The 576,716-nt window shown below is 42.1% G+C and overlaps 12 protein-coding genes and 16 long non-coding RNA genes across 52 annotated transcripts; 13 read left to right on the forward strand and 15 right to left on the reverse strand.

Moving 5' to 3' along the window:
- The first annotated feature begins 1,068 nt into the window (after positions 1-1,068).
- LOC307046068 lies at positions 1,069-31,682 on the forward strand. Its single transcript, XR_013810064.1, has 3 exons — positions 1,069-1,465; positions 8,606-8,747; positions 31,504-31,682. It is a non-coding gene; the product is annotated as an uncharacterized lncRNA (long non-coding RNA).
- A 50,616-nt stretch (positions 31,683-82,298) lies between these two features.
- Positions 82,299-83,268, reverse strand: LOC307047520. Its single transcript, XR_013810467.1, has 3 exons — positions 83,124-83,268; positions 82,857-83,036; positions 82,299-82,654 (listed from the first exon to the last, which is right to left on the reverse strand). It is a non-coding gene; the product is annotated as an uncharacterized lncRNA (long non-coding RNA).
- A 470-nt stretch (positions 83,269-83,738) lies between these two features.
- On the reverse strand, positions 83,739-84,682 carry LOC307047561. 2 transcript variants are annotated; one of them, XR_013810490.1, is made up of 4 exons: positions 84,473-84,682; positions 84,214-84,331; positions 84,034-84,125; positions 83,739-83,795 (listed from the first exon to the last, which is right to left on the reverse strand). It is a non-coding gene; the product is annotated as an uncharacterized lncRNA (long non-coding RNA). The 2 variants fall into 2 exon arrangements; XR_013810491.1 differs by lacking the exon at positions 84,034-84,125 and having other exon boundaries at positions 83,760-83,795.
- A 739-nt stretch (positions 84,683-85,421) lies between these two features.
- LOC307013047 lies at positions 85,422-86,106 on the reverse strand. Its single transcript, XR_013800837.1, has 3 exons — positions 86,016-86,106; positions 85,771-85,872; positions 85,422-85,676 (listed from the first exon to the last, which is right to left on the reverse strand). It is a non-coding gene; the product is annotated as an uncharacterized lncRNA (long non-coding RNA).
- Positions 86,107-102,370: 16,264 nt separating this feature from the next.
- On the reverse strand, positions 102,371-104,606 carry LOC307046889. Its single transcript, XR_013810269.1, has 3 exons — positions 104,346-104,606; positions 104,094-104,240; positions 102,371-102,539 (listed from the first exon to the last, which is right to left on the reverse strand). It is a non-coding gene; the product is annotated as an uncharacterized lncRNA (long non-coding RNA).
- Positions 104,607-143,079: 38,473 nt separating this feature from the next.
- Positions 143,080-146,631, reverse strand: LOC307045986 (uncharacterized protein). Its single transcript, XM_079692074.1, has 7 exons — positions 146,618-146,631; positions 146,112-146,383; positions 145,682-145,868; positions 145,328-145,588; positions 145,011-145,182; positions 144,654-144,802; positions 143,080-144,411 (listed from the first exon to the last, which is right to left on the reverse strand). The coding sequence occupies exons 3-7, from the start codon at positions 145,839-145,841 to the stop codon at positions 144,257-144,259; spliced, it is 897 nt and encodes a 298-aa protein (XP_079548200.1). The 5' UTR covers positions 145,842-145,868; positions 146,112-146,383; positions 146,618-146,631; the 3' UTR covers positions 143,080-144,256.
- Positions 146,632-147,015: 384 nt separating this feature from the next.
- On the reverse strand, positions 147,016-470,147 carry LOC307047234 (uncharacterized protein). The gene is made up of 4 exons (XM_079694083.1): positions 469,687-470,147; positions 289,144-289,184; positions 147,242-147,359; positions 147,016-147,138 (listed from the first exon to the last, which is right to left on the reverse strand). The coding sequence occupies exons 1-4, from the start codon at positions 469,732-469,734 to the stop codon at positions 147,043-147,045; spliced, it is 303 nt and encodes a 100-aa protein (XP_079550209.1). The 5' UTR covers positions 469,735-470,147; the 3' UTR covers positions 147,016-147,042.
- On the reverse strand, positions 151,924-155,629 carry LOC307013165. The gene is made up of 4 exons (XR_013800880.1): positions 155,363-155,629; positions 154,676-154,754; positions 154,468-154,583; positions 151,924-153,579 (listed from the first exon to the last, which is right to left on the reverse strand). It is a non-coding gene; the product is annotated as an uncharacterized lncRNA (long non-coding RNA).
- Positions 159,956-185,960, forward strand: LOC307045806 (uncharacterized protein). The gene is made up of 6 exons (XM_079691761.1): positions 159,956-159,988; positions 183,400-183,517; positions 183,659-183,751; positions 183,856-184,026; positions 184,200-184,376; positions 184,736-185,960. The coding sequence occupies exons 4-6, from the start codon at positions 183,891-183,893 to the stop codon at positions 185,014-185,016; spliced, it is 594 nt and encodes a 197-aa protein (XP_079547887.1). The 5' UTR covers positions 159,956-159,988; positions 183,400-183,517; positions 183,659-183,751; positions 183,856-183,890; the 3' UTR covers positions 185,017-185,960.
- On the forward strand, positions 176,841-183,206 carry LOC307045805 (uncharacterized protein). Its single transcript, XM_079691760.1, has 12 exons — positions 176,841-176,914; positions 177,524-178,035; positions 178,416-180,148; positions 180,376-180,474; positions 180,705-180,937; positions 181,064-181,242; positions 181,406-181,499; positions 181,595-181,704; positions 181,977-182,102; positions 182,216-182,330; positions 182,444-182,506; positions 182,794-183,206. The coding sequence occupies exons 5-12, from the start codon at positions 180,860-180,862 to the stop codon at positions 182,857-182,859; spliced, it is 831 nt and encodes a 276-aa protein (XP_079547886.1). The 5' UTR covers positions 176,841-176,914; positions 177,524-178,035; positions 178,416-180,148; positions 180,376-180,474; positions 180,705-180,859; the 3' UTR covers positions 182,860-183,206.
- On the reverse strand, positions 190,662-202,236 carry LOC307046704 (uncharacterized protein). 5 transcript variants are annotated; one of them, XM_079693217.1, is made up of 7 exons: positions 202,040-202,236; positions 201,009-201,286; positions 199,883-200,054; positions 196,621-197,424; positions 193,476-193,540; positions 193,147-193,189; positions 190,662-192,004 (listed from the first exon to the last, which is right to left on the reverse strand). In XM_079693217.1, the coding sequence occupies exons 3-7, from the start codon at positions 200,052-200,054 to the stop codon at positions 191,931-191,933; spliced, it is 1,158 nt and encodes a 385-aa protein (XP_079549343.1). In that variant the 5' UTR covers positions 201,009-201,286; positions 202,040-202,236; the 3' UTR covers positions 190,662-191,930. The 5 variants fall into 5 exon arrangements, with proteins under 5 accessions (XP_079549343.1, XP_079549344.1, XP_079549342.1 ...); XM_079693218.1 differs by having other exon boundaries at positions 201,005-201,286; XM_079693216.1 differs by having other exon boundaries at positions 190,668-192,004; positions 196,621-197,400; positions 200,833-201,286; positions 202,040-202,096.
- Positions 204,533-220,536, forward strand: LOC307047235. The gene is made up of 5 exons (XR_013810374.1): positions 204,533-204,637; positions 218,746-218,824; positions 218,925-219,014; positions 219,147-219,492; positions 219,611-220,536. It is a non-coding gene; the product is annotated as an uncharacterized lncRNA (long non-coding RNA).
- On the reverse strand, positions 228,840-243,697 carry LOC307046624 (G2/M phase-specific E3 ubiquitin-protein ligase-like). Of its 3 annotated transcripts, XM_079693088.1 has the most exons (10): positions 242,298-243,697; positions 242,125-242,204; positions 240,242-240,300; positions 239,957-239,996; positions 239,809-239,876; positions 239,630-239,719; positions 239,186-239,302; positions 230,560-230,732; positions 230,054-230,268; positions 228,840-229,977 (listed from the first exon to the last, which is right to left on the reverse strand). In XM_079693088.1, the coding sequence occupies exons 1-7, from the start codon at positions 242,590-242,592 to the stop codon at positions 239,296-239,298; spliced, it is 639 nt and encodes a 212-aa protein (XP_079549214.1). In that variant the 5' UTR covers positions 242,593-243,697; the 3' UTR covers positions 228,840-229,977; positions 230,054-230,268; positions 230,560-230,732; positions 239,186-239,295. The 3 variants fall into 3 exon arrangements, with proteins under 3 accessions (XP_079549214.1, XP_079549212.1, XP_079549213.1); XM_079693087.1 differs by lacking the exons at positions 228,840-229,977; positions 230,054-230,268; positions 230,560-230,732 and having other exon boundaries at positions 239,290-239,305; XM_079693086.1 differs by lacking the exons at positions 239,630-239,719; positions 239,809-239,876; positions 239,957-239,996; ... (1 more) ...; positions 242,125-242,204; positions 242,298-243,697 and having other exon boundaries at positions 239,186-239,463.
- On the forward strand, positions 330,576-336,868 carry LOC307047521. Its single transcript, XR_013810468.1, has 3 exons — positions 330,576-331,328; positions 331,592-331,684; positions 331,968-336,868. It is a non-coding gene; the product is annotated as an uncharacterized lncRNA (long non-coding RNA).
- On the reverse strand, positions 340,651-344,991 carry LOC307013048 (uncharacterized protein). Its single transcript, XM_079640276.1, has 7 exons — positions 344,919-344,991; positions 344,122-344,773; positions 343,230-343,379; positions 342,438-342,746; positions 341,601-342,057; positions 340,908-341,092; positions 340,651-340,824 (listed from the first exon to the last, which is right to left on the reverse strand). Exons 2-6 carry the CDS (start codon positions 344,245-344,247, stop codon positions 340,917-340,919), a joined length of 1,218 nt encoding a protein of 405 aa, XP_079496402.1. The 5' UTR covers positions 344,248-344,773; positions 344,919-344,991; the 3' UTR covers positions 340,651-340,824; positions 340,908-340,916.
- LOC307013754 (general transcription factor II-I repeat domain-containing protein 2A-like) lies at positions 353,053-355,241 on the forward strand. Its single transcript, XM_079641299.1, has 2 exons — positions 353,053-354,411; positions 354,613-355,241. The coding sequence occupies exon 1, from the start codon at positions 353,337-353,339 to the stop codon at positions 354,405-354,407; it is 1,071 nt and encodes a 356-aa protein (XP_079497425.1). The 5' UTR covers positions 353,053-353,336; the 3' UTR covers positions 354,408-354,411; positions 354,613-355,241.
- On the forward strand, positions 367,627-390,683 carry LOC307013166 (uncharacterized protein). 4 transcript variants are annotated; one of them, XM_079640427.1, is made up of 4 exons: positions 367,627-368,492; positions 388,833-388,934; positions 389,436-389,607; positions 390,187-390,683. In XM_079640427.1, the coding sequence occupies exons 3-4, from the start codon at positions 389,518-389,520 to the stop codon at positions 390,490-390,492; spliced, it is 396 nt and encodes a 131-aa protein (XP_079496553.1). In that variant the 5' UTR covers positions 367,627-368,492; positions 388,833-388,934; positions 389,436-389,517; the 3' UTR covers positions 390,493-390,683. The 4 variants fall into 4 exon arrangements, 3 of the variants coding, with proteins under 3 accessions (XP_079496553.1, XP_079496554.1, XP_079496552.1); XR_013800881.1 differs by lacking the exon at positions 367,627-368,492 and adding an exon at positions 381,567-382,087; XM_079640428.1 differs by lacking the exon at positions 388,833-388,934.
- A 16,727-nt stretch (positions 470,148-486,874) lies between the features above and the next one.
- On the forward strand, positions 486,875-487,586 carry LOC307045987. The gene is made up of 3 exons (XR_013810041.1): positions 486,875-486,996; positions 487,108-487,417; positions 487,543-487,586. It is a non-coding gene; the product is annotated as an uncharacterized lncRNA (long non-coding RNA).
- A 461-nt stretch (positions 487,587-488,047) lies between these two features.
- On the forward strand, positions 488,048-489,116 carry LOC307047523. 2 transcript variants are annotated; one of them, XR_013810470.1, is made up of 5 exons: positions 488,049-488,063; positions 488,291-488,358; positions 488,442-488,534; positions 488,641-488,951; positions 489,060-489,116. It is a non-coding gene; the product is annotated as an uncharacterized lncRNA (long non-coding RNA). The 2 variants fall into 2 exon arrangements; XR_013810469.1 differs by lacking the exon at positions 489,060-489,116 and having other exon boundaries at positions 488,048-488,063; positions 488,641-489,002.
- Positions 489,117-511,022: 21,906 nt separating this feature from the next.
- On the forward strand, positions 511,023-515,080 carry LOC307047647 (uncharacterized protein). Its single transcript, XM_079694719.1, has 8 exons — positions 511,023-511,502; positions 512,082-512,752; positions 512,872-512,917; positions 513,310-513,401; positions 513,508-513,618; positions 513,767-514,043; positions 514,407-514,581; positions 514,950-515,080. Exons 1-8 carry the CDS (start codon positions 511,482-511,484, stop codon positions 514,982-514,984), a joined length of 1,428 nt encoding a protein of 475 aa, XP_079550845.1. The 5' UTR covers positions 511,023-511,481; the 3' UTR covers positions 514,985-515,080.
- Positions 514,723-520,575, reverse strand: LOC307047648 (G2/M phase-specific E3 ubiquitin-protein ligase-like). Of its 13 annotated transcripts, none has more exons than XM_079694723.1 (14): positions 520,180-520,575; positions 519,796-519,997; positions 519,517-519,592; positions 518,968-519,248; positions 518,837-518,887; positions 518,694-518,747; positions 518,333-518,404; positions 517,870-518,075; positions 517,590-517,686; positions 517,338-517,500; positions 517,013-517,111; positions 516,710-516,854; positions 515,680-515,806; positions 514,723-515,371 (listed from the first exon to the last, which is right to left on the reverse strand). In XM_079694723.1, exons 1-7 carry the CDS (start codon positions 520,185-520,187, stop codon positions 518,357-518,359), a joined length of 720 nt encoding a protein of 239 aa, XP_079550849.1. In that variant the 5' UTR covers positions 520,188-520,575; the 3' UTR covers positions 514,723-515,371; positions 515,680-515,806; positions 516,710-516,854; positions 517,013-517,111; positions 517,338-517,500; positions 517,590-517,686; positions 517,870-518,075; positions 518,333-518,356. The 13 variants fall into 13 exon arrangements, with proteins under 13 accessions (XP_079550849.1, XP_079550851.1, XP_079550846.1 ...); XM_079694725.1 differs by adding an exon at positions 518,516-518,587 and having other exon boundaries at positions 518,968-519,592; positions 520,180-520,565; XM_079694720.1 differs by adding an exon at positions 518,516-518,587 and having other exon boundaries at positions 519,796-520,565.
- Positions 520,576-523,338: 2,763 nt separating this feature from the next.
- Positions 523,339-530,079, forward strand: LOC307046071. The gene is made up of 7 exons (XR_013810065.1): positions 523,339-523,723; positions 524,305-524,975; positions 525,095-525,140; positions 525,533-525,624; positions 525,731-525,841; positions 525,990-526,641; positions 528,883-530,079. It is a non-coding gene; the product is annotated as an uncharacterized lncRNA (long non-coding RNA).
- On the reverse strand, positions 529,220-530,357 carry LOC307046072. The gene is made up of 2 exons (XR_013810066.1): positions 530,157-530,357; positions 529,220-529,849 (listed from the first exon to the last, which is right to left on the reverse strand). It is a non-coding gene; the product is annotated as an uncharacterized lncRNA (long non-coding RNA).
- Positions 530,358-532,726: 2,369 nt separating this feature from the next.
- Positions 532,727-536,156, forward strand: LOC307046069 (uncharacterized protein). 2 transcript variants are annotated; one of them, XM_079692217.1, is made up of 11 exons: positions 532,727-532,796; positions 533,522-533,723; positions 533,927-534,000; positions 534,269-534,548; positions 534,629-534,679; positions 534,769-534,822; positions 534,929-535,002; positions 535,114-535,185; positions 535,443-535,648; positions 535,832-535,928; positions 536,015-536,156. In XM_079692217.1, the coding sequence occupies exons 4-11, from the start codon at positions 534,372-534,374 to the stop codon at positions 536,088-536,090; spliced, it is 807 nt and encodes a 268-aa protein (XP_079548343.1). In that variant the 5' UTR covers positions 532,727-532,796; positions 533,522-533,723; positions 533,927-534,000; positions 534,269-534,371; the 3' UTR covers positions 536,091-536,156. The 2 variants fall into 2 exon arrangements, with proteins under 2 accessions (XP_079548343.1, XP_079548344.1); XM_079692218.1 differs by lacking the exons at positions 532,727-532,796; positions 533,522-533,723; positions 533,927-534,000 and having other exon boundaries at positions 534,028-534,548.
- A 208-nt stretch (positions 536,157-536,364) lies between these two features.
- Positions 536,365-538,706, forward strand: LOC307013724. Its single transcript, XR_013801035.1, has 4 exons — positions 536,365-536,440; positions 536,599-536,743; positions 537,643-537,769; positions 538,076-538,706. It is a non-coding gene; the product is annotated as an uncharacterized lncRNA (long non-coding RNA).
- Positions 538,707-538,851: 145 nt separating this feature from the next.
- LOC307013725 lies at positions 538,852-540,156 on the reverse strand. Its single transcript, XR_013801036.1, has 3 exons — positions 539,738-540,156; positions 539,347-539,408; positions 538,852-539,043 (listed from the first exon to the last, which is right to left on the reverse strand). It is a non-coding gene; the product is annotated as an uncharacterized lncRNA (long non-coding RNA).
- A 172-nt stretch (positions 540,157-540,328) lies between these two features.
- LOC307013755 lies at positions 540,329-543,049 on the reverse strand. Its single transcript, XR_013801051.1, has 4 exons — positions 542,656-543,049; positions 540,763-542,082; positions 540,546-540,656; positions 540,329-540,389 (listed from the first exon to the last, which is right to left on the reverse strand). It is a non-coding gene; the product is annotated as an uncharacterized lncRNA (long non-coding RNA).
- A 10,983-nt stretch (positions 543,050-554,032) lies between these two features.
- LOC307046890 lies at positions 554,033-554,967 on the reverse strand. Its single transcript, XR_013810270.1, has 3 exons — positions 554,832-554,967; positions 554,237-554,320; positions 554,033-554,157 (listed from the first exon to the last, which is right to left on the reverse strand). It is a non-coding gene; the product is annotated as an uncharacterized lncRNA (long non-coding RNA).
- Positions 554,968-576,716: the final 21,749 nt, after the last annotated feature.

Here is a 576,716-nt window from a genome sequence, read left to right on the forward strand (position 1 = left end):
GTATAATTAATGTATATAATATCGGTTAAAATAAGTGCTTCAACATAGTTAACATTGCAGGAAAGCAATATATTAGACGTTGAGTACTTTGTCAGGCTTAATATTTATCTGTAGAAAGATACCCCCAAAGCTTTTTTCTTATTTGAAAGAAGACCTTAACCTAAAGTATTCTTTAATGTGTTAATAAAGGTTAATTAGTTTTTCTGTTTTGCACCTCCTCATATTAATATCTTTGTACATCCAGCACTAAACTGTTTTATAGAGATCACTTACAGTATCTTCTTGATTTTTTATATTCTATATTTCTATCATTGACCTTCTACTTTCCCCCAATGAAAGTATATACTCATAATATTTTTTTCATCAAATAACATTATTCAACAAAAATAACATTATTCAACAAAAATAATTCAATAACGTGCTTTAACCACTTGGCGGTGCACACAAGGTACACACAGGCACAGCATTTACATTACATGACATTGCATTTAGCTGACGCTTTTATCCAAAGCGACTTACAGTAAGTAGCCTACATTCGACCAGGAAGATACAACCTTGAACAAAACAGAATCATATAAGTACATCAGGTTTCATAGAGCCAAACATTTCAAGTGCTACTCAACTGGCTTTAGATAAGCCAGTCCTTTATTAGTATATAAGTGCTTTGTTAGTAATACTATCTATCTATTCTACCCTCGCAGTGCGGGTGCAGCGAGCTGTTTGGCTGATGCAGAGCGGAGTGCACGTGCTGGGGTGTACAGTTTAACTATGTCCTGGATGTAGGAAGGGCCAGATCCATTTGCAGCATGGTACGCAAGTACCAGTGTCTTGAAGTGGATTCTAGCAGTTACTGGAAGCCAGTGAAGGGAGCGGAGGAGCATACTAATAATAACTTTGTATTATTAGACACTTATGTATGTATAACATCTGAAGATGTGTAGTTTTATTCATGTTTTTACAGGATATTGCTATACTATTTCTCATGTTTTACTTCCACACATTAATATCTGATTTGTAAAACATCACAGACCTAAAGGTATATCCGTCATTTAATGGTAATGTTAGAGCCAGTATTTTGATTTGATAAGAAAGGCCACCTAATTGTGACGTCTGTAGTCAACACACTATAAAGGACTACAATTCCCACGGCGCCTGTGCTAACGCCACAGTGATTGGCAACCTGTTGAGAGACGCCGTCGAGGAACAGTTTTTAACCGTAACGTAACACTCGTGCTCGTACCGTACATACAAACCGTACAAGTACCCTTTAAGTTGTAAAGTTTAAGCATTATCACGAAAGAAAGAATACCTAAGTTGTTTGTTTTATTTGAGTTTTGCCTATTTCTTTTGAATATTGTAAAGGCCTATTTTTCTTTGTTGCATGTGCAAAAGTTTGTTATTTTATATTGAGCAAACACATCGCAACATCTTCTAAACCATCGGAGGCCAAGCAGCACTTCAAACTGTGAGTAATTTAAGGAAAGAAACGAGTTAGAACTGTCTGTTTAAGGCGTCTAGTGGCTTGATGGAAAAACAAGGAAGGAAGCCACGACATTGTTAAAAACTCTCGTGACGGACAAATCCGTGTGGAATTAAATGGTTGCCACCATATTATTATAATGAATGAAATACTCTTGGAAATGAATGGATACGAGCGGATGTGAATCGTGAGTTTACAAATCCAGGACTTCATAGTGAAGAAGGAAGGACCGCATTGACTTTCTGGATTGTGACAACGTGGATTTCTGTGGAAAAAGGCTTGTGCCCCATGTTGTGGATGTTGCAATACAGTACAGTCTAAATGCTGGAAGTAGAATAGATTCGCTTATGAATTAAGTGTGGAACGTAACTCAAGGAGCGCTTCTTGAAAAGCGCTTTAATAAGTTTGTCTATCTGGCTCACTGCCGCGGATCCAAGCCGCACACTAACAAAGCGCAACATTAAAATAAGGACAGCTGTTTACAAGTGGATGTTTAATGACAATAAAGCATAACAATGGCTGAAAAGGAAAATGTGGAAACGAATGAAACTCCTATGGACCCAAACGGGAATGAACGTGAAGTGCCTGTGGAAAATGCTGACGTCAGACCAAAAAGGACAATAAGACCTACAGAAAAGGCTTTGGAAGATAAGCTGGAGCAGTTAATTAAAAAAAGGAGAACGAAATTCGGTCAAGTCTCAAGGAAAAAAAATGAGATTGATTCACTCATGATTGATTATGGGAATATCATTGAGATGTAAGGTTGTCGTGGGGTTTTTCAAATACTCTCCAAAGAGTTTTCAAACTCACATTACTCAGTGCTAGAAATGCTGTCGGAGCAAGAACAAGAAAGTGATCATGTTGACTGGTATCTCCCAAAAATTGCATATTTCAATGAGTTTCAAGATGTGATGAAGAAATGGTTAACTAGAGCTGCCTCCTTTGAGCATGTGCCTCCTTCTGAACATGGTTCATATACTGCGCATATGTCAAGTCCACATAAAGCAATATCAGTGGGCATGATAAGTAAAAAAGGTAAAAGTTCTAGTGGCAGCAATAAATCTTCAACAGCTTCATCAGTAAGAAGAAAGGCAGAGGCAGAGAGAGCTGCGCTCATATCATGCGCTGCTGCCTTATCACAGAAACACTCACTTGAAAAACAAGAAGCTGACCTGGAAGCAATGAAAGCCAATATCAGAGCTGAAATGGAAAAGCTTGAGCTTCAAACTGATATTGATGCTGCAACAGCCAATATTAAAAAATTGGAAGCTTCTGAGGATGATGACTCTGACCCTGACTCTCTTGTGGGGGAGGAGCAGTATGACACGGGTCAGCCAGATGAAAACGATGATTTCCAGGATGAAGAGAACCAAGGAAAACCTGTGGAGAAGGACAATAAAAAGAGTTTCATATACTCAAATGCAATGAACTCAAGTCATGCAGCCCCTAGTGGTCATGTCCAAGTATTACAACCAGGGCCCACAACAAGGACAGCAGCATCAGCACAGCAGCATCACTCCATCCAAGTCAGACAAAGCTCTCGGACAGAAAGCAATGACTTTATTCAAGTAATGCAGCGACAAAACGAAATCACTGAAATGCTAATGAAGGAGCAACGCTTAACATTACTCCCATCCAGAGAAATGCCCATCTTTAAAGGAGATCCATTACAGTAGGCTACCTTTCATTCATCAGAATGTTCGAACATACAATAGAAGATAAAACTGACAATTACAAAGACAGGCTGTTCTTTCTAGAGCAGTATACAGAAGGCCAAGCTAAAGACTTGGTAAAAAGTTGCCAATACATGGATTCTAAAAAGGGCTTTTTGGAAGCCAAAACACTGCTCCAAGAGAACTATGGACATCAACTCTTAATCGCAGCAGCTTGTTTTGACAAAATGTTGAATTGGAATGCCATCAAGAGTGAAGATAGAAAGGCATTGCATTCTTATGCTATCTTTCTTCGTGGATGTTGCAACAAAATGGAAGATGTTGAGTTTTTGGATGAAATGAATAGCACATCAAACATGAGAAATGTGATCATGAAACTCCCATTTAAACTTAGGGAAAAGTGGAGAACAAATGCATATGCATATTATGAACACAATAAGACAAGAGCAAAGTTTCCAATATTGGTCGACTTCATTGAAAAGCATGCACGCATTGTATCAGACCCAATGTTTGGAGACATACAGGATGTCATGCCAAAAAGGGATATTAAAGTGTACAAATTACCCAGCAATAAGCCTGCTCATGGTTATAAGGGAAGTAGTTTTATTACTGTGACAAGCCCAGGAGTCAATGAAGAGCAAAAACCTTTCCAAAACATCAAATCAGACCATAAAGGCATTACTGTTCAGTAGCGCTGTGTATTTTGTGCAGGAGAACACACCTCTGAAACATGTAAGATGAACAAAAAATCTCACAATGAAAAGATTGACTGCTTAAAAGCACAAGGAATTTGCTTTGGCTGTCTAACGAAAGGACATCTAAGCAAAGACTGTCAGAAAAGAATGAAATGTGAAGTTTGTTCAATGAAACATCCAACAATATTGCACATCTATAAGAAAAGGATTGAACAAAAAGACAGCTCTGATAAATACACCCAAGCAGCTTCTGTAAGTAGTGCATTAGTCTCTTTAAATGGCAGAAACCACGCTGGGGCCGGTGGTCAACAAACCCTACCAATTATCCCAGTTCAAATAAAGTAATCAAACTCAAACCAGACTGTGCAGACTTACGCATTTATGGATCAGGGAAGCACTGCAAGTTGTTGTACTGAAGCCCTTCAACAAGATTTGCATGCCAAAGCCAAGAGAACAAAAATCCTCTTAAAAACAATGGGTCAGGAGCAAATGATTGACACTTCCTTTGTCAAAGGTCTTGAAGTGAGTTGCATTGAAGGCAATGATTTTTATCAGCTGCCTAAAGTATACACACAACAGAACATTCCTGCTGGAAAAGAGCACATTCCCACTCAAGAGACCATAAATAAATGGAAATATCTAAGAGAGATTAAGTTGCCTGAATTGGATTGTGAAATCGGGTTGCTTATAGGAACAAATGCACCCAAGCTAATGGAGCCGTGGAAAATAATAAAGAGTCAAAATGGAGGACCCTTTGCCGTTAAGACAGTCCTAGGTTGGGTTGTGAATGGACTGAATCAGGAAACCACTGAATCTGAGAATACTTCATGTGCTGTTGTTAATCGGATATCAGTGACAGATTTAGGTGAGCTGATGGTGCAGCAATACAACCATGACTTTCCAGAGAAAGGTTGTGATGAGAAGAAAGAGATGTCAGTTGAAGACAAACAATTTTTAAAGATCATGTCAGATTAAGCTCAAATCAAAGATTGACATTATCAGCTTGAACTTCCATTTAAACAGAAGAATATCATGATGCCAAACAATCGCAAACTTGCAGAGCAGAGAGCAGAATCATTAAAAAGGAAATTCAAAAGGAACAATGTTTTCCATGATGAATATAAAACATTCTTGGAGGCTGTGATAGCAAAAGGTCACGCTAAGCCACTGCCCCAAGAGCAGCTCAAACCTGAGAGTGGAAAGGTGTGGTACATACCACATCATGGGGTTCATCACCCAAAGAAGGGCAAGATTTGTGTAGTGTTCGATTGTTCCGCATCTTATCAAGGATATTCATTAAATGACAAGCTTATTCAGGGTCCCAATCTTACCAACACGCTACTTGGTGTGCTCATTAGATCCAGACAAGAACAGATAGCTTTCATGGCTGATGTCGAGGGGATGTATCATCAGGTCAAGGTGGCTCCTGCCCATCAGGATTATCTTCGCTTTCTTTGGTGGCCAGGAGGAGATGTCAGTTTACCTCTCGCTGAGTACAGGATGGCAGCACATCTATTTGGTGCTACTTCATCAGCAAGTTGTGCAATGCATGCTCTCACTAAAACCGCTGGAGACAACAAAGATGATTTCTCTGCAGAAGCTGTTGACACTGTCGGAAGAAATGTATATGTTGACGACTGCTTAAAATCTGTCGCTTCTGCTGATCAAGCTGTGAAGTTATGTGAAGAACTCAAGGATCTTTGTGCAAAGGGAGGTTTCAATCTGACAAAGTGGACAAGCAACAGTAAAACTGTGCTGGCCTCCATCCTAAAGAGTGAAAAACCCAAAGAGGTAAAAAACCTGGACTTAGAGACCCTAGACAATCTTCCAATAGAAAGAGCCCTAGGGATAAAGTGGCATGTGGAGGAAGATGTTTTCAAGTTTCAAGTCTGCTTAAAATCTCAACCAGCCACAAGGAGAGGCATCCTTTCAACAGTCTGCTCTGTGTATGACCCACTTGGATTTCTTTCACCATTTATCTTCACTGCAAAGCATGTCCTACAAGAGTTGTGCAAACTCAATTGTGGGTGGGACGAAGAAATCCCGGAGGCTCTCAAGAAACAGTGGCAAAGATGGCTCATGGGATTAAAGCAGATAGAAAGCTTCAAGATATATCGATATATCAGACCAAAGAATTATGGACAAATTAAATCTGCACAATTGCACCATTTCAGTGATGCAAGCGAGATTGGATACGGTGTTGTCACCTACCTTAAGATGATAAATGAAGATGACGTTCACATATCCTTCATGTCAGGAAAGTCACGTGTCGTGCCTCTGAAAAAGGTCACTGTCCCAAGATTGGAGCTCACAGCAGCAGTACTGGCAGTACGCATGGACAAGATGATCAGAACCGAGTTGCAAATCCCATTATGCAAATCTGTTTTCTGGACTGACAGTACATCTGTTCTGAGATACATCATGAATGAAACGCTAAGGTTTCAGACATTTGTAGCAAACAGAATAAGTCTGATCAGAGAAGCAACATCACAGTGGAAATACATCAACACTAAACTGAATCCATCAGATTATGCATCTCGGGGATTGGCAGCAGAATTGTTCCTGAAATGTGAGACTTGGATAAATGGTCCATTGTTTCTGAAAAAACCTGAGGACAAATGGCCGGAGTTTCCGGACGCACTTAAAATGGTCAATGGCAGCTATCCTGATGATCCAGAGATGAAGAAGGAAAAATTCAACGTGAACCCAACCATTGCAACTGACCTAAATGCCACAAGCAAGCTAGTGCATCACTACTCTGATTGGAGGAAACTGAAAAGAGCAGCTGCATGGTTCCTTCAAGTAAAACATATCTTGCTGCTTTTAAGTAAGAAGAGGAAGGAAGTTACTTCTACTCAAGCAAAAGAACCAAATCGAATAAAGCTGATTGAGAAGGAGATGAGTGTTTAAAGACTCTATGAGAGGTTTCACACTCTCTAAGGATGACTTGGATAAGGCTGAAGCAGCTTTGTTGTGTTTCTGTCAAAAACAGTCTTTTCCAGAGGAAGTGGAAACTTTGAAAAGGGGAAAACCTATCAAAGGAAGTAGTACACTGTATAAATTGGATCCAGTGTACGAAAAATGAACTGGTAAAGATTGGAGGAAGGCTAAATAAAATGGCAATGCCTGAGTAAGCAAAGCACCCAACCATTCTTGGAAAACACCACCATGTCTCTAAAACCATACTTCGAGGTATTCATCAACAAGTTGGTCACAGTGGAAGGAATCATATGTTATCCAGGTTAAGACAAAAATACTGGATACCATGCGCCAATGCATTAGCCAGAAAAATAATATCTGAATGTACTGTGTGCATGCATGGAAATGCAGGAGAACAAAAAATGTCAGATCTGCCAAAAGACATAATTACACCAGACCTACCACCATTCACATATGTTGGAGTGGATTACTTTGGCCCACTGGAAGTGAAAAGAGGACGAAGCATTGTAAAACGATATGGAGTTATCTTTACCTGTCTAACAACCAGAGTGGTGCACTTGGAAGTAGCTCATTTGTTAGATACAGATTCATGCATTAATGCCTGCAGATGTTTCATCAGCAGAAGAGGACAAGTATTGGAGATGAGGTCAGACAATGGGACTAATTTCGTTGCCACTGAAAGAGAGCTGAAGGAATCTATAAAAGAGTGGAATCTGAGCAAAATAAAACAAGCCCTCCAGCAAAAGGATGTGAAATGGACCTTCAATCCTCCTTATGGAGCACATCATGGCGGAGTATGGGAAAGACTAATCCGGCTTGTAAAGAAAATTCTGCTATCCATCACAAAACAACAAACACTTGATGACGAAAGCCTTTCAACAGTTCCATGTGAAGTTGAAGGAATTCTCAACAGCCGACCAATAACTACAGTGTCAAATGACTTGGAACCTCTCACACCCAACCATTTGCTGCAGCTCAAGGTCAAACTTTCGTTGCCCCCAGGCTTATTCCATCAGCAAGATACATACTCAAGACGCCGCTGGCGACAAGTGCAGTACATAGCAAATTTGTTTTGGACCAGATGGATCAAAGAATATCTACCACTTTTGCAAGAAAGACAGCAATGGAATCGCATTAAAAGGAACTTCATACCTGGAGACATCGTAATAATCATGGATTCAAATGCACCTCGTGGATCCTGGTTACTGGCAAGAGTTATGGAGACGCGTCCTGGATCTGGAGGACTGATTCGGAGTGTTCTTCTTAAGACAAACACCAACACGCTGGAAAGACCAATAAGCAAAATATGCCTACTGGTGTCTGCCTTAGAATAAGGAAATAACTGAAGATGGACAATTAAGACACCCTGTCTATCTCAAATAGAAAATTAAGACTGACTTTGTCTGGCTCTTTTTTAATTTTTGTTTATTGTTATTAAAGATGCCCATAAAAATAGGGGCCGGTATGTTAGAGCCAGTATTTTGATTTGATAAGAAAGGCCACCTAATTGTGACGTCTGTAGTCAACACACTATAAAGGACTAAAATTCCCACGGCGCCTGTGCTAACGCCAAAGTGATTGGCAACCTGTTGAGAGACGCCATCGAGGAACAGTTTTTAACCGTAACGTAACACTCGTGCTCGTACCATACATACAAACCGTACAAGTACCCTTTAAGTTGTAAAGTATAAGCATTATCATGAAAGAAAGAATACTTAAGTTGTTTGTTTTACTTGAGTTTTGCGTATTTCTTTTGAATATTGTAAAGGCCTATTTTTCTTTGTTGCATGTGCAAAGGTTTGTTGTTTTATTTTTAGCAAAAACATCGCAACATCTTCGAAACCATCGGAGGCCAAGCAGCACTTCAAACTGAGTAATTTAAGGAAAGAAACGAGTTAGAACTGTCTGTTTAAGGTGTCTAGTGGCTTGATGGAAAAACAAGGAAGGAAGCCACGACAGGTAAGCTATTGAAATTGTGATTCCATACTGTAGATGTGTCTCCCATCACCCAAATCCCCTGACTATTCTCTCAACTCAGTATTTACATTCTTATATTCAAAGAAAATCAGTAATATCTTCCTATAGTGTATATCTAAGTCCTTTTTTATCAGCCTTGCACCGTTATGGTGTAAATATAACCTATCTACCGATTGGATCAAATATAAAAGTCAGCCGAATTAGTGTTGATACTGCAAGGAGATGTATTTTGTGAAAAGAAATGTAAGATGTTGTTTAATTGTTGATATATTTATGATCCACGTCACATATTCAGCTTTGGCGGCTATTTACGGCTAAAAAGCATGCTAAAAAGCCCAAGATTATAGAATTAAACGAATAAATAAAAACAAAGATAATTGTGTGTTATTGTTGAGTAAATAACAGTGTGTTGTTTAGAAAACAATAACAAATTAGAAGGAAAAGATTTTTAAAAATACAGATTTCAGTATTTTGAGGCTCTAAGCCCCATTTCTTTTCCTCACAGAAGGTAAATGGACTGTAAATGGACTCAATCAATCAATGTTTATTTATATAGCCCAATATCACAAACGTTACATTTGTCTCAGTGGACTTCACAGTTTGTACAGAATATCAGTATGACAATACGACACCCTCTGTCCTTAGACCCTCACATCGTACAAGGAAAAACTTCCAGAGAAAACCCACAGTTTAAAGGGAAAAATGGGAGAAACCTCAGGGAGAGCAACAGAGGAGGGATCCCTCTCCCAGGACGGACAAACGTGCAATAGATGCCATGTGTAAATTGAAAAGATAATACATTTGCAACATAGGTAGTCCAAATGTTTGGACATGCATGTGTGTATAATAGGAAGATGAATCCACGAGGATATCCATCCAGGACTTATGATCCAGGACCACAGCCACGACTCGCGATCCAGGACTCGCGATCCATGACACAGGACCACAGGATCATCCATGACTCCGGATCCCGGCGTATATAGACACCAAAAAGAAAGAAATTTGGGGAAGCTGGGTTAATCGGAACATGAGTACACAGGTATGGACATAGAGAAGGAAGAAGTACGATGTCCCCCGACAAACTAAGCCTATATCAGCAAAACTAGGGGCTGAATCTAATCAGCCCTAACTATAAGCTTTATCAAAAAGGAAGGTCTTAAGCGCACTCTTAAAAACGGATAGGGTGTCTGCCGCCCGAACACAAACTGGAAGCTGATTCCACAAAAGTGGAGCTTGATAAGAAAAGGCTCTGGCTCCCATTGTACTTTTAGAGACTCTAGGAACAACCAACAACCCTGCATTCTTGGAACGCAATGCCCTAGTAGGACAGTAGGGTATAATGAGTTCTTTAAGGTAAGATGGCGCCTGCCCATTAAGGGCTTTGTAGGCGAGAAGAAGAATTTTAAATTCTATCCTATATTCTATAGGGAGCCAGTGTAAGGCAGCCAGAACAGGATTAATGTGGTCCCTTTTCCTAACTCTGGTTAGTACACGAGCTGCAGCATTTTGAATCAACTGAAGCGACTTGACTGACTTCTTTGTACACCCTGATAATAAGGAGTTACAATAATCCAGCCTTGAAGTAACAAATGCATGGACTAGTTTCTCTGCATCGTTTTGAGGCAAGATATGCCTGATTTTTGCAATGTTACATAGATGGAAGTAGGCGGTCCTTGAAATTGATTTTATGTGGGTGTTAAAGGATAAATCCTGATCAAATATAACACCAAGATTCCTTACAGTCTCACTGGAGGCCAAATTAATGCCATCCATAGTTAGTATATCTTTAGATAATTTGCTTCGTAGATTCTTCGGGCCAAGTACAATAACTTCAGTTTTGGTCGTGTTTAACATAAAAAAATGTAAGGTCATCCACGTTTTTAAGTCCTTGAGGCAGTCTTGAATTTTATTTAGATGATTAATTTCATCAGGCTTGATTGATAAATATAGTTGAGTATTATCCGTATAACAATGAAAGTTTACAGAATGATTCCTTATAATATTGCCTAACGGAAGCATATATAGTGTGAACAAAATAGGTCCAAGCACTGAGCCCTGTGGCACTCCATGGCTAACTTTGGTTTGCATGGAAGATTCATCGTTGACACGTACAAACTGAGAGCGTTCAGATAGATAGGACCTAAACCAGTCTAAAGCAGTTCCCTGTATGCCAACTAAGTGCTCTAGTCTTTGCAATAGGATATCATGGTCGATAGTATCAAATACAGCACTAAGATCGAGCAAGACAAGAATAGAGACAAGTCCCTTGTCTGAGGCTGTTAGAATGTCATTTGTGACTTTAACCAGAGTTGTCTCTGTGCTATGTTGTGTTCCAAAGCCAGACTGAAAATCTTCAAATAAATCATAGTGTTTTAAGTAATCACACAGCTGTTTTGCGACTGCTTTCTCAAGAATTTTTGAGAAGAACGGAAGATTAGAAATAGGTCTATAGTTGGCTAAAACCTCTGGATCGAGGTTGTGCTTTTTAAGAAGCGGTTTTATCACTGCTACTTTGAATGATTGTGGAACATAGCCTAATAATAAAGACATATTCATAATATTTAATAAAGAAGTGCTAATTAATGGAAAAACTTCTTTTAACAGCTTAGTTGGAATCGGGTCTAAGATACACGTTGATGGTTTAGAAGAGAGAATCATTGAATTTAATTGTTCAAGGTTTATGGCTGAAAAGCATTCTAGTTTACTATCTAGTGTAATATTAGAACTTACGTTTCCGGGAGCTGTTGATAACACTATACTGGTCAAAGGCAAGAGGTCATTGATTTTGTTTCTAAGAGTAACAATTTTATCGTTAAAAAAGCACATAAAATCATTACTTCTGAGTGCTATGGGAATAGAAGGCTCAGTCGAGCTGTGGCTCTCTGTCAGCCTGGCTACAGTGCTGAAAAGAAATCTTGCATTATTCTTATTCTCATCTATCAATGAAGAGTAGTAGGCTGCTCTCGCTTTACGCAGTGCTTTCTTATATTCATTGAGAGTAATATGCCAAATTAAACGAGATTCTTCAAGTTTAGTGGAACGCCATATCCTTTCAAGTTGTCTCGACTTTTGCTTTATTTTGCGGGTTTCGGCATTATGCCATGGAGCTAATCTATGTTTTATTTTCTTCTTTTTCAAAGGAGCAACAGAGTCTAATTTTATTCGCAGCGCATCTGTAGCACTATCAACAACATGATCAATTTGGGGTGGTGTACATTTTGTATAAGTTTCCTCCCTTACATTCAGATATGCTATCGAGTTAAGTATTGGTGGAATCTCTTCCTTAACTTTGGCTATAGCACTAACAGATAAGTTTCTGCTGCAGGAGCTTTTGGCTAATGCTTTGTAGTCTAGTAACAGTACTTCAAAAGTTACTAAGAAATGGTTGGATAAAGCAGGATTATGCGGTTCGACTAATAGTTGCTCAATTTCAATACCATAAGTCAGAACAAGGTCGAGAGTGTGATTATATAGGTTGGTTTATTTACACTGACAGAAACCAACATAATCTAATATAGAGTTAAATGCAACAGTAAGGCTATTTTTATCATCGTCAACATGAATATTAAAGTCACCTACGATAATTACTTTATCTGTTTTAAGAACCAAAGCTGATAAAAACTCAGAGTATTCTGATAAGAATTCTGAATAAGGACCTGGTGCACGGTACACTGTAACAAATAAGATTGGCTGCACAGTTTTCCAGGTCGGATGCGTAAGACTAAAAACGAGGCTTTCAAAGGAGGTATAATTAAATTTTTGTTTAGTATTGATAAGTAAACTTGAGTCAAAGATTGCTGCAACTCCACCTCCTCGGCCCGTGCCTCGGGCAATATGAGTATTGATATGGCTGGGTGGAGTGGCCTCATTTATGCTGACATATTCTTCATGTCTCAACCAAGTTTCAGTGAGACAGCATATATCAATATTATAATCTGATATTAAATCATTTACCAATATTGTTTTAGATGCTAGAGATCTTATGTTTAAGAGACCACATTTAATATTCCTGTTTTGTTGCGCTGTAGTAGTTGTTAAATTTACTTTTATTAGGTTATTATGTATGACACCTCTATTAGGTTTTACCTTAAATTGTCCTTGGGCAGACACACACACCGTTAATATTGGGTATTTTATTGGGTTCGGGATTCCTATGGATGACTGCCTAGGAGAGAGCGCAGAGATGCGTGTAAGACTGCGACTCTGCCTCCTGGTCTCAACTCCAGTTTGTCATGGATTAAGTCCACAAAGCCCTGAAATGTTTGCCGAAATGAGATTTGCACCTTCCAAAGTAGGATGAATGCCGTCTCTCTTAATCAGACCAGGTTTTCCCCAGAAGGCTGTCCAATTATTTACGAAGCCCACATTGTTTGCTGGGCACCACCAAGACAACCAGCGCTGAAATGATGACATGCGGCTATACATGTCATCATTGATCAGATTGGGGAGGGGACCAGAGAAGATTACGGTGTCCGACATTGTTTTAGCATAACTACACACCGACGCCACATTAAGTTTGGTGCATTCTGATTGGCGTAAACGAACATCATTACCACCGACGTGAATAACAATCCTACTGTATTTACGTTTATTTTTAGCCAGCAGTCTAAGATGCGCCTCAACGTCGCCCGCTCTGGCCCCCGGAATGCATGTGACTGTTGAGGCTTCGGTCTCTAAATTCACGTGTCTCATAATAGAGCTACCAATAACCAGAGTTGGCTTCTCAGCGGGTGTCTCGCTGAGTGGGGAATATCTGTTAGATACGTGAACGGGTTGGTGGGGACCTGCGAGTTTCGCGTTATGCCCCTTCTGAACAGTCACCCAATCTCCCTGCTGCTCGGGAGTTGCCGGGGGACGGCTAAGAGGAGCTACCTTTTGCCGGTCCGCACCGGCTAATATGGGCTTTACTGTAGCTGAGTTATTTTCTAAGATGCGGAGCCGGGCTTCTATGGCTATGATTCCCGCCTCCAACCTAACAACTATACTACATTTAACACATGTATCGGTACCAGTAAAGGAGGTAGGGAAGTAACCAAACATGAGACAGTTAGAGCAGGAAATAGCACCCGAGGGTGGGGAAAGAGCCATGGCTAGCTATCAAGCTAAAGTAGCTACCGTTAGCAAACCCGAAAAGAGTGTAGGCAACTGTGGAGTTACAGTCGCTAAGAGAAGGAGAGTTGTGAGTGCTTAAGCTGTAGTAACGTGTGATTACAACGTCAGGCAGTTGCCGTGATCAAGAGTTTTAAAACGATCGATTAAGTTAAGATAATAAGCTATCAGCAAAAGAACAGGCACACGGGATACCCGGAGATGACAACAACAACCGGAAGTTACAACATGCTTACCGCAATAGTGGTCCGTGTACTTATATAGCGCTTTATCCAGTCTTTAAGACCCCTCAAAGTGCTTTACATACTACATGTCGTTCACCCATTCACACCCATTCATACATAGCAGTGTATGTTACTCTAGGACCTAACATGCATACACCGTTGGCCATGCTATCGGGAGCAACTCAGGGTTAAGTATCTTGCCCAAGGATACATCGACATGCAAAAAAACTTAGACATTATACGATTTAAAATAAAAACAAATAAATAAAAAGATAAAACACTGGCATGTAATTTACGTTAGAATAAATAGAATGGTTTTGAATAATAAATGATAGTAAAATCTACGTCACTTTACAGCCCCGTCCACTTTTGGGGAAACCAACGCTGTAATTTGAACAGTGATCAAGCCTGAAGCCACAGAGCTTTTCTGTTACTGTCCTTTCTTCTTAGAGGAAGTTCAGAAACACGTAACTCTTGATTTGTTTTAATGTTTGAGGTGCAATAAACGACACAGCAGCTTTTTGGCATGTTAAAACGATTGTTTTCTGCCTCGCTCATGAGAGTAACAGCTGGCGAAATTACAGCCTTGCCTACTGATTTAAATGTAACCATATATCGAGCCCGATTGTTGATTTCAAAGTTGTGCTCTAAAATGATATTTATAAATGACTATTATCATTATTATAAGCAAGGCAATACATGGCAAAGATATGTAGAAAATAAACGTATTTGAGATACGTTCATAACAAACGTAAAGTGGGAGAAAATCTGTTTCCAGAAGAGATGTAGAAAATTGATGATACCCGGCCCGGAGGAAGCCCGGGGTCCCCATCTGGAGCCAGGCCCAGAAGGAGGACTCGTCGGCGAGCGTCTGGTGGCCGGGCTTGCCACGGAGCCCGGCCGGGCACAGCCCAAAAAGGCAACGTGGGCAACACCTCCGCTTCTCCGTCCCGCGGGCCCACCACCTATGGGAAACAGCGATGGGGTCGGGTGCGCTGCCAGAAGGGGGGCAGTGAAGGCAGAGGGTCTCAACGGACCAGACCCGGGCAACAGAAGCTGGCTTTGGGGACGTGGAACGTCACCTCTCTGGGGGGGAAGGAGTCGGAGCTTGTGCGGGAGGTGGAGCGTTACCAGTTGGATCTGGTTGGGCTCACCTCTACGCACAGCGTCGGCTCTGGAACCTTACTTTTGGATAGGGGTTGGACTCTATTCTTCTCCGGAGTTGCTCAAGGTGTGAGGCGCCGGGCGGGTGTGGGGATACTCACAAGTCCCCGGTTGGGTGACGCTTTGTTGGAGTTTACCTCAGTGGACAAGACGCAGCCTACGCCTGCGGGTTATGAGGGGGAAACTCTGACTGTTGTGTGTGCTTATCCACCCAACAGCAGTTCAGAGTATACGGCCTTCTTGGAGACCCTGGAAAGAGTCCTGGATGGGGCTCCTGAAGGGGACTCTTTAATCTTGCTGGGAGACTTCAACTCACATGTGGGCAATGATGGAGACACTTGGAGGGGAGTGATTGGGAGGAACGGCCCCCCTGATCTGAACCGGAGTGGTGGTTTGTTACTGGACTTCTGTGCTAGTCATGGATTGGCCATAACAAACACCATGTTCGAACATAAGGATGCTCATAAGTGTACGTGGTACCAGAGCACCCTAGGCAGAAGGTCCATGATCGATTTCGTTATCGTATCATCGGACCTGAGGGCCGTATGTTTTGGACACTCGGGTAAAGAGAGCGGCGGAGTTGTCAACTGATCACCATCTGGTGGTGAGTTGGGTCGAGTGGCGGTGGAAGCCTCTGGATAGACCTGGTAAGCCCAAACGTGTAGTTCGGGTGAACTGGGAACGTCTGGAGGAGGCCCAAGTTCAGGAGGCCTTCAACTCACACTTCCGGCTGAGCTTTTCGGGCATTCCTGTGGAGGTTGGGGACATTGAACCAGAGTGGTCGGTGTTCAAAGCCTCTATTGTCGAAGCCGCGGCGGGGAGCTGTGGTCTCAAGGTCCTAGGTGCCTCAAGGGGCGGTAACCCTCGAACCTCCTGGTGGACACCGGTGGTCAGGGAAACCGTCCGACTGAAGAAGGAGGCCTTCAGGGATTTGTTATCCCGGGGGACTCCCGAGGCAGTTGCAAGGTAACGACAGGCCCGAAGGGCAGCAGCCTCAGCCTTGGCCGAGGCAAAGCAGCGGGTGTGGCAGAAGTTCGGAGAAGACATGGAAAAGGACTTTCGGGCGGCACCAAAGTTGTTCTGGAAAACTGTCCGACACCTCAGGAGGGGGAAGCAGGGAACCATCCAAGCTGTGTACAGTAAGGATGGGACGTTGTTGACCTCAACTGATGGAGTGTTAGGGTGTTGGAAGGAGCACTTTGAGGAACTCCTGAACCCGACAACTCCGCCCTCTATGTTAGAGGCAGAGCTGGAGTATGACGGGGGATTGACACCAATCTCCCGGGGGGAGGTCACTGAGGTCGTCAAACAACTTCACAGTGGCAAAGCCCCGGGGGTGGATGAGATCCGCCCAGAAATGCTGAAGGCTCTGGGTGTTGAGGGACTGTCATGGTTGACACGTCTCATCAACGTTGCGTGGAAGTCGGAAACAGTACCGAAGGAGTGGCACCCACCGGGGTGGTGGTTCCCCTTTTTAAAAAGGGGGATCAGAGGGTGTGTGCCAATTACAGAGGCATCACACTACTCAGCCTCCCCGGGAAAGTTTACTCTAAGGTACTCGAAAGGAGGGTCAGGCCGATTCTCGAACCTCAGATTGAGGAGGAGCAATGCGGATTCCGTCCTGGTTCCCAGGGAGTCACTGTGGGAGGTGCTGCGGGAGTATGGGGTGAGGGGGTCTCTACTCAGGGCCATCCAATCTCTGTACTCCCAAAGCGAGAGCTGTGTCCGGTTCCTCGGCAGTAAGTCGGACCCATTTCAGGTGAGGGTTGGCCTCCGCCACGGCTGCGCTTTGTCACCAATCCTGTTTGTAATATACATGGATCGGATTTGGACTCGTAGTCGTGGGGGAGGGGGTCTGCAGTTCGGTGGACTAAGGATTGCACCACTGCTTTTTGCAGATGATGTGGTTCTGATGGCTTCATCGGTTTGCGACCTTCAGCACTCACTGGATCGGTTCGCAACCGAGCGTGAAGCGGCTGGGATGAGGATCAGCACCTCCAAATCTGAGGCCATGGTTCTCAGCAGGAAACCGATGGACTGTCCACTCCAAGTAGGGAATGAGTCCTTACCCCAAGTGAAGGAGTTCAAGTATCTCGGTGTCTTGTTCTCGAGTGAGGGAACAATGGAGCGTGAGATGGGTCGGAGAATCGGAGCAGCGGGAGCGGTACTGCAGTCGCTTTACCGCACCGTTGTGACGAAAAGGGAGCTGAGCCAGAAGGCAAAGCTCTCTGTCTACCGCGCCATTTTCGTTCCTACCCTTACCTATGGTCATGAAGGATGGGTCATGACCGAAAGAACGAGATCGCCGGTACAAGTGGCCGAGATGGGTTTTCTCCGCAGGGTGGCTGGTGTCTCCCTTAGGGATAAGGTGAGAAGTTCGGTCATCCGGGAGGGACTCGGAGTTGAAACGCTCCTCCTTCGCGTCGAAAGGAGCCAGTTGAGGTGATTCGGGCACCTAGTTAGGATGCCACCTGGGCGCCTCCCTAGGGAGGTGTTCCAGGCACGTCCAGCTGGGAAGAGACCTAGGGGTAGACCTAGAAACAGGTGGAGGGATTATATCTCTTCGCTGGCCTGGGAGCGCCTTGGGATCCCCCAGTCAGAGCTGGTTGATGTGGCAAGGGAAAAGAAAGTTTTGGGCTCTCTGCTGGAACTGCTACCTCCGCGATCCGACCACGGATAAGCGGGAGAAGATGGATGGATGGATGGATGTAGAAAATAAACGTATTTGAGATACGTTCATAACAAATGTAACGTGGGAGAAAATCTGTTTCAAGAAGATATGTAGAAAATAAACGTATTTGAGATACGTTCATAACTAACGTAACGTGGGAGAAAATACGTTTCTTGCTAAACGTAATTGAGAATGCAGTTTAGTTCTGTGGGAACGTAATTTTTAGGAGACAGGGTTGCATGAGAGTACAGAATTTATAATTGAGTGGCCAGAGTGACATGTACTTCAAGCTACAATGCCAATGGGATTCAGACAGGCATTTGGATGTAGAGTTGCTGTGATTGTTGACTGTTTTGAAGTTTTTATTGAGAGGCCCACTAATTTACTAGCTAGAGCACAAACATGGTCCAACTACAAGCATCACCATACTGTTACATTTCTGATTGGTGTTGCTCCCCAAGGCTACTGTATGTCACTTACATATATTTTGCCTGGGGAGGAAGAGTTAGTGATAAACAGATCACAATACAGAGTGGGCTCCTAAAAAACCTGTTACCTGGAGATATTGTCCTAGCAGACCGTGGGTCCGATTTGGCGATAGTGTGGGATTTTACTGTGCTTCACTAAAGATGCCTGCATTCACCAGGGGGAAAAGTCAGCTGTCAGCATACGAGGTGGAAGAGACAAGAAAAATAGCTAATGTGCGTATTCATGTCGAAAGAGTCATAGGATTAGTCAGAAGAAAATATCAGATTCTGCAAAGCAGGGCTGTGCCCATAGAGCACATGCTAACAAAACCAGGTGAGGCACTAGCATTAATTGACAAGATTGGGGTTATTTGCTGTGCTTTGTCTAATCTGTCAGTGTCTGTCGTCCCATTGGAGTAAAGTGATGGAGCTGTAGTCTTGTAAATAAAAACCATGTATTATTCAGTATCATTTAATCTTTTCAGTAAACATCTTTTTGTGTTCAAACATCTTGTGTTCAAGTCTTTTCAGTAAACATCTTTTTGTGTGTTGTAAATTGTGTAGCCCTACTCAATATACAACTTTCATCTACATTCAGGCTTAATTCATTCAACAATATTCTAGAGATGACAATTGGTCTGGTGACGCTCCAATGTATGGCCATTGAGGGTTATTGTAAATGTAAATAAGAAACCATGTATTATTCAGTCTTCTTAGTATCATTTAATCTTTTCAGTAAACATATTTTTTACAATAGCAATATATCACACAGCCCTACTTCCTCTAGTGAGTGTGGTCAGTGAATATGAAGGTGCTGTAATGCAGGTTAAAGAGCTGCCACTGTGCAAATAATAATGCAACAAGTAGAGAACCACAACTTCCGGGACCAGGACAGACCACAGGTGCTGGTAATCACGCCTTCTCTCCCTCCTGATCATCTTGCAACTGAAACGGAAAAATGGAACAGCAGACAGGGAGAGGAGGCTTTTAGTCACCTGATAGTTATGCACTATCATGTTCTTGTGGAAATGAGCACACCAACTCTTTATGACTTTTACCTTTCCCCTTGTAAGTTGCTGTCCCAACACTTCAGGGAGAACACATAGTTTGAAGAAACTCTCAACTCTGGGAATGATGTTGTCCCACAGGTCCACATCACGCACAATTCTCTATACAAAGAGGTCATTTTTAGTCCAGACAACAAAGTCGCAGTAGTCAACGTCAACGACGTGGAGCTGAGCCTGTACTTGATGGTAGTAGGCATGTCTCCTGTCCAGCTTCACAGTGCCCCCATCGTTGATGAGATAGAAGCCCTGTTCTCCAGCACACAGGCGAAGATTGGCCTCCTCTTGTTTGCTGTGTGGGCACTAAAAGTTCAATGAAAAGAAAAGTAATATATTGTACTGTAAATAAGTGTCTGCAGCTCAAAATGTATTGGGAGAGGATCCCCAGACTCAGGATCACGTCACAATCCTATACTTACCTGCTTTACTGTAGCACAATACTGAACAAATAACTTACCTTTATCTCACAGATACCAGTTCCATGGCAGGTGCACGTTACACATCCGTCTGGCGACGCTCCCATGTATGGCCATTGAGGGTTCAGCCAAAGCCCGCTGTCTTTACAGCTGAAACCCTGGTGGTGCAGACTTTGTACTCCCTCATACTGCTTTCGAGCAGTTGCCTCGTATTTGCATCAATACCTGTAATGTATACAACAAGGAACAGAAATAGAACATTGCACATTATAAAACGGACAAGTCAAATCAAGCAATCTGATTGGTTCTTAGCTGTAATATAATCAGCGTATACCACGGGTAGAATTGTAAGTTACTTTTCACAACAAGTCGGTATCCCTCCGCGTCTGAGAAAAACTGTATACAGTTGCGTTGAAAAGCAAACTGCAGCGGAGAAGTAACGGGGGAGAAACCCTCCTTTTTACGCAGCGGTCCAGACGTTTCGCGTTGGGCCGAACCACGCCCCTTAGCTGTGATATAATGACCATATAAGCTATTGCTTAATTATACCATGGTCTGGGTGAATACTCCATTCTGATTGGCTCCCTAATCCCTAATAAATACCTTGTTGCAGCTGTAGATAACTTGTGTGCCTCTGGGTAGCATATGGACTTGATCAAGGACTTTGATGGCTGTGCAAGACTAGTCTGTAGAGCCTGCTTCAGTCTTGAGGCTGTGATCCTTCCTGCTCTTTGGCTAAACCATATTGGTGATAAGCTCTGGTTTCTGGTCTCCTCCTCTACTGCCTGGACCTGTGGCTGTGTCAGCTCTTCCTGTTTGAAGTCCTGGCATGCATTCTGCAACTCTGTTGGGGATAGCTGTAGCATCTCTGGTGTCCTATACTGAGGTAGTGGTTTAGCTAGCTTGCTCACAGATTTAGGGACAAATTCTTTGTAATATGGTTCCCTGGGCATCAGTGCAGCACTTCTTGGGGAATTTCTGCTCAAAGTCTTGAAAAACTGCATATACCTCTCTGATCCTCGCTCCAATTTTGAACCCTGGACTGTGGGACGCTGAAATGTGTGCTTCTCACCTGTCCTTCCAGCAGTTTTTGCTTTTTGGATGGTGCAGGATGCAGTCTCTCTCATCTTCACACCTGCTTCGATTGCAAACAGAACTGCTCCAACATGTGAGCAGGATTCTGACAAACTGTATAGACAGAGACATACTAGAATAACTAGATTGATCGTAAAAGCTAGTAATGGTATAACATGAATATTATAGCAGACATTATTTTGTCTGAGCTTAAGTGTTGTGTCAAATATGCTTTGGGTTGGGATATTTATTTTATGACTTACCCAGCCATACAGTTACAGTGTGCTGTAACAACCTCTCCATCTTCTTCAGCTACAATCCACGTTTTTAATGGTGTTTCTCCAGAACTCTGGGAATGGTTGACCTAAAAAATTGAAGCTCCAGTTAACAACTTGCTAGTTAGTAACATACATTTAACAACATCAAGCCATAGCTAGCTAGTCTAGTTCTGTTACGTCCCCAGCTCGTTTCGGGGTAAAAGGGAAGCAACACATAACCAGATGGTCTTGGTAAAGAGGTTGTTTTTAATATTAACCTCAACATAGAGTGATATAAACAACGTGCAGGCTGTTCAAAGGCTCTGAGCTGTCTATACACAACAGTACACAAAAACGAAGGCCACAGAATATCACAGTCACGAATCAGGACACTTAAGACAGAACTGGTGAGACGTTTCGCACAAGTACAACGCCGTCACCAAAACACAATATATCCTAAGCTAAACACATACACTCACATCAATATCCTAAGTACACACACACCATAAGCACCCGAGTTAACCTCTGTTAACAATATCGTAAGGAAACACACATCATAAGCACCCAAGTTAACCTTTGTTAACAATATCATAAGGACACACACATAAGTACCAATAACACACAAACATTCTGAGGTATGGTTGCATGGCGTCCTAGCACAGATCCAGCGCCCCGAATGTCAACAACGTCGCAGCTTAAGTAGCGTCATCAAGAGGCGTCGGGACCTCTTCTGGTGGTAGGACCTATGGTAGGAACGAAACAACGTCGCCGACGCGGTAACCATAGCAGTACATACATGTAATCATAACACACATACACATATATATATATATACACACACAGAACACTCACAGGCCAGTTAATGCTGAAGGCAAGGCGACAGCCGTAACACTGCCTTACATGAGTCCATGTAGCTAAAGTTAGCTAGCTAGATGTCTCCTAATAATGCTACTTAGAGGTAAGAAGGTATAGGTAGTTAACACTCACCCGGGCAAAAACAAGGCGACATTTGTTTAATGCCTCTTTGGTGCCGAGGTCATTCACCCATCCACACACAAAGTAGTTGAAAGCTTCCAGGCTTTTATACGCTTTCATTTGGCCAGCCGTGTAGTAGGAGGTATGAAGGACGAGGTAGCTGGTGATATCCATCGCCTCGACAGCGGGCAAATCTGATAAATCACAAGAAAAGTCGCTCTTTTTCAGCTGATACGGATCGTATCCGATGTGTGCTGTGATTTTTTCATGATATCTGCGGCGTGCAGGTTCAGTTTGACATAGTCGGTGTCCTCCATGATTCCTGCGTTGATGAATGATTGCGTTTTCACTTCCTGACCTCCACTTGAATTTCGCGCGTCGTAGAAGTCACGTGACTGAAACCAAGCTATATATTTGATGATCTGTCTCCGAATCCACTGGCTCCCTAAACACAGAATACTGACTTTCCCTATTGCTAAAGGGCTTATTCTTCAAGATATTATTTTACCTCAGTTGCTGATTCAAGGCTTGAGATGGGCTCCCATGTATTCTTCCATCGTGTCCCACTGGTTTAAGGGATAAGACACAAATACAAAAAAAACCTAATGTTATTTTCTTACTTTGCGTTAACAGCCCAATAACATCAAGCCCATCCACAATAAATGGGCTGGGAAAATCTGCCTTTTTAAAAATAGCACAGCATCATCCAAATATCTCAGAAAGAATAACTATCAATTTGAATTGCTGTCATACCACCCCTGCCTCCATCCTGCCCAATAATCCCACTCGGAACGATAAAACAGGGTTCGCCGTTTCCCCGGGGACTCTTTACGGTGATGCACCCTGGGACCGGAGACGGGAGAAAAGGTAGAGTTGCCTGTTGTCTGTAGTTGTGTTGTTTAATGAGCAAACATAAATGTTATTTCCATTAATCAAGGCAAACATTATTAAAGGCTTCATAATAAAACACTTGTGTAGTAGACTCGAAATCTATGGAAAATCATTAAAGCTACTCATTGCTTTTCAATAACTGTCTCCTTCAGGGTATGTTTCTGTTTCTTTATGTAGTTTGGGACTGTCCCCCAAGAGGATAGTTTTACTGTCAAATAATTTCACTAATGAACAGATAAACAGAGCTCTTAAAAGCTCCCTTGTAATCTTATAGAGTTATGTCTAAAGCATGTTAAGACCTTCATACTGGTTATTCTTTTCGGGCACATGCAAGAAAATACGAGTTATATTTGTGATCCTTGCTCTTCCAAATCTAAACTCTTAACTAACAAAAACAGAAGAAGCAGCCTAAACTAAAAATATTTCTAAGGTCCTTTTGACTTTGTTTGGAAAGAGGCGTTTTATTACACTGATCTTCTGAGCGTTATATAGACTGCAGTGAAATTTACAGCATAGTAAAATCAATCTATTTGAGAAATGGCAGTGGGGCAAAATTGGCACTAAAAAACAGATGGTTTAATTCATTTCTTTCATGAGGGCAGCTTCTCATCAGTGAACACTAACATTTAGATAAATGAATCAGTAGGATTGTTGAATCCAGGGTAGGAATCTCATGGCGGCCATCAAGGCCATGGCCGTCGTACCCTCGGTCTGGCCGTTATGCCCGACAAATAATTGTACGTCCTACGGCCACCATGGTCTTTGTGCCCCTCACACTGTTAAAATCTCGAAGTTGCTTTAAAGGCGTCAGAGCAGTGGTCTGGTCTCTGAACTGCATTATGCTGCGTTCACACCGGACGCAATGTGAAGCTGTGTTTACTCCTGTCATTCAAACAGGATGCGCTGGAGAGGGGGCGGGGCTTATATCCACGTAAATACTGTGGTAGACTCAACTACAACAAAATTAACACATTTTACAGTGATTTCATTGTAATACATGTTTCAAAATGATTTCGAAGTAACAAAATACTGATAATGGTTAGTATAAACCATAAATTAATGCTTTGACAAGTGTGCAGAGAAGACGGCAGGCGAAAAACCTTTTCAAATGCGTGTTTTCTGAATGGAGATCGGATCGATCAGGCTAAGGTATCTGCTCCGTCCAAACTCAAAACAACGTCCTAAAGATAGAAATAAAGCAGCTACTGTATTCACCATGACACAGACAGTCTGTGTTTTGCTCATGTTTAACTTTTGCCCAGAGTCCTGTACTACGAATCCAGTTCAACATATCCTGGATATGTTTAAGTTAGCTGGGTTACCTAATCCAAAACAAACGCACTCTCGCAAGCGGTCCAACGACGCTGGTTATCAACTCGGTAACTCAAACCAGGGTTTTTCTGTCCGGCTGAGTGAGCGTTCACATGAAAGGGGCGGGGTTAGCAACATTTGACCAATCACAAACATGAGAAGTGTACTGACAGCGCAGCATCATACTTCCTGAATGAAAAATAAACTATAATATTAGACATATGAAGAAGTTAAACTTTAAACATCCATGACTTAAACACTTTATCCAGGATAAAAGCGACATACAGTAGTTGCACCTGCAAGGTGAATACAGCTGGTAAAATTCTGGGCTTTGAGAATTTAAACATTCACTATAATAATTGTAGCATCCCCGGCTGAATGATGGTCAGACTCTCCAACTGATGGTATCTGTTTATTGCACACCCTTGCTTTTATAGTGTAAAACGAAAACTTTACCATAAGAAAATATTGGCATACAAATATAATCACTTCTCTAAAAGATAACTCATTTTAAATATAACCTGGATATGTTTGAGTTACCCGGCTTACCTAATCCAAAACAAACGCGCTCTCGCTAAGCGGTCCTACGACGTTGGTTATCAACTCGATAACTCAAGTTAACTATAACTTGGACTCGGACTCGAACACAGGTCATGATGACTCGGACTCGACTCGGACACTCCTTGGGTTACTCGGACTTGGACTCGGACTCGACTACGACTCTCCCATGGTGACTCAGACTTGGACTCGGACTTGGACTCGGACTTGGACTCGGACTCGACTACGACTCTCCCTAGATGACTCGGACTTGGACTCGAAGAGTGGGGACTCGAGTGACTTGGACTCGTGAATTGGTGACTTGACTACAACACTGCTCTGCGTATGAGAGGAGTATCCTGCTTATAGACCATTGCTCCAGGATTCTCTAAACCTGCATTGACACACTATGTTGCTTCTGCAATGGTTGCAGCATTCTTGGGAGAATCTGTGTAGATGGTGGCAAAGGCTGCAGTAAATAAGACATTTAGGAACCGTGTCCACTATAGTGACTTTTCCTGAGCGAAATTGTCTTTTTTCAATAGATTCCAATGACAAGTGGCCCAGATGTTTTTAGTGCTTCAAGTTAATAAAGATCTTAACTTTTCAGAAAAGCATCTGTGACTTCACATTGGTAATTGGTCGAGAAGCTTGTTTTTGCACGTGTCTGTCGGACGGAAACTATAATTATAAATGTCGAAAAGCCAGTTTGTTTGAGTAGATTGGCTGACTGGACCTTGGATGTTGCCGGTGAGTGTTGTACTTTTGTCTCCATACGCCTCTCTCTACTGTATCGGACTGAGCATTGAAGCATTGAGCCATCATCTTCCAGTGGGTGTACATGGTGAGAAAATAATGTCAAACAATAATATAGTGCCACAAACTGATGATAAAATCAAAGGAGCAATGCTTGTCAGTTTTAAAACAGCGGTGAAACATTGTCAAGATATTGTTGTCCTAGAAGCAATACAAAAGTGCTGGGACTGTTTTTCGATTAAACGATGGGAGGAGGCGCCTTGCCAGTGCCTTTTTTCTGGCAGAAAGGCACTGGACACAGGCCCATAGGGGAGTCTTTACAGAGCAGAAGTATTTCAAAGTTAATTGTAGCTGGTAGACATCACAATGAATGGCTCATCACACCCTCTAGATTACAATACAACATTTTAGGGGTTGGAGTCCAGTAACACCATTTGCAATTTGCATTAGCGTGCTCTCTCAATTGCACAAATGATGCCATGAGTACTGCTTGGTGATGGTGATGAATGTAATAGTTATAGCCGAAAATCATTCTTTGTACAATGCCAGAAACCCATTTGATGTCACACATGATTACAAAATGTGAATCCGAATATTTCCAGTTTGAAAGCGCATTTTAATTAACCAATATCCTTCCGTCCTTTTCCTAAATTTTACACAAAATTAAATGCATGACATAATATGCCCTCTCATCTAATTTGTTGAAAATGGTGCATTGAAATAGACTTTCAAAAGTTTGTTTAGTAACAGATAACTATGCTTGAGATACATTTGCCAAATACATGTCTCAGGTCTCATCCCGACTCTAACTTTTAAAGGGAAATATATGATTTACGAATACACACAGAGATCTGGGATAAGCAGTTTCAAAATATAATGTTAGAATGAATTACAGTATGCTCTTTCACTTTCCTTTTGACACTATTAAAGAGTGCCAATTATACTTTTTGTGGTTTTCCTTTCCTGTAGTGTGTTATATAATTTTGTGTGCATGTTAGACAGTAATTATTTGATAGGAGAAGGCTTGCTTCACAACCATCTTAAAACACCAAAATCAAATGAATACATTTCCTCTTTTTGACTGAGATGATCATTAAAGGATTGTTTTTTTCATATATTTGATGTAATAGTTTTGATGCAGACTTCTCTGCCAAATTGTATTTGGTTCTACAAACACATCCACTTTTTCCTCGATTTAAAATTGATAGAGCTTTCTTTTCAGTGTCTCTTTTTAAAGTTTCAAATCAAAAACATAATTTTCCAGTTCTAAACTTATTTTATCAGCTGAAGGCTGTGATCAGGCTACAGAGGAAGGTTCTCCTTTATCTTTTTAGCACTTACAAGAATGACAAGTTTTAACAGATCAGTGCATAATAACTGCTGCAATTTATTTAATGATCATTGATGACTTTTAGAGAGTATATGGACAAACTTACAAATAAAACATGTCTGGTTGCTCAGTGTGAACAGCATGCTGTAGCTTGGTAAAAATGGATTTAGTGGCAGATTAATAAATTATGTATGCAAATCTATTTTAAATTCACTATAAAGCAGTAATCTGGATAATTATTATTTCCCTTAAGCACGTTGCAATGAACCAGGAAATTGACTTTTTCATACACCGAAGAAAAACAGGGAGCTGATTAATTTGTATTTATATTACCTAATTTTTTATGTTCTTAATAAATGAATAATTCATTAGCAGGCTATGATTTGTGTTATTGCCTCTTAATATGTACCCCCTCCCATGAATGTCACAGTGGTTAGAAAGCTATTGCATTTTGAAAAATTAAAAACAAATCATAATTTTTAAATGTCTTGTTATCTCCAGGCATGTTGTGGAGAGATATCAGGGACACTCTTGTTTACTGGGATGAGTTGTGATAATATAACTATTATTTTCCATTTGCAGTTGCTTTTGCTTTGAATATTCTAACATGGATTCCCATGCACCCAGACAGCATCCTTCCTCGCTCTGCCAACACAATGTCAGTGAGACTAATGAGATGTAGCAGAGCAAAGCTACCTGACTCTCCTTGTTTCACACCACTTAGGTCAGAGTATAACTCTATATTCAAACTCACATGTTTAAACACAGCTTCTTAGGTATTTATTTTAACAGAACTTTTGCTTCTCGGCTGCAAAAGACAATATGATTTAGGAAAAATGGCTCTCTTTGCTGCAGCTTTTCTTGTCCTTTCTCCCGTGTCATGCCCACAACATCATTGTTACAGTGTACCGTGCACCAGGTCCTTATTCAGAATTCTTATCAGAATTATCTGGGTTTTTATCAACTTTGGTACTTAAAACAGATAAAGTAATTATCGTAGGTGACTTTAATATTCATGTTGACGATGATAAAAATAGCCTTACTGTTGCATTTAACTCTATATTAGATTCTGTTGGTTTCTGTCAGAGTGTAAATAAACCAACCCACTGCTATAATCACACTCTTGACCTTGTTCTGACTTATGGTATTGAAATTGAGCAACTATTAGTCGAACCGCATAATCCTGCTTTATCCGACCATTTCTTAGTAACTTTTGAAGTACTGTTACTAGACTACAAAGCATTAGTCAAAAGCTCCTGCAGCAGAAACCTATCTGTTAGTGCTATAGCCAAATTTAAGGAAGAGATTCCACCAATACTTAACTCGATAACATGTCTGCATGTAAGGGAGGAAACTTATACAAAATGTACACCACCCCAAATTGATCATGTTGTTGATAGTGCTACAGATGCGCTGCGAATAAAATTAGACTCTGTTGCTCTTTTGAAAGAGAAGAAAATAAAACAACATAGATTAGCTCCATGGCATAATGCCGAAACCCGCAAAATAAAGCAAAAGTCGAGACAACTTGAAAGGATATGGCGTTCCACTAAACTTGAAGAATCTCGTTTAATTTGGCATATTACTCTCAATGAATATAAGAAAGCACTGCGTAAAGCGAGAGCAGCCTACTACTCTTCATTAATAGATGAGAATAAGAATAATGCAAGATTTCTTTTCAGCACTGTAGCCAGGCTGACAGAGAGCCATAGCTCGACTGAGCCTTCTATTCCCATAGCACTCAGTAGTAATGATTTTATGTGCTTTTTTAACGATAAAATTGTTACTCTTAGAAACAAAATCAATGACCTCTTGCCTTTGACCAGTATAGTATTATCAACAGCTCCCGGAAACGTAAGTTCTAATATTACACTAGATAGTAAACTAGAATGCTTTTCAGCCATAAACCTTGAACAATTAAATTCAATGATTCTCTCTTCTAAACGATCAACGTGTATCTTAGACCCGATTCCAACTAAGCTGTTAAAAGAAGTTTTTCCATTAATTAGCACTTCTTTATTAATATTATGAATATGTCTTTATTATCAGGCTATGCTCCACAATCATTCAAAGTAGCAGTGATAAAACCGCTTCTTAAAAAGCACAACCTCGATCCAGAGGTTTTAGCCAACTATAGACCTATTTCTAATCTTCCGTTTCTCTCAAAAATTCTTGAGAAAGCAGTCGCAAAACAGCTGTGTGATTACTTAAAAAACTATGATTTATTTGAAGATTTTCAGTCTGGCTTTAGAACACAACATAGCACAGAGACAGCTCTGGTTAAAGTCACAAATGACAGTCTAATAGCCTCAGACAAGGGACTTGTCTCTATTCTTGTCTTGCTCGATCTTAGTGCTGCATTTGATTCTATCGACCATGATATCCTATTGCAAAGACTAGAGCACTTAGTTGGCATACAGGGAACTGCTTTAGGCTGGTTTAGGTCCTATCTATCTGAACGCTCTCAGTTTGTACGTGTCAACGATGAATCTTCCATGAAACCAAAGTTAGCCATGGAGTGCCACAGGGCTCAGTGCTTGGACCTATTTTGTTCACACTATATATGCTTCCGTTAGGCAATATTATAAGGAATCATTCTGTAAACTTTCATTGTTATGCGGATAATACTCAACTATATTTATCAATCAAGCCTGATGAAATTAATCATCTAAATAAAATTCAAGACTGCCTCAAGGACTTAAAAACGTGGATGCCCTTAAATGTTTTGATGTTAAACACGACCAAAACTGAAGTTATTGTACTTGGCCCGAAGAATCTACGAAACAAATTATCTAAAGATATACTAACTATGGATGGCATTAATTTGGCCTCCAGTGAGACTGTAAGGAATCTTGGTGTTATATTTGATCATGATTTATCCTTTAACACCCACATAAAATCAATTTCAAGGACAGCCTACTTCCATCTACGTAACATTGCAAAAATCAGGCATATCTTGCCTCAAAACGATGCAGAGAAACTAGTCCATGCATTTGTTACTTCAAGGCTGGATTATTGTAACTCCTTATTATCAGGGTGTACAAAGAAGTCAGTCAAGTCGCTTCAGCTGATTCAAAATGCTGCAGCTCGTGTACTAACCAGAGTTAGGAAAAGGGACCACATTACTCCTGTTCTGAATGCCTTACACTGGCTCCCTATAGAACACAGGATAGAATTTAAAATTCTTCTTCTCGCCTACAAAGCCCTTAATGGGCAGGCGCCATCTTACCTTAAAGAACTCATTATACCCTACTGTCCTACCAGGGCATTGCGTTCAAAGAATGCAGGGTTGTTGGTTGTTCCTAGAGTCTCTAAAAGTACAATGGGAGCCAGAGCCTTTTCTTATCAAGCTCCACTTTTGTGGAATCAGCTTCCAGTTTGTGTTCGGGCGGCAGACACCCTATCCGTTTTTAAGAGTGCGCTTATGACCTTCCTTTTTGATAAAGCTTATAGTTAGGGCTGATTAGATTCAGCCCCTAGTTTTGCTGATATAGGCTTAGTTTGTCGGGGGACATCTTACTTCTTCCTTCTCTCTGTCTATACCTGTGTACTCTCATGTTCCGATTAACCCAGCTTCCCCAAATTTCTTTCTTTTTGGTGTCTATATACGCCGGGATCCGGAGTCATGGATGATCCTGCGGTCCTGTTTCATGAATCGCGAGTCCTGGATCGCGAGTCGTGGCTGTGGTCCTGGATCATAAGTCCTGGATGGATATCCTCGTGGATTCATCTTCCTATTATACACACATGCATTTCCAAACATTTGGACTACCTATGTTGCAAATGTATTATCTTTTCAATTTACACACGGCATCTATCTGTCCATCCTGGGAGAGGGATCCCTCCTCTGTTGCTCTCCCTGAGGTTTCTCACATTTTTCCCTTTAAACTGTGGGGTTTTCTCCGGAAATGTTTCCTTGTGAGGGTCTAAGGACAGAGGGTGTCGTATTGTCATACTGATATTCTGTACAAACTCTGAAGTCCACTGAGACAAATGTAACATTTGTGATATTGGGCTATATAAATAAACATTGATTGATTGATTGATTGATCATTTGGTTTATCAGGTATTTAAATGTTGTGTGCTGAAAAAGAAAAGGGAAAAAAAATCATATAGTTTCAAGATTCCAGACACAGATGAGCTTTTGTGCTAACACAAGACATCTGACATATCTAGCGTCTGGTATATTTGGATGGTAAAAAAAACATAAAGTCTTAAGTTATAGAATAACTGACCCTATTGTGGAAATGTTTCAGGGGTTAACGCATTATTACCGCTGCCTTTTTAGCTGAATAACACCGGAGTAGAGGGCCTTGGACTTTCAACAGGTGACAGGCTTAAATATGGGGTGGGGGGGGGGGGGTTGAGGTTCTGCTAACAGTCAAGCTAGCGTTACAGTCGAAGGAGTAACTAGGAATCGGTTCTCCCTCCTAAAATTGTGGTTCAACTGCTTTATTTTATATTTAAATTGTAAAAATGGCTCTCCCAACAGCTGCCAACCCTCAGTGGAGTGTTCCAGAGGAAAGCCTACAAAATGGAGCCTCCCTCTCTTGAGATGTGTTTCTGCCCTCTCTCTTCTTCTACTGCTCAGCCATTTTCTTTGTTGTGAGGTGGAGCAAAGGCAAACAACTACCTGGAGAAAGGTATGAGAGCAAAATGACTGTGTGTGTGTCCCTGTTCCCCAGAGAGAAACTGTAAAAACCTATTAGAAACAGCTGCAACTGCCCTCTGCTCCCCTATTCCCAACAGACAACACACAAAAACACACTTGTTTTTCTCGTTGTAAGGATACTAGATATGCCTTACTTTTAATCATCCTAACCTTGATAATAAAAAATGTTTGCTTGATTTCAACTTTAATCTTACATGAAAAAGAGGTAATCAAGTTATATGGTGCAATACATTAGTTTGATCAGAGGCTGATTCCTGTGATATTTCTCAGTCCCAGAGGATAAAATGACTTTCATCACTTGTTGGGTGAAGCAAAGGTCAAAACGTGTTTCGTTCTATTGCCTATAATTATATCAAGTCTGCTCCGAAGCAAGCTAATGGATTTTGAAAACAAGAAGGTGAAGGACTTCATGTGTATGATACTATAGTGGGTGTAACGGTTCACAAACATTTCGGTTCGGTACGTACCTTGGTTTTTTGGTCACGGTTCGGTTCGGTTCGGTACGTTTTCGGTACAGCAGAATTTTTTTCCCCAAAACAAAACAGATTTTTTGTTTTTTTAAAATTATTATTAAACTGTTAATGTATTCACTCAAATAAATACAACATATAATAAAATAAACATTAAGGTGCAGCATTTCGATGAACTGAAATAATCTGTATTTGAACTTTACTGTACTAGTACTCACAAAACATAAACTATTAGTTTTGGTTTTTGATTATTATTAAACTGAATATTCACTCAAATAAATACAAAATATAATAAAATAAACATTAAGGTGCAGCATTTCGATGAACTGAAATAATCTGTATTTGAACTGTACTGTACTAGTACCCAAGCAGCCAGTTTGACATTATGACTTGCTTGTCATTGTATTTTCATGTTTTTTTAAAGAAAAATGAACTTGTCCACATTGCTTGCCGAAAGGGCAGATCTGCTGGCACTAACAATGTCTCCTGCTGTGGAGAACACCCTCTCGATAGGGACAGAGGTAGCAGATACAGCCAGGTAGCGCTTTGCTAACATGGCAACATAAGGATATTTGGCGTTTGTAATAGCTTTGGCTCGGTCTGAACTTTTTGCGAGTGGTGGAGGCTTAAATGCTAGTGGGAGTTGGGTTTGCACTTCAGTCTTTTTTCTTTTGGTACCGGTGAATATTCACGTTCGGGTGATGCCTTTTCAAATGAGTGTGCAAGTTTGATGTACTGCCAGCCGCGTAACCAATTTTAGTTGAACAATGCCGACAAACAGCTTTGGTTCGGTCCACCTGTCTTTGTCCGTCATCCTTGTACGTAACTGCGAAACCAAAATGTTCCCAAACCGGAGACTTCAATGATGCTGGAGGATTTTCGAGCTCAACTTTATCTGCGTTCGCCATTTCGACAGTTCCTCAAATTACTGACTAAATTTGAACGCATCCCTGTGACCAGCTCTCATAGTATGCCTCTCGTCCAATGAAATGACTTGCTCGCTCTATGACGCGTTGGACCCGATGTGAGCAAATTACTCTGAATGCTGCGACGCAGCACCTGAGATTACTTCCAAAAAGTTGTTCACGATCTCAATGTTTTACGTTTAACGTTATATTCGTTCGGTACACTTCGGTACACACGTGTACCGAACCGAAAGGCCCGTACCGAATAATTTCGGTACGTGTACTGTTACACCCCTAACTATAAGTGAAGCCATGCTAGCAGCTTGGGTTGCTTTTAAGGTACAGGACTTACAAATAGAGCCAACAGAAAAGTGTGTTTGTTGTTTACAAAGTGTATGTCGGATCCAGTCCTTTGCCAGTTGTAGTGTTCACAAATTCAACGGGTGTGATGTATGCTCTGTGAAGGATTTTTAGCTGTATTACTCTAAACCAGGGGTGGGAAACCTCCGGCCTCCGGGCCGTACACTTCATATACATATACATATGAAGTGTACCGAACGAATATAACGTTAAACGTAAAACATTGAGAGCGTGAACAACTTTTTGGAAGTAATCTCAGGTGCTGCGTCGCAGCATTCAGAGTAATTTGCTCACATCGGGTCCAACGCGTCATAGAGCGAGCAAGTCATTTCATTGGACGAGAGGCATACTATGAGAGCTGGTCACAGGGATGCGTTCAAATTTAGTCAGTAATTTGAGGAACTGTCGAAATGGCGAACGCAGATAAAGTTGAGTTCCAACTAAGTACTTTCATTTTCACCACTTGCATTAAAGTTATTCTAATAATTTTCATTAGAAGAAAACTGATCTGTCTCATGATGCTAATTTCTGCTTTGTTCTGCTGCAAAGAGCACACAAACTCTCATTTTCAACCAGCATTTTTGTCATTACTCTGACCTGGTTATTTGTAAGATAACTATAGGTTACTTACGTAACCCCAGTTCTCAGAGTAACATGAAGTGAGATGTCTCATGGGGATGCGCCTCATCGCGGAGCAAACAGAAGCATCAATCTCATTACGCCAATCCTGATTGGCTGGTGATCTTGACGTCAGCGTCAGGGAATCCACCCCCTATAAGTAGCTTGCGCTACGCCACATGCGTCATTCAAACACCTCTTCTCGCTCCAGAGCACATCTCTATATTGGTAGCCGGGCTAGCTACACAGTCCAGTATTCAAAATAAGCACCTCTTCTCGCTTCACCATAGCAAGGAGGGCCGTCTGGTGAGACATCTCACTTCATGTTACTCTGAGAACTGGGGTTACGTAAGTAACCTATAGTTCTCATTCGTAACACTCCGTTCGATGTCTCACTATGGGATATTGTAGCTCCCGTATTGCCAGACGAGCTTATCTCGAAAGTCACCAAGACCAACCAGAACTTAACAGTTAGAGCTCTAACTCAGCAGGGGGCCCAGCACTGCATAAGCCACACTGGGAGCAGAGACGTCTAATCTGTAAAAGCGGACAAAAGTGAGCGGCGAGGACCAGCTCGCTGCTGCACAAATTTCTTGGATGGAAACACCCTTGAACAAAGCCCAGGATGTAGCCAGACCAGGAGTCGAATGAGCACGCAAACCCGAAGGTGCCTGCAGACCCTGACTCGCGTAAGCCAAAGCAATTGCCTCCACAATCCAGTGAGAGAGACGTTGCTTAGTAACAGGCTTGCCCTTCTGAGGGTTAGCCCAGGACACAAAGAGTTGGTCATTATGACGAAACTCTTTTGATCTGTCCATATAAGTGCGTAAAGCACGGACTGGACATAGCAAATTCGGCTGCTGTTCCCCGGAGGGACACAGCGGCGGAGGAAATGCCTCAATGTCAATGGGGGTACATGAACCAACCACCTTAGGTATAAAGGCAGGGTTGGGCTTCAGCAACACTCGTTACATGAAGGATGTACAGATAGCGCATGAATGTCACTGACTCGCTTGGCAGATGCCAGGGCCAGTAAAACTACTGTCTTGAGTTACAGGTGCTTCATGTCAGCTTCTTCCAGGGGTTCAAATGGGGCTCGAGTGAGCCCATCTAAAACCACTGTCAAGTCCCATAAGGGCACCAGTGACCTGGAAAGAGGAAGGAGTCTGCGAGCTCCCTTCATAAAACGGCAGACCAGAGGATGCTGGCCGGCCGTCTTACCCTCAAAACCCACATGGCATGCATCAATAGCAGCCAGGTAGACTTTGATCGTGGAGAAAGCTCTGTGTTTATCAATTAGGTCCTGTAGAAATGATAAAATCACTCCCACAGGGCATTGAAAAGAAGTGTGCCCTTTTTGAAGGCACCAGTCCTCAAACACCCTCCACTTACAGTCATAAAGAGACCTAATGGAGGAAGCTCTCGCACTCTGAATAGTGTTTATCACCTTCTGCGGGAGACCCACTGCATTCAGATTATACCACTCACGGGCCAGGCCCATAGGGCCATGCGCTCCGGGTGTGGGTGAAAGATCATCCCCCCCGCCTGAGACAGTATGTCTCTGCGTAGGGGGAGCTGCCACGGCTGACCGCACAGCAGCTGATATATCTCCGCCAGCCAGTACGGAGCTATCAGGATCATTGTGTGTCGCCGTTCCCTCACTCTGGCCAGAGTTGGGGGTATCAGCACCAGGGGTGGAAACGCGTACAGGAGGACCGGAGGCCAAATGTGCGCGAGCGCGTCCACACCTAATGTTGCGTTTTGATCGCGCATTGAAAAGAAAAGCTGACAGTGAGCATTTTCTTTTGATGCGAACAGAAATACCGCGGCTCGGCCGTAACGCACCCACAGCTGGCTCACAACTATTGGATGTAGAGTCCAGTCTGCATACAGTGGTACACCTCTGGACAGCAGGTCTGCCCCGAGGTTCATCACACCCGGTAAGTGCGTCGCTCTCAGAGAGAGGAGACGGCTGCAGCTCCACAAGATCAGTTTGCGTGCCAGCATGTGTAACTGGAGAGAGCTTATATACGATATTGTGGTCGTATTGTCCGTCCTCACGAGGACATGGTGTCCTCTGAGAAAAGGCAGAAAGCGTTTTAGGGTGAGGAACACCGCTAAAAGCTCCAGGTAATTTATGTGCGACCGCTGGAGGTCTCTGCTCCAGAGACCCCTCACCGGACGACCTTCGTAAATACCTCCCCAGCCTGTCAGACATGCGTCTGTGGTGACCACCTTCCGTGAAAGGACAGCACCCATAGGCACGCCCCGTACCAGAAAAGTCGGGTGCAGCCAGTGGCGCAGTGCCATTACGCATTTCACAGTAACCATCACTAACCATTTAGTTTTAGAGCGGCTACCCAGCGCTGAAACTCCCTCATGTGTAACCGTCCCAGTCGTACGACCAGGATGGCTGACGCCATGAGCCCCAGTAACCGCAGACATGATCTGAAAAGAACATGTTTGCGCAGCTGGAAATGAGCGAGGCAAGCTCTGAAAGCTTTCACTCTTTCCGCTGACAGGCGGGATGTAAAGGGCACCGAGTTCAGGTGTAAACCCAGGAAGAGTACAGTCTCTGCCGGGCACAACATGCTCTTTTCTGTGTTTATTATGAAACCCAGGTTGAGCAGGTGCTTTACGAGGACATTTGTCTGCGTAATAGCCTCCTGTTCCGACTGTGCGAGAAGCAGCCAGTCGTCTAGGTAGGTTGCCAGGCGAATATCCTGTTGTCTTAACGGGGCTATCGCGGCTTCCGTACATCGTACAAACACTCTTGGACTGAGAGACAGACCGAAGGGAAGTACTCTGTATTCGTAACAGATCCCCTGAAATGCGAACCTCAGGTATTTCCTGTGTGGGTAATATACTGGGATATGGAAATACGCATCTTTCAGGTCGACTGATGTAAACCAGTCGTTTTGTCGCACGAGACGCAGCAGAGATGTGTGAGTGAGCATTCTGAATTTGTATCTTTTTAGGTACGCGTTCAGAGCCCTCAAATCTAGTATTGGCCGAATTCCGTTCCCTCCCCGTTTGGGAACGAGGAAATACTTGGAATAAAAGCCGCTCTGACTCCACTCGGCGGGTGTTATAGATATAGCCTTCTTTTCTAGAAGCGAGAGGATCTCTCTTTCTAGAATGTGGGCTGACTCCCCTCGGGCCTGTGAATACAGAACGCCCGAGAAGCGAGGGGGGGTGACAGCGAATTGGAGTCTGTAGCCCCGTGTAACTGTCTTGAACACCCAAGCAGACGTTGTGAGCATCTTCCACTGTTCGCTCCTTAGAGCCAGCGGAGATGTCACGTCTTTTGCCCTCTGAGTCTCTATTTGTTGTGTTATGAGGCCCTCTATTGTCTGAACATGGTGGTACCCCGATTTGACAGTCCCCACCGACACTGCGCATGCGCGTGACGGAGGTGCCTTCACAACCCCAGCTGGCACTGCGCCTGCACGTGACGGTGGTAGCCTCACAGCCCCAGTCGTCACTGCGCATGCACGTGGCGGCGGTGCCTTCACAGACCCGTTCATTGTCCGCCTTTTGAGAGAGGCCGTAGCTGCTCTCAAAAGGGGAACAAATGGCGGGCTGTTTATTGGGTTTTCTCTTGTTTTTCTTGTTTTCTCTTTCATTTTTTTGAGCTGCGCCCTCAGCCTGAGGCCTGGATGCGTCAGCGGAAAATGCTTTATCCGAGAAAACAGAACAATATTGTGACATGTGTTTCGGTGCACTTGAGGATGGCGTTGAGGCATCTCTCGAGGCAGCGGGAACACATCTGGAGCTGGGGAACCTTCCAGCTCCGTCACCGAGGGAAGAAGAGTAGGCTGTCAGGCCGCCAGCTTCTTCTTCCTCGACTGCTGGCCGAAATTCCGGGTTGGCTGCGCCTGGGCTGCAGCCGGAACCGGAGATTTTCTGGGCCAACTCGCCCTCGTCTCCTGCCTGGGCTGGGGACTCGGGGCGGGCTGTGACCTCTGCTGTTTTGGTACTTTAAACCGAGCAGCTGAGGCAGCTTGGGCGAAGGACTGCCGCTGTGGAGGCAGCGGCTGGACCCTTCGAGGAAGACAGAGGTGGAGGGCCTCGTCTTCCTTCTTCTTGGACTCGCATCTCTTCTGCATAGAAGCGAGCGCAGATCCAAAAATCCCCTCGGGAACGATGGGCATGTCCAGCACATCCTCTCTTTCCCGGTCTGGGAGGTTGGTGAGGCTGAGCCATCTAGCTCTTTCCTGCACCACCATAATTCCCATTGCCTTTCCCGTGGCCTGGACGGCGCAGCGTTGAACGCGGAGACAGATGTCCGTGATTGCGGCTATCTTGTCCAGTACTGCCGGTCCAGGATTACTTGACAGATCCTCGCAGAGCTCCGCTTGGTAAGCGGTTAGCAGCGAGGAAATGTTCAAAGCCCTGGCAGACAATGCTGCGGCTCTGTAGGACCGTTCAGTCATGGTTGACTGGAACCGGTCCGCCTTTGCCGGCAGCGTGGGGTTCCTGCTCGGTGTAGTCGCCATCCTCGGGAGGAGGTGAGCTGCAACCAGCGGTTCCATCTGCGGTATGCGGAGCAGGCCGAGCCTCTCCATACCGTCGCAGTCTAGGGAGGAGGCACCCTGGATTGGGGCCTTGTTGCTGAAGGGCCGGTCTCTCCACGAGACCGACACCTCATCCAACATCTCCGGGAAGACCGGCAGGAGTTGCCTCTTTGTCCTCGTTGCTTGGGGCAAATGTTTCCCCTCGTAACGGGACCTGGAGGTCTCCTTGGCCATTTCGAGCCATGGGATGTCTAGTCTGGCTGCGGCACGCTGACACACGGCTTGCAGTTCCATACTCAGACAGGGCGAAGCTGGTGTGCTATCGCCCGGGAGAGCAGCCATCGCTCCCGGCGTTGCAGCCTGAGCCGATGACATGAAGACGTTGTCTTCCTGCTCATCAGAGTCGGACAGGAGGAATCCAGAGGTTTCATCCTCTTCGTCCTCCGTATAGTCCAACTCCAGGACATCTTCTGCGGGCGAGACCATGGTGAGGTCTAGCCGGGGGCCCCAGCTTGGTATAGCATGGGGCCCCGCTCGCACGTCCCTCGCTGCCAGCGAGTCCCAGCCTGACATGGCGCGGGACTCCGGTTCTGCAGCTGCCACTACTGATGAGCCCCAGACAGTGCGGGGCTCCATCTCTGTGGCGGACGCCCCCATGTCCTGATTTCCGTCCGGTAAATCAGAGGACATGAGGGAGTCCTGACCCGACAAGCTAGCTTGGCGAGCTAACCGTCGGCGGAGGCTCTTCACGGTGAAACGGGCACAATGCCTGCATGAGCCGGGGTTGTCGATAGCCTCCTGGGCATGTTGCAGCCCGAGGCAGGACGAGCAGACCTGGTGTGCGTCTGTGTCCGAAATCTTCAACCCGCAGCCGCCGAGCCGAGCCTCCGATTCCCTGGCTCCTCTGCTGTGAGGGAGAGATGTGTCCATCTTGTTCGCCATTATGGCGACGTGGGAAGGACGCGCTCGTAGCAGGTGCGTTGCTGAGAAAAGAGAATCACAACCTATCGTTAATCCGGAGAAAAAGCGACGGTGTAGATTTTATTCTCAAAGAATATTAACTGGTGTGTTAATACCTTTTTTATCTTCTACTCCTCTGGTGTGAGAGAGAAAAAGAAAAAACGTCCTCGCTACCGTGGTGTCGGTAGTGAGGGAAGACAAGCTAGCAACAGGTGTGTTACCAGCTTGAAAAAATCAAAACCTTACCTTTATTTCCGAAGAAAAAACGGCGAGGTCGATTTGCAATACTAACTGGTGTGTTAGTATTAACAGTCTTCTTGCAGAAGTATATATAGAAGTAGCCGGCGAGCGCCCGTCGACCGAAGTTAGCTTGGATAGCTTGGTTCCGTCTGTGGACTGTGTGAGCTAGCCCGGCTACCAATATAGAGATGTGCTCTGAAGCGAGAAGAGGTGTTTGAATGACGCATGCGGCGTAGCGCAAGCTACTTATAGGGGGTGGATTCCCTGACGTTGACGTCAAGATCACCAGCCAATCAGGATTGGCGTAATGAGATTGATGCTTCTGTTTGCTCCGCGATGAGGCGCATCCCCATAGTGAGACATCAACATTGTGTGTGTGTGTGTGTGTGTGTGTGTGTGTGTGTGTGTGTGTGTGTGTGTGTGTGTGTGTGTGTGTGTGTGTGTGTGTGTGTGTGTGTGTGTGTGTGTGTGTGTGTGTGTGTGTGTGTGTGTGTTGAATACTCAAATCTGATTGGTCCATCTGGACATTGTTACAGACCGCTGCTAGGAAAAATCTAGAGACTATGTGCAGCCATATTAATCCACAGAAAGAATTTTGGCGAATTTAACGTCAGCTGTGGACAATCAATGAAATCATTTTTAGATCAATTTTGTGAATCGGGTCGTTGGGTTATTCAGTAAGTAGCCGTGTAATAAGCACGATAACGTGCTGCTTCACGTTGGGATCCTGATCATCATGTTGTGTTCTTTTGGCATTTATGACCGTGTTGCTGCACATTGGCCCTCACACAAAAGTTACTTGTGGTTAATAGCATGACAAACAAGTCCAGTAATCATCGATTTGCTGCAAACAATTCAATACAGTCAAAGTATGACACTTTCTCAACTCAAGTAGCAAGATTCAAAACTGAAACCAATGCTGTTCTCGTTCTCTCACCATGCTTTGTTACACCTGTAACCACACCCAATAGTGATGTCACTGTGTACTGCCACGCCCTAGAGTACACTTCCACATCACTTCAGCTAAACTACTAAACAAAACAACAATTATGCTCATTCAGGCGCATCAGTCAGAAGTTCTGAAAGTTATTTTGTTTGCGCTCTAATCCATAGGGATTCATTTCCCTACATGAAAAGTTGTGCATTAATTGGTCTCTCCTTTATCTCCCCCGCACACTTCCTCACTTGTAAAGGTCACAACAGTGTCTGCCTCCGCTCAACAATCTCATTAAGAAATCACTGGGTCTCTTTGAAAGAAGGCCTGGTCTCTTTCTCACACACATGCACTGAATGCACTGAGTGACTCAGAGGCAGTTATCCATAGAAATGGAACCATTAAATATTCACGCAATTAGTCTCACTCCACTGATGGATTTAACCATGGAGTGACCTTCGCATAGAACGAAGCCATAGGTCAGGGGATGAGGATACATTTAGAGCATGGAGGGAGGTTTGGATTAAGGCTTTGGTAATTAATTTAGTCCAAGAACGCCATGAATACACTGTGTGTGTGTGTGAGAGAGATAGTTTTACAGAATGGAATGTTACAGTACGTGATATCAGCCGTGCATTAACAGCTAAATAGGCTAAATATATTCCCAGAAAATACACTCACTCACACAGTGCAGGTCAATGCACTATTACATTTAAATTCAAGAGAGGTGTGAAGCCAATGATGTGAATATTTAATGGAGTCATTTTTTTTCTTCTGAAAGACAGCATCTGAGTCTATCAGTGACTCATACATTTGTGTGTGTGTGTGTGTGTGTGTGTGTGTGTGTGTGTGTGTGTGTGTGTGTGTGTGTGTGTGTGTGTGTGTGTGTGTGTGTGTGTGTGTGTGTGTGTGTGTGTGTGTGTGTGTGTGTGTGTGTGTGTGTGTGTGTGTGTGTGTGTGTGTGTGTGTGTGTGTGTGTGTGTGTGTGTGTGTGTGTGTGTGTGTGTGTGTGTGTGTGTGTGTGTGTGTGTGTGTGTACTACAGACCAACCTTGCATTATGATTTTCCACTCTGCTCACACCAATTAAAATTAACAATCAACACGTTTTGTGTAATTGCAAAGTAGCTAAATATGGTTTTTCGTCTGATGATGAATATGTCAAATTGTCATTCATCAAAACAGAGATGCATGTCATTCCCAATGGCAATGTCTCCATATAAGCCGCTTAAAAACTCGAGCACCCAATGTTTGTCCTTGCAGTGTTATAGCGGCATTTAAAGTTATAGCCTAGACCAGAGGTGCCCAGTACGTCGACCGCGGGGGCAATGCTGGTAGATCGCGAGTCATTCATACAAAAAAAAAATCCAGCTCCGTTAAAATAGACAAAACAGCTTTTGATTCCTCCTCCCTTGGCCTCCCTGCCACTTAATTCAGGAGTTTACTTGATTGACAGAAAAAGCGACCTATTGCTTTCCAGTCTGTTAACCCAGAATGCAAAGCGATACAAAATCAGTCAAGTGCCGGGAGAGACAAACAACAAAATGAGTGCGGGAACGAGCAAAAAGCTAAAGACATACCACTTCCACACAGAATGGGAGGGAGAATCTTTTTTTGTGATGTCACATTCAAAGGTTATTTGCCTTATTTGTAAAGCAAGCGTCGCTCTGCCAAAGAAAGGTAACGTGGAGAGGCATTATCGGAGTGTTCACAAGGCATATGACAGCGACTTCCCTCCGAGTAGCGAGTTGAGAAAGAGAAAGGTCATGTATTATTGCTACACAAACATTATCTCTTAGTCTTAGTGTCGCCAACTCGTTTCTAACATGCAAAAAGACAAACAAATGCGTCTATGGTCGGTGTATTTTCTATCTTTCCAATCCAGAAGAGATCTCTCTCTCCCCCGTCTGTTTGCAAGGGGGCGGGGCAGTTTACACACACGCAGCTGCTACATGCAGCAACACACGGAGGAGATGGTGGAGAGAAGCGCTCCAAGGTGTGGTTACATGTTACCCGTCTTGAGGTGGACAATGCTCGTCACCAAAAGTGTTTAGCATGTAAGGGCGGTAACACGAGCAATTTGTCTAAACATTTAGCAAAAGTGCACCACATTCAGACGGAGGAATGCACCGGGTTCGACTGTCTTTCTAGTAGCTCTGTAGCCCCATCCACGAGTAACGTTTCCACGTCAGGTGTTATGTATGCTAGCAGCAACACACGGAGTTAACTACATTATACAAACATGGGTTAATGATTAGACTTAGTAACTGAGTTATTTATTTTTGTTAAAGTTTCAGCTATTCTGTTTACAGTTCTGTCATCACATTATTTAATACGATTTGTTAAAACATTGTTGTTTCTTTTGATGTGAAATATTATTTATTTAATTCAAATAAAAAGCAATGTTAATTTTGTTCACAATTTGTTCAGTTAATTTAATAATATATGTATTTTTGAATCAAGTATTCATCTTTATTGTCTTCATTGTTAGTTTCCACATGCCTAAAACAACCTCAAACTAAATCTAAAAGTTGATGGCTAAATAAGAGCGTTTGAGAAATTGTGCAAGGCACACAGCAGTAGTCCGAATAGTCGATTAATCGTTTCATTAATCTATAGATTAATCGATAATCAAATTAGTCGTTTGTTGCAGCCCTATTGTAGTTATCCCATGTAAAAATAAAACGTGTTATTCAGCAACCCTTGCAATTTGGGATTTTATTTTTGGTTGGTAGACCTCGGTTAGCTGGTCATTTCAAAAGTAGCTCACCAGCCAAAAAAGTGTGGGCACCCCTGCCCTAGACTGTCTCAGTTGTCCAAAATCGCTTCCAGGGAGGTGTCCAGGAGACATTCTGCTCAGATTGTTCAAACTATCTCAAGTTGCGCCCTTCTTAGGATAACGACCTAATGTAACATAGGTCATTTGACTCGGAGCTGTGTTGTCTGGAGCATAAGCTGCTGGCATGGCAAATGTATACTAGGCAGGCTAGACATTACACATTTTTGACAAAGTGACAACATTTTCCAAATTGGGTCCCTAATCGACACCCATTCCAACTCCAACACCTCCCCGGTCAGCTTTTCTGTCACAAATGGTGCTTCTTCACATGTTTCTTTGGTCAGAAATATGGCACCTGTGCTCCTTTCATTTTCTTGCTTTTGTTCTTTAAGCCCCTTATTCCGGTGGTGCCTTAGCTATTTAGACTGCAGTTGACTTTAGCTCCTTAGTCCTGTTTTCTTCAGCTAAGAAAAGGCAGATTTATCTTGTCTTTATCGATATTGAATCATTAAGTCAAACCATAATTTCCCCCACATATTACAGTATAATTCCCTGAACACGTGCCTCAGTCAAGCTGCTCTTAATACCTTATTGGTTTAAAATGCAGTTTATCAGGTTATTAACTAGAACTATCTGTCCGTATTACATTAGCTTACTTGCATCCTTCCATTGGCTTACGATCAATTCCAGACTAAACTATAGGACCCTGTTTATATGGCATGCATATCCCTACTTCTCTGCCACTCCGACCATCAAATCCTTGCCTTTTAATAATAATCCTGAATCATCTGTATTGTTTCAGCAGATTCTAAAAACCCATCTTTATGGGAACATGAATTTGAAACATGAACGTGTCATCGCTGTCTTCTTAGTTCTTGTTTTGTCTGTTTCTAAATGTGCTGTGTTTTGTATTGTATACTATTTTTATTTTATTCATTTTATATTTTTTGAGTGGATATGTGAAGCACTTTGTAACTGTCTGTTTAAAAAAAGGCTATACTGTGGAAGAGGATTAGAGCCACATGTGACATTTATTTTGAGATCCAACCAAAAGTGAATATTCATTTTGAGTTGAGAAAAAAATTCAGATTTCTGAGAAAAAATAATCAAGTTTTTTCTGAAAGATCTCGGAATTCTGACTTAAATCTTAGAATTCTGACTTTTTATTTGCACTTATTCTACTCTTACTTACTTACTTACTTATACAAATACAACATTACATTTTACTTTACTTGCGTGTGTGTACTGCCTATCTAGTTGAAAAAACCTTGGGGGGTGGGGCAGGGGCGCCGGAAGCAGGGGGGCCAAGGGGCCATTGGCCCCCCCACTTTTATGGATCAATTCAAAAATATACGTGTATTTGTGTAAAAAAATATTTTTCCGGGGTTCGAGTTTTTTGTTTGATTTTAAATAAGCAAAGTCTTGGCTTTCAGAATATGAAACTTTTATTTCCAAAAAAAAACGATAAATACAGTTTTGAAGCTTGTAAAGGGAAGAAGACAGGCACCTCGCTCTCACTCGGCTCCCCCTCAGCGCAGCAGCAGCAGCAGCTCCCCTCCCCCTCCCTCTCACTGAAATTATTAATGTAAACCGTATAGTAATCTAGATAACACGGCAGGGTCCGTGACAGTTTCATCCGATTTCAAATAAACAAAGTCTTGGCTTTCAGAATATTAAACTTGTTTCGGCAAATCCAGATGATAAATACAACTTTGAAAGCTTGTAACGGCATAATTACAAGAGGAGAACGGAGTAATTTAACGTCACAGGGCATAACAACAGCCGGTGTTTCTCGTCTGTGTGTTTAACACAGACACACTTGCGAGTTTACCCCAGACAAGTAATCCAAACGAAAATATTTTCCCTCCATAGCTACTCTGGTCATTTGCCCCGCTAATAATCAATCAGATCGATGGATTCCAGAGAAGAGGAAACTTTGAACGTCTTTTTCTCAAAATTATGACTCGGTGGCAATCATTATATAATGTGACATTTTGCTTAATATTTGGAGTACAACAACAATCCTGATATCATTAGAAAGCTAGGAATCTCCTCTTTCCAACAGTGTATACAACTCAAAATGTGTCTTTGGGTCAATGCGAGCAGTTCAAATATTGCACTAGGTAAAATAAAGCAGGCAAACATAACAGGAAGAATATGTACATTTTAATCCAATCAAAGAGGACTTTGTCACACCATTCAAATGTATCAAGTAGCCTACATTACAACCAATAAAAAAGCTGAGATTTGTTTATTTGTTACGTTGTTCTGTGTGTGGCAGCCGTTAACCTAGAAAGATAAACTTAGCTCGCAAACATGTCAGAAGAACCAGCGCATAAGAAAATGAAATACAGTCAAACTAAACTTAAATTCAACCACTTCAATGTCACATCCCTGACATCCACCACAACTCCGGAGCCTGGACCTTCAACTATAGAACCAGCGCAGCCAGATAAACCCAAAAGCAGCAGCTCTGCGGCCGCAGAGACTGTCAAAACCGCAGGCCTCGTTGAACCGAAACAGGCTGGTTCCGACTGCGTGGAGGCTTGTTGTCGCGACATCGAGACGGGTAAAGCTGCACAGCTAATTGTTGATAAAAAGGAGACCCTAGATCGTTTGGACAGAGAAAGGTACTTTAATGCAGAATGGTACAAAAACCGAGAGTGGCTAATTCTTTGTAAAACCACTAAACGGGCCTTCTGTGAAATTTGCAGATTTGCTGCTGTCAAACGGCTGGTAACTTTCTCAAAATGTGGAGATGACAGTTTTGTAAATACCGGATGTAATAACTGGAAAAAGTGCCCAAGCCTCCTGGACAGCCACGAAAAGTCCAATGTTCACAGAGAGTGTGTTCAAAAAAAGTGTGCTTTCTTCAGTCAAACACCAGTCAACATCCAGCTTGTCCAACAGGAGCGTATTGAGCAGGAAAAAAGAAGAGATGGGATGATGGAGCAGCTGCGCTGTCTGCAGTTTCTAACCCGACAGGGCCTAGCAATCAGGGGGCATGAGGATAAGGAGAGCAATTTCAAAAGGCTAGTAGAACTCGTAGCTGATAAAAACCCCACTCTGAGAAGCTTCATGCTCACCGGGAAATATGCATCACACGAGACAATCAATGAACTCATAAACCAAATGTATCGGGAATCTCTCACCACTTTATTAACAGAAATTAAAAACAATGCAGAACATTATGCAGTTATTGTGGATGAAACTCGCGATTGCTCCGGGCATGAACAATTGTCTCTGACTGTACGATGGGTATCAGCTGATTATGTTGTCCATGAAGACTTCATAGGAATGTATGACTGTCCTAAGACTGACGCATTATCAATAACGCTTACTATTAAGGACATGTTACTGAGATGCGGCCTGGACATTGGTGACATGAGAGGGCAAACCTACGATGGCGCATCTGTTCTACAGGGACAAATGTCAGGTGTGGCCAAACGTTTTAAAGACATCAATCCCAAAGCAATCTCAATGCATTGCACTAATCACAGCTTAAACCTCATACTCCAGGAAGCTGCTTCAAAGTGCAACATGGTACGTGGTGCCTTCAGTTTAGTTCACGACATACATGAGGTCATCAACAACTCACCAAAACGACTTGCCATCTTTAATACCATTAGGGATGCTGCAGCTGCTGCCTCTCCTACTGTCAGTGGCCTCACACCGCTCTGCCCCACTTGCTGGACAGCCAGAGGCAGTGCAATAAAATCCCTGCTTGCGAATTATGAAGCCGTCTACGACACGTTGGATGAAATAATCCGAATGGGGGGGAACACAGAAGCAAGCAAGAAGGCACCAGGGCTGCAGGCATTGATGACTCAATTTAGTGTGTTCTTCGGATTGAAAGTGTGTCTTACACTGTTTTCTTCTGCGGAAGAGGTGGCTCGGGTGCTCCAGTCCAAAGACCTCTCAGCAGAGACAGTTAAGTCAGCAGTGCAGATGCTCCAGACATGATGATTTTGATTACATGACATCACAGCTTGTGTTAGGTGTTATTAACCAATAGTTTCATTGGAAGACCTATTTTATTATACAGTTAATATTACGCCCCATCCAGGCCAGTTCGAGTGGCTCTTCTTCCTTTTCGTAACTGTATTACAACTATTGTTCATCGGTTGAATAAATAATTTATGTCAATTTCTTGAATTTCTTTAAATAAGTTTCATGAATTGCATTACCTCCTGTAGCCAGAGAGGCGGAGTGATTACCACTCCGCCCTGGCGGAGGCACTGGCGGACTGATTACCACTGTAGATTTAGCATTTCTTTCACATACACACACACACACTTTTTGGCCCCCCCACTTCTGAAATGAATCCGGCGCCGCTGGGGTGGGGTATCAAATGACAAGGTCAATTGTGTTTAATGATCACAAAACATCTATTTATCATGTATTCACAAAATACGTATTATTATCATTGGTATAAGTCAGAGAGTAAATTGTTGAACTTGATAATGTTAAAGGTAAATCCATAGACCTTTGTTTGAGTCCACTTGGTCATCTGTAACCTTTGATTGGAGTGGTTTGAAGACCCATCATGGAACAGGCAATATATTTCTGTGATTTCATGTCAAAGACAATGAGTTAACCTTGGTTGAGGGGCGTAGCTTTTGCTATCCGCATCTGACTGCACTGATATGAACCCTAATACAACCAGACAAATGCTTCAAAAGGAATATGGCTAAGACTTTTCCAGGTACGTTGGCTGATTAAATCTTTAATAACGTAAAGAATTGAAAAGTGCTCCCTGCTCCCCTTATAGACTCAGTATTCTCTGCCCGTCTCTTTTGACTGCTGCTGTTGGGGTTCAAATTTAATATCAAAGTCCCCTCACAGGACAGGCTGATGTCTTCATCAGTGTGGTGATGAAACTCGTCTCCCTGTGTCTCTGTTTTTATTCTTTCCATCACTTCCTTGGCGCGTCCTTCGGGGGCTTGCTGAGTTCTGATAAAAAACAGATAATGATGGCTTCATTAACAAGTAGACTATCTAGGTAGAATATAAACTAGAAAAGCACCGTATAGAATAGATGGATGGGTAGAAAACAGGAAGAGAAGATACAATATCATGTTTATGACACAGGGGGCACTGTTGATCTGCACAAAAACATTCTGGTTTCACAATCTCTCTCCTCACACTGGCACAGCTCCCCTTCCTCAATGCCAGGAATTAATTATTTCATCCTCTCACACACAAAAACACACTGTTCCCTTCTTTTCTTTCTTTCATGCACACACACACACACACACACACACACACACGCGCACGCACGCACGCACGCACACAAACAGCCTTTCTCTCTTTCATTCTCCTCCAAACTCGTACAGTGAAATGAGAACGCCTTTTACATTACATTACATTGCATTTAGCTGACGCTTTTATCCAAAGCGACTACAATAAGTGCGTTCGACCGACAAAATACAAACTTGAAGAAAACAGAATCATATAAGTACATCAGGTTTCATAGAGCTAAAACATTTCAAGTGCTACTCAACTGGCTTTAGATAAGCCAGCCCTTTATTAGTATAAGTGCTTTGTTAATAGTTCTATCGCTCGAAGTGGAGTCGAAAGAGATGAGTTTTCAGTCTGCGCCGGAAGATGTGTAAGTTTTCTGCTGTCCTGATTTCAATGGGGAGCTCATTCCACCATTTTGGAGCCAGGATAGCAAACCCACGTGTTTTTGCTGATGGGAACTTGGGTCCCCCTCGCAGTGCGGGTGCAGCGAGCTGTTTGGCTAATGCAGAGCGGATGCAGAGCTGTTTGGCTGATGCAAAGCGGAGTGCACGCCTTTAATGACGATGAAGTCTTTTACCCCTTGTCCCCTTCGATGCCTGGAAACTACTGAAAGAAGATAGAGTGTAAGTGGTTTCAGTCACAGTCAGATTTGTGTTGGCTACCATAAGCCAAGTTCTTACCTTACCTTACATCGACATTTTCACAATACACTGAAATACAATTGATATGCTAGCTTAACATTCCCTGCTTCTTGTCTGTGATTATATCTTGCAAATTTCAGACAGAAATTGACATTTAACGAGTCACTTCCCTGATTTGGGATTGTTAAACTGATTAGTGACATAACATGGTTTCTTCCCAGTTTTGCACTGTTGCCAATAAGTTCTATGAACCAGGGGCCGTATTCACAAAGCATTTTATCTTACCGCTAGGAGTGCTCCTAGCTCGCGCTAAAACATTTTACGTGGGAGTTTTTTCTTAAAAGTTATTCACAAAGCCGCTGAGACCTACTCATACTAAGGATAAATCACTAAGAGTGAACTAAGAGTGACGCGCCGTTGCTATGGATTACGTCGATTCTCGTGCATGAGTTTAGAAGCGGTCAGTACGGTGATTGGTTGTTCAGAGCAGGGGGTCTCGGTGAAACTCATCCGCAACATCCCACAAACGAGCCCACTAAAACAAGGAAATAGCCTAGGCTAGAAATGTATTCCTATCAAATAGTTATGGACAGTGTAGTTAGCAGAATACACGCATGATGACAAGTTTGTGCAGACCACGATAATGACGTTGTATATGCACGTTAAAGGGAGAGAGCAAACAATAAAAATACGTAAATTGCATTAAATCAAGGAGGCAATTAAAAGCACCCCGCAAACTATTATCCAATGAGCATATTTCCAGCACTTAAACACTTTCAATAACAGCCCATACCGCCGTTAAAACCCCCCTATCATGATGAATGAAAACAATCTGCGTGTTGATGGAATGTACTTTCTTTCTATTGACGAACAAGTCCTCATCTTTTGAGGGCGCAATTATTTGTATGTGCGTCCCGTCAATAGCACCGACCGCACCGGGCATACCTGCAATTGCCATGAAGTTGGCTTTGATCCTGTGTAGTTGTTGATTGTCCAAAGGAAACCGGATAAACTGTCGGATGATATGTGGTCTAGAGAGCGCGTTGATGGTTTGGTTTATGGCACGGCTGACTGATGGTTGCGATATTCCTAAATCGTCAGCATTGCAAAGTTGCATTTTCCCTGTTGCTAAATATCGTAGTGTTGTCAAACATTTTATTTCCGGACTAATCGGGTTATTCCTGTTAGTCGGGGATGTTATTGCATCCTGCACTAATTCCACAACAAGTTTGATACCCTCACGATTTTGCCTATCTCTTGATCAATTCACAGTCTTCCATTGTCTCCAAAACATTTCGTCTCGCAGCCATTTTCAGATTCTTTGTGAATAGGTCTTACTGAGTTAGGAGTCCTCTCGAGGACTTTTAAGCTCTCCTAAACTTAGGTGCTACTTTTAGGCCTAAAATACTTTGTGAATTGCTCTTAGTGAATAAAATTAGGAGTCCTAAATGTAAGACTGACACGCCCATTATGTTTAGGAGTTTCTCCTAAATTCGCCAATTAGGAGCTACTTTTAGCCCTAAGATCCTTTGTGAATACGGCCCCAGGTCTATTGTCCCAGCTAATTGAACATTGAGCATTGAAACCCTCACACTTTGATCAATCACAATAAGTGTTTGAGGAAAGGAGTGGTTGAGGGCTGTCTGATTAATAAAGCAGCACTTTGTGAACCTGGAAAAAAGCATTTCTATGCACTGCAACCCAGGTTCACATGGATCTTTAGAAAGTCTTGAAAGGCAATTGATAAATAATGTATCAAGGTCTTAGCATTAAAAGGTCTTGATTCATCAAAAATAATTGTTAATATCTCTGGTTTAAATAATTAACAGAATGTATCTCGCATAACATCAAGCAAATCAGGATAGAACCAACAACAACAACACTCTGTTGGTTAGGGTAAGGGTGCACTAAGGTACACCCTTACCCTAACCTAACCCTTGGCACTTACCTGCAAGGCTTGTGTGTGTGTGTGTGTGTGTGTGTGTGTGTGTGTGTGTGTGTGTGTGTGTGTGTGTGTGTGTGTGTGTGTGTGTGTGTGTGTGTGTGTGTGTGTGTGTGTGTGTGTGTGTGTGTGTGTGTGTGTGTGTGTGTGTGTGTGTGTGTGTGTGTGTGTGTGTGTGTGTGTGTGAATATCAGTGATGGGTCTGCCTCCTTTTTATCAGATGTTTTTTAAATCTCTTTTATACATTTTAAAATGATTACTTACCTTTTTTAAGACTTGCAACTCAACAGGTCCCTCCTGTCCTCCCAGACGTGTGCTTCTCCCATCCGGATGTTTTTAGACCCACTCTCTGCAGTGATGGCAAACCAGAAGTTCCACCCTATTTTATATTTGATATATACATTACCTAAGGGGATTGTTTTTTAAATTAACTATCTAATTATTTATTGATCAATGTATTATTTATTTATATTGTATTATTTATCTGTGTGTTATTTATTCTTTATACATATTTCCTATCCTTATTTTATAAATCCTCCTCATCTGGACTCCTTTATGATTTTTAAATGCATGGGTTTGTTTATTATTATTACTACCATTTTATATATTTTTCTTATATCTTATATATTATTATTTATATTTGACATGTCACAGTTTATTTTATGTTTGCACTGTATTGCATATTTTCTTATTTCATTAGGTTCCAAATGAGGAGATTATATCTTTTATTATTTTGTATGTTATTAATCCCCCGTTTCCTATTTAAACATTGTTTATATTATTTTATTTATATTTTAGTTATTACTTTCCATTTTATTTTAAATGGATATAGCCTCCCGCAGAGAAACACCCTGAAATCAGCCCTTAATAAAGTATTTTTAAACATCATCCGAGGCGTGTCGCATGTCTCACCTGCAACACCTCTCTAGACCTCGGCCTGGGTTTTAAACACTTTTAGGGACACTTGGTTGACTTTATTTTAAGATATTTCCCCTCCCTGTGTGCCTAACCCGTGTGTATTTTATATTATACATATTTTAACATTTTGGGTTGATGTGATTTTTATTACCAGCACTTATTTTTAAAAGCACTTTTATGTATTTATTTTATCATTTTTTAACACTACTCTTACCTGCATGCTGATTTTAAACAAATTTAACCTCGGTCCTTTTAGCCAGATGTTTTTTAACCCACTTACCAGGTCTTTTACCAGATGCTGTGGGACGCAGCCTCGGACACTCCACCGGGGGAGACCCCCTCAGGGGGGCAGTAGTACAGGTTTTAAGCCCGCCGCATACGCTCTGTGCTGCAGCCGCTGCTCTCTTTTATCCCTTTTATTGCATTTTCTTATACATTTTTAACACAGACCAAACAGGGCTTTTATAAACTTTTATAGGAGCTTGTTGCTCGTCAACTAACAGCAGGAGGGCGGGGGAGCCTCGCTGCGGGGAAGCAGTGTGTGGATCTGTCAGCGCAACTTACATGATGCCGAATTTAACAAAATATTTAATTAATTGGTTTAAACGGCATAATAATAAGGACGATCGTCCGTTCTGTGATTCTCCAGAGCACACATGATATGATATTAGGGTCATACAGAGTGAGATGAGATCGCTGTCCCTTTAAGAGAGAGAGAGAGAGAGAGAGAGAGAGAGAGAGAGAGGGAGGGGTGTGGCTTGTGCATGTGTGTTTGTGGATGGTAGAGCGACAGTGAGGGAACGTGTGTACTGTGTATGTTTCTGGAAGTGAAACGATGAAGCAGAAAAACAGACGTCTGTGATGTATTTTCTGAAACAGAAGAACAGCTAAATAAATGCAACGGCCTCCCAAGAAGAGCTCGCCTCTCTCCAGTCATTTAAGCTAAAGTGGGTTATTGAACCTGAAGCTTGTTGCTTCTGCCCTCCTCGACTACGGTCTGGGAGCCGACAGGAAAGTTCAACACACAGATTGCCAGTCCGCCCCTTTTGTAGCATATTATTTCGATGAGAGATTAGCAGATTGCCACTGGGCTTTCAACTAAATACACAGCCACGCAAAAACTGCGGCATTTGTACAGCTCCTTATGGGTACTGCAATTAGTGAAGTGCTTTCCTCCGTGGTGAAACGATCAGCACTGCACCACTGAGGAAAGCGGCAGAAAGTCAACTGGAGATAAAGAGACCGGGGCTGCGTTGCGTGCATGGCTTCCTTCTGCAGGTAACGGGGAGACGCGCTCTCAGGATCCGAAAATACAATTTAAATATTTTGCACACTTATTCCACTTATTCCTAGTGTGCCACTGGTTACGGTGGCACACTAGGTTGCCGACCCCTGCCCTAACCTAACCCTAACTCTTGGCACTTACCTGCAAGGCTTGCACCTGTATATATGTGTGTGTGTACTACAGACTAACTTTGCATTATCACTTTCTGCAACAAATGTTATGTAATTGTAAAGTAGCTAAATATGGTTTTCAGACACACTTTATCATTCATCAAAACACAGGACGTCATTCCCAGTTATAGAGGCATTTAAAGTTATAGCCTACTGTCTCAGTTGTCCAAAATCGCTTCCAGGGAGGCGTCCAGGAGACATTCTGCTCAGATTGTTCAAACTATCTCAAGTTGCACGCTTCTTAGGATAACGACCTAATGTAACGTAGGCAGGGCCGCCCCTCCCTACATGCATATCACGCAGACTGCATGGGGCCTCATCTTGCGGGGGGGGGGGGGGGGGGGGCTCATATTGTGTGTAAATGCAGCGCAATTAGTCATGGTAAAGTGGGTAGCATTAACCCTTCTATTGTCTTCGTTCCCCCCCCTTACTTTGGTGTTCGCGGTCAAATTTAACCGGTCCTGTTTTAACTGCTAACTGTAAATATTGTATCAGACTACTGGTATACATAAAAAACTGCAATAAATATACACAGAATAGACACTGAACATGTATTGCGTGTGCCAGGTGTGATCAACAAGGGGGGATGGGCACATAAGGGGGGGGGAACACATCGTGTGTGTGTGTGTGTGTGTGTGTGTGTGTGTGTGTGTGTGTGTGTGTGTGTGTGTGTGTGTGTGTGTGTGTGTGTGTGTGTGTGTGTGTGTGTGTGTGTGTGTGTGTGTGTGTGTGTGTGTGTGTGTGTGTGTGTGTGTGTGTGTGTGTGGTATCTGATCCGGATGGTTACTAATTGTTTTGACCGGGAACACCATGGGTGTTTCAAAGTTGACTAACTCATCCAAAATTCAATGAAAGTGGTGATCAGCAATTGTATATGTTCAAATGTCTACTGTGAAGGTTATCATAAAGCCTTAAAGACCCTGTGAAGTGTGCACCTGTGTCTTTAATGTTTAATGCAATCGAATGTAAAACAAAAAAGTTATGATTGATGAAAGTAGTAAATCGGTCAGATTTGACCTGAAGACAACAGGAGGGTTAAAACGTTTTAAAAAGTCCTCAAGTGATTTAAAGACCCTGTGAAGTGTGCACCTGTGCATGATCTGTTATGCTAATACGTATAGTAATGACCAAAATTGGCCATTGGAACCCATATCAAAAGATGTTGGAATAGCAACGAATTTGACTAGTTTTGAATTTGCCGGGGAAATCTGCAGTCGACCTTCGCCTTCGTGGGCGTGGCTTGCGATCTACTGCGTGACTTCACGAGATGGACGCCGCCGCACTGTTTACATTCACCACCGTTCATTTTTTCTCTTTTTCAAAGTCGAATTTCTCAACGTTTTTGAGCTAGTATTTTCCTGGAAAGTGTGTCGGAGTCGACTGGAAGTGATTGCCAATCGAGAAAACCTGACAATGGAGGCGACAGTGAAGAAAGAGGGATGAAAAACACAGGGGAAACGATGCATTGCCGCTGGCTGTAGTAATGTCAAGTCTGCCGAAGTGGCGATGTTTCTGTTCCCAAAAGATGAAGGTGAGCCTGGCTGGTGTCATTGTTTCGTAGATTCTTTGATTGATCATGATAAATAAAGGCCACTGGTCGATTCGAGAGAGAGAGAAAGAGAGACTGAGAGAGTTACAGGGTTGTCGTTAGCATCTGGTGCTAGCTCGGAGCTAACGGAGATTAGCATTTTCAACAATAAGGAGAGGGAGAGTGCTCTCCTGTGGGACTGAGAGAGATAACGTCAGCTCAGGGAGGTAAACTGTAGCCTAATTTATCTCAGTGGGTTTGGTCATCTATGTAAACAAATATTTCCATCTATGTAATATTAGTTGTATAAAATAGGTGAAGAAATCCTTCCAATGTTTTTTGATTATTGAAATATATGTTTCATATGAGTGTTGAGAGCTGTATCCATAAATCTCTTAATGTTGCCCTCAAAGTGCACCAAATTGATCACTTTCCTCATCTATCCTGTCCGAAAAGCTGTCCAAATCAATCATTTCTCTCACACTAGTATCACTTTCCAAAGTCTCTGCCATGTTTACAATCGCAACTGGGTACATCTTGTGACGTCACAGCCACTATCGTCTGCAACTTCCGTTAGGCTCAGACGGCAAAATTAATAATTCATTAATTCATTAATTATGAATTATTAAAAATTATTTTAGCCATGAACAGTGAAGGATTATTTGAATTATTTGAAGGATTAAAGTAACGTGTTAGGGCAGGAAAGTTCAATCTGGTATATTCATTTTAATGTCACCTTATATAGAATATGTGTTAAACTTGTGATTTCTGCATTGAGTGACTTCTGCCTAGCAGATACCAAGAAGAGGCCCCTAGGGTCTCTCTGTTAATTATCAATAGTCCTTGCAATTAACAGGGGAAGTCCCAGATACATTTTCAGATAATGTAGTTAAAGTCTTGTAGAATTAATGTTTATCTCCTACACATCCTGCAGGCCTGGAGACTTGGGTCACCCAGCAGTAACCAAGATAAACGTCCTTTTGAGCTTATCAATAAAATGTATTCATTCCTAGTAAGCTGACTTTGGGGTGAAGGGAAGTTCAGGGAAGCCATTAAGCCACAAGAACAATTAAACTTCTGTTAATCAACCAAAACTCATGACTTTCAGGGGACAGGACATTCGGACCTATAACAAGGGTCACTTCCTAGAGAATATGTGTGTGTATTTCTTACTGTGATCAGATGTCCTGTATAATCATTTATCAACTATTCCTGTATTAGTGTTTTATTTGATTCCTCTGCTTTTATTCTTTCATATGTGGGTACTGGAGGGCTACAAACAGTGTGGAGAAATGAGCTTAAACATGTTTTATTACTCTATGGGAAATGGAAGCAGCATGTCAAATGATCAGGGAAATCTACTTGTTTTAAATAGATGTGTGTGGTTGATTGCTTTGTATTAATAATAGCAGTATGGGTAAAGGAAGCTGGAAATATGCAATGTGAAACCTTTTATTTGAAATAAAGATTCTGCAGGGAATATTCTTAAAGAACAATAGCTCAAGTGTCTGAAAGAGCTGCAGGCTAAATGAGTGTGCGGTACTTTTTACTGCTTGAGAGCAGGTTCGTACCAGACACCAAAAGGTGTCTGGTCTTCGTCAAACTGAATGAGACTTTTGTTTCCGGGTTTCTTCTGCTGTGTCGCACTGATTGGGTGCGACAGGCCATGTGTTGGTCTCTGCCAATAAGATGACCTCTGGGGGAAAGCACGTACACCTCCTCCTCCTGTGTTTTAGTATGAAAGACTGTGTTTTCCTTTGGTTCGCGCTCTTGTTTTTCACCGGCCGTTCCTGAGACCTGTCTCACACGGTAGTAGAACCTGAGCCCGGAGTACTCTGCAGAGTGCTTCGTGATTAGGAGATTGGGTGATGTATTTGTATTGTTACCTTGTATCATTAAAGCCGGATTATTGTTTCACTTGCATTCTGGTGTTTCTTAATCCCTCCTTTTTAACGAATTTACCCAGTTTAGCAAACGACACGCGGAGACGAGGTTAGTTTTCAACATCCTCCAAATCTCCAACAACAGGCACAATGATATGTAAGGAATGAAACTGCCATTTCATTTTGGTGCAAAAACATGCACTTCACTGGGTCTTTAATGGTTCATCTATTAAAGTGGAGTTATATTTAGTCCTCAGTTATCAGCCTTAAATGTATTTTGTTATCATATAACGACCGTAGTATAACAGAACCAAAGGTGGAAGTGAAGTATCTCAGGATAAAGGTGCAGAGAGAGGGTGTAAGAAATTAAAATCAATATAATACGGGAATATTAAATAAATGCACCATTTTATTTTGAAAAGCTTTATTTTTATGGAAAACCCGGTTGTTTACATTACGGCACTTCCGGGTTAACTTTATCCTTGTTTACAACCATCAGAATGTATAAAATAAGAAGTCATGAATGAGAATATGAGGAGAAAAGGTGTGTGGAGTTATACAACAAACACACAACGTCTAAATCCTCTTATTTGATGCAATATTAATCACGGAGGAATGAAGCCGGGAGGAAGATCCGCCCATCGTCGAAGCAGCCAATGAGAAGAGGAGAAAGGAACCGGATACACACACACGCAGCACGTAGAATCGTTCTCTTTTTCTCTGTTCACGGCGCTGTGAAGACTTCTCTGTTTGTTCAAAAACCAACGTTACTTAAATTACTAATTTGAACTCTCCGAGACTCCATTCGTCTCTTTTTAACTTTCTCCTGAATGCGAACCAAAGAATACATCTTCAAGGGCAACTGTGAGGTGGTGTGATCTCCTTTCAATCACAAGGTGGTGGGGGTCCATCCCAGCCCTACAACATTTCAAGTATCCTTGGGCAAGATGCTTTACCCCAACTTGCTTCCATGGTATCTTCAATGGTGTGAATGTTACCTTTTGGAGCAGGTGGCACCTTACATTGAATGGGTGAATACTGACAGTTTCTGTATGTTTGTTGTAGTTTTTGTCTTCACAACGTTAAGTTTGACTTAACGCCACAATCCCAACTTCATGAACCTAACCAATTCGTTTTGTTAAAAAAAAAACATTTCTGTTGCATTAAATACATTATTTTGCTTGTGTAAAATGTTTTAAGATCTTTCCGTTTAGAAACAATCGCTAAAAAACAAATGCTACCATTTGGCCCGGCTTATGCAATACAATGGTAGTGATAACCACCAATGGGCCCAACCTTATTTGCTCAAAATAAATCAAATGTTTGATTTTAAGCCTTATATGTTTGACCTTTAGACCCTGCCAGTACTTTGGCACTTTTGATTTGATGTTCCTGTTTGTCCGTTCAAATGATACCTACACCAGCATTTTCTAGAAATTAAAGAATTCAGAATTGCTCTGCTAGCGTCTCCCAGGAGTATATCATCAGGGGTCATGTCATCAATTCCAGCTGTGTTTTTGCTGCTATGATGAGTCATTGCCTAGTATGAGTCAAACCCATCTCCCTTGTGTGGAGTCAGACACACTTATCCGATAGATTTAAAGCCCCATCATAACACAAACAATTTATCGTCACAGTTGGTCTGAGGTTTGTCAGACCTGGCAAACGAGGCAGGTTGTTTTCCATCTGAAACTTGCCTAATTGTCAATTTTAGTGGTGAAACGGAAGAGAGTAATGTGCTGTGAGATCAATCACTCCTGCCAGATTGAGCAATAACTTACAAATTACTTTTTGTGGAAGTAGCTGAAATGAAAACACTTGAATAAAAGTGGAAAGCTTTCAAGGATCGGATGAAAGGCTGGTTGATATAATACAAGGTCACAAGATTATCCCGAAACATCAAATAACATGTCATCTTCTGGTTCAACTTTTTTGTCTCCTTTGTTCTTCTCTCCTTTCTTGTCAGAGAAAATGGTTGTTTGTCAAGGCTGCAGTGACAGTTTTGAATTGAAGCTGGTAATTCCACTGAATGGTCTTTTGAATTTGACAAAACTTGAGCTTTTAGAGCACACAAGAGCAACGTTAAGGGGCTGTATCTAAAAATGGCTGTTTACATTCACATTTCCCTTCAGATCAAAATGTAAATAGGCTTTGAGTGCAGTGCATTTTATTCATCCTTTCAGAAATAAATCACACTGCCAGACTTTACGATGCCTCCGATATTTCTGTGTATAAATATGTCTTCGTACTGTTCTAAACTTCTTCCCACTATCCTTATCAGTATATTTATCTTTCTGTTTGGAGAGCTTCTGCCAACATCAGCTAGTCCTTTTGTTCTATTTCGGGGACAGCAGTTATACCTGTGTTAGATACAGTGAGACAGATGGAGCACTTAGTCAAAGCACTTTATCTCCGTAGCCAGTCCATTACAGACCAGCGCTACGGCTCTGAAATAGCAGGTCTTTGGGTTTTTAATAATAAAACAGTACTTTACTTCTTAAGAAGTTTTCTTCCCGTATTGTTTCCTATAAAGTCAGCAAGGACAGTGAGGCGAATGTTGAAAATGATGCATTATACCAGGAAGGTGAGGGAGTTATATTTTCCAGCTTGGTTTGTCTGTCATCAGAATAACGGGAAGACAATTGGTCCAATTTTCATGGAATTTGGTGGAATGGTGCAGCATGGGCCAAGGAAAAAACAATTACATTTTGAAACGGGGGGTTAAGAATGCAGGGTTGTTGGTTGTTCCTAGAGTCTCTAAAAGTACAATGGGAGCCAGAGCCTTTTCTTATCAAGCTCCACTTTTGTGGAATCAGCTTCCAGTTTGTGTTCGGGCGGCAGACACCCTATCCGTTTTTAAGAGTGCGCTTAAGACCTTCCTTTTTGATAAAGCTTATAGTTAGGGCTGATTAGATTCAGCCCCTAGTTTTGCTGATATAGGCTTAGTTTGTCGGGGGATATCTTACTTCTTCCTTCTCTCTGTCTATACCTGTGTACTCTCATGTTCCGATTAACCCAGCTTCCCCAAATGTCTTTCTTTTTGGTGTCTATATACGCCGGGATCCGGAGTCATGGATGATCCTGCGGTCCTGTGTCATGGATCGCGAGTCCTGGATCTTGAGTCGTGGCTTTGTTCCTGGATCATAAGTCCTGGATGGATATCCTCGTGGATTCATCTTCCTATTATACACACATGCATTTCCAAACATTTGGACTACCTATGTTGCAAATGTATTATCTTTTCAATTTACACACGGCATCTATTGCACGTCTGTCCGTCCTGGGAGAGGGATCCCTCCTCTGTTGCTCTCCCTGAGGTTTCTCCCATTTTTCCCTTTAAACTGTGGGTTTTCTCTGGAAGTTTTTCCTTGTACGATGTGAGGGTCTAAGGACAGAGGGTGTCGTATTGTCATACTGATATTCTGTACAAACTGTGAAGTCCACTGAGACAAATGTAACATTTGTGATATTGGGCTATATAAATAAACATTGATTGATTGATTGATTACATATTGTAACCCTAGTTATATAAGCACAGGCGAAGCCCTCTACTGGACTCTATGGGTACTACCCTCAATCATGCTATGCGAGCATTCACATACGGAAATACATAAACGTAGCCGGCCAATCGGGGCGGGCCTACCTGAATGCGCGCGCAAGCCCACAGTATATAAGGTGGCCACGCCTCCTGCCTGTCATCCTACACCCTCTTCAGCGAGTGGCATAGGAACGACAGGGCCCCCCAGGTAGAGGGCTTCGCCTGTGCTTATATAACTAGGGTTACAATACTTAACCCCCCGTTATATCTTACACAGGCTCCGCCCTCTACTGAACTCTATGGGTACAGTGGGTGGAGCCCTGATGGATAAATGCCCTGTCGTTCAACAACATCGACCCATCACACTGTCCCTGACCGGCCTTTGGTCAACAGCCACCACACCCCAACTTCCCCTCATCCGGTTGTGACTGTGGAGAATTCGGGGCCGCAGCTTAGATAGAGCACACTTACACACGCTTGCCTCGTGCAGAGTATGCATGGAAAATAGTGAGTGTCTTTGAGAAAAGAACAAAAAAAAGATGAGACTAAATCAGGTTAGTCTTGATATTCCTCTCCCCCCCCTCCTCCTCTCCATTGTGGTATTTTTATATACAAGGCGCATCCCTGGTTTTGGTGTGAAAGAGTTTTGAAGAGTCCTGTTAGATTTGTATTGCCTAGTTAAATGTTCCTATGTGATCCACCCCCACCTCTTCCCTCCTTCTTATATTTTCTTTGTTCTATTGAAGGGCAGGTTCTTTGGGGCGTCCTCTCTGTAAGAGCAATAGCAGAAACTCCTACTTAGTGTCCCAAATATAGCAAGAGGCAGCCAGCAGTATGTTTTTGTTTTTAGTGTGAGTATTTGTATTTGTTTCTTGTACAAGGTGAACATTTAGCATTCAGTGCAGTTCAAATAAAATATATGATTCTGAGAACCAGCTTTGTGTACCATGAATGATCTTTAACACTTTATGTCCTGTATAATTAAGAAGAGAATATCCTGATAATGTGTTCCTTTAACAAACTCTTACAAGATGTGTTTCATCTTTATTGTTTTATCCTTTGTCACAGGGGGGCACCAAAATATAAAAAAGTCCCAATAACAAAGAAATGCAGCAAGTGTGACACCATCATGATGATTAAATTATAAACTGTTAGAAATGAAAATCAATGTTGATATGGCGTAATTTGAATTAAATATACTATTTAATTTAAATCAGTTTTATTCTGAAAAAACGGAAGTTCACACTATTAACTTAACACTTTCATTCTGAAAATTCTTAATTTCCGGTTAGCATTAGCATGTGGCGAAATGCTACGTTTTCAAATCGTGAATTGAAGGAGTGGCCTCATTTATGCTGACATATTCTTCATGTCTCAACCAAGTTTCAGTGAGACAGTATATATCAATATTATAATCTGATATTAAATAATTTACCAATATTGCTTTAGATGCTAGAGATCTTATGTTTAAGAGACCACATTTAATCTTCCTGTTTTGTTGCATTGTAGTAGTTGTTACATTTACTTTTAGTAGGTTATTATGTATGACACCTCTATTAGGTTTTACCTTAAATTGTCCTTGGGCAGACACACACACCGTTAATATTGGGTATTTTATTGGGTTCGGGATTCCTATGGATGACAGAAGGCAGTCCAATTATTTACGAAGCCCACATTGTTTGCTGGTCACCACCAAGACAACCGGCGCTGAAATGATGACATGCGGCTATACATGTCATCATTGATCAGATTGGGGAGGGGACCAGAGAAGATTAAGGTGTCCGACATTGTTTTAGCTTAACTACACACCGACTCCACATTAAGTTTGGTGTATTCTGATTGGCGGAAACGAACACCATTACCACCGACGTGAATAACAATCCTACTGTATTTACGTTTATTTTTAGCCAGCAGTTTATGATGCGCCTCAACGTCGCCCGCTCTGGCCCCCGGAATGCATGTGACTGTGGACGCTTCGGTCTCTAAATTCACGTGTCTCATAATAGAGCTACCAATAACCAGAGTTGGCTTCTCAGCGGGTGTCTCGCTGAGTGGGGAATATCTGTTAGATACGTGAACGGGTTGGTTGGGACCTGCGGGTTTCGCGTTATGCCCCTTCTGAACAGTCACCCAGTCTCCCTGCTGCTCGGGAGTTGCCGGGGGACGGCTAATAGGAGCTACCTTTTGCCGGTCCGCACCGGCTAACATGGGCTTTACTGTAGCTGAGTTACTTTCTAAGATGCGGAGCCGGGCTTCTATGGCTACAGATGTATCACTCCAGATAGGACTCACATGGGTGTGTCCCAGTCAAAAGCCCAGCAGATCCCAGTGACTTGGGGTGTTGCCAAATTGCTAGAGGGCGTTGCCAAATTTCCCCATTTGTTCAATTACAGGATTTAACCATGAGATGGCGCTTCATTCACAAATACACAAAGACAACTGGGTGTTGTAGAACTTAGTCTGTTTGCAATGTTTGCAGCTCTGCAGTTGTGTTTGTTGAATACTGTAGCATTTAATCACTTATTTGTTATGGTTTTCACTATAATGAAAAAACATCAATATTTTAGATCAAATAAAGTATATAGTTTGCTTTATGCAGTATATTTTTTGTAATATTGTTGGGGTGTTTTTACACAGTACAGTAGATTGAAGTAAATCAATTTATACATTAAGATAAGATAAGATGGACCTTTATTAATCCCCATGGGGAAATTCAGTAGTTCAAACAGCAACAGGGTAAGAGTGAAAAACAGGATAGCACAGATTCACACAGATTAATAAAATCAAAAATAAGATGAGCGATAAAAATAATAATAAGGAGAAACTATGAAATAAGAAATGAATAAAACTAAAATATAATTATCACACATATATTATAATGTATGGTATTATTAAGTAATATCATACATTAACCCCACTATAGCAGATGCCACATTGAATGGATGAACACATGTATGCATCAATAATGAGTATTTCTAAATACAAGTTGTAAAAATACAATATGTATTTAATATGAATAACATAATGATTAATTTCAGATGATAATACTTTTCAGGGTTAGTTCCGGTCTGACAGCGCTTAGCTCTCTGCTGAAGATTACTGCTCTAAACAAAGTCAAAAATCCTACATCCAAACGGAATAAATATAATTAATTATTATTAATACGTTAAGTCTTGTTCATTGTTTTTCACTTATTAAATGTTTGATATATTCGGCACAGACCCTTTCATACCGGCAATGTGCGAAAGAAACAACAGAAAGTGCGACAGTTTAAAGAGCCTGTGACAGCATCCCAACAACTGTTGTGCAATGAAATATTGGGCTACTAGTCATCTCGTACCGTCAGTTTAAAAAAGAAGGTGCGATACCGTTCCGATAAATATCAATAATTTCGAACATCGCGGGGAAATTCCTTCGACTCATTTTGTAGTTTTAGGGGAAGCCGGAAGTGACGTCAATGCGGGAACGCTTCACTGCGGCGAGAGAGCCAAACACGGACAAAGTGTGTTTCCATGCGTAGAAATGGTGAATTACTGAGTTTAGGCACGTTAATAACGTTTTAATGAAGTTGACTACAGTATATTCATATTTGTCAGTGCTTTCATGTCAATTCGGCAAACATAAACATAAATGATCGTGGTGAAGATGATGATTAAACTAGGATTAAAAATCGGTAGTGCTGCTGAATTTCCTTCCTGTAGTAGTTGTAAACTCAAATGGATGAAACTACATTTATTAGTGCTTTCATGTCAATTCGGCGAACATATGATACATTAAATGATCGTGAGGATGATGATTTAAAAATCGTTTGTTTGAGCCGGTCTGCATTTCCTGATGAGAAAACAAACCGATGCTTTTTGTAGTTGTAGTACAACAACATGGATTAAACGTGTGTTTTTTTTACCACAATGTTGGGGAAATTAATGGATAAAATGCATGGATTATTATTATTATTATTATTCCCACTCCGGTCGGGACACTAGGTCCACCGTTCCCCCAGCAGCGAGGCTCCCCCCGTTGACAGTTTACGTGGGCTGGGCTGGGTGCAGTGGCGGACTGGCCATCTTGTCTGTCAAAATGCATCTTACGTTTCTAACTTGCAATATCATTATTTCCGCTCTCTTCACTCCAGAAGAGCGATCTCCCTTTGTCTCTCTGTGTGCGGGGGGCGGGGCCTAACAGACATGCTGCAGCGAACACAAACCTACAGACTGGGGGTTGGGAGATCACAGGAGGCGGGGGGGGGGAGCTGTGGAATGGGAGCATCCCCCTTGGGAGACTTACTCCACACATTCCGAAGGCCAATTAGCTTTAAACAAAGAGTTTGCAACATGGGGGATGGGGGCTTCTCAAAAGAGAAAATGCAGATATAATTCACTCTCCCGACTCGCTGGTATCTCGAGCTGAGCGCTCATTGGTGGTTTGTACCTCGTGCTGCTGATGAAACCGGAAGTGACGTCAATGCGGGAACGCTTCACTGTGCGGCGAGAGAGCCAAACACGGACAAAGTGTGTTGTCATGCGTAGAAATGGTGAATTACTGAGTTTAGGCACGTTAATAACTTTGTAATGAAGTTGACTACAGTATATTCATATTTGTCCGTGCTTTCATGTCAATTCGGGGAACATAAACATAAATGATCGTGGTGAAGATGATGATTAAATTAGGATTAAAAATCGGTAGTGAGAGCTGCTGAATTTCCTCCCGTCGGATGTGATATAAAAACAAATCGATTATTGTTGTAGTTGTAAACTCAAGTGATGAAACTACATTTATTAGTGCTTTCATGTCAATTCGGCGAACATATGATACATTAAATCAGGCCTATTCAACTGGAGGCCCGCAGGCCAGATGCGGCCCGGAACCAACTCACGAGTGGCCCAGCCTCCCGTAGCCAAATTCCTACACTAGTAAAGACCATGAACGCAACACTCCTTGTTGCATAGAAACCACCAAACCACAACGCAGCACGTTTTTTGAAAGTGCATCTAGTGGTGCTAGTAACGGTGGTCCTATGATAGCAACTCTAAAATATGTCTCTCGCAACTCTGAAGCGTAAACAGAGACAAAACAGTCATTTATCTTGTAGAGCAGATGCAGATCCGAGTCAAGCTGGACCTTTTCGCGACCGACTTGAGCACGGGTCGGATGCTGCATTTTCCGACGCTCCCCAAACACATCACATCTCCGGCACAAATCACGGATGTGATGACAGATTTCATTGCGAGGTTGAAAGAGAACTTTGCCCGTTGATTATGGACTTGCCCTGCCCAGCGCCATATAGATAGAAGAGTTACGACAGCGGAAGTCCAAAAACGGTTATCGTCACGTGGTTCATGCAGACAAGGATCGTTCCCCGGAAGTTCATGGCGGGCAATGTGAATGCATTGATAACAGGAGATAGAACTACGATTTTTGGTAATTATTAGTGAATAAAGGTTTTGATTTACAATATTTATACAACAAATCGATATGTGTATGTATTTACATCAATATGTTTTAAAAAATAAAATATAATTTGCTAATATTAATTGATAATATTAGGATTAGTGTGAACAACTAGTTTACATGTTAGGCTAACAGTGCCTTGGTTAAAGAGCCTGTTGCGGTTTATTTATAGCTTTGAATTCTTTAAAACCAAGAGGAGCATCACTTTCTAATGTTTATTGATATATTTAGAGGGAGGGGATCTAAAGGAATGCTTCAAAATTCAGATTAGATTCATTTCTACCATTTTCTTAAATTCATGGTAGTTTCAGTAATCCCATGGTAATTGAGGACACAAGTTATCTAAATGACTAATGTCATCTTTATGGCTTTCAGAAAGGACAGGAGACCGACAGGTGACTATCAAAGGACTAGCAGCAGCAGCAGCAGCAGCATGATGATGATGATGATGTTAAATGTGTTATTTTAGGAATATCCATTGCAAATACATGGAATTCAATAAACATTGAATAGCATATCATGCAGTTTGTCTGTGCCTTTTCCTCCGTGTTGTCCTGGTTTGCTGTGCTGCCACCATGGTTTGCTGTGCTGCCTGGGGATGCTCAAATCGCTCCGAGAAAGGAGTACGAATGTACGGCTTCCCAGCTGACACAGAGCGGAGGAAAAAATGGCTGGCTCAAGTCAGCAGTAGCAATTTCACGACCAACAGCAAAAAATATGTGAGGTTATTATATACAAACACTGCATTTGCACTTTTTCACAAAACGAAAACTACACCATTGGGAAAGCTTAATGTTTTTTTTAATAGAAAAAAACAGGGAAAGGCTTGAAAAACACTGAGAGTTGAGACTCAGGGTGCAGGGTGAGGGTCTCAATGCAGGTATTCAGGCTCCATTGAATCCCCCTCTGGTTCTTGTGCTGAAAGAGGGAGTAACAGACAGGAGAAAGGGTTATACACACCTATATAGCACACCTATTGGATGGGAAATTGCCTTGGGGAGATAAGGTGTGGTCTTTGTTCCCAACTGAAGTTATGGAACTTTATTATTTGTGAGTTTAACAAAGTATGACAAATGGCATCAGTAACAGATGTGAAATGAATTTCTATAAAGTTGTCTCACATTCTTGGTCATATTTTATAAACAGTATGTAATGAGTATAACATGTCCAGTAAGTATAAAGTGTTTCCTAATACTGTGTATTCAACCACTATGGTATAGCGTATGCCGGTACTATGGTATGGTATCCTAGCTTAATCTGTTATCTGTAAACGTTCCCTAAATCTACTAATTTAGGGATAATCCACTGACATCCTTTAATACACATGTTAATTTGAATCAGATGTACTGATAATATCCGCAATATAAATCTTTAAACTTCTTCTTACCTTTAAAAGTCTGTCACGAACGGGCTATTATGCTGCAACTCTACAGCTCTGTTAGCCTTGGCGCTAACTTCCGGGGAACGATTGAGAGGCTCCACGATCCGCCATTGCTGTAAAAAAGTGGTCCATTGGAGTGAACGGAGATGACGTAACTCTCAGTCTATATGGCGCTGGCCCTGCCCACAGAGGTGATGATGGGCTTTGCCTGAGACCCCTTCACTGTTGCAATAGAGAGGGACGTATCAACCAGAGCAAAGGAAGTGGTCCCCTGCATCGACAAGGGGAAATATACACTGGAACTTATTGACATGCAGCGCACTAACGGGCCAGCAAAGTTTTGGAGTGATGTCAAAAAACAGCAGTTCCCTAACGTTCAGAAAGTAGCGATCTCTGTGCTCAGTATGTTTGGATCAACATACACATGTGAATCAAGCTTTTCACACATGAACTCAATCAAAAGTAGCACTCGCTGCTCCCCGACTGACAGCACTCTTCACCAATGTCTTAGGATTGCATTGACATCCTATGAGCCAAAAATCACTGCTCTTGTTCAAAACAAAAAATGTCCCTTCTCCCATTGAGAAAGTCAGCGATGACAAATCACAAATGAGGTGATAGTAAGCACCTAGTTTACTATAGTAGACGTGTAGTGTAGTATTCATTCATATAGTTACCCGTGTCCCTTGTTATGGGTTTGTGCAGCGCCATATACACAAGTTATTGAGCCGTTTCCGCTCTACATCCTGAACTCCTCCCTTCGATGCAATGCACTTCCGTTTTGGCGGACTGGGTTTGTTTTGCTAGCTAGCTCCGTTGTGCCGACAAAGCACTGATATCGCAGAGACAAAGAGGATATAACAATTACAACATGAAGAAAAGTGGTTCGGGAACTACGTGTGCGGTAGTTGGTTGCAATCACTCGAGAAAGCACCTGAACGAGTGGTTAGATAGAGAGTGCTACGACCACAAACCAGCACCCAGCACCCAGCCATGTTGTTCATTAAATACAGATAAACACAACAAATACTGCATGCATTGTATTTTTTAATATTATATATGAATATTTTCATAGTGATGTAATTGTGTGGGCTGCTTTTATATTTTAATTTGTAATACCTGTTAGGATTAAACATGTGATCTTTCTTGTTGAAGCCATTTCTTTAGTTTCCTCTCAACAATTAATTAATTCAGTGTTATTTATGTACAGTATGAGCTTAATATGAATGATGAACTGTGTTAAAAGAAATTGTAGCACTCTAAGGAACATATGAAATGCAATAATGCAATAACAGTGCAATAATGAAATTAAATTACATCAAACTTTATTTTCACTCAAACAGTACAGGCACATATGATATATTGCACAGCATAAAGAGATCATGTAAATTGTGCATTATGTAAACAACAGACAACTGTTGGCTCCTGTGGGCATGACCTAAATAAGGCAGTTTATTTTGGTTTTATGCTGGGCCACGTCGTCATGTTATCCTCCCAGTTTTGCACTGAATTCGGGTGGGGGAGAGTAACGCCATCTCCAGTCAAAGAAGTAGAATCGTGTTCCCAAGCTAGCATCACTGTTAGCATCGAAATCGCTGTTTACACCAGTGCCCGTCTGACTGTTTACATCGGTTTACACCGACAGACGCTGTGCAAAAGACTTCCGGCGGAAATGAAGTGCATTTGTGTAGTGTCATGGCGCTACCCGTGTTTTGGCGCGTAAACTTGTCTATAGAGTCTATACGGAGCTGGGTTTGTGCACTGAAGGGTTTGACAGTTCTTTCTGTATTCATTTACATGCACTTTGTAATGTGTCTGGGTCAAATGTGACCAAAACGTATGATTTTTTTGTTATTACTTGAAAAGTGAAAAAATAGTATTGCTACAGTACTACCTCTTTGTGTTGCATTGGAGCTCTTTAGCTGTTTTTTTTGTATGTGAGGACGTTTATTAAGACTGCTATTATTGTATTCAGTAAATGCACTTTGTGATGTGCCTGGTTAAAAAAAACTAACCTGAATATTTGACTTCTAAAGCAAACAAATGTAATGCTACAACTGTGCACTTTTTTTTCAGATTCTGTTCAATTAATGCTAATTTGTTGTGTTTTTATGCACTTTTTGACCTACCTTTGTTAGATGAACAATGAATACAAATTGCATGTTTTTCATCGCAGTAATATGTGTTGGTCACTACCCGCTTTTTACAGGCCGCTGAATGTCTGGCCCAGCTGCATTTTGTAGTTATAAAATCTGGCCCAACTGAATGTGTAGTTGAATAGCCATGCATTAAATGATCGTGAGGATGATGATTTAAAAATCTTTTGTTTGAGCCGGTCTGCATTTCCTGATGAGAAAACAAACCTTACCAGTGGTGTAGTGGGCGTTGGACGCGTCGGTACGCCGTACCCCCACTTATTTGAAGCATGATTTCTTTTTTTAATAGTCTAATGATTTTAGATGTATTAGACTCTAATACATCTAAAATCATTGCCAGTGTTATCAGTTGAAACTGTGTGTTTGTTGTGATAATGACAAAACATAATAGGCAGATTTCACAGTAATTATAATAAAAACGTAGCTCAAGCATTTATGCAACTTGATTTGAAGCATGTGTGTGTGAGGGGCAGAACTGTGTGTGTAGGGTGACCAGGTGTCCCGTACTGTGCGGGACTGCACACACAGTATTTTTATTATTTGTCCCGCGTCCCACACATTGAGACTATGTCCCGCATTTGAGTGATAGTCGCGCAGAAAGGCCGGATCGGTTCGCTGACAGCCGGCACCGCCCTTTATTATTATATTGTCTAAACGGCATCATGTAAGTTGCGCTGACAGGCGACACAGAGGTCCCCAACCCCCCCCCCCGTTGACAGTTCACGAGCGCGTCCATAGTGTCTCCCGTCCACCCACCACCCCGTCCACCCAGTAAAAACATCCCCACTACACAACTGGTTGTAGTAGTACACCAACATGGATTAAACGTGTGTTTTTTTTTACCACAATGTTGGGGAAATTAATGGATAAAATGCACGGATTATTATTATTATTATTATTCCCACTCCGATCGGGACACTAGGTCCACCGTTTCCCCGCAGCGAGGCTCCCCCCGTTGACAGTTTACTTGGGCTGGGCTGGGTGCAGTGGCGGACTCGCCATCGGGACGAATCCCGATGGGCCGGTACCGAAGTGGGCCGGTCGGATAAGTCACTAGCACATCCCCCACTCCCCCCGTTGACAATTTACTAGTGGTACCGAAGTGGGCCGGTCGAGAGTCCCGGGCTGATTTTTAGTCCCAGTCCACCACTGGCTATATGACCGTATGATCGCCCATATTGACGCACCTAATTCCTAAACTTCTAACAGATACAACATAAACCGATCCTTCAGCCTCATATGAGCTCTCAGACACGTTCAAAATTAAACTGTCATCGCTGTCTGAGCTGTCATCGCTGTCTGAGCTTGCTGCTGTGTGCCCCATCGTGCATTTACATGCAGATGCTGGGATCCTGAACGGTGCAGCTGGAGCGCTGTGCCCACAATGACGTCACACATAATTTGGCGGGACTTGAAGAATCCCCGAGAAGATCTAGAAAATTGTCAACATTGAAGGGCAGATTAATGGTTATCAATGTACAAATATCCAAAATTAGTTCAGTAACGGTTTTCAAGGGGACAATATTTACTAAAATTGATGGGTTTGAATGATGGGGGAAACTCGTGTCACAGGCTCTTAGACTACCAGTGCTTTTTGGAAGAACTGTTGTCCCTCTCCCGATCCTCAACATAGGTTCTAGTTAGTTAAGAATTATGTTACACATTCAATATCAATCTCTGTTATAAATGACTGTAACCTCAGTTCAAGCTAATTATTTGATGTGTGAAGACAACTCTATAATGTAATCACATATCAAGTGGGTATCAGTAAATATTTACAGACATCAGTTATGTACAAAATCAAGTTTATTACTATTTTGGTAAGATAAAAGAGCATATGTAGCAAAACACAGGTTACAATATATGATAATGCACATGACAAAGTAAAGAAAAGAGGTGCTGCAGCACTGGTAATATGAGAAAAAAAGTAATTTTTCAACATCAAAGCATGGAAACATGTCACAGAAGCACTCATTTCAAACTCAAATAAGCTTAATATGTCCGCTTTAATGTAAAAACTGCACACTTAATCAAATCCAGACGGAAACATCTACATGTTAGCTCGCTGTGTTAGCGTGCTAGCGTTGTGCCTGTTAGCTAGCTAAACACCGCGGGTTAGTTGTTAGCAGTGCTTAATTTGTAAATCATAAGGTGCCGGAACGCAAAGTACATATGACAGCTCAGGGATGACGAGACGCGTACAGGTCCCGGAACGTATACAGAAAAAGTGCTGAAAACAACATGAAAATGTCCACTTGCAACGCTGTGGGACTTACAAGCCTCAATTTCAAATAGTATCCATGGTATAAATGTTATGACGATAATTTATAATTGTTTAGGCTAGTACGCACAACATAGGCAAATGCCCACATCACCACAGGTGGGACTTCAGTATACAGCCAGCAATTAATTTCTCAACAGGTTTAACGTGTAAAAAAAATATTTATTAGGCCTATTCAAAGATTGGCACGGCGGCCTATTAATAGACAGTATGTTTGCTCACCATATTTAGTTGTTTAAAACACCCCACATCACGAGCATGTCCGGATTGTCCTCTATCTCTTTTTTTCTGCTTTTACTGCGTGTGTCAGTGGCAGTTCTGTGTCCTTTGGCCACCCAGGACCTCACGTACGGGACTGGATTGAATTTAGCCAGGGGGGGTCCAACAAGATTTAGGAAGAGTAAAGATGACATGGTGGATGTGAGCAAAGAGCTACGGTTGGGAGTGCAAATCAAGTTCATTTGAGAAAATCCGCGCTCACATTCAGCACTTGCAATGGGAATGCTGTTGACAGCAACAAGTAACTCCATCAGCTCATCGGGGGTGTCTTTACCATCTGAGTCTCTGTACGTTCTGTAGGCCCGTATGACTGCGCGCGGGTTGGCAATGTTGAAGCGCTGACACAGTGACTCGACCTCAGTCTCTCCATACAGCGCACCTGCGTCCTCGGGCCAGTATTGTGCGTAAAGCACCTTCAACTCCTCAATGAACTTGTTATATCCAGTTTTATCTGGCATCCGGCCTCCTTGAGATAACATACGGTCCTCCAAGTTCTTGGCCACAGTTAGAAAAAAATGACCTGTCGCTGGACGTCCCACACTCTTCTACGCTCAATGCGCTCTCCTCTCCTACTGAATCTTCCTGCTGTAAGCCAGCTGATGTCGCGGTTCCGCTCGCCTCTTGCTCCGGCTGTTGTACCGGGCTAGTTGATGCCAGGGTACCCACCCGTTGCTGTTGGTGGTCCACCTGGCTGACGGTAGCTGGCTCCTGTTCCGGCTGGCGGTGAACCTGACCCGCTGCCCGGGCTTGGCTAGCTGTCGGTTAGCTAGCTGGCTAGCTGTTGCGGCGCTAACCTCCTCCTGGTTTTGACCATCAACATGACCGCTGCAGCTGCCCTCGTCGCTGCTTGTGGAGGCTTTTCTGACTCGTTTTGAAGTGTCTATTACCTCTTCCTTCTTTTTGAAGAAAGACAGTCAATTTAACTGTCTTTTTGACATGCTTGCATTGAATCACCGTTTCTTCCTCTCTGCGACGTGATCCTCATGTGGCGAATTTCAAAAGTGAAAGACGTTTGTCCGTTGGTCCAGCTTTTTAGTGCGTCAACACAGATCTCCGACTCTTTCAAATCTTAATCTTAATAAACGACATGAAATTCTTGGGATTTTTTCTGTAAATTAATATCTGCATATTTTATTTCATTTTAACCATTTACATTTTTATTTTTTGTGAGAGGTACCGGATCTGCCCAAATAGGTGCCGGAACACAGGGTGGCCAAAATGAAGAGAACAGGATCCGGCTCAAATTAACCACTGATTGTTAGACTGCTTTGTGTTTGGTGTCAATTTACTACCGTTTTATTCACTTAAAACAGTCAGCTAGCTGAAATCTGATTATTAAGTCAGAATGGCTGAAGGGAGCTGTGAAAATGAAGAACAGTAAAGGCAGATATATGGACACAATATGAACCTGAAAATAAGCATAATATGTCCGCTTTAACTATAGAACTGCCAACCCAGTCTCACGGTATTTCGTGTTCACCAACACGATTTTTAATCTATTGATTCGTGTTCACCAACACGATTTCCCCCTTTTTTTCGTGTTGCACAGCACGATTTTAAAAGCAATGTATTTCTATTGGTAGTCTCACGACATTACGTGTTATAGGAAGACCGGAAGCTGTGTGGTTCATAAAAGCATGTTCTTACTCAATATCAAGCCACAATTATTGCTTTTATTTTAAATCGTATAATTTTGGACTTTTGTTGCCGTCTGTGAGGAAAATAAATGGGGCTGAGAGCCTCAGGATATTGAAATCTGTATATATGTAAATATTTTTTTCCTTCTAATTTGTTATTCTTTTCAAAATAACACACTGTTATTTACTCACCAATAACACACAATTATCCTTGTTTTTATTTATTTGTTTAATTCCATAATCTCTTTTTTTTTTGGCGTCCGTCAAGAACTGAATTTCAAAATGAAAATAACCGGAAACAGATGTACGCATTTCGAGTTCAGGATGGCCGAAGACACTACACTACCCATAATACCCAGCTATCGTTTAGGACTACAGTCCCCGTGATTAATCTTCAAGCTCTGGGATTGGATGTTGGAATGGCAGTGTGCCAAGGTTACGCCGAGCGTCAAACAGCTGTTTGAAATGGAACGAAACCAAGCCAGACTATCCAAAACTGGAATCGAACGCCCCCCCAGGACTACACATGCTATGGGACGTCTCTACTGAACGTTTTCGTTTTTCCCACAATTAGAAGTTGCCAGTATTAAACACATTGGTGTTATCAAATGTAAAACATATAATTTATAAATGGGTGAAAATCGCTTGTGTCCATAATGCGCAGCATTAATATATACCCACATGAAAGCTCATTGTTACTTTGTAGTTCTACTCCACTACAATTCAGAGGTTAACCTGGTATTTGTACTCCACTACATTTATTTGAGTTACTTTGCAGATTCTGATGAATGATGTGAAATATAAACAACCCTTAAAGCAGACTTTAGTTACACCTGAGTAAAATTCAGGGAAGGTGATTGTCAAGTGCCAACAATCAGGAGAGATATTTGATAGTTGGTGCTTGAGAAGACTAAACATTTATCTGCAATTGACATGAATGGAAACGAGTAATAAAGTATATTCATTACTCGTTATTCTCTACTAATAGTTAATTAAAGACTGTATAATGGCTATTTTACACATCCCTTTCAAGATTTCAAGATTTTCAAAGGTTTATTGACATATCATAATACACAACTGTGTATGCAATGAATGAAAAACTTGGGTCACAGGTTCCTCAACAGCGCATTACAAGACATCTATCAATATGTGTGTACCACCATGGTACCACCACCATTAAACTGTCATATTCTGCACATTTCTTATACTATCTACAGACATAAGAGTATAATTCATATGTATGATATCAGTTAAAATAAGTGCTTCAACATAGTCAACATTGCAGGAAAGCAATATATTAGACGTTAAGTACTTTGTCAGGCTTAATATTTATCTGTAGATACCCCCAAAGCTTTTTTCTTATTTAAAAGAAGACCTTAATCTAAAGTATTATTTAATGTTTGAATAAAGGTTAATTCGTTTTTCTGTTTTGCACATCCTCATATTAATATCTTTGTACATCCAGCACTAAACTGTTTTATTGTAGAGATCACTTACAGTATCTTCTTGATTTTTTATATTCTATATTTCTATCACAGACCTTCTACTTTCCTCCTATGAAAGTATGTACTCTTAATATTTTTTTTATCAAATATAACACATAAAAACAATAATTCAATAACATGCTTTAACCACTAGGCGGTGCACACAAGGTGCACACAGCCATAATAACTTTTTATTATTAGTGTAGGACACTTATGTATGTACAACATCTGAAGATGTGTAGTTTTATTCATGCTCTCACATAATTTTACAGCATATTGCTATACTATTTCAGACTCAGTATTTACATTCTTATATTCAAAGAAAATCAGTAATATCTTTAAAAACTACAAGTCCTTTTATATCAGCTGTGCACCGTTATGGTGTAAATATAACCTATCTACCAATTGGATCAAATGTAAAAGTCAGCCGAATTAGTGTTGATACTGCAAGGAGACGAATTGTGTGAAGAAAAATTGAAGATGTTGTTTAATTGTTGATATATATATGATCCACGTCAAGTCTTCAGTTTCGGCGTTATTTCTTCCAGTTTTTCCAAAGGTCTTCTCATCAGGGCTCTATAAATAAAGAACTACGGCAGATCTGTAATATTTAATGCAGCCGAACCGTGTATTACAATGTCGTTATGTGATGACTTTCAAAGAGAAAAGCAAGAACACACGGAATTAAGTATTTTTTTATTCTTTTAAAATGTTTTCCGGATTTCATATCATATAAACACCAAATCCCAGCATGCATTGCGGCTAAAACATCCAATCGGCGAGCTTAAACCATAGCTGGGGATCTCGGGTAATCGCTCGAAATGCCTACGTCTGTTTCCGGTTATTTTTATTTTGAAATTCAGTTCCTGACGGACGCCAAAAAAGCCAGAGATTATGGAATTAAACAAACAAATAAATAAAAACAAGGATAATTTGTATGTTATTGGAGAGTAAATAACAGTGTGTTATTTTGAAAAGAATAACAACTTAGAAGGAAAAAAGGTTTTACAAATATACAGATTTCAGTATCCTGAGGCTCTCAGCCCCATTTATTTTCCTCACAGACAGCAACAAAAGTCCGAAATTATACGATTTAAAATAAAAGCAATAATTGTGGCTTGATATTGAGTAAGAACATGCTTTTATGAACCACACAGCTTCCGGTCTTCCTATAACACGTAATGCCCAGTGGTGTAGTGGTCCCTGGAGAAGTGGGTATACTCTTAGTTTTGCAATTTTTTTTAAGCAGCCCATAGTGCAAAGGATTATCGCCCTGTTTTATAGTGACATACTCTATTTAGTTCACCCCAAAAATATTAACCCAGTATAGTTACTCAGTATTACTTACACACAGTGGTGGACAGTAACGAAGTAAATGTAATTCGTTACTGTACTTAAGTACTTTTTTGAAGTATCTGTACTTTACTTAAGTATTTCCATTTTGGGGGACTTTTTACTTTTACTCCACTACATTTCAAAGTAAAATATCTTACTTTTACTCCACTACATTACGGGACATCTGTCGTTCCTTCTCATGAGTGAATTATTTGTTATATAAATAAGCAGAGCGTTCCACAAGGTTTAGGAGTGTGTTTATGGGAATTTTTGACCATTCTTCCAGAAGCGCATTTGTGAGGTAATTTAACCAAGAGATTTTGGACAATTCCATACTCCCAACTTTGAAAACAGTTTGGGAATGGCCCCTTCATGTTCCAACATGACCGTGCACCAGTGCACAAAGCAAGGTCCATAAAGACATGGATGACAGAGTTTGGTGTGGATGAACTTGACTGGCCTGCACAGAGTCCTGACCTCAAACCAATAGAACACCCTTGGGATGAATTAGGAGCACAGCCTGAAAGCCAGTCTCTTCATCCAACTTCAGTTGCCGCTTCTGGAAGAATGGTCAAATATTTCCATAAACACACTCCTAAACCTGGTGGAAAGCCTTCCCATAAGAGTTGAAGCTGTTATAGATGCAAAGGGTGGACCGACGTCATATGAAACCCTATGGATTAAGAATGGGATGTCACTTAAGTTCATATGCACATCAAGGCAGGTGACCCAATACTTTTGGCAATATAGATAAATATCACCATATATATAAATAAATATCACCACAAATATTGAATATCATCATTCAAATAATTCAACAATAAATTCAAAACGATATGTTACAAAACAACAATATATAGTTAACAATGAACAAAAATATATACATTTTACAACATATCCATGAAAACCAAAGTGACTCTCTCAACCCAGTGCTAGGTTTCTAAGTAAGTGCTCATATTACAGTATTTTCCAGACAGACTTGCTTTCTGCAGGAGTTTTCACACCGCATTGCCTTGAACGCATAGAAGTGGCAGCACGGTGTCTCTTCAACCAGGTCCTCATATACTTTTGAGGATCAAACATAGAAGTAGGGGGGCCGTTGATATTAATCATCATCAAGTTTGATATGTTTGAGATCAGTAGTACAGCCCTTTTGTCTGAGCTTATATTGTTCATAAGGCTAAAGTTCCTCTCACACTCTGCTGTGCTGACAGGGAATGTCTTCATACAGTTCATGAGTGGTTTTAGGTCCTTGGGCTCACTATTGGGCTCTTCCAGTAGGTCTCGCATCCCATTCAGTGCTTGGTCTGTGCACAAGTGAAATCGCTTGCACAGTCGCTTAACCTGGTCTTCACCATGGCGAATGCTGGGGCTTGATGGCCATTTACTCTGATCAAGGATGCTGAAGTCCTTGATGACCGCATCTTCGAAAGACAAGCGTTGCTCAAGATTGTTCACAAGGCTTTGTAAGAACTGGCCTGGATTGATTGACTTCAGCTTTGCATTTCCTACTAGAGCTATAGAGCGATACTCCCCAGCCTCTTTTGCCTCTAAAGCCTCACAGTATTTTTCACCTGGACTCTCTTTGAAAGACTGTATCACTCTGATTGAGCGTTTCAGCAGATGCTCTGCTCTGAGGAGAGTTATAGAATGAGCTTGAAGCTCCAGTGACAGGACACTTAGTTCATGGAGAGTGTCATACATGAGCCCAAGGTCACAGATAAATTCAGGACTTTGAAGACGGTATAATAAACCTCTGTACATTTGTTTCTCTTTGGTGGACCTCATCTCATCGGAAGACGCATTCTTAAAGTGCTGCACAAGACCTCCCAGGGATGTCCACACAGCACGAACAGTACGAAAGCTACTGTCCACCCAGCGTACATCTAAAACTCTGCCAATGCGAAGAAGTTGTGAGCCTACTTCAGCTGCTGCATCTTTGAGTTCACGCTCATTTTTGTTCGACATACTATAAAGTGAATATAGCTTCTGCATAAATATTTTAAAGTGGTTGACACCCGTCACCTCATCAACAGCATTTGACACAGCTAGTTCCAGCCTATGGTTCATACAGTGCAACACAAAGAGCCTTGGGAATCTCGAGGTCAACCTGGTTGCTACTCCTGACTTCTTTCCTAGCATGACACTGGCTCCATCAGACACAAATGTTACCCAGTTTTCAAGAAGCCACTCTTCTGTAAAGCCAGCCTTCATTAAACAGGTGAGTAAAGCCTGTTCTATGCCATCTGCTCTCTGATTGTCTAATTCAACTAGATCAAGGAAAATGAACTCAGGGCTTGCTCCTTCAATTGACGCTTTTACAGAAACTGTCATGACAGGTTTGTGACTTAAAGAAGAGGCCTCGTCAATAAGGACAGCTAACTTCGTGGATGATGCTATTATGTTACTCACAATTTTGCTCTGCATCTCACTGGCAACATGTTGTATGATTTGTGTTGCACTGTAACGTGAATGAAGTATTGAGCCCATCTTAACACCATTTAGTTCCTGCAGCTCAATGAGGCTCTCATGGTCAGAAAAGGGTCTGTTCTTTTTGGCCAAATGGTAGGCTGTTCGGAACACATAATCAGTTTCCTTCTTGTAGGACTCAGTCATAACCTCCACTGCATTCTCAATGGCCGATTCTTTTTGTTGTTCTGCCACACTTGAATTTCAAAGTTCATCCATTCTCTTGAGAGTGATACACCTTGCTCCTTGTTGATCCCAATGGAGTTCACACTGCTACAAACCAGACATCCTGTGAAGCATAAACATACAATGTAACTACTGTATCCACAGCTGTATGTGTGCATGGTCTATTTTTCCCATATACATAAAAGGACACACACACGCACACAATATTAATGTGTGTCCACTGTTTCAGAAGCTACCTAAACTAACAAGATACCTAAACTTACCAAGTTTTTTGTTTTTGGATCCCAACCAGGGGTTCTTGGATTTAAAATCCTCTTTTTGATTGACAGTCCACAGGTCAGGCCAGTCATTATTGATGTCTAAGGGAAGAACAACAAAAGTTATTGAATTATAGGCTATAAAAGGGGAACAATGACCATAACCTATTCAAAAGTGTAAAGTTGTCACCTTCATAATCTGCATTATTAGATATTTTCATTTTAGCCCTCAAATAGTCAATTACACAGGGCCTAGCTGTAGCTTTATCCATGGCTGTGTCAATACAAAGTGTGAAAACTCTTCTAAGAAAAGGCGTTATGACGTGACTCAATGTTGCACACAAATTAGACCTAAACACAGACAAACCTTGTGCCCTTTTCAACCAGGTCCTTGGTAAACAACAGCACGTTTCCTTTCGTGAGGAAGACGCACTTTTAAACTTTTACCGTCATATACGTCTTTTACTTCCTACCGCATCCTGCCTTCAAAATAAAAGTACCCGTTTTCATAATGTATCCAAATTCGTGGATTCCACGTAGCGTCGCTATGCCCGAATCTGGCTGTGCGTCGCACAAGGTCAAAATGCCCTTGCTATTTTTAAGCTGTTGGCTGAAACAACAGTCGCCAAAGTAACACAGATATAAGACTTTATTCAATCCTAAAAGAGGTAGATCGGCGGGATAAATGGCTGTCTTTAATTAGAAGAGAACACTGGCAGCCAACATCTACCCTCAGATTGTGCAGTCTCCTATAAATTAGCACTAGCTACATTTGACCTCAAATTATGTAGCTGCTAGTGCTAGCTACCTAATGTTTTATCTCCATTTGACAGGAAAACGCTGACAATCCAAAACACTAATCTTCAGTTGCCACAGCTAATGTTACAATTAAGCAGATAGCTGTGTCACGTCACCAAACACACGATGATCTTAGCATTATGTTAGCTAACGTTAGCTAAGCGCTAACGTTCTTCAGATTGCGTGGTACCTAGCTATGCTCTTGAAAAGCCTTCAGGCTATCTCTGGTGTATGGGGATGGATTTTGTGTACAAGATAAATGTAAATGTCGGGAAAATAAAGTTTGGGCAGACACTTAGCATAAGGGACACAATAAAGTTCAGAGTAATAAATATGGATTGCAGCAAATAATGGATGTATTTTCCAAATGTCTTTCTGTCTCACTAAGGTGTGCTGTGCTCATTGCCATGAAGCTATAATAGCTAACTAGCGCCACTAGAATCAGAAATACTAAATTTAAAAGTTGAAACCAACTATTAACGAAAATAATGCTATTACTACTTTTATGTTAGTATATATGACTACCTAGTGTTAACTGTGTTCGTTATTCTCCCGTCCAGGAGAGAAGCTTTAAAAGGAGACTAAATGGAGTCTCTGTGAAAGTTCAATTGGGTACTTTAATTTAAAAAGGCGCGGGTTGGTCACAAGCATGATATTGTTCAGTCAGACAAACAGCTGTGATCCGCTCCTCGATAGGGAAGAGAAGAGAATGGATCTCTCCTCCGGTGCTGTTATATATCCTCTGCTGGCTCCTCCCCGCCAGCCGGCTCACCTCGTCTCCAATGTCCGTTATTGCATTTAAACAGAGGATAGGTTCTTTTCACATTCAATATATGCTTAACACGCCGTTTCTCCTCATATTCTCTTTCATCACTTTTCATTTAACACATTCTAAACGCTGTAATCAATACTCTAAACAATAATTCTCGGCTCGTTTGGTTTCCGGTCATTCCGGATGTTGTCACATGCTACATCTGCTGCATCTGTAAACAATAATGTATTCAAATAAACTGTACCTTCATTTAATATTCAGCATGGTAGTATCTCGACATCTATAGATGTAGTGTTAAGTCAGTAGGCTTCGGTTTGCACCACTCTATATCATTTCGCTACTAAATTCACCTCTTTAGGAAATCGTATATTAGCCACATGCTAAATGCTAACCGTAGATGAAGGATTTTCAGAATAAAAGCTTAACTGCTTGTGCACAAGAATTTCTCGTTTTTCAGTATAAAAGAGCATTAAAACTGACGGCATGTTTAAACTACATTTCCCCATTAAAACATTGATTTTAATTTCTAACACTAGCTACGATTTGTTACAAAAATCTTAAAATATAGAAGTGAGACCCACCGTTATTGTCGTCTTCATCTCCTTCCCTGTCAGCATCCTCTTCAACGGATGAGGGGGACGGAGGGAGCGCAGGTGTTGGGCTGATGATAACAGGGCTATCAGCTAACAGCTCCGGTGTTCTAGCCTCACTATCTGTAGCTGAGCTGCTGGCCGATGTAGTTCCACAAGGACGTTTATTGTAAAAGGAAATTTTAGTCTGAATGGCTCGCTTCATTTTAACAGTTCATACAATTTTTGTAATGGCAAATAGTTGAAAGTAAATTAACATTTGTCTATATGCAGTTTTTTCCCCTTATTAAGACCCGCCCTACTCTGCCTCTGATTGGTTTTTAATCAGTTCTCGCGCTGAAAACCTGACCAATCTAACCAGCGAAGGCATAGAGTTAGCCAATATGAGGCAGAGTAGGTTTGTGTCATGAGTCTTCACAGTACTATGAAATGACATTGAGCCACTACTAAATAATGCGCACCAGCGGTGATTGAGAAGTGGGTATACGCCATGCTGTCTGAAAAATAAGTGGGTATACGCCGTATACCTGCGTATACCCTGGACTACACCACTGGTAATGCCGTGAGACTACCAATAGAAATACATTGCTTTTAAAATCGTGCTGTGCAACACGAAAAAAAGGGGGAAATCGTGTTGGTGAACACGAATCAATAGATTAAAAATCGTGTTGGTGAACACGAAATGCCATGAGACTGGGTTGAGAACTGCATAAGGGCACCAAGTAACTTTCGACAAGTCAAGTCCCTTCTTCTGCGTCATCTTCATCATCTGAGCTGTTGTCACTTTGCCAGTCTTTTTCTTCTTCCATGTCCTCGTCCTCCTCCTCCACCAGCCTAGGACTGGGTTCCAGAATTCCTCTGTAGGCGCCTGCTACTGTCTGCTGTTTGAGTCTGAGGTCATCCAGATTTCTCCTTAGAAGACACATAAGGCCCATTGTACCCCTCCTCTGTGATTCCATTCGGATAGCCTACAAGTTATATAGCAAACATATAAATTGTGAAAATTATTCAGAGAAAACGTATTTAGGTCAAGAAAGACTAGAATGCAGTCAGACTCAAATAAAAACAAACAGATGGATAAAATCTTCTTTAAAGTGTGTTTGCCTTTGCTGGTTTGAAAAACATTGGCTTATGTATTTTAAAGTAAATAAATCCATGTGGTTCACTTACTTCCTGTCTATGTGATCAATGAAACTGGGGCCCTCAGTGTCTGGACCTTTGATACAGAGTCCTTGAGGTACTGACAGTGCTGCATCATCTCCTTCACAAGGATCTGCTTTTCTTCTGTCAGTCGTGACAGAATAATTTTTTGGTCAAACAGCCCCTTCTTAGTGAGAATGTCCACACCGTCTGAGAATGAATATAAACATTTCACATTAATGAACACATTTTATTACTACAGTTTTGTAGATTAGAAGTAAAATCTTTATACAGCACCTCTGTTGGGTTCCTGCCAAGGCCAGATCATGCTCTCTGCAGATTTGGTTGAGAGTTTCTCCACAACCGAGTTGGTGTCAATAGGGTCACCATCAGGTTGCTGGTTGTACTTGTGGATGTCCTCTAGCAACCTTTTATTTTCTTGGGCGACTTTTTGGATCTTTTGACACCTTTTGTTACGATCTGTAATGAGAGTAAAACATAGATTACAAAAGAGCTGACGGGATTTAATCAACACAACCAATAAATGTCCCGAAATGCTTACCATTTTGTCTATAAAGGTAGTGCTTTTTCTGGCAAATGCTCACAAAGAGTCCTTCTATTGAGATCTGCAAACAACCAGCATCTGCAGGACTGGCTGATGAACTTCCTAAATGAATAAGATAAAAAGAAGAAAACAAGTTTCAAACACAATCAAGGTCTGTTATTTGCACAACGCACACTAACAGGCACACTAAAGGAAAAAGTTTAATTTGGACAGCATTATTTAGTTTTTATGAACCGACTCCATCTACTGTATGTATACGTCAAAACAGCATTGTTCTTACCTTTACTGGCCCACTGTTTGACATCATCAACCCACAGTTCTAGCATGTCATCAGAGCAATTCAACTGGTCAACTGGTCCTCAACTGTTCAGGCTCTCAGTTACAGCCTCTGTCTTTTCTGCTGTCTGCAAAATAGCAAAACAGAATCATGCCATTTTATAAAATAATTCAATGAAAATAAACCAAAAGTATGCATTTTAAGGAGGAAATTAACACAATAACATATTTAATGAATTTCGTAGCTCTAGTCCTGCACCACTGCAATGTCTATATGGGGGTGTACTTTTTATATATATTGGGTGGACTTAAATGTCAAATTTTACAGCTTAAAATAGTTATCTCCATTTCAATACACAAACATACTTTTTTGAATCTAGAGGACATGGCAATGTGGAGGCCATTCTCTTTGCGATGATTCTAGCCCATAGCATGGACTGTGAGCATGTCAGTTCTTGCTGTGAAGAAGAATACATCTCATTACAATGCTATAAAATATAAATGTGTACATTTACAGGAAGGCAGGGCCCAAACAAGTTCACAAACCTGACTTGGCCATGTATTTAGTTGTTAGGCCACATCTGGATAAGAAGCTGTTTACTTGTTCCACTTCTTCACCAAGAGTGGTGCCGGCACCCTCCTGGTTCCGTGCATTCCAAATAATCTAAAGCATGAGGTAAACAATGTTGATGCAAATCTCAAGGTCAACAACTCTTAACTTAAAACATTCTCTTGGATCAGTTCAGACTCATGTGTAGTGGTCAGATTTACCATTAATTGTTGTTTAAGTAATTAAAATCCTCACCTCGCATTTGGTGTTGTGGGCTTTGGCATGCATCACAGACAAGCAATGTCTCATTTCCTTTAGGGGCTGAAGATGAGGCAAGGCTTCTGACACTTTGTCAAGATATGGTACATACCGACACGTCACGTCCATTGCCAAAAGTGAGGCACTCTGGAACTCTTTTTGGAGAAACATCGGATAGGCAAAGATTTCTCCTCTATACATATTTAAAGCTTTTTTTAAAAATAAAAATAAATAGTGAGTACAAAGCAGATTGAAGGTAAGGCTTCAGATTATCTACAAATATTTTAATTGAAAATGATCAAGACAACTACCAACCTTTGGGAAGAAATCCATGCCTACACACAGCAATTTCAACACCTTCTTCATCCAACTCGTTGGCTCGCTTAGAGGTCTCCCTTGCTGCTGTCCAGTGAGATTCCCCACACACTGCTTTTCCTGCAGTCTACCAAAGTAAATCGTTTTTAGATAATCATTATCAGAAGTTATTTCAAAACACTGAATAGTGGGACCAACTGACGGTATTATCAAACATGTAAACTATTACACACAAGTGTTTTGTGCTCGACTGCCAGATTCACCTGGATATGCAACTCCCTGGATAATAACAAACCTGTTTTTGGATAATTGGAAGGCTCCAAATGTGTAATATATTCTGGATTAGAATCTAGCTGTTTTTTCAATCCAGTTTTACAGCAATAATGTTTGTGACAGTTTGACCGCATTGCTAACCTCATCACCCTGTCATCTGGTCTCAACACTTCTATCCCATCTCCAAAATAATATGAAGGCAACTGTGTTACTACTATTTTAACTTCTATTAGTTATTAAGAAAGGTGAGATACATTTTGCTCTGCTTAATTTAAAACTCACACTTTTGACAGCCCCATCGCGCTCATCCATATTTGGCCATAAATATATTTATTATGATAATACATGTATTTGTCTTTCAGCTTCACATTTGTACTTACTCTTCCAAACTGCTTTGTTCTCTGGTCCAACATTGCAGTAAAGGCTTGTCTAGACATTCCTGGAGCTGCCGTCTTCATAGCCTCAAAGGAATGGAACAGATCTTGGTGGAACAGGGTCTGTGCTTGCATGGTATCTGGCCAGTATCCACTCCTAATCAAGTCATTGAATTCTGGACCCCATTTCTTAGTGCAATGTTTGCATGTTAGCTCTGGAACATTAAGATCGTAACGGCCTAAGAACACATAAAGAAAAAAACAATAACAATGAATTAGAGTAATGTATTAGTTAAAAAATACTTTAAAAAAAACAATTTCACCAAAACCTACCATTTATGCACACCATTATGATAGGTCTACCAACAGAGACTGCAACATCGAAAACTTCACAAGAACATATCCTTGAAGGAAAGGATGTTGGAAGCAAACGGTCTGCAAGGTCAAAGTACAATCAGGATGAGATTTAACAATGTTGTAAGCAAGCACTATCATAACAGAATGCAATTTGAGATTAAAATGAGTTTCTTTGTGAGGGGGAAAAAAGGCTGATCAATTTTATAAAATGGGACACTAACCTTGTTTAGAAATGATGTATTTGCCATCCTGGAGTTTCACAGACTCTGTTGGAGGAATGTACTTGTAAAATCCATTACAGGTGGTTTGCCTCCTGTGCACAGGGGCGGCGCCAGGGGGGAGCTAGGGGGTGCTGAAGCACCCCCCAGGATTGCCAAAGCACCCCCTAGAAATATATGTTTTTTTTCGAAAATTATTATTATTATTTTTATTAAATTAAATCAGAAAGATTATTGATTACATCAATGCAAATGTGAAACAAACAAATGTTTGACCAAAAACATAAAGGCAACACAGGTGATATGATTAGGCCAATGGCCAGCACCCATTAGATTTTTTACCTACCCATAGGCTAAATTACTTTGTGACACTTGAGTGACTTCCTGTTAGCTGGAGCCCCAAATTATTTGCAAACAGCAAAGTGACAAATGGATCGTTTTTAGTCCTTAAACGTCCACGTGTGGACACTCAATCAAAACCAACTGAAAGCGAGAGGGATTATGCACATAATAGGCCTTGTGAGTACAAGTAGCTTACTTGGGTCTCGGTGTTTCATTCAAGCTCTGCCCTGTGTGTGTGTGTGTGTGTGTGTGTGTGTGTGTGTGCGTGCGTGCGTGCGTGCGTGCGTGCGTGCGTGTGTGGCACGAGCCATTTTGTGTGCGTGGGCGAGCGAGCGAGAGAGAGAGCTCGCGCACCAGTGGGTATCTACCGGAGATCGGTGTGGTTAGCATCGGGTGCTAGCTAGCCAAGCTAACGGATATAGAGAGCCGCAGTGACGCGTCGTAAAACCCGGAAGTAAGTTAGCATTTTTAGCACTTCCGGTTCCTTCCTCAAAAAGCAATGCACTTTTTCCATAGGGTTTTGGAAAATAGCTCGAAATAAGGTCTGTGGTTGACACAAATTTAAGAGGTAATTGACGTTTTGTTCTACGACATTAAATACATCAGCATTGACCCCACTGGGGATTTTTGAAGAGTTTACGTGTCTGAAAAACGATGGTTGTTACCGAGTGGCTGAATAGGACTACAGAAATTGTCGAGGCCGTTGTACGTCATCACGCCGAACACGTAAACACTCCCGGTAAGTTTGTTTTCCCCTGTGTGCTGCTGTACATGCATATCTTTAGTATCTGTATATATATATCTGACCATTAGAATCTGTATTTTTGAAATTGTCTTTTTTAACACCGTAGTTTTACAAATTATAGAACAATTAATTACCAGCATTTTCCAATTTTACTCGGCAGTTCGTTTCGTTAGCTAACGTTAGCTAAAGCTAGCGCTACTAGTTAGCTACGCAATGGTTTATTGCTTTGCTCCGGGTTGCAGCCACAGGTCTTCGCATGGAACATGCTCGTTCTATCGTTTCCCGGCCAATGTTTCCCAAAGGAGAGTCTGGATTCGTGCTATGAGGTAAGCTGATGTTACATTTTGGTCCATGTCACGGTGAAATGTAAATGATGGGTAGTGACTGTATCGCCGTTTTAGAGATGGCGCTGCTGAAAAGACCGCAACATAAGTAAAGATAATGAATACATCCTATTAAAACCTGTGTGGCTTATATGATAAGTCTAATTAGTACAAGCAGCATAACGTTTCACCATGTAACTAAAGATTGTAGTCAGGGAAATCAGTTTGACATATTGAACTAATAACAAATCACCTCTGGCTGGCAGAGAACTCTGCTCCATAGCTTCTCTTGGACGTAAAATCACATTTACATTTTACATTTATATTCAATTTAATATCCCATCCCTCACATACTTTTGTATATATAATAACTTATATTTTCTTTTTCTTTTTATGCTGCTGCAACACAAACATTTCCCAAATTGGGATCAATAAAGTAATATATTATCTTAATTAAGAAATATAACTATTATAATTAGTGTAGCAGCTGACACATATTTTCAGTATGGATTAATCTCCCATTTATTTATTTAGTTCAATTTTGATCTATAAAAATGTCAAAATAGTGAAAATGTTCACGAGACTTCAAAGTGCAAGGTTATATATTTAGGTGTTTTGCTTTAGCCTATGTACTGTATGTCTTAATGCTCTTATATGTGACGGTGTGACTTCCATGAAACTAATATTTTATATCTTCCCAACAGACGAGCTGACAGGAAGCTCAATGCCTGTTCCCGCATCTGCCGCTGTCATTTTCTTTTACAAAAGAGAAAAAGGCCTGTTTCATTTGAAGCACAGAATGTAGAAGAGCATTCCTACTGTCTGAGAGGGATAATTGATGGAATGGAGGAAGAAGCTGCGTGTCTAATGACTGAGGAGGAAGCAGGTCCATCAACACAGGCGGATGCTAATGAAGATCCTCAACCACTATCTGAGAATGCCGAGGAGCAAGCAACCACGGTAGAAGAACAACTTCAATCTCAGCAAAGACACATAATGCAGCTAGAGATCCAGCTAGAGGAGTCCAAGGCAAAGCAGAGTTACTGCCGTGACAAGTATTCTGCCTCTCAGCTGAGTGAAAAGGTTCTTCGGATGGAGACAGGATTGCCAGATAGAGACACATTCAGTGCTGTGTGTGAGTATGTTGCTCGTTTTGAGGGTTCCATTACATACCCAGAAGGTTGGTTCCCCAAAGCACTGAGTCTTGAAGACCAAGTTTTCATGACCCTCATGAAACTGCGTCATAATTACACACACCTTCATCTGGCTGCACTCTTTCACTGTGGTGAAAGCACCGTCAGAAATGTGATTGTAACATTTATAGAGGTTCTCCACAAATTACTTTTTAAGGACATAATGAGTACTGTTCCCAGCCGGGAGAAAAATAAAACCAGCTTGCCTTCTTCATTTCGGCACATCCAAAACTGCATAATGATAGTGGATTGTACGGACATCAAAATTGCTATCCCCAAGCAAATGGATATCCAGAAAGAGACCTACTCTGCTTACCGTGGCATGCACTCCTTCAAACTACTGCTCGGGGTAGCACCAAATGCTGTGATCACATACTGCAGCAAACTTTACCCAGGATCAACAAGTGACAAAGAGATAGTACGGGATTCTGGTGTTCTTCAGCATTTCAAACCTGGAGATCTGATATTGTCTGACAAGGGATTCTTAATCCAGAACATTCTTCCTGAAGGAGTCACTGTCAACATTCCCCCATTCCTCTGTCATGGCCAACTGACACACAGCGAAGCACAGGCTACAAAGCTTATCGCACAAAATAGGATTCACGTCGAGAGAGCAAATGCTTGTTTGAAAGAATTTAGGATCCTAAAGTTCATTCCATCTCACCTGAGGCCCTTCGCAGATAAACTGGTGCAGGTATGTTGCGCACTAGTGAACTTCCAACGTCCTCTCATAAAAGAGGTGGGAGAAAAATAGTGTCTTTTCACATGTAAACACATATGTTTCATACACATCTTTTCAAATCTGTAAGCCCCCCTCCCCCCCTCTCAATCAACTTCCTCTTGACTGACTTTTCTGTTTATTTTATTTTACTATATTTATTTGTTTGCCTGTCCTTGTTTGTCTGCCCTCCCTCATACTGTAAAGCGTCTTTGAGTTGTAGAAAAGCGCTCTATAAATAAAATGTATTATTATTATACTTTGTTTTAGATTTTGAGTTCATCATTACACTCAAACTGTCTTTTCATTGGGTGCATTTTATTTCTTTTATTTAGATTCTGCTTTTTAATCAATCCAGAAACATGTTTCATACTTTGTTTTACATTTTGAGTTCATCATTAAACTCAAACAATGTCTTTAAACTGGGTGCATTGTATTTCTTTTATTTAGGTTCTGTTTAATACACATTTTAATTTGACTCAGATGTGCTGATAATATCTGCAAATATAAATCTTTAAACTGTCTTTTTACCTTGAAAAGTCTGGCCTCTCGGGGTAGGCTCATGTTTGTTTTTCTGTCTTTCTCTATCAAAAACGTTACTCCAAAGAATGGTTTGTGATTTGGGATTCAGAGGCAGGCTTGAATCAAGAAACCACAATAGTTTTCTGCATGGACTGCCTTTTTTTATTAAGAAATATTATTTTGTAAATATGTTATTCTCTGTAGTGAAGGATTATTTGAATTATTTGAAGTATTAAAGTAACGTGGTATGGCAGGAAAGTTCAATCTGGTATATTCCTTTTAATGTCACCTTATATATATTCATGTGTGTTAAATTAGAAGGGACAAAGTATCTTTTCCCTCCCCCAATATATTGAGGTGAAGTCCTTGTGTTTAGAGAGAGATGTGAGCAGGGGACACCCTTATTTGGGGATAGCTCCAAAACTCTGGAATGTTTCCCTCGTAAAAGAAGGGTGTGCGTTACACATTCTTGGAGCAGATGTGTGTGTGTTTTCATTGCAGTAAATATATGTGCTACAGGATTACTGGTCAACTATACCTCTGTTCTTATTCTTTCATGTGTGGGTACTAAATGGCTACAAACATTGTGGAGAAATTAGCTTAAACATCTTTTATTACTCTATATGAAATGGAAGCAGTTTTTTATGACAGGGACGAGAGAGTTGGGGGAGGGGACACATTCCGAAGAGTTTCAGCATGTCAATTATCAGGGAAATCGACTTGTTTTCAATAGATGTGTGTGGTTAGTTACTTTGTATTAATAATAACAGTATGTGTAAAGGAAGCTGGAAATATGCAATGTGAAACCTTTTATTTGAAGTAAAGATGTGAACAATAGCTCAAACAAATGGAAAGGCTGTAAGACAAATGAGTGTGTTCTCTATATTAGGCCTGTGTGAAGTTTGACTATTTGAAAAGCATCTCTAATACTGCTTAAGAACATAGGTAATGTGTTCCTCGTTGTTATTGATATGAAAGTAATTAACATGTATTACGTATATTTAGCCAACTATAACAACTATATCTTAAAACATACTTTTAACTTGTGTGTGGTAACCTGAAGGGGGGAAGATGGACTCAGGGACAAAGGGCCATAAACGGGAGGTGTGTGTGCTGGCTACAAGCTGCTGTGTTGCACTGATTGGGTGCGACAGGCCATGTGTTGGTCTCTCCCAATAAGATGACCTCTGGGGGAAAGCAGGCACACACCTCCTCCTGTGTTTTAGTATGAAAGCCTGTGTTTTCCTTTGGTTCGCGCTCTTGTTTTTGACCGGCCGTTCCTGAGACCTGTCTCACACGGTGGTAGAACCTGAGCCCGGAGTACTCTGCAGAGTGCTTCGTGATTTCTTTGTATTTGTATTGTTACTCTTTATCATTAAAGCAAGATTATTGTTTAACTTATATTCTGGTGTTTCTTAATCCCTTCCTTTTTACGAATTCACCCAGCTTATCAAACGACACGCGGAGACGAGGTTGGTTTTAAACATCCTCCAAATCTCCAACAAGTGGTGACCCGACGTGTCTGAGTGGGGTGTTTTCGGGGAAGAGACCACCAGCGGCAAGCGGACGAATGGTCCGGAAAAGAGGCCTAGAATAATCTCTGACAACTAAAACGAGGATCCTTCAATTGAAAGGTGAGCAGAAAAGCCTGTTTCTATCGAAGGTCTGTAATTGGCTAAACTAAATTTTAGAGTTGTCAGAGACATATTCCGGTGTCATAGTTGTTGCGGTGGAATATACAAATACATATTTTAGATAGGTAGGAAAGTTATATAACATAAAAGTGAATCAACGAGGTATGTAAGACGAAGGTGAAAGGCCCCGTACTTTTTTCAGAAAGGAGACGGCTGAAGACTCGTTGGGGGACGTCCAGTGACCGTTTTCAGACGGCATCCAGGAGACGAATCTGAATAACAATTCTTAGGTTCATAGGAATCGAAGTTGAGTTATAAGTAAAATCCAAAGGAGAGTAACGCAACCTTCAAAAAGCAATTTTGAAGTGACCGGACCTCATTAATCCTTTGTTCTGTGGGGGTTGAATCTATAAAGCCAAACGTCACGATAAAGAGTTCAAGCCTGGGTTACGTCAGCGTCACATCGTTGAAAGACGGTGTTGAAGCGCGCTGAGAGGCTTGCTAAACTTGTTGGAATAAACATCGGACAATAAAAGCTGAATAGACTGTACGGGGAAAAAAAATTCTGTGAATATTTACTGGTACCAAAGACAGTAAGTCAGATCAATAGATATGAAGTCTGTGAATATTGACTGGTAACAGAAACAGCCTAAGTCAGATGAATAGATACGAAGTCATAATGAAGGGAGAATTTTAACGAGAGGAGCGTGAGTTAAGAGCTTACGAGAACAGTGGGTTCAAGCAGAAAAATTGAATAAAAGGATAGCAGAAGTGTTAATTGTTGAAAGAAGCCCCCCTTTTCCAAAGGAGGCTGAGAGCTACAGCAGGGGAGAGAGAAGGGGGTGTCAGTATTTGTCTGTGAGAGTTCCCCCCACCCTTTTTTCCTCTCGAGAGCAGCAGCAGCAGCCCGGAGTGTGTCTGCTTGCTTTTTTCTCTAGTGATCTGAAGTTGGAGTGAAATACATAGAAAATTAACAGATCAAGGTGTGATTTGAAGTGGTAGATATATTGAAATAAATAAGAAACAATGATTTGCTGCTATTTAAATATAGTCTTTGAGAACTGATTGATACCGTTGCATTGCGTTGTGAATTTCATGGTATTTGTCATTAACTAAGGATTGTACTTAATTATATTCCAAGGGGAAAATTATATTAAATACAGGAACAAAAGAGTAGAAAGTAAAGAGAAGGTTTTTGTAAGTTTGTCAGAGGGAATCTGTTAATGTTTAAGCATGACAGAGGTCCTGCACGAGGTTTTGCTCCAGCCATCTCACACGGTTACACAAAGGGGTGATTTATGAGAAACTTGTGGTCAGGAGAAATGAGATGTTTTGGAAAGTAGACAGAGAGAGAGAGAAAAGTAAGGTTGTTGCTAAAATATAGAGAGTAAAAGTTATATAAAGTTAACTACTATTCGGGAGAATGTCATATTGTTGAATGAGTAACCTAAAATAAGTGAAGATGGTGAAATAGTTTGATTAAGGATACAACCGGTAACTACTGATTAAATACACAGTGATGGTGTACATGAACATTGAGAGTAGATTAAGTTGTTTTGTTCTTCATGCTTTTCACCAGAAGTCATTTGAATTGTTATTATTTTTAGGTAGTGTTGTTTTGTGTTATATTTCTAGACTATAATGTACCCACATGCATGTGGTTTCTTTGTCCCAGTTCATTTTAAAGTCAGCCGCCTCATGGCTAAATCTATTTGACCCCATGAGGTCAAGAGTCATTCTGTTAGACCACCATCTTGTGAAAGACAAATCATTGTTCTTTTGTCACATTTTGAATTAGAAAAGAGTTCATTTTGCTAGATCAATTTATCTATAAATGTTGTAGTGGGAGTTTTGTGTTTGCTAACATTTTTAGGAACGACAACACCGGGAGATGAGTAAACTCAAGAATCCGTGGAGTGTAAATACATTGAAAAAAACACATTTTTATACTCTAACTTTTTGCACATCATAGACAAGGTATTTAGACAATATAAATAAATATTCACCAAAAGTAATAAGTAAAATGGAAAGTGTGCATAGGCCTACACTTGAGTCAAATTATATTACTGTGATCTGATCAGTGTGCTCTGCAGGTTTACTATTGTTCTAAGTAACAGTGGGATTTAAAATATTGGAGAAAGTATGGAGATGTTCTTTCGTAGTGTGTGAAATATGTGATGCTTGAAACAGGTATTTCAATTTATGGAAGAAAATGGTTTCCTGAAAGAGTCAGGTTGGGTAGATATGTAACAATGGATGAAACGATTTATAGAGGGAGTTTTTGTAATATCATTAGTAGACATTAATGGTGTTGTTTAGATGGCATTTAGCAACTAAGACAGATAGTATGATTAGAAAGAGACAGAGTGGAAAGGGTTGGATTGATTCAATCTCAGTGTGCTAGATTTCTTATGGATAATGCGTCCCGGGACCTGGACTCCCCCTCTGAGTTAGAAAGGCTACGACCCCGTCCCTCCAAACAGACAAAAGACCTAACCCAAAAGGAGGCTCATCCTTCTCCATCAAACAGACAGAGAACCGGAGCTGAACCGTCTCCACCTGAGGCATCCAGAACCAAACCGCTTGCTGACATACAGAAATACTCTCATCAGTCCCTCAGACAGGGCATGAAGCTGAGCCACGAGATTTGGCACAGGAGCAGAGTGGGGGACATGAGAGCAGAATCCGCCCTCCATGAAGCAGCAGAGAGACTGTAAAGGAGGAGATGAAATGCAAAGCAGTGCAAAGAACAGTGGCATGATGTGGGCTGCAGATGTGACTGGGCCAAAGGCTGCCTAAAATAGTTACAGCGGATGGATTCAAGAGCTGATGGACTGAAGAGAAGACAGAATCAGAGGAGTTGGCATAGTCGATTTGAAGTGAGGAGGTCGGGGTCACGGCTTGAGACAACCAGGGGAGGAGAAAAGGAAAACGGGAATGAGTGAGTTTACACATAAACACACTTATTCACAAAACGCACATAGAAGACACCACATTTAAAGAACTTGAATTGACTTGATAAATAAGTAAAGATAAAAAGAGGTATTAACCATGAATTAATCTATTGGTAAATTCAAAATAGCAGTGAAGAGGAAACTATTAATGTAAAATGAGAAAATCATCCTAAAAACACACTGAGGGTTAAAGGGGGAGACATGAGGGAAATATGCACTACACTTTAAGCAGGGGGTGTTTTGGAGTAGCACAGTGTAGAACCATATTCTTCAATCTTTCCATCATATTAATAAATCATTCTTCAAGAGATTTTTATTCATGTGTGAATAAAGTAGTGATCTCATTTGTTACAATATTGATTTCACCATTGTGGCATAGTTATTACCATAGGAGGGCTTTAGGATGGAAACAGTTTTTAATCCTTGATAAAGTAAAGGGTGATGGTTGCATGTTCGGACACCCAAGGTTCCACACACTGCTAAAGAGTTTAACATTGTTTTTAAGTAGACCAGAATTGAAGATAAATGAGTATAATGAGCTATGAAATGCAGAGCTACACAGATCCTAGTAATGTTTTGACTTAAGATAATAGTTATGTACACAAGTTTCTGAATTAGATTTCTTAGACATTTTAGTACTACTTAGTTGTAAATAAATTGCAGTAGTAGTAGTACTATTATGAAGTGAGTTTTGTACCAAGTTGCAGGAAATGTGGGAAGCAGCCGTCCCGATGACAAGTTACAGATATCTGACTTAAGGTGGTAATCGTGAATTGATAAATGATGGCGCTCCATATATGACGGATTTTTGTAGACAGAGGATACTGGCCTATGCTGAAATATCAAAGTCTCTGCAGAGCACGACACATGGCCAATGTAACTGAGACCAAATGACCTTTGACCCTGACTGACAGTGTGACTTGAGAACAGCACTATCAATGACTGACTCTGGGGCTGACCAAACTTGACTTTACAACCTGACAGTGTGGGTGTGAATGAATTTCTGCATGTGATCAGTGTAACTGCATGATTCTAAAACAATAACTAACCGAGCATGTCTTTGGACTAATACATTATTTTGGAGCTCCATGGGAAACACAGGTTTCCTACAATTCCACACATTTGGAAAAACGCACATGTGACCCGTTTCTAATTCCCACAGGAGTTGGCGGTTTGCAAATGTAAAACTCAAACTACAATCTAAAGATTCTGTTTCTTTTAGGACTGCCAGCTGGAAATGAACACTTATTTTCCCTGGAGTGTTTACTGTGAAAGATGATGGATATACTTTTGTGAATGATGTTTGGTATTTTCTTATAACCACTGGTTACCTGAAGGTTTTCTTCCCATACAGAAGTTTGTTACACATGTTTACATGTGTAAAAAGGGGGAGTGTGGGATATTTTCATTTAGGGACTGGAAGAAACCTGCCGCCCCAACTCAGATGTTCAATCTGACCATTGATTGACAGTTTTAGATTTAACCTGCTCCATATCTGGGGATAAGATAATGTTTGATGAATGTTGACATGTTTCTAATATTGATTGAGTTATAACAGGTAACACAGATGCAGAATCAGTGGCCAAGGGGCTACTGAGAGAGGTAATTCCAGAATGAGAATGAGAAGGTGAACTGTGATAATGAAAACAATTTTGTAATATTTCAACAGGTATTAAAGTAACTGAGGTTTGAAATGTAGAAAGAACATATTACAGCTAAGTTAAAACATAGTAATGTAATGAGATAGAATTTAATTTAGACAACATCTTGTAACTAGCCTGGTAAAGAAGTAAAAGCCATAGACTGTTTAGATCATTATGGGGATGTACATTTAATTTAAAGTCATAATAGAAAGACATTTGATGACAGTATGTTGAATTTCTGTATTCATTTTTCAGCTTGATAATATCCAAGCAGTGACAGGTAGAAGCAGTCTCGCCTGGAAATTATTCACTTTGTCAGTATCATGATTTTAGTTGTTTTTAATCCATAACATTAGTGTGTTCCATTACCAGACGTTAGCAGTTCATATTATATTTAGATTTTAAATGGGATCTCAAGGATTTCATTTATAATAACACAGATGCTTGTCAGGAATTCAGAGCTATTGAGATATGTTATTTAGTTCACCTGAAGATGTTGGGGTTTATTTTGTTGACACAGGCCAAGTATTAGAATTCTGAAGCGGCCTACCAGTGGTGGGTCAAACACCTGAGGGCCCAGAAGCACTGAGCGTAGACTTGAGGGGTGGGTATCAGATTTCTCCACACAGGTTGCTGACGCCAAAAGGGGGACCCGAGGAGCAGGAGGCCGACACAGCGGAGTTCGTCAGGCCTACGTGACTCAACCCCAGGTTCTCCGGCCTCTACAGAGTGACCCAGAGGACATCTCATGCCGTCCGCCGAGGAGCAAAGGGGGACATCTGGTACTACTGGAGCCAGTGTGCGGCGAGGAACACTCCGGCTAGGACCTTGGAGGACATCAGGATGGACCTGGCTATCGTCAACGCGGACATCCCTACAGCAGACGACTTGGAAGCAGGCATCAGCGGACTGGAGGAGAAGGACCTCGCGGACATTCCTACAGCAGACGACTTGGAAGCTGGCATCAGCGGGCTGGGGGACTTCTCGAGGCAGCAGAGGAGTCTACTTCTCTCTGATCAGATTCATCAGTTCCACCTTTGAAGGAAAGGCCGCATCTCCCCCTCCCTATCAGCTGCCCTTGTTGGCATATTCCGCTGAGGGGGGGGGGGGGGGGGGGGGGGGCCCTGATGATTCAACAACACGCAAGGATGCTGCTTTCTGGCACTCAGGCTCTCACTCTGATAGTTTCTTCACTGTCATTGGAGGTTGTTTTCTGTTCTCAAGGGTTTAATGAAGGGGGACAGACACAGTATCAAAGAATGACAGTAGTTTGTTTCAAATGTCGTATGTGTGTTGGTCTCGTGAGGCGAGACCAAAAAGGGGGAATTGAAGGATTATTTGAATTATTTGAAGTATTAAAGTAACGTGGTATGGCAGGAAAGTTCAATCTGGTATATTCCTTTTAATGTCACCTTATATATATTAATGTGTGTTAAATTAGAAGGGACAAAGTATCTTTTCCCTCCCCCAATATATTGAGGTGAAGTCCTTGTGTTTAGAGAGAGATGTGAGCAGGGGACACCCTTATTTGGGGATAGCTCCAAAACTCTGGAATGTTTCCCTCGTAAAAGAAGGGTGTGCGTTACACATTCTTGGAGCAGATGTGTGTGTGTTTTCATTGCAGTAAATATATGTGCTACAGGATTACTGGTCAACTATACCTCTGTTCTTATTCTTTCATGTGTGGGTACTAAATGGCTACAAACATTGTGGAGAAATTAGCTTAAACATCTTTTATTACTCTATATGAAATGGAAGCAGTTTTTTATGACAGGGACGAGAGAGTTGGGGGAGGGGACACATTCCGAAGAGTTTCAGCATGTCAATTATCAGGGAAATCGACTTGTTTTCAATAGATGTGTGTGGTTAGTTACTTTGTATTAATAATAACAGTATGTGTAAAGGAAGCTGGAAATATGCAATGTGAAACCTTTTATTTGAAGTAAAGATGTGAACAATAGCTCAAACAAATGGAAAGGCTGTAAGACAAATGAGTGTGTTCTCTATATTAGGCCTGTGTGAAGTTTGACTATTTGAAAAGCATCTCTAATACTGCTTAAGAGCATAGGTAATGTGTTCCTCGTTGTTATTGATATGAAAGTAATTAACATGTATTACGTATATTTAGCCAACTATAACAACTATATCTTAAAACATACTTTTAACTTGTGTGTGGTAACCTGAAGGGGGGAAGATGGACTCAGGGACAAAGGGCCATAAACGGGAGGTGTGTGTGCTGGCTACAAGCTGCTGTGTCGCACTGATTGGGTGCGACAGGCCATGTGTTGGTCTCTCCCAATAAGATGACCTCTGGGGGAAAGCAGGCACACACCTCCTCCTGTGTTTTAGTATGAAAGCCTGTGTTTTCCTTTGGTTCGCGCTCTTGTTTTTGACCGGCCGTTCCTGAGACCTGTCTCACACGTGGTAGAACCTGAGCCCGGAGTACTCTGCAGAGTGCTTCGTGATTTCTTTGTATTTGTATTGTTACCTTGTATCATTAAAGCAGGATTATTGTTTCACTTGTATTCTGGTGTTTCTTAATCCCTTCCTTTTTACGAATTCACCCAGCTTATCAAACGACACGCGGAGACGAGGTTGGTTTTAAACATCCTCCAAATCTCCAACAGTAGTCAGAAACCTAACACTCTAACAACCACAACATTGCAAAGGTGAGTAAATTACATTTAAAAACTATTCACAATTTCTTAAAATTACTATATTTGAAAATGATAGATTTATGATCTTTTTCATCGAACATATGAACGACTCAAACAAGGATCGCAGCAGCTACAAGAAAGATCTTCAAAGGGGAACCATAACATCCGGAAACTGAGTTTTCTCTAAAATATTTTTTTAAATTTTAACAGCAGTGCTCTCTGAACTCAGAACAAGTAAATTAATATGCCTTTTTGTTTTTCTGTCTTTTTCAGAAAATAACCACAACAGTGACAAAGGTGATTATTCCGGCAGTGCCAGCTTTGGAAGCATGTGGGCCTTGAAAAAGTCCTCAAGAGCCAACAGGTTAGGCTGCCAATTGTCATCTCGGGCTATCGGAATGATGACACTGTCTTTTGTAGTCCAGACCACAAAGTAGCAAGTCTCTCTTGCAGTGAGGTGAAGCTGACCTTGCACTTGGTGCCAGTAAGGATGTTCCTCACGCAGGCTGAATGTTTCTCCTTCCTTACTGACACAGAAGCCCTTGATTTGCAATGCTTCACTAATTGTCATTTCCCTGGCTCCGTAGGGACACTTTACCTCCAGCACAGCGGAAGACCCTACCAGACCATCTGGAGATGCCCCCAACACTCCTGATTGGGAGAGCCACAAACCTGACTCATGGACCTGCATCTGGGTTGCAGTGGTGAATGCCCTGACGCCCTCACATTCATTCACAGTCCCCCACTGTACAGACAAAATACCATCAAGGGCCTGTTGTTGCCTTAGCACCCTGGCAATAAGGGAAGCAGTCACACGCTTTGACCTCAGGACAGCTCCAAAGTTGCTGGCAGTCAACCTTCCTTTCCTGAACAAATGCCAGTTTGGGTTGGTTTGATGACCAGTGGTAGCCACCTGAATTGCCCTCTGTTGCTCTTCAGACAATGCCATGCTTGCCACAATTGCCTCAGGTCCTTGATGCCCAACAGATTTGAGAATTTCAGGAACAGTATGTTTTTCCAAGCTGTAGTGTTCCTCTTCTGGCTCGGGGGAGAGAAAACAAGACATTCCTGAGAACCTGCCCCCGAGTCTGTCCCTCAGCCAGTCACGATCTTCGGAGGTGGCCTCTCTTGTCAGCGGGTTGAATGAGTTATTGGTTGGAGGAAATAGTGTCATAGATATAAGTCATGGTTGATGACCTTCCGGGTCTTTCCAGCAGAGGGCGCGTGTTGCTTGCCGCGGGTGCATAATACATAAGACTTGAAGCAAGCTAACATCGTCTCTGTTTCCTTTGTCTTATATTTTCCCCATATTAGGTGAGTTCATCCGTGAGAAACGTTATATATGTAGACTGACTGTGTATAATATTAATGTGAATAGTGATAGTTGTTAGAGGTATTTTTGGAGGGTTTCTCTAGGTTCTGTAATTGTTGTAGCTGTGTATGCTAGCTTTGCGAGCGCCGTTAGCTATGCTAGCGCAGCTAGCTATGATAGTGTAGTTTAGCTCCAAGAAGGGGAGTTTGGGTGTTAATTTGGATATGTATGTTTGTACTGTGCATTTAAATAGTGACATCTTGTGTGTTAAATTGGATGTATGTTTGCAGTACGCGCATTGTTAGTGGTTGTTTTATATCAAGAATCCATGTTCTGTATTATACAGCGTGCTATGTGTACCATGTTGTTGGCGGATATAATACATAAGACTTGAAGCAAGCTAACATCGTCTCTGTTTCCTTTGTCTTATATTTTCCCCATATTAGGGGCATAACAATAGCTCCTCCACTGAATGTGTACGTTTAGCTGCCTTTGGTTTCTTCCACTGACAGGGGGTGTCAGTGCAGCTGAAATTGTGGATGGCAAAGATGGATAATGCAGCCGCATGACTGCATTTCCATTCTCCACGTGGGCATTCACATTTTGTGGAGAGAATTCCCTCTTCTCCTGTAGATACCTGTGGTGGTGGGATTGTTTCATTATTTAAAATATATTTACATTTGTAATGCCTTCCCAATTATCCCTTTAATTGTTTATAGCCTACTGTATGTTTATTTCCTGGATATTTCTGTGTTTTCTGGTGTGTAATATTTGTAATAAAGATTTCATGTGACACATAAAATGGATTTGTTGATGGGAATTAATGTGAATAAATTAACTCTAGCTTAATGGTACTCTCGCTATCACTACTCACCGACACTATAAACCTTGTCCCTCATGCTAGCTCTGACAACACCGGTAAGCACACCTTCATCTAGGCTGCACTGTTGTACGTGTCCTGACTTGTAGTGGTTCTCTCCTCTATCTACACTCTTCTTGTCATCTTTGTAAAATGATATCAGACTGGTAATTGACACAGCCATGACTTCTTGTGAAATTCAGTGTGGCTCAAATGAAAAGCTTTGTTAAAATATGCAAGTGCGCGAAAGTCAGTTGAAACGATCTTAAGTTGGCGTGACGTTGAAGTCATGCGACCCTGCTGCTGTACTGGCTTGTAGTTCGTTTATAGCATAACGTTAGCATTTTGCTTCTGCCGACTAGATTTATTATTCAAAAATTATAAAAGTAGGGTTGACATGTGGATATTATCCGGCTTAACAAAACGTGATCCATCTCTTAAATATGTGTCAACCACAGATCTTATTTCGAGCTATTTTCCAAAATCCTATGGAGAAATTGCATTGCGTTTTAGACGAAGGAACCGGAAGGAGTTTACTTCCGGGTTTAAGGACGCGTCACTGCGGCTCTCTATAAGGAGCTTTTTCAACAACAATGTGGAGGGAGAACTCTCTCCTCCTGTCAGACTGAGAGTCTCAGATACTGTAACCTCAGCTCAGGCGAAGTAAAGGACTCTCAGTGTTTAGATAGTTAACTTTAGTCTAGTTATCTCAGTGGGTCTCAAACGGTTTGTTTTAAAAGGGGAGTGATTTGTAAAATATCTATAAAGAAATAGAAAATCTGTTTACAGTTCTGTTTCATATGTATGTTGAGAGATGTATCCATAGATCTCTTCATTTTGCTCTCAAAGTGCACCAGATTGATGCTTTTAACTTCAATATTTAAAAAAAAATCTCCCGGGACCCCACCCGGGAGGACCCTCCTACTCCCCACTTGTAAAAATAGCACTTTACCCCTGATTACACCTATATGCCGTGAGCTGATTACCGAGCCTTCATTGTAACAGTCGCGGGTACACTGTGTGTGCGTGGGGAATGTTGCAGTAGAAAATTCAAATGTCGCGCTGGTGCATTAATGGGAAACCCTTAATGTTTGAGCACCCTCTGTGAAACGTCAAGCTACCCCACAGCACCCCCTAGAGAAAATCTCTGGCGCCGCCACTGACTGTGCAGAGTGTGTTTTGTATGAACCAAGATATCACACTCTGCACAAAACCACTCTGATGGCATACATTCCTCACAACGGATGACAGCTTCTTCCAGGAGACAGTGATTGCAGGTCATCTTGACGATATTCTTAGTTATTAATAAGTTGTCAACGTTCTGTGGCCTCGCCTGTTGCAGACACTGTTGAAATTCTTTTTGCCTTTGAGTCCAAGATGACAATGGTGGCACATCGCCAAAATCTTGCTCCTTAATGGTCTCAGAGTCCCGTAGAAGGTCTTCTAGTCTCTGCATATTAAAATCTTTAAATACAGAAATATAAATACATACCATGAGGAAAACATTTCATATGAAACATACCTTATCTAGAAAAAGTCTTCAAAAGTAGCTTTTTTCTTTCCAGGATCTTGGTAGCTTAGACATGGTGTTGTTATGGTGGAACTACTGCATGGAGGAGTACCATCTGTTTGGGGGGGAAATTATTCAAACCCAGTGCATGACATTAAGGATTTTGGGAGATGGCCCACTAAGCTAATTTACAGATGGCCCTGAGCCCAATAGAGATTGCCCTGAAAAATGCGTGCGGATGAAATGCCACGAAGGGTTTGGGGGGCCTCCCCCAAGAACATTTAGATTTTTGCAGGTCTTAGATGCTGTCTGGTGCATTCTCTAGACTGAATTATGAGATGAACCAGCACAATTTCAATTTTATTCTTCATTTCACTTGTTTGTTTGTTCTTGTTTGTGTTTGCTCGCTTGCATACCCTGCATAGCTATAAGAAATACTTAAGTTGTTGGTCAAGACACTTTCCATCTGATGAAGACAAATGCCTTCATCAGATGTAAAAAAGTAGAAAACATTACATTCAGTTGTTACTGCCAAAACAAACATTATTTACACTATTATGGCCCCTGTTAAAAATGTTTGTAATGTTATCTACTGTAAGTTGGTCGAACGAATGCCTCTTCATCCGGAAGCGGACCGAGCAGACCCGAGCAGCAGTCGAGAGGAGCCGAGCGCATCCGCGAAGCATACAAAATGGCGACATCAGAGTTCCCGTTGGCCGGCAAATCGAAATCTCTTCGGTCACAATAATTTCCCTTTAGCACAATACCGCTTCAGTTGCGCCACTTATGTGACAGACAAGAAGAGTATGTGACAGACAAGAATAGTCAATTCTAATGTCTAACACTTAATGTGGAGAAAGAGATGTCCTGTATGGATTGATTGTGTGTTGATCTGTTGGTAATGCCTCGGGGTTCCGGTGGGCATGTAAACAAATACATAATGCTGCGCTATACTTTGTGGCCTCACCCAGTTGCATAGCGACACTTATTGTTTAGGTGTCTTTTAATAAGCAGGTAGTCCTTTCATTAGCTAGAACTAGCTAGATCTGATCAATATGGACATAAACGCGAGTGAAGTCTAATCTGACGGGAGAGAGAGATCAGCTGCTGCTGACGAGTCGACACGCAGCACTGCATGATCACATGCAGCGGTGAGCGGACAAAACACACGCTTCAGGTTAGAATATCACACGTAGCTATTTTAATTACCTCTCAAACTACCTAAACTAGTTATAGATATGTTTAGTTTTACTGTCGGGTCACTCATTACTGGATCCGCGAGCTGCTGGCATAATAGATTGCCCGATCGGGCAACCAGCAGGTGAGGCTTCATTGCCCGAGCTAAATACTAGATGGCCCCGGGCCATCGGGTAGCCCTTAATGTCGAGCCCTGAAACCCATTAAACAGATTATTTTAGCTAATTGACAGATTTAAAGAAATGTTACAAAAACACCAACCTTCAGCAAACATGAAAAATATCAAAGCTCAATGTATTTTTTTTGCATTATCATGTAATTTACATCCGCTTATTGGTTTTAGTCCTTAGTCCTCTGACAAAATTGATGTGCAAATATATAGAAATATGAAGTATCAACAGCATTATTAAACCAGTGGCTACTTTAAATCACATATACTGACTTTGATTAAATTCATAAAATGTAGACTAACCATTAGAAGAACTTTTTTTCCTTCGTTTGCTGCTGGCCACACGTTGCCCATCTTGGTCTCTCTTCCACCAGGTCACTTTTGGTCGTGGTTCGTCTTCTTTTTGCGTCTCCTTGTTGAGTCTCCTTGTTGAGTCTCCTTGTTGAGTTTCTTTATGGACATGGAATTTAATGAAACACAGAGGGAGAAAAAATGGGCATTAACTAACTTGATTTAAATAATGACACTTTGGGTATAAAAAAACGAGAAACTTGCCTGTGTGTCCTCAACATATGCATCCCCAAGCAGAAGAAGAGCTTCTAGTTTGTTGGTTTTTTCAGTTTCTTTCGACATTGGGCTGAAACAAAAAAAGAAGGTGTTAGTTAGATCATAGATGTAGCTGTAATTTAAACTAGCCTAATATTAAGTGAATTAAAGTTTAGACCAACATCAGCATTATGAGGGAAAGGTATGATTAAAATGTTTTGGTATAGGGCATTGATGTTAATCTATTAGCAATGGAGGAACAAGAGTATGTGGATCTCCTTTGAAACCCCACCCCTGGTTTGAACAATAATTCAGTTATTATGAATTCCTAATGTATAACATATCATCTTCAGATGCATGTTTTTTGGTAACCTGTACCTGCTAATACGTTTTTACTTTTGGTTAATGCACAGAATATACTGGATCATGTATCGGCTAGCGGCTAGTAATGTCTGTTTAAATATCAACGGGACAAATATCTGAGCAGATCTCAGATCGGCTCGAAGAGTGAATTTAAGCTTTAAAACCCAAAATAGTGTCAAAAAGCTGAAGAAGCCCCATTATATTTACAACATGATCAACTATGTTACTATCGATTGATTTTAAACTGCAACAGCTCCGTAAAACGACAGACGTTAGCTAAGGCTAACTCAATTATGCTAACTGAGCAGTTCACGGTTTAACTAGCAAATAATTTGCACGCGTAAGCTTGTATGTCGACACATGGTGCTGTGTAAAGTGATGCAAAAGCTGAAATCATTTAAAAAACACTGTAAATGTCTTTATTACATTACAGAAAACGGGTTTACCTCGAGGAACTTCGTGTCAAGGAGGGTTCAATGTCTTCTTCTTCTTCTTCTTCTTCTTCTTCTTCTTCTTCTTCTTCTTCTTTTAATGGCGAATCGCCTCTCGAATTGGACTGCGCTGCGTCCAGTGGACCTTTAACGAAACGTGCTATGTGGGAAACACCATATCCCAGCGTGCATTGCGGCTACAACATCCAAATCTATCTATACGGCGCTGATCCAAATCATCGAGCTTGAACCGGGCCTACGTCTGTTTCCGGTGACTTTATTTTGAAAATCAGTTCCTGATGGACGGCTAAAAAGCCCAATATTATAGAATTAAACGAATAAATAAAAACAAGGATAATAGTGTGTTATTGTTGAGTAAATAACAGTGTGTTATTTAGAAAAGGATAACAAATTCGAAGGAAAAAAAGATTAAAAACAATACAGATTTCAGTATTTTGAGGCTCTGAGCCCCATTTATTTTCCTCACGGACGGCAAAAAAAGTCCGACATTATACGATTACAAATAAAATCAATAATCGTGGCTTGATATTGAGTAATAACATGTTTTTATGGACCACACAGCTTTCGGTCTTCTCAGACACGACCGTATCCATGCGTCTCATATGCACGCAAAACTCGGACTCAGATCTCAATGGGAATAGTTGGCGTATGATAGGTACGCAAAATCGGACTTTAGCGTATCTATTGCACGCATTTTCCAATGTGTAAAGTCGTGTCATTTGTAGGCAGACTGAAGAGAGTGGGTTGATATATATATAGGATATGTATATATACAATATATACAAATACACAATATTGGACATAGACTATAAAGGGCACAAAGTTTCATTCACTAATGAAAGTCAAACACATGTTTGTTTCCACTGTTTTATTGTGACTCTATTTTGGCCTAGTAGAACAATAAGCAGCAGACTTTGACTTGTTTATCATTTCTACTGGTGGTTCGTATTTGAAGCAGCATGGTTCAATCTGACTTCCTTTGATGCACATAATGGATGACAGTGTCCCATCAAGTGCAAGTCTGTTTCGACACTCTGTTTTGTTCAGTCCAATTACTGAGAAGACTCGTTATGCATCCGCATTAGAGTGAGGTAGGCATAGGACAAGCTGGGCCACCTTCCCAAGTCTGGGGAACTGTTCTTTACCAGTTACTCGGCTCTTCTGCATAGTCAAGTGTGCCCACACCATGTCCATACGATGGAATTGTTCTTCCTCTCCAACACTCACCAGGGCACCTTTCCAGACCATGTCAGGGATATCTGTTTCCTCCAGCATTTGGTACTCCAGGAACTCATTTGAAATCCTGCCCTGTTCCCTTGGGTCCTCAAAAGGAAGAAGGTGTTTGTATCTGGGCAAAGACAATTGCAACAACATTATTTATAATAGAAAAAAAATATTCAGACATTTATTTTGCCATTAGCTTATTGAATTATGTAAATAAATATACATAAAACAATAACCAATTCTCTATCCAGATAGAAATAAGTAATCCTTTACAATAACAGAATCTCCCGATGTAATATCTAAGCAAGCTGTATTTGTTCACCCATCTCAACTGCTTGTAAAGCCTGTCAAAATCACCATTTATCTTTAATTAACTTCTCACGTTGTTTAAATGCAGTAATGGTAAAGTGAAAATAAGGGTTCAGTAATTGTACCTTTGGAAAAAGTAGAGCACATCATCCACATGGGAGTTTTGTCTCTGCCTGAAGTCCACAAACTCAGCATGTGGCGGCAGGGGGTCATTGAGAGGTAGCTTCTTCAGTGCATATTCTGTAGACCGAAGCAGGAAGCCTCTTGCTGCCTTGTTGAATTTGGTGACATCACCTGAGGGAATCTCACCAGCTTCATGCAGCCTTATCAGTGTGGACTTTGTAGTCAGTCCAATGCCAAGCTGGGTGTCTGAAAGGAAAAAAAGACTACCATGCATTATTTTGCCCATACTATATACCTGTAGATTATCAGTTGTCATAAAAGGGTCAAATAATATAGCTTATAACAGTCAATTGTATTCACCTGGCAGTTGGTTTTCTTGATCCTGAAGATCAACACTCTCCAAGCTTGTTGTTCTGAAAACTGCAGGCTTCAAGAATTTGGACATTAGCTTTCGGATGAATGCCCTCACCTGAAATACAGAAAATATACAACCCACCCATCCATGAACATTAAGATAAGAATCAATTATACTATTTGACATTACCATTACACTAACTTAAACAGTAAAATGATGTACCTGCCCATGGAGAAGATAGATGCATGGGTGCTGCCTCTGGAACAACAGATTAAACTGGCAGAATTTAGGCAGAAGTGCCTGGTAGAAGAGGAGATGAACCTCTTGAAGGATTATTTGAATTATTTGAAGGATTAAAGTAACGTGTTATGGCAGGAAAGTTAAATCTGGTATATTCATTTTAATGTCACCTTATATATATTCATGTGTGTTAAATTTGAAGGGACAAAGTATATTTTCCCTCCCCAATATATTGAGGTGAAGTACTTGTGTTTAGAGAAGGATGGGAGCAGGGGACATCCTAATTTGGGGATAGCTCCAAAACTCTGGAATGTTTCCCTCGTAAAAGAAGGGGGTGCGTTACACATGCTTGGGGCAAATATGTGTGTTTTCATTGCAGTAAATATATGTGCTACATGATTACTGTTCAACTATACCTCTGTTCTTATTCTTTCATGTGTGGGTACTAAATGGCTACAAACATTGTGGAGAAATTAGCTTAAACATCTTTTATTACTCTATATGAAATGGAAGCAGTTTTTTATGATAGGGACGAGAGAGCATTTTCAGCATGTCAATTATCAGGGAAATCTACTTGTTTTCAATAGATGTGTGTGGTTAATTACTTTGTATTAATAATAACAGTATGTGTAAAGGAAGCTGGAAATATACAATGTGAAACCTTTTATTTGAAGTAAAGATGTGTACGATAGCTCAAACAAATGGAAAGGCTGTAGGACAAATGAGTGTGTTCTCTATATTGGGCCTGTGTGAAGTTTGACTATTTGAAAAGCATCTCTAATACTGCTTAAGAGCATAGGTAATGTGTTCCTCGTTATTATTGATATGAAAGTGATTTACATGTATTACGTATATTTAGCCAACTATAACAACTATATCTTAAAACATACTTTTAACTTGTGTGTGGCAGCCTGAGGCGGGAAGATGGACACAGGGACAAAGGGCCATAAAGGGGATGTGTGTGTGCTGGCTGCAAGATGTGAAATAAGATAAGGAAACTTGTTGTTTAGAGCAGGTTCGTACCAGACACCTTCGTCAAACTGAAAGAGACTTTTTGTTTCCGGGTTTCTTCTGCTGTGTCGCACTGATTGGGTGCGACAGGCCATGTGTTGGTCTCTGCCAATAAGATGACCTCTGGGGGAAAGCACGTACACCTCCTCCTCCTGTGTTTTAGTATGAAAGCCTGTGTTTTCCTTTGGTTCGCGCTCTTGTTTTTGACCGGCCGTTCCTGAGACCTGTCTCACACGTGGTAGAACCTGAGCCCGGAGTACTCTGCAGAGTGCTTTGTGATTCCTTTGTATTTGTATTGTTACCTTGTATCATTAAAACAAGATTATTGTTTAACTTGTATTCTGGTGTTTCTTAATCCCTTCCTTTTTACGAATTTACCCAGCTTATCAAACGACACGCGGAGACGAGGTTGGTTTTAAACATCCTCCAAATCTCCGACAAGTGGTGACCCGACGTTTCTGAGTGGGGTGTTTTCGGGGAAGAGACCACCAGCAGCAAGCGGACGGAATAGTCCAGGGCTAAACATCTCGGCCTCTTCTGACAACTACAAACAGAGCTCTGTACAATAGGCTACCAGGTGAGCAGACACGATTTAATTCGAAACCTGTGATTTGACCATATTCCAAATTTTAGGGTTGTCAGACGAAGTTTACAGTGTTTTTTTGGTAACAATACAAATGCGTGTTTCAGTTAAAATCGGATATTGAGTTCCGACAGGCCAGAAGGGTATTGAAGTCCCGGGCTTGAAAAGTGGAGGTATTGAGTCCCCACAGTTAAAATCGGATATTGAGTTCCGACAGGCCAGAAGGGTATTGAAGTCCCGGGCTTGAAAAGTGGAGGTATTGAGTCCCCACAGTTAAAATCGGATATTGAGTTCCGACAGGCCAGAAGGGTATTGAAGTCCCGGGCTTGAAAAGTGGAGGTATTGAGTCCCCACAGTTAAAATCGGATATTGAGTTCCGACAGGCCAGAAGGGTATTGAAGTCCCGGGCTTGAAAAGTGGAGGTATTGAGTCCCCACAGTTAAAATCGGATATTGAGTTCCGACAGGCCAGAAGGGTATTGAAGTCCCGGGCTTGAAAAGTGGAGGTATAAGAGTCCCCACAGTTAAAATCGGATATTGAGTTCCGACAGGCCAGAAGGGTATTAAAGTCCCTGGCTTGAAAAGTGGAGGTATTGAGTCCCCACAGTTAGCCTGTCTGGAGTAGTCAAATGGTTGTATTAAGTCTCCATATAAGACTGACTCAAAATAACGAATCCACAGCTCGACGGGGCTGGAGATGAGTTATTTTTTATAAGTGATCCAAAGGAGAGTAACGCAAACTTCAGAAAGTCATTCTGAAGTGACCGGGCCTCACTATATCCTTTGGTGTGTTGTGAATATTTACTGGTAACAAGGACAGTAAGTCAGATCAATAGATATGAAGTCTGTGAATATTTACTGGTAACAGAAACAGCCTAAGTCAGATGAATAGATACGAAGTCATAATGAAAGGAGAATTTTAACGAGAGGAGCGTGAGTTAAGAGCTTACGAGGACAGTGGGTTCAAGCAGAAAAAAAAAAAAATTGAATAAAAGGATAGCAGAAGTGTTAATTGTTGAAAGAAGCCCCCCTTTTCCAAAGGAGAGGCTGAGAGCTACAGCAGGGGAGAGAGAAGGGGGTGTCAGTATTTGTCTGTGAGAGTTCCCCCCACCCTTTTTCCTCTCGAGAGCAGCAGCGGCCCGGAGGGTGTCTGCTTGCTTTTTTCTCTAGTGATCTGAAGTTGGAAGGAAATACATAGAAAATTAACAGATCAAGGTGTGATTTGAAGTGGTAGATATATTGAAATAAATAAGAAACAATGATTTGCTGTTATTTAAATATAGTCTTTGAGAACTGATTGATACCGTTGCATTGCGTTGTGAATTTCATGGTATTTGTCTTAACTATAATGTACCCACATGCATGTGGTTTCTTTGTCCCAGTTCATTTTAAAGTCAGCCGCCTCATGGCTAAATCTATTTGACCCCATGAGGTCAAGAGTCATTCTGTTAGACCACCATCTTCTGAAAGACAAATCATTGTTCTTTTGTCACATTTTGAATTAGAAAAGAGTTCATTTTGCTAGATCAATTTATCTATAAATGTTGTAGTGGGAGTTTTGTGTTTGCTAACATTTTTAGGAACGACAACACCAGGAGATGAGTAAACTCAAGAATCCGTGGAGTGTAAATACATTGAGAAAAACACATTTTTATACTCTAACTTTTTGCACATCATAGACAAGGTATTTAGACAATATAAATAAATATTCACCAAAAGTAATAAGTAAAATGGAAAGTAGACATAGGCCTACACTTGAGTCAAATTATATTACTGTGATCTGATCAGTGTGCTCTGCAGGTTTACTATTGTTCTAAGTAACAGTGGGATTTAAAATATTGGAGAAAGTATGGAGATGTTCTTTCGTAGTGTGTGAAATATGTGATGCTTGAAACAGGTATTTCAATTTATGGAAGAAAATGGTTTCCTGAAAGAGTCAGGTTGGGTAGATATGTAACAATGGATGAAACAATTTATAGAGGGAGTTTTTGTAATATCATTAGTAGACATTAATGGTGTTGTTTAGATGGCATTTAGCAACTAAGACAGATAGTATGATTAGAAAGAGACAGAGTGGAAAGGGTTGGATTGATTCAATCTCAGTGTGCTAGATTTCTTATGGATAATGCGTCCCGGGACCTGGACTCCCCCTCTGAGTTAGAAAGGCTACGACCCCGTCCCTCCAAGCAGACAAAAGACCCAACCCAAAAGGAGGCTCATCCTTCTCCATCAAACAGACAGAGAGCAGACCGGAGCTGAACCGTCTCCACCTGAGGCATCCAGAACCAAACCGCTTGCTGACATACAGAAATACTCTCATCAGTCCCTCAGACAGGGCTGAGCCACGAGATTTGGCACAGGAGCAGAGTGGGGGACATGAGAGCAGAATCCGCCCTCCATAAAGCAGCAGAGAGACTGTAAAGGAGGAGATGAAATGCAAAGCAGTGCAAAGAACAGTGGCATGATGTGGGCTGCAGATGTGACTGGGCCAAAGGCTGCCTAAAAGAGTTACAGCGGATGGATTCAAGAGCTGATGGACTGAAGAGAAGACAGAATCAGAGGAGTTGGCATAGTCGATTTGAAGTGAGGAGGTCGGGGTCACGGCTTGAGACAACCAGGGGAGGAGAAAAGGAGAACGGGAATGAGTGAGTTTACACATAAACACACTTATTCACAAAACGCACATAGAAGACACCACATTTAAAGAACTTGAATTGACTTGATAAATAAGTAAAGATAAAAAGAGGTATTAACCATGAATTAATCGATTGGTAAATTCAAAATAGCAGTAAAGAGGAAACTATTAAAGTAAAATGAGAAAATCATCCTAAAAACACACTGAGGGTTAAAGGGGGAGACATGAGGGAAATATGCACTACACTTTAAGCAGGGGGTGTTTTGGAGTAGCACAGTGTAGAACCATATTCTTCAATCTTTCCATCATATTAATAAATCATTCTTCAAGAGATTTTTATTCATGTGTGAATAAAGCAGTGATTTCATTTGTTACAATATTGATTTCACCATTGTGGCATAGTTATTACCATAGGAGGGCTTTAGGATGGAAACTGTTTTTAATCCTTGGTAAAGTAAAGGGTGATGGTTGCATGTTCGGACACCCAAGGTTCCACACACTGCTAAAGAGTTTAACATTGTTTTTAAGTAGACCAGAATTGAAGATAAATGAGTATAATGAGCTATGAAATGCAGAGCTACACAGATCCTAGTAATGTTTTGACTTAAGATAATAGTTATGTACACAAGTTTCTGAATTAGATTTCTTAGACATTTTAATACTACTTAGTTGTAAATAAATTGCAGTAGTAGTAGTACTATTATGAAGTGAGTTTTGTACCAAGTTGCAGGAAATGTGGGAAGCAGCCGTCCCGATGACAAGTTAGAGATATCTGACTTAAGGTGGTAATCGTGAATTGATAAATGATGGCGCTCCATATATGACTGATTTTTGTAGACAGAGGATACTGGCCTATGCTGAAATATCAAAGTCTCTGCAGAGCACGACACATGGCCAATGAAACTGAGACCAAATGACCTTTGACCCTGACTGACAGTGTGACTTGAGAACAGCACTATCAATGACTGACTCTGGGGCTGACCAAACTTGACTTTACAACCTGACAGTGTGGGTGTGAATGAATTTCTGCATGTGATCAGTGTAACTGCATGATTCTAAAACAATAACTAACCGAGCATGTCTTTGGACTAATACATTATTTTGGAGCTCCATGGGAAACACAGGTTTCCTACAATTCCACACATTTGGAAAAACGCACATGTGACCCGTTTCTAATTCCCACAGGAGTTGGCGGTTTGCAAATGTAAAACTCAAACTACAATCTAAAGATTCTGTTTCTTTTAGGACTGCCAGCTGGAAATGAACACTTATTTTCCCTGGAGTGTTTACTGTGAAAGATGATGGATATACTTTTGTGAATGATGTTTGGTATTTTCTTATAACCACTGGTTACCTGAAGGTTTTCTTCCCATACAGAAGTTTGTTACGCATGTTTACATGTGTAAAAAGGGGGAGTGTGGGATATTTTCATTTAGGGACTGGAAGAAACCTGCCGCCCCAACTCAGATGTTCAATCTGACCATTGATTGACAGTTTTAGATTTAACCTGCTCCATATCTGGGGATAAGATAATGTTTGATGAATGTTGACATGTTTCTAATATTGATTGAGTTATAACAGGTAACACAGATGCAGAATCAGTGGCCGAGGGGCTACTGAGAGAGGTAATTCCAGAATGAGAATGAGAAGGTGAACTGTGATAATGAAAACAATTTTGTAATATTTCAACAGGTATTAAAGTAACTGAGGTTTGAAATGTAGAAAGAACATATTACAGCTAAGTTAAAACATAGTAATGTAATGAGATAGAATTTAATTTAGACAACATCTTGTAACTAGCCTGGTAAAGAAGTAAAAGCCATAGACTGTTTAGATCATTATGGGGATGTACATTTAATTTAAATTCATAATAGAAAGACATTTGATGACAGTATGTTGGATTTCTGTATTCATTTTTCAGCTTGAAAATATCCAAGCAGTGACAGGTAGAAGCAGTCTCGCCTGGAAATTATTCACTTTGTCAGTATCATGATTTTAGTTGTTTTTAATCCATAACATTAGTGTGTTCCATTACCAGACGTTAGCAGTTCATATTATATTTAGATTTTAAATGGGATCTCAAGGATTTCATTTATAATAACACAGATGCTTGTCAGAAATTCAGAGCTATTGAGATATGTTATTTAGTTCACCTGAAGATGTTGGGGTTTATTTTGTTGACACAGGCCAAGTATTAGAATTCTGAAGCGGCCTACCAGTGGTGGGTCAAACACCTGAGGGCCCAGAAGCACTGAGCGTAGACTTGAGGGGTGGGTATCAGATTTCTCCACACAGGTTGCTGACGCCAAAAGGGGGACCCGAGGAGCAGGAGGCCGACACAGCGGAGTTCGTCTGGCTGAAGGTCGTCAGGCCTACGTGACTCAACCCCAGGTTCTCCGGCCTCTACAGAGTGACCCAGAGGACATCTCATGCCGTCCGCCGAGGAGCAAAGGGGGACATCTGGTACTACTGGAGCCAGTGTGCGGCGAGGAACACTCCGGCTAGGACCTTGGAGGACATCAGGATGGACCTGGCTATCGTCAACGCGGACATCCCTACAGCAGACGACTTGGAAGCAGGCATCAGCGGACTGGAGGAGAAGGACCTCGCGGACATCCCTACAGCAGACGACTTGGAAGGAGGCGTCAGCGGGCTGGGGGACTTCTCGAGGCAGCAGAGGAGTCTACTTCTCTCTGATCAGATTCATCAGTTCCACCTTTGAAGGAAAGGCCGCATCTCCCCCTCCCTATCAGCTGCCCTTGTTGGGGGGGGGGGGGGGGGGGGGGGGGGCCTGATGATTCAACAACACGCAAGGATGCTGCTTTCTGGCACTCAGGCTCTCACTCTGATAGTTTCTTCACTGTCATTGGAGGTTGTTTTCTGTTCTCAAGGGTTTAATGGAGGGGGACAGACACAGTATCAAAGAATGACAGTAGTTTGTTTCAAATGTCGTATGTGTGTTGGTCTCGTGAGGTGAGACCAAAAAGGGGGAATTGAAGGATTATTTGAATTATTTGAAGGATTAAAGTAACGTGTTATGGCAGGAAAGTTAAATCTGGTATATTCATTTTAATGTCACCTTATATATATTCATGTGTGTTAAATTTGAAGGGACAAAGTATATTTTCCCTCCCCAATATATTGAGGTGAAGTCTTTGTGTTTAGAGAAGGATGGGAGCAGGGGACATCCTAATTTGGGGATAGCTCCAAAACTCTGGAATGTTTCCCTCGTAAAAGAAGGGGGTGCGTTACACATGCTTGGGGCAAATATGTGTGTTTTCATTGCAGTAAATATATGTGCTGCGTGATTACTGTTCAACTATACCTCTGTTCTTATTCTTTCATGTGTGGGTACTAAATGGCTACAAACAGTGTGGAGAAATTAGCTTAAACATCTTTTATTACTCTATATGAAATGGAAGCAGTTTTTTATGATAGGGACGAGAGAGCATTTTCAGCATGTCAATTATCAGGGAAATCTACTTGTTTTCAATAGATGTGTGTGGTTAATTACTTTGTATTAATAATAACAGTATGTGTAAAGGAAGCTGGAAATATGCAATGTGAAACCTTTTATTTGAAGTAAAGATGTGAACAATAGCTCAAACAAATGGAAAGGCTGTAGGACAAATGAGTGTGTTCTCTATATTGGGCCTGTGTGAAGTTTGACTATTTGAAAAGCATCTCTAATACTGCTTAAGAGCATAGGTAATGTGTTCCTCGTTATTATTGATATGAAAGTAATTAACATGTATTACGTATATTTAGCCAACTATAACAACTATATCTTAAAACATACTTTTAACTTGTGTGTGGCAGCCTGAGGCGGGAAGATGGACACAGGGACAAAGGGCCATAAAGGGGATGTGTGTGTGCTGGCTGCAAGATGTGAAATAAGATAAGGAAACTTGTTGTTTAGAGCAGGTTCGTACCAGACACCAAAAGGTGTCTGGTCTTCGTCAAACTGAAAGAGACTTTTTGTTTCCGGGTTTCTTCTGCTGTGTCGCACTGATTGGGTGTGACAGGCCATGTGTTGGTCTCTGCCAATAAGATGACCTCTGGGGGAAAGCACGTACACCTCCTCCTCCTGTGTTTTAGTATGAAAGCCTGTGTTTTCCTTTGGTTCGCGCTCTTGTTTTTGACCGGCCGTTCCTGAGACCTGTCTCACACGTGGTAGAACCTGAGCCCGGAGTACTCTGCAGAGTGCTTCGTGATTTCTTTGTATTTGTATTGTTACCTTGTATCATTAAAACAAGATTATTGTTTCACTTGTATTCTGGTGTTTCTTAATCCCTTCCTTTTTACGAATTTACCCAGCTTATCAAACGACACGCGGAGACGAGGTTGGTTTTAAACATCCTCCAAATCTCCAACACTCTGTCAATGGATCCTCAAATAAGGCACGGAGCCGCAGACACCTGGCTTGCTTTTCGTCTAAAAGACAAAAACGTTCAAAAATAATAAATAGAAAATTGTAGTTTTGCATTTTTCATCAATAATGAATATGGGACTACAAACCAGTGGATCTGAGGTAGCTTGTCAGGGCCTTGTAGACACGGAGTATGCGGTTGACAGCCAGATCCAAACTGAGCCACCTAATGCTAAAATGCTGAAGTACCTCCATGTACGTGGTGTCACAAAACACACATAATTCTGAATAGAACAAAATATGTATTTTAGATTGGCCCTTCAAACTATTTCTGAATCAATGCTTTTGAATAGAATAAATGTGTTATGTGAGGATAACTTGCCATGAAGCATGTTCTTTCTCTTGGTGCTGGATTTAAACCAGTAGGCAAGATCGACGCAGAAATCTTCGACTTCAAAGCCCGACATCTGGAGGGTTAGCAAAATAAATGTGTTAGTGTTAATACTTTTACAATATGTACAAAGTGGCCATCCCAGTAAAAAGGAAAAAAATACAGTTGTGACTGTCAAGTCATTACCTCGGAGTACACCAAGACACCAGCGTGTGCATTATTGTGCACAATGTGGCAGGGACAGCCAAGAATGTAGATAGATGGATTTTGGTCCAGGACCCTGCTCTTAATCGAATTCCTGGCTCCCAGATTGACACTAGCATTGTCAACTGCAAGGGCCACGCAGTTGGCACATGGGATACTGTGGCCTTCCAGCACCTCATTCATTTTATTGAATATGGCCTCAGCAGTGCCACAGCTGGTTCCTGATGTCAGACCCATGTCAAGAAATCGTTGAATCACACCTTGTGAACTCCAAATTTTGACAGTCAGTGGATTTAACTTCTCTCTGCCTGTGACGACACAAATGTATTTAACACTTACTTACTTAATTCTGTGTGACCCATGGTCAACATGAACACACTTACCAGTATCATTGGACCCATCAGTGGCCAAAGAGAAGGGATGATCACACAGATTTTTCACAAGCTCATCCATAAAATAGGGGCTACACATTTGTTTATGATGGCTGTTGATTTGTCCTGGCTGAGGAATACTTTTGGGCTATCTTGGAATCAGGGAAACACTCCTTGAACAGCGGACTCAGGTGATCCGAAAAAGCCAATGGGATGTTGTGCTGCACCATTGTCATGGCCACCTTCACTTCGGCTCTTCTGGTCTGTGGTTGTGTAATGACATATAAAATAGTAAACACAATCATATATATACGTAGGTGAGTATGCTGCTGTCAGGTCATTTGAATGATTTAAAGGTTAGGCAAAGTTTATGTAACCCCAATCACTGCGGCTTAAACCCCACTAAATAACCATAACATCATTGTACTTAACCAGCTTGTATACTAATCACCTGTGTTTCCAGCTGACCCATCTCAGTGCTTTGCGTTCCTTGTATGAACATATCCATTTTTGAAGAGCTCTCAACCATCTTTTGTTTTTTCAAGTCCATCCATCCATCCATCTTCTCCCGCTTATCCGTGGTCGGGTCGCGGAGGTAGCAGTTCCAGCAGAGAGCCCCAAACTTTCTTTTCCCTGGCCACATCAACCAGCTCTGACTGGGGGATCCCAAGGCGCTCCCAGGCCAGAGAAGAGATATAATCCCTCCATCTGGTTCTAGGTCTACCCCTTGGTCTCTTCCCAGCTGGACGTGCCTGGAACACCTCCCTAGGGAGGCGCCCAGGTGGCATCCTAACTAGGTGCCCGAACCACCTCAACTGGCTCCTTTCGACGCGAAGGAGGAGCGGTTCAACTCCGAGTCCCTCCCGGATGACCGAACTTCTCACCTTATCCCTAAGGGAGACACCAGCCACCCTGCGGAGAAAACCCATCTCGGCCGCTTGTACCCGCGATCTCGTTCTTTCGGTCATGACCCATCCTTCATGACCATAGGTGAGGGTAGGAACGAAAATGGCCCGGTAGACAGAGAGCTTTGCCTTTTGGCTCAGCTCCCTTTTCGTCACAACGGTGCGGTAAAGAGACTGCAGTACCGCTCCCGCTGCTCCGATTCTCCGACCCATCTCGCGCTCCATTGTTCCCTCACTCGAGAACAAGACCCCGAGATACTTGAACTCCTTCACTTGGGGTAAGGACTCATTCCCTACTTGGAGTGGACAGTCCATCGGTTTCCTGCTGAGAACCATGGCCTCAGATTTGGAGGTGCTGATCCTCATCCCAGCCGCTTCACACTCGGTTGCGAACCGATCCAGTGAGTGCTGAAGGTCGCAGACCGATGAAGCCATCAGAACCACATCATCTGCAAAAAGCAGTGGTGCAATCCTTAGTCCACCGAACTGCAGACCCCCTCCCCCACGACTACGCCTCGAAATCCGATCCATGTATATTACAAACAGGATTGGTGACAAAGCGCAGCCCTGGCGGAGGCCAACCCTCACCTGAAATGGGTCCGACTTACTGCCGAGGACCCGGACACAGCTCTCGCTTTGGGAGTACAGAGATTGGATGGCCCTGAGTAGAGACCCCCTCACCCCATACTCCCGCAGCACCTCCCACAGTGACTCCCTTGGAACCCGGTCAAGGTTTCAAGTGTGATTCCCTATTGATATGGCGAATCACATCAGCTCTGCCCTTGTGTCTGCATTCTAATTCATGCCTGCATATGGAACACCAAAAATGAAAAGGTGTAGTCCCAGGCATGATGAATGGCCATTCCTTGGTCCACTTGGAATTAAACTTGGAGCCATATGAGGCTGCCCCTGCGTTCTTCCTTTTTTTTGATGCACACAGCGCCTCACACTCTCTCTCTATGGTCTATGAGGAAGAGATTTAGATATTGAATTAGCTTATTGAACACAAGTGTAGACACTGACTTAACATGTTACAAATCATAACAAATAACAAGCATAATGGAATCAAAATGTCTAAAAAGCAATCTACAATTGTGTAGTTATTTTCTAGCAAATGTTACAATAAATAAAAATAAAAACAGCTCGCTAGCAGCCTTGGCTACCTGTGAAACCTTTGGGGTATGATATTGTGAACTAGCCAAGTTACCTGCACTTGTGTCTCATCTTCATCTTCCCTCATTGTCTCCTCTGAGGATACTCCGCTACTGCTGCCTCTGCCCCTGTTTTCCTCTGAACTGTTGTTGGCTAATGCCAGTCCCTCATCTCATCTGCTTTTATTCTTTAAAAGCTAGCTGTTAACATAGCTTAAGCTATTTAGGGGACTGAATTAAAACTTTAGCGCCCTTCAAACCTAGCATAAAAGTCAAGTGACAATCTTTTAATGTGCTATACATTCTAAAGTTTAAACAAACAAATCTAAAATGTTAACAAACTTTATAAACAAATATGTGGCCTTTATAGAATAGGTTATCTTACTCTAATCATATTTTCAAACATATTCAACGATATCGATAAAGTGCACTGTGCAAAACCACCTTTCCTTCTGCAGAGTTCGCCGTCGACTGATGAAAAGCCTGGCATTAAGACGGATCTGCGCATGCGCGATACGGGTCGGGGATTGACCAACCAGCTCCCACTGCTCTGCTGTCTGTTAACGTTGTTAAGAGTGGTGGGGGCGGGGAGGGAGCGGATCCACAGCTTGAGCAGCTGTCAACTCAACATTGTAAATAACCAACTAAAAACGATCGCCGGTTCATCTTGTTTTTGGCGTTAGAATAGTTTGGGCATAGTGAGAGCGTGAAATTGACAGTGAAAGCGTGTGTCACACGTCAGATGCGTGAGATTTGGCAACCCTGGACTAACTTATGGCAAAACAAAAGAAAACATGGGAGCGGTGGAGATGAGGAGGTGTCGGCGTTCTGGCGATTTACTCGGAAGGCTTCTATTGAAGCCAGTCCCCAACTCCGATGACTTCCGGCCGGGGACTTCGGGTGGCAGGCCGTGAAGTTGTTTGCGGCCTGCCAGTAAACCCAAAGCAGAAGAAGAAGAAGAAGTGACGTCAGCGGCTTCATTTGCCTAATCCTTCCACAGGAACTTATTCCGGTGTGAACGCGATATGTACTTAGTTCATGAGAACTAAAGAGTTCTCATGAACTAAGAACTAAGTTCTCATGAACCTTTGTGGGAAAAGTACTGCTGTGTGAATGCGCATAATAGTTTAGCTGGTAGAAATAAAGTATTAGCTTTGTAGCTGTTGACGGCTAACATGATGCTAAGTGTAGTTAGCACGTTTTGTTGTGTATGTTGACTTTAAACTTGTTACTGTGACTGTTAAACATACTTTAAAATCCATTGGGATTTTCGGTAGATAGTGAAAGAAGGCTCATGGGTCCATTTTAAATCCCATATTGCACGCTTATTGCAATGTGTTCACTTTGTTCTGACGGCAGAGACCTTCCACTGACACACGGAGAGCGAATCAGCAGCAATACTTCAGACAGAGTTCAGACATTTTGAAACATTTCTCCCAGCAAAGTGATCCGAAGTGGGAAAAATCACTCTGAATGTTGGAATCCTGAAAACTCTCGCGACACGGAGCTGCTCAAATCTCCCCTTCAGTAAAGTAAAAGTCCCTTTCAAACATTAACTTTGCAGATACAACTTACTAAAGCCAAGGACAAGCTTAATAAGTCTTTATAATGTGTTGTATTAATGGATTGATAAGCCACAATGTGTAGGACGTCCTGCACTATTTGTCCCCTTACTCATACGTGTAGTGTAAGCAGATTGACAATAAAGGTTTGTAAGGGCCTTCAAGCCAGAAAGAGAGTGAACTGCAAAAAATGCAGCTTAATCATTTCACAGGTATCGTGCAGCAGAGATGCCACTGCAGGTTTCTGGCAAAAAGAAAAGAAAAAGGCAAGCTCATCCTTTAGAACGGCTGATCTTGGCTGATGCATGGCATTGGCCAGTAAAAAAATATAGCAGGGAGGAGGGCAGGAATTTCACGAGGGCCACGAGGGCCATGATGCCCTCTCTGACTAAGTTTTGTGGTTTAGCAGTCTGCCTCTTTTCTGACACGGCTTCAACACCAGCATATTTTAAAGGAGGAAAAAAAAATCAGCGGTGCGCTTGATTTGAGCCTGGAATGCACCGCTCGGACGGTCTATGATGACAGTTGACATCAGTCTAGGACCTATCTCCGCCCACCCCCTCACGCGTGACGCGTCCGTGTGCGTAGGACGGTCTAGGACTTAGCTAGCTGATTCTCCGCTCAAGAAAAGGCTGAGGTGAGGTAAGGTTTTGTGATGATCCTGTTTGCCGTTAAGTTTTTCATTTTTCCAGCTTTAAGTGTAATTTTATGGATAACATTACTATTTCTTGCTCGTATGGTAATGCATAATTATAATATTTTGGAGCACCACCCCTCTGAGTGGTTGAAGGTTCAAGCCCGCTCAGCGCCGTTCGTTTGATGAGTGGTCTGCTATGAAAGGAAGGGCTCCGACACAGAGATATGAGATTAACAATAAGCTGATTTAATGGTAGAAAACAACAGTACCCCGGGGGGGGCGACTGGATCCACTACATTCCTAAGTCAACGCACACACAATTGAGCACAGCAAACAAAGGAAAATAAGAACATCAGGAGAACATTTGGTCTAGTTTCATAAGCATACATTTTACACAGATGATATGTGCGGCCAAAGTTATAATTATATTTAACAGGTTATGCAGGTTCCTTTAACACACACACACACACACACACACACACACACACACACACACACACACACACACACACACACACACACACACACACACACACACACACACACACACACACACACACACACACACACACACACACACACACACACACACACACACACACACACACACACACACACACACACACACACACACACACAAACACACCACTAATTCAGCACCATGAACAGCAACATATGGCCTCAATGCCAGGTATCAGTAGATGAGAATGATCATTATCTCCGGTGGATTAACACAAACCTAGTTATGTAAATCGATGCACAACACATTTAAACCTGCAGGCTACTGGGAATCAATGAATAGTGCAGCATTGCCTTACCTCTTTAGAAGTGCTTCCGTCTGTTTTTCTTTGAAGAAAAAGCCTTTATGATGTTCTTAAAATCCATCTCACGAAGAATGTCATGCTCAATTGACATCAGTGTGAGGTTACTGACTCGTTCTTGCTGCATGCTTGAGCGCAGTCGGTTTTTCACCAAGGCCAGTTTTGAGAATGAACGCTCTCCGCTCGCGTTGGTCACTGGCAAAGTTAGGAAGAGCCGTAGAGCTATGTCTGTGTTGGGAAACACTGTATGGAGTTTTCTCCTTCTTAACATTTTCTGTAACTCCACTGCAGACGTGCCGCTCAACTTCTCATTTTGTACCAACTCCCTGAAGTGTACAGCTTCCTCCACAAATTCCTCTTCCAAGTCACTGGAGTATTTTTGTTGCAGGCTCCGCGCTGCTGAGCGCAGGTCTTGGGGGGAAATCGAGTGAAATCTGTTTAAAAAGCCAAAGTTTTCACACACGTCCTTATAGGACTGGTATCTTCGGTCCAGCTCTGACACTAGCCGGTCAATCACACGGATAAAGACTGATGTACGGAAGCGACTACGGCCTGACAGCTCGCACTCAGGCTCAGATGAATCATCAGCCTGGCTCTTTCTTTTTCTCTTTCGTTGAGTGTCTGCTCTGTACTCTTCGGACACGGTGGGGGACATGTTCTTTGCTGCTGTCTCAAAGTTGTCAAACTGATCCCGTAGGCCTGCTACATATTCACGTAATGACCTAACTAGATCCACAGCATTGCAGAGGTCCAATTCCACTGCCTGTAGTGCAGCGCTCACGCCCTGGAAACGTTGGAGAATGGCATTCCACATGTTGCACATTAGTGCAATTTCCAGTTTATTCATATTTTTATGCAATACCCTGGCCTCCTCTCTTGTGCTCAGGTTATGGTGCTCATCATCCACGATGTTGAGCAGAGATAGCTGGATACAGACGTAATTCAGACACAGGGCTTTGGTTGCAACAGCATGCGCTGACCATCTTGTATCGGAAAGTGTTTTTAAAGTTTCAATTCTGTGATTTTCATTAGGCTGCAAACCCGCCTTGATCATCTGCCACCGTGAAGTGCTCTTTGATGCAAAGTTAAACAACGCTTGCACAAAACTGAAAAACTGTTCAGTCTCTCCACAACAGTTAACGCTGTTAATCCCCACCAGATTTAAGGTGTGCGCTGCGCAGGGAACCCACTCTGCCAGTGGGTTAATCTGTTTGATGCGGGCCTGCACGCCTTTGTATGTGCCTGACATGTTGCTAGCATTGTCATAACACTGTCCTCTACAGTTATTCATGTCAATGCCCATGTCTCCTAAAACACCAATTACTGAATTGAACAGCGCTTCTCCGGTGTGGCTGGAAATGGGGAGGAATTTGACAAAACGCTCCTCTATACAGCCCTCTGGTGATACGTACCGCAGGATGAAAGTCAGCTGGTCCACATGTGTGATATCTGGCGTGGAGTCCACACTGATAGAGAAATACTTGGCAAGTTTTACTCTGCTGATGACTTCATCCAGCAATCTCTGTCCCATCAGCTGTATGAATTCCTCACACACATTTAGTGAGAGGTAGGATGGATTTCCTCTGCCGGCATTTCCGTATTTCTGAATATGGGCTTTTAAAAAAGGATCAAACTGACTGATCAGCTCCATGCTACCCAAATAGTTGCCATTGTTGGTGTCCCCAAACCTGTGGCTGTCACCCCTAAAAGCAAGTCCCCGCTCTGCCAGATACTTGACTACAGTGACAACCCTCTGCAGCACCTGTGTCCAATACTCACACTCCTCATTAAACTGTTTTTTTAGTTCTGAATCCACTGTTCCACGGTCAGCTGTCTGATTGATGAAGGATACCATGGCTTTCCTGTGCATGTCACAGCTTTCATGTTCGGCTATCCGTTCATTTGCGTGCTTCCAATTAGAGTATCCACGCTGCCAAATGATGTGTCTCTCTTATTGCCAAATAGTTTGCATGCAAAGCAGAAGACACTACCTCGGGATGGTGAGTAACATAGCCACTCCCTGAGCATATACTCCCCGTTACCCAGCTTGCGCTTGAATAAGCTTCTGGAGAAGTATCTCTTCTGATGCTTGTACTGCCGCTCTGAGGTAGAGAGGTCAGCTTCTCTGTTTTGACACCCATTTTCGCCCAGTGGAGAAGCACCTGTTCGTCCATGTTGTTGCCCCAGAGACCTGGGTCAGTGCTGTAGGGGTCGTCTAGTTCTCCTGTATCCTCGTTTTCCCGCTTGTCTTCTCCACTCTGCTCTACGCGCGCCTGGTCCTCTCCTCCAGATGAGTGACGTATCGGGCCTCCCTCATGTATTTGTCCGGTTGCCGTTGGCTCCCCTCCACGTAGCAAGTCCTCGTCGTCCTCTCCATCTCCTCCAACAGATAACGTCCCTCCTGTCGGTTTTTCCTCTCCCGCTACTTCATCGCTATCAGAACCAGACGGCCTACTTGGCTCCGAGGCGCCGCGGCCGGCACCGCCAGCACCGCTCGCTACAGAACTAATCTGTCCTTCCTCCTCATCCTGGCCTACAGGTTTAAAATAACCTGTAAGCTTCGGCATTTTTTTTAATAGCTGCTTGTCTCGAAACTCCTTTTCCCTCAACAATTTCCTTTTCCGAGCGTCACTCTCAAACTTTTTCTTCTCCGACATTTTGGATTACTGGTCTGGGGGAAGCTCGCGAGTGTGTGTGTGTGTATACGTGTGTGTTTGTGTATGTTTGCGTTTGTGTGTACTGTGTTTGTTTCCCGGGGAAAACACTCACGAGAAACACCGGCTGTTGTTATGCCTGCTGTGACGTCAAGTTACTCAGTTCTCCGCTTGTAATTATGCCGTTACAAGCTTCAAAGTTGTATTTATCATCTGAATTTGCCGAAACAAGTTTAATATTCTGAAAGCCAAGACTTTGTTTATTTGAAATCAGATAAAAACAAACTTTAACGGACCCTGCCGTGTTATCTATGATTACTATACACCTTACATTCATAATTTCAGCGGAGGGAGGGGAAGCAGCGCTGCGGAACAGCAGATTGCGAGTGAGAGCTGTCATCTTCCCTTTACAAGCTTCAAACATGTATTTATCGTGTGATTTTGGAAATAAAAGTTTCATATTCTGAAAGCCAATACTTTGTTTATTTAAAATTAAAATTAAATTTTATTGGCTCATGATAGGCCCCTGATCTCCGTAGCCCCCTGGGCTTCAGCCCAGGTCAGCCCGTGCATTAAGGCGGCCTTGCATGCAAGGAGCTACAAAAGTGACGCGTTGTCTCTCAAAATGTATTGCAAGGCTGCCTTCAAACAATTAAAAGGAAGGGTGACTGATCTGGTGGTACAAACTATGTTTCATTGTCTTCTTTACAGCATTTATGCTCACATAAAAATAGACACATATTGTAAGTCTATCATTATAAAGGAATATATGATAGAGTAATATACATACTGTCTGTATATGCTTACTTGGGATGTACAGTACCTTTACCCTAGCATGTGATGAATCACACTTGTTTTTCAAGTAGACATGCATAGACATTTTAAGTGAATCTAAATCTGTGTGTGTGTGTGTGTGCGTGTGTGTGTGTGATGTTTTTTTCCTTGGGTTATCAGCTCATTCTGACTATTTAACCTATTCTAAAGTCAATCCTGGCAACTAACAAACACAATTAACCCACATCATAGAAGGTAATGTGAGAAAATGGGAGCCTTAAAGCATGACATTCTAGTTATGATTCACAGTGCCATTCATACTAAAAACATCAACTACACATCATATAAACATGACGTTTTCCAATTTGGGATGGTGGACACTGATCTAGTTAGTCTCTTGACTGGCAAACATATTTATATTCTTTCTCATATAACAGGGGTTGTTGCTTAGAGATTAGAGAAGTGTTGATATTGCCTCTAATATTGTCCTCAGCATCAACAACATCAATATCCACTATGGGGAGAGGAACAGAGAAATGGAGATAGATGATAACATACCTGATACAATATTGAGATACTTGGCAAAGAACACTACTTTATTTTGTATTGCTGTGGAGAATCACGCCAAAGCCAGCATGAGTCGCCTCCACACACACACACACACACACACACACACACACACACACACACACACACACACACACACACACACACACACACACACACACACACACACACACACACACACACACACACACACACACACACACACACACACACACACACACACACACACACACACTGTCTGTAGTTGTTTTTCTAATATGAACTTTGGAGAATGCTTGCACATTGTCAGAATCGTTCTCACTTACTGAAAGTACTCGGTTTGATTTAGGCAAGGTATGACTCCTGTGGTGTGTAGGAGGCAAGGAGTAACAGATTTGATTAGTTTAATTAGTTTGTAATTTGGTCATAAATATGTGTATAATGTCTTGTGCCACTTCTTGAATTGTGTGAAGGTTGACATCTGCAGTTGAATAATCAGATTCATAGGAAGAGGATTAAGGCCACATGTGAAAACATTTTTGAGATCTCACAAAAAGTGAATTTATTAAGTCAGAATTCTGCTAGAAAAGTCAGAATGTTTTGATCAAAATCAGGGGAAAGTCAAGGGAAAAAAAGTGTTCTTGGACCTAATGGCATCACAGGACTGACATGAAGTTGATATACTACCGTTTGTCCACTACGAAAATTAGCTTCAACGCCCAGCATGCTTCCTGGGAACTTGGTTTGGGCCCATGTGTGAGTAGAGCTGCTCATCGTCCAGAGCATTTTCGGCAAGCGAATTACCATTTAATGCGGCATTAAACTGGTAGAAAACAAACAACTGAGGGGTCCTTAACAAGAAAACCTCAACGAAAATACAAAGCTGGGTTGTACGGAAGAGGATTAAAAGGTTGAGTTCTGACTTTAATGTCAGAATGCTTACTTTATCTCAGAATTGTAACACAGGAAGTTGTCATCAACATAGTAATTCGCTTGCTGTAGAGACCCAAGAAGGCTTTCCCCCTTGCATATAGTTTATTTTAAATGGTAAATCAACTTCACAGTCACATGAATAGCCCTTAGATCATTAGGACCTAAAAGTAGTGGAAGTTGCTTATAGCAGAACCCAGAGTTATATTCACTCTCTATTCATTTGTCTGAGCCGAGAGCGTACGTGATGTAACCGTTGGGAGCATACTTACCAACCTTGAGACCTCAGAAATCGGGAGCAGTTCAAAATGCAAAATGGGGAGGGGGGGGGGGGGGGGTGCTAGCGGATCGCCGGAGCTGTTAGATTAACATTAAGATGCTTATTGTAGTTCTAAGTGCAATGCCTTGCGGCCTGTAGCACCATCCTTGATGGAGCATATGTGTGGGCAGGAAATGAGTGAGCAGAGAGTAGAGTTTGTCGATTCTTGTTCTGTTTTCTGTGACTATCTGCCTCATCCTCTCAGATGTTCAGTTACGAGCGCTACTAAAGGGAAGTGTTACCATGGAAACCAAACAATGGTGTAACTGTATTAAAGTCAGAGTGGAAACAGTCCTGAGTAAATCAGATTTTGTCAGAAATCGGGGGAAATGCGGGAGAAATATGACCCCGGGAGGAAACCGGGAGAGGGCAATGAAATCGGGAGGGTTGACAAGTATGGTTGGGAGTTCAAGGAAAACAAAACAAGTGTAAACTGTTTTCTTTATACATCCATGGAACAATCGGACCTCAGATTTTGCACTAGTGAGCTGACTTGGTTAATTCTGTTTTATGTCAAATCCAAATGATTCGGACGTCTGTGTTTTCACATAGAGCTCCTCTGGGTCAATTATAAAACATTTCAAGGTTTGCAGTGCTTGTTTGAGAGGAACCTTTGTGTCATTCTATCTCTTAAAACTCTCCTAGGGCCAGCAGGCACCAGATTATCTGTGTTGAGGTCATCAGTGTTCACATACAGGGACACATGGCCTCATCTAGCATGCAGGTTGCCCCAGGTCACAATAGATTTAATCTGTTCAACACTGCATCAGTTATGCTGCCTGCTCCGCGCCTGTGACCTAAAATAGTCTTATCCAGAGTTGAAACACAGTAGATCAGCTCAGATAGCTTGCACTAATCTAAGCAGGATCTCAAAGATACTGGAGTACAGAACATCGTGGAACAATCTGCTGGTGCACTGAACCCATGAACAACACAGAATCACCTGTGTGTTATCTGGTTTCTCTGATGTTCAGAGATACAGAATGGAACATGTGGAAATATTAACACCAGGGTTTTAATGATTAATGATATTAATATTACATAAGAGTCTTACCAGAGCACCCTAGGCAGAAGGTCCATGATCGATTTGGTTATCGTATCATCGGACCTGAGGCCGTATGTTTTGGACACTCGGGTAAAGAGAGGGGCGGAGTTGTCAACTGATCACCATCTGGTGGTGAGTTGGGTCGAGTGGCGGGGGAAACCTTTGGATAGACCTGGTAAGCCCAAACGTGTAGTTCGGGTGAACTGGGAACGTCTGGAGGAGGCCCAAGTTCAGGAGGCCTTCAACTCACACCTCCGGCGGAGCTTTTCGGGCATTCCTGTGGAGGTTGGGGACATTGAACCAGAGTGGTCGGTGTTCAAAGCCTCTATTGCCGAAGCCGCGGCGGTGAGCTGTGGTCTCAAGGTCCTAGGTGCCTCAAGGGGCGGTAACCCTCGAACCTCCTGGTGGACACCGGTGGTCAGGGAAGCCGTCCGACTGAAGAAGGAGGCCTTCAGGGATTTGTTATCCCGGGGGACTCCCGAGGCAGTTGCAAGGTACCGACAGGCCCGAAGGGCAGCAGCCTCAGCCGTGGCCGAGGCAAAGCAGCGGGTGTGGGAGAAGTTCGGAGAAGACATGGAAAAAGACTTTCGGGCGGCACCAAAGTTGTTCTGGAAAACTGTCCGACACCTCAGGAGGGGGAAGCAGGGAACCATCCAAGCTGTGTACAGTAAGGATGGGACGTTGTTGACCTCAACTGATGGAGTGTTAGGGCGTTGGAAGGAGCACTTTGAGGAACTCCTGAATCCGACAACTCCGCCCTCTATGTTAGAGGCAGAGCTGGAGTATGAAGGGGGATCGACACCAATCTCCCGGGGGGAGGTCACTGAGGTCGTCGAACAACTTCACAGTGGCAAAGCCCCGGGGGTGGATGAGATCCGCCCAGAAATGCTGAAGGCTCTGGGTGTTGAGGGACTGTCATGGTTGACACGTCTCATCAACGTTGCGTGGAAGTCGGAAACAGTACCGAAGGAGTGGCAGACCGGAGTGGTGGTTCCCCTTTTCAAAAAGGGGGATCAGAGGGTGTGTGCCAATTACCGAGGCATCACACTACTCAGCCTCCCCGGGAAAGTTTACTCTAAGGTACTCGAAAGGAGGGTCAGGCCGATTGTCGAACCTCAGATTGAGGAGGAACAATGCGGATTCCGTCCTGGTCGTGGAACGACGGATCAGCTTTTTACTCTCGCAAGGATCCTGGAGGGTGCCTGGGAGTATGCTTATCCAGTCTACATGTGTTTTGTAGACTTGGAGAAGGCATATGACCGGGTTCCAAGGGAGTCACTGTGGGAGGTGCTGCGGGAGTATGGGGTGAGGGGGTCTCTACTCAGGGCCATCCAATCTCTGTACTCCCAAAGCGAGAGCTGTGTCCGGGTCCTCGGCAGTAAGTCGGACCCATTTCAGGTGAGGGTTGGCCTCCGCCAGGGCTGCGCTTTGTCACCAATCCTGTTTGTAATATACATGGATCGGATTTCGAGGCGTAGTCGTGGGGGAGGGGGTCTGCAGTTCGGTGGACTAAGGATTGCACCACTGCTTTTTGCAGATGATGTGGTTCTGATGGCTTCATCGGTCTGCGACCTTCAGCACTCACTGGATCGGTTCGCAACCGAGTGTGAAGCGGCTGGGATGAGGATCAGCACCTCCAAATCTGAGGCCATGGTTCTCAGCAGGAAACCGATGGACTGTCCACTCCAAGTAGGGAATGAGTCCTTACCCCAAGTGAAGGAGTTCAAGTATCTCGGGGTCTTGTTCTCGAGTGAGGGAACAATGGAGCGTGAGATGGGTCGGAGAATCGGAGCAGCGGGAGCGGTACTGCAGTCTCTTTACCGCACCGTTGTGACGAAAAGGGAGCTGAGCCAAAAGGCAAAGCTCTCTGTCTACCGGGCCATTTTCGTTCCTACCCTCACCTATGGTCATGAAGGATGGGTCATGACCGAAAGAACGAGATCGCGGGTACAAGCGGCCGAGATGGGTTTTCTCCGCAGGGTGGCTGGTGTCTCCCTTAGGGATAAGGTGAGAAGTTCGGTCATCCGGGAGGGACTCGGAGTTGAACCGCTCCTCCTTCGCGTCGAAAGGAGCCAGTTGAGGTGGTTCGGGCACCTAGTTAGGATGCCACCTGGGCGCCTCCCTAGGGAGGTGTTCCAGGCACGTCCAGCTGGGAAGAGACCAAGGGGTAGACCTAGAACCAGATGGAGGGATTATATCTCTTCTCTGGCCTGGGAGCGCCTTGGGATCCCCCAGTCAGAGCTGGTTGATGTGGCCAGGGAAAAGAAAGTTTGGGGCTCTCTGCTGGAACTGCTACCTCCGCGACCCGACCACGGATAAGCGGGAGAAGATGGATGGATGGATGGATAAGAGTCTTAGTTCTCTCTGTTTCTTCTATAGACCATGACATTGAGTCTACACATTCACTCCCAAGATGAGAACTGGCTGTTTATTTAAACTGCAGAGATTTATGAAAATGGCAAACTTGTTTAACCTTGCCTGGTCCCTTTTCGTTAAATAAAAGCTCACTTTTGTTATATATACCTGTCTGGCCTTCTTTTTACTGCGTCTCATAATTTTGAAGATGGACTATTCGACTTACACTCTTTTAGAAATGTTTGGACATTGGAATATAGCCTCATGTAGGGTGAAAGAAAGAGTGGCTAATAAACCCTGGCTTAAGAGTTTGTTGTTAATGTAGAGATCAGTGCCTCGACGTAGCAAAACAAAAACATCCAGAGCCATCTGGCAACTATTTTTCACCAAAATATACTGCATAAACCAATTTAATATTCAAGTGTTTCTTACTTTGTAGTGCAAGTTTTTAAATGTATTTTGTATTTTTATAACCATCAATGAGAGGATTGTGGCTGTGTTATATTTCTTTCCAACAGTACTATAAAGCATTGTGTGAGGTTTTCAAGCCCAAGGGTGATGCATTACTCAATCTGGGAGGTAAAGTTATTCAACGTGTAACTGAAGCAACATGCAAACCAGCCCCTTGTGGTTTTTATTTCAGTGCTGTTCAATCTGAACACAGATTGGCTAGCAGGTGTCCACTTAAATTTCATATCCAATAAACACTTTAATCATCCCTCTAAATCATCTCTGATGGTATCCCATAGTGCAACTGTCATCAACCAGACACCACTCTAACAGCCTGCTTAAGTAACCCCTTGAGTTTGTGTTGGTTTGAGTTGTGTGGAATAATGGATGAGAGCCTTGCTTCTATTTCTGTCATTCTTTGTCCGGACGGGAACAGAATATATTTACATTTTCAGTAGGGTTGGGTATCCGTTCCAACATTTCGATTCCAACGGCATCATTTAGACATGTGAATTTAAGTTCCGCTTTTCGATGCCCGAGGAAATATTTCTCGCCGCTCTCCATGCCTACTGTATGACTGCGGCGGGGCGGGAAATGTAACGTTGTACCTACACTTCCTACAACGTAACCTGAGACCAGGGCCGGCCCGTCGCACTGGCGTTATAGATGTTCGCCTAGGGTGCCAGATGACAGCTTTGGGAGGGGAAAAAATAGTTTTGACCGTTGGTGCTCATCCTAATTGTCGGCATTGATGTAACAACATTCATAATTAAGTAAATGTAACACCCTTTTCATCCCGGTAACACTTTTCATTTGCCCTGTACGATGGGCGCTGTAAGAGATGAAAATGGGGGATGTTGGCTTATCTGGCACCCGCAGCTCACAGCCAAAGTGCGAGTGAGCGTGGGAGCGAGCGAGGGAGAAAGGGAGGGTGCACCGGTACCAGCGCTGTTGTTATTAGCATCTGGTGCTAGCTGCTCGAACGGAAGAAGATGTTTCTACAATGATTTGGAGGGAGAGTCCTCTCCAGTCAGACTGAGAGGCCAACACACTCTCACTCCATAATCGTCCAGGAGCGACACTTGGTCAGGGTCCCGTGGCGTGCAGTTGTGACGCTCCTAGGCTCTAGTGATGGGTCATTCGCGAACGATTCGTTCTTTTTGAACGAATCTTTGAAGTGAACGAGATGAACTGATTCCTCCCACAAAACGATTCGTTTGTTTGAGTCGCCGCCTTCCGCCAAAAGCTAAAGAGAAGCTGTTTGCGAACAACGAACTTAAAGAACTGGCGGAAACAGTTCAGAACTGTTTTTATCTTATATCCCTTTCTTTCAAGAGGAGGGTCCCGTTAGGGCCCCTCCGAAATACTGGATGTTCAATCTACACAGAGTTGGACTCAGTTAGACAACTACCACAAATACAATGAAGTACTTTACTATTGGACTCAGTACTAGTTGGACTTCTACCACAAGTAGGCTACTATGAAGTTATTTTACTGCGTACTTTTTCAGTTATTCTCTGTCAAACTCCTGTGGCAGAAAATCATTTTATCTCTCATCAAATATGGCAGAAAACATGAAGTTTGACAGAGGATTAAAACTGTAATCAGAGCCCTCTCATCTGAGCTCCGTTACACACACAAACACAGGAGCGGGACACCCTCCTCAACATGTCCGCCATAAATGCCTCAGAGGACGGATACCTGAACCGTAGCGTCCAGCTAGATGAGCCGCTATCTTAGCGATAAATACACACAGCGTTGTATTCTCCCCCCCCTGTCAGCCCTAAAAGCTTCAGAGGGCAGATACCTGAGCTCCATAGCGTCCCACTAATGTGAAACACACAAAAACAACGTTAGCGGGACATTCTCCTCCCCCTGTCGGCCCTAAAAGCTTCAGAGGACGGATACCTGAACCGTAGCGTCCAGCTAGCTTAGCCGCTAGCTTAGCGATAAATACACACAGTGTTGTATTCTCCTCCCCCTGTCGGCCCTAAAAGCTTCAGAGGGCATATACCTGAGCTCCATAGCGTCCCGTTAATGTGAAACACACAGCGTTAGCGGGACATTCTCCTCCCCCTGTCGGCCCTAAAAGCTTCAGAGGGCGGAAAGCTGGGCTCCGTAGCGTCCCACTAGCTTAGCCGCTAGCTAAAGGTAAACATAGATGGGTACATAGCAGTGTTTCCCCCTAGGTTTACTGCCTTGGCAGGGGGCTGCTCGAGTAGCCTACCCCGAAATCTTTTTTCGGGGCACCCACATTTTTTTTAGAGCAAAGAGGACCTGTGGATTATTGTTATTGATATCGTACAGTAACAAAGTATTTGTACTTTACAAAGTAATAAAACATTGACTGTATTACTTTTATTCAAACTGTATTCCCTTCTTATCATGTAGCCTACACTTCTTCCTTTCATTGATACATTTAAATCACCTGACTACAGCATACAACATACGTGCTGCTGCTGCTGCTCTCTGCTTCATCCTCTATTGCTGGAGGCAGCTCCACCTCATCTGATCTCTGATATGAAAGCAATCGTGTTATGATCATATTGAGCTATTGGTGTGAGTCTAACATTAAACAAGCAGTCTGCTTGTCATACATTTCTGACGATACATTTTAAGTGGCAATTTGTTGAGTAACTGCCGCTAAATGCCGTTAGCATCAAGCTAGAAAATCCTGCATTAGCCTCACATCAACAGGTGTAGACAGAACATCCAATTATCCTGAGCTAATTTACTGAATAAACCAACTCACATCTCCTGTCTTTTTTTTCACCCAACTCATTAGACTATTCTCCTGCTGGCGTTTCATTGTTGTTTTCTGTCAAATTCAATACTGTAGTTCAAAACCGCGGTACCTGCTCACCATCTGTGAGCTATTTTTCGAATGTGCACGCTACGTTTGTTGTCGCGTTCGCGCGCGTCCACCTGGGCAGGCTGTAGCTGTGTCCCAATTCAGCGGTTATGGCTAGAAAGGATCCGTCTAATGTAAATATGACGTCACGTTCTCGTTCTAACTCTCGTTGTAATCGGAGCGGCTCGGCTGTAATCGGAAAGGGTCGGGGTGGGCGGGACGCGGGAAGAGACGTCGTTCTAACTCTCGTTGTAATCAGAGCAGTGGTAACCACTCAAAGTCCTCAAGAGATAGTAAACGACAGCAGTGTGGGACCTTGTTGCGGGAAATTACTGAGCACACATACCACCTACAGGATGAGACGTTCATGTGTACAGTGATATCAAGACTAAATTATCTTTTGGAGGGCGTAAAGCAACACACCCCACATGACAGTAGTCTTCGTCTCACCTTCACGCCCCCCAAACACAAAAGGCAGAAGAGGACCATAACACCTCTCAGTACCAGCCATCGTAGACACCCTTTTTCAGGCCGGGTGGGTCATAAAGCTGAGGTCATGAGATCCAACTACAGAGTGGACAGCTTGAACAAGATTTTAAAAGCTAAGTCCCCAGAGTCTAATGCGGGAGGAGCAGGCAGGGGTACGAAGAGGAGGATAGATGCTTTAGGTAAGAACAAAGTATATTTACTTTTGCCATCTCCTCTATATTCACAAAACACAGCCAATCATCCATTCCAATCCTATGTGACATGGCACAGTTCATTTCACTCCAATAGAAATTGGTATAAAAGAGACCATTAGTCTTCTCATTGTGCTTATTGCTGTGGATAGGTGTTAACTATTGTTGTTGTATTGTATCATATCAAAAGTTGTTTTCATCCAAGGCACCACCGCCAGGTGAATGTTGGAAGTTTGGAGATGAATGGAGCTGTAAAGAGGTGGTAAGTAAAACAACGTTTTTAATCCATTGCATGTGATTTATGTAGTTATAAAAAGTATATCATAAGCTGTCATTACAGTCTAAATATCTAACAGCAAAAGGAGGAGAGTCTGAGGAGGAGAGGAGATGAGGAGAACAGAGGAGAGGAGACAGCAAAAGGAGGAGAGTATGAGGAGAGGAGAACAGGAGAGGAGAGGATACAGCAAAAGGAGGATAGTCTGAGGAGAAGATGAGGAGAGGAGAACAGAGGAAACAGGGAAAGCAGAGTAAAGAGCAGAGTTGAAAGAGAACTTGAAAGCAGAGCAAACAGTAGCAGGAGAAGTAGAGCAAATGTAAAAGTAACTTTGAAAAGTATCAGCAAGAAGATCAGAGTTGCATAATGTTATTTTGTTTTATTCGTTACTGTTATATTAATGTTGTATGTCAATTTTTGTACATAGGATAATACAGATGATCTTAACCTTGAACTCGATTCATGACCTCATTTCATTATTAAAACCTTAATATCAAATTACAGACTGAATTCAAATTAGGATCTCCAAATGTGTTGATGTAATGTTTGTGATAAACTGAAGGATAAAGTGTTCCTTTATGTGTTGAGAAAATTCCCCTCCCTCTTAAGCCAAGTAAGGTGTTTAAAAAGCCTCTTGGATCAGCTGGAAAATACATCACAAAACTGAAAACAGCTGTTTCACTTTACTTTTGAAAGATACGACAGAGACAAAGCTACACATATATGATGATATTATAGAATATGATGCATTGCTGCAGATTAAACTACCCAACGGGATATAAAAGAGGTAAACACATCTACAGCAGTAACATGCAACATATATTTTATTGCACCAGGAGCTATCTTGGGACTTTTACTGCAACAACGTTGACTTGCCTGTGAATACAAAATAAACCATAGTGTTGCTGATCTACAGTGTTGTCATTCTTCTTTCAACAGCAAGACCACTAACAAGTATTTACATACTTAATATAGTTTAGTTTCTCGCCATCCCAAACGTAAACATTCAGCCACGTGACTGCGCTTCCGAGCCGCTCCGATTACAACCGAGCCGCTCCGATTACAACGAGAGTTAGAACGAAAACGTGACGTCATATTTACATTAGACGGATCCTTTCTAGCCATAACCCAATTCAGCGGCCGCATCCTCCTGAGGACCCAGCCTCCTGAGGACCCAGCCTCCTGAGGACCCAGCCTCGCACGTTATTCAGACACAAATGACGTCTCCTAAGTGCCGTGGTAAGGTTGACAACTAACTACAATCACATTTTGATAAAAAAAAAGCCAATACGCGCCGAAAAAAGAGAATACAATAATATTCAATCACTATTATACAGCTTATTACTACCAAACTCATTACACACATCAATAGTGTTATGTTGGTCATACTACAGCAAGGAGTTTGGAAGAATATGCTATTGAATAATTTTGGGCAATATTTATAATGTAAAATCTTCAATAATTATGGCATCATTTTGAATAACTTTACTATTATACAGTATATTTCTACCAAACTCACTATTTGCATTGTTGTTGTTAGCATCTGGTTAGCTAGCTGCGCTAACGGATATTAGAAGCTGTTTCTAAAACAAGGAAAAGGAGAGCTCTGTCCTGTCAGACTGAGAGAACTACAGTTTAGTGAGGTTAGGGACTCTCTGTTTAGATAGTTAACTTTAGTCTAGTTATCTCAGTGGGTCTCAAACGTTTTGGTCACCATTTATGAGAATAAATGAAAAACAGTTATGAAATACTATGACAGTAAAACAAGAATACAGTTTAAAAGGGGAGTGATTTGTAAAATATCCATAGAGAAAAAGAAAATCTGTTTACAGTTCTGTTTCATATGGGTGTTGAGAGATGTATCAATAAATTCATTTTGCTCTCAAAGTGCACCAGGTTGATGCATTTAACTTCAATATCGAAAAAAAAAATCTTCCCGGGGGAGCATACCCCCGGACCCCCCACATGTAAAATAGCACTTTACTTTTGCTTACACCTACTGTATATGTCATTGTATATGCTGTGAGCTGATTATCGAGCCTTCATTGTAAGAGTCGTGGGTACACTGTGTATGTGCGTATTCCACTGTAGCGCCCGGTACTTTAATGGGAAACCCTAGTTTGTACATGTTCAATACACTTGTAACACTGTACACATGGACATGGTTTCTTTTTTCGATTCACCAAAAAAGAAAAAAAACACTCCAAGCTGAACTCAAATGTTGGCAGCCCTGCATTAGGTAACGCGAGATACGGCTGATACTTGCACATTCGTTTCTGTTATGGATCAGTGTCAATAGTCCTGCCAGTAACATTACTATATTATCAATACTACTTTAGTTATAGCCTGATATATGATAGCTAACTTTACAATGTTCTGATGTGACCGACGTTAGCTAACAGCTGTCTGTAGCTAACGCCGGTCACTCACCAAGACAACTGCTCTGTTCTCCACTGGTTCTCCACACACCAAAGCTCCATTTCTCGCCGATGGCCGTTATTTCTTCAAGTCCTTGGCTGCTCCTGGTCTCTTGGACGCATAGCAGGCTCATAATTATAATCATATGCATTCCAATATATATTTTCAACCTCTTCTGTGTCAAAACTAGCATTGTGATCCATGTTTATTCATACTTTAGACCGGCCGCTCTCCCCCATGTTACATCACACGCGGGAGGTCTACGGAGCATGTCCTTGTACGTCACCGGCAGTTACCCCTACATTTTGCCGCCCCCGTCACCTAGCAACCAGCTGCATTCACAAGTGCCGGTGTCGGTACCAGATGTGTTCGGGGTACCATATGTGTTCGGGGTACCATATGTGTTCGGGGTCCGTCTCTTACCAGTGACGTCACGACGTCACGATGTAATGACGTCACGCATTGTGATTGGCTCTACGGTAATTTACCCACGCTGTCTAGAGTATAGAGGGGTTTTTTGATCATTACATTACATTGTATTTAGCTGACGCTTAAGTGCATTCGACCAACAAGATAAAAACTTGAAGAAATACAATAAAACTTGAAGAAAAACAAAGACGAATGAGGAGAAGAACAAGAGAAATCGAAGGTAAGAAGTATAAAACGTAATATGGTAGGTAATATGTAATATGTTCAGTGCCGTTGGTACGTTAGTTCAAACAGTAACAACGGACTATTTTTCTTAGCGTATGCATGTCAATTTAAATCAATACATACAACTATTTCACATGTACAATATTTTCTTAGCCCTAATACTTAATACTACTTATTTCGTTTTGATTGTTATATTTGATTATATTATATATTATCAATAAATTATATATTATATATCAATATGATATACTTTTCTATATAATAGATGATCAAAAAAAGTATTTATTAAGTAAGGGATAATGTGCAGCAATCACAATCAAGTCCACAATCGAATCCATAAAGACAAAGTAAATCTGTTTACAGTTGTTTCATATGTATGTTGAGAGGTATCCATATATCTCTTCATTTTGCTCTCAAAGTGCACCAGATTGATGCATTTAACTTCAATATTTAAAAAAAATCACTCCAAAGGGAGTGCTTGTTCTTCCTTCTGTCTGTCTGAATCTGTGTATTCTCATGTTCCGATTAACCCAGCCAAATGTTTCTTCTTTTGTGTCTTGATGTGATCTTGAGTCGAGGCTGATCCTCTTGCTGTGGTCCCGCATCCTGGATCCTCTATCCTGAGTTCTGGATTAAGTCGTGGACTTCGGGTCGTGGCTGAACCTGTCTCTGCGGTCCTGCCTGGGTCTCGTCGTGCTGCCTCCCTGAAGGCTCCCACAGGATTGTTGACATCTTCGTGGATTCATCCTATTATTATAGACGCATGCATTTCCTAACATTTGGTCTACCTATGTTGCAAATGTATTATCTCCTCGATTTACACACGGCATCTATTGCACGTCTGTCCGTCCTGGGAGAGGGATCCCTCTTCTGTTGCTCTCCCCGAGGTTTCTCCCATTTTTCCCTTTAAACTGTGGGTTTTCTCTTGAAGTTTTTCCTTGTACGATGTGAGGGTCTAAGGACAAATGGTGTCGTTTTCTTCTCATACTGATATTCTGAACAAACTGCTGTTGTATTAGCTGTAAAATGTCTTTACTGTAGGGTATTTTTTATTATTTGTACAGCACTTTGGCTCGACCAAAAATCGTTTATAAATGTGCTATATAAATAAAACTTGATTTGATTGATTTGATTTGAAAGGGTGTGCGCCAAGGTTCCATATTAGGACCAATAATTTCACCATATACTGTATGTAAATAATCTCGAATAATCTTTCAAATGCTGCTTTCCATTTTTATGCAGATGATACTGTTATTTATTGTTCATCCTCTTCTATAGAGCAAGTCTTGATTTCCTCTAGTCTGCCTTTGATGTTATTCCATCCCATTTATCTCAACTCAAGTTAGTATTAAATGCAGACAACTCCAAACTCATGATATTCTCAAAACGCAAAAAGTTAACTTATTTTCTCCCCAACATTTGTACTGTTCAAGGGACTAACATTGACATTGAAAGGGTCACTACATACACATATCTAGGTTTTATTATTGATCAGAACTTATCTTTCAAGTCACACACTGAAAATGTTGTTTTAAAATTAGGTTTCTCCTTTCAGACAAGGAAACATTTGATCTCTGCAACGTTTTTACCAGTATTGGATTCTGGTGATCTGCTTTACATGAATGCCTCTGACCAGTGCCTAAAGAGTTTGGATACTGTGTACCATTGTGCATTATGTTTTATTACATATATATATATATATATATATATATATATATTGTGAGTTTGGAATAAATATGCACTTCATGAAAATTATTAGTTGGTTACTGTTAGTAAAAAAACAGTAAGGTTAATACTGGATGTTTGTTACACTTGGATATGTTTTCTGTAACACTTGTAACATAATTATTCTCCAGTTTATGCATTTGAGTGACTTGCAGTTAATGCTCGACATTCAATTCAAAACCTTTATTTATCCAGGTAAAATCCTATTGAGATCAATGATCTATTTTTCAAGGGAGACCTGCAGCAGTAGGTTCCACATGAAGACATAAAAACATAAACAACAGAACAACAAAAGGACATCATACAGCAAAAAATACAGGGATTACAATTTACATATCTATCCACATGTACAGGTACCAACAGCATCTGACTGTGGAGCATCCAACCGAGCTTTAAAAACATGTAGTGGTACCAGCTTGGTAATTTTACATTCTTTTTGCAGACTGTTCCAAGTTAGTGGAGCTGCACATCTAAAAGCTTTCTTCCCTAAGACAGTCCTAGCACTTGGCACATTTAATAAAACCACAGCATGAGATCTCAGGCAATAAGTACTTTCAATTTGCCGAGAGATCAGGGAGCAGATATAAGATGGTACTTTATCCAACATGGCTTTTCTAAATGAAAATGTACCAGTGACTGAGCCTCAGTACAGTAAGTGATGGCAAAACCGCCTTGGTTTACAGTGTACAGTGATGCGTAAGTGCTTTACAGTTTGTCACAAATCTCAGTGCACTGTGATAGTAAAACCTTATTGTGGTGTAATTATATATCCAAAGCAGTCAGAAGTCAGAAAATCTTTAGTGATGTTTAACCACTCAGAAGACAGCCCATCAAAATGAACACATTGGGACCTTTCAGAGAGGTAGTTCATCTTCTACATATAATAACGGACAAAGTAAAGAATGAAGTGTAGGCTATGTTTAAATGTTCGGAATTCGACCGTGTATGATGGTCCTCTTGAGTTGCCGTACAGCCAATGGCGTACAGCCATTGCTCCGTTTTCATGTTTTTTTAACATGTTTTTCACAAACATTTTCACACGCTAGGAGCATAGGAATAATTCAATTCGGTTCGTCATGATCTGTAGATGTGATTTGCCCCCGAGCACCCCTGGGTAAATTACCGTACAGCCAATCACAATGCGTACAATGCGTGACGTCATTGGTAAGAGACGGCCCCCGAACACATATGGTACCCCGAACACATCTGGTACCGACACCGGTAATAATTTCTGACCCTAGGCAAAATATTTTCAAACTGTTTTCAAAACTGTTTTCAAAATTGTTTTCAAAACTGTTCAATATGGAGTCAGATCTAGCTGTACTTATTTTGGTGTTATATAATATGTTTAAATTAATTTCCCGAGGTCGCAACAGGCCCCCGTGAAGAGGGCTTCATTCTCCCCGTGCATCTGGATAAATTGCGCAGTCTGCTCCTTGCTCCCTATCAAAACAAAATTGTCGCAGTAAGATTTGTAAAACAAAAGCAGTTAAATAAATAAATTTGCTTTATAATGAATCCGAACTATTTGAAAACCAAACAGGGTTTAGAAATATTTTCACTTCATATTATTTTATGTTTGTAATATAAAGAAGACATCTCCAATTGCCCGTATATTTAAACACACAAATGAAATAGGTTTACTTTTCTTTCATGTCGTTTACTATTTGGATGAGTACATTTAAAAACGAATCCAGCTGAAACCGTTGTAGCCGTTGAAGGGACGTTACAAGCCATATATTTTTTTTTAAACTCATTCGTCACCGTCACCCGTTGCATCCTGGGATATGGTACACCGCGGAGTGTACATCAGATGTATCCTCTAAATCTGGGGAAAGAAAGCTGCATTTGCGGGCCGCATTCGGAGGAGTCTTGTCTTTTTTAAAAATTGGGACAGCCTTCGTTTGGCGGAAGTGACGTATGCGGTCTCAGGAGGATGCGGCCGTTGAATTGGGACACAGCTGTGTCCTTCTCCTCCGTGACTATAACGGCTTGCGGTTAAAAAATAATAATAAACAAATTTGAAACTGGGGAAAATAACGTATCTATGCCACAATTTTAGATGCAGATCTTGTTAAACTAATACGTTTGCGCTGTGGACCAACACGATACATTGACGGGGAAGGGGGTAGCAATAAAGATAACACCATTAAACAGTTACACAACATAACAGAAATAATATTGATAGCAGCGTCGCTAGCAACCACCTTGGTAACAATGAAAACATTGTATGGACACAATTTCCTGAAGTACGAAAGATCATGTACATCCACTGCACACATAATCTGAAATAACAACTCATATTTCTCGCATCAAATGACATCAAAACGCATTTTAATGGCCAAACTAACTTTAAAATAGGCATTTTCCACCGAGAATAAAAAGAAGTTCGGACTTTTTTTTTTTTTCTTCAGGGAGAAATTTGAAGATCACGTGACATAGACGCCAGCCATTGGAGTGAATGGAATGCAGTTGGAGGTCAACCAATCACAGAGCTTGAGAACTAATCAAGGGGCTTGTCAAACAGAGCAAATGGTGTAGTCCTAAACGATAGCTGGGGATTCTGGGTAGTGTAGTGTCTTCTGCCATCCTTTACTCCGAAAAAATATTTGTTTCTCCGAATCGAAGGGGAAAAATACAAAAGCATTGCACACAATTTAAACCAATCAATGCTGTGTAATTAACAAGGATAATCTGGTGTTTTTTAGTCGATGAGTAGTGCAGATATCACTGTAAAATCAATCGACAGTAAGGGGAATACTTACTTCCGGGTGTACAATTCTCCGTTATCCAATGGGAATGGACGCTCACATTGCCTTTAAGGGCAGCCGACACAAACGAATGCCGTGCTTCCATGAGCGTCAAATCCCGCCGCAGATGGGAATACATTGCAATCAGTTGAAAGCTATTTGCGTCCCTTTATGAAGCTCAAGGAGCCTAGGAGCATCACAACTGCACGCCACAGGACCCTGACCAAACGTCGCTCCTGGACGATTATGGAGTGAGAGTGTGTTGGAGAGGCTGATAACTACAGCTCAGTGAGGTAAAGGACTCTTGAGTGTTTAGATAGTTCACTTTAGTCTAAGTTATCTCAGTGGGTCTCAAACGTTTTGATCACAATTTATGTAAACACATATTTCCATGGCACTCCTTTATAATTATTGGGATAAAACCTTTATATATACAGTCTATGGATAAAAAAGGTTTGAAATCCAGTGGCGAAGCGTGTCTATCACAACTGGACCTTCTGTAGATTCAAACCTGGATTTGGCGGAGATCCGGTGCGGCAACAGAACACAGACTGGTATACATTTGACTTTAATTCATAGAGATTCTCAATAAATAGTAAATAAATAATAATAAATAGCAGGCACACTTGGTTCAGGCAACAGAACACAGACTGGTATACATTTGATTATAATTCATAGAGATGTTCATATATAGTAAATCAATAATAATACATAGCAGGCACATTGGCTCAGGCAACAGAACACAGACTGGTATACATTTGATTATAATTCATAGAGATGTTCATATATAGTAAATAAATAATAATACATAGCAGGCACACTTGGCTCAGGCAACAGAACACAGACTGGTATACATTTGATTATAATTCATAGAGATGTTCATATATAGTAAATAAATAATAATACATAGCAGGCACACTAGGCTCAGGCAACAGAACACAGACTGGTATACATGTGATTATAATTCATAGAGATGTTCATATATAGTAAATAAATAATAATACATAGCAGCTATATAAGTACAGTCCATTTACCATTTACTGGTATACATTTGATTATAATTCATAGACACTTGGCTCAGGTAACTGCATCACACTCTGCTAGGCTTGGAACTCACCACAGAAGTAGGTCTCCTCCTAAAAATGCAATTATTTCTCAACTATCTTTTTTACATTTAGGTGTACATGTGAAAAATGTACAATCATGGAAACAATTGAAGAGTGCCAATGCTGCCAAGAAAAGGATGTCATGGTGGCCAAAATGGAGGAATTCAATGAATATGAGGGAGATGGTGCAAACATAACCTGCGTAATAGATCACCCAGGATTCCAATCAAATTGTCTGGATGTTTTTGGGTGTTGCAGACAGCCTACCATCATTATTCAAAGAGGGACAGACAACAAGCAGGTGATCAGCCACGTAATGAGTAAGTTACTTGTGTTCACAAATTTGTAGAGCTCAGAAACTTGATGTATTTTTGGGAAGTCATTTTTTTGGGGTTATTATTTTTGGGTCACTCTGGCAAAGTTACAGAAAAAATAGATAAATAAGCAAATAAGGTTGAAGTGATTTACCATTGACATTTATGATCTTGTATTTTACAGAATGTATCGCTATGTGGCATACCGCCAGCTAGTGAGATTTTGCTGGGGAATACTTGATAAGAACCACAGAATCCCACTGCCATCATGTGCCATTAAAAAGATCCAGGCGACGTTTCCATCTGACATCTACACGTCGTTCAAGTATCCAGCACTTGATTAGAGTCAATAACAAAACTGATTGTCAGTTCAGTGATTAAATCTGCTTCTAAACAGCGCAACAACCTCTCTCTTGTCAGGTTTTTCCCATCGACTGCTGAGTGGATCTGGGACATCGAAAGGTTCCTCATCGAAAAAATGTTCGCACAAGCGTAGAGTCTCGGTCAAGAGTTCAGTAACATACTCTGCAAAAAATATGTTTTATAATCAAGAATTATATACTATATTTTCTAGTCCCCCAATTATGCATAGCATGCCCTGAGGCACTTTGCATAATTAATCATTGTAGTTGAAACTGTACACTCCATTCTCACATAGCTCAATTTTCAATATTTACACAATAATGTTGTCCAAGATTGAATGTTTTTCATTAATTTGGTAAAACGGTATAATTAATGTTATTATTCTCTCACTTTCACTTTCTTACCATATGTAGCTGCTGTATTCACACGTCTAACTACATGACCACCTTTCTTTGCTTTGGGGAATTTCACAGTGTATTGGAGTTGTCCTGTACTGGTTTTGGCATGCCTCCTGCCAGAGTTCTCATTGTAGTGCAGTGCTGCTAGGATCAACCTACAAAATAAATACATTTATTGTATAGAGAGAGAAAGAGAGAGAGAGATTTCATAGCGTTTCTAGGCCATTTACATGCACACAAACCCATAGATCTCACTAAAGGAGAGGGGAAACTCCCAAAAAAGAAGAACTTGGCAAATAGATAAATAAGCAAATAAAGTTGAAGTCTCTAGTATTTTCTGATGAGATTCATATTATACTTTACCTGCAATATATGCCAGTTTGCGAGTATGCATACATCTTTGGGGCAAACTGGTTCACTATACTGTGGTATACTTCCACCCCGTAGGTTTGCTGTGAAGGTGACATCTTCTTGACATCTCTGACAAAAGCTTTCTGGCTGACAACTTTATTCAGCTTTAGTGCTGGCACTGAATCTGAAAATACACAATCAAAATAGGATACACGATAATAGAAAAAATATTAGTTCTTCACTGCATATTATTTTTCTTTACTGAAGACACAAAAACATTCCAACACAACATTTGATGAGTGGTCCATTGTCGTAGAAAATATTATTACCTGCTTTGAGCCATTTTTTCTTGCGGTTCTGAGCTGCAGGCAGCCGACCATGGGCACATTTCTCGAACACTCTGCCATGTTTGGTGTGAATGTTTATAATGTGTTTGTTGAGGGACAGCCATTTTTCAGCAATCATTTCTCCATTTCCATCCGGAGTTGATACGGCACACCAATACAAATGGTTCAGAATGGATTGTATCCATTCCCCAATATCGGTACATTGCTTGTCCTTTGCAAGCTTTACCAGTTGTTGTTTTAGGTCTATAAAATAGAAAGTTCAGTATTTTATTTTTTTTTTTAATTGGAGTGAAATGGAGAATTATAATTCTACTATAGTTAAAAAAATTAACCTACTTTTTGCAAGGTGCCAAACGTCGAACCAATGGTTCACATGTTCTTGGTTTTCCTTCAGCCATTTGTTGGTCTGTGTGTGTCTGTCTGTCACAATTGTCTTCATGACGAGGTTTTCACTCTCCAAGAACTGGACACATTGCACAAGCCCCTCTTTTTCCATGTGGACACTTGAAGGGACTTCATTACTCTGGAAATACATTCAGAACACACATAATATTTTATAAAGATGGCTATCATAGAGCATTTGATATTCAGCGGTCATATTTGTGAACATGGTTAATGCTTTGAGCTTGAAATGCATCGGCCAAAAAAAAAACACTCCTGAAATGATATTGTCTTGGGTTCGATAGAAAATATTCTCAGCTGTGTTTGGCTATAAAGTATTTGGAGGAGGCTATTCATAACATAGGATACATTCACTAATACTGACCTGCACTAATTGAACATCTAACACCTTGTTTATTGTGAGATCTTGTATGGTATAGGATCCATACTTGGCACAGTGACCAGGGCTATCACAGCGTCCATCCCCTCCTAACACCAGTTCTTTGTGTTTGTTCGTCTCCTTCAGTTTCTGCACAATGTTGTTCCGATTCTTGGTCCAGACTGTCTTGATTGCAGGTTGAAGGAATTTCTTCTGATGATTCAGAAATGTCTTTGTTGTGATGGTGTAGCAGTTGATGGATTTCAGTACCCTCAGCACTTTTGTTGGTGATGTACTCGCAAAAAGAATTCCTGCTGACAACAGCAGATTTCCAGCAGGAGTTTTATCAATTAAAGGTTGATTCTGCCATGACCTGTGAGAAAAATATATTCATTACATTTTTCTATCATACTATACAACCTGTATCTCATGAATAGGACCACCTGTCAATCATGGCCACAAATATCATTCTCGAATACATATTTCGCATGGTCATCATTTTAATATATTACCTTTGAAAACCACAATGTTTTGCAGTTTTGATCGATTTCTACAAATGTGCCCATTGTTCTCAGAAGGCGACCTGGCGAGTTCTCTTTACACATCGGACAATGGGTGAATAGTGACATCAGGGAAGACATGAACACAAGCAGAAGCTTACTCCAAAGAGGATTATTGTCGTCCTGGTTGTCACTGTCCCTGTGAAATGGACAAAGAGTAAAATGATCAAGTCTGCAATAAATGGCTGGATCCGACCCTGCATAATGATAATGTAGCAACATTTAAAAAAACATGACAAGACAATACTCATCAGTTGACGAATCAGATTCCACGTCTGATGGGCTATAAAGATGATCATTTTGATTATCCTCTTCATGTTGGCTATTGTCGGCCTCAAGCTCTTTTTCCTCATCAATGATGTCCCTTTCAGGGAGGTTTAGCTAAAGGTTGCACTGAATCCCAGCATCCACAGTACTTGTGTCATCATGTGTTTGTGTCCCAACAGTACACCCAGTTGGTTTGACTTCAATTCCTGAAAATATTATATATAATATTATATAATGATATATATACGCATGTTACATGTATGTGTATTTGTATCTTACATATCAATATTTAAATATTATGATACTGACCTTTGGAACAACCAACATGGATTCGAACTTGCTGTCCAGCTGACCTGAAACGTGGTCGTGCCTGTATGGACTTGTGGTGTATTCGTGGAGGGGGGTCCGTTTGCACATCAATTTCATTCTGAAATGTACAAAACACAGCACAACTTTACAAATACATTTTTGAAACTAGCTTGAAATTGTATTGAAAGTGTTACAGGCTTGGCCTGTCACTTCAAGAGTAGCAGCCGCAAGGGGTTGTGGGTTTTGGAGTCTGTGTGTGTGTAAAATGTGATGGCCAAGGCTAAGTGCGAAGGTATGAAGAGAGATACGAAAGCATGGGCGGACTGGGATACAAATTCAGCCCGGGACATTCAGACGCACCGGCCCACGCGTGCGGACCACCCTTGTAGCCTACAGATAAATTATACATCCATGCTAATATACTGTTATGGCTAGATTCCCCAAAGTCAAGCCAAAACTGCAGCTGTCTCACTTTCCTCAGGGTCAACTGCATAAGAAGAACATCAGCAATCAATTAAATTAACAATATTATATCAATATCAAAATTCGGAAAGGAACTGCTTGTCTAATTCAGGCCTATAAAATAAATGCAATAGTGAATTGGCAACAAATCTCTGTCCTTATTATTTAATATTATTGAATATTATTATTTAAAATGATAATATTATATAATTTAACTTGGAATATCATGAGCATATGACTATCCTAATGCATCTAACTTTATGCACAATATAATAGTCTGGCCAGCCCTGCAGCCCGTTCTAGGTTCTGATTGACTCTCTAGGTTGGCATTCTAGCTCCTAACTGGCTGTCCAGGTTGTCAATCACAGCCATGGGCAAATTATGCTAGTCGTAACATTGCTAAACTTTTTCATTACGGTTTTCTCATGGAGCTTGTCTGATGAGTGGACCTCTGACGCAGGCCTCGCCCTCTCCCGGCCCAGCCCCTTCAGTTAATGTATTAGCCTACTTTCAAAAACATAAGATTGACAAGCTATCAATAGCCCCGTAGTCTGTATTCTATCTATATGGCGCTGGTCTGTAGGCCTATCCAATGCAGTGACAATTTAACTGATTACTGTGAAGAACGTGAATACACGGAGGTTCTTCCCACGGCACCCGAAGCCCCGTTTTCATGCTTTTTCCCCTCGAAATGTCTGGGCAGCTGGTCACCGGCTGACAACGAGCCAAGTCAGAAACCCGAAACTATGGTTTTACTACGGAGATACCGTTAGTAAATAAGGTAACACAAGTTTATACATAATATAATATCTAATAACATTCAAAATACAACATGTGGTTGAATTGATTGAGAGAGCAATGCTATAAAATCAAACAATTAAATATATGAATTATGTATGTGTGATGAAGATACAAATTGTATTTTTACACAGTCCGTTCTGTATACTTACTGGTGTAGACACAGCTTCCTCCCCAGTGTGGATGTCCAATAGATTGTCGCTATCCTCAGTTCTGTCAGTGGCTTCATTGAACAACATTTCCAATACCTATGTAATAATATTGACATTTTTCATAATTTGAAGCGGTTGTAGGCCTATGAGGTATACTTTTACTATAAATGCTGTGGGCAAAGTGAATCATATATGGCATCATGACTTCATCAACTCATAAATGTGTGAGATTTGACATGTCATTTTGATTCAGGCTTTATGCTTAAAGCCATTAGCACGGCTTACCTTCGCTCTCTCCCTTTTGGCAAATGCATTTCACCGTCTCTTTAGTGGAGGACTCTGCATCGGGGGACGTGTGGGAATCGGCGTGGTGGCTTGTGCTGGCATTTGGGGTCTTGGCAGTATTGTTGGAACAGCATCTTTGCTCAGTTTGAAATTCTTTTTTAATCCAATTTCCTTAGCGAGCATTGTGGACTGGTCGAAACACGATCTTTCAAAGTGCGGCCCACAAATTGTAGGTTTCATCGACCCCGGGTTACCTGGACCAGCAAAGTCCGCCCTCGTACGACGCACTTGTTTGGTCCATATACGCGACATTTGATAATTTTTTGGCCACAAAAACATCCCATAGCCAGATTTGGAGACGGCCCCACATCCCCATACCACACATCGCTTGCCGATTATTCTTCGCGTTTTGTCGTTGTGCATCCTTTGTTGCTGTGTTCTACTCAGCTGTGTTCTACTCATGACGTCACCGCCGGAAATTACCGAAGTTGTTGTTTCCAGAGCTACGAACGATCATTACTAACTGACAATATTTGTATGCTGTTATAATCGTGATTTATTAAAAAATACATCAATAATAAAAAAAACATATGGCACATTTCACAATACAAATGCAACCTCTATCATATACTAAGCCCACTAACAGGTGCTAAAAGCATTTCGTAAGCTCTTTAAATGCACAACAACGCATACTACACTCAAGACAGACATTAACGAACCATTCATCAAAAAGTGTGTGGAAACAAAATGCAACCAGCTCAACGAGATGCATAACCAGCAAATAAAAAGTAGTCTCACTCACCAATGGTCATCATCACTTAAAGACGAAATCCATACTCCTGTCCTTTTGGATGACTTTTTCGATCACCCGGTCATAAAGCTGATCAGTACTTTTCAGATCCAAAAGAAGTTGCCTTTCAATAGCCATGGAAGCTAATGTAGAGAGTCGGGATTGTCCTGTTCTGTTCCGTGCATATGTTTCCATATATTTCCTTTCCACAGATGCAGTGGTGACGGGGATCGTCACAACCAGACATATCAGTGCATATAGTTGATGCATGCTGTCACAAAGTTCTTTTCGTTGGAAAAAGAAAAGGAGGTCAGATGGGTTCTTTCCCTGAAAATCTGTCATACAATACATCACAGACAGTTCTGTTTTCAGCCGAGGCAAGTCAAAGTGCGGCCCGTAGCTCTCTGTGAGGCTTGCGAATGCAGTTTCAGGGAAGTTGCTGTTAAAGCTGGTGAACTGTTGAGGGTCCAGAAGAGAAAGGAATGACAATTTTTCGTGATCTTTAAACCAATTTTGCACCTGATTTAAAATGTTCTCAAGAATGCCATTGTGCAGCTTCTTGTAGTGTGAGCGAGAATCTCCGTGGGCTCTCCGTCCAGTTGGCAGGCCGGTGTCCTGCACAGTCTCATCATATATTTGGCCAAAACGATCCCTCTGCCCTTCAATGCAAATGTAAAACTCTTCCACCCTTGTCAGACAAAACTGTATGTCGAATGACTTGTTCTGTAAGATGTCAAAGAGCACATCTGCATGCGCAAATACCTCGTTAAAAGTTGAAAGGAAAAATCCAAATTCAAAGTTGCCCAGGTTTGATAGGTAGCCATCAGCACTGAGAATGGCAGCATCATCAAATTCCTCGTGGTGTTCAACTATGTAGTCAAACAGATCCTTAAGAGCATCCTTTTTTTCAAAGACAGTGCACACCAATCTTGATGCAAAATTCCACCTGGTTGGTGCCACCCGTGGCAGTCGCTTCTGGCATATTTCATCAAGCTGCGTTCGTTTTGGCGATCTAGAAAAGAACGCAGCCAGGCCAGAAAGGTGTGAGAAGAAAATTCTGCATTCTTTAATTTTAACAACACCTTGAAATAAAACCAAATTAAGGGCATGTGCATAACAGTGTATGAAAAGTGCCTGTGGGATCTTTTCCTTGACCTTGGCTTGGACTCCGTTCAGCCCTGATGCCATAACGGCAGCACCGTCATAGCACTGGGCTCCAAGTTTGTCCATGCATCCATGTTCCTCCAAGAAACCGAGGGCCATGGCTGCTACATCCTCTGCCCGTTTCTTCCCTGTCACATCCTCAAATTTGACGAACCTCTCTTTTACGCCACTGTCTGTTACAAACCGAAGAACAAACGATAACTGTGCAGCATTGCTGACATCCGTTGTTTCATCCAGCATTAAAGCTACGAAGGGTGCTTTACTTATTTCCTCTTTGATGGTCTCACCCATCACTTATCAAGTCGTTCTGTATTTGACTCGAGGTTCCAATGAACACCTTAGAAGTGGACAAATGGTAGTGCAAGTCTGGATCATATTCTGCTATGAATGTAAGCAGTTCCAGGTAATTACCTCGATTGGCTGATTCTCTGCTCTCATCATGGCCCCTGAAAGGTAACTCCTGTTTCCCAAGGAAAATCACACAGTGGATCAGACGTTTCAAAATCTCCCGATTTTTGTTCACCTTTTCGTTGTGAATGATCATTTCTCTACGTCTCTGTTCGTCCAGCTGTAGATCAATCCTTGTGTCTCCAAAAGTCTTCATGGTGACCGTTGCCTTAAGATACCATGCTGTGTTTTGGTGTTTTTGTGCAGCCTTGGTTAAACAGCTCAGATTATCGTAGCCTTCCAATTCCATGCCCCCTTTTCGGTCCCAAAAAGCAAGCACTCCCAGCAGTAGAGCCTTTTTTGACTAACTGAGCCTGTAAGCCACGGGTATCTTTCCCAGTTGCTAACCTGGAAATGGCGAACATAGCCTTTAGCAACTTGATTCAGCTCCAGATTTTCAGGCGTTGGGTGCCCTTTTTTTTAAATGTCCGTCTTTTCAGTGAATTGTCGTCTTGAAAAAGGAACCGACAATAATTCCGCAACAACATCTTCTTCACCTGTTGCCATGTCAACGTTAAAACGAATAAAACAGAAAATGAATTGTTACATCTGTTAGAAATTAAAATCAATGTTTTAATGGGGAAATGTAGTTTAAACATGCCGTCAGTTTTAATGCAGTTTTACACTGAAAAACCAGAAATTATTGTGCAACACCAGCTGTTAGGCTTTATTCTGAAACTCTTTCATCTCCGGGTGGCAGTTAGCATGTGGTACATTTACAATTTCCTAAAGAGGTGAATTTAGTAGCGAAATGATATGGAGTTGTGCAAACCGAAGCCTACTGATTCAACACTACAACTATAGATGTCGAGATACTACCATGCTGAATATTAAATGAAGGTACAGTTTATTTGAATACATTATTGTTTACAGACGAGAGTAGCATGTGACAACATCCGGAATGACCGGAAACCAAACGAGCCGAGAAGTATTTTTTAGAGTATTGATTACAGCGTTTAGAATGTGTTACATGAAAAGTGATGAAAGAGAATATGAGGAGAAAAGGCGTGTTAAGCATATGTTGAAGGTGAAAAGTACCTATCCTCTGTTTAAATGCAACAACGGACATCAGAGGTGAGGCGAGCCGGCTGGCGGGGAGGAGCCAGCAGAGGATATATAACGGCACCGAACGGGGGATTGGCTCTTCTCTTCTTGCTCAGGAGAGCCAGATCACAGCTGTTTTCTGCCGGAACAATATTCTGTCTGTAACACTACCGCGCCTTTTTTAATTAAAGTATCCCATTTGAATCTTTTCAGAGACTCCATTTAGTCTCATTTTAAAGCTTCTCTCCTGGACGCGAGAATAAAGAACATATTTAACACTTAAACACTTTATCCAGGATCAAAGCCACATAGCTGCACCTGCAAGGTGAATACAGCTGATAACAGAACAAGTGTTTGAATGCGTATATTAACAGGTTTATGATATCACTGCCCCGTCTAAGACACGATCTGACTTTAATTACATTTTACTCTAGTGTTTCATCAACTTAATGTGTTGCTTAAAATAATACTTCTGCATACAGTATGTGACACTGTGAGTGTTGCACGGCCAGATACGGCTCAAGAAGCTGACTCAGATAAGGAATTATACGATACATTATGATGTGATATGAATGATAATGGGACACATCAACGTCTGCACTCACAGTGCCGCGGACTGTACTTAATGTTACTTTGGTCCGGTTACTTGTTGTGGCAGATATTTAAGTAAGCTTTCTTAACGCTAATGTTATAACAGTCAGATTGCTCTTAAGATGGGAGGTGATATTCTATTAATTTTCACGTTCACACAGTCATTGCTTTTTGCCGGCCGTCTTTCCTGCAACGGCAATTTAAACTGTATTTCCTTTCTCCTGTGACTTGATCGCTTTAAACTCCGCACACTGAGCTCTGATTGGTCAGCAGGCGGTGCTTTCACTGAGTTGATCTCTTAGCCTGCAACCTAACCTGCTCCGGGGCAGGTTAGCCGCTCAGCATAAGTTACCATGGAGAGCTAGCCCGCTAAAAAGAGAACCAGCTTCGTAAGACTGGAAAGCCGGAGTTTTCCTTTAAGTTAGCCGGCTAATCGAAAATCCTGCTTCGTAGTACCCCAGGACTGACTGAAGACATGTGGAACAGATGACAGGCATGGTTCCATGTACAGGAAACTGGAACTTTGAACAGGTGTTTTCATCTTTTCTGCCTGAAGATTCACAAGTTCTTGATCAGGTGTTTGATGTGGGATGGCATGATCCTTTCTGCAGGGATAAATAAAGAAAACAAAGAAAACATTTTTAATAATAGTAATGATGGTAACAACAATAATATCAGTATAACTATTTATATTTATATTATAATGCAGCGGCTCGTCTGGTCTTCAACCTTCCAAAATTCTCCCACACCTCCGCTCCCTTCACTGGCTTCCAGTAACTGCTAGAATCCACTTCAAGACACTGGTACTTGCGTACCATGCTGCGAATGGATCTGGCCCTTCCTACATCCAGGACATGGTTAAACCATACACCCCAGCACGTGCACTCCGCTCTGCATCAGCCAAACAGCTCGCTGCACCCGCACTGCGAGGGGGACCCAAGTTCCCATCAGCAAAAACTTGTGGGTTTGCTATCCTGGCTCCAAAATGGTGGAATGAGCTCCCCATTGAAATCAGGACAGCAGAAAGCTTACACATCTTCCGGCGCAGACTGAAAACTCATCTCTTTAGACTCCACTTCGAGCGATTGAATTACTAACAAAGCACTTATATACTAATAAAGGGCTGGCTTATCTAAAGCCAGTTGAGTAGCACTTGAAATGTTTTAGCTCTATGAAACCTGATGTACTTATATGATTCTGTTTTCTTCAAGGTTGTATCTTCCTGGTCGAATGCACTTATTGTAAGCCGCTTTGGATAAAAGCGTCAGCTAAATGCAATGTAATGTAATATAGCACTTACACAATTGCAAAGTGATTCTCACAACAAAAATAAAGAACAAAACAATATCAACAATAAAAAAACAAATTATTACAGGAATGTTAAGAGACAAAGAAATGTTTTTTCAGTCATTGCAATGCACTGTTGGAAATTACCTTCCAAAGGCTAAATTCAAACTCAATACCATAAATAACTGGGTACCAAAGTGCTTTACCTGATAGAACACGTTCCACACGGAGCAGCAACCATGATCCGGCTGGGCCTTTTGCTGCATATCATCTCCTCCCTGTCTCTCTCTCTCTCTGGTGTTCTCTCTCCAGTAGACTTCTACTATCCAATAAAACAGAAATTCCCAAAAAATCATATTAAAAACGTTAAAAACAATGACTTGCTGTTGGCATCGAAATGGATTAGAATCTCACCATTTTCCTGGATGTCAGGAAGGCCAGAAAGTCGTTCCCTTCAAGTCCTTAACCAGTCATAGGAGTTCAAATGCAAAGCCTGAAAGATGACAAGAGCAAGAGACTTACATGTTACAATTATATTTGTAATTCATACCAGAACAGATCAGATCCCCTGACAGACTCACACACTTTGGTGATGTTCTCATCTGATAATGTTTCATTTTTTTTGCAGCAAACTAACATTACTCAAAGTATATGTCGGACCCAACTCATTTACAGTATGTTTTGCATCTCCTCAATAATGGTCTGTATAGTTGAGTAGAAAAAAACTGTCCTTACAATTTCAGGTAGATTAACACACATTTGTAAGAAAAGTTTACAATGAAGCACAAAACCCCTCTTTGTATTAAGCGAGCTGCCACATAAAGTGCAGCTTAACATCCTAACCTTTGGTGAGCTACAGTAAAGCTAACTTCATGCTCAACACAAAACCTTTAACGTGCATTACATTGACGATTTTAAACACAACTTAACTCTCTCTACTTGTAAGATAACGTTTAGTTAACTTACCCTTAAATAACTACATCACGTTTTTCAGTGGAAACACAAACTGCAGAAAACGTTAGCTGCTAAATGTTGTTAGCTAAGACAGCTAGCTCTTAAGGGAAGTAACATGGCCTAACGTTGTAAGAAAGCAAAACGAACCTTCGAGAAAGCTTTTACTCTCTCTCCTTAGCGGGCATTGTTGATTGTTCAAAACACGATCTCTCGATGTGCTGCCCACACATCGTCGATTTAATCGACCCCGGGTTACCTGGTCTAGCAAAAGTCCGCCTCATACGACGCACTTGTTTTGTCCATATACGCAACATTTGATCATTTTTTGGCCACAAAAACATCCCATAACCAGATGTTGAGACGGCCCCACATCCCCATACAACATATCGCTTGCCAATTATTCTTGGCGTCTTATTGCTGTGCATCCTTTGTCATAATATTTGGCCCTTCAATGCATTCAAACGGGACTGAGCTCAGCTGTGTTCTACTCATGACGTCACTGCCGGAAATGGCCGAAGTGGATGTTTCCGGCGCAACGAACGATTGTTACTAACTCAAACTGACAACTTTTGTATGCTGTTATAATCGTGATTTATTAAAAATAGATCAATAATAAAAAAATCATATGGCACATTTCACAATGCAAATGCAACCTCTATCATATACTAAGCCCACTAACAGGTGCTAAAAGCATTTAGTAAGCTCTTTAAAGGTCCCATGTCATGGCCATTTCTACTGATCATAATTCCATTGTTGAGGTATGCTAAAATAGATTTACACTGTACAATTTTCCAAACTCACATTGGTTTCTCATACAGCATCTCTGTAAAGTATGTGTATTCACCGATATTACCCCCCCCTGTGAGCCCAGTGTGCTCTGATTGGTCAAGCCTCACGAGCAGTGAGGAGCTGCTGTGAGGAGCAGACAGGGGTTCCGTGTCGGAGATAGATACAGCGAGAACAAGCGAAACTCATCCTGAGCACACACAAACACTCACAGCCGAAGTAAAAACAATAAGTGTGGCTTGATATTGAGTAAGAAAAAGGTTTATAACGCTGTGAGCATGGGTCTGCGGAGAGCATTTCTCCGCGATCCCAACGTAGTCCGAAAAACGTTTACCCATTCAAACAGTCGTTGTAGATACCTTGCTTGTTTTAAACATCATAAATACACAAACAACAATGAATACTTACAAGTTGTGTACCCGAATCTCCAGCGGGTCCAAACAAAGCAGGAAGTGTGTGTGTGTGTGTGTGTGTGTGTGTGTGTGTGTGTGTGTGTGTGTGTTGCATGTAGTATGAGGTGTGACTTGTGCCAAAGAACAGATAACTAAGCGAACTGAGCGGAGCACTGACGTGTCAACGTTCGTACGCCAACGCTTCCATCAATTTTGAATGGGTTGACTTAGATTACAGGCGATGTCACGACGATGTCAGACGTCAGACGTCAAGGCGACGTATCATAGGTGCGCTCAAAGTACGCGCTCACGTGGCGGCGGCGTAGCTTAGAAAGCGCTATCTTAGATATGCGTGTTGATAACATACGTGTGTATATGCGCGTGAATAACGTACGCGTGGATAAGCCTGCGAATAACGTACGTGTGGATAAGCGTGTGAATAACGTACGTCTCGCCTCCGTTAGCATTGTATAATATCTGGTACGGGGATTAATAAGAGTTGTGTCTAGCAGCTCTCTCTCTCTCTGCTCGGGAACAGCTGATTGCTGCACGGCGATCAGCTGTCCCTCCCTCCCTCAAGGTGTGTGTGGGTGTGTCTGTGTCTGTGTGTCATTCACTGTCCCTCAGGTTGTAGCATGTTTCGATTGCCAGTTTGTTGCTTGTATGTCTTGTGAACGCAACGCTGGCATAATATGATGTGGCCTGCTGACATGGCCTAATAAACACACAGGACTAAAAATAATACGTGTTTAATTCAGCCCAGATGCAGTGACTGCAGGCCAAATCCATTAATGCGGCATATATTTGTGAAGTTGCACCGGTATGAGGCGCAGTGAGAACCACGCACCTGTGTCAGACTAGCGAATGGGCACATTTCAATTTCAGGAGAATATTGAAGATGTGATTGGTTGTTCCACTCTCCGTTTCTCACGAGACCAGCGCGCTTCTGTTTATATTAGTGTGGACTGGACCGACTGAAATTGACGGCAAGGTTAATTATTGTGGAAGGATGGACCCCCATCCTGCAACAAAAAGGCAGCGAAATGTGCTAAAATCACTGATTTATTCAGAACCCCCATATGGTATAGAATGACGAAGCAGAAAGTAAGTGAGCGAACATTATGGCATGGCAAGGCAAGGCAATTTTATTTATATAGCACTTTTCAGCATGTGGCGATTCAAAGTGCTCTACAGATTAAAAGCAAAAGACATTTAAGTACAAATACATTATTAAAAAGGCATTTAAAAACAGGCATAATAAGCAAAGGTGATGAAATAAATAAATAAACACAGCAGGTACAGAATACATGACTAAAAAGGCATAGTAGTGTGAGTATGGGCAGCTCAATTTAAAAGCAGCGGCAAATAGGTACGTTTTTAGTTTTAAAAATAGGAAGTGTTTTGGCGGACGTGCATGATTTAGCTGCTTTTCCATGTTTAGTGGTTATTCTCGGAACAGAGAGCAGACCCGACCCAGAAGACCTGAGACTCCTGGATGCTTCATAGTGATGGAGTAGGTCGTCTATATACCTCGGTCCTAAGCCATTTAATTATTTAAAAACTAGCAGTAGTATTTTAAAATCAATTCTTTGGTCGACTGGAAGCCAGTGTAATGATCTCAGAACCGGAGTGATGTGATCCACTTTTCTAGTGTCAGTGCCACTATTATGAGCCACTTTTCTTTCTATATTGTAGCCTGATAGCACATCGACTGTCAACAAAACAGTTTCTCAGTCCAATGCTAAGTTAGTGGCAGGCTCTGTGTGACTGAGACTATAAGGCAACACAAAACCCAAACATGTCCTTAAAGAGCAACTTCCAGGTTAAAGACACCTGTGAATAAATGTGTAGGAAAATAATGAATACACTAGATTTTCCAAAACATATACAGAAATATACACTACAGTGACATCTGGCGTCGTTTTTTTAAGAAATGTTCACTTCCGCATAAAAAAGCCTCGGCACGTGACCTCCGGCGTGTGACGTAACACGGGGGACACAAGGGGGAGAGCGGCCGGTGTAACGTATTAATAAACATGGATCCCAATGCTAGTTTCGACACAGAAGAAGTTGAACATGAATATTCGAATGCATATGACGGACCACAACCTTATAATTATGAGCCTGCTAGGCGTCCAAGAGACCAGGAGCAGCCAAGGATTAGAAGAAATAACGGCCATCGGAGAGAAATTGAGCTGTGGTGTGAGGAGAACCAGTGGAGAACTGGGCAGCTATCTTGGTGAGTGACCGGCGTTAGCTACAGAATGTTAGCTAACGTCACATCACAACATTGTAAAGTTAGCTATCATATATCAGGCTATAACTAAAGTAGCATTGATAATATAGTAAAGCTACTGGCAGGACTGTTGATACTGATCCATAACGGAAACTAATGCGCAAGTATCAGCCGTATCTCACGTTACCTAATGCAACTCCACACTACGGTGCTGTGTACCGGAGGAGAGACGCGAGATACGGCTGATACTGTGACGTACACAGAAAGGTTGTGGAGCCTCCGTTGATATGTCGTTGTAAATGGCTTGATGGAAAGCAGGTGTGTAGTCGGGGAGGGTGCACAGCTGATTGCAGCAGGTGAGTGGAGGTTGAGCCGGGAGCCAGGAGTGACAGCCACCACGCACACACAAACAACACAGACAGGGGGAAACAAACAAACACAAAGGAGACGGCTGGAGCAGTACAGCCACCACAGCGTTACCTAATGCAATGTCTTACGGTGCCGTGTACCGGAGGGGAGAGAGAGAGAGCAGCGAAGGGGGGGGAGAGAGAAGTAATACGGTTTCCTGATAAAGCTGTGGAGAGTATGTGCTGCAGGGAGGTGGATGCACAATGCACCCAGGAACGAACGCTAGCTCCGGTCCTTTTTACTGTGGACTCGATGGCTGGTATTTGTGCAACCTGCACAAACACAATACTGCACCATGATTACAAATGGTGAAATACAATGTAAAACTATAAAAAAATACCAGCTCCTTAAAACACAACCGCTCTACTCAACGCAACTCTACTATACCCGCGGTCATAGAGCGGAGATGTGTCCCCTGTGTGATGTAATATGACGCGTTTGACGTATGACCTTAAAAAAAAGCCGTTTTTAAGAGCAGAGCTCAAAATTGCTCCTTTCCCTCTGAATTCCTGCCCTTATGTCTCGTAAAACATATCAAATCCTGCATTCACTTTTTTAATTGTAATTTTCAAGCAAGTTTAAGCATAAATTTAGAATAAATAAAAAACTGCAAGATGCTCTTTAATGTTACTCAAGGCAAATATATGTAATATAACCGTTTGACTGCAGCTAACTGTGGGGCTACAAACCACTCATACTGTGAGTGAATAACTGGAGATGGTTATGTTGTCTAAAAGGGAGACAATCATTATGGTATTAGGCCATGCAAATACAGGGTCAACTTAGTGATCAAATAAGTGTTGCATAATATATGTTCTTGAATAATGTTATTTTATACATAGTTGTTAATATAATGATTACATTTTCTCCTTATTCAGTTCCACTATCAGACGATGCTGATGGTGATGACCCTGAGGGAGAGATGCAAAGCTCAGTGGACAGAACTGGCAGGTACAGAGGAAACTGTTTCAGCTACTGTACTGTATGACTGACACTGAACAAAACCAAAGGAAATGTAATGACAACAGTAAGCAAGCTATGTTCATGTTCTCTCAATAAGTTACTATAGTTATTGATCAGAGTTTAATCCATCCCAATGCTGGTTCTTATTCAGTACCAGCAGATGCTGAGGAGGTTGACGAGACAAGTCAAGATTCAGGGTCCAGCACAAGGGAAATTGCAACTGAGTAGGGCAGCAACGTTGTAGATATTGACGATACATCCAGTAAAACTCCCCCAAAACAAACTGGTATGGCCTGGCTGGGTGTATAATTCTCGGCCTGACCTATGGTCCCAGTCCGGCCCTGCTGACACATCACACACCCATACACTACACACACATTACTGATTAAACTGATATCACAATTTAGTTACTCTCTTTAAATAAATATACTGTAATTGGAAAATAATCATGTGTGGTGTCCTTGTTTTGTCCGTCCTTGAGCCAGGGCTCCCTATTGTTGAATAGGTTATTCTTGTTTTTAGAACTAATTCAGTAATGGGGTGTGTGTAACACAAACATAATAAATCATTGGATAGTGTTTCTCAAATGAAGGGGGAAAATAATGAAATAAAGTGATGTATTAAGACTCAGTGCGAGTTATTACTTTCTTCCTTTACTTGGCATTCTTCAAAAATACACAGACATTGCAGCACATCGTTTCACGTCTTTGTACAGCCTTTCTCAGCAGTAGTGCAATGTGTTGGCGAACCTTTGTTTCCTCCTGACAGCCCACTTAAAGGTATACTCAATTCAATTCAATTAGCATGACCTCAGTTATAGTATTGCCAAAGCTCTGTATAGTTGCAACATCTATACAAAATATATATATTATACAATATATATATACTCCCCCTTGTGGCCAAAGGGGGACACAACTCTTGTCTTCAGATGTATGCTTGAGTGCAGCAAAATGTAGCTCAGTGACTATTTTGTCAACTAAACATCATAAAACAATACATATTTTAGTAAACGGGACATTACAATCTCCGCACATGAACTCTATATTTGCCTCTACCATGGTGCTAAAATGAAACGAAATAAAATAAACAATATATAGGGTTGCTTCTTCTCTGAACTTCTTGCATCCCTCCATATCAAATAAACCATAAACAAATACATAAAGTCGTGTTCACTGCAGCGATCTATTTTACACACAAAACTATGAAAACTTGGATATATACAGTGGCGTTTTCTCCTGGAGACCAAGGGAAGACAGGCTTCTCCTGTTTTTTCAGCCTTTGTTATCATTTTGATAATTACAAATATATATTCTTGTCTGTGGTTGTTTTTGCGTTCAGGGCATACAAGGGGTGTAACATTATTTTAATACCAAAACTATGTTCAAATAGAGTCTCGCTTGAACAGCAACTGCATCTGTAACATTACTGGGTTATTTGGTGATAACTACCAAAATAAAGTAACTTCAGACGCAGACGTCACGTAGCTTCTCAGACGAGAGGGGTGGCGACGAGAGTGTCACGTTACTTCTCTCGCGGCATAGTTCACGGCATGGTAGGCGACGATCGACACGTTAGTAAGCTCAGTGAGTTGGTTCATTGGCACAAATCACACCTCATACTGTAGCAGCTGCATGTGTGCAAACTGCCCCGCCCCCTCGCACACAGACGGGGAGAGAGAGATCTCTCGTCTGGATTGGAAAGATCGAAAATACTAAAAATTATCATAGATGCATTTTTGCAGTCTTTTTGCATATTAGATAACGGAGTTGACGACACCAAAACTGCAATATAATGTTTGGGTAGCATAATAAATATGAAATATCGTTCTTCAGTGCCCTACGCTGTACATATCCGGAATGAATTGCTGAAAGGTTTTGGGAAGCTTTGTTTCATGAAAGGCTGGCAGAGGGTGGGGCCATAGCTCTGGGCGTGGCTACTGGGTATCCCTACGTTGCAATACCCAGGAAGTAAACAATGAAAAATTAGAAATCTCCAACGAGGCGTTTTGGGGAGGTATTTTCTGGGTTAGAGTTTTATTCCCTACAGGGTGTACTTTGTTTTGTTTTTACTCTGCAGACCGTTTACATGCATTAAAACCTTCATAACACACAAGGGGACGGGTAATAACCGGAAAAGCATTACATGGGACCTTTAAGATATTATTGCATTGCTAGACATTGCTATCGGGATGTTAAGAGCATTCCATGGAATATAACAAAAAGTGTATCTCGAGCCGGTTTCTCAAACTTACCTACCCCACCTTTAAGTTTGTTTAGCTCAGGAATATGACATCATCCATCTTCTCAATCCATCTTCGCCTTTATTGTCCTCAGGTGAGAATAAACGACAGGTTATGAACTTATTTTATACATATGAAATCACCAGCCATATTATGCGTATCAGTCATGAGAAGCTGTAATTATTGGCCACGAAAAAACTGTGCAACCCTACACTAAAGCTTAGTTTGTTGGCGAACCCTCAGATTTCTAATCCCTAAACCCAACCCCATCACTGCCTCTCTACCAAAACCAAATGTCCCTTTGGGGAAAATAAATGTATCGAATATAATTTAAGTGAATTTACATCTTATACCCATTTATAGACATGTATAATGATGTAGCAGGCATTACATAACCATTAGAGGCTACAGGGACGGCGGAGAAGATTGGCCTTGTTTTTATTTTCTGCCTGTGACATTTTCTAGTTATTGCATGAGGGGACATTTCATCAGATCCTGTATACGCTGTGCTTGGATGGGCCTAGAGGGAGAAAGGATTGGCCCCGTCCTCGGATGAACCGTCTAAGAAGTCCTCCCGTTATCAGTCACGCTTCCGTAAAGTTCAGGCTGCGCGACAAAAAATACAAAATAAATTCACAAGCGAGCCCAAAGCGGCACGGTACAGCTTGTATATCCCTTTCTTTGTGTCCCCTCCACCTCTTTTTCCTTTATCTATCTCACCTTCTTCTGTCTGGATCACTCGATCCCTCTCTTTTTACTCCACATCTCCCCTTCTCTCCAGTGAATGCCTCTGTAATTCCTATTCTTATCTACTCAAAACCACGTGGGGATAAGAGCTTCTTTACTTATGTGCTCTTGCTCTCCATGGGGAAGGAGAGACAGAGAAAACATTTGAAAAATCTCAAATTACATGCAGGGTGAGCAGGCGGCGGGGGGGTGTGGGGATTACACATTTTAAGGCCCTGACACACCAAACAGACACCAAAGAACACGTCCCGACGGACCAGATTGTTGTGTCGCCTCACGTCACGAAATCGGCCGTCGATAGATGGATGGCCGTTGATGAGCGTCCTGTTGCCCTACTCAGATTGGTGTGTCCAGCACCGTCGTGTCTTTTCGGCCGTGCCGACGCCTTCCGATGTTGAATCGGGAGGCTGTCGGCAAAATAAATCACTCTGATTGGCTGTTCAGCTTAGGGAATCAGTGCATGAGAAGCGAAACGGAAGTGAAGAAGGCACACACAGACGGCTATTATGTTTCATTTTCCAATACCGCACTAAACATGTTTTCCATTATAAGTTGTTATGCGAAACAGTCTGTGATGGACGAGAGTGAAAATGGAACGCACGCTATTTGTTGTTTGTATATATCACGAAATCTGTCTTCCGGTTGCCTCTTTTGAATTAAGAATACACACTACCGCTGCCTGCTGGTAAGGAGAGTTATTGCCACTCACACGCATGTACGTGCTACTTGGCCGTCGGCTGAACTCTTTGCGGTGTGTTCCAGTGCGACTTTTTGGCCAAGACGCAGGAGACGTGAGGCGACACAACAGTCGGGTCCTTCGGGATGTGTTCTTTGGTGTCAGTTTGGTGAGTCAGGGCCTTTAGACTCCAGTCCAGGGGCGCCGGAAGCAGGGGGGCCAAGGGGCCATTGGCCCCCCCACTTTTATGGATCAATTCAAAAATATACGTGTATTTGTGTAAAAAAATATTTTTCCGGGGTTCGAGTTTTTTGTTTGATTTTAAATAAGCAAAGTCTTGGCTTTCAGAATATGAAACTTTTATTTCCAAAAACAAACGATAAATACAGTTTTGAAGCTTGTAAAGGGAAGAAGACAGGCACCTCGCTCTCACTCGGCTCCCCCTCAGCGCAGCAGCAGCAGCAGCTCCCCTCCCCCTCCCTCTCACTGAAATTATTAATGTAAACCGTATAGTAATCTAGATAACACGGCAGGGTCCGTGACAGTTTCATCTGATTTCAAATAAACAAAGTCTTGGCTTTCAGAATATTAAACTTGTTTCGGCAAATCCAGATGATAAATACAACTTTGAAAGCTTGTAACGGCATAATTACAAGAGGAGAACGGAGTAATTTAACGTCACAGGGCATAACAACAGCCGGTGTTTCTCGTCTGTGTGTTTAACACAGACACACTTGCGAGTTTACCCCAGACAAGTAATCCAAACGAAAATATTTTCCCTCCATAGCTACTCTGGTCATTTGCCCCGCTAATAATCAATCAGATCGATGGATTCCAGAGAAGAGGAAACTTTGAACGTCTTTTTCTCAAAATTATGACTCGGTGGCAATCATTATATAATGTGACATTTTGCTTAATATTTGGAGTACAACAACAATCCTGATATCATTAGAAAGCTAGGAATCTCCTCTTTCCAACAGTGTATACAACTCAAAATGTGTCTTTGGGTCAATGCGAGCAGTTCAAATATTGCACTAGGTAAAATAAAGCAGGCAAACATAACAGGAAGAATATGTACATTTTAATCCAATCAAAGAGGACTTTGTCACACCATTCAAATGTATCAAGTAGCCTACATTACAACCAATAAAAAAGCTGAGATTTGTTTATTTGTTACGTTGTTCTGTGTGTGGCAGCCGTTAACCTAGAAAGATAAACTTAGCTCGCAAACATGTCAGAAGAACCAGCGCATAAGAAAATGAAATACAGTCAAACTAAACTTAAATTCAACCACTTCAATGTCACATCCCTGACATCCACCACAACTCCGGAGCCTGGACCTTCAACTATAGAACCAGCGCAGCCAGATAAACCCAAAAGCAGCAGCTCTGCGGCCGCAGAGACTGTCAAAACCGCAGGCCTCGTTGAACCGAAACAGGCTGGTTCCGACTGCGTGGAGGCTTGTTGTCACGACATCGAGACGGGTAAAGCTGCACAGCTAATTGTTGATAAAAAGGAGACCGCTAGATCGTTTGGACAAAGAGAAAGGTACTTTAATGCAGAATGGTACAAAAACCGAGAGTGGCTAATTCTTTGTAAAACCACTAAACGGGCCTTCTGTGAAATTTGCAGATTTGCTGCTGTCAAACGGCTGGTAACTTTCTCAAAATGTGGAGATGACAGTTTTGTAAATACCGGATGTAATAACTGGAAAAAGTGCCCAAGCCTCCTGGACAGCCACGAAAAGTCCAATGTTCACAGAGAGTGTGTTCAAAAAAAGTGTGCTTTCTTCAGTCAAACACCAGTCAACATCCAGCTTGTCCAACAGGAGCGTATTGAGCAGGAAAAAAGAAGAGATGGGATGATGGAGCAGCTGCGCTGTCTGCAGTTTCTAACCCGACAGGGCCTAGCAATCAGGGGGCATGAGGATAAGGAGAGCAATTTCAAAAGGCTAGTAGAACTCGTAGCTGATAAAAACCCCACTCTGAGAAGCTTCATGCTCACCGGGAAATATGCATCACACGAGACAATCAATGAACTCATAAACCAAATGTATCGGGAATCTCTCACCACTTTATTAACAGAAATTAAAAACAATGCAGAACATTATGCAGTTATTGTGGATGAAACTCGCGATTGCTCCGGGCATGAACAATTGTCTCTGACTGTACGATGGGTATCAGCTGATTATGTTGTCCATGAAGACTTCATAGGAATGTATGACTGTCTTAAGACTGACGCATTATCAATAACGCTTACTATTAAGGACATGTTACTGAGATGCGGCCTGGACATTGGTGACATGAGAGGGCAAACCTACGATGGCGCATCTGTTCTACAGGGACAAATGTCAGGTGTGGCCAAACGTTTTAAAGACATCAATCCCAAAGCAATCTCAATGCATTGCACTAATCACAGCTTAAACCTCATACTCCAGGAAGCTGCTTCAAAGTGCAACATGGTACGTGGTGCCTTCAGTTTAGTTCACGACATACATGAGGTCATCAACAACTCACCAAAACGACTTGCCATCTTTAATACCATTAGGGATGCTGCAGCTGCTGCCTCTCCTACTGTCAGTGGCCTCACACCGCTCTGCCCCACTTGCTGGACAGCCAGAGGCAGTGCAATAAAATCCCTGCTTGCGAATTATGAAGCCGTCTACGACACGTTGGATGAAATAATCCGAATGGGGGGGAACACAGAAGCAAGCAAGAAGGCACCAGGGCTGCAGGCATTGATGACTCAATTTAGTGTGTTCTTCGGATTGAAAGTGTGTCTTACACTGTTTTCTTCTGCGGAAGAGGTGGCTCGGGTGCTCCAGTCCAAAGACCTCTCAGCAGAGACAGTTAAGTCAGCAGTGCAGATGCTCCAGACACACTACACAAACCTGAGGTCCACAGAGGCATTCCACAGCATCTTTGAAGAGGCCCAAAGAACGAACATGAGCGACCTGGTCCAGGCCCCGGCTCTTCCTCCAAGGCGGCGCGCTCCACGCCGTTATGATGATGGAGATGCGTCTCATCAGTGGGAAAATGCAGAGGACTACTTCAGGAGCCAGTTTTTTGAGGTAGTTGACCTGCTCACTTCTGAGCTGACTCGCAGGTTTAACCAACCCACTCTGCAGCTGCTGATGAGTATGGAGCAGGTACTCCTCACAGCAGTAAACAGTCCCCCTGGTTTCGGCAGCATCAACATCCCCCAAAATCTGGTCGACATGTACACAGGTGATATTGACATGGAACGGCTGTCCACCCAGTTGTCACTGTTTCCAGCAGTTTTGCAGGCACACAACAGTAGTTCCGCCGCTGAAAGACCCATCATGCAGGTGACAAAGGTGTCCACAATCACCGACATGCTGGCGGCACAGGGACGAGGCACGCAATCCCTCTTCAGTGAAGTGGATAAACTTCTACGGCTGTATTTGACTGTGCCAATGTCAAATGCAACAGCTGAGCGGAGCTTCTCCAGCCTCCGTCGGTTGAAGACGTTCCTCCGTTCAACAATGTCCGAGCGCCGCTTAAATCACCTTCTCTTCCTCCACATCCACAAAGATTTGACCGACGGCCTGGACCTCAAAAAAGTGCTCCGGAGCTTCTGCTTTGCCAGTGAGCGAAGGGAGGTTTACTTCGGCAAAATCTAGGAAGATTGTGTAGATTTAGCCACGTGGAAATGTTCTTTAGCTTTAGCCTAATGTCGGACATTTGTTTGAAGGGTGCTCCGCCTCCACCCTCACCTGTGATTGGACATTTGAGTCATGTGATTTTGATTACATGACATCACAGCTTGTGTTAGGTGTTATTAACCAATAGTTTCATTGGAAGACCTATTTTATTATACAGTTAATATTACGCCCCAGCCAGGCCAGTTCGAGTGGCTCTTCGTCCTTTTCGTAACTGTATTACAACTATTGTTCATCGGTTGAATAAATAATTTATGTAAATTTCTTGAATTTCTTTAAATAAGTTTCATGAATTGCATTACCTCCTGTAGCCAGAGAGGCGGAGTGATTACCACTCCGCCCTGGCGGAGGCACTGGCGGACTGATTACCACTGTAGATTTAGCATTTCTTTCACATACACACACACACACTTTTTGGCCCCCCCACTTCTGAAATGAATCCGGCGCCGCTGCTCCAGTCGCATGCAAAACAGAGGAGTAGGACCAGGCAGGGGGTTTAAAGAGCACGGTAAAAGTAAGATAAGATAAGATGTACTTTATTAATGCCAATTTGGGATTTCTTTTTGTTGCAGCAGCATAAAACACACACATTACACATAATAACAAATTGAAAGTGTAGAAATAATTCTAAAATAGAAACTTCTCAAAATAGAAATAAACCAGCATTGAGAGTAAGCAAAATATACAGATGACCATGCAGATAAAAAATCTATACACTGTCTAACAAATAAAAACACTATTGAATAGCCAATTTTCTTGAAAATGAAAAACTTAGGCAACTATTTTCTCTATATTTTTGTGTTTTGAGGCCAACTAAGCTGTGAACTAAATCTCACGTTTTAAGGAAAATTGCCTACGTTTTAGCCAACTAATAATCATAATAATGGTTGCACAACACAAAAATGGCCAAAATCTGATCAGTTCTTTTTCAGACAGGTTTTTATATAGATGGATCAGGACAAAAAGAGAGGGGAACTTTTTTCCTGAAACTTTCAGAATCTCTTTACGCAGAGGGGACACATATTTATTTGGGCTGTCAAGTTTACGCGTTAATAACGCGTGAACGCAAACACTTTTTAACGCCACTAATTATTTTAACGTGCGATTAACGCATGTTTATTTGTCCTCGGCCCGCCCCGTAGTTGCAGAGCCCAAAGGCTTGACGTTGTTGTTGTTGTTGTTGTTAGTTGGATGGTGGGAGATTCTAGCGAGAGATATTGATACAAAAAAAGGTGATTTAAACAGCAAGCCAAGCACACAGCTGATGCTGACAGCCCCGCTCCTGCCACTCGCTTGCGGCAGACCACGTTTGAAAGTTTGTCGGGGAGACGCCTGGACACTTCTACGAGCAACAAGCTTTTAACAGCGACAGCTAAATGGGTGGCTACAGCTTAACATTGTGGAGGACGAGGGTCTGCGTTAGATAATTCGGATCGCATCCAACGTGTCGACTGCACATCACAGCGCATTAGTTTGACCCACAGTGGGCACATCTCATGCTTTGACTGAAGATGAAGACAGAGGAGTGGCATTTCGCCGACAACTGTAAACAGGCTTTTCTGTTTGAGCAACTGCCTCAGTGCAGAGCAGTACACAGGGTTGGGAGAGAGTGTAAGAGAGAGAGAGAGGTTCCAGGTTGTTGTGTTGAGAATATTCAGGGGAATATTTGTAATTGTTCCAATGATAATAAACAAAAATTTGCATAAAGCATATTTGTCCACTCATATGTTGATAAGAGTATTACAAATATTCCTCTAAGGTACATTTAAGATAAAAAATGTGAGATTAATCGCGATTAACTATGGACATCATGCGATTAATCGCGATTAAATATTTGAATCGACTGACAGCCCTAATATTTATGTATATAAGACATGAACAAGTGGATTTTGCACAATAGATGACATTTAAGATCTTAGAATCTTTAAAGGTGGAAGAAAGTATAAACATAATAAAATGATCTAAAATAACAGGAAGAACAATAAACAGCAGCAAGTCTATACATATCTACAGTATAAAGGACTTGAACCAAAGGATATTCTATCAAATGTTCTAGATAATTTAGACTGTTCTATATAACATAATCGGTATGTGATCCTCATGATGACCATCTGTTTGTCTTTCAACTATTCTGTGTAACAGTCCAAACCAAGTCAATTTAATTCTCATAATCGACAGCTTAAATCCTGGAGATCACCCATGATTTTCAATATAATTACAATTACGGGAATAAAAGCACATTTTAATTATTCTGGGGTTCACTTAAAGATGAGCTAATACTTTCTTGGGTGTGTTATCTTTTCCCGGAAACCCTCCTAGGTCTCGGTGACAGAAATGTGTGTTTTTCTATTGTGAAGACACTGGATGCACACACACACACACACACACACACACACACACACACACACACACACACACACACACACACACACACACACACACACACACACACACACACACACACACACACACACACACACACACACACACACACACACACACACACACACACACACACACACACACACACACACACACACACACAGGGCACTACGCTCTCAGCTGCACGAATAACATTTGTTGCAGCGTGCCCGAACAGACACACATTCAGCCCGGCCCTCCAGAATCTGTCACAGAGAGACTGCTCATTAAAAGATTTCATTAGGTTTCAATCAGGCCATAAGTAGGCCAGCTGCACTATTACAGAAGGAACATTTGTCTGAAACATGACTGCAGGAGACAAGATATAATGAATCAGGATGTGTGTGAATGATTTAAATGAAATATGACTATGACAGAGCGAACGGAACAACATTATATTGAATCTCCTGCTTTGGAACTTTAATTTCTGGGTTTGACCTCGGTGACTTTTCTCGATCCGTAGTATAGAAGTTAAAAAAAAGAAGAGGCAATCGCGGGATCCGGAATTCAATCTTCTCCGGCGTCAGAACATGGCTAACATAACTACAGGCAGATGAATAATCCACAGTGGGAATTTGTCAGACAGCAGTAAATGACGGAACTTGATCAAATTTGTTGAAAGGGGAAAACTCGGATGTTCGTCTCGGGTAAAGACGGAATCGGAAATAGTTTTCTCTTCATTTGTTTGTCATCTTCTCTCATGAAAACAAGATAATTTTTCCATCTTCGCCTCCTGCCTTTGGAACCCCTACACTCATTCTGCACATAGTGGTTTCAAATATATTGTTATTATATTGTTAACACAAGGAAGTCTGTTTTATTTATACCAGGCAATAAAATAGCACGCAATTCACATTAGGGCCGGATTTAAAACAGTGATTTTCCTATTCAAATCAAGCCTACTTTGAATGATCCAAGATGGAGTTATTAAATCAAGAGAGCAATGTATCTAACTCTAGGAAACTCTTTTCTCATTGTATGTATCTTTTTGAGTTTTTATACTTTATATGTCGCAGTAGCACAAAAAGGATACACTAAGTCGGCAAGCAAAACTTGGCTTGCAAGACTTAACTTGAACCTATCTTGCTTCAGTGATGTAGGAGTCTATAGGGCCCTGGGTAGAGCATCCACCAATCACTTTTTTTAGTGGTTCTACAACTAGGGGATTACTTTCGTATCATAAAGATAAAGCAACACTTTCTCAGAATAAAGCAAAACTATGAGTTGAAAAGAAGAAAAAAAAACTGAGTCAAGCAAAATAAAATACATTTCAAAAATAAAACTATAAGTTGCAAACAAATCATTTGTGTAATCATGTAAACTATAAGTATTTTTTCTTTGTTTTAACATAGGTTTATTTGTTTGCAGTTCTTGTTTCTTTTTTCTCAATGATCAGACTTTTGCTCTTGCTGCAGCTCTCTTATTTGCGCTCCTTCACTTTTTGTTTGAGATTCTGACACAAACCTCCCAGGTGGGCGGGACTTTCAGGGTTGGCAACTCAGTTTTTGAGTGACCGCCCAGTCCTCCAGCGATTGTACAGTGCAGGCAGCTGCGGTGCGGTAGCTGAGATAGAACCATAGAACACCCCCAGAAGAACCAGCATTTCAATTATTATAATACTGCAAGTGAAAATATATGCAAGTATTGATCATTTGTGCTGTACTATACGGTCTGTTTCTTTATTGTGTTAAGTGAGAAGTAAAGCTGTGCTGTGAAAGTTAGCTTTAGCTACCTTTAGATCCATAACAATGCAAGCTAAGTAGCCTAACAGTTAGATACATAGCTAGCAGTGAGTGAGCGTTCAGACACCGGCGCACACACTCGGACTCGTGTGCCTGACTTTACCAACAGGCTTTCATGATTCTGTTTAGATATGCAAGTATAAGCCATGATAGCTTATTTTATTAACACGCTAATTTGATATAAAATCAATGGAGGCTGAGTTAACTTTGTAGGAAAACCTACCGTCCATGACTGCCCCTGAGCTGTGTTTTATTTGTTAACTTCATATTTTTCATTTCCTAAAACATTTATTTTCCTCATATTAACAGTGTGGATCATTCATCATATCATCATATCATCAGCATGGTGTGGTGTTTTCCCACTTCCTCTGAGGGGACAGCACGGAGTGGGGGGGCATGAAGAAAGACCTTCACCAGCTTCATCCACGCGTTGTTGTTATCACTGGCTCAGTGTCATTTAATTTGACAAAATGTCTTTATATTTAATAGATTTTATTATTATCCACCTTTTTGTTTTATGTCCATCCATCCATCCATCTTCTCCCGCTTATCCGTGGTCGGGTCGCGGAGGTAGCAGTTCCAGCAGAGAGCCCCAAACTTTCTTTTCCCTGGCCACATCAACCAGCTCTGACTGGGGGATCCCAAGGCGCTCCCAGGCCAGAGAAGAGATATAATCCCTCCATCTGGTTCTAGGTCTACCCCTTGGTCTCTTCCCAGCTGGACGTGCCTGGAACACCTCCCTAGGGAGGCGCCCAGGTGGCATCCTAACTAGGTGCCCGAACCACCTCAACTGGCTCCTTTCGACGCGAAGGAGGAGCGGTTCAACTCTGAGTCCCTCCCGGATGACCGAACTTCTCACCTTATCCCTAAGGGAGACACCAGCCACCCTGCGGAGAAAACCCATCTCGGCCGCTTGTACCCGCGATCTCGTTCTTTCGGTCATGACCCATCCTTCATGACCATAGGTGAGGGTAGGAACAAAAATGGCCCGGTAGACAGAGAGCTTTGCCTTCTGGCTCAGCTCCCTTTTCGTCACAACGGTGCGGTAAAGAGACTGCAGTACCGCTCCCACTGCTCCGATTCTCCGACCCATCTCACGCTCCATTGTTCCCTCACTCGAGAACAAGACCCCGAGATACTTGAACTCCTTCACTTGGGGTAAGGACTCATTCCCTACTTGGAGTGGACATTCCATTGGTTTCCTGCTGAGAACCATGGCCTCAGATTCGGAGGTGCTGATCCTCATCCCAGCCGCTTCACACTCGGTTGCGAACCGATCCGGTGAGTGCTGAAGGTCGCAGACCGATGAAGCCATCAGAACCACATCATCTGCAAAAAGCAGTGGTGCAATCCTTATTCCACCGAACTGCAGACCCCCTCCCCCACGACTACGCCTCGAAATCCGATCCATGTATATTACAAACAGGATTGGTGACAAAGCGCAGCCCTGGCGGAGGCCAACCCTCACCTGAAATGGGTCCGACTTACTGCAGAGGACCCGGACACAGCTCTCGCTTTGGGAGTACAGAGATTGGATGGCCCTGAGTAGAGACCCCCTCACCCCATACTCCCGCAGCACCTCCCACAGTGACTCCCTGGGAACCCGGTCATACGCCTTCTCCAAGTCTACAAAACACATGTAGACTGGATGAGCGTACTCCCAGGCCCCCTCCAGGATCCTTGCGAGAGTAAAAAGCTGATCCGTCGTTCCACGACCAGGACGGAATCCGCATTGTTCCTCCTCAATCTGAGGTTCGACAATCGGCCTGACCCTCCTTTCGAGTACCTTAGAGTAAACTTTCCCGGGGAGGCTGAGTAGTGAGATGCCTCTGTAATTGGCACACACCCTCTGATCCCCTTTTTTGAAAAGGGGAACCACCACCCCGGTCTGCCACTCCTTCGGTACTGTTTCCGACTTCCACGCAACGTTGATGAGACGTGTCAACCATGACAGTCCCTCAACACCCAGAGCCTTCAGCATTTCTGGGCGGATCTCATCCACCCCCGGGGCTTTGCCACTGTGAAGTTGTTTGACGACCTCAGTGACCTCCCCCCGGGAGATTGGTGTCGATCCCCCGTCATACTCCAGCTCTGCCTCTAACATAGAGGGCGGAGTTGTCGGGTTCAGGAGTTCCTCAAAGTGCTCCTTCCAACGCCCTAACACTCCATCAGTTGAGGTCAACAACGTCCCATCCTTACTGTACACAGCTTGGATGGTTCCCTGCTTCCCCCTCCTGAGGTGTCGGACAGTTTTCCAGAACAACTTTGGTGCCGCCCGAAAGTCTTTTTCCATGTCTTCTCCGAACTTCTCCCACACCCGCTGCTTTGCCTCGGCCACGGCTGAGGCTGCTGCCCTTCGGGCCTGTCGGTCCCTTGCAACTGCCTCGGGAGTCCCCCGGGATAACAAATCCCTGAAGGCCTCCTTCTTCAGTCGGACGGCTTCCCTGACCACCGGTGTCCACCAGGAGGTTCGAGGGTTACCGCCCCTTGAGGCACCTAGGACCTTGAGACCACAGCTCCCCGCCGCGGCTTCGGCAATAGAGGCTTTGAACACCGACCACTCTGGTTCAATGTCCCCAACCTCCACAGGAATGCCCGAAAAGCTCCGCCGGAGGTGTGAGTTGAAGGCCTCCTGAACTTGGGCCTCCTCCAGATGTTCCCAGTTCACCCAAACTACACGTTTGGGCTTACCAGGTCTATCCAGAGGCTTCCCCCGCCACTCGACCCAACTCACCACCAGATGGTGATCAGACGCTCGCCGACGAGTCCTCCTTCTGGGCCTGGCTCCAGAAGGGGACCCCGGGCTTCCTCCGGGCCGGGTATCCTCACTTCGTGTGTCGTCTTTCATGAGGTCTTGTGAACCAATCTTAGTCTGGCCCCTTGCCTGAGACCAATTTGCCATGGGAGACCCTACCAGGAACACAAGGTTCCAGACAACACAGCCCCCAGGTTCATCAGGGTTTTATGTCCTTTTATTTAAAACATTCTTTGAGACTTCATCTTCTGGTTCAAATTTAAATAAATGTAATTTGTATAATCACTCTTTTGTCTTTATTCTACATGGAAATGTTAGAGATTCCATTCAAATCTGTTGATTATTCAGATCTTCCTCAGTAATAGTATGTCGAATTTTTAATGCTAAATGTATATCATTTTCTCACAGGATATAGAATGAGACAACATCGTTTTTATCCATTGTGTATGAATGCTTCAGCTCTTTAGACCAACATGGTAAGATGTGAGCATGTTCATAATTGTGTTGGTATGCAGCCTAGGTCTGGTCTGTTTAATAAAGCAAATCTGCCACTTTTATATTGTAGAATTTGTTAAATTAAAGCAGTCTTTAATTGTTTGTCCTAAACATAGCAATAAATGCTTTTGAAATGTAACATGTCTTTGAAAAAATAATAGTATACAGTTTATATTGTGTATCACCTTTAGCTTGAAAATACATTGCCTATTTATTTTATAGATTAAAAAAAAAATCTGACACTTTATCAATCCCAAATTGGGAAATTATTTAACAGCAGCAGTGTGTTTAGGTATTCAAATATTTAAAGTTGGATTAAAGTATAAACTACACAACACAAGTCTAATGCACAGCAATCCATAAGAGAAGTCCGATATGATAATGAAAACTCCCCAGGAGACGCCGACACTAACGTGGCCGAGTGGACTCCGGAGTTTGCTGCATGAGTTGCACTGTATGATCTGTGGTGTAGTGGGCTGTCACTCAAAAACTGAGTAGCCAATGGGGACACACCCCTGAAAGTCCCGCCCACCTGGGATTTTTGTGTCAGAATCGAAAACAAAAACTGAGGGAGCGCAAACAAGAAGAGCTGTAGCGAGAGCAAAAGTCTGATCATCGAGAAAGAAGAAACAAGAACTGCAAGGGAAAACCTATGTTAAAACAAAGAAAAAAGACTAATAGTTTACATGATTACAAAAAATGATTTGTTTGCAACTTATAATTTTATTTTTGAAATTTATTTTATTTTGCTTAACTCATTTTTTTTTCTTTTAAACTCATAGTTTTGCTTTATTCTGAGAAAGTGTTGCTTTATCTTTATGATAGAAAACTAACCCCATACTACAACAACAATACCTCAAAAATGTATCACTGTTGTGTGACAAAACTACCATCTCCCCCCTGGATTGTAATCATCTGTTGTGGTACTATATATTTGTTTGACATTCTTTTTTCTCCATGAACACACACTAAGTCTACTTGCCAGCATAGTAAACCCTGAAATGTTGAGTACCCCAAAGTTTTGTGTTAGAAAAGAATAGTACGGGTCCCCCAGCACATAGAAACTGCCAGATGCTAACTGTCTTACACATGTTGGGCAATGATCACATTAGCATAAATTGTGTTAATTACCATAAATTAGCATTATAACAAATATGTACAATGGTTCAGATATGGCTTGACTGATTTGGACATTTTTGAAATGGTAGTTTTCAGTTTTGTGTCAAAGAATAATTGCAGATGCTGAATCCGACATTTTTAGGATCCAAATGGGCAGCTTTGAGTATATTTTGATGCCAATACTTGTAAGATTTTGAATGAATTTAGTTTGTAACAGAGTATTTTTACAATGTAGTATTTCTACTTTCGCTTGAGGTGAGGCAAGTTTATTTATATAGCACCTTTTAACAAAAGGTAATTCAAAGTGCTTTACAAAAAAGAAAAACATTAAGAGCATAAAGAAAAAGTGCAGCGGAAACACATTATAACAGTCATTACTAATTAAAGAGAATAAAATAGACATAAGACAAGCTAATATAGAAAAACCAACCTGATCTTACCAGAATGCGTGACTCCTCCACGACTCCTTAACACCGCATTGCGTGGTGGAGTAACGGAATCTTTTATATTTGCGTGTCGGCACCACGCAAACAACCCCAATGTAAAGTGAATGAGGCTCCTTTGTCGTGGTGCACACACGCATTTCTACAACGTCCTGCAGTGAGCTTTTTATTCTATAAAATGTTTTAAAAATCTACTTTATAGCTTGTAGTAACTCACAGGAGGCTTCTTTTATTTTATTTGTATTCATGATAAAACATTTTTTCGTCAGAATGTATTATGGTGCATTATTTACCAATGTTTGTTCTTAAAAAACGGTGCATTTTTATTAAATTAGTTATTTTCTAAGGAAGGCCAGAGCTTCAGCTGTGTCAAATAGATTGTTCCCTTTAGTTTACGTTATTTAAAAAACAATTACATTCATATTTGATCATTAATAGTAATAATAATCATTTTTTTTTATAACAACGATAAACCAGAAGAAGATGCCGTCGTTACCACGGCAACGTTATGTCGCGCTTGACGGCAGTGACGTAGCCACGTGACGTTGCCCACGATCGCACCACTTTCATTCATTTAATCTCACAACGGACTACAGTAAGTATCTAAAATCAAGGGGAGTTTATTTCTTTAAAACACGAAATGATATTGCTTTTATTTATTCCACTATAGCACAGTCTCTATAGCGTTTCATTCCTGGATATTATGTTGATTTTTGTAGTGTGTTTAGCTTTTACAATAGGCTACGCGCAAGGCCACATTCAGCTAGCCTCCGGCTTTCCGGTCAAAGTTTGTAGCTGGATAGCATTTATAGTTTATACAGCTAAATGACATTAGCTGTCCCCGGCACAGTTGGATAGTGGAGGTGCCTGCTAGAAAAATAAGTTTAATTGACTGGCCAGTGGGGACATTGGGATTGTTACATTGTAGAATTAAAATATATAGTAGAAGATATAAGATATATAAATTATACTAAATTAGTATTGCATAATAGAGTAATGCACAGATTAATTATTAGTGCACTCTCTTCATTTTGTGTATTGTTTGTATATTGTGTCTGTATTGTTTGTATGCCATGTCCCTCATAATATAAGAATATGCACAGTATAAATTATACTAAATTATTATTGCATAATAGAGTAATGCACAGATGTTACTGTTATTCTAAATAATCCTAATCATGTTTTTATTTTTCCTGTTTTACAGCTTCTTTACAACTCTATATCACCAACACACACATATCCATACACACACACATATAAAACCAACGGCACTTTTAAGAGCCACTCTCTCTCTCACTGTCTCTCTTTCAATCACTCTCTCACCTTCTCTTTTTCAATCACTCTCTCTCACTTTCTCTTTTAATTACTCACTCTCTCTTTGTATGCCATGTCCCTCAACCATGAAGTGAGGGTCTTCAAGGATCCCAATGAGGCCAGGATGCACATGGCAGCATTGATTAGCTTTTTATTGATGTAATGTAAAGGGTCCGTTAGACCTTTTTATGCAACCGTTAAATAATTGCTCAAATATAAGAGCTGCTGTCTTATGTTGTATTACAACTTTGTTGTTGATCACAACCTCTGAAAAGATATAGGCTACTGAAACCCCTGCCACCCCTCCGAAAAAGAAAAGAAAAAGCAGGAAGAGACCCCTTTCTAATCCAGTGGTCACACGCAGACGTGAGAGACAACGGGAAACTCAACGCTCCGCATCAGGTTTGTTCTTTACTATATCATGATTTCTAAATCTAAGAATAAAGATAATTCATAACATAGTTATTTTGGTGTACACAGTAAGAAATTATGTAATGTAAAGATACCTCTTGACAAATCTGTTGCAATGTTTAAAACATTTTCAAATTAAATCAAGATATTGTAAGAGCCTGTGACTGATAATCCTTGCTTGTGTTGTATTTTTGAACATGTGTACCTCGATTTGGATAAAAGTATGGCAAATGTAAATTGTCATTGTGATGCTGTGGTAATATGTTCTTAGTTTCATTACCTGCAGTCCTTACAGAGCATTTTCATATTACAAGTCATTGGTGTAATTTTAGATTGATTGAAGGGTTAAGCAAAAATGACTGTCTCTGCAGCTTCACAAGCCAGAAGAGACGATCCTGTGCATGAGGAAGGCCTTCAGCAAGAACAGGGGTGGGGAACCTTTTTCCTCTCAAGGGCCATTTCAATTTTTTCAACATCCTCCGAGGGCCGTACAAATAATTGGCCTCTGCTTAAAAATACTGAAATCACAGCCCATTCATTTCGCCTTTCTTTCATGCTGTGCAAAGAAAAAGCAACCTCTTAATCCAGATATCTCACCATGACTCGCGCATGCATGCACGTACACGGTTGTGGCATGACCACCAAAACAGAAAGATATGGATACAAGATGTGAGCAAATGTATTTAGTATCCTATCCATGTGAACATGATTTAAGTGGGGGGGAAGATTTTTTTTTTAAATGTTGAAGTTAAAAGCATCAATCTGGTGCACTTTGAGAGCAACATTAGGAGATCTATGGATACATCTCTCAACACCCATATGAAACAGAACAGTAAGCAGATTTCATTTTTCTTTATGGATATTTTACAAATCACTCCCCTTTCAAACTGTATTCTCTGTTTACTTTATTCTCTTTTTTTTATAACTATAATGATCATGTAAAGATGTGCCTTTACCTTGCTGGTTGTAGAAAAAGCTTCTTATATTTGTTAGCATAGTTAGCTAACCAGATGCTAATAACAACAAAGTTATTGACTGTATGATCAGTATGACAGATGAACAGATCACCACTGGGCTTTCAACTAAAGACAACACATTTTTTTTAAAAACTGCGGCATGTGTACAGCTCCTTATGGGTACTGACATTTGTGAAGTCCCGGCCCGGAGCCCCTGTCGGACGAGACATATACCATGTGATGACACGTTAGGCTCGTGTTGTCTTCAAGGAGCCTGACCTTGGCCAGGAAAAACAGGCACTCGCTTGTTTAATTATTTTGCGGTCTAGATTTCAGTTTTTTTTCTTTTCTGCGTGTGTTACCTTGAGGGCCGTATCCAATTGTCTCGCAGGCCGTATACGGCCCGGGGGCCGGAGGTTCCCCACCCCTGAGCTAGAACATCAAGAGTTTGGTAGTCTTGGTGAGTATATTGATTATAACAGCAGTTGACTGGCACTACAGTTTTTCCCAATGTTTCCATTTTTATACTCATCTAGTTCATCATAATAAAGTATTGAGTGTTGACTGTTTCATGACAAGTGAATGCATATTTGGTATAAGTATCACTTGCTAATATTGCTTTGGATGCATATGATGATTCATAGCATGTTGCTATTATTAGTCCGCATATATTTTTCCAACTCAAAAGTGTTTCAGTATACTACCTTAATATCCATCATACCAGTTTTAGGGTGTCTTAACAGCTGTTTTATTTTTAGAAACACATCTCCAAGAGTTAAGGGACACCCTAACTGCAGTCCAGGTTCCAGAGCCAACAGACGGAACGGTTTCTGCTTGGGCACAAAGGCAGCTTCTCACAGATGTGAGAATGAAAACTGCTAGGCCAATGCTTTTTAAACCACATCTCTCAGTTGAGAGAATAGCCATTCAGAATTGCCACAGATGCTGTGCAGAAGAAGTGGCTATTAGGTGCCTGGACTGTGTTCCACTGGACATGGAGTTCCTCTGTGCAACCTGTGACATGGAGGCCCACAAGAGGAATATCTTCCATGACAGAGAGGCTGTGTTCAATGGATTTCTGGAGCCCATTCCCCCTACAACTGCTGTGGTGGTGGATGAAAATGGCCAGCCTCAGTTTTGTTAACAAAGTATGTAAAGATTAACATTACATTACAATGTCCCATTATAGTGTAGTTCCCAAAATTAAGTGTGAATGGGAAGTGTACATAGCTGATTGAAAAAAATTTGATTGGTTTTGACTAGGGCTGCAAGATATGTGGAACTTATGCAAAAATGTTATTGAATATCTTGATAATCTGGAGAATTAAGGAAAAACTGTAAATACACCCTTCCTAACATATTTTCTATATTGCAGTATGTCAACTGCCTGTTCCTACTCCAAGGTCAATCTGTGAATGCTCTGATGACGTCACAGTTACTCCTTGGAAGCATATTTCTGTGGTCACCATCAACGGTAAGTTGTTCTGAAAGCCCTTCTTTTTGTACAAGTAGTATTGTATGGCAGAGTTTTACCACTTTGTGCAACGCAAAGATTTTTATCACCTGGTCATTTTCAGACAACACCCATGCCATGTCAAATAGCTAATACATCATATATGCACATCTATGTATAAAATACAATATGTCAAAGCAAACTCACAGTTTGATTACCGAAATACCTTTACCTTGTCCATTTGTTCACAGGACGATACAATGTCTGCTTGCCTCAGAAATCCTGTCCATCCTGCTCTGCAGAATGGACTCCTGAGGTTAAAGACCTGCTTTTGTATCGGTACTGGCCAGCTAGCACCAGCTGCCAGACGCTTTACAAATATGATGTGTTCACCTCATTCGAGCACATGAAGGTGACAGCACCAGCCATGTCCAGGCAGGCATTTCTGAAAATGTTGGAGCACAGATCTGTTCAAGCTGGATGGGTAAATCTGCCTGAATCACACGGAAACATACAAAAAACAATTTCATATTACTGTATACCATATCATAAATTGTTGGCATTGCTTTCAAAACAATTACTAATCCACTTTTAATAAATCAATATACAGACAGGTAGTATCTGTGCTGATACATTTCAGCGAATCTTCTTCGAGTTTTGCTTCTGTCAGTACAAACAAGAGGATATGTGCCAGGTCCATCACTTTGTTTGTCCAGCATGTTCTCCAGACATGTTGGCTGTCTGCTGTGATGGAAACCGCAAGCATTACCGCTTTTCCAAGTCAAAAGGGTAGGTATAGGTATTAATGAAAATGATAAAGAACACACCGCTAATACAAATAGTAGCCCTTGGGTTGTCTTTGAGTAGCCATAACAGACATTAAAACAAGTCATAGTAATGTAGTGCTTTGTGATTTTTATTATTGACTTGTATGTTAACTTATCATGGACAGGACTGAGGAGTCGCCAATCTATGAGGGCTTGTTCCTGGCCAAGGACGAGGAAGTCGCAACATTTGTTGACCTTGTCAAAGGCAACATGAAAAGTGTACGTTTTTTTTCTTATTATGATAGTTGCAGTTACACCTGTGGTGTTCTTTTATATATATGTCAAAACTTGTGTGTAACAAACTGACTTTATAGGGAAATGACAGTGCCGTCTGTGGTACTGCCAAATTCACCGCTGGCAGAGAGATGTCAAAAAAGTCTGGTGCCCAGATAGACGAGGAGGGCATTCAAGTGGCAGTTTGCAGGTATGTATTTGTAAGTGTGTCTGTGTGTGTATATGTGTTTGGTTCTTGAGTCTGGTCTCATTATTTCAGTTTTAATAGCAATCCAAGTCTAAGTCTTTGTAAGAATTGGAAGCATTAAACACTTTTGATGTTGAAGCGGAATTGATCCATCATTTGTAACATCCAAGTGTTATTTGTTGTTATAGCCACCTAGATGACAGAGATGCGTGCTTAAGCCAGGCCTTGCTGTGTCAGTTTATTATTAACAACTAGATTTTCTTCTGATTAATCAGACATGGGTTTCTCTTACGAGGGCTGAACCACTTCCGTGGAGAAATATACGCTTACCCAATGTTTCTCCAAAAAGAGATGTCGAAGAAGGCAAATGTTGACTTCTTCTGTATGGACATAACATGCAGGTAATCCTCACTGTCATATTGCACATCCACAACAATGTTTAAAATGGCCCATGCCTCAGCAGTCATTTTAGATGATATTGATATTGTCACAAAATGCTGCTCCTGCTTCTTAGGTACTGGCCATACCTTAACGAAATAGCCGAGGGATTACCAGAGCTTCTGCCGTTGACCGAAATGAGGCCATTTCTTAGCGTGATGCATGCTAAAGCCCATACAGCAAAATGCGAGGTACATAACACCTTTAATGCAAAGGATTTTTAAATGTTGTGCATGGCATGCCTTATTGGATATCAAAAACTTCTAAAGAAATGCTACATAACACTACTTGCGCTGTGTTGCAGGTGAGATGCGGTAGCAGAAGTCAGGACGGAGCAGGAAACACAGTGGGAGAGGAAGTAGAGCAGGTATGTTATTAATGGCATTATTGTAACTGTATGGATACAAGAAGTCTTAATAGAAAGCAGTACAAATATGTATGTGTCATCTCAGTGACAAGCCTGTTGATTAGTTTAAAGCATATCCTTTATGTCTGAGTTCAAATAGCTCATATGTTCAGCAACATTAAATGCATGCATATTGTAGGAAGTCAGTACACAAGTTTTCTCTTAAACCATCCAGTTCAAGATCTATGATGTGTAGGTGATATTGTTATGTGATGGTGACCGAACATTAATTGTAACATTCATTATAGGTGAACAGCTTTCTCTCCAGGGCAGCTCTGGTCACAAAATACATGACAAAAGCAGGTTGGTATTAACACTGTGATAAGGCAGCCCTGATAAGTATTTTACAGAGAGTTCCCTCCTTAAACATTATTGGTGTATTACTTTACTGTAATTACCAGTTCAACAACCTTTCAATGATTGGGTTTAGTCATGTCTATCAGGTTTCTCACTCAGTATTGCCTTTTTGATGTGAATACTTCCTTTTTTGTTTGTGGATATATTTGTGTCTTTTTTAGGAAGAGTGAACATGCTCACTCAACAGGCCATGGGTTGGAACAGAAGGAAGAGGGACAACCTTCATCAAGTTTTAGCCCACAGATATGTCAAACTAAGGGCAAATTACAATTGTCTTCTCATCTGACATTACATATTTATGAAGGATGTCTGCAATGTAACCTCATGGCTATACAGTATACATTATGTTTTCCCTTATCCACACTTCGTCTTGCAAGTCAGATGGTGTCATGGAATGTTTCAACTGTTCTTCTGAAGGTCTTGTACTGAAAACTGGTGTTCTTTGCATTATGGTGTTGCAGGGTGCTTTTCGCTGACATTTTCTTTTTTTTGTAAAGATCACAGAGAAAGCAAAGGTGGAAGCTGCCAGCTTCAGCGACTTCAAAAAGGAGCACAACCTTGATCAGGAGACCATACAGCCGTGGGTGTATGATGTCAGGCAATGGGCAGTCACAGGTAAGACATACCACAGGTTTTCCATATATACATCTGTTAATTACTGTAAGTTTAGACACACAATATAAGTTGGCCATATGTTGAAACTGAGACTGTCACTGATTGTATTTCTTCTCCAATTGTTTTTTTGCAACTATTTAGAGAGAGTCTACGCCCCAGGGTGTACTGAAGGACTGAGGGTGGATATTGAGAACATCACCGTCACTCTTTTGCACAGGAAGCAAGATCTGTATCGTCAGCATGGTTTATTGTCAAACATAGTTATTGAAATTACCTTTCAAAAACAACAAAAACATTCTGTCACCATGACACAGTTTTGTTTCCGTTTCACTTTGCAGACAGCAACCAGGCAAGGCAAAGGAAGAGGAAGAGAATGAGAGAGCTGAAGAAGAAGCTTTGCGAAAAAGTTGTGCAATACAACTCAGGAGTGCATGAAGAACAGATCGATGAGGAGTTGGCTTGCAGTCTGACAGAGGGATACATCCTACCATGGGAGAGGCATGCACATGGTAAGATAATTGCTAGTTTGGCTTGTTGTTTTCTTAGTCTATACCAAAATATGAAAGAACCAATGCTATCGCTACAAAGATTCGTGTCTCAGAAATGAAAATCATTCTGTAATAATATAATATATGAATACATATTCCTTGTCCACTACTCCATTCCTTTCCTCAACCTAAAGGCAACACCTTCAGGTTGATGAGGTCTGTCTTTGACCAGGTAATGCTGGTCAGACGTTTGGAGGAGGAGCAGAGCATCCTGGTGAAAGAGATGTCGCAGCACATCATGTTCCTTCTGAAGGAAGTGCAAGAAGTGGAAGCACTCAGAGGACAGACTTTGGAGGGCATCAAAAACAGCAGTATGTCTGACATCTTAACATTTGAATATTTTCATCACCTCTTCAACACATTACATGTCTTACATAAGTAGAACACATCTGTCACTGTGTCAGGCCGAAGTGAAATAGTAAATTACTGAAACTATTCATTATCAAGATCATAATCGATTATTTTCTGTCTATTGACTAATTGCACTATATAAACATTAATCAACATATCCCATTTGGCACCCAATATATAGTAACATCCTTCAGTTTAAGATGGATTTACCTATTTTGTAGTGTTTTTACATATGCAGCATTGTACAATGCAAAGAGATTTGCAATTGTCATGGTTTGTTTACATTGAGCCCTTTTTCTTTGTGATTATCCCTCTACAGATTTCAGTGACCTGACAGAGGATGCTGCACATGGGCTCAAGAGTGTCCTCAGTCGGAGGTGGCACTTCCTCAAAAGCCAACACAAACCGGCTGTACATGCGTACAGCGGTGTAGCCGCTAATGCCATGATCTTCAATTACTGCAGGACATTGAGGAGTCGGATGACAATGACTACACTAGCCCTGAGTCTGAGGAAGAAGACCTGTAAATGTTTCTGCCAAGCAACACAGAGGCACTGGAGAGCTCTTTCACAAGCGACGTGTCACGTCCACACGCCATAATAATGACAAAACACTTTTAAAACACACTTAAAGCCATACAAAATAAAGAAAGAATGCAGCGGCTCGTCTGGTCTTCAACCTTCCAAAACATTCCCACACCACGCCGCTCCTCCGCTCCCTTCACTTGCTTCCAGTAACTGCTAGAATCCACTTCAAGACACTGGTACTTGCGTACCATGCTGTGAATGGATATGGCCCTTCCTACATCCAGGAGATGGTTAAACCGTACACCCCAGCACGTGCACTCCGCTCTGAATCGGCCAAACAGCTTGCTGCAACCGCACTGCGAGGGGGACCCAAGTTCCCATCAGCAAAAACATGTGGGTTTGCTATCCTGGCTCCAAAATGGTGGAATGAGCTCCCCATTGAAATCAGGACAGCAGAAAGTTTACACATCTTCCGGCGTAGACTGAAAACTCATCTCTTTGGACTCCACTTCGAGCGATAGAATTATTAACAAAGAATTACTAACAAAGAATTACTAACAAAGAACTACTAACAAAGTACTAACAAAGCACTTACATACTAACAAAGGACTGGCTTATCTAAAGCCAGTTGAGTAGCACTTTAAATGTTTTAGCTCTATGAAACCTTATGTACTTATATGATTCTGCTTTCTTCAAGTTTGTATCTTCCTGTTCGAATGCACTTATTGTAAGTCGCTTTGGATAAAAGCGTCAGCTAAATACAATGTAATGTAATGTAACATTATAAAACACTATATATGAGAACGATATTAAACTATGCACTTGTTTCGCCCAAGTTCATAGTAATGTGAAAATGTGTTTATATTTTGTACTTCCGTTTATTTAAAGCGCTTTGACTTGCTGATGTGTATGAAAATAAATTGCCTTGCCTTTATATTTAACTGCCTCTTATTACTCAAACAAATGCTATACAATGGTTGTTTTCTTGTCACTGCATTTTGTCATTCGTTGATTATGAACTATTAATGTGAATACATTGTAAATAGAGTTCATACAATAACATAATCCTTTATTAGTAACATGTGCATAATGCAGGGTAAATACCAACACATTCTCACTCCCAACTCGTACTTCTAATGTTGTATTATTTTCTAAACCACACAGTGTTATTCACTCAACAATAAGACACAATTATCCTTGAGTTTATTTATTTGTTTGATTGTATAATGTCAATCAATCAATCAATCAATGTTTATTTATATAGCCCAATATCACAAATGTTACATTTGTCTCAGTGGACTTCACAGTTTGTACAGAATATCAGTATGACAATACGACACCCTCTGTCCTTAGACCCTCACATCGTACAAGGAAAAACTTCCGGATAAAACCCACAGTTTAAAGGGAAAAATGGGAGAAACCTCAGGGAGAGCAACAGAGGAGGGATCCCTCTCCCAGGACGGACAGACGTGCAATAGATGCCGTGTATAAATTGAAAAGATAATACATTTGCAACATAGGTAGTCCAAATGTTTGGAAATGCATGTGTGTATAATAAGAAGATGAATCCACGAGGATATCCATCCAGGACTTATGATCCAGGACCACAGCCACGACTCAAGATCCAGGACTCGCAATCCATGACACAGGACCGCAGGATCATCCATGACTCCGGATCCCGGCGTATATAGACACCAAAAAGAAAGAAATTTGGGGAAGCTGGGTTAATCGGAACATGAGAGTACACAGGTATAGACAGAGAGAAGGAAGAAGTAAGATGTCCCCCGACAAACTAAGCCTATATCAGCAAAACTAGGGGCTGAATCTAATCAGCCCTAACTATAAGCTTTATCAAAAAGGAAGGTCTTAAGCGCACTCTTAAAAACGGATAGGGTGTCTGCCGTCCGAACACAAACTGGAAGCTGATTCCACAAAAGTGGAGCTTGATAAGAAAAGGCTCTGGCTCCCATTGTACTTTTAGAGACTCTAGGAACAACCAACAACCCTGCATTCTTGGAACGCAATGCCCTAGTAGGACAATAGGGTATAATGAGTCCTTTAAGGTAAGATGGCGCCTGCCCATTAAGGGCTTTGTAGGCGAGAAGAAGAATTTTAAATTCTATCCTGTGTTCTATAGGGAGCCAGTGTAAGGCAGCCAGAACAGGAGTAATGTGGTCCCTTTTCCTAACTCTGGTTAGTACACAAGCTGCAGCATTTTGAATCAGCTGAAGCGACTTGACTGACTTCTTGGTACACCCTGATAATAAGGAGTTACAATAATCCAGCCTTGAAGTAACAAATGCATGGACTAGTTTCTCTGCATCGTTTTGAGGCAAGATATGCCTGATTTTTGCAATGTTACGTAGATGGAAGTAGGCGGTCCTTGAAATTAATTTTATGTGGGTGTTAAAGGATAAATCCTGATCAAATATAACACCAAGATTCCTTAAAGTCTCACTGGAGGCCAAATTAATGCCATCCATAGTTAATATATCTTTAGATAATTTGTTTCGTAGATTCTTCGGGCCAAGTACAATAACTTCAGTTTTGGTCGTGTTTAACATAAAAAAATGTAAGGTCATCCACGTTTTTAAGTCCTTGATGCAGTCTTGAATTTTATTTAGATGATTAATTTCATCAGGCTTGATTGATAAATATAGTTGAGTATCATCCGCATAACAATGAAAGTTTACAGAATGATTCCTTATAATATTGCCTAACGGAAGCATATATAGGGTGAACAAAATAGGTCCAAGCACTGAGCCCTGTGGCACTCCATGGCTAACTTTGGTTTGCATGGAAGATTCATCGTTGACACGTACAAACTGAGAGCGTTCAGATAGATAATGTCGGACATTTGGAGCCGTCAGGACCGAGAGTCGGAGCAGCTCAGAGAAGTTGCTTTAGAGAATTTTACACCCAGAAGTAAGTATTCTCTCCGCTATGTTTGACAACCCCCGTGATTAGTCCTCAAGCTGTGATTGGATGTTGGAATGCGCCGAGGGTTACGCCCGTTACGCCGAGTGTCAAACAGCACTTTGAAATGGGATGGAACCACGGCAGACTATCCAAAACTGGACTCGGAAGGGTCCACCCCCCCTCCCCCACCCCGTCCCCAGAACTACATATGCTACACATACTACACATGTGTGTTTTGCAACATGTTCTATGGCACGTCTCTACTGGGAATTGTAGTTTTATAAGACGTTTTCGTATTTCCCATAATTAGAAGTTGCCAGTATTAAACTGTGTACATCCCTGGAGGTTTAGGGGATAGGAAACACTCAAATTTAAAACATATAATTAATACATGGGTGAAAATTGCTTGTGTCCATAATGGGCATCATTAATATATACCCACATGACAGCTAAGGTCAGAAGAGCTTTATTTAACAGCTGGTCTTATGTCTGTGACCCTTCCTGTTGTTAATTGATAAGCCTGAAACATGCACTTGTCAAGGTTCAGAGGCACATTTAGCAAATATGGCAGTAGCCATCGATCATCTTAAGATAAGATATACTTTATTGATCCCAAGTTGGAAATTTTTTCGTTACAGCAGCATGTTTAACAGTTCTAAATATATTCGGTGGTCTTTATTTGTAAATAATTTAGTATAATCACACAAATTCTGTGTTTTATATTTAATAATTCTCTGTTCCTCATTTATTGAATGTTCAATGTTTAACAAGGTCAGAGATGAAAAAGGTCGGAGATGAAAAACTTGGGTCGCAGGTTCCTACTATAATAGCTTTGTCTGCCACAAAAAAGTAAAAAAGTAACCACTTTCATTCAACTAGGCCAGTAGGTAAGGGCTTTCCACTGGATAATAACTACAGCGATGTATATGTTTTAGCTGAATACCCTAATTGATGCAGTTAGTCACTTCTTTAATGTTTGTTCTTTCTGATGTAAAGTCAAGGTTGTAACTGTTTGCAATGAAGTTGTGGGGCGCTGAACTGTTCCTTTAATTCTTTTGATATATGATAGTCAGTGGCGGCCGGTCCATAGGGGCGCTAGGGGCGCCGCCCCCCCTCTTCCCACATGTTTGATTGTCATTAAAAATTAAAAATTCATAAAAAAATATATTTCCCAAAAATATATATATATATTTTTTTTTTTTAAAGAACAAGGTAAATATGATATAGTTGGTATCAGTAAAATGTATAATCTACAATAAAATCTTGTTTAAAATTGTTTTACGATGTCTAAAGTTACTGATAAGTCACATGTTTCCTGCCTGGACGCAGCGTGTATCATTACCATCTCTCTCTCGTCCGGGCGCTAGAAAGGAGCCCTCAGCCAGAGCAGCTGCAACCAACAAGCTGACTGTTGCTATCTGTAAACTATGCCGCCGAAACATAATTTCAGCCAATCCGCGTCGTCAGATCTGATGCTCAAAGGGCGCCCTTTCAGCGCCCTGGCCTGTGTGTCTGTTTAGACTCGTATCCAAGGTGACGCTACAGTAGGGGATGGCTGCGTCTGCAGTTGTAGACTCCGGTGCTAGTGGATCGCCGGAGCTGTAGATTAACATTTGCATGCTTATTGTAGTTGTAAGGGCAAGGCCTGTGGCACCATGGAGCATATGTGTGGGCTGGACCTGTATTTTACAGGAAAGGAGTGATCAGAGGGTCGAGTTGTCGATTCTTGTTCAGTTTTCATCTTCCTCACCCTCTAAGACTTTGAGTTGCGCGCGCTGCTCAAGAGACGCGCTACCATGGAAACCAAACAATGGTGTACCTGTATTAAAGTCAGAGTGGAAATAGTCGTGAGTAAATCTGATTTTGTCAGAAATCGGGAGAAATGCGGGTGTCTCCCGCGAAAATCGGGAGGGTTGGCAAGTATGACACACACACACACACACGAACACACACACACACACACACACACACACACACACACACACACACACACACACACACACACACACACACACACACACACACACAATGTTCGTATTTAGTCTCCTGATTTTAAATGCCCTAGTATGGTTTTGTCACCATTTCCATAGCCCCACCAAAAATATTTTCCACCAGCCGCCACTGATGATAGTAGTATAGCAGATAACTTTTTTCTTATTCAAAAGAGGCCTTTAGACCATTAGTTTGTCTGTCTGTGTCTCCTATTAATATCTAAGCCTGACAAAGTATTGATATATTGCTTTCCTGCAATGTTAACTACTGTAGGCTATGTTTAAGCACTTATTTTAACTGATATTATACATATGTATTATACTGTCAGGTATTGAACATTCAATAAATAAAGAACACAGAATTATTAAATATAAAACACAGAATTTGTGTGATTATACTGAATGATTTACAAATAAACACCACTGCATATTTACAACTGTTACACATGCTGCTGTAACGAAAAAATGTCCAACTTGGGATCAATAAAGTATATCTTACTTATGATGATCGATGGCTACTGCCATATTTGCTAAATGTGCCTCTGATTGGAACAAACCAACACATTCTCACTTATTAGTTTGTCTGTCTGTCTCTCCTATTAATATCTAATAATAAAAATATAAAAATTCAATAACGTGCTTCAACCACTAGGCTTGCTTTCTATCAGCTTTGCACCGTTATGGTGTAAATATCGCCTATCTACCAATTGGATCAAATATAAAAGTCTGCCGAATTAGTGTTGATACTGAAAGGAGACGTATTGCGTGAAAAGAAATCTAAGATGTTGTTTAATTGCTGACATATTTATGATTCACGTCACGTTTTCAGTTTTGGGGGCAGTTCTTCCTGTTTGTCCAGAAGCCTTCTCATCAGGGCTCTATAAATACAGAACTACGGCAGATGTGTAATATTTAATGCAGCCGAACAGTGTATTATATTGCCGTTATGTCATGACCTCCAAAGAGAAAAGCAAGCAAACTCGGAATAAAGTATTCTTTTATTTTAAAAAAACTTTTCCGGATTTCACAGGAAACAGGGAGTCCGGCTAACTAAAATGTCCGTGCGGAAACAGCCGGATTCCCATAGATCCGATTACACACATTCCCTCAAAACTCACCTTTTCACTCTTGCCTTCAACTCCTAATCAACTAACCCCTTGCCTTTATTCCACCTAGCTTAGCACTTTCTACTTTTGTTGTTATTTTGTTTTACTTGCTTATAAGCGCTTTGAGCACCAGGAAAAGCGCTTTATAAATGTAATCTATTATTAAATTAAAATAGACTACAAACAGTGTATTCTCAAAGGATTGAAGCATTGGCTACTTATTTCTTGATGTTTTGTGCATTAAGCATTCTGTTATTAATGTTTTCAATAATGTACTATCATCTCAAGGACCCCTTGTGTGCTGCTTCTGTGTATTTCAATCAGGAGAGACTTCATTTTGTTTAAAGAACATTTATTGATACATGCCATACGATAAATGTTAAGTCTTTGGCGATTAGACCCCGATCCTGAAATGGTATATCAAAAGGGGGAAATGCAGCCGTGAGCATACTGTATAGGGAACCCCCCGGGGTCTAGACACTGGTGATGATGCTGAAGATCTGGATTTGATGAGGAGATGGGATGAAGTGATGAGGTCTTTGGATTAGCTCTCCTGGCACTGGATGGGATGAAAGGAGGTGGATGGGGAGGAGGCGGGCGGCAGCATGAACACCTGAAATAACAGCTGACTGCCATTTTAAAGTTTGGCTCTAGCACAGTGATTGGCTGCTGGAGAATGAGGTGAAATGTAATATGTTAAAGAGAACGACTGTGATGATCTGATTATATGCAGCTGCGGAGTGAATGTATATATATATATATATATATATATATATATATATATATACCCAGTCTTCCTGAAAGAACTTGCGCTGAGCTTCATTTTACATCAATATGCAATTCACCTGTGAAATTAATTGCCAGTGGCCATAAAACAATGCATACAGGGATCCTTCAAGTCAAAAACAATGTAAGTCTGTTGCAGTTGTTAAACTGTTGCACTTTAATTACATACAAACAGCAAATCATTTTTATTTGCATTGCATTGGGATTTGCATGGGGTGGGAATCAGGCTGCTTGCCAGGATGGAGGCCAGGACATACCACTGAAAAAAATAAAAAATAAAGGGAGGGTGAAGAAGAATTAGTGAGCAGTAATACACATTAAATCGATTTTCATTAGGCTCCTGTAACATTCTTATACTGTTTTATAAACGTTTGAAGACAAGTGCAGTGTTGTATGAAGTATTTGGTATTGGCAGAAAAAAATCTGCCACTTCCTTACAGAGCCCCTCTTCCAACACACACGAACACGCACATGACCAATGAGGGCACGAGATAAGTTTGTGCACAGATGGAAGGCTGACAGGCAGGTAGGCCATCCAGTTATTTTAGCCTTTTTGGTCGTGCTTTTTACAGTACTAGACCTTCCACAGAGGATATTTTTGTATGGATTTTTTGTCAAAGCACTTCAGATATTCATTGCTATCGGGATGTTAAGAGCATTCCATGGAATATAAAAAAAGTGTATCTCAAGCCGGTTTCTCAAACTTACCTACCCCACCTTTAACCAATGTCAATTTTAAAAGTTCATCTACACTGAGTGTTTTTGTTCTCACTCTCTAAACAACTACATTATGGTACGTTAAGGTTCCTTACAGCAACTGTTGCTCCTTGACAAATATGGAAAACTGGTTAATCGGGTTAATAAAGGTAAATAGGCACAGCAGCTGAAAATGCCAAAATGTTGTGGAAAGATCCTATAAAACCTCGAATTATAAGTACACATTCATCCATCCTTAGTGTAATAGTTGTAAAACCCTGACAAAGGTGATGTTTCCTCAGACTATTATCATAGCATCAAAATGTAAAATCATTGCATCCCTAGAGCCTTCCAGCAGAACATTTCAAGTGAATAATAACTACTCCAACAGGCACATTGTATTCCAAGATAAGGGATCAAATAGCATTTGATAGATGCGTTTGTTACGTTACAATTTGATCTGCCCAATAATAGGGTACTGATATATTACCCTTTGTTGTAGTTTACGGTTTCACCACTTGATTGTCACTGTTGTTAATTTGCACATCTGTAGATTAATGAACTTGTGTATAGCTGGTGGTACAGACAGCAGAACTTTTTGCATTTTTCTTTAACAAATGCCACCTAAGATAATGGCGTGCCAACAATTACCACAAATGTTAACAGCACACATAGATTTAATTGTACAAAAGCAAATTAACATACCAAATGGTGCAGGGCTCCCACTGGTAAAGGTGCTCCGTCCCCCCTGTGGCAGGCAGACAAAGACATTGTACATCTGTATGTTATTTGAACGTTGAACTTTCACAAGTACTTATAATATATGTATTGTTAGAATAGTTAGCATATATTAAAAAAAATAGTCATGAAAAAAAACATCTGACCGACTAGAGGGATTTACAGGATGTCAAAAATAGCTTAATATTGTGAATTGGAAAACAGCATTCCTTCAAGGTAAGATAAAGTAATTGCTATACACATTCAGAAAAGTTCTCCAACAGCAAGCACTGTCATCCAGGTAATCATTATCCTACCTTCCGGTTCCTTTTCCTTAGTATTTCGCGGACAGGGAACACCTCGAGTTGGTTGTGAGAGCAATCTGTAATTGTATGGAATACATTATTTGCACAAATGTGCAGAACAGGTAAAGTACGTTTTGTATAGGGCTCAACTCAGAATGCACACACATTTCCACTGTGTGACATAAGCACATTAAGTGTTTCCTACTGAGAAATCACAGAAGTTTCAGAGTCTACACATGGTTTTATTCAAAATCTTAGCTTCTCTGCCATTCCTTCGGGATGTTGCTGTGTCTGCTAATGGACTGATTACATCTTACATTGCTTGCTACTGAGTGGATATGTTTTAGTCTTATAATCATTACACTGGGACTTGGGCTCTGTAGCACTATATTACATTAAGCAAGGATGTGCAAGCTTTTCATTCAATTATAAAGTATAGAAAGGTTTGAATGAATGTGACTTCAGCTTATCAGACAACATACATACAGGTTACTCTGTTGTGTCTTTGTTTTAACTCCAAAATGTGCATGTGTGCTAAACATTAATAAAGCATCCATGCATAACATTTGAAGGCAAATATGAGTCCGGCCTTTAATAAATCAATGTTTGGAACGTCTACAAAAATTGCAACATTAACTTACTGATGCTTATGTGGCATCTAAATGAGTAGAATACAAGCTAAATCAATCAATCAATCAATCAATCAATCAATCAATCAATCAATCAATCAATGTTTATTTATATAGCCCAATATCACAAATGTTACATTTGTCTCAGTGGACTTCACAGTTTGTACAGAATATCAGTATGACAATACGACACCCTCTGTCCTTAGACCCTCACATCGTACAAGGAAAAACTTCCAGAGAAAACCCACAGTTTAAAGGGAAAAATGGGAGAAACCTCAGGGAGAGCAACAGAGGAGGGATCCCTCTCCCAGGACGGACAGACTTGCAATAGATGCCGTGTGTAAATTGAAAAGATAATACATTTGCAACATAGGTAGACCAAATGTTTGGAAATGCATGTGTGTATAATAGGAAGATGAATCCACGAGGATATCCATCCAGGACTTATGATCCAGGACCACAGCCACGACTCAAGATCCAGGACTCGCGATCCATGACACAGGACCGCAGGATCATCCATGACTCCGGATCCCGGCGTATATAGACACCAAAATGAAAGACATTAGGGGAAGCTGGGTTAATCGGAACATGAGAGTACACAGGTATAGACAGAGAGAAGGAAGAAGTAAGATGTCCCCCGACAAACTAAGCCTATATCAGCAAAACTAGGGGCTGAATCTAATCAGCCCTAACTATAAGCTTTATCAAAAAGGAAGGTCTTAAGCGCACTCTTAAAAACAGATAGGGTGTCTGCCGCCCGAACACAAACTGGAAGCTGATTCCACAAAAGTGGAGCTTGATAAGAAAAGGCTCTGGCTCCCATTGTACTTTTAGAGACTCTAGGAACAACCAACAACCCTGCATTCTTGGAACGCAATGCCCTAGTAGGACAATAGGGTATAATGAGTTCTTTAAGGTAAGATGGCGCCTGCCCATTAAGGGCTTTGTAGGCGAGAAGAAGAATTTTAAATTTAAAAAAAAGGAGCCAGTGTAAGGCAGCCAGAACAGGAGTAATGTGGTCCCTTTTCCTAAATCTGGTTAGTACACGAGCTGCAGCATTTTGAATCAACTGAAGCGACTTGACTGACTTCTTGGTACACCCTGATAATAAGGAGTTACAATAATCCAGCCTTGAAGTAACAAATGCATGGACTAGTTTCTCTGCATCGTTTTGAGGCAAGATATGCCTGATTTTTGCAATGTTACGTAGATGGAAGTAGGCGGTCCTTGAAATTGATTTTATGTGGGTGTTAAAGGATAAATCCTGATCAAATATAACACCAAGATTCCTTACAGTCTCAATGGAGGCCAAATGAATGCCATCCATAGTCAATATATCTTTAGATAATTTGTTTCGTAGATTCTTCGGGCCAAGTATAATAACTTCAGTTTTGGTCGTGTTTAACATCAAAAAATGTAAGGTCATCCACGTTTTTAAGTCCTTGAGGCAGTCTTGAATTTTATTTAGATGATTAATTTCATCAGGCTTGATTGATAAATATAGTTGAGTATCATCCGCATAACAATGAAAGTTTACAGAATGATTCCTTATAATATTGCCTAACGGAAGCATATATAGTGTGAACAAAATAGGTCCAAGCACTGAGCCCTGTGGCACTCCATGGCTAACTTTGGTTTGCATGGAACATTCATCGTTGACACGTACAAACTGAGAGCGTTCAGATAGATAGGACCTAAACCAGCCTAAAGCAGTTCCCTGTATGCCAACTAAGTGCTCTTGTCTTTGCAATAGGATATCATGGGGGTGACTGTGGCTGCGAGGGAGTGCGGTCGTCTTTCAACCAGAAGGTTGTGGGATCGATCCCAGCCCATGCAGTCAACATGTCGATGTATCCTTGGGCAAGATACTTAACCCTGAGTTGCTCCCGATGGCATGGCCAACGGTGTGTGAATGTGTATGAATGTTAGGTCCTATAGAGTAAGGTACACTGCTCTGTATGAATGGGTGTGAATGGGTGAATGACATGTAGTATGTAAAGCGCTTTGAGGGGTCTTAAAGACTGGATAAAGCGCTATATAAGTACAGTCCATTTACCATTTACCATTTACCATGGTCGATAGTATCAAATTCAGCACTAAGATCGAGCAAGACAAGAATAGAGACAAGTCCCTTGTCTGAGGCTATTAGAATGTCATTTGTGACTTTAACCAGAGCTGTCTCTGTGCTATGATGTGTTCTAAAGCCAGACTGAAAATCTTCAAATAAATCATAGTTTTTTAAGTAATCACACAGCTGTTTTGCGACTGCTTTCTCAAGAATTTTTGAGAGGAACGGAAGATTAGAAATAGGTCTATAGTTGGCTAAAACCTCTGGATCGAGGTTGTGCTTTTTAAGAAGCGGTTTTATCACTGCTACTTTGAATGATTGTGGAACATAGCCTGATAATAAAGACATATTCATAATATTTAATAAAGAAGTGCTAATTCATGGAAAAACTTATTTTAACAGCTTAGTTGGAATCGGGTCGAGTTTAGTGGAACGCCATATCCTTTCAAGTTAAACATACCTTTCATTTTGATGGTTCTTTTACGTTGCTGCCGCTTTGGTGGGATTTGGTTTGATGGTTCCTGTTGTGATGGTGGGTGGGTGATGGGAGCCTGGTGTGGTGGTGGGTGGGTGATGGGAGCCTGGTGTGGTGGTGGGTGGGTGATGGGAGCCTGGTGTGATGGTGGGTGGGTGATGGGAGCCTGGTGTGATGGTGGGTGGATGATGGGAGCCTGGTGTGGTGGTGGGTGGGTGATGGGAGCCTGGTGTGATGGTGGGTGGGTGATGGGAGCCTGGTGTGATGGTGGGTGGGTGATGGGAGCCTGGTGTGGTGGTGGGTGGGTGATGGGAGCCTGGTGTGATGGTGGGTGGGTGATGGGAGCCTGGTGTGATGGTGGGTGGGTGATGGGAGCCTGGTGTGGTCGTGGGTGGGTGATGGGAGCCTGGTGTGATGGTGGGTGGGTGATGGGAGCCTGGTGTGGTGGTGGGTGGGTGATGGGAGCCTGGTGTGGTGGTGGGTGGGTGATGGGAGCCTGGTGTGATGGTGGTTGGGTGATGGGAGCCTGGTGTGGTGGTGGGTGGGTGTTGGGAGCCTGGTGTGATGGTGGGTGGGTGATGGGAGCCTGGTGTGGTTGTGGGTGGGTGATGGGAGCCTGGTGTGGTGGTGGGTCTGCTGTTTCCCCTGGTTGCTGATCACATGGCACCAAATGTAAGATATAGCTATCGGTTGGGTTGGGTGGGTCTTGGGGTGGTGTTGGTGTGTCAGGGGTCTCTTCTTGATCTGGGTTGAGTGTTGTCCAACCTACAAAGGCTTTGCAGTACAAATCTGTTTAAAAGCCAACATATTTATTTATTTATTATGTATAATACCAAAATGTTGCATTGGTTAGTTATCTATTCATATATATTTATACATATCCACATCTGTTTATACAACCATTTCATTCATGCCTCCCCATTAGGGATGTTAAGATTCACCAATTTGCATCGGTGCACCGGCATAAACGTTCAAGAGGCGAGTGCACCGGTTGAAAGACTGTACATCGGCTACAGAAAGACGAGAAAGACGGTCAACTTGAAACATCGCTCGCAAATTGTAAACGATGCCGTGCCGCTTTAGTAGTACGAGGAATTTAGCGACGCACATGAGGCGACATGGCTGCGGCTGAAAAGAGAAACCTGAAAGTTAGACATATGAGTGAAATCACTCAGTGAGGTGTTCTGGCAGAGAGAGTGGTGTTTAGTTTACAGCAGCCTGCGACGGCCAATAATAGTTTAAATGTCTTCCTTACTGTAAGCAGTTATGAAAGAGCTGTTTGTGAAAGGTTATTTTTATTCTTTATTGTTCATATAGAACCCACTGCGTTCTGCTCACTGGTGAGTTAGCCTTTGGATGAGTGTTAAGCACATCAGGCTGGCAGCTGTATGGGCATTGCACTATGGTAGTTGTTATTAGCACATTGTTAATCATAGGCAATGCATCCTTAAATTGTTTAACTGTGAGGTGTTATACAATTGTACTCTGGAGAGTTTTTTAAGGTAAAAAAGGTAAAAAATAAACAGCATGATGGGATGTGCAGTGCTAGTAGAGAGAACCAAATATGTAAAGCACTTTTTTGTTATTGTATGATTTGCTTAATATAAGGAATAAAACAAAAATCCTCTGTCGTACCATAATGAATTATCATTATTTTGCATCGTGTTGAATCGCATCGTATCGCCCCGTATCGCATAATGTTGAATCAAATCGTATCGAACTGTATCGCAACAGGGGTGAATCGTATCGTATCGCATCGCTTGGTGTTTCAAATGTATCGTTAATGTATCGTATCGTTGGCAACGTATCGAGATGCGCATCGCATCGGCCTCAGTGATGGAGATGCACATCCCTACTCCCCATATTAGTATTTCATTTTACTTTCTGTTTCATCTTATTCTATTTTAGATGTATATATTTGACTTATTCCTGCATGTTAGTTTTGTACCTACGTTGTTGGACTAGTTTCTTCTTGCACTATTTTATTTCTTCTTGTACTGTTTGTATGCTGCATTGTTGGAGGAGCCTGGGAGTTAAGATTGTCATTGGCAACAACTACGCTGTAGCTGTGCATATGACAATAACACCTTTGGATATTGAATGTTTGAAAACAGGAACATGGAATACACACACATACATTATAAAATATGAAATTAGGCCAATGTGCAAAACATGCAAAAAAAGGCAACCCTAATCTATCTAAACTGTAAAAAAAAACTTAAATTGATTGAGTATGTTTATAAATGTTTATAAATGTTTACAGAAATCAAACTGATCGCTTCAATATTTGCAAAAGTCAATGGTATCCCCCACACTGGGTTATCATTGGAAAATGGAAGTTTGATAAGTGAACAAAATGTATTTATTTAAGTTTTGGCCTGCAATATAATTAAGACTCATATGTGAGATTGTGCGAGAGCTGTCACTGGCTTTATTTCTAGACTTTGCTATCCAAATGTGTAGGTGGGAAAGATGTGCTGGGTCAGGTCACTTGAGAAGACGTGTGTGCCTGTGTGGGGGCCGGAGTGTCTTCAGTGCGCTCTTTGTGCACCACAGAACGCATTGGAGACACAGTCTGGTACTTGCATCTGTTCTGCTATTGTTTACTGCTATTTCATGTTATCTTGGATTTTTTTCATCAGCTCCACAACTGACCACGAGTGTCAGTACTATACTGTTTCAACCATCTCCTCTGCGCTCCGATTGTGGGGAATGTGATGGCGAGACAGTGCTGATGAAATACTAAGTGGAATTTGATTTGAGATTTGAGTTGGCTTACTTCTTTTACAATTGAAAGATGCTTATGGAATTAGTTATGGCTCACAAGCATATGCACAAATAACACTGATGGTTTGAATGTAGGATCTTTAAGAAACGTGTGATATTAACTGAAATTAAATATGTGAGAGATTATATGTATAATGATGCTTATAACATGTATTTATACAATCTGGCTTCAATTCACCACCTCACAATATGCATAGACAATTTCCCCTGTCACCATAATCTTCTGTCAATTAAAAAAAATATATAGATTACAACTTTTGCATGGGAAGTGGCATACACCTCTTTCAAGCCCTGTGTTGTGCATACATAACAGTTATAAATGAGACCCCAGCTCTTTAAAATGACTCTCTTTGTTGCTTTGAAATAAACAGGACAAATCAACACCACACATTGTATAACAGATAGTCAATATATGCATGAGTGACTCGTGCAGATGGTTATTAAATAAATGCAATCTTACCTGCAACCATCAGATTGTAGATGACCTCCATATTTTCGAGGCATGTCTTGGCGTATGTGGTCAGCTGGGCATGCGTGGGCATCAACACCTTTGTTTTAGATGCCACCCTCTTGCTAGGGGGATACGCCAACAGCAGCAGGGGCTTCAAGCCAAGGGCATGCAACTTTTCCATCTGGGAAAGTAATTGTTGAGAGGTAGAGAGATCAATTAGATAAATACACAAAACTGTTGTTTACATTTGTTGAATTTATCTGCAAGCTTGCCCTGAAGTAGCATCAAAATAAATCATCTACACTAATATCCTGGGTAATAAAAACAATGATTTGTTCATAATGTTTTGTTGAATACATTTGGGATTTTTAACTTATGAGACATTTCCTAAACTTCCTACACAATTAAACAGTTAATTCTGTTTGAAAATCATTAATTATGAATTATATTCTCATTAAAGGTAGGGTATGTAAGCTTGAGAAACCGGCTCGAGATACACTTTTAGTTATATTCCATGGAATGCTCTTAACATCCCGACAGCTATGAATATCCGAAGTGTTTTGACAAAAAATCCATTAAAAAAATTCATCTGTGGAAGCCCTAGTACTGTAAAGAGCACGACTAATTATTTTAGCCGGCCCGGCTGTATAACTGGACGGACTACGTGCCTGTCAGCCTTCCATCTGTGCACAAACTTATCTCGTGCCCTCATTGGTCATGTGCGCGTTCGTGTGTGTTGGAGGAGGAGCTCTGTAAGGAAGTGGCAGATTTTTTACAGCTGTGTATTTTCAAATCCTAGCGCACTCGAGCTGGTTTCCCAAACTTACATACCCTACCTTTAATGATACAATTAATACTTTGGATGTTAAGCAATACCAGTTAATTTATAATCCTCTGACAAAGTAATAAAACTACTTTTCACACTTTTGGTGAATGAGATAATTCTGTGAACTACATACCAGAATGGCGGCGTCATCAATAACGTGGGACTTGATTCGGTTTTTTGTCATTGATGACAACCACTGCTGCTGCTGGCTTTGGAATTTTTCTATTTTCTTTTTCAGTCTCACAATTTTGGGCTGTGTATGGTTACATACTGGGCAGATTTTATTACCACAGTAAATACTTTGCCTACAGCTTGGGCAGGTCTTTTTTTGGGACCCTCCAGCCATTTGTAGGAGTGAGAGAGTGAGTGATTAAAAGAGAAAGTGAGAGAGAGTGATTGAAAAAGAGAAGGTGAGAGAGTGATTGAAAGAGAAAGTGAGAGAGTGATAGAAAGAGAGACAGTGAGAGAGAGAGTGGCTCTTAAAAGTGCCGTTGGTTTTATATGTGTGTGTGTGTGTGTGTGTGTGTGTGTGTGTGTGTGTGTGTGTGTGGATATGTGTGTGTTGGTGATATAGAGTTGTAAAGAAGCTGTAAAACAGGAAAAATAAAAACATGATCAGGATTATTTAGAATAACAGTAACATCTGTGCATTACTCTATTATGCAATAATAATTTAGTATAATTTATACTGTGCATATTCTTATATTATGAGGGACATGGCATACAAACAATACAGACACAATATACAAACAATACACAAAATGAAGAGAGTGCAATAATAATTAATCTGTGCATTACTCTATTATGCAATAATAATTTAATATAATTTATATATCTTATATCTTCTACTATATATTTTAATTGTACAATGTAAAAATCTCAATGTCCCCACTGGCCACTCAAATCCTCTGGAAAAACTCCAGGTCCACATTTTCTGTTCCACTCCATCGCCGATTCCACTATTACAACTCTGTGTTGAAAGCTGTCTTTACAACACATGGGCAAATACAAGCATTTAAACATATTTTTCTAACAGGCACCTCCGCTTTCCAACTGTGCCGGGGACAGCTAATGTCACTTAGCTGTATAAACTATAAATGCTATCCAGCTGTATAAACTATAAATGCTATCCAGCTACAAACTTTGACCGGAAAGCCGGAGGCTAGCTGAACGTGGCCGCTAGCTTGCGCGTAGCCTATTGTAAAAGCTAAACACACTACAAAACTCAACATAATATCCAGGAATGAAACGCTATAGAGACTGTGCTACATTGGAATAAATAAAAGTAATATCATTTCGTGTTTTAAAGAAATAAACTCCCCTTGATTTTAGATACTTACTGTAGTCCGTTGTGAGATGAAATGAATGAAAGTGACGTGATCGTGGGCAACGTCACGTGGCTACGTCACTGCCGTCAAGCGCGACATAACGTTGCCGTGGTAACGACGGCATCTTCTTCTGGTTTATCGTTGTTATAAAAAAAATGATTATTATTACTATTAATGATCAAATATGAATGTAATTGTCTTTTAAATAACGTAAACTAAAGGGAACAATCTAGTTGACACAGCTGAAGCTCTGGCCTTCCTTAAAATTTAACTAATTGAATAAAAATGCACCGTTTTTTGAGAACAAACATTGGTAAATAATGCACCATAATACATTCTGACGAAAAATAAAAATTACTATGAATACAAATAAAATAAAAGAAGCCTCCCGTGAGTTAGCCTACTACAAGCTATAAAGTAGATTTTTAAAACGTTTTATAGAATAAAAAGCTCACTGCAGGACGTTGTAGAAATGCGTGTGTGCACCACGACAAACGAGCCTCATTCACTTTACATTGGGGTTGTTTGCGTGGTGCCGACACGCAAATATAAAAGATTCCGTGACTCCACCACGCAATTCGGTGTTAAGGAGTCGTGGAGGAGTCACGCATTCTGGTAAGATCAGGTTGAGAAAAACAGGTATAAGATACAGTAGGCCTACATGACTATCTGATCTGAGGGGAATTTCTCGTACTTTGTTTTAATTTGTAATGTGTGCCATTTTGTAAAGGACTTTGAGCTGCACCTGCTGCATGAACATTTATTATTTTGTATTATTATTATTATTATGAATAAAAGTGATGTGTAAGATATGAAAAGCAGCGGCAAAAAGAAAAGTCTTCAGCCTGGATTTACAAATAGTAGTAAGAGTTGCAGCAGAAGTAAAAGATCTTCTTCCACCTTTTTTAATGAAATAAATAATTTATTAGAAACCTTTATCATTTGGATGTGCACAACACTGTGTTGGTGAATTATGTGTACGGTATCAGCCTGATTTTTCTCTTTTTTTATTCCCAACCCTGCAGGACCAAAGAAACTTCACGACACCAGTGAAACAAACAATACAAGTTGAGTTTAATACAAAGCGTTCACAAACACAAGTCCTGAAAGGCTATTTGGAAGAGAAGCAGCAGCTACTGGCCTACAAGACAGGCTATATTGACTATGACTGCTGTTATTCCATTACACAAGGACCAGAGGGTAGGATGCCAGAAGAGCATCGTCCCAAACAAAGAAAAAAGACCACAATATCCATCCAATATCTGAAAACAATCCTTAAAAATGCCTCCGGGCTTAAATGTTGAGCCTCTGTTCAATCCCATCTCCTAAGGAATGAAATAAAAACAGATGGAAAATACATTTAAGAAACAATATTCTTCCACATATCTTCAGAACCAAATGCCTGGAGGGCCTGAATGTTAAGTCCTTTGCTGCTCTTTGAGCGTGCGGTGGCAGGAGGAAGGAGCAAGCACATATAGAGAAGAGCACATAAATAACCCTCGGGACGGCCAGTAGAAACTAAGGTAATGCAAGGCGACAGTATTTGGAATGGGAAAACACAAATAAACTGGGTTATTGCGGATAAACCGAGAGAAGAAGGAGAGGAGAGGAGGGGAGAAACAATAGGAAAGGGAGCGAGGAGAGGAGGTTGATAATCACAGAAGGGAGGAGAGAAGTGAAGGAGAAAGGAGAAGAAAAGATAAGTGGACAAACAAGGAGGGAAAGAGGAGGAATAATAGATAATATGGAAATTGTAAGTCAAGAGGAAGGGAGCAAGGAGGTGAGCAAAGTAGGAGGTAAAGTGAAAAGGAGAGATTTAAAGTGTTGATGGGTCAGAAATGAATTATAATAAAACGGAGGAAGGAGGTAAGGAAAAGGGAATGGCAACCAAGAAAAGTAAGAGAAAGAGGTAGCAAAAAACGAGCCCAGAAGAAAAAATGTGATAAAGGGAAAGGAAATCAGAATTGAAGGATGAAGAAGATAGACAGGTGAAAGGGAATTAAAATAAACGAGAAGAGGGAGAGAGGAAAGGCGATAACCTTCATATATGAATTATCACCTGGCTGTTTCCATAACAACCAGGAGATACCTATTGTCTCTGTATGTCACCGTGATGATGATAGCGGATGATGGTGTTTGTGTGTTGGTGTACACAGTGCTTGAATTGGGCCGGTACTCACCGGTACGCAGTACCGGCACTTCTGATTTTTACCCATGTGGTACCGGCACTTCTGACAGTCAGAAGTGCCGGTACTCAGCCGCCGGCAATATACGTATATATTGTAAACGCAACGCAGCGCAAATGTGGGTCTGACTGCCTCACAGAGGGTGACTGGCTGTCTACATGACGTGGCCTGCCGACATTGCCACTTTCATACAGATCATACTAATGCCCTCGATTGGTCTCTGTGTGTCATTCAAGCTCGGGAGTGTGTGTGTTGGTGTATGTGTGGCGCGAGCGAGCGAGAAAGCGCGCGCACCGGTTACGTGTATTGTTGTTAGCATCTTGTGCTAGCTAGCTGCGCTAACGGATATAAGGAACTTTTTCAACAACAAGGTGGAGGGAGAGTCCTTTGCTGTCAGACTGAGAGGCTGATAACTACAGCTCTGGTGAGGTAAATTACTCTCTGAGTCTTTAGATAGTTAACTTAGTTTCAGTTATCTCAGTGGGTCTCAAACGGTTCGGTCACCATTTATGTAAACACATATTTCCATTTGAGGGGGTAGTGATTAGTAAAATATGCATGAATAATACAAACAAAATGTTAACTAGGTGAAAAAAGGTAAGATAAACTTGTTGAGAGCTAAAACTAGTCTTTGCTGTTGCCTCAAAGAGGAGCAGGGGGGAGAGGAGGGAGACAGGAGAGGCCGATTCAGGAGCCCAGACACACTCACAACTATAAATGAACCAAAAACAAATAAATAAACAAGTTTCAATGTTTTTTCATATTGGATATTGTATGTTATTGGTTATGGCCATGTACTTATGATTTTATGATTATTTAAATGTATACATTTTTGTTTCATATGGGTGTAGTCTCTTTATTTCCCCCTCAAAATGCACCAGATTGATGCATTTAAGTCCAACATTTAAAAAAAAATGTTAGCGGGGGAGCATGCCCCCGGACCCCCCTATAGGATTTGAGGCCCGGCTCCACTGTTCCCAAATAGATTTGCAATTTTTTTTAAATAGTAACCCATCTCCATATGTTTCTTTTTGGGTAGTAGATTTAAACTAGAGGGCTATCACTTTGTGCAGCAACGCTATTGAGAAATAAATCCAGCAAAATGGCACAAAAAACTGGTAGTGGCCTCAGGGACGAGGAGTCATTTAACCAGCCAGTAGGAGTCAAGCTTTACTTTCTTTTATATCCATAAAGAAAAAGTAAATATGTTTACAGTTGTTTCATTATGGATGTTGAGAGGTATCCATATATCTCTTCATTTTTCTCTCAAATTGCACCAGATTGATGCATCTAACTTCAATATTTAAAAAAAATGTTCCCGGGGGAGCATGCCCCCGGACCCCCCTAGACTAGAGGGTGTCAGGTCCACTCCCCACTTATAAAAATAGCACTTTACCACTGCACCCGCTCTAATCTCAGATGCACCCTGAGTCATTTTGTTTAAGTACAGTGAGCCTTTCTAAAATATACAGTAAAGAGACAAACCCAACAGCATTATAGGATATACTATGACTTTGTGCCAAATACTTGTTGCTGATTTAGAGTACTGGCACCTTTTTTATTCCAATTCAAGCACTGGGTGTACAAGTTAAATTGTCTGTTTAAGCAGTTTTATTGTTTATCAGCGAGATAAATCTACAAAGGAATCTCGGTGTGTGTGTGTGCCTGTGTGTGTGTGCCTGTGTGTGTGTGTGTGTGTGTGTGTGTGTGTGTGTGTGTGTGTGTGTGTGTGTGTGTGTGTGTGTGTGTGTGTGTGTGTGTGTGTGTGTGTGTGTGTGTGTGTGTGTGTGTAATATGTGGATTAGCACAGAAATCAGACATACTTTATCGATGGATCAGTCGAGAAACAAAACACACAGAGATTAGTACTAGACAATCCACAAATACTTCAATACAAGTCTGTAAACATTCACTTACACACACACCAGCACACACACACTCACATTAAACGTCTCGTGTTTGGTGGCATTTCACTGGCATTTGCGGGCACTGTAAATGGCGACAGGCTTTCCACCTGAGGTGACGGCTGCATCTGGGCGCGGCACCTTTGAACCGCTCCGTCTGAAATCCGACATGAAACATAGAGTAAAACCCCAAACGCTGTGGTAACACTTGTCAGTCTGATGTCTCCTGAGCACTCGGAGCTGTGTGATGTGAAGGGAAGGCACACGGCACCGCAGGGCCCCGCAGTCCTCGGTGTATAGGATTACTCACAGTCGCTTTCTATGAGGCAATGTGGATTCAGCAACTCCTGGCTACTCAAAGGTTCAACAGTTAATATTCTGATATCAATATAAGGTTCAGTATATTTCAGAAATGATCAGTGCAGGAATGTGTCCTTAAACCCAGAAATTAGTCAGTAATTAGTTCCCTTGGCTCAAATTCAATTTTTTTTTTGTTTTTGGCGAGATGCCTGAAATAAGGTCTGTGGTCAAGCTGAGATTTTCACATTTTGTATTATGTCATAAAACCTGTCACTTTTGAAATATCCCTACTTGTGAATGTCCAAGCTTCTATGTGTCATAAAAACAGTGGTTGATAACAGGTGACCTAATGGGACTGCTAAACGCAACACACTCTCACTCCATAATCGTCCAGGAGCGACGTTTGGTCAGGGTCCCGTGGCATGCAGTTGTGACGCTCCTTGAGCTTCATAAAGGGACGCAAATAGCTTTCAACTGATTGCAATGTATTCCCATCTGCGGCGGGATTTGACGCTCATGGAAGCACGGCATTCGTTTGTGTCGGCTGCCCTTAAAGGCAATGTGAGCGTCCATTCCCATTGGATAGCGGAGAATTGTACACCCGGAAGTAAGTATTCCCCTTACTGTCGATTGATTTTACATTGATATCTGCACTACTCATCGACTAAAAAACACCAGATTATCCTTGTTAATTACACAACATTGATTGGTTTAAATTGTGTGCAATGCTTTTGTATTTTTCCCCTTCGATTCGGAGAAACAAATATTTTTTCGGAGTAAAGAATGGCAGAAGACACTACAATACCCAGAGTCCCCAGCTATCGTTTAGGACTACACCATGTGCTCTGTTTGACAAGCCCCGTGATTAGTTCTCAAGCTCTGTGATTGGTTGACCTCCAACTGCATTCCAAAAAAAACGTCTCGTAAAAGATAAAATCATACTTTATTCAGCAGTGCTTGCTTTACTCTTTGAAAGTCATCACATGAATGCATTGTAATAAATGGTTTGGCTGCATTAAATATATTACACATCTGTCGTAGTTCTTTTTTTGTATTTAACTACAGAGATCGGGCTCAGAATATACCGGAAACTATTATTTTACCGTTCAGTTTGAATTTCACAATAAAGTTAGTAGTAATATTTTGTTTTGATATTATTGTTTTTTATTAACTACTAGACCGCTGGGTCATGTTAAGACCATCTTTTACTTTGTTGCTGTGTTTTTTTTCCATCGCTTGTGTTACAAATATCAAAACAATAACTAAATATATCCGTCGTAAACTAAACCAGAAACAGCAGTATATTTTATTTTGTTAACACTATAAACTTGACAGCTTTTTAACCCAAACCACCTACTGGTTAAAGCACGTTATTACACGTTTAGAGTAATGCAATGCAGGTAGATTGTGTTGCTTTTTAATGACTGTTTAAAATGCCTTTTTCTTAATATCTTTTATTATTATTAACTACTTGTTACTTGTTGCTAGGGATGCTGCTATCGATATTATTTCTGTTATGTTGTGCAACTGTTTAATGGTGTTATCTTTATTGCTACCCCCTTCTCCGTCAATGTATAGTGTTGGTCCACAGCACAAACTTATTAATTTAACAAAATCCGCATCTAAAATTGCGGCATAGATAGCCTACGTTATTTTCCCCTGTGCAATTCTCCATTTACTCAACAATAACACATAATTATCCTTGTGTTTATTTATTTGTTTGATTAATAAACACAAGTTGGAGTCCGTCAGGACCGAGGGTCGGAGCAGCTCATTTGCTTTAGAGAATGTTACACCCGGAAGTAAGTATTCTCTCCGCTTCGCTTGACAAACCCCGTGATAGTCCTCAAGCTCTGTGATTGGAGAGTGTGCTCCGAGGGTTACGCCGAGCGTCGAACAGCACTTGAAATGGGATGGAACCACGGCAGACTGTCCAAAACTGGATTTGAACGGGTCCACCGTTTTATATTTAATAATTCTGTGTTCTTTATTTATTGAATGTTCAATACCTATACATCCTATAAGAGTATAATACATGTGTATAATATCAGTTAAAATAAGTGCTTCAACATAGTTAACATTGCTGGAGGTATGCACAAATATTGATAGATGTCTTGTAATGCACTATTGAGGAACCTGCGACCCAAGTTTTTCATTCATTGCATAACTACACCGTTTGTGAATATGATATCTCAATAAACCTTAGAACATCTTGAAATCTTGAAAGGGATGTGCAAAACAGTCATTATATACAGTCTTTAATTAACTATTAGTAGAGAATAACGAGTAATGAATATACTTTATAGGGATCCTATTAATATCTAATAATAAAAATAATGAAATTCAATAACATGCTTTAACCACTAGGTGTCCCTTTATATCAGCTGTGCACCTTTATGGTGTAATACAGCCTATCTACCAATTGGATCAAATATAAAAGTCAGCGGAATTAGTGTTGATACTGCAAGGAGACGTATTGTGTGAAAATAAATGTAAGATGTTGTTTAATTGCTGATATATTTATGAACCACGTCACGTTTTCAGTGTTGGCGGCAGTTCCTCATGTTTGTCTAGAAGTCTTCTCATCAGGGCTCTATAAATAGAGAACTACGGCAGATATGTAATATTTAATGCAGCCGAACCGTGTATTACAATGCCGTTATGTGATGACTTTCAAAGAGAAAAGCAAACACACTCGGAATAAGGTATTATTTTATTTTTTAAAAATGTTTTCGGTCTGTTTCCGGTATTTGTTAATGACGATGTGATGTGAGATGTGAGACTAGAATTGCACAGGGGAAAATAACGTATCTTTAGATGCAGATTGGTAACCTTGGTAACAATGAAAACGTTTTATGTACGCAATTTCCTGAAGTAATCTTCGTAATAACTAGCAATCTAAAGATCATGTACATCCACTGCATACATAATCTGAAATAACAACTCATATTCCTCTCATCAAATGACATCAAAACGCATTTTAATGGCCAAACTAACTTTAAAATAGGCATTTTCCACCGAGAATAAAACGAAGTTCGGCTATGTTTTTTTTTCTGCAGGGAGAAATTTGAAGATCACGTGACATAGACGCCAGCCATTGGAATGAATGGTGAAAAAAAACCGGGTTTGTCAAACAGAGCACATGGTGTAGTCCTAAACGATAGCTGGGGATTCTGGGTAGTGTAGTGTCTTCTGCCATCCTTTACTCAGAAAAATATTTGTTTCTCCGAATCGAAGGGGAAAAATACAAAAGCATTGCACACAATTTAAACCAATCAATGTTGTGTAATTAACAAGGGTAATCTGGTGGTTTTTAGTCGATGAATAGTGCAGATATCACTGTAAAATCAATCGACAGTCAGGGGAATACTTACTTGCGGGTGTACAATTCTCCGTTATCCAATGGGAATGGACGCTCACATTTTTGTGGAAGGCATTGAGATGCAACCTTCCACGTAGGCCTACAAGAATATGTGATCAATACACTCTATTAAGGAATGAGAGAGTAACAACAACAAGTGCTGCATCTTGTGGCAGATACATTCTCTGCTAAGCAGAGCATATAGGCATTCAGAATAACACAAGTTGAGACCTTTTATAAAACTTGAATCCCTAAATGTCACACGATTGAGAGTAAATGCCAAGAAGATATATATAGAATGTAAACCTTCACAGAATGTCACTATGTGAGTTACAGGTTCATCAAATGAGTTCAGTTTAAAGGGACAATTAACAATTCACATGCTCGATTTCTTCACCATGTGTGTTACATCTCTAAGGAAAAACGTTCTACCCTATATGACTAATGAGACCTTAAAATGATCAAAACAGAATACTCCCATACATGATTACATTGAAATTTTAAGGTTATCTTTATAATTCACAGAAGTAGTAATATTCATCCCGCTTCAATCACATTAGTATGCATACAAAGTGAGAGATGGGCCCGCCCCCAATTATGCTAATGAGCTAAGTCCCGCCTCCCTTTGTTCGAGGGGTTATCACATGTAGGTGTGATATCACACGTAGGTGTGATATCCTTTGATGTGAGGAGTGAGGTGTCATCACATGTAGGTGTGAAATGCCCCCCTGTGTAGCACCTTTTGTTGTCTAATCTAATTAGATATCTTGGTCACTACAACAGTCTAAAAACTTGTTTTGGATAAAAAACCGGAGGAAAAGCTGGTGAAAGAGCAGCGGCATCCAGACAAAGGAACAATGGAGACTGCGCGAACCAGGAAACGCCACAGGGGTGAATAAAGTTCAGAAGTCTCAAAAGTGTACAAATTGTGGAAAATACTGGATGGATTGGAACTATTCCGTTAAGGAAGACATATGTCTTAATTAAGGAGCACTATTGGAGTGACTTTGTTGGACATTGAAACGCAATTATTTAATTTGGATGTCCGCTGTGTAATATAATTAATGAACGGCGCAAGCAGACACACTACGGCATTGAACTATTTGAAAATAACTTTCTAAAGTGTGCCGATTCATAAATGCTGATATAAAAGTGAAAGATAACCAGCAAAATGAATGAAAAGGAACTGATTGGAGCAGCTGTGGCCAATCTGAGTCAAACTGAAACCCAAATGGAGGGGGATGATGTTTCAAGCCTGCGTTTATCCAGACAAGCCAGATTGGGAAATTGCAGAAGCAACATTATTGAGGAGCTAACGGAGGACCGCATGAATGCAGAGGAAGTGCAGGAGAATATGGTCAAATATAATGCTTTGACGGAAAGTTTTAAAGACTCACACTTGTCATATCACATACGTTTAAACGAGGAAGAAGAAAAACGTGAAAGTGACGCTTGGTTTCAATCAAAATTGAATAGCATTGACGAGTTTATTATTTTTGTGACAAGATGGATGTCTGAGTGCGCAACAGGAAAGGAGGATTCTCTTTGGGAAAGTGCGTCTGGAGTCTCCAAAAGGTCTCAAAGAAGTGAACAAAGAAGTGAACGTTCATCAAGTTCATCTGCTCGCATCTGTGCAGAAGCAGAGAAAGCTGCGCTAATGGCAAAACTAACTTCATTAAGGACCAGGCATGCTTTGCAGGAGGAGGAGCAGGAGCTAGATAGAAGAAGGGAGCAACTAAGGAAAATAAAGGAAACTTTGGAGCTGCAATCCCAGTTAGAAGTTAGATCCTAAAATCTCTGTATTCAACATTCTGGACACTCAAGACAAACAGCCAACAATGGATGGAATGAACGAATATTATGAACAAAGAAAACAAAAGGATGTAATCTCTGCAAGGGAAGAGGATTACACAAAGGATAAAAGAGTGGATATACAAGGTGTGCGTTCAAAGGAAGGACTCCAGTATGGATACTCACTGCACTATCCTGCTCGAGGGAAGTCAAAGGCATCACAAAACCCCACTTTGAAACCAACACAACCACATGGAAAAGGTGAGCCAACAACTCAAGAAAACTCCATAAGAGACACAACTCTGTACAGCACATTACAAAAACAGAATGACATTACTGCCTCTCTAGTTCTGCAACAACACCATTCCTTGTTACCCCAAAAGGACATCAAGGTCTTTGAAGGAGATCCAGTTGAGTACCGATCCTTTCTAAGGGCCTTTGAGCATGCCATTGAAGCTAAGACTCTCTGTGGTAAAGACCGGCTGTACTATTTGGAACAGTACACCAGGGGGCTGTGTCGTGAACTGGTCAGAACCTGCCTATACATGGATCCAGAAAGGGGATACCAAAAGGCTAAAGAACTTCTTCAAGAACATTATGGCAATGAGTTTAAAATCGCTAACGCATACATTGAGAAAGCCCTATCATAGTCTCAAATTAAACCTGAGGACCCCAAGGCTTTACAGCAGGGGCGGACTGGCCATCGGGACGTTCGGGAAGAATCCCGATGGGCCGGTACTGAAGTGGGCCGGTCGGACGATGTGGGCCGGCCGGTAAGGGCTCGATATTATAAATGGCCCGCTGGCCCGGAAGCACTATTTAGACACCCCGGGTCAGCATAACGTACTTTCCACTTGCCCGCTCGGGCCACTAAAAATATTGCTGTAAAAAAAAGAATTGTTCTGTGGTATTGGTATTTTGACTAGCAATTTTGTTAAATTGTTTTGTTTATTAACGCTAGAACATAGCGTTCCATGAGTCGGTTGTCGTTGTTGGGTAAAAAGCAAACAGCTGTTTGCTGCGGAGCGCAGCGCGAGCAGGCTCCCGTGAACGGGAGCGCGCTCCTTCACTAAAGACTATCGCGCCACCTAACCATTTGCCAAAATGTTTTTAATACCAGCGGTAACCGGCCAAGCACCGGGCAAAAAACAATCTTCAAATAAAAGAAAGTTACCGGAGGAGTTAAAGGAGAGTGACAGGGAGCATGAGAAGAAGAGGGAGAGAAAGTTTCAGCCAGCTTGATCGATGGAGTTGGCTTCTAGTGGTGCAGTGACGCGTCCTAAAACCCTTTTATAATCTATCGATTAGATTTATGATTAGAAAATTATAAAAGTAGGGTAGAAATGTGGAGATTATCCGGCTGAACAAAACGTGCATTTATCAAACAGGTTTGTTTTCCACAGACCTTATTTCCAGCTATTTTCCAAAACCGTGAGGAGAAATCCCATTGCTTTTTGTCGAGGGAACCAGCAGCTTACTTCCTGGTTTTTTATTACATGTTATTACATGTCACTTGTTAGACGCTTTTATCCAAAGCTACTTACATACTCAGTACTGTGGGCAATCTGTAGGACGTGTCACTGGCTGCACCTCTCAATATGATGCCAATATAAACAAGGTCTTCTGTCGGCTCTGTACATCAATGCCGACCATGCTGACAAGTAAGTGAAGAGTAGACAATATAAAGGTATTGGCGAAATGTGCCAGCAGTTTAGGATAATGCAGGTTCTAATCAAATCAATTACATAGTCATGACATGTCTAACTCCTAATGACAGGAAGGCAGAAAGTGCATTATACAAATAATACTCATAATAATAGCAGACGTATTTTTAAACAATGACCACAATATCATTATTTTAATAATTCAAATATGAACAATTGAGGAAAATGAGGAAGAACTGATGATTCAAATGTTGTAGTAATGTAGTTAGTGCATAAATGACTATTGCAACAAATGTGTTAATTTTATTCATTATTAGTCGATTTTCTTTTGGACGAATGCTCCGGGCCAGTGGTTACAATGGTGGGGCCAGTGAAAATACAATTCCACCGGCCCCGTCGACAATTTACTAGCGGTATTTACTTGTGGTACCGCGGTGGGCCGGCGGTACCGAAGTGGGCCGGTCGAGAGTCCCGGGCTGATTTGTAGTCCCAGTCCGCCCCTGCTTTACAGGCTTTTGCATTGTACTTAAGAGGATGCTGTAATAAAATGGAGGAAATCACCTACATGGAGGAATTGGATCTTTCTTCAAATCTTAAATCCTCGCTTACAAAGTTACCATACAAACTCAGAGAGAGGTGGCGATCAGAAGTCTACAGGCTAATGGAAAGGCAGCACAGCAAGGTCAAATTCAGCGACCTTGTCAAGTTCATTGAGCATCATGTGAAGATATTAACAGACCCTGTGTTTGGCTGTATACAGGACCAAACTGTCAACACAGCAAAGCTGGGCTTCAAAGCAAGTATTAACAAGAGGCCAAAATCCACTAGCAGCAGCTTTGCCCCCAGTATTACCAACATTGACCACCAGTCCACATCTCCCCAGCCTCACAGCAGCACCCCCCAAGCTTCCTGTTTGTACTGTTCAGGTGGACATACAATGGATGCATGTTTCTCATTCAAAAAGAAAATGCAAAAAGAAAAGATAAGCTTCATAAAGGAAAGAGGAATCTGTTTTGGTTGTCTTGTACCAGGTCACATGAGCAAAAACTGCGAGAACCGCTTAACATGTAAAGTGTGCAACCAATCTCACCCTACTGTGCTCCATATAGGAAAAGAAAAGGAAAGACAATTGGAAAGAGGTGAAAGGTCTGAAACCTCAAGGACCGGAGAGAAGGCTATTCTAAAAGCATATGGGCATATTGGGGCCGGTGAAGTGGAAGAGGAGTGTGTGTTATCTATTGTGCCTGTTAATGTAAAATATAACAAAGGAAATCAAATTATTCAAACGTATGCGTTCCTTGACCCTGGAAGTACAGCTTCATTCTGCACAAGCAAGCTCATGAACCAGCTCAACATGTCAGGAAAGAAAACAAACATCCTTCTTCGCACCATGGGCCAAGAAAAGACTGTGAACAGTCATATCATCACAGGACTGGAAGTGAGTGAGCTACATGGCAACAGGTTCATCCCTCTCCCAGAAATCTACACCCAGAAAATCATGCCTGTCACCAAACACAACATTCCCAATCAAAAGGATCTATCAAAGTGGCCATACCTCAGTCAAATCAAACTCCCTAACATTGATGCAGAAATCGGCATGTTGATTGGTACCAAAGCACCCAAAGTTATGGAACCACTAGAAATTATTAATAGCCAAGGAGAAGGCCCATACGCATGCAGGACTTTACTGGGATGGGTGGTCAATGGCCCGTTGAGAGGAGGAATCGCAAAGGACAGCAATACCGCCTCAGTGAAGAGAATTTCTTTGGTCAATTTACAGGAGTTACTGATCACACAATACAACACAGACTTCAGTGAAAAGGCCTATCAGGACACAAAGGAAATGTCAGCAGAGGACAAGCAATTCATGCAAATAGCAAAAGACTCATCAAACATTGTGGATGGACACTACAGTCTAAGATGACCTTTTAGGAAGAATGATGTTTCAATGCCAGATAATCGCCACGTTGCTGAGCAACGTCTCTCCAGCCTGCAAAGAAAGCTTCGTAGGAATGCATCATTTCATGAGGAATATACCAGATTTCTCAGTGATGTCATTCACAAAGGTTATGCTGAAGAAGTGCCACAGGGGCAGCTGACGCAAAAGGAGGGTAAAGTCTGGTATATACCTCATCATGGGGTCTACCACCCCAAGAAAAGAAAACTCAGAGTGGTCTTTGACTGTGGAGCATCATTCAAAGGCACATCCTTAAACTCCGAACTGCTGCAGGGTCCTGATCTCACTAACAGCCTTTTGGGAGTCCTAACCAGATTCCGCCAGGAGCCAATAGGAATGATGGGGGACATCCAAGCGATGTTTCACTAAGTCAAGGTGCCCGAAAAAGATACAGACTTTTTAAAATTCTTGTGGTGGCCTGGTGGGGACACAAACCTTCCCCCTTCCGAGTACCGCATGACTGTGCATCTCTTTGGCGCTGTGTCATCACCCAGCTGCGCTAGCTATGCATTAAAAAGAACAGCAATGGATAATAGGGAGTACTTCAGACCTGAAGTGATTGACACAATACTGAAAAACATCTATGTGGATGACTGCCTAAAGTCTGTTGCTACAGAGGAAGAAGCTATCCTGCTGGCCAAAGAGCTCACAGCTGCATGTCAGAGGGGAGGTTTCCACTTCTCTAAATGGATAAGCAACAGTCGCAGGGTGCTGTCCTCATTCCCGAAGCTGACAGAGCTAAAGAAGTGAAGGAGCTGAACCTGGACAGAGATCGACTCCCAACTGAGAGAGCACTTGGAGTGCAATGGTGTGCGGAAGATGACAATTTTACATTCAATGTCAGCATCAAGCCACAACCACACACAAGGAGAGGAATATTATCTATGGTGAGCTCCATCTATGATCCTCTTGGGTTCCTTGCACCCTTCACTCTGCCTGCCAAGTTGCTATTTCAAGAGCTGTGTAGCACTAGCTACGGTTGGGATGAGAACATACCTGAGAAGTTTTCTAAGCAGTGGGTTACATGGAAGCTCTTCAGAAGATGACTGACTTCAAGGTAAAAAGGTGCATCAAGCCCAATGACTTTGGCCAACAGATCCAAGCACAACTACACCATTTCTCGGATGCAAGTGAGCAGGGGTACGGCACAGTGAGCTACTTGAGACTGGTAAACCACAATAACAACATTCACGTGGCATTCATGATGGGAAAGGCAAGAGTAGCTCCTCTCAAGAAGATCACAATCCCCAGGATGGAGCTTGCTGCTGCAGTGCTGGCTACAAGAGTGGACACATTCATCAGAACAGAGTTGCAACTACAGTTGGAAAGCTCTATGTTTTGGACTGATAGCCAATCTGTGCTCAAATACATTGCAAACCAAAACACAAGGTTTCACACATTTGTTGCAAACAGGATCTCCATCATCAGGGAGTCCACAGAGATGACCCAATGGCACTATGTGAACACAAAGATCAATCCTGCTGATGTCGCCTCTAGAGGACAAAAGGCCGACACATTTATGGAGAACAGAACATGGATCCATGGCCCAGAAATGCTCTGGAAGTCAGAAAAGGACTGGCCGCTGCTTCCCCTGGAATCCATCTCTCTCTCCTGCGATGATTTAGAGGTCAAAAGAAATGCTATTGTCAACACAGTTATAGTCACAGAAAATCCTACAGGCAAGCTACTCATGCATTTCTCCAGCTGGAGAAAACTGAAAGTTGCAGTAGCATGGATCCTGAAGTTCAAAGGAGGCTTAAAACAGCTCGTTCAAAGGAGAAAAGAGCTTATTTCCACTTTAAATGACTCCAACACCGATGCTCAAAACAAAAGCAATGTTGAGCAGAAAATAGAAAACATGAAGGCCACACTGGGTGGACAGACCATTACTCTGGAAGATCTTGAGAAGGCAGAAAACCCCATCATATGCTAAAATCAAAGACAGTATTTTCCAGAGGAAATGACAGCACTGCAAACAACAAAACGTGGTGTCAAAAGGACAAGCAGCCTCTACAAGCTTGATCCAGTGTTAAAGGATGGAGTGCTAAGAGTGGGAGGACGCCTGAGGAGGGCAGCTATGCCAGGAGAAACTAAGTTCCCTGTCATACTGCCAAAAAAGTGTCATGTGTCAACTCTCATATTACGGCACAAGCATGAAATAACTGGACATGGAGGAAGAAACCACATCCTCTCTGAAGTTAGGAAGAGATATTGGATAAAGAAGGGCTACAAACCCTTTTATGTGAGGTAGAGGCCATGTTGAACAGTCAACCAATCACAACAGTCTCAAATGACCCTCAAGACCTGGAGCCTCTAACCCCAAATCATATCTTGCTCTTAAAAACCAAGCCAATTCTGTCGCCTGGAGTTTTTGACAAGAAGGACCTGTACGTAAGACGCCGATGGAAACAGGTGCAATACATGGCAGACTTATTCTGGAAACGCTGGTGCCGGGAATACTTACCCCTCATGCAAGAAAGACAGAAATGGTGCAAGGAGAAGAGAAGCTTTAAACCTGGAGATGTAGTAATGGTAGTTGACCCTACTGCTCCCCGTAGCTCTTGGATCCTGGGAAGAGTGCTAGAAACTATGGCAGACACTAAAGGACTGGTTCGAGCTGTCAAAGTTAAAACACAGACCAGTGTGATGGAGAGGCCAATCACCAAGATATGTCTGCTGTTAGAATGTGAAGAGTGACGGCAGCAAAGAGTCTTCTTCCGCTGATGGCACGATTATATCATGTAGATAGGATGAGTAACACCACACAACTCATATTGATAGATGACTGGATTCATGAAATTAATAGAAATCCTGACTGTATAGGCTCCTTTTTTTTGTATATTTGATAATTGTTTTTGTGGTACTCCAAAATACAATTAGAGGCCGGTTATGTAGGAGCCATTTCCTTAGATTATAGTATCTTATCTTTTTAGAGTGTAACCTGAGATACTGTGGTGTATATTATTTATTTATGATTTGAGTGCGTTACTCTGCGGGTCGAGATGCTGCAGCATAAAAGGAGAGGTGCTGCAGCCTACTGGTGCGGCTGACTGAAGCAAACAGTTTTTAGACCTTGCTGGTTGGGAGCGTCACAGCTTGGTTCTTTATTGTGCTTTAGCATTGAAATATCAGTCAAATAGTTTGTTTAAAAACGTTTATTTCTTTTTGCCTTTTTTGGAAATAAACTATCTTACTTTTCAATCGCATCTGGACATTTATATTTTTTCTCTCAAACTACAAGCGTCTACTCATCGGTCAGCCCCACGAGTGAGCCACAAACAAAGGACAAAAACAAATGGATATCGTGGTCACTACAGGTTTTTTGAGCCATTGACCTGGCTATTGTTATCAGGGTTTATTAGGAGGTATAGTTTCACCATGAAGAGACACGTGACCATTCTAAGAAGAGAGCTAATGAGTGACAAGCACTTCCTCTCTGCACTTTCTTGACCTGGATCTGATTTTGAAAAAGTACTTTTTATCTTATAATATCATGTAATTATTACTACTTAAACATTTTTTTTACTTAAAATTGAATTTTTGTTCTGTTTACAGTAGAGAGCCTGTGTGCTGGAAACCATCACACAAATCAGAGGATGCGAGAGTTGGGTCATAATTCTTTTTGAAATACTAGGTGAGTTTCTGTTTCTTTATTTTACTTCTTTAACATGTTTTTAGTAAAAAAGTACAAATAATGTGGTGTAGATTCTAATCAAATCTTTTGTGTGTCTCAGTTCAGGAAACTCTGAGGCAAATACCACCTCTAGTATTAGAAAGGATTTGGTTTGTAGCTGGAGCCTACCTTGATTCACTCCCTGTGGAAAGTGAGTATATTTAAACTATATGTGTTGTATTTAGCTTATTTAAAAAATCCAATATGTTTTTTGTTGATGTGTAAAGTATCCAAAATAACGTTTTTATATACTAACTATTCTTACATACTATTTTGTTAAAAGGTAATGAAGTTGCATCGTAAGCCATGAGCCATCAGCAAACCCTCAAGACGACAGATCTATACAGTTTGAAAACCTTCCCCCTCTGGAGTTTACACACAGCCTACCTTCTGCGCCGAGGGCTGGTCTCAGTGTGATCTTCAGTGAGCCCCTCACCCCCCATCCCTCAGAGTCAGACAGACTCGTCCCCTTTCAACGCCCCCCTTCAACAGCTCTGGAGCGAACCCCCAACAAAACTTCCGTCTGAGTCAGGTCGATCTTGAATTTTTTACGGCGACCGGAGAGCCGCTCTGGGGTGAACCCCTCACAGACACACTCCTGACTCTGTTAGTCAGGAGTTATCATACCGGTAAATGAGTTTTATGGTTATTTTATAAGATGATCGCTAAATGAATTGTTGTTAAATGTATAATCCTGTGTTTTCAAATACTTATCCCTCTTTTTTTCTCTGTCTTTTTTCTGTATAGATATACCCCCCTATTATCAAGAGGAGCCCCACTGCTGTTACTGTGAACTTTATGTTCACACCAACTGAATAAGCTGGAGGGGGTCTGTAAATTGCTACCGATGTATCCGAACGGTAGGTTGGCTTTATGTCCATAAATGTAAAAAAGCGGTGTGAAATGTTTCTTCAGCTGTGACAAATGTATTTTTGATTTTTTTTTTTGTTGGGGTGATTTCATAAACTGTCAAACATGGATGATTTAGCAGATAAAGAAATGTCTTTTCTTCATTGTATAAATGATATAAATGAGCTAAGCAGCGATGATGAATTCATATATGGAGACATGTCATTTCCTCAGTATTAAGACAATATCAGTGAGTTAAATGACGAGCCTTCAACCCCCTAGGAAACAAACTCAAGCTATCCAACAACATTAGATAGCGCATTGGAATGGGTGCTAGACTGTTACCAGAACTCTGAAACTTACCCCGGTCTAGGGCTTTTAAATCAGCTCGCAGACGAAGTACTCCATCTGAATGGAGCAAATAATGTTAGCAAAGCTTCAGCCAATGCCGAATTACCAGTTTCCGCCGTGCAAAATGGTGGATATGTTAGTGACACCCGAGTGACTCAGAATCACCAGTTTCCCCCGTGCAAAATGGTGGATATGTTAGTGACACCCTGAATGCTTCAGAATCACCAGCCCCTTCATTACAAAATGATGGAGGCGCTAACCAGAATGCCCGTAACACATATTTTGTCTCGACCTGTATTCAATAACACAGAACTGAGTCAGTCCTAACTCCTCCTAACGATGAAGCAGACTTGACATCCTATTATGGGATTCTGATGAACAATGTACATGATATGCTAAATGAGGCTTTTTCCCAAGCAGAGAGGGAAGATCTTGTACAGATTGAGCTACGGGGTGAGCAGCTACAGGCTAACGTGTCAGCCATTTTATATGCCAACGATGATAATAATTTGAATGATTTTGAGGATGCCCTGTTCAATGCTGTGCAGTCAAATTGGGTTGTAATGGCAGACAGCAATCTTGAACTAGTGATGCAGATTGTTCAATCCCCCCGTGGCGGTGGTGAGAAACGATTGGCTATAAAATGTTGGACAATGAAATTGTTAAAAAGAAGAAGCGTTTTCTTTACATTGTTCACAACCCCTCCAACCAGCTGTGTTTTGCTATTAATTTAGCACTGTTGCTGCATAACAACCTCACAGATAGCGAAGGTTTTGAATGCAGAGGGGGGTGGGTTTGACGGATCAGACAGCTGTGACATTCAATGACATTGATACATTCGAAGAGAGTTTAAAATGCAAGATTGTGGTGTTTTACCGAGGCGATGAAGATCGTCCCCACTGTAAATTCCAGACAGACGGTCCCAAACGAGACAAAACTGTGTTTTTGTTCCTCTTCAAAAACCATTACTATGGGATTAAAAACTTGAACCTCTTGAAACTTGAAGGGGTTTTTAGGCTCTCCATATGTCTGTGAACATACGCAGGCTACAGCTCGCAGTGGACACACACCTTTACTGGTCATTGTTATGTCTGTCTTGACCATGGGCGTAGGAAGCATTCTGAATGTGGGGGGGACATTTATAACGGGGGGGGGTTGCTCCTCCCCCACAATTTTTTTTTGATTTCCTGTATTCTGGTGCATTTTAACAGGTGGTTTGATACTTTTATGTGGCTGTACTAATATGAGGGAAATAATGGGTAAATGTTGTAATTTCATCCAGTAGTAAAGAAAGGAAACATATTTGATTATTAATTCTGAGCCGTCTTTAATAAAAGAAAAACACTCGTTATTTATTTAAACTCAAGCATCTCTTGCATAGAGTTGAAATTTATGTTAAATGCATTTATTTAATGTTATCAAATGATCAATCAGATTAGACCAGAGGTTCCCAAATTCTTTCAGCCCGAGACCCAAAAGAGACATTTGGTGTCTCCCCAGGATCCAAACTTACAAAAATACATCACAAATTGCCATAACATCAACATTTAAAAACTACTGATAAAGAACAGAACAAAACATGAATTTTAAATGTATATGAAATGTATTTAATTGTAAAAAGAACATTAAAAAACTCTGCCAGTTGGCGACCTCATGAAAACAGGTACGCGACCCATTTTGACCCTAACTTTGGGAAAGACTGCTCTGACTAAATGAAGGCCCCAAAAGCATGCCTTCCTTTATCATTTGCAGAGATACAGAGCTGGCAAATCTCTTCTATGTCAACTTGATCAAGTTTGTCTTGGTGGATGTGGCAGACACTCACATTGTTCAAACGACGTTGACTCATGGAGGAGCGGAGCCATGTCTTAAGCCTTCTTAAGGCACTAAAACTTCATTCTGCTTCGGCTGAGGAGCATGGCACTACAAGAAGAAGTCTAACCAAAAACTCTACTTGGGTAAAGAGAGCAAGGACTTCTGGCAGCATAGCTTTGAGAGTGTTTACTGCGTCAGTGATGGTGCTGGATGGATATTGAAGCTTAAACATTGTCAGCTGCACCTCCAGTGAATTGCGATTCAGTTCTGGGTAAAGACTGACAACCTCTTCAACCTTTCCAGAGACTAGCACCCTTTCCAACTTGTTAAGACTATCAAAGCTGCTCTGGTCAAAGCGCTTGGTCAACTGTACATCAACAGCATCTAGCACTTTGAAGAATTCAATTCTATTGTGCTCTTCAGTTGATGCTGGCGTGAAAGCTGCTGCATTTCCTGTGTAGCGCTTAGGAGGTCTCCGGATGTGAGGCATCTGGGTGGTCTCAATGCCCATTTCACTGATCATGTCACAGGCCCTTGCATAAATCTGATGGAAGCTTTCATCAGACCTCTTCACTCTAAGTGTTTTTTTCACGCAATCAACTGCAGCCAGCATCCCTGTGACGCTTCCAGTTTTGCTCTGAAGGGAGCGGTTGAAGCACTCTAGTTCTTTAAGGGCTTCAGAGGCAAGAAGAAGGCAGAGCAAAGTGTGCCCCTTCTGAAAGCATTCCAGGATTCCTCTTAGGGTTGTGCATGTGTCAGAGGAGCCAGATGCAGCCATTTCCTCCAGACTGAGCAATACCTTTTCATACTGTCCTACAACTGCCTGAATGGCCACTAGCCTCACAAGCCATCGTGTAGGGCAGAGGGGCTTTAGAGTTATGAAACTCCCTGCTTCAGATTGGGAAATCTCTTTAAATATAGTCTTATATATTCCAGACTGGTGGTAGAGAGTGCCAAGTTTGTGGACCAAATTCAGTGCATCAGACAAAACAGAGGATGAGCTACAGGCTGTCTGAGTCACAAGGTTGACACAGTGAGGACCACAATGGACATACAAAGCAAGAGGTTGCTTCTCTCTGAGAAATGCTTGAACTCCTTTGCTTTCGCCGGACATGTTTGCAGCTCCATCGTAGGTCTGCCCTCGAAGACAGGACAAGGGCAAGTTCAACCGCAGGAGAACATCAGTTGCCACCTTAGCCAAATTCTTCCCTGTCGTTGAAGACACCTCATATAGACCTACAAAGTCTTCATGAGGGATAAGGTCATGATCCACATAACGGATACATATGGCCTCTTGTTCAACTCCCGAAACATCCTGAGTTCCATCAATAAAAATGGAGTACTGAAGTGCAGGCAACCCCTGTACTGTATGTGTAATCCTCCTAACAATGGAGTTGGCCACGATATTCAAAACCTCATTTTGAATTACAGCACTTGTGTAATTGTTTGAGGGCTTACTCAGCCATCTCTTCAGCACATCATCATCCCCTGATTTGAGTCGTAGAATCTGCCATAGGTTGCCTTCATCACTGTCATGGCCATGCAGAGCTAGACCCTGACGAGCAAGAAAGCGAATTGACTGAACTACTTTGACCAGACATGATCTCGCCTCTCTTTGCTGCTGTTCCTTGGCTGTGGACAGCTGAGTTACAACACTTTCTTGTTGGTATGTGTGTGTTGTGATTGCAACTTTGTGTGCTTGACTCAGTTGGTGGATTGAACATTTCTCAATTGCTTTTCTCCAGTTTCGAAAACCAGTGGACACAAAGGCTTGATCCATATTTTTTGCAAGTGTGCTATTCTGTCTTTTGAAGGCTACCATGCAATAATAGCAGAATACGCCATTCTCCCTAGGAGAATAATGAAGCCACGGAAAGTCCCTGAACCACTTCTCCTGAAATCTTAGCGTCTTATTTGGAAGTTGCTGGGGTGGAATGACTCTTGGGTCAGGATGATTTGGCTTGCTATATATCTCAGCCTGGCTCTCACTCTCGTCCCTCTCAAACTGGCTCTCACTCTCCTGGCTCTCACTCTCGTCCCTCTCAAACTGGCTCTCACTCTCCTCCATGTCTAATCTTGCCTTCTCTTCCTACAAACAAAAGTGAAAAATTGAATGGGCCATACATTTTTTATATTGCCAAAAACTTAATATTAAGGATCCCCTGTGTAAGATTTTCGTCATTTCTAAAACATAATATTTGCATTGTGTAACATATGTTGACGCCGGGCTGTGTTTCAAAGCACTTGACTACACTCTGCCATTGTGTGTAAATAAATTACAATGATTTGAGGGTGCATTGTGGATTTACAATTTGAAAGTGAGGACGTATCAATCAGTTGAGATCGTTGAGATCAGTCTCAATAATAATAAATGCACATTTATATATAAATGACTCTCTCCACACAAATATTTTTCAATGCACACAAAAATATTTATTGTTGTATATAAATGTAAAAAAATCCACAGATAAAAAAGTTTCACAAATATAGGCATATTTCTGACATAAAAATATTTCTTGTTTTAACTAATGTAAAAGAAAACCACAATTAGTTATAATTTAGATAGTTTCCTGTTAAAAAAATATGCATTTGTCATTTCCGTCAGTGAAGTACGGTGGCTGGGAAGTGCAATGGACAATTACAAAGTGTGAAACACTTTAACAAAGCTTGAGACAAATTTACATTTTATAAAACAAAATTACATTAGCAAAAACACTTTTACCAGGGAAAAAAAACTTTAACATCAACGAAAACAAATTAACAAGATGCAAAACACTTTTACAAAGCTAAAAACTAATTTACATTTTATAAAACACTTTTACCAAGGACAAAACAATTTAACATTAACAAAAACAAATTTCACAAAATGTAAAACACTTTTACCATAACTGAAACACTTTAACATTTCCCGAAACACTTTAACATTTCCCGAAACACATTAACATTTGACGAAACACTTTTACAAACCAGAATCAAAGCGGAAAGGGAATGTCCATCATACCGGAAGTGACGTGACGTGACATGATTGGCTCAAATTTAGGTTTGTTTTGGCGGAAAGACCATAGGTACGAATGTGTTTACGTTCGGTAAACATGTTTTATCCGTTTTGTAGAAACAACCTGGGAAAAGTGACACCGTTTTGCCCATCTTGTGGACAATCTCTGGAGTGTTTATAGGACACGGACCAGACATCTTGAATCATTGCGTGCCATATTTTAATGAAGGTCACTTGTATGCTGTAATCGTGGACATGTTGTCTACCTTTCAGGGTGTAAAAATCAGTTTGCGGACTGAAGCAAACTGAATCAAGCTGGGTTTTACCGCAGAAAGGGTTATTCCTCTCAAATTGCTGTAATTAACGCCATCAGGTTGGAACTTCGTGGACCTGGACAATTGTTTGGATACTGAACAATGTGGCAGGTACTAAAACAAAAGTACAGTCTTCGAGTGAAGAGAGATAATGATATGAATTTGCTCCGGGAGCTTAACCCTCGAGGCTGCGAGAGGAGATCTCGCAGAAGGTTTATAAGGAGAACCTACCACTCAATGGGACCTAACTATATGTGGCATGCTGACGGTTATGATGAACTTAAGCCATTCGGTGTGGCCCTTTCAGGATGCATAGATGGATTTTCACGTAAAGTACTATGGCTTGAATGTGGTCCAACAAACAATAACCCAAGAGTTATCGCTCAATATTTCCTCAAATGTGTGCGAAACCTCGGTGTCATCCCCATGAGGCTGCGGACTGATTGTGGCACGGAGAACGGAATTATGGCTGCAATTCAGTGTACCCTACGTCACCATCACCATGACTACTACTCTGGAGCGTCCAGCCACATGTATGGCACATCCATGACTAATCAGCGTATTGAGTCCTGGTGGTCCATATTAAGAAAGGGAAGGTAAGTGTTTATCATTATTATCTATTACTTGCCAACACTGTCAGACAAACAACATTTGCTTAGCTAAAGTGTATCAGTTTTTATTATAATAGATATAATATATACCCTGTAGTCTATGACCCAGACTATACAAGGCCTTTCTTTAGAACTTATTTTTGGCAGAAATAAAGTTAGAAACTGTGAACATCTAAGCGTGGGTTTTGGATTGAACAGCGGCCAATGAGGGGACCGAGGCACTATAGGTTGTGAAGCAAATACATGATTAAATAGACACTCAATGATTTTTTGTTGATTTTACTGGTAACCTTTTAATGTAATCTGTAGAATTATTGTATATTGCTTAATAATTAACTTGAAAATATATCAATTTCTATAGGTCTCAGTTCTGGATGGAGCTATTTGCAGACCTCCGAGATGCTGGATACTTCAACGGGAGTCACGAGCATCAGTGCCTTCTGAGATTCTGCTTCGTTGATGTTATTCAGAAGGACTTGGATGAGTGTGTGAGACTGTGGAACAGTCACAGGATTCGCCCTTCCAGAACAGCATCATGTCCAGGAGGAGTGCCCAATGAACTGTACTACTTGCCACACAGGCAATACATTGGTAATGGATTGATACTTCTTTGTGTTTTTATCTTAAATGTAAATTAATACTATGTCGTCTTTTATTTAACATAGATTTGGCTCCAGGGACTGTGGATTTGAGATTGAACAGGCATAATTGGATGCTGTTCCTGAGACAAGCCTGTCTTTCGCTCCATGTGGGGACCAAAACATGCAGGAGTACTTGGACTTTGCTATGGAGCGCAATGACCTACAGAAGCCAGAGAACTGGGAGACAGCATCAGAACTGTACATGAAGCTGAAAGAATATGCTCAGTTATAAAGTAATGGACAAGGTATTCAGAAGTACAGTAGCACTGTTTCACCACTCCAAATCAGATTTCAGGGCTCAACAATGCTTGGTTTCATGGTTTGTCAGACTGCATTTACTCTTTCCCCTGTGATGTATCCAAATGATTATGGTACCTGTTCATCTGAAGACTGGTCCCAGGGACGTGCACACATAGACTCTAGGTAGTGTTAGAAATTAAAATCAATGTTTTATGGCATAATTCAGTTTAAACATGCCATCAGTTAAAATGCTGATTTATACTGAAAAATCCTGAAATTATCGTGCACAACCAGTTAAGCTTTTATTCTGAAAATCCTTCATCTCCGGTTAGCATTTAGCATGTGGCTAATATACGATTTCCTAAAGAGGTGAATTTAGTAGCGAAATGACATGGAGTGGTGCGAACTGAAACCTACTGATTTAACACTACAACTATAGATGTCGAGATACTACCATGCTGAATATTAAATGAAGGTACAGTTTATTTGAATACATTATTGTTTACAGACGAGAGTAGCATGTGACAACATCCGGAATGACCGGAAACCAAACCAGCGGTGAAGTATTTTCTGTATATTTTAGAGTATTGATTACAGCGTTTAGAATGTGTTACATGAAAAGTGATGAAAGAGAATATGAGGAGAAAAGGCGTGTTAAGCATAATATGTTGAATGTGAAAAGTACCAATCCTCTGTTTAAATGCAACAACGGACATTAGAGATGAGGCGAGCCGGCTGGCGGGAAGGAGCCAGCAGAGGATATATAACAGCACCGGACGAGGGATTCGCTCTCTTCTCTTGCTCATGAGAGCCAGATCACAGCTGTTTTCTGCCTGAACAATATTCTGTCTGTAACATGAAGGATTATTTGAATTATTTGAAGTATTAAAGTAACGGGGTATGACAGGAAAGTAAAATCTGGTATATTCATTTTGGTGTCACCTTATATATGTTCATGTGTGTTAAATTTGAAGGGACAAAGTATCCTTTCCTCCCCCAATATATTGAGGTGAATTCTGTGTGCTTAGAGAAGAGATGGGAGCATGGGACACCATATTTGGAGATAGTGCCAGACGCTGGAATGCTTCCCTCGTAAAAAATGGGTGTGTGTGACACAATCTTGTAGCAGATGTGTATGTGTTTTCATTGAAGTAAATATAAGAGCTACATGATTACTGGTCAACTATACCTCTGTTCTTATTCTTTCATGTGTGGGTACTAAATGGCTACAAACATTGTGGAGAAATTAGCTTAAACATCTTTTATTACTCCATATGAAATGGAAACAGTTTTTATGACAGGGACGAGAGAGGTGGGGGAGGGACGCATTCCAGGAGTTTCAGCATGTCAATTGTCAGGGGAATCGACTTGTTTTCAATAGAGGTGTGTGGTTAGTTACTTTGTGTTAATAATAGCAGTATGTGTAAAGGAAGCTGGAAATATACAATGTGAAACCTTTTATTTGAAGTAAAGATGTGAACAATAGCTCAAACAAATGGAAGGGCCATAGGTAAGCCTGTGAGAAGTTTGACTATTTGAAAAGCATCTCTAATACTGCTTAAGAGCATAGGTAATGTGTTCCTCGTTGTTATTGATATGAAAGTAATTAACATGTATTACGTATATTTAGCCAACTATAACAACTATATCTTAAAACATACTTTTAACTTGTGTGTGGCAGTCAGGAGGCGGGAAGATGGACTCGGACAAAGGGCCATAAAGGAGATGTGTGTGTGCTGGCTAAAAGCTGCTGTGTCGCACTGATTGGGTGCGACAGGCCATGTGTTGATCTCTGCCAATAAGATGACCTCTGGGGGAATGCACGTACACACCTCCTCCTGTGTTTTAGTATGAAAGACTGTGTTTTCCTTTGGTTCGCGCTCTTGTTTTTCACCAGCCGTTCCTGAGACCTGTCTCACACGTGGGGTAGAACCTGAGCCCGGAGTACTCTGCAGAGTGCTTCGTGATTTCTTTGTATTTGTATCGTTACTGTATATCATTAAAGCAGGATTATTGTTTAACTTGTATTCTGGTGTTCCTTAATCCCTCCCTTTTCCCGAATTCACCTAGCTTGTCAAACGACACGCGGAGACGAGGTTGGTTTGCAACATCCTCCAAATCTCCAACAAACACTACCGCGCCTTTTTTAATTAAAGTATCCCATTTGAATCTTCTCAGAGACTCCATTTAGTCTCATTTTAAAGCTTCTCTCCTGGACGCGACAATAACGAACATATTTAACAGTAGTGCTTGAGCACCTGCCCGTTTTGCCCTCTGGACAGCAATGTGCCCTTTTGAAAGTTCATTTTTTACAGTTTTTTTTTTTTTTTTTTTTTTTACAGTGTACTGTATGTGGCTCATGGTAACATCGATCAATTCTGGATTAAGAGCTTCTAATATATACAACAATGCCCCAAATGCGCGTTGTAATTTTGTCAGACATCCCCACACGTGCCCCGCGGCACTCCCGTACGTGCACTGGCTGCAGCCCCTCCCTTCCCTGCTCTCAACGTGAACGCGCAGCGCGCAGAGCAGACAGTCAGTCACTCAGTCAGACAGGCCACGGCGGGTTTGTGGTGCAGCAGCAAACAGTAACACGATTAAAAGTGCCCTAGTGACGACCAAGTAAGTAACCACCAGGTAACAAATACAAATCACAGCATAGTCATAACATAAATATCTTAATCATTATCAAATATAACTGGAATAACAACAAACAATGCTCCAATTAGCAAGCACAAACAAGGTTATGTTGTGTGCGTAATTGTGTGCAGAAAGAACCTTTCTGTATAAGTCTTATTTCAACCATGTGGACTCACTGGAAACCTGAGAATGAATGACTAATTTACAACAAAGAAGCTATGGGTGCCAATGTGAAATAAGTATAGCAAAGTTCAGAGTATTTATTAAAATTGTATAGGTATAGAACAATACTTTGATTTTGTCCCAAACTAAATGGACAACATGAGCTGTGAAAAAACAAAACAAGTTCACATCTAACAACGACTATATGAAAAACCTTCATAGAGTCTGTTCTCTATGGATCATCCAGTCACATGGATTAAAAAACAGCCAAATCCTGGAGAATGTTGCATTCCAAAGTCCATTTGGGACTTAAACACATTGTATGCGTCAAGGAGTGGTAGTTTCAATGTGTTGGAACATGTGTTTGACATTGGGAATGGAGAGTCATCAAGGAACTCTATTCCTGGCGATGGTTCAAATCCAGATGGGGGAAGTGAAGTCAGCCCAGTCGCAAACATCAAAACATCCTCCAAAAACACAGCAGTCTGGCTTTCTGCAAAGAAAACATGTTCAGATACATTTTGGCAATGTGTTTCCTGAAATAGTTATAAAAACAGCGATTTACAAACCTTCACAATCGAGGAGATAGTCTGCCCAGTAGCCCAAAGTTTGACTTTCCCTAAGCCTCCTGTTACTCCCTGGTGGACTGAGGTCAGGCTTGAAGAGTCGCTCAAGTTTCAGAGCATTAAGTCGCTTTTCAGAGTGGCACAGGACCGGGGCCAGCAGAGTAGGTTGTTGCTGTAGTGCGTTTAAAAATTGAAGGGCTGAAAGACCCTCCTTGAATCTGAAGAGTGAACAAAAAAAATGTTTCATCACAAAGTCACATTTAAATAACCTAATACCTAAAACAAGGGGGTGGGGTGGCATGAGCACTTAAAGATTGGCACAAGACAGGCAGGGAAAGGAGAGACGGACATCCCATATCAGTTATACTACACAGGCACACATTTTGACACTGACTAATTGCTAACAGATAAACATAGAATAAACCAAAGAGGGGGACCATGAGGCATTTTAAACAAAAAATTCTTACATACATTTAAAAAAAATCACATGAATACAAATATGATCTTACCTGTCAATTACAGAGGAGTTTCGGCCAATAATGTACCACTGGAGGTAGTCTGACACAATATCTTTCTTTCCTTCAACAGAAACCACATGTCTCAGACAACCTGCTGTCTGTAACATTGTGCTGTGTCTCATGGTCATTTCTCGCAAGGCATCCACTGAGGCAGCATTCTCAATCTGAAGATTATAAAATGGACATAAACAATCCAGTCAATAACTGCATGTACTGTATATTCTTGCCATTTTTGTTCCATTGCAAGATTTATATATTACTATTACTACTATCCTTGTGCAATATATACCTGGCTGCTAAATCCTCTATTACAGGATGTGTTTTTTGTAAATTGTGTTTGTGTATCTTAAATAGTTTTTTATTATTCTTCTTAGGTAACATTAAGCTGTCTTTGGCTCTATTCTGCTCCAACAATGTAAATGTCCCCTCTGTGGGACTAATAAGGGTATTCTGATTCTGATCACAAAACAAAAAATGAAGCCAATTCGGTGTATGTGATAAAGGTAAAGTAAAGATGTCTCAAAACACTGCAGGAACTACATAATAATCCACCCTACCACACTGTTGCTGTATGCAATTCTCACCTCTTGTAAAGCTTTCCCTACTTCTTCATCAGTTATTAAATCAACTGTTGCTTTGAATTGAAATAATGTACAAGATCTTCTGACAGGAAATGTGGCCCTGGACCTCCATGCACAACTGACACTGCAATCATCTTTCCTGCCAAGTAGTATTCATCCTCCCTAACAGCTGTGTATAAATGTATTCATATTGCAAAATTAAAACATTATTTATTATTAGGGGTGTCAAGTTAACGCGTTAATAACGTGTTAACGGAAAAAAAATTAACGCCACTAATTATTTTGACGCGATTAACGCATGTGTATTTTTTTGTCGTCGGCCGCCCCGTAGTTTCAGAGCGCTTCGAGTTTAAAATACCATCTACAAGCTGATGCTGACAGCCCGCTCCTGCCGTCCGCTTGCGGCAGACCACACTTCCACGCTCACCGGCAGGCCCTGACTGGCCATTGGGAGGACCGGGAGGGTGTGTGTATGTGCGGCCCGAACGAGCGAGAGAGACACCTTACGTGTATTGTTGTTGTTAGCAACGGATATAAGGAGCTGTTTAAATGAAAAACAGAGGAGCGACATTTCGCTGACAACTGCGCCGATCACTTGACTTTATGCAGGTAGCCAGACAGTGGGATATTGTACGAAAAGTCAGCACATTCAGCACGGATAGTGCAACATGATTGCAGCGTCCAGGCAGCTCCCGTTCGAGCATATGCCTTGAGTTGCACATAGCTCCAACGATCCATCACACACACACACACACACACACTCTCACACACACACACACACACACACACACACACACACACACACACACACACACACACACACACACACACACACACACACACACACACACACACACACACACACACACACACACACACACACACACACACACACACACACACACTTTGTATTGTATTATTGTATGAGAGAGGTTCCAGGTTGAATTGAGGCGAATATTTGTAATGTTCAGAGGTTGTTGTGTTTAATATTCATGAGAATATTTCTCATTGTACCCAGGGAGCAAAGTCATTTTACAGACATGGAATGTTGTAAAAGGTTATCCACCAGAAATGATATCTAGGACCTTCAAGGATCACAACCTGGGTGGACAACCCGGTCAACTAGCTACTGGAAAGCTACAGTGAGGGTCCAATCAATGCAACCCCTATATGAAAAAAAAGTCAAAGATTCTGCCTGGATCAGATGCCATCATTCTCTTTCTGATTGAATATCTCTGTGACAGTTCATAGTAAAGACAAACTGAGCCAACCTATTGAAAGAGCAGAACATAAGCTTTCAGGTGATGCCTTGGTTAAGCCTGTTCTCAATAAGGCCACTAGATGGCGCTGTGCCTTTTTTGTCTCTCCAAAGCGAAATCCATTTCAAGCAATGCACTTGTGGTCCTCTGGATTTTTTGCTGTGTTCAAAATGGGTAAATATACTTAAAAGATTATTTCGATATAACATATTGAAGGGTTTACATTAATATACACAAGGTTTGCTGCCGATGCTAAGTTGAATTGATACAATGTTTACAGATTTTCCAGAAAGTGAGAGGATTTTAAGCTAGCTAGCTAGCTAGCCAGCACTGTTACTGTAAGCAAACATTCTTTAATAATTTGTAAATCAGTTGTATAGTATTATTCATTTAATCAATATATATATATATATTTATTATCATTTGATTAAGTGTTTAATGTGTGTAATCCTTTTGTTTGTGCAGTGCTGTATGGATCAATACCATGCCACCTTGACATGCACACTTTAAAACCTCTTGAGCCCAATTGCCCCCGGTACCGGGGGCAGACGCAGCATCTTGTAAGAAACACCATCCCAGAGCTTGTTAATATTTAACAATCTATTAATGTGGCATACCCACTTAACGGGAAGAAACTCAGCTAATAGAGGATAATAACCATTTTACCTAACGGAACACAATTCCAACACCAAGCGTCTAAATCAGCACTTAACAAAAACATGCTAATGCTGCATTAGTGTTACCTTAACATCTGGCGTATCAACACCTTTGGGCATAGCCACTACCTAACACTTATTCAACCAAACACGTAGTAAATCACTCATTATGATGAACAACAGATTGGGAATTGGGATCAGTTATGAACGTATGCAGCGTCAGCTGACAGCACAAAGTGAGAAGGTCATGCAGCAGGTTGAAACTGATGGTGTTTACATCTCAGAAATCATGATGAAAAACAGCGAGATCCCCCATTTGTTTGCCATGGATAATCTGGACTGGAAGAAGAAGACACTGGAGGGTGGGAGTTGGAATGCCACCACTGCAATCATAATTGAAAACTAAAAGATTGTGCGGGTCCAGGAGGTTGCCAGACTCCCCACTTCTACCTCGGACAGAAAGAAGACTCTCTCAGTACCTGCTCCCATGTGTCACGTCTCAGCTAAAGACAGGCAGAGGTCCAGGTCACTTGAGCATATTGAGAAGCTAGAGCAGGGGTCGGCAACCTTTTTGATATGAAGTGCCATTTAAAAAAAAAAATGTTATCAGCGTGCCAACGATCGAGAATTGTCAAGAGGGGGGGGGGGTTTGAGGAGCTTGACGCTCGTCAACTATCAGCAGGAGGGCGGGGGAGCCTCGCTGCGGGGAAGCAGTGTGTGGACCTGTCGGTGCAACTTACATGATGCCGAATTTAACAAACACATTTCAATAATTGGTTTAAACGGCATAATAATAAGGACGATCGTCCGTTCTGTGATTCTCCAGAACACACATGTTATGATATTAGGGTCATGCAGAGTGAGAGGAGATCGCTGTCCCTTTAAGAGAGAGAGAAAGAAGGGTGTGGCTTGTGCATGTGTATTTGTTAATGGTAGAGCGACAGTGAGGGAACGTGTGTATGTTTCTGGAAGTGAAACGGGAAAGCAGAAAAACAGAGGTCTGTGATGTATTTTGTGAAACAGAAGAACAGCTAAATAAATGCAACGTCCTCCCAAGAAGAGCTCGCCTCTCTCCAGTCATTTAAGCTAAAGTGGGTTATTGAACCTGAAGCGTGTTGCTTTTGCCCTCCTCGACTACGGTCTGGGAGCCGACAGGAAAGTTCAACACACAGATGGCCAGTCCGCCCCTTTGTAGCATATTATTTCGATGAGAGATGAGCAGATCGCCACTGGGCTTTCAACTAAATAAACACAGCCACGCAAAAACTGCGTCATTTGTACAGCTCCTTATGGGTACTGCAATTAGTGAAGTGCTTTCCTCCGTGGTGAAACGATCAGCACTGCACCACGGAGGAAAGCGGCAGAAAGTCACCTGCAGTAAAGAGAGCGGGGCAGCGTTGCGTGCATGGCTTCCTTCTGCAGGGAAAGGGAGGACGCGCTCTGGCGGCGGTCTCGCGTTCAGGATCCGAAAAATAATTTAAATATTTTTGCACACTTATTCCACTTATTCCTAGTGTGCCACTGGTTACGGTGCCGCGTGCCAATGCTGGCACGCGTGCCAGGGGTTGCCGACCCCTGAGCTAGAGAGTCTGGATACTTCCTCAGATGGCTAAGCTGAAGACCTGTTACTTATGAGGCATCTAGCAAGAATGGTTACAACTTCAGAATTGCTGGATGCTCCTCCAGATGCAAAAGCAGGACTACCTGACTTTTATGCCTTCTGTGCAGACCTCCAACCACACAGAATGGCCAGTATCATTGGCTATCTTCCTCTCATCCCGGCATCTCTAACTGATCCTGCTGTCCTGAAAGAAGAAATGAAATGGCTGATAAAGACATTGCATGCACTGGGAGACAAGTATACCATTATCATTGGAGATCAGGCTACATATGAACTCGCAGTTGCCATCAGAGACAAGCATAGAGATGAGTTCTGCAATGTAGTCCTGCTGCAGGGCGGATTTGCGTCAGTATTTGTCTGAGATTAAGAAACTGCCAGAGACAGCCCCTGAGGCACATGGAGCACTGATGGCAGGTGCATTTGTTGGAAGGAGAGCAGATGGCAACCACAATGGTGTCTCTCCTGACATGCTTCTGGAGCAGACATATAATGCAGATGCCAAGGAGGCAAGTGGTCTGGATGGCATTACACTCAATCGTGCTGCCAGGATGAATTGGGTCCAGGGCTCGAGCTTAAGGACCTCCCGTCGTCCCGGGGCCGAAAAAAATAGTGTCAGGGAGGATAAAAAATAATTTTGGGACGAATTTGGGACGAGAGTTAAAATAAAAATACCCTGCTAACTCTACTACAAACGGCGATGAAAATGAAATCGACTGCACGTTGTGTGTAGAACACAATTATTAAACCTCCTTGTCAACATAAACACACAAAACAATTAGCAACCCGCGAAACACACACACACACTCACACACACAGAGACAGACACACACACACACACACACACACACACACACACACACACACACACACACACACACACACACACACACACACACACACACACACACACACACACACACACACACACACACACACACACACACACACACACACACACACACACATACGTACACTGTGTCCATGTGCTGTCAGCCAGTGCCCGCGAATTCCTGGCCCGCAAATTCACGGGTCTATCTACAGTAGGCTATGTACTGAGTGTGTGTATTTCGCGGGTTGAGTGATGTAAAATGACAATGGTATCCCGTGGAGGAATTCTGAAATGTTTTACCTTTACATCACAAAAACGCACAGCAGACCCTGGAGCGCCGGCCTCTTTATTTACTTACTCCACTTCATCCCCTATGGGTAATAAGGCTGAGATGAGAACCCTCCATCGTATTTAGTCCTTAGCAATATGCTGCGCCTCTCCCCATGTATGGATGGGTACCGAGCCCCGGTATTAAACGGGCTCCGCCCGGGCCGGAATTATTAAAGACAGTGGTAACGTTAAGCTCCGACGTTATCTGACTTTTTATCGGTAATGGAGACATTTAAAAAATATGTGTCATATGTAGTATTGCTACATAAACATTATATCACAGTTTTAGTTTATCCAACTCCGTTTCTAATATGCAATAAGACTACAACATGCGTCTATGATGTATTTTCGAGCTTTCCAATCCAGACGAGATCTCTCTCTCCCGTCTGTGTGCGAGGGGGCGGTGCAGTTTGTAAAGGTCTCCTGACTGTGTTACAGACTGTCCTCCTGGTTAGTGGTTACTCTGGGTTCTGTCTTCAGGACAGAGTGTTGGATTTCTTTTGTTAATTGGATGGGACTTGATTTGATTCAATATTAGTAATTTTCTCGTTTGTGTGTTTGTTTAAATATATTTGGCCTTTGTCATGTGATTGACTGATTTACTCAAATAAAAAGGTTGATGAATTATCATCTAATGATTTGTATGATGTTTTATTTATGTTAAAGGTCACTTTGAATGATTTTAACTAATGATAAGTAGTAGAAAAACAAATATTTTAAATTCGGGACGGTCCACATTAATTTCGGGACGGCTTAGATTGTATTTCGGGACGGTTCCGGGAGGATGGTGAAAAAAGTTAGTCGAGAGCCCTGATTGGGTCTACACAAAACCCCTCATTGCAGCTATCTCTGCAGAGCTCAAGTCTACACTGCACCTCCATTCCTCCAGCCCCCACCATGAATCTGGTTGGACTTGTGTCAACAGGGATGCAGAGATGGTAGTCAAGGTCATGGCAGCAGTAGAGACCAACCCATTCACTACAGCCACACCATTCCTGATCAATATATCTACTGGTGAGTGTGCAGATCCCACAGTCAAGGACAACCTGAGTGTGAAAGCAGATGGTTTGAAGGCATTGTCAGAGTCACTGTCCAGTGACCAGAAGAAGACAAGTGTTGTAAAGCTAAACACCTTCCATACACAAAACAGGATGAAACCAAAGAAGTCTGGGAAAACCTCTTCACCTTGCAAGAGCAATGAAGTCGCTGCCCTTCTGAGCATGACCCAGATCATTGCCAGTGGTGGAGAATTCAACATTGTTGACTTCCCCCATCCCTCTTCCAGGAAGATGGCAGAATGAGTACAGGGACCAAGGCGAGCCTTGTGAAGATCTTGAAAGAGAACACCAAAGTAAGCAGTATCCCTGATCTGCCCAAAGACTGCCTCAAGACAGGAGTAGTCATAGATGCCATGTCCGCCATACGACACTGGTCTTTCCACAGAGGAGAAGGATTTGGAGTGATCGCTGAGCAATACAGGCACCTGCTGCTGATTGATGTGCCTCCTGGCACTGACATCATACACTTCTGTTGTGACAAATACAGTACAACCAGCCTCAAGTCAGCTGAGCAGGAACAGAGATATGCCAGATCCAAACCAGCGAGTGTATGAAGTCAGTGAGCAGTACACATCTCTGGATCCAAAGGAGTTTTTTGCAGTGTCTGCTAACAAAGCAAACCTGCTGAGCTTACTTTGTGAGAAGTGGTGTGCGGATGAACAACTGGAACCTGGTCTTGGCCCAACTCATCTCTACCTGGGTGGTGGATTCAAAGAAGAGACAAAGAGTGTGGTGCTCAAAGCAGGGTCTGTTATGGATATTCCTGCTCTTGAATCAACACAGCAGGAGGCTGACACTAGGATCTTCCTCCACATTCTCTACAGTGTCCGGAATGAGGAAGTTGACAGAGTTGTCCTCAGTGATCTAACAGAGCTGTGGGTGAGAACAGGCCAGAATGCATACCTGCCTAAACATGAAATGGTTGTGGTGCTGGGACCTTCACAGTGTTGTGCCATGCCCTTCATCCACATTCTGAGTGATAGAGATACCACTAGTTATCCATATTTCACTGGCAAGAGGGCATGGTTCAAGAGCAGCATCAGTCTGGACATACCTGCACTTGAAGAGTTTGGTGAGAACCCTGCTGATGCCATAACAGATTACCTCCTCAATCAGGCACGAGACCTCACCATAACTGTATATACATCCAAAGCTGATCACTTTGAGGGTTCTGATCTGGGAAAACTGAGAGCATACAAGTTCCTGTACAACAAATTGATGCTCCTAAAGCTACTACCCCCAACAGAGAATGCAATTTTGCTGCACCTGAGAAGAACGCACACATAATTAAATAAACAGAAATAGCCATAAATCCCCCCATGCACAGAATAGGGATGGTCTCTGGACAATGGATAGTTCCTGTACCATCTACAAAGCCAGCTTGGCCTGTGTCGATGAATAAGACAATCTCATGTGGCTGTCAGAATAAGGCAGTTCCATGCTACATAGGGTGCCATTGCCAAGGACAGGCAACCAAATGCAGAAGGATACACACTGCCACACTTGAGAGCAGTGACAGCAGCTGTGACTCAGAAAATGAATAGAAAGCAAAAAGCTTTCTGGGACACTACCATTGAATACCACCATGTGTACATTGAAAACATTTGTACATATTCAGTGTAGGTTACTTTTCTCCCTTTTCTTCTTACAAAATTCACATTTTTCTAGTTCTGGGCCATGTGAATGATTATTTTGTGTTCAACTTCTGATCATATCTGTTGATTTTTAGTTAATAACTAAGAAGAGAGTATGTGAAATAAATGTTTTGCATATAGGGGTTGCATTGTTTGGACCCTCACTGTAGCTTTCCACTAGCTAGTTGACCGGGTTGTCCACCCAGGTTGTGATCCTTGAAGGTCATAGATATCATTTCTGGTGGACAACCTTTTACAACATTCCATGTCTGATTTCCTAAAAAAGTGGGTTTTGCCCTCTGGGTATTGTTCAAATGATAATAAACATTTGCATAAAGCATATTTGTCCACTCATATGTTGATAAGAGTATTAAAAACTTGAAAAATATTCCTCTAAGGTACATTTAGAACAGATAAAAAATATGCGATTAATTTGCGATTAATCGCGATTAACTATGGACAATCATGCGATTCATCGCGATTAAATATTTTAATCGACTGACAGCCCTATTTATTATATACTTTAATGTACTGTAATGAAACTCAACGTTTTGGAAAAATTGTTCAAGCAACAAATCATATGTCATGTGATATATATGGTTAATGATCATTAACAATTGTATTAGTACGCTTCTAACCGTATGCATACCATTTGCATTGTAGACCAAGAAGCGGCGTCCGTCTGGTCCATCAAAAATGGGCCGGTCTTTCAGAATCTTCATCAGTAGAGATAACAACTCTCTCCTGGGACCACCTGAGTCAATTCCTTCTTCGAAAACACAAGCATCATCAGTGAATTTTACCAGCATGTCACAGTTTTCTGAATACGATGTACGCTTGAAACCTCTGACTGCTCCATCCCAAACATTAGCCCTTGAAATGTTGAACCGGCTGACTCTTCCATGATCAATGTGACTGGTTAGCAATAATGGCAGGTAATGTAACGTTCATCTCCTCCATGTAAAGGAAAAAAAGTGACCTTATTAGTGGATATTCCAGAGAGTGCAAAAACTGTTTAAAAAAATAACTTTTGTACCAGAAATATTGTACAGAGAATTTTTTTTTAATGCCACTGTAATAGCTGTCCGTTTACATTTCAGTGTCCAATAAACTCGTCATGTTGACTGCAACCAGCTCTTCGTCCTCTTCTTCAACACATGGTGGATACAGGTCTGTGTATGTACTGTTAGGAAATGATCATTCCCATGTTAAAACATCTTACAAACAAAAATGTCTTTCTCGTGTAAGTGAGTCACTAACATTTGTACTTACCTGTAGCAAGTAGTCTTGTCTGTATTTGTTTTGGATGGACCCATATCCTCAGTATCAGATATTACTATCTGAAATACAAATACAAATGTCTGTAACAAAACAACACTGAACGTTAGAAACATCAGGCTTCCACAATCTGCCTCAATACCTGTCCAGGCTGAGTTGTGGATGAATGTCCAAGTGCCTTCCTGAAACATGATAACATTGATACAATTATTAACTTCATGATACACGGGATAGTTGAGTTTTAAGTAACATTTAGAGGTAGGGGGAACCATAAGATTTATAAATAACAGATTATTTTGGTTTGAAATTAGATTAAACATGACATGTATGGTATTTTTGTATCCATGTTCACCAGAGAAAATACTGTGGCCTATTCTTATCGTCCAAAGATAAATTACTTATTTTGTAAAAATAAGTACAAACTTACCCTTCATTTTCCGGTTTGTGTTTTGGAGTACTTTTGTTTCGTGGTTCAAATTCAAATACCTGAGAGTAAAAGTGTACAATTATCAACAGCTTCCATTATTGTTCCCTTACCACATATGTCTATCAAGAGTGAAACGTTGTCAGTGTTTCTGATAGTAATTGTAACTGCCAAGTTGGTTCTTCTAAAATATTGACCAGAATATAGATTTCCTGCTTAAAATCAAGTGTACAGGACTGTCTCAGAAAATTAGAATATTGTGATAAAGTTCTTTATTTTCTGTAATGCAATTAAAAAAACAAAAATGTCATACATTCTGGATTCATTACAAATCAACTGAAATATTGCAAGCCTTTTATTATTTTAATATTGCTGATTATGGCATACAGCTTAAGAAAACTCAAATATCCTATCTCTAAATATTAGAATATCATGAAAAAGTATACTAGTAGGGTGTTCAACGAATCACTTGAATCGTCTAATTAACTCGAAACACCTGCAAGGGTTTCCTGAGCCTTGAAAAACACTCAGCTTGGTTCAGTAAACTAAATCACAAGTATGGGGAAGACTGCTGATCTGACTGCTGTCCAGAGGACCGTCATTGACACCCTCCATCAGGAGGGTAAGACACAAAAAGAAATTTCTCAAAGAGCAAGCTGTTCACAGAGTGCAGTTTCAAAGCACATCCACAAAAAGTCAGTTGGAAGGGGGAAATGTGGCAGGAAACGCTGCACAACCAAGAGAGATGACCGCAGCCTGAACAGCATTGTGAAGAAGAGTCGCTTCCAGAATTTGGGGGAGCTTCAAAGACAGTGGACTGAAGCTGGAGTCCAGGTATCAAAAGTCACTGTTCACAGACGTGTCTGGGAAATGGGCTACAATAGCCGTATTCCCATGGTCAAGCCACTTCTGAACTCAAGACAACGGAAGAGGCGTCTGACTTGGGCTAAGGAAAAGAAGCACTGGACAGTTGCACAGTGGTCCAAAGTCCTCTTTTCAGACGAAAGCAAGTTTTGTATTTCATTTGGAAGTCAAGGCGCCAGAGTCTGGAGAAAGGCTGGAGAGGAGCAAAATCCAAGTTGCTTGAAATCCAGTGTGAAGTTCCCACAGTCAGCGATGGTTTGGGGAGCCATGTCAGCTGCTGGTGTTGGTCCACTGTGTTTCATCAAGCCCAGAGTAAATGCAGCTGTGTACCAAGAGATTTTAGAGCACTACATGCTTCCGTCTGCTGAAAAGCTCTATGGAGATGAGGAATTCATTTTCCAGCATGATCTGGCACCTGCCCACAGTGCCAAAACCACCAGTAACTGGTGTACTGACCATGGCATTACTGTCCTCGATTGGCCTGCAAATTCCCCTGACCTGAACCCCATAGAGAATATGTGGGGTATTGTGAAGAAGAAGCTGAAAGACACCAGACCCAACAATGCTAATGAGCTAAAGGCCGCTATTGAAGCATCCTGGGCATCCATAACACCTCAGCAATGCCACAGGCTGATTGCCTCCATGCCACGCCGCATTGATGCAGTAATCCGTGCAAAAGGATTCCCAACCAAGTACTGAGTGCATTAATGGACATTTTCAAATGTTTGATTGTGTTTTGCTGTTATAAATCTTTTTTTTTTACTTGGTCTGAGGAACTATTCTAATTTTTTGAGATAGGATTTTTGAGTTTTCTTAAGCTGTATGCCATAATCAGCAATATTAAAATAATAAAAGGCTTGCAATATTTCAGTTGATTTGTAATGAATCCAGAATGTATGACATTTTTGTTTTTTTAATTGCATTACAGAAAATAAAGAACTTTATCACAATATTCTAATTTTCTGAGACAGTCCTGTATATCAAATAAATAAATGAACATTAAAATAAAATCATTTACGCACCACAGTGTCAGCCTGATTGAATTCCGCTGTGCTCCTAGATGTGATGACAATATCCGAATCAGAGTCTGAGGTATCATCCCCTGTAGTAAAAGCAAAACGTTCAACACATTATTATGTAGGTTGCATTAGAGGATGTTAACATGTAAAAATATTGAATAATAACATCCATAAACCTCCTCTAAAATGTTTCTCAAGGCAAATGAAAAGGGTGATCCTGGCATATGCCTTTCCTAAGTCCTTTTTATATTCTGCCAATGTGAATGGCTTTTCTGAAACAAGCACATTGACAACCTCTGAGCAGTCTGGATACAAAAGGACGTACGGTCCTTCATCCATGTCCTTGTTAAAGGCTTTCATTTTCTGGACAGCTCGTTCCAGTATAGCAGGTGCTGCTACCTCCGGGTCTGTAAACAACGGGAGTGTTTTCCCTCTGCGAGGCTTTAAATAAACTCCTTGTGGCGACATCATTCCTATGTTTATCTAGTAAAATAGCAGAGATATAAGTAATGACACACACAGAGACACTGAGATTTGTATGAAACGGTTAATGCAGCTTACCTGGAGTCGTCTGTTTTCTTGTTTAAGTCTTCCTTTCCCACAGTTAAAAGACTGTTTCTCTTTTGACTTTGAGTTTCTGTACTCCATGAAAAGTTTATAGGATGGGCCTGGTTGTTCTGCTGGTATGAATAGTTCCAATAAAAATATAAAAATTAGCAGCTCCAACAATCAGCAATAGCAAGGGTGCATTAAGGTTTATGGAAAGCCTAAAATAAAAACTAGCATATTAGCTCAATGCGTTGCTATTCCGTAAAGACATGGATTGGTATTTGACTGATATGAAACTGTGATTGCACTTTTATTTACTGCATGTCTTACATTAGCATCACAAAGCTAGCGCAATACTACACTTACTTTGTTTAGCAATTTTCCGGCTGTTTCGATGTCCCCTTTAAACACTCCAGAGATCCTCCACACGAAAGGCAAAACCGTGTCACTTGTCCCAGGTTGTTTCCACAAAACGGACAAAACATGTTTACCAAACGTAAACAGACCATAGACTGTATATGAAACACACTCGTACCTTCGGTCTTTCCGCCAAAACAAATTTAAATTTGAGCCAATCACTAAAACGTCACTTCCGGTATGATGTACATTCCCTTTCCGGTTTAATTCTGGTTTGTAAATGTGTTTCGGGAAATGTTAATGTGTTTCGGGAAATGTTAAAGTGTTTCGGGAAATGTTAAAGTGTTTCAGTCATGGTAAAAGTGTTTTGCATTTTGTTAATTTGTTTTTGTTAATGCTAAATTGTTTTGTCCTTGGTAAAAGTGTTTTATAAAATGTAAAACAAATTTTTGCTTTGTAAAAGTGTTTTGCATCTTGTTAGTTTGTTTTCGTAAATGTTAAAGTTTTTTTTCCTTGGTAAAAGTGTTTTTGCTAATGTAATTTTGTTTTGTAAAATGTACATTTGTCTCAAGCTTTGTTAAAGTGTTTCACACTTTGTAATTGTCCATTCCACTTCCCAGCCACTGTGGGGATGTCTCAAAAAAACAAAACACAAATGCAGAGGTTCACAAGAAAAAAGCAGTTTAAATGCCCATTTTTTGTACATTTATATACAACAATAAATATTTGTGAGTGCATTGAGAGATATTGTTGGGGAGAGTCATTTATATATAAATCGCAAAATACATTTGTGAATCCTTCTGTGAGTATTTATTAATATTGAGACTGATCTGACTCCATACAGATGTTAAGTTCACCTAGGAATGGTATCATTGACTTAAATGTTCAAATAAATGTTGCTCTTCAGTCTATATTGGTCATATGATGCCCCTTGAATGAAATGTTTCCTGTTCAAGATCCCCACTGATTTCCTTAAAATTCTGGGATGAGAGTCCACATCACAATTTACTCTAAACTGTCATTTCCCTTTCATCATTCACCTCAGCAATGAACCTCTCTCCACTGTCCCTGTGTTCTGCCTCTGATTCACTCTCAAGTGCCTAGATGTCAAGAGAGGTGGTGAAGTGATCATTATCTGTTGAGCAGTATACTCTTTCACATTGAATCATAACCAGTCATACTGAATGTAAATACAACTGACTCTAAAGTAAGTCCCAGTCTGTGACATTGGACATTTTGAAGACTCAAAGCCCCAAGCAGTAGGTAGAATATTAGCTAGTCTATGTAATGTGCACAGAAAAGAAATAGTTCACTGAATACTGGGATGGAAATTGCCTATAAGCACTCAGTAAAACATAAACACACACAAAAAGCTTCTGAATGATAAGAAGTATAAATAAAACATAATACACATTACCATTTTGAGAGAGAGCACCTTAAAGAACTCTTATCGAACTGAGGCTCCAGTAAAACACACTGACTGCGTCTACATGGACATCATGGTGTTTACATGAGCACAGAGAGATCGGGTTAATCATGTTCCCTGTTTACATGATAAATACCAGTAACCTGGCATTTCGATGCCTTTTCTCATCTAAATTATTCAGTATTTGTATCTCTCTATCATGACAAAGACGAAACTCCTCTCAAGAAGTGAGATGCTTTTGCCGCCATCACTAGTAACTGATTAACTGCTACCAGCTCATTACTTACTTATCATGGTGTTTACATGAGCACAGAGAGATCGGGTTATTCATATTCCCTGTTTACATGATAAATACTAGTTACCTGGCATTTCGATGCCTTTTCTCATCTAAACTATTCAGTACTTGTATCTCTCTATCATGACAAAGACGAAACTCCTCTCAAGAAATGAGACGCTTTCGCCACCATCACTGTTAACTGATTAACTGCTACCAGCTCATTACTTACTTTCCTCTTCTTCTAAAAAGATATATCCATGTTGTCTGGGGGAGAAAACATATCAAACCAAGAGATCGTCAGCTTTGATTTTCGCTGTATTAACAATGTCCTGAACATTTGGTGTGTGTGCCGCCCTTACCTCTGCTACCGGCATCGCTTCTTACAACAGATCTGAGCTGTCCAACTATGGCAACACTCCTTGAACATGCGCAACCCATCTTTTGTAAAGACTGTAACAAAACGTGCCGTACGGTTGGCTGTCACTCTCGACATAAAAAACAGACAGAAAACACACAAAAACAGACACAAATATCATCAGACATTGCCAGTAACTGCGATTTACACAAAAAGTGTCTAGATTATCATCGGGCTTACTACATCCTCAAGAGTAGCGCAGATAAAACACACAATTGTTTGGTGAAAAAATGTAAAACATGCAATGAAAAATTACCCTCAGCTTCTACAAGCGAGTGTGAAAAACATCTGTGTTACATCGGAGTGTTACCCAAAGAGACAGAACACAATGACAACATTGTGTTTTATGATTTTGAAACAATGGCGGGGGCAGACGGTGTACATGTCCCCTTCCTGGTGTGCACAAAAACCCTTGCAGGCGAAATTTGGGTCGCTGAGGGTACCAACTGTGCACTGCAGTTTCTGAAACACTTTAGGCACCCCAAGTTCAGAAATGCAACCTTTATCGCTCACAATGCTAAGGGTTTTGACAGCTATCTGATTATCAATGCAATGATTGAACAAGGGCTAAAACCATCTTTGATAATGCAAGGATGTAAAGTGATCTCTTTTACTGACCAGGATTTCAGGTACATAGACTCTCTGTCTTGTCTCTCTATGCGTTTAGCAGCAATACCAAAAGCTTTGGGGTTTGAAGATAAAATCAAGGGGTATTTCCCTCACCGTTTCAGCTCTAAGGCCAATCTGAGTTTTATTGGACCTTACCCGCCGGCACATGGGACTGAACGCATGACAACTGATGAAAAGAGTGACTTTTTCACATGGTATGAGACAGTACGCACGGGTACTTTTGATTTTCGAAAGCAGGCATTGCTTTACTGTAAAAACGATGTTGACATTCTTGCACAGGGCGCCACTTTATTTCGAAAAGGGTTCCTTGAAGAGACAGGCGTGGATCCTTTTAATCGTGCGACCATTGCTTCAGTGTGTATGAAACTTTTTACCACAAACTTTCTACCCCCCAAAACCCTAGAAATTCCCCCGCCTGACGATTACCGCCGTGTTTTTATCACGGGTGCTCATCTTGCAATAAGGGCCATCAGAAAAACCCCTTGACAGGTGGCACATTTGAGCTGCTCCATGCTGCTAGTGAGGAAAAGCTGCATGAGCTGCATTCTATTCACGGGGCCAAAGTGATCGTTATGCGAGAGCATAAACAACACAACACAGTAAACCTTATTATACCTCCATAGACTGCTGTTTCTACACGGACCACTATTGCGGTAAGCATGTTGTAACTTCCGGTTGTTGTTGTCATCTCCGGGTATCCCGTGTGCCTGTTCTGTTGCAGAGCGGGCGACGTTGAGGCGCATCTTAAACTGCTGGCTAAAAATAAACGTAAATACAGTAGGATTGTTATTCACGTCGGTGGTAATGATGTTTGTTTACGCCAATCAGAATGCACCAAACTTAATGTGGCGTCGGTGTGTAGTTATGCTAAAACAATGTCGGACACCGTAATCTTCTCTGGTCCCCTCCCCAATCTGATCAATGATGACATGTATAGCCGCATGTCATCATTTCAGCGCTGGTTGTCTTGGTGGTGCCCAGCAAACAATGTGGGCTTCGTAAATAACTGGACAGCCTTCTGGGGAAAACCTGGTCTGATTAAGAGAGACGGCATTCATCCTACTTTGGAAGGTGCAAATCTCATTTCGGCAAACATTTCAGGGCTTTGTGGACTTAATCCATGACAAACTGGAGTTGAGACCAGGAGGCGGAGTCGCAGTCTTACACGCTTCTCTGCGCTCTCTCCTCGGCAATATTAACGGTGTGTGTGTCTGCCCAAGGACAATTTAAGGTAAAACCTAATAGAGGTGTCATAAATAATAAAAGTAAATGTAACAACTACTACAGTGCAACAAAACAGGAAGATTAAATGTGGTCTCTTAAACATAAGATCTCTAGCATCTAAAGAAATATTGGTAAATGATTTAATATCAGATTATAATATTGATATATGCTGTCTCACTGAAACTTGGTTGAGACATGAAGAATATGTCAGCATAAATGAGGCCATGGCTGGGAGCCCAGCCATTTCAATACTCATATTGCCCGAGGCACGGGCCAAGGAGGTGGAGTTGCAGCAATCTTTGACTCAAGTTTACTTATCAATACTAAACAAAAATTAAATTATACCTCCTTTGAAAGCCTTTTTTTTAGTCTTACGCATCCGACCTGGAAAACTTTGCAGCCAATCTTATTTGTTACAGTGTTATTTGTTACTCTTATCAGAATTCTGAGTTTTTATCAGCTTTGGTACTTAAAACAGATAAAGTAATTATCGTAGGTGACTTTAATATTCATGTTGACGATGATAAAAATAGCCTTACTGTTGCATTTAACTCTATATTAGATTATCTTGGTTTTTGTCAGAGTGTAAATAAACCAACCCACTGCTATAATCACACTCTCGACCTTGTTCTGACTTATGGTATTGAAATTGGGCAACTATTAGTCGAACCGCATAATCCTGCTTTATCTGACCATTTCTTAGTAACTTTTGAAGTACTGTTACTAGACTACAAAGCATTAGTCAAAAGCTCTTGCAGCAGAAACCTATCTGTTAGTGCTATAGCCAAATTTAAGGAAGATATTCCACCAATACTTAACTCGATAGCATGTCTGCATGTAAGGGAGGAAACGTATACAAAATGTACACCACCCCAAATTGATCATGTTGTTGATAGTGCTCCAGATGTGCTCCGAATAAAATTAGACTCTGTTGCTCCTTTTAAAAAGAAGAAAATAAAACAACATAGATTAGCTCCATGGCATAATGCCGAAACCCGCAAAATAAAGCAAAAGTCGAGACAACTTGAAAGGATATGGCGTTCCACTAAACTTGAAGAATCTCGTTTAATTTGGCATATTACTCTCAATGAATATAACAAAGCACTGCGTAAAGCGAGAGCAGCCTACTACTCTTCATTAATAGATGAGAATAAGAATAATGCAAGATTTCTTTTCAGCACTGTAGCCAGGCTGATAGAGAGCCACAGCTCGATTGAGCCTTCTATTCCCATAGCACTCAGTAGTAATGATTTTATGTGCTTCTTTAACGATAAAATTGTTACTCTTAGAAACAAAATTAATGACCTCTTGCCTTTGACCAGTATAGTGTTATCAATAGCTCCCGGAAACGTAAGTTCTAATATTACACTACAGAGTAAACTAGAATGCTTTTCAGCCATAAACCTTGAACAATTAAATTAAATGATTCTCTCTTCTAAACCATCAACGTGTATCTTAGACCCGATTCCAACTAAGCTGTTAAAAGAAGTTTTTCCATTAATTAGCACTTCTTTATTAAATATTATGAATATGTCTTTATTATCAGGCTATGTTCCACAATCATTCAAAGTAGCAGTGATAAAACCGCTTCTTAAAAAGCACAACCTCGATCCAGAGGTTTTAGCCAACTATAGACCTATTTCTAATCTTCCGTTCCTCTCAAAAGTTCTTGAGAAAGCAGTCGCAAAACAACTGTGTGATTACTTAAAAAACTAGGATTTATTTGAAGATTTTCAGTCTGGATTTAGAACACATCATAGCACAGAGACAGCTCTGGTTAAAGTCACAAATGACATTCTAATAGCCTCAGACAAGGGACTTGTCTCTATTCTTGTTTTGCTTGATCTCAGTGCTGCATTTGATACTATTGACCATGATATCCTATTGCAAAGACTAGAGCACTTAGTTGGCATACAGGGAACTGCTTTAGGCTGGTTTAGGTCCTATCTATCTGAACGCTCTCAGTTTGTACGTGTCAACGATGAATCTTCCATGCAAACCAAAGTTAGCCATGGAGTGCCACAGGGCTCAGTGCTTGGACCTATTTTGTTCACACTATATATGCTTCCGTTAGGCAATATTATAAGGAATCATTCTGTAAACTTTCATTGTTATGCGGATGATACTCAACTATATTTATCAATCAAGCCTGATGAAATTGATCATCTAAATAAAATTCAAGACTGCCTCAAGGACTTAAAAACGTGGATGACCTTACATTTTTTTATGTTAAACACGACCAAAACTGAAGTTATTGTACTTGGCCAAAAGAATCTACGAAACAAATTATCTAAAGATATACTAACTATGGATGGCATTAATTTGGCCTCCATTGAGACTGTAAGGAATCTTGGTGTTATATTTGATCAGGATTTATCCTTCAACGCCCACATTAAATCAATTTCAAGGACCGCCTACTTCCATCTACGTAACATTGCAAAAATCAGGCATATCTTGCTTCAAAACGATGCAGAGAAACTAGTCCATGCATTTGTTACTTCAAGGGTGGATTATTGTAACTCCTTATTATCAGGGTGTACCAAGAAGTCAGTCAAGTCGCTTCAGCTGATTCAAAATGCTGCAGCTCGTGTACTAACCAGAGTTAGGAAAAGGGACCACATTACTCCTGTTCTGGCTGCCTTACACTGGCTCCCTATAGAACACAGGATATAATTTAAAATTCTTCTTCTCGCCTACAAAGCCCTTAATGGGCAGGCGCCACCTTACCTTAAAGAACTCATTATACCCTACTGTCCTACTAGGGCATTGCGTTCCAAGAATGCAGGGTTGTTGGTTGTTCCTAGAGTCTCTAAAAGTACAATGGGAGCCAGAGCCTTTTCTTATCAAGCTCCACTTTTGTGGAATCAGCTTCCAGTTTGTGTTCGGACGGCAGACACCCTATCCGTTTTTAAGAGTGCGCTTAAGACCTTCCTTTTTGATAAAGCTTATAGTTAGGGCTGATTAGATTCAGCCCCTAGTTTTGCTGATATAGGCTTAGTTTGTCGGGGGACATCTTACTTCTTCCTTCTCTCTGTCTATACCTGTGTACTCTAATGTTCCGATTAACCCAGCTTCCCCAAATTTCTTTCTTTTTGGTGTCTATATGCGCCGGGATCCGGAGTCATGGATGATCCGGCGGTCCTGTGTCATGGATCGCGAGACCTGGATCTTGAGTCGTGGCTGTGGTCCTGGATCATAAGTCCTGGATGGATATCCTCGTGGATTCATCTTCCTATTATACACACATGCATTTCCAAACATTTGGACTACCTATGTTACAAATGTATTATCTTTTCAATTTACACACGGCATCTAATGCACGTCTGTCCGTCCTGGGAGAGGGATCCCTCCTCTGTTGCTCTCCCTGAGGTTTCTCACATTTTTCCCTTTAAACTGTGGGGTTTTCTCCGGAGATTTTTCCTTGTACGATGTGAGGGTCTAAGGACAGAGGGTGTCATATTGTCATACTGATATTCTGTACAAACTGTGAAGTCCACTGAGACAAATGTAACATTTGTGATATTGGGCTATATAAATAAACATTGATTGATTGATTGATTGATTGATTGATTGATTGATTGATTGATTGATTGATACATGGGGCGAGAGCATAGATGGGGCGAGATGAAAAAATCCAATCAAGATTTGCAGGCTTTCCTCAGGGAATACAAAGCTCCAGAGCCACTGACCCCCAGGGATGCTTTGTACGGGGGTAGGACATGTGCATTGAAGTTGAGGCACACGGCAGCGGCAGATTAATTGATTCATTATTGTGATTTCACCTCACTCTACCCTTTTGTTAACTGTACAGGCCTATATCCACTCTGCCACCCTCAGATCATATTCCGAGATTTCAAAGATCCTCAGAGTTATTTTGGGTTAATCAGAGCCACAGTAGACCCTCCCAGGGGTCTTTACTTTCCAGTCCTGCCCTACAGAACTGCAGCGGACCAGCTAGTGTTCACCCTCTGCCGTACATGCGCTGAGCTTAACAACCAACAGGGGCCCTGCATGCATAGCAAAGAGGAAAGAGCATTAACAGGAGTATGGGTGACAACAGAATTCAACAAGGCCCTGGACATGGGTTACAAGCTGACTCAGATCACAGAGTTGTGGCATTTTGAGAAGAAAAGTGACAGCATTTTTGTAGATTATATACACACATTTTTGAAGGGCAAACAAGAAGCATCAGGTTATCCTTCAGAGGTCACAGATGATGAGAGCAGACAAAAGTATGTGGCAGACTATCATGCTAATCAGGGGATCTTGCTGGATACAGATAAAATCAAATCAAATCCAGCCAAAAGACAAGTGTCAAAACTATGTCTCAACAGTTTCTGGGGTAAATTTGCTCAATGAAGCAATCTGACTCAGACTAAGATTGTGACCAAAACAGAAGAATTTCTTAACCTCTTGTTTTCAGCTAAACATAAGGTTAAGTATTTCTCATTCCTCAACGACAGGAAGGCTCTTGTTCAGTGGTGTTTTGGTGAAAATTGTTATTCCCCTCCCAACAAGGTAGATAAAGTATTCATTGCAGCATTCACCACGGCCTATGCGAGGCTGAAACTGTACAGTGAACTGGAGAAATTACAGCACAGAGTTTTCTACTATGACACAGATAGTATAATCTATGTGAAAAGACAGGGGAGACTTAAAGTAAACTGTATAAATTGTTTCTGGATAAACTATATTAAGGTAACCTGTATAACCTGTTTCTGGATAAACTATATTAAAGTAACCTGTATAACCTGTTTTATTATAAAACTGCTTTAACAACTATAACCTCGGCCCGACATATCTTAGGAGCCAATAGTCTTGGGAAAGGAGGGAGTCTGTGTAAAATGTATGCTTGGGAAAAAGAGGGAGTAGCGCCAGGTGCAAAGATAAAGATTGTTATGTTCACACAATAATGCTGACTCCATGGAAAACGGCCCATGAAAACGGCCTTGGACTTATCAGCGCTTATCACGCTCTGTACAGGAGTGGAAGACTCTGTTCCCGGGCAGCAATGGCTGACTCACTCTGATTCGCTGCCTAGGGCTCGCCCAGAAGTGAAACCGGCCAATGGAGAACTACCAACTCACTGTCTAGGGGCCCACCCAGGAGTGAAGCAACCAATTAGAAATATGAAGGGAGGAGCAACCCACACAACTCCTCCCCCAGAAACAGTATATAAACTGTCCAATATTCATGCTTTGCACTCTTGTTCTGACTGGCTGTCGTGGTACATATATCACCCGGTGGTAGAACTTGAGTCCGGAGTACTCTGTATTTTTTACTGTTGCAGAGTACTCTGTATTATGTATTGTTGCTTTTACCATTAAACTCAGCTTATTGCTTATCTCCTAATTTGGTGTTCGAGTCCTTTTCCTTGTAACAGACTACTCATCAACGGACAGCGCGGAGCAGAGGTGAACCTTCCACCACCACCATTGGGTGGTGCTCCAACAAAGTGGTGACCCCAACGTGATGGGTAGGCTCTAATAGAAGGAACACCGGTAGCCAGCGGACGAATAGTCAAGGGAAGACACCTAGAATAATCTCTGACAACTAAAACCAGGGCCCTACAACTGAAAGTTGAGCAGATACCTGTTATTATCAAACATCTGTGATTGGCTATATAACCCACATTTTTGAGTTGTCAGGGACATTCCGGTGTCATAGTCTTGGTGGTGGAAAATACAATACATATTTTAGCTAGGTAGGAAAGTTATATACGATAAAAGTGAAGCAACGAGGTATGTACAGATGTAGCACTCCAGATAGGACTCACATGGGTGTGTCCCAGTCAAAAGCCCAGCAGATCCCAGTGGCTGGGGGTGTTGCCAAATTGCTAGAGGGCGTTGCCAAATTTCCCCATTTGTTCAATTACAGGATTTAACCATGAGATGGCGCTTCATTCACAAATACACAAAGACAACTGGGTGTTGTAGAACTTATTCTGTTTGCAATGTTTGTAGCTCTGCAGTTGTGTTTGCTGAATACTGTAGCATTTAATCACTTATTTGTTATGGTTTTCACAGGCTACTATAATGAAAAAACATCAATATTTTAGATCAAATAAAGTATATAGTTTGCTTTATGCAGTATATTTTTTGTAATATTGTTGGGGTGTTTTTACACAGTACAGTAGATTGAAGTAAATCAATTTATACATTAAGATAAGATAAGATGGACCTTTATTAATCCCAGTGGGGAAATTCAGTAGTTCAAACAGCAACAGGGTAAGAGTGAAAAACAGGATAGCACAGATTCACACAGGTTAATAAAATCAAAAATAAGATGAGCGATAAAAATAATAATAATGAGAAACTATGAAATAAGAAATGAATAAAACTAAAATATAATTATCATATCATATCATATATTATAATGTATTGTATTATTAAGTAATATCATACATTAAACCCATTATAGCAGATGCCACATTGAATGGATGAACACATTTATGCATCAATAATTACAACAGAGTATTTCTAAATACCAGTTGTAAAAATACAATATGTATTTAATATGAATAACATAATGATTAATTTCAGATGATAATACTTTTCAGGGTTAGGTCCGGTCGGACAGCGCTTAGCTCTCTGCTGAAGATCACTGCTGCTCTAAACAAAGTCAAAAATCCTACATCCAAACGGAATAAATATAATTAATTATTATTAATACGTTAAGTCTTGTTCATTGTTTTTCACTTTTATTAAATGTTTGATATTTCCGGCACAGACCCTTTCATACCGGCAATGCGCGATAGAAACAACAGAAAGTGCGACAGTTTAAAGAGCCTGTGACAGCATCCCAACAACTGTTGTGCAATGAAATATTGGGCTACTAGTCATCTCGAACCGTCAGTTTAAAAAAGAAGGTGCGATACCGTTCTGATAAATATCAATAATTTCGAACATTGCGGGGAAATTCCTTCGACTCATTGTGAAGTTCTGGGAGAAGCCGGAAGTGACGTCAATGTGGGAACGCTTCACTGTGCGGCGAGAGAACCAAACACAGACAAAGTTTGTTGTCATGCGTAGAAATGGTGAATTACTGAGTTTAGGCACGTTAATAACGTTTTAATGAAGTTGACTACAGTATATTCATATTTTTCAGTGCTTTCATGTCAATTCGGGGAACATAAACATAAATGATCGTGGTGAAGATGATGATTAAATTAGGATTACAAATCGGTAGTGAGAGCTGCTGAATTTCCTCCCGTAGGATGTGATATAAAAACAAATCGATTATTTTTGTAGTTGTAAACTCAAATGGATGAAACTACATTTATTAGTGCTTTCATGTCAATTCGGCAAACATATGATACATTAACTGATCGTGAGGAAGATGATTTAAAAATAATTTGTTTGAGCCGGTCTGCATTTCCTTATCAGAAAACAAACCGATGCTTTTTGTGGTTGTAGTACACCAACATGGATTAAACGTGTGTTTTTTTTACCACAATGTTGGGGAAATTAATGGATAAAATGCATGGATTATTATTATTATTATTATTATTCCCACTCCGGTCGGGACACTAGGTCCACCGTTCCCCCAGCAGCGAGGCTCCCCCCGTTGACAGTTTACGTGGGCTGGGCTGGGTGCAGTGGCGGACTGGCCATCTTGTCTGTCAAAACGCATCTTACGTTTCTAACTTGCAATATCATTATTTCGGCTCTCTTCACTCCAGAAGAGCGATCTCCCTGTGTCTCTCTGTGTGCGGGGGGCGGGGCCTAACAGACATGCTGCAGCGAACACAAACCTACAGACTGGGGGTTGGGAGATCACAGGGGGGGGTGTGGGGGGGGAGCTGTGGAATGTGAGAATCCCCCTTGGGAGACTTACTCCACACATTCCAATGGCCAATTAGCTTTAAACAAAGAATTTGCAACATGGGGGGTTGGGGCTTCTCAAAAGAGAAAATGCAGATATAATTCACTCTCTCGACTCGCTGGTATCTCGAGCTGAGCGCTCATTGGTGGTTTGTACCCGCTGCTGATGAAACTCTCCATTGGCTCGGCAAAAGTTTGTTGTTCAATCAGGAGAGACGTGATGTATGGAATACATGTTTATTATCGGGTCACATTATATAAATGAAACATAATGATGACAGATTATAACAGTGGATAAAATGGTGTTTGGCGATTAGGCCCAGGTTTTGTAGGATATCATTCGGGATCGGAAAGAACCGTTTCCGATGAACCCCCTGGTTCTAGACACTGGTGGTGGTGATAAGTGGTTAGGTCCGGTTGGAAGGGAGAAGGTTAAGCTTGGCCCTGAGTTGGAAGCAGGAGGCGAAGGGGTGGAGGAGGGTTGCGCGTTGACACCTGGAAGACAGCTGATGGAAAAGGGGAGAGCATATATAGAGGGATTAACAGGTGCGATAATTAGGCTTGTGGATGGAGGGAAGTGATAGGTTAGCTTGAGGAGTGGCGCTCCCCATCATTTAGTGAAGGGAGCGAGTATTGCCATGACGTGCAATACGAAGTGATAGGTCTTCCTGCCTGAACTTGCGCTGAGCTTCATTTCAATCAGGAGAGACGTGATGTATGGAATACATGTTTATTATCGGGTCACATTATATAAATGAAACATAATGATGACAGATTATAACAGTGGATAAAATGGTGTTTGGCGATTAGGCCCAGGTTCTGTAGGATATCATTCGGGAAGGGAAAGAACCGTTTCCGATGAACCCCCAAAAGAAGTGAAAGTATGGAGTACTGAACGTGATGAAATCTTACCTTGTGGTATGCAGTGGAGCTCTATGGATGAAATGAGAGGTTAGTGCATGTGGGGATTTTAGACATACTAATGCCTCCTAGGCATCCTTCCTGGACGTATGGGGCATCCCGGACATACGGGGCATCCCGGACGTACGGGGCATCCTGGACGTACAGGGCGTCCTGGACATACAGGGCTTCCCGGACATACGGGGCAACCTGACTTAGCAGGGACACATTTAATACGGACCCGAAGGTTACAAACTGGACATATAGGGGTTAGACATGTCAAGATAAGCATGAGCCGCGGAGCGAATATACATGCTGACATGCTAAAGAACCACCATCAGTTATATGCATACGTACCAATTTAAGGTTGGAGAGACCTTTGGATAGCCACTGAGGTCCGGACGAATGTAGGATGAGAAAGCGGAGGAGGACCACCGTCCGAGTTGTTGCAGGGATGAGGATGAGACGCCTTGATTCGCAGCGGAAGTAGCTGAACCTATTCTAAATGAATGCCCCGTGTATAGGAGGGGGGATAACCCGGATTTCATGAGAACTTACTTTAAATAGTGGTTGAACTGTCGTTGAGTTAAGGGAAAATTCCCAGAGAAAATAAATAATGGAGAGGGGATTAGAGGTAGGTCTAAGCTGTAGGAATTTGGTCATGGATTTATAAGGGCAGAACTGGGAGTCGTTGCGGGCGGCGATGACGCCGCATTTGGAGTGCTTAAGATGTAAGCTAAAATGGCTGGCGTGAAAGTATGTGTCAGACAAGCAGACGTCTCGATTGGAATCGAACGTTAGAGAAGCTGTGGTAAATTCACCTGGTCTGAGGAAAGCATCAAAAGCTAGGAGAAATAAAGCATCAAGTAGTGCATCGATATAAGGGGAGAATAACCCACTTCTAAGTTTGGAGAGCATAAGGCATAAAGTGGAGAGTGTAATAGGACGTCTCCGGTCTAAGGCAGGGGGAAATGTTTTAATAAGACCTTTGAGAATGAGTTTGACTGACTGGTTTGCGAACAGGCTGGGAAAGCCGGGATCGAAACAGCGAATGTTAAACTGAACTCCTGCTAAGAGGCCCCGGATGTATTGGGGTTTGAGGTGGCGATCAGTGGCGCAGTAGCACATGAAGGCGCACACGGTGGAGATGAGAACAGGTTTAAGTGTAATGCCTATGGAAAAGCAAAATAAAGCGAACGTTCTCCAAGCGAAATCATATGTTTTAAGGGTGGAAGCGGCTAAGCCCTTCCTCATGAAAAACCTGGCGGATTCGAGGTGCCTTGCTCGGGGGCTTCTATTAGAAGAGAGAGAGAAGATGCAGGGGAGGAATCCTGACGGGTTGAGCGCTGGCTTCTGGGCAGAGGTTCCGGAATTTCTGGAAGTGGAAACGAGAGAGGGAATCAGCCATTTTTGGATATTTATCTCCCATTCTTTCACTTTTTCTGACATTTTCAACACCAAACATGTCGTTAATGTGTTTAGTGAACTACAGCAATCTGAAAGCCTGTACATTATTTATATCACACTTTATCAGTATAAAAATGCAGGAAATGACTTTTTTAATGCAGTATTTTCTGATTTATGGCGCAACACAAAGATATTTCGCTCTGTGCAAACCTTTGACTCTAATATGTCAACAACATGAAACGAGAACATGAACCTGGCTTTATCCAATGTTCACACAAGAGTTCTACATCCTGACACATCCTTCATCTACACTGTCTCAACTGAAAGAGGACCAGAAACACATTAAAAATATAATAAAATGTGGAGACTTTGGGATATTTATCTCCCATTCTTTTACTTTTCGGGCATTTTACAGACCAGACATGTCGTTGATGTCACTGTTTACCAAACTACCACTTTTTCTGAAAAATGCATAAAATTATGCAATATATTTTAAATACATGGTTTATACATGTGATTACTGGGGTTCCATTTCTTCTGAATACCTAATTTGGGCGTGCACATTTGCCACGCGCAAACCTACCTCTTTTGGAATTGGAAAGGTTGGCATGTATGCTATACTTGCACTGCTTACCGTTTTCATACTTTATATATTTTAGCATATTCATACACACTGTTAATACTGCTCACAGGCTGCTGTGTATATCTAGTGTATTCATACCCCTCACTGTTTATTCATAATTCAATTAATTCTATATTTTATTCTGTAGATTGTGTACATTACTTTTCACTTTACTGCTTGTTGCACCATTAGAAGCTAAACTGCATTTCGTTGTCTCAGTACCTGTAATCTGTGCAATAACAATAAAGCAGGCATCTTTATTGTGGCCTCAACAATCAAGTTCTAAGTAGTGCAATTTGAAATAAAAACAACTACACTCTTTTGGCAGTGTTGTGGTGCCGAGAGATGGGAGTCGGAGGCGGGGTATCAAAGGTACAAGCTAGACTTTTATTTAGCATCTGAAAACCATTGTAAACAACTTCATGGCCGGGAAGCGAAGACCGGCGGAAACAGGAAGTCCGGAGCGTCTGTGTGTGTGTGTGTGTGGCAGGAGCGCATTTTGTGTGTGAGAGAAAGAGAGAGAGAGAGAGAGAGAGAGAGGGAGAGAGAGAGAGAGAGAGAGAGAGAGAGAGAGAGAGAGAGAGAGAGAGAGAGAGAGAGAGAGAGAGAGAGAGAGAGAGAGACGGGGGTTGTTGTTAGCATCTGGTGCTAGCTCGGAGATTAGATTAGAAGCTGTTTCAACAATAAGGAGAGGGAGAGTCCTCTCCTGTCGGACCGAGAGGCAGAGATAACATCAGCTCAGGGAGGTAAAGGACTCTGAGTGATTGTAAACTTTAGTTATCTCAGTGGGTCCCAAACGGTTTGGTCGAAACAAATATTTCCATCTATTTAATATAGTTGTTCAAAATAAGTTCAAAAGTAATTCCAATGTCAGTAAAAAATTAAAAACACAGTTTGAAAGGGAAGTGATTAGTCAAATATGCATAAATAAAAATAAAGAATGCAGACTAGGTAAGATAAAGATAGGAGAGAGGAGTATATCAATGATGTGTTATTGGTTGTGAGAATACTTTAATGGTTTTTGGAATATTTAAATATATACAGGTCTGTTTCATATGAGTGTTGAGAGCTGTATCCATAAATCTCTTAATTTGTGCACCAGATTGATGCCTTTAACTTCAATTTAAAGAAACAAATCTTACCGGGGGTGCATGCCCCCGGACCCAGTGCTTGAATTGGGCCGTTACTCACCGGTACGCAGTACCGGCACTTCTGATTTTTACCCATGTGGTACCGGCACTTCTTAAATGCCGGTACTCAGCCGCCGGCAATATACGTATATATTGTAAACGCAACGCAGCGCAAATGTGGGTCTGACTCTGCCTCACAGAGGGTGACTGGCTGTCTACATGACGTGGCCTGCCGACATTGCCACTTTCATACAGATCATACTAATGCCCTCGATTGGTCTCTGCGTGTCATTCAAGCTCGGGAGGGTGTGTGTTGGTGTATGTGTGGCGCGAGCGAGCGACAAAGTGCGCGCACCGGTTACGTGTATTGTTGTTAGCATCTGGTGCTAGCTAGCTGCGCTAACGGATATAAGGAACTTTTTCAACAACAAGGTGGAGGGAGAGTCCTTTGCTGTCAGACTGAGAGGCTGATAACTACAGCTCTTGTGAGGTAAATTACTCTCTGAGTCTTTAGATAGTTAACTTAGTTTCAGTTATCTCAGTGGGTCTCAAACGGTTCGGTCACCATTTATGTAAACACATATTTCCATTTGAGGGGGTAGTGATTAGTAAAATATGCATGAATAATACAAACAAAATGTTAACTAGGTGAAAAAAGGTAAGATAAACTTATTGAGAGCTACAACTAGTCTTTGCTGTTGCCTCAAAGAGGAGCAGGGGGGAGAGGAGGGAGACAGGAGAGGCCGATTCAGGAGCCCAGACACACTCACAACTATAAATGAACCAAAAACAAATAAATAAACAAGTTTCAATGTTTTTTCATATTGGATATTGTATGTTATTGCTTATGGCCATGTACTTATGATTTTATGATTATTTAAATGTATACATTTTTGTTTCATATGGGTGTAGTCTCTTTATTTCCCCCTCAAAATGCACCAGATTGATGCATTTAAGTCCAACATTTAAAAAAAAATCTTACCGGGGGAGCATGCCCCCGGACCCCCCTATAGGATTTGAGGCCCGGCCCCACAGTTCGCAAATAGATTTGCTATTTTTTTTTAAATAGTAACCCATCTCCATATATATATGTTTATTTTGGGGTAGTAGATTTAAACTAGAGGGCTATCACTTTGTGCAGCAATGCTATTGACAAATAAATCCAACAAAATGGCACAAAAAACTGGTAGAGGCCTCAGGGACGACGAGTCATTTAACCAGCCAGTAGGAGTCAAGCTTTATTTTCTTTTATATCCATAAAGAAAAAGTAAATCTGTTTACAGTTCTTTCATTATGGATGTTGAGAGGTATCCATATATCTCTTCATTTTGCTCTCAAAGTGCACCAGAGTGATGCATCTAACTTCAATATTTAAAAAAAAATGTTCCCGGGGGAACATGCCCCCGGACCCCCCTAGACTAGAGGGTGTTCAGGTCCACTCCCCACTTATAAAAATAGCACTTTACCACTGCACCCCCTCTAATCTCAGATGCACCCTGAGTCATTTTGTTTAAGTACAGTGAGCCTTTCTAAAATATACAGTAAAGAGACAAACCCACCAGCATTATAGGATATACTATGACTTTGTGCCAAATACTTGTTGCTGATTTAGAGTACTGGCACCTTTTTTATTCCAATTCAAGCACTGCCCGGACCCCCCTATAGAATGTGAGGTCATCACAAATAAAACAGGTTCATGGATAGATAAGTTTGCACACTCATTATACACACTACACATTTTTCTTGGATTAGTTAACACCATAGTCCCTAATATATATTTGTAGAAAGACAGGAAATGGAATTAAATCGAGAACAATGTTTCATTGCGGAGGACCCCCCGTTTTGTGTCCCCCCCACTTCTCAAACCAAAGTTACACCCTTGACAATAACTACACTATTTTGGCAGTGTAACAATTAAACAAGAACTACACTCTTTTGGCAGTAACAATTAGATAAATAATAAACGGTCAGACTGACACTGAAGACAAACAAACTATTTTCTGCAATCAATCTGTTTAGTTGACTCTGGGTGACATGTGGTGATTTTTAAAAATCGTTTTTTGGCTGTTTAGATGGTGTTGCTCCATCTGGGTCACTGCCCGTGGTTGAGACGGTGGGGTCTTTGGGGACTTCAGGAGATCGGCATTGCTGTTATTCGATGTGGACAATGCTTTCTGTCCTGCACACAGTTTAATATTGACTGACCGTAATATTTTGTGCGTCTTTTATCCCCACAAATTGAAAATAGTGGTTATATCTCCAAGTTGTAAATGTGCTGCTGCTCTCGCTGATACTTGCATCTGCCATAGTGTGTGTGCTGGTGGTGGGCGTTGTAGGGTATGTGTGTGTGTTAGCCTTAGCAAGTGTTTGTGTGTCTGTGTATTTTACCCATAAGGCAAGACCCGCCCAACTCTGTCTCTGATTGACTTACCCTGAAATGTTACCCCGCGTTAACCAATCATCACTCCTCTCTGGTCACTTTCACTTTTCCATGGTACTGAGAGGACATCGCTGTATTCGCCTGTAAATTACATCCGCAGGGAGATTCGGTTCAGTTGGATCACATAATGTAACGCAGTAACGCACCCATTTAAATCACAGTAACTATAACGGCGTTACTGAATGGGAATAGTTAACTAGTAACGTTATTAGTAACCGCAAAAGGTAGTTGTGTGCGTTAGTTTTTAACACGTTAGTCCCAACACTGGTAAACACACACCTGATCACCTGAGAGCTGCCGTTTCATTCAGACTGTTTAAAAATAAATAAAAGTCTGATTGTTAGCAGATTTAGACTTAAACCTTTTGTCTCCTGCAGCAGAAAGGTGAATAATCTCAGTCGTTCAAGTTTAGCCATTCATCACGGCGTTATTTATTTTAGGCACACATCTCAAGAGGCTTGAGGACAGACAGAGAAGGGGCGTGACTTCCAACGGTCTTATACCCTAGGTAGTGACATCATCAATCATGTGGTACAGCAGCTAACCAATGAACACAGTTAGTAGTCGCAGCTACTTACATAGACAATGTGGTGCACAGTAATAATATAAGTCATATACAATATACATATATCTATGTCATATTCTAACACTCCCACTTATTACTTATGTGCTTCTGTACATCTGTTCATATTTATAACAAAACAAATGGAATACATGGTACACTCCAATGTGGATTTCTTCAACACATTTTTTTTTTATGCACCAAACATAGCAACTGCAAACTTTTTCAGTTTTATTTTGGACACAGGTTTAGTCATGACATCTGCTACCATGTCGTCCGTAGGGCAATAAAGCAAAGACATCTTTTCTTCCCTTATGGTAGACCTGATGAAGTGGTACTTGATGTCCACGTGTTTACACCTTTGCCTACACACCGGATTCCTGACTAATGCCATCGTCCCCTGATTGTCCTCATTGATGACTGTCTTCCTGTACACATAGGTATCCATACCTGCCAGCAGCTGCTCCAAGTAGATACACTCTTGTATTGTTAAAGCAAGCGCCATGTACTCAGCTTCGCATGTCGACAATGCTACTGTGGGTTGTTTCTTGCTTCTCCAAGAGACAAGTGAACTGTCTTTGGTCAAGCCCACACAATACCCTGTCGTACTGCGTCTGTCGCCTGTATCTGCAGCCCAGTCAGCGTCACTATATGCCACTAGACCCAGTTGCTCGCTGCTCTTTTTGAAACAGAGCTGTTTATCTGAGGTCCCCCTGAGATAACGCAACACATGTTTCACGGTAACCCAATGTTCATCTGAAGGTTCCGCAAAATTCTGTGATAGTTTTCCTACCACAAAACACAAGTCTGGACGTGTACAGGTCGTCAGGTAGATAAGGCTGCCGACAGCCTCTCTGTACATCGTCACATCTGCCATCTTGGGCGCGTCTTCGGTGTAGTCCAACTTTTGATCACAAGGTGTCTCTCTCACCCTACACTCGCTCATATCAAAACGTTCCAGTATCTTTGAAACATATTTACTTTGCGATACTGTAACGCAGTCATTTGACTGGTTGAAATCCATCCCCAAAAAGTGCTTTACCCTCCCCAAATCCTTCATCTTGAATTTGTTAGAAAGCATGCTTTTTACTTTCTCTAAACACTCGATGTTGCTTGCTGCGATGATAAGGTCATCAACCCAGATAGCAATAATTACTTTTGCTTCTTTAGATTCTTTTGCATAAATCCAATGGTCTGCCTGGTTCTGGGTGAAATAGTCATCCGTTAAGCATTTGTGCAACATCTCGTTCCAGTTGCGCCCAGATTGCTTTAAGCCATAAATCGACTTCTCCAGCTTACAGACAAGCTTTTCTCCCTCCTTTACATACCCCTCAGGTTGTTCCATGTAAATATCCCGATCGATGGAAGCATGGAGATAAGCGGTTTTTACTTCCATTTGATGCAAGATCAAATCCTCTTGGGCTGCCTTCTGCATTAGCACCCGTATGCTAGTCAGGTTAGCTGTTGGTGAAAACGTTTCACCATAATCTATTCCTGCCCGCTGACTATAGCCTTTTGCTACAAACCTAGCCTTGTGTTTGTCGTTTCCGTCAATGTCCCCTTTAATTGAGTAGACCCATCTACCTCCCACTGCTTTCCTGCCTTCTGGCAATTCAGTCAGGGTAAACGTATGGTTGTCCTCAAGGGACTTGATTTCCTCATCCATCGCTTTACCCCATTTTCCAGATTCAGTGGATGTCATGGCCTCTTTAAAAGTCAGAGGTACACCACAAATTGCTTTGTAGCAATAGTCTACACTGATGAGTGTACTGTCGTCCTCCTCAGTCTCTCCCTGAGCATAGTCTTTAAAGTACCCCGGGGCTTTACGCTCCCTCCTGGGATATCTCACACTGTCTGAGGCATGTGGCGTCACCCTAGAGTGCTCCTCGCCATCATCCTCTCGTGCAGACTGTGGACCGTCAGTCAGTACAACACCAGGCTTTGTGGTCTCTACCTCTCCCTCAGAGTCTCTCTCCAGGTCCAGCTCTAACAGCTGTGTCTGAGTCTCGCTCTCACAAGTTGTCTTAGTGACAAACTTCACCAACCTGTGTTTCTGCACTCTCTCCCTGTCGGGGTAGTAGATTAGGTAGGTGGGACTGCCCTTGTCATGCCCGACAAAACGCCCCTTTTCACACCTATAATCTAGCTTCCCCCTGTCCTGCTGGTACGCATAGCACACTGCACCACATTTTTGCATGCTAGCCAAATTGCACTTTTTCCCGGACAGTGCTGAGTATGGTGTAGTGCCCGTGTGCTTATTAAAACACCGGTTCCTCGTATGCGCTGCTTCTTGGATAGCATAATGCCAGAGACTCTTAGGTAGCTCACTGTCAATGAGCATACACCTGGCCATCTCAAAGAGAGTGCGCCCTTCCCTTTCAGCAGTACCGTTCTGGTGAGGTGAATAGGGACAAGACGTCTCGTGCCTTATCTTGTTCTTCCTCAGTAGCGTTTTGAACTGCTTACTGGTGAACTCAGTTCCATTATCCGACCTGATGCATTTTACCGTCCCATAGGGAGCCACATCAGCCAGATAATTCTCAGTGGCTTGAGGTGTATCGCTCTTTGCTTTCAGGAAGTAAACGAACACTGCCCCTGTGTACACATCAGTGAATGACTGTAAATACTTAAAGCCATCAATGGACACATTGTTCATTGGACCAACTAGATCCGTATTCACCAGCTCAAGTGGTGATTTAGCCTTGTCTGTCGGATCCCTGTTCCTTGTTTGTGTAAACCTTCCCTCAATACATACTGTACATTCTTTAGCAGGTTTACACTTAGTACCCTTGATATGCATGCCTTCGGTAACCTCCTGCAACTTTAAAACGTCTTCGTAATTGCAGTGCCCCATGATCTCATGCCATGTTTGAATATCATGGCTGACATGACACATATCATCATCACACTCGGTTGGTAAATAGTACATCCTCTTATGGACATAAATATTAAACCTCAAACCATTAGGTGATACTAGTACATCATTACCCTCTTTAAAGAATACCTTAGCACCGTTGGTGGTTGCAGACTTCACGGAGAAAAGTTCCTGGGGGTACGATGGGATGTATAATGCGTTCTTTAAGGTCACATTACGCCGTCGTCCCTCGCTGTCAACCAAACACACCTGTGCTTCTCCTCTGGCTCGTGCCACTCCGAAAGTACGCCTCCCGTCAGCTAACTCCATGGAGTGGGTCTCCGGCTTGAAGTTGGTGTCGAAACGCCGGAACTTTCTCTCGTCGTTGATTATGTGCGACGACGCTCCCGTTTCGACAAGCAATCCCTTCTGGTGGGTCCGCATCTGCTGTCCCAGTAGGCTGGCACCTCCTGTTTGCACCTTGAAGGTGCAGTCGTCTCGTCCCGCAGCATGTCCACCACCGGTCCGATGTCCGCCGCCATCTTGTGCGTGTGCCCTCCGGGCGCCATCTTGTTGACGATTCTTCTTTGTGCACGCGTTGTCCGTGTGCCCATTGCTCTTGCAATGACTGCACCACGCTCTCTTGGTGCATTCGTCTTTCCGGTGGCCCGTCTCTCCGCATCGCCAACACACCAGCCCGTTGCGCTCACCTTCCTCGGCTCGGGGGAAACGTTTGGCAAGCTTTTTCCCCGGCGTCGCCTGGGCCTTCAGCACTCGTTCGTCCATCACGTCCGAGGCTGAATCTGTGTCTTCTGCGGCCTCAAAGTTCCTTAGCTTCGCCTTGAACTGTCCCAACGTCAGCTCCGTATCTCCGTGTGTCACAAGTAATGTGAACGGCTTGTATTTCTCTGGTAAACCACGCATTACCATCGCCATCATCAATCCTTCACTCGGTGCTTCGCCAGCGTTCCTGAGTGCCGTGATGATCTGTTCCGCTCGGATAATATACTTCGTCATCGTCTCGTTGACCGTCTTCTTCAGCGCGGTTAACGTCGTGTACAGAGTTACAATCCGTGGTCTGCCTCTACCGATAAAGTGTTCTCTCAAAACTTTGAGACTTTCTCGGCCTTGGTCCTTAGTGTCTCTGAATATAAGTCCAAGACTAGTATTATCGAGAAGTGGAGCCAACGCACAATATGCGTCCTCGTTCAGCTTCTCGTCCGCGATCCGCTCCTCCGCGGTCCGGTCTCCCGTAGGTGCTCGTAGGATCGTTTCTTTCAATCCTACTCCATGCATACAGCACAGCATCCTTTCCTCCCAGAGCTCGTATTCCTCTGCGTTCCCGTTGAACGAGGGCCATTTACTTCTGTGGGAGTTTGCCATGTCTTTCTGTGTTGTCGCTCCCGGTAGCTCAGTTTAGCGCCCTGTTAGCTTAGCTTTAGCTTCCCTGCTAAACTTAGCTTTAACACGCGGCTGCTAACTAGCACTCTTAGCGCGTACTCCCGAACTTGAGAATCATTCGTCGTTATCTGGGCCCATAACCTGTTAGCAGATTTAGACTTAAACCTTTTGTCTCCTGCAGCAGAAAGGTGAATAATCTCAGTCGTTCAAGTTTAGCCATTCATCACGGCGTTATTTATTTTAGGCACACATCTCAAGAGGCTTGAGGACAGACAGAGAAGGGGCGTGACTTCCAACGGTCTTATACCCTAGGTAGTGACATCATCAATCATGTGGTACAGCAGCTAACCAATGAACACAGTTAGTAGTCGCAGCTACTTACATAGACAATGTGGTGCACAGTAATAATATAAGTCATATACAATATACATATATCTATGTCATATTCTAACACTGATTTTAACAACTCAATGTGTGATTGTTATAGCAGTAATATTAGACACTAATAATACAGTAAACTATTAACACTGTACATATTATTGTTTGCCCGTGGGATTAGGATTATCGGTAGTGAGAGCCGTGCTGCATTTTCCTCCGGTCGGATGTGATATAAAAACAAAGCGATTATTTTTGTTGTTGTAAACTCATGTGGATTAAACTACATGTATTAGTGCATTCATTTTAATTCGCAAACATAAGATACATTACATGATCGTGAGGATGATGATTGAAAATCGTTTGTTTGAGCCGGGCAGCATTTCCTGATGAAAAAACATAGCGATGGTTTTGTACTTAAACCTACGTGAATTAAACAACATTATTTTGTTAAATAAAAACATGGTGATGTTTTGTAAATGATTACATGTCTCTTATTTAGCACAGAATATGATCCTATCCGTGACATATGGATCTTAACAAATATCCGCTTTATCAGACACCTGTAGATCTATCAGCTGTTTATTTCACATGAGTTCCATTGTGGCAGCTTTTCACGGCTCCTCCTGGTGGATCCATGATCCATTGCAGCTGGTTTCATTAAAATTACATTTATTTATCAAGAGGGCGTATCAAGTCCTGCGGGGGGTTTTCCTTTTCAGCAGGGGCCCACCCTGTGCAGATCACGGACCCGCACGGGTAGGCGTCTGAAATGAAACGCTACATCTGTTAGAGGACGGTGAAAGGCCCCGTAGATTTTTCAGAATCATACGGCTAACTCGTTAGCTAAAAGTGAAACAACGAGGTGTGTAAGAGGACGGTGAAAGGCCCCGTAGATCTTTCAGAAATCATACGGCTAACTCGTTGGGGAAGTTCACTGGTTTTCTAAAGACTCCATCCAGAACAAAACAGAATAACACTTTCCAGTCTCATAGGAGCTGCAGTTGTGTTATATGTGGGTATCCAAGAGGAGAAACGCAACTTTCAAAAAGCCATTTGAAAACGACCGGATCTCAGTATCTCTTGTTCTGTTGGGATAATCTAACCAGCTAAACGTGACGATAAAGAGATTCTGTAGACTTGGGTTTCGACTCCTTGCTAAAAGCCACATCGCCACAAGGGGATGTTGAAGTGCTTTTTAGAAGTCTCTCCATCTGTTGAGATATACATTGCACTATACAAGCCGGATAGACTGTGTGGGGAATATAACTAGCTGTGAATATATAATAGAATAAGTGAACATAAATAAACCTTAGTTAGATAAAAAAAAAAATACGAAGTCAGAATGGAAGGAGAATTTGTTCGCGAAAAAGAATGATTTAGACGTCCCAATTCCCAGAAGTTTCCGAGAACAATGGGGACAGACTGAGAGATTGATTCTCAGTGGAATAAAACAGGGAGACAAGAAGAAGGCTTGTGCCGACCTCCGGTTCCTCCATAATAAAATGATAGGAGAAGTCACAGTGAAAAGGACAAAGAACGTATACAACAGGGTGTGGCACATAAGAAAGAGAGAGTCATTATAAATTAAGGTTTGGCTTCATATGCTAGACATAGGGTATAGTATTTTAGTCAGAACTAGAACCACTGTGTTCAAATTTAGAACTATTACATTTAACACATATGTGTATATTTAAAGCATTACACATAATAATTTTGATCAGAAGTACAAAACGGATTAGTAATTCATCCATAATAATTTAAAGACTTTTTAGAGTGTAAACAGAAAAACACATTTTTACACCCAAACAATTTGCATGTCTGGATTATGGACAGGGCATTTAGATAATACTAATAAGTGTTCACTAAAAGTGATAATATTAACAATTATAATAGAAAGAAAACATAGGCCTACAATTTAAATTGTTGTGATCTGTTAGTATGCTCTCTGCTGGTTTTTACTGTTGTTCTAAGTAACAGTAGGATTTAAAATATTGGAGAATATGTGGGGATTTTCTTCTTGTGTGAAATATATGGAGCTTGAAATATGTGAGTATTTCATTTTATAGGAGAAAATGATTTACTGAAAAAGTTGTTTTGAGTAAATATGTTACAAATGGTTGAAATAATTTTTTTAAAAGAGTTCTGTAATATCATTAGGAGACATTCATTTTGTTGTTAAGATGGCATTTAACAACCAAGACAGATAGTATGATTAGAAAAAGACAGAGTGGAAAGAGTGGGATTTATTTAACCTCAGTGTGCTAGAATTTCTATAGGTAATGCGTCCCGAGACCTGTACTCTCTCTCTCTGCCTGTCAGACGGCTAAGACCCCGATCCGCCTGAGCAAACAAATAACTAACCCAAGCCAGGAGACTGCTGCTTCTCCATCGAACAGACAGAGAACCAGAGCTAAACCAACAACAACAGCAACAACTGCATCCAGAACTATCTCCACCTGTGGCAGCGAGAACCAAAGCTCCATAAAACAGCAAAGAGACTGTAAAGGAGGAGATGAAATGCAAAGCAGTACAAGAACAGTGGCATGATGGGGGCTGCAGATGTAACTGGGCAGATGGCTGCATTAAAGAGTTACAGCGGATGGATCCAAGGGCTGATGGACAAAGGGGGAGAAGTCAGAATCAGAGGAGTTGGTCGAACAGAATGTGAGGAGGCCGGGGTCACGGCTCGAGATAAACCAGAGGAGACGGGAAGGGAATCAGAATGAGTGAGTTTGCACATAAACACACTTATTCACAAACGCAAATAAAATAACCAAATTTAAAGAAATTGAATTGACTTGATAAATAAGTAAAGATAAAAAGTTGTATTACCCATGAATGAATCAATTCGTAAATTAAAAATAGCAGTAAAGAGGAAACTATTAAAGTAAAATGAGGACATAATCCTAAACACACTGAAGGTACTGTGGGATAAAGGGGGAGACATGATGGAAATATTCACTACACTTTAAGCAGTGGGTGTTTTGGAGTTAGGAGTATAGAGTAGGAAAGATTCTTCAATCTTTTCATCATGTTTACAAATTTACAAATGTGTGAATTGGGTTGTGTTTTAAGTTGTTACTGTATTCATCTACAGTTTAAAGGGAGAGTTTTAGTAACCTCTCAATAAAATCAGACAAATATTTATTTATATCGGTCATGTTGAAGGGAAAGCTAGTTCTAAACCAAATATAGTATTTCAATTTGAGGTATTAGTTTCACCATTTTGGCATATATTACTACAGGATAACTTTTTATGGGGAAACAACTGTTGTTTGTAGTCCAATATGTAGAGTTTAAAATAAAATAAAAATAAAAAACAGCACATTTAATTTTGAAAAAGCAATATAGTTGTAAACAATTGGTGCCTTGCATCACCCAGTGTAAAGGTGCATATTATTGACAACCAATAGGGAGAAGGGGTCACTCAACCTACCCTGCAGTGGTTTTTAAAATCTTACTTGCAGTTTCACAGGGAACGCACAGCACCAGATTATGAATTTAAAAGACAAGCGTCACACAATTCCACAAAAAGGGGAAACCGCACATGTGACCCGTTTCTAATATACTTGATGCTATTATATTCCCACAGGAGTTGGCGGTTTGCAGAATGTGAAGCTCAAACTAAAATCTGAAGATTCTGTTTCTTTTAGGACTAAAAGATGGCAGGGGAAGTGATCATCATTGACTACACCGATATGATTAACAAACAACTTAAGGGGTTGGTATCAGACTTCTCCACACAGGTTGCTGACGCCAAAAGGGGACCCGAGGAGCATGAGGCCGACACAGTGGAGTTCGTCTGGCTGAAGGTCATCAGGCCCAAGTGGCAAAACCCCAGGCTCTCCGGCCCCCACCGAGTGACCCAGAAGACATCTCATGCTGTTCGCCTAGGAGGAAAGGGGGACAACTGGTACCACTGGAGCCAGTGTGCGGCGGGGAAACCTCCGGCTAGGACCTTGGAAGACATCAGGACGGACCTGGCTCTCATCAAGGACTCGACCCGGAAGCCGCCATCAGTGGACTGGAGGAGCAGGATCCTGAGGACATCCATCCAGCAGATGGCCCAGAAATCGCGGTCAGCGGGCTGGGGGACAACGACACAGGACTTGTCGAAGAAGCAGAGGAATCTACTTCCCTCTGATCAGTTCCTCCATTGAAGGGAAAGCCGCATCTCCCCCTCCCTATCAGATGCCCTGGTTGGCGTATTCCTCTGAGGGGGAGGAGGACCCTGATGATTCACCACACAAGGATACTGCTTTCTAGCACTCAGGTTACCCCTCTGATAGTTCCTTCACTGCCATGGAAAGTTGTGTACTGTCCACATGAAGGTTTCAAGTACTCTAGGTCTCAGTTTCTGATAGATCTATACAATGTTGGGGGACGGACACAGTAGAAAAGAATGACAGTAGTTACGTTTCAAATGCCTTGTGTAAGTTGATCTCTTGAGGTGAGATCAAAAGGGGGGATTAAAGTAACCTGTATAAATTGTTTCTGGATAAACTATATTAAAGTAACCTGTATAACCTGTTTCTGGATAAACTATATTAAACTAACCTGTATAACCTGTATTATTATAAAACTGCTTCAACAACTATAACCTCGGCCCGACATATCTTAGGAGCCAATAGTCTTGGGAAAGGAGGGAGTCTGTATAAAATGTATGCTTGGGAAAAAGAGGGAGTAGCGCCAGGTGCACAGATAAAGATTGTTATGTTCACCCAATAATGCTGACTCCATGAAAACGGCCTTGGACTTATTAGCGCTTATCACGCTCTGTACAGGAGTGGAAGACTCTGTTCCCGGGCAGCAATGGCTGACTTACTCTGATTCGCTGCCTAGGGCTCGCCCAGAAGTGAAGCCGGCCAATGGAGAACTACCAACTCATTGTCTAGGGGCCCGCCCAGGAGGGAAGCAACCAATTAGAAATATGAAGGGAGGAGCAACCCACACAACTCCTCCCCCAGAAACAGTATATAAACTGTCCAATATTCATGCTTTGCACTCTTGTTCTGACTGGCTGTCGTCGTACATATATCACACGGTGGTAGAACTTGAGTCCGGAGTACTCTGTATTTTGTACTGTTGCAGAGTACTCTGTATTATGTATTGTTGCTTTTACCATTAAACTCAGCTTATTGCTTATCTGCTAACTTGGTGCTCGAGTCCTTTTCCTTGTAACAGACTACTCATCAACGGATGGCGCGGAGCAGAGGTGAACCTTCCACCACCACCATTGGGTGGTGCTCCAACAGACTCCACTGCCTATGGGGATTATCTGGGGGATCTTACAGATGAACTGGGGGGCGACACGATTGAAGAGTTTGTTTCGGCAGGTCCGAAAAGTTATGCTTACCAAACCAAAAATCCAAAAAAGGTTGTGATGCGTGTGAAGGGAATTACACAAATGCATGGATGTTGTGAACGAGTGAACTTTGACAGTCTGACAGATCTGGTGGAAGGTTACGTACAAAACTCTGAGAGGGGGAGTGTAATTGAGGCACCGCAACACAACATTGTACGGAAGAAAGAGGGTTTCGTTTTGATAAATGTGTCATTTACCAAAAAGTTCCGAGTTGTGTTTGATAAGAGACGTCTGCTAAACGGAGGAAATACTTTGTCTTTTGGGTATTGAGAAATAATAAGAAGAGACAAAAAATGTTCACCCAGCCAAATTGATTTTGATCCCAGACTACGTGTTCCTTTTTCTTGTTTAGTAGTTGGCCCCAGTGGGTGTGGAAAAACTTTTTTTGTCAAGAATGTATTGCAAAAATTGCATTCATTTAATGGATGTACAGCCTCAAAATATTGTGTGGATTTATACCTCTTTCCAGCCAATGTATGCAGAACTGCAGGAAAATAATAAAAATATGAAATTCATCAAAGGTCTGCCTGAATCATTTGAAGACGAATCTCTATTTCCTCCTGATCAAAGTCATTTGATTATATTGGACGGATGTTATATCTCAGGCCTCTGAGCATCCGGAAGTAGTCAGACTTTTCACCCAATACCGCCATCACAGGAATATGAGTGTAATGATCCATCCATCCATCCATCCATCTTCTCCCGCTTATCCGTGGTCGGGTCGCGGAGGTAGCAGTTCCAGCAGAGAGCCCCAAACTTTCTTTTCCCTGGCCACATCAACCGGCTCTGACTGGGGGATCCCAAGGCGCTCCCAGGCCAGAGAAGAGATATAATCCCTCCATCTGGTTCTAGGTCTACCCCTTGGTCTCTTCCCAGCTGGACGTGCCTGGAACACCTCCCTAGGGAGGCGCCCAGGTGGCATCCTAACTAGGTGCCCGAACCACCTCAACTGGCTCCTTTCGACGCGAAGGAGGAGCGGTTCAACTCCGAGTCCCTCCCGGATGACCGAACTTCTCACCTTATCCCTAAGGGAGACACCAGCCTCCCTGCGGAGAAAACCCATCTCGGCCGCTTGTACCCGCGATCTCGTTCTTTCGGTCATGACCCATCCTTCATGACCATAGGTGAGGTTAGGGAATGTTCCGGTATTTGGACAACATTAACATGGGATCACTCCGGTCAATGTACGTACTTCGTCTCACTGGAATATTAATGGCCAGATTGAATACAACATCGACCCAAATTCTCCGGTCAATGACAGGAGAGTTTTGAAAGTGACAAAACACTGTTCCACACATTTAAAAACACTTAATCAATGTTTACCCAGGATCCATGCACCTTTCCTGGCTTGTAAAATGTGGTGATGCGCCCTGGAGGTAGCGGGTAGGCTCTGTGCGTGGTGCTGAACCCCAGCCTGTCTATGTGGAATACAAAAACAAACAAAGACAACACCTTTAAGGTCACCAGGGTCGTGAGGTTCTGGTTCTGGCGGTGTGCATGGAGGGGTTTAGTCCGAGTGAGGAGTGCTCGAGCGTGGGAGGATGTGTAAGGCAGAGGAGGGGAACAAAAGGTGTGTGCAGGAGCAGGGAGAAAAGAGAAAATAAAAAGACTCAAAGTGTTCCACCTTCCAGCAGCAGCAGCAGCGGGCCCGCTCTGTCCGTGGTGCTGAACACCTGCCTGTCTATGTGGAGTACAAAAACAAACAAAGACAAACACCTTTAAGGTCACCAGGGTCGTGAGGTTCTGGTTCTGGCGGTGTGCATGGAGGGGTTTGACCTGGCTCCCGACACAATGCACATAGTCTGGAGCAGCGGAGGAGCGGCTGGGCCGTGTTCCCCCTTCTGTCCATTTGCCCATCAGTTTGTTAACGAAGTGGACAGAGGCTGTTTTTTGCCCCTAAAAGTGACTTTTAATGGTGTTTTTGGCATTTAATGATGGGTTTTATCATTCTCCAGGGTCCCCGACACAATGCAACTAGTCTGGAGCTCGCTGGGTCCTGCAAATGCTTTAATCACACTTTTGTCCATTTGCCATCAGTTTGTTAACGAAGTGGACAGAGGCTGTTTTTTGCCCCTAAAAGTGACTTTTAATGGTGTTTTTTGTATTTAAATGATGGGTCTTATCCTTGTGGAGGGTCCCCAAGACAATGCAACTAGTCTGGAGCTCGCTGGGGTCCCGCAAATGCTTTAATCACACTTTTGTCCATTTGCCCATCAGTTTGTTAACGAAGTGGACAGAGGCTGTTTTTTGCCCCTAAAAGTGACTTTTAATGGTGTTTTTGGCATTTAAATGATGGGTTTTATCATTCTCCAGGGTCCCCGACACAATGCAACTAGTCTGGAGCTCGCTGGGATCCCGCAAATGCTTTAATCACACTTTTGTCCATTTGCCCATCAGTTTGTTAACGAAGTGGACAGAGGCTGTTTTTTGCCCCTAAAAGTGACTTTTAATGGTGTTTTTTGTATTTAAATGATGGGTCTTATCCTTGTGGAGGGTCCCCAAGACAATGCAACTAGTCTGGAGCTCGCTGGGGTCCCGCAAATGCTTTAATCACACTTTTGTCCATTTGCCCATCAGTTTGTTAACGAAGTGGACAGAGGCTGTTTTTTGCCCCTAAAAGTGACTTTTAATGGTGTTTTTGGCATTTAAATGATGGGTTTTATCATTCTCCAGGGTCCCCGACACAATGCAACTAGTCTGGAGCTCGCTGGGGTCCCGCAAATGCTTTAATCACACTTTTGTCCATTTGCCCATCAGTTTGTTAACGAAGTGGACAGAGGCTGTTTTTTGCCCCTAAAAGTGACTTTTAATGGTGTTTTTTGTATTTAAATGATGGGTCTTATCCTTGTGGAGGGTCCCCAAGACAATGCAACTAGTCTGGAGCTCGCTGGGGTCCCGCAAATGCTTTAATCACACTTTTGTCCATTTGCCCATCAGTTTGTTAACGAAGTGGACAGAGGCTGTTTTTTGCCCCTAAAAGTGACTTTTAATGGTGTTTTTGGCATTTAAATGATGGGTTTTATCATTCTCCAGGGTCCCCGACACAATGCAACTAGTCTGGAGCTCGCTGGGGTCCCGCAAATGCTTTAATCACACTTTTGTCCATTTGCCCATCAGTTTGTTAACGAAGTGGACAGAGGCTGTTTTTTGCCCCTAAAAGTGACTTTTAATGGTGTTTTTTGTATTTAAATGATGGGTCTTATCCTTGTGGAGGGTCCCCAAGACAATGCAACTAGTCTGGAGCTCGCTGGGGTCCCGCAAATGCTTTAATCACACTTTTGTCCATTTGCCCATCAGTTTGTTAACGAAGTGGACAGAGGCTGTTTTTTGCCCCTAAAAGTGACTTTTAATGGTGTTTTTGGCATTTAAATGATGGGTTTTATCATTCTCCAGGGTCCCCGACACAATGCAACTAGTCTGGAGCTCGCTGGGGTCCCGCAAATGCTTTAATCACACTTTTGTCCATTTGCCCATCAGTTTGTTAACGAAGTGGACAGAGGCTGTTTTTTGCCCCTAAAAGTGACTTTTAATGGTGTTTTTTGTATTTAAATGATGGGTCTTATCCTTGTGGAGGGTCCCCAAGACAATGCAACTAGTCTGGAGCTCGCTGGGGTCCCGCAAATGCTTTAATCACACTTTTGTCCATTTGCCCATCAGTTTGTTAACGAAGTGGACAGAGGCTGTTTTTTGCCCCTAAAAGTGACTTGTAATGGTGTTTTTGGCATTTAAATGATGGGTTTTATCATTCTCCAGGGTCCCCGACACAATGCAACTAGTCTGGAGCTCGCTGGGGTCCCGCAAATGCTTTAATCACACTTTTGTCCATTTGCCCATCAGTTTGTTAACGAAGTGGACAGAGGCTGTTTTTTGCCCCTAAAAGTGACTTTTAATGGTGTTTTTGGCATTTAAATGATGGGTTTTATCATTCTCCAGGGTCCCCGACACAATGCAACTAGTCTGGAGCTCGCTGGGGTCCCGCAAATGCTTTAATCACACTTTTGTCCATTTGCCCATCAGTTTGTTAACGAAGTGGACAGAGGCTGTTTTTTGCCCTTAAAAGTGACTTTTAATGGTGTTTTTTGTATTTAAATGATGGGTCTTATCATTATCCAGGGTCCTCGACACAATGCACATAGTCTGGAGCTCGCTGGGGTCCCGCAAAATGCTTTAATCACGATTTTGTCCATTTCCCCATCAGTTTGTTAACGAAGTGGACAGAGGCGGTTTTTTGCCCTTAAAAGTGACTTTTAATGGTGTTTTTTGTATTTAAATGATTGGTCTTATCATTGCGGAGGGTCCCCAAGACAATGCAACTAGTCTGGAGCTCGCTGGGGTCCCGCAAATGCTTTAATCACGATTTTGTCCATTTGCCCATCAGTTTGTTAACGAAGTGGACAGAGGCTGTTTTTTGCCCCTAAAAGTGACTTTTAATGGTGTTTTTTGTATTTAAATGATGGGTCTTATCATTATCCAGGGTCCCCGACACAATGCAACTAGTCTGGAGCTCGCTGGGGTCCCGCAAATGCTTTAATCAGGCGTTTTAACACTTTTCCCCACGAAAATGATTTTTAATCATTTTTTGGGGGCTATATAAATCAAATTCCGGTTAATGCCGAGCACAATCGTACCTTTTACTATTTTAATGTATTTGCATGATATATCTTTGGGCGATAAAAGCGACATATTTGGATGACTTTGTCAGTTTATGGAGCTTATCCCACAAATCCCGGATGATCCGGGCCAAATTTGGGAGCTCATAGGCAGCCTGCCATAGGCCCCCACCCGTGGAATGAAAAAAAAATGAAAGAAAACGGTCAATTATATGTTAAAATAATCAAAAAATGAACTTTTAAAATTACATGGGAGAGGGGATCTGAAAATTGGAGAAGGGGAAAAGTGTTCGGCGCTTCGGGACGAAGCGCCGAACACTTTTCCCCTCCCCCGTTGCAAGGTACAACGGAGAGGGGAATCCAGACTTCCCCTCCTCCGTTGTAAAAAACCGTTCATGTTTTACAAGCTACCTTCTGCACGAAATCGGAAACCCGGTTTTTGAGAGGACTCAGAAAAAAAACGGCTGTGTAACTTCATGGAGGAATTCATCCGCTGTATGTGCACTTTGGCTCGGATACATTTTGTTGCCTGGAGACCCCCCAGCATGGTTCTTACCAAACTTAAAGTTTTTGAACTGGGCTCTGGAGGAAGGTGAGGGGAGTAGACAGGGGACTTTATCCGCCTTATGGGGCACTATTCTCGGATACATTTCAACACTTTTAGCCCTTTTTGATGGTTCTCCAAAAAATAACTCTGACCTTTTCAGAGTGTGGAGGAAGGTAAGGGGAGTTGACAGGGGACTCAATCCGCCTTATGGGGCACTATTCTCGGATACATTTCAACACTTTTAGCCCTTTTTGATGGTTCTCCAAAAAATAACTCTGACTTTTTCAGAGTGTGGAGGAAGGTGAGGGGAGTTGACAGGGGACTTTACCCGCCTTATGGGGCACTATTCTCGGATACATTTTTTCATTTTCACCCATTTTTGATGGTTCTCCAAAAAATAACTCTGACTTTTTCAGAGTGTGGAGGAAGGTGAGGGGAGTTGACAGGGGACTTTACCCGCCTTATGGGGCACTATTCTCGGATACATTTTTTCATTTTCACCCATTTTTGATGGAACTCCAAAAAATAACTGACTTTTTCAGAGTGTGGAGGAAGGTGAGGGGAGTTGACAGGGGACTTTACCCGCCTTATGGGGCACTATTCTCGGATACATTTTTTCATTTTCACCCATTTTTGATGGAACTCCAAAAAATAACTCTGACTTTTTCAGAGTGTGGAGGAAGGTGAGGGGAGTTGACAGGGGACTTTACCCGCCTTATGGGGCACTATTCTCGGATACATTTTTTCATTTTCACCCATTTTTGATGGAACTCCAAAAAATAACTCTGACTTTTTCAGAGTGTGGAGGAAGGTGAGGGGAGTTGACAGGGGACTTTACCCGCCTTATGGGGCACTATTCTCGGATACATTTTTTCATTTTCACCCATTTTTGATGGAACTCCAAAAAATAACTCTGACTTTTTCAGAGTGTGGAGGAAGGTGAGGGGAGTTGACAGGGGACTTTACCCGCCTTATGGGGCACTATTCTCGGATACATTTTTTCATTTTCTCCCATTTTTGATGGAACTCCAAAAAATAACTCTGACTTTTTCAGAGTGTGGAGGAAGGTGAGGGGAGTTGACAGGGGACTTTACCCGCCTTATGGGGCACTATTCTCGGATACATTTTTTCATTTTCACCCATTTTTGATGGAACTCCAAAAAATAACTCTGACTTTTTCAGAGTGTGGAGGAAGGTGAGGGGAGTTGACAGGGGACTTTACCCGCCTTATGGGGCACTATTCTCGGATACATTTTTTCATTTTCACCCATTTTTTATGGAACTCCAAAAAGACAAGTTAGTCTTTTTTTTCCCCCTTCCTCTTCTGATTTCTGACTGATCGAATGGCAAACGCGACCCGCCATCGGAGGGCCTCCGCCGGCCCGGCCTCGTGCCGGTGCTCTGGCGGTCGGTTCCTCCGAACTGCGGGTTCGACTCTGATGGCCGGGAAGGACGAGGGAAACGTCGGGGGGGTCTGCTGGAGGCTCCTGCTGGAGTCTTGCGTTCACTGGGACCTGGCTCGAAAAACTCGAAACCCTGACTCCAGTGCGGTGTTGCGGCCATGCGCCTCCGGGTACCAGACTCCCCTGCCTCCTCCGTGTTGCGTGGGCTGCGTGGGGGTAACCCTGCGTGTCCGTTACCCTGCGTGTCTCTTACCTCCCAGGCCGACCGATATGAAGCGTTTCCAAGACGAACCGTCTGACTCAGGGGTCCCACCACAGGTTCCGTAGCGGGGTGGAAGTTCCACCTCCCCTCTTTGCCGCGGAATGCAAAACAAACACCTGTTTCTCTCATCCTCCACTGTGGCATAGCGGCCTTAGTCGGCTGCGGCATTCAGCAATTGGCCTTGCTCCGGGCACAGGACCCTACTTCATCAAACTACCTGTTTGATCCTGCGTAACAACCACATATATGCTTGTCTGCAAAGACATTGATCGAATGGCAAACGTGACCCGCCATCGGAAGGCCTCCGCCGGCCCGGCTTCGTGCCGGTGCTCTGGCGGTCGGTTCTTCCAAACTGCGGGTTTGACTCTGCTCCTGGGAGCGCATATGCTTGTCTGCAAAGAGGGACATGCCTGGTCCCGCCCAGGCGTTCTTCTACGGCTAGTGTCCAGCCAGCTGCGGTATCATCAAATTTGACCCGCCATCGGAGGGCCTCCTCCCCGGGTCCAGCTTCCGGTGCTTGGCGGTCGGTTCCTCCAAACTGTGGGATTGACTCTGCTCCTGGGAGCACATATGCTTGTCTGCAAAGAGGGACATGCCTGGTCCCGCCCAGGTGTTCTTCTACGGCTAGTGTCCAGCCAGCTGCGGTATCATCAAATTTGACCCGCCATCGGAGGGCCTCCTCCCCGGGTCCAGCTTCCGGTGCTTGGCGGTCGGTTCCTCCAAACTGTGGGATTGACTCTGCTCCTGGGAGCACATATGCTTGTCTGCAAAGAGGGACATGCCTGGTCCCGCCCAGGTGTTCTTCTACGGCTAGTGTCCAGCCAGCTGCGGTATCATCAAATTTGACCCGCCATCGGAGGGCCTCTTCCCCGGGTCCAGCTTCCGGTGCTTGGCGGTCGGTTCCTCCAAACTGTGGGATTGACTCTGCTCCTGGGAGCACATATGCTTGTCTGCAAAGAGGGACATGCCTGGTCCCGCCCAGGTGTTCTTCTACGGCTAGTGTCCAGCCAGCTGCGGTATCATCAAATTTGACCCGCCATCGGAGGGCCTCCTCCCCGGGTCCAGCTTCCGGTGCTTGGCGGTCGGTTCCTCCAAACTGTGGGATTGACTCTGCTCCTGGGAGCACATATGCTTGTCTGCAAAGAGGGACATGCCTGGTCCCGCCCAGGTGTTCTTCTACGGCTAGTGTCCAGCCAGCTGCGGTATCATCAAATTTGACCCGCCATCGGAGGGCCTCCTCCCCGGGTCCAGCTTCCGGTGCTTGGCGGTCGGTTCCTCCAAACTGTGGGATTGACTCTGCTCCTGGGAGCACATATGCTTGTCTGCAAAGAGGGACATGCCTGGTCCCGCCCAGGTGTTCTTCTACGGCTAGTGTCCAGCCAGCTGCGGTATCATCAAATTTGACCCGCCATCGGAGGGCCTCCTCCCCGGGTCCAGCTTCCGGTGCTTGGCGGTCGGTTCCTCCAAACTGTGGGATTGACTCTGCTCCTGGGAGCACATATGCTTGTCTGCAAAGAGGGACATGCCTGGTCCCGCCCAGGTGTTCTTCTACGGCTAGTGTCCAGCCAGCTGCGGTATCATCAAATTTGACCCGCCATCGGAGGGCCTCCTCCCCGGGTCCAGCTTCCGGTGCTTGGCGGTCGGTTCCTCCAAACTGTGGGATTGACTCTGCTCCTGGGAGCACATATGCTTGTCTGCAAAGAGGGACATGCCTGGTCCCGCCCAGGTGTTCTTCTACGGCTAGTGTCCAGCCAGCTGCGGTATCATCAAATTTGACCCGCCATCGGAGGGCCTCCTCCCCGGGTACAGCTTCCGGTGCTTGGCGGTCGGTTCCTCCAAACTGTGGGATTGACTCTGCTCCTGGGAGCACATATGCTTGTCTGCAAAGAGGGACATGCCTGGTCCCGCCCAGGTGTTCTTCTACGGCTAGTGTCCAGCCAGCTGCGGTATCATCAAATTTGACCCGCCATCGGAGGGCCTCCTCCCCGGGTCCAGCTTCCGGTGCTTGGCGGTCGGTTCATCCAAACTACGGGTAATCCTGGAGCGGACATAAACAAAGAATGATATTTTACAGGACATGATGGATATGTGTTTTTTCCAGGCTTTTTGGAAATAAACCAAATGTGATTTTGCAGTGCATGATATAGCTCATTTTACCCATGTGATGTTGTGCAGTACATTACTGAGCTCATTTAACGATATTGGTCTACCAGGTGAAGTGGGATGCTGCCATTTCCCAACTGGTCTCCGGAGGAATATAAGGAGAGTTGACAGGGGACTCTGCCCAGTGCTCATGAACCAAATGAGGGGTGTGTTAGAGGGGAAAGGCTCTGGCTGTTTCTGCAGCCTCTGCATCTACCTTCTCTCCCCACCCCGATACCAGCGCGTGCCTGCTGTAAAAGGCAGGTGCACGGGCTCTCACTTCCACTAACTCTGAGCCTGGCTCCCGAGCAGCACGTTCTCCCCGGCAGTCCGCCAGCAGATGAAAAACACCCACCTCTCCGCCTCTTCCGAGGGACGAGGGAACCGCGCGGGGGGGTCTGCTGGAGGTTCCTGCCGGGTGCTCCGTACTGCGTTTCACCGGGACCTGGCTCGAAAAACTCGGAACTCTGACTCCAGTGCGGTGTGGCGGTCTCGCCCTGGCCGTCCACCGTGCGCCTCCGGGTACCTGACTCCCCTGCCTCCTCCGGGGGCAGGTGCGAGGGGTTCAATGCCTCCTCCCCCCGCTGCGGCGAAAGCCGGAGCGGGACGGAGCGCCCGGAGGTACTGTTACCCCCACGTTTTGTACCCAAAACTGTCTTGTGAGTTCGTGGCAGAACCATGAAACAAAAAACAATCAATGTATCGGACCCATCGCCAGTCGCGTTGGTGCGGAGGTGGGACCATTTTAACCAGGTGGTAACCCAAGTCCTCCCCTTGGTCCGTGTTCCCTGCATTGAAGCATCGGACCCATGGTTGCAATCAGCAGTTGGCTAACGCATATAAACGGAGAAACAGAAAACCATTTAAATAGAATTCATTGTGTGTGTTTTTGGAAGGATGTTGACCGAATGCCCGGTGTGCAGCCTCCGCTATCTGGCTTTGAATAAGCACCTTAAGCACAAACATGCAGTGCGGAACCTGGATGAAAGAGGCATCATTCTTAAAATGGCCAGTGGTAGAATAAATGTTCGGACCAAACCCTGTCCCATCACAGGGTGTTCGTATGCTGGGAGGAAACTACACCGTCATGTAACTCGTGACCACCCTGAGTTCTCCCGAGATGAGGCACATCAGGTCATGGCAAGACTGAAGCATAGTGTGGCCCTGCAGTTGCTCCATGACCTCCGAGAGACTAATCCCATCATTGGAATGGCTACATCATTGGATATAGACAATGAGGAGGAATACCCGGTGCACCCTCCACCCTTCTCCCCACATACCGAGTGTGACGAAGAGGACTGCATGCAGGTGAGGCTGGACAATGTGGCATTGAGGGCTCAGAAGGATGCCCTCATTGATGAGGTGAAGACCCTGCGCTCCAGGCTAAAATAACTCTGACTTTTTCAGAGTGTGGAGGAAGGTGAGGGGAGTTGACAGGGGACTTTACCCGCCTTATGGGGCACTATTCTCGGATACATTTTTTCATTTTCACCCATTTTTGATGGTTCTCCAAAAAATAACTCTGACTTTTTCAGAGTGTGGAGGAAGGTGAGGGGAGTTGACAGGGGACTTTACCCGCCTTATGGGGCACTATTCTCGGATACATTTTTTCATTTTCACCCATTTTTGATGGTTCTCCAAAAAATAACTCTGACTTTTTCAGAGTGTGGAGGAAGGTGAGGGGAGTTGACAGGGGACTTTACCCGCCTTATGGGGCACTATTCTCGGATACATTTTTTCATTTTCACCCATTTTTGATGGTTCTCCAAAAAATAACTCTGACTTTTTCAGAGTGTGGAGGAAGGTGAGGGGAGTTGACAGGGGACTTTACCCGCCTTATGGGGCACTATTCTCGGATACATTTTTTCATTTTCACCCATTTTTGATGGTTCTCCAAAAAATAACTCTGACTTTTTCAGAGTGTGGAGGAAGGTGAGGGGAGTTGACAGGGGACTTTACCCGCCTTATGGGGCACTATTCTCGGATACATTTTTTCATTTTCACCCATTTTTGATGGTTCTCCAAAAAATAACTCTGACTTTTTCAGAGTGTGGAGGAAGGTGAGGGGAGTTGACAGGGGACTTTACCCGCCTTATGGGGCACTATTCTCGGATACATTTTTTCATTTTCACCCATTTTTGATGGTTCTCCAAAAAGACAAGTTAGTCTTTTTTCTTCCCCCTTCCTCTTCTGATTTCTCACTGATCGAATGGCAAACGCAACCCGCCATCGGAGGGCCTCCGCCGGCCCGGCCTCGTGCCGGTGCTCTGGCGGTCGGTTCCTCCGAACTGCGGGTTCGACTCTGATGGCCGGGAGGGACGAGGGAAACGTCGGGGGGGTCTGCTGGAGGCTCCTGCTGGAGTCTTGCGTTCACTGGGACCTGGCTCGAAAAACTCGAAACCCTGACTCCAGTGCGGTGTTGCGGCCATGCGCCTCCGGGTACCAGACTCCCCTGCCTCCTCCGTGTTGCGTGGGCTGCGTGGGGGTAACCCTGCGTGTCCGTTACCCTGCGTGTCTCTTACCTCCCAGGCCGACCGATATGAAGCGTGTCCTAGACGAACCGTCTGACTCAGGGGTCCCACCACAGGTTCCGTAGCGGGGTGGAAGTTCCACCTCCCCTCTTTGCCGCGGAATGCAAAACAAACACCTGTTTCTCTCATCCTCCACTGTGGCATAGCGGCCTTAGTCGGCTGCGGCATTCAGCAATTGGCCTTGCTCCGGGCACAGGACCCTACTTCATCAAACTACCTATTTGATCCTGCGTAACAACCACATATATGCTTGTCTGCAAAGACATTGATCGAATGGCAAACGTGACCCGCCATCGGAAGGCCTCCGCCGGCCCGGCTTCGTGCCGGTGCTCTGGCGGTCGGTTCTTCCAAACTGCGGGTTTGACTCTGCTCCTGGGAGCACATATGCTTGTCTGCAAAGAGGGACATGCCTGGTCCCGCCCAGGTGTTCTTCTACAGCTAGTGTCCAGCCAGCTGCGGTATCATCAAATTTGACCCGCCATCGGAGGGCCTCCTCCCCGGGTCCAGCTTCCGGTGCTTGGCGGTCGGTTCCTCCAAACTGTGGGATTGACTCTGCTCCTGGGAGCACATATGCTTGTCTGCAAAGAGGGACATGCCTGGTCCCGCCCAGGTGTTCTTCTACGGCTAGTGTCCAGCCAGCTGCGGTATCATCAACTTTGACCCGCCATCGGAGGGCCTCCTCCCCGGGTCCAGCTTCCGGTGCTTGGCGGTCGGTTCCTCCAAACTGTGGGATTGACTCTGCTCCTGGGAGCACATATGCTTGTCTGCAAAGAGGGACATGCCTGGTCCCGCCCAGGTGTTCTTCTACGGCTAGTGTCCAGCCAGCTGCGGTATCATCAAATTTGACCCGCCATCGGAGGGCCTCCTCCCCGGGTCCAGCTTCCGGTGCTTGGCGGTCGGTTCCTCCAAACTGTGGGATTGACTCTGCTCCTGGGAGCACATATGCTTGTCTGCAAAGAGGGACATGCCTGGTCCCGCCCAGGTGTTCTTCTACGGCTAGTGTCCAGCCAGCTGCGGTATCATCAAATTTGACCCGCCATCGGAGGGCCTCCTCCCCGGGTCCAGCTTCCGGTGCTTGGCGGTCGGTTCATCCAAACAACGGGTAATCCTGGAGCGGACATAAACAAAGAATGATATTTTACAGGACATGATGGATATGTGTTTTTTCCAGGCTTTTTGGAAATAAACCAAATGTGATTTTGCAGTGCATGATATAGCTCATTTTACCCATGTGATGTTGTGCAGTACATTACTGAGCTCATTTAACGATATTGGTCTACCAGGTGAAGTGGGATGCTGCCATTTCCCAACTGGTCTCCGGAGGAATATAAGGAGAGTTGACAGGGGACTCTGCCCAGTGCTCATGAACCAAATGAGGGGTGTGTTAGAGGGGAAAGGCTCTGGCTGTTTCTGCAGCCTCTGCATCTACCTTCTCTCCCCACCCCGATACCAGCGCGTGCCTGCTGTAAAAGGCAGGTGCACGGGCTCTCACTTCCACTAACTCTGAGCCTGGCTCCCGAGCAGCACGTTCTCCCCGGCAGTCCGCCAGCAGATGAAAAACACCCACCTCTCCGCCTCTTCCGAGGGACGAGGGAACCGCGCGGGGGGGTCTGCTGGAGGTTCCTGCCGGGTGCTCCGTACTGCGTTTCACCGGGACCTGGCTCGAAAAACTCGGAACTCTGACTCCAGTGCGGTGTGGCGGTCTCGCCCTGGCCGTCCACCGTGCGCCTCCGGGTACCTGACTCCCCTGCCTCCTCCGGGGGCAGGTGCGAGGGGTTCAATGCCTCCTCCCCCCGCTGCGGCGAAAGCCGGAGCGGGACGGAGCGCCCGGAGGTACTGTTACCCCCACGTTTTGTACCCAAAACTGTCTTGTGAGTTCGTGGCAGAACCATGAAACAAAAAACAATCAATGTATCGGACCCATCGCCAGTCGCGTTGGTGCGGAGGTGGGACCATTTTAACCAGGTGGTAACCCAAGTCCTCCCCTTGGTCCGTGTTCCCTGCATTGAAGCATCGGACCCATGGTTGCAATCAGCAGTTGGCTAACGCATATAAACGGAGAAACAGAAAACCATTTAAATAGAATTCATTGTGTGTGTTTTTGGAAGGATGTTGACCGAATGCCCGGTGTGCAGCCTCCGCTATCTGGCTTTGAATAAGCACCTTAAGCACAAACATGCAGTGCGGAACCTGGATGAAAGAGGCATCATTCTTAAAATGGCCAGTGGTAGAATAAATGTTCGGACCAAACCCTGTCCCATCACAGGGTGTTCGTATGCTGGGAGGAAACTACACCGTCATGTAACTCGTGACCACCCTGAGTTCTCCCGAGATGAGGCACATCAGGTCATGGCAAGACTGAAGCATAGTGTGGCCCTGCAGTTGCTCCATGACCTCCGAGAGACTAATCCCATCATTGGAATGGCTACATCATTGGATATAGACAATGAGGAGGAATACCCGGTGCACCCTCCACCCTTCTCCCCACATACCGAGTGTGACGAAGAGGACTGCATGCAGGTGAGGCTGGACAATGTGGCATTGAGGGCTCAGAAGGATGCCCTCATTGATGAGGTGAAGACCCTGCGCTCCAGGCTAAAACAGGGTCTAAAACCCAGGAAGCAGAATGCCACTGCTGCTCTGCTTGAGGAAGACGAAGAATGTATACGATTTAAGGGCGTAGCAATCCCAAGTACCCCCGATATGAACTCAGTAGCCTCCGGCAGCAATACCCCTCTCAAGACCCCGGTGAAGACTGTCATGCGGTCCGACAAAGCCTCCGGTAGTGAGACCCCGGTGAAGACTGTCATGCGGTCCCCAGAAGCCTCCGGAAGCAAGACCCCGGTGAAGACTGTCATGCGGTCCGACAAAGCCTCCGGTAGTGAGACCCCTCTCAAGTCTGTGATGCGGTCCCCAGAAGCCTCCGGAAGCAAGACCCCAGTGAAGACTGTCATGTGGTCCCCAGAAGCCTCCGGTAGTGAGACCCCAGTGAAGACTGTCATGCGGTCCATAGAAGCCTCTGCGAGTGAGATCCCTCTCAAGTCTGTGATGCGGTCCCCAGAAGCCTCCGGAAGCAAGACCCCAGTGAAGACTGTCATGTGGTCCCCAGAAGCCTCCTGTAGTGAGACCCCTGTATGCCAGAAGACCCGTGCGTCTGTCTCCAATAAGCTGAAAGCTAATCTGGCTAAGGACTGGCCCTCTTCCCAAAATCAATGGTGCACTGGGAAGGGACTGCGGAATACCATGCGTGAAATCACGTTGCCTAAAAGCATGGAGACGTACATTCAGACATACAGAGGTCATTGTGAGGGTCTTGCACCGACAGTAAAACGGAAAGAGAATTGTATGTCCAATGTCAGCCGGATAAAGAACTTCATAGTATGCATGGCCCATGGTTTTGACCGGCTGTCAGACTGGCTGTTTCTAAAAGACACAAAGAGGGTCCGTGGCTGGAGCAAGTATATTTCAGAGTCGGGCCGGACAGTCACAACATCGCTGTTGTTCCTGAAGACTGTGAACCATTTCCTGAGGTACTTGTCTGCATCAAAGCTCCGGGGGTGCAGGCTCACCCAGTCTGATATGACCAACATCATCAGAGAGGTGAAAGCCAACATTAACGATTTGAAAAAGTCTGTCACTCTCCACCAGTTTAAGGTGAAGAGGGACAAGCTGGATCGTCTGCCGAGCCAGGCGGAGCTTCTCGCCGCCATGGCGGCCGCTGAGAAGCGCATCCCTGATCTCCTTGACCTGATGGCTAGCAATCCGACCTCAATCACCCAGTACCTGCTATATGGCTATCTAACCCTCCATTGGAGCCTCCTGTATGGCCACCGTCCGGGTGTGTATGCAAACATGACCAACACGGAGGTCTTTGAGGCGGACAGAAGGGGCACTGCTGAGGGCTACATCATCCACGTGCAGGATCACAAGACTGCCAAGACATTTGGTGAAGCACAGCTGGTGCTTACAATAAAGGAGTTTAGCTGGGTCATGCGGTGGATGGGGATAAAAGAGGGCTTGTCGGGTCCTCAGAATGAATTCTTCCTTTTCACATCGGGGAAGCAGGCTTCCAAGAACCTGAACGCTCACTTGAAGAGGGCTTGGGCTGATGCTGGGCTAGAAACAGCCGTCACCTTCACCATCTTGCGCACTGCCCTGGCTGACAATATCAAGCATCACCAAGATCCAGAAAGCAGGTCGATTCTGGCTAGGTTTATGTGCCACGACGTAAGCACTGCAGACCGGTTCTACGCGAATACGCCTGGAATAAAGGAGGCATTGAAGATCCGCTCCATGTTCAGGGCGGCGGCAGCAGCTGCAGCAGCTGCAGCAGCATCATCATCAGAAGGAGGTCTACCACCGTCAGCTACCTCCGAAGAGGATTCAGGGGCGGAGAGCAGCGATACCTCTTCTTCAGGACCGATTGGTACTCCTGATGAGGGGAAAGGGGCCGTGGACTCAACCTTTTTTCCCCGGTGCACTGTACAAGTTAGACGGCTAATATGGCCCCCAGGCCCCTGTTAATCATGTTGTTATTATGTTTATTTTGTATACTGTTTTTGTAAAAGTGGTGTGATAATTAAATAAAAAATAAAAAAAAAACATTAGTATAACCTTGAAGGTTCCCAGGGGCAAATACAGTGCCTGTCATTTTGCAGGATATAATTTAACATGTAACCTCTCCTGGAAATGGACATACTCTGTGCATTTCCAGGAGAGGTTCCATGTTAAATTATATCCTGCAATATCCTCCAAAGAAGGGGTGGTAGTGTCATGAATAAGGCCGAATATGTATGCCGATGTGCGGACGGTAAAGCACCGCAAAATCCACCCCTTTAGGGTAACCAGGGGCATGAAGTTCTGTAGGGTGTGAACATCTGGGTTTAGTCCGAGTGAGGAGTGCTCGAGCGTGGGAGGATGTGTAATGCAGAGGAGGGTAACAAAAGGTGTGTGCAGGAGCAGGGAGAAAAGAGAAAATAAAAAGACTCAAAGTGTTCCACCTTCCAGCAGCAGCAGCAGCGGGCCCGCTCTGTCCGTGGTGCTGAACACCTGCCTGTCTATGTGGAGTACAAAAAAAAACAAAGACAAACACCTTTAAGGTCACCAGGGGCGTGAGGTTCTGGTTCTGGCGGTGTGCATGGAGGGGTTTAGTCCGAGTGAGGAGTGCTCGAGCGTGGGAGGATGTGTAAGGCAGAGGAGGGGAACAAAAAAAAACGAATACAAATAAGTTAAAGTGTGAACCTCCAGCAGGGCAGGTGCTGCTGCTGCTGCTGCTGCTGCTGCTGCTGCTGCTGCTGCTGCTGCTGCTGCGAAGGAGGACGAATATTGATGCTTGTGTTCGGACGGTAAAGCACCGCAAAATCCACCCCCCCTTAAAGGTGACCAGGGGCATGAGATTCTGCAGGGTGTGAACATCTGGGTTTAGTCCGTGGGGGAGTGCTTAAGTCCGGGGGCCCGGGGTCTCACGGTGCACGAGGTTATGGAAGTGCCACTGTTGCCGGAGGTCCTTAGTCCGTCCTTTGGGGCTCTGTCAGGGGCTACAGAGAGGTGGTTTTCCCGGTCCCTCTCCTGGAGGTATGAAATAACCTGAGCTCCATGTGAGGGAGCCGTGCTGGAGCTGCTTAGTCCGTCCTTTGGTGGTCTGTGAGGGGCTAATGAGAGGTGTTTTCCCCAGTCTATTTGATGGAAGTCTGACACGAGCAGAGTGTGCATGCTTTGAAACTAATCCACCCACACTTAGCATGCTATTTTAGGGTATAAATCGTACCTTGTCACCATGCACTGTGCTCCCTGGGACGACGCGCCCTCCTGTGGGGACACATGAGAACTGCACTCAAATCACTTTGTGCTTTTTAAACAGTTTAACATATTTTTTTCCACATTTAAAAAACGCTTTCTGCCCTGGAAATCATTTCTAATCATTATTACCGTTATGGAGGGGCTGCAGGAACACTTTCCCCGCCTTGCAAACATTTATTCCTGGTTCAAATAATCAATTTGTTCCGCCTGCTTTGCGTCAGCACCTCTGCGGCTGTCGGATTAACACAGATGAATGCACTTTTAACACTCACGCAGCCAGAATTCCTGCTCTTTTCCTGGGTTACAAAGTGAGGTGACGCAGCCTGTCCTCTGAGTCTCCCCGCCTCTCATAGACTTATTTCTGGGTAAAAAAAGCCATGTGCTCCGCCCCCTGGATCTCTGCATGTGTGTGTGTGCCTGTGAGTCTGTGGCTACTGTCCACATGCCCGCATTAGGAGGCACTATTTTCGGATACATTTTCTCATTTTCACCACTTTTCATGTTTTTATTATGTATATTGTTATATTATTATTATTATTATTATTGTATATATGTATACTGTGTATACTGTTTTTGTAAAAATCATGTGATTATTAAATAAATAATAAAACATGAATATAACCTTGAAGTTTCCCAGGGGCAAATACAGTGCCAGGTGTCAGACTATTTAAACAATGTTTACCCAGGATTCCGACACCTTCCCTGGCTTGTAAAATGCGGTGATGCGCCCTGGAGGTATCAGACTATTTTAAACAACTTTTCCCCGCCTTTCAAACACTTGTTCCTGGCTTATAGCCTGTCATTTTGCAGGATATAATTTAACATGGAACCTCTCCCAGGGGCAAATACAGTGCCAGGTGTCAGACTATTTAAACAATGTTTACCCAGGATTCCGACACCTTCCCTGGCTTGTAAAATGCGGTGATGCGCCCTGGAGGTATCAGACTATTTTAAACAACTTTTCCCCGCCTTTCAAACACTTGTTCCTGGCTTATAGCCTGTCATTTTGCAGGATATAATTTAACATGGAACCTCTCCCAGGGGCAAATACAGTGCCAGGTGTCAGACTATTTAAACAATGTTTACCCAGGATTCCGACACCTTCCCTGGCTTGTAAAATGCGGTGATGCGCCCTGGAGGTATCAGACTATTTTAAACAACTTTTCCCCGCCTTTCAAACACTTGTTCCTGGCTTATAGCCTGTCATTTTGCAGGATATAATTTAACATGGAACCTCTCCCAGGGGCAAATACAGTGCCAGGTGTCAGACTATTTAAACAATGTTTACCCAGGATTCCGACACCTTCCCTGGCTTGTAAAATGCGGTGATGCGCCCTGGAGGTATCAGACTATTTTAAACAACTTTTCCCCGCCTTTCAAACACTTGTTCCTGGCTTATAGCCTGTCATTTTGCAGGATATAATTTAACATGGAACCTCTCCTGGAAATGGACATACTCTGCGCATTTCCAGGAGAGGTTCCATGTTAAATTATATCCTGCAAAATGACAGGCAACAACTCTCTTCCAGACGTTTAAAAACACTTTTCCGACTATTTTAAACAACTTTTCCCCGCCTTTCAAACACTTGTTCCTGGCTTATAGCCTGTCATTTTGCAGGATATAATTTAACATGGAACCTCTCCTGGAAATGGACATACTCTGCGCATTTCCAGGAGAGGTTCCATGTTAAATTATATCCTGCAAAATGACAGGCAACAACTCTCTTCCAGACGTTTAAAAACACTTTTCCGACTATTTTAAACAACTTTTCCCCGCCTTTCAAACACTTGTTCCTGGCTTATAGCCTGTCATTTTGCAGGATATAATTTAACATGGAACCTCTCCTGGAAATGGACATACTCTGCGCATTTCCAGGAGAGGTTCCATGTTAAATTATATCCTGCAAAATGACAGGCAACAACTCTCTTCCAGACGTTTAAAAACACTTTTCCGACTATTTTAAACAACTTTTCCCCGCCTTTCAAACACTTGTTCCTGGCTTATAGCCTGTCATTTTGCAGGATATAATTTAACATGGAACCTCTCCTGGAAATGGACATACTCTGCGCATTTCCAGGAGAGGTTCCATGTTAAATTATATCCTGCAAAATGACAGGCAACAACTCTCTTCCAGACGTTTAAAAACACTTTTCCGACTATTTTAAACAACTTTTCCCCGCCTTTCAAACACTTGTTCCTGGCTTATAGCCTGTCATTTTGCAGGATATAATTTAACATGGAACCTCTCCTGGAAATGGACATACTCTGCGCATTTCCAGGAGAGGTTCCATGTTAAATTATATCCTGCAAAATGACAGGCAACAACTCTCTTCCAGACGTTTAAAAACACTTTTCCGACTATTTTAAACAACTTTTCCCCGCCTTTCAAACACTTGTTCCTGGCTTATAGCCTGTCATTTTGCAGGATATAATTTAACATGGAACCTCTCCTGGAAATGGACATACTCTGCGCATTTCCAGGAGAGGTTCCATGTTAAATTATATCCTGCAAAATGACAGGCTACAACTCTCTTCCAGACGTTTAAAAACACTTTCCCCGACCATTTAAACATTATTTATGGCTTGTAAAGTGCGGTGATGAGCCCTGACAGTATCAGACTATTTAAAGGGTTACCAGGAGCATGAGAATATCCTCCACAGAAGGGGTGGTGGTGCCGTGAATAAGGCCGAATATGGATACCGATGTGCGGACGGTAAAGCACCGCAAAATCCACCCCCTTTAGGTTAACCAGGGGCATGGAGTTCTGTAGGGTGTGAACATCTGGGTTTAGTCCGTGGGGGAGTGCTTAAGTCCGGGAGTCCGGGGACTCACGGTGTGCAAGGTTATGGAGGTGCCCATGTCAGGGACACATGCTGGAGGTCTGTGGTCCGTCCTTTGGGGGTCTTGGAGGGGCCACAGAGAGGAGATTTCCCCGGTCTCTGTCCTGGATGAGTGAAATAAACAGAGTCTCCATGTCAGGGACACATGCTGGAGGTCTCTCTCCCGAGAGTGGACGTCCATTGCCTGTAAATTGGTCTAACATTAGGTCTGTCACTTTGGCTAACCGCACCACTGTCTGTCGTCTCCCGCAAGTGGACATCCATTGTCACTTTGGCTAACCGCACCACTGTCTGTCGTCTCCCGCAAGTGGACATCCATTGCCCCTAAATAGGGTAAGGACTCATTCCCTACTTGGAGTGGACAGTCCATCGGTTTCCTGCTGAGAACCATGGCCTCAGATTTGGAGGTGCTGATCCTCATCCCAGCCGCTTCACACTCGGTTGCGAACCGATCCAGTGAGTGCTGAAGCCATCAGAACCACATCATCTGCAAAAAGAAGTGGTGCAATCCTTAGTCCACCGAACTGCAGACCCCCTCCCCCACGAATACGCCTCGAAATCCGATCCATGTATATTACAAACAGGATTGTTGACAAAGCGCAGCCCTGGCGGAGGCCAACCCTCACCTGAAATGGGTCCGACTTACTGCCGAGGACCCGGACAAAGCTCTCGCTTTGGGAGTACAGGGATTGGATGGCCCTGAGTAGAGACCCCCTCACCCCATACTCCCGCAGCACCTCCCACAGTGACTCCCTGGGAACCCGGTCATACGCCTTCTCCAAGTCTACAAAACACATGTAGACTGGATGAGCGTACCCCCAGGCCCCCTCCAGGATCCTTGCGAGAGTAAAAAGCTGATCCGTCGTTACACGACCAGGACGGAATCCGCATTGTTCCTCCTCAATCTGAGGTTCGACAATCGGCCTGACCCTCCTTTCGAGTACCTTAGAGTAAACTTTCCCGGGGAGGCTGAGTAGTGTGATGCCTCTGTAATTGGCACACACCCTCTGATCCCCCTTTTTGAAAAGGGGAACCACCACCCCGGTGGGTGCCACTCCTTCGGTACTGTTTCCGACTTCCACGCAACGTTGATGAGACGTGTCAACCATGACAGTCCCTCAACACCCAGAGCCTTCAGCATTTCTGGGCGGATCTCATCCACCCCCGGGGCTTTGCCACTGTGAAGTTGTTTGACGACCTCAGTGACCTCCCCCCGGGAGATTGGTGTCGATCCCCCGTCATACTCCAGCTCTGCCTCTAACATAGAGGGCGGAGTTGTCGGGTTCAGGAGTTCCTCAAAGTGCTCCTTCCAACGCCCTAACATTCCATCAGTTGAGGTCAACTACGTCCCATCCTTACTGTACACAGCTTGGATGGTTCCCTGCTTCCCCCTCCTGAAGTGTCGGACAGTTTTCCAGAACAACTTTGGTGCCGCCCGAAAGTCTTTTTCCATGTCTTCTCCGAACTTCTCCCACACCCGCTGCTTTGCCTCAGCCACGGCTGAGGCTGCTGCCCTTCGGGCCTGTCGGTACCTTGCAACTGCCTCGGGAGTCCCCCGGGATAACGAATCCCTGAAGGCCTCCTTCTTCAGTCGGACGGCTTCCCTGACCACCGGTGTCCACCAGGAGGTTCGAGGGTTACCGCCCCTTGAGGCACCTAGGACCTTGAGACCACAGCTCCCCGCCGCGGCTTCGGCAATAGAGGCTTTGACCACCGACCACTCTGGTTCAATGTCCCCAACCTCCACAGGAATGCCCGAAAAGCTCAGCCGGAGGTGTGAGTTGAAGGCCTCCTGAACTTGGGACTCCTCCAGACGTTCCCAGTTCACCCGAACTACACGTTTGGGCTTACCAGGTCTATCCAGAGGCTTCCCCCGCCACTCGACCCAACTCACCACCAGATGGTGATCAGTTGACAACTCCGCCCCTCTCTTTACCCGAGTGTCCAAAACATACGGCCTCAGATCCGATGATACGATAACAAAATCGATCATGGACCTTCTGCCTAGGGTGCTCTGGTACCACGTACACTTATGAGCATCCTTATGTTCGAACATGGTGTTTGTTATGGCCAATCTATGACTAGCACAGAAGTCCAGTAACAAACCACCACTCCGTTTCAGATCAGGGGGGCCGTTCCTCCCAATCACTCCCCTCCAAGTGTCTCCATCATTGCCCACATGTACGTTGAAGTCTCCCAGCAAGATTAAAGAGTCCCCTTCAGGAGCCCCATACAGGACTCTTTCCAGGGTCTCCAAGAAGGCCGTATACTCTGAACTGCTGTTGGGTGCATAAGCACACACAACAGTCAGAGTTTTCCCCCCCATAACCCGCAGGCGTAGGGAGGCAACCCTCTCGTCCACTGGGGTAGACTCCAACAATGAAGCACCCAACCGGGGACTTGTGAGTATCCCCACACCCGCCCGGCGCCTCACACCTTGAGCAACTCCGGAGAAGAATAGAGTCCAACCCCTATCCAGAAGTAAGGTTCCAGAGCCGACGCTGTGCGTAGAGGTGAGCCCAACCAGATCCAACTGGTAACGCTCCACCTCCCGCACAAGCTCCGACTCCTTCCTCCCCAGAGAGGTGACGTTCCACGTCCCCAAAGCCAGCTTCTGTCGCCCGGGTCTGGTCCGTCGAGACCCTCTGCCTTCACTGCCACCCTTCTGGCAGCGCACCCGACCCCATCGCTGTTTCCCGTAGGTGGTGGGCCCGCGGGACGGAGAAGCGGAGGTGTTGCCCACGTCGCCTTTTCGGGCTGTGCCCGGCCGGGCTCCGTGGCAAGCCCGGCCACCAGACGCTCGCCGACGAGTCCTCCTTCTGGGCCTGGCTCCAGAAGGGGACCCCGGGCTTCCTCCGGGCCGGGTATCCTCACTTCGTGTGTCGTCTTTCATGAGGTCTTGTGAACCAATCTTAGTCTGGCCCCTTGCCTGAGACCAATTTGCCATGGGAGACCCTACCAGGAACACAAAGTTCCAGACAACACAGCCCCCAGGTTCATCAGGGCACACAAACCTCTCTACCACGGTAAGGTGCTGGTTCTTCAGAGAGTGTTATGATGCTTACACAAAATGTTTTTCATCAGGGGAAAAATAGTTGTACCATTAGTTTGAATACTAATTACATGGTCTTGTTTAAAAAACCCAGACACAGATTACAGATGAACATATTTGCTAAAAAGATATACCCTGGTAATAAATCATTTTTCCTACAAAGTTTTGAAGATGCCACCAAGGATCCTCATGGTTATTTAAACGTAAACATGACCACCAGCTGTCCAGACATCTAGAGATCGGGAGCACTACCTAATCAGTGGTTAGTTGTTTACATACCAAAATCGAAAACTTGAAACAGTATTTCTGCTCGTTTAAAAAGAAATATGTCCTTGCTGAAGGCCTTATGTAACGCCAAGTCCTCGAAGCGTAAGGATATTCTCAAGAACTGCTCCACGGATTTTCTTCAATCACTCTGTGAGCTGTCTTTAAATCTTCTAAAGGGTAACATTCCACTATCTGGCGCTCAGTATAAGAAACTAATAAAACAAAAGAAAATGTTCAAACACTTGACCAATAAAAAGACTTAAAACAAACAAACAGACTGGAGAGTGTAAGACAAAAAGAAGAGGAGGAAAAGATCAAGAAGAAGAAGAAGAAGAAGAAGAGGAAAGTAAAATAGCTGGAGAGCGTAAGAAAAAAAGAAGAAGAAGAGGAGGAAAAGATCAAGAATAAGAAATTAAAATAGACCCTCCTCCTCCTCCTGTAGTAAAGAAGAGGTCAAGGAGAGTTAGACAGTTAACTCCTCGATGGTTAAATTTCCCTATGAAGAAAGTAAAATAGACCCTCCTCCGAGTGTAGCAAAGAAGAGATCAAGGATAGTTAGACAGTTGAGCCCTCAATGGTTACATTTCCCCCTTTAAATAAAGACAGAGTCACCTGAATTAATTTTCGCTCCAGACCTCTTTATTGATGTTTTTTACATTTTGTAACAATCTTTAAACATTTGTAGAGAACAAACACTGTGGTTAAAATGAGTGTCTTCATGACGTCTCTCACAACGTTGGTATTTTTTCACAAAATTCGTTACAGCAGCATCATTTTTTATCACATCATCTTGATACAGAGATAACACATTTGCATGAGACAACCCCGACGCTCTTTTACATGGGTAGAAAACACAATGCTGACCACAGGCTGTAGACAGGACATTTTGAAGCTGCTGGTTGTGGTGTAAAATAGTCTTACATTGTTTTTCTAGAAATTGTAGGATGCTTTTCGGGTAATGACTAAAATCGGGAGGAAATCCCAAAGAATCTAAAAAAGTCCCCACATCGTCTTCTTCTAAAGTCACTGCTAACCAGTGTTCTCCGGGCATGTGGGAGGGGTGGGTGTTTACAATCATGTATACAGGGTATCTAAATAATTTTTTTACTTGGGGTAGCTGATCTGACGCCCACACACCACCAAAAGAGTCCCCCACCATATGACGTAGGAGACTGTCCAATTGATGATTATTCATGTTATAATATATTCTTAGTAATAATCTACCAACACTTGACGTTTTGAATTAATCTCCAGAATTGAATCAAAACAAGAATATACGATTAAAGTTGTAGTCTGTGGTAGCGGTACTCGGGATCTCATTTCCAGTCTTAAACTACCGCTTGTAATAGGGGACAATGCGTCAGCATCTTCCCCTGCAGTGAGATTAAATACGAATAATGAGTATCCTTGTTCGAAGTCCTCTCGGTCAATACTCAGAGGTTAGTCTTTCATGTGTCTCCCTGTAGCAGTGAACATGTTGTAAAACTCTCTGACTGAAGACCCACGGTTAAATTGAGGTTGGAAAGCTTTGGCAGGTACTTGTCTACCGTCCTGACACAAAGCCAGATATTCCATATCATTATGAAGGAAATTAAAAGGTGAAAGCGTTCTCCTTCCGGTGAACGCTTCGTGATTTACCATACCCAATACCATGTATTTAGGCATATTACCCAGAAAGAGATTTTCTTGGTTGCATATTCTGGAATTCACCGGGATGCTGTATGTTTTGATATTCACGCGAGATAAAGGGTAGAGGGCGTTGCCTCTCATCAGAGCCGCAGCATGACCTAAACGCACGGCAGGGGAAATGGTGGCTTTCTTGATAAAAGGTAAGGTCCCCAGTATTTTTAGACGGTATGTAGAGTCATTTGCACACATGAGAGTAAAGGCATCGTTAGATCTGGTGAGTTTGATACTCAAATCTACAGAGTTCCGAAGAAGCCTCTCGCTGAAAAATATATCGGTGTGTTGAGCTCCCATCAGATGAAGCTCTCGAAATTCAGCGATGAATACAGCTCTCTTTACTAGACCTTTGTTTGGCCCATTGGCGATCACTACAGAGTCCATAGCTCCCACGGTGGATTTATAAAATAAGCCGGCAGTGAACTGAGTTTTTAAAGTAGAATTAGAGTAATTCAATAGAGTTTCAATCATCGCTCTGTAGAGGATAATTAACGAGTGCCACAGGGGCATCAGCTGCCAGTTTAGTCCCATCGGCGTTGGTTATTTTGATCCTGAGATGCATCAAGGTGTCATTCATAAAAATATTTATCCCCATCCCTTGGAATGAAAAATTCAATGGGTCCATCTTCTGTAATGGCAGACAACGAAAGGACCTCTGTGTAGTGTTTTTCATCAATAGAAAGCTGCGTCATGGGAGCCGAAAATAAATCCAGCTCTGCCATGCTGCATTCAGCAGATTTGTGATTTAAAAGAGCCATATTTAACACTCTAAAATATATCTCTCCCAAATGCGTTCCTTCTTCGAGGGTGTTTTTTCCCTAATGATTTTCTCTTGGTTGTGTGCTTCCCCTTTTTAACGCCTGCCGGGACCCGTTTTCCTGGAGGCCCCTTTCTGGCCCTTCTTGCTAAAACCATCAGACCTCCTGCTCCTTCTTGAAACCTGTGATATGATTGGCCGCCAAATTTATGGACAGCCTTACTGATAACATTTTATGCAATATTTTTGGCCGGCGATTTCAGATGAGGTTTAGCTATGACGAACCCCTTTCTCACCAGTTGTCACGATTCTCATGTTATGTCACGTTTATAGTTTTGTATGTTTGGGTGTTTTTGCTGTTTTCCATGTCATGTTTTCCTTTGGGTTATTGTCTGGTCCTTTTCCCTGTGTTTTCCTCTTGTCATTAGTTTCCCTGGTGTGTCTAATTGTCTGATTATGTTCACCTGGGCCCCTGTGTTTTCTCCTCCCTCCTCACCTGTGTCTTGTTGTGTGATTGAGTCTTGTGTGTATTTAAGTTCTGGGTTGTCTGTCTGTCTTGGTCGGTTCGTCTTCTTCCCTGACTAGTTCTGCGGTGAGTGTTCTGTTTGTCATTGTATTGAGATATCATAGCCTTGAAATAAAGGAAGTTTCAGTTTATATCTGCATTTGGGTCCTGCTTGTTTCACAAACCGTGACAGTACGAACCCGACCTGAAATATGGGCCCAGCAGATCCTTTCGAGCAGGAGATATTGGAGTTAACCGTTGCTTTGGCTGTCTGCTCTAGTTGATGGCTGGGAGCGTCCAGGGATCAGCAGCGAGAGGCTGTTCGGGCTGAGGCACACCAGAGGGCAATGGAGAAACCAGGTTTAGTTAAATTCTTACCTGGCTGGATTTTGGACTTCCTCTCAGTGTGTGATTCCCGGCCTGCTAGCCCCAGGCATGCTAGCTCCATGTCTCCCAATTCCCAACCTGGCACCATACGCCTTGGTGGGTTCCGTCTGAAGTCAACCCGTGCTTCTGCCCCAGTTCCTGCTCCTGTCCAGGAGTCATATTCTGGAACTCGTCTGGCTTATGGAGGTCCACGGAGTATTCAGGCGGCTGCTAAGAGGAGGAGTCGCAAGGCCAAGCTAGCAGCTCAAGCCCCAAGAGCCATGGTTCCGCCCCCAGAACCGGACCTTACAGCCATGTTTCCGGCTCCAGAACTGGACCTTACAGCCATGTTTCCGGCTCCAGAACCGGACCTTACAGCCATGGTCCCGGCTTCAGTGCCGGCTCCAGTAACCATGGTCCCGACTCCGGCTCCTCGTCACCTGCTGACTCATCGGCCGACGCCAGCTCCTCGAGTCCTGTCGGCGTACCGGCCGACTCCAGCACCTCATCTCCTGTTGGCTGTCCGTCCGACGCCAGCTCCCCGTCTCCTGTTGGCTGTCCGTCCGACGCCAGCTCCCCATGTCCTGTCAGCATACCGGCCGACTCCAGCACCTCGTCTCCGGTTGGCTGTCCGTCCGACGCCAGCTCCCCGTGTCTTGTCGGTATACCGGCCGACTCCAGCACCTCTTCTCCTGTTGGCTGTCCGTCCGACGCCAGCCCTCCGGGTTCTGTTGGCGAACCAACCCACTCAAGTGTCGTGGGAGGTCCCGCAGACTACTCTTCTGCCGGGGGTCCTGCCAACTCCATGTCTGGTCCCGTTGGAGGTCCCGCAGACTACTCTTCTGCCGGGGGTCCTGCCAACCCCATGTCCTGAGCCGTTGGAGGTCCCGCAGACTACTCTTCTGCCAGGGGGCCTGCCAACTCCATGTCTTGTCACGTTGGAGGTCCCGCAGACTGCTCTTCTGCCGGGGGTCCTGCCAACCCCATGTCCTGTGCCGTTGGAGGTCCCGCAGACTACTCTTCTGCCGGGGGTCCTGCCAACTCCATGTCTTGTCACGTTGGAGGTCCCGCAGACTACTCTTCTGCCGGGGGTCCTGCCAACTCCATGTCTGGTCCCGTTGGAGGTCCCGCAGACTACTCTTCTGCCGGGGGTCCTGCCAACCCCATGTCCTGAGCCGTTGGAGGTCCCGCAGACTACTCTTCTGCCGGGGGGCCTGCCAACTCCATGTCCTGAGCCGTTGGAGGTCCCGCAGACTGCTCTTCTGCCGAGGGTCCTGCCAACCCCATGTCCTGAGCCGTTGGAGGTCCCGCAGACTGCTCTTCTGCCGAGGGTCCTGCCAACCCCATGTCCTGTGCCGTTGGAGATCCCGCAGACTACTCTTCTGCCGGGGGTCCTGCCAACCCCATGTCCTGTGCCGTTGGAGGTCCCGCAGACTACTCTTCTGCCGGGGGTCCTGCCAACTCCATGTCTTGTCACGTTGGAGGTCCCGCAGACTACTCTTCTGCCGGGGGTCCTGCCAACTCCATGTCTGGTCCCGTTGGAGGTCCCGCAGACTACTCTTCTGCCGGGGGTCCTGCCAACCCCATGTCCTGAGCCGTTGGAGGTCCCGCAGACTGCTCTTCTGCCGGGGGGCCTGCCAACTCCATGTCGTGTCCCGTTGGAGGTCCCGCAGACTACTCTTCTGCCGGGGGTCCTGCCAACCCCATGTCCTGAGCCGTTGGAGGTCCCGCAGACTGCTCTTCTGCCGGGGGTCCTGCCAACTCCATGTCTTGCCACGTTGGAGGTCCCGCCGACTGCTCTCCTGCCGGGGGTCCTGCCGATCCTGTGTCCTCTCCCATGGGGGATCTTGCCGACACCGGCTCCTGACCGGCCTCCGGGGGTGTCTGGTCTTCACCCCTCCTCGGACTTTGCCTTGCCCCCGGGCCGTCCGCCCGAGATTCCCTCCATGGACTCTGCCTTGCCCCCGGGCCGTCCGCCCGAATTCCCCTTTTTGAACTCTGCCTTGCCCCCGGGCCGTCCGCCCGAATTCCCCTTTTTGAACTCTGCCTTGCCCCCGGGCCGTCTGCCCGAATTCCCCTTTTTTGAACTCTGCCTTGCCCCCGGGCCGTCCGCCCGAGACCCGTCCTCCAGACCCCCTCCAACCACCCTGCTGGATTTTAGTTTTTTTGGGACGTCTGGAATCCGTCCCTTGAGGGGGGGGGGTTATGTCACGATTCTCAGGTTATGTCACGTTTATAGTTTTGTAGGTTTGGGTGTTTTTGCTGTTTTCCATGTCATGTTTTCCTCCTGTTTATTGTCGGGTCCTTTTCCCCTGTGTTTTCCTCTTGTCATTAGTTTCCCTGGTGTGTCTAATTGTCTGATTATGTTCACCTGGGCCCCTGTGTTTTCTCCTCCCTCCTCACCTGTGTCTTGTTGTGTGATTGAGTCTTGTGTGTATTTAAGTTCTGGGTTGTCTGTCTGTCTTGGTCGGTTCGTCTTGTACCCTGACTAGTTCTGCGGTGAGTGTTCTGTTTGTGTCATTGTACATTTATCCCATAGCCTTGAAATAAAGGAAGTTCAGTTTATATCTGCATTTGGGTCCTGCTTGTTTCACAAACCGTGACACTCTCTGAAACTTGGCTTAGTAGTAACATTTCCGATAGTGAACTACAAATCACAAATTATTTGCTTTACAGATCTGATAGATGCAGCAGGGGTGGAGGTGTGGCTATTTATGTCTCCTCTGACCTTGTGACTGAGCTAATTGGTACTTCTATAGAGCCTCTACATTTTGAATGCATTTTTCTTAAAATTATTTTTCATGAAAATAATTGCTTAACTATTGGTAGCATCTATAGGCCACCTTCTTCACCTGCAGAGTCTTTTAACCATATAATTGACACTATCAACTCCATTTCCTGCGGAAATGAAATAATCTTGCTTGGTGATTTCAACAAAAATTGGTTGGATAAATCATCTGATAGAGAGAAAAAACTTTTCAGTAGTCTAAATGTTAAACAGCTAATTAATGAGCCAACTCGTATCACTCTTAGAACCCAATCTCTGCTTGACTGGATACTGGTGTCACATCCTGACATAATCTTAAAAGCTGGTGTCATGTCGGATTGCTTCAGCGATCATTCAATTGTTTATTGCGTATGGAAAATCAAATTAATTAAACTACCTCAAACTAGTCAAAATCAGACAATATAAAAAATGGAATGTTGATTTATTTATTAATGATGTTGTTGTCCTTAATTGGGACAGATTTCAACTAATACCTTTTGTACAAGATGCTTGGGATTTTCTGCACAAAGAGCTCACTGATGTCATGAACAAACATGCACCTGTGAAAACGGTTAAGGTCAGAGGTCAACATCTCCCTTGGATCAATTCTGAACTCATCAGTCTCTTTAGGGCAGCGTTTCTCAAAGTGTGGGGCGAGATGTGATAGGTGGGTCGCGAAATACAAAATTTAAAATAAAAAAAATAAAAAAATAAAAATCTTTTTTTTTTTTTTTTCACACTGGTGGAATATCAAAACGGCCCGCCCGGGGTGCAAAACGCATCAATGAAAGCGACCCTCTACCACACTAAACAACACCTGTAAATAACCCAATTTGTGTTCTTTGAAATTGAAAAGGATATTACATTGTGTTTGTACTTTCGTTGCAGTTGTATGTCTTTTTTTTTTTTTCAAAATCTTTTTATTGGCTTTTTGACAGACATCACAGTTGCAATACATTAGGTACACACGTAGAGAAGATGGTCTGTAGGAAGACTAAATAGTTACCCCCCCCCCCACCGGGTTCATTCACAACTCATCAGCATCAGGGTTGATTGTCAGGTCATTGATTAGCAGTAGTAAGGGAGTCCAGGTCTTATGAAAGAGTGTCAGGGATCCTTGAAGTGAAAATCGTATCTTTTCGAGATTAATACACTGTAATAGTTCCTGTATCCACCTGTCATGTGTGGGCGGGGAAACGTGCTTCCACTTCAGAAGAATGGAACGCCTGGCCAGCAGGGTTGTGAAGGCGATGACCCGCTGGGTCGTGGTGGGCATGTTCTGTGTTGGGGGGATGCCGAACAAGGCAGTTAGAGGGTTAAGGGGTATAGGTGTGTTAAGGGCCTGTTCAAGGGTTTTGAAAATACTAGACCAGAATGCATTCAGGCTGGGGCATGACCAAAACATATGCGTGTGATTGGCAGGAGATTGCTTGCATCTGTTACAGGTATCGCTTCTAAGAGGAAATATTTTGGCTAGTTTAGCATTGGTAAAGTGAGCCCTGTGGAGCACCTTACACTGCATTAGACCGTGCCTAGCACAGATAGATGAGGTTTGCACCAAACGAAGAATGTCCCTCCACTTACTGTCAGATATGTCTACACCCAACTCACCCTCCCAGGACTCGTTTACAGATGTAGTAGAGGCTAGGTCAAAGGAGGCAAGTTTTCCATAAATAGTAGATACCAGCCTTTTTTGGTCACAATCAAGGGTGAGAAACTGGTCAATTCCTGACTCAGGGGAATCTTAATAGTACTGGTAACAATTGGGTTGACTGAGATTTTGTGCGTCATTACGGGAAGTTGGGAGCAAATCACAGAGTGTAAGGAGCTAGAGGAGGAGGAGATCTCCATGTGAACCCATGGTGGGTTGGAGTTAGGAGTCTTGGGGCCAATCCAGTAAAGGAGTCGGTTAATATTAGAGGCCCAGTAGTAGTGACGGAAGTTCGGGAGTGCCAAGCCACCCTCCGACTTGGGGAGCTGAAGAATTGATTTTTTAAGACGGGCGGGTTTATTATCCCAAATGAACGCATTTAGTTGACTGTCAAGACTGGTGAAAAAAGATTTATTGATGTAAATTGGGATATGCTGGAAGAGATATAAGAATTTCGGCAGAATTACAATTTTAATAAGATTGACACGGCCAACAAGGGATAAGGGAAGGGAAGACCACCTAGATAGATCCGATTTGCATTTAGCTAAGAGTGGTTGAACATTTTTGGGAAACAGATCTTTAAAGGAGCTGGTGATGGACACCCCCAAGTATCTGAAGCCATCTGATGCAATATTAAAGGGAAAAGCGGTTGGGGGGAGTGTCTTCGCCAGTTGGTTTACAAAAAATAGTTCGCTCTTTTGGAGATTTAATTTGTAGCCTGATAAACGACCAAACTGCTCAAGGATTGACAATATAGGAGGGAGAGAGGACACAGGATTGGAGACGTATAGGAGAAGGTCATCCGCGTAAAGGGAAAGTTTGTGAACTATACCATGACGAGTGATGCCCTCAAACCCATTATGGCCTCTGAGCCATATAGCTAGAGGCTCGATGGCTAAATTAAACAATATGGGAGAAAGCGGGCAGCCCTGGCGTGTCCCACGTTGGAGAGGGAAAGCAGACGATTGAATGCCATTTGTGTTTACCGATGCAGAAGGTGAGGCATATAAAAGCTTAATCCGAGAAATAAATTTTGAGTCAAAGCCACATTTTTCTAAAATGAAGAACAAGTAGCTCCACTCCACCCTATCAAAAGCTTTTTCCGCATCGAGTGAAACTATGACTTCGGGGACATTGGACGGGGGCGAGAAAATAACATTAAGTAGCCTCCTGGTGTTGAAGAAAGAGTGTCTCCCTATCATAAAGCCTGTTTGGTCAAGCGGAACTATAGAAGGTATCACGAGTTGGAGGCGGAGGGACAACATCTTAGCCAGTATTTTACAATCAACATTTAGGAGAGGAATTGATCTGTAGCTGCCACAGAGAGTAGGATCTTTATCCTTCTTCAATAGTAGAGAGATGGATGCCATGGACAGGGTTTGAGGTAATCTGCCTTCTTTAAGGGAATCATTATACATCCTTGCTAGAATTGGGGCCAAAAGAGACGAATATGCCTTGTAGAATTCGACTGTGAAGCCGTCCGGACCAGGGGATTTCCCATTTTGCATAGATTTGATGGCTTCCTGTATCTCTAAAGTGGAAATGGGGTCCCCCATTCCGCCTGCGTTAACTACGTCAATTTGGGGGAAAGTTAAGGAGTCAAGAGGATTTGGGTTTATTGTGCCAATTGTGGGGCATTCAGAAGTGTACAAATTATTATAAAATTCAAAGAAAGACTTGTTTATTTCAATCGGGTCAGAGACTAAATTGCATTCGGGCGACTTTACTTTGGGGATTAATCTGGAAGCGTTAACTGCCCGAGCCTGTTGAGCCAGAAGCCTCCCAGCCTTGTCCCCCTGTTCAAAAAAGCGCTGCTTAGTTTGCCTCAGTTGTCTCTCCACTACGCTCGTCATTAAAAGGTCATGTTCCAAATGTAATAATATGCGTTCTTTATATAAGGTTGGTGAGGGGGAGAAGGAATACGTTTCATCAATTCGGAGAAGTTCTTCCAAAATTGCAGACAGCCGAACCCTTTCATCCTTTCTTAGTTTGGAAATATAAGATATAACCTGCCCACGAACATAGGCTTTGAGAGCCTCCCACACTGTTCCACAACTTACGTCAGCAGTGTCATTAATTTCGATATATAAACGAATCTGAGAGTTAACAAAGTCCTTAAACTTGTCATCTGACAGCAGGTGGGAACTGAACCTCCACAACTTAGCGGGAGTAACACTAAGAGGGAAGTGGATGTCAATTGATACAGGGGCGTGATCTGAGGTGGCTATAGGATGGTATTGACACGCGCTGGCAAGGTGTAGCAAGCTGTCATCAAGCAGAAAAAAATCTATTCGCGAGAATGTGTGGTGGACGTGTGAGAAAAAAGAGAAAGCTTTACTTTGAGGGTTTTTAAATCTCCAAGGGTCTGAGATTCCTAATTGTGCTGCATAATTTGAGACTACATTGGCGGATTTTGAGAGAGTGCCAAGTTTAAGGGATGACCTGTCGAGATGCACATCTTGAATCAAGTTAAAATCTCCAACCACGATTATGCGGTGATTGTCTGCGTTCGGGATTTTAGCAAAAAGGTTCATAAAGAATTGGTCATCATCCCAGTTGGGTGCGTAAACAGAAACCAAAATTACAGGCATGCCCTGCAAGACACCTGAAACTATGACGTAGCGGCCATTATTGTCGAGAATAGTATTTGTTGGTACGAACATCACACTCTTGTGAATAATAATGGCAGCACCTCTGGCTTTACTAGAAAATCTTGAGTGGAAGTAATGGCCCATCCACGCCCGCTTGATGCGAAGGGTGTCAGACGTTTTAAGGTGTGTTTCTTGTAAAAATATAATGTCCCCTTTAAGATGTTGCAATCGAGTCAAGACCTTACCAATTTTAATAGCTTTGTTCATTCCTCTGGTGTTCCAGGAGATCAGGCGCACACTTCTGCCAGCAGTCGTCATACTGTTAGTCATATGGGGAGTCTAATGAAGGTGGTCTGAAAACGTTGTGCTTCCCGAGGACTGAGGGGAGAGGAGTGGTGGGGGGGAAGAAGAAGACCGGGGAAGGGGAAAAAACAGTACAAAAAAAACAAGCGAATGCAAAAATAGACAAACCATAAACAAAACACAACCCATAAACCCAAATTTGACCATACCCGGAGCATCGCAAATACAAACCCTGACTGAGCGCTATAGCTCAAAGCTCAACAGCAGAACTTATCTTCCGGGGTCCCGTTCCCTATACTAAAAGCGGGAAGCCCATTGTAACACGGAAGAGTATCAAGTGAACAAACAAAAAAACAAAAAACTCAAGTGTATATATATATATGCATAAAATAGCAATTATACTAACATCCATAGATAGGTAAACAGCCTACCAATATAAGCATAGCAGGGGGCAATAAGGCACTGACATAGATCTCAAGTAACATACATAAATAAAATAAGGCCCAGAGATCAAGTAAAACAAAATAGAATTGCACTTTAAGGGTTAAAACCCATAGAAGGAATCAGTTCAAACAGCATTCAGAACAGTCCAAGTACCTGGGTCCCATGTAGTGTAAACAGTAGCAGGTACATTCATGTTCATTGCAATATCAGCACTAGGCTCAAACTATCAGTGCAAATACCAGAGCGGCCAAAGTGCATGTACAAAAAGTGTCCATGAAAGCAGAATACAAAAAAAAGTAATAATAGTCTCTTACTAAACCTCCCATCAGACGCGTGAGACTGATTCAGCGTCAGGACGAATGGATGCTATGTAGCATTTAGCCTCTGCCACCGAGGAGAATCTCTTCTTACCTCCCTCCTTCGATACGATGGAAAGCCTCGCAGGGAACAGCAGGGCTGGCTTGAGCCCTAGGTTGTAAAGCTCCGCCATCACCTCTCGGTATTTGTAGCGCTGTTCCATCACTTCGGGTGCGTAGTCCTCGTAGATGGCGATGGGCGTACCTTGGTATTGTAGCTTGCCTCTCCTGGCCCGGGCCTCACGGATAATATTCTCCTTCTGCTGGTACCTGTGGACGCGGATGATGACCGGCCGTGGCCTCTGTCCCGGCTTGGGCTTGTCGGTGAGTGAGCGGTGGGCCCTGTCGCACTCCGGCGGCGAATCAAGGACGCCCTCACCAAGGACCTCCATCAGCAGCTTCGGGAAGAATGTCGAGGGATGAGGGCCCTCAATGGATTCTGGCAAACCGACAATTCTTATATTGTTGCGCCGGCTGCGGGACTCGAGATCAGTGACCTTGGCCACCACTTTAGCATTGCTGTCCGTTAGTGTAGCACAAGTAGCCTCCAGGGCTAACATGCGTTCGTCCTGCAAGTTAGCATTGGACTCGAGCGAAGCAATTGTCTGCCCGTGGTCTGACACAGTCGCTTGGATTCGGTCTAGTTTGGCTTCAAGAGTTGAGATGGCAGACTTAAAGTCGGCAGAGAGAGCTCTACGGTGGTCTTCAAGGAGGCTAGCCATGTCCGCCATGTTGAGATCGTTGCTAGCTAGCTCGGGGCTATCGGTCCCGGCGGTTTTTTCTTTTTTGTTGCTTTTCGCCAATTTGGACGGCATACTATGGTGGCGTTGTGAGCGGAATAATATTAATGTTCACTTGAATGTAAGTTAAAGAAAAGTTATGGGCTTCAGAAAAGTTACAGCACAAAAGTTTGCGGGAGCAGAACTACGCACGTCTCTACTCCGTCATGCCCCTCAGTTGTATGTCTTAAGTGTAATTTGGCATGCTTTTATTTTGAAGGCGAGTTTGCGCTGTTGACAGTTGTTGTTGCTATGGAAACAAGAAACGTTTCACAGTGGGCGGAACTTGTCATAAAGTCCGCGATAATAAAGCCCACCCATTTAGAGGGAAGATATGATTGGTCAATTGTACTGTCATTTGACATTACTCTCTCGTTCAGTTACTATAGCTGGCCCTCTGTGAATTCATTCATTATTTTAAATACAATTTAATCAAGTTATTTTTGGTAAAACTAATGACAAATACTACTAAAAACCTATTTAAAAAAATATATATAAAGAAAAATATAATCAGTTTTAATGTTTTTAAATATTATTTTGTAGAATATCTTTGGCCCTCAGAAACAGGCTCTGGTAAAAATCTCTCATACACACATGTGACACACACAACAGCGTTGCAGTCGGGAAGAATAGCAATGTGGAGCGAGAGCGAGAGAGCAAGAAAGAGAGCACACCTTTATCTATTTAATAAAGTTGTACAAAATAAAGTAAGAAATCATTCCAATGTGCACTATAGGACAGTAAAAAGTTTAAAAGGGGAGGGATTAGTCAATTATGCATAAATAAAAAGAAAAAATGCTAACTAGGTAACATAAGATAAGAATAAACAAGTTTAAATGATTTGTTGTGATCATATTCTAAAGATGTTTGGATTATTGAAAAGTATACAGCTCCCTTTCATCTGAGTGTTGAGAGCTGTATCCATGAATTCATGTTGGGCTCAAAGTAGGGCTGCTCAATTATGGCAAAAATCATAATCTCGATTATTTGGGTCAAAAATTGATATCACGATTATTAAAAACGATTAACCATTTACTCTGAAAAGATCAATTTATTGAAGAAAATAATTTGAAAAGTATGTTTTCAACAGTTGATTACCCTGAACTTTAAGTATAATTCAACTGAATAAAATAAAATCGTTTTATTTCGATTATGTTATTTTCATAATCATTACAAGCCAAAATCGTAATTGCGATTAAAATACGATTAATTGAGCAGCCCTAGCTCAAAGTGCACCAGATTGATGCATTTAACTTCAACATTTAAAAAACATCTTCCTGGGGGTGCATGCCCCCGGACCCTAGACTAGAGGATGTGACGTCCACCACCAAATAAAGCAGGTTAAAATAATTAAATTGCATACATTTTATTTTAGTAAACACTGAAAACGGGTCCCACAGACCCAAACAGCACACAAAGGTTAAAGGTAGCATATAATAATGTTAAAATGTGCTAAATATATACACTGCAAAAAAACAAAAAAGAGGAGTAAAAGTAGCTCATGACTTGTTTTATTTTTTTGAAAGTAGCTCTCATCCTAAAAAAGGTTGGAGATCCCTGTTATAGAACGATACATTTGACAATTTTAAGCTTGGCCTACCATTTTATTGGAGCAATGAGGAACAAGTGGGGCTTGAAAAGGCCCACCTGTTCAAAGTGGGGAAGGACAGAAAAAGTTTGAGAACCACTGCTTTAGGTTAAGGGATAAAGCATGGTCAATATATCGTCATTCAAGAACTATAGCCGATTGGGAAGTATACAGGCACCTTCGAAATCTGAGTAAAACCAAAAATCGAAATGCTAAATCAAACCACTATAAAGAATCTCTCACATCGGACTTTAAGAATCCCAAGCAATTTTGGACTAAAATTAAATCTATTTTAAATAAATCAGGTAAACATTCTATTAATAAAATAAGAACTGCTGATACAATAATTCATGGCCCATTATCCATTGCCCAAATATTTAATCAGCATTTCGCCAATGTATGTTCCACACTACTATCTGACTCCTATTTGACGACTGGTATTTCTAATAGTAACTCATACTGCAAAAGTTATTTTTCTTTTAAGAAGATTCTACAACACGAAGTTCATAATGCTATCACAGAATTAAAAGTGGATGGCAGTGCAGGACTCGATGGTATAGAAAACAGTTTCATAAAATTGGCGTCCCATATTCTCATGTACCCACTTGCTGATTTGTTCAACCTGTCTTTGTCCACCTGTGAGTTGCCGACTATTTGGAAATGTGCACGCATCATTCCACTGCATAAAGGTGGTGATTTACTTGATAAAAATAATTATAGACCAATCTCTATAATCTGTTCTATTTCCAAAGCTTTGGAGAAAATAATTTATAATCAACTGTCACATTATCTCAATACTTATAATATTTTATCTCCGGTTCAATCTGGTTTCAGGCCTAATCACTCCACAACAACTGCCCTACTTAAATTTACGAATGACTTGTACTCTGCTGCAGATGATGGTGAACTCACAGGTGCCATTTTTATTGACTTGACATAAGCCTTTGATTTCGTTGATCGATATCTGCTCTTGGATAAACTTCACGGCATTGGCCTTTCTAATAATACAGTGTTATGGTTGAACTCGTACCTTCACAGTAGAAAGCAATGTGTGGTTGTTAATGGAAAACAGTCTGACCTGTTGATCCAACAAAAGGGTGTACCGCAAGGATCAACTCTGGGCCCACTTCTGTTCTCTATTTACATACATGATTTATCTTCTTGTCTCATTAATTGTTGTACTCACCTTTATGCTGATGACACTGTCATATATACATCCAAATCAGATTTTTCACAAATTCAGATCTCTCTTCAATCGGATTTTAATATCTTACAGTACTGGCTATCACACAATAAACTACTGCTTAACAAAACAAAATCTTATTCCATGGTCTTTGGTACCAGGCAGAAGCTCAAATCCAAACCTAATGTAGTAATAACATGTAAGGATGGCACTTCTCTGCATAAAGTTGATAGCTTTAAATATCTTGCTGTATGGCTAGACTCTGAACTTTCATTTAAACTACATATAAAGCATGCAATACAAAAAGTCAATTACGGAATCGGTGTTTTACACCGCTCTCGCGTTGTTTTACGCTCAGTGTCCGAAAGAGAATTGCTTCTCAACTTATTCTTCCGATTATGGACTATTGTGATGTTGTCTACCAAAATGCACATAAATCAGATCTTGCTTCACTCAACATAGCCTACAATAGACCATGCAGATTTGTTCTTGGTTGTCCTTTTCGTACACATCACTGCACAATGTATAACCAACTTAAATGGCCTTCTTTAAATGTAAGAAGACACATGCATTGGCTTCAGCTGATATTTAAATGCATTTATCTTAACTATCCTCCTTATTTAAAACAGTATTTTGTACCCTACTCACCAATTCATCAAGTTAGACATTCTGTTCAGATTTATTTCTCTGTCCCCTCTGCAAAAAAATGTATTGGCAGAAGAGTGTTCATGTTCAAAGCCCCAACTGATTGGAATACTTTACCTGCTGCCAGTGGCGGTTCTACGGGGTGGCACGGGGTGGCAGCTGCCACCTCAGAAAAATGCCTTGCCACCCCAGCTGCCACCCCAGTTGGCAGCTTTGTTTTGAAAGAAAAGTTGTGGCTCATCTGACATTTATGAGAGAAAATCTCTAATGTCCGAGTGCAAGTGAATGCAGCACAAGACGTGAGCCTTGTAACCCCTCCCCCGGCCCTGGCACGAGCCTGGAAATATGATTGGCGGCGATTTCATTTGAACGGGGGAACAGCGCAAAACGAGAAGCATGTTTGGATCCAAGTAGACGGAAGGAATGAGGTGTTTGCGGTCTACAATGACAGAGAAGAGTCTGTCAAGTTTGGCTGCAAGGCAAGGCAAGGCGAGGCGAGGCGAGGCGAGGCGAGGCGAGGCGAGGCAAGGCGAGGCGAGGCGAGGCGAGGCAAGGCAAGGCAAGGCAAGGCAAGGCAAGGCAAGGCAAGTTTATTTATATAGCACTTTTCTGTATGCGACAATTCAAAGTGCTTTACAAAACAAATTAAAACACTTTTTAGGATAAATATAGTAAAAACACATATATAATGGCATTTTACAACAGGCATTACAAAGCAAAGATAATAAAATAATAGAAATAAACACCACAGGTATACAATACGTTTAAAAGGCATAGGACTACTGTAGTGTGAATATGAGCATCTCAATTAAAAGCAGCCAAAGAGATATGTTTTTAGTCTCGATTTAAAAATATTAAGCGTTTCTGCGGACGTCCATGATTTGGGTAGTTTGTTCCAGAGTGTCGGGGCATAATAGCTAAATGCTGTCTCTCCATTTTTTGTTTTCACTCTCGGAACCGATAGCAGACCCGTCCCAGAAGACCTGAGGCACCTTGATGGCTCGTAATTATGTAGGAGTTCAACAATATACTTTGGTCCTAAACCATGTAATGATTTAAAACTAGCAATAGTAGCTACTTTAAAATAAATTCTTTGGCCGACTGGAAGCAAATGTAAAGACTTCAGAACCGGACTGATGTGATCCACTCTTTTAGTGTTAGTGAGGACACGTGCAGCGTTCTGAATCAGCTACAGCTTTCTGATAGATTTTTTTGTCAGCCCTGTGAATACACTATTGCAGTAGTCGAGTCTATTAAAGATAAAAGCATGGACAAGCTTTTCTAAGTCCTGTTGTGACAGTAGTTTTTTAATCTTCGATAAGTTCTTCAGGCTGTACTCAGCATTGAAACAAAATGCACCATAGCTTTAAATCTTAATAAGTTTGTGAGACGTTTTGCTGAACACGATGGTAATCGCCTCATTCAGTTGTAATAGGCATCCCAACTTGATGCTCTGCTCATGGATAACTCGATGAGCATAATAAACTGTTAAGATGATGACCTTACGTGTGTGAATATGTTTTTTTCTTTGCGGGGTTCTGCTCCCAAAAAACTGTTTTAAGTCCAGAGAAAGTCAAATAAGACGGTGTGTAAAACTACACTGCCCAGCCAAACAAAAGTAACCACTTTGATTTAGCTAGGCCAGTAGGTAACGGCTTTCCACTGGATAATAACTGCAGCGATGTATATGTTTGAGCTGAATACACGTTTTTTAACCCTAACTGATGCAGTTAGTCACTTCTTTAATGTTTGTTCTTTCTGATGTAAAGTCAAGGTTGTAACTGTTTGCAATGAAGTTGTGGGGAGCTGAGCTGTTCCTTTGAATCTTTTGATATATGATAGTAATTATTTGTCTTTCAAATTTGAAGGAGGGTGAGCAAGCATCTTGAGGAACATTCATCATTAACTCCTCCAAAAAAAATTGTATTTAATAATAACATATGATTATCATAATATGTGAATCATAACAGTGATTGACAGCTGATAGGAAGTATATGATTGTTAATAATATCATATCATACAGACACACATCGATGAGACAGTTAATTAACATACTTATTGCAGCAGTCTGCATAGATTTGGTACCCATGCTGGTCTAAGAGTGAGACAAACTAATTCAGTTATTGTTCAGTTAAAATTCATTAAATTAAGCTTGCCAGTAAAGCCATATTTATATTTAAGCCCTTACTGATGTGCCACAATAGTGTCACCAAATGTTATTTAGTTAAAATATTAATATTGTGGCTTTCCAAGTTAACATTAATTGATATTGATTAAATCAGCATATACTTCTGCCAGGGGATGCCACCCCTGAAATTCTCCTGCCACCCTCTCGCCACCCCATGAATATTTTTCTAGATCCGCCCCTGCCTGCTGTTTTAGATCTCTTGCATCATTGGGTATGTTTAAACATGCATTGTTATCTCACTTTCAACTGGTCTGTACTTGTTATTAACTGATATTGATGAAACTGATTTGCTTGATTGTCTCAAATTGTAATGATTGTGTGCATAGCTTGAATTTCACTTAACAAACTGTATGTGGTTTGTCTTGTGTGTCATGTTTTGCATTTTGTCTTTTTGTTTATGTATGTCTGTAAATTGTTGCTATTGTCGGGACCCCCTTGAAAACGAGATGGTGCATCTCAAGGGGTTTATCCCAATTAATACAATTTCTATATATTGTTATAGCGGTAATATTAGACATTAATAATACAGTAAACTATTGACACTGTACATATTATTGTTTGCCCGTGGGATTAGGATTATCGGTAGTGAGAGCCGTGCTGCATTTTCCTCCGGTCGGATGTGATATAAAAACAAAGCGATTATTTTTGTTGTTGTAAACTCACGTGGATTAAACTACATGTATTAGTGCATTCATTTCAATTCGCAAACATATGATACATTAAATGATCGTGAGGATGATGATTGAAAATCGTTTGTTTGAGCCGGGCTGCATTTCCTGATGAAAAAACATAGCGATGGTTTTGTACTTACGCCAACGTGAATTAAACAACATTATTTTGTTAAATAAAAACATGGTGATGTTTTGTAAATGATTACATGTCTCTTATTTAGCACAGAATATGATCCTATCCGTGACATATGGATCTTATCCTTTATATCAGATACCTGTAGATCTATCAGCTGTTTATTTCACATGAGTTCCAGTGTGGCAGTTTTTTAATCACGGCTCCCCCTGGTGGATCCATGATCCATTGCAGCTGGTTTCATTATAATTACATTTATTTATCAAGGGGGCGTATCAAGTCCTGCGGGGGGTTTTCCTTTTCAGCAGGGGCCCACCCCGTGCAGATCACGGACCCGCACGGGTAGGCATCTGAAATGAAGCGCTACATCTGTATATAAATAAACTTGCCTTGCCTTGCCTTGCCCTCCTCCACATTGAGGGGTAGCGGTGAAAACTCTCCTTTGATCTCGCTTTTTTTTGCAAATATCTTGTACACCGCTGGTTCCACGATGGTTTCTTGATGCACTGCTTTAACACAGCCCAATCTGTTGAGGTCAACGTCGCTTTAACACTGCAGGGTCCATACGTTTCTCCATTCTTCAGATTGTAGAAATGCAGTTCATTCGCCATATGGTTGAACACATAACCCCAAACATCTCCATTTTCCAGACTCCATTCTTCATGAAGATCTTCGGATGGAGGTGTCTGAACCCAGCACAGACACTGCATCCGTTTCTTGATTGGCTCTCCCGACGGATGGCGGTAAGTTGTCACAGGCGTCTCGCTGATTAAACCCATATCGATGCACCTCTTTTACATTTTTCTTTTTTGAAAGGTGACTTTATGAGTGGGAATGACTGGCTTTTTATTTAGTCTGCACAGATTTCTTTTTTTTTTACCCAACTCTACCCCCACTATCTTCTGGCCTCATAGCCAAAGGAAGGGGGTGTGACAGGAAGGGGTGGAGAAAGGGGGGGAGAGGCAGGGGGTGTGAGGGGACGGGGTACGAGACAGTCTCACGCACAACTTCAAAGAGACTGTCTTAATCAACACATAGATTAACATCCAAGGCTTATAACATGCCAGTGCGAAATCACACCGGCATGTTATAACACCTCAACCCTCACATCAAAGGACAGACATCAGAGGCTAATTAGATTAGACACTAAAGGCTGTACTACACGGGTACATATCGCACCTAGGGCTGCAACTAACGATTATTTTGGTAGTCGACTAATCGGTCGATTATTTTTTCGATTAGTCTACTAATCTAACGATTATTTCTGTCACACCCTCCATCTCTGCTTCCTGTGGGCACGGCTCCTTTTCCGGGCTCCAGTGCATGTTTTACCTCAAGTCTGCACACCTGTGAATGTCACCCTGTTGTCCAGTCCCAGGATCAATTCAATCGCATTTTATTCTTGTCATTTCGCAGACCCTTGTTAATTATTATTTTAAGTTTGGAATTAATTACAGCGTCCATAAAGCTCTAGTGTGCTCTACTATGCTGTAAGCTTGGCGCTGTTTAGCAGCTCGTTGGTGGACACGCAGCCTCAACATAACTGAAATAGCGTTTGCTTAGCAAGCATTAACCATGAGACGTTCTGTTTTCCAACATGTAAGCTAACGTAAACATGACTATGGCTAACTTGCTCAAACTTACCCATGATCCAAAGTAGCAGTCCTCACGGTTCCAGGGTGCTTGCGTTTTAAATGCTCGTGCATCACTGTAGTGCTGCCGTGGAATGCCAATTCCCCTTTACAAATTCTGCATTTCACTGACTTCTTTGGCTTGTCGTCTGTGAAATACTCCCACACTTTCGAAACTCTCGGTCTCGCTTTTTTGAGCTCTTCATCACCCTCATTCTCTCTCCTTTCCGCCATCGTTCGTATTCTTTCTTCTTTGTTGTTAGTACAGAATGCAGTCATGGCAGACAATGGAGAGTATACTGCCCCCAGCACTTCCTGTAGTGCATTGCAGTTACAAATGAACATTTGCGCAGTTTTGAATTAACGTTACCGGCTCTCTGATTGTTTTTATACGACGCGTCGACACAAAAATTCCGCGTCGACGAATTTTTATGATCGACGTCGTCGATTATGTCGACTAATCGTTGCAGCCCTAATCGCACCTACACGCTATAATACATCACCCCTTACATGGGGGTGTGACAGGAAGGGGGGAGAGGCAGGGGGTGTGAGGGGACGTGGTGCGAGACAGTCTCACGCACAACTTCAAAGAGACTGCCTTAATTAACACCTAGATTAACATAAGAGGCTTATAACATGCCGGTGCGATATCACACCTGCATGTTATAACACCTCAACCCTCACATCAAAGGATTAGACAACAAAGGCGCTACTACAGAGGGGACTAAGCTCATTAACATAATTGGGGGCGGGCCCATATGTCACTTGTTATGCATTCTAATGTGATTGAAGCGGGATGAATATTATTACTCACAGAATTGAGGTTGCTAAATGTAACTTCCACTATCATTCACCCTCTTTATAAAGGGATAGTGAAAAGGGGAAAATGTATCTGTATCATTGTACCGAGATCATGCGAGCTGGATGCGCTTAGTGCAAAGTCAAAGCAAGGGAAAAACCTATCCTGGCTAATTTGTAGTTTGTTTGTTTTCACCCTAAATTTCATGAAAATTGGGACCAGTAGTTTCTCTGTAATGCTGAAAACGCCTTTTTGGTTTAGTATTATAGTATCAAGTAATGAACATAACGGAAGAGGATGCTCACCATCCTATTGATAATAATGGGCACCATAAGGTCACTGGCTAATAAAATTGACCTTATTAACTCCTAGCTAACACATTAGTGTTACGGCCCGGCTCTGGGGCTATAACATAAACTGGAGAGTCGAGACGAGGTGTGACCAATTAACAATGATTTATTGATGTTAACAATAAATGAACAAAAGCCAGCAGCAGGTTCCCCGAGGCTGGCACGGAGAGAGTGCCCAGAGGAATGAGAGGGCCCTCCCGAAACGCGATGGGCTGTCTTATAGGAGCTGCCCAGGTGCAGCTTGTCAGTCCATGATCACCCACAGGACTGGAACCTGCAAACAAGAGAGCCTGAGCCTTCATCATGTCTTCCCCACAAGCCTGAGTTTTCATCATGTCTTCATTATGAGCCTGAGTCTTCATCATGTCTTCACCATGAGCCTGAGTCTTCATCATGTCTTCATCATGAGCCTGAGTCTTCATCATGTCTTCACCATGAGCCTGAGTCTTCATCATGTCTTCACCATGAGCCTGAGTCTTCATCATATCTTCACCATGAGCCTTCATCATATCTTCACCATGAGCTTGAGTATTCATCATGTCTTCCCCACAAGCCTGAGTCTTCATCATGTCTTCACCATGAGCCCGAGTCTTCATCATGTCTTCCCCACAAGCCTGAGTCTTCATATTGAGCCTGAGTCTTCATCATGTCTTCAGCATGAGCCTGAGTCTTCATCATGTCTTCATCATGAGTCTTCAGAGGGTCTCTGTGCTGTAGTCACTGTGAGACACAGTGTTCCAGTGACTACAAGGACTTGTATTCCACATTTCCCCTTCAATTTATTATAACAATATCAATATTTATTTATTTTTATTCTAATATGGTGCCACTGCCATGAAATCCAATTCCCCCTGGAATTAATAAAGTATTTTAAATTGAGTTGATTAGATTAATAAGGATATAATAAGTTTGTAATTCTAATCAAATCTCGAAGGTAATCGGTTCAAATGAAAACGCCCATATTATTAACCAGCCTCTGCTGATAAATAACGTTTTTTGCCCTACGTTGTTTATCATGTAAATGTACCACTGTGGAGCTGCTCATGTAATATCATTACTCTCATACATTTTTTATGGGGTGATTTCTCTAGTATATTCGAGCAATACAGGGGTTTACAAATGGGCCAGTAATTATAGAAAATGTAATTAAGACCACCTGGTGTAAGTATTGTGCAGCATTCAAGAGGAAATGAGGGTTTAAATGTGAAGGAAAAAGTATGCATGTGTGTAAACAGGCACACTTCTTTACTGGACTGAGGGTGGCATTACTCTGGAGATTCTCTCCGTTTTGGTTCAGGAAGGAATTATATTGCCTCACGTTTCTTTAACCTTGTCAGGTGTATAAAACACACCTGCGTAGGGCCTTACTTGACACTGTTTCACGGCTGAAAATAGCCCAGTTTAGAGGAGGAATATAACTTCTACTCCCTGGATTATTCCAAAGAAAAATAATTTACCAAGATTTAGAATAAGCAACCTCTACATTCTCACTTGATTGGCACACCCTTAGAAGGTGACTACTGTAATCATATATTCTGTCACAACTCATTATGTAATAAGACATTATGAAATAACCAGACAAACAGTACAAGATTAAAGTTAGAACAACACTTGATATGATGTTGGCATCCCCAGGGCCCAGGAGTTCAACACTTTTAATCCCTATCTGATCAGATCAGATTTGGATTTTGGGGAGTTCAAAACCAAAAACCAGGATTAGGATCACTTTCATATCGGATCAGATCAGGAAATCCAATCCAAGCTTTAATCTGGATCAAATCTTCAAAATGGGTAGTTCAAACCGACAACACAGGATTGGGATCAGTTTGATCCCAAAAAACTGGATTATCCTGATCCCACCAAATGGGTGGATTTCCAGTGGATTACCAGAGCAAAATGTACTGTACAATTTATTTTAAAATATGTTTCAATTTAAATAAGATGGCAAAGTTTGTTAACTGAAATAATACACAATTTTTAGCCTTCATGGGAAATACATTTTATTTTTTCCATTTTTGCTCACGTTTGTGGTGGCCTATTTTGTTTTTAACCAAATGTTGATGACATAAATGTTTATGCTCATAAAAGTATCACAGCAAAGATTGTCAATCACGAATGTAATTTAGATTAAAGTAAAAATATCTTCAACAAAAAAAAATCCATCATCTGTCATCACCTTTCAAATAAAAAAATATAATTAAACATTATAGATGTCTCTGCAATGTGGTCTCTTGTCTTCTTTGTATTATTTTTCATGTCCACTAGATGGCGATCGGTAAAGCACTTATATTCAGGATCTAGTCATCTTGAAAAATTGTAATCTGGATCAGGCTGATCCTATCCTGAATTGCTTTGAACTCCAGGGACAAAATCTGGCCGAATTGTCTGATCCTGGATCACAAAAAATGGGATTTCAAAATCGGATCGGATCTGATTGAGATTAAAAGTTTTGAACTCCTGGGCCCAGAGCATTGTGGGACTCAATATACTTGACTAGTTTTGCAGGAAGCCTATAGCATTACAAAGCTTCTTGCAATACTTGGAAGGAAGATCTGTCATATATCCCAAAAATATTAGTATATTTGCTTATTTATTCAAATAAAAATAAAAATGACATTACATCCATGTTAAGAACAAGTCCAAGTTGTGACAAGGCCAAGAAAGACAGCTTAGCAGGGTATTTTTTATTGTTATTCTGAGAATACATTTTAAGTGTATGTTTGTGTGTATTTTGCTTATTTGAAGAAAATTAGGTGATGTTCTCCACAATTAACATTAAAGACAGAGTTTTATATTCTGGAAAAAGACTCTCAAGCTAAGCTAATAGGCTGCTGGTTGATGCTAAGCTAGCTGTTTCCCATTCTGTCCAGATGTAATGCTAAGCTAATAGGCTGCTTGTTGAAAATTTGATTTCCCTATACCAATACAATATCAGCAGTGTGCGAAAAAGTACACGTCCCACCGTCCGGGACGTGTTATTTACAATATCGGACAAGTAGATCTTTCAATTGACTTGTCCGGCGGACAAGTGACGTTTTTCGCCCGGATTTATTGTTATATTATTGATAGATTCAGTTTACAAAAGGCAGAACTCATTCGCAAATTGGACGCGTCCGCCATTGTTCGTTTAGAAATGTTAGTTTCGGTTCTGTTTGTCGATTCCTAATGAAATGCATCTCGCCGCTTTCTGTGCAGGGGCGGGGCGGGAAGTGTAGCACAGTGGCAGGGTTGGGAAGCAAAACTCGGTTCCGAGTAGGAACAAATAACAATTGTCCGTTCATGGAATTGATAAGAGTTGTGAGGACAGGAGGCGAAGCCGAGCCCCGCGGACCGCAGCTCCCTCTCTCTGCTCCGGATCAGCTGATCGCTGCATGGTGCAGCTCAGCGTCTCTCTCTCTCTCTCTCTCTCTCTCTCTCTCTTTCTACACACAGCGGATTCACTGCCCGTTTAACAGCCTCATCTTTGTCAAACTTTCTTATGTTCTTTCTCTAACACGTAATGAAGGTTATTAGGACTTTTAGCTCCTTTGTTGTTAATATTGACCGCCATTTCCTTTATGAAGTGAAGCAGCCTCCCTGTGTCCTCGCGCTGTAATCATATCCCCGGACCCCCATACTCGGAGGAGCACAGGGATGTCAGTATTGTTTATAAGGCAGGGTATAGAAATTATTGAAATTAAAATACTATCTATTTACTTTTACAAACAGTGAACAGCTGGGCAGCTGCAGCATGTGTATTGCAGGACATGTGTAAGCGTCTTTGAGTTTTAGAAAAGCGCTAGGCCTATAGGCTATAAATATAATGTATTATTATTATTATTATTAGGCCTATGTGTTGGACATGTGTGGTTGGACTCTGTCTCACAGGCAGGTTGCAGCATGTGTGTTGCAGGACATGTGTTGGACACACAGATTGTGTGGTTGGACTCTGTCTCACAGGCAGGTTGCAGTGTAACATCAGAGGAGACTGGGCCAATTGTACATTCTTAAACTGCACCACTTAGAACTAACAAAACAATGCAGAGATTATGTTTATATAATTGTATTCAATAACCGTAATAAATTTAACAGTATGAACTGATTTGTAAATAGGAATACAGATTTGACTTAATGTTTTCATAAATATATTTTTCTCCCAGTTTGTCATGGGACTTATTTTTACCCTCTCAAAGAACCGGAATCGAGAACCGAAAATAACTGGAATCGAAAAGCAGAACCGGAATCGTTAAAATCTAAACGATACCCAGCCGTATGTGTGATGCAGTAAAATCTTACCGTAATCGTAAAAACCGTGGGAAAATGTGAAATACGATGGCGAAGAAGAAGATTCCAGTGGCCCCAATTTGTGTCCATTCTGGACAAGTGAAAATGTATTCGGACAAGTAAATTGCCAAACTCACTTGTCCATGGACAAGTACTCTCTAAAAACTTTTTCTCACACTGATCAGTATCTATTTTTATCTCACTCTTGCCAATGAAAATGTCAAAATATTCCTTTTTAAGGACATCATTTGTAATCAAACTGTGTACTATGTATTTCACATTTATCACATTAAACCATTGCAGTAGGATTCAAATATGTAATTTCCTTGGATCCTTAAAAAAAAGAGAATTTGTGATGCCCTTTTTCTGTTAATTAATTCAAAGTCAAAAGATACAAACACCACGAGAGAAGCTGACTCATCAATAACTTTACTTAGTGCCTCTTCCTCTCTTGTGATCTAAGTATAACTCTCCCTTTCTCTCTTTATCAGCCCCAGTTCACTCCCGCCTGCCATAATCCATTCATCTGCTCCCTCTGTGGATAGTGTGACCTTTCACACAGCTGCTCTAACTCTTACACAGCACACACACACATACACACAGACACACAAACTTGCTCAGCCTGTGGCTTGGCATCATCTCGCTGACATTAGAGAAACAGCTTTCAATGTCTGTGCCCTCATGCCATGCTGTTGACATTTTGAGCTCTGCAAGCATGAACACACACACACACACACACACACACACACACACACACACACACACACACACACACACACACACACACACACACACACACACACACACACACACACACACACACACACACACACACACACACACACACGGCCTCCCTTTGGCACTCACCAGAAACAAAGTCACAGATGACTTTCAACTTTTTTGATCACAGACAATCTAATGATGTCTAAATTGGAATGGTACACACACACACACGCGCGCGCACACACACACACACACACACACACGCGCGCACACACACACACACACACACACACACACACACACACACACACACACACACACACACACACACACACACACACACACACACACACACACACACACACACACACACACACACACACACACTGCTGGCAGAAACCCAGTCTCAGATTAAAATGTGTAATGGCTACATTGTCGATGAAAAAGTGCATCAAATGGTTGCCATTTTATAAATAAAACTCATTCCTTGAATGCCAGGTAATTGTTGGAATGCAATATTTTCTATCGTTGAATTGGTAGTTGCTTTCAACACTGTTGAATGCTAAAACCGCATACCTTGCTTGTGTTGTTTTCTGTTGCTTCTTATATGACGTTCTTTCAAACAAATGTGGATTTTAGAGTGCTCCAGGGACAACAAATGTCTTCTTTAGATTGCTGACAGACTGAACGCATTTTCGCCACCAACTTCCAGTTAGCCAAAGTGTTTATCCATCTAAGGTTCAGCTCTGAATATAAAATCAGTTTTAGTTTGACGTCTTTACTCCACAAGTCACTTCCCCAGCTGATATGAGATCAGTTTAGCTCAGATAATTACCAGCCCATAAAAACTGAACAACTTTAAATTAACACTTCAGAGGGAGACATAAAAATGGAGGAGAACCATTTGAAGTAGGGTATTATACCCTTTAATGGGCTACCGTCAATACTTAATGATAACATTAACAAGCTGCTAGGATTATATCTTGCTTGCTAGCTTGTGTGTAAAATGTTGTTTTAGATCATAAAATGTGTCATGTTATAGTATGTCTCCTAAAACCAAATAACTGTATAGATTATGGATAACGTAAGAAAGGGAAATCAACGTGCCTTAATTGCAATCAAAGCCATAATATATTAGTTTTGCACAGTGTTTAGCAGTCACAAATATAACATAACTTACATAATTTCCTGGTATCGACTCCTTAGACAGTGTGTCTTCTAATTCCTCAGAACTTGAACAATGGTTATAACGTTTTGCTATCAGCAGCTGGTGTTTTTACCATGTTCTTGAACTTTCCTGGAATTATTCTAAATGACACAATGATGTACATGCAGCCCTAACAGCAGCACTTAATAATTGCATTAATTTAATATCCAAAACACTCTATTAATATAATTAAATACTGTGTGCTTTCTTATACATAATAGTAGTATCATATTTTATTGTTGATCCCAGTGAAACCGAGGCAGTTGAACTACGTCTGGGGTTAACTCACCAATATTAGCAGGTTTAGGGATGACTCACACTGATATGAAAAGTGGAAATGGAGCTTTGTTTGTGCGTCTGGAGACCTGGGTAATTAACTATTAAAGATCGGTCATCCAATGTGTAGTTTCAGTTTGTATTTCCGTATTGGATAGTGAGTTGAGTGTGTTTAGCTTGCCACTGCCTTTAGTTGTGTGTGAGAGTGTAGAGCTAAAATGGGCTAACATTTCTGAGTGAGGGCACACTGTCAGAATTAATGTTGTTTGGCCTGGTCGTAGTTTGTAATATTATACACAGACAAACACACACACAGTTACCAGACGGCCAAAATAATTGTTTTACTTCTTTTAGACGGCTGTCTGCCAAGGACCAATCAGCCTGCAGCGTTGAGGCGAGACAGGCCAATCAGATGACGGAGAGTGCGAGACAATCAGAAAGAGCTTTTAAAGCAAGCCCGTGGTATATAAGCCAATCAGAATCAATATACCAAATCAACAAGCCAATGGATTGTTGGTTAATTATGAGACACTGGCAGCCAGAAAGACAGACGGACAGATAGATAGGTTTGATTTACCTCCAACCCATTTTCCTCCAATACAACTTTTATGCTCACTGCTTAGATTTTATTCATCAGAGACAGCCATGAGTGCAGCAGAACGTTTATATTGAGAATTAATCAGATGTGGACTTTGGACACCAACTTGAGTGCAGTCATCGTATTTGTTTGCTAAACAAGCCAAGGGATTTGCTTCAGACTAAATGCTTTATAGACCTGCTGAAATAAATTAAGCCTTTTTTTTTTTCTTCTATTTAGCCCTTTCCTGGCTGAGGGGCATGCTGCAGATGTAACCTTAACATAATCAAGCACTCAAATGGGTGGTCTTGTTTTTGTGTCGAGTGGATAGGAGAGTGGAGAATTAGCGGATTACTAAAAAACTGTTTTGTGAATGTAAAATCACTTTTGATAGTACGGTATGTATCGAGAAAGAGATGGTGGTAATTAGACAGTGCAAGAATAGGAGCAACAGTAGTGGATGTTCAACTTCTGGTTTGGGTACATGGCCCAAAACCGAATGACACAAAGTCAAGGGACAAAAAGCAATTAAGATGTTTGGCTCATTTACCCTAACCAGTGTACCATGAAAGCAAATAAGCTAACTATCTTACTAGCCAGCTGCTAAGTTAGTCAAAGTTAGACTCCTTGCACCCTATGAAAGCACATACATCTCGAGGAAGAGCCAACTGGAACAGGTCTTCTGATCTACCCCAATTTGGAGTTTTTCACTCCCCATAATTTCACATTTTACAACTTCGAATGAATTTGACTTTGTTCCAATAATGCACCCCATTCAACTAATCAGTGTTGTTCTCTGCTGCCCAGCAGGTCTTCTGTTGTAATTCTTTGAGAAATACGCCCTCCTATCCAACATCCCAACAATACTACTAATGATAACAAGTTTCCTTAAACTGTGTATGTAAAGTTAAACAATTAACAAATTGGTGCACAAAGGAGGAAAGGCTGTTCTCAAGCCTCGGCAGCTGCATTTTGGTGGATTTGAAACCATGTGAAGAGAAGGTGCACCACCGTTTGTTTTGTTTGAGGAAGCTGTCCTATTTCCACATTGAGGGTCTTGTTCTATTGTGCTTTAATTAAGTCCATTCTGTATTTTTCTCAAGTTTCATAGTTTGGTCTTAAAAGAGAACAAATTATCTAAGATTGCGTGGTCTAGTCATAGGCGGATTTTGCGGGGGGCAGGGGGGGCATTGCCCCCCCTAGTGGCTGAAATATGTTACAGCATTACTACGTTGAAAACTGTTCCAATAGAAATATTTCGTATATCAATATTTTAATAAGGTAGGACACTGGTTAATAATATTGTAGCGTGTTCAAGTAACCAAGGAATATAGTAGTTATCAAATAAGTATAAAATGTGCACAGTTATGATAAGTTTTACAGTTATGTAATGCACTGTTGTTGGGGGGAGAGACAGCCCCCTCCATATGAGTGTGTGTGTACGGCGGGCATGAAGCGTGCATGACGGGACGAGTTGTATTCGTATGTGGAAAAGTCATACTCAGTGCGGTGAGCGCTGCGTTTATTGCTACTGTATCCTTAGCACCCCACGCAATAGTTGGGACTGTGTACTGATGTCAGTAAAAAAGGTTTGCCCCCCAAAGGGCAAATGTCAAACTCCGCCTATGGGTCTAGTACAGTGGTTCTCAAATAGGGGTACCCCTAGGGGTACGTTGGAGTACTGCAGGTGGTACGTGAGATTTATTTTATGTTAATGAAAAAATACAACATAAGTAATGCATTTAGACAAACTACTAATAATAGATTAACTACTTACTTAAGTTTACAGTAATTCTAGATAATAAAATGGGAAAAATAAACTGAGTGCTCTCTTTTCCTCTCCCTCTGCTGATAGCCCGTCAGTCTTGTGCAGCTCGCTGAACCTGTAATAAGTAGGGTTGGGTACCGAGAACCGGTTCCAGTCGGAGAAATATGTGGAAATAATACCATAAATAAAATGTTACCTCTCATTTATCATATATGAAGAATTCATTTTCAAACATTGATTTAAGCCAATCTTAAAATGATTAAACAAACGCCTGTTTGCGACTCCTCAGTGCAAACAAAAACATAACTTGGAGAAATAAATAAATACGGATATGTTATTTAAAACCACCTCGAATATGGTGTGTTAATGTTATGAAATGTTTTCTCATAAATGATGCGGTAAGCAGGAGGACAGAATTACGTCTAAACTGACGCCGTTTTGCATTCCTATAGGTTGTAGATACGAGCATGGTTTTATATACTATCACGTTTAATCGTGTTTTATGCCGTTTGCCAAGACTTGATAAGTCGCTCGTAAAACACAGGAGGTATGGAAACTAAGAACACTATATGTGGTACATTTTACAGTTAATATAACACAACACATTAGTTGTATTTCCTTTAACTGGTAGATCCTATATAGTTGCTGATCAACAGCTGGAACACAAACTACCAAATACAAACAAATAATTCAGATCCAGTCGTCATGACTCCACTCCGGAGGGATTCCCCGATCATTTCTTAGTTTCTCATCAAGGGGGTGTCCTGTCCCCGTTACCAACACACTGCCTGAGGAAGGCTATGTATATTTATTTTGTCATTAACCTTTTTCGGACCACTTATTTATTTATTTTGGTGACGATCCGACCTCCATGCTGCTACTCTGGTTCAAACTGCTTCCACCAAACAATATGATTTATCTCGACCTCCCCAAAATAACCAAAATCTGAAACGGTGTGAGATGTCTTTTTTAGCTGTTCTGTCGTCATTTCCTGCGATCTTCTTCATGCAGTCAGTCAAAATGAATGAATGAATGGGCGTTTCTTTGACTATTTATAGGCAAATATGGGCGTTACGTGAAGCCCGCAAAAGCTGCACCGCATTTCGAGTTGATTGTGATTTATAAAGGGAAACCGGCGTAGGAACTGCCGTACGCACTTTCCTCGCTGGTACGCAATGTTCGTGAATCGGAAAATGTCAGATAATTTATGTACCTACGCTGCGCTGACAGCTCTGGGAGAAAAAAAAAATGTTTTGACCGTTGGTGCTCATCCTAATTTTCGGCTTTGATGTAACAACATTCATAATTAAGTAAAGGTAACACCCTTTTCATCCCGGTTACACTTTTCATTTGCCCTGTACGATGGGCGCTGTAAGTGATGAAAATGGGGGATGTTGGCTTATCTGGCACCCGCAGCTCACAGCCAAAGTGCGAGTAAGCGTGGGAGCGAGTGAGGGAGAAAGGGAGGGTGCACCGGTACCAGCGCTGTTGTTATTAGCATCTGGTGCTAGCTGCTCTAACGGAAGAAGAAGATGTTTCTACAATGATGTGGAGGGAGAGTCCTCTCCAGTCAGACTGAGAGGCTGATAACTACTGCTCAGTGAGGTAAAGGACTCTGAGTCTTTAGATAGTTCACTTTAGTCTAAGTTATCTCAGTGGGTCTCAAACGTTTTGATCACAATTTATGTAAAAACATATTTCCAAGGCACTCCTTTATAATTATTGGGATAAAACAGGTTTTAAATCATTCCAATGTCCTACTATAGGACAGTAAACCAGACATATCGTTTTAAACTGGAGAGATAAAAAAATATGCATAAATACAATTGTAAAATAAGATATGAATGAAAAACAAAAATAAAATACGTTACATGTATTTGTTATTGGCTATGGTAGGATATTGGTTATGTTCACATACTTATTTAATTATTAAAATGTAAACCGATCTTTTTCATATGGTTGTTTAGAGTTGTACCCCCTAGATCTAGTCTCTTGTAATTCTGCTTAAAGTGCACCAGATTGAAGCATTTTACTTTAAAATGTTCAAACATTTCTTCCCGGTATGCCTGAGAAGGCAGATATGCTTGTTTTTCTGAACAAGAACTGTTTTTAAATGGGGGGGGGGGTTCCTTTAAAAGTTGCACTGTTGTAGCTTCAGTGGTTCTCAGGTTACAGTCACATAGAATATCAACAGACTGATCAATGTGAATATTACTGTAAACGTTCTCGAATAAATGTAATTTTTTGGGTGGAAGAAGCATGTTTCATTCTTTTACCCTGCCCCTCAAATAATCGGAATTGAGAACCGTTAAGAACCGGAATCGAAAAGTAGAATCGGAATCGGAATCAGAATTGTGGAAATTCAAACGATACCCAAACCTAGTAATAAGCAGTGTTGGGCAAGTTACTTCCAAAATGTAATATATTACATATGACTTATTACTCTCTTTTGAAAGTAATAAGTTACATTACAATATTACTGTCTCTGAAATGTAATGAGTTACACTACTTTAGTTACTTTTTAGTTACTTTCACCAAAATAACCGCAAAAGAATAGCTAGGTATTTTAAATGCTAAAATGTAGTTTAGTGCAGCTTATTATGCATCCAGTGAAGGGCAATGTGGTATAGCATAATAACTGTGTAGGCCTAACAACTTGTATTACACGGCTTAGTTGAATACTCCATTCTGATTGTAAATTCTTAACATGTAACACGTTGTTAATACAGCAGTACAGACCGCTGTCAAGGACTATAATGAAGGTTAACATATTGTAAATCAAGGCAAATATTATTTAAACCATGCTCATGGTTTGAAATGGCAAACATTGAAAGGCAAAAGTATTATTAAAACCATGTAGCCTACTACATCATCACCTTGGTCCCATCATACGCTGGGAAGAGAATATTTACTGTTCTTGAAAACTAGTATCACATCATCATGTGAGGTTGACTTTGTGACCTGGAGAACATTTCAGCTGCAACATCAGCTCGTTGATAATAAGCTTGGGATATGAGATATTTTTGTAGCCATTCGTGGTGAAGGCATCTGTGTTATGCATTATTTTTGACCCAACATTTCTACAGGCATGTCAGAATATGGTACTATTTTCACATGAATATTCTAGCCATTGTCTATTTTTATACCAAAAGCTGCAAAATGACTGCCTTACCCCACTGTACAGGCGGGTAGTTGTTTAGATATACCTGGCACCTGCGGGCCGCAGAGGGGCGGCGTAGTTTCGGGGGACGAAGACTGCTGCTCCGGGGCCGGCGAGTCAGGCGGGAGTAAGCTATTGTCCACAACGGAGGGTAACGTGATGTCCGCATCTGACCTGTTGCTACTGTCTGCAGTAGATGCAGTGTTGCTGGCGTTTAGTGATGGTTGCTTTAACCATTTTCGTATAAATGATTATCCACAGATCAGATGTGTGTCACTGCTGTGGAAGCACTTTGGAAATGATGCACGCGCAGCGGAGCAGGTCACGCGCACCTGACACAATTTGTTGTTTGTATTTTTCGCTACGTTCTCTTTTTTGAATGGTTGCATAACGTTCAACTTCCGCGAAGATCTCGACGCGAAGCCTGAAGGGTAAACACCAGGTTTACTAATCTACCCGCACAATTTGTCCGGTGTCGGAATGTCTCACTATGTTAGTACATTCTTAAAAAACAAAACACCATTTAATTTCGGGTTAAAATGTGTTGTAACTGCGTTACTGAGCATTGTAACGGGTAATATATTACCCACATTTCATTAGTAATGCGTTAAATTACTTCGTTACAGCAAAAAGTAATATATTACTGTAACTCCGTTACACCCAACACTAAGTAATAAGTAACCCGACAGTAAAGAATACATATATTTAAAACTAGTATAGCTAGTTCCAGAGTATATAAACTAGCTAAGTGTATTAGGTCTAACTCTTAGTGTATTTTGCTCCACTCAACAGTCCGTCACAGCGGCGGAGCTGTGATCCGGAAGAGCTGCGTGTTCTCCGTCGGCAGCAGCCATGGGCGCGGGAAGTGGCGTGCTGCAGCAACCCCTAGCGGCAGGCAGGCGGTACGGAGCTCCCCTGTCTGAATTATTATTTGACGGTTATTGCTGCTCCCGCTGTGCATAATCTGTGCAATATGTAGCCAATAAATTCCACATTGTTGGTAAAATAATATTTTACGTCTTTGTAGTGTGTGTGCTCGCCAGTGGCGTCACCTGGCCTGCCACGAATGTTTTTTCTGTAGCCCCGGACAATTCTACCTCAATAATATAATACATTAACCGTGCTTTACGTGAACCTCATCATGACACTAGAGAGGACGGCAGGACTGTAATTTCCCGTGTTCAGTGAAGGCAACAAGACACCAGACCAATCAGAGTGTTGCATGGAAATAAACGTGGAAATAGCGCATTTAGTGTGTGTGTGTGTGTGTGTGTGTGTGTGTGTGTGTGTGTGTGTGTGTGTGTGTGTGTGTGTGTGTGTGTGTGTGTGTGTGTGTGTGTGTGTGTGTGTGAGAGAGAGAGTGTGAGTGAGAGAGTGAGAGTGAGAGAGTGAGAGTGAGAGAGAGAGTGTGAGTGAGAGAGTGAGAGTGAGAGAGAGATAGATGCCAGCAGGGACCGTGTTGTTAGCATCTGGTTAGCTAGCTGCACTAACGGACATAAGGAGCTGTTTGTTCCACAACAAGCTGGAGGAGAGTCCTCTCCTGTCAGACTGAGAGACTCAGGTGAGCTAAAGGACTCTCTGAGTGTTTAGATAGTTAACTTTAGTCTAAGTCAGGGGCAGTGGCAGTGGCGGAGGTGGGGGATCCTGGCCACCCTATTGGCCACCCCAAACACCCTCAACCACACCCACATCACAGCTGTCCGTAGCCAGGACAACGAGTGCCGTTCTCAAGGCGCACATGCCATTTTCGGCTGGCAAGTTAACCACAGGTAAGCTATAATATTAATATCAGAGGCCAGATTGCTTAGTGACTGGTTTTGTAACATTGATTATCCCACCCTTAACTGTATATATTAAGCAAAGTATGAGCTAGCGTTTTTATGGATTGTACAAATTCTTAGGTGACGTTATTTATTTTTCCATTAGTAAAGTTCAGTAAGTAGCTTACTGTAGCATGTAGCATGAGATGGCACAAAAACGTGTCATATCAATTTAAGTCAAATTAGCTTTTGAATACTTTTTTTATCAAGGAAAGTGACTAGCATCCTAGTAGGGGCTTGTTTTTAAAGTTAGATAAAGTAGTAAACAAATGATAAGCTCTGCTAAAGGATACAGTTATTTACCATTAGTAAATTCAGTAAGTAGCTTACTCATGTAGCCTGTAGCATGTAGCATGAGACGGTACACAAACGTCTTATCAACTAAACTCACATTAGCTTTTGAATATTTTTTGAATCTCTGTTAAAGGATACAGTTATTTGCTGTGAATTTAACCTATTGCTATAACGCGATTATAATAGCTAAATTATCAAAATATGATTTACTTTTTTAGACATGGCTTGATAAATTGAGCATGCAACTGCATAAATGCATTTATTGAGTCACCTTTGCTTGTGCTAGGACTTGTTATAATGATGGTGGTAAGATTGATATATTCTGCATTTTGCGTATTGAGTCAGAAAATCATAATGAAGAGAAAGAGAGCAGAGATAGCATCCATCTTCAAAAAGAAGAAACCAGCTGAGGCAGAGGAGAATGAAAGACAGGGTCAGATGGAGAAAGGACAGACAGACAGAGAGAGCGAGGGAGAGGAGTCACCAGTGAGACTTGGCCCAAGTGGACCTCCAGGTATACAGACTCTCCCTCATACACCTGGCTACTGTGTGACCTTAATTGATATTGTCCACTAGTGTGTTCTATCTATATTCACATCATGTTGAAAATGCATTTTAAAAGCTTTAAGTAAATAGTTTCACCAGCGTAAATTGTGACACAGATTCTTTTGTAGTTGTTTTTGCAAAGACCCCAACTCAAATACTGTAGAATTGTCATTATATAACCTGTTGGAAAATGATTTAATCACCTTAAAATCTGATGCTTTTTATTTTTAGATGTTTCCAAAAGACCTGTACAAGCACCGCATACAGATTCAGAGAGCGAAAGAGATGAGCCCCCACGTACCAGTGGCCCAAGTGGACCTCCAGGTATACAGACTCTTTCACAAATACTGAATTTGAATTTGAATTGTACTTTAGTTTTGTCCAATCTGATACAATGGCAATGTTTTAATGCAGCCTGATAATGAATGGATAAGTCTGATAAACACCACTCATATAAACACCTCTATCGGAGTAAAGTAAGGTGACAGTAGATGTAAGGGCCTGGATCATATATTAGATGTAGAATGAGAAAAAGGTTGGCCCGACTTTGATTGTTATTAATCTCTGCTGTAATTGAATAATTGAAGTTGCTTTTGTTTTTAAACAGACATTTCCAAATCAAGAGCCGATCAACCAGTCCAGCCACACCCGAAACCCTTTCCCAGGACACTCCAGGGCGACAGACGAAGAAACTTTCAAGCCTCGTGGTACAATGTTCACTCATGGCTAGAGTATTCTCAGATCCAGGACTCTGCACACTCAGGGGCGCCGCCAGGGATTTTGGGCCCCATGAAAATATATCACATTGGGCCCCACCACCAGGCCCAGGCCACGCCAACCAAGCACAATTGCTGTAACCACACCTACAGAACCCAACCCACTCATTTATGCTTTAAATAACTCTACCTGTACAGGCTTGCCTCTATCTTGTAGTCCAATACTAACTGCACAATATTTACTGACACTGAGCTGTGAACATATAACACTGTGAAGACTGCAAATTCTATTGCAACAATCTGCTGCAGTAGAATTTACTATTTGATATAAGACTAACATTCCTGACAATAGATCTCAATAGTCATCTTTTATGGTGTACATGCCTTTTTAATAACTTTTTTCAATGGAACATTCATAAATATAAATAAATATACATGACCTCTTAAATTAAAATAAAGTGAACATTAACACCAATATTATCATTTATAAAATGCTATAACAAAAGAAATAACATAAGCAGCAGATTTTTTCAATTAAAATATACATACCAACTACAAAATAAGCGGGTATTAAAGTGTAAATGGACAAAAAAACGGAAATGGTAAGGCTTGATGGTGGTGCTAAATTAGAGCCTATTACCTGTTCTCAGTCTTTTTCTCATCATGTGTCTTCTGTGTGATCCAATATCGTTACCATAGCCTTGCCCTTTAACAGTTATTACGAGCCCTTGCTTAGCCTTCACCAAGAGCCCAGCGCCTAGCCTTCTTACAGGCAAAGTCACTGATAAAGTCCTTGAAGTCCAGCTCTCTAGCCAACTGGCTTTCAATGGACAGCATGGCAAGACTGCGAAGCCTTACGGGGGGACAGGGCTGCTGAGACTAGAGACGGATCTGTTGGTCCTGGCACCAGGGGGAGGGACAACTGATTTAGTATGAATAGCTGCTAAAAATGTACCTGCATTTATTAAATGTGAGCTAAAAGAGGAATGAAATGAAAAACCTCAGAATTTTCTGTGAAGATATTGACAGTACTTAATGTCAGCAAAATATTACAATTATTATTTACAATGGACTAAGCTTAGCTAACAGATTAATTTCCACCATGGACCACCCACCTTTTCTTTTGAAAAACTGGGTGACATACTGTCGCCCTTTAATCCCTCTCTCCTGTCTTTTCTTTCTTGAAAGCTTGACTTTGTGAGTGGTTGAGAGATGGCACAGACGTAAGTACTAGCATCAATCCTCACATGCTCCCACTCTCTGCCAGAAAGTGCGGTGCCGCACAGCATTTGGAGGCAGGACCAAACCATTACATTTAAATAGAGAGGGGTGTACAGAGGCTTTGGATGATTAACTTTTGGCCGAAAAAAAGTGAAATGAATCGTAAGTGTAGTGAGTACATTATGAATTTAACGTTATATTAATGTTAATCGTTGATGATTGATGAAAGGTTACTTAAACATTTTTTCTTAATGTTCTAAAAAATGTTGGGACCCCTGTCAGTCACGGGCCCTTAGAATCGTCCTAACCTTTCACCCCCTTACGGCGCCCCTGTGCACACTGTTTTGCATGCAGGCATTTTGGCCTCCCAAACACAGATTCAGTGTTTACTTCAGCCTTGGGATTTAAGAACTGGAAAAAGGCAAAATTCAGAGATGGCGGGTTCACTAAACATGTAAAGGGAGAGGCTCACACAAATGCAATGGTGGCTTGGAAGGAATATGAGAGAGGAGACAAAGTGAATGCATCTTTAATGAGTATCCTGACTAAAGAACATAGTAAGCAGATACAAGAAAATCTTACTAATATAAAAAGTGTAGCGGAAGTTTTACTGTTAACAGCAACCCAAAACATTTCACAAAGGGGTCATAGGGAGACAAGAGATGCAGACAACGGGAAACTTATTGGCTATATTAGATGTGATTGCTAACCATGACACAGTTATCAAAAATAAACTTACAGGGCCTCGCAATGCAAAATACACTAGCCACCAAATTCAGAATGAGATTTTGGATACATTAGCTGAAATGGTACGCTCCTCCATCATTAACGAGGTCAAGGAAAGTGAGGTATTTTCCCTAATGGCAGATGAAACTAAAGATTAAAAAAAAGGAACAGATCTCTTTAGTGCTGAGATATTATTATAAAGGAGCTGTAAAAGAGAGCTTCTTGCACTTTGAGCCTGCAGACCGCCTTGATGCTGCAGGACTGACAGAAAAAATAATCGAGGTCCTTGAGAGATATGGCCTGGAGTACAAAGTAACCTGGTTGGGCAAGCATACGACGGTTCTTCTCTCATGAGTGGCAAGCACTCCGGCGTTCAAGCTCGAATTAAGGAGGTGGCAAAGCAGGCGTTTTATGTCCATTGTAATGCACATAGCCTTAATCTGGTTCTAGTTGACACAGTTAAAGCAGTCCAACAAGCTGAATGCTTTTTTGCGTTTTTTGCAAAGACTTTATGTCTTTGTGTCTGGCTCTTATGTTCACACGAGGTGGCTTAACATTCAGAAAGAAATGTATGCCGGAACTCCGAAAGAGCTTCAACGGTTGAGTGAAACAAGGTGGGCTTGCCGGCATATAGATTGCCGTACCGTCTTAGATAGTCTACCTGCTATTATTCGTGTCCTTCAGGAAATAGCTGCAGAACACAGCGGAGATAGAAATGTTGATGCACGTGGCCTGCTCGCTCAAATTGACCTGCAGTTTATTGGCCTTTTAGTGAAATGCACTAAGGTTTTTGGAGATGCAAGATATCTCTCTGACCTTCTACAGTCTCCCACTCTTGATTTGTTTTCAGCTGTGGATCTAGTTGAAGCCCTCGTGAAACTTTTTCAAGACTACAGCGATGAAACCTACTTTGAAGGACTCTGGAAAGAAGTCTTAAATACAAGTGCAAAATGCAATATTGAGACAGACCCTATTCCAAAAAGAAAGACAAAACAGAGCAGAATGCTCGATGGACATACTGTCATGTCCTCAGTAGGTGCGCGTTCTAAACAGACCAAGGACACTCTTCGTGCCAGAATATTCTACCCTGTAGCTCGGTGAGCTAAATAGACGATTCTCAAAACCAAATTGTGAAATAATGATGGCGATCCAAGCCTTGAATCCTTCAAGCGTTACATTTTGCGAAGAGCGGGCTCTATTTGCATTTGCTTCTATTTATGAATGCAACATAGATGACCTCGGACATGAGGTACACCAAATGAAAAGAATCCTATCGAGAAAAGTAACATCTGGAATGCAGAAGCCCTCTAGCATAGTAGAGCTCACAAAGATCATTGAACCCTTTAAAGAGGTATTCCATGAGCTCTTCCGCTTGTGCAAAATTGCCATTGCCATACCTGTGAGTACTGCTTCCTGTGAACGCAGCTTTTCTACACTCAAGTTGGTAAAGACATACTTGAGATCTACCATGGATGATGATAGACTTAGCAATCTGGGGGTTTTAAGTGTGGAGTCCAGACGAGCAAAGTCCCTGGACTTAGAGGAATTTGTCAATCGCTTTGCTGCAAACCACAACAATCACAGAATACAGCTGTTGTAAGCTGAAGGTGAGGAGAAGGAGCAGTGGCTGTTCAGGTGTCACAAAATGACCACTGATTCAACTCTCCAAAGTCTCCGGTCTGTCTCCATCGATATATTAATTTAAGTGAAACAACAAGTGAATCACATCCAGGGTATTCCACTGTTTCTATAAATGTCTTATATGTCAAATGTAAATTAATTGCCTTAATTGTTAATGTTAGACCCTCTTGCACTTAATGTTCATATACAAGTGCATTGAGTTAATTATTTCTTCCCTCAGTTAAATGGGAGTGATTGTACTCACATAAATAATTATTTAAGGTCACACACTCATCAAAGATGTGTGGTAATGGAAGATTATGGCACATCATTTTTACTTAAAAAGGTGCTAGTTTATTTTAGCAAGGAAAAACAATCAAAATCCCACATTTATAAATACAAACTTTAAAGATTCAAGATTCTTTTTTCACAGCTGCTTTAGTTATGTTGATGGTATTCTTCATGCTGGCTTACTTTCACACTGTCGTTGCTAACGAGACAGAACCGTTGTTAATCTCTTTAGAAACTCCCTTGCCATTTGAAATGTCTGTCTTATTAAAAACCAAATTAGCCAAGGTTACAGCATCTTGCAGGACATGACTGTCATATGATACTCTGTATTATGATCAGTTCCTATGTGCCTGGACTGAGTATGAGAGAAAAAGGCATGTTGACAGAAACAGAAAACAGTCGTTACAATATGTGTTACTGTGTCAATGTTGATTCAACACAAATATTTTACAAGCTCATTTACAATGTTATACGGGAACGTGATGTTCAAATTAGCCAACAGTGTACGCTGTTCAGTAAAAAAAGAGCCAGTGTTCAGAAGGGTTCATTTGTTGGACTATTTAGACTAATTGTTTTTAGGGATACTTGTGTACAATATAATGCTAGATTTTAAGGCAGAATGAGTAGTATGTTTATACTTAAGCATTCCCCCCCTCTCAATTATCAGTTATAACACTTAAGTGTGTGGCAGTGTGTGTACCTGCAATGCAGACCTCTGCCTGTTTTCCTTATTTGGCTGTGTTCAGGACTGTTATGGTAATTTAAGTGAAACAAGTGAATCACATCCAGGGTATTCCACTGTTTCTATAAGTGTCTTGTATGTAAAATGTAAATTAAATGCCTTAATTGTTAAAGTTGCGACCCTCTTGCACTTAATGTTCATGAAAAAGTAAGATGTATGTCTTAACCAATAATTTAATTAAAAAAACTCTTGTTTAAATGATGTGTCTCTGTCACTGAGAGAATGAGCTCATAGTGCTGCTGATCACCATAAGCTAAACAGTCTGTATATTGCACTACATTTGTATCATGTAAGCTTTGTTGTTACTTTGCCTGCGAGAAGAAGAAAAAAATAGTGAGATATACTGAATATTATTTGATCTATTCCACCACTTAATCCCAAATAATGTAGAGGTGTGTTGTAGGTGCCTTAAATAGCCCCTTATTTTATAGTGAGATGTATTTTTATGTTCATATAATAGTGATTTCAATGCCACCCGAACATGATCACTGGTCCCAGCCTGGCCACCCCACTGAAAATGTCCTGGCTCCGCCACTCTAAGTTATCTCAGTGGGTCTCAAACGGTTTTGTCACAAATTATTCAAAAGATTATTTCCACGGCATACCTATGTACGGAGCCCCTAAAGGGACATGGAAAAAAAAAAAAAGGCAGAGAGAAAAAAAATAAAGTCAGGAAAACGGATTCGTTTCGCGTGCGCACGAGAAAGTATCTTAAAAAAAAAGTCAGGATAACGGTTTAAGGGACATAAAAAATATATATGAGAAAAAAAATAATGTCAGGAAAACGGGTTCCTTTCTCGTGCGCACGCAAAACTAATCCGTTATCCTGATTTTATTTTTGAATCCACTTCCTATTAACCAGTGCGCCAAGGAGGAAGTGGAGCACACAGTAGACCAACATTTCAATGCAGACTTGTATGTATACGTTTTGAAATGACAGTGGAAAGTTTAATTTGGGTATATTTTAATCTTGGACTTCCTTATAAGGACATTACGTTCCTGCTTGCACGTCGTCACCGTTACATTCTTTCCGAAGGGCATTTCAAACGGATTTTAAAGTCATGTCGTCTGTCCCGGCGCAAGAAATACTCCAGTTTTGAGACGGTAATTACTTTCATCTCTGAACAATTACAAACATCTTGCCAACTTCATGGGTATAGGTGGATGTTCACAAAATGCAAGGAGAATGGATTACTCGTCAGAAAAGAAGATGTACGTTTAATCCTCAAAGAACTACATCCAAGGGGTGTTGAACTCAGAGCATCCAGACGTCTCCATCGACGAAGCTATTTTGCCAAAGGACCGAATTATATTTGGCACTTAGACTCCTACGATAAATTGAAGCCATTCGGAATCTGTATCAACAGCTGCATTGACGGATTTTCAAGAAAAATCATTTGGATGAATGCATTCACCACAAGCAGCGACCCGAAAATTGTTGGAGGTTACTACATTGAGGCTGTCGAGAAATTGGGAGGTTGTCCGAGGATTGTGAGAGGCGACAAGGGAACAGAAAACGTTAAAGTCAGGGACTTTCAGCGTTTTGTCCGACGCAATATACAGGACGGCTCTGCTATTGACAGTTACATCGAAGGGGCAAGCACGGCCAACCAGAGGATAGAAAGTTGGTGGGGTTTCCTCCGGAGGGAGTCAAAGGAGTTCTACATCTGTATGTTTACAGATCTGAAGAACCGGAGTCTATTCGACGGTGCATTTTTGGACAAAAGTGTAGTTCAGTTTTGTTTCATGGGCATCATTCAGGTAAGCTACAATTGTATGACATGTTTTTATATTGAACACAAACAACCTTCTCTACACAAAACAAAGCACATGCTGTATACATTATCTAATTAGCAGACACTGCATGGCTGTTTTTATGAATATGGCTGAGTTTACATATGTTGTTATTGCATTTCAATAAACAGATATTGCTTATCGATTTAGGAGGAAAGCAGATTTCTCACACACAATTTAGAAAACATTATGAAATTATTATCTATCAATCAATCAGTGCATACTTACAATTAAGCTAGTCCCAACACACTTTTCTATTAAAACAACACATGAAACATACATCAAGCAAAAAGCATTGTGTTCTAAGCTTTATTCATTTGGAAACGTTGTTGTTGTTGCTAGTGTTCGCCACAGGGTGTAAGTAAACAAGAGAAGAAACGGTAGCAACATTGAACGAATCAGCAGAGCAGTGTAGGCAAGAGAATAAGTGTTTCTTCTAGATTTACTCGTTGTGGAACAACACCATAATGTTGTGACGAGTGAAAAAAGAGAACCGTTGTCCACCTAATCTCTAGCTGCAACCTTATTATTATTTTAAATATAATAAATAATAAGTATCACTATCATTGCTATTATTGTTATTATTCTAATTATTATTATTTGAAGTCAGGCACGTTAAATATCAATTTCAAGATGATGTTAAAAGAATGTTAAGGGATGCAAATGAAAGAGAGTATGGTAGAAGAGATACCTGAGTATGAACACAGGAATCCTACTTCTACTGATAGTTTCATCATACAATGAAAATGTGGTTATTTATTAAGATGAATTAACTTTATTTTTCCCTTTTTGTTTATCAAAAAAATAACCTTTTTTTATTTAAAGCCTTCTCATCTAATTACCTCATGACAATATCAAATTGTATTACTGATATCAGTGAACTTGTTTTCATACTACCTTAACTGTTTTCCAGGACGAGTTGGATGAGACCACCTGTGTGTGGGATTCACATGTCATCAGACCATCAAAGAATGACAGAGTACCCAGCGGTCGGCCCAAAGTAATGTACATGTTCCCAGAACTCTACACAACTGAGGACTGCATTTCCCCAGTGGAAGGAGCAGACGCACAGCTGTGTCGGAGTAACTGCACATTCAGACCAGCAGTGCCATGTGACACAGACATCTACAACATCTGCAACCTTCTGATGATGGAGTCACAGTTAAATCTTCCTGCTGATTCTTATCAAGCGTTGGATTTGTACCTGGATTTAAGGAATACAATCAGATCTTCTCTGTGACTTCAGATGAAACTACATTTGAAAAGAACTAAATGAAACCAATCTCACAATTGATCAAATTTTATTTTTACATTTGTGAGTGAACTTTGAAGCAGGAGTGTATATACTTGGTGTTCATGTTATCTGACAGGTGAACTATAAATAAAGAAATATAATAACCCCAGACACCCCTCTGAGTGTTGAAGGTTAGTTGAACTGAATGTATAGTAAAAAATGTTTAATAATTGTACAAAAAATAAGCATAGTGGCAAGAAAAGGATTGTGTAAAGGAATTTCTTCAGATTGACGTCTCACAATAGTGATATTACTTATTACTAGTGTTAGGGTTTTCATACTCAAGGTTCAAACATTTTGGAACTACATAGTATGTACCCACCATTATGTCTTTCAAGCACCTGCAGAAGTGACTACTCTACAATCACTGCTGTGCGAGATATTTAGTTGGGAAGTCACAGTAATATCTTTGTCATTGTTGATCAGGAAATATATTTATACTTGCATAAGAGGAATTTCATTAGAGTATTGCCTTTTCTTAATGGTGCTAATGGAAGTAGACACTTTGTTGTGTATAGGACTGTAATAATAGATGTAATAATATGCTGCCTTTACATCAGTTATTAGGTAGGTGACACATGAACATAGGAAAAACAATAGGGATGATATCAATGAGAAATTCCACCTTTTATTGAACAATGATGGATTACAATTGTTACAGTAAAAGCTTCAAATAAACAAAACAAGGCCAAACATGTTTCTTGTTTCAGTTTCTTGTATTGGTACAGTAAGAGTTTTGGCACAGGCATCAGCTATATGCTGAAAGGACTTTTAGAACTGTGTGCTTATCATTCTGTAAACTAATTTGGCAAAAACTGGAAAGAATCCTTATAGAAAAAGAACCTTACTGTAAAATGATGAATCTATTCAACAACACAATTTTGAATATACTTGTGTTTTTACTCCCTTCTGTTACGATATCTGAGAGGACCCAAACGCAGGACACGGCAGAGTGTTCAAAAAGGGTTTATTAGTGAACAAAGGTGCGGGAAGGATAATCCGGCAGGAGTGGCGAGGAAGTGGAGGCTGGTGACGACAACACGGCGGTCAGAGAATGATCCTGGAGCACAGGAAGAAAACACGTTAGCGTCGGAACATCCAGAAATAAGGTAGCTGATAATGCTGAGTAGCCTGGAGGTTTACCACTGTGGTTTAACAACGATCTGGCGCCGACAGGTTGTGGAGCCTCTGCTGATATGCCGTTGTAGATGGCTGATGAGAATCAGGTGTGAGGGTGAACAGCTGATTGCAGCAGGTGAGCCGGGAGCCAGAGTGACAGCCACCACGCCCACACAACAGGCAAAGGGAAAACATCCCCAAGGAGGCGGCTGGAAATGGACAGCCACCACACCTTCATCAACTTGCAATACATGGAACTTGTATAAGGTGCGATGGAGTTTTTCAAAATGAAGGGTAAACAACAACTTTGAATGCATTACGTGTTGGACATGTCAGTCATAAACACTTAAGTGCTTGAACAGCAACAGTATTTACCTGCTAAATGCAATATGTAGAACTTCAAGTCAGCAAATGCCACAGGATTCAAAGTGCCAATATGAAAGCGAAATGTATGAGATCCCTTGCAACAACTACAGAATATCCATTGTAAAGCAATCACCGGACAGGATGCTGTCTAGCTCTGCACGGAAATTTGGCTAGGAGCTGTAATTGCATAGCAACTCCAGAACTGTGGCACATGTTTGTGCCACAGGCCTGCGACTTAACCCACACAACCTGTTAAAAGTCACTTCAATGCTGTCCTTGCATAGCACAGAGGACCCTGTGCAGAAGCACAAGAAGATCTCTAGTTTCCTTTGGTCAAGGCTTCTCACATACCGTAGCATCGCTCGGTCACTGAAAGATATCTCAGAAAGGACATCATCAAAAGTTCTTCATCCACAGAACTGGCTCCTTGATAACATGAAAGAATGAAAGCTGGTGACAGTCTGATTGGTATGATATTGTGGTCCATATATCCTTTTATCCATACTCTACCAACAGCTTGCCGTTCCTTCTCCGAATAATCTGGCCGCAGTCTGGGCACTCGCTCATCTTCCCCCTCGCACTGTTGCAAAAAAAGCTCCCAGAAGGCGGAGTACACTTCTCTTGAGACCCCCTCACCGTCCAAAGCTTTCTCATTTATTAACTCCATTATCAGTTGCACTTCCATTACTTTCGGATCCATGAAGACATTTAGAACATCCTGAACTATGTTTACCCGTCTGAATTTCACATAGCGGACTTCTTTTTCAGATCCCCTTGGTGATGCTGCATCGTCATTCAGTGTTGAATGCTGAAAGATAAAAACACATTTTAATTAGGTGTGATTACAAATTGATAAGTGAATAAATTAGTTGACAGACAATTAATCATCAACCTGACAAGCAATGCATCAATTCAGCTATTTATTTTTCATGCAAAAGCACTAATTATTCTGTGGGTCTGAATATGATGTTTTATCTCACATATTCTCAATATCTTTCAATTGTTGAATTGTGGTTGGACTAAACAAGTAATCTAAGACATCAGCTTGGGCTGTGTGAACTTGTAATAGCAATTATTTTCTTTTTTGGACATTTTATAGACAAAAACATTATTTGATGATTTATTTTTAATTAAAACAAAAGTAACACTTTGCAGCACTATTACAAAAAACGTATTGCTACAATATACCTGCAAAGAGTTGAGGTGATGTGGATTCCAGGGAAGAGTGTCGTCCAGATCATCACCATAATATCCAGAAATAGGTCCAACCTGTACTTCAAAGTCTTCCATAGATGCATGAATGGCAAGGGCAAGAGCGGAGTCTGACTCGTCTGCATCTTGGTTTGAGGTAGGAAACAAACAGTCCTCTTGAGATGCATGCCTGCTCCTGGATTGACAAAGATTAGTGCCAGCATCATCCAAAGATGGAGAAGACATGACTTCTGTGGAAATCATCTCAGGAGGGGCAAGTCTTGGTGGTCTGCTTGATTCTCTTGTCTAGGTAAAACTAAATGAAAAAAAATAATAAAGTTATCATTATAACAGTGCATGCATGCATGATCAGATTAAATAACATTCATTGATACACATATACACACGTGATTGTGCAAGTGATCATGCAGTCTCTTCAACCCCATTTTCGTATTATTTTACACTACACCTGTGATTTATTCTAAACTAAGCTGTTGTCACCTGTCGATGATACCTAAATGCCACTAGAGGGCCATATCAACAACATCAATCAACCGTTTCTGTACATCCTTCTTCAGAGTTAGATAAAATGACATGCTTGGTTGAATAACTGTTTGAAAAATGTCAGTTCAAACTGATTTCAGTCAAAGTATATAGTTCTAGGGTTTTCAAAAAGAGCCACATTGAATGTTTGAACATGTTGGGGATTTTCAAAGCAATACTGCTCTTTTCAAATTCCTGCATCAACCAATTGTTGTAAAAATGACACAATTTATACAGGAGGCTTACTTCTTCATTTGTTTCCTGCACTGAGTCGTTGGGTGCTGGATCTGAATCTGAGGATCTCTCAATGTGATGCACTGGATGATCTGTTCCGATCCTCGAGGGATGATATCTCCTAGGTTGGTTCCTCACAGACAGTCTCTGCTTTCTCCTGGTCTAAAAATGAAATGAGCAGATTAGCAGATGATAATAATAATAATAATGGATTACATTTTTTATTAGAGTGCTTTTACAGGTGCTCAAAGCGCTTTACAAATACATATTAGACATGTAAGAGTCATTACTGTGGACATTACCCACAGGAGCAAATGCGGGTAAAGTGTCTTCACCAACGCCCCTTGATCTGATGACCAACGCTCTAACCACTGCGCCAAAACCGCCCCATGATGGACTTGTATAGACTGGAAAGTTGTTCAATTAAATACATTTTTTGTTATTTATGTTTTTGGATTTGCAAAGAAGTGAATAGAAATGTAAGAGCCAATATTTATACATCTGAGCAGCTCTTCTAACTCAACTATTACTCCGACTGAGAAAATCAATAGATATATTTATCTTTTTAGGATTTTTTAATGTTACAAATTGATTGCACATTAGATTTAGTAAATAGATATATCTGGGGGGAAAAGGGGGTAAGAGGTGAATGTGCAGTTAATCGGCTTACACTAAATACGTTCACATTTCAAAACCTTATATTTTGAAATGGGCCAACTTCATATTTGTTTAGAGTTAAACAGTGCACCTACACATATGCTATATATTACTTGTATGTGCTTTAATTGAAGTTTCACATTCCAAACAAACGTTTTCACCTGTTTAGTACAATTATGTCTAAAGACTTCCACAACAATACGTTTTTGACTGAATACAAAAGTGGAAAAAGACAAAAATAGCACACCTTGATTGGCCTATGGTCTGTTGGCTCGAAGTCCGAAGATGTGTCGGAGTCAGAGAGCATTATTGTGGCATCCTTAGGAGAAACTTCTTTATCCTTTTCCTTGGAGCAGGTGTAGATGCACAGCATTCGTAGTTTGGTTTGATCGTAAAGCTGTTGCACTGTGTTTTCAAGGGGTACTGGGCAGTGACTAAAATCACGAACGTCAAACTTGAAGTCTTTCAGCGGTCCTTTGGCAGACTTCCCATTTGGAAAAAACAAGGCTTTGCCAATATCCAGTGATATCCATGGTCATTGTTTTCTGGACTGACATGTGCCGCGTCCCACCTCCCTGTCTTGTACGGACCTGGTAATATTTCCCTTTTTGAAAGTTGAGCCATCCTATTTCCACCCTCCGCGAGTCTTTAGAAGCATGTTTATTTCCAACACCAGGGCCGACATCAGGGTCTGCCTTTTCCCCTTTTCCCTGTAGTCTGACTCTTATTTTCTCCATGAGAGATGATTTAAGTGTTGTTCGTTCTCCCGACTTAACAGTTGTTTCGTTTGTCCCCGTTATTTGCCGACAAAAGGCTCGGAGTGCAAGTCGGTCACCATATCTCTCAATATATTTCCCCAACTCCTCATCAGTCATGACATTTATGACGTTAATGTCGATCTGGAGAAAGCAGAAGAAATGTAAACAACGTTAACATACTAGCAAGTTAGCTAAATGAGGAACGAATTGGCCTATAGGCTAAAAACAGTGTAATGCTACATTTAGCTGTATGTGCATGCAACATGTAAACTGCAGAATAACTTACCTTGTCATCTTTCAGTTGATTGATGATATTATCGGGTATATTTCGCCTTTTCAGGAACGTGAATCTGTCCACCTCCCCTGCCATTGTTTATGGGTTGGACTTGGATGAGCTACCTGAAAATACGACCGGAATATGCCGTTCTGAGAGAATTTAACGGTGACGACGTGCAAGCAGGACCGTAATGTCCTTATAAGGAAGTCCGAGATTAAAATATACCTTTCCACTGTTATTTCAATTGAAATGTTGGTCTACTGTGTGCTCCACTTCCTCTTTGGCGCACTGGTTAATAGGAAGTGGATTAAAAAATAAAGTCAGGATAACGGATTAGTTTCGCGTGCGCACGAGAAAGGAACCTGTTTTCCTGACTTTATTTTTTTCTCATATATTTTTTTTATGTCCCTTAAACCGTTTTCCGGACTTTTTTTAAGATACTGTCTCGTGCGCGCGAGATACAAACACGTTATCCTGACTTTTTTTTTTTTTCCCCTGTCCCTTTAGGGCAGTGTTCACCAACCTTTTTAAGCCCAAGATCGCAGACCTCGGCCTAGGTGAAAGGCGAGATCTACCTATTGCAGAATTGAGTGAAAAAGACGGCCCAGGCAATGCTTCCAATTTGAGGCCTTTTATATAGGCTAATTGCATCTGAATTACTGTTACAATGAAGGCTCCATAATCAGCTCACGGTATATAGGCAGGGGTAAAGTGCTATTGGGGGGCGGACCTCACCTCCTCTAGGGGGGTCCGGGGGGATGTTCCCCCGGGAAGATTTTTTTTAAAATATTGAAGTTGAAAGCATCAATCTGGTGCACTTTGAGAGCAACATGAAGAGTTCTATGAATACCTCTCTCAGCACCCATATGAAACAGAACTGTAAACAGATTTTCTTTTTCTTTATGGATATTTTACAAATCACTCCCCTTTTAAACTGTATTCTTGTTTTACTGACATACTGTATAGTAGGCTATTTCATACCTGTTTTTCATGTATTCTCTTATTGTTTGTATAACTATAATGATCATATGAAGGTGTGCCGCGGAAATAATCTTTTGAATAATTTGTGACAAAACCGTTCTAAACACTCAGAGAGTCCTTTAGCTCACCTGAGCCCCTCAGTCTGACAGGAGAGGACTCTCCTCCAGCTTGTTGTGGTAACAGCTCCTTATGTCCGTTAGTTAGTTAGTGCAGCTAGCTAAACAGATGCTAACATCACGGTCCCCGCTAGCACCGGTCCCTCTCTCTCCCTCTCTCCGTCCCTCTCTCCCTCTCTCTATCACACTAAATGCGCTATTGCCACACACACACAGAGCCGAGCTTGAATGACACAAGCACACGTGTATTTCCATGCAACTCTCTGATTGGTGTGGTGTCTTGCCTCTGTTGCGTTCAGTGAACACGGGAAATTACACTCCTGCCGTTGTCTCTTGTGTCATGATGAGGTTCACGTAAAGCACGGTTAATGTATTATATTATTGAGGTGTCTCAAATATACGTTAATCAAGTGGCACCTGCTAACGGGGTGGTGGATGATAGGTTTACATCTAAAAACGTATTTTTCAAACATTATCTTAATTTAATTTTTCTTTCTTTTGTTACTTTTTTTTTTAACGGTCTGCGATCTACCCACACCACACTCGCGATCGACCGGTCGATCGCGATCGACTGGTTGGCAACCACTGCTTTAGGGGCTCCGTATTGATATGATCATTATCGTGATAAAAAAAACAAGAGAATAAAGGAAAACAGTTATGAAATACTATATGGCAGTAAAACAAGAATACAGTTTGAAAGGGGAGTGATTTGTAAAATATTCATAAAGAAAAAGAACATCTGATTACAGTTGTGTTTCATATGGATGTTGAGAGATGTATCCATAGATCTCTTAATGTTGCTCTCAAAGTGCACCAGATTGATGCTTTTAACTTCAATATTAAAAAAAAATCTTCCCGGGGGAAAATCCCCCCGGACCCCCCTAGAGGAGGTGAGGTCCGCTCCCCACTCATAAAAAATAGCACTTTACTCCTGCCTATATGCCGCTGATTATCGAGCCTTCATTGTAACAGTCGCAGGTGTACTGTGTGTTTGCGTGTGGGGAGTGTTGCAGTAGAACATTCCACTGTAGCTCCCCTGGTGTTTGCGCTTTTGTGCGTGCTATAGTGCCCGTAATAGTGTTCACTGGAGTCCAGCACCTCAGCACCCCCACTCAAAATACCTTCCCGCGCCTCTGGCAGCAGCTGATCTGATCTCTCTCTCGCGTCCGGTTAGACTTCACTCACGTTTATGTCCAAATCTATCAGATCTAGCTAGTTCTAGTTAATTATATGACTGCCTGCTTATCAAAGGACCTAAACAATAAGCGTTGCTTGGCAACGGCTTGTGGCTGCAAAGTATAGCGCAGCATTATGTATATGTTTATATGATGGGTCAAAATCCCATGCTCATAAAATGCTCATATCTTTTTTTCTCTTCATTCCCAACGCCCCAAAATAAATAAATAAATATACACATTTTAGTAAAAGTAACGAAGTTTGAGCAGTGTGGGTTTTATATTAACGGAGTTACACATATTTCAAAACGCGAAGTGTAATAGCTGCAGTTTGCCTCCCTGTCAGAATGACAAAGATCCTCAGTGAAGCACAAGCCCACATTTCTCACTAAATTGTAAGTACAACTTATTAAAAAGATCAGTTCAATGTAACTAATGTCATATATTATATATATATATATGTCACATATTAGGACATTTAAAACAACTATTATTTTCCATTTGTCTTTTTTGCAATATAGTTTTTAAAATGTAATGTAAGTAAACTGCTTTTTTCCTATTGTCAAACAAGGTATGTGTCATTCACTGCACTCCGAGGAAGGGTTTCATTGTAAAGAAAAAGATGATACTGGAGAAACTTCAACATGAGGAAGATGTCATATTCAACTCAGTGAATAACTGAGGATGAATACTCTCGGGGGATTGCTTCAGACATGGTAGACATTCATTTCACTGACCTCGGTGCCTTCCATTCTATAGAAAGAAATTGAATACTAGATCCGTTCTCAGGAGATAACAGTCTAATTGAAAGCCAGATACATCTTTTGGCCTTTCTACTTAATTATATATTAACTCTGTAGATTATTCTCTTTCAGGCTGGGCCAGGACCTTAGGTTGTGTGGTGAGAAAATGTAATTGGGCTGTAGAATTATTCCAGAGAAGGTTTTGACAGGGACAGTTTCATTTTGTGATGCTGCCAAGTCCTCCTGCAGTATTATGGTTCAATAGACCAGAAGTTTGTGATCAAACCCCAGAAAACTTTGTGGAGTAATGCCTCTGAATTAATTTCAAAAACGAAAAGTTTCACAAAAAGTACTACACCGGAGTTTTCAGGCCTGGAAGATTAAATTGCATGATACATTATTCCATCAATTCCTAAAACTACAATAGAAATAAAATATCTCTGAGCAATAATCCCCATAGGGACATCATGCTGTTAATGAGGCTGTAGTAAAACTTAAAATGATTGACATGGGATCTGTACTCTTCTTCATGGAATCCATGCATGCAACGTGTTACAGTTGCTCCTGCTAGATTTGTGCTATTTTCAACTTTGAGCTTTGTTATTTGTTACTTGTTATTTTGCTATTCGTAACTTGTATTAGTAACGTATGAAGCTGTGCCCTCACTAAACTTTTTTGCATTCACGCCTGTTGTGCAGCAATCCCATGGCTGCCTTGTTTACCCCAAGGACAGCTAATCACGCTCAATTAGGCTAGCATGGTGGTCGGAACAACGGCTACTGAAATCTGAAGCAGAAAGGATGCAGGGGTACACTGAAGAGATATCATACAATGTTAGATAACTAGCTAATGAAATTGGTGAGCTAAAGGCATTAGCTAGGAGTCAGAAGGAATATCTGGAGTGTAGTTTAAAGTGCTTCACGGAACAATAACTGCACCAGGATATATCTAACATGTTTCCATTCATTGCTTCCGGACAACGTTTACAGCAGTAGTCACCAACCTTTTTAAGCCCAAGATCACCGACCTCGAGATTTCATTTAAAAAACAGATCTTATTTTAAGACTATTTCTGCGCTCATAAAGAATGATAAGAATAAGAATAATGCGTATTGAACTGGTTTCATTAATTAGTGAGTTTATTTAATACTAGAACCGCCAATCGGGTCAATTTGTGTGATGTGTGTTGTGTGTGTGCAATGTAACTTTTTTTCAATAAAATATTAAAGTCTCCCAGTCCCTGACTTTTCCTGAAAGTGTGTTATGTAGCACCCTATGTTGTTAAAAATTGCATTCTAATAGCGGGATTTGACAGGTTTAGGTAGGCCTATACAAAAACCTCTGGCGGTTCTAGTATTAAGGTAATTAGGTAGAAGCCCTTTTTTATCAGTAACGAATTTAGCAGTTGAACATAAAAGTCAACTAACTGAGGGTCACTTGCAATGACAGTGTTGTGTCTAACTGTAAGCTTGTCACTCAGAGTAACCTACCGTTAATTTAGCTGCTGGAGAAGAAAGATCAAGGGGGGAGGGGGGGAGAGAGCTGTGGTTGATGGGCCATTAGTTGTGTAAATACACAGCTGAGAGCTGCCGTTTCATTCAGACTGTTTAAAAAACTGTAACAACGGACTATTTTTCTTAGCGGATGCATGTCAATTTAAATCAATACATACAACTATTTTTTAAATCAATACATACAACTATTTTTTAAATCAATAAAAACATTTTCTAAATCCATAAAAGCATTTCAATTAATATTGGGAGTCATGTCGTTACTTTGTTGAGAATTTGGCCGTGTAATAAGCGGGATAATTTGCAGCGACTTGTTCCTTATGGGGAAAATAACACCCGTCATGTGTGTGTAGAGGTGTGTGTGGTTAAAACACTTTCATGAAGTAAAGGAATTTCCTTCTATAAAACAGCTGTGGGCAGCAGTGAGTGTCACGGACATGAATTCATAGATCAAGGCAGACTGGTGCACACACTCTCCTGTCCTGCCAGGCGACACGCCCGTTCTAAGCCGTGTCCCTCACTCCTCACATCCCAAGCATCCCCACAAGTGTATTATGTTGTTACATCGTTTCAGATGTTATGTTTCAGTTGTGCTCTGTCTATGTTCAGTGATGCAAACTTGTCACCTTTCGGCAAAATTCGCCGTTTTGAATCCAAAATAAGTCGTTTGTGTGATTCATGTAGATCTGCAATACAAATATTTTTGGGGTATGGGGGGGGCTGGGACCCGGAGTAATCTGCGGCCGTGAGCTGTTATGTGCCATCATGACACGCATGGTGTTCTTTTTTTATATATTATAATGAAGTACGAGCTGTGTGCTCGAGTCTTCCTGCCTGTCGGCTCTGCTCATGGATGTATAATAAGGCTCTGCTGCTCCGAGATGATGGTCTAGCTTCAGCAGCTACATTACCTACGGGTGCGTTCGTTAATATTAACTGTGCGTCCGGAGTCACTGTGGCACAGACTAGACTGCTGGTGAACAGCTGTTAGAACGGGCTGTTCAGGTGTTCAGAGCAGAGCTCCCTGTCGGAGCTGCAGAGCGTGATGTGAACTGAAAAGTTTTTCTGTGGCAATATTATTTAAGGAATCGTTGAGCTAGCAAGCTAGCATACATTGTCACTATCTGCTAACGTTAGCTTTAGCCTTCTATTTCTAATAGTTTTTTTCATAGGCTATAAACAGAGGTGGTATAAGTATATATATTGTACTTGAGTAAAAGTAGAAGTACTCAGATCTTGTACTTGAGTAAAAGTAGAAGTACTCAGGTCTTGTACTTGAGTAAAAGTAGAAGTATTCAGATCTTGTACTTGAGTAAAAGTAGAAGCACACAGATCTTGTACTAGAGTAAAAGTAGAAGTACTCAAATCTTGTACTTGAGTAAAAGTAGAAGCACACAGATCTTGTACTAGAGTAAAAGTAGAAGTACTCAAATCTTGTACTTGAGTAAAAGTAGAAGTACTCAGGTCTTGTACTTGAGTAAAAGTAGAAGTACTCAGATCTTGTACTTGAGTAAAAGTAATAGTCCCAGAGTGTAGGAATACACTGTTACAGTAAAAGTTCTGCATTCAAAATGTTCCTCAAGTAAAAGTAGAAAAGTATTATCATCAAAATATAGTGAAAGTAGCGACAGTAAAAGTAGTCATTGTGCAGATTGGTCCATTTCAGAATAATAGATATGATATGTTTTATAATGATTGATCATGAAAGTGTTCTCAAAGCTGCTAAAGGTGCAGCTAGTTTGAATGACTTTGTATACTGCAGGGTAGCTTGTGGATTTACTCCAGGTGAAACTAAAGTCTGATTTAACACTTGATTATATTTCACTTAATTAATCCAGATCTGTGAAGTAACTAAAGGTATTAAATACATGTAGTGGAGTCAAAGTACACCATGTACCTCTGAACTGTAGTGGAGTAGAAGAACAAAGTAGCAAAACATTGAAATACTTAAATAAAGTACGTATCTCAAAATTGTGCCCAAGTATAGTACTTGTTGAGTTTATGAACTTAGTTACTTTACACCATGTGGCTATAAAGATAAAAAGACTTAAGCCTTGCACAGAGGCATGAAAATACATTTTCAAAATGCTCAACAGTGCTGCCAAAATGATAAACTGACTGCTCCACAATTTAAAATAAATGCTTTTATATATTTCTATTAGATGTGACTCTTTGGCGTTTCTGTTATTATTAACACTGCTGCTTTAGTTGTTCTGACTGCTAAAATCCTCTGTCATTCCGTGGGGCGGGGGAGCCGGGGGCTCGGATCCTTGTCACCTTTTTCATACCTGATGAGTTTGCATCCCTGTATGTTAAAAAGCCTCAGTCACCTTAATTCATGTAATAAAAACATCTCAGGTCAGTAAGACTCAAAGCTAAATTTGCAATACCATGTTCAGCTATGTTACAATTTATAATGTTATTGTTTTTACATCAGAAGATGTACATATTGAAATGATTTCTTAACTTACAGTAGGCTATTTTTTACAATGTGTGTTGGAAGGATTTATTAAATTACAATGAATATTGTCATTGTTGAAGGCTTTTAGAGAAGGGTGAACTATAAGCCTGAATTACATAACATTTTATACCTAAAAACAGGGTTCCCCAGACTACGGCCCGCGGGCCGGATACGGCCCGCCACGCCCCTTTGACCGGCCCTCCACCTCTCTGCACCTCACCATTTGAACTGGCCCAAAGAAGAAAAAAAAAAAAAAAAAAGATTATAAAATATTTTTTAAAATATTTTATTTTAGTTGTCCAACTTGTTTTGTGAAATAATAACATGACTCTCCAAACAAGGGCGGTAATCGCTGTTCATTCCGTCACCTGAGATTAGAACTCGAGGCCGTCAGTATGTAGTGGCCAGAGCGGCTCTGGTAGTGGCCATGAGCCAAACAGTGGAACTGTCAATCAGATCGCCAGCGCCTCTATCACGCTTTAAAAGCAACGTTATGTAACATTCTGGTTGACATCTGTTACATTTACATCTTGTTTTTTTAACACTAAAATATTTTTTTATTAACCATTTATATTTTATATAATTTAATATGTGTGTCTGTATTATTTATATGACGTATGTTTATGACCGAATTTCCGCCACCTTACAAGCTGATCGAAGTCATGCGCAGAAAATATTATGCTACAGTTGAACAGCAGTGTAATGGCGTGCAGTAAAGTGAGGAAAATTGACAGAGAGTGTCGGGTTTTTAAAGAACAATGGACCAAGGATTATTTTTTTGTTCCATGGAAGGACCGTGCCATTTGTATTATATGTAAAGAAAATGTGGCCGTGTTTCAAGAATTCAACCTTCGCCGCCATCACGAAACCCGGCACAGAGAGTATGCTAGCTTGAGCGGGCTAGCGAGAGATGATAAGGTTCGGCGTCTGAAAGGCGGACTAGCTGTTCAATAGGATGCCTTCCTTCGTCAATCCCGGGTCAACCTGGCTGCTGTCCGAGCTAGCTACAAAGTAGCTAACCTACTGGCTACCCACGGCAAGCCGTTCACAGACGGAGAATTCGGGAAGGCCATGATGCTGGCTGTGGCCGAGGAGGTGTGTCCCGAGAAGACAGATGCCTTCCGTGGGGTGAGTCTCTCAGCGCAAACGATGACGAGACGAATTGAGGAGATGGGGGGAAACGTGTTTGACCAACTGAGAGAGAGAGCCGCAGAATTCAAGTGTTTTGCTTTAGCCATGGATGAAAGTAATGACGTACAGGACACGGCACAACTGTTGATTTTTATTCGTGGAGTCAACACACGTTTTGAAGTGTCAGAGGAGCTGGCATCACTGAGAAGCCTAAAAGGCACAACAACTGGAGAAGACCTTTTTGTCGAAGTGTGCAAAACAATGGGCGAACTTGGTCTGCAATGGGCTAATTTTGCCAGTGTCACTACAGATGGTGCGCCTAGCATGGTCGGTCGGATCTACGAGGGGTCTAGTAGGGCGCTTGAACGGCGAGTTCGAGGAACGAGGTCTCGCCCCACCGATTCAAGTCCACTGCCTGATTCACCAGCAAGCGCTGTGCTGCAAAGTTTTGAAGTGGGCGTCTGTGATGAAGGTGGTTGTGCACTGTGTCAACTACATCCGGAAAAATGGGCTGAAACACAGGCAGTTCCAGGCCTTTCTCTCCGAGCTGGGGTCTGCTCACCAGGATGTGCTGTACTACACCGAAATCCGGTGGTTAAGTCGAGGCAAAGTATTGCGCCGTGTCTACGACCTGCTGCCCGAAATCAGCACCTTCCTCCAGTCTAAAGGTGAAACGGTACGGGAGCTGACCGACCCGGAGTGGAAATGGGACCTCGCGTTTTTAACTGATGTGACTGAACTGTTGAACCACCTCAACCTACAGCTCCAAGGCAAAGGGAATCTCATCAGCGACATGTATTCCCACATAAAAGCATTCGAGGTCAAACTGCAGCTCCTTGTGCGACAGGTCCAAAAGCTGGACTTCACACATCTCCCTGCCACCCAAAGCTACTGCGCCGAGAAACCAGCCGCCCCTTTCCCAGTCGCGAAGTGCAAAGATGCCCTGGAGATGCTGCAGCGAGAGTTCCGTGTGCGCTTCCGCGAGCTTCATGTCAACAACAAAGACATAAGTCTGTTCCAGAACCCCTTTGCTGCTGACATTGACGACGCACTTCCCTCTCTTCAGTTTGAACTAGCCGAGCTGCAGAATTGTGATGTCCTTAAAGACGCATTCAAGCCTGACCACCTCCTTGAGTTCTATGCTGAGCTACCAGAGGGCACTTACCCAAACATTAAACAACATGCTCTGAAGATGTGTACCGTTTTTGGCAGCACCTACACCTGCGAGCAGACGTTTTCCCGCATGAAGCAAATAAAAAATCCAACGAGGAACAGACTCTCAGATGAACATTTGCATCAAACTTTGAGACTGGCAACCACTAGGCTACACCCAGACATCGGACTTCTCACCAGCCAGAAGCAAGCACACAGTTCACACTGATATGGTAAATATACTGATTTTAACTATTACAATTTTATATAGCTGTAAACATGAACTATGATTTTTTGATGAAATATGATTAATGTTTTTAATGAATTTTAATGAATAATGCTACACTGTATTTGTAAAATCACATCACAAGGAACAACAGGCAGCATATTTATGTAATTTACTGAATGTGTCCAATGTCATCCCTTTATGCCAGGTTTCCAGGCAGCAAGAGAGGGGACTGCAACTGCTGACCTCAAAGATCACTGCCCATCCATCCTTCCTTCCACCCTGGCTACAAGTACCAATTCAGTTCACCTACTGCACATATTGCTGACTTCCCATTCTGTTACTCTCTTCTAGTTTAACCTGCCGAGGGTTTACTGCTCAGTCTCTCCTCCCAATCTCTTCTCTCAGCATCTGCCTCTCCATCGTTGTCTCTCTCTCTCCCTCTCTCTCCTCTCTCTCCTCTTTCTCCTCTTTATGCACTGCCCCTCATCTCAATCTCCTATTTCAAAGGGATGATAATTGTGCTGTAAAAGTGTTTGGGTGCTCATTGCATTTTCACCTTGAACAAAAAAAATCTCACCTGAATATACAAATAAGAGTTGGTTAGTTGATATATTGTTCACCAAGTTTCTTGTCTTGATGATTTCTCATCTCACTGTAATATAGGCCTACCATTTCTATTGTATCACTCATAAACTGTCAATCACCATGTTTTTCTAACCTTTCCTTGCTATTTTTACATGGTTGTTATTAGAAAATAAAAGGAATACCTGTGGTATTTCAAATTGAAAAACATGTGAAGTACTCACTTCTTTTGCAAATCACTTGTAATGATGAACTATTTTGTGCTAGAAATTATGGCTATAACAGGCAGTGGCCTAGTATACAGCCCACATGATCGATCCCGGCCCCTCATCACAGTCAGGAACGATAATGTGGCCCCCAGAGAAAAAAGTTTGTGGACCCCTGCCTAAAAACATAAAAGCCACAATAAATAAGTCACAATTATTGTAGTTATTTTTACCTCCCGTATTGCTTTCAACCCACCAGCTTTTATGGTGTTGTTACGTCACTAACTGTAAGCTTGTCACATACAGTCTATGGTCACTCAGAGTAACCTACTGTTAATTTAGCTGCTGGAGAAGAAAGATCATGGGGGGAGGGGGGGAGAGAGCTGTGGTTGATGGGCCATTAGTTGTGTAAATAGACAGCTGAGAGCTGCCGTTTCATTCAGACTGTTTAAAAAACTGTAACAACGGTCTATTTTTCTTAGCGGATGCATGTGAATTTAAATCAATACATACAACTATTTTTTAAATCAATAAAAACATTTTCTAAATCCATAAAAGCATTTCAATTAATATTGGGAGTCATGTCGTTAATTTGTTGAGAATGTGGCCATGTAATAAGCGGGATAATTTGCAGCGACTTGTTCTTTATGGGGAAAATAACACCCTTCATCCAGTCGAGGATCCCTCCGCTACACTTTGGGATCCTGATCGACCGACGAAACTCCATTAAAATATACATATTTTTGGTGAATTACTGAGTTTAGGCACGTTAATAACGTTTTAATGAAGTTGAATACAGTATATTCATATGTGTCAGTGATTTCATGTCAATTCGGCGAACATAAACATAAATGATCGTGGTGAAGATGATGATTCAATTAGGATTAAAAATCAAGAGCCAGGCTGCATTTCCTCCCGTTCGTTTTTTTCGAATAACAAAATTATTTTGTTAAATAACAACATGGTGATGTTTTGTAAATGATTACATGTCTCTTATTTAGCACAGTAGTATGATATCCGTGACATATGGATCTTAACAAAGTTCCGCTGTACATCCAGCATACTGTATCTCACTTTATTTCACTTTATTTCACATGAGCTCCAGTGTGGAACCCCACTGCACAAAGTTCCGCTGTACATCCAGCATACTGTATCTCACTTTATTTCACATGAGCTCCAGTGTGGAACCCCACTGCACCCCCTGGTGGATCAATGATCCATTGCAGCTGGCTTCATTATAATTACATTTATCTATCACGGGGGCGGTCTCAAGTCAAGCTGGAGGTTTTCCCTTGAGCGAGGGCAGATCACATACCAATCACGGCCCTCGCGTTTCAAACTGTCTGAAATGAATCGCTACATCTGTATGGATACCTCTCTCAGCACCCATATGAAACACTACTGTAAACAGAATTTCTTTTTCTTTATGGATATTTTACAAATCGTTCCCATTTATACTGTATTCTTGTTTTACTGCCATAGAGTATTTCATACCTGTTTTTCATTTATTCTCTTATTGTTAATGATCATATGAAGGTGTGCCGCGGAAATAATCTTTTGAATGATTTGTGACAAATCTCCTCCAGCTTGTTGTGGAAACAGCTCCTTATGTCCGTTAGTGCAGCTAGCCAGATGCTAAAATCATTTGAACGGCTCTTTGGTAGGAACGAGGGGAACCGAGTCGTACTCGGTGAGAGCCGTTCTTGTTATCGTTGAATCGTTGGTCCGCACTCTATGCCTGCCAAAATCGCCTTTTAGAAATCTTGATTTTGTTCCCCAAACGTATGCTGTGAAGACCTGCCCCTACTCTGACTGGTAGGTTTCAGCACGAGGAGTGAGATGGCGTGGGTCTTAAGGGAATACGCGCGAGAGAGAAGTCATAACAAGTGGTACAGGACAGGTAGACGACGTGTTCTTCGGATGGAAAATTAGCCAAACGCGAAAACGCAGCAGCATTTGGATGCACTTCAACCAAAACCCAGGCAGTGATAAAGCGCACCATTGGTAAAGGCAAATTATCCTTTAAAGCAGGGTCAACAAATAATCTCCATCGCCACTTAAAAACACAATATCTAATATTAAGCGTTGCATGAATTTCATTCAAGGCAAGGCAACTTTATTTACTTAACACGTACAGAGGGTAAATCAACAGTAGTACATTCACTGACATGGATATGGCGCCACCTTGTGTCATGTTTACAATGCAGATTATTGACATTAGGTCTGGCAATCATTATCCTGGTGATTATTTCGCATATAAACCTAGTAACCCCGCCCCTTTAAAAAAACGGCCCTTTTGAACAGCTCTTTGAAAGGAACGGAGCCAGAAGATCCGGCTCCCTTCAATGAGCCATAATTCCCATCACTACGCTATTGCCACACAGGGCCGTATCCACCATTGAGGTCACCGAGGTCCGGACCTCGGTAATTTTTTCCGAGCTGTGTATATAACTAAACTTGTGAAATAACTGCACTAAACGGGATTATTTGTAGTACTTCCATTTACTGACGATGGGAGCGCTGCATAACTAGCCTCGGTTAAAGCAAACAGAAGAAGACGACATGTATCAACAAACCACCGCAGCCCGGACCTTTATCGGAGCAGCGGAGGAGTGATGTGGTAGAGATCTGAGTCCAGCGGGCTGCTTGTGTTTCTGTTCATCAGGACATCATATGACCAGCAGATCCTGTGTGAACGCACTACGTTAGTCAGTGGACGTCCGACAACATGCACACTAACTTATATTGCAGCTATAGGCTATACTTTGGTTTAAATTGCGTGAATAAACTAGCTAGAGAGCTAAAGTCAATTTCATTCATCCAATGTCAGAAAGATTACCTTTTAACAAACGTTGTCATGGTTTTCTTTCATTTCAATTTGAGTAAAACATTGAAGATATAAAATTGTATTGTTTTCTTTTTACACTGACTCAGCTATAATGAAAAGACTACGTCAGTGGAAGCTCATCTTTGGTAAGGAAGAGACAGGACAGGCAGAGAGAAAGAGAGAAAGTGATGGAAGTCAGAGAGGAACTGCAGGTACAGTCACACAAAAGAATGTAGGCTTAATAACCCCATCTATCTATCTATAACTTAGTCTTCATTTACAATATAGACATATAGGCATAATTTAAAAAAAACATACATCTATTGCAGTTATGATGTCATAATAATATCTTATTATTAATATCTTACATCTTTGTTCTCTTTTGAGAATCAATACAACAAATAATGCAAACAAACAAGTGAAATTAACTAAATGGCTGAATTGCTTTTAATTCACTGGCAGGAGCGACAAGTGAGGAGGAGCAAAAAGTGAACAACGAGGGAGAGATTGAACAAAGAGAATAGAGGACAGAGAGAGTAAAGAACAGCAAGAAGACAGAGAGACTAAAGAAGATGGAAGAGAGGGTGCAGGTTATGGAAAGGAGAGAGACATGGAAAATGAATGTTGACAATGTTTTGTGATCATGTTACCCTATTCTGCATGTCCAGATCATTAATAGCAACATTCAACTGATTCTTATGCATTACACTTTCTAAAATAATTGATGCTGCAGCCCACTGACATGGTTTGAAATGAATATATTATCCAATGTGTGACTCCCCACAGGACTTAAAAAGCACCTAACTAGATCATGAAAATCCCAAAAATATCCCCCGAACCCCCCTGTCATGTTTGGACCTTTGTATTTAGGAAATCCTGGATACGGCCCTGTTGCCACACACACACAGAGCCGAGCTTGAATGACACAAGCACACGTGTATTTCCATGCAACTCTCTGATTGGTCTGGTGACTTGCCTCTGTTGCATTCACTGAACATGGGAAATTGCAGTCCTGCCGTCCTCTCTTGTGTCATGATGAGGTTCACGTAAAGCACGGTTAATGTATTATATTATTGAGGTGTCTCAAATATACGTCAATCAAGTGGTACCTGCTAACGGGGTGGTGGATGATAGGTTTACATCTAAAAACGTATTTTTCAAACATTATTATTTTTATTTTACATTCTTTTGTCGGTCCGATTCGAGCAACAACGCTTACGACATTTGATGGCTTACGGCAGTGTTTTTCAAAGTGTGGGGCCCGCCGAGCGCAGAGATGTGATAGGTGGGTCGCAAATGGACGCGACGAACGGGCAGCGGCGCTGTGAAAGTCCACGGCCCACCTATGCCAGAGCCAGCGGCCACTATAGAGAGGCGAAGTCCCTCCCCTTCCGGGAGCCTCCATGGGACCCCGGAAGCGGAAAATTATACATTGAATTCAATGGAGAGAGAAAACTTATCTTTTGATCCCGTTTGAATTGTGCCACGAATGACACATATGATGTTTGTCAATTTAAAAGAACATTTTGCAAGTCAAAAAAATTAAAATGTGTCGTAAAACTGTGAAGTAACACATTTTTTTGTGTTAAGCCGCTCAGTGAACTACATGTCTCTGGTCCCGCACAATACGCGTCACCAACACAAAGATGAACGTCACATTGGCACATTTCACCTCATTCTTTCAGAATGAGAATAAAAGTATAAAACGAGGTGAAAATCACTACAAGTCTGGGCACGTTGAGAGCTGTACATACACGAAAGGGGAGTTAGTCGGTTCTGTAAGAGCCAGCATGCGGGACCGGCTTTACAAGGTTTCGGTGAGTAATATGAGTGCAATGTTTAAGGTTAATGTCCGTCAATAAGGAGGAGAATGAAAAAAAAGATGATGAACCACAGACCCGGCATATAATGACAGCAGTGTGCAGGGCTGTGTTAATTTATGTTACTGTTATCAATAGCATTAGTTGACTGAGAAAACCGTCAAGAAAAAAAGTTTAGCGATGTTACGAGTCGACTAGCATAATATGAACCACGGCTGTGATTGACAACCTAGACAGCCAGTCAGAAGCTAGAATGCCAACCTAGAGAGCCAATCAGAACCTAAAACGGGTGTACTGTATACGGGTGTGTATGCTGTCGATAACATTAGTGTTCACAAGAACAAGGTACACTCCCGTGTTTTGTTTTAGTTGCTCTTCAGATTGAAGCGGCCAGTTTTATATCGACTATATGTGTGATCTCCTTTTTACATCTCGTTGTGTCATTTGAGTTTATTTGCTGTGTGTAGATTCAAGGATTTTGGTTATCTTGTCAATTTGTTTGGTTATCTAGGCACAGCTGTGTGTGACTCCCTCTGGTACACTGGTATGTTTTCCTAATGTAGAGAGCATTGATTAATTCATAAACTACACACTGAGTCTAGACCCTGACCAAATCCTTTTTTGTTGATCAAATGTTTTTCAAAAATGTGATACACATTTAAAAAAATACAATGTACAATCACAACCAATACAACACAAATTACAAAAAATTCAGAAAAAACAAACAACAACAATCAGACAAGAGGACAAAACTATGGAAAAATAAACCCTCCCACCCCCAGATCTGGACCATCCTTGTATTGCTCATTCAATCTATTATAGCATGTTAACAAACATGGTACTTACTTTATTTGTACAGATCTACATGGGAGAGGATGGCGTGATGCAGAGCGCTGTCTGTGGTTGTGCACGGGGGATGTACAAATGCAGCCACGCTGCAGCATTGGCAATATTTGCCATGTGGCAGATCAGCTCCACAGAAGTTGAGTGCCAGTGGAGGAAGCCTGGCACTTCAAAAGTAGTCCAGCCGGTGTCTCAACTCTACCAACAGCAAGAGGAGACATACAACCCACTGGCCAGAGACATCGCCACTGAGGAAGTAGACTTGTTCAGGTCTGCACTGAGGGGCGCAGCATGGCATGGCATGGCTTTTGTCACCTGAGCCAGAGCTGCAGCCTCAACATCAGGCCATTTTCAACGTGCCGGAGCTGGTGAAGGAGCGTGGGGGTCGGGGGCTTGAGGCAATTCTTGCCTCAATGCGACTGAGCAGAGACCAGCAAGCTGCCATCCAGACAGCCACCGTAGGACAGCGGACAAATCCTCAGTGGCAGTTACACAGGCAGGGCAAGTTGACAGCCAGCAATTTTGGTGCTGTGCTGAGGTCGGGACTTTCATCCACTCCATGCGCGTCCCTCATGAAGAGGGTGCTTGGGGGGTACAATTTAGACGGAGTCATGGCTGTCAACTGGGGAGTTGTAAACGAGGTGTGTTTGGCCAGTGTGTTTGGCCTTTTAAGTGTGACATATGTAGTGATAAATGCTTCACCTGATCACTGTTCCTAAATAAAAAAAGTTTTCTGCATCGTCAGTCATTTTTTCCAAATAATTACCAATATTTCACAAATTCTTCATGTCAACTTAAGAGCACAGCTGTATGTTGAGTGTCAGCTTTGCTTGGTTCATCTTACTGGGGGGCAGCTACATGGATGTCGGTGCAGTCCACAATCATTTTGCAGTTGAAGGCAGAATGAATTTATTATTGACTCAGAATGAAGCACAACTTCATGTCATACAATACATTGACTTTATTTGTAACTGTGTAAAAAAATAAAGCATTTATTAGCAAGCAGGACCTGCAGGAACAGAGAACGGTGATGGATGGAGCTGGGAAGAGAGAAGAATAAAGAAAACAGATCAACTTTATTATCGGATATTAAAAATTCAATTTCAAAACAAGTTGCCGCTCCTACAGTTTTCTAGTATGTAAAGATGATTTCACATGACCTATGCAAAATATCACACTCAATACATGTGTCTCTCTGGGGGGTGCATTGTGCCTTTGATGTATATAAATAATATACCATAACCAAATACTATTACGTACAGTGGAAATCAGGTTGCCAGAGCAGGTCAGTGTGCATGTTCCTCAGGGTCTCAGCAGTTACAGGTGAGGTAAAGAAAATAAAAGAGAAAAAGGTCAGTAACAACACTTTAAAGTAACAACACTGAATAATTATCTATTTTGATAATTTTCTCTCAGTAATCACTCAACTACTGTCTTTCCAACCAACAGATTGACTCACCCTCACTGTCATCACAATGACACATGTCCAGAAGAATGTCATGCAAAGCTCCCTGCCTGCCTGCCTTCCTTCGACTCTCCCTGAACTGCTTCCTTAGCACCCGGTGGAGTGACAATGGCACACACACACACACACACACACACACACACACACACACACACACACACACACACACACACACACACACACACACACACACACACACACACACACACACACACACACACACACACACACGAAATGTATTCATATACACATGTGAAGCACACTCACACACGCACACAAAATGTGATTTCAGTGAGAGGGATTTCAGTTGAAACGGAGGGAAAAATACAGATCTAGGCTCAACATTGAGCAGGATTTGAGAGTGGCATTATCAAGCCTGTAACCGCGTTTTGAAAAGATGTGTCGTGCAAAACAGGCTCATTGCAGTCGCTAATAATCTAGTGATGAGACTCATGCATTCAATTGGTCATTTGCATTGCTGAATATATTTCCTGAATGTATTGATTTGTTATTGATTTTCTCTATTTTGAACTGATATTATTTGTTATTGATGTTATTTGTTATTATTGACTGATTTTATGTTATTGGTTTTATTTGTTATTATTGACTGATGTTATTTGTTATAAGATGTAGAACTGGATGTTATTTAAATACATTTCACAATTTTAAGCTTGGCCTACCATTGATAACACAATTGCATAGTAGGCCCTTTTTCTCTATTTTTGGAACTCAGCCCATTTGAGGCAAGGATTGACACCATTGCACTTTCATTTTCTCTATTTCTGAACTATTATTTGTTATTGAGTTTCTCAGTTTTTGAACTGATGTTATTTGTTCAAATAATTTAAATTTGTTCTCCAATACGTAAAGGCTGCAGCACCTTTGACAACTTCTCTTCACATATCAAACATACCGGTACACCAGCATTGTTTGCTGTGAAAGCATATAACTCTAACCACGCAGAATTAAACCCTCTGTGTTCCTCCGATACTTTTCTTTTCTTTGATTTATCCATAGTTCGCTCATCGAGCAGGGGGTCAGGTTATTCACCTGCAAGAAAAGGCGCTGGTGCGGGACCGGATCGAGCAGGATATGACGCATATTTTAGTTGACCTAATTAAAACAGTTTTTTTTTTTTGTCACAGCATCACCTCAAAATACAAGATACGAAACATTTTCAACCATGCCACAAAATATAAATAGTCCTACAAATATTTTTATTTTATTTCCTTATTTTTGTCTAAGCTCAAGGGTGCCAGAGCAGAGGGCTTAAAGTGCCGCGAATTGCCGACCCCTGATCTAAATGCATGGTGATTTCCATTACAATAATACTGAGACAACTGTGGTGGTGGCCAAAAAAAATTAAACAATAATAATCCAAAACTATTGTCCATACACCCTGAACCCACATCTGCCTTTTTCTTAACCCTTCGACCACAATGCATTTCTTCCCCAGAGTCGTGCAGCCAGCGGTCGCGAGGCCAGAGAAAGTTAAATACATTTTCATCCAACACAAGAACGTGTCTCCCATCACAGGGGTGCCGTAAGGGGGTGAAAGGTTAGGACGATTCTAAGGGCCCGTGACTGACAGGGGTCCCAAACATTTTTAGAACATTAAGAAAAAAGAAAAAATGTTTAAGTAACCTTTCATCAATCATCAACAATTAACATTAATATAAAGTTAAATTGATAATGTACCCACAACACTTACGATTCATTTAACTTTTTTTCTGCCAAAAGTTAATTATCCAAAGCCTCTGTACACCCTCTCTATTTACATGTAATGGTTTGGTCCTGCCTCCAAATGCTGTGCGGCACCGCACTTTCTGGCAGAGAGTGAGAGGCGGAGCATGTGAGGAGGGATCTAGTACTTACGTGTGTGCGATGTCTAAACCACTCACAAAGTCAGGCTTTCAAGAAAGAAACGAAAGGAGAGAAAGAAGAGAGAGGAACTAAAGGGCGACAGTATGTCACCCAGTTTTTCAAGAGAAAAGGTGTGTGGTCCATGGTGGAAATTAGTCTGTTAGCTAAGCTTAGTCCATTGTAAATAATAATTGTAATGTTTTGCTGACATTAAGTACTGTTAATATCATCACAGAAAATGCTGAGGTTTTTCATTTCATTCCTCTTTTAGCTCACATTTAATAAATGCAGTTACATTTTTAGCAGCTATTCATATACTACATCAGTTGTCCCTCCCCCTGGTGCCAGGACCAACAGATTCATCAGTCTTGCCATGCTGTCCATTGAAAGCCAGTTGGCTAGAAAGCTGGACTTCAAGGACTTTATCAGTGACTTTGCCTGTAAGAAGGCTAGGCGCTGGGCTCTTGGTGAGTAAGGCTGAGCAAGGGCTCGTAATAACTGTTAAAGGGCAAGGCTATGGTATCGATATTGGATCACTACACACAAGATGCATGATGAGAAAAAGACTGAGAACAGGTAATAGGCTCTGATTTAGCACCACCATCAGGCCTTTTCACTTCCATTTCCGTTTTGTTGTCCATTTACACTTTAATACCTGCTTATTTTGTAGTTGGTATGTATTTTATTTAATAAAAAAATCTGCTGCTTATGTTATTTTTTTTGTTATAGCATTTTATAAATGATAATATTGGTGTTAATGTTCACTTTATTTTAATTTAAGAGGTCATGTATATTTAAGTTATATTTATTTAGATTTATGAATGTTCCATTGAAAAACGTTATTAAAAAGACATGTACACCATAAAAGATGACTTGAGATCTATTGTCAGGAACGTTAGTCTTATATCAAATAGTGAATTCTACTGTAGAATGTTGCACGTCTGCACAGTGTTATATGTTCACAGCTCAGTGTCAGTAAGTATTGTGCGGTTAGTATTGGACTACAAGATAGAGGCAAGCCTGTACAGGTAGAGTTATTTAAAGCATAAATGAGTGGGTTGGGTTCTGGAGGTGTGGTTACAGCAATTGTGCTTGGTTGGCGTGGCCTGGGTCTGGTGGTGGGGCCCAATGTGATATCTTTTCATGGGGCCCAAAATCTCTGGCGGCGCCCCTGCTCCCATGGGAAGGAAGAGGTTTAGGTTCCTCACTGTAGACCTTTCTAATAACAGCTGCTTAAGTAGCAGGAGCAGAACTAATTTCCTCCCTGAACATGGATTGCCTCTAGAGAATCCAGCTTCATTACGAACTTCCACTTTTCCACTGCTATTCCATAAGCAGGGGATAAAGTAGAAACTCCTTAAAGGTTATTTCCATAAGTTCCTTAGAATGAATTGCTTTTTTAATTGACCTTTTAATTGTACATGCCAAAGACATACTGTATGTGTCCGTGGAACTAAGGAATTGCATATTAATGTGAAATGGGGATTTGGTGAAAAAAGTACTCAGAACTTCTCCTAAAGTACATTTTTGCTCGGACTGATTAAAGGCTACCCAGATGGTACCTAGAGGGAGACATTTAGTCAAGAGTGCACAAGTTGAATAGGAAGGGATGAGGAGACAAGATGAAGGGATGTAGGGACAAAGTCTGTCAACCAATTCTAGCTATTGACATTGTCATTTGTTTATTGGTATTTCTTTGCTTATTAATCCAAATTCATCCAATACCTGTAGTCTATTATTCTTTATGAAACCATGCTGATGAAACTACATGAATTGGCTATAGTTTCCCTCCGTAACTGGGTGGTGCCCCAAGACGTGGCTCGGTGTAAATGAGGTCATATTAATTTACATAGATAATTGTGTTAAATTATATAATTAATAATTACTTGGATCATTATTAAAAGATCGCACCTACTGTAGTGCCTGTTATCATCAACCCTATTTGATTTAATGAATAGTTTTTATGAATATTGATGATCCTTAACAGTTTTTAGTAATGATACTTGCGCACACAGAGGACCCTTACAGCCTGGTCATTTTCCCTAATTAGAGTTAACTAATTAACTTCGTTGTTTAAACCCCATACCTCACTGCAGTCGTGTCCAATCTCAATATTTTGGTAGAATATTGACTTTGAAAAAGAACAGGACTCCATGTACTACGCAGACGTACAGCTAAATGTGGTGGAAATGATGATCCCCAAAGAACAGCATGGGAAAACATATATATATAATTGAACACAAAATGAAAGAAAGAAAAGACATTGAGAAACAGCTTGGGCAGCATCTTGTGTACAGGTGGTGAGGAGTTTGAGCCGTCACATTATAAAGAGTGCTTAATTGACTTGTCTGAGTATGATGGATGATCCTAAAGGTCAGTTGATTGATCCGTTGATGAGCCGTCAGATGGCGGGATGATCAGCTGGTGGTGCATACTACTGCCGCGTTCTGCATGATGCGTCTTACCTGACTGATTGGAAGGTGTCAGCATTTCCAACAGAACTGAGTTACATCTCGACCAAAACACTGCACACATCTCTAGTGCTAAAAGGGAAAATGTGGAGGGGAAAAAGCAGCAGGAAACATGTCATGCTCTACAAACGGAGCAGTACCAGGCGAATCAGTCGTGTATTCTCCAACAGAATCAGACTGCTGTAGTTGCTCCGGCCTTTCTGAGTCTCCAGCTTTGATGATTGTGCCATTAGATTAATCAGTGTATCTTGTTCAAGGATACTGGGATGTCCTATCTATGTCAATCAGGACAATGATGGTGGTTTTACGTAAGGGCATTTGTAGGAAAATCAGACCAGCAATCAATGCATTTAGAGTGATATTGTTTAGAAACAGATCATTTTCTTTAAGATCTGGAGTAAAGGCTCTATGTATGTAATATCAGTCTGTCCATCTGTTCAATCAAGAGAGACTTCATTTTATTTAACCAGTTGAGCCCCGAGCCTGTTTTTCAGGCCTCAGGCTCGAAAATGACATTCCCAGAACAAATTGACTATATCTTCAATTATGAAAGGGGTAAATTAATAATCTTTTTTCTCAAAGCAATGATAAACCTGTGAGTTGGATGTATAGAAAAGTCAGAATCAATATAGATTTTTTCTATTTTAAAGTAGATTCAGATTGAACATAGTAGGAAAAAAAAAACATTACCTATAGCAAAAACCACCCTTGAATAATGGGATGGTAGACTAAAAGCTTTAGGAATCCAAACTATAACATAAGTACCCTGTATCAAGATTGATGCAAAACAAGTGACATTTGACCTTTTTATAGAGATTTAGAAGAAAAAATAAACACACTCCTGGGGTCATTTGTGAGCATTTTCCATATCTATAGCCCCCCTTGGTCGATTTTGATGATTGTTGACACCTCTTTTGAACCGTTAGAGCCAATAGAATCAAATGAATCAAATCAATAGACCAAAATGCAGAATAAACAGAAAAAAATACCTTTATTTCAAGGATTTTAAGGAACAAAACAGAACACTACCTCGTGAACACAGTCAACGACAAACAATGACAGACAAAAAAAACAGAACTTAAATACACGACAAGACTAATCACACAAACAAAACACAGGTGAGGAGGGAGGAGAAAACACAGGGGCACCAGGTGAACACAATCGGGTAATCAAGTAGAAGGGAAAACAGACAGACAGCAACAGGCAAGACAGGGGGTGAACACTCTTCAAAATAAAACATGAAACCAAAGACAGAAAAAGACAAGACAAAACACAACACAGACAGATCGTGACATTACCCCCCCAACAAACGTCCCAACGGGACAGGACATGGAGTTGGCAGGACCCCCAGCGGAACCTCCAACGGGGAACACGAGAGCAGACTTGAGACGGTCGGTTCGCCGACAGAACTCGGGGGGTTGGAGTCGGCCGGAATGCCGACAGGACACGGGGAGCTGGCGTCGGCCGGGAAGCCAACAGGAGACGAGGGGCTGGAGTCGGCCGGGGAGCCAGTACTGGAGCCGAAACCATGGCTGCTGGGGCCGGTTCTGGAGCCGGAACCATGGCTGTTGGGCACGGAACAGAAGCCTGGACCCTGGCTGTGTGAGCCCGGTAATGGAGCACGGATCCATGGCTTTGTGGGCCGATTCTGGAGGTGGAACCATGGCTGCTAGAGCCAGAACTGGGGCCGGAACAATGGCTGCTGGGGCCAGGACTAAGGCCGGAACCATGGCTGCTGGGGCCAGAACTGGGGCTGGAACCATGGCTGCGGGGCCAGGACTAAGGCCGGAACCATGGCTGCTGGGGCTGGAACCATGGTCGCTGGGGCCAGAACTGGGGCTGGAACCATGGCTGCTTGGGCCAGAACTGGGGCTGGAATCATGGCTGTGTGGGCCGGTTCTGGAGCCGGAACCATGGCTGTGTGGGCTGGTACTGGTACTATACCTTCAGCAGCGTTTTTATTGTTGTTATGCCATTGAACTCAACTTTTGATCAGAAACAGCAAAAGGTAAGACATATTTTCGTTCTGGTCCCGTAAAGCTACATTGTGTGATGTCTGGATTTTCTTCCCCTGCCGCGAGTTTTGATCCCTCAGTGATAATACTTATCTGTGGAATCTCAGCTTGTTAGTTGATATATTGTTTGTGCAGATCCGATAAGTAATAAAGTATTTCTACTGTGAGTTCTGTGCTAAGTGCGTTAGCATTTTTTTCACTCAGTACTAATTCAGAAGCTTGGTATTACCCTTGTGTTTCGTTTAGCTAAACATTTAATTTAGTCAATATTGTCTGATAGCTGAGTTTCTTCCCGTTAAGTGGGTATGACACATTCATAGTTTGTTAAATCTTAAGAAGCCCTCAGACGCTGTTTCTTGCAAGATGTTGCATTTTGGGGCTTAACTGGTTAAAGGGAATGCCCGTGATGAGCTGATTATGCAGCTGCGGAGTGAATGTGTATATATATATATATATATATTTTCGGGGTATGGGGGGGGGCTGGGACCCGGAGTAATCTGCGGCCGTGAGCTGTTATGTGCCATCATGACACGCATGGTGTTCTTTTTTTATATATTATAATGAAGTACGAGCTGTGTGCTCGAGTCTTCCTGCCTGTCGGCTCTGCTCATGGATGTATAATAAGGCTCTGCTGCTCCGAGATGATGGTATAGCTTCAGCAGCTACATTACCTACGGGTGCGTTCGTTAATATTAACTGTGCGTCCGGAGTCACTGTGGCACAGACTGGACCGCTGGTGAACAGCTGTTAGAACGGGCCGTTCAGGTGTTCAGAGCAGAGCTCCCTGTCGGAGCGGCTGAGCGTGATGTGAACTGAAAAGTTTTTCTGTGGCAATATTATTTAAGGAATCGTTGAGCTAGCTAGCTAGCATACATTGTCACTATCTGCTAACGTTAGCTTTAGCCTTCTATTTCTAATAGTTTTTTTCATAGGCTATAAACAGAGGTGGTATAAGTATATATATATATATATATATATTGTACTTGAGTAAAAGTAGAAGTACTCAGATCTTGTACTTGAGTAAAAGTAGAAGCACTCAGGTCTTGTACTTGAGTAAAAGTAGAAGCACACAGATCTTGTACTTGAGTAAAAGTAGAAGTACTCAGATCTTGTACTAGAGTAAAAGTAGAAGTACTCAGGTCTTGTACTTGAGTAAAAGTAGAAGTACTCAGATCTTGTACTTGAGTAAAAGTAATAGTCCCAGAGTGTAGGAATACTCTGTTACAGTAAAAGTCCTGCATTCAAAATGTTCCTCAAGTAAAAATAGAAAAGTATTCTCATCAAAATATAGTGAAAGTAGCGACAGTAAAAGTAGTCATTGTGCAGATTGGTCCATTTCAGAATAATAGATATGATATGTTTTATAATGATTGATAATGAAAGTGTTCTCAAAGCTGGTAAAGGTGCAGCTAGTTTGAATGACTTTGTATACTGCAGGGTAGCTTGTGGATTTACTCCAGGTGAAACTAAAGTCTGATTTAACACTTGATTATATTTCACTTAATTAATCCAGATCTGTGAAGTAACTAAAGGTATTAAATACATGTAGTGGAGTCAAAGTACACCATGTACCTCTGAATTGTAGTGGAGTAGAAGAACAAAGTAGCAAAACATTGAAAAACTTAAATAAAGTACAAGTATCTCAAAATTGTGCCCAAGTATAGTACTTGTTGAGTTTATGAACTTAGTTACTTTACACCATGTGGCTATAAAGATAAAAAGACTTAAGCCTTGCACAGAGGCATGAAAATACATTTTCAAAATGCTCAACAGTGCTGCCAAAATTATAAACTGACTGCTACACAATTTAAAATAAATGCTTTTATATATTTCTATTAGATGTGACTCTTTGGCGTTTCTGTTATTATTAACACTACTGCTTTAGTTGTTCTGACTGCTAAAATCCTCTGTCATTCCGTGGGGTGGGGGAGCCGGGGGCTCGGATCCTTGTCACCTTTTTCATACCTGATGAGTTTGCATCCCTGTATGTTAAAAAGCCTCAGTCACCTTAATTCATGTCATAAAAACATCTCAGGTCAGTGACACTCAAAGCTAAATTTGCAATACCATGTTCAGCTAGGTGACTATTTATAATATTATTGTTTTTACATCAGAAGATTTACATATTGAAATGATTTCTTAACTTACAGTAGGCTATTTTTTACAATGTGTGTTGGAAGGATTTATTAAATTACAATGAATATTGTCATTGTTGAAGGCTTTTAGAGAAGGGTGAACTATAAGCCTGAATTACATAACATTTTATACCTAAAAACATAAAAGCCACAATAAATAAATTTCAATTATTCTAGTTATCTTTACACTCAGAGTAATCTACTGTTAATTTAGCTGCTGGAGAAGAAAGATCAGGGGGGGGGAGGGGGGGGGGGAGAGAGCTGTGGTTGATGGGCCATTAGTTGTGTAAATACACAGCTGAGAGCTGCCGTTTCATTCAGACTGTTTACAAAACGGTAACAACGGACTATTTTTCTTAGCGGATGCATGTCAATTTAAATCAATACATACAACTATTTTTTAAATCAATAAAAACATTTTCTAAATCCATAAAAGCATTTCAATTAATATTGGGAGTCATGTCGTTACTTTGTTGAGAATGTGGCCATGTAATAAGCGGGATAATTTGCAGCGACTTGTTCCTTATGGGGAAAATAACACCCTTCATCCAGATGAGGATCCCTCCGCAACACTTTGGGATCCTGATCGACCGACGAAGCTCCATTTAAAATATACATATTTTTGGTGAATTACTGAGTTTAGGCACGTTAATGACGTTTTAATGAAGTTGAATACAGTATATTCATATGTGTCAGTGATTTCATGTCAATTCGGCGAACATAAACATAAATTATCTTGGTGAAGATGATGATTAAATTAGGATTAAAAATCGAGAGCCGGGCTGCATTTCCTCCCGTTCGTTTTTTTCGAATAACACAATTATTTTGTTAAATAAAAACATGGTGATGTTTTGTAAATGATTACATGTCTCTTATTTAGCACAGTAGTATGATATCCGTGACATATGGATCTTAACAAAGTTCCGCTGTACATCCAGCTTACTGTATCTCACTTTATTTCACATGAGCTCCAGTGTGGAACCCCACTGCACCTCCTGGTGAATCAATGATCCATTGCAGCTGGCTTCATTATAATTACATTTATCTATCACGGGGGCGGTCTCAAGTCAAGCTGGAGGTTTTCCCTTGAGCGAGGGCAGATCACGTACCAATCACGGCCCTCGCGTTTCAAACTGTCTGAAATGAATCGCTACATCTGTATGTCACCCAGTTTTTCAAAAGAAAAGGTGGGTGGTCCATGGTGGAAATTAGTCTGTTAGCTAAGCTTGGTCCATTGTAAATAATAATTGTAATGTTTTGCTGACATTAAGTACTGTCAATATCTTCACAGAAAATTCTGAGGTTTTTCATTTCATTCCTCTTTTAGCTCACATTTAATAAATGCAGGTACATTTTTAGCAGCTATTCATACTAAATCAGTTGTCCCTCCCCCTGGTACCAGGACCAACAGATCCGTCTCTAGTCTCAGCAGCCCTGTCCCCCCATAAGGCTTTGCAGTCTTGCCATGCTGTCCATTGAAAGCCAGTTGACTAGAAAGCTGGACTTCAAGGACTTTATCAGTGACTTTGCCTGTAAGAAGGCTAGGCGCTGGGCTCTTGGTGAAGGCTAAGCAAGGGCTCGTAATAACTGTTGAAGGGCAAGGCTATGGTAACGATATTGGATCACACAGAAGACACATGATGAGAAAAAGACTGAGTACAGGTAATAGGCTCTAATTTAGCACCACCATCAGGCCTTACCATTTCCGTTTTGTTGTCCATTTACACTTTAATACCCGCTTATTTTGTAGTTGGTATGTATATTTTAATTGAAAAAATCTGCTGCTTATGTTATTTCTTTTGTTATAGCATTTTATAAATGATAATATTGGTGTTAATGTTTAATTTAAGAGGTCATGTATATTTATTTATATTTATGAATGTTCCATTGAAAAATGTTATTAAAAAGGCATGTACACCATAAAAGATGACTATTGAGATCTATTGTCAGGAATGTTAGTCTTATATCAAATAGTAAATTCTACTGCAGCAGAATGTTGCAATATAATTTGCAGTCTTCACAGTGTTATATGTTCACAGCTCAGTGTCAGTAAATATTGTGCAGTTAGTATTGGACTACAAGATAGAGGCAAGCCTGTACAGGTAGAGTTATTTAAAGCATAAATGAGTGGGTTGGGTTCTGGAGGTGTGGTTACAGCAATTGTGCTTGGTTGGCGTGGCCTGTGCCTGGTGGTGGGGCCCAATGTGATATCTTTTCATGGGGCCCAAAATCCCTGGTGGCGCCCCTGTTGATGGCGCTCCGTCGGTCGTAATTCCAACAAACCTCTTCAATGGAACACCGATATCCGCAATGGCATCAGACAGTTGCTGGAATATCAACTGAGCGGTGGTCTGGCCATGCATTGGTTTCACTGTAAGCAACTCCTCTGTCACTTCAAACTTGTCATCAACACCACGGGCAAACATTGCGAGCTGAGCGGTGTCAGTGATGTCCGTGCTCTCATCAAGAGCCACAGAGTATGCATGGAAAAGTTTGGCTTTGTCGCACAGCTGATCATATATGTTACTTGATAAGTCAGAAATGCGCTCTGCCACTGTGTTAGCTGACAGGCTGATGTTGTTAAACTGACCCTTCTTTTCCGGACAGACTATACTTGCAGCCTGCAACATGCACTTTTTTACAAACTCGCCTTCCGTAAACGTTTTTCCCGCCTTAGCAATCATCTCACTCACCACATAGCTAGCTTCGACTAGCTAAATCAGCCTCATTGCTTCCTTTCTTGAAGAGATTTTGTTGCCGCATAGATTTTTTTGTTGCTCTGACTCTTTTCTCTCTCTCGTCTCCCAGTTATTTTGCATACTCTGCATGTTTAGTTGAGTAGTGACGTTTGACGTTATACTCCTTGTATACAGCGATTTTGTCTTTGCATATAAGGCACGTTGCGTTTCCCCTGTACTCAACAAAAAATATTCAGTCTCCCACTTCTCCTGACATTTTCTATGGTCATCATCGACTTTTCTTTTCCCTGAAAGTTTTGATGTAGACATGACTGGGCGATATATTTTCCTTCCACTCTGTGTCACTTTTGGATCAATCCGTGATTGATTCCGCTGCGCACATTTGATTGACGTGTTGCGGAGTTCCCTCGGAGTGGGGAGGGGCGAGCAGCAGCGGGAACATTCCGAAAATAAAATTAAAATCTGAAGGCGCAAACGTAAACGTGCGGGCCAGATTAACACTATTACATGATATCAACGACGGGGCCAAGAGAAACTGTCTCGGCCCGCGGGCCTGGAGTCTGAGACACCTGCTTTAGATGAATGCGACGAAGCAATTCATGCCGTTTTATTGTTTTTAATTTTGAAATGACAAGTGCAACAGGGGAAGATGAAGTTGTTGCGGAATTGTTGTGAGTACCCTTTTCAATGACGACAATTCAGTGAAAAGACGGACATTATAATGGATGGAGGGGGGGCGGCGGCGGGTGGTGTGTGTGTCTACAGAAGGGTGCGGGTACATGGAATGCAACAACAGCAACATCTAGTACTCCCCTGGGCACTCCTATGCTATCCTTGTACACTGTGGAGCCTAAACTCCCTCCTAGGACTGGTCTCTCAGCCCTACTGGTTTTGGGGTGTTTCGCCATGTTGATTAACTGATCCGCTGTCATTGTTACTCCATAAAAATCATCAGTGGCTGTACAAGTGCACAGGTCCCAGTCCAATCCTGTGGCAAGACTGAGTACAACGTTAGCATATGAGTGCCCGGGGGAGTACTAGATGTTGTTGTTGTTGTTGCATTCCATGTACCCGCACCCTAATGTACATATTGATCACCACAGCCCTTTCCAGAGAACATATTACTTCCATACCTTAAAATGTATGAAAGGAGGGAGGGTACATTTCTCATAAGGAAACAGTTAAAAATGCTAGCAGAACAAGACGACCCACCCCCAACAGATATTGAAGTAAATGATGAGATTGTTTAAATTATGTTAAATGATATGGATGTTCAATTATGAGATTGTTCAAAGAATGTCCAAATGATGTGACACTTCAAATGATGAAATCATTAGCATGAAGAGCCAGCTACAAAGTAGTAGTATTACTCTGTACTATTCTAAAATAGTTTGTTTCTTTTATACTTTGTAAAACAAGTGCCTTAAGACTTAATGTAGTATGAGAACGATTTCTGTGAAAGGAGGGAGTAAGACATGTTCTGATACCAAGCTAATTGCTGCTATTTTGAAGAGTGATATTGAATGTTAAAACTAGAAGTTATGCACAAGGGAAAACTTTTATGTTTGAACACCAACCAAAGTATTTTTTATATTTTTGATGTAGGTTATTGAACCATTTCATTTTTGATTGTATGTTATTGATATGAGTCATGTACTGTGCAAAGTTCAGATGAATGACTAATTGATTTCAGTATTATTTACATACCTTAAAAGGTATGTAAGGAGGGATTGTAAGAAATTAAAATCAATGCTTAATGACGTAATTTAGTTTAAACATACAGTAAGCTTAAAACTGTTTTATTCTAAAAACATTTCCACTTAGCATTCGTCTGTGGCTAACGTTGTTGCTAAAGTTTATTTTGAAAAGCTATTCCGGAAGAAGTCTCCGGAATATCAACAGTGAGCTTAACTTCAGATTTTACGTAAATAACGATTACAGCCGTTATAATGCATTAATGGCCTACTCCCATACTATAATGGGTTGCTCACACCTTGGTTTTACTTGTTGATCCCAGGTGTATGAGCAATGCCATGATGTGGAGCTGTGAACATTTGTTTCTTCCTAGTGCCAAGGAGCACCGCCATGTACGTAAACAAACGAGCTAGACACAAAAAATATGCAAATATTTACATATTGCCCATCAATGAAAACAGTTAGCCTACGCAATGTTCCCTTAGAATACGCATCTTTTTACACTTACCGGTCAGAAAGTTCCTCCGACGAAGTGGTGGAGACGGCGGGGGGGTGGGGGTCTCGGCAATCCAGGTTTCACAGGTGTGGAACTTGATACATCTTTCTCATAACTACAGAAAGGCAGCTAACTGGTCCACCTTCAAGGACAGCCTGTTTCTAGACCTCCTATTGGGGGGTGACCCCATAGACATCGTTCCCTGCATGGGGGATCCCTCGTCCGTTGGCTGCTGCCAAACGCTCCACCTCTAGCTACTCTGAGCGCCCGAGGCATACAGCTACAGTTCATGCAGGCGTTCTGCGTGAGACCCTCCCTCAAATGCTCGAGGCCAAGGCAAGAGGGGCAGCGGTCATGGCCATCCTCGGGATCAAGAGGAGTTATACAGGCCCTACATGAATGAGCCATTATGTAGGTGGCCAGATGCAGGGCAACCGGGAGCGGGTGCGAGGACATAGCCTTCACCAGCTACCTGCTGAACGGGAAGAGTAGAGCAATGCTCCTACTTGCTGAACACAACAAGGGATGAAAATGTCCGACACCAACGTTACCAGCAAAGGGAGGGGGAGCGAGAGCACTGCCTTCACCTAGCTCAGGGGTCGGCAACCCGCGGCCCTCGGGCCGCATGCGGCCCTTTAAGCCCTCTGCTCTGGCTCCCTTGAGTTTAGACAAAGATAAGAAGGAAATAAAATAAAAGTATTTGTAGGACTATTTATATTTTGTTGCATGGTTGAAAATGTTTCGTATTTTGAGGTGATACTGTGACACATAAATAAAAAACAAAACGGTTTTAATTAGGTCAATTAAAATATGCGTCACATCCTGCTACGGTCCCGCGCGAGCGCCTTTTTCTTGGAGGCGAATAACCTGACCCCCGGCTCGATGAGCGAACTATGGATAAATCAAAGAAAAGTACCGGAGGAACAGAGGATTTAATTCTGTGCGGACAGAGTTATATGCTTATAAGCAAACGATGCTGGTTTACCGGTATGTTTGATATGTGGAGAGAAGTTGTCAAAGGTGCTGCAGCCTTTACGTGTCGAGGAACAACACGGGGGAGGAAGACAGCTGACGATCTTCAGTCATAATTCAATGGGGTATGTCATTTATTTCAGAAAACAGTTTTTGTTATATTCCATGGAATGCTCTTAACGTCCCGATAGCAATGAATATATTAAATGCTTTGACAATAAATACATACACAAATTAATCTGTGGAAGCCGTTGCGCTGTAAAAAGCACGACCAATCATTTTAGCCGGCTGGGCTAAAATGATTGGATGGCCTACCTGCCTGTCAGCCTTCCATCTGTGCACAAACTTATCTCGTGCCCTCATTGGTCATGTGTGCGTTCGTGTGTGTTGGAGGAGGGACTCTGTGAGAAAGTCTGAAGGAAGAGGCATATTTGTTCCGGTTGTGTATTTTCAAATTCTAGCGCACTCGAGCTGGTTTTTCCATTCTTACCTACCTTTAACTCTTTTTAGGGTGCAGCTATATGTTTTATTTATTTCAAAGTGGGCCCATTTTAATAATATTTGTTTTCCTTCAAATGTGCAGATGACTCCTCAAGTGCTGTGTTTAATTTATTTTAAAGTAGGCCTGTGTATTATTTCTAATTCTCCTTATCGGAGTTCTTTGTTTCTTATTAGAGGTTAACAGTTTTATATAATGTAATAAATAGCCTAATAAATGCAAAAAAAAATTAGTTTTGGTCTGATATAACAATAAATACAACTTTATTAGCTATCAAGCTATGAAATATGTTTTGCGGCTCCAGACAAAAAAATGTTTTGGAAAAAGGAGCAAAATGGCTCTTTTGGTCAAAAAGGTTGCAGACCCCTGACCTAGCTGAATAAAAATAAAATAAAGAAGCTCAACAGGACAGCTTAGCCGGGCGGTTGCTGCTAACAATCAGGCAACATGCTCACCAGGAGGGGGGACAAAAACACTGCCTTCACTGGTTGGGATAATAACGAAGTAAACACAGGCTAAAACCAGAAACTGGCCTCTAAAGAAAAAACAGCACGGATAATCCCGGCTTAATACAGCGTCAGCCAAGTGGCTGTGCAACAGGACACAGTTAGGCTGAGCTACGCTACTGCTAACTAGTTAACCGAGGCTACACAGCTAAACTGATGCTAATAATAGCTCGGCACAACGCCACAGTCAGAAACAGTACAAACTAGAAAATGCATTTCCTGCAGAAAATGCGTGCGAATGCTGTAAACTGTGAACATTTGTGGCTGAATTTAGCTGAAAATGTAAAAAAAGCTGAATATGTTATTAGCTGAATGGTAACTGCTTTTAGCTACATAGACCAAGTAAGTGTGTTGCTCAACTTAGCGGAGAAATGCAGAAATGTGAAATGATTTGAATCAAATTGTTACAGCTCAAATGCATTGCAATGACTTTGTTGAACACTTGAAAGTGAAATGTTAAACTGGAAGAGGAGGAAAAATAGTGAAGAAGCTTAATATTTAAAAGAAAAGGTTTTAAAAAAAAGAAGGTATAAACAACAACATTTATAACGTCAATGTCCTGAAATCGCTGAATAATTTAATAGTTGAATGGTTTCTGTAGCTGAAAGTAGGCTGAAGGAGTTAAATATTAAATGTAAGTAGCAGTGAATGAATGTGTATTAAGAATAGAAAATAAAATAAAAACACTTTGAAAAGCAGCACAATATTTTAAGGCCCCAGGTGAATAGGGTAATTTTGTTAACTTAAAGATATCAGCTAGATATGTCTCCAGTTAACCTGTTAAGCCAGAGAGACCCCGGTACCGGGGCCCTCACGCAACATCTGGCAGGAAACAGTGTCTGAGGGGATGTTCATTTAAAGGTCCCATGTCATGGCCATTTCCACTGATCATAATTCCATTTTTGAGGTCTACTAGAATAGATTTATATTTTGCAATTTTCCAAACTCACATTGGTTTCTCATACAGCATCTCTGTCAGTGTTGGGTGTAACGCGTTACAAAAGTAACGGAGTTACAGTAATATATTACTTTTTGCTGTAACGAAGTAATGTAACGCATTACTAATGAAATGTGGGTAATATATTACCCGTTACAATGCTCAGTAACGCAGTTACAACACATTTTAACCCGAAATTAAATGGTGTTTTGTTTTTTAAGAATGTACTAACATAGCGAGACATTCCGACACCGGACAAATTGTGCGGGTAGATTAGTAAAACTGGTGTTTACCCTTCAGGCTTCGCGTCGAGATCTTCGGGGAAGTTGAACGTTATACAACCATTCAAAAAAGAGAACGTAGCGAAAAATACAAACAACAAATTGTGTCAGGTGCGCGTGACCTGCTCCGCTGCGCATGCATCATTTCCAAAGTGCTTCCACAGCAGTGACACACATCTGATCTGTGGATAATCATTTATACGAAAATGGTTAAAGCAACCATCACTAAACGCCAGCAACACTGCATCTACTGCAGACAGTAGCAACAGGTCAGATGCGGACATCACGTTACCCTCCGTTGTGGACACTAGCTTACTCCCGCCTGACTCGCCGGCCCCGGAGCAGCAGTCTTCGTCGTCCGAAACTACGCCGCCCCTCTGCGGCCCGCAGGTGCCAGGTATATCTAAACAACTACCCGCCTGTACAGTGGGGTAAGGCGGTCATTTTGCAGCTTGTGGTATAAAAATAGACAATGGCTAGAATATTCATGTGAAAATAGTACCATATTCTGACATGCCTTTAGAAATGTTGGGTCAAAAATAATGCATACAATAGCCATACTTGTCAACCCTCCCGATTTTCGCGGGAGACTCCCGATTTCATTGCCCTCTCCCGGTTTCCTCCCGGGGTCATATTTCTCCCGCATTTCTCCCGATTTCTGACAAAATCTGATTTAAACACGACTGTTTCCACTCCGACTTTAATACAGCTACACCATTGTTTGGTTTCCATGGTAACACGTCTCTTTAGTAGCGCGCGCAACTCAAAGTCTGAGAGGGTGAGGCAGATATTCACAGAAAACAGAACAAGAATCAACGACTACTCTACTCTCTGCTCACTCATTTCCTGTAAAATACAGGTCCAGCCCACACATATGCTCCATCAAGGATGGTGCTACAGGCCGCAAGGCAGTGCACTTACAACTACAATAAGCATGTTAATGTTAATCTAACAGCTCCGGCGATCCACTAGCACCGCCCCCCCCCCCACCCCCCTCCAATTTTGCATTTTGAAATGCTCCCGATTTCTGAGGTCTAAAGGTTGGCAAGTATGACAATAGCACAGATGCCTTCACCACGAATGGCTACAAAAATATCTCATATCCCAAGCTTATTATCAACGAGCTGATGTTGCAGCTGAAATGTTCTCCAGGTCACAAAGTCAACCTCACATAATGATGTGATACCAGTTTTCAAGCACAGTAAATATTCTCTTCCCATCGTATATGATGGGACCAAGGTGATGATGTAGTAGACTACATGGTTTTAATAATACTTTTGCCTTTCAATGTTTGCCATTTCAAACCATGAGCATGGTTTAAATAATATTTGCCTTGATTTACAATATGTTAACCTTCATTATAGTCCTTGACAGCGGTCTGTACTGCTGTATTAACAACGTGTCACATGTTAAGAATTTACAATCAGAATCGAGTATTCAACGAAGCCCTGTAATACAATTTGTTAGTAGCCTTAAGGGCCTACACAGTTGTTATGCTACCACATCGCCCTTCACTGGATGCATAATGAGCTGCACTAAACTACATTTTAGCATTTAAAAAAGCTAGCTATTCTTTTGCGGTTATTTTGGTGAAAGTAACTAAAAAGTAACTAAAGTAGTTTAACTCATTACATTTCAGAGACAGTAATATTGTAATGTAACTTATTACTTTCAAAAGAGAGTAATGAGTAATATGTAATATATTACATTTTGGAAGTAACTTGCCCAACACTGATCTCTGTAAACTACGTGCATTCACTGAATTTCACTCTCTGCCTTTAAAGTCCTTATCTTGCGTAATTTACTGTAGCTGAAAGATCATAGAACTGTTTCAAAATGCATTAACTTGTTGGGTCTTATTCCAGTAACCCGTGATATAGATCGAATATCGTTTCCTATTTGCTGTAAATCACTTGTTAATATCGGGAAAATGGGTCAAATTCAGAGGTATCCAGAAAAGTCTGGATTCAAACTTGCCGCTGCTTGGTGCTGTGTCGTGACGTCACGTGTGGTTCCGCGAATCCTGGTGAGTTCAGCCCGTCCCAGCATCACACAGTGTAGCATTGCTGGTATAGCCGCATGTCAACTTTGTGTATCAGTGTTTATCTCCGAGTTTGTCTTGTTTTTTCCGGATCATGGTGAAGAGGTGTGTCGTTGGCGGGTGTAGCAACACCAATCGGGATGGTTTTACCGTTCATTTGTTCCCGAAAGAGAAGGTTTTACGGGAGAAATGGGAGCGATTTGTGCGATCCGGACGGCAGCAGGGAACCAGACAGCGGCAGCCGGGAACCACACGTGACGTCACGAAATGGCCTGCTTCCAGAAGCAAAGTTTTTTTATTGGACCTAATATTTTTCCTTTTTTTACATATTATTCAGTATGAAATAAAGAAACATACATTGACTATCTGTTGCATACACCCCCCAGAAATCAACTGCCAAAAAAAGTTTTTAATGTAAGATAAGGACTTTAACAGCTCGTTGTAGCTCCAATAGCTCGAGCCCCCACCCTCCCTGTGAGCACAGTGTGCTCTGATTGGTCGGGACGTTGTGAATCTCGCTGAGCTCCGTGGAGGTGTGGTTTCCTTGTTTAGCGATACACATCGAAACACAGCCAAACTCATCCTGAGGACAAACAAAGTCACAGCCGAAGTAAAAACAATAAGTGTGGCTTGATATTGAGTAAGAAAAAGGCTGATAAACGCTGTGAGAATGGGTCTGCAGAGAGAATTTCGCCGCGATCCCAACTGTCTGTTATCAGCCTGCAGCCAGGAAGGAGAAATCAGCAGAGCTGCCTGCACTGAGTGTGTGTGTGTGAGGAAGTCCGTGGATTGGTCAATTTGGACCAATCAGCGGGGGCTTAACGTAACGGCTCCGTGGACGTAACGTAACGGCTTCACGGATTGGTCCATTTGGTTCCGGGTAACGCATGACCGTATCGCGTCATAGCTCTGGGCTAAGATGATTGGTCGTGCTTTTTATAGTACTACGGCTTCAACAGATTACATTTTTTTATGGATTTTTTGTTAATATTAATACTACTAATTTGATGCACTGTATTTAACTTATTCGACGCTAAAATGTTCGACCGTTGCTCGGCTAAATTACTCGAACTGGGAATCATCCACAGCGCAAGCGCATGCCAGCTAAAAATTAAGAAACTCCGGCAGGACTACAAAAAGATTAAAGACCATAATAATAAGAGTGGTAACGACCGGAAGACCAGTAAATGGTACGAACGCTTGGATGATCTGCTCGGCCACAGACCTTCATTCACCGGCACGGCCTCAACTTTCGATTCGGGCACAATGGTGTGGGAGGCCGCTCTAACGGAGGATTCAGTGGCCAACGATGATGACCACGACGAAGGTAAAATAAACTACATGCACTGGGGTTTTAATCTGCACAATAATGGTCTCAGATGTAGTTTTATTTGCTCAGTAGATCGAGCTAGCCATTGGCTGAACTGGCTAAGACTGTTAGCATGCCGGCCCCGAGCTGGCTAATAACATCTAGCTAGTTAGATATTCTCGGCCGCTATGAAAACGTTTTGACTTGTGAATAAGTGTCAAGTTTCCTCTGATTTTGGTGCAGCTTCCCCACTTGAAAGGGACTCGAGGCATCTACTGGACATTAATAAAAGGATTCCACTCCACAGCTTTTCTTTTAGACTTTTTATTTAGTAGATTATGCAGCAGCTTTAATCAGGTGAAAGGTGCATTTTAGTGATCAAAATAAACAAAACATGTAAATAAACCTCACTATCAAATGCTTCTAACAAACAAAATGAACATGAAAGAATAACTTTCTCCCCTTTTTAGCAGGACTCTTCAGTGGGTCAAAACAACAGGATTCTAAGTCAATCAAAAATTAAACTTTCCAAGAATAAATCCCTCTCTCTCCCATCTATCCCTCCGAAGATAACCAACAGAGCGTCCAAGCATAGAATGCCCCCCACGAGCAGCGCACCACACTGAAACTACTCTCTAAACGATGCTGCGCAGAATTTTGACAAGACACGTGACACACACGCAAACAATCCAAACAGAACATAATAAAAGCGGCTCTGCGGAGCTCTTACACAACATTTTGATCTGCTCTTACCGGCTGCCTGTCCTGACTTAGTAGAAAAATGCCTCCCGTCTGCATGCTTCCGTCTCCCTGGATCGCACACAGCCAGGGCCGTATCCAGGATTTCCTAAATACCGAGGTCCAAATATGTTAGGGGGGTTCGGGGGACACCCCCCGAGATATTTGGGATTTTCATGATCTAGTTTGGTGCTTTTTAAGTCCTGTGGGGGGTCACAAATTGGATAATATATTGATTTCAAACCATGTCATTGGGCTGCAGCATCAATTATTTTTGAAAGTGTAATGCATAAGAATCAGTTGATTGTTACTATTAATGATCAGGGCATGCAGAAGAGACTAAAATGATCACAACACATTGTCAACATTCATTTTCCACGTCTCTCTCCTTTCCATAACCTGCACCCTCTCTTCCATCTTCTTGAATCTCTGTCTTCTTCCAGTTCATTACTCTCTCTGTCCTCTACTCTTTCTCTTTGTTCAATCTCTCCCTCATTGTTCACTTTTTGCTCCTCCTCACTTGTCGCAATTTCAATTTAGTTCATTTCACTTGTTTGTTTGCATTCTTTTTGTCATTTAAATCTGTTTTGTTTGATTATCAAAAGAGAACAAAGATGTAAGCAAATTATGTTTTATACAATTGTATGTTATTATGACATCATAACTGCAATAGATGTATTGTGGTGATTGACATTATTCACCCACGGAACTATGGGTTGGGGTATTGTTCCGCACGGACATTAGTGAGTTGACCGGACTTCCGGTTTCCCCCGGTCTTATCTTCCCGGGCTTAAAGCTGTTTACATGTTGTTCTGATGTTAAATAAAAGTCTAGCTTGTACCTTCGATACCCCGCCTCCGACTCCCGTCTCTCTGCACTACATTGGTGACCCCCGACATAAGTCTCGTAGAAGGAGACTGAACCGAGCATGGCAAATAACGCCGTTTTTTTCAAACTGCCGGAGTTTTGGGATACATCTGCGGCTGCACGGTTCGCACAGGCGGAGGCTCAGTTCGCCCTCCACGGAGTAACTGATGACGCATCAAGCTATTTCCACGTCGTTTCGGCACTGGGAAGCTCCACTGCGACCCGGACGGTGGGCTTTATTACATCTCCCCCTGCCCAGGATAAATATGCAGCGTTCAAGGCTTTCCTGCTAAAGACTTTCGAGCTGTCTCGGTCGGAACGGGCCCGACGCCTGCTCGCTATTCATAGCCTGGGAGACAGCAAGCCTTCTGACCACATGGAAATGATGCTCAACCTGCTAGGTACGGAAGAACCCAATTTTTTGTTCATAGAACTGTTTCTTCGGCACATGCCGCCGCATGTTCAGACAGCGCTCGCTAACACGGCTATTACTGAGCCACGCGCTTTAGCCGAAGAAGCTGACCGGTTCTTCCTGGCCACCCAGCGTTTTACCCCTGAGGTGCTGGCCCCGACACGCAGCGGCTCCTTCCCTGGTAGAGGCATGCCACCTAGCAGAAGCTCCAGGGCCGACGTCAGCGACTCCAGCCCTGGCCTGTGTCAGTACCATGCACGCTATGGGGCGAAAGCGAGGATGTGCCGTCCCCCCTGCACCTACAAGGAAACGGGAAACGCCAAGGCCTGCGCTCGGTAGTGGCCGCGAGCGTGGGCACATCCAACCGGCTCCTGTTCATCAGGGACACCCTCTCTGGTCGCAGACTCCTTTGTGACACAGGAGCCCAGCGGAGCATCCTGCCAGCTACGGTGGAGGACGCCGCCGGTGGGGGCCACGGCCCACCTTTGACGTCCGCTAACGACACCCCTATCCGCACCTATGGCACAAAGACAGTGGACCTGTGTTTCGAGGGTCAGCGGTTTAAGTGGGATTTCATCACGGCTGACATCTCCTTCGCCCTCCTTGGCGCAGACTTCCTGTGCGCTCACGGACTGCTGGTGGACGTCAAGAACAGCCGCCTGGTGGACGCACTGACGTTTGCCTCGTTCACATGTACCCGCGGCGAGGCGTCATTCAGCGGGCTCTCCAGCTCACTCTCACAGGGTGACAAGTTCCAGCACCTTCTCAGTGAGTTTCCTGACTTGACGCAGCCCACCTTTTCCGCTGCCACTACCAAACACAGGGTAGAGCACCACATTGACACTGAAGGCCCCCCAGTCTATGCTAGGGCCCGGCGGCTCAACCCTGACATGCTGTCGGTCGCCAAGTCGGAGTTCGACAGCATGGAGCGTCTGGGTATCATCCGCCGCTCGGACAGCCCTTGGGCTTTGCCGCTCCACATGGTCCCTAAATCAGCCGGTGGCTGGCGACCGTGTGGTGACTACCGCCGCCTTAACGACGCCACTACGCCAGACCGCTACCCGGTCCCTCACATCCAGGACTTCTCTTCACACCTGGCGGGCAAGCTGGTTTTCTCCAAGGTGGATCTGGTGCGGGGCTACCATCAGGTTCCGGTGCACCCCTCAGACGTCCCCAAAACTGTGGTGATTACGCCGTTCGGGCTTTTCGAGTTCCTGCGTATGCCGTTTGGACTTAAGAACGCAGCTCAGTCCTTTCAGCGGCTGATGGATTCGGCGCTCAGAGACATGCCATTCATTTTCGTCTATTTAGACGACATCCTTGTCGCCAGCTCCTCCTCTGAAGAGCACCAGGCACATCTCCGTGTCCTTTTTGCGAGGCTCAGCCAACACGGCCTGATTATCAACCCGGCAAAGTGTCAGTTTGGGTTGTCCTCCATCCACTTCCTCGGGCATCTCATCAGCAAAGATGGAGCCGCCCCCCTCCCATCGAAAGTGGAGGCCGTGTCCGCCTTTCCACGACCGTCTACAGCTCGGGCGCTCCGAGAGTTCCTCGGGATGGTGACGTTTTATCACCGGTTCATCCGCCGGGCGGCCCACACCATGCGCCCGCTGTACGAGGCCCTCAAGGACAAGTCCCCCGGCCAGGCCATAGACTGGACGGCTGAAAGGGAAGCCGCTTTCGATGCCACCAAAGCCGCCCTGAGCGAAGCCGCCATATTGGCTCACCCGTCACACAGGGCCCCCATCGCTATCACCACCGACGCGTCTGACTACGCTGTGGGCGCGGTGCATGAACAATGGGTCGACGGCGCCTGGCAACCGCTTGCCTTTTTCAGCCGCCAGTTGACTCCCAGGGAGCGCAAGTACAGCGCTTTCGACAGGGAACTCCTTGGTCTCTATTTGGCTGTTCGCCACTTCCGTTTCCTGCTGGAAGGCCGGGAGTTTGCGGCGTTCGTGGATCACAAGCCACTTACTTTCTGCATGTCCAAGGTGGCCGAGCCGTGGTCCGCCCGACAGCAACGCCAGCTTTCGTACATCTCCGAGTACACCACGGACATACGACACATCGCTGGCAAGGCTAACGTGGTCGCGGACTGCCTCTCCAGAGCGGTCATCGGAGCTGTGCAGCTGGGCCTCGATTACCTCCGCATGGGCGCTGACCAGGCCTCTGACCACGGGGTCCAGACCCTCAAGGCCTCGGTCACGGGATTGCGACTGGAGGAGGTCACGGTCGGTGACTCGGGCGCGAAGCTGTGGTGTGACATCTCCACGGGCCAGCCTCGACCGCTAGTCCCTACGGACTGGCGCCGACCCGTTTTTGAGGCGGTTCACAATCTTTCCCACCCCGGTAGGAAACCGTCCGTGAAGTTGGTGTCGCAGAAGTTCGTGTGGCAGGGGCTTAAGAAGGACGTGAAGTCCTGGGTCGACGCATGCGTGGCTTGTCAACGGGCTAAAGTCCACCGCCATACTAGGGCCCCTTTTGAACTGTTTGCGGTTCCTGAGAGGAGGTTTGACCATGTCAATGTCGACCTCGTAGGTCCGCTTCCCCCCTCTCACGGTTTCACCTACCTGTTTACGATGGTGGACAGGACGACCCGCTGGCCCGAGGCCGTTCCCCTCACCTCGACGTCAGCTTCCGACGTCGCCCGCGCTTTCATCGGCACGTGGGTGGCGCGCTTCGGGACCCCGTCTGACCTCTCCTCTGACCGCGGTTCTCAGTCCACCTCGGAGCTGTGGAACGCTGTTGCTGTGGGTTTGGGGGTCAAGCTGCACCGCACCACCGCATATCACCCCCAGGCTAACGGATTGTGTGAGCGGTTTCACCGATCCACTGCGTGCCGGATTCACAGACGGCAACTGGGTGGATAAGCTCCCGTGGGTTATGCTCGGCCTCAGGTGTGCCCCCAAGGAAGACCTGCAGTCCTCGTCGGCGGAGCTCGTCTATGGCCAGACGCTACGGGTCCCCGGGGAATTCATTCCCACCGCCACTGTGCCCTGGTCTGCAGCCGGGCAGCGCTCCTCCCTGCTGGAGACCGCCGGGACATTCACGCCCGTCCCCACGTCGCAGCACAGCAACCCAGCTTTCCGGGTGTCCCCCCAGATTACGGTCGGCGGATTTCGTTTTTATTCGCCACGACGCTCACCGCGGTCCCCTGCGCCCCCCTTACGATGGTCCGTTCAGGGTCATACGTCACGGGGACAAGAGCCTGGTGGTGGACGTTGGTGGCAGGCCTGAAACTGTGTCCGTTGATCGGATTAAGCCTGCTCACGTGGACGTTTCCAGGCCGTTGGAGTTGGCTCTGCCCCCACGTCGGGGCCGCCCTCCCATGTCCCGCCCCCCACCCCCTGTGGGGATGCCCTCGCCCTCGTTGGCGCCCCTGCCCTCGCCTGCGGCCCCGTCCTCCTCAGCCCCTGTGGTCCGTACGCGCCGGGGTCGGGCGGTACTTCCTCCCAAGCGCGAGGGTTTTGACTATGGGTGAATTCTGGGGGGGCTTGTGTGGTGATTGACATTATTCACCCACGGAACTATGGGTTGGGGTATTGTTCCGCACGGACATTAGTGAGTTGACCGGACTTCCTGTTTCCCCCGGTCTTATCTTCCCGGGCTTAAAGCTGTTTACATGTTGTTCTGATGTTAAATAAAAGTCTAGCTTGTACCTTCGATACCCCGCCTCCGACTCCCGTCTCTCGGCACTACAGTATGTTGTTTTACAATTATTCCTATTGTAAATGAAGACTATTGTTATAGATATATATACATATAGATGGGGTTATTAAGCCTACATTATTTTGTGTGACTATACCTGCAGTTCCTCCCTGACTTCCATCACTTTCTCTCTCTCTTTCTCTCTCTCTGCCTGTCCCTTCCTTACCAAAGCTGAGCTTCGACTGACGTAGTCTTTTCATTATATCTGAGTCAGTGTAAAAATAAAACAATACAATGTTATATCTCCATTGTTTTACTCAAATTGAAATGAAAGAAAAACATTACAACGTTTGTTAAAAGGTAATCCTTCTGACATTGGATGAATGTAATTAACTTTAGCTAGTTTATTCACGCAATTTAAACCAAAGTATAGATGCAAATTGCAATATAAGTTAGTGTGCATGTTGTCGGACGTCCACTGACTAACGTAGAGCGTTCACACAGGATCTGCTGGTCATATGACGTCCTGATGAACAGAAACACAAACAGCCGCTGGACTCAGACCTCTAGATACTTCATCACTCCTTCGCTGCTCCGGTACAAGTCCGGGCTGCTCGGCTGCGGTGGTTTGTTGTTGATACATGTCGTCTTCTTCTGTTTGCTTTAATCGAGGCTACGCAGTTATGCAGCGCCCCCATCAGCAGTAAATGGAAGTACTACAAAGAACCCCATTCAGTGCAATTATTTCACAAGTTTTGTATACACAGCTCGAAAAATATTACCGAGGTCCGGAGCTCGGTGACCTCAATGGTAGATACGGCCATGCACACAGCAACTATTTAAATACCTTCTTCCTAATGCAGCTGGGGCTCTCTGATTAGGGTGATTGCACCCAGCTTGCTAGAGGAGGCAGGACTGCCTGCGATCGTTTACACCTGTTGACTATCCCTACTAATTGGTGACTTGTTTTCTGACTACTTGTAGTCTGTTTTTACTCTTGTATTTATTAAAGCCTTAGGCTCTGTTTGACTTTACAATAAGTGTGCAGTGTTTCTGTAATTTGCTTCACTAACTCATGGCACTAATCGTGTGTTTCAGGCGAGGCTGGACAACTATCGGGCTTGGAAACAAGCGTGCTTTCCCCTCGAGATTGCAACAGCAGCCCTTGCTCGTCCCCCTATCCACAAACCAAACGCAAATGTACGTCATACACACTGTAACTTGGTCTTGAAAGAACGTTACGCATCGAACTGATGTTCATAATCACGTTTATATCCTTCTTGGTACAATTATGAAACAGCGTGAAACAAAATTAACAAAATTAAACAAAGTTCAAGCATACATTAAGCACTCTTCAAAAATACAATAAATAAGGGCACTTTGAGCGGCAGCCACACACACACAGTGTATTTAGCTGACGCTTTTATCCAAAGCGACTTACAATAATTGCATTCAACCAGGAAGATACAAACTTGAAGAAAACAGAATCATATAAGTACATCAGGTTTCATAGAGCCAAAACATTTCAAGTGCTACTCCACTGGCTTTAGATAAGCCAGTCCTTTGTTAGTATATAAGTGCTCTCTGTATGTATATATATACCTGTATATAGGGCTGAACGATTAATCGATTTTAAATCGAAATCGCGATTTTGAAATGATGCGATTTAAATCTTTTTTTTTCTTTTTTCTTGTGTGTCAGTCATCCACACCAATCAGAAGTGCTGTGCTCCACATGTACCAGCCATTGTTAACCAATCAGAAGTGGCCCATGATAGAAGGTGATGGACAGATTTTTAAAGTGCCTGCCCTTTCCAAATGGCTTCCAATGGAGCTTTCCTAGATGGTTTGGTGAAACAAACCATCTGATTCAGGTTAGTAATGCTCCATCACATGTTTTACATCTCTTACAGGGTGAATCTTAAACTGAAGCTTGACTTTAAAGCAACCCAACGGAAGTTCATGTAAGTTTAGTTCTTTCACTCGTAGCTCGGGCTGCGGGGGTGCTAGAGACGGGAGCATGTTGATACGACCTTCCTAGCCGGAATTATGGCCGCATTTTACAATAAACGTACGTTGGGTCGCTTAAAAACAAATATCGCAAATCGCAATTGCAATATTTGTCAGAAAAATCGCAATTAGATTTTTCTCGCAAAATCGTGCAGTCCTAATATATATATATATATATATATATATATATATATATATATATATATATATATATATATATATATATATATATATATATATATATATATATATATTATGCTATTTGATCCTATATTATCTTCTACTAAACACCTTCATTGTGTACACTGTCTTGTCCCTGCCTGCACCCTGTCCAATGTTGACTAGTAAACACATTCCTATTATGTTGTGAAACTACATGGCGACTGAACAGATCTTGTATCTTGCTTATTTTTCCTCTTCCGAATTTTTTGGACACCGTCGAGGCGATGGAGGACCGCCGTGCGGTGGTCAAAGACGCTATGCACGTGGAGCAGATGGCCCAGTTAAGCAAGGCCCATGAAATGGAGGACAAGACGCTCATGATGATGGAGCGCCAGGCGGAAGTGTTGACGCAGCAGGTGGAGCACCAGCAGCGCCAGGATAAAGTGTTGGCGCGATGCCAGGAGCACCAGGATGAAGTGTCGGCGCGGCGCCAGGACCGGCAGGATGAGCAGCAAACCTCTTTCCAGAATGGGTTTCTGCAAGTGCTTTCCCAGCTAGTGCAAGCTAACAGGTCTTCCTCCCTGTAGTTGCTACTGTTGACAACCTCGCCAAGCACTACACTTTGCACTAAGGTGTGCGCTGAGCCTATCCCTACACCTGGGACAGTTTATTTTTTAATTACTGTTAAAACTCACACTTTATTTTATATTGTTAACTTACTTTTACATTTACATAAAAACTATAATACTGTAATGTCTTTAATGTGCAATAAAAGAGAACCTACATGGCAATTAAACAGATCCTGTATCTTGCTTATTTCTCCTCTGACACTTTATCTTTACAGTGACCTGTGTAGCATCCTATACATCACATGTATGTGATTATTCTGATACCATCATGTTTAATCGGTTATAAACTGGCAAAGCTTTATTTATTGTGTCCCACCCCAAATACGTGGCTTTGAAAAAGATAATTTCATTGTATTTCAAAATGGCGTCCATCAACACAAGCACTATTTATAGAAAGAAAAATTGTTAAGTTTGTAATTAACAGTGTTGTGAGTTCAATATTTTAATTAATTATAGTATTTGAACATCCTAGGAGTTAGTGTAGTGAGTTTCAGAGCCGTGTAATAATTATTTGACCTAAAACTAAATGTTTTTATGAATGTCCTGAGGAGGACATGGGGATTTGCTAACCTTTTATTTCCTCCATTTTACACAACACAAAATGGAGTCCACTATGGGCCAAAACTAACATGTAGAGTTCATGGCAGACGGATACATTTGCTCTCAGGAGGATATATAATAAAGGTGTGTTAAATGCTGAACCTACCTATTATTGTTATTATATATATTGCCACTATTATTATATTGTTTTGATACTGACACTTATGGATCTGCTGCTGATAAATAAAAGAGAACCTACATGGCGATTAAACAGATACTGTATCTTGCTTATTTCTCCTCTGACACTTTATCTTTACAGTGACCTGTGTAGCATCCTATACATCACATGTAAGTGATTATTCTGATACCATCATGTTTCATCGTTTATAAACTGGCGAAGCTTTATTTATTGTGTCCCACCCCAAATTTGCAGCATGGATAGAATATGAAAAACATAAAGATTGGTTTCCGCAAGACAATAATGCAGGAATGTGAGAGCAGACAGGTGTCAGTGGTTGAATTTATCAACCATGTTGCAACCTTGTGGGGGAAATGGCAGGGACACATACACAAATGATATTACATTTAAAATATTATTTGAACTAAAACTAAATGGAGTCCACTATGGGCCAAAACTAACATGTAGGTTTCCGTAGTCTTTATGGCAGACGGATGCAGTGGGTCTGCCTGTCTTGACTGTGGTAAATAAAAGACAGAACCAAAAGCACTGTACAAAAGATCAGCTTTATTGTCAAAATGTTTACAAGTACAATGAACACGCTGTTCAGATGCCTCATAAGGGCTGTGCGCATGTCTTGACCACCAGCCTCGGCAATGGCTGGCGCTGGCCCATCAAGCTCGGTCGCCGGTAAGGCAGTCCATTCCTCCCTGTACTCATCATCATTACTCTCACAAAGGTTATGTAATATGCAACATGCTGCCACCTGGATTTTGATCTTGTCAACCTTGCAGTCGTTTCTTTTCATCAAGCACTGCCACCTGCCCTTCAGTCTGCCAAAAGTGTTCTCCACCACCACTTGTGCTCGGCTCGTTTTGTAGTTGTACACAAGTTGCTGGGTTGTGAGCCTTCCTTGGAAAGGTTTCATCAGCCATCTTTGCAGGGTGTAGTCTGAGTCACCAAGGATATAGTAACCCACATCATGTCCACCAATATCCCTTGTTACATGAGGAAGTAGACCACCCTTATCCACAAAACTGCACAGTGATGACATGCCTAACACTCTGCTATCATGCATGTTACCTGGTAAGCCAACAAAAAAACTCCAAAAGAGGCCCCTACCATCCACAACACCCTGCAGGAGGAGCGAGTGCCAGCCTTTGCGGTTGAAATACTCGTTGTAGTGTTCCTCTGATCTCAGAATGGGGATGTGTGTTCCATCTACTGCAGGGGTTCCCAAAGTGGGGGTCGCGAGATGATTACAAAATAAAAATGGAAAATAAAAAAAATTAAAAATTGATTAATCTTTTTTATAATTTTTTAAAAATTATTATTATTAATAATAACGTTTGCATAGACATTTTCAGGGGCGGACTAGCCATCTGTATAATTTCCCCGCAACGAGGCTCCCACTTTGACAATCCACTAGCGCAGTGTTTCTCAAACCTTTTCATACCAAGGACCACTTAACCAATAAAAAACACTCATGGACCACCTAACTCCACAAATATCCAAAAACAATAGGCCTGCTTACCACTCCAACAGTATAACAAATTATAGCCTGATAATGACAGCTTAACCTTCTCTATATCGCCTCGTTCACACATTAAATCAACAATACAAATACAACTACAGATTGTATAAGCATTTAGTTCAAATGCGATTTAAAATCCTCTCAGATTTGTTGGAGATTTGGAGGATGTTTAAAACCAACCTCGTCTCCGCGTGTCGTTTGATAAGCTGGGTGAATTCGTAAAAAGGAAGGGATTAAGAAACACCAGAATACAAGTTAAACAATAATCTTGCTTTAATGATAAACAGTAACAATACAAATACAAACACAAAGACAAAGGAAGTACTTCCTGCTCTCTCTCCTGTCCTACCCTCCTGGTCAGCCTGAAGAAAAAGAGGTCGAACCCCTGGAAAACACAGTGTTTCATACTAAAAACACAGGAGGGGGTGTGTGCGGGCTTTCCCCCCGAGGTCATCTTATTGGCAGAGACCAACACATGGCCTGTCGCACCCAATCAGTGCGACACAGCAGCTTGTAGCCAGCACACACACCTCCCGTTTATGGCCCTTTTGTCCCTGAGTCCATCTTCCCCCCTTCAGGTTACCACACACAAGTTAAAAGTATGTTTTAAGATATAGTTGTTATAGTTGGCTAAATATACGTAATACATGTTAATTACTTTCATATCAATAATAACGAGGAACACATTACCTATGCTCTTAAGCAGTATTAGAGATGCTTTTCAAATAGTCAAACTTCACACAGGCCTAATACAGAGAACACACTCATTAGTCCTACAGCCCTTCCATTTGTTTGAGCTATCGTTCACATCTTTACTTCAAATAAAAGGTTTCACATTGCATATTTCCAGCTTCCTTTACACATACTGTTATTATTAATACAAAGTAACCAACCACACATATCTATTGAAAACAAGTCGATTTCCCTGATAATTGACATGCTGAAACACTTCGGAATGTGTCCCCTCCCCCAGCTCTCTCGTCCCTGTCATAAAAAACTGCTTCCATTTCCTATAGAGTAATAAAACATGTTTAAGCTAATTTCTCCACAATGTTTGTAGCCATTTAGTACCCACACATGAAAGAATAAGAACAGAGGTATAGTTGACCAGTAATCATGTAGCACATATATTTACTGCAATGAAAACACACACACATCTGCTCCAAGCATGTGTAACGCACACCCTTCTTTTACGAGGGAAACATTCCAGCGTCTTGGCACTATCTCCAAATAAGGGTGTCCCCTGCTCACCTCTCTCTAAACACAAGGACTTCACCTCAATATATTGGGGGAGGGAAAAGATACTTTGTCCCTTCTAATTTAACACACATGAATATATATAAGGTGACATTAAAAGGAATATACCAGATTGAACTTTCCTGCCATACCACGTTACTTTAATCCTTCAAATAATTCAAATAATCCTTCAATTCCCCCTTTTTGGTCTCGCGTCACGAGACCAACACACATAAGACATTTGAAACAAACTACTGTCATTCTTTGATACTGTGTCTGTCCCCCTTCATTAAACCCTTGAGAACAGAAAACAACCTCCAATGACAGTGAAGAAACTATCAGAGTGAGAGCCTGAGTGCCAGAAAGCAGCATCCTTGCGTGTTGTTGAATCATCAGGCCCCCCCCCCCCCCCCCCCCCCCTCAGCGGAATACGCCAACAAGGGCAGCTGATAGGGAGGGGGAGATGCGGCCTTTCCTTCAAAGGTGGAACTGATGAATCTGATCAGAGAGAAGTAGACTCCTCTGCTGCCTCGAGAAGTCCCCCAGCCCGCTGATGCCAGCTTCCAAGTCGTCTGCTGTAGGGATGTCCGCGAGGTCCTTCTCCTCCAGTCCGCTGATGCCTGCTTCCAAGTCGTCTGCTGTAGGGATGTCCGCGAGGTCCTTCTCCTCCAAGGTCCTAGCCGGAGTGTTCCTCGCCGCACACTGGCTCCAGTAGTACCAGATGTCCCTCTTTGCTCCTCGGCGGACGGCATGAGATGTCCTCTGGGTCACTCTGTAGAGGCCGGAGAACCTGGGGTTGAGTCACGTAGGCCTGACGACCTTCAGCCAGACGAACTCCGCTGTGTCGGCCTCCTGCTCCTCGGGTCCCCCTTTTGGCGTCAGCAACCTGTGTGGAGAAATCTGATACCCACCCCTCAAGTCTACGCTCAGTGCTTCTGGGCCCCACCACTGGTAGGCCGCTTCAGAATTCTAATACTTGGCCTGTGTCAACAAAATAAACCCCAACATCTTCAGGTGAACTAAATAACATATCTCAATAGCTCTGAATTCCTGACAAGCATCTGTGTTATTATAAATGAAATCCTTGAGATCCCATTTAAAATCTAAATATAATATGAACTGCTAACGTCTCTGGTAATGGAACACACTAATGTTATGGATTAAAAACAACTAAAATCATGATACTGACAAAGTGAATAATTTCCAGGCGAGACTGCTTCTACCTGTCACTGCTTGGATATTATCAAGCTGAAAAATGAATACAGAAATCCAACATACTTTCATCTAATGTCTTTCTATTATGACTTTAAATTAAATGTACATCCCCATAATGATCTAAATAGTCTATGGCTTTTACTTCTTTACCAGGCTAGTTACAAGATGTTGTCTAAATTAAATTCTATCTCATTACATTACTATGTTTTAACTTAGCTGTAATAGGTTCTTTCTACATTTCAAACCTCAGTTACTTTAATACCTGTTGAAATATTACAAAATTGTTTTCATTATCACAGTTCACCTTCTCATTCTCATTCTGGAATTACCTCTCTCAGGAGCCCCTTGGCCACTGATTCTGCATCTGTGTTACCTGTTATAACTCAATCAATATTAGAAACATGTCAACATTAATCAAACAGTATCTTATCCCCAGATATGGAGCAGGTTAAATCTAAAACTGTCAATCAATGGTCAGATTGAACATCTGAGTTGGGGCGGCAGGTTTCTTCCAGTCCCTAAATGAAAATATCCCACACTCCCCCTTTTTACACATGTAAACATGTGTAACAAACTTCTGTATGGGAAGAAAACCTTCAGGTAACCAGTGGTTATAAGAAAATACCAAACATCATTCACAAAAGTATATCCATCATCTTTCACAGTAAACACTCCAGGGAAAATAAGTTTTCATTTCCAGCTGGCAGTCCTAAAAGAAACAGAATCTTTAGATTTTAGTTTGAGTTTTACATTTGCAAACCGCCAACTCCTGTGGGAATTAGAAACGGGTCACATGTGCATTTTTCCAAATGCGTGGAATTGTAGGAAACCTGTGTTTCCCATGGAGCTCCAAAATAATGTATTAGTCCAAAGACATGCTCGGTTAGTTATTGTTTTAGAATCATGCAGTTACACTGATCACATGCAGAAATTCCTCCACACTCACACTGTCAGGTTGTAAAGTCAAGTTTGGTCAGCCCCAGAGTCAGTCATTGATAGTGCTTTTCTCAAGTCACACTGTCAGTCAGGGTCAAAGGTCATTTGGTCTCAGTTTCATTGGCCATGTGTCGTGCTTTGCAGAGACTTTGATATTTCAGCATAGGCCAGTATCCTTTGTCTACAAAAATCAGTCATATATGGAGCGCCATCATTTATCAATTCACGATTACCACCTTAAGTCAGATATCTCTAACTTGTCATCGGGACGGCTGCTTCCCACATTTCCTGCAACTTGGTACAAAACTCACTTCATAATAGTACTACTACTACTGCAATTTATTTACAACTAAGTAGTATTAAAATGTCTAATAAATGTAATTCAGAAACTTGTGTACATAACTATTATCTTAAGTCAACACATTACTAGGATCTGTGTAGCTCTGCATTTCATAGCTCATTATACTCATTTATCTTCAATTCTGGTCTACTTAAAAACAATGTTAAACTCTTTAGCAGTGTGTGGAACCTTGGGTGTCCGAACATGCAACCATCACCCTTTACTTTACCAAGGATTAAAAACAGTTTCCATCCTAAAGCCCTCCTATGGTAATAACTATGCCACAATGGTGAAATCAATATTGTAACAAATGAGATCACTACTTTATTCACACATGAATAAAAATCTCTTGAAGAATGATTTATTAATATGATGGAAAGATTGAAGAATATGGTTCTACACTGTGCTACTCCAAAACACCCTCTGCTTAAAGTGTAGTGCATATTTCCCTCATGTCTCCCCCTTTAACCCTCAGTGTGTTTTTAGGATGATTTTCTCATTTTACATTAATAGTTTCCTCTTTACTGCTATTTTGAATTTACCAATAGATTAATTCATGGTTAATACCTCTTTTTATCTTTACTTATTTATCAAGTCAATTCAAGTTCTTTAAATGTGGTGTCTTCTATGTGCGTTTTGTGAATAAGTGTGTTTATGTGTAAACTCACTCATTCCCGTTTTCCTTTTCTCCTCCCCTGGTTGTCTCAAGCCGTGACCCCGACCTCCTCACTTCAAATCGACTATGCCAACTCCTCTGATTCTGTCTTCTCTTCAGTCCATCAGCTCTTGAATCCATCCGCTGTAACTCTTTTAGGCAGCCTTTGGCCCAGTCACATCGGCAGCCCACATCATGCCACTGTTCTTTGCACTGCTTTGCATTTCATCTCCTCCTTTACAGTCTCTCTGCTGCTTTATGGAGGGTGGATTCTGCTCTCATGTCCCCCACTCTGCTCCTGTGCCAAATCTCGTGGCTCAGCTTCATGCCCTGTCTGAGGGACTGATGAGAGTATTTCTGTATGTCAGCAAGCGGTTTGGTTCTGGATGCCTCAGGTGGAGACGGTTCAGCTCCGGTTCTCTGTCTGTTTGATGGAGAAGGATGAGCCTCCTTTTGGGTTGGGTCTTTTGTCTGCTTGGAGGGACGGGGTCGTAGCCTTTCTAACTCAGAGGGGGAGTCCAGGTCCCGGGACGCATTATCCATAAGAAATCTAGCACACTGAGATTGAATCAATCCAACCCTTTCCACTCTGTCTCTTTCTAATCATACTATCTGTCTTAGTTGCTAAATGCCATCTAAACAACACCATTAATGTCTACTAATGATATTACAAAAACTCCCTCTATAAATTGTTTCATCCATTGTTACATATCTACCCAACCTGACTCTTTCAGGAAACCATTTTCTTCCATAAATTGAAATACCTGTTTCAAGCATCACATATTTCACACACTACGAAAGAACATCTCCATACTTTCTCCAATATTTTAAATCCCACTGTTACTTAGAACAATAGTAAACCTGCAGAGCACACTGATCAGATCACAGTAATATCCTTTGACTCAAGTGTAGGCCTATGTCTACTTTCCATTATACTTATTACTTTTGGTGAATATTTATTTATATTGTCTAAATTCCTTGTCTATGATGTGCAAACAGTTAGAGTATAAAAATTTGTTTTTTTCAATGTATTTACACTACACGGATTCTTGAGTTTACTCATCTCCCGGTGTTGTCGTTCCTAAAAATGTTAGCAAACACAAAACTCCCACTACAACATTTATAGATAAATTGATCTAGCAAAATGAACTCTTTTCTAATTCAAAATGTGACAAAAGAACAATGATTTGTCTTTCACAAGATGGTGGTCTAACAGAATGACTCTTGACCTCATGGGGTGAAATAGATTTAGCCATGAGGCGGCTGACTTTAAAATGAACTGGGACAAAGAAACCACATGCATGTGGGTACATTATAGTCTAGAAATATAACACAAAACAACACTACTTAAAAATAATAACAATTCAAATGACTTCTGGTGAAAAGCATGAAGAACAAAACAACTTAATCTACTCTCAATGTTCATGTACAACATCACTGTGTATTTAATCAGTAGTTACCGGTTGTATCCTTAATCAAACTATTTCACCATCTTCACTTATTTTAGGTTACTCATTCAACAATATGACATTCTCCCGAATAGTAGTTAACTTTATATAACTTTTACTCTCTATATTTTAGCAACAACCTTACTTTTCTCTCTCTCTCTGTCTACTTTCCAAAACATCTCATTTCTCCTGACCACAAGTTTCTCATAAATCACCCCTTTGTGTAACCGTGTGAGATGGCTGGAGCAAAACCTCGTGCAGGACCTCTGTCATGCTTAAACATTAACAGATTCCCTCTGACAAACTTACAAAAACCTTCTCTTTACTTTCTACTCTTTTGTTCCTGTATTTAATATAATTTTCCCCTTGGAATATAATTAAGTACAATCCTTAGTTAATGACAAATACCATGAAATTCACAACGCAATGCAACGGTATCAATCAGTTCTCAAAGACTATATTTAAATAGCAGCAAATCATTGTTTCTTATTTATTTCAATATATCTACCACTTCAAATCACACCTTGATCTGTTAATTTTCTATGTATTTCACTCCAACTTCAGATCACTAGAGAAAAAAGCAAGCAGACACACTCCGGGCTGCTGCTGCTGCTCTCGAGAGGAAAAAAGGGTGGGGGGAACTCTCACAGACAAATACTGACACCCCCTTCTCTCTCCCCTGCTGTAGCTCTCAGCCTCTCCTTTGGAAAAGGGGGGCTTCTTTCAACAATTAACACTTCTGCTATCCTTTTATTCAATTTTTTTTTTTTTTTGCTTGAACCCACTGTCCTCGTAAGCTCTTAACTCACGATCCTCTCGTTAAAATTCTCCCTTCATTATGACTTCGTATCTATTCATCTGACTTAGGCTGTTTCTGTTACCAGTAAATATTCACAGACTTCATATCTATTGATCTGACTTACTGTCCTTGTTACCAGTAAATATTCACAACACACCAAAGGATATAGTGAGGCCCGGTCACTTCAGAATGACTTTCTGAAGTTTGCGTTACTCTCCTTTGGATCACTTATAAAAAATAACTCATCTCCAGCCCCGTCGAGCTGTGGATTCGTTATTTTGAGTCAGTCTTACGTGGAGACTTAATACAACCAACTGACTACTCTAGACAGTCTAACTGTGGGGACTCAATACCTCCACTTTTCAAGCCAGGGACTTTAATACCCTTCTGGCCCGTTAGGAACTTAATATCCTATTTCAACTGTGGGGACTCAATACCTCCACTTTCAAGCCAGGGACTTTAATACCCTTCTGGCCTGCCGGAACTCAATATCCGATTTTAACTGTGGGGACTCAATACCTCCACTTTCAAGCCCGGGACTTCAATACCCTTCTGGCCTGTCGGAACTCAATATCCGATTTTAACAACTAAAACACGCATTTGCATTGTTACTATAAAAAACACTGTAAACTTCGTCTGACAACCCTAAAATTTGGAATATGGTCAAATCACAGATTTCGAATTAAACTGGCATCTGTTTACCTGTTATTGTCAGAGCTCTGTTGTTAGTTGTCAGAAGAAGCCGAGATGTTTAGCCCTGGACTATTCCGTCCGCTTGCTGCTGGTGGTCTCTTCCCCGAAAACACCCCACTCAGACACGTCGGGGTCACCATTTGTTGGAGATTTGGAGGATGTTTAAAACCAACCTCGTCTCCGCGTGTCGTTTGATAAACTGGGTGAATTCGTAAAAAGGAAGGGATTAAGAAACACCAGAATACAAGTTAAACAATAATCTTGCTTTAATGATAAACAGTAACAATACAAATACAAATACAAACACAAAGACAAAGGAAGTACTTCCTGCTCTCTCTCCTGTCCTACCCTCCTGGTCAGCCTGAAGAAAAAGAGGTCGAACCCCTGGAAAACACATTGTTTCATACTAAAAACACAGGAGGGGGTGTGTGCGGGCTTTCCCCCCGAGGTCATCTTATTGGCAGAGACCAACACATGGCCTGTCGCACCCAATCAGTGCGACACAGCAGCTTGTAGCCAGCACACACACCTCCCGTTTATGGCCCTTTGTCCCTGAGTCCATCTTCCCCCCTTCAGGTTACCACACACAAGTTAAAAGTATGTTTTAAGATATAGTTGTTATAGTTGGCTAAATATACGTAATACATGTTAATTACTTTCATATCAATAATAACGAGGAACACATTACCTATGCTCTTAAGCAGTATTAGAGATGCTTTTCAAATAGTCAAACTTCACACAGGCCTAATACAGAGAACACACTCATTAGTCCTACATCCCTTCCATTTGTTTGAGCTATCGTTCACATCTTTACTTCAAATAAAAGGTTTCACATTGCATATTTCCAGCTTCCTTTACACATACTGTTATTATTAATACAAAGTAACCAACCACACATATCTATTGAAAACAAGTCGATTTCCCTGATAATTGACATGCTGAAACTCTTCGGAATGTGTCCCCTCCCCCAGCTCTCTCGTCCCTGTCATAAAAAACTGCTTCCATTTCCTATAGAGTAATAAAACATGTTTAAGCTAATTTCTCCACAATGTTTGTAGCCATTTAGTACCCACACATGAAAGAATAAGAACAGAGGTATAGTTGACCAGTAATCCTGTAGCACATATATTTACTGCAATGAAAACACACACACATCTGCTCCAAGCATGTGTAACGCACACCCTTCTTTTACGAGGGAAACATTCCAGCGTCTTGGCACTATCTCCAAATAAGGGTGTCCCCTGCTCACCTCTCTCTAAACACAAGGACTTCACCTCAATATATTGGGGGAGGGAAAAGATACTTTGTCCCTTCTAATTTAACACACATGAATATATATAAGGTGACATTAAAAGGAATATACCAGATTGAACTTTCCTGCCATACCACGTTACTTTAATCCTTCAAATAATTCAAATAATCCTTCAATTTTTACACCTCTTATTATGAAATGTAGACTACATTTATTATGTAGTATTATTTTAAACACGAGTGTATGTCCGAGCCAACAGACTCACAGATTGTTGGCTACTGAGAGATATGCAAAATACACCACATGTAGTACGACACAAACCTCCGCTGTGGATTTTCAAAACAAAATACAGTAAAACTATGGTCGCAGGCCCAAGTTTAACTCTCTGAGGCCTGCATGTTCTGTCTACAAAACAAAAATAAAAAAACGTTTATGCAGCCCCAACAACAGCCTCTGATCATCAACAGACTTCATGCAATGCTTCATCAGATGCATATATTACGCGTTACAAAAGTAACGGAGTTACAGTAATATATTACTTTTTGCTGTAACAAAGTAATGTAATGCATTACTAATGAAATTTGGGTAATATATTACCCGTTACAATGCTCAGTAACGCAGTTACAACACATTTTAACCCGAAATTAAATGGTGTTTTGTTGAATGTACTAACATAGCGAGACATTCCGACACCAGACAAATTGTGCGGGTAGATTAGTAAACCTGGTGTGTTTACCCTTCAGGCTTCGCGTCGGGATCTTCGGGGCAGTTGAATGTTATGCACCCTCTATTCAAAAAAGAGAACAGAGCGAAAAATACAAACAACAAATTGTGTCAGGTGCGCGTGACCTGCTCCGCTGCGCGTGCATAATTTCCAAAGTGCTTCCACAGCAGTGACACACATCTGTGGATAATCAAATACGAAAATGGTTAAAACAACCATCACTAAACGCCAGCAACACTGCATCTACTGCAGACAGTAGCAAAAGGTCAGATGGGGACATCACGTTACCCTCCGTTGTGGACACTAGCTTACTCCCGCCTGACTCGCCGCCCTCGCCCCCGGAGCAGCAGTCTTCGTCGCCCGAAACTACGCCGCCCCTCTGCGGCCCGCAGGTGCCAGGATACCACAGCAAAACAGAGCCTGCCCAGGTATGTCTAAGTACCCGCCTGTACAGTGGGGTTAGGCGGTCATTTTGCAGCTCGTGGTATAAAAATAGACAATGGAATATGCATGTGAAAATAGAGTCATATTCTGCCATGCCTGTAGAAATGTTGGGTCAAAAATAATGCATACAATAGCACAGATGCCTTCACCACGAATGGCTACAAAAAGATCTCATATCCCAAGCTTATCAACAAGCTAATGTTGCAGGTGAAATGTTCTCCAGGTCACAAAGTCAACCTCACATGATGATGTGATACCAGTTTTTAAGCACAGTAAATATTCTCTTCCCAGAGATGGGACCAAGGTGATGATTAGTACATGGTTTTAATAATACTTTTGCTTTTCAATGTTTGCCATTTCAAACCATGAGCTGGTTCAAATAATATTTGCCTTGATTTACAATATGTTTTCATTTGTTTTATCAGTACAGTTTTGAAGCTTTTGTGCTTTTCTTTGCCATAGTCCACTTTGGACTATATGAGATATAGGAAACTGAAATTAATTCACTATGAGAGCAGTTTCCCAGTGGAGTGAAGAAAATACTTGAACCTCACAGGAGTCACTCCTCAGTTTATACTGTGTTTTGTTTCAATTAATGTATCATTTAGTTACAAATATGTGATATATTTGAACAACAAAGTGGTCAAAAATCATTTTATTCATTTATTGGAAACATTTTCATGATCGCTTTTTTCGTTTTCCATTCCATCAGTCATTAAGTGCTATTTAAAATGTTAATTTGCTACATATCCAAACAAACAAACAAAGTGTGCAATCCAATGAATGTTAATCTAACTGGGTTCTGATAGATAACATATCTCTTTTTCTTCTCTCAATTATTTTATTTCTATTGTGCACTCTAATCAATATTAATCCAACTAATGTTTGTTTATACATTTTAAGAATGGCGTTTATCTTTTTTGAGAATGAGTTCTTATTTGATGTGATTTATTTCGGTCTACAACAGATGATACAAATGTTTGTGTCAGTAAATGTGTAGGCGGGGGTGTTTGTGAAAATAACGGGGACAGAGCGGCTCTCAGACGATCAGCTGTGCGGCGTCATCACAAACGGACGTCACTTCACGTGACGCTCCGGAGGAAAGGACGTCCCATTGCTCTTAAAACTAATTTCCCTGCTTCTCGGGGTTTCCTTGCGTCTCTCCATGCTTCCCTGGTGGGAGGGACTAGTCGCAGGGAAACGACGCAAGGAATTCATTTAACCAAAGTGAAACGCAGCCTGGGGCTTTAGCAGCTGGAGGTGAGGTTGCAGGAGCTTTAGGAGCTGGTGCTGAGGTTGCCGGGGCTGTAGCAGCTGGTGCTCAGATTGCTGGTGCTGAGGTTGCTGGAGCTGGTGCTCAGGTTGCTGGAGCTATACCTGCTGGTGCTGAGGGTTGCCAGGGCTGTAGCAGCTGGTGCTGAGGTTGCCGGGGCTGTAGCAGCTGGTGCTGAGGTTGCTGGAGCTGTAGTTGCTGGTGCTGATGTATCTGGGGCTGTAGCAGCTGGTGCTGAGGTTGCTGGAGCTGTAGCTGCTGGTGCTGAGAGGGTTGAAGTTGAGGCAATCTGGTAAGGAATACTTTCCTTCTGAATTACAAAATGTTTCAGCTGGTAAATATTCACCTTTTTGAAGAGAGAACCGTTGTCCCCAAGCAGATCAGCACATTTTCCTTCCAGTGCTGTTATTGTGAAGGGACCAAGAAAGTTGGCCTCCAGCTTTCCACCCTTGCCTTGCTGACCCCTAACGTTCTGCCGCAATACTCAGTCTCCAACCGCAAAGTTGGTTTGCTGTTTTTGAGATTGCAGTCTCTGCCGTGTCTTGTCTTCGACTTTTGACATATTGTCCTGGACAATGCTACGCATTTCATAGAGGCGTTCAATGTCTCTGGAGACTGTTTCCTCTTGAAGGACATCATCAACACTGTTGTCCACCTGTAGAACAATAAGTTAGAATTCTGGAAAATGCACTATTTATTGCTGCTTTTCTCCCCAAATTCAAATAAAAAAAAATATCCTTCCTTCCTTACCATCCTCATGCTGTATTGAACCAAAATGTAGCATTGTCACAAACCTGATATTCCTCAGGAATCTCTGAAGGATAACGCGCTTCCCTACCAAACATTAAAAAGTAAGGAGAGATTTTTGTGGTTGCCTGCTTCTTAGTACGCAGTCCAAATATTACTGCATTGAGATATTCATCCCATGTCTGAGGTTTTGTCCCAGCTTGCACAGAGCCCTGAATAAAAAGAAGTATAAAATGAAGACTGACGTGTGGCATCTTTTGTAAATACTGCAACAATTTAATTTATGATTGACAATTTCAGCATAGTCATTGTAAGGGAAACTTCTGTAGCAATGGAGAGTCAGGACTCATAGAGGCACGAGGAGAGTTGGAGCTTTGATGTCAAACACTGGTGGTTTATTACAATTATCGGCCGGAGAAATTCACATCACAAGTCACAGCAGCCAGAGGTTCTGACTGCATGGGTGGGTTGCCACATCAATTCTCTCGATAGACCTTTTAACTAGCTTACAGAGAGTTAATCAACATATTAGGGGAAATAACGTGAACATTCTTGGAACACTTGAGATAGCCCAAACATCTGGAGACACTGAATCACTTGCCTGACTCTTAGGCTCTGTGACCGAGAGTTGACCGGTCATAAACTGAGAATATCCACATATAAGTGCAGCAGCACATTCCTTAAAGGAGATAACAGAGTCAGGGTTGGTTATAAACGTCAACAGGCGAAAAGGTTAAATATCTTAGGAGTAAAGACAGAATTATTCTCTTACAGATTCTCTCTTTTTATCATTTATGAAAACCTTAAAACATTAGTCTAATAATAATTTGGTCAATACTTAAATCAATAGGCGTCTTCAGATTTGAGTGTGGTCTCACCATACATCAATTACATCACAAAGTAGAATAAGATCATTCAACCACAATGATTGATACACACAATCATAATAGAAAAATCATCTCTCATCAGTGTTTGGATAATCTTTTGTCAAAAGCACAATAATGAACACACATAAAATACAGATGCATAATAGCAAAAACATCTATTTTAAAATAATATGTTTTAACATTTAACCATTAGTTGTTCACTCAGCCCTGTGGGCAATCTAAGCTAATTTACAGATGGCCCTGAGCCCAATAGAGATTGCCCTGAAAAATGCATGCGGACGAAATGGCACGAAGGGTTTGGGGGGCCTCCCCCTAAAAAATTTAGATTTTTCCAGTTCTTACTGTAGATGCTGTCTGGTGCATTCTCTAGACTGAATTATAAGATGAACCAGCACAATATTATATTGTACAATTTCAATTTTATTCTTAATTTCACTTGTTTGTTTCACTTAAGAAATACTTAAGTTGTTGGTCAAGACACTTTCCATCTGATGAAGGCAAATGCCTTCCCAGATGTAAAAAAGTAGAAAACATTACATTCAGTTATAACTGCCAAAACAAACATTATTTACACTATTATGACCCCTGTTAAAAATGTTTGTAATGTTATCGACTGTAAGTTGGTCGAATTAATGCTTCCTCATCCGGAAGCTGACCGAGCAGACCCGAGCAGCAGTCGAGAGGAGCCGAGCGCATCCGCGAAGCACACAACATGGTGACGTCGGAGTTCCCGTTAGCCGGCAAATCTAAATCTCTTCGGTCAAAATAATTTCCCTTTAGCGCAATACCGCTTCCGTTGCGCCACTTATGTGACAGACAAGAAGAGTATGTGACAGACAATAATAGTCAATTCTAATGTCTAACACGTAATATGGAGAAAGAGATGTCCTGTCTGGGTTGATTGTGCGTTGATATGTTGGTAATGCCTCGGGGTTCCGGTGGGCATTTAAACAAATGCATAATGCTGCGCTATACTTTGTGGCCTCACCCGGTTGCATAGCGACACTTATTGTTTAGGTGTCTTTTAATAAGCAGGTAGTCATATCATTAGCTAGAACTAGCTGGATCTGATCAATATGGACATAAACGCGAGTGAAGTCTAATCTGACGGGAGAGAGAGATCAGCTGCTGCTGACGAGTCAACACGCAGCTCTGCATGATCACATGCAGCGGTGAGCGGAACAAAACACACACTTCAGGTTAGAATATCACACGTAGCTATTTTAATTACCTCTCAAACTACCTAAACTAGTTATAGATATGTATATATGATCCGCGAGCTGCATGATACTGGCATAATAGATTGCCGGATCGGGCAACCAGCAGGTTAGGCTTCATTGCCCGAGCTAAATACTAGATGGCCCCGGGCCATCGGGCAGTCCTTAATGTCGAGCCCTGATATTAAATCAAAAGACTATGGCATGATAACATAATTTAGACCCTCCAGAAAAACGCGGGCAAAAATCCTTGATTATGCGGGCTAAATTCCTTGATTATGCGGGCTAAAATCCTTGATTATGCGATTAAACATGCGGGGTTTTTATGTGATTTTATGCGGTGAAATTGCGGGAAGTTGCGAAATATGCGGAAAGTTGCGAAATATGCTAAATATGCGGGGGAAAAGAATAACAATTTTTCTTAAATATTGGGCTGTCTTATTTATTCTCTCTCACACAAAACCTGCCACTAATGTTAAACCCCTTTACTATTCAATTAAACACATTCAATGTTTATTTATTGTAAAAGCAATTGGGCTATTTTAATCTCACACACACACACTTCTCCGCCTCATTCTGTTTTCATTTACTCGTTCGTTATCTGACCAGCTTCAATCTTGTAGGCTACTCACTTCGTTTCTTGTAGCCCTCGAAAGGGTTTTGGAGGTTGATGCCTCGGTGAACGTAAGTTGCTTTCTTGTCCGCAGCAGCAGAAAGCATTTTCGAATGTTTGAATGAATCAAAGTGGGTCGTCACCGTCGATTTTCTCTTATGCTCCAACACACAGTTGCACGGGGTGCAGAATAGTTTCCCCCCACTTTTGGCCCGGTCTTTAGTAGAAATGTTCGTCGGTAAATCAGATGGATTAGATTTTTTTCATCTTGGTGTTCTCATTCATAACACTCCGTTCGATGTCTCACTATGGGATGCGCCTCAACGCATATGCACCAGAAGCATCAATCTCATTACGCCAATCCTGATTGGCTGGTGATCTTGACGCCAACGTCAGGGAATCCACCAACCCTATAAGTAGCTTGCGCCACGACGCAGGCGTCATTCAAACACCTCTTCTCGCTTCGGAGCACATCTCGAGAAAGATCAGTAGCTAGCTAGCTTAACGGTCCACAGACTGATATACGAAGCTAACCTTCGGTCGACGGGCGCTCGCCAGCTACTTTTGCTTCGCACGGGAATTTACTTTATTAACACTCCAGTTAATATCAGAATCTACCCTGCCGTTTTTTTCCAACGGATAACGGTAAGGTTTTTGGATTTTTTTCCCGCAAACGGTAACACGCCTGTTGCTCGTTTGTCCTTTCTACGCCGCACCAAGGCTAGCTAAGATGGACTCTTCCCTCCCTCACACCAGAGGAGACGGAGTGTCGGAGGCTCGGCTCTGCGGCTGCGGGCTAAAGATATCGAGTACTGACTCACACCAGGTCTGCTCGTCTTGCCTCGGGCCGCAACATGCCCAGGAGGCTATCGACACCCCCGGCGCGTGCGGGCATTGTTCCCATTTTACCGCCAAAAGCCGCCACCGGCGGCTAGCGCGCCAAGCTAGCATGCCGGTCCGAGACCTCCCCATGCCTGTAAACTCGCCGGCCGGCGAGCAGGGCATGGTGGCGACCGCCACGGGTGCCGGGTCCCGCGCTGTGTCAAGCTGGGACTCGGTGGCGGCGACAGCCGCGGGAAGGGGGCCCCGTGCTGTGTCAAGCTGGGGCTCCCAACTGGACCTCACCATGGCCTCACCCGCGGAGGATGTCCTGGAGCTGGATTATGAGGAGGAGGAAGAAGAATACGCCCCGGAGTTTCTTCTTTCCGACTCAGACGAAGGCGAAGATGACATCTTCGTCTCGTCTGCCCAGGCTGCCAAGCCTGGGGCCATGTCTGCCTCCCCGGGCGAGGACGAGCCACCGCTCCCCCGCCTCAGCATGGACCTGCAGGCCGTGTGTCAACGCGCTGCATCTAAGCTGGACATCCCCTGGCCTGAAGCGGCCAGAGAGCCCTCCAGGTCTAGATACGAGGGAAAGAACTTGCCCCAAGCCGCAAGGCTGACCAGGCAACTTCTCCCCGTATTTCCGGAGCTGCTGGACGAGGTGTCGGTCTCCTGGAGAGACCGCCCCTTCAGCAGCAAGGCCCCAATCCAGGGAGCCTCCTCTCTGGACTGTGAGGGCATGGAGAAGCTCGGGTTACTCCGCATGCCTCCTATGGAGCCGCTTGTGGCAGCCCACCTCCAACCGCGGGTGTCGGCGGCCCCGAGCAGGAACCCCACACTGCCGACAAAGGCGGACCGGTTCCAGTCCGCAATGACTGAACGGGCCTACAAAGCGGCTGCTTTGTCCGCCAGGGTGCTAAATGTCTCCTCCATGCTAACCGCGTACCAAGCGGAGCTGTGCGCGGACATGACGGTGAAGCCTGAACCGGCCGTGTGGGAGGAGATCATGGCGATCACGGATATTTGCCTCCGCGTACAGCGCTGTGCAGTACAGGCCACAGGAAAATCGCTAGGGATGATGGTGGTGCAGGAGAGAGCCAGATGGCTGAACCTGACAAACCTCCCCGACCGGGAAAAGGAGGACGTGTTGGACATGCCAATCGTCCCTGAGGGCATATTCGGCTCCGCTCTTGCCTCCATGCAACAACGGTGTGAGGCCAAGAAGAAGGAGGATGAAGCTCTCCAGCTTTGCCTCCCTCGGAAAGCCCAGCCGCCGCCCCCAACGGTCCTGCGACGGACCTTCTCCCAGGCTACCCCGCACTCGGCCCTGTTCAAGGTCCCGAGATGGCAGAAGCCACAGCCCTATTTAGGGGCAATGGATGTCCACTTGCGGGAGACGACAGACAGTGGTGCGGTTAGCCAAAGTGACAATGGATGTCCACTTGCGGGAGACGACAGACAGTGGTGCGGTTAGCCAAAGTGACAGACCTAATGTTAGACCAATTTACAGGCAATGGACGTCCACTCTCGGGAGAGAGACCTCCAGCATGTGTCCCTGACATGGAGACTCTGTTTATTTCACTCATCCAGGACAGAGACCGGGGAAATCTCCTCTCTGTGGCCCCTCCAAGACCCCCAAAGGACGGACCACAGACCTCCAGCATGTGTCCCTGACATGGGCACCTCCATAACCTTGCACACCGTGAGTCCCCGGACTCCCGGACTTAAGCACTCCCCCACGGACTAAACCCAGATGTTCACACCCTACAGAACTCCATGCCCCTGGTTAACCTAAAGGGGGTGGATTTTGCGGTGCTTTACCGTCGGCACATCGGTATCCATATTCGGCCTTATTCACGGCACCACCACCCCTTCTGTGGAGGATATTCTCATGCTCCTGGTAACCCTTTAAATAGTCTGATACTGTCAGGGCTCATCACCGCACTTTACAAGCCATAAATAATGTTTAAATGGTCGGGGAAAGTGTTTTTAAACGTCTGGAAGAGAGTTGTAGCCTGTCATTTTGCAGGATATCATTTAACATGTAACCTCTCCTGGAAATGCACAGAATATGTCCATTTCCAGGAGAGGTTCCATGTTAAATTATATCCTGCAAAATGACAGGCTATAAGCCAGGAAAAAGTGTTTGAAAGGCGGGGAAAAGTTGTTTAAAATAGTCGGAAAAGTGTTTTTAAACGTCTGGAAGAGAGTTGTAGCCTGTCATTTTGCAGGATATCATTTAACATGTAACCTCTCCTGGAAATGCACAGAATATGTCCATTTCCAGGAGAGGTTCCATGTTAAATTATATCCTGCAAAATGACAGGCTATAAGCCAGGAAAAAGTGTTTGAAAGGCGGGGAAAAGTTGTTTAAAATACTCTGATACCTCCAGGGCGCATCACCGCATTTTACAAGCCAGGGAAGGTGTCGGAATCCTGGGTAAACATTGTTTAAATAGTCTGACACCTGGCACTGTATTTGCCCCTGGGAGAGGTTCCATGTTAAATTATATCCTGCAAAATGACAGGCTATAAGCCAGGAAAAAGTGTTTGAAAGGCGGGGAAAAGTTGTTTAAAATACTCTGATACCTCCAGGGCGCATCACCGCATTTTACAAGCCAGGGAAGGTGTCGGAATCCTGGGTAAACATTGTTTAAATAGTCTGACACCTGGCACTGTATTTGCCCCTGGGAGAGGTTCCATGTTAAATTATATCCTGCAAAATGACAGGCTATAAGCCAGGAAAAAGTGTTTGAAAGGCGGGGAAAAGTTGTTTAAAATACTCTGATACCTCCAGGGCGCATCACCGCATTTTACAAGCCAGGGAAGGTGTCGGAATCCTGGGTAAACATTGTTTAAATAGTCTGACACCTGGCACTGTATTTGCCCCTGGGAGAGGTTCCATGTTAAATTATATCCTGCAAAATGACAGGCTATAAGCCAGGAAAAAGTGTTTGAAAGGCGGGGAAAAGTTGTTTAAAATAGTCGGAAAAGTGTTTTTAAACGTCTGGAAGAGAGTTGTTGCCTGTCATTTTGCAGGATATCATTTAACATGGAACCTCTCCTGGAAATGCGCAGAGTATGTCCATTTCCAGGAGAGGTTCCATGTTAAATTATATCCTGCAAAATGACAGGCTATAAGCCAGGAACAAGTGTTTGAAAGGCGGGGAAAAGTTGTTTAAAATAGTCGGAAAAGTGTTTTTAAACGTCTGGAAGAGAGTTGTTGCCTGTCATTTTGCAGGATATAATTTAACATGGAACCTCTCCTGGAAATGCGCAGAGTATGTCCATTTCCAGGAGAGGTTCCATGTTAAATTATATCCTGCAAAATGACAGGCTATAAGCCAGGAAAAAGTGTTTGAAAGGCGGGGAAAAGTTGTTTAAAATACTCTGATACCTCCAGGGCGCATCACCGCATTTTACAAGCCAGGGAAGGTGTCGGAATCCTGGGTAAACATTGTTTAAATAGTCTGACACCTGGCACTGTATTTGCCCCTGGGAGAGGTTCCATGTTAAATTATATCCTGCAAAATGACAGGCTATAAGCCAGGAAAAAGTGTTTGAAAGGCGGGGAAAAGTTGTTTAAAATACTCTGATACCTCCAGGGCGCATCACCGCATTTTACAAGCTAGGGAAGGTGTCGGAATCCTGGGTAAACATTGTTTAAATAGTCTGACACCTGGCACTGTATTTGCCCCTGGGAGAGGTTCCATGTTAAATTATATCCTGCAAAATGACAGGCTATAAGCCAGGAAAAAGTGTTTGAAAGGCGGGGAAAAGTTGTTTAAAATACTCTGATACCTCCAGGGCGCATCACCGCATTTTACAAGCCAGGGAAGGTGTCGGAATCCTGGGTAAACATTGTTTAAATAGTCTGACACCTGGCACTGTATTTGCCCCTGGGAGAGGTTCCATGTTAAATTATATCCTGCAAAATGACAGGCTATAAGCCAGGAAAAAGTGTTTGAAAGGCGGGGAAAAGTTGTTTAAAATACTCTGATACCTCCAGGGCGCATCACCGCATTTTACAAGCCAGGGAAGGTGTCGGAATCCTGGGTAAACATTGTTTAAATAGTCTGACACCTGGCACTGTATTTGCCCCTGGGAGAGGTTCCATGTTAAATTATATCCTGCAAAATGACAGGCTATAAGCCAGGAAAAAGTGTTTGAAAGGCGGGGAAAAGTTGTTTAAAATACTCTGATACCTCCAGGGCGCATCACCGCATTTTACAAGCCAGGGAAGGTGTCGGAATCCTGGGTAAACATTGTTTAAATAGTCTGACACCTGGCACTGTATTTGCCCCTGGGAAACTTCAAGGTTATATTCATGTTTTATTATTTATTTAATAATCACATGATTTTTACAAAAACAGTATACACAGTATACATATATACAATAATAATAATAATAATAATATAACAATATACATAATAAAAACATGAAAAGTGGTGAAAATGAGAAAATGTATCCGAAAATAGTGCCTCCTAATGCGGGCATGTGGACAGTAGCCACAGACTCACAGGCACACACACACATGCAGAGATCCAGGGGGCGGAGCACATGGCTTTTTTTACCCAGAAATAAGTCTATGAGAGGCGGGGAGACTCAGAGGACAGGCTGCGTCACCTCACTTTGTAACCCAGGAAAAGAGCAGGAATTCTGGCTGCGTGAGTGTTAAAAGTGCATTCATCTGTGTTAATCCGACAGCCGCAGAGGTGCTGACGCAAAGCAGGCGGAACAAATTGATTATTTGAACCAGGAATAAATGTTTGCAAGGCGGGGAAAGTGTTCCTGCAGCCCCTCCATAACGGTAATAATGATTAGAAATGATTTCCAGGGCAGAAAGCGTTTTTTAAATGTGGAAAAAAATATGTTAAACTGTTTAAAAAGCACAAAGTGATTTGAGTGCAGTTCTCATGTGTCCCCACAGGAGGGCGCGTCGTCCCAGGGAGCACAGTGCATGGTGACAAGGTACGATTTATACCCTAAAATAGCATGCTAAGTGTGGGTGGATTAGTTTCAAAGCATGCACACTCTGCTCGTGTCAGACTTCCATCAAATAGACCGGGGAAAACACCTCTCATTAGCCCCTCAAAGACCACCAAAGGACGGACTAAGCAGCTCCAGCACGGCTCCCTCACATGGAGCTCAGGTTATTTCATACCTCCAGGAGAGGGACCGGGAAAACCACCTCTCTGTAGCCCCTGACAGAGCCCCAAAGGACGGACTAAGGACCTCCGGCAACAGTGGCACTTCCATAACCTCGTGCACCGTGAGACCCCGGGCCCCCGGACTTAAGCACTCCCCCACGGACTAAACCCAGATGTTCACACCCTGCAGAATCTCATGCCCCTGGTCACCTTTAAGGGGGGGTGGATTTTGCGGTGCTTTACCGTCCGAACACAAGCATCAATATTCGTCCTCCTTCACAGCAGCAGCAGCAGCAGCAGCAGCAGCAGCAGCAGCAGCAGCAGCAGCAGCACCTGCCCTGCTGCACTTCCATAACCTCGTGCACCGTGAGACCCCGGGCCCCCGGACTTAAGCACTCCCCCACGGACTAAACCCAGATGTTCACACCCTGCAGAATCTCATGCCCCTGGTCACCTTTAAGGGGGGGTGGATTTTGCGGTGCTTTACCGTCCGAACACAAGCATCAATATTCGTCCTCCTTCACAACAGCAGCAGCAGCAGCAGCAGCAGCAGCAGCACCTGCCCTGCTGGAGGTTCACACTTTAACTTATTTGTATTCGTTTTTTTTTGTTCCCCTCCTCTGCCTTACACATCCTCCCATGCTCGAGCACTCCTCACTCGGACTAAACCCCTCCATGCACACCGCCAGAACCAGAACCTCACGCCCCTGGTGACCTTAAAGGTGTTTGTCTTTGTTTGTTTTTGTATTCCACATAGACAGGCAGGTGTTCAGCACCACGGACAGAGCCTGCCCGCTGCTGCTGCTGCTGCTGGAAGGTGGAACACTTTGAGTCTTTTTATTTTCTCTTTTCTCCCTGCTCCTGCACACACCTTTTGTTCCCCTCCTCTGCCTTACACATCCTCCCACGCTCGAGCACTCCTCACTCGGACTAAACCCAGATGTTCACACCCTACAGAACTTCATGCCCCTGGTTACCCTAAAGGGGTGGATTTTGCGGTGCTTTACCGTCCGCACATCGGCATACATATTCGGCCTTATTCATGACACTACCACCCCTTCTTTGGAGGATATTGCAGGATATAATTTAACATGGAACCTCTCCTGGAAATGCACAGAGTATGTCCATTTCCAGGAGAGGTTACATGTTAAATTATATCCTGCAAAATGACAGGCACTGTATTTGCCCCTGGGAACCTTCAAGGTTATACTAATGTTTTTTTTTTATTTTTTATTTAATTATCACACCACTTTTACAAAAACAGTATACAAAATAAACATAATAACAACATGATTAACAGGGGCCTGGGGGCCATATTAGCCGTCTAACTTGTACAGTGCACCGGGGAAAAAAGGTTGAGTCCACGGCCCCTTTCCCCTCATCAGGAGTACCAATCGGTCCTGAAGAAGAGGTATCGCTGCTCTCCGCCCCTGAATCCTCTTCGGAGGTAGCTGACGGTGGTAGACCTCCTTCTGATGATGATGCTGCTGCAGCTGCTGCCGCCGCCCTGAACATGGAGCGGATCTTCAATGCCTCCTTTATTCCAGGCGTATTCGCGTAGAACCGGTCTGCAGTGCTTACGTCGTGGCACATAAACCTAGCCAGAATCGACCTGCTTTCTGGATCTTGGTGATGCTTGATATTGTCAGCCAGGGCAGTGCGCAAGATGGTGAAGGTGACGGCTGTTTCTAGCCCAGCATCAGCCCAAGCCCTCTTCAAGTGAGCGTTCAGGTTCTTGGAAGCCTGCTTCCCCGATGTGAAAAGGAAGAATTCATTCTGAGGACCCGACAAGCCCTCTTTTATCCCCATCCACCGCATGACCCAGCTAAACTCCTTTATTGTAAGCACCAGCTGTGCTTCACCAAATGTCTTGGCAGTCTTGTGATCCTGCACGTGGATGATGTAGCCCTCAGCAGTGCCCCTTCTGTCCGCCTCAAAGACCTCCGTGTTGGTCATGTTTGCATACACACCCGGACGGTGGCCATACAGGAGGCTCCAATGGAGGGTTAGATAGCCATATAGCAGGTACTGGGTCATTGTGGTCGGATTGCTAGCCATCAGGTCAAGGAGATCAGGGATGCGCTTCTCAGCGGCCGCCATGGCGGCGAGAAGCTCCGCCTGGCTCGGCAGACGATCCAGCTTGTCCCTCTTCACCTTAAACTGGTGGAGAGTGACAGACTTTTTCAAATCGTTAATGTTGGCTTTCACCTCTCTGATGATGTTGGTCATATCAGACTGGGTGAGCCTGCACCCCCGGAGCTTTGATGCAGACAAGTACCTCAGGAAATGGTTCACAGTCTTCAGGAACAACAGCGATGTTGTGACTGTCCGGCCCGACTCTGAAATATACTTGCTCCAGCCACGGACCCTCTTTGTGTCTTTTAGAAACAGCCAGTCTGACAGCCGGTCAAAACCATGGGCCATGAATACTATGAAGTTCTTTATCCGGCTGACGTTGGACATACAATTCTCTTTCCGTTTTACTGTCGGTGCAAGACCCTCACAATGACCTCTGTATGTCTGAATGTACGTCTCCATGCTTTTAGGCAACGTGATTTCACGCATGGTATTCCGCAGTCCCTTCCCAGTGCACCATTGATTTTGGGAAGAGGGCCAGTCCTTAGCCAGATTAGCTTTCAGCTTATTGGAGACAGACGCACGGGTCTTCTGGCATACAGGGGTCTCACTACAGGGGGCTTCTACGGACCGCATGACAGTCTGCATCGGGGTCTTGCTTCCGGAGGCTTCTGGGGACCGCATCACAGACTTGAGAGGGATCTCACTCGCAGAGGCTTCTATGGACCGCATGACAGTCTTCACTGGGGTCTCACTACCGGAGGCTTCTGGGGACCACATGACAGTCTTCACTGGGGTCTTGCTTCCGGAGGCTTCTGGGGACCGCATCACAGACTTGAGAGGGGTCTCTCTACCGGAGGCTTTGTTGGACCGCATGACAGTCTTCACCGGGGTCTTGCTTCCGGAGGCTTCTGGGGACCGCATGACAGTGTTCACCGGGGTCTCACTACCGGAGGCTTTGTCGGACCGCATGACAGTCTTCACCGGGGTCTTGCTTCCGGAGGCTTCTGGGGACCGCATCACAGACTTGAGGGGGGTCTCACTCGCAGAGGCTTCTATGGACCGCATGACAGTCTTCACCGGGGTCTTGAGAGGGGTATTGCTGCCGGAGGCTACTGAGTTCATGTCGGGGGTACTTGGGATTGCTACGCCCTTAAATCGTATACATTCTTCGTCTTCCTCAAGCAGAGCAGCAGTGGCATTCTGCTTCCTGGGTTTTAGACCCTGTTTTAGCCTGGAGCGCAGGGTCTTCACCTCATCAATGAGGGCATCCTTCTGAGCCCTCAATGCCACATTGTCCAGCCTCACCTGCATGCAGTCCTCTTCGTCACACTCGGTATGTGGGGAGAAGGGTGGAGGGTGCACCGGGTATTCCTCCTCATTGTCTATATCCAATGATGTAGCCATTCCAATGATGGGATTAGTCTCTCGGAGGTCATGGAGCAACTGCAGGGCCACACTATGCTTCAGCCTTGCCATGACCTGATGTGCCTCATCTCGGGAGAACTCAGGGTGGTCACGAGTTACATGACGGTGTAGTTTCCTCCCAGCATACGAACACCCTGTGATGGGACAGGGTTTGGTCCGAACATTTATTCTACCACTGGCCATTTTAAGAATGATGCCTCTTTCATCCAGGTTCCGCACTGCATGTTTGTGCTTAAGGTGCTTATTCAAAGCCAGATAGCGGAGGCTGCACACCGGGCATTCGGTCAACATCCTTCCAAAAACACACACAATGAATTATATTTAAATGGTTTTCTGTTTCTCCGTTTATATGCGTTAGCCAACTGCTGATTGCAACCATGGGTCCGATGCTTCAATGCAGGGAACACGGACCAAGGGGAGGACTTGGGTTACCACCTGGTTAAAATGGTCCCACCTCCGCACCAACGCGACTGGCGATGGGTCCGATACATTGATTGTTTTTTGTTTCATGGTTCTGCCACGAACTCACAAGACAGTTTTGGGTACAAAACGTGGGGGTAACAGTACCTCCGGGCGCTCCGTCCCGCTCCGGCTTTCGCCGCAGCGGGGGGAGGAGGCATTGAACCCCTCGCACCTGCCCCCGGAGGAGGCAGGGGAGTCAGGTACCCGGAGGCGCACGGTGGACGGCCAGGGCGAGACCGCCACACCGCACTGGAGTCAGAGTTCCGAGTTTTTCGAGCCAGGTCCCGGTGAAACGCAGTACGGAGCACCCGGCAGGAACCTCCAGCAGACCCCCCCGCGCGGTTCCCTCGTCCCTCGGAAGAGGCGGAGAGGTGGGTGTTTTTCATCTGCTGGCGGACTGCCGGGGAGAACGTGCTGCTCGGGAGCCAGGCTCAGAGTTAGTGGAAGTGAGAGCCCGTGCACCTGCCTTTTACAGCAGGCACGCGCTGGTATCGGGGTGGGGAGAGAAGGTAGATGCAGAGGCTGCAGAAACAGCCAGAGCCTTTCCCCTCTAACACACCCCTCATTTGGTTCATGAGCACTGGGCAGAGTCCCCTGTCAACTCTCCTTATATTCCTCCGGAGACCAGTTGGGAAATGGCAGCATCCCACTTCACCTGGTAGACCAATATCGTTAAATGAGCTCAGTAATGTACTGCACAACATCACATGGGTAAAATGAGCTATATCATGCACTGCAAAATCACATTTGGTTTATTTCCAAAAAGCCTGGAAAAAACACATATCCATCATGTCCTGTAAAATATCATTCTTTGTTTATGTCCGCTCCAGGATTACCCGTAGTTTGGATGAACCGACCGCCAAGCACCGGAAGCTGGACCCGGGGAGGAGGCCCTCCGATGGCGGGTCAAAGTTGATGATACCGCAGCTGGCTGGACACTAGCCGTAGAAGAACACCTGGGCGGGACCAGGCATGTCCCTCTTTGCAGACAAGCATATGTGCTCCCAGGAGCAGAGTCAATCACACAGTTTGGAGGAACCGACCGCCTAGCACCGGAAGCTGGACCCGGGGAGGAGGCCCTCCGATGGCGGGTCAAAGTTGATGATACCGCAGCTGGCTGGACACTAGCCGTAGAAGAACACCTGGGCGGGACCAGGCATGTCCCTCTTTGCAGACAAGCATATGTGCTCCCAGGAGCAGAGTCAATCACACAGTTTGGAGGAACCGACCGCCTAGCACCGGAAGCTGGACCCGGGGAGGAGGCCCTCCGATGGCGGGTCAAAGTTGATGATACCGCAGCTGGCTGGACACTAGCCGTAGAAGAACACCTGGGCGGGACCAGGCATGTCCCTCTTTGCAGACAAGCATATGTGCTCCCAGGAGCAGAGTCAAACCCACAGTTTGGAAGAACCGACCGCCAAGCACCGGAAGCTGGACCCGGGGAGGAGGCCCTCCGATGGCGGGTCAAAGTTGATGATACCGCAGCTGGCTGGACACTAGCCGTAGAAGAACACCTGGGCGGGACCAGGCATGTCCCTCTTTGCAGACAAGCATATGTGCTCCCAGGAGCAGAGTCAAACCCGCAGTTTGGAAGAACCGACCGCCAGAGCACCGGCACGAAGCCGGGCCGGCGGAGGCCTTCCGATGGCGGGTCACGTTTGCCATTCGATCAATGTCTTTGCAGACAAGCATATATGTGGTTGTTACGCAGGATCAAATAGGTAGTTTGATGAAGTAGGGTCCTGTGCCCGGAGCAAGGCCAATTGCTGAATGCCGCAGCCGACTAAGGCCGCTATGCCACAGTGGAGGATGAGAGAAACAGGTGTTTGTTTTGCATTCCGCGGCAAAGAGGGGAGGTGGAACTTCCACCCCGCTACGGAACCTGTGGTGGGACCCCTGAGTCAGACGGTTCGTCTTGGAAACGCTTCATATCGGTCGGCCTGGGAGGTAAGAGACACGCAGGGTAACGGACACGCAGGGTTACCCCCACGCAGCCCACGCAACACGGAGGAGGCAGGGGAGTCTGGTACCCGGAGGCGCATGGCCGCAACACCGCACTGGAGTCAGGGTTTCGAGTTTTTCGAGCCAGGTCCCAGTGAACGCAAGACTCCAGCAGGAGCCTCCAGCAGACCCCCCCGACGTTTCCCTCGTCCCTCCCGGCCATCAGAGTCGAACCCGCAGTTCGGAGGAACCGACCGCCAGAGCACCGGCACGAGGCCGGGCCGGCGGAGGCCCTCCGATGGCGGGTCGCGTTTGCCATTCGATCAATGTCTTTGCAGACAAGCATATATGTGGTTGTTACGCAGGATCAAATAGGTAGTTTGATGAAGTAGGGTCCTGTGCCCGGAGCAAGGCCAATTGCTGAATGCCACAGCCGACTAAGGCCGCTATGCCACAGTGGAGGATGAGAGAAACAGGTGTTTGTTTTGCATTCCGCGGCAAAGAGGGGAGGTGGAACTTCCACCCCGCTACGGAACCTGTGGTGGGACCCCTGAGTCAGACGGTTCGTCTTGGAAACGCTTCATATCGGTCGGCCTGGGAGGTAAGAGACACGCAGGGTAACGGACACGCAGGGTTACCCCCACGCAGCCCACGCAACACGGAGGAGGCAGGGGAGTCTGGTACCCGGAGGCGCATGGCCGCAACACCGCACTGGAGTCAGGGTTTCGAGTTTTTCGAGCCAGGTCCCAGTGAACGCAAGACTCCAGCAGGAGCCTCCAGCAGACCCCCCCGACGTTTCCCTCGTCCCTCCCGGCCATCAGAGTCGAACCCGCAGTTCGGAGGAACCGACCGCCAGAGCACCGGCACGAGGCCGGGCCGGCGGAGGCCCTCCGATGGCGGGTCACGTTTGCCATTCGATCAATGTCTTTGCAGACAAGCATATATGTGGTTGTTACGCAGGATCAAATAGGTAGTTTGATGAAGTAGGGTCCTGTGCCCGGAGCCTCCAGCAGACCCCCCCGACGTTTCCCTCGTCCCTCCCGGCCATCAGAGTCGAACCCGCAGTTCGGAGGAACCGACCGCCAGAGCACCGGCACGAGGCCGGGCCGGCGGAGGCCCTCCGATGGCGGGTCGCGTTTGCCATTCGATCAATGTCTTTGCAGACAAGCATATATGTGGTTGTTACGCAGGATCAAATAGGTAGTTTGATGAAGTAGGGTCCTGTGCCCGGAGCCTCCAGCAGACCCCCCCGACGTTTCCCTCGTCCCTCCCGGCCATCAGAGTCGAACCCGCAGTTCGGAGGAACCGACCGCCAGAGCACCGGCACGAGGCCGGGCCGGCGGAGGCCCTCCGATGGCGGGTCGCGTTTGCCATTCGATCAGTGAGAAATCAGAAGAGGAAGGGGGAAGAAAAAAGACTAACTTGTCTTTTTGGAGAACCATCAAAAATGGGTGAAAATGAAAAAATGTATCCGAGAATAGTGCCCCATAAGGCGGGTAAAGTCCCCTGTCAACTCCCCTCACCTTCCTCCACACTCTGAAAAAGTCAGAGTTATTTTTTGGAGAACCATCAAAAAGGGCTAAAAGTGTTGAAATGTATCCGATAATAGTGCCCCATAAGGCGGATTGAGTCCCCTGTCAACTCCCCTTACCTTCCTCCACACTCTGAAAAAGTCAGAGTTATTTTTTGGAGAACCATCAAAAAGGGCTAAAAGTGTTGAAATGTATCCGAGAATAGTGCCCCATAAGGCGGATTGAGTCCCCTGTCAACTCCCCTTACCTTCCTCCACACTCTGAAAAAGTCAGAGTTATTTTTTGGAGAACCATCAAAAAGGGCTAAAAGTGTTGAAATGTATCCGAGAATAGTGCCCCATAAGGCGGATAAAGTCCCCTGTCAACTCCCCTCACCTTCCTCCACACTCTGAAAAAGTCAGAGTTATTTTTTGGAGAACCATCAAAAAGGGCTAAAAGTGTTGAAATGTATCCGAGAATAGTGCCCCATAAGGCGGATAAAGTCCCCTGTCAACTCCCCTCACCTTCCTCCACACTCTGAAAAAGTCAGAGTTATTTTTTGGAGAACCATCAAAAAGGGCTAAAAGTGTTGAAATGTATCCGAAAATAGTGCCTCATGAGGCGGATTGAGTCCCCTGTCAACTCCCCTTACCTTCCTCCAGAGCCCAGTTCAAAAACTTTAAGTTTGGTAAGAACCATGCTGGGGGGTCTCCAGGCAACAAAATGTATCCGAGCCAAAGTGCACATACAGCGGATGAATTCCTCCATGAAGTTACACAGCCGTTTTTTTTCTGAGTCCTCTCAAAAACCGGGTTTCCGATTTCGTGCAGAAGGTAGCTTGTAAAACATGAACGGTTTTTTACAACGGAGGAGGGGAAGTCTGGATTCCCCTCTCCGTTGTACCTTGCAACGGGGTAGGGGAAAAGTGTTCGGCGCTTCGTCCCGAAGCGCCGAACACTTTTCCCCTTCTCCAATTTTTCAGATCCCCTCTCCCATGTAATTTTAAAAGTTCATTTTTTGATTATTTTAACATATAATTGACCGTTTTCTTTCATTTTTTTTTCATTCCACGGGTGGGGGCCTATGGCAGGCTGCCTATGAGCTCCCAAATTTGGCCCGGATCATCCGGGATTTGTGGGATAAGCTCCATAAACTGACAAAGTCATCCAAATATGTCGCTTTTATCGCCCAAAGATATATCATGCAAATACATTAAAATAGTAAAAGGTACAATTGTGCTCGGCATTAACCGGAATTTGATTTATATAGCCCCCAAAAAATAATTAAAAATCATTTTCGTGGGGAAAAGTGTTAAAACGCCTGATTAAAGCATTTGCGGGACCCCAGCGAGCTCCAGACTATGTGCATTGTGTCGGGGACCCTGGATAATGATAAAACACATCATTTAAATACAAAAAACACCATTAAAAGTCACTTTTAGGGGCAAAAAACAGCCTCTGTCCACTTCGTTAACAAACTGATGGGGAAATGGACCAAATCGTGATTAAAGCATTTCCGGGACCCCAGCGAGCTCCAGACTATGTGCATTGTGTCGGGGACCCTGGATAATGATAAAACACATCATTTAAATGCCAAAAACACCATTAAAAGTCACTTTTAGGGGCAAAAAACAGCCTCTGTCCACTTCGTTAACAAAGTGATGGGGAAAAGGACAAAATCGTGATTAAAGCATTTTGCGGGACCCCAGCGAGCTCCAGACTAGTTTCATTGTGTCGGGGACCCTGGATAATGATAAGACCCATCATTTAAATGCCAAAAACACCATTAAAAGTCACTTTTAGGGGCAAAAAACAGCCTCTGTCCACTTCGTTAACAAACTGATGGGGAAATGGACCAAATCGTGATTAAAGCATTTGCGGGACCCCAGCGAGCTCCAGACTATGTGCATTGTGTCGGGGACCCTGGATAATGATAAAACACATCATTTAAATACAAAAAACACCATTAAAAGTCACTTTTAGGGGCAAAAAACAGCCTCTGTCCACTTCGTTAACAAACTGATGGGGAAATGGACCAAATCGTGATTAAAGCATTTCCGGGACCCCAGCGAGCTCCAGACTATGTGCATTGTGTCGGGGACCCTGGATAATGATAAAACACATCATTTAAATGCCAAAAACACCATTAAAAGTCACTTTTAGGGGCAAAAAACAGCCTCTGTCCACTTCGTTAACAAAGTGATGGGGAAAAGGACAAAATCGTGATTAAAGCATTTTGCGGGACCCCAGCGAGCTCCAGACTAGTTTCATTGTGTCGGGGACCCTGGATAATGATAAGACCCATCATTTAAATGCCAAAAACACCATTAAAAGTCACTTTTAGGGGCAAAAAACAGCCTCTGTCCACTTCGTTAACAAACTGATGGGGAAATGGACCAAATCGTGATTAAAGCATTTCCGGGACCCCAGCGAGCTCCAGACTATGTGCATTGTGTCGGGGACCCTGGATAATGATAAAACACATCATTTAAATGCCAAAAACACCATTAAAAGTCACTTTTAGGGGCAAAAAACAGCCTCTGTCCACTTCGTTAACAAACTGATGGGGAAATGGACCAAATCGTGATTAAAGCATTTTGCGGGACCCCAGCGAGCTCCAGACTAGTTTCATTGCGTCGGGGACCCTGGATAATGATAAAACACATCATTTAAATGCCAAAAACACCATTAAAAGTCACTTTTAGGGGCAAAGAACAGCCTCTGTCCACTTCGTTAACAAAGTGATGGGGAAAAGGACAAAATCGTGATTAAAGCATTTTGCGGGACCCCAGCGAGCTCCAGACTATGTGCATTGCGTCGGGGACCCTGGAGAAAGATAAAACACATCATTTAAATACAAAAAACACCATTAAAAGTCACTTTTAGGGGCAAAAAACAGCCTCTGTCCACTTCGTTAACAAACTGATGGGGAAATGGACCAAATCGTGATTAAAGCATTTCCGGGACCCCAGCGAGCTCCAGACTATGTGCATTGTGTCGGGGACCCTGGATAATGATAAAACACATCATTTAAATGCCAAAAACACCATTAAAAGTCACTTTTAGGGGCAAAAAACAGCCTCTGTCCACTTCGTTAACAAAGTGATGGGGAAAAGGACAAAATCGTGATTAAAGCATTTTGCGGGACCCCAGCGAGCTCCAGACTAGTTTCATTGTGTCGGGGACCCTGGATAATGATAAGACCCATCATTTAAATGCCAAAAACACCATTAAAAGTCACTTTTAGGGGCAAAAAACAGCCTCTGTCCACTTCGTTAACAAACTGATGGGGAAATGGACCAAATCGTGATTAAAGCATTTGCGGGACCCCAGCGAGCTCCAGACTAGTTTCATTGCGTCGGGGACCCTGGATAATGATAAAACACATCATTTAAATGCCAAAAACACCATTAAAAGTCACTTTTAGGGGCAAAAAACAGCCTCTGTCCACTTCGTTAACAAAGTGATGGGGAAAAGGACAAAATCGTGATTAAAGCATTTTGCGGGACCCCAGCGAGCTCCAGACTATGTGCATTGCGTCGGGGACCCTGGAGAAAGATAAAACACATCATTTAAATACAAAAAACACCATTAAAAGTCACTTTTAGGGGCAAAAAACAGCCTCTGTCCACTTCGTTAACAAACTGATGGGGAAATGGACCAAATCGTGATTAAAGCATTTCCGGGACCCCAGCGAGCTCCAGACTATGTGCATTGTGTCGGGGACCCTGGATAATGATAAAACACATCATTTAAATGCCAAAAACACCATTAAAAGTCACTTTTAGGGGCAAAAAACAGCCTCTGTCCACTTCGTTAACAAAGTGATGGGGAAAAGGACAAAATCGTGATTAAAGCATTTTGCGGGACCCCAGCGAGCTCCAGACTAGTTTCATTGTGTCGGGGACCCTGGATAATGATAATACCCATCATTTAAATGCCAAAAACACCATTAAAAGTCACTTTTAGGGGCAAAAAACAGCCTCTGTCCACTTCGTTAACAAACTGATGGGGAAATGGACCAAATCGTGATTAAAGCATTTCCGGGACCCCAGCGAGCTCCAAACTATGTGCATTGTGTCGGGGACCCTGGATAATGATAAAACACATCATTTAAATGCCAAAAACACCATTAAAAGTCACTTTTAGGGGCAAAAAACAGCCTCTGTCCACTTCGTTAACAAACTGATGGGGAAATGGACCAAATCGTGATTAAAGCATTTTGCGGGACCCCAGCGAGCTCCAGACTAGTTTCATTGCGTCGGGGACCCTGGATAATGATAAAACACATCATTTAAATGCCAAAAACACCATTAAAAGTCACTTTTAGGGGCAAAAAACAGCCTCTGTCCACTTCGTTAACAAAGTGATGGGGAAAAGGACAAAATCGTGATTAAAGCATTTTGCGGGACCCCAGCGAGCTCCAGACTATGTGCATTGCGTCGGGGACCCTGGAGAAAGATAAAACACATCATTTAAATACAAAAAACACCATTAAAAGTCACTTTTAGGGGCAAAAAACAGCCTCTGTCCACTTCGTTAACAAACTGATGGGGAAATGGACCAAATCGTGATTAAAGCATTTCCGGGACCCCAGCGAGCTCCAGACTATGTGCATTGTGTCGGGGACCCTGGATAATGATAAAACACATCATTTAAATGCCAAAAACACCATTAAAAGTCACTTTTAGGGGCAAAAAACAGCCTCTGTCCACTTCGTTAACAAAGTGATGGGGAAAAGGACAAAATCGTGATTAAAGCATTTTGCGGGACCCCAGCGAGCTCCAGACTAGTTTCATTGTGTCGGGGACCCTGGATAATGATAAGACCCATCATTTAAATGCCAAAAACACCATTAAAAGTCACTTTTAGGGGCAAAAAACAGCCTCTGTCCACTTCGTTAACAAACTGATGGGGAAATGGACCAAATCGTGATTAAAGCATTTCCGGGACCCCAGCGAGCTCCAGACTATGTGCATTGTGTCGGGGACCCTGGATAATGATAAAACACATCATTTAAATGCCAAAAACACCATTAAAAGTCACTTTTAGGGGCAAAAAACAGCCTCTGTCCACTTCGTTAACAAAGTGATGGGGAAAAGGACAAAATCGTGATTAAAGCATTTTGCGGGACCCCAGCGAGCTCCAGACTAGTTTCATTGTGTCGGGGACCCTGGATAATGATAAAACACATCATTTAAATACAAAAAACACCATTAAAAGTCACTTTTAGGGGCAAAAAACAGCCTCTGTCCACTTCGTTAACAAAGTGATGGGGAAAAGGACAAAATCGTGATTAAAGCATTTTGCGGGACCCCAGCGAGCTCCAGACTAGTTTCATTGTGTCGGGGACCCTGGATAATGATAAAACACATCATTTAAATACAAAAAACACCATTAAAAGTCACTTTTAGGGGCAAAAAACAGCCTCTGTCCACTTCGTTAACAAACTGATGGGGAAATGGACCAAATCGTGATTAAAGCATTTTGCGGGACCCCAGCGAGCTCCAGACTAGTTTCATTGCGTCGGGGACCCTGGATAATGATAAAACACATCATTTAAATGCCAAAAACACCATTAAAAGTCACTTTTAGGGGCAAAAAACAGCCTCTGTCCACTTCGTTAACAAAGTGATGGGGAAAAGGACAAAATCGTGATTAAAGCATTTTGCGGGACCCCAGCGAGCTCCAGACTATGTGCATTGCGTCGGGGACCCTGGAGAAAGATAAAACACATCATTTAAATACAAAAAACACCATTAAAAGTCACTTTTAGGGGCAAAAAACAGCCTCTGTCCACTTCGTTAACAAACTGATGGGGAAATGGACCAAATCGTGATTAAAGCATTTCCGGGACCCCAGCGAGCTCCAGACTATGTGCATTGTGTCGGGGACCCTGGATAATGATAAAACACATCATTTAAATGCCAAAAACACCATTAAAAGTCACTTTTAGGGGCAAAAAACAGCCTCTGTCCACTTCGTTAACAAAGTGATGGGGAAAAGGACAAAATCGTGATTAAAGCATTTTGCGGGACCCCAGCGAGCTCCAGACTAGTTTCATTGTGTCGGGGACCCTGGATAATGATAAGACCCATCATTTAAATGCCAAAAACACCATTAAAAGTCACTTTTAGGGGCAAAAAACAGCCTCTGTCCACTTCGTTAACAAACTGATGGGGAAATGGACCAAATCGTGATTAAAGCATTTCCGGGACCCCAGCGAGCTCCAGACTATGTGCATTGTGTCGGGGACCCTGGATAATGATAAAACACATCATTTAAATGCCAAAAACACCATTAAAAGTCACTTTTAGGGGCAAAAAACAGCCTCTGTCCACTTCGTTAACAAAGTGATGGGGAAAAGGACAAAATCGTGATTAAAGCATTTTGCGGGACCCCAGCGAGCTCCAGACTAGTTTCATTGTGTCGGGGACCCTGGATAATGATAAAACACATCATTTAAATACAAAAAACACCATTAAAAGTCACTTTTAGGGGCAAAAAACAGCCTCTGTCCACTTCGTTAACAAAGTGATGGGGAAAAGGACAAAATCGTGATTAAAGCATTTTGCGGGACCCCAGCGAGCTCCAGACTAGTTTCATTGTGTCGGGGACCCTGGATAATGATAAAACACATCATTTAAATACAAAAAACACCATTAAAAGTCACTTTTAGGGGCAAAAAACAGCCTCTGTCCACTTCGTTAACAAAGTGATGGGGAAAAGGACAAAATCGTGATTAAAGCATTTTGCGGGACCCCAGCGAGCTCCAGACTAGTTTCATTGTGTCGGGGACCCTGGATAATGATAAAACACATCATTTAAATACAAAAAACACCATTAAAAGTCACTTTTAGGGGCAAAAAACAGCCTCTGTCCACTTCGTTAACAAAGTGATGGGGAAAAGGACAAAATCGTGATTAAAGCATTTTGCGGGACCCCAGCGAGCTCCAGACTAGTTTCATTGTGTCGGGGACCCTGGATAATGATAAAACCCATCATTTAAATGCCAAAAACACCATTAAAAGTCACTTTTAGGGGCAAAAAACAGCCTCTGTCCACTTCGTTAACAAACTGATGGGGAAATGGACCAAATCGTGATTAAAGCATTTGCGGGACCCCAGCGAGCTCCAGACTATGTGCATTGCGTCGGGGACCCTGGAGAAAGATAAAACACATCATTTAAATACAAAAAACACCATTAAAAGTCACTTTTAGGGGCAAAAAACAGCCTCTGTCCACTTCGTTAACAAAGTGATAGGCAAATGGACAGAAGGGGGAACACGGCCCAGCCGCTGCTCCGCTGCTCCAGACTATGTGCATTGTGTCGGGGAGCCAGGTCAAACCCCTCCATGCACACCGCCAGAACCAGAACCTCACGACCCTGGTGACCTTAAAGGTGTTTGTCTTTGTTTGTTTTTGTACTCCACATAGACAGGCAGGTGTTCAGCACCGCGGGCCCGCTGCTGCTGCTGCTGCTGCTGCTGCTGCTGCTGGAAGGTGGAACACTTTGAGTCTTTTTATTTTCTCTTTTCTCCCTGCTCCTGCACACACCTTTTGTTCCCCTCCTCTGCCTTACACATCCTCCCACGCTCGAGCACTCCTCACTCGGACTAAACCCCTCCATGCACACCGCCAGAACCAGAACCTCACGACCCTGGTGACCTTAAAGGTGTTTGTCTTTGTTTGTTTTTGTATTCCACATAGACAGGCTGGGGTTCAGCACCACGCACAGAGCCTACCCGCTACCTCCAGGGCGCATCACCACATTTTACAAGCCAGGAAAGGTGCATGGATCCTGGGTAAACATTGATTAAGTGTTTTTAAATGTGTGGAACAGTGTTTTGTCACTTTCAAAACTCTCCTGTCATTGACCGGAGAATTTGGGTCGATTTTGTATTCAATCTGGCCATTAATATTCCAGTGAGACGAAGTACGTACATTGACCGGAGTGATCCCATGTTAATGTTGTCCAAATACCGGAACATTCCCTAGCCCGCCCCCGGTCTCCCACCGAGACGCGAGGCGCGGACGAATTGGCCAAGAAAGTCCCCGGTCCCGGCAGCAGCCACACAGGCGCCGCCGACCCAGACTTTCAGTCACCAGGCGAGGAAGAAGAAGAGGGCAGCCTGACAGCCTTCCCTCCCCCCCTCGGGGAAAGGGCTGGAGGTTTCCTGTTCTCTTTCAGCCCTGGATCGTGTTCCACACGTATCCAGCACCCATGTGTTTCCGGGGGACAACCACGCTCCCGCCTTCCCGCCGCCTCGGGTGATGACTGCACGTCATCCTCCAGTTTGCGCCATGAGGGAAGCAGACTTCACAGCACTGGCAACAGTTCCTGCCAGTCGTTCAAGTCACACAAACACACACAAGGGTCTAAAAATAAAATGTTTGCCACTGTTGCTTCCAGGCTTAAAGCCAAGGGCTCAGTCGAAAATATTAAAAAGACAAATAATAATGTCAATAAACAGTCAGGCGACTGCCCCGCTTCTGAGAGTGGCTATGAACGCCTCTCTCGGAATGCGGACGGTGGCCGGGTCTGTGAACGCACCATCACCGCGCGCATGCGCAGTGTCAACCGAGGTTGTCACCCTAGAGCGCCACCGTGTTCAGACACTAGAGGGCGCCATAACACAACCAATGCGGTCACAGGGTGCAGACAACAGAGATATGGTGACATCCCCGCTCGCTCTGAGGAGCGAAAGGTGGAAAATGCTCACATGCTCTGCTTGGGTTTTCAAAACGATATCACGGGGCTACAGACTCCAATTCGCTGTCACCCCCCCTCGCTTCTCGGGCATTGTGCAATCACATGCCCGGGGAGCGTCGGCTCACATTCTAGAGCAGGAGATTCTCTCGCTACTAGAAAAGAAAGCCATATCCATCGTACCCTCCAAACGGAGTCAGAGCGGCTTCTATTCCAAATATTTCCTCGTTCCCAAACGGGGAGGGAATGGAATTCGCCCCATCCTAGATTTAAGGGCTCTGAACGGGTATCTCAGAAAATACAAATTCCGGATGCTCACTCACACATCCCTACTGCGTCTCGTGCGTCAGGACGATTGGTTCACATCAATCGACCTGAAAGACGCGTATTTTCACATCCCAGTATATTATCCACACAGGAAATATCTGAGGTTCGCTTTTCAGGGTGTCTGTTACGAGTACAGAGTGCTTCCCTTCGGTCTGTCTCTCAGCCCACGGGTGTTTGTGCGATGTACGGAGGCAGCGATAGCCCCGTTAAGACAACAGGGGATTCGCCATGCAACCTATTTAGACGACTGGCTCCTTCTGGCACAGTCGGAGCAGGAGGCTATTATGCAGACGAATATCCTCATGAAACACCTGCTCGACCTGGGTTTTGTAATAAACACAGAAAAGAGCATGTTGTCCCCAGCCCAGTCGGTGCTCTTCCTGGGCTTACACCTGAGCTCGGTGCCCTTCACAGCCCACCTGTCAGCGGAGAGAGTGAGAGCCTTCAGGGCTTGCCTCGCTCGTTTCCAGCCACGCAAATATGTTCTCTTCAGATCGTGTCTGCGGTTACTGGGGCTCATGGCGTCAGCCATCCTAGTAGTACGTCTGGGCCGCTTACACATGAGGGAATTTCAGCGCTGGGTAGCTGCCCTCAGACTAAACCCCACGCGTCATGGCGCGCGGAGAGTGATGGTCACTGTGCACTGCGTAACGGCGCTACGCCACTGGCTGCACCCGACTTTCCTGGTGCGAGGCGTGCCTATGGGTGCTGTCTTATCGCGGAAGGTGGTCACCACGGACGCATGTCTGACGGGCTGGGGGGGCATATACGAAGGTCGACCTGTGAGGGGTCTCTGGAGCAGAGACCTCCAACGGTCACACATAAATTATCTGGAGCTCTTAGCGGTGTTTCTCACCCTAAGACGCTTTCTGCCTTCTCTCAGGGGACATCATGTCCTCGTGAGGACAGACAACACGACCACGATATCGTATATAAACCGCCAAGGGGGTTTGCGTTCTCTACAGTTACACAGGCTGGCACGCAAACTGATCTTATGGAGCTGCGGACGTCTCCTCTCTCTGAGAGCGACACACGTACCGGGAGTGATGAACCTCGGGGCAGATCTGCTGTCCAGAGGTGCACCACTGTACGCAGACTGGACTCTACATCCAACGATTGTGAGTCAGCTGTGGGTGCGTTACGGCCGGGCCGCGGTAGATCTGTTCGCATCAAAAGAAAATGCTCAATGTCAGCTGTTCTTTTCAATGCGCGATCTAAATGCACCGTTAGGCGTGGACGCGCTCGCGCACGTTTGGCCCCCGGTCCTTCTGTACGCGTTCCCACCCCTGGCTCTAATTCCTCCAACTCTGGCCAGAGTGAGAGAACAACGCCACACACTGATCCTGATAGCTCCACACTGGCCTGCAATGTACTGGCTGGCGGAGATATATCAGCTGCTGTGCGGACAGCCGTGGCAGCTCCCGCTACACAGGGACATACTATCTCAGGCGGGGGGAATGATTTTTCACCCACACCCAGAGCACCTGGCGCTATGGGCCTGGCCCGTGAGTGGTATAACCTGAGTACAGTGGGGCTCCCTCAGAAAGTGATAAACACTATTCAGAGTGCAAGGGCTTCCTCCACCAGGTCTCTCTATGACTGTAAGTGGAGGGTGTTTGAGGAGTGGTGTCTTCAAAAGAAACACATCTCTTTTCAATGCCCTGTCGGTGTGATTCTATCATTTCTACAGGATCTGATTGATAAACACAGAGCTTTCTCCACGATCAAAGTGTACCTGGCTGCTATTGCCGCATGCCATGTGGGCTTTGGGGGAAAGACGGCTAGTCAACATCCCTTGGTCTGCCGTTTTATGAAAGGGGCTCGCCGGCTCCTCCCCGTTTCCAGGTCATTGGTGCCCCTGTGGGACTTGACGGTGGTTTTAGATGGGCTCGCTCGAGCTCCATTTGAACCCCTGGAAGACGCTGACATGAAGCACTTGTCACTGAAGACAGTGTTGTTACTGGCTCTGGCATCTGCCAAACGAGTCAGTGATATTCACGCGCTCTCTGTGCATCCTTCGTGTACTCAGTTTGCCCCGGGGCAAACGAGAGTATTGCTGAAGCCCAACCCGGCCTTTGTGCCTAAGGTGGTTGGCTCATGCACTCCCATTGACCTTGAGGCATTTCCTTCACCGCTAGGTTCCTCTGGGGAACAGCGGCCGAATTTGCTTTGCCCGGTTCGTGCTTTGCGCACTTATATGGACAGGTCGAAAGAGTTTCGGTGCAATGACCAACTCTTTGTATCTTCGGCTAACCCTCATAAGGGCAAGCCCGTTACCAGGCAACGGCTCTCCCACTGGATTGTGGAGACGATTGCTCTGGCTTATACGAGTCAGGGTTTGCAGGCACCAACGGGCCTGCGCGCTCATTCTACTCGTGGATTGGCTACATCCTGGGCTTTGTTCAAGGGTGTTTCCATTCAAGACATTTGTGCAGCAGCGAGCTGGTCCTCGCCGCTCACTTTTGTCCGCTTTTACAGGCTAGATGTTTCTGCTCCAAGTGTGGCCCGCGCAGTGCTGGGCCCCGTATTGGGACAGGGTTCTACCTGTTAAGTTCTGTTTTTGTGTTGGTGATTTTCGAGATAAGCATGTCTGGCAATGCGGGAGTCTCAATATCCCATAGTGAGACATCGAACGGAGTGTTATGAATGAGAACTATAGGTTACTTACGTAACCCCAGTTCTCAGAGTAACATGAAGTGAGATGTCTCACCTGACGGCCCTTCTTGCTGAGGCGAAGCGAGAAGAGGTGCTTATTTTGAATGACGCCTGCGTCGTGGCGCAAGCTACTTATAGGGTTGGTGGATTCCCTGACGTTGGCGTCAAGATCACCAGCCAATCAGGATTGGCGTAATGAGATTGATGCTTCTGCTGCATATGCGTTGAGGCGCATCCCATAGTGAGACATCTCACTTCATGTTACTCTGAGAACTGGGGTTACGTAAGTAACCTATAGTTTTCTCTATCGTGTGAGCTCCACACGTTCACTCTATACAGTGTTGTTTACATGCTGTGATGCGCGAGCTGATGACGTCACGTCAAGACGAGTTAACTTTTTTTTCTTCTCAACTTTATGTGGAAAAATGCGGGGATTATGCGGCCTTTTGATAAATATGCGGCCTTTTAAAAATCTGCGCCATTTCGCTGATTATGCGGTAAATTCTGCAATCGCAGAATCGCGTTTTGCTGGAGGGTCTAATAATTACACTACTTCAACTATCAATCATTATGTAATTTCAAAATCTGAAGGGAAAATGAAACAATTCTCAAAATGTTTAACAATCTGTAAAGGAAACGTTAGGCAAATATTCAAAGACTTTTGTAAAAACCTGGAAAGGAAGGATTAAACATTCTTAAAACTTGAAACATCATTTTAGGTATGTCTGTGCATGGGTAATACATTAACAGGTATTAACATTATCTGTTATAATAACATTATAATTATATATTATATATATGTTTATTATCTTATTATATTATAATAACATAACTTCATGCCGATCTAGATCCCTCCGCTTCGCGTCGGGCTCCTGATCAGCCTGTCTGTGTTCTTTTCCCCATAATGCCCGCGTCGCTGCACATTATCCCTTACATATGATTATATAGAGTCATTATTCATTTGTTTTAAAGCAGGAGGCGCAAACGCTTGCCTCGGGGAGGGAGAAAAAGAGCCACAACGGAGAATAAACAGAAGGGCAACCATGGCAACCATGCAAGGGAAGTCTTCTTCGCTGCTTTTGTGGCAGACTACAGCACCACTTACAGGCCTGGCATATGTACTACAGCGTCTCCAGCGCATTCGAGCGGCAATGGCCGGCCGTGGACCAACCTCTCATTGCCCTGATAGGTGGAGAATTGACCAATAGCCGTAGAGCCACTTTACTGATGTCAGTAAAGTGTTCAAAACTGTTCTTTTGATTCTTTGGAATTTTGATATTAATGATAGTAATTACTTGTCTTTCAAATTTGAAGGAGGGTGAGCAAGCATCTTGAGGAACATTCATCATTAACTCCTCCAAAAAATATAGTTTATTTAATAATAACATTGAATATGTGAATCATAACAGTGATTGACAGCTGATAAGAGTAATATGATTGTTAATAGTATCATTAATTCAGACAAATATCGATGAGACAGTTAATTAAAGTACTTATTGCAACAGTCTGCATAGATTTGGTACCCCTGCTGGTCAATAGCAGCATTCACACCGCAGGACTTTCCCTGGTACTTTGGTTCTTTAGTTCCGTTAGTACCAATAATGTCGCGTTCACACCGCCGGGACTACTCATTGCCGGGAACTCTTTTGGCCATTTTCAGTCCCTGCTAGAGAGGTGGTACGAACCTGGTGATAAAAGAGTGCCAATTTCTATTTGATTTCTATTGGCTGGGCGAATTGCAAACCACGCCCCGTTAGACTCTGAGTATCCGACGAGTGGGTCAAATCCCTATTTGACTGCAATAACCCAGTTACAAAGCTGTATAACATGAGCACGAAGACAACAAGCTCAGTGAACTCCATCATGTCTGAGGTCGGAAAGTAAACAAACGCCTCATGTACAGCGGGTGGGCTTTATACCCCCTCCCCCGTGTAGTTCTTCTTCTCTCATTTTTTTTTGTACTCGCCGTGAAGTGGTTTTGCGGCCTGCCAGTAAACCTAGAGAAGAAGAAGACGAAGTGACGTCAGCGTAATCTTGCCTCAGGGAAAGTACTGCGGTGTGAATGCGATTTGCACTAGCCCCCTGGCGGATTCGGTGCCGTGGTACTTTAGTGCCGGCACTAAAGTACGGTAAGTCCTGCGATGTGAAAGCGGCTTAAGAGTGAAACAAACTCATTCAGTTAAAATTCATTCAATTATGTCTGTCACCTTATACATTTCTATTTAAAGAGCAACTTGCAGGTTTTTTTTTTACTACATTTATGCTTAACCTTGCCTGAAAATTACAATAAAAAATGTTAATGCAGGATTTAATATGTTTTACAAGACATAAGGGCAGGAATTCAGAGGAAAAGGAGCCGTTTTGAGCTCTGCTACTAAAAACTGCTTTTTTTTAACGTCATACGTCAAACGCATCATATTACGTCACATGGGGGTGTTAACTTTCTCGGACTCGTTCTCTGCCCAATCCGCGGTAGTAGTTTGTAGTTGGTTTGAGCGGTTGTGATTTAGTGAGCTGGTATTTTTTCGGTAATTTTACATTGCATTTCACCATTTGTAATCATGGTGAGCTTGTGTTTGTGCAAGTTGCACAAACTCAAGCCTGTCAAGACATCGAGTCCACAGTTTCCCTCACGGGAAAAGGACCGGAGCTAGCGTTCGTTCCTGGGTGCATTGTGCATCCACCTCCCTGCAGCACATACTCCGTCTCCACAGCTTTATCAAGAAACCGTATTACATCTCTCTCCCCCCCTTCGCTGCTCTCTCTCTCCCCCCTTCGCTGCTCTCTCTCCCCTCCGGTACACGGCACCGTAAGACGTAGTGAGGAGTAGTTGCATTAGGTAACGCTGTGGTGACTGTACTGCTCCAGCCGTCTCCTTTGTGTTTGTTTGTTTCCCCCTGTCTGTGTTGTTTGTGTGTGCGTGGTGGCTGTCACTCCCGGCTCAACCTCCACTCACCTGCTGCAATCAGCTGTGCACCCTCCCTACACACCTGCTTTCCATCAAGCCATTTACAACGGCATATCAACGGAGGCTCCACAACCTTTCTCCGCCAGATCGTCAAGTATCAGCCGTATCTCGCGTCTCCCCTCCAGTCAGCACCGTAGTGTGGAGTTGCATTAGGTGACGTGAGATACGGCTGATACTTGCGCATTAGTTTCTGTTATGGATCAGTATCAACAGTCCTGCCAGTAACGTTACTATATTATCAATACTACTTTAGTTATAGCCTGATATATGATTGCTAACTTTACAATGTTGTGATGTGACTGACGTTAGCTAACATGCTAACGCTGGTCACTCACCAAGACAGCTGCTCTGTTCTCCACTGGTTCTCCAGATACCAAAGCTCCATTTCTCTCTGATGGCCGTTATTTTTTTCTAATCCTTGGCTGCTCCTGCTCTCTTGGACGCCTAGCAGGCTCATAATTATAATCATATGCATTTAGGGTGACCAGGTCCCAACAAACCAAATGTGGGACAAGGAGTATGTTTGTGTGGGACAATGTGGGACACCCTCTCAACAGCACCCCGGAAAAAAAATCTCTATTTCTATTCTGTTTCATTTGGTTTATTCAACAGCATCCAATAAACAATGACAGAAAGTGAAGTCAAAATGCAGTAACAATTTAGTATCTTGATAAAGAAAAGTAAACTAAGGCTAACCAAGGCAGCAGGCATTATTCACTTCAAGTGTTTAGAAATGCATCTTCCTAATTCAACTAGTGTATTACCTGTAAAAGTAGGTACAACATAAATTAATAGATCAAATAAAAACATAAATACAAATCAAAACTGTCCAGGAGGGAACAAAAACATAATAATACATAAAATAAAATAGCTTTCAGTTTTGTCCATCACAGCAACAACAAGTGGGCCCACCCACAGTGTGTTGGCTATTTTGTCACCTAGAACCACTGGTGTCTTTAACTCTGTCAAACTACTCTCCACAGAGGCAGGGGCAAGCACATCTGTTATTATGGACGCTGCTTTTGTACGACCACATGACATTTTCTTTACTATCTCAGAGTCTGGAAAAATGGTCGGCGCTAGCTTGTTACCACAGTCATTTGACCTGTATGATTGGGAGTGTTGCAATGTATGGTAAACACTTGTTATTTCTGCTGCTGTTAACTTGTCTGGGTGGCCATCATTTTTTTTGTTTGAGTAGGAATGTCTCCTCATAGAGTGGGATGTCTCTTTTTGAGCGACACGTTTCTTGTGAGAATCGCATTCTCTGTGTCTTTTGACGTTGTATTCACCGCCATGTGAAATTGAAAAATTATTCAATTAATCTGCACTGGCTTCACCCACGGGTAAGTGTCTTCCCAGTCTTTTTTGTATGTGCATCTTCTTTTCTTCTTAGCTGTAGTTTCAGTTTCCTTCATTTTCCATAACCTGCTGCGTCGCCTGCGTTATTGGCTGACTTTCGCTGATGTTGTTTGGCGGGGCCGCGGCGGGGTGTGTGTGAGTGAGTTACTCTCATTGGTTAACACTTGACCAGCACCCGCCGTGTGTTAGTTTGATTGACAGCAAACACACCCCCGTGATGATAGCTTTCCCTACTTTCTCAATAGCCATTAGATAAAGCTGATTTTAGAAAAGCGTTTTAGCCAATCAAAATGAAATATGCAGGACATCGTCTCAATTTGCGGGACGCACCAAAAGTCGTGAAAATGCTGTGTAGTCCCGCGCAAAGCGGGACATCTGGTCACCCTATATGCATTCGAATATATATTTTCAACCTCTTCTGTGTCAAAACTAGCATTGTGATCCATGTTTATTCAGACGTTAGACCGGCCCGCCTCCCCCTTGTTTCCCCCATGTTACGTCACATGCGGGAGGTCACGTGCGGAGGCTTTTTTATGCTGAAGTGAAAATGTCTTACTAAAACGACGCCAGATGTCACTGTAGTGTATATTTATGTATATGTTTTGGAAAATCTAGTGTATTCATAATTTTCCTACACATTTATTCACTGGTGTCTCTAACCTGCAAGTTGCTCTTTAAGGCTTTACTGATGTGCTGAATAATGTCACATAATGTTATTGAGTTAAAATATCAATATTGGGGCTTGCCAAGTTAACATTGATTGATATGACTGTGATTAAATCAGCATATAGCCTACTTCTGCCAGGGGTTGCCACCCCTCAAATTATCCTGCCACCCTCTTGCCACCCCATGAATATTTTTCTAGATCCGCCCCTGCCCCAGAGGCGTTTTTTTTTCTTTTTCTAAACATCTCTAAAAAGGTCGAATTTCACTTGTTTTGCGTCAATCTTGATACAGGGTACTTATATGTTAGGGAGGCGTGTGGTGCAGTGGATTCTGCGTTGGTGTTAGGATCAGGGGGTCACAGGTTCAAACCCCACTGCAGTCAGCATGTCGTTGTGTCCCTGGGCAAGACACTTCACCCCAAGTTGCTCCTGTGGGGATTGCCCACAGTATTGAGTATGTAAGTCGCTTTAGATAAAAGCGTGTAGCAAGTGACATGTAATGTAATAATGTTATAGTTTGGATTCTTAAAGGTTTTTGTCTACTATCCGATCATTCAAGGGTGGTTTTCACTATAAGTAATGTTTTTTTTGGGACGGAAACTATAATTTAAATTGTTTTACGATGTTCAATTTGAATTTACTTTAAAATAAAAACATCTATATTGATTCTGACTTTTCTACATCCGACTCACAGGTGTATCATTGCTTTGAGAAAAAAGATGATTAGTTTACCCCTTTTAGAAGTGAAGATTTGTTCTGGGAATATCATTTTCGAGCCTGAGACCTGAAAAACAGGCTCAAGACTTAACAGGTTAACAAAAAAACAAATATAACTAAAGGAGGGCTCTTAAACTCAGAGCTACAATAATGTACAAAATAAGCAATAAAAAAAACAGTAAACGGGAATAATAATTAATAAAAGTAGACAGGGTATACGAATAACGACTAGCAGGCAATAACTATGCAAACGACACTGACACACTCGACTGATGGCTTTCCAAATAGAGATGGGTGAGTCCTGATTCATGGCTAAACCAGCTCCTTGAAAAAGAGCAGGTATACTGCCTTCCTCTGTCCTTAACTCCTGCCTATGTCAGGCTGATCAGGTCCGAGCTCTTTAACTCTCAGCTTTCCCTCCAGTGTCGTCCTCTCAAAGGGTGTTTCTTTAAGTGATTAAACATAATTTCCTTCTCTATATTCGCTATCTTTTGTTTACACTCCGTCTCAGTCTAACTCTCTCTCATTCAAATGTCAATCCCTCACTCTGGCGCTCCTGCTGCCCCGTAGTTGTTGGTGTTGTCAACAGCTACTTTGGGAATTACATTACATTACATTGCATTTAGCTGACGCTTTTATCCAAAGCGACTTACAATAAGTGCATTCGACCAGGAAGATACAACCTTGAAGAAAACAGAATCATATAAGTACATCAGGTTTCATAGAGCCAAACATTTCAAGTGCTACTCAACTGGCTTTAGATAAGCCAGTACTTTATTAGTATATAAGTGCTTTGTTAGCAATTCTATCCCTCAAAGTGGAGCCGAAAGAGATGAGTTTTCAGTCTGCGCTGGAAGATGTGGTTAATCAATCAATCAATGTTTATTTATATAGCCCAATATCACAAATGTTACATTTGTCTCAGTGGACTTCACAGTTTGTACAGAATATCAGTATGACAATACGACTCCCTCTGTCCTTAGACCCTCACATCGTAAGAGGAAAAACTTCCAGAGAAAACCCACAGTTTAAAGGGAAAAATGGGAGAAACCTCAGGGAGAGCAACAGAGGAGGGATCCCTCTCCCAGGACGGACAGACGTGCAATAGATGCCGTGTGTAAATTGAAAAGATAATACATTTGCAACATAGGTAGTCCAAATGTTTGGAAATGCATGTGTGTATAATCGGAAGATGAATCCACGAGGATATCCATCCAGGACTTATGATCCAGGACCACAGCCACGACTCAAGATCCAGGACTCGCGATCCATGACACAGGACCGCAGGATCATCAATGACTCCGGATCCCGGCGTATATAGACACCAAAAAGAAAGACATTTGGGGAAGCTGGGTTAATCGGAACATGAGAGTACACAGGTAAAGACAGAGAGAAGGAAGAAGTAAGATGTCCCCCGACAAACTAAGCCTATATCAGCAAAACTAGGGGCTGAATCTAATCAGCCCTAACTATAAGCTTTATCAAAAAGGAAGGTCTTAAGCGCACTCTTAAAAACGGATAGGGTGTCTGCCGTCCGAACACAAACTGGAAGCTGATTCCACAAAAGTGGAGCTTGATAAGAAAAGGCTCTGGCTCCCATTGTACTTTTAGAGACTCTAGGAACAACCAACAACCCTGCATTCTTGGAACGCAATGCCCTAGTAGGACAGTAGGGTATAATGAGTTCTTTAAGGTAAGATGGCGCCTACCCATTAAGGGCTTTGTAGGCGAGAAGAATAATTTTAAATTCTATCCTGTGTTCTATAGATCTGCAAGCTATCTGCTGTCCTGATTTCAATGGGGAGCTCATTCCACCATTTTGGAGCCAGGATAGCAAACCCACAAGTTCTTGCTGATGGGAACTTGGAACCTCGCAGTGCGGGTGCAGCGAGCTGTTTGGCCGATGCAGAGCGGAGTGCACGTGCTGGGGTGCACGTGCTGGGTATGTCCTGGATGTAGGAAGGGCCAGATCCATTTGCAGCATGGTACGCAAGTACCAGTGTCTTGAAGTGGATTCTAGCAGTTACCGGAAGCCAGTGAAGGGAGCGGAGGAGCGGCGTGGTGTGGGAGAATTTTGGAAGGTTGAAGACCAGACGAGCCGCTGCATTCTGGATGAGCTGCAGAGGTCGGTTTGGCACATGCAGGTAGACCAGCCAGGAGGGAGTTGCAGTAGTCTAGGCGTGAGATGACGAGAGCCTGGACCAGGCACAGTTTGGTGCACCCCAAGCTGCTCCTATCACTTGCATTTGAGAGGTGCAGACTGCGCATGCGCCACTTATAACGCGAGTCAATGGCTAAAGATTTCTGCGCCCCAAGCAGGAAACAAATTGTAAAACAATTGTTATCGCTATTTTATCGTAGATTATACATTTAACTGACACCAACTATATAATGAGTGGATTCCTGCACATAGCGCGAACAGCAAACTCGTTGGTTGGACTCGTCATGGTTTTCAGACACATTGACCCCATTTCTAGTAGCCTATCTCCAGTTGCACATTTTAAATTAAAAAATACACAAAAAGTGGACTGCCGCCCTCACTAGTAGCTCTAAAAGTTGGAGACTATGGGCTCCTGTGTCACCGGTAGGATTTCTACACTCTCTGTGACTCAAAGGACTTGTATGATCCGACTAACTCAGAAGACCTTGAAGGCTTTTCAATTCTCAAATGTCCCCTCCTCGACTCCTATCCTCGTGTCTTAGTCACGCCCACAGGAGATGCTAGCGGAGGAGTCGAAGAGGGGAACCGAGGAGAGAGGATTGGAAGCAGCAGGCGTTTAGAGAAATGAGAAATCCTCTCCTCTGAGCGGTCATTTTAAAGAGACGGCATTCGCGGGCCATCCCCCCCCAAATGAGTCACTGTGGCCCCCCCTAACACAGGCCAGGCAAGCCCTATGCATTTAGAGAAATTAGATGTCCTTCAACATGGCGTGCTGAAATCCATTTCCGGGTCACTACCGGAGGATCGAGGAGTCGAGGAGTCGAGGCCAGGCATGCCCCAATCCGGATCGTTGGGTCTTCTGGTGGGAGGGCCTGGAGATTGGTGGGAGGGCCTGGAGATTGTGGCCGTGGCTGTCAGCCAATGGCATCTGAGCGTCAGTACAGCTAACATAGGCGCCAATTTATGTTACTGCTGGTCGGTGCTCTAAAAAGTTGAATGTCCTACCCTCGACTCCCAAGATAAACCTTACGCAAAAACCATAGCCTACATGACTGCCATGTGAATTTAGAAAAAGTAGTGAAACACATGCATTTCAGCGCATAGGAAATTAACATCGAACACGACACACACGCATTCGTAGCACTTAAAGCCAAGCAGTTGACCACTCGTTCATTGATTGATTGACAAGGCCATTAATAATTAAAAAAATATGATTGGAGATCAAAAGTTTAACTAACGAAACACAACATGAAATGCACGGAAAGTAATAATCAATGCCACCAAGCTTATTTAGTGAAAAGGCTCACATGAACATAGGCCAAGTGCAAAATCCAACACAAATTAGACACCACCCAGACACAGACCGTAGTTAAATAAGTTATCAGCTATATGTTGTTGTTACACATAAAAAGAAAGCATACAATTCCACACAGTAAAATACTGTCAATTAACCAACACATAGGCCCACACAGCTACTAAATATCAAAATTGGATTTTATTTCACTCACCATTGACGTTAGCCTATTTTTTTATTTGGAAAGTGGCACTCCTCGCAGCCGTGCGCTTGATGAATTCATCTGCGATTAAATCCAGATTCCCATTTTGTGATAAATCCTTGTGAGTGTTCAATACAGCGACACGGGTCAGTCTTGCTTGCCCCATTGTGACCTCAGATCGTTTTTAAGTCGCCGCAGACCCGAAAATGATCTTTCTAAATTGCAGGATGTTACAGGGACAGACAGTGTGAGTTTAACTAGTTTGGTCATCTCTGGCAACATGATTCTCAAGTGCTCTCCCTGATCGCCTTTCAGGAAGTCCAAGCCATCTTGTACCAAACCTTTCAAATATTCTTGATCAATTGTTGTTGATGGAAGCGGGGCATTCATGCGTTTAGCTGTAGTGCAAACCTCACAAAATACCTTGTTTTTTGTGGCGTCATAGGCTATCCAGGGGAATTTTATTTTCCAACTAGCCTGATAAGACCTTCCCTTTTTTTGTACATCCTCGCTGCTGTGGTTGTCGTTATCTTCGTTACCGTTGTTACTAACGTTAGTTGACTGGGCACTGCTGGAGGTACTCGTAGCATCGCTTGATGTTTTTGTTTTTTTAATCACAAATGTGTAAATTTTTGTAAAGTTTCCAGACAGCCTTGCTCTACATTGGCGTTTAATCTGACATGAACGTGCAGTGTATGCTAGGCCAGGTTGAGCTCTGTGTTTGGTGGTTAGGAGCAGGCGACTGACCACGAAACAACCAATCACAGCAGTGCAGTTCCTCCGATTGATCCAATCCAGTTCCAACCACGGAGTTTGATATCAAATCTATGTAAAATTGGCCACAACTGGCGCATGTGGGTGCTTGGAATTCTCCGTGGGTGCTCGGGCCCCGACACATCCACGTTATCGGCGCCTGTGTATACACAGACACTGACAGAAGGCTTAGTGGAGGAGAGAAGGCGCTGGCCGTAACAACAGTGATATTTCTATATTTTATTTTATTTTGGAGAAAGGGGCAGGTAATACGATTATTTTCTTCTCCCTGCTCCTTTTCGGGTATGGTGTGTTTATAGAGACATGTTTTGTAATTACATTAAGTTGTGCATACCATGAACGGAACAAATACAAATTAAATACAAATTAAATATTGAGTTCCTCAAAATGCTGTCAGACTCAAGTGGGGAGAGACAGATGTTGCCACACTGACAGCAAATTGTATCAATTCATTATATTTGCCTAGCAATAGATTGGGAACAATACAATAAAGAATACCCTCGAGCAGGGGTTCCCAAACTTTTTCAGCATGAGACCCAAAACAGAAATGTTGTGGTCATAAGGGACCCAAGCTCAAAAGATGTCATGATTTTCCATAATATCTAGTTATAAACAAAGAATGCAACACAACACACTTTGAGCTTGCCCAGAAAAAATAAGGATCAAAGCAGAAAGACGAAACATGGGACGTGCAGTCAAGTATATACAGTACAAATCGAATTTTAATTATACAATTATCAAAAGTGCAATATTAAGTTTGTCGCACACATGTCCACACCATTTTAAACTATTTTAAATGAACAAAGAACAAACATGTTGTAAACAGAAAGGGACAAAACACTAACTATAGGAAGTGCAGTCAAGTGTATACAGTACATCGAAGGTGAAACCACATTTAAATTCTAAGAAGTGCAACATTAAGTTTGTCACTAGATCAAAAACTATGTACACACATTTTTACACTTTTAAAGGAACAGAGCTGTTGTAAAACACTCTGAGAGAGAGACAAAGAAACTCCAACACTTGGCAACTGATTAACTTTTTTTTTGTGGAGGCTGACTTGATAGGATGCCCTCAGTCCCCCTATGTTCCCTTTGAATGCCTGAAAATAACAGAGAAGATATTATCATTAACAATGCTGGATTATTGGGGGATTTTTAACACCAGCCGGCGTACGAATGGGGACCTGGCAACCGCATTTATAGCGCATTATATCACATGTTACTTGTTAGACGCTTTTATCCAAAGCGACTTACATACTCAATACTGTGGGGAATCCCCACAGAGGGATTTTGACAGGGTTGTTGGACAAAAGATCCAAGCGCGCACAGAAGAAATCTGAGAGCAGACATTTCACGATCGCACAGAAACAGCCTGAGTGCGAGGAGAAGGTTTTAAGCTGGAACACAGGAAACCTGTAAGCAGAAATATATCTGAGTGCAAGCGTACAGTTTGAGCAGAAGCAGAGCAAATCTAAGTGCAAGCAGGCACTATTTGAGTGTGAGGACAGGGTTTGAGGGAAATAAATACATATTCTGAACGTGAAATCAATAAAGTATGATCTCAAATTTGCATGCTCTTGAATAAAGATAGGGAATAACTGAAGGATTATTTGAATTATTTGAAGTATTAAAGTAACGTGTTATGGCAGGAAAGTTAAATCTGGTATATTCATTTTAATGTCACCTTATATATATTCATGTGTGTTAAATTTGAAGGGACAAAGTATATTTTCCCTGCCCAATATATTGAGGTGAAGTCTTTGTGTTTAGAGAGGGATGTGAGCAGGGGACATCCTAATTTGGGGATAGCTCCAAAACTCTGGAATGTTTCCCTCATAAAATAAGAGGGTGCGTTACACATGCTTATGGGCAAATGTGTGTGTTTTCATTGCAGTAAATATATGTGCTGCATGATTACTCATAGGCGGATTTTGCGGGGGGGCAGGGGGGGCATTGCCCCCCCCTGGTGGCTGAAATATGTTATAGCATTACTAAGTCTAAAACTGTTCCAATACAAATATTTTGTATATATAAATATTTTAATAGATGTAATAAAATGATTGTTACAATACAAATCTGAATAATATCATGTTTTGTTTGAAATAATTTCATTTTTGAGCAGTCGCATGTTGTGACCATAGACTGTATATATAAAGGGTTGTGACGTGTGTGTGTGTGTGTGTGTGTGTGTGTGTGTGTGACGTGTGAGGTTAAGGACAAAAGTTCCCTTGCTTTTTTTTGTATCCAAGTGATTCAGCTATTGTATTAGCAGTAATGGATATTCGGCGATTTTTAAAACGTCCAATTTCGTCTTCAGCTTCAACAACAGAAGAGCCACCGACTGAGCCTAACTTTACCAACCAGCAGCCGTCACAATGTCAAGTGGCAGACACGCAAACGAGCAGCTCTGGATTAGCTAACGTTAGCCCCACAGCGGAGAGCTCTGGATTAGCAGGACCAGCTAACATTAACCCCACAGCAGGGAGACCACCGGCACCGGGGCCGTCAGTGGGTCATGATGATCTTGAGGAAAAGCACAGCTGTCCCAAGCAGCCTACTTTATCCGATTTCCCCTCAAAAATGTTTGGGAAAACGAAACGATCATTTTCCACGTACTATTACAAGAACTATCCATGGCTGGAATATTCAGTACGAATTGATGCCGTCTTCTGTTTTTCATGCCGCCACTTCCAGACTGACAGCGGTGTGGAGGATTCCTTTAGAAAAGGCCTGAGTGACGGGAAAAAACTAAGCAGCAAACTGGAGAAACATGCACAATCCCAGGCCCATCTGAACTGCATGGTTACATGGGATAACTATAAAGTGACTGCATCTTCTGGATCTATTGCAGCGAAACTTTCCCGAAGCCACAAAGATTCTGTTGAGAAGAACAGATCTTATTTGTGCAAAATTGTTGATATTGTGAGGCTGTTGTCCAAACTCGGATTGCCTTTTCGTGGGCATCGGGAGGGAAGCGAGTCAGAGTCGCGTGGGAATTTTCTTGAGGTTTGTGGATTTTTCTCCAAGTATGATTCTGCTTTTAAAAACATGCAGTCCAACTATTTCAATGCTTCTAGCCCGGATTTCCAGAACGAAGTCATTGACATATGCGCTAACTTAGTTCGTGCAGAAATTGAAGAGAAAGTGCAGGATACTGGATTTTTTTCTATAATTGCAGATGAGGCCAGGTCTTGCAAAACGGAACAATTATCAGTATGTATCAGATATGCAGAGCAGCTTGAAATCAAGGAGCGTTTTTTGTGTTTTATTGATTGCTCAGCATCTCGCAACGCGGCTGGGATTGTGGAAGCAATAAACAAAGGACTTGAGATGTGTGGACTGAAACATATCCCAATTGTTGCCCAGAGTTACGATGGTGCCTCCGTCATGTCTGGTCACGTTTCTGGTGTGCAGCAGCGCATCAAAGAGACCCACCCATACGCAGTATACGTGCACTGCATGGCACACAAACTAAATCTGGTGCTTGTGGAGTGTTGTGCTGTCAACCGCAGCGTGAAAACATTCCTGAACGTCATTGACAAACTCTACTCTGTATTTGCAGAGCCGTCAAACCATCATCGATTCATTGAAATGCAGAAATCACTGAATCTGAAACAAACTGAAATAATACAGCCAAGTGAGACAAGATGGGCGTACAAGTGGCGATCTGTGAATTCCGTTAAAACTCACTACTCTGCAATTATAGGGTGCCTGAGAGAAATGAGTGACGAGGGAGACAAGTGGTCTGTGGAGGCCAGTGGCCTTTATGCCCACATGACCAGAATGTCTTTCATTACATGTGTTATTGTATTGGAAGACATACTGCGTGTGATTCATGTTACGCACAAGGCCCTACAGTCCTCCAGCTGTGCACTCTCCGAAGCTGCAGCGCTTACCGACAACCTGAAGGCGCACTTCAAATCTCAGAGACAAGCAGATACGTGGAGCAATATGTGGGGATCAGTGAAACAGTTCTGCCGGGACAACAACGTGCCAGTACCTGGGGATGCAGATGTTGAGTGTCAGACTCCGGGTCCCCTTGCACCCAAAAGAAAACGGGTTACAAAACCCCCGACCTCCCTCGACAGTTTCCTGGTTACAACTACTTTGGGCCAAAGAGAAACTGATGAAAGTGGCGCACAAATGTCACAGAGTGATACAGCTGGATATCAGCAGCACCTCTATCTCCCTGTGCTGGACACCCTCATCAACGAACTAGACAGACGATTCACGGGAGAGTCCATAGAGCTGGCACGAGCATGTGGAGCAGTGTTTAAATGTGAGAAAAAAGGAATTGAACCTCTCGTACAAAAATACGCACAGCTGCTCAAAATTCACCCTCTCCTTCTTGGAGCAGAGATGGACCTTGTTAAAGCCTCTGCTGTCGCACCTGTTGCACTTGAGCATATCCGAAAGACTGTTAAAAAGGAGAGCTATCCAAATCTATACAAGATGCTCCAGTTGGCACTGACTCTGCCTATCGGATCTGCCACCTCTGAGAGAAGTTTTTCTGCAATGAGGAGAATTCGGAACTGGCTGCGGTCAACGATGGGAGGAACAAGATTTTCCTCACTTGCGGTTCTTCACATTGAGGACGACATAACCGCACAGCTGTCACCTGAGGGGATAGTGGACGTATATGCGGAACGTAAAAAAGCGGCGTCTACTACTGAACTAAGGTAGGACACCAAGGGATATAGTAGTTATCAAATAAGTATAAGATATGCACAGTTTTGATACGTTTTTTACAGTTATGTAATGCACTGTTGTTGGGGGGAGAGACCGCCCCTTCCATATGAGTGTGTGTGTACGGCGGGCATGAGGCGTGCATGACGGGACGAGTTGTGTTCGTATGTGGAAAAGTCATACTCAGTGCGCTGAGCACGAAATAGTTGGGACTGTGTACTGAGTGACGTCAGTAAAAAAGGTTTGCCCCCCCAAGCGCAAATGTCAAACTCCGCCTACCTCTATTTTTATTCTTTCATGTGCGGGTACTAAATGGCTACAAACATTGTGGAGAAATTAGCTTAAACATGTTTTATTACTCTATATGAAATGGAAGCAGCTTTTATGACAGGGACGAGAGAGCTGGGGGAGGTGACATTCTTCTTAAGATTTTCAGCATGTCAATATCAGGGAAATCTACTTGTTTTAAATAGAGGTGTGTGGTTAATTACTTTGTATTAATAATAACAGTATGTGTAAAGGAAGCTGGAAATATACAATGTGAAACCTTTTATTTGAAGTAAAGATGTGAACAATAGCTCAAACAAATGGAAAGGCTGCAGGACAAATGAGTGTGTTCTCTATATTGGGCCTGTGTGAAGTTTGACTATTTGAAAAGCATCTCTAATACTGCTTAAGAGCATAGGTAATGTGTTCCTCGTTATTATTGATATGAAAGTAATGTACATGTATTACGTATATTTAGCCAACTATAACAACTATATCTTAAAACATACTTTTAACTTGTGTGTGGTAACCTGAGGGGGGGAAGATGGACACAGGGACAAAGGGCCATAAAAGGGGATGTGTGTGTGCTGGCTGCAAGATGTGAAATAAGATAAGGAAACTTGTTGTTTTGAGCAGGTTCGTTCCAGACACCAAAAGGTATCTGGTTTTCGTCAAGCTGAAAGAGACTTTTTGTTTCCGGGTTTCTTCTGCTGTGTCGCACTGATTGGGTGCGACAGGCCATGTGTTGGTCTCTCCCAATAAGATGACCTCTGGGGGAAAGCACGCACACACCTCCTCCTGTGTTTTTAGTATGAAAGCCTGTGTTTTCCTTTGGTTCGCGCTCTTGTTTTTTACTGCCCGTTCCTGAGACCTGTCTCACACGGTGGTAGAACCTGAGCCCGGAGTACTCTGCAGAGTGCTTCGTGATTCCTTTGTATTTGTATTGTTACTTTGTATCATTAAAACAAGATTATTGTTTAACTTGCATTCTGGTGTTTCTTAATCCCTTCCTTTTTACGAATTTACCCAGCTTACCAAACGACACGCGGAGACGAGGTTGGTTTTAAACATCCTCCAAATCTCCAACAATAACCCCCATATGTATTCCTATGTGCATCACACTGCAGCAGTCACGTCCGTGCGGCTGATACTTTCTCTCGCTTTCCTTCTCATACTGCCGGTCACTTTCCCTCTAATCTACCTGCGGTTATTGTTTCTCTGTTTTTCTCCCGGCCGTTTTAAAAACATTTCAGGCTCGTAAAAGTTGAAACACCGCTCTATGCCGCTGCAGAATGTAGTGGACTCGCGGGAGCTGGCGGTCCGCTCCGGGGCTCAGTCAGCATTTCATCCAACTTTGCATTAACGAAACAACTTCACAACAGACCCAGATAAACTCACAAACACACAAAACAAATGATTAAAATGAGTGACTTACTATTCCGCCGTCAAAACACTGCTTCTTGAAAGACTCTTCTTTGCAGATGAAAAAATCCTTCGATTTGTCCCGATGCAGAGGATGTTTTGTTTGGAGATGCCGGTCCAATTTATTAATTTTCAAGCTTTCTTTACTGAGCACCTCTCCACATAAAACACACTGAGGCCGCTCCTCTCCATTTCTAACAGCTTTTGGGAAGGCAACATTTAAAAACTCCTCTTTGTATGATACATCATTGTATCGTCTTTTTGCCATCATGTACGATCGGGATTAATCAACAGACAATAAACAGACAGTGCGAAAACTTTCGCGGGGGACGCGTCAGAGCTGATACAAATACTATCTTTTATTTTTAGTTTATTTGTATTTAGAAAATTAAATCATTCAATATACAATGCTATATTGCATAATTTCATTTTCAAAATAAAAAATAAAATAAAAAATTATAAAAAAATTGTATTTGCAACGCAGCCATCAGCTCTGACGCTGTGTGTATGTAGCAATGCATTTAACTGCGACCCAATCAAAACGGGTCCGCGACCCATTTTGGGAAAGGCTGCCCTAGAGAAATAGATTTGTTATTCTCTGTAATTATCTGTCCTTTCAGCCAATACCAGTTTAATTTTGAGTTGTAGCTCCAGGTGATTATTTAATATTCTTAGACTCAGTCAAGCCTGTTTATACTAGAATGTCCATGTTATATTGTTAAAAAAAGTAACGAATGTCTACAAACTGTTCCCTATTCATTTAGTGCTGAAAACTGAAGCAGCAAATCCAGTTTGATTACCATTGCTGTTGATTATAATGACATTATGACAACATGGTACAGTATAAATTACATTGCAGTTGATACGACTAATCCCTTATGAGACAATACCAATAAAGACATGTTATCTGTTAACATTGTCTCAGACTGTAAACTCAATAGGTTGAAATAATTAAGATATAACGGCTTATGCGATATCTCATTAGTTCACACAATCTCCCAATTAGGAAACCAAACATTGGAAAGACATGCTAAATTAAAACCAATAATCCCGCTGGAATGCTGGGATTAAACGGGAGCAATTATTTCTCTTAATGATTCTGTAACAAGGTCAGGAGAAATAATTGTGGAGAAAAAATGTTTGTGAATGTGTGTATGTTTTCAACAAGAAAACTTAGATATTTCTGTCATATAACAGACATTTCCTATTTTGTTGTCATATCCATCTCTTGACTTTATCCCAATTTTCAGATTGTTCTCAAATTACTGCAAATGCGCCCTTCTAGATTGTTATGCTAGCCATTTTGTGTGGTCGAGGACATTGGAGTCTACTAAAGGGAAACCAGGTCTACTTTTCTACAATCCAAAAATGTTTTCCACCATCCAGTACAGAGGTTTATAATGATGAGTATTGTGCCAGTATCAGACATAATGATGGAGTGAAGCACCGACTTTCAACAGTTGGGCGATTAATGGGATGGAGCAAGGGAAGTAAATTTGGAGTGTTTTGAAGTGAGAACCATGGGAGAAGGAAACGAAAAGAAAATTGATTAATTAATTCATACAGTAAAAATAAAACTACATGGTTAGGATGAAGATTATGTGTTTGAGAGAATTGGCTGGAAGTGGAGCTTTGTCAGTTAGGCACACTGTAGCAAGATTGGAGGAGTGGGAAGTGATGTAAGGTAAACTGAAAATGAAAAACGATTTGGTTAGAAATTGAAAAGGTCTCTTAAAATCTTGATTTGGGGGGATAATTCTTGAAGTCAGCATCGGTTTGAAGGTGTTTAAAGATGTCTGGAATAAGGTCTTGCTGAAAAAGGTTATTTTTCAGATTTTTTTCGACGACATAAAAAACTTCAGTTGCTAACAATTGGCTAAAGACACTACTAAGCGTCATCACGCCAACCAGGGCCGTTTCTTCCTATAGGCGAACTATGCGGGGGCATAGGGCCCCGAGCTGAAAGTTCTTCTTTTTTTTTTTCTTTTTTTTTCTTCATCCGAAACACTAAAAAAGTTTAATTCATACACATAAAGATGAACAAAATTAGTAGAAGCGGGAGGGCTGAAGCATAGCTTGTGGAAAGTAGCCCTCCCGTGCATCATCCTAATACAGTGGCATTATTGCGTCAAAAACGTATAGAAATGAAGGAGTACAAAGAAATAAAGAAAACAGGAGAATTTTTTTAATAAAAGTTAGGGCAGGAAAACAATAAATGCATATATATATATATATATATGAAAACTAGATATAGGGTCATTTTCTGCACATGTCAGTAGCAGTTTCAATTATCTTTTTTTGGAAATTAAAATACTATATATAAATATATACATAGGTACACATGTACTTGGCAAATGAATAATAATAATAATATATGCATAATTGCATATAAACATTGTGAACACTTATTTTCAGGTGACTTTTTTTACATTCATATGTAAACGCTGTGGTTTGGAACTAATTTTGAATGTTATTAGGCATTTTATTATGGAAAATGTTGTGCATAATCAGTACTGTTTTAAGCTGTACTATCTCAACACATTTTAATAGATTGAGTTTTTTTTAAATATAGGAGTTGTCTGTTCATATTTACCAACACCACAGACTATTCGTAATACTTTTTTTTGGGATGTTATTATTTTTTGTAGATTTGTTGAGTACGTGTTTCCCCATATTTCGGAGCAGTAGTAAAGGTAAGGGAGAAATAGACTGTTATAAAGAGTATATTTTCTTCAAGAAGGTTCTTATTATGATACAAAATACCTATTGTTTTTGACAGTTTAGTCTGTACATAATTTATATGGTGCTTCCAATTGAGTTTTTCGTCAACAAGCGTTGGTGCATGTACAAGCAAATGTACATGCACCAACTTTTTCTATCTCTGTATTGCAAATCCGTATAATGCACTCATTTCTACTCTCAGACTTTGTATTGAATGACATGTAATTTGTTTTGGCCACATTAAGGGATAATTTATTAACTGCAAACCAGTTACTTAGTATTTCTAATTCTGCATTCACAATTTTAACAAGATCGCCAAGATTATGATGGGAGTAGAGAATTCAAAGTTCAGGTTCAGCCTCAATATATTTGGGGAGAATTAAAATGAGCCGTCTTTATTTGTAGACAGCCAAGCCCCCCTCCTGTGTTCGCAGTGGCATTTTTATATGTACAAAAGTGGTGGGGCACAAAAAACGTAGATGTCTATAAACTTCTGCAGTGAGGTTCATGGCTGGTGAGGCACTGGCACTGACTCTTCAGGTTTACAAATATTATATTTTGACCTAAATCAAAATATAATATTATTTTCAAAAGCTTTTTTTGTCTGATGCTTCGATTAATTTTAAACAGACAGTTCAACAAAAGGATACCCAAAAAATGTAATTTTATCATTTACATATTGAATTGTTCCCTCTTAGTAAGATCCCATTTTCAATAAAATTGCGGTCTTACCTTGACTTGAAGATGAAGTCCATTGGCCTATCCTTCTGGGCAAAAATCTCTATTACTTTTTTGTAAAAATCCTCCTTATCTTCTTGTAGCTTCAAAAGTCTAACATAAATCTAATCGATAGATTTATGATTAGAAAATTATAAAACTAAGGTAGACATGTGGATATTATCCGGCTGAACAAAACGTGCATTTATCTAACAGGTACGTTTCCCACAGATCTTATTTTGAGCTATTTTCTAAAATCCCATGGAGAAATATCATTGCTTTTTTGTGGAGGGAAGCCATGCGCAGCTTACTTCCTGGTTTTAGGACGCGTCTCTCTCCTCCTCTTCACACACCACACTTTTCGCGGCACACGTACTTACAGCCAATCAGCTCTGACTGATGTGAGATGACGTATGGTGGGGATGGCAGCTCTATGCCCCTATGGTCATTATTTTTTTGCCACACACATTAAATAGGACAGTACACTGAGCAAGCACAGTGTAGTTTTTATAGTCATCGTTCACTTAGACAGGGAGAGGAAGGGGCATGATCAGGTTTTGTCCCACATGGCTCTAAACAGCTCAATAGGCACACACTGTAGACTCTAATTAGAAGAACACAGACTAAAACAGCAATTTAAAGACGAATCAGATGATTAACCATGATCTTAAAATATATTTTATATATTTTGTTATTTATTTTTTGCATTTTTTTGTAATCATTATTTTTAATACTTTCTGCTGACACTAGGTGGGGCTGTGGAAGATGACAAATGTAAATTAAACATTGTTGAGAAAATGCTGCATCTCTTGCATTTATTGACATAAAGGAGCCTTATTGTTCACCTTTTTAATATCATTTTTTGTAATTTTCAAATGCTTGGTTTATGTGAATATAGCCTGTTTTCCTATTAACGTGTAACAGATTGATGCATCTCCGCAGATCATCTTAAAGGCTTCGGAATCCCCCGCATTGTAGTTAAAAAACTGTCAAAACTAGGGCCCCGAAACAGCATCTTGCATAGGGCCCCCAAAAAGCTAGAAACGGCCCTGACGCCAACACAAGTCTTCCTGTAGCTTAGGAGTGGTGACGCACAGGCATGCTACCGTGATGTTGTTTGTTTATAACCTAAAGTCAGCTGTTTACCTCTGGCGATCGTATATACATTAAAAAAAATCATAAAGTGGTGTTAATATGTTGAGAAAATATTTTAAAGGACACCTATCATGCTATATTTAAATGATAGGGTTTCCCACACATAAACTATACTTGGGCGGGCCGCCCAGGTATATTAACGGCCGCCCAAGTATATTTCGCGACTCATTTAGTTTTGGTTTTTTTTAATACGTTTTTTTTTAAATATTTTTTTTTTTATTCGTCCGTGACCACGACGCCATCTGCGATCGATTAACTTGTTGAAAATTATCCCTCGCTCCCTTGCTCTGATCTCGCCTCCTTCTGGCCTGTTAAGTGGCCTGCCTCACACAGGGTGACTGGCTGTCTACATGATGTGGCCTGCCGACGTGGCCACTGTCATACAGATCATAAATCAAAGCCCTTGATTGGTCTCTGTGTGTGATTCAAGCTCGGGATAACCTCAGCTCAGGTGAGGTAAAGCACTCTGAGTGTTTAGATAGTTAACTTAGTCTAAGTTCTCAGTGGGTCTCAAACGGTGTGGTCACCATCTATGTAAACACATATTTCCATTTGAGAGGGTAGTGATTTGTCTAATGCAGTGGTAACCAACCTTTTCAAGCCCAAGATCACTTTTTATTCCAAAATGTAAACCGAGATCTACCAATCCGATATCTTCCAAAAAAAACACTTAGGAGTAAGACTATTCATCGACATATTTAATTTTGCAATCAATTTATGTTACAACAGGCTCAATGTACGTGTAAAGATGCACACAAAGAAAGACACAGTTATGCACATTTATGCCTGTTGATGAATCACACAGTGATAGTTTACAAATGGTGGAAAGTCTGGGTCTTTTCTGCACAGCGCAACAAATCCTGAACGAACACCGAGCATCGCTGGTGCCCCATCGGTTGTGAAGGACACTATTTTATGAATGGGAATCTTGTACTCATGAACATAGTCCTTGAATGCCTTGTACACATCCTCACCCCTGGTTCTTTCTTTCAATGGGATAAGGGCAAGAAAGGCCTCCTTGACAGTAAAATCCGTGAAAACCATTCGGACAAACACACCTAGCTGTGCTGGGTCTGTGGCATCGGTAGACTCGTCAAATTGAACTGAAAAGTATTCCGAGAGAGACAAGTCTTTTAATACTTTCTGGGATACATCTTCGGACAATGACTCGACTCTTCTGGCTACAGTAGGTGCACCAAGTGGTACACTTTTTATCCTTGCTTTTATGTCCTCTTTGTTTTTGAAATCCGCAAATAAGGCGTCAGCTGTGGCGCTCATTGTTTTTTTGTGCTGAGCCAAAATATGGCTAATCCGGAGGGACGTTTCTGTAGCTGCTCTTTGCTGTTGGCGCGATGAAAAGCGACTGCTGTGCTTTTAGTCCTCTTTTCAGTTCATCAATTATTTTGGTTCTTAATGCGCTGTTGAGTGGATATGAGTCTTTGAATTTACCATGGGTGCTCGCATGATGGCGCTCCAGGTTGCCCCGTTTCGCCAAGGCTACCGCCTGTTGGCATATGAGGCATATAGTCTTCTCTTTCGCTGATGTGAAAAGAAATTCATGCTCCCATTCCGGGTGGAAATAATACGTTTTTGATTTCTTTTTCGCCGGACCCTCAGCCATATCGATGTTGGTTAAATATTAGCAGAGCTTGGTATAGTTTAAGTTACTCCTCAAGATGACCGTTAAGATACGATTGTTAACCCCACCCACAATTGCATGCAGCAATTCATAGGTACGTCAACATATCTAATAACCAATTGGAGTTTGTAAAATTACCTGTGCGTGATTCAAATCAACAAACCAGAGCTCGGTCTAAAAAGATTGTTTAAACAACCAACCAACCAGAGCATTACATTTTTTTCTTTTTTTTTCGAAATATCTTTTTTTGGGAAATATTTTTTTTTGGAAAATATATATATATATTTTTTTAAATGCTAAGGATCGACAGTGAAGGCTTTGGAGATCGACCAATCGATCGCGATCGACCTGTTGGTTACCCCTGATGTAGATGGAGAATAAAAGTGGACTTAAAACAGAACCTTGAGGAAAACCATTAGTAATGTTTAACCACTCAGAAGACAGCCCATCAAAATTAACACATTGGGACCTTTCAGAGAGGTAGTTCACAAACCACCCCACTGCATGGCTGGATATGCCAATACTGAGTAGCCTCTGCTTTAAGATGCGATGATCGACGGTATCAAACGCTTTGGACAGGTCAATACATAGAGCTGCAAAACTCTGCTTATTTTTCTAAAATACTCGCCACATCATTCACCACTTTCATTGTGGCAGTGATGGTGCTATGTTGCTTTCTGAAGCCTGACTGATGTTTAGAGTTGAGATGAAAGTTTTGCCAAAGAAGATAAAGAGTCCTTGACAGCTGTAGCAGCCCACCACCATGACCTGTTGATCCTTTGCTACTTCGATATTTAAGGCTAAAAATTCTAGTTGTTTACTAATAGATTTGGAAACCATCTTGGTTACACAAAACTTATTTTTCACATAAATGGCAACGCCACCACCTTTTTTAGGACGGTCGGTACGATATACACTATAACCACTTAAGTAGATGTCAGAGGCCAAAATAGATTTATCTAGCCACGTTTCTGATAAGACAATGACATCAGCATCATTTGAGCTCGCCCAAATGCGGACAAAATCTAACTTAGGTAACAGACTGCGCACATTTAAGTGAATGAATCCCAACCCAGATCTAGAATTAAAATCAGCAGGAGCAGCTATCTGACTACTACTGCTACTGGGCGGTCCAGGGTTTAGTTGTACATAGTAATAATAGCAAAAAAAACAAGCACCTTTTCCTCTTAACCAACACACATACATTGTCATCTGCTTTAAAGTCACCAGTAAACTCCGCGAAAGGGAGATTAGAGCTCAGGAAGCAGTCCTGAAGAACCATCATAGCAGGCAGAGAAAGACAAACATTTGTCGAACTGAATGTCTGTGACAAGGCAACCAGTAATTGTTTGTGTAACATATCCTAACCTTTACAGGGGATGGCCACTGCGGGCGGTACAACAGACCTGAATTCAGTCGACTTCTCAGGATGACGAGAGAACTTCTCATTGTCCAAAATAGCTAACAGGCATAGCAGAATCACGATAGGGGCCATTTTCCCAGACCATGACAGTTTCCGGATAGGCGCGCAAGCAGGCCCGAAATGTGGAGGCGCTCCGGTCTCTCCGCGATATCCCCGTTGCAGAACCTCCTCAGCACAGCAGGATAGGCGAAGCAGGCCCAGCTCGAGGCGTAGAGGCGCTCCGGTCTCTCCGCGATGTCCCCGTTGAAGATCCTCCTCAGCACAGCAGTACAGGATAGGCAAAGCAGGTCCAGCCCGAAACGTAGAGGTGCTCCGGTTTCTCCGCGATATCCCCGTGGTAAAACCTCCTCGGCACCGTAGAGCACGACAGGTGGAGCAGGTGGATACAGGCCTCCGCTACAGCAAGTGTAAAGCAGGCCGCAGCCCGAACGCGAAGCGGCTCCGATCTCTCCGTTACGTCCCCGTCCCCGGGGCAAAATCTCGCCAGGACAGCAGCACACGACAAGTGGAAGCAGGTCCCCGCCACAGCACAACTGGACAGGTGGAAAAGGAGGCCCCAGCCCGAGCAACAACGTGCAGCCGCTCCGTCTCTCCGCGACTTCCCGGGGAAAAAACCTCCCCACAGCAGCACAGCACAGGTGCACAGGTAAACCTCCTCTCCACGCCGACGGAAGAGAGGCAGCCCTGCCCCTCACTTTCCACACTCCGCTCGCTCTGATCGACGAGTGTTGAGTGTGGAATGCTGTGTGGTACAGGGTGCTTTAGGCCGCTAGCCAAAGTAAAACCTTTCCTCTCCAGGAACTGTTAACAATTTTGAAATTTCATATTGTGTTTGTCTCCCGGGGAAACACTCACAAGAAACACCGGCTGTTGTTATGCCTGCTGTGACGTTAAGTTACTCCGTTCTCCGCTTGTAATTATGCCTTTAGAAGCTTCACAATTGTATTTATCATCTGAATTTGCCGAAACAAGTTTAATATTCTGAAAGCCAAGACTTTGTTTATTTAAAATCAAACAAAACACCTGAACCCTGAAAAACTAGGCGTTGCGACTTCCGACTGATTTCGATAGAGCGGGTCACATATGTTCCCTCCATGCTCTAACTAGTAAAGACATTTAAAACCATCTGATGACTCTGTGCTCTCTGACCGGAGCCCTGCCGTGGTCGATTATCCACAACACCAGTTTAAAGGGGTCCAATACCCAACACATGTCCTCTTTAAAACCTGTTTGGTTTGTATAATCTCTCACAGTGTGCATCAAGACTTGGCTTAATATTGTTTCATGCAGTCGACTCTGCCGCAAGATGATTTAGCCACACACAACAGCAGGAAAAAACAAACACCCTTTATCAACCAGTGGTTGGAGTTTCTCTTTGTTCAACTTCCTCTGAAAGGAACACCACTAAGTGTAACCTTTTCACCGGCTAATATCCAGCACACATGCGCTCGCTCGACCACTCATTTTCAAATTCACAGCCACTTTAACCTATATTATCCAGTCAAATAAAATGTCCGCACACATGCCCAGCGAGTGACTCACACCTTGAAGGTTGGCAGGTCAGTTTAACCACTGCGAGGACAATGAGAAATCAACACTGAAACAAATGCTGCTCGCACCATGCGAGCCTCATTATAGAATGTGTGTGTAAATCCAAGAGTTACCGTGATGATATGGTGACCTTGAGCTGCTCAACATGCAAATTGGCCACTGCTAATGGATACACGTTGAAAGAACAGTGGTGCAGGAAAAGGTCCTCCAAAGGGCAGGTGGTACTAATATCACTAACGACGGCTCGGTTCTATCCAAGTGTGAGAGTGACAGCCAGATCAAAGCAGCTCAAGGGAATCCAGCCATCATTAATTGTAGTACACCTGTGCTTACCCTACAAATGTCCACCATGAATAAGTGCTATTAACTTTTTTCTCCTTTTACCGATATGGCAGTGGCAGCAGCTTGAACTTTAATTAACTGCACCTTTTTTTCCTCTTTATTCTTTGGTTTTTAATGGTGGCTGCCGTCCAAATGTTACATTGTCGCCACCTGTTGGATTTCAACAAAATGTCCACTTACTAAATAAAAAAATAAATTCATCCCAAACATTTCACACTTTGCTATAATTTCCTTATTTTCGAGAGAGCCTTAAAGCTTCTTTAAACCGCTGAAACCCCTAAAATCCAGAAAAGAATAGAGTGGTGCAGTGATGACGTATTTTTGTAGGCCATTCCTGAAGTTATCATCGCAAGGGCTCACTTGACAAGTAGCAATGGGATTTTACAATTGGATTTCGAAAATTGCAGAAAATAAGCTCTGTGGCAAACACATGTTTATCACACTTTTGTACGTCTTTCATACATGAATATGTGTCCCCTGTAGGGATGGGTATCGAGAACTGGTACTAAGTCAATAGCGGTACCTGATTGGACGGTATCGGTATACCGTTAAGCCGCTGGACAAACGGTGCTGCTATCGGTATATGTGTTACGTCTACTTCCTTAGTTTAACTTTAAACCATTCTGGTTAGTTGGGAACCCTCATCCCGTGTGATGTATCCGGTTTTAGACCCCTCTGATTGGCCACTGTAAATGCCACTCGTCATCTCTCTCAACAGCCCTCTTATTATTGTTGTGAGACTCCCGCATGCATGGCGGACAGAGCGAAGCGATCAAAGGTCTGGGTGCACTTTAAAAAATGTAGTTGCGATATTGCAAGGTGCAATCTATGTACTCAATCAGTTGCTTGTAAAGGGGGTAACACAAGCAACTTAATGAAGCATTAAAACAATGCCTAAACAATGTGGTTGCTAGCGATACTGGTAGTGCTAATAGTGCTAGCGGGCTTCAGCCGCGCCGTGTGTAAATATGACCTGAGCGAAGGCTCGCAGGCAGGTTAGCTGCTGCGCACGGGTAATATGTTTTGTTTACCTGAGTGAAGTCTTGCAGGGACATCACCTTGTCTTTTTTTAGTTTATTAACACTGATTAATGTGAGCTCCTATTTGGCCTTTCATTGAATGCTTTATAAACCAGTTAAACATACAGAAGTCATTGTGAATTTGAAAACTGCATTTAAATGTTGTTAAAGGTCAATGTTTCAATGTGTGGTTCAGCAATTGTTGGTTTACTAGGAATTTACATATTTTAAGCTCAAATACCTTGTTTTATGTTTAAACTTTCAGACACATTTTGACGTGTTTCAGTTCAGCACATCATTTATTTTGTGATGATTTAAAAGTACAATCCAGAATAATATATGTACTCGCCTTTATCTTTTTGCCAGCTTAGCCTTTTTACCAATTTCTTCATATCACAGTTTTGCATGATGTCATTGTAGGACAATGTTTTAAGGATCTCTTGTCGAGCTAGGTTGTCAGTTTGAAATGTCTGGATGAAGATGTAACTGATTTACAAATGTTAAAAAATGTTTAAAAAAATGCCTCTTTTCATCCTCTGTCCGAGGGAAAACCCCAAAAAGCATGATAGATCAAGCCAGGCCCCTCTAAGTTATTTATTTACTTTTATCTGCTTCTGAGAAGCTAATGTATACGTTATACAGTTATTTCTGCAAGAAAATTACAATAAAATTAATCTTCACATCTTGTATTCATGTCTATAATTTTGAGGACCAAATTATTGAAAAGTATCGATAAGAGTATTGAAAAATACCGATACCGATAAGCAGTACCGGTATCGGTATCGTTAAAATCCTAACAATACCCATCCCTAGTCCCCGGTGTTCCAGGGAACTCACCAAGTGTCAGAAAACACAACCCTCTCTATTTTCCTCCATACCCGGATCTGATAAAAACTGATCCAGATTTGAACACTGTCCTGACGTCATGACGGTGGCGCTACGGCTATTGGGCCAACTCTCCACCTATCAGGGGAATGTGGGGTTGGGCCACGGCCGGCCATTGCCGCTCGAAAGCGCTGGAGACGCTGTAGTACATCTGCCAGGCCTGTAAGTGGCGCTGTAGTCTGCCACAAAAACAGCGAAGGAGACTTCCCGCGCATGGTTGCCATGGTTGCCCTTCTGTTTATTCTCCGCTGTGGCTCTTTTTCTCCCTCCCCGAGGCAAGCGTTTGCTCCCGCTGCTGTAATTCAATGCAATCCCTCCCCGTCGAGGCAGGCACTGTAATTCTCTCCGGTTAGTCCACCAGCAGATGACAAACACCCACCACTCCGCCTCTTCCAAGGAACGAGGGGACCGTGCGGCAGAGTTTCACTTAGGTTTTCTTTCGCCGGTCAAGATGTCCGTTAAAGTTAAAATTTTCCGGACAAAATTTGAAAAGTGCCAGTCAAAGGTCTTCTTTGTTGTTTATTGAGCATCAAAACAAATGAATAACGACTCTATATAATAATATAATAAAACACGGAGGACAGAGATCTATTTTTCTCCCCCTCTTCTGACTTGATCAGAGCACGCTCCCCTCTCCTGCAGGGGGGCGTGGTCAGCTGCAGCTCACAGAATCAGCCCCCTGCAAAAACAGGGCTGGAGAACAGCAAATAGAGCTAAATGAGGCATGGCTAAAATGCATCATCTGTTTGGTATTTTGAAAACAGAAACGTATAAATATACCTTATATAGGTATGGCCGGGCAGTGTTTCCCACAGATCTGAAATATACTTGGGCGGGTGGTGGCAGCGGGTGGGGGGCGGGGGGGGCAGCGCAAAAAATAAATAAAACAAGTTTTAACAACATGTTTATTTATTGACTTTTCATTCCTGTATAATCATTTTGCGCAAAGATTGCACTGTTTGTCAGAGCACTTCATCCTTCTGGGTTTCATGAAGAACAGCTCCAACGCCTGTGTGTATGGGAACGCCTCTGGTGCTGGTAGTGTTTCCCAGAGCTCTGAAATATACTTGGGGGGGGGGTGGTGGTAGCGGGGGGGGGGGGGGGGGGGTTGAGGTGACGTGCAACAACATTAACCTTTCTGTTGTTCGCTTGTTAGCAGATCCTTCACGCGATGGCAGAGCGAACAGGTACAGGCAGGGCCCATAATGTATGCCCCTATAGTTTAAATCTACTACCCACACATGAACATATGGAAATGGGTTACTATTTAAAAAAAATAATGTTTTTATAAATGTATTTAGGAACGTATCCATTTGATTTTAAGTGGGGGTTGACCTTAAATCCTCTAGGGGGGTCCGGGGGTATGCCCCCCCGGTAAGATATTTTTTTTAATTTTGGAGTTAAATGCATCAATCTGGTACACTTTGAGGGGGAAATAAAGAGACTAGATTTATGGAAACACCTATAAGAAACAGAACTGTATACATTTCAATAATCATAAAATCATGGCCATAACCAATAACATACCATTTCCAATATGAAAAAAACACTGAAACTTGTTTAATAATTTATTTTTGGTTCATTTATAGTTGTGAGTGTGTCTGTGCTCCTGAATCAGCCTCTCCTGTCTCTCTCCTCTCCTCCCTGCTCCTCTTTGAGGCAGCAGCAAAGACTAGTTTTCTCTCAACAAGTTTTAAAAGTGTATATTACCTTTTTTCACCCAGTTAACTTTTTATTTATTTATTCATGCATGTTTTACTAATCATTACATTACATTTCATTTAGCTGACGCTTTTATCCAAAGTGACTTATAATGACCGAGTACAGGGACATTCACCCTGGAGTAACTAAGGGCTAAGTGCCTTACTCAAGGGCACTCTAGTGGTGGTGTTCCTGGCGGGATTTGAACACAGCCTTCCGATCTTCAGCCCACCTCACTATCCATTAGACCAGGGGTAAACAACAGGTCGATCGCGATCGACTGGTCGATCTTCAAAGCCTTCACTGTCGATCCCTAGCATTTAAAAAAATATATATATATATTTTCCCCCAAAAAATATTTTCCAAAAAAAAAGAAAATGTTCATGCTGTGGTTGGTTGGTTGTTTAAACAATCTTTTTAGACCTAGCTCTGGTTTGTTGATTTGAATCACGCACAGGTAATTTTAAAAACTCCAATTGGTTATTAGATATGTTGACGTACCTATGAATTGCTGCATGCAATTGTGGGTGGGGTTAACAATCGTATCTTAACGGTCATCTTGGGGAGTAACTTAAACTGTACCAAGCTCTGCTAATATTTAACCAACATCGATATGGCTGAGGGTCCGGCGAAAAGGAAATCAAAGACGTATTATTTCCACCCGGAATGGGAGCATGAATTTCTTTTCACATCAGCGAAAGAGAAGACTATATGCCTCATATACCAACAGGCAGTAGCCTTGGCGAAACGGGGCAACCTGGAGCGCCATCATGCGAGCACCCATGGTAAATTCAAAGACTCATATCCACTCAACAGCGCATTAAGAACCAAAATAATTGATGAACTGAAAAGAGGACTAAAAGCACAGCAGTCGCTTTTCATCGCGCCTATAGCAAAGAGCAGCTACAGAAACGTCCCTCCGGATTAGCCATATTTTGGCTCAGCACAAAAAAACAATGAGCGCCACAGCTGACGCCTTATTTGCGGATTTCAAAAACAAAGAGGACATAAAAGCAAGGATAAAAAGTGTACCAGTTGGTGCACCTACTGTAACCAGAAGAGTCGAGTCATTGTCCGAAGATGTATCCCAGAAAGTATTAAAAGACTTGCCTCTCTCTGAATACTTTTCAGTTCAATTTGACGAGTCTACCGATGCCACAGACACAGCCCAGCTAGGTGTGTTTGTCCGAATGGTTTTCACGGATTTTACTATCAAGGAAGCCTTTCTTGCCCTTATCCCATTGAAAGAAAGAACCAGGGGTGAGGATGTGTACAAGGCATTCAAGGACTATGTTCATGAGTACAAGATTCCCATTCATAAAATAGTGTCCTTCACAACCGATGGGGCACCAGCGATGCTCGGTGTTCGTTCAGGATTTGTTGCGCTGTGCAGAAAAGACCCAGACTTTCCACCATTTGTAAACTATCACTGTGTGATTCATCAACAGGCATTGGGAGCCTAAGCAATTGACATGTCACATGTAATGAATGTTGTTGTCAAGATTTTTCAACTCTATTCGTGCAAAAGCACTCCAGCACCGGCTATTTAAGTCTTTATTGGACGAGCTCGACTCTGTGTATGGAGATTTGATCCTTCACGCAGATGTAAGGTGGCTCAGTCGGGGCAAGGTCCTCCAGCGTTTTCTGGATTTGCTGCCAGAGATCATCCGTTTTCTGAAGTCGAGGGACGAGGAGTATGAGCAGCTGTCCGATGATACTTGGTTATTGGACTTGGGGTTCCTTACCGATCTGACTGCAAAACCCAATGACCTTAACCGAGAATTGCAAGGGAAAGACCGAGAGCTTGGTCACATGATTAGCGCAGTGGAGGCATTCAAAGTGAAGCTCAGTTTGTGGACCACTCAGTTAGGACATGCGAGGCTGACACACTTCCCAAATCTTGAAAAGGTGTCACAAAACCTCACAGACAAAATGGCTTTCCATCCTGAACAATTCTGCGCCCATTTGAACAAACTGAAATCAGAATTTGGTGCTCGATTTGTGGAGCTACAGTACAAGACATGGGGCAAGTAGTTGGTTTTGTATCAAACCCTTTCCTCAGCGTTGACATTGAACAACTGTCAGCTAAAATGCAGGACGTGTTTACATTACCTATGGGTGTTGACATGGAGATCATTGGAATGCAAAGCAACATTGAATTGAAGGCCAGAGCAAGAGATCAGGACTTTTGGTCACTCGTGAGTAGAGAGAGGTATCCACTGATTGTGTCATGTGCGCTTAAACTGAAGGCCTACTTTGGCTCCACATACTTATGTGAAACGGCCTTTTCACAAATGAAAATAATTAAATCCAAGTATAGAACTCGTATGACTGACGCACATCTTACTGACTGCCTCCGGCTGGCAATCACTAACTATCAGCCAGATTTCAAAAGGCTTACAGATAATGTGCAGTCACAGCAGTCTCATTAAAGGCAGGCTGATAGAGCAACTTGAGCATTGAAAATATATTGTGCATTGAACAGAGAAACTTAATATGGATTACATTGAACTGTAGGCTAATGTCTGTACATGTGAATATTACTAATTTAACTGAGAAACTAAATATAGTGCATTCAACAGATACTGTAAATATTAATAGTTTGTATTGAACAGATATGCCTAACGTAAATATGAATATTGTACATTGCACAGATAAATGTGCATAACTGTGTCTTTCTTTGTTTGCATCTTTACACGTACATTGAGCCTGTTGTAACATAAATTGATTGCAAAAATAAATATGACGATGAATAGTCTTGCTCCTAAGTGTTTTTTCTGGAAGATATCGGATTGGTAGATCTCGGTTTATATTTTGGAATAAAAAGTGATCTTGGGCTTGAAAAGGTTGGTTACCACTGATCTACATCAATAGTTTAGGGGAAAATGTCGATGGAGCAACCTTACATTTTTATGTGGATGATACCGTGATGTACTGTGCAGGTCCCTCCATTAAGGAGGTTGTTGTTGAATTGCAAGCTGTTTTTAACATTATTCAGACTCAGCTCTCTGAACTAAAGCTTCTTTTAAATGTTGATAAAACCAAGGTAATGCTCTTTTCAAAAGCTAAAAAGACACCAGAGCCTGTTTTAGATATTGTAACTACGCAAGGAATAAAACTTGAAGTGGTTACCTGTTACAAATACCTTGGTATCTGGCTTGATGATTGTCTCACTTTTAAACGTCATGTCAATAACTAAGCTTAAAAAACTGAGGGTTAGGCTAGGTTTGTTCTACTGGAACAAGTCCTGTTTCTCGCTTAAGGCAAAGAAAAGGCTAGTCACTGTGACCTTTTTACCTGTGCTGGACTATGGTGATCTAATGTATATGAATGCACCTGCCAATTGCCTGGTCAAGTTAGATGCTGCGTATCACAGTGCACTGAGATTTGTGACAAACTGTAAAGCATTAACCCATCACTGTACCCTGTATGCAAAGGCTGGTTTGCCTTCGCTAACTGTACGGAGGCTCAGTCACTGGTACATTTTTATGTACAAAGCCATGTTAGGGAAACTTCCATCCTACATCTGCTCTCTGATCTCACAGCGAATTGTAAGTGGCTACTGTCTGAGGTCGCATGCTGTAGTTTTATTAAATGTGCCAACTGCTAGGACTGTCTTAGGGAAGATAGCATTTAGATGCGCAGCTCCACTGTCTTGGAATAGTCTGCAATTGAATTGGAAACTGAGCAATCTGGTGCCACTAAATGTTTTTAAAGCTCGGTTGGATGCTACTCAATCGGAAGCTGTTGGTACCTGTTCATGTGGATAGTTGGCGGCCCACCAGACATTCTCATCCGGCCCGTACGACGGGGGTGACTGTGGCGTTGGCGGAGTGGTTAGTGCGTTCGCACGTCTCGTGAGTAACGTGCAGCACCGGAGTCCAACAGAGAGGCAGCAGCTGCCGGACAGTAGACTGCGTACTGCGAAACCTTCCCTGCCTTGAAGAAGAAGTGATCCTTCTTGTGAAGAGTCTGCTTTGTGCGCTCCGCACCACAGCAGTAGCCCCGCTGCGAAAGAGTCCAACAGAGAGGCAGGAGCTGCGAGACAGTAGCTTAGAAGCAGGGTTGCGTTGTAACCATGGTTGTAACGGAATACATGTAATGGCGTTACGTAATCAGAATACAAAAATCAAGTAGGCTAACTGTATTCAGCTGGCGTTACATTTGAAAAACGAGTAATCTGATTACAGTTACTTTCATAAACTAGAAGTGAATACATTTTGGAATACTTATTGGAATTATTGGTGGAAAAGTTTCCTCACAAAATGTAATATTCATTACCGGCAGAACTGTGTGCACACTGCACAGCGCTGCAGCATGTCTGTGAGGCCCCGCCTCCACACGCAGATGAGAGAGAGAGATCTCTTTTAAAATATATTGAAAGTTAGAAACGGAGATGGTTAGATAAAATGTGCAAGATAACATTTATGTAGCATTTCTTTATTGTCGAAATGATGACATTTCATAACGGGATCAAATCAAAGTGAATGCTGCTGCTGAATGCATGGGGCAAGTGACTGGAAAAAGTTTTAAAAGTGATTATATCGTTTCAGATAATAATAATAATAATAAATAAAGATAATTCATTATATTTAGGGGCGCCTTTCAAAGCACCCAAGGACACCTTACAATTCCTAACATATTCCAAGGAAAGGTTTTAAGACAGTACAAAGAATGCAGTCCGGGTGATGTTTTTTATGTGTGGTGCAGATGAGAGGGAGCTGTCCAGAATGACACCAAGATGTTGTGTTTGAGTTGTGCTCTCGATAAGCCATTAAAACAGTAAAATAAGTGTCTCCTGTTCACCAAAACATACCCATCTGTTATGGAAAAATAAAGTATTCTAAAAGTAATCTGAATACGTAACTGTATTCTGATTACTTTCAGAGCATGTATTCAGTAATCAGTAACTGATTACATTTACAAAGTAACCCTCCCAACCCTGCGTAGAAGTGATCCTTCGTTAGCGTGAAGAGTCTGCTAAGCTTACGCGGTCCGCAGTACCTGAGCGTGCTCCACTAGCACCCGCTATAAAAAAATCGCTGGCCCGCGATAGTGTCTATTGGACACATTTTGGCCCTTGGACAAATGTAGTTGGTGATCCCTGCTGTATGATGTCCTTTTTGTTGTTCTGTTTATGTTTTTATGTTTCATGTGGAACCTACTTGAGCAGGTATCCCTTGAAAAAGAGATCAATGATCTCAATGGGATACACGTGGATAAATAAAGGTTTGAAATGAAATACACACAAACGCAAAAATACACAAACACACACACTCGCGAGCTTCCCCCAGGCCAGTAATACAAGCGAAAATATGTTTCCTCCATACTACTTTGGTCATTTATTAGCCGCTAATAATCAATCAGATCGATGGATTCCAGAAAAGAGGAAACTTTAAAGGCCTTTTTCTCAAAACGATGACTCTGTGACAATCATATATAATGTGACATATTTTACTTAATATTTAATATTTGGAGTACAAAAACAATCCTGATATCATTAGAAAGCTAGGAATCTCCTCTTTCCAACAGTGTATACAAATGTGACTTCGGGTCAATGTGACTGATTTCGATGGAGCGGGTCACTTTGCATTAGGTAAAATAAAGCAGGCAGACATAACAGGAAGAATATGTACATTTTAATCCAATCAAATAGGACATTGTCACACCAGTCAAATGTATCCATGTACATTACAACCAATAAAAAAGCTTAGATTTGTTTATTTGTGTGTCAGCCTTTAACCTAGATAGATAAACTTGCGAACGTCAGAAGAACCAGCGCATAAGAAAACTAAATATAGTCAACCTAAACTGAAATTCAACAACTTGAATGTCACATCCCTGACATCCACAACTCCGGAGCCTGGACCTTCAACCATAGAACCAGCGCAGCCAGATGAACCCAAAAGCAGCAGCTCTGCGGCCGCAGAGACTGTCAAAACCGCCGGCATCGTTGAACCAGTCCGGTTATTTTTATTTTGAAATTCAGTTCCTGAAGGACGCCAAAAAAGCCAGAGATTATGGAAACAAACCAATAAATAAAAACAAGGATAATTGTGTGTTATTTTGAGTAAATAACAGTGTGTTATTTTGAGAAGAATAACACATCTGAAGGAAAAAAAGATTTTAAAAAATACAGTTTTCAGTATCCTGAGGCTCTGAGCCCCATTTATTTTCCTCACAGATGGCAACAAAAGTCAGACATTATATGATTTAAAATAAAAGCAATAATTGTGGCTTGATATTGAGTAAGAACATGTTTTTATGAACCACACAGCTTCCGGTCTTCCACGACCCGACCTGAGAAAAAGACGTGCTGCAGGCACGAAACACATTACCAGTCGAAATACATTGCTTTTAAAATCGTTCTATGTGACACGAAAAAAAGGGGCTAATCGTGTTGGTGAACACGAATCAATAGATTACATGTTGTGACTATATCACAAAATGCCATGAGACTGGGTTGGATATCAGTAATGTTTCTGTTTTATTTTGAAATGTTATCTGTTCCTGTTTTTTTTTAAATTCAGTACCTGAACCTATGTGTTCATAAAATAGTGTGTGGGAGCTTAACTGTGTGTATTAAAATAAAGCGGAGCATTTTCTGTCAGCTCAGATTTTAATTCTGCTTTTTTAAACTGTAGTTTGTGCTCATGTGTTTCATTGTTGGTGCTACTGCCAGAATATGCTTCATGAAAGGCAGGTTTTTCCTATAAATGACATTTTTGATCCGAAATAGCTACATTTATTATTTTCCTATTGTCACAACTCACATTGTTCTGTTGTTTTATATAATACACTTAAGTAAAAAACATCTTCGTGTTATTCCTTTTTATCTTGTATTTATTTCGCATTGCATTTAATATTGAGGTGATCCAAAAGTACTTTTGGATTTTGATATTCAGATTAGGTTACTGATTATATTTTCTCAGAGGTATCGGAACAGAATACATTTAAAGGCCCAGTGAAGTGCATTTTTTTGCACCAAAATGAAATGGCAGTTTCATTCCTTACATATCATTGTGCCTGTTCATGGCTAAAATAATTTTTAATAATTCATAATTAATGAATTAATGAATTATTAATTTTGCCATCTGAGCCTAACGGAAGTTGCAGACGATAGTGGCTGTGACGTCACAAGATGTACCCAGTTGCGATTGTAAACATGGCGGAGACTCTGGAAAGTGATACTAGTGTGAGAGAAATGATTGATTTGGACAGCTTTTCGGACAGGATAGATGAGGAAAGTGATCAATCTGGTGCACTTTGAGGGCAACATTAAGAGATTTATGGATACAGCTCTCAACACTCATATGAAACATATATTTCAATAATCAAAAAACATTGGAATGATTTCTTAACCTATTTTATACAACTAATATTACATAGATGGAAATATTAGTTTACATTGATGACCAAACCCACTGAGATAACTTAGGCTACAGTTTACCTCCCTGAGCTGACGTTATCTCTCTCAGTCCCACAGGAGAGCACTCTCTCTCTCCTTATTGTTGAAACAGCTAATCTCCGTTAGCTCCGAGCTAGCACCAGATGCTAACAACAACCCTGTAACTCTCTCTTTCTCTCTCTCTCGAATCGACCACTGGCCTTTATTTATCATGATCAATCAAATAATCTACGAAACAATGACCCCAGCCAGGCTCACCTTCATCTTTTGGGAACAGAAACATCGCCACTTCGGCAGACTTGACATTACTACAGCCAGCGGCAATGCATCGTTTCCCCTGTGTTTTTCATCCCTCTTTCTTCACTGTCGCCTCCATTGTCAGGTTTTCTCGATTGGAAATCACTTCCAGTCGACTCCGACACACTTTCCAGGAAAATACTAGCTCAAAAACGTTGAAAAATTCGACTTTGAAAAAGAGAAAAAACGAACGGTGGTGAATGTAAACAGTGCAGCGGCGTCCATCTCGTGACGTCACGCAGTAGATCGCAAGCCACGCCCACGAAGGCGAAGGTCGACTGCAGATTTCCCCGGAAAATTCAAAACTCGTCAAATTTGTTGCTATTCCAACATTTTTTGATATGGGTTCCAATGGACAATTTTGGTCATTACTATACGTATTAGCATAACAGATCATGCACAGGTGCACACTTCACTGGGCCTTTAAAGTAACCCTGTTGGTACAATAACAGCCATAATGTCTCTTCTTCTGTTAAAAATCTAACTCTTTAGTGTGCAGCTTCAAAATGTAAGATTGACCATTAGGAGGGAGGTTGATGTTATGGCCTCAATGATGTACTTAATAATGATGAAGGATTACAATGTTGTGGATTTATTTGAGTAGAACTGTAGGCAGCAGAAAATAAGTGGACTGCACCACAGTGTTTTTTTCCTCCCTGTCTCTTCATCCCTGCCTCCATCCCTCTCGTTTTGCCTCAGTTACTTACAGCGGCTCCACTAGGGATTTTCTCCAGTCACACCTCTCAGTCACTGTTCTGGAGTGGTCAGCGGACAGCACAACTTGAATGAGTGCATTTTAAAAAGGCCGATCTCACTGAACTGAAACGCTGGTGTCACATCGGAGCGTTCGCTTGTCAGACGACACGAGAATAAAAAGTCTAAAAGGGAGAGAAGCATGAGTGGAATAGAACAAATAATTGTCCTTTAACAGAAAACCCAAGTGTCTCAGTCTGGGTAAATCACATTTGGCTACAGCAGAGATCCGTGTCCTCCACTTATACAGATGCTGCTGATCTCTTAAATTACTATTCCGGAGTTGAGGACGTTCCCTTCAGGGAAATTAGGAAGTGCTGAGATACATATTAAGTGTGAAACACAAAGGTGTATCATAATCAGCAGTGAGAGTAGAGAGCTGAGTAATCCAGGGACTTCTCCACTACCACTCATATTCAAATAGATACATAGTGTCAAATCACCTGATTATATGTGACGTGCAGCTGTTTAATTTTAATTTTAGGGTTGATCGCAATATGCCTTATGAACATTTGTTGATATACAGTGCATCCGGAAAGTATTCATACCCCTTCACTTTTTCCACATTTTTGCAGCCTGTTACAGCCTTATTTCAATTTGGATTACATTCATTTGTTTTCTCAACATTCTAGACACAATACCCCATAATGACAAAGTGAAAAAAGTTTTAAAATAATGTTTGCAAATGAATAAAAAATAAAACACTCAAATATCACATAGACATAAGTATTCACACCCTTTACTCAATACTTTGTTGAAGTACTGTACCTTTGGCAGCAATTACAGCCTCAAGTCTTCTTGAGTATGATGCTACACGCTTGGAACACCTATCTTTGGGCAGTTTCTGCCATTCTTCTTTGCAGATTGTCTCAAGTCCATCCGTTTGAATCGGGAGCGTCGGTGCACAGCCATTTTCAGATCTCTCCAGAGAGATATTCAATCCGGTTCAAGTCTGTGCTCTGGCTGATGCACTCAAGGAAATTCACAGACTTATCCTGAAGCCAGTCCTTTGTTATCGTGGCTGTGTGCTTAGGGTCATTGTCCTGTTGAAGGGTGAAGCTTCGGCCCAGTCAGAGGTCCAGAGCGCTCTGTAGCATGTTTCATCAAGGATCTCTCTGTACATTGCTGCATTCATCTTTCCCTTGATCCTGACAAGTCTCCAAGTTCCTGCCGCTGAAAAACATCCCCACACCAGGATTCTGCCACCACCATGCTTCACTGTAGGGATGGTGTTGGCCAGGTGATGAGCGGTGCCTAGTTTCCTCCAGACATGATGCTTAGCATTCAGGCCAAATTTGGTTTCATCAGACGGGACAATTTGGTTTCTCATGGTCTGAGAGTCCTCTGGGTGTACCATGTGGGCTTTCATGTGCCTTTTGCTGAGGAGTGGCTTCCTTCTGGCCATTCTACCATAGTGCGGAGTGCTGCAGAGATGGTTGTCCTTCGAAGGTTCTCCCATCTGCACAGAGGAACACTGGAGCTCTGTCAGAGTGACCATCGGGTTCTTGGTCACCTCTCTGACTAAGGCCCTTCTCCCCTGATCCAAAGTTTGGTTTGGGTGGCCAGCTCTAGGAAGAGTCCTGGTAGTTTCAAACATCTTCCATTTGCAAATAATGGAGACCACTGTGCTCGTTGGGACCTTCAATGCTGCAGACATTTGTCTGTACCCTTCCCCAGATCTCTGCCTTGATACAATCCTGTCTCTGAGGTCTACAGTCAATTCCTTGGACCTCATGACTTGGTTTGTGCTCTGATATGCACTGTCAACTGTGGGACCTTATAGACAGGTGTGTTCCTTTCCAAGTCATGTCCAATCAATTGAATTTACTACAGGTGGACTCCAGTCAAGTTATAGAAACATTTCAAGGATGATCAGTGGAAACGGGATGCGCCTCGGCTACATTTTCAGTGTCAAAGCAAAGGGTGTGAATACATACACAATTCTTTAAAAACGTTTTCTATTTTTCATTATGTGGTATTGTGTGTGGAATGTTGAGGTTGTTTTTTAATTCATTTTGAAATAAGGCTCTAACATAACAAAATGTGACAAAAGTTAAGGGGTATGATTTAGGGATGTGCATCTCCATCACTGACGGCCCGTCCACACACAGGCATGAAAAAAATCTTTCAAAGCCTCGCCCATTCACTTGAATGGGGTGATGTAAAAGATTTGTAATCTTCGCCGAACTGCATTGTGGGGAGCGGAGCATGGCTTTGCAAGCCTCTTGAGCATCAAAAGTTGAGCAATGTTCAACTTTTGATGCTCCCGATGCTTTCGAAGCTGCCATCAGCCAATCAAATCCCGTTTATGCAAATCCCGCCAGTACAAGTGCTAGCCAATCAAACCGCGTGCAAGCTGGGAGAGCCAGACCGCAGTTCATTTCCTCATATTCCAAACGAGAAATTACGGTAGCAAATCACCCGGTTCTTTACGACCAGAACTATTTACCGGGATACAAACCGGAGGAACCAGGCATGGAGGGAGGTGGCAGAGACAGTGGGTGAAACTGGTAGGTTTTCGCCTGTTTGGGGAGTTTATATCCAGTTTACTTCGTTTTAACATTGCTATTGCTTTGTATGTCGGGGGCGGGAGATTCATGTGATTGGTTGTTGGTCGCGTTGCTCGCAAAAAATCGGCAAGCTTCAGACACGCCCAGCATCAAGATCTTTCAAGATTTTTTTCATTCCTGTGTGTGGACGGGCTGTGAGGCCGATGCGATGCGCATCTCGATACGCTGCCAACGATACGATACATTAACGATACATTTGAAATGCCATGCAATACGATTCACCCCTGTTGCGATACAGTTTGATACGATTTGATTCAACATTATGCGATACTGGGCGATTCAACACGATGCAAAATAATGATACTTCAATATGGTACGACAGGATTTTTGTTTTATTCCTTATATGCAGCAAATCATAAATGAACAAAAAAAGTGCTTTACATATGTGGTTCTCTCTACTAGTACTGCTTATCCCATCATGCTGTTTCTTTTTTACCTTAAAAAACTCTCCAGAGTACAGTACAATTGTATAACACCTCACAGTTAAACAATTTAATGATGCATTGCCCAGGATTAACAATGTGCAAATAACAACTACCATAGTGCAATGCCCATACCACTGCCAGCCTGATGTGCTTAACACTCATAGGCTAACTCACCAGTGAGCAGAAAGCAGTGGTTTCTATATGAACAATAAAGAAAATAACCTTTACAAACAGGTATTTCATAACTGCTTACAGTAAGGAAGACATTTACACTATTATTGGCAGTCACAGGCTGCTGTAAACTAAACACCACTCTCTCTGACAGAACACCTCACTGAGTGAATTAACTCGTATGTATAACTTTCAGGTTTCTCTTTTCAGCCGCAGACCCCATGTCGCCTCTTTGTGTGCGTTGCTTAGTTCCTTGTACTACTTGTGTACTTTAAAGCGGCACAGCCTCGTTTAAAATTTGTGAGCGATTTTTCAAGTTGGCCGTCTTTCTTGAAAAAGTGTTGCCAAACGTTTGATATGTAGGTATTTTTAACTGAGACTCTCGGCCTCCGTAGTGCGAAGCAAAGATCAAAGATCGTCTCTGTGGAGTGCTGACAGGATGAGGGGATATTATATGAATGAATCGGTTTTTTTACAGATGCAAAGACGCTACAATTGATGCATCACGAGTTCAACCCAAACTGTAGCCGATGTGCACTCGCATCTTGAACGTTTATGCCGGTGCACTGAAGCAAATCGGTGAATCTTAACATCCCTAGTATGAATACTTTCCGGATGCACTGCACGCAACTACCACAATATTAATGAGCTTTGCAGTGGTTATTGATTTATCTTATATTCAGGACAAAAGTCACAACCCCATATTTGGAACAGGTAGACCCATACGCAAGAAAGTCAAATGGGATTCTAACCGAATATAACTAAGGATTCAACAAAGACTTGTCTGAATCGCAGAACTTAAATACAAAGTTATCTGAAGAGGGAATGAAGTGCAGGTGGAGAGATGGGCAGGGAGGCTGAGGTGAGGGAAATGAGCCAAAAACGCTGGTGGAGTGTTGGCATGTTTTTGTAGGCTGCCCAGGAAGTTAGCATCGCGAAGGGCCCCCTAGACAGAAAAGGAACGGGATTTTTCCCATTTTTCTTTGGTATATCGCAGCAAATTTGCCATTGTTGAAGTCTAAATGCAATCGCCCGACATAAAAAGCTAATGCTAGGCCCTAAACTAACTCACTGTCACATGGCTGCGCTTCACCGTGGCTAAGCTAAAGGCGGACATCTGTTTGGCGTAATGTCATTTAGTAGTTTACTTACTTGTCAACCGCCGTTGTTATAAGCTTAGAACACTTAAGAATGGGGTAATAACTGAACTATTTAATGTCAGAGAACAAAACGTGAATACGGCTTGTTTTAACCACAGATCTCATTTCAGGGCCTCTAACCATAAACGTTCAAAATATAATTGACGTTGTTTCTGCACCGCTCTATAGGGAGGAGAATGGAGAGGAATGTGATGATGACTAATAACTAACTATGCTGATTTAGAGCCGTTTACCACTTCCTGTTCTCTCCTCTCAAAATCATCGAAGCTTCCATGTATCATGAAAATGGCGGCAAACAGGTTAAGTATCATCATCATCAAGACATGTGTTGACAACAGAGCTTATTTTCTGCAATATACCAAAATCCAATGGGGAAATCTCACTGCTCTTGCGATGCGAACTTCTCCGCCTACAAAAACATGTCATCACTGCACCACCCTATTGGATGTAATTAATTTAAAAGGTCAGACAATGAGCAAACATGGATCATACACCACATATATCCATATTGTCAATGACAAGTGAACGTCTTCTTCTTTTTCTTCTTCTTTTCTAATTGGAGTTTTTTATTTGTTACTTTTAGCCAGCAAACATTTTACCCGTGGTCAATGTCCAGAGTGTGTGCTGAGAAAAATGTCCGTTCTTTTGGTGCCATAATATCTCCCATGTATGCGTGAAATTACAACCCAAGCATTGGTATTTTGGCTAATGAGATGTTTTGTGATTTGCGAAGCAAGAGTAATAAAATGTGTTTAATAAGGCAGTTGTGTCCAGGGGCCAGATGTGTCTCCATATGGTTATGAAAAATAATAAAATCACATCATTAGCAGTGTGTTTATCAGCACTTAACAACAGCTTTGGAAGCCTCAGCGAGAACTCTGGCCGGTAGTTAGGATTCAAAAGAAACCGAAATCACAGCCAGTGTAAAAAGTCATTTAAAGACATTTATGAGATAGTAAAGATGCAACAATTGAGATAGATAGCAAGTCCACTTCTCACTTACACCTGTGCCATTGAATGGAACACACAAAATAACACATGCACAGTTTCACTTTGTCTACATGACCTTTTTAAATCCACTGTTTTCTAAAAACCTAGCACAATTACTGCCCTTTCACTCCTCAAACCATTTTGCCCTCAATGTAACACAGTTGCTGTGTGTGCTGTGACCTTTCCGCCTCAACCTGGCTCAGAGTTTAAATGGAATCTGGGTGTTTTCCGAGCTGTCTGGCAACGAGCCTGGCACACAAAATCAAACAATATCTTGCCGTTTGACTTTGCTTTAGTGTTAAAGGTTAACTGTTAATCAGGGTGTCGTTTTGGCGGCTGTAGAAAGACACGCATTCTGTACTTACAATGTTGTTCCCTCCCCTCCTTCTGTCTCTTCTGTTCTTTCAGTTGCTTCCATGAGAGTACTGAAGAAAACAAATCCAGTAAAAAGGGTCTTTTTTCTACACAGGAAAATGGTCAGTTTGTTTCAGCCTAGTCTGACTCCAAGGTAGTGAAATGGCAGTAGGAGAGTGGGCATTTGGGCAAGTGTTGTAGTCAAGTCACCAATTCACGAGTCCAAGTCACTCTCGAGTCCCCACTCTTTGAGTCCGAGTCCATGTCCGAATCACCTAGGGAGAGTCGAAGTCGAGTCCGAGTCACCTAGGGAGAGTCGAACTCGAGTCCGAGTCGAATCCGAGTCCAAGTCCGCGACACCCAAGAAGAGTCAAAGTCAAATCCGAGTCACAAGTCCTCATGTATTAATCTTATGGATATATTTGTTGAAATGTAGCTGCTCCTCTACATTGCTTTTATCCTGTCATTTTATACTAATTTGTCTATTGAACTGCTGTGAAGGAAGTTTGGCTACAATTCTTGTATAAATGGTGCTATACAAATACAAAGCTTATTACTAATATTATTATTATCATAATAATTATAGTGAATGTTTAAATGATATCAATAAAGATTAAACCCCAGAAAGCACATGGCTACTTAACATGCAACATTACGACATTCTGTAGTAGCCATGTGCTTTTGTGTTATCGGCTGAATCTTAATTTATTGATTTGATCACATTACTCTGATGATAGTGTTCAAGACAGCCTACCTATATGTCTGAACTCGATCCTTAGAGTAATGCGTTATGGAGCCTTCTTTTCAATATTTGTTCTAAATAACTAAATAGCTCTTTCCCAAAGCAAAATCTGTGAAAGCATACAGCAGGGTGTGTCTCTGGACATCTTTACACTGAAATAGCGAGGGCGCGCCCAGTACTTGGGGGCGCGCCCAGTAGTACTTGCACTCGCCCTGCAGGTGCACACGCCAGGACAGAGTACATCTGATTTGAGACAAAACTTGCTCGAGTCCAAGTCGGAGCGTCAATGTACAAGTCGAGTCCGAATCATCGTGTGCGAACAATTCTCGAGTCCGAGTCATCGCGCGCGAGAATTCACGAGTCCGCTTCAATCAGTGCGCGAGTACGAGTCAAATCCCAAATCCCGTTAATCTATCAGATGAATCCAATGTAAATCCATTATTGTTCAATACTTGGAGCAAGGGAGCATGAAAGTCAGATGAAGGCAAGTTTGAGGTAACAATAATGGATCAAACAAACAGAGTAGCATCCAGGTGACCGGTTGTTCATCTTCCTCGTGACGTTATGACATGCAGGCCCGGTTCTACGGGGGTGCATAAGGGTGCATTGCACCCTCAGTTGAGTCGTTATGCACCCTCATTTAAAAAATGAAAAGTGAAAAAAATAAATAAATAAAAGTGAAAAATATTACATATATAATAACAATAATAATAATAATAGTGGTAATACAAATATTAAGAAGAAGAATATAGTTGAAATAAAATAAATTGTGGTTAAATAACATTGTGTTCTGCATTTATTTGGTCAATTTAAACGGTAAGTAACGTTATTATGTCAGGTGCGCGTGACCTGTGCCGCTGCGCGTTCGTCATCAGCAAGGTGCTTACACAGCAGTCAATGATGGACATCAGAAAATGGTTTAAACAACCAGCCCTTATCGCCAGCAGTAACACTGCATCTACTGCAGGTAATAACAGTTCAGATCATGGGGACATTACGTTACCCGCGACCACTGTTGTGGACAATAACGCCCGACTCGCCGGGTTTGCCCGCCTCGCCCACGGAGGCAGAGCAGCCGCAGTGGTCTTCGTTGCCCCAAACACCGCCACCCCTCGGCGGCCCGCAAGTGCCAGAGGACCTCGGCAAAACAGAGCCTGCCCAGGTATATTTAAAAAAGTACCCAACTCGCCTGTACAGTGGGGTAAGGCACTCATTTTGCAGCTCATGGTTTCAAAACAGAGATTGGCTGGAATATTCATGTAAAAAAAGATGCCATCTTCTGCTATGCATGTAGACATTTCGGTCCTAAAAGGGGCATGATTTGTAAAATATCCATAAAGAAAAAGAACATCTGCTTACAGTTCTGTTTCATATGGGTGTTGAGATGTATCCATTCGGGCTGCTCAATTAATCGTATTTTAAAGGTCACATGTCATGGCCATTTCCACTGATCATAATTCCATTGTTGAGGTATACTTAAATAGAAAAATACTGTGCAATTTTCCAAATTCACATTGGTTTCGCATACTGCATCTCTGTAAAGTATGTGTATTCAGCAGTATTCACTTTCTCCACTAAACGGCTCGTTGCAGCTCTCCCCCCCCTCCCTGTGAGCCCAGTATGCTCCGATTGGTTAGCTCGGCCCCTCTGTTCTGATTAGTCAACCACCAGAGAGGCTCCGCCAATGTCTAACTCAGTGCTTTTTCGACTGTGAGTAGAGCGTCTGTTTGAAAGAATTTTCGTCAGTACAGCCGTATACTTTTGAACCGGAATCCGATCCCGAAAGTGAGACGGACCGTGAAGGACCAGAGACACCGTCTCAAACTAGACTACAGCAGGCGGTTTCACAGTGGAAAGTTATGAGAAAACAGTGTTTCAAGGCGAGCATTGTGTTGCCATGGCAACAGCATTTGGAGAAATCTCAAAACTGTCCCGTAGATGTATTCACGGCTGGACTGTTAGCACACTTGTGAAGTTTGAGCACTTTTTGAACATGTGCATAGGAGTTATAGCGACATCATGTTTTATGGCGAGGAAACGGCATATGGTGAGATCTCAAATTTGGCGTAGAGCAGTTGAGGCATGGACCGGTGATTTACAAGTGAAGATTGGGGGACGATTGGACCATGTCCATTGGACTTATAGCGACATCATGTTTTATGGCGAGGGATGCACTTCCATGGAAACGGCATATGGTGAGATCTCAGAGTTTTATGGCGAGGGATGCACTTCCATGGAAACGGCATATGGTGAGATCTCAGATTTGGCGTAGAGCTGTTGAAGCATGGACCGGTGATATACAAATGAAGATTGGGGGACGATTGGACCGTGTCGATTACAGCCACATCGTGTTTCATGGCGAGTGGTCCGTCGACATGGCAACGGCATTTGATGACAATTGAAAGCAATTCTAGAACCCTGAAGGCAAGAGAGACTGAAAAGAGTCAAGGGAAGCTTATAAAAGTTAACAGCATTTAATTACACAAAAGATGCGGTGGTATACAAAATGAAATGTGCGAGTGGAGGCGCTCTCCACATCCGACCGGTCAGTTCAGGTCAGGGGGTCGAAGAGATCAATTCTTGGCTTGCTCTTCCTGTTGTCATCTGAGGTGTTCTCCTATTGGCCGGCGTTGTCGGGGGGCGGGTCCAATGCAATTCCTGCCTTTTTCTGTAGCTAAATTGCATCATTCTGGCGTCTGTGGTTATTTAAACATTCCCTGCTACACATTATTCAGCGTCAATAAATGAGTGCTAATCCCAGTGTGCTCAGTGTACAACATCACATGTCATTTCACCTTGGTTCAAGGTTTGAAATCGTATGATTCCGCCAGATGCTAAATGCTAACCGGAAGTGACGAATTTTCAGAATAAAAGTGTTAAGCTAATAGTGAGAACTTCCGGTTTTTCAGAATAAAACTGATTTAAATCAAATAGTGTATTTAATTCAAATTACGCCATATCAACATTGATTTTAATTTCTAACACAGCCCATACTACGCTTAGATGCGTTGATGGCTGCATCGTTACCAAACCTGTGAAGTTCTGGGCTGTTTGGAGTATTTTCACTGAAGTTATGAGAAAACCGTGTTTCAAGACGAGCATTGTGTTGCCATGGCAACTGCATTTGAAGAAATCTCAAAACTGTCCTGTAGATGTCTTCACGGCTGGAATGTTTGCACACTGCTATCTGAAGTCTGCTGTTCTGAGCATGTCAGTTGGAGTGATGACATCATCGTGTTCCATTGCACAGGTGTTTATTACGCTGGGCCTGAGAGGCCAGGGTGCTGCCAATAAAAGAACGCTGCAAATAAAAAGAAACAGAAACGCCGCGCAAATAAAAACGCCGCGATGCAAATAAAAAAGCCACAACGGAAGTGAATTACCGGGGACTATTATTGCTGATGCACATGCGACTGAAGTGAATTACCGGGGACTATTATTGCTGATGCACATGCGTTTTTTAAGGCGAGAGAAGAAGAAGGCTGGGGGATCTCCAGGAAACATCTCATGGGTACTTTTATAATGTTAAAGTTACACAGGATATAGATAATATCTGTCGCTGCCGTATCTAGGCCTGTCACGATAATTAATTTTGTTGGACGATACATTTTTCTGGAAATTATTGCGATAAACGATAATATTGTCGGCACCGTTTTAAGACCATTTTAGACATAATGATAATATATAATAATAATTCAAGTACAGCCTTTCAAACATAACTTTTTATTGAACATTCAACATTGCAAATGAAATGTGAAATAATATTAAAATATATAAATTATATATTGTAGTGCCGAGAGACGGGAGTCGGAGGCGGGGTATCGAAGGTACAAGCTAGACTTTTATTTAACATCAGAACAACATGTAAACAGCTTTTAGCCCGGGAAGATAAGACCGGAGGAAACAGGAAGTCCGGTCAACTCACTAATGTCCGTGCGGAACAATACCCCAACCCATAGTTCCGTGGGTGAATAATGTCAATCACCATACAAGCCCCCCCAGAATTCACCCATAGTCAAAACCCTCGCGCCTGGGAGGAAGTACCGCCCGACCCCGGCGCGTACGGACCACAGGGGCTGAGGAGGGCGGGGCCGCAGGCGAGGGCAGGGGCAGGGGCGCCAACGAGGGCGAGGGCATCCCCACAGGGGGTGGGGGGCGGGACATGGGAGGGCGGCCCCGACGTGGGGGCAGAGCCAACTCCAACGGCCTGGAAACATCCACGTGAGCAGGCTTAATCCGATCAACGGACACAGTCTCAGGCCTGCCACCAACGTCCACCACCAGGCTCTTGTCCCCGTGACGTATGACCCTGAACGGACCGTCGTAAGGGGGGCGCAGGGGACCGCGGTGAGCGTCGTGGCGAATAAAAACGAAATCCGCCGACCGTAATCCGGGGGACACCCGGAAAGCTGGGTTGCTGTGCTGCGACGTGGGGACGGGCGTGAATGTCCCGGCGGTCTCCAGCAGGGAGGAGCGCTGCCCGGCTGCAGACCAGGGCACAGTGGTGGTGGGAATGAATTCCCCGGGGACCCGTAGCGTCTGGCCATAGACGAGCTCCGCCGACGAGGACTGCAGGTCTTCCTTGGGGGCACACCTGAGGCCGAGCATAACCCACGGGAGCTTATCCACCCAGTTGCCGTCTGTCAATCCGGCACGCAGTGACGCCTTCATGGATCGGTGAAACCGCTCACACAATCCGTTAGCCTGGGGGTGATATGCGGTGGTGCGGTGCAGCTTGACCCCCAAACCCACAGCAACAGCGTTCCACAGCTCCGAGGTGAACTGAGAACCGCGGTCAGAGGAGAGGTCAGACGGGGTCCCGAAGCGCGCCACCCACGTGCCGATGAAAGCGCGGGCGACGTCGGAAGCTGACGTCGAGGTGAGGGGAACGGCCTCGGGCCTGCGGGTCGTCCTGTCCACCATCGTAAACAGGTAGGTGAAACCGTGAGAGGGGGGAAGCGGACCTACGAGGTCGACATTGACATGGTCAAACCTCCTCTCAGGAAACGCAAACAGTTCAAAAGGGGCCCTAGTATGGCGGTGGACTTTAGCCCGTTGACAAGCCATGCATGCGTCGACCCAGGACTTCACGTCCTTCTTAAGCCCCTGCCACACGAACTTCTGCGACACCAACTTCACGGACGGTTTCCTACCGGGGTGGGAAAGATTGTGAACCGCCTCAAAAACGGGTCGGCGCCAGTCCGTAGGGACTAGCGGTCGAGGCTGGCCCGTGGAGATGTCACACCATAGCTTCGCGCCCGAGTCACCGACCGTGACCTCCTCCAGTCGCAATCCCGTGACCGAGGCCTTGAGGGTCTGGACCCCGTGGTCAGAGGCCTGGTCAGCGCCCATGCGGAGGTAATCGAGGCCCAGCTGCACAGCTCCGATGACCGCTCTGGAGAGGCAGTCCGCGACCACGTTAGCCTTGCCAGCGATGTGTCGTATGTCCGTGGTGTACTCGGAGATGTACGAAAGCTGGCGTTGCTGTCGGGCGGACCACGGCTCGGCCACCTTGGACATGCAGAAAGTAAGTGGCTTGTGATCCACGAACGCCGCAAACTCCCGGCCTTCCAGCAGGAAACGGAAGTGGCGAACAGCCAAATAGAGACCAAGGAGTTCCCTGTCGAAAGCGCTGTACTTGCGCTCCCTGGGAGTCAACTGGCCGGGGGACTTGTCCTTGAGGGCCTCGTACAGCGGGCGCATGGTCTGGGCCGCCCGGCGGATGAACCGGTGATAAAACGTCACCATCCCGAGGAACTCTCGGAGCGCGCGAGCTGTAGACGGTCGTGGAAAGGCGGACACGGCCTCCACTTTCGATGGGAGGGGGGCGGCTCCACCTTTGCTGATGAGATGCCCGAGGAAGTGGATGGAGGACAACCCGAACTGACACTTTGCCGGGTTGATAATCAGGCCGTGTTGGCTGAGCCTCGCAAAAAGGACACGGAGATGTGCCTGGTGCTCTTCAGAGGAGGAGCTGGCGACAAGGATGTCGTCTAAATAGACGAAAATGAATGGCATGTCTCTGAGCGCCGAATCCATCAGCCGCTGAAAGGACTGAGCTGCGTTCTTAAGTCCAAACGGCATACGCAGGAACTCGAAAAGCCCGAACGGCGTAATCACCGCAGTTTTGGGGACGTCTGAGGGGTGCACCGGAACCTGATGGTAGCCCCGCACCAGATCCACCTTGGAGAAAACCAGCTTGCCCGCCAGGTGTGAAGAGAAGTCCTGGATGTGAGGGACCGGGTAGCGGTCTGGCGTAGTGGCGTCGTTAAGGCGGCGGTAGTCACCACACGGTCGCCAGCCACCGGCTGATTTAGGGACCATGTGGAGCGGCGAAGCCCAAGGGCTGTCCGAGCGGCGGATGATGCCCAGACGCTCCATGCTGTCGAACTCCGACTTGGCGACCGACAGCATGTCAGGGTTGAGCCGCCGGGCCCTAGCATAGACTGGGGGGCCTTCAGTGTCAATGTGGTGCTCTACCCTGTGTTTGGTAGTGGCAGCGGAAAAGGTGGGCTGCGTCAAGTCGGGAAACTCACTGAGAAGGTGCTGGAACTTGTCACCCTGTGAGAGTGAGCTGGAGAGCCCGCTGAATGACGCCTCGCCGCGGGTACATGCGAACGAGGCAAACGTCAGTGCGTCCACCAGGCGGCTGTTCTTGACGTCCACCAGCAGTCCGTGAGCGCACAGGAAGTCTGCGCCAAGGAGGGCGAAGGAGATGTCAGCCGTGATGAAATCCCACTTAAACCGCTGACCCTCGAAACACAGGTCCACTGTCTTTGTGCCATAGGTGCGGATAGGGGTGTCGTTAGCGGACGTCAAAGGTGGGCCGTGGCCCCCACCGGCGGCGTCCTCCACCGTAGCCGGCAGGACGCTCCGCTGGGCTCCTGTGTCACAAAGGAGTCTGCGACCAGAGAGGGTGTCCCTGATGAACAGGAGCCGGTTGGATGTGCCCACGCTCGCGGCCACTACCGAGCGCAGGCCTTGGCGTTTCCCGTTTCCTTGTAGGTGCAGGGGGGACGGCACATCCTCACTTTCGCCCCATAGCGTGCATGGTACTGACACAGGCCAGGGCTGGAGTCGCTGACGTCAGCCCTGGAGCTTCTGCTAGGTGGCATGCCTCTACCAGGGAAGGAGCCGCTGCGTGTCGGGGCCAGCACCTCAGGGGTAAAACGCTGGGTGGCCAGGAAGAACCGGTCAGCTTCTTCGGCTAAAGCGCGTGGCTCAGTAATAGCCGTGTTAGCGAGCGCTGTCTGAACATGCGGCGGCATGTGCCGAAGAAACAGTTCTATGAACAAAAAATTGGGTTCTTCCGTACCTAGCAGGTTGAGCATCATTTCCATGTGGTCAGAAGGCTTGCTGTCTCCCAGGCTATGAATAGCAAGCAGGCGTCGGGCCAGTTCCGACCGAGACAGCTCGAAAGTCTTTAGCAGGAAAGCCTTGAACGCTGCATATTTATCCTGGGCAGGGGGAGATGTAATAAAGCCCACCGTCCGGGTCGCAGTGGAGCTTCCCAGTGCCGAAACGACGTGGAAATAGCTTGATGCGTCATCAGTTACTCCGCGGAGGGCGAACTGAGCCTCCGCCTGTGCGAACCATGCAGCCGCAGATGTATCCCAAAACTCCGGCAGTTTGAAAAAAACGGCGTTATTTGCCATGCTCGGTTCAGTCTCGGATCCTTCTACGAGACTTATGTCGGGGTCACCAATGTAGTGCCGAGAGACGGGAGTCGGAGGCGGGGTATCGAAGGTACAAGCTAGACTTTTATTTAACATCAGAACAACATGTAAACAGCTTTTAGCCCGGGAAGATAAGACCGGGGGAAACAGGAAGTCCGGTCAACTCACTAATGTCCGTGCGGAACAATACCCCAACCCATAGTTCCGTGGGTGAATAATGTCAATCACCACAATATAATAAATAAAACAAATTAATTAAATTATAATAAATTAATTAAATCACACAACCAAAACAATACATTAAATAGTCAGGCTGGAAAACAGAGCTCTCTCTCTCATATATATATATATAAATAAATATGAGCACACATTATCTCACAAGCAAAAAAAACCTCCTTAAAAAAACAGTAAAGTGTACAGTCCACTGTCAAAGACCCAGATGCCTCAACAGGCCATATCCAAATCTGTTTTTCTAAGTTTTCGAGCAAGGAACACCAACATGTTTTTATTGTCGGGCGGGGGCTCTCCATCTCCAGCTGCCGTGTTTGCTCCCAGCTGGGAAAACGGAATGGGGTGGTTGTGTTTTAGGTGGTTTAAAATGCGTGGTATTGCCTGCTTTTGTCGCTACCTTTTTTAAACCAATGCGACACACCGCCCGGCTCCTTCAAGTCTGTAGGTTCGCCTCGTTGATTTGGTTTGAATCCAAAATACTGCCACACCGGAGAATCGAGATGTGTAGTTAGGTTTTGTAACCAATTCCATTTCACTTCAAATTCCCCGCGAGTAAGTCACACGTTGTCTCCCGCTTGTCGCTATATTATTAATTTGGCTGCTACGCTGCTGCACGTGAACGCGGAGTGTCCTGACCTGGCTGTGTGTCAGCCCCGCCCCTCACAGCGCCCCTGGCAGCCACAGCGCTCCTGGCAGCCACAGCGCTCCAGGCTAAAATGCTGGTCACATCTTTATGTAAACGGCAATTTATCGAGCTCAGAAAAGTTATCGAGTCCATTTTTACTTATCGTACGATAAGTCAATTTATCAATTATCGCGACAGGCCTAGCCGTATCTATGACTTCAAATGACGTTATTTTGTGTGTGGGAGCAGATTATGTGTGTAGTGTATAATGTTAGTAGAACATAGCTTTGATCAAAACTGCAGAAAGCTTTTTTCAAGTTGTTTGCTTGTCTGTGAAAACTGTTTGATTCTGCTCGATTTATCCGTGCAGCTTGAACCGTTTTAAATCTAGACTACCCCACACACACACACACACACACACACACACACACACACACACACACACACACACACACACACACACACACACACACACACACACACACACACACACACACACACAGTATTCTTGCGTGTTTAACTGCCTGAAGCTTGTCTTGCCCTTGTCAGTGGAGAATGTCGTGATTAAGACACACTTGCAATCCATGTTGGGATATTCCTTGTATTAAGCCAGCGTTGAAAGTAGTACTGATTAGTCTTTCCAAATGTGTTAGTGTTATTTAAAAACTAGTGCAGTGCCCGTTCGGGGCATGGCCGTTCAGAGCCTGTGCCTGTACTAAGCGGACCGATTGTTTGGCTCCCATAATTGCTGCTTGCAATGTTGTACGGGGGGCGTACTCGATCGGAGCGCGTAGATTCGTAAAAAATAAAGGTTTAGAAAAATTAATCCCAAAAAATTCTAAATGAAGGATGCACATCATCATGCAATCCGCAAGCCATATCCGAAAGCTTAGGTCGATCTGACAAACAGTCAGAGAGATATGTGAGCCACAGACACACACACAGACACACACACACACACACACACACACACACACACACACACACACACACACACACACACACACACACACACACACACACACACACACACACACACACACACACACGGACATTTCTTGCTTTATAGATAGATAGATAGATAGATAGATAGATAGATAGATAGATAGATAGATAGATAGATAGATAGATAGATACTGTAGATGTTCATGCAATTGAAGCGCAAAGCAACCTAATGATACTTTATTTGTTTTCTTGCAGGTCATAATTTATTGTCCTTTTTGTGGACAGCAGCAGGACTCTAAATCAGCCTTTTGCTGTTCATGTGGCAAGGACATCAAATTCCTGTGTGATGTTGATAAAACAGGGACAAGTGGAGGTAATTTAAATGTTTTAATTGTTTTAATTAGGCTTAGGCAATGTACACTCTATATCTTATGAGTATGGGTGAGAACACTGTATGTCTCTCTTTTCTTTGTCATTGAAGATTGATTGGACTCTTATTTCAAGCAGAGGCTACAGGAAAAAGCACACTGGAGTTATTTCAGACTTTCCGGAGTCTAAAAGAGAAGGAGAGACGAGCAGGTTTTAAGAAAAAAAAAACACCATCAAAAGACAACCTGAAGGTTGTGAAGGTACATTTTTTTGCTGAGATATACTAATAATTTGCCGACAGTCCATTCTGTCATGTATTTATAGTGTCACTGAACTAGTTAACAGTCGCCTATTTAATTGTTTCTCTCTAGATTTCAGTAGGCCTTATGAGGCTGAAAGATGGTGTACTGAAGACTGTAAGAGGAACAGTACTTCCCCTTTTGATGCGACCAGAGTCGGATGCGGACGAATTGCAGAGAGCTGCTGAGCAAAAAATGAAGACCTTCGACAGAAATGTACATGGTGGTCCCTACGTACTGCTCTACCCTGACGGTACAAAGATAACTAATATACCAGGAACAGAAGTACCCTTCACTCTAAACGAGTACAAAGAGGTAGTGGGGAAGGCCTACCAACGTATCACACTGTACATTTGTACAGCTGAAGATTTCTTTACATCTTGTAAGTAATTGTGAAATTAATTACCAACCAAGAAGAGCTTTTTAAATTGATTTGTTTGTCAAGGAAAGCACTCTGTTGTTCTGAGTAGTCTAAAATCCTCTTATACCTATTCTTGTATTTCACAGCTCAGGAAACCAGCTCCGAATCCAACTCATCGGATTCAGAGGTGATCATCATGAGTCCAACTTCTGCAGAATTCAATGCAGCTGATACATTAGTGAGTACTACATTTGTTGTATCTTAGATCGCTTATATTGTAAATTCTATCTGGAAGTGAAAATGTTTCTAGATTTCACATAGACGGCATTTTTTTACGATGAAACATGTCCCAAAATAGCATTTTAAATTGCGGTAAATGTTGCAGCGTCCTGGCCTACACATATTATACAAACAAAACAACTTTATTTAGTGCAGATCCCTGCAAAATCAAACCACAATAATTTGTATGTTTTTCACTGAAAGTAATAATGTAAGAAGGATCATTCCCCCTGTCGCAAATCACATACACTATCAGTCAGAATAATAGAATTCAATATTTATGTTCAAATGTGCTCTAGTTCTGTCAAATTTGAAGTGTCACACTGATATATTGTTTTTTACTTCCAGTTATGGGAACCTGCAGTCAGGCAGTGATTCAGCAGCTCCGGTAATTGTGGCTCCTAAACATTGTCTATTGTTCACATTTAGCCTTGTCTGAAAATATTGTCACACAATTAATGTCTTAAACTACATGAAATAATGTGTCACACTGACCCAGAGATCCACGTTTGTGTACATTAGAATAGTCTTTTCTTTCTAAATCAGCCTTCAGATAGCCATGATTTAAAATACTTCAACTTACCTGTCCTATCCCTGTTATGGTTTGTGATTCAGGTCTTATTTTCTGACTCACAAGAGGGCCCAGGAACATCATGAGGTGTGCTGGAAACTGCGTGCTATAGGTATTATACTTTCCTTTCTACAATTCAAGTATGTTTTATATGAAAACATCAACAATGTAAACTTGTGTATGTCAATTTCTCAGCAAATATACTCAGCTGTACGCGCCCATTGTAATAGAGGATAAGGATGACTCAGACAGTGTTGAGTGCAGTCATGACATTCCAGAGGATACAAAGTAAGAGAAAAGTTACCCTTACTTCAACTGTGGTTGTTATTTTTCCTGATCAAAAATGTGTGCTATGGTGTACCATTTAACATGGTCATAATTTATCTGATGACAGGGTGGACCAGCAATCACTTTCTGAGATAACTGCAAACCTGGCCCTAGAGATTGACCATCGAGCTGTCAGCAGATTTAACATCTGTCGCTCGAACATCTGGGATGGAGCAGTCAGAGGATTCAAAAGGGCAACATTCTCAGAAAAGAAAGACATCCTGGTGAAATTCTCTGACGATGAAGGGAGGTTTGAGGAAGGTCTCGATACAGGTGGCCCCAAGAGAGAATTCCTCTCCCTTCTCATGAAAGAGCTGAACAAACGGCCCATATTTGATGGACCTGTGGAGAGCCGCTACCTGGTCTACAATTCAACAGGTTCTGTTTTGTGTATAATGTTTTAAAAGAACCGATATTTCAACCTTGCAGTGTTTTCAAATATGGAAACTGATTTAATATTTCTTTATTCTGCATTATCTTGGACAGCTATCAGAGAGGATGAGTATTATTTAGCAGGGAAGATGATTGCTATGTCCATTGTGCATGGTGGACCTGGTTCTAATTTTCTATCTGAGGATCTGGTCAGCTACATCTCAGGGCAGAGCAGTTTCAAGACATCTGTCGGAGACATTACAGATGAGGAGATAGGGAAAGTCCTACAAGAGGTATGAGAAGGGTGTGAAATTCTAGAATAGGTAAAGAGAGAGTTTTGTCCAGTTAAACCATTCTTTCAAGATATACTTCTGGCATTACCATTTTTTATAATTACGTGTCATATTTGAAATGTGTGGGACTCTGTTATCTCTTCTTTTAGATTCAGCATTCACCCTCAGTGGAGATCCTTCAGGACTTGATGATACGGAACAGTGCCATGTTGCAGACTGCTGGGTGCTTCAGATATGTCAGGTCATGTGAAGAAAGAAAAATGATAGTAGAGGATTACCTGAAGTGGTACATAATCCACAGGAACAACCCTGCAATCGAAAGGTAGGTTTTTGTATTTCATTGTTATTGCTAAAATAATTATGAAAAACGTGTTGCTGTTGTCCCATTTTCTTGCTTACTTACTTCTACATGATGCACATGTATCTTTGCATGCATCTTTTAATTGTATTTTAGATTCAAGGCTGGACTTGAAAGTTTGCAGTTTCTGACAGCTCTGCAGCAGCATCCGACGGTCCTGACCCCTGCTCTCTGTCATGCCGATGTGAAGCTGTCTGCTGCAGAAATGGAAAATCTGTTCCAGCCTGAATTTAGTCAACAGGGAAGCAACAGAAGGGCTCAGGAAGAGAAAGCTATGAGTTACTGGGCAGACTATCTTCTCGATTGTGAAGGTTAGTCAATTTGCTCTTGTCTGATTTTTATACACACGGATTATAAAAAGTTCCGGTGTTGATGTAGATAGTATTTACTGTCAATTGATTCCAATGTTCTCTACTTTTTAGAAAATGACAGCTCAGTGACCTTGGAGGAGGTGTTAATGTTCGCTACAGGTGTGCCATGTGTGCCTCCTGCTGGTATGAGTCCTCTGCCACGCCTTCAGTTCCTATGTTCTACAACGTCAACATTCCCAATGGCAAATACCTGTGCCAACATTTTAAAGCTTCCTCTTTTGGACACTTATGGTCCCTTCAAAGCCAACATGAACTTTGGCATTAATAATTCCCCCGGCTTTGGGTGCCTTTAAACAATTAAATAACTTGTGGTAAAAGTTAATGTTGCCACACACAGTACACAGTCCGTTGTTTTAATGTTGCGGTCTGTCAGACCAAAATGTTGTGACGTAAGAGAGATGTGAGTATTTTTCATGGCAGATTTGTCCTATTTCATATCTAACATGTGAACAACACCACACATTTGTATTGTATTGTTATTGTATTCTCCTTAGGTAGGTAAGGTAGACCGTGGTTAAATCAAGAGTTCAGAACATGTGTTAAGATGTTTTACAAATATTTACATAAACAGTAAATAAAGACTGCAAAAGGCACCTTGTCGTGCAAATGTGCCAATTTAGTTTTGCCCATTTTATCAACATGTTTTTACATGGACTTTGTGAAAGAGTAAAGCTGAATGACTCTTCATTAAATGGTTTAAAAGTGTTTCATTTTAACGTAAGGACTTGTTTTTCTACGTATAGCATATATGTTACACACTCGCTACAAAGATGACACGGCTGTAGCTGGTTCACAAGATTTTATTCTCAGATCCACTGTGAAAACAGAAATAACAGTAGCATATGTGACTGATGCAATGAATGAATGTTATTGTTGATTCATCAATTTGTTATGGGCTGTGTCTGAAATCACTCAATACTCCCTATATAGAATTCCCTATATAAGGAGTAGGGAGTAGTGAATGAGAGTGATTTCGGACACGCCTTGGTCTTTAAAATGTCAGAAAGTGAAGCCTCACAGAGAACAAATTAATCCAGCAAATATTCACATTTTAGAGGCTGGAACCTGCTTATATTCAAAACAAAATTAAAATCAATTACCAAAATATTAGGTGTATAATTTTCTGACGATCGACCATTCAACTGATAACACGGATGTAACACTAAACATGTTTTACAAAATACATGAATATGCTGTATGTTTATTTAAACAAAGAAAGGTTTCAGTCTAATGACTTATGCAAAGATACAAGCTGAATATTTCACTGGACTTATCTACTCAGAATTGCAGCATTCTAAATAATATTCAACCTACATTGGAAACTTGTACACACAAAAAAGGTTCTGGGGGGCTGGTGGGGCAATGTATTGTACACTCCAGACATGTTTTTCATGGAAATGTAATTCTGAACAGCAGCTGTCCAGTTCACTGGTGGAGCCAACCCACTCCGTCTTTGCAAGTCCACAAAATGCATCTCCAGATTCTCATCACCACACAAATTGTACTGGGATGATGCTTGCATGATGCCATCAAAGAGGTGTAGGGCTTCCCAGGACACTGGAAATCCACACTCCCTTCGGCCAAACCTAAGACCAGTCATAAATTGAAACATGAGTCAAGTGATTACAAATGGATAATTTAACCCCCCAAACATGCTAGATAAGCATTATAACTAAAACTCCATTGAGTCAGTTCTTCGTTAATTAAATCCTAAACAAAGAGCTTTGACTTGAGAAGTTAATCTCAGGTTGACAGCAGCTCTTTCAGTCAAATATGGTCATTCTACTAACTTTCTAACACAAGGTACTTTTTGGAATTGAGTAAGATAAATCGACAGAATAGCTTTGGATATCTTCTGATTTAGGTTTTGTGTTGGAATCCATTTTTAGTCGTTTAAGACTTGAAATCATTTTTTAAATAATGAGTTTTCAGACTAAATGAATCACGTTATTTATCAAGTGACAAACTTGTCATATTGGGCTGATACACCAAATTATATGAAGTCAGATATATTTTAAAGTAATATTACCAAACAATTTGAATACAAACCTGTGAGGCAGGTGGTACATGGCATCAGGTTTACCTGATGGACACTGAGACAGGCGAACAGGTCGGATGGTGTGGTTGTTCCACAGCTGTCTGTACTCATCGAGGTCTTTTTGTAAGATGCCCAAAAACACATATCGCAGCAGACACTTGTGCTCATGGCTCCCATTGAAGAGGTGCCTCTCTCTCAGGTCACTGAAGAGCCCGATCCAGAACTGAGTCCTAATGGTGGAATTCAAAACTTTTGTATTTCATGAAAAAAAGACAACTTCAAGTAAAAAGTCACAATATTTTGCTAAAAAGTCACAATATTTCTAGAGATGTTGTCCATGTCTTGGTGCGCTCCTACATTATTTCATTTGGGAGCACATAAACTCCCTTGGGAAAATGTTAGTGTACAGCTCTAATGTAATTTCACAATTTTTTCAATTTTTTTCATCCAGATAGATTTAAAGTATTTGGGCACCTCTGTACTATACACACACACACACACACACACACACACACACACACACACACACACACACACACACACACACACACACACACACACACACACACACACACATACATTCTTGGACCTGACCTTAAAAGGCTATACCTTTGCTTTCTGAAGAAAGACCACCAACTCTCGATGTGCTGGTTTGCAGTTGAGGTACCATACATGTGACTGAGGGCTCCTGCAAAATCATCTGTGTGTTGAGATCGTAATGTGCAGTTAATGGCTGCCATAGTGCCGTTTTCAGTTCCACAGTCAGTGCGAAGGCGGGCTGGAAGTAGTCCAAACTCCGATACACACTGCAGGTAGTACTGAGCAATGATGCCCGGATCGTTGTTAGTGCTGCCACTCCTGAGCCACATAACTTTCCTTGAAAAGCCGTCGATGCAGCCACTGATGGCAATACCAAAGGGTTTAAGTTTATCATATCTATCAGCGTGCCACACTTGGTTTGGTCCTGCTGTGACGTATCCCCTTCGGACAAACCTTCGCCTGGAACGAAGTTGAACACCAGATGGATCCATTCTGGAAATCGTCTGTCTAACATCCTCCCTTTTTACTGTCAGGTGATACTTTTGTTGCAATTTCTGCCACATAGCTCTGTAACCCAACAGCCGACCCGAGCCTCTCAGTTCATGTGCAACAGTTTGGTGTACAGTGCCAATGGGAGTGTAGTCTGTCCTTCTTGTTAAGCCAGCGTTCTGTAGCCTCCTCTTTAAGGTCCTCAGACTAAGAAAAATGTTGTGTCTTTTTTCTAGAAAATCAAGTATCCCTTCATAAGCGTGTCCCTCCGTGAAGTACTTGTGGATGAGGCCTGCCTCGATTCCTTCATTAGATTCTGTGACTGAAGGGAAAAGACAACAGTGTCATTAGGAATGAAACTTAATAAGAAAAAACCTATTCAGAAAAACATGAAAATGTATCAGTAATGAGGAAAATACCTGAAATGTTTGATGCATAAGTGTATGTTTTCAGTATGTTCAATGCGTGAACAATTCCAGACATGAGGAGCAAAAAATAAGAGAAATAAACAGGCAAAGGACAAAATATTGGGATACTTACATAATTGGTAAGGATAAAAATACATATCAATCTAGAGGTAGCGAACAAAAAGGTACCCTTTTAATGCCTGTATTTGTGCATAAACGCATCAGAAGGCTCAACCCTCAGCACATGAAGGAGCACATAATTGGTCAACTTTGGTATTTCACCTGATTTTTTTACATGTTGGCATTTTTTTTATCAGTAGTTCTAAATCATGTTGAAATTGCCATGACTGACAATAATATGTGTATAGCATATATTAAAATGGCAACAAATCATATACAAATAAGACATTATCACTGTACTGGTGAAATTCTTGACTTTTAAGGAGGAGCTTACCATCTTCGAGAAAGGGAGCCAAACATTCAATGTTGCTGCCACAGGAGCCGCAAAACCTCCCAAAACACCCAGCAGTCCCACAATATGGATAATACATTGCCTGTGGAAAAGGAGCAATGTGAATGTTATTCATTTGCAATGAAGTAACAGCTACTTGGTAAGCTATTGCAGCAGGTAATGTTACCTGCAAACAGCTGACACTAATTTAACAGCAGATATCAGCTGCAATCACTTAATATCTGAACCATGCATCTACAATGTCAAAATACATTAAAAAAAAAAGAACGATTTAAAGCCAGTAAACTTCTCAAAGGAAGCACGTCTTGGACAGGATAGAGACCCTTCTCTATCTCTAAGCAGGATAAGAGACCCTCATTTATCTCTAGACAGGCACATTTAAATGACATGTTGATGGAGTCAAAATTGACAACAGGATGTTAGTGAAGATCTATACTTGTATGTATTCAATATAGGGCTGGGCAACGATTATAACGCGTTAACTTGCCCAGCCCTAATTCAGTAAAAGTTGTTGAGGGGAGGACCCGAGCTCGTCTGTTGAATAAAGGCATATTCAACTTACTTTGTGTGTCTAAGCATCATCTTTAAGTCCCGGTCGGCTCAGATCCGTTTGTTTAGAAAACAGCTAACGTTAGCAGATAAAAGTAGCTATGTTCTACTAACATTATACACTACACACATAATCTGCTCCCACACACAAAATAACATAATTTAAAAGTCATAAATACGGCAGCGACAGATATTATCTACATCCTTTGTAACTTTAACATTATAAACTTACCCATGAGATGTTTCCTGGAGATCCCCCAGACTTCTTCTTCTCTCGCATAAAAAACCGCATGTGCATCAGCAATAATAGTCCCCGGTAATTCACTTCCGTTGTGGCTTTTTTATTTGCATCGCGGCGTTTTTATTTGCGCGGCATTTCTGTTTCTTTTTATTTGCAGCGTTTTTTTTATTTGCAGCGTTCTTTTATTTGCAGCACCCTGGCCTCTCAGGGCCACCGTAGTTTATAGTTGAGCTAACGAGGTGCCTAGACTTCAAAGGCTTCATTGTTCTGAATGAGAGATGAACCTCTTACATGTGAGCGTTTTGTGGAAGAACCGTAACAGATATCTGTGAAATTTGAAAACGTGAAGCATGTCAAGGAAGTTGAGTATCTGAAGTGTAATTTTTGTGTAGTTTTGGGTTAATAATGTGGCCTTTTTGACAGTTTAACTAAAGGTGTGCGGCTGCTGCCGTGAGGAAATATCAGCCTGAAATTACAATGGGCTTTAATGGAGGAATGTTGAACGTTTTTGTTACTTCATGCCCTCAAAAAGCATTTTGTTTAATTATTTTTGCTTAATTATTTGTCATTATTTGAATTATGGCAGTTTTAAATATATGAAGTCAAATTTCAAACTGTCCTCCTCTCTAACTCTGACATCACGCACTCTGCCTTAACGAGCTGCGCAATGTTAAAGTTCAAATGTTAAAAATGTGATGAATTATGGAATGTATCTCTGGAATTATGAAAGTTATGAATGAGAAAAGTAATAGCCATCGATTCCCGACCGAGCTGAACGTTTTGATGTTGGAACGGAGTTTCTGCGATGTTCAATGCGGGAGAAGTATAAGTCGGCGGAATAATAAACTTTTCGTGCGTAGAAGAACAGTTAGTTGGAATGCTGTTAACAGCATTCCCACTAAATGAGAGTTTGTGTTATGACAGAATAAAACCCTCATGCCACTAAACAGTGACTGTGTTATAAGATGCTACAGAATAAATTATACAGTGTATTACCTGTGGAACGACTCCAGGGACGAGGTCTGGTAGTGATGGCTTAGCTTTTGCACATCTCCATGTTTTGTGAAGCTATGCTCCGTGAAATGCCGTGCACACAGTAAAATACCGGCTCGAACATCTGAAGGAACAGTGTTAAAAAGGAATGTCAACCACTGATTTCGTCGTGGTTCTGCCCTCGGTAAAGCATGCATTGAACATCTCCCCTCACAAGACAGGAAACAGACCCTCTTTGGCATGACTGGATACAGTTTTGAACTGAACCTGAGATTCCAACAGTATATATGCTAGGCTGGCAGAGGGTGCGGCCATAGCTCTGGGCGTGGCTACTGGGTGCTCCTACGACACAGCACACAGGAAGTAAACAATGGACAATGACGTTTCACCAACGAGGCGTATTTTCAGTTTTAGAGTTTTACTCGCTACAGGGTTACTACTACTACTACTACTACTACTACTTTGAGGGTTTTGACTCTGCAGACCGTTTACATGCATAAAAACCTTCATAACATACAAGGGGATGGGTAATAACCGGAAAAGCATGACATGTGTCCTTTAATCGCGATTATGGCTTGCAACGATTACGAAAACAACGTAATCGAAATAAAACGTTTTTATTTATTTTTTTAAATATTTTTCAGTTGAATTATACTTAAAGTTCAGGGTAATCAACTGTTAAAAACATACTGTTCAAACAGTTTTCTCTCCAATAAATGGATGTTTTCAAAGTCAATGAATAATCACAATTACAATTATTGACCCAAATAATCGAGATTATGATTTTATCCATAGATCTCTTCATTTTGCTCTCAAAGTGCATCAGATTGATGCTTTTAACTTCAATATTTTAAAATAAATCTTATAATTACTAATCTTCCCGGGGGAGCATGCCCCTGGACCCTCCTAGAGGAGGTGAGGACCCCCCTAGAGGGTGTTAGGTCCACACCCCACTATAAAAATAGCACTTTACGACTGCACCCTCTCAAATCTCAGATGCACCCTGAGTCATTTTGTTCTGGAACCGGGCCTGATGACACGTGATGTTACGTATCTAGTTGAGTTCAACCTATCTAATGAATCGTTTGATTGAATTTAATAGGTGACCTTTCAATGGGATCAGATGTGGCCTGGTAGGTGGAAGCTAAGCCCCGCCTCCCACAAGACCAAATAGGCAGGGGAATTTCCAACAGTCAACGTGAATAGTACATTTTATTATAAGTAGTAAAGTTGGTACAAGATCATGTTGGTCACTCTTTCATAGTTTTGATTGTAACAGGACCTTTAAAGGCCCAGTGAAGTGCATGTTTTTGCACCAAAATGAAATGGCAGTTTCATTCCTTACATATCATTGTGCCTGTTCATGGCTAAAATAATTTTTAATAATTCATAATTAATGAATTAATGAATTATTAATTTTGCCGTCTGAGCCTAACGGAAGTTGCAGACGATAGTGGCTGTGACGTCACAAGATGTACCCAGTTGCGATTGTAAACATGGCGGAGACTCTGGAAAGTGATACTAGTGTGAGAGAAATGATTGATTTGGACAGCTTTTCGGACAGGATAGATGAGGAAAGTGATCAATCTGGTGCACTTTGAGGGCAACATTAAGAGATTTATGGATACAGCTCTCAACACTCATATGAAACATATATTTCAATAATCAAAAAACATTGGAAGGATTTCTTAACCTATTTTATACAACTAATATTACATAGATGGAAATATTTGTTTACATAGATGACCAAACCCACTGAGATAACTTAGGCTACAGTTTACCTGTCTGAGCTGACGTTATCTCTCTCAGTCCCACAGGAGAGCACTCTCCCTCTCCTTATTGTTGAAACAGCTAATCTCCGTTAGCTCCGAGCTAGCACCAGATGCTAACAACAACCCTGTAACTCTGTCAGTCTCTCTTTCTCTCTCTCTCGAATCGACCACTGGCCTTTATTTATCATGATCAATCAAATAATCTACGAAACAATGACACCAGCCAGGCTCACCTTCATCTTTTGGGAACAGAAACATCGCCACTTCGGCAGACTTGACATTACTACAGCCAGCGGCAATGCATCGTTTCCCCTGTGTTTTTCATCCCTCTTTCTTCACTGTCGCCTCCATTGTCAGGTTTTCTCGATTGGCAATCACTTCCAGTCGACTCCGACACACTTTCCAGGAAAATACTAGCTCAAAAACGTTGAGAAATTCGACTTTGAAAAAGAGAAAAAACGAACGGTGGTGAATGTAAACAGTGCGGCGGCGTCCATCTCGTGACGTCACGCAGTAGATCGCAAGCCACGCCCACGAAGGCGAAGGTCGACTGCAGATTTCCCCGGAAAATTCAAAACTCGTCAAATTTGTTGCTATTCCAACATTTTTTGATATGGGTTCCAATGGACAATTTTGGTCATTACTATACGTATTAGCATAACAGATCATGCACAGGTGCACACTTCACAGGGCCTTTAATATGTGTTAACAGTGCTGTCAATCAATACAAAAATGAGTTATCACAATAATAATCTGTGATTAATCACAATATTATTCTTTTACATGTATTTTGGGCTATATGTAAAATGTATCTGAGATCTGACTAATAGAGATTTATTTTTGTCAGAGAAAAAATTCTGAATTCTGAGACTAAAGTCAGACTTTTGAGAAAAGTCATAATTCCGAAAATGTCCTCAGAATTTCAACTATTTTCGGAACAATTTACTTCTGGTCAGATCTCAGATAAATTTCACGTGACCCCAGGGGCGGACTGGGGGGGGAAAGTGGCCCGGGGGTTAATTGGCAGAGAGGCCCACTTAATGCGCGGCATGTATCCGCTGGCTGGCGACGAAAGTATGTTACTTAACAAAAAACCCAATGCATTTAATGTTATTTTGGACCATTATTCATATAGTAATTACATTACCTGAGCCCTTGAGTTGCCTAGAGCAAAATAGTTACAGCATATATTTAGTGATTTTAATGTTAACAGATCATTGATGCAATAACATTTTGACCCAATTTGCCTGACTTAACACATGGAATAAAACATGGGCGTAGGAAGCATCCTCAATGTGGGTGAGACCATTAAACAGGGGGTGTGGGCAGGTGGTGGACCTCACCTCCTCGAGGGGGGTCCGGGGGCAAGCTCCCCTGGGAAAAAATTTTTTTAAATGTTGAAGTTAAATGCATCAATCTGGTGCACTTTTAGAGCAAAATTAGGGACTAAATCTATGGCAGTCAGTAGGGGCTTGGACTGTGAGCCGTAGGGTCGCCGGTTCAAGTCCCCGACCAGACCTACATTTGGAGTGTGGACTTCTACTTGGAGAGGTCCCAGTTCACTTCCTGCCCTGCCGTGGTGCCCTTGAGCAAGGCACCGGACATCCCCTTTCCCCCCTCACTCCCATTGCTCCCCGGGCGCTGTACAATAGCTGCACACTGCTCCTAGTACTAGACTCCTGGTACTAGGATGGGTTAAAATTAGAGAACATATTTCACTGTGTGTGCAGTGTGCTCTGCAAGTGTGACCATTAAAGAGGGTTTCATCCCTCCCAATTCTTCTTCTTCAACACCCATATAAAACAGAACTGTAAACAAATTTACTTTTTCTTTCAACATTTATTTGAACAGCAAGTGGAGGCAAAAGTGACTGCACCCAAAACAATAAACCTGCTAGCTAACCAGCCTAAACTCAGTAACAGAATGTGGGCAACACGTTCTTCGCCACAGCCGCGCGACCTCTGAGTCAGACGTCGCTTCCCCCTTTCCTATCCTACGGCTACAGCCGTACAGCCACTCCCCCTGAACCCTTTTTCCCTGCCAACCCCCTCCCCTATGCAAGCCCCTCCCTCTGAACCCAGGGCTCGCTACAATACTGTATATACAAACTATACAAAAGCGCCTTTACGCTTTGGAGCTTGCTTATCCATCTGTAAGCAACTGCCAGCTAGGTCTCTCAGTCACTCACTCCTGATCGTTCACTGCGCAGTGACAGCTGCTACGGGCCTGATGTGTGAAATTGAAACTGATAGATAGAACAAAGGTATGGCGTTATATTTGTGCCTCTATCCTGAGCACGCAATGAAACATGTTGAGCATAGAAAATGCGATTGAGCGCACACTTGAACATTTTTGAGCACAGAGAAATATATTTTCTCTCATAAAACTCCTGCTCTGTGCGCAAGCAGACCGCTGCACGCGCTCTCTCTCCCCCGCTCGCTCGACCTCTCCACCCTCTGCGCGCTCAGCTTTGCCTGTGCTCGCTCAAGTTGTCACAGCATTACAAATGTGCCACAAAACCAACCAATCGGAGAACTCGAGAAGGTCAATTCTGATTGGCTGGTCGTCTCCAATCATATCTTCTATCTGAGATGAGAGAGGGATTTTCGGTTGCCATCAGGCTGTTGACGTTCTTATTACACATCCGTCGTTGACATTACAGGACATGACAGACTCGAATGAAGAGAATAGCACGCCACAGTTTCAGGTGAGTTATACATTTCTAGTTTTCTGATATCACGTTATTGTTTGCAATGCCTGAGTTTGCTAGCCGGCAACATAGCTATAGGGGTAGTTTAAGCAAACAGCTAACAAACCGTAGCCTACATGTACGTCATGAACCCTTCTGAGGTATTGATTACTTGCTGTAAGCATTAGAGGTGGCAGAATGACAAACATGTTTCTCTCTCTATCACAATTTTGGGTTGACCAGAACCTGGACCAACTTCTGTTTCCTGTTCTACAATGGGCATAGAGCTTGCGTTAATTTTCAACCGGACAACTAAACAGATTAGGCTAGGACCGGATAAAGTTAGCAACACACGTTAACCATGAACAGCCTATTAATCCGTTCTCTTAATGTTATTCCGTCCAACGTTGTGGAATTAGAGAGAAAGGGCTTCTTAACGTGCTTTTATCCGGGGTGGAGGGAGTTAAATATAACATTGGGGCGTGTGATTGTAGTGGGTGGAGGTGGTGAAATTAGGATATCCATTTTGGAGTTCAAGCTAGCATAATATAGTTAACGTTACACAATAATAAGGAAGAGAGCAATTTTTGTGATACATTGCTATTGATATGGATTTAGAGTGGATATTTGAGACTTCTAAACAGTAAACAAAAACGTAACTTATGGGAGAGTGTTTTTAGCAGAGTCATATTATGTCCTTGTGATTCTGTTGATTATTACCTCCCTGTATTATGTTGCAGCTCAGCTGATTTTGGATTGATGGCAAAGGGAGAGGGACTTAAGTGAGAGTGAAAATACAAGGTACATTTAAAATAGGTCAGCCCATCCTATAGGTTGCTAGATGTATCTAACCCTTTCTCCTGTCTTTGTCTCCCTCTCTCAGCACAAGAACCCCAAGGGGATTCAATGGAACCTGAAGACCGGCAATGAGACCCTCACCCTGAGCCTGAGTCTCAACTCCCAGAGTTTTGCAAGCCTCTCCCTGTTCCTTATTTTGATTAAAAAGACATTAAGCTTCCTAATGGTGTGGTCTTCGTTTTGTGAAAAATATGATTACCTCACATATTTTGTTGCTGTTGTTGTCTTTTGTGATAGTTAAAAGGCTCCTGCTGACTTGAGCCAGCCATTCTTTCCTCCTCTCTGTGTCAGTGGGGAAGCCGTACATGTGTACTCCTTTCTCTGAGCGATTGGAGCATCCCCCAGCAGCTCAGCAAACCATGGGGGAGACTATATGCCAGGACAACACAGAGGAAAAGGCACAGACAAACTGCACGCATGCTATTCAATGTTTATTGAATTCCATTTATTTACATGGATGTTCCTAAAACAACACATTTAACATCATCATGCTGTTGCTGCTTGTGCTTTGACTCATTGTGCTGTCAGTTGACAATCATTGATAGGCACCTGTCAGTCTCCTGTCCTTTCTGAAAGTCATAAAGATTACATTACTCATTTAGATTACTTATGTCCTCAATTACCAGGGGATTACTGAAACCACCATGAATTAAAGAAATGGTAGAAATGATTCTAATCAGAATTTTGAAACCTTCCTTCCTTCCCTCCCTCTAAATATATCAATAAGGATGTGATGTTCTTGACTCATACAAGTTTAAGAAGATAATATTTGTTTTAAAGAATGAAAAGCAATAAACAACAGCAACATGCTCTGTAACCAAGGCAACGTTAGCCTAACATGTATGTTAACAGGTAAGATAGCTGTTCACACTATCCATGTATATTTTCTACTTTTTGTAATGCTATGTTATTTCTATTTAAGATGTTTACATTTTCAATTGTTTAATTCTCGTCTTTTAACTGTCTAATGTACAATGCCTTGTCTTTTGCTGCTGCAGCGTAAACATTTCCCCAATTGGTATCAATAAATTACTTCTTATTTTGTCTTAATCCTCAAATATTAGCACATTTTCACAACACATTGATGTAACTACATACACATATCGATATGTTGTATACATATTGCAAATCAAAACCTTTATTGACCAATAACTACCAAAAATGGCATTTCTATCCTGTTATTAATGCATTCAAATCGTGATTCAAATGGCCCGCCACAAACTTCCGGCAACTTTCTGAGTCTCTCTGAACCATGTGACAATCAAGCATTTTGGTCTTCCGCTGTCGCAACTCTTCTCTCTACATGGTGCTGGACCAGCCAATCAGAATTGACCTTCTCGAGTTCTCTGATTGGTTGGTTTTGCGGCACACTTGTAACGCTGTGAAAACTTGAGCGAGCAGGCAGACAAAGCTGAGCGCGCACAGGGTGGAGAGGTCGAGGGAGCGAGGGAGAGAGAGTGCGTGCAGCGGTCTGCTTGCGCACGGGGCAGGAGTTTTATGAGAGAAAATATATTTCTCTGTGCTCAAGAATGTTCAAGTGTGCGCTCAATCGCATTTTCTAGGCTCAACATGTTTCATTGCGTGCTCAGGATAGAGGCACAAATATAACGCCATACAAAGGTAGCCTATCTGGGCCGGGCCGGAACACTTACTAATGTGGGCCGGTAGGATTTAGGTAAGCAAAAAAAAAAAAGGGAGTGGCCGGAACACTTACAAATGTGGCCCGTTAGGATTTAGGCAAAAAAAAAAAGATTTTTAATTATTTATATTTTTTGGCCCTCCGGCCCACACACAGCACCGGCCCACCGGGGAGACTCCCGGTATTCCCAATGGCCAGTCCGCCCCTGCGTAACCCTGATACTCTTCCGTTCATTTGAGACGATTAGACACAGAATTATTTTAGCCAATGGTAAAACAAGAAAGGTATTCGTAAAAGACAGGGCACACAGATGGCCAGCAGATAGAAACTACACACATTTTTGTGGATGTTTTGTTTTATACTGTGAAACTGGGTCACTATTGGAGTCCAGTTATCTTTTCTTGTCTTCATTTGCATTGCATTTGATATTTAGGGAATCAGAACCAAACAGGAAGTACTCAGGTTACATCAATTATATTTTGTGACATTTTATTAACCAGTATTTTAACGGAATACCTTTTTAAAGTAACCGTCCCAACCATGCAGGTAACATCCTAACACCTACACCAGCTGAATGATTAACACATAGTAATTTGTTTATGTTGGCCCCTTAATGAGAAAGTGAATTAGCATAATTCAGAAATGGATGAAAGCTGATTGGAGAGATGGTAGGGGCGGGCTGCTTTGATTGCAGGGTAATGTCTCAGCGAGGCTGAGTAATCAGCACTGTTGTTAGAGAAACGCTGAGTGATTAAACTGAAGGTTAACCTCAGAAACTCAACATACGCCTGCTTTCAGGCTCCTTTCTTACAGTCCTCTCTTTCTCTGCTTCCTATTTCTATTTACAGTGATCTGAGATGTTTATCACTAATAGGATGGCCTTGTGTTTGTTTGTGAAACAATACTGACAGACCCAAGTTGGTTAGATGTATTAAAGATAATGTTACAATGGTATGTGTGGGGATACCTGTAATGATCTCTTGAATCCACATCCCCATACAGTGATGAAAGACTTAATGTAGGATTTGCATTTGAGAACATGGATTTTTGCTCCACTGCAGGGTAGCTTGTGAATTTACTCCAGGTGGAACTAAAGTCTGATTTAAGACTTGATTATATTTCACATCATCAATCCAAATCTGTAAAGTAAGTAAAGGTATTAAGAGTCATTCTACAGAAAAGGTGGAATCTGGGTGATACAAATCTGCTGAAATATATTCCTTCTAAACACATCTAAAACCTGTTAAATAGCAATAACTAACTCTTAACTTGATGAATCCACAACAAGTAGAGCTTAAAGTATTTTTTATATTTGTATACATTATACAAAGCTTATTTATATAGGAACGCCACTGGTGTTACGTGTTACCAGGAAGAAGAGTAACACCAGTGAAGGTAACACCAGTGACCATTTGGAAAAAACACTACCATTTTAACAAAATGGCTGCCATGTGTCAGACCAAATATGAACTTAGAATGTTTAGTTGAAAGTGGTTGGATTTCGTATTTATATTTTATATTCTGTCAACTACAAAAAATAAAAAGACACAAAAATAAAGTTTGACCTTTTATTAAAACATACAACTAGGAAGATATCCTCCGAGTAAATGTTGTGTTTTCTTGTGAACGTACATCTGAGTTTGTTTGTTTTTTGCAAGAACATTTTTTAATATCCACTCAGATGATAAAGTCTGCTTAAAGAGCAACTTCCAGGTTAAAGACACCTGTGAATAAATGTGTAGGAAAATGATGAATATACTTGATTTTCCCAAAAATATACAGAAATATAAACTACAGTGACATTTGGCGTCGTTTTTGTAAGAAATGTTCACTTCCGCATAAAAAAGCCTCGGCACGTGACCTCCCGCGTGTGACGTAACACGGGGGACACAAGGGGGAGAGCGGCCGGTGTAACGTATTAATAAACATGGATCCCAATGCTAGTTTCGACACAGAAGACACAGAAGAAGTTGAACATGAATAATCAAATGCATATGACGGACCACAACCTTATAATTATGAGCCTGCTAGGCGTCCAAGAGACCAGGAGCAGCCAAGGATTAGAAGAAATAACGACCATCGGAGAGAAATTGAGCTGTGGTGTGAGGAGAACCAGTGGAGAACTGGGCAGCTATCTTGGTGAGTGACCGGCGTTAGCTATAGAATGTTAGCTAACGTCACATCACAACATTGTAAAGTTAGCTATCATATATCAGGCTATAACTAAAGTAGCATTGATAATATAGTAACGTTACTGGCAGGACTGTTGATACTGATCCATAACAGAAAATAATGCGCAAGTATCAGCCGTATCTCGCGTTACCTAATGCAACTCCACACTACGGTGCTGTGTACCGGAGGAGAGACGCGAGATACGGCTGATACTTGACGATCTGGCGGAGAAAGGTTGCGGAGCCTCCGTTGATATGTCGTTGTAAATGGCTTGATGGAAAGCAGGTGTGTAGTCGGGGAGGGTGCACAGCTGCTTGCAGCAGGTGAGTGGAGGTTGAGCCGGGAGCCAGGAGTGACAGCCACCACGCACACACAAACAACACAGAAAGGGGGAAACAAACAAACACAAAGGAGACGGCTGGAGCAGTACAGCCACCACAACGTTACCTAATGCAATGTCTTACGGTGCCGTGTACCGGAGGGGAGAGAGAGAGAGCAGCGAAGGGGGGGGGGGGGGGGAGAGAGAAGTAATACGGTTTCCTGATAAAGCTGTGGAGAGTATGTGCTGCAGGGAGGTTGATGCACAACGGACCCAGGAACGATCGCTAGCTCCTGTCCTTTTTACTGTGGACTCGATGTCCTGACAGGCTGGTATTTGTGCAACCTGCACAAACACAATACTGCACCATGATTACAAATGGTGAAATACAATGTAAAACTAACTAAAAATACCAGCTCCTTAAAACACAACCGCTCTACTCAACGCAACTCCACTATACCCGCGGTCAGAGAGCGGAGATGTGTCCCCTGTGTGATGTAATATGACGCGTTTGACGTATGATCTTAAAAAAAAGCCGTTTTTAAGAGCAGAGCTCAAAATTGCTCCTTTCCCTCTGAATTCCTGCCCTTATGTCTCGTAAAACATATCAAATCCTGCATTCAATTTTTTAATTGTAATTTTCAAGCAAGTTTAAGCATAAATGTAGAAAAAATAAAAACCTGCAAGAAGCTCTTTAAGCATAGGAACGCTATAACATTCAATACCTCAGAATAACAACATATCAAACCTATATGCCAGGGATGCCCACACTTTTTTGGCTGGTGAGCTACTTTTGAAATGACCTGCTCACCGAGGTCTACAGATGTAGCGATTCATTTCAGACAGTTTTAAACGTGAGGGCCGTGATTGGTACGTGATCTGCCCTCGCTCAAGGGAAAACCTCCAGCTTGACTTGAGACCGCCCCCGTGATAGATAAATGTAATTATAATGAAGCCAGCTACAATGGATCATTGATCCACCAGGGGGTGCAGTGGGGTTCCACACTGGAGCTCATGTGAAATAAAGTCAGATGCGGTACGCTGGATGTATAGCGGAACTTTGTTAAGATCCATATGTCACGGATATCATACTGTGTGCTAAATAAGAGACATGTAATCATTTACAAAACATCACCATGTTGTTATTTAACAAAATAATGTTGTTTAGTCGAAAAAAACGAACGGGAGGAAATGTAGCCCGGCTCTCGATTTTTAATCCTAATTTAATCATCATCTTCACCACGATCATTTATGTTTATGTTCACCGAATTGACATGAAATCACTGACACATATGAATATGCTGTATTCAACTTCATTAAAACTTTATTAACGTGCCTAAACTCAGTAATTCACTAAAAATATTTAGATTTGAATGGAGCCTCGTCGGCAGATCAGGATCCCAACGCGCAGCGGAGGGATATTGGTCTTCATGACGGGTGTTATTCTCCCCATAAGGAACAAGTCGCTGCAAATTATCCCGCTTATTACATGGCCACCTTCTCAACAAAGTAACGACATGACTCCCAATATGAATTTAAATGCTTTTATGGATTTAGAAAATGTTTTTATTGATTTAAATTGACATGCATCCGCTAAGAAAAATAGTCCGTTGTTACTGTTTTTTAAACAGTGTGAATGAAACGGCAGCTCTCTCCCCCCTCCCCCCCTGATCTTTCTTCTCCAGCAGCTAAATTAACTGTAGGTTACTCTGAGTGACCATAGACTGTATGTGACAAGCTTACAGTCAGTGACGTAACAACACCATAAAAGCTGGTGGGTTGAAAGCAATACGGGAGGTAAAAATAACTACAATAATTGTGATTTAATTATTTTGGCTTTTAGGTTTTTAGTTATAAAATGTTATGTAATTCAGGCTTATAGTTCATCCTTCTCTAAAAGCCTTCAACAATGACAATATTCATAGTAATTTAATAAATCCTTCCAACACACATTGTAAAAAATAGCCTACTGTAAGTTAAGAAATCATTACAATATGTACATCTTCGGATGTAACAACAATAACATTATAAATAGTAACATAGCTGAACATGGTATTGCACGTTTAGCTTTGAGTGTTACTGACCTGAGATGTTTTTATTACATGAATTAAGGTGACTGAGGCTTTTTAACTTACAGGGATGCAAACTCATCAGGTATGAAAAAGGTGACAAGGATCTGAGCCCCCGGCTCCCCCCCCCCACGGAATATCTGCTTTAAAATTAGGAATAACAGAGGATTTCAGCAGTCAGAACAACTAAAGCAGCAGTGTTAACAGAAACGCCAAAGAGTCACATCTGATAGAAATATATAAAAGCATTTATTTTAATTGTGTAGCAGTCAGTTTATAATTTTGGCAGTACTGTTGAGCATTTTGAAAATGTATTGTCATGCCTCTGTGCAAGGCTTAGTCTTTCTATCTTTATAGCCACATGGTGTAAAGTAACTAAGTTCATAAACTCAACAAGTACTATACTTGGGCACAATTTTGAGATACTTGTACTTTATTTAAGTATTTCAATGTTTTGCTACTTTGTTCTTCTACTCCACTACAGTTCAGAGGCACATGGTGTACTTCTACTCCACTCCATGTATTTAATACCTTTAGTTACTTTACAGATGTGGATTAATTAAGTGAAATATAATCAAGTGTTAAATCAGACTTTAGTTCCACCTGGAGTAAATCCACAAGCTACCCTTTAGTATGCAAAGTCATTCAAACTAGCTGCACCTTTACCAGCTTTGAGAAAACTTTCATGATCAATCATTATAAAACATATCATATATATTATTCTGAAATGGACCAATCTGCACAATGACTACTTTTACTGTCGCTACTTTCACTATATTTTGATGAGAATACTTTTCTTCTTTTACTTGAGGAACATTTTGAATGCAGGACTTTTACTGTAACAGAGTATTCCTACACTCTGGTACTTCTACTTTTACTCAAGTACAAGATCTGAGTACAACTTTTACTCAAGTAAAAGACCTGAGTACTTCTACTTTTACTCAAGTACAAGACCTGAGTGCTTCTACTTTTACTCAAGTACATGATCTGAGTACTTCTACTTTTTTTCAAGTACAATATATATATAAAAAATTAAACAATTTTCTTGGTATAGATTTTAACCAGTCAGAGGGTCAAGTCACAATGTCACAGGAAAGGTATGCGAACAAAATCCTCTCCAGATTTGGAATGCAAGATTGTAGGGTCAGAGAAACCCCATGTGAGTCTAAACTTGAATACACAGAAAATGCTGAAAAAATGGGAGAGCCAAGGATGTATAGAGAGGTAGTAGGAAGTCTGATCTATTTGGCTACATGCACTAGACCAGATTTAAGTTTTGTGGTCAGTAAACTTTCCCAGCATTTTGCTGAACCAAGTGAAGACCATTGGAGCACTGTGAAGCATGTGTTCAGGTATCTTAAGGGTACAACAGACCGTGGATTATGCTTTAAAAAGGATGACGCAGGAAAACTGGGCCTAATAGTCCATAGTGATGCAGACTGGGCCTCAGAGGTTACAGACAGACGTAGCACCACAGGGTACTGTGCCAGTCTGAGTGAGAGAAGCTCTCTCATTTCATGGAAGAGTAGAAAACAACCAACGGTTGCACTGTCTACCTGCGAGGCAGAATACATGGCTTTAGCGTCAGCCATACAGGAGTGTACGTATTTACAACAGCTACTCAAGGGTATTGATGAGTATCAATATGGGCAAACCAAGGTTTATGATGACAACCAAGGAGCTATTGCACTTGCCAGAAATCCAGTAAATCGGCAGAGGTGCAAACATATCGATATTAAATATCACTTTATCCGAGAAACTGTGAACAGTGGGAGGATATCTTTGGAATATTGTCCTACTGACAACATGGTAGCTGACCTAATGACAAAACCAGCCACTAAGCTACAACTGAAAAAGTTTGCTCAGTATTTGTTTGGCACTTAAAGTGCAAGAAATGCATATATGTGCCATTGTATTTTTGTTGTTTATTTTGTATTGAAGGCCAAATGGGGAGAATATTTCTTTTGTTTGTATTCTGTTATGAAAATGTACCACAATAAGCTAGGATCGAGTGGGGGTGTTAAATGTTGTACAATTATGTGCGCCCTTGCTCATTGTGTCCTGCAGAGGGCAATGTTGTCTGCAGTGCGTCCAGGACGTGACGTTACTGACTATACCTTGCACTACATGTGGCCTCTACCTTATCCGTTCAGATGTTGTTTGGATCGAGAGCTGAGCGGCAGCACAACCGCATCTCTCCTACCACGATAAATAAATATGCCTAATGAAGGCTAAAGGTAGCTGTCTACTACTGAGTTCTATTAAATCTCCACCGCAACGCACTCCGCATAACAGACACAACACTGTCATTGCAAACATGATCCAAACGAACGGGAGGAAATGCAGCCCGGTTCTCGATTTGTAATCCTAATTTAATCATCATCTTCACCACGATCATTTATGTTTATGTTCGCCAAATTGACATGAAAGCACTAACAAATATGAATATACTGTAGTCAACTTCATTAAAACGTGCCTAAACTCAGTAATTCACAATTTCTACACATGACAACACACTTTGTCCGTGTTTGGATCTCTCGCCGCACAGTGAAGCGTTCCCGCATTAACGTCACTTCCGGCTTCCCCCAAAACTTCAAAATGAGTCGAAGAAATTTCCCCGCTATGTTCGAAATTATTGATATTTATCGGAACGGTATCGCACCTTCTTTTTTAAACTGACGGTTCGAGATGACTAGTAACCCAATATTTCATTGCACAACAGTTGTTGGGATGCTGTCACAGGCTCTTTAAAGTAAATGTTTTAACCCATTTGTGGGTAAAGACGTATACGATACTACTGTGTTTATTGAAACAGATCACCTTGTATTGTTTTTGTTTCCGTGCAGCAATAATACGACAGCTGTTTTGTAAATCCTAGTGGTTTGTGCCAACTGAATGTAAACGTAGCTACTAATACCACACCCTGTGTCCAGTCTCTAGTGATGATGGTGTATCTGTAGGAACAATTGGAAATATCCAATTCTCAAATAAAACTGGATGTGAACAAAAGATTGATGCTTGCTTATTATCTCAATGTTTTTACCCTCCCTCTGAATGTCCTCTGTTTGTATATGTAGAGTTACATTTGGCATTAGATGAAAACTAGAGTTAAGCAAAGAAATTACCTACATTATGTTCAGTGTGGTCTTCAAGGATTCTTAACATCCAAAAAAACACATCCATTGTGTCATTATTTAAATCTTAAAATAAATAAACACATTGTTGGAGTTTTAAAGAATTCCTTTTTAATTGATAAAAAATACTAAAAGGTAAATAAAACATTAAACATAATGACAAAATAGCAACCTGAAAGATATGTATTCTCTCTACACATTTCGTAATTATCTAATCTAGTGGCCTTATAAAAGTGTTGGCTAAAGTAACACAGAATATATATATATTTTTTAATTGTAAATAATTAGAAACATTATTTATGTGCATAAATATAAAAAAGGTCCAAATGCGGGAATAAGTGTAAACAGTGAATGTGTAAATAAATACATGCAAAAATATGAAAAAATAAATGAAAAGGGAAAGTAAATGAGATATATTGACAAACAAATAGCGACAGATCAAGAAATACAAATTAGCACATACTTCAATTAGTTTTAATTTCTATTGTATTTCAGTGTTCCTATTATTAATATTATTATTATTATTATTATTATTATTATTATTATTATTATTTCTTTCTTTTAAATCTATTTCCCGTGTCAGTTTTGGGACCCCACACATAACAAGCTGTCTTTGTTCAGGCGGAAGACACATGGCATGTAATGACATCTGCTGACCAGAGTATGGCGGCAAATCTATGGCGGCAAATCTCTGTCATAAATCGCGAGGGCATATGAGATCCACGCGAGCACAAGTCAAGCAGCCGCGGACATATATTATTTTCGCGAGCATAAATCGCGAGGGCATATGAGATCCACGCGAGCACAAGTCAAGCAGCCGCGGACATATATTATTTTCGCGAGCACTAAAACGGCACTCGCGCGAGAGCAATATTGAAGCCTGCAGGGCAGAAACATGCCTTGAGCATGAGCAGCATCTACATGAGCTCTCCTGCGCTCTCGCGAGCAATTCCTGCTCTTCTGCTCGTGAAACTCTGGCCTGCTCTCGCGCGCGGAGAAACGTTAGGAAGTGGGCGTACCGTGTCCCAGTAACGCCAAATCTAATTGGTTACACCCCTCCTCTTTTATGATTGGCCGTTGTCTGGATTTAAACCTAAACCAGAAAGTCCCTCCAACCTCCAACGTGATGAAATATGGCTGTGGAAACGTCTCACGTAAGTTACTTTACTTTACTAATGATTGTTTTTAATAAAAGGCATGCTTCTGTATTCTGTGGTTATTCCACAAGAGCCGTCCTTACTTATAAATGGATTGAGTTTTTTAGATAATACATTTTTATACATATTTTTCAAAAGTATTCAAACAATTCTATTATAAAGATAAGAACCAATTAACTTTTCGGTCTTGACATGATAATATAAAATGTAGCTTTCAAAAACAGAATTTGGAATTAACAATTTTGATTACTCTAGCAAAATATTTTATTCACAAATGTCGCTTTTTCAAAATGTCCCCAGTTTTTATTGCCTTTCTCAAATAAATAATACTATACAAAAAAAGTTTAAAATGATGCAAATGTAAAAAAGACCAAGAATTTTGCAAGTTTCTTGGCACTTTAATTTCTGAATGACCTCTTTTTTTTCTGTTCAAACGCCCTCAGTTTATTTTTTGGAACGTTTATGATGATGTTTATGTGCCTTATTCTGTATTTGACATAATTGTTTCAATAAAGATTTACCACATTTCTTAAAAATATAATTAAATACTATTTAATACTTTATTTTTCTTCACAGCATATTCTGAAACGGCAGATCCTGGAGAGACTCCTGTCGAAGTTTGAGCTTGCACTCATTCGAGCACCACTTGACCTGGATTTCCTGGAGTTTGCATGTCGCCAGGAGCTGTACCTCCTGCAAGCACTTTCGAGACATGTTGACATACCGCAAGGAATAATCCAAGCTCTTCAAGAGCTGTTTGGACTACTTAGGCAATATTTAGATTCAGAAGCCCCAAATACAGCAGTGGGATCAGTTATTGGTCTAAGAGGACGTCCTAAGTTTGAAATTGAGAGGCAGCAGTTGGTTGAGATGTTGGGGACAAACCTATCGGTGCCTTGCATTGCTAAGCTGCTAGGTGTTTCTTCAAGCACAGTCTTTAGAAGGATGAGAGAGTTTGGCTTATCTGTTTCAGAAATGTATAGCTCCATCAGTGATGAGGAGTTGGATAACGTGGTCATATCCATCAAGAATGACATGCCCACTGCTGGATACCGAATGGTCAAAGGACGGTTGTTATCCATTGGTCTACGTGTACAATGGACAAGAATGGCTGCCTCAATGCATCGAGTGGATTCCATAGGCATCCTCTCCAGACTGGCTAGTCTGGGCTGTGTTGTGAGGAGAACATATTCAGTGCGAGGGCCTCTGTCGCTTGTGCACGTGGATACCAACCAAAAATTGATACGGTAGTGGTATTTATATTTCGCTAAGTGATTAAGAAATAATCTCTTTGTAATGTCCCAGTTTTGGAGAATCAGTGTTTCAATTCCAGAGTGCTATAACAGTGTGTTCTTTGGTTTTCCAGTTATAACATTGTCTTATTTGGTGGAGTGGACGGGTATTCGAGAAAGGTAAGACTGCATTTCACTTCAGTAGACACACATTAAACAAACATGTATTTTTTGTACGAGTTTCCGACTAGCTACTTAAAACCACAAAAGAGGTCCCAACGCTGTGTCCTGGCTTTGCTTAAGGAATTTGGTCCAAATGGAGAAAGTGTATGGACTAAAAAGGAAGCAGCAAAGTCAAAGTAGATATAAAGGAGATTTTGTGCATTGCCTATTTTTGCTGCACAAGTATTATGAGTCAGTATACTGTATGTCAGTATTGTTTGCTTATTTCTATTGCAACAGGAATTCTTTAATCTCTGCCTTTTTTTCCCTATAATACACAGTTTAACAGAATGTTGTCTAGTTATTGTGTGTAATTGCCCTATTCTTAAATATTCTCTGCTTTTCTGCAGGTAATGTACTTGGGTGCTTCGACCAACAACTGTGCGTCAACAGCCTATGGCTTCTTCTTAGAGGCAACACAAAGACATGGAGTGCCTTTAAGGTGAATTCACAGAAAAAAGCAGTCTTTGGAGAACTAGATCAATACTGTGACACTTTTGGATTAGTATTTTCTTTGACAGTCCTTTGGTCAACTGTGTACATTTCAGGGTCAGAGGAGACCAAGGAGTAGAAAACGTACAGATCGCGAGATTCATGTTTTCGGTTCGCGGCACCGACCGTGGAAGCTTCATCTCTGGTAAAAGTGTTCATAACCAGAGGTAAATTACAGCATCTTTAGTAACTCAATTAGTGAGGTGAACTTATCTGATGTGTAGACCAAGCACCTTGCACTTAACCCATGCTAGGCCAGCATGAAAATAGATCACTTGAACTGGTTTTCCCTAAACCATGTATTTTCATCCATAGGATTGAGCGTCTTTGGCGTGATGTAAGAGTCATTGTCATCAACAAGTACTCTGCGATACTACTTTCCCTCGAAGAGGATGGTCTGCTCGATATCTCATCAACAGACGACCTCTTCTGTGTGCACTACATCATTCTTCCCCGACTTCAGATGGACTTGGGGATTTTTACAGAAGGCTGGAACCATCATCCACTCAGCACTGAACGGAACCAATGTCCAGAGCAGTTATGGCAACTTGGACTGATGCAGACAAACATTGATCAGCCGGAGAGCCCAGAGGTATTGATCTCGTTTCAGTATTACAATACATGTCACATGTTAGACGCTTTTATCCAAAGCGACTTACATACTCAGTACTGTGGGCAATCCCACGATAGTAATTACTTACCATTTACTTTGTGTAATATACATTGTCAAAAGATTACTTTCTTTCCCTGCTCTTGGCATGACCATTTTCTGGGCATTTCATTCAGTTTGTGTTATTTTTACAGTTAAAATAACACAAACTGAATAAAATGCCCAGAAAATGGTCATGCCAAGAGTAGGGAAAGAAAGTAATTTATTACTTGATGTCATTGTTCCATATTGTTTATAAGACATTTATTTCACCAAAGTGTTCAAAACCTCTGTTATGGTTATTAGGAGCCAGATGTTGACTGGGAAATTGCTGCTGACCACGATGGAGAAGAAGAGGATGCAGGGATTGTCGTCCCCGAATTCGACTGCCCTTTGAGTCCAGAAGACACAACTGAACTTCAATCAGTATTTCAGCAAATTGACCCAAACACTCCGGTCAAGGAACTGTACTTACTCTGCCGTGAGTATGTAGCTCTTAAGAAATACAGCTCCCTTGAATGAAACAGATGAGGTAAAAGTAAAATTCCTTTGTTCAAAGTGTTACTTAAGTACCAAGAGTAAAATAAGTCATGATGCCGATTTCATGAAAGAGTAAAGTTACTTGGCACAACGGGTGACTGGGTTTTTATTCAATTAAATTGAAACAATCGACACAAAATACAGCTCAAAACTATAATGGTTCCCCAACTTCACCATTTGTTTCCAAAACATTTTGACTAGAACAGTATGTCACTTGAAAGTTTGACTGTATTCTCATCTTGAACAAATGAAAACAAATGAAAACCTTGTCAGATAAAGTGCAATAAAGACTGTCTAACCCTAATCCAGAAAACATCGATTCTATGACTCTTATGAGCGGCTAAACTCCCTGCTACTCATAACAGCCTGTGTTATGATGCTCAGGAACTCCGGATATGAGCCGAGGTGCCTTGTCGGAAAGGTAATGGAGTTGGAGCATGCATTCACTACGGGAAAGCATACCGTGTGTGTACCATAGCGCACGCTGCAATCATGGTCGAACTCAATTAAGATTTTAAACATCTCTCTCTCTGTTGAGGTGATGGGGACGTGTGCCTGCCCCGTAAGCCATTGAAGGAAGCAACCAACAGTGATCTTGGGTTTTTCCTTCATCTCCTCTTCATCTTTTGCCGCTTCACCTGTAGACTCTGTCTCTCTTGAGTCTCTTTCATCACTCTCTGTTATCTTCACAGGGGTCCCCCTCTCTTCAACCACGAAGCTCTTTTCTTCCTCTAAAAACAAGTTGAAAATGAATACAAAGAAATGCATATATTCACCTAAGCAATGTCAATAAATATGGCTATTGTTTTTAAATAGTTTTTTTATGTGGATATTTTGAAGAAGAAAAACCTCATTAGCCAGTCCTGCTTTACTTGTCATTGTTTCATCGCAACCATCATGAATGCAAAGTTGTGTTTAAACTGAGACATGTAAACATGAATAAAAAGGGTATGCAAAGCTGTCATTGAGTTGCCTGTCGTAATCGGGGGTAAAATTCAAGAACAAATACGTTTATAAAATGTCAGGGCAGTAGTATCACCTTCTTCTTCAATGTGTTGGATGAAGTCTTGTAAAAAGTTAACAATCTTCGATTCACTCTGGCGTCGCAGCGAGCCCAGCTCGCTGAAGACTGGAGATATGGCTCCCATCAGGAATTCAGCATCCGGCTTGGAGAGATGAAAAAACAAAATGATGTATGCTCAAAGTTGGATGAGCTTAACCCTTTAATTGCCAGACCAAGAAAAAAAACTATGGAAAAATTATTTGTTTGCATTTTTTTTATCAAATGGGACACACATAGCACATTTAAAAAAAAAAAAAGGTATCAATATTGATATTGATATAAAAAGTAATGTTAAGTGTTTTTAATACAAAAAAAAAACGTGCTCATCTTACTGTAGATGCTGAATTGGCCTAACAGGAAACCACTGGCCTAACAGCAAATGTCTATATCCTGTGTTGGCCTAACTTGCTCATCTGTGTGCAACTTTGGGCTGTATGCCATGCATGAAAGCTGCTATATAAATTATTATCACTCTTTCACTCTGAGACTCATAAGGCAGTATAGATGTAGTAATAATGTAATATAAGATGTAGTAATATTACCATGAATCTATCTATTTACCATATTGTATTGGAAAACATCTCTGAAACTCTGAAAAAGTTATATTGCTAGTTTAGTTTGTTAAAAACTTTTTTTGTGCATCAAGTTATCTAATTATGTTCAGTCAGTGCTCTGACATTAAAATATGTCAAAAATGATATGGTTACCTTACAACAGTTGACCAAAAAGAGTGATTTCTTCAGCAGTGATTTTTTTAGCATGCCAACTTTCTCAGTGGAAAGCTGAATGGCTTTCTGTTCTAACCACAGTGACATCTAGAGGTTGTTTTGTGCATAACATGTCAACCAAATAGTAGAGATGGCTGAATCAGGTAGTTAAACTTTTAAAAAAAAATTTCAACGGGATATCAAGACACAAAATTTGCTCTACCAAATGGTGGCGCTGGCTGTTAAAGGGTTAAGGTTTGAAATTCAGTGGTAAAATCAGCTAGAGACATAATACTGACCTTTTCATGAAGGCCAGCGACGAACAGATCCCTGAAATGCTGTGGTTGTTGTACTATCATCTCACACAAGCCATACAGCTTCATGCCTGAGCATATCTGCTGCAGCATTGGTAGAGTGCGGACCGATGAGTGCAAGATAATTGCCCTATAATTCAGTAACAGATAACAGCAATAATATAAAATCATACATAAAAAAGGGAAAGAGTGACTGCACACTCAATATGAAGTATGAGTGTAAAGGAATAATTGATTGGTTTCAAACATGGGTTGTTATGGGTTAAATCACTTAGCATATGTACATACTTTATTATGTCTTCCTTCCTCTCCCACGTTGCAAGACCACTGTACCCGCATGCTGTTATCCGATCCAGAAGGTCGTACATAGCTTCAGGTTCAGCTATCCTTTGCAATTAGAAAAACAGTATCACACAGTAAGTCATGGGAGCCTTAACTTATTTTAAGAATTAAAAAAAAATTACACTACAAAGAGGTGTGTGTGTCAACCATACTAAAACAAACGTCATGTTATATGAAGGAGTATAATAATAATAATAATAATAAATGGGATTTATATAGCGCTTTTCTAGACCCAAAGACGCTTAATATCTGAGGAGAAGACAAATATTACCTCTTCCATAAGCTGGCTGAGCTCTGGATCAGTAACATCTTCCTTGGAAATGGAATCTCTATGAATCTCCCCAGTGGATATGTATCCATAGCACCACTCTCTGAAAAAGTTAGGTGGAGGACCACCTTGTACTATACTGACTGCCATAATCTCTCCAGCTGTCCTGCATTAACAAAGTTTAATCAATGCATAGACATTATTAATAAATGAAATAAACATCGAAAAGACATTGCAGAACACAATTCTACATACTTGAAATGCTCTTTGTGGTAGTCAGTAATTGAGTACTTTGGGGTTTTCCCTGTACTCCCTCCCTGAAAAAACTTCCTTTCAACACCTGCCATCATTTCTATAATTGAAAGGAAAAGTGGATCAATACATTGATAATCTCAATTAGTCCACTGTATATGTTAAAGTACAGCATGCGTCATGCAAAGCCCTTAACCTGTGCAAGCACAGAAATTGCATGCAACCAGAGAACCGCCACACACTGAGGAATATTTTCATTTATTATAAGGAAGTAAACATATACCTGTTAAGAATTCTTTCCTGAGAGCCCCATGGTCAATTCCAGACTCTCCAATGAAAGACACTCGGAGAGGGTTTTTGGGAGAAGACCTCTTCTGACGTCTCCACTGCCCTAAACCCCTTTCAAACATGTCCTCCCTAGTGACACTAACATTAAAGAGTGTTGTTGTGTCCACTCGTCCACTAAGTGTTTCGATGGCTTCAGCAAGACTTGAAGGAAACAATTAGAAGTTGATTAGACAACTGGATCCAAAACGTTTTCCCTTAAGAGACCCCTTTTGTATCATTGAGTAAACTGACGACCCCTGACTGATGTAAAGTGGCGTCTTTTAAATGATATTCAAGGCATAACAATAACAATGCAGGGCAACTGATGAACAGTACAATTAACACAAATAGTGAACACAATAACTGCAGGACGTTTTTGTTTAAAATAAGCAATTACAGGTACATTTGAAGCATATTACCTTTTCTCTCGCCCTGTCAGTTCTTCACTGGCATGTTCTTCCAAATCGATAATTTGTGTCGACTGCAATGTACTGATGAGGGAAAAAATATTTCAATGGGGCATGCCTTAATCATGGTTTACAATATCTAACACTGCAAGAAAAAATTATATAAAGAATGTGCATAATAGGAGAAAAAAAAACCTTTCTCTACAAGTGCTGGCATGTATTTCAACCAAATACTCAGGAAATAACTGAGCACAATGGACAGGCCACCTTTAAAAACACAGAAAAGCAGAGCAAATATTCAAGTGAATTACTGAGACGCAGAAACCTTCATCATCTGCAATAATGTAATTGATAAATAATGCCCTGATTTTACCTTAATATCGATTTTAGAACAGGAGGTCCTACACGGGAGCACACTTGGAGAAGCCTATAATAAAATGTAGAAAGACTGCCAATTAATGACACATACAATGAAAATTGTTTAGAAACAAACACCTACAATATTAGTGAGCTTACATTCCCAGGATTGCTTGTAGCTGGAGACTCATCTAAATCTGGGTCCAGATCCTGAAAATCGTAACCAGTTAAAAAAGCTGTCGATTCAGGATGATAATGATCCTGCATAGCTATTTGTGGAATAACATTACCGGTTCCAGATCCATGCGGTCAGAACAGCTGCTTGGTTCACACTCTTGTGCATGTAAAGCCAACAGCTGGACAGGCATGCTTAGATGACACGTGGCACATCTGGCTTTTGGCATATTTTCGAACTCCTTCGATGAGTAGGGCAAGGGGGAGGTGTCCAAAGTGTCCTGGATGGGCATTATATAGAGACAGCCTTTTCCACCTAAAGCTTTGGCAAGGTAGGCCCCCGTGTAACCCTCTGCCTCAGGTGCCAAAACACTTAATCTCCGCTGACCTGATCCTCCTATGTGGGAATACAAACAAGTTGATGTTATTTAATGCACAGAATGTTCTAGGGGAGGCAGTTGATTTTAACAAGATGCACACTTGCAGTGTTAGGCTTTCTCATGGATTGCTAAAAACAAGAGGGTAGGTAAATATGCTAACCATCAAGGGCATTAATGAGCTATTATAAGAGCAGCTATTGTAGGAGAAGATAGAGGGTATAAATAGGATTTAACTGCAGAAATACTAGACCACAGTTGAATTTAATAAGGGAGATTGTATCTTACCAGCAGCTTTATGTAGCATCCAGGCCCCTTCCAATGGTACCATTTTGGAATATGATTCCATAAGTATATATGATATCTATGTGGGAAGAGCAAAACAAGTGTGCAGTTAGAACTATAACCCTCCACACATGTCACCACTGTTGAAGCTGATTTGTGACCAGTAGTACTTCAGTGGATTGGGAAACTACAGTAATACATAAAAAATTTCCCCAAATTGGGATCAATAAAGTGCTTCTTATATTATCTTGACTCCTCCCCTTATTATTTTTTCTATCTTACCTGGGAGTGGTCAGCATTTTCGGGGATATTGAGAGTCCTCCTGCCGAGTCCAGCCTGGAGAAGGACCATTTCATCCGATGACTTTGGTGTTCTTTCTGTGCTCTTATTGAGCAGAAAGAACTGGATTGGGGTTGACCTAACAGCCCTTCTTTTGGGAGATGGGGTATAACTTTTACCCGATTTGAATAGGCCGGGGAAAGCCCTGAGGAGTTGAAAACAATGTGTAAGAGAGGCATTTAAGAAGCTGTTATACAATATATTCATTCTAAACAATCTGAAGAGCGTTAATTTCTATGAAAAAATACGCTGAATTATAGCCAATTGCCGAGTTATTACAATGGCAATTCAGTTCAGAACTATCTTTATTTCCTAACGGATCCAAACCTGGCCATATTTTGGTCCACTGTATTTCCTGCTGTAGAAGGAAAGCCAGGGGTCCTTTGTTGCTTCTGCCCCTGGACTGCCTGATGCTGCCTTGTCCCAGCCTGCTGCCTGTTGCCAAGAGCAGACTGCTGCTGTCCCTGTATAGTAGACTGTCTGTTGCCCACCTCCACCTGCTCTCCCTGAACCTGTACTTCATCTGTGAACACAATTTAAAGATGTCTATGATTCCCTAGAATCTAAATAAACTGAGTACTAAATACGTAAAGTAGTTAGAATATATAAAGGCTTCATTAATTAAACATTACCCAGATAGTCACAAGCCCTGAAAATAAATAGAAGAAGAACAAGAAGAAGATGAACCTTTAATTATCCCCCATGGGGAAATTCAGTTTTTCACTCTGGTTTTAATCAGGGTATATGCAGGAATCCCGAAGTCAAATTTAATACCTTTTAAGACCTTTTTTAAGACCCTTTCCATACATTTTAAGACCTCATCGCAACTTTGAGTTCTAACCGGTTACATTGGCAACACACTTTCCTCACATGTACTATATTGATTGTAAGATAGCAAAACTAAACAGAGTGCAGACAGACTACTGAAGCCTCCTTTCCACATGAACTTCAACCTCTCTGTGAAGGTCAGGTTTAATGCAGTATGCTGCTTTTTTGCTTCTGTAGACTCTTTGCTCTTTCATTCCAGTAAAACTCCTCAGAAAACATTAGAAACCAGTATTTGACCAATAAACAAAACAATTGACAAAACTTTGAACTATGAAATATGTTAAACTTTGAGAGCTTCAGCGGGGTAATGCCATATAGGAGCTCCCTCACAAATACCCAGGGGTTCAATTGGGCTGGGGCTGTCCGGGGCTAAGCCCTGGCACATAAGACGGTGCTCTGACGTCATCACCCTCACACATTTGTCATATGTTTACAAAAAAGGATATATATGTTAAGACTTTTCTCGTTCTTAATATAGACTATATTTAGGGTCTATATGTGTTTACTTTACTTTAAAATAGCAGATCTCTGTGACCGGATAGAGTTTGGCTTAGACCCCGGCCCCACACGGTAAAACGCATACGCAAGCGCAAAAAAGGCTTAATTTCACACATATTCGATTCATTAACGTGTCCGTTCACACAAGACCGCTGGATATGCTGGAAACGATGTAGTACATATGTCAGGCCTGTAAGTGGCGCTGCTGCCGCCCGAAATACACCAAAAGCAGCGAAGAAGACCCCGGAGCATGGTTGCCATGGTTGCCCTTCTGTTTATTCTCCGCGGTGGACGGCGTGTTCTCCTGCTGTATCTCTCAGGTAGTCCACCAGCAGATGAAAAACACCCACCTCTCCGCCTCTTCCAAGGAACGAGGGGACCGTGCGGCAGAGTTTCCGTAAAAAATGTTCCGCCGGTCAACATGTCCGTTAAAGTTTACATCTTCCGTACAAAATTAGGAAAGTGCCGGTCAGAGGTCTTCTTTGTTATTTATTGAGCTTTAAAACAAATTGATAATGACTCTGTTCTCTGTATAATAATATAATAATATTTAATATACGGTGACCGCCTCTCTTTTTCTCCCCCTCTTCTGACAGCCCAGCAGCAGCAGGAGACGTGGGGAGAGGGAGGCGGGCTCTTTCATCGTTATCAGAAAATGATCATATAGGGCACACACGGAGCCGTTAGACCCCCAGAGCGTTGCGTATGCCGGTCTACCCACCTTGGGACCCGTTACCGTAGTCGTTTATTCCCCCCTCCCCCACACACACACAGAGCGGAGCGAGGCAACGAAACTTAAAATAATAAGCAGCATTTTACGGCGCGCTATGCATGGGGCCGCCTTGTAGGGTTTCCCGACATGTCGTTTCAGTAAATTAAAGGGTGTTTCATGTTGTCGTTACTGTGAACCTTCTTAATACCTTGGAAAATGCCGTTTAATACTTTTTAATACTTTTTAATAGCCTTAATTTTCGCTAAATTGATTTATCAACTTTTAATACTTTTTAAGACCCCGCGGACACCTTGTTTAATATAGGTTGGTAAAACTGTCACTGAAACACCTCGGCGTGCTTCCTCCGGCCAAGACTGCAGCTGTAATTTTTTGTAAACGACTGACCATTAGATGAATCTGTGAAGACAAGTGATCTCCCCCTAGTTTTACTTACGATTTTGAGAAGTTGGTTCAGCCAAGGCACTTCTCAGCAACTCAACGACACGCCTGGCAGCATTTTGTAACTCTATCTGTTAAAATAGATAGCATTTTTCATTTAATCATTTATTTCAATAGGGACAATGCACATAAACACTTTAGACAAATAACACTTCAAGTGTAAATGGATCATGTCTTACTATACTGTCTATACTGTCTTGCTGTTTTTAAATTATTGTCTTGTTGTTGCGCACTGGCACTTTGACTTTGAGTCGATGTAATTTCGCTGTAATTGTTACAATGACAAATAAAGTATCTATCTATCTATCTATCTAAAACAGACACAAACAAGAAATAGTCAAATTGATTGTCACAATCACAGTGCAAAGACATGTCGTCTTGTTTATCCAGATCTGCTAACAGTTAACTTTAGCTAACTTTTATTATTGCGGGCAGACAGCTGTGTCACTTTCTTCTTATACCGTGGCTTGTAAATAATGCAATGTCAATATCTTAAATGCCCGTCAAGCAGATAAAATGATAGTTATGTTAAACCATTGTTTTCTATATGCATAGCTAAAAGTACCGGTTTTTGCACGTACCTCCTTGTCGTCAGCCATTCTTCTTCTGCGGGGCTTTCCCGCTCCGATATCCCTCTTCATTTGAAAACGGCCAATCATAAAAGAGGAGAGGTGTAACCAATTAGATTTGGTGTTACTGGGACACGGTAAGCCCACTTCCTAACATTTCTCCGCGCGCGAGAGCAGGCCAGAGTTTCACGAGCAGAAGAGCAGGAATTGCTCGCGAGAGAGAGCTCATGTAGATGCTGCACATGCTCAAGGCATGTTTCTCCCCTGCAGGCTTCAATATTGCTCTCGCGCGAGTGCCGTTTTAGTGCTCGCGAAAATAATATATGTCCACGGCTGCTTGACTTGTGCTCGCGTGGATCTCATATGCCCTCGCGATTTATGACAGAGATTTGCCGCCATACAAATCTCTGTCATAAATCGCGAGGGCATATGAGATCCACGCGAGCACAAGTCAAGCAGCCGCGGACATATATTATTTTCGCGAGCACTAAAACGGCACTCGCGCGAGAGCACTATTGAAGCCTGCAGGGGAGAAACATGCCTTGAGCATGTGCAGCATCTACATGAGCTCTCCTTGTTCTCCTGCGCTCTCGCGAGCAATTCCTGCTCTTCTGCTCGTGAAACTCTGGCCTGCTCTCGCGCGCGGAGAAATGTTAGGAAGTGGGCGTACCGTGTCCCAGTAACGCCAAATCTAATTGATTGCACCCCTCCTCTTTTATGATTGGCCGTTGTCTGGATTTAAACCTAAACCAGGAAGTCCCTCCAACCTCCAACGTGATGAAATATGGCTGTGGAAACGTCTCACGTAAGTTACTTTACTTTACTAATGATTATTTTTAATAAAAGGCATGCTTCTGTATTCTGTGGTTATTCCACAAGAGCCGTCCTTACTTATAAATGGATTGAGTTTTTTAGATAATACATTTTTATACATATTTTTCAAAAGTATTCAAACAATTCTATTATAAAGATAAGAACCAATTAACTTTTCGGTCTTGACATATGATAATATAAAATGTAGCTTTCAAAAACAGAATTTGGAATTAATAATTTTGATTACTTTAGCAAAATATTTTATTCACAAATGTCGCTTTTTCAAAATGTCCCCAGTTTTTATTGCCTTTCTCAAATAAATAATACTATACAAAAAAAGTATAAAATGATGCAAATGTAAAAAAGCCCAAGAATTTTGCAAGTTTCTTGGCACTTTCATTTCTGAATGAACTCTTTTTTTTCTGTTCAAATGCCCTCAGCTTATTTTTTGGAATGTTTATGATGATGTTTATGTGCCTTATTCTGTATTTGACATAATTGTTTCAATAAAGATTTACCACATTTCTTAAAAATATAATTAAATACTATTTAATACTTTATTTTTCTTCACAGCATATTCTGAAACGGCAGATCCTGGAGAGACTCCTGTCGAAGTTTGAGCTTGCACTCATTCGAGCACCACTTGACCTGGATTTGCTGGAGTTTGCATGTCGCCAGGAGCTGTACCTCCTGCAAGCACTTTCGAGACATGTTGACATACCGCAAGGAATAATCCAAGCTCTTCAAGAGCTGTTTGGACTACTTAGGCAATATTTAGATTCAGAAGCCTCAAATACAGCAGTGGGATCAGTTATTGGTCGAAGAGGACCTCCTAAGTTTGAAATTGAGAGGCAGCAGTTGGTTGAGATGTTGGGGACAAACCTATCGGTGCCTTGCATTGCTAAGCTGCTAGGTGTTTCTTCCAGCACAGTCTTTAGAAGGATGAGAGAGTTTGGCTTATCTGTTTCAGAAATGTATAGCTCCATCAGTGATGAGGAGTTGGATAACGTGGTCATATCCATCAAGAATGACATGCCCACTGCTGGATACCGAATGGTCAAAGGACGGTTGTTATCCATTGGTCTACGTGTACAATGGACAAGAAGGGTTGCCTCAATGCATCGAGTGGATCCCATAGGCATCCTCTCCAGACTGGCTAGTCTGGGCTGTGTTGTGAGGAGAACATATTCAGTGTGAGGGCCTCTGTCGCTTGTGCACGTGGATACCAACCACAAATTGATACGGTAGTGGTATTTATATTTCGCTAAGTAATTAAGAAATAATCTCTTTGTAATGTCCCAGTTTTGGAGAATCAGTGTTTCAATTCCAGAGTGCTATAACAGTTTGTTCTTTGGTTTTCCAGTTATAACATTGTCTTATTTGGTGGAGTGGACGGGTATTCGAGAAAGGTAAGACTGCATTTCACTTCAGTAGACACACATTAAACAAACATGTATTTTTTGTACGAGTTTACGACTAGCTACTTAAAACCACAAAAGAGGTCCCAACGCTGTGTCCTGGCTTTGCTTAAGGAATTTGATCCAAATGGAGAAAGTGTATGGACTAAAAAGGAAGCAGCAAAGTCAAAGTAGATATAAAGGAGATTTTGTGCATTGCCTATTTTTGCTGCACAAGTATTATGAGTCAGTATACTGTATGTCAGTATTGTTTGCTTATTTCTATTGCAACAGGAATTCTTTAATCTCTGCCTTTTTTTCCCTACAATTAACAGTTTAACAGAATGCTTCGTAGTTATTGTGTGTAATTGCCCTATTCTTAAATATTCTCTGCTTTTCTGCAGGTAATGTACTTGGGTGCTTCGACCAACAACCTTGCGTCAACAGCCTATGGCTTCTTCTTAGAGGCAACACAAAGACATGGAGTGCCTTTAAGGTGAATTCACAGAAAAAAGCACTCTTTGGAGAAATAGATCAATACTGTGACACTTTTGGATGAGTATTTTCTTTGACAGTCCTTTGGTGAACTGTGTACATTTCAGGGTCAGAGGAGACCAAGGAGTAGAAAACGTACAGATCGCGAGATTCATGTTTTCGGTTCGCGGCACCGACCGTGGAAGCTTCATCTCTGGTAAAAGTCTTCATAACCAGAGGTAAATTGCAGCATCTTTAGTAACTCAATTAGTGAGGTGAACTTATCTGATGTGTAGACCAAGCACCTTGCACTTAACCCATGCTAGGCCAGCATGAAAATAGATCACTTGAACTGGTTTTCCCTAAACCATTTATTTTCATCCATAGGATTGAGCGTCTTTGGCGTGATGTACGAGTCATTGTCATCAACAAGTACTCTGCGATACTGCTTTCCCTCGAAGAGGATGGTCTGCTCGACATCTCATCAACAGACGACCTCTTCTGTGTGCACTACATCATTCTTCCCCGACTTCAGATGGACTTGGGGATTTTTACAGAAGGCTGGAACCATCATCCACTCAGCACTGAACGGAACCAATGTCCAGAGCAGTTATTAGACCCTCCAGAAAAACACGATTCTGCGATCGCAGAATTTACCGCATAATCAGCAAAATGGCGCAGATTTTTAAAAGGCCGCATAATCCCCGCATTTTTCCACACAAAGTTGAGAAGAAAAAAAAGTTAACTCGTCTTGACGTGACGTCATCAGCTCGCGCATCACAGAATGTAAACAACACTGTATAGAGCTCATTTACCAATGAACATTTCTACTAAAGACCGGGCAAAAAGTGGGGGGAAACTATTCTGCACCCCGTGCAACTGTGTGTTGGAGCATAAGAGAAAATCGACAGTGACGACCCACTTTGATTCATTCAAACATTCGAAAATGCTTTCTGCTGCTGCGGACAAGAAAGCCATTCAACTCACATTCACCGAAGGATCAACCTCCAAAACCCTTTCGAGGGCTACAAGAAACGAAGTGAGTAGCCTACAAGATTGAAGCTGGTCAGATAATGAACGAGTAAATGAAAACAGAATGAGGCGGAGAAGTGTGTGTGTGTGTGTGTGTGTGGGGGGGGGGGGGGGGGGTGTGAGATTAAAATAGCCCAATTGCTTTTACAATAAATAAACATTGAATGTGTTTAATTGAATAGTAAAGGGGCTTAACATTGTTATTCTTTTCCCTCGCATATTTAGCATATTTCGCAACTTCCCGCAATTTCACCGCATAAAATCACATAAAAACCCCGCATGTTTAATCGCATAATCAAGGATTTTAGCCCGCATAATCAAGGAATTTAGCCCACATAATCAAGGATTTTTGCCCGCGTTTTTCTGTAGGGTCTAAGTCAGGGTTGCCCACACTTTTTTGGCTGGTGAGCTACTTTTGAAATGACCAGCTAACCGAGGTCTACCAACCAAAAATAAATTCCCAAATTGCAAGGGTTGCTGAATAACACGTTTTATTTTTACATGGGATAACTACAATAGGGCTGCAACAAACGACTAATTTGATTATCGATTAATCTATAGATTAATGAAACGATCAATCGACTATTCGGACTACTGCTGTGTGCTTTGCACAATTTCTCAAACGCTCTTATTTAGCCATCAACTTTTAGATTTAGTTTGAGGTTGTTTTAGGCATGTGGAAACTAACAATGAAGACAATAAAGATGAATACCTGATTCAAAAATACATATATTATTAAATTAACTGAACAAATTGTGAACAAAATTAACATTGCTTTTTATTTGAATTAAATAAATAATATTTCACATCAAAAGAAACAACAATGTTTTAACAAATCGTATTAAATAATGTGATGACAGAACTGTAAACAGAATAGCTGAAACTTTAACAAAATAAATAACTCAGTTACCTCTAATCATTAACCCATGTTTGTATAATGTAGTTAACTCCGTGTGTTGCTGCTAGCATACATAACACCTGACGTGGAAACGTTACTCGTGGATGGGGCTACAGAGCTACGAGAAAGACAGTCGAACCCGGTGCATTCCTCCGTCTGAATGTGGTGCACTTTTGCTAAATGTTTAGACAAATTGCTCGTGTTACCGCCCTTACATGCTAAACACTTTTGGTGACGAGCATTGTCCACCTCAAGACGGGTAACATGTAACCACACCTTGGAGCGCTTCTCTCCACCATCTCCTCCGTGTGTTGCTGCATGTAGCAGCTGCGTGTGTGTAAACTGCCCCGCCCCCTTGCAAACAGACGGGGGAGAGAGAGATCTCTTCTGGATTGGAAAGATAGAAAATACACGACCATAGACGCATTTGTTTGTCTTTTTGCATGTTAGAAACGAGTTGGCGACACTAAGACAAAGAGATAATGTTTGTGTAGCAATAATACATGACCTTTCTCTTTCTCAACTCGCTACTCGGAGGGAAGTCGCTGTCATATGCCTTGTGAACACTCCGATAATGCCTCTCCACGTTACCTTTCTTTGGCAGAGCGGCGCTTGCTTTACAAATAAGGCAAATAACCTTTGAATGTGACATCACAAAAAAAGATTCTCCCTCCCATTCTGTGTGGAAGTGGTATGTCTTTAGCTTTTTGCTCGTTCCTGCACTCATTTTGTTGTTTGTCTCTCCCGGCACTTGACTGATTTTGTATCGCTTTGCATTCTGGGTTAACAGACTGGAAAGCAATAGGTCGCTTTTTCTGTCAATCAAGTAAACTCCTGAATTAAGTGGCAGGGAGGCCAAGGGAGGAGGAATCAAAAGCTGTTTTGTCTATTTTAACGGAGCTGGATTTTTTTATTTTTATGAATGACTCGCGATCTACCAGCATTGCCCCCGCGGTCGACCGCGGTCGACGTACTGGGCACCTCTGGTCTAAGTTATGGCAACTTGGACTGATGCAGACAAACATTGATCAGCCGGAGAGCCCAGAGGTATTGATCTCGTTTCAGTATTACATTACATGTCACTTGTTAGACGCTTTTATCCAAAGCGACTTACATACTCAGTACTGTGGGCAATCCCACAATAGTAATTACTTACCATTTACTTTGTGTAATATACATTGTCAAAAGATTACTTTCTTTCCCTACTCTTGGCATGACCATTTTCTGGGCACAGTTTGTGTTATTTTAACTGCAAAAATAACACAAACTATTACTTGATGTCATTGTTCCACATTGTTTATAAGACATTTATTTCACCAAAGTGTTCAAAACCTCTGTTATTGTTATTAGGAGCCAGATGTTGACTGGGAAATTGCTGCTGACCACGATGGAGAAGAAGAGGATGCAGGGATTGTCGTCCCCGAATTCGACTGCCCTTTGAGTCCAGAAGACACAACTGAACTTCAATCAGTATTTCAGCAAATTGACCCAAACACTCCGGTCAAGGAACTGTACTTACTCTGCCGTGAGTATGTAGCTGAAAGATGTGGCTCTTAAGAAATACAGCTCCCTTAAATGACACAGATGAGGTCAAAGTAAAATTCCTGTGTTCAAAGTGTTACTTAAGTACCAAGAGTAAAATAAGTCATGATGCCGATTTCAGGATAGAGTAAAGTTACTTGGCACAACTGGTGACTGGGTTTTTATTCCATTAAATTGAAACAATTGACACAAAATACAGCTCAAAACTATAATGGTTCCCCAACTTCACCATTTGTTTCCAAAACATTTTGACTAGAACAGTATGTCACTTGAAAGTTTGACTGTATTCTCATCTTGAACAAATGAAAACCTTGTCAAATAAAGTCCAATAAAGACTGTCTAACCCTAACCAGAAAACATTGATTCTATGACTCTTATGAGCGGCTAAACTCCCTGCTACTCATAACAGCCTGTGATATGATGCTCAGGAACTCTGGATATGAGCCGAGGTGCCTTGTCGGAAAGGTAATGGAGTTGGAGCATGCATTCACTACGGGAAAGCATACCGTGTGTGTACCATAGCGCACGCTGCAATCATGGTCGAACTCAATTAAGATTTTAAACATCTCTCTCTCTGTTGAGGTGATGGGGACGTGTGCCTGCCCCGTAAGCCATTGAAGGAAGCAACCAACAGTGATCTTGGGTTTTTCCTTCATCTCCTCTTCATCTTTTGCCGCTTCACCTGTAGACTCTGTCTCTCTTGAGTCTCTTTCATCACTCTCTGTTATCTTCACAGGGGTCCCCCTCTCTTCAACCACAAAGCTCTTTTCTTCCTCTAAAAACAAGTTGAAAATGAATACAAAGAAATGCATATATTCACCTAAGCAATGTCAATAAATATGGCTATTGTTTTTAAATAGTTTTTTTTATGTGGATATTTTGAAGAAGAAAACCTCATTAGCCAGTTCTGCTTTAGTTATCATTGTTTCATCGCAACCATCATGATGCAAAGTTGTGTTTAAACTGAGACATGTAAACATGAATAAAAAGGGTATGCAAAGCTGTCATTGAGTTGCCTGTCGTAATCGGGGGTAAAATTCAAGAACAAATACGTTTATAAAATGTCAGGGCAGTAGTATCACCTTCTTCTTCAATGTGTTAGATGAAGTCTTGTAAAAAGTTAACAATCTTCGATTCCCTCTGGCGTCGCAGCGAGCCCAGCTCGCTGAAGACTGGAGATATGGCTCCCATCAGGAATTCAGCATCCGGCTTGGAGAGAGGAAAAAACAAAATGATGTATGCTCAAAGTTGGATGAGCTTAACCCTTTAATTTCCAGACCAAGAAAAAAAACTATGGAAAAATTATTTGTTTGCATTTTTTTATCAAATGGGACACACATAGCACATTTAAAAAAAAAAGGTATCAATATTGATATTGATATAAAAAGTAATGTTAAGTGTTTTTCATAATAAAAAAAAAACGTGCTCATCTTACTGTAGATGCTGAATTGGCCTAACAGGAAACCACTGGCCTAACAGTAAATGTCTATATCCTGTGTTGGCCTGACTTGCTCATCTGTGTGCAACTTTGGGCTGTATGCCATGCATGAAAGCTGCTATATAAATTATTATCACTCTTTCACTCTGAGACTCATAAGGCAGTAGTAATAATGTAATATAAGATGTAGTAATATTACCATGAATCTATCTATTTACCATATTGTATTGGAAAACATCTCTGAAACTCTGACAAAGTTATATTGCTAGTTTAGTTTGTTAAAACTTTTTTTGTGCATCAAGTTATCTAATTATGTTCAGTCAGTGCTCTGACATTAAAATATGTCAAAAATGATATGGTTACCTTACAAAAGTTGACCAAAAAGAGTGATTTCTTCAGCAGTGATTTTTTAGCATGCCAACTTTCTCAGTGGAAAGCTGAATGGCTTTCTGTTCTAACCACAGTGACATCTAGAGGTTGTTTTGGGCATAACATGTCAACCAAATGGTAGAGATGGCTGAATCAGGTAGATTTAAACTTTTAAAACATTTTTTCAATAGGATATCAAGACACAAAATGTGCTCTACCAAATGGTGGCGCTGGCTGTTAAAGGGTTAAGGTTTGAGGCTTCAATATTGCTCTCGCGCGAGTGCCGTTTAAGTGCTCGCGAAAATAATATATGTCCGCGGCTGCTTGACTTGTGCTCGCGTGGATCTCACATGCCCTCGCGATTTACGACAGAGATTTGCCGCCATAAGTGTAGACTAGACGTGCTTACGGAGAGCACCGGAACGCCGCTCCAGCTCTTCAAATATTGCAGTACCCATAAGGAGCCGTACACATGCTGCAGTGTTTGGTGGCTGTGTCTTTAGTTGTAAGCACAGTGGCGATTTGTTGTTATTTGCTTCTGGTTAGCTAGCTATGCTAACGAATTTAAAGAGCTTTTCTACAACCAGGTGGAAGAGAGCTCTCTCCTGAGAGGCTCAAATAACCTCAGCTCAGTGAGGTTAAGGCACACCTTGATATGATCATTATAATTATTAATTAGACATTAGAGACTAAATGAAAAACAGGTATAAAATACTATATGACAGTAACAAAAAAGTTGTTAAAAATAAGTGATTTGTAAAATATCCAAAAAGAAAAATCTGCTTACAGTTCTGTTTCAAATGGGTGTTGAGAGATGTATCCATAGATCTCCTCATGTTGCTCTGAAAGTGCACCAGATTGATGCTTTTAACTTCAATATTTAAAAAAAAAATCTTCCCGGGGGAGCATGCCCCCAGACCCCCCTAGAGGAGGTTAGGTCCCCCCCACTTAAATCATGTTCACATGGATAGGATACTAAATACATTTGCACACATCTTGTGTCCATATCTTTCTGTTTTGGTGGTCATGCCACACCGTGCACATGCATGCATGCATGCGCGAGTCATGGTAAGATATCTGGATTAAGAGGTTGCTTTTTCTTTGCACAGCATGAAAGAAAGGCCAAATTAATTGGCTGTGATTTTATTTTTTTTAAGCAGAGGTTGAGTTCAATAATTTGTACGGCCCTCGGAGGATGTTGTAAAAATTGAAAGGAAAAAGGTTCCCCACCCCTGCTGTAAATAATAATAAAAACCCTTGATTTATAACTTAACATATATGTCTCTATTGATCTGAGTATATTATAAAGAACAGTTAATTGAAGCATTATAGCAGAGGCCTTTGTCAGATGGTATATTACGCTGTTTTTTTCCTGCTTCGAATAGTTCTCTCTTTTTTCACCATACCTGTGTTTGCATCACTGATATTGACATTACATTATTTACAAGCCACGGTATAAGAAGAAAGTGACACAGCTGTCTGCCCGCAATAATAAAAGTTAGCTAAAGTTAACTGTTAGCAGATCTGGATAAACAAGACGACATGTCTTTGCACTGTGATTGTGACAATCAATTTGACTATTTCTTGTTTGTGTCTGTTTTAGATAGATAGATAGATAGATAGATACTTTATTTGTCATTGTAAAAAGTACAGCGAAATTACATCGACTCAAAGTGCCAGTGCGCAACAACAAGACAATAATTTAAAAACAGCAAGACAGAATAGACAGTATAGGAAGACATGATCCATTTACACTTGAAGCGTTATTTGTCTAAAGTGTTCATTTATGTGCATTGTCCCGATTGAAATAAATGATAAAATGAAAAATGCTATCTATTTTAACAGTTACAAAATGCTGCCAGGCGTGTCGTTGAGTTGCTGAGAAGTGCCTTGGCTGAACCAACTTCTCAAAATCGTAAGTGAAACTAGGGGGAGATCACTTGTCTTCACAGATTCATCTAATGGTCAGTCGTTTACAAAAAATTACAGCTGCAGTCTTGGCCGGCGGAAGCACGCCGAGGTGTTTCAGTGACAGTTTTACCAACCTATATTAAAACCAGAGTGAAAAACTGAATTTCCCCATGGGGGATAATTAAAGGTTCATCTTCTTCTTGTTCTTCTTCTATTTATTTTTCAGAGCTTGTGACTATCTGGGTAATGTTTAATTAATGAAGCCTTTATATATTCTAACTACTTTATGTATTTAGTACTCAGTTTATTTAATTCTAGGGAATCATAGACATCTTTAAATTGTGTTCACAGATGAAGTACAGGTTCAGGGAGAGCAGGTGGAGGTGGGCAACAGACAGCCTACTATACAGGGACAGCAGCAGTCTGCTCTTGGCAACAGGCAGCAGGCTGGGACAAGGCAGCGTCAGGCAGTCCAGGGGCAGAAGCAACAAAGGACCCCTGGCTTTCCTTCTACAGCAGGAAATACAGTGGAACAAAATATGGCCAGGTTTGGATCCGTTAGGAAATAAAGATAATTCTGAACTGAATTGCCATTGTAATAACTCGGCAATTGACTATAATTCAGGGTATTTTTTCATAGAAATTAACGCTCTTCAGATTGTTTAGAATGAATATATTGTATAACAGCTTCTTAAATCCGTCTCTTACACATTGTTTTCAACTCCTCAGGGCTTTCCCCGGCCTATTCAAATCGGGTAAAAGTTATACCCCATCTCCCAAAAGAAGGGCTGTTAGGTCAACCCCAATCCAGTTCTTTCTGCTCAATAAGAGCACAGAAAGAACACCAAAGTCATCGGATGAAATGGTCCTTCTCCAGGCTGGACTTGGTAGGAGGACTCTCAATATCCCCGAAAATGCTGACCACTCCCAGGTAAGATAGAACAAATAATAAGGGAAGGAGTCAAGATAATATAAGAAGCACTTTATTGATCCCAATTTGGGGACATTTTTTATGTATTACTGTAGTTTCCCAATCCACTGAAGTACTACTGGTCACAAATCAGCTTCAACAGTGGTGACATGTGTGGAGGGTTATAGTTCTAACTGCACACTTGTTTTGCTCTTCCCACATAGATATCATATATACTTATGGAATCATATTCCAAAATGATACCATTGGAAGGGGCCTGGCCAACATAAAGCTGCTGGTAAGATACAATCTCCCTTAGTAAATTCAACTGTGGTCTAGTATTTCTGCAGTTAAATCCTATTTATACCCTCTATCTTCTCCTACAATAGCTGCTCTTATAATAGCTCATTAATGCCCTTGATGGTTAGCATATTTACCTACCCTCTTGTTTTTAGCAATCCATGAGAAAGCCTAACACTGCAAGTGTGCATCTTGTTAAAATCAACTGCCTCCCCTAGAACATTCTGTGCATTAAATAACATCAACTTGTTTGTATTCCCACATAGGAGGATCAGGTCAGTGGAAATTAAGTGTTTTGGCACCTGAGGCAGAGGGTTACACGGGGCCTACCTTGCCAAAGCTTTAGGTGGAAAAGGCTGTCTCTATATAATGCCCATCCAGGACACTTTGGACACCTCCCCCTTGCCCTACTCATCGAAGGAGTTCGAAAATATGCCAAAAGCCAGATGTGCCACGTGTCATCTAAGCATGCCTGTCCAGCTGTTGGCTTTACATGCACAAGAGTGTGAACCAAGCAGCTGTTCTGACCGCATGGATCTGGAACCGGTAATGTTATTCCACAAATAACTATGCAGGATCATTATCATCCTGAATCGACAGCTTTTTTAACTGGTTACAATTTTCAGGATCTGGACCCAGATTTAGATGAGTCTCCAGCTACAAGCAATCCTGGGAATGTAAGCTCACTAATATTGTAGGTGTTTGTTTCTAAACAATTTTCATTGTATGTGTCATTAATTGGCAGTCTTTCTACATTTTATTATAGGCTTCTCCAAGTGTGCTCCCGTGTAGGACCTCCTGTTCTAAAATCGATATTAAGGTAAAATCAGGGCATTATTTATCAATTACATTATTGCAGATGATGAAGGTTTCTGCGTCTCAGTAATTCACTTGAATATTTGCTCTGCTTTTCTGTATTTTTAAAGGTGGCCTGTCCATTGTGCTCAGAGTTATTTCCTGAGTATTTGGTTGAAATACATGCCAGCACTTGTAGAGAAAGGTTTTTTTTTCTCCTATTATGCACATTCTTTATATACTTTTTTCTTGCAGTGTTAGATATTGTAAACCATGATTAAGGTATGCCCCATTGAAATATTTTTTCCCTCATCAGTACATTGCAGTCGACACAAATTATCGATTTGGAAGAACATGCCAGTGAAGAACTGACAGGGCGAGAGAAAAGGTAATATGCTTAAAATGTACCTGTAATTGCTTATTTTAAACAAAAACGTCCTGCAGTTATTGTGTTCACTATTTGTGTTAATTGTACTGTTCATCAGTTGCCCTGCATTGTTATTGTTATGCCTTGAATATCATTTAAAAGACGCCATTTTACATCAGTCAGGGGTCGTCAGTTTACTCAATGATACAAAAGGGGTCTCTTAAAGGAAAACGTTTTGGATCCAGTTGTCTAATCAACTTCTAATTGTTTCCTTCAAGTCTTGCTGAAGCCATCGAAACACTTAGTGGACGAGTGGACACAACGACACTCTTTAATGTTAGTGTCACTAGGGAGGACATGTTTGAAAGGGGTTTAGGGCAGTGGAGACGTCAGAAGAGGTCTTCTCCCAAAAAAAACCTCCGAGTGTCTTTCATTGGAGAGTCTGGAATTGACCATGGGGCTCTCAGGAAAGAATTCTTAACAGGTATATGTTTAACTACTTATAATAAATGAAAATATTCCTCAGTGTGTGGCGGTTCTCTGGTTGCATGCAATTTCTGTGCTTGCACAGGTTAAGGGCTTTGCATGACGCGTGCTGTTCTTTAACATATACAGTGGTCAAATTGAGATTATCAATGTATTGATCCACTTTTCCTTTCAATTATAGAAATGATGGCAGGTGTTGAAAGGAAGTTTTTTCAGGGAGGGAGTACAGGGAAAACCCCCAAGTACTCAATTACGGACTACCACAAAGAGCATTTCAAGTATGTAGAATTGTGTTCTGCAATGTCTTTTCGATGTTTATTTCATTTATTAATGTCTATGCATTGATTAAACTTTGTTAATGCAGGACAGCTGGAGAGATTATGGCAGTCAGTATAGTACAAGGTGGTCCTCCACCTAACTTTTTCAAAGTGGTGCTATGAATACATATCCACTGGGGAGATTGATAGAGATTCCATTTCCAAGGAAGATGTGACTGATCCAGAGGTCAGCCAGCTTATGGAAGAGGTCATATTTGTCTTCTCCTCAGATACTCCTTCATATAACATGACGTTTGTTTTAGTATGGTTGACACACACACCTCTTTGTAGTGTGAATATTTTCTAATTCTTAAAATAAGCTAAGGCTCCCATGAGCTACTGTGTGATACTGTTTTTCTAATTGCAAAGGTTGAGATAGCTGAACCTGAAGCTATGTACGACTTTCTGGATCGGATAACAGCATGCGGGTACAGTGGTCCTGCAACGTGGGAGAGGAAGGAAGACATAATAAAGTATGTACATATGCGAAGTGATTTAACCCATAACAACCCATGTTTAAAACCAATCAATTATTCCTTTACACTCATACTTCATATAGAGTGTGCAGTCACTCTTTCCCTTTGTTATGTATGATTTTATATTATTGCTGTTATCTGTTACTGAATTATAGGGCAATTATCTTGCACTCATCGGTCCGCACTCTACCAATGCTGCAGCAGATATGCTCAGGCATGAAGCTGTATGGCTTGTGTGAGATGATAGTACAACAACCACAGCATTTCAGGGATCTGTTCGTCGCTGGCCTTCATGAAAAGGTCAGTATTATGTCTCCAGCTGATTTTACCACTGAATTTCAAACCTTAACCCTTTAACAGCCAGCGCCACCATTTGGTAGAGCACATTTTGTGTCTTGATATCCTGTTGAAAAAATGTTTTAAAAGTTTAACTCTACCTGATTCAGCCATCTCTACCATTTGGTTGACATGTTATGCCCAAAACAACCTCTAGATGTCACTGTGGTTAGAACAGAAAGCCATTCAGCTTTCCACTGAGAAAGTTGGCATGCTAAAAAATCACTGCTGAAGAAATCACTCTTTTTGGTCAAATTTTGTAAGGTAACCATATCATTTGACATATTTTAATGTCAGAGCACTGACTGAACATAATTAGATAACTTGATGCACCAAAAAAGTTTTAACAAACTAAACTAGCAATATAACTTTTTCAGAGTTTCAGAGATGTTTTCCAATACAATATGGTAAATACATAGATTCATGGTAATATTACTACATCTTATATTACATTATTACTACATCTATACTGCCTTATGAGTCTCAGAGTGAAAGAGTGATAATAATTTATATAGCAGCTTTCATGCATGGCATACAGCCCAAAGTTGCACACAGATGAGCAAGTTAGGCCAACACAGGATATAGACATTTGCTGTTAGGCCAGTGGTTTCCTGTTAGGCCAATTCAGCATCTACAGTAAGATGAGCACGTTTTTTTTTAATTATGAAAAACACTTAACATTACTTTTTATATCAATATCAATATTGATACCTTTTTTTTTTTAAATGTGCTATGTGTGTCCCATTTGATAAAAAAATGCAAACAAATAATTTTTCCATAGTTTTTTTTCTTGGTCTGGCAATTAAAGGGTTAACCTCATCCAACTTTGAGCATACATCATTTTGTTTTTTCCTCTCTCCAAGCCGGATGCTGAATTCCTGATGGGAGCCATATCTCCAGTCTTCAGCGAGCTGGGCTCGCTGCGACGCCAGAGGGAATCGAAGATTGTTAACTTTTTACAAGACTTCATCTAACACATTGAAGAAGAAGGTGATACTACTGCCCTGACATTTTATAAACGTATTTGTTCTTGAATTTTACCCCCGATTACGACAGGCAACTCAATGACAGCTTTGCATACCCTTTTTATTCATGTTTACATGTCTCAGTTTAAACACAACTTTGCATCATGATGGTTGCGATGAAACAATGATAACTAAAGCAGGACTGGCTAATGAGGTTTTCTTCTTCAAAATATCCACATAAAAAAACAATTTAAAAACAATAGCCATATTTATTGACATTGCTTCGGTGAATATATGCATTTCTTTGTATTCATTTTCAACTTGTTTTTAGAGGAAGAAAAGAGCTTTGTGGTTGAAGAGAGGGGGACCCCTGTGAAGATAACAGAGAGTGATGAAAGAGACTCAAGAGAGACAGAGTCTACAGGTGAAGCGGCAAAAGATGAAGAGGAGATGAAGGAAAAACCCAAGATCACTGTTGGTTGCTTCCTTCAATGGCTTACGGGGCAGGCACACGTCCCCATCACCTCAACAGAGAGAGAGATGTTTAAAATCTTAATTGAGTTCGACCATGATTGCAGCGTGCGCTATGGTACACACACGGTATGCTTTCCCGTAGTGAATGCATGCTCCAACTCCATTACCTTTCCGACAAGGCACCTCGGCTCATATCCAGAGTTCCTGAGCATCATATCACAGGCTGTTATGAATAGCAGGGAGTTTAGCCGCTCATAAAAGTCATAGAATCGATGTTTTCTGGGTTAGGGTTAGACAGTCTTTATTGGACTTTATTTGACAAGGTTTTCATTTGTTCAAGATGAGAATACAGTCAAACTTTCAAGTGACATACTGTTCTAGTCAAAATGTTTTGGAAACAAATGGTGAAGTTGGGGAACCATTATAGTTTTGAGCTGTATTTTGTGTCAATTGTTTCAATTTAATGGAATAAAAACCCAGTCACCAGTTGTGCCAAGTAACTTTACTCTATCCGGAAATCGGCATCATGACTTATTTTACTCTTGGTACTTAAGTAACACTTTGAACACAGGAATTTTACTTTGACCTCATCTGTGTCATTTAAGGGAGCTGTATTTCTTAAGAGCCACATCTTTCAGCTACATACTCACGGCAGAGTAAGTACAGTTCCTTGACCGGAGTGTTTGGGTCAATTTGCTGAAATACTGATTGAAGTTCAGTTGTGTCTTCTGGACTCAAAGGGCAGTCGAATTCGGGGACGACAATCCCTGCATCCTCTTCTTCTCCATCGTGGTCAGCAGCAATTTCCCAGTCAACATCTGGCTCCTAATAACAATAACAGAGGTTTTGAACACTTTGGTGAAATAAATGTCTTATAAACAATGTGGAACAATGACATCAAGTAATAGTTTGTGTTATTTTTGCAGTTAAAATAACACAAACTGTGCCCAGAAAATGGTCATGCCAAGAGTAGGGAAAGAAAGTAATCTTTTGACAATGTATATTACACAAAGTAAATGGTAAGTAATTACTATTGTGGGATTGCCCACAGTACTGAGTATGTAAGTCGCTTTGGATAAAAGCGTCTAACAAGTGACATGTAATGTAATACTGAAACGAGATCAATACCTCTGGGCTCTCCGGCTGATCAATGTTTGTCTGCATCAGTCCAAGTTGCCATAACTTAGACCCTACAGAAAAACGCGGGCAAAAATCCTTGATTATGTGGGCTAAATTCCTTGATTATGCGGGCTAAAATCCTTGATTATGCGATTAAACATGCGGGGTTTTTATGTGATTTTATGCGGTGAAATTGCGGGAAGTTGCGAAATATGCGAAATATGCGGGGGAAAAGAATAACAATGTTAAGCCCCTTTACTATTCAATTAAACACATTCAATGTTTATTTATTGTAAAAGCAATTGGGCTATTTTAATCTCACACACACACTTCTCCGCCTCATTCTGTTTTCATTTACTCGTTCATTATCTGACCAGCTTCAATCTTGTAGGCTACTCACTTCGTTTCTTGTAGCCCTCGAAAGGGTTTTGGAGGTTGATCCCTCGGTGAACGTGAGTTGAATGGCTTTCTTGTCCGCAGCAGCAGAAAGCATTTTCGAATGTTTGAATGAATCAAAGTGGGTCGTCACTGTCGATTTTCTCTTATGCTCCAACACACAGTTGCACGGGGTGCAGAATAGTTTCCCCCCACTTTTTGCCCGGTCTTTAGTAGAAATGTTCGTTTGTAAATGAGCTCTATACAGTGTTGTTTACATTCTGTGATGCGCGAGCTGATGACATCACGTCAAGACGAGTTAACTTTTTTTTCTTCTCAACTTTGTGTGGAAAAATGCGGGGATTATGTGGCCTTTTAAAAATCTGCGCCATTTTGCTGATTATGCGGTAAATTCTGCGATCGCAGAATCGTGTTTTTCTGGAGGGTCTAATAACTGCTCTGGACATTGGTTCCGTTCAGTGCTGAGTGGATGATGGTACCAGCCTTCTGTAAAAATCCCCAAGTCCATCTGAAGTCGGGGAACAATGATGTAGTGCACACAGAAGAGGTCGTCTGTTGATGAGATGTCGAGCAGACTATCCTCTTCGATGGAAAGCAGTATCGCAGAGTACTTGTTGATGACAATGACTCGTACATCACGCCAAAGACGCTCAATCCTATGGATGAAAATAAATGGTTTAGGGAAAACCAGTTCAAGTGATCTATTTTCATGCTGGCCTAGCATGGGTTAAGTGCAAGGTGCTTGGTCTACACATCAGATAAGTTCACCTCACTAATTGAGTTAATTAGTAATTAAAGATGCTGCAATTTACCTCTGGTTATGAACACTTTTACCAGAGATGAAGCTTCCACGGTCGGTGCCGCGAACCGAAAACATGAATCTCGCGATCTGTACGTTTTCTACTCCTTGGTCTCCTCTGACCCTGAAATGTACACAGTTCACCAAAGGACTGTCAAAGAAAATACTCATCCAAAAGTGTCACAGTATTGATCTATTTCTCCAAAGAGTGCTTTTTTCTGTGAATTCACCTTAAAGGCACTCCATGTCTTTGTGTTGCCTCTAAGAAGAAGCCATAGGCTGTTGACGCACGGTTGTTGGTCGAAGCACCCAAGTACATTACCTGCAGAAAAGCAGAGAATATTTAAGAATAGGGCAATTACACACAATAACTAGGAAGCATTCTGTTAAACTGTGTATTATAGGAAAAAAAAGGCAGAGATTAAAGAATTCCTGTTGCAATAGAAATAAGCAAACAATACTGACATACAGTATACTGACTCATAATACTTGTGCAGCAAAAATAGGCAATGCACAAAATCTCCTTTATATCTACTTTGACTTTGCTGCTTCCTTTTTAGTCCATACACTTTCTCCATTTGGACCAAATTCCTTAAGCAAAGCCAGGACACAGCGTTGGGACCTCTTTTGTGGTTTTAAGTAGCTAGTCGTAAACTCGTACAAAAAATACATGTTTGTTTAATGTGTGTCTACTGAAGTGAAATGCAGTCTTACCTTTCTCGAATACCCGTCCACTCCACCAAATAAGACAATGTTATAACTGGAAAACCAAAGAACAAACTGTTATAGCACTCTGGAATTGAAACACTGATTCTCCAAAACTGGGACATTACAAAGAGATTATTTCTTAATTACTTAGCGAAATATAAATACCACTACCGTATCAATTTGTGGTTGGTATCCATGTGCACAAGCGACAGAGGCCCTCGCACTGAATATTTTCTCCTCACAACACAGCCCAGACTAGCCAGTCTGGAGAGGATGCCTATGGGATCCACTCGATGCATTGAGGCAGCCATTCTTGTCCATTGTACACGTAGACCAATGGATAACAACCGTCCTTTGACCATTCGGTATCCAGCAGTGGGCATGTCATTCTTGATGGATATGACCACGTTATCCAACTCCTCATCACTGATGGAGCTATACATTTCTGAAACAGATAAGCCAAACTCTCTCATCCTTCTAAAGACTGTGCTGGAAGAAACACCTAGCAGCTTAGCAATGCAAGGCACCGATAGGTTTGTCCCCAACATCTCAACCAACTGCTGCCTCTCAATTTCAAACTTAGGAGGTCCTCTTCGACCAATAACTGATCCCACTGCTGTATTTGGGGCTTCTGAATCTAAATATTGCCTAAGTAGTCCAAACAGCTCTTGAAGAGCTTGGATTATTCCTTGCGGTATGTCAACATGTCTCAAAAGTGCTTGCAGGAGGTACAGCTCCTGGCGACATGCAAACTCCAGCAAATCCAGGTCAAGTGGTGCTCGAATGAGTGCAAGCTCAAACTTCGACAGGAGTCTCTCCAGGATCTGCCGTTTCAGAATATGCTGTGAAGAAAAATAAAGTATTAAATAGTATTTAATTATATTTTTAAGAAATGTGGTAAATCTTTATTGAAACAATTATGTCAAATACAGAATAAGGCACATAAACATCATCATAAACATTCCAAAAAATAAGCTGAGGGCATTTGAACAGAAAAAAAAGAGTTCATTCAGAAATGAAAGTGCCAAGAAACTTCTTGGGCTTTTTTACATTTGCATCATTTTATACTTTTTTTGTATAGTATTATTTATTTGAGAAAGGCAATAAAAACTGGGGACATTTTGAAAAAGCGACATTTTTGAATAAAATATTTTGCTAAAGTAATCAAAATTATTAATTCCAAATTCTGTTTTTGAAAGCTACATTTTATATTATCATATGTCAAGACCGAAAAGTTAATTGGTTCTTATCTTTATAATAGAATTGTTTGAATACTTTTGAAAAATATGTATAAAAATGTATTATCTAAAAAACTCAATCCATTTATAAGTAAGGACGGCTGTTGTGGAATAACCACAGAATACAGAAGCATGCCTTTTATTAAAAATAATCATTAGTAAAGTAAAGTAACTTACGTGAGACGTTTCCACAGCCATATTTCATCACGTTGGAGGTTGGAGGGACTTCCTGGTTTAGGTTTAAATCCAGACAACGGCCAATCATAAAAGAGGAGGGGTGTAACCAATTAGATTTGGCGTTACTGGGACACGGTACGCCCACTTGCTAACATTTCTCCGCGCGCGAGAGCAGGCCAGAGTTTCACGAGCAGAAGAGCAGGAATTGCTCGCGAGAGCGCAGGAGACAAAGGAGAGCTCATGTAGGTGCTGCACATGCTCAAGGCATGTTTCTCCCCTGCAGGCTTCAATATTGCTCTCGCGCGAGTGCCGTTTTAGTGCTCGCGAAAATAATATATGTCCGCGGCTGCTTGACTTGTTCTCGCGTGGATCTCATATGCCCTCGCGATTTATGACAGAGATTTGCCGCCATAGATGTTGCAGCCCCAGCAGACCAGAGCATAAAAGATTGCTTATGCCATCACAGAGTCATGGAAGGTCTGAAGTAGTGCCCCCTGCACTCCAAAATACCTGTCTCCTCAGCAGATACAGTCTGCTCTGTCTCTTCTTGTAGATAGCAGCAGTGATCCGACCAGTCCAGTTTATTGTTCAGATTAACACAAAGGTACTTTTTAGATTTCACAATCTCAATCCCTAAATATTTATAATATTATTTCATGGGTTATATCTATTTGAAATGTGGTGTAGTAGTGTCTCATGACACAATATTGAAGCATTTGACTCCATGTTGCAAAAAGGGAAATGTTTTAATAAAACAAATCGGTATGTTCACACACACACACACACACACACACACACACACACACACACACACACACACACACACACACACACACACACACACACACACACACACACACACACACACACACACACCCTACTGGTTGTCTTGTTAATAAAAAATGTCTGGCTAATGTCGGTGTGTATTCATACCAAAAGTCCTCTTAATTAACAAAGGTGCACACACACACACACACACACACACACACACACACACACACACACACACACACACACACACACACACACACACACACACACAGTATCTCGCTCTCTTTCTCTTCAATTGATCCACCACACTAACGTTGATCAAGTTAGCTAGCAAATTAGCTAGTTAGCTACAGTTACGTTAATGATAACCATGCTAATTTCACTTACCGGGTAAATTTGCGGTAGCGCCGGGCTCGTTCTCTTTCACCTTTAGGACAGCCGCCCGACCTGGCTCTTCTTCTGTAATGGTAATAGGGGAAAACTTAGGAAAACATTGAAATATTGTCGTCTGTTTTCGTTTCATGTTTGCTTCCTGTTTAGCGCTCCGCGAACTTGAATGGTGGACGGATCAAATTCTGATAACGTTAGAGAAACGTGGGGTTTGTCAGAGCCGAACAGAGTGTGTTGCTGTTGCCTAGCAACAGGCCAAAGGCGACGGAAGCCCCAGAAGTCCAAAAGTATTAACACAGAAGGGGCGAAAGCGTGAAAGCACAGTCACAAAATGATGTTGTTACGTATCATCGCTCATTTTTAAGAGGGTATACGGAAATCACTGGCATTTTCTAGTGGGTATACGGCGTATACCAGCGTATCACGTAGACTACACCACTGGCTCCACCTGCCGCATCAACACTTCCGCCTGGCGCTCCATCATCATGAGCGTCTTGTCCTCCATTTCATGGGCCTTGCTTAACTGGGCCATCTGCTCCACGTGCATAGCGTCTTTGAACACCGCACGCTGGTCCTCCATCGCCTCGACGGTGTCCAAAAAATTCTCGTCCCGTGCCCGCTTTCCTAAGAGGAAAAATAAGCAAGATACAAGATCTGTTTAGTCGCCATGTAGTTTTACAACATAATAGGAATGTGTTTACTAGTCAACATTGGACAAGTTGCAGGCAGGGACAAGACAGTTTACACAATGCAGGTGTATCGTAGAAGATAATATAGGATCAAATAGCATAAAATATATATATATATATATATATATATACAGAGCACTTATATACTAACAAAGGACTGGGTTATCTAAAGCCAGTGGAGTAGCACTTGAAATGTTTTGGCTCTATGAAACCTTTACTTATATGATTCTGTTTTCTTCAAGTTTGTATCTTCCTGTTCGAATGCTTTGGATAAAAGCGTCAGCTAAATGCAATGTAATATACACACTGTGTGTGTGTGTGTGTGTGTGTGTGTCAAAGTGCCCTTATTTATTGTATTTTTGAAGAGTGCTTAATGTATGCTTGAGCTTTGTTTAATTTTGTTAATTTTGTTTCACGCTGTTTCATAATTGTACCAAGAAGGAAATAAACATGATTGTGAACATCAGTTCGATGCATAACGTTCTTTCAAGACCAAGTTACAGTGTGTGTGACGTACCTTTGCGTTTGGTTTGTGGATAGGGGGACGAGCAATGGCTGCTGTTGCAATCTCGAGGGGAAAGCACGCTTGTTTCCAAGCCCGATAGTTGTCCAGCCTCGCCTGAAACACACAATTAGTGCCATGAGTTAGTGAAGCAAATTACAGAAACTCTGCACACTTATTCACAAGTCAAAACGTTTTCATAGCGGCCGAGAATATCTAGCTAGCTAGATGTTATTAGCCAAATCAGGGCCGGCATGCTAACAGTGTTAGCCAGTTCAGCCAATGGCTAGCTCGATCTACTGAGCAAATAAAAGTACATCTGAGACCATTATTGTGCAGATGAAAACCCCAGTGCATGTAGTTTATTTGACCTTCGTCGTGGTCGTTGGCCACTGAATCCTCCGTTAGAGCGGCCTCCCACACCATTGTGCCCGAATCGAAAGTCGATGCCGTGCCGGTGAATGAAGGTCTGTGGCCGAGCAGTTCATCCAAGCGCTCGTACCATTTACTGGTCTTCCGGTCGTTAGCACTCATATTATTATGGTCTTTAATCTTTTTGTAGTCCTGCCGGAGTTTCTTAATTTTTAGCCGGCATGCGCTGGCGCTGTGGATGATTCCCAGTTCGAGTAATTTAGCCGAGCAACGGTCGAACATTTTAGCGTTGGGTACTGGCTTCAGTAGCAGCTCCTGGGTCGTGTCCTCGGAGTAAATTGCCAGAAGCGCCGACACCTCCTCATCAATCCACCGCTCCGATGCTTCATTGATGCTTGCCATAACTGCTTTTCACAAAAAACTACTCTCTCCGTTGGTGCGCTGGGCTAATATAGCGAGCAAAAGAAATGGCGGCTCTACAAAAGATTTCAGAGTTTTACCGGGCGTGGTTTGCAATCGCCCAGCCAATCAGAACTGTGGTACTTTTTTCCCCCAGGAAAGTACCTGCTCTCAGCAGGCACTAAAAATGGGGTGAAAAGTTCCCGGCACTTAGTTTTTTTTTTTGTGTGAACGCGACATCAGGGGTACTAACGGAACTAAACGCGAAAAGTACGGGTGAAAAGTACTCGGTGTGAACGCGGCTATTGGAAATAAGGCTTATAAATGTCACAAACAAAAGAACAGAGTAATACATCTGGCCAGTAAATGCATTTTTAACCTGTCAACAAAACTAATGGGCAACAAAAAAACTGGCCAAAAATATATATCCTCTCAGCAGTAATCGTGGTCGTGCAGCTGGACCGGGTTGTGGTCTGCCAGTCTGTCTCTCCAGCCCTGTCCACCTCTCTACCCCCTCCTGCTCCTCCTGCTCCTCCTCCAACAGTTCAAGAATGTCTCCTGCAGTAAGGCAGATGTTGTGTAGGACATAGCAGGCAGTGAGCACAGCAGGGACAAAGTTATGGGGTGTACAATGCAGGGGTAGCCACCATCCCCCACAATGAAGTACCCTGGAGGAGGGTAAAGAGCCTCTTTATAGAGGGCACTGTGCTTCATGACACGGGTGTCGTGGACTGAGCCCGGAAATCCTACAAATGTTTGTAGGAATCTTCCTATTAACGTAATCCTGGCCAGTGGGTCCGGATGGGGTCCAGATGGGGTCCGGATGGGGTCCGGATGGGGTCTGGATGGGGCCCTGATGCGTATGTGGCACCCGTCTATTGCACACACACAGGAACTGAACACCGGGCTGTTGGCCAACTGCTGGAAGCCCTGCCCGACCTCCTGCAGCTCTGGACCAGCAGGCAGCCTGATCACTGTATGCCTGAGAGCAGCGATGTCCTCCACTCCCTGGTGGAGAGGGGTACCTGAAAGGCCCGGGACACCACACTATATGACAAACCGTGTGCCAGCCAGTACACGGTCGTCAAGACAGTAATGTGGTGTCCCCAGGCCTGTCTCCTCTCAGGCCCCAGACACCGCATCGAGGCCTCCAAGGAGTCTCAGCGAACCCTGAAGTCCTTCAGCAGACACCCATCACCCTCGAAGTACAGTTTTAGCACTGGGACACTGCTGTTCAAACGTTTGTACATGAGAGAGTGTGGGTGTTGAACCTACAAGAAGAATAACATGTATGGCATGTATAGAGGTCAATACCTTTATCCAGCAAACTAAACACCTTCATCCCGCAATTTAAACCGCACATAAATATTATGTCATAAGAAATTAAGCCATGGCTAAATCAAGCACATTTGATGGTCTCAAGTGCTCGTGTTAACTAATGTGCATGGTCCCTTCTCGAATAAATACAACTACATGATCCAAAACACAACTTTTTCTTTCACAAACATCTGACTCTCTGGCTTAGGCCTATTTGTCATGATTTTCTTGCTCCAAGTAGTTGGTCATTTTTGTATTCCAATTAAAAAAAAGCCAGCTATTTTTCAACCATTTAAAACATTTGTAAGAAAACACTGATAAATACCTCAAGATAAAGCATTGCGCATTCTCGCTTTCCAGCGCTGGGAACGGCGTCTTTCCTCATGTGATTTGGTTTTCTGTAGCTCGTGCCTACGGTGGCCGGCAGGTGCAAACGCTAAACAACGGCCAAAAACACACACGCAGGAAACACCTGCAAATAATGAAATGAAAAACCAACAAACCCTGAAAACAAATACAACAGAAAAACGCTGCATTTACAGAAATGATGCAAGCTAAACCTACAGCACACAAACCCCGAAAACAAACGCAACAGAAAAACGCTGCAAATACAAAAACGAAATGCAAAGTCAAAAGCTCATACAACCGAGAAACACATAAAAAAAAACATTCCGGAAGTGTTCCAGGCCTCTAGGGGGCGCGCTACGTGGAACAGATTGATGTATGACCAGACATAGAGAGAACGAACAAGAGGAAAGAAAGTTCATTTAAGTGGAGAAAGATATAAGAAGGTACATTTTGTTTTGTTTTTATACATAGAGCGTCATATTTATATAGCTAGCGTTAGCGTGCCTAACTACTACACCAGCTGAGGAGAGGAGAGCTTCACGTGAAGATAAAGTGAGGGAAGAACATTGTTAAAAGAGATGACAAATCAAGTGTAGTCAAATAACACGGGCCATAGTGAGTACCGCGGGAAAAGGACATTTGAATTCTTAGCAGTTTATTTATATGTATGTATTTGTGTATATCTGTTGCAACTATACAGAGCTTTAGCAATTGCCTGTAACTATGGTCATGCTAATAAAGCTATTGAATTGAGAGAGAAAGAGAGAGAGAGAAGTGACAACATGTGAAGAGGGATAACGTAATGACAGGAGAGTAGTGTGCATTAGACATGCTCAAGAACAAATATAGAGAAAACATTCAAGGAGAGAGAGAGAGACAAAACACAGATTCAATGGTAAACATGATGTATCTTTCTATTTATTTAGCTAACCACTATTTAGACTATGTGTTTTTGATTGACTTGATTAAATTGATTTACTACATCAATGTATGTCTTTTCAGGCTGCCATGTTTTGTCCTTTCTGTGGCCAACATCTGGGGACAGTTCAAGTGTTCTGTGGCAAAAATGTACAGTTTTTGGCAGAAGTTGAACAGAACAGTAAGTTCACTTTTTTTTGTATTGTACCTGTTTCAAATGCAATAAATAAGGATTCAACACACTACTCTGTTTAGAATACTAATTGGCAGATGCATACACTAGTTATCAGCATGAAGGACACATTTTTTCATTGTCTGTTCATGTGAAATATGTAGAAGCCATAGTTAAATTGTAGACCAATGCATTAAATACATAAAACAGCTTATATTATACATTAATAATTGTTTATTAGTTCTGTCTTTATAGAGAGAATTATACATTTGGAATCAGATTTTGAGACAGTGAGCAATGACATGATGTTTTCTTCTTTTTCTCCTTGTGTTTTTTTTTTTTTACAATCAGCATCTGACAGCCCCACAGAAGAGGACCTCATTCGGAAATACTTTCATGATGGCTTCAGCTACGATAACATTTTGGATTTTCTGGAAACTACCCACAATGTAAAAATGAGTCTGCATACTTTAAAGAGTCAATTAAAAAGTCTTTCATTATCAAGGAAAAAAAACTACTCCCCTCTGGCTAATGTTCGTGCTGCCATTCAAGAGGAGCTAAATGGACCTGGCCAGCATTACGATTACCGCTCGATGTGTCAGACATTGCGGCAAAAGCACTCCCTTACTTTAAAAAGGGATGAGGTCATGAACTTGATGAGAGAGCTTGATCCCTCTGGAGTTCAACTTCGCAGTAATAGAAGATTTGTACGAAGAACATACAGCTCTGAAGGACCCAACCACGTCTGGCATGTTGATGGCTATGATAAGCTAAAGCCCTATGGTTTGGCCATCAGCGGATGTATTGATGGCTACTCCAGAAAAGTATTGTGGTTGAAGTGTGGAGCAACAAACAATGACCCTGGGGTCATTGCTCAAAATTACATACGTTGTGTCACAGAGCATGGAGTCATACCTATGAGGCTGCGTACAGACTGCGGCACTGAAAACGGCACAATGGCAGCCATCCCGTGTGCTTTAAGATCAAGACACACTGACCATTTTGCTGGGGCTGCCAGTCACATGTATGGCTCTTCAACAGCAAATCAAATAATTGAAAGCTGGTGGTCGTACTTCAGAAAACAGAGGTGTGGTGCTTCTTTCTTTTTTTTTTACATCCTTGACAGTGAACATAGTATATCTATAAAAAGTAATGTAATTATATTTTCTGTGTATTAGTTCCGATCTCCTACAATAATTGATTTACAACTAAACTCTGCACCACAGGCACAGCCAAAACATGGTATGCCTAGTGTGGGTGTTGATTTCCTTTTCATTTAATTGATCGGAATCATCAGTTAAAACACAGATTACCCCTTTATCTCTGTTCCTTAATACAGTTCTTATAAATATGACTATTTGATACCACAGGTTTACTGTTATTTGTTATATTTATTTTGAATCCCTTTACATGGAAATCATCAATGTATAAAAAAAAAGCTCTCATTTGAATCTGTTTCTTCAGGTCTCAATTTTGGATGGATCTCATGAATGACCTGAGAAAAAAACATCACTTCAGTGGCAGTCATGCGCACACATGCCTAGTGCGGTTTGTCTTCATGGGTGTGCTACAGAGGGACCTTGACGAATGCAGGGAAAAGTGGAACACGCATATTATCAGACCTGTAAACCAGTCTCGTTGTCCATCCGGGAAACCAGATGTCATGTACAACCTGCCACACAGGTTTGTTTCTATCAATTAAACATATTTCTCAATTTTGTTCAGATTTATTTTTAGTAACTGCCTAAAATTCTAAGAAAAAATCAGTTGTCCCAAAGTACATTTTTCACTATAAATTAAGATTGTGTCATAATCTGTTCACCTCAGTCAGTCAGTCATTACTCAAATAATGTCTACTATTAAGTGACAGTAACTTTTTTAATGTTCAAAGAAGTTCAACAACAAAACAACATTTCAAGAACAATTTTGTACATGTGAATAATAAACTGTTGAACATATTGCAGGTACGGTGGAACTGACTGTGGGTTCCCAGTCCCACAAGACGACTTGGGTCAGTTTGTTCTGGACTCGACCAACAGTCTATGTGGAGACAACCACTTCCAGGAACACTTTGAGAACCTTCAAAGAACGAGTGGTCTAATGCAACCCTTGACCTGGGAGTCTTGTGTTGCAAACTAATTAACTATGAAGAACATGGCTAATTTGTAAATTGTAAGCCCAGCTTTCAATAAAGTCCAAAACAAGGAGAATTTTGGATTCCAAAGTCCATGTTGCTTTCAAACTGTTCGTAGGTGCTTGACATTGGTATTTCTATTTTATTTGAGCAGGTTCTGCCGATTGGAAAGCGAGATGTCCGGTGAAAAAACAATTGGGGTCTTTTCGGTCTCCAATGTTGCAGAAGTCAGCTCTAAAAGCTCTGAAAACACTTCCATGCCGCTCCAAAGCATGAATCACATCCAAGGCTTCAAGTCCATCTTTGAATCTAGGAAACATTAGACACAAAGACCCATCAATCTACTATCACCTATCGCCAAGTTAGTAACAATATCTGAAAAAAGTATTAGAACCAATTTTAGATCTACTTTATTTCTTAATGACCTCTGGGTTTTACATGCAGTAAAGTAAATCAATCAATAATCTTTACATATTTCTGTTTCATATTTTACTTTTTGACCAAGACCAATAACATATATTAAATAAAGTCAGAATAACTTCTGTGAAAGTAACTAAACTGATAATAAAATTATCTCCAAATGCAGGATTGTCCAGTGAATCGATAGATGCAACTCTACCCTTGTAAACCCTCAATCGCCTTGGTATCACAATTGGTCATAGAACGCTTGATTTAGGCTTTTCTTATCTTTAAATGTTTGTTCTGAGCTTCAATACACGTTAAACTGCTTTTAATAATTTTAATGATGTTTTAAATGCAATTTTTGTATTTTCTGAAAGTGTAAAGCACTTGGAATTAATTGCTTTGTGTCTGAATGGTGCTAATATAAATTATAACCTTGCATTAACATCTAAATGGTGATGTGTTTGACTCGATAACAATTCAAATATATTGAACTTAGATTAAATATTGCAGAAACATTACCTTTGTATGGCAAAATGGTTGCGGTAAATGATGTACCACTGCATGAAATCCTTTACGATTGCGTTTTTGCCATCCACACCATCAGGGTACTGCAAGCAACCTGCAGTCTGCAACAAGCTGGAATTTCTGTCGATTGATGCATGTAGTTCCTCCAATGTAGCTGCGCTGGATATCTAGGGTAGAAAACAATCATAATCCATAAACATAAATCAATATGCTGTCAAACTCGCATATCAAGGAAGACAGGTAATTTATCAAATTAAAAATATATATTCTCAATAATTGTAACATCTTCTTTCCCTCCTATGGTGTTCGGTTTAAATCTGACTGATTTACTACTCTCATTAAATAGTATCATAAATGTAAGTGTCCTTTGGTTTCTTGAAAGGTAAATAAATCCAAGTTATTCTTCTTCTTATTATTATTATTAAACATTGTGTTTTACACTTAATTACCCCAATCATTTTTGACCAGCTGCAGAGGGGAGCAAGAATTATGAATGATACCTAATGTAAGGAGTTGCATTAATCAAAGTGGCAAGATATTAGAGCGTATATAACTATATCCATGTCATGAAAGGAGGAATACATTTTTAATATTGTTCTAAGATGACATAAACTTGTTCTTACTAGTGTTCATTTGTTTTCATTAATGATATTTGTAATGACAGTTAGGTATGATAAATAAATACTGCATCATTTCTAATGATTTTCTAATTTCTAATGGTTTGCCATAACAGCTAGCTAAGGTTGTTCGTTATGGTTCCAAAAGAGGCTATAAAAGCCCAATAACAAACTATCGAAGGCCGGTCAATATAAAAACCAAATTCTTCACAGGTTATAAGGGAGACAACTTCATGTTGTATGTTGGGCTGTGATAGTAAAACAACAAATGTTTGCCCTAATATGCCAGCCTACCTCAAGCAGGGAAGCTCTCAGTGTCATCAGTAATGTCTTCAATGATGGCTTCAATGTTGGTGTTTTTCATTCCAGTGAGGTGCTGGTCGAGCGTCTCTGACAGAAAGCGGGGGCCTTGACCACCATGAACTATAGAAGTTGCAATCATCCTCCCAGCATGAAAGTATTCGTCATCGTTTGCAGCTCTTGATATTTTTTGTCAAAATATTATCACGTTAACCAACAGTTAACACGTTATCATAAAGATATACAGTATAAGATAATTTAATTGTCACCTAAATCCAGCTGCAAAAGCCATAAGCAGCTCCTACATTTACAGTACAGTATTGAACATAATACAGATTTGCGAACATCATTACCTGCATTGTCGAACGTGAGGAATTTCCTGTCCTGTGGACCATCAAATATTCTTCTCATTCTCAGGCATTCCATTAGGAGGGTCAGGAACTCCCGCTTGGGACCACCAGTGTCCACTCCATCCTCAGTTTGTCCCTCATCGTCAGTAAACTTAACCTGCATCTGATGAGAGGAGTCGAATGAGGCCCGTTTGAAGCCGCGGATTGCTCCATCCCAAACATTGCATCGGTTAATATTAAACCTGCTGCAAGAGGTATTTTTAATTTTTGCAGAGAGTTCTGCAACAACGTCTGGCGCAGTCAGGTATTCTGTGCTGGGAAAGACAAAGTGATGTATTGTAATATTAAAGGATGAAGCTAGTAATAAGATATACAGTATAGAATAAAACAATTAAGTGGTAATAGTAGCAATTAATACCTTTCCTCTGCAGTTTGCTCCGTTTCCTCTTCTGGCTTAGACTGGCTATCAATAATGATCGGAGCATACACATTTGTGTAGTTGCTGCAGTGAGAAGACAGTTGAATAATTACTTTCAAATACATAATTGCATGACAGTTATATTTACAAAAGGATGTCGATCCTCTTCCTGTTCTTTTTTTTAATACATTGGGTTCTTAACTGACAACAGCACTTTGTCATACTCCTGCACAATCCTTGTAAACATTTGAAATGGATGCAAGAAACAATATCTGATCTGTGAAAAATATTTTTGGGTGTTTTTTGTATCGTCTTCACTAAGATGTCAGATGTTGTGGGTGTCATTTGGAAATGTATGAAAGTATAATTGTTCTGCTTCCTGGCAATGTTACCCAGTGTGATTGGAGGCTATACAAACAAACAAATGAAAAATAAAAATACAAACCAAACAACTGTGTCACGATGCAACTGTCAACATCGTTTACCTAGAAGGTGTTCTGACCCGGGGCAGACTGGACCTCTTCCTGGAATGAGGTTGGTGCTCCATCCTATTTTTACCCAATAAATAATAATGATGCAGTTGATCTAATGACAGTGTCATTAGCACACAAAGGTATTTATTGATTTCATGTTCACAAATTCAAACCTACATGGTATAATTACATTTTTAATTAGTCTTACCCGATCAGATGCTGGTTTAGGGTGTCTGAGAGATCTGATAAAGGTAAACAAAAAATACTGTATATTCAAACTACTGTACTGTTAAAACATTCTGCTTCTTGTGGCACAAAATAACATGTTGACAATGTTTTATTTTACGCTGGCAAACTGTTGTCCATTCTGGGAGTGCTCTGTTCATTTGGAAAGTCCCACACCTGCATACAACACACAAATGACTGACTGAAATAAAATTAACTTAATTAAGAATAAATGCCACGATAGATCCAAACTGACCTCGGTGTCAGCAAGACTGTCCAGATGGCAACTTTACAACAACCACACTGTCCTCGTCACTTGAAGAGGTTGTTCCAGTGTAGCCTAAGAAAATAAAAGTGTCATGATTAATACTATAAAAAGAATTGTTCCCCTACGTCTGTACCTATCATCAAATGTTGGTTTGAATCCTGAATTATTGGATTGACATCAATCAGAAAGGATTAAATCGAAACACAAAAATGTTTGTGAAATGTACATTATATTGTTGACCGTCCTTTTCACTCTCACATTAGGATTTACATTGGGGCACAACAAACCAAGATTGTTGTGAGAAAAAAGGTTAATTTAGAATTACAATCCTTAAGAGGGAATTTATATTTAGTTTGAACAGAAGGAAAGTTTGGAAGCTTTTGTTGATACTTAAATTCCATTTCTTCTGCCACAATTCATAAAAGACCATTTGACCTAATAAGTTCAACCACGAAGAGAAAGGAATGATGGGTGGAATGAATTGTGTTAAGAAATATAGACAGAACAACTGTTATGTTTACATTTGAACTATTATACAGTTTAGTGCTTTAAACAAGGGGGAATATATGTCAGAAGCACTTACGACTGTTTTCAACGGCTTCAAGAGTACAGATATACAACGTAATTAGTTGGTAGGGCTTTCCAATGGCCTCTTTTTACATCTGTACTGTGAAAGGGGTGTCCGTTCCGGGGATATTTGTTATCACCCTCGCATCAGGGTACAACAAGACATGGGCACCATCTTCCAAGTCCTGGTTAAAGGCCTTCTGCTTTTTTATGGCAGCAGCCAACAGTTCTTCACATGCCCATTGAGGTTCAACATTAAGGGGAAGTGACCTCCCTCTCACGGGTTTAAGGCAGCCATTCATCCTCCTCATTACTCCAACAGAAATCTGCAAAAAGACAATAACATGCAAATGAATAAAACATTTTTTCGGACATTATATGAGAGTGTGGTGAGCAGATTTGAATTACAGATGTATTCATAATAGAAAACGTTGCATACCTTCACCAATTTCTGTTTCTTTTCATTTTTGGAGTTATGCCGTCCCTTTGTAAAAAAGGTCTTTCCCTCCCTCTTTTTTATTTCTCTATATTTTTGAAAGGACTTCCTGCTACAAAAAAACACAGGAATAAAAAATGCATTACTCTTCATTATGTTCAATATGAGTCTCATCCTCAATCCCTTCTGAGGAACATCTTATAACACATTCAACAATAGGCCACATAGTATAGAGATGTATTTGTAAAATAACTAGGGCCGGGACTCGATTAAAACAATTAATCTAATTAATTAGAGGCTTTGTAATTAATTAATCGAAATTAATCGCATTTTTAATCACATATAAATATTTGACCTGAGAAGAGAGAAGCAATTTTTTTCACATGGATTTTAGTATACCATTGAATAATGACTGAATACATAAGCTTAAGCAACAAAACATTGTTTATTTTTTTCAAGGTGGTACTTAACCAAGACCAACAGAAAAGTGCAATTTTTGCCATAAAGTGTAGCAATAGCATATTTAGGAATATAGTACATTTCAGAGATTCAGTTAGCCTATAGGTAGGTAGACCTTCTGTAAACTATAACACTTTGTTTCTTAAGTAAAACACAATACTTTCAAGTACATTCAGAACATTGGAAACCCTGACTATTAGAAAACATCTCTCTGATGCTTCAGAGGCCATAACAGACTTTGTTGATTTACCAACAGTTGATTTAAAAAATCTAATCAATTTCAGTCCAACTCTCTCAATAACCTTGGCCAAAACAATAAACAGTTCAACATAAAGTGCCAGTTGCACCAACAACATAATAAATAGTTCAACATAAAGTGTACCATTTAAAATAAAAATAAAAAGTGCCAGTGATTGACCTCAATCCCTCCTATTCTTCCAATATCCTGATGAAAAATAAAATCTCTCTGTTGCATAGGCCACTGTTTGATCAACGCGAATTGGGTGTGGGTCCTTGTACTCCGAGTCGGGCTAACGTCCACGCTAGCTTCCACGCTAGCTTCCACGCGCAGCCGCTATATGTTTTGCATTGAGGTGATACTTGAGGCTTGATGTGCTGCGGTGATAAGCGAATTCCTTTTTGCATAATTTGCAAACAACCGTGCTCTTATTGACGCTTCCATCCGTCCGTTTTTTAAAACAAAATGTCCCATCCACGGGGCCAACCAAAGCGGTCTCATCAGCTTCTTCGTTCATGTTTGACTATTGTTCACTGAGGTTTGTTGTTGTCTGAAGTAATGAACGTTAGTTGGTGCTCCAGTATAATCGGTACCCCTGAAACTCATCCAGTGAGAAACGTTCCGCGGTGCAAAAATAAGTGCGATTAAAATGCGTACATTTTTTTAACGCGTTAATTTTTGTGTAATTAATTAATCTTAATTAACGCGTTAAAGTCCCGGCCCTAATAATAACAGAATTCGAACTTTTAAACCAAGTTTTCTATAAATCATTATTGTTTGGTAATAAAACGAACAACCTATTTACCTGCACTGGTGCTAGGCTGAGCACTTAGATGCGCACTAGTGGTGGGCGTCCCCTCAGGGACTTTGTTAGCCACATCTTTTAGAAATGGGATGTCTCTGCCACAGACACCACAAAAGCCATGCGAAGATGTCACGCTGGAACCACAGAATGGACAGTACATCTGTGGAGAAATAAAATGTAGGACAGCTAGGTTAAGTCAAAAAGAGTGGATATGTTTCGGCTACCTAAATATTATAATAGTATTAAAGAACGGCCTTTCAATTAACTCATCAGAAGCCAACCTCCTGTCTATCCCCACACAAACCAAGCACCAAACCTGGGGGGACAGAGCTTTCTCGATCACTGCCCCCTCCCTCTGGAACTCACTCCCATTAAACATCAGAGACTGCACCGAGCCCCCCACCTTCAAAACACACCTCTTCAGACTGGCTTTTAATGTGGGAATAATGTTGTGTTGCTGTTTTAATATTTTAATTCATCTTTTTACATTTTATTTTATTTCCTTTTTATCACCGCATCGCATTTGCGGCTCAGTTGAGGCCCCCTCCACGAGGTGAGGGCGTGAGACCCCACCCAGTCTGTGTGATCTGCGTGCGGGGAGGGGCGGCCCGGTTCTATACTATATCTATATTATGTCAAGAGTTACATTTAGGTGCAGAATGCTAGCTACGTAAATATGACGCTCTATGTATAAAAACAAAATAAAACTTACCTTCTTATATCTTTCTCCACTTAAATGAACTTTCTTTCCTCTTGTTCGTTCTCTCTATGTCTGGTCATACATCAATCTGTTCCACGTAGCGCGCCCCCTAGAGGCCTGGAACACTGTTTTTTTTTTGTAATGTCTTTTTTTTTTGTAATGTGTTTTTCGGTTGTATGTGCTTTGACTTTGCATTTCGTTTTTGTATTTGCAGCGTTTGTTTTCGGGGTTTGTGTGTTGTAGATTTAACTTGCTTCATTTCTGTAAATTGTTGGAGATTTGGAGGATGTTTAAAACCAACCTCGTCTCCGCGTGTCGTTTGATAAGCTGGGTAAATTCGTAAAAAGGAAGGGATTAAGAAACACCAGAATGCAAGTGAAACAATAATCCTGCTTTAATGATACAAGGTAACAATACAAATACAAAGAAATCACGAAGCACTCTGCAGAGTACTCCAGGCTCAGGTTCTACCACCGTGTGAGACAGGTCTCAGGAACGGCCGGTGAAAAACAAGAGCGCGAACCAAAGGAAAACACAGGCTTTCATACTAAAACACAGGAGGAGGAGGTGTACGTGCTTTCCCCCAGAGGTCATCTTATTGGCAGAGACCAACACATGGCCTGTCGCACCCAATCAGTGCGACACAGCAGAAGAAACCCGGAAACAAAAAGTCTCTTTCAGTTTGACGAAGACCAGACACCTTTTGGTGTCTGGTACGAACTTGCTCTCAACAACAAGTTTCCTTATCTTATTTCACATCTTGCAGCCAGCACACACACATCCCCTTTATGGCCCTTTGTCCCTGTGTCCATCTTCCCGCCTCAGGTTACCACACACAAGTTAAAAGTATGTTTTAAGATATAGTTGTTATAGTTTGCTAAATATACGTAATACATGTTAATTACTTTCATATCAATAATAATGAGGAACACATTACCTATGCTCTTAAGCAGTATTAGAGATGCTTTTCAAATAGTCACACAGGCCCAATACAGAGAACACACTCATTTGTCCTACAGCCCTTCCATTTGTTTGAGCTATTGTTCACATCTTTACTTCAAATAAAAGGTTTCACATTGTATATTTCCAGCTTCCTTTACACATACTGTTATTATTAATACAAAGTAACTAACCACACACATCTATTGAAAGCAAGTCGATTTCCCTGATAATTGACATGCTGAAACTCTTCGGAATGTGTCCCCTCCCCCAACTCTCTCGTCCCTGTCATAAAAAACTGCTTCCATTTCATATAGAGTAATAAAAGATGTTTAAGCTAATTTCTCCACAATGTTTGTAGCCATTTAGTACCCACACATGAAAGAATAAGAACAGAGGTATAGTTGACCAGTAATCATGTAGCACATATATTTACTGCAATGAAAACACACACACATTTGCTCCAAGCATGTGTAACGCACACCCTTCTTTTACGAGGGAAACATTCCAGCGTCTTGGCACTATCCCCAAATAAGGGTGTCCCCTGCTCACATCTCTCTCTAAACACAAGGACTTCACCTCAATATATTGGGGGAGGGAAAAGATACTTTGTCCCTTCTAATTTAACACACATGAATATATATAAGGTGACATTAAAAGGAATATACCAGATTGAACTTTCCTGCCATACCACGTTACTTTAATACTTCAAATAATTCAAATAATCCTTCAAAATGCTGCGTTTTTCGGTTGTATTTGTTTTCAGGGTTTGTTGGTTTTTCATTTCATTATTTGCAGGTGTTTCCTGCTTATGTGTGTGTTTTTGGCCGTTGTTTAGCGTTTGCACCTGCCGGCCACCGTACGTGCCACTGCCATAAGGCACACACTATTGCGGTCTTCATTCTCAATATTGAGAATATAAATCAGAGGTGTGCCTGGACCTTATATAGGCTGTCAGGTCCCTCATGATTGGGTAATTGATTAGAAATTCAGCGCAGGTGTTTTCTCAAAGAGGTGTGAGCCTATACTAGTTTAAAAAGGTAAACATACTGACAGAGTTGGGTGTAACGCGTTACTGTAATAATATTACTTTTGTCTGTAACGGAGTAGTGTAACGCGCTACTTTTATAATTCTGTAATCACACTACAGTTACTAACATTGCCCCACACGCATTACTTCGTTACTTAACGAATTAATCAGTCATAATCACACTGACAGACAAGAGGAGTTTCCGCCGCAGGGTTATATGAACGTAATCTGCGCGACTTGCGCGTCCACATCTCCACATGCGGTGCTGCATAAACATGGCTGAGTCAGTGATAACTTTCGAGGGGTGGAGGTATGCCCATTATTTTGAGTTTGTCCGAAGAATAGACAGGAATGTGACGGTGAGGTGCAAACTATATCCAGGCCAGAAGCTGTTATCCACTAGTGTAAACACCACGTCAAACCTCAACAAACACCTGCAAAGAACACATGCTAAGGTGAAGCTAATAGCTAAGGACCCCCGAACCCAGAGAGAGGATGTTGTGAGTGCGCCGCCGCCGACTCCGAAGCAACAACATTTTTAATTTGGAGGACCGGTAACCAAAGCAGAGATGGACAGGCTTGTAGCATCCTTTATAGTAGAGGAAATGTTGCCCATTTGCACAGTGGAATCACCATCGTTCAGAGATATACTGCGCAAAATACAGATAGCAGGAGACAGAGGACAGCCATGGTCAGATAGGAAAACATTCAGGAGCTATCTGGATCAGTCTTATGCGACAATGGAAACTGAACTAAAAAGAACATTTGAAACTTTAGCAGTCTGCGTGATCTGCCTGTATATTATAAATATTCATACATTCGTGACATACTATGCCTTGTTGCAAATTGAATTACAAGTAAATATGTGGGGGAACAATGTTCAGCTGATCTAACAGAGATTATAAAATACAGCGCTATGACAAAACACTCGACAGCTGATGCAGCTGTTGCCACGTAATAATGAACGGACGTCGCTTTAATATGACCGCTCAGAGGAGAAGAGTTCTCATTTCTCTAAACGCCTGCTGCTTCCCCTCCTCTCTTCTCGGTTCCCCTCCTCACTCCTCCGCTCGCATCTCCTGTGGGCGGGACTAAGTATCGAGGATAGGAGTCGAGGAGGGGAGTCGAGGAGGGGAAATTTGAGAATTGAGAAGACTCTATTCTACTGGGTTTAACTCTTACTTATTGACGTTGCAATAATGTTTATTAGGGAATGTTTAAATAACCACAGACATCAGAACGATGTAATTTAGCAGCAGAAAACGGCAGGATTTGCATTGGACCCACCCCCGTCGATGCCGGCCAATAGAAGAAGACTACAGTTGCTAACCCGTGATGGACAGGAAGAAACTATGGGTCCTTCTCAGGTCGATAATTTTCATTTCCCTCGGTCCTCGGTATCACAGGAAGTTGATTTGTATGCGCCATCTTGAGTACCGTCCCATGGCGCTTATTTCTGCCGGAGGATCGAGGAGCTATAATTGAGGAGCGATAATCAAGGAACCACCAGACCATCCTCCGATGAAATCCACAGATACTCGCCCCGCCCCCTTACTGTGTATCGCTCACTGATTGGACGATGCAGCGCATGCACTGATCTGATGCTTCTTGACATGATAGCCGTTTCCCAGCGGAGTGAAGAAGATACATGAAACTCACGAGAGTCACTCCTCAGTCTATACTGTGTTTTGTTTATATGAATGTATAATTTAGTTACAAATATGTGATATATCTGAACAACAAAGTGGTCAAAAATCATTTTATTCATTTATTGGAAACATTTTCATGACCGCTTTTTTCGTTTATACATTTTAAGAATGCATACATGCCAACCTTTCAAATCCAAAAGAGGTAGGTTTGCGTGGCAAATGTGCACGCCCAAATTAGGTAATCAGAATAAATGGAACCCCAGGAATTACATTTATAAACCATGTATTTAACATATATTGCATCATTATATGCATTTTTCAGAAAAAGTGGTAGTTTGGTAAACAGTGACATCAACGACATGTCTGGTCTGTAAAATGCCCGAAAAGTAAAAGAATGGGAGATAAATATCCCAAAGTCTCCACATTTTATTATATTTTGAATGTGTTTCTGGTCCTCTTTCAGTTGAGACAGTGTAGATCAGACCTGGGCATTGTACGGCCCCCGGGCCACATACGGCCCTTTGGTTGACTCTGACCGCCCGTGTAAGGTTAATTGGAAATTAGAAAATAAACATATTTTCTCATTTCTACCTCTTGCATGGACTAAAGCTGCAATGCTTTTATTTTGAAGTTGTTTTTTATTCACGTACATAATGACGCAATACGTCAAATCAAGACGTGCGCGTTATTGGATCATTGTCACAAGACGACTTTAGCGCTCAAAAATGTCAGCTCATGCTAAAAAAATAAAAGGTAGATGCCGAATGTAGGGTTTTCAACAAAGATTGGACTGCTAAGTATTTATTTACTGAAGTCGGAGGTAAAGCCGTGTATAGTAAACTTCATCAGGGCACGGGCATTGAATCACAGACAGTTTGTTGCACTTTTGGAGGAGCATGAGACTGAGCAGCCCCACCTAGTGTCAGCAGAAAGTATTAAAATTAATGATTACAAAAAAATGCAAAAAAATAAATAAAAAAATAATAATATATATTTTAAGATCATGGTTAATCATCTGATTCGTCTGTACATTGCTGTTTTAGTCTGTGTTCTTCTAATTAGTGTCTACAGTGTGTGCCTATTGAGCTGTTTAGAGCAATGTGGGACAAAACCCGATCATGCCCTCCCTCTCACTGTCTAAGTCAGGGGTCCGCAACCTTTTTGACCAAAAGAGCCATTTTGCTCCTTTTTCCCAAACATTTTTTTGTCTGGAGCCGCAAAACATATTTCATAGCTTGATAGCTAATAAAGTTGTATTCATTGTTATATCAGACAACAACTACAGTTTGTTTGCATTTATTAGGCTATTTATTACGTTATATAAAACTGTTAACCTCTAATAAGAAACAAAGAACTCCTATAAGGAGAATTACAAATAATACACAGGCCTACTTTAAAAATAAATTAAACACGGCACTTGGGGAGTCCTCTGCACATTTGAAGGAAAACAAATATTATTAAAATGGGCCCACTTTAAAATAAATAAAACAAGTAGCTGCACCCTAAAAAGAGTTAAAGGTAGGGTAGGTAAGAATGGAGAAACCAGCTCGAGCGCTTGAATTAGAAAATACACAACCGGAAAACATATGCCTCTTCCTTCAGACTTCCTTACAGAGTCCCTCCTCCAACACACACGAACGCTCATCAGCAATGAGGCCACGAGATAACTTTGTGCACAGATGGAAGGCTGACAGGCAGGTAGGCCATCCAGTTATTTTAGCCGGGCCGGCTCAGATGATCGGTCAAGCTTTTTTACAGCGCTCCGGCTTCCAGAGATTAATTTGTGTATGTATTTATTGTCAAAGCATTTAATATATTCATTGCTATCAGGACGTTAAGAGCATTCCATGGAATATAACAAAAAGTGTTTTCTGAAATAAATGACATACCCCATTGAATTATGACTGAAGATTGTCAGCTGTCTTCCTCTCCCGTGTTTCTCCTCGATACGTAAAGGCTGCAGCACCTTTGACAACCTCTCTCCACATATCAAACATACCGGTAAGCCAGCATCGTTTGCTGTGAAAGCATATAACTCTGTCCACGCAGAATTAAATCCTGTGTTCCTCCGGTACTTTTCTTTGATTTATCCATAGTTCGCTCATCGAGCGAGGGGCCAGGTTATTCGCCTCCAAGAAAAGGCGCTGGCGTGGGGTCGTAGCAGGATGTGAAGCATATTTTAGTTGACCTTATTAAAACCGTTTTGTTTTCTATTTATGTGTCACAGTATCACCTCAAAATACAAGATACGAAACATTTTCAACCATGCAACAAAATATAAATAGTCCTACAAATACCTTTATTTTATTTCCTTCTTATTTTTGTCTAAGCTCAAGGGAGCCAGAGCAGAAGGCTTAAAGGACCGCATGCGGCCCGAGGGCCGCGGGTTGCCGACCCCTGGTCTAAGTGAACGGTGACTGTAAAAACTACACTGCGCATGCTCAGAGTATTGTCCTATTTAATCTGTGTGGCAAAAAAATAATGACCATAGGGGCAGAGTGCTGCCATCCCCACCATACGTCATCTCACATCATTCAGAGCTGATTGGCTGTAAGTACGTGTGCCGCGAAAAGTGTGTGTGTCAAGAGGAGGAGAGAGACGCGTCCCAAAACCAGGAAGTAAGCTGCGCATGGGTTCCCTCCACAAATAGCAATGAGATTTCTCCATAGGATTTTAGAAAATAGCTCAAAATAAGATCTGTGGGAAACGTACCTGTTAGATAAATGCACGTTTTGTTCAGCCGGATAATATCCACATGTCTACCTTAGTTTTATAATTTTCTAATCATAAATCTATCGATTAGATTTATGATAGACTTTTGAAGCTACAAGAAGATTAGGAGGACTTTTACAAACAAGTAATAGAGATTTTTGTCTAGAAGGATAGCCAAATGGACTTCATCTTCAAGTCAAGGTAAGACCGCAATTTTATTAAAGGATCTTACTAAGAGAGAACAATTCAATATTTAAATGATAACATTACTGAAATTAATGAACTGAACACCAAACTGCAAGGCAAGGGCCTTTTTGTTCATGAAATGCCCAGCCTGGTGAAGGCTTTCATGAGAAAGATGCAGTTTCTTTCAAGCCAACTGGAGAGCAACAGTCTCACTCACATGCAAACCCTGAAAGAAGTCACACCATCAGCTGATCACCTCCGCAGGTACTCATCCATGTTAGGAGCATTGCATGGTGAGTTTTCAAGGCGATTTGAAGATATCCGAACAATCGAGGATGAAATGCTCATGATTTCCTCTCCCTTTACCTGCAGTATGGATAATGCACCCAGTGATGTTCAGCTGGAACTCATTGACCTGCAGTCTGATGCAGTACTGGTAGAGCGCTTTAACTCAGGATCTCTGCTGGATTTCTACTCTTCTCTCGAGAAGGAGACCTTTCCAAACATGAGGAGACATGCTCAGAAGATGTTGGTTCTCTTTGGCTCTACCTACATATGTGAACAAACATTTTCAAAGATGAAGTTTATGAAATACAGGTATAGATCCTCTCTCACTGATGATCATCTGTCAGCTGTGCTTCGCATCTCCACCTCAGACATTCAACCTGACTTCGATGCACTCGTTAAAGCCCAGCAGAGACTAGATTTCTCTCACTGAACAAGAAAAAAGAACTTAAAAACACCAAATGAGTGGTTAGACTATGTAGGCATGTAAAGGTACCAACTAGCAGTGAACTGGGACACTTTCTTTGGAAGCCTTTTTCTCAAAATCACAGTTCAGTGATGTTCAGTGACAGTTCAATATGATGTATCTTGCTGAATGTTTGGAGCACAAAGACAATGTTGTGATGTCTTAAGAATACTAAGAACCTTTACACAACTTTCCAACAGTATATGAAACCCAAAATGTGTTTTGTAGTGAATGCGACTGAAAATGTTCACTAATATGAGTCAGAAATGGTGAAAAACGTTCACATTTTGTTTACCATTGCTTTGGGAAATTTGATTGAATAAATTACATTTTTTGTAAGGCAACCTCACTTTTTCATTTCTCAACTATAACATATACTGTACTCTTACCAGCTTGTCAAAACAATGCTATTTACTGCTTTTTATAAAGAAATACAATTAATATTATGCAGAATTGAGTTCAGCCTTTTGGCCCGGCCCTCCACAATATTTTTTGTTTTTCATGTGGCCCCATGGAAAAAATAATTGCCCTCCCCTGGTGTAGATGAAGGATGTGTCAGGATGTAGAACTCTTGTGTGAACATTGGATAAAGCCAGGTTCATATTGTTGTTTCATGTGGTTGACATATTAGAGTCAAAGGTTTGCACAGAGCAATATATCTTTGTGTTGCGCCATAAATCAGAAAATACTGCATTAAAAAAGTCATTTCCTACATTTGTCTACAGATAAAGTGTGATATAAATAATGTAGGCCTACAAGCTTTCAGATTGCTGTAGTTCACTAAACAGAGACATTAACGACATGTTTGGTATTGAAAATGTTAGAAAAAGTAAAAGAATGGGAGATAAATATCCAAAAATTTCAAAATTGTATTATATTGTCTGTGTGTTTGTGGTCTTCTTTCAGTTGAGAAACTGTAGGATGCTTCCGGAAAAGACCAAACACTGGATATCTTTCAGTCGCCAACATGTGTTTTCGAGACACTAATATTAACGGGCAGGTATGAGAATGGCGTTTATCTTTTTTGAGAATGAGTTCTTATTTTATTTAATGTATTTGGGTCTACAACAGATGATACAAATGTTTGTGTTAGTAAACGTGTACTAACAGAGGCGGGGGTGTTTGTGAAATTAACGTTTTTTTCAATCTGACCTCATATTGACAATTTTTAACAACAGAGGGTAGTACATAACACCCTTTCAGGAAAATTCACGGACTGGAAGACTTCAATATTTTCTTGAAAAAAAGTTAGGCTACATACAATCAAAAAACAGTTGCGGGAAAAATTGACCCGTTGGCGGTTCTAGTGTTAATGGCTGTTTGAGGCAGTTGTAAAAAAGCCACACAGAACGAGCTTATGTAACAGCTCACCACTTTCCCTTTTTCATTTAGCAATGAAACTGTTGTGAATGTCAGCCCCGCAAACCTGTGCACAACCCACTGTGTCAACAAGTAAAGATTTTTGTCAAAACCACTTAACTCCACAGGCCTGGCCCTGAATCAGCGCCGCACACTGGGCCAGCAGGAATACGCAGTGTTTCGATCACCCATCGTGTCTGTGATTGATTTTAGCTGCAGGACGTATTGCACTTAAATTAATCCATGTGCCTTCAGTCAATATTACCCACACAAAGACACAAAAAAACACACAACTGGAAAAACTACTCTCCTTCTCTTTAACGACTTCCATCCCCTTTCCCTCTCCTGACATTGATATTATTAAGGATGTGTATAATTGTATTCCCAGGCACTTAGCAACCTTTAGCACACATTATAATCTAAACTGATCAGCCTTTTTCGGGAAATGATCTCTTGTTGTCCTAAAACAACAGTATTTTTTTTCCACTTGTTTGCTAAATGGTGGAAGCTGGTTATACGTATAAAACATGTGGAACAATATTTAGTTTAGTACTTTTTTGCAGAGTAAATTGAGTTTTAGAGACTCTACATGCTTTCACAGAGCTTATATTTCAGCCTAAGCATTGGTTCAGCTGCATTAGCTTTTTCAAACACATTAGTTTTGCAGTAGTGTTCTGCGGGAGTGCAGATATTTTCTAATAATAATCTGTCTATTCTACAACGTTAAGTGTTCAAATAAGTTTCAATGCAATTTCCTGAAGCACTCAATCAGGTCTGTTATGTTTAGTTGGACTACCTTGAACCCTCAATATCAGGTTTTTTCTTGCTGCTAGGTGTCTCTCAACTAAAACAATAACCAAGCGTTGGATCATGGGAGATGTTGTCTTCTATTGCTCTGAGTTTTTCCCAGTAAGGATACCCTCATTGGCCAGTAGCTTTCTACCAGTGGCAGAAATGTATATGGGGTCTTCTCCTCTCCGAAAAAGAAATAGACGAAGTGATTAAAACAGCTGAATATATTAAATAAAGCAGTTTCACATCAAAATGTGTGTTTCTCTGATGCAAAATAAATTACGTTATGCAGGGTTGTAGTAGATAATGCTTGCTAAGCATGTTTCTCACTGATAATGTGAGATTCAGCAGGATTCTACATAGAGCCAAATGGTAAGCAGAACTCTACAGCTGTAAAACCAGTATAAAAACAAGAAATGTCATGTTAAAGATCACTATCGTTTGCTCCTTGTTGCTGATAACTTCAGAAGTGTAACAAAATACTGGATTTTTTGCTTTAATAATGATACATCATTTATGTATAAAACTCAACACAGTATATGACATATGTAGAGTGGTTTTGATCAATTTTAGCGCATAATGTTCAATATCATAACTTTATTACACAGCCTAGTTTAATACTCGATTCTGATTGGTCGATCTGAATATTCCAGAGGTTGTTTATGGTTTATTCTTCTACAAAAGACCTCTGCTAAGGACGATCAAGGGACTTTGTGCAGTCATATCAACCCGCAGAAAAAAGTCTGTTCAATTTATCGAATATCAGTTTTCTTCTTTTAGAAAACACCATGACAACATTTACACCAGGGCTGCCAACATTTGAGTTCAGCTTGGAGTTAGATTTTTTTTTGGTGAACCGAAAAAAGAAACGTTCATGTGTACAGTGTTACAAATGTATTGAACATGTACAAACTAGGGTTTCCCTTTAATGTAAGGGGCGCTACAGTGATGCACATACACAGTGTACCCGCGACTCTTACAATGAAGGCTCGATAATCAGCTCACAGCATATAAAATGGCATATGCGTAAGCTAGACCCTCCAGAAAAACGCGGGCAAAAACCCTTGATTATGCGGGCTAGATTCCTTGATTATGCGGGCTAAAATCCTTGATTATGCGATTAAACATGCAGGGTTTTTATGTGATTTTATGCGATGAAATTGCGGGAAGTTGCGAAATATGCGGAAAGTTGCAAAATATGCTAAATATGCGGGGGAAAAGAATAACAATTTTTTTAAATATTGGGCTGTCTTATTTATTCTCTCTTTAAACGTTAAACCCCTTTACTATTCAATTAAACACATTCAATGTTTATTTATTGTAAAAGCAATTGGGCTATTTTAATCTCACACACCCCCCCCCCCCCCACACACACACACTTCTCCGCCTCATTCTGTTTTCATTTACTCGTTCGTTATCTGACCAGCTTCAATCTTGTAGGCTACTCACTTCCTTTCTTGTTGCCCTCGAAAGGGTTTTGGAGGTTGATGCCTCGGTGAACGTGAGTTGAATGGCTTTCTTGTCCGCAGCAGCATAAAGCATTTTCGAATGTTTGAATGAATCAAAGTGGGTTGATTTTCTCTTTTGCTCCAACACACAGTTGCACGGGGTGCAGAATAGTTTCCCCCCACTTTTTGCCCGGTCTTTAGTAGAAATGTTCGTCGGTAAATGAGATGGATTAGATTTTTTCATCTTGGTGTTTTCTCTATCGTGTGAGCTCCACACGTATACAGTGTTGTTTACATTCTGTGATGCGCGAACTGATGACGTCAGGTCAAGACGAGTTAACTTTTTTTTCCTCAACTTTGTGTGGAAAAATGCGGGGATTATGGGGCCTTTTGATAAATATGCAGCCTTTTAAAAATCTGCGCCATTTTGCTGATTATGTGGTAAATTCTGCGATCGCAGAATCGCGTTTTTCTGGAGGGTCTAGTAAGCAGAGGTAAAGTGCTATTATACAAGGGTTCCCAAACTTTTCAGCCCGCGACCCCGGAGGGGGAGCCTCGTTGCGGGGAAATGATACAGATGGCTAGTCCGCCCCTGAAAATGTCTATGCAAACGTTATTATTAATAATAAAAAAAAATTAAAACTTTTTTTTTTTTTTTTAATATTGAAGTTAAATGCATCAACCTGGTGCATTTTGAGAGCAAAATGAATTTATGGTAAACAGATTTTCTTTTTCTTTATGGATATTTTACAAATCAGTCACTGTGATGCCCCTGCGGGTTCATCAGTAGAGAAGGTGTGGCTGTTCTGTCTGTGCCGCATTAGCCCCAGTGATTGCATTGATTGCAGTGACTCAGGGCACCTGGGTCTGGTGTCCTGCAGCTATTTAGAGCCTCTCTGCTCCTCTCTGTGCTCTCTCTGTTTTCTCCTGCAGGCCCCCGCCTCTGATGAGTATACACAGTACTTGATTTGAACTGTTTGTGTAAATAAACACCTTTCTCTACCCGTTGACATGTTGTGTCTCCTTTTTGTTGTGGCCTTTGAGCCAGGTTGCAACACTCACCTTTTAAACTGTATTCTTGTTTTACTGTCATATAGTATTTCATAAATGTTTTTCATTTATTCTCATAAATGGTGACCAAACTGTTTGAGACCCACTGAGATAACTCGACTAAAGTTAACTATCTAAACACTCAGAGAGTCCCTTACCTCACTGAGCTGTAGTTATCTCTCTCAGTCTGACAGCAGAGAGCTTTCCCTCTCCTTGTTTTAGAAACAGCTTTTAATATCCGTTAGCGCAGCTAGCTAACCAGATGTTAACAACAACAATGCAAATAGTGAGTTTGGTAGAAATATACTGTATAATAGTAAAGTTATTTAAGATGATGCCATATTTATTGAAGATTTGACATTATAAATATTCCCCAAAATTATTCAAAAGCATATTCTTCCAAACTCCTTGCTGTAGTATGACACACATGAGACTATTGATGTGTGTAGTGAGTTTGGTAGTAATAAGCTGTATAATAGTGATTGAATATTATTGTATTCTCTTTTTTCGGAGTTGCACTTTGCAGACGGTCCCTGAGCACTCGTTTCCTCTCCGGCTGCGGATAGAGACCAATGTACTGTGTCCAGCTCGGAGGACGGCGCGTATTGGGTATTGCCTGTGGGGATTGTCCACAGTATTGAGTATGTAAGTCGCTTTGGATAAAAGCGTCTAACAAGTGACATGTAATGTAATAATTAGGGCCGGGACGTTAACTCGTTAATTAAGATTAATTAATTACACAAAAATTAACGCGTTAAAAAAATGTACGCATTTTAATCGCACTTATTTTTGCACCGCGGAACGTTTCTCACTGGATGAATTTCAGGGGTACCGATTATACTGGAGCACCAACTAACGTTCATGACTTATAGAAAACAACAAACCTCAGTGAACAATAGTCAAACTTGAACGAAGAAGCTGATGAGACCGCTTTGGTTGGCCCCGTGGATGGGACATTTTGTTTTAAAAAATGGACGGATGGAAACGTCGATAAGAGCACGGTTGTTTGCAAATTATGCAAAAAGGAATTTGCATATCACCGCAGCACATCAAGCCTCAAGTATCCCCTCAATGCAAAACCTATAGCAGCTAGCGTGGAAGCTAGCGTGGACGTTAGCCCGACTCGGAGTACAAGGACCCACACCCAATTCGCGTTGATCAAACAGTGGCCTATGCAACAGAGAGATTTTATTTTTCATCAGGATATTGGAAGAATAGGAGGGATTGAGGTCAATCACTGGCACTTTTTTATTTTATTTTAAATGGTACAGTACACTTTATGTTGAACTATTTATTATGTTGTTGGTGCAACTGGCACTTTATGTTGAACTGTTTATTGTTTTGGCCAAGGTTATTGAGAGAGTTGGACTGAAATGTATTAGATTTTTTTAATCAACTGTTGGTAAATCAACAAAGTCTGTTATGGCCTCTGAAGCAACAGAGAGATGTTTTCTAATAGTCAAGGGTTTCCAATGTTCTGAATGTACTTGAAAGTATTGTGTTTTACTTAAAAAACAAAGTGTTATAGTTTACAGAAGGTCTACCTACCTATAGGCTACCTGAGTCTCTGAAATTTACTATATTCCTAAATATGCTATTGCTACACTTTATGGGAAAAATTGCACTTTTCTGTAGGTCTTGGTTAAGTACCATCTTGAAAAAAATAAACAATGTTTTGTTGCTTAAGCTTATGTATTCAGTCATTATTCAATGGTATACTAAAATCCATGTGAAAAAAATTGCTTCTCACTGTTCTCAGGTCAAATATCTATATGTGATTAAAAATGTGATTAATTAATTACAAAGCCTGTAATTAATTAGATTAATTTTTTTAATCGAGTCCCGGCCCTAGTAATAATGTAATAATATTGGCTTTTTTTTAATCAAAATGTGATTGTAGTTCGTTGTCAACCTTACCACGGTACTTAGGAGACGTCATGTGTGCCTGAATAACGTTTGGTTCATGAGTTATTGATCCGTGAAATCAGAATCTCCCAATATCGTTCCAACTTTACTGAACTAAGCCAGAAGACCGTCTCATTTCGTAGACCGATCGGTTTGCTGTTCCTTCACTTTATTTTTATATTTATATACATTTATTTTGGAAGAAAACTTAGCGTGAGGAAAGGCAAGTGTGGCGTGAGTGCGTGAGATATGGGTTAATTGCGTGACGCTCAATGCGTGAGTGTTGGCAGCCCTGTTTAATCACTTAACATTCACTTTTATATTTGTCTAGAGTGCTTTGGAGTCATGACAGCTAAACTCTCCCCAGTAAAGAAAAGAAAAAGAGCGCAAGAGAAGGAAAGAGGTTAAAAGACAGGGTGCTGGACGTCATAACAGGAGCAACAGAAGAAGACAGACAGGAAGTGAACACTAACAGGGACACCGTGGGTGTTTCTCAATGTCGAGTACGCTTGCTTGGTAGCACATGTCTTCCGAGTCACTTGCTTCAGAAGCGAGGCAAGAATACTTCCTGGCATTCGGAAAACGAAGAGTGGAACAGGCGAGCAGGTGTGCAGGTGTGCGTCATATGAGAGGCCCCGCCTTACATTTTCCGCCACAGATTTGGGGAAATTGGTCCGTGTGCAAAGCATTGTGGGGATTTTAAGACCGCAGAGTATACACATGTGCAGCCTCGAAATTTCTCGCTACGAAGTACGCCGGGCTCGGTAGAATTCCAAGTATGCTGGACATTGGAACAGTCCTTCGGCGGCACTCAATGACGTAGTATGCTTGAAATAGTGGCTCTGGAGCAGCTTTACTCAAGATTGAGAATCACCCCGTATGGGCTCTGGCAGTGTTTAAAGACTGGTTATTGGACAATAAATTGTGAACAAACTTTGACAGTTACAGGAAACCTCGATCTGTGCTGCCATCATTTTAAGTTATGTTGCTTGAATTTTAAGTTTGGCTTCACGTAGGGATCATGATCACCATGTGATCTTTTTCATTAATGACTGCCACGCTGCACATTACCCCTTACTCACCGTCCAATAAGGATATCTAGATTAATTTGGAACCTTCCGTTTGCTTGAGTTCACCTTAATTTAACGATAAGAGAACATTTGTTTATTTCCATTTCTCATTCAGTATGTGAGTGTTTGTATTGCTTGTTGACTTATTACTTTTTTACAAACATTTGTCTCCCTCTTCAAGTAGTCCCCAGCTAGTGTGTGTTTGTGTGTGCGTGCGTGTGTGTGTGTGTGTGTGTGTACAACAGATTTGGTTATATCACAACCCAGCCTCGCCTCATTACCAAGGCAACAGGCCACCAGGAGCTCAATGTTGTGTTTCTTTCTTTTGACTTAATTCTAAAACTGATAGTCCTGACTCTGGACACGCACGCAGGCGCACACACACAACACACAATGCCACCACACAACACCGATTTCTACAGGCAATAAAACCACGTGGATTGGAATTAAATTAAAATGTATATGACTAACAGCACAAGACTGTTATTTCCATGGGATATTACTTTTACAATCCACCCGTTGAAGCCCACTGAATCAGCTCAAGGCTTAATATTAGCTGTAATACTGCAAACATAATAAAGTTCACTAAGACAAGTTAACACTGACATTTTACACTCCATGTTTTCAAAATGCTAATCTATTGGCTTTAGGGAGGACACTGCTGGTCTGTCAGTCCTCCCCTTCGGTTCAGACTCAGCTCCCGCAACTTTTGGATGGACAAAGTTTATGAGTGTGATTTGTGTAGAGCCATGTGAACATGCTGCACAACAATCTACAGCCATATGGTGCGCTTTTTATGCAGTTTATCATGGAAATAATGATATAAATCATCAGCCTAATGCTATTAAAATCATATTTACTTACTTTAATCTGCAATCAACAGACTGAAGTTGCAACAGAAACATGCGTGATTTGGAGACGTTTATTTTCAAAACAATGCCTAAGACCCAATTTCCATCAAAATACCAACACGTTGCTTGGGCTGCATCAGTTGAATGCATCTATTCAATTGCACTGAGCTTTCATGTTTTGTAGCGGACCTCTGCAATCTATTCATATAAAATAAGTTAAAAAAATAATAATCTCTTTCCTGTAGTGTGTTATATAGGTTTTGGTTCAGGTTCTTTATTTGTACCCATAGGTAGATTTTGTTTGCAGAGAAAAGGACAAGGGATCCATCCTCCTGACACACTCTAAAAACAACACAAACAACAGACACATCTCTAACAAAAGGACTAATAAAAAGTACAAGTACACCCTGCTCCGTCAAATCTAAAAATATTTCAAAAACATTTACGAAGAAAAACACTAGTACAAACATGGACTTTCAAAATTCATAGTTAAATACATAAATAAATAGGCATCTGTGTGACACTCCTCTGATGTGTTAATTTCTGCAATAGCTGCTGGGATAAAACTGTTTTTATACTGCTTCGTTCTACTCTTTGGGACAACTAACCTCCGGCCCGAACGAAAAAGCTTAAATTCTGAGTGCAGAGTGTTGTGTATTAGTAAAAAGACATTAATGAAGCAAGGGAAAGAGGATATGGGTACTCAATCAATCAATCAATGTTTATTTATATAGCCCAATATAACAAATGTTACATTTGTCTCAGTGGACTTCACAGTTTGTACAGAATATCAGTATGACAATACGACACCCTCTGTCCTTAGACCCTCACATCGTACAAGGAAAAACTTCCAGAGAAAACCCACAGTTTAAAAGGAAAAATGGGAGAAACCTCAGGGAGAGCAACAGAGGAGGGATCCCTCTCCCAGGACTGACAGACGTGCAATAGATGCCGTGTGTAAATTGAAAAGATAATACATTTGCAACATAGGTAGTCCAAATGTTTGGAAATGCATGTGTGTATAATAGGAAGATGAATCCACGAGGATATCCATCCAGGACTTATGATCCAGGACCACAGCAACGACTCAAGATCCAGGACTCGCGATCCATGACACAGGACCGCAGGATCATCCATGACTCCGGATCCCGGCGTATATAGACACCAAAAAGAAAGACATTTGGGGAAGCTGGGTTAATCGGAACATGAGAGTACACAGGTATAGACAGAGAGAAGGAAGAAGTAAGATGTCCCCCGACAAACTAAGCCTATATCAGCAAAACTAGGGGCTGAATCTAATCAGCCCTAACTATAAGCTTTATCAAAAAGGAAGGTCTTAAGCGCACTCTTAAAAACGGATAGGGTGTCTGCCGTCCGAACACAAACTGGAAGCTGATTCCACAAAAGTGGAGCTTGATAAGAAAAGGCTCTGGCTCCCATTGTACTTTTAGAGACTCTAGGAACAACCAACAACCCTGCATTCTTGGAACGCAATGCCCTAGTAGGACAATAGGGTATAATGAGTTCTTTAAGGTAAGATGGCGCCTGCCCATTAAGGGCTTTGTAGGCGAGAAGAAGAATTTTAAATTATATCCTGTGTTCTATAGGGAGCCAGTGTAAGGCAGCCAGAACAGGAGTAATGTGGTCCCTTTTCCTAACTCTGGTTAGTACACGAGGTGCAGCATTTTGAATAAGCTGAAGCGACTTGACTGACTTCTTGGTACACCCTGATAATAAGGAGTTACAATAATCCAGCCTTGAAGTAACAAATGCATGGACTAGTTTCTCTGCATCGTTTTGAGGCAAGATATGCCTGATTTTTGCAATGTTACGTAGATGGAAGTAGGCGGTCCTTGAAATTGATTTTATGTGGGTGTTAAAGGATAAATCCTGATAAAATATAACACCAAGATTCCTTACAGTCTCACTGGAGGCCAAATTAATGCCATCCATAGTTAATATATCTTTAGATAATTTGTTTCGTAGATTCTTCGGGCCAAGTACAATAACTTCAGTTTTGGTCGTGTTTAACATCAAAAAATGTAACGTTATCCACGTTTTTAAGTCCTTGAGGTAGTCTTGAATTTTATTTAGATGATTAATTTAATCAGGCTTGATTGATAAATATAGTTGAGTATCATCCGCATAACAATGAAAGTTTACAGAATGATTCCTTATAATATTGCCTTACGGAAGCATATATAGTGTGAACAAAATAGGTCCAAGCACTGAGCCCTGTGGCACTCCATGGCTAACTTTGGTTTGCATGGAAGATTCATCGTTGACACGTACAAACTGAGAGCGTTCAGATAGATAGGATCTAAACCAGCCTAAAGCAGTTCCCTGTATGCCAACTAAATGCTCTAGTCTTTGCAATAGGATATCATGGTCGATAGTATCAAATGCAGCACTAAGATCGAGCAAGACAAGAATAGAGACAAGTCCCTTGTCAAAGGCTATTAGAATGTCATTTGTACTAAACTCTTTACTGTTATTCATGCTTCTTTTTCGCCACATCAATTCCCGGGTATACACTTATTCTCTCTACATTGTAGGTTACTCTGGTTACACGGCGCCCCCTACTAGCAGGAGTATACCAGAACACAAAATGTTCCCCCTTCTTAAAAGAGTTACTTCTCCACTTGAACAGTATGCATAACATTAGCATTTTAAACGGACACTTCAGTAGTAACCATCTGTAATAATAATAATAAGAACTTCACATATCACAATATGCAGAAACATTAATTCAACCACAGTTTAAGTGACATAGTCCTCAATCCAAGCAGGCTGCTTTCTGATTCGCTGGTTCCTGCTCTGAGCACCATGCACTGTAGCTGGCTCAGCAGGCCTCACTTCTTCTGATGGAGGAGTGAATGTTTCTGGAAGCACCAACAGGTGTGAAGCATCCCAGGTTTTTCCATTATCAAGCGTGTAACTGTGAGGTCCTTTCTGCTGGGTCACTTTCAGAGGCTCACTGAACTTTGGCTTTCCCTTTTTGACATGCAGCGGGTTTCTCACACGCACCAGGCCTCCCGGATGTATTTTGGGAATCTTGGCATTTCTTTTGGCGTCAGTGTATGTTTTCATGTGCCACTGTTTCTTTTCCACTCTGTCTCTCAGTTCCTGATCCTGAGTATCAGTAAGCTGTGGCAGGATTGAGAGTTTGGTTCGCATTTTTCTTCCATACATGAGCTGGAAAGGAGATGTCCCTGTAGTGGCGTGAGTTGTAGCTCTGTAGACCTGAAGCAACTCAGCAACGTGAGCTTTCCACGGAGTGTTCTCTCTCTGTGCAGTGAGAATGCTTTCCTTCAGCACTCTATTTAGCCTCTCCACCGCTCCATTTCCTTCTGGATGGTAGATTGTAGTCCTAATGTGTTGGATGTATCTTTCTTCTAGGAACGAGGCGAGTTATGAGGATGTGAATTGTGGACCGTTATCTGTCACCAGTGACACAGGGTTCCCTTTTTGGATGAACACTGATCTCATGAAGGTGATCCCTGTTGCAGTAGTGCATCTTG

This window comes from Notothenia rossii (genome assembly GCF_949606895.1).
Source record: "Notothenia rossii genome assembly, chromosome: 7".
NCBI lineage: Eukaryota > Metazoa > Chordata > Actinopteri > Perciformes > Nototheniidae > Notothenia > Notothenia rossii.

Bases quoted from the DNA above. Each gene is read 5' to 3' on its own strand.
- LOC307045805 (XM_079691760.1), top strand. From the start codon at position 180,860: ATGAAGGTGACAGCACCAGCCATGTCCAGGCAGGCATTTCTGAAAATG. The intron at 181,243-181,405 runs GTAGGTATAGGT...TATCATGGACAG, and splicing joins CGCTTTTCCAAGTCAAAAGG to GACTGAGGAGTCGCCAATCT. The intron at 181,705-181,976 runs GTATGTATTTGT...CTGATTAATCAG, and splicing joins ATTCAAGTGGCAGTTTGCAG to ACATGGGTTTCTCTTACGAG.
- LOC307045806 (XM_079691761.1), top strand. From the start codon at position 183,891: ATGAGAGAGCTGAAGAAGAAGCTTTGCGAAAAAGTTGTGCAATACAAC. The intron at 184,027-184,199 runs GTAAGATAATTG...CTCAACCTAAAG, and splicing joins ATGGGAGAGGCATGCACATG to GCAACACCTTCAGGTTGATG. The intron at 184,377-184,735 runs GTATGTCTGACA...ATCCCTCTACAG, and splicing joins GGAGGGCATCAAAAACAGCA to ATTTCAGTGACCTGACAGAG.
- LOC307047234 (XM_079694083.1), bottom strand. From the start codon at position 469,734: ATGTCAAGTCTGCCGAAGTGGCGATGTTTCTGTTCCCAAAAGATGAAG. The intron at 147,360-289,143 runs GTACGATTTATA...TGTACATTTCAG, and splicing joins GCACAGTGCATGGTGACAAG to AATGAAATTGATGTGCAAAC. The intron at 147,139-147,241 runs GTCAGTATCATA...TAATATTTTCAG, and splicing joins CCATGTTGGTTGTTCCAAAG to GAATTGAAGTCAAACCAACT.
- LOC307046069 (XM_079692217.1), top strand. From the start codon at position 534,372: ATGCCCATCCAGGACACTTTGGACACCTCCCCCTTGCCCTACTCATCG. The intron at 534,823-534,928 runs GTAAAATCAGGG...GTATTTTTAAAG, and splicing joins GTTCTAAAATCGATATTAAG to GTGGCCTGTCCATTGTGCTC. The intron at 535,003-535,113 runs GTTTTTTTTTCT...TTCCCTCATCAG, and splicing joins GCCAGCACTTGTAGAGAAAG to TACATTGCAGTCGACACAAA.
- LOC307013754 (XM_079641299.1), top strand. From the start codon at position 353,337: ATGGTGCGCCTAGCATGGTCGGTCGGATCTACGAGGGGTCTAGTAGGG.
- LOC307046624 (XM_079693086.1), bottom strand. From the start codon at position 239,227: ATGGACCAGACGGACGCCGCTTCTTGGTCTACAATGCAAATG. The intron at 230,733-239,185 runs GTATGCATACGG...TATAATCTTCAG, and splicing joins CTTGGTCTACAATGCAAATG to ATTGAGAATGCTGCCTCAGT. The intron at 229,978-230,053 runs GTTTGTAAATCG...TTTTCTTTGCAG, and splicing joins CTATCTCCTCGATTGTGAAG to AAAGCCAGACTGCTGTGTTT.
- LOC307013048 (XM_079640276.1), bottom strand. From the start codon at position 344,247: ATGCTGTGCATCTACACCTGCTCCAAGGAAAAGGATAAAGAAGTTTCT. The intron at 343,380-344,121 runs GTGTGCTATTTT...TTTCATTTTTAG, and splicing joins CAGACCATAGGCCAATCAAG to ACCAGGAGAAAGCAGAGACT. The intron at 342,058-342,437 runs GTATATTGTAGC...TTTATCTTTCAG, and splicing joins ATCACCTCAACTCTTTGCAG to CATTCAACACTGAATGACGA.
- LOC307013166 (XM_079640426.1), top strand. From the start codon at position 381,799: ATGTTCGACCGTTGCTCGGCTAAATTACTCGAACTGGGAATCATCCAC. The intron at 382,088-388,832 runs GTAAAATAAACT...CGTGTGTTTCAG, and splicing joins CGATGATGACCACGACGAAG to GCGAGGCTGGACAACTATCG. The intron at 388,935-389,435 runs GTACGTCATACA...CTTGTGTGTCAG, and splicing joins TCCACAAACCAAACGCAAAT to TCATCCACACCAATCAGAAG.
- LOC307045986 (XM_079692074.1), bottom strand. From the start codon at position 145,841: ATGGAAAAAGAGGGGCTTGTGCAATGTGTCCAGTTCTTGGAGAGTGAA. The intron at 145,589-145,681 runs GTAGGTTAATTT...TCTATTTTATAG, and splicing joins CGTTTGGCACCTTGCAAAAA to ACCTAAAACAACAACTGGTA. The intron at 144,803-145,010 runs GTAAAGTATAAT...TTTATTTTGTAG, and splicing joins CAAACTGGCATATATTGCAG to GTTGATCCTAGCAGCACTGC.
- LOC307046704 (XM_079693214.1), bottom strand. From the start codon at position 201,045: ATGGCTGGAGGGTCCCAAAAAAAGACCTGCCCAAGCTGTAGGCAAAGT. The intron at 200,055-200,832 runs GTATGTAGTTCA...TTACTTTCCCAG, and splicing joins TTGATGACGCCGCCATTCTG to ATGGAAAAGTTGCATGCCCT. The intron at 193,541-196,620 runs GTATGTTTAACT...ATACAATTACAG, and splicing joins AAGAACCATCAAAATGAAAG to ATTGCTCTCACAACCAACTC.
- LOC307047647 (XM_079694719.1), top strand. From the start codon at position 511,482: ATGGCTGTGGAAACGTCTCAC. The intron at 511,503-512,081 runs GTAAGTTACTTT...TTTTCTTCACAG, and splicing joins TGGCTGTGGAAACGTCTCAC to CATATTCTGAAACGGCAGAT. The intron at 514,044-514,406 runs GTATTGATCTCG...TATGGTTATTAG, and splicing joins ATCAGCCGGAGAGCCCAGAG to GAGCCAGATGTTGACTGGGA.
- LOC307047648 (XM_079694725.1), bottom strand. From the start codon at position 517,426: ATGGATACATATCCACTGGGGAGATTCATAGAGATTCCATTTCCAAGG. The intron at 517,112-517,337 runs GTAATATTTGTC...CTAATTGCAAAG, and splicing joins TCAGCCAGCTTATGGAAGAG to GATAGCTGAACCTGAAGCTA. The intron at 515,807-516,709 runs GTCAGTATTATG...CATCTCTCCAAG, and splicing joins TCGCTGGCCTTCATGAAAAG to CCGGATGCTGAATTCCTGAT.